This window comes from Geotrypetes seraphini, chromosome 4, assembly GCF_902459505.1.
Source record: "Geotrypetes seraphini chromosome 4, aGeoSer1.1, whole genome shotgun sequence".
Classification (NCBI taxonomy): Eukaryota; Metazoa; Chordata; class Amphibia; order Gymnophiona; family Dermophiidae; genus Geotrypetes; species Geotrypetes seraphini.
The window spans coordinates 291,799,989-292,350,838 of record NC_047087.1 but is presented as its reverse complement, the minus strand read 5'-3'; the positions used below and the strand labels follow the sequence as shown (position 1 = coordinate 292,350,838).

The 550,850-nt window shown below is 44.6% G+C and overlaps 2 protein-coding genes, 1 non-coding gene and 1 pseudogene across 6 annotated transcripts; 2 read left to right on the top strand and 2 right to left on the bottom strand.

Moving 5' to 3' along the window:
* Positions 1-75,625: 75,625 nt before the first annotated feature.
* TRNAR-CCU lies at positions 75,626-75,698 on the bottom strand. The gene has a single exon. It is a non-coding gene; the product is annotated as a tRNA-Arg (tRNA).
* Positions 75,699-86,514: 10,816 nt separating this feature from the next.
* Positions 86,515-387,340, top strand: LZTS2 (leucine zipper tumor suppressor 2). 4 transcript variants are annotated; one of them, XM_033941531.1, is made up of 7 exons: positions 86,515-86,651; positions 213,907-213,979; positions 277,129-277,276; positions 350,482-351,000; positions 373,636-374,229; positions 382,555-382,824; positions 386,210-387,340. In XM_033941531.1, exons 4-7 carry the CDS (start codon positions 350,521-350,523, stop codon positions 386,912-386,914), a joined length of 2,049 nt encoding a protein of 682 aa, XP_033797422.1. In that variant the 5' UTR covers positions 86,515-86,651; positions 213,907-213,979; positions 277,129-277,276; positions 350,482-350,520; the 3' UTR covers positions 386,915-387,340. The 4 variants fall into 4 exon arrangements, with proteins under 4 accessions (XP_033797422.1, XP_033797421.1, XP_033797423.1 ...); XM_033941530.1 differs by lacking the exon at positions 277,129-277,276; XM_033941532.1 differs by lacking the exons at positions 86,515-86,651; positions 277,129-277,276 and adding an exon at positions 138,064-138,082.
* Positions 387,341-414,138: 26,798 nt separating this feature from the next.
* LOC117359761 lies at positions 414,139-414,689 on the top strand (annotated as a pseudogene).
* Positions 414,690-420,377: 5,688 nt separating this feature from the next.
* On the bottom strand, positions 420,378-547,911 carry PDZD7 (PDZ domain containing 7). Its single transcript, XM_033942445.1, has 17 exons — positions 547,854-547,911; positions 543,410-543,879; positions 535,161-535,301; positions 532,618-532,792; positions 528,625-528,801; positions 524,923-525,070; positions 519,639-519,699; positions 512,180-512,680; positions 510,499-510,681; positions 502,578-502,619; positions 498,142-498,323; positions 483,864-483,955; positions 466,012-466,103; positions 457,361-457,432; positions 450,707-451,339; positions 440,692-440,792; positions 420,378-420,687 (listed from the first exon to the last, which is right to left on the bottom strand). The coding sequence occupies exons 2-17, from the start codon at positions 543,600-543,602 to the stop codon at positions 420,538-420,540; spliced, it is 2,943 nt and encodes a 980-aa protein (XP_033798336.1). The 5' UTR covers positions 543,603-543,879; positions 547,854-547,911; the 3' UTR covers positions 420,378-420,537.
* Between the last annotated feature and the right edge of the window lie 2,939 nt (positions 547,912-550,850).

Genomic DNA, 550,850 nt, shown 5'->3' with positions numbered 1-550,850 from the left:
GGGAGCCCCTTCTGGTGATTCAGACAGGTCGTGACCTGTTTGGGCCACCGCGGGAGCGGACTGCCGGGCAGGATGGACCTATGGTCTGACCCGGCGGAGGCACTGCTTATGTTCTTATGTTCAGCTGTTTAAACACCCAGACCACCACTACGTCTTAACTTATACCATATAATCAACCTAAGCCACAAACGTCCAAAACAACAGCTTTTAGGCGAAGGAGAAGCCAGTCCTTCGCCTAAAAGCTGGATTCTGTAACCGGTGTCTGTCAAAAACTACACTGGTTACAGAATCTACCTCACGACCCCCCCCCCACAACATCATGGCAAGAGGGAGCCCAAGCCCTCTTACCCCGCGATCCCCAACCCCCCCTCCTGCCGCTTTAGCGATCCCAAGTGCCGCATTTGGTGGCACTTGGTGGTATTGCTATTGCAGTAGGGGAGATGAGTCATGTCTCCTGTCCCGATTGGGGGGGGGTAGGTTACAGTGCCCCTGAGCTGATCGCGCCAGCCACCATCAGCTCAGCGGCCCCTTTTTCGGCACTTGGTCTAAGTCAAAACGTATAAGTGCCGACCTAGGCAACCTGTCAAAACATTTGATTATACCTGTTGTACGCCTAGGTGTAGGTCGGCCCCCCCCCACCCCCACCCCCGCCTTTCCCCTCTAAAAACGCCTCTTTTCGCTCTATGCGTTTAGAGGCAGGGGAAAGGCCTAAGCTGGTTTTAGATACATCTAAAACCAGCTTTGATTATGGGTACTAGGACGATTAGGCTTTTTGATCGTCCAAGTAGCCATTTAGGCCACTTTTTAGACTTTTTTTTTTTTTTTTTAATTATGAGCCCCATAGTAGTTTTTCAGGTTTTGCAAAAAATCTGAAGAGATAAAAACAATCTAATTTGAGGAGATTGTCCATTCCATATCGCAGTTAGTAAGTATGGAAAAGCAGTGTGACATTTTACTAATGGTCTTCATTCCTCTCAATGATGGAAAAGAGAGTTTAAACATATGAGTTGTTCTCGTGCCCAAAGATCTCATGGTGTTTAGAGATAAAGGCATCAGCGGAACAAATAGTCCATGCAAAATTTTAAAGACTATACAGGCACATTTAAATTGAACTCTCAATTGAAATGGAAGCCAAAGTAGTTTCCTCAGCAGAGGTGACGCATGATCAAATTTTTTTTTTTCTTTCCAAAAATCAGTCTGGCTGCAGCATTTTGAATCAATTTCAGCCGTTTCTTGTTTCCTTTGCTTAATCCCTCATAAATGGAATTATCCCATGACAAGCAGGCAGCCTATTCTCAACATATGGGTGACGTCATCCACAGAGCCCGGATGCGAACAGCTTCACAAGCAAACTTGCTTGAAGAACTTTTAGAAAGTTCACGACTGCCGCACCTCGCATGCGCGAATGCCTTCCCACCCAACGCAGGGTGCACATCTTCTCAGTTTTCCACAGAGTCGAAGTCCTATTTTGACGCTCTGCGCTAGACTTAGTTCTACTTCGTGCCTTTTCTCACCGCGGCTCGTGTTTTATTTCTTTACAGGGTCGCTGTGTTTTTGTTGCACGTTTTATTTATTTATTTTTTAATTGAGTTTTCTTTTCTGTCACAGCAGGGCCTTCCTCTGCCTGCGGGCTTCGATCTCGCTGAGGCTATTTTTCCGTTTATGTCCCGGCCGGTCACAGGCTTCAAGAAGTGTAGCCATTGCCAGCGCACGATCTCCCTCACTGACCCACATAGGTGGGTGCCCACTGTGCTGCCCTTCAACCTCGAGCCCTCAAACGTTGTCTAGTTCAGGTGGAAAAACTCCTTGGCAGTATGGATACACTTTTCCCGGTCTCTATCTCGACGTCGAATCCAATCAAGCTTCTCACCAGGGTTCCGCCTTCTGCCTCGAACTTAATCAAACCCTCCTCATTCGGCGGGTCCTCGTCCTCGAGCAAATCTGCTAAGTCTTCTGACGAGATGCTTGCCTTGCTGCCTCCCTCAGGTCAGGTACCAGCAGTGGTTATCAAGCTGCCCAAGAAACATGTCTCAAAGTCGAAGAGTCATTCTTCCTCCTCTTCCTTGGAGACTATAGCCACACCAAATGTACCAGATCCTCAAGTCTCGGTGTCACATTTGTAGGCTATGATCCAGACCATTTTGGATCGTCAGTTTGCTAATATGCTTGCCAAACATACTCCTGCCTCGACTTTGCTTCCTGCAGTCCAGTCTGAGCACTTAGCACTATCACAAGGAGTCGAGTCCTTGGCAGTGCCTCGAGCTGAATCTACTCACTCTATACAAGGAGTCGAGTCCTTGGCAGTGCCTCGAGTTGAATCTACTCACTCTATACAAGGAGTCGAGTCCTTGGCAGTGCCTCGAGCTGAATCTACTCACTCTATTCACTATACAAGGAGTCGAGTCCTTGAGTAACGTGCTGAGGCTACAGACAAGACACTCGCAAAGACTCGACTCTTTGCATAGAGTGTGTAGAATCCTGTCGAGGCACTGCCAAGGAGTCCAGTCCTTATCAGTGCCTCGAGATACCTCGACACAAGGAGTGGTGAAGACGCAGAAGGATTGAGAAGACCTTCAACGTGACATAAATACACTTGAGAAATGGGACGCGACATGGCAAATGAAGTTTAATGTGGATAAGTGTAAGGTGATGCATGTCAATAACAAAAATCTTATACATGAATACAGGATGTCTGGTGCAGTACTCGGAGAGACCCCCCAGGAAAGAGACCTGGGAGTACTGGTTGACAAGTCGATGAAGCAGTCTGCGCAATGCGCTACAGCTGCGAAAAGGGCGAACAGAATGTTAGGAATGATTAAGAAGGGGATCATGAGCAGATCAGAAAAAGGTTATCATGCTGCTGTACCAGGCCATGGTACGCCCCCATCTGGAATACTGCGTCCAGCATTGGTCGCCGTACATGAAGAAGGACATGGTACTACTTGAAAGGGTCCAGAGAAGAGCGACTAAAATAGTTAAGGGGCTGGAGAAGTTGTCGTACAGTGAAAGATTAGAGAAACTGGGCCTCTTCTCCCTTGAAAAGAGGAGGCTGAGAGGGGACATGGTCAAAACATTCAAGATAATGAAGGGAATAGACTTAGTAGATAGAGACAGGTTGGTCACCCTCTTCAAGGTAGAGAGAACGATAGAGCACTCTCTAAAGTTAAAAGAGGATAGATTCCGTACAAACATAAGGAAGTTCTTCACCCAGAGTGATGGAAAACTGGAACGTTCTTCTGGAGGCTGTTATAGGGGAAAACACCCTCCAGGGATTCAAGATAAAGTTAGGCAAGTTCCTGCTGAACTAGAACGTACGCCAGTAAAGCTAGTCACAGGGCACTGGTCTTTGACCTAAGGGCCACCACATGAGCAGACTGCTGGGCACAATTGGCCACTGGTCTGACATAGCAGCGGCAATTCTTATGTTTTGGTGTCTTGAGCTCCAGGCTTCAGCCCTTCTTCCTCGCATAAGGTGTCGCCCTTTCTGAGGCACAGGGCAAAGACTCCTCGACATACCTCTCAGCAAGACCTGCCTGGTTCGAGGCACAGATCCCCTTCTCAAGACAGGCCTTGTTTCTCCAGGCCTCAAGACTCTTCGAGGCCTCCAACTCCAAAGTCAAGGATACCTCCTCCAGAGCCTTACACCTATACTTCTCCTGCGAGGGATTCTATCCATTCTCTCAGTGAGTCATCTATACCTGCATATTCAGATCTCAGGTATCAGTACTCCAGAGAAGCTTAACCTTCGTTCTCTGCCTTGCGAGGAGCCTCGAGGTCACCTTCTTTCCCCTGAGATCAACCTTCTTTGGAGCAGATATGTCTTTCTTCTTTCCTACGTCAAATAAGTAAGGACCTCAATATTACTTTGGACTCTGATTCCAAATACTCTATGGAGTATTTAAAGGCAATGGATATGTCTCATCCTCCTGCGAAGTCTCTTAAATTGCCCATTAATAAACTTCTTTCTCAAACTTTCAAGTGGAATCTTGAAACACCTTATTCCATTCCTGCTGTACCAGGAAAGCTGGAATCTCGTTATAGGATGGTCCACTGCAAGGGCTTCGAGAAATTTCAGTTATTCCATCAGTCCCTTTTCGTGGACTGAAAAGGACCAATCCTGCCAAAGTTTATGCCACTGTCCCTCCTGGAAGAGAGGGCGGCGGGACCATGAACAAGTTTGGTCGACGTCAGTATCAAAATTCTCTTATGGCAACTAGAGTTTTGAATTACAATTTTGTTTTCATTTCTTGTTTCAAGCATTTGCTTGACACACACTGCCTGAATATTTCAAATATATTCCTCAACACCGTCTTCCAGGTTTTCAACATGCGATTACCACTCTGACTCAACTCCGCATGCATCTCCTGCAATATCCTATGATGCATTTGAACTGTCCTCAAGGGTCACTGCCTTCTCAGTGGCAATGTGCCGGCTTGCCTGGCTCTGCACTGTAGACATGGACCCCAATCTTCAAGATCGTCTGGCCAACATCCCTTGCCAGGGCAATGAATTGTTTGATGACTCCATCGAGGCAGCTACTAAACGATTGAACGTGAGAAATTGTTTGCTTCCATCATTCGTCCTAGCCTAAGCCTTCTACCTCTAAAGGCTTCCAGCCTCTTCCATCTTACCAGAGGCATTTTCCATAGAGAACAGCTCTGTATACATGAGCACCTCCTAAGAAACAACCACAACAACAGCAGCAAAAATCTCAGACTCCTGCTGTGCCTAAGGCCTCTCAACTTTTTTAACCATCTAATACAGAGCAAAACCTCCATCGTTCTGCCTCTGGGAGATGATTACATCAGACCTCTGGGTGCTGTCTATACTCAAGGAAGGATACTTTCTTAGTTTCCTCCAAATTCCACCAGATCTTCCTCCAAGAGAGTATCCTTCAAATCTATCATAGACCGCCCTTCTTCAGGAAGCTCAAGCTCTACTTTGTCTCCATGCCATCGAGGAAGTTCCCTTGGAACAGCAGAGCAGCGGGTTTTATTCCCGTTACTTCTAGTTCCGAAGAAGACAGGCGATCTCAGAGCACTCAACAAATTTTTAGTCAAAAATTTTGCATGCTATCTCTGGCATACTTATATCCCCTTCTAGATCAGAACGATTGGTTATGTTCTCTAGATCTCAAAGAGGCTTACACTCACATTCCCATTCATCCAGCCTCATAGAAACATAGAAATAGACGACAGATAAGAGCCACGGCCCATCTAGTCTGCCCACCCCAATGACCCTCCCCTACCTTTCTCTGTGAATAGATCCCACGTGTCTATCCCATTTGGCCTTAAAATCAGGCACGCTACTAGCCTCAATAACCTGAAGTGGAAGACTATTCCAGCGATCAACCACCCTTTCAGTGAAAAATAATTTCCTGATGTCCCCGTGCAGTTTCCCGTCCCTGATTTTCCACGAATGCCCCCTTGTTGCCGCGGGACCCTTGAAAAAGAAGATATCTTCTTCCACCTTGAATGTCTCGATCATGTTGCCCCTCTCTCTGCGTTCCTCGAGTGAGTACAGCTGCAACTTATCCAGCCGTTCCTCATACGGTAGATCCTTGAGTCCCGAGACCATCCTTGTGGCCATTCTCTGGACCGACTCCAGTCTCAGCACATCCTTACAGTAATGTGGCCTTCAGAATTGCACACAGTATTCCAGGTGGGGCCTCACCATGGATCTATACAATGGCATAATGACTTCAGGCTTACGGCTGACGAAACTCCTGCGTATGCAACCTATGATTTGCCTTGCCTTGGATGAAGCTTGCTCCACTTGATTGGCAGTCTTCATGTTCTCACTGACGATCACCCCTAAGTCTCGTTCTGCTTCAGTTCTTGTTAGGATCTCACCATTAACAAGAACTGAAGCAGAACGGTTCCTTAGATTTTGGGTGGGAAATCTGCATTTCCAATACAGAGTGCTACTCTTCGGCAATCCAATGGACTATTTGATTCCTTCAAAGTTTGGGGTTCGAAATCAACTTTCAAAGTCACAGCTACAGCCCTCTCAAACTCTATAGTTCATCAGAGCTGTCTTGGACACTACAACTCAGAGCATTCCTTCTCAGGATACTCTCATTCACCTTTGTCACAATGTGTCATCCCTCACTACACTGTCAGTGAGACACATGATGGTTCTCCTAGGTCACATGGCCTCTACAGTTCATGTGACTCCTTTTGCCAGACTTCACCTCAGAATTCCTCAGTGGACCCTGGCATCTCAGTGGGCTCAGGCTTTCGACCCACTCTTTCAAAACATCAGAGTGACTCCTTCATTGAGACAGTCTCTCCACTGGTGGATGCTCTCTTCCAATCTCTCCAGAGGTTTACTGTTTCAAATGCCCCCTCATCAGAAGGTCCTAACAACAGATTCTTCGACCTACGCTTGGGGGGCTCATCTCGATGGTCTCCATACTCAAGGCCATTGGTCCAGCACAGATCGTCAGTGTCACATCAATCTGTTGGAGCTTGGAGCGATTTTCAATGCTCTCAAAGCTTTTCACTATCTTCTTCACGACCAGGTAGTCCTCATTCGAACAGACAACCAAGTCAAGGTTTATTAAAAATTTGTTATACTGCTTAATCTGAAATTCAAAGCGGTGTACAATAAAATTCATTGTCAGCATACAATGTCATAAAACAATAAAATTCATGTACTATGTCAATAAGCATAAGCATGGAGGAACAGGATCTCTCCCTCTTTGCCAGGAAGCTCTGAAGGTTTGGAATTGGGCAATCCTTCACAACACCTTCCTGAAAACTGTCTACATTCAAGGAGAGAAAAACTGTCTGGCGGACAAATTGAGTCGTCTTGTACAACCTCATGAATCGACACTCAAATCCTCGCCTCTTTATCACATTTTTTCTCAGGGAACTCCTCAGATAGATCTCTTCGCGTCTCTCCACAACAACAATCAGTTCTGCTCCAGGATATACTCCCCTCACTGACTGGAGGCAGATGCTTCTGGTGATTAAGGCAGGTCATGACCTGTTGGGCCGCCGCGGGGGCGGACTGCTGGGCGGGATGGACCTCTGGTCTGACCCGGCAGAGGCACTACTTATGTTCTTATGTTCTTATGTACTGGAATGGATGAATCAGTTTCTCTATGTGTTCCCTCCATTCCCTCTCATACTCGAGACACTTGTCAAACTTGAACAGGACCATGCCACCATGGCTCCTCAGTGGCCCAGGCAACCTTGGTACTCCCTTCTACTTCAACTCAGCAGCAGGGAACCACTACTTCTACCAGTGTTTCCCTCTCTGCTTACACAGAGTCATGGGTCTCTACTTCATCCCAACCTGCAGTCTCTACACCTGACAGCTTGGTACTTCTCAACTTAACTGCCTCTACAGTTTTCTCAATCTGTACAGGACATTTTGGAGGCTTCTAGGAAGCCTACCACTAGACAATGCTACAATCAGAAATGGACTAGATTTTTCTGCTTGGTGCACCATTCATCACAAGGAGCCTCAATTTACTTCCTTGTCTTCAGTTTTGGATTACCTTGTTCCATTCGTCTCAATCAGGCCTCAAATCCACATCCATTCGAGTCCATCTCAGTGCAATTGCTGCTTTTCATCAGCCTATCGAAGGGAAACCACTTTCTGCTCATCCTGTGGTTTCCAGATTTATGAAAGGCCTTTTAAATGTCAAACCACCTCTCAAACCTCCTCCAGTGGTTTGGGATCTCAGTGTTGTTCTTGCTCAATTGATGAAGCCTCCTTTCAAACCAATGCCTTCACTCATCTTAAATATCTCACTTGGAAAGTGGTTTTTTTTCATTTCTCTCGTCTTCTCGCAGGGTCAGCGAGCTACAAGCTTTAGTCAGAACTACCTATCACAGTATTTCATCATGACAAAGTGATCCTCCGTACTCATCCTAAATTCTTACCTAAAGTGGTTTCAGAATTTCATCTCAATCAATCCATTGTACTTCCAGTGTTTTTTTCCAAAGCCTCATTCTCATCCTGGAGAAACAGCTCTTCATACTCTGGACTGTAAGCATGCTTTGGCTTTCTACTTGCAAAGAACTAAGCCACACAGATCTGCACCTCAAATTTTTGTCTCCTTTGATCCAAACAAGTTGGGACATCCAATTTCCAAGCGCACCATCTCCAACTGGTTAGCTGCTTGCATCTCTTTCTGCTATGCTCAGGCTGGACTGCATCTACAGAGTTGAGTCACAGCCCATAAAGTCAGAGCCATGGCGGCATCAGTAGCTCTCCTTAGATCTACTCCTATTGAGGAAATTTGTAAAGCTGCCACTTGGTCCTCAGTTCATACTTTCACCTGTCATTATTGTCTGGATGTTTTTTTCCAGACGGGATGGCCATTTAGGCCAGGCGGTGTTACAAAATTTATTCTCCTGAATTGCCAACACTCCCACCATCTCATTCTGGTTAGCTTGGAGGTCACCCATATTTTGAGAATAGGCTGCCTGCTTGTCCTGGGATAAAGCACAGTTACTTACCATAACAGATGTTATCCAGAGAGAGCAGGCAGCTATTCCTACAACCCACCCACCTCCCCTGGTTGGCTTCTCTGCTAGCTATCTGAACTGAGGAGACGCGTGCCCTGTGTTGGGCAGGAAGGCACTCGCGCAGTGCGGCAGTCGCAAACTTTCTAAAAGTTCTTCAAGCAAGTCTGCTTGCGAAGCTGTCCGCATCTGGGCTCCATGGATGACGTCACCCGTATGTTGAGAATAGCTGCCTGCTGTCCCTGGATAACACCTGTTACGGTAAGTAACTGTGCTTTACAGTAATCCAGCTATGCCAAGATAATGGTTTGAACCAATACTGCAAAATGATCTTGATGGAACAGAACATATAAATGGGCTCTCTAAAGTAGTGTTTCTCTGCTCGGACCTGCAGTACCCCCTTGCCAGTCAGGTTTTCAGGATATCCACACCGAACATGCAAGAAAGACATTTGCATATAGTGGAGGCAGTGATTCAATGTGGATATCCTGAAAACCTGACTGGCATGGGGGTACTCCAGGACCGAGTTGATGGATGGAAGAAGGGGGTTTTATACCTATGATTAGATTGTGGGTTACCACGACAGTACTGCTGAAATCATGTGGTCTGCCTTAGCCTAAGAGGTCTTTCTTTTTTTTTTTTTTCCTCCTTGCCTAGAAAATAAAACCCCCCAAAATATATCAAAAATATGTCTGTTAACCTTGTTGGTTTGGTCCGTACCCCTTTTATAAAGCCATGGTAGCGATGCTGACAAGGTAAATGCACTGAAGCCCATTCAGTTCCTGTGAGCTTCGTTGCAATTAACCATGACAGCATCACTACCACAGCTTTATAAAAGGGGCCTTAAGTGACTCCTAAAGAATTACCCCCTCTAAATGCCCAGCAATCCTCTGGGAATGCTTGTGGTGTTTTGAGTATTTTTATTATGAGCCTTCGGGACAGTAAGGGAATTTTTCAAGTACCTTTCTTATTTCTAATCTTAATGTATATTTTCTGTAAACCGCTTAGAACCTAACGGATGTAGCGGTATATAAGAAATAAATTACATTACATTACATTACATGTTTGGATAGGGGAAGGGGTGCAGGGTTTTAAACTAATTTCTGTACCTCCACACATTTTCCCTTTCTTTAATTTTGCTTCCTAGATTATTCATTTCAAATAAGTAGTGGCTTTTCAGATAAAGTCCTTTGCTGTCCTGAAGTTGCTGATTAATCAAACTGACGTGTAATAATAGGAAAATGAATTAGTTGAACATTGCCAGTTTGTCCTAAGGCAAGAAGTACAGAAATGGAACATGTCAAAAGAATAATTGATGTGGTTTCCAGGACTGGATCATTTTGGTAACTTGTCAGAATACGGTGAGAAACTTAGTTGTTCCTCTGAGAGAAAGTAAGAATGTTTTATGTAGGGATCATGTGTAGCCATCTGTCTGACCTAGTGTGAGGAGGAAAAAAAAGGATGAAATGAGCTGATTACAGCATTTATACTGAGTGCTTAGAAGATTCCAACATTATGATTACAAAGTTTGTTGGAAATATTGGTTTCTATTTTGGTTTTTAAAATAAAAAAAATTTTAGTGTTTGGGTGTAATAGCGTACATTTAACAGGTATTTTCACTTGCAGTGATGTTTTTGTGGATGTGCAAACTTGTCAGCGCCCTGGGAAAGTGAACAGATTGGTTCAAAGCTTCCCAAATGGAAGTCACAAAACCTGCTTTTGAGGTCCACCACCTAGGTGGGCTTTCCATTGGCATGTCGTCATTTTGCACCTCAGGGGGTCGCACGTTTTTTTTATTTGGGTGCAGGGTCAAAAAGATTGGGAAATCACTGGCTTAATACATGGTCTGTACTTGAGGTTGATGTTAAAGAGGCTGTGCACCAAACATCTACTTAGCAGGAGTATGTTTTCTGCTCTTATTTTCTTGCAATGAATGTAACTTTTATTGATTTTGATTGGAGTTGCCATCCAACATATTACTAATAACTGGAAAGATCATAGGCTCAATTTTAAGTTTTGGTGGAATTCAGGATGTCACATATATAGAATGGAAAGATCAATAGCGGTACAGAATGGAAATTATAAAAATTTTATTAAAATTTGGGAGCCATTAACGTCCTTTTGTCATGATTGATGCCATTTTTCTAATATTTTTCTATTAATTATGTAAGATTTAGGGTTGGGTGGGGGTGGGTTTCCATTATATGAAAATAAAATAAGTAGAGGGATTCGTGGGTGGGAGGGGGAGGGTTATATTTACAATTATAAGATATAATGATAAGATGCACAAGTGCTTAGATTTATGTTTATTTATTATAAATTTTTGTACACTTTTTTTTTTTTGTTATTATTTTTTTATTTTCAAGTTTTACATAAAGTGTACAAAATATTAAAATACAATTGATGAATACATAATATCACTTTTATATCTAATACATCATATTCTAAATATATTTTTATCCCCTCTCCCACCCCCCACCCTTCTATTACTTTTCTATCATATTACATATTGTATATTATATTAAATCATATTATGTAAAAATTATTTTCACTACCCCCCTCTATGTGTGTCACATAAAAGATATTGAAAAGAAGAAGAAAAATCCAATTATTTATTCATTACAATATTTTGTCAATGGCCCCCATATTTTTATAAATTTAGTATATGTCCCTCTTTGTATTGCTATTGCACTTTCCATTTTGAATATATGACATATTGTATTCCACCAAAATGTATAATTTAGGTTATTATAATTCTTCCAATTGTTGGTTATATGCTGAATGGCAACCCCTGTCATGATTAATAAAAGCTTGATGAAAGTTTTAAAATGAATAAAGAATTTAAATTAAAAAAAAAAGAATGTAACTTCATGTTGGAGTGTGTGGTGCAGTGGTTAAAGCTACAGCCTGGGCACCCTGAGGTTGTGGGTTCGAATCTCGCCTGGCTCTTTGTGACCCTGGGCAAGTCACTTAGGGCTCCTTTTTACTAAGCTGTGATAGTGTTTTTAGCGTGCGCTAAACCCGCGCTACGCAGCTTGAACTAACGCCAGCTCAATGCTGGCGTTAGCGTCTAGCGCGCACGGCAGTTTAGTGCACACTAAGCGTGCGCTAAAACCGCTGTCGCAGCTTAGTGAAAGGAGTCCTTAATTCCCATTGCCCCAGGTACATTAGATAGAGTGGGAGCCCTCCGGGACAGTTAGGGCAAAATGCTTGAATACCTGAATAATTTGTAATCCGCATAGAATTGTAGGATATGCGACATACCTGATCAAAGGGGTGGTTTATGAATAAAAGCACAAATGAGAGGCAAGGATCTGCCACAAATCAATTGCAAACCAAAAAGTAGCTCAGTCCAAATAAACAGAAGTCCAATTTATTAATATCAGTAACCCTACGCAGCCACGTTTCACCCACAGGCTGCATCAGGTGTTGTAACCGCAGGGGAAAGCAACAATAAACCCTTCTAATTAGCTCTTCAGTATCACACAGCAAATCAAAACTTCTTGTTCAAAATGGCAGCAGTTCTTGCTCAAAGGTGAAGACAAATGAAACTAAGCTGGTAATTATACTGACTCCAGCAACAAACAAGACAGTTTCACTTGATTTCTTCTTTGAGCAAGAACTGCTGCCATTTTAAACAAGGTTTAATTTGCTGTGTGATACAGAAGTGCTAATTAGCAGGGGTTTGTTTATTGTTGCTTTTCCCTGACGCAACCTGTAGGTGAAACGTGGCCTCATTGGGTCATTGATATTATTAAATTGGACTTCTAGTTATTTGGACCAATTTGATCTGCTTTTTGGATTATGTCAGATTCATGAATGCCTACAGGCCTGACACTGTGTACTTGTGCTGTTACAGATGTGTGGTCCCAGAGCTGCTGAATGTCCAGTGGTTTCAGTATGTAGTTTAGAAGAACCACATTTGCTTTATTTATTGATGCCAGTGATGGGGGGGGGGAATGGCTTACCCCCATCCGCTTTTACTAAGCCATGGTAGAGAATCCCTATGAGCATCGGAGCAGTAGCACCCCCCTGCTGTGGTAGAAACCTTTACCACGGCTTAGTAAAGGTGGGCCTTAGTCTTCTGGGTTAGATTTTGGTACAGCCTGCATCTCTTAAGAAAGCACAGATCATCAGTAACACACTTCATTGTGGTTTTTGTTAAATGGTGCATTTTTGAAAAGAAACAGACAAGGAAGGTATAGTATATGAAATCCATATGTTTGAACTTCTTTAAATTCTTTTTTTTTTTTTGGCAAAAACTCGAGTTTTAGCATTTTTGACACATTAATAGTTCAGCTGCTATGTGTTGCCTTCTTTTAATGGTGAGAAGTACTTTCACACTCAATAACTCGTGTCTCATTTCAGGTCATATATTTCTACTTGCTGATTTGTAAATTTTATACTGTGATGATGGCAGTTGTTTGCTCTGCTGAGTTATAGGTATTCCACTTTTGTAGTGAGAAAATAGTGTAGCAATAAGCTAAGTATTAATGATGAAGAACTGTGACTGAACTGCTCACTGGAACACACAGTGAATCTGACTGACCATAATCACTTACTCAGAATAAAACCAGTCTTGTAATATATCCTTTTTGTATTCTTACTTTGACTATAAAGAGCAGTTTGTATGCTTAATGTTTCTTTGATATATTAGCCTTTTACTTTCTGTCGTTAATAGCAGGGAAAGATACCCAATGCTACAATGATTGTTGAATTTTTTTAATGTAACTCTCCCCCGGTGATGGTTGTCTTGTGTGGCATGAACTCTAGAAACAAAACTCCTTCATCCCAGAAGGCAGTTGCCATGATTCTGCTTGCAGATTTTTCTGTCTTGAACTTTTTTGGGGTGGGGGATGACTTGTGGTTCCACTGCATTGACTCCATTTTGGACTCAGGATCTCTGTGATAAACCCAAGTCTCATCTCCAGTCACCAAATGCTGAAAAGATTTCACTTGGTCTTCATGGACCATCTCCAAGTTCTCCTGACAGCACTGGAGCCTCGTGGCCTTCTGACGTGGCGTTGGCGTTCTTGGAACCCATCTTGCACTAACTAACCTTGGACATGCCCAACTTTCATGAATTATTTTCCAATCTGTACATGCCAAGGGGACCACTTCAGCTATTCACGAAACCTTAATTCATCTGTCTGACAAAATGAAATCCTTGATTTTCTTGCACATTTCTGTGAAAGTTACATGTACAAGCCGTCCAGTGTGAGGGTCATCTTCAATGGACTCTCTACCCCACTTAAACTGCTTGCTCACCATGTTCATGGATCTCCTTTGGCTTTTTTTTCCCTTTTGTGAGAAATTTTATCACTGAACGGTGCTCTAAATCTAGCAATTTCTTACTTGACTCTCCTAACATCCTGTCTCTTGAAACGTTAGACTTGCCCTGAGCTGCAGCTATGCATGAGTAACCTTGAGACATGTCACAACATGTACAGACTTGTTTCAACAGGCTTGCTACGTTCTTCCATACTCAGGTAGATACATTATTAAATGCCCCTGATATACTTATTGAGATCTTTAAGTCTGTCCCCGTACACCTTATGATTAAGACTACTTACCCTTTTTTATCATACTTTTATTTTTATTCATTTGTACAGAACCCTGATGCCTAAGTGCAAACTTGAAGTGAGTACAACCAGTGTAGCAAAGAAACGGTGTTTGAGGTTTAAGCCAGAATGGTTGACAGAATGTTGAGTTACAACAGATTATTGTGTGATTATTACAAGGCAATGTAATGTCAAGTCTGTTGCTCCTGTTAAGTAGGACCTTTGGTCACGTAGAAAAATTTTGCTTATCTTGTCGGTCCTTAGAGGGAACATAGCAGTGGCCCCTACTTGGAATATTGTCCTTCCTACTGAAACATAGTGCCTTGAATCTGTACGCTGTTTTCATTTGATCCACCAGATGTCAGTATAAGAGAAACTTCTTTTCTGATTTGTTTTTATTTTACTTTTACATATCTTTTCTTCATGCTCTCTTACACATTGTTTGTCACGCTCTTCCTGTTTAAAAACATTTCATTATAATTTCCAAAGATAATACAAAATCATACTAAATAAAATAACCAAACAATAAAACCAGATAAAAATTCCCTCACAACACATAATGATCCACTAACTCTCACTTGTTTACCCCTGTCTTTCAAGTATTTTCTCATATTTCCTAAACAGGCAGACCCAATACCCATAAATTACTCTTCAGTTCAATAACCTGTAGAGCTTCTGGGACTAAATAATCAAGACATTTTGTAACTTTTGGAGTAGCAACTAGAAGAATCACAGACTTTCAAATAATTGTTCTAAGAGACAATGGAACATCACATACTCTTCATGCCCTTAAATTCAAACAGCGGTAAATGGTCCAACGCCCTTAAATTCAAACAGCGGTAAATGGTCCAACACCCGTAGGAACTGAATGGACGTTGGAGCATTGCCGCGCGGCATTCGGCTGTGTGACTTTGTAAAAGAGGGCCAAAGTGAGTTTTTAAAATGTATCCTTAAAGTGCTTTTAGAATTAATATTAATGTTTAATACCCAGCCTGAACAAGCAGGTCAAGGTAATTTACAAAATTAGGATGTGTAAGCTTGAAATCTTTTGGTGGCCTTCAGTTTTCCCATATTCACACTGTGGCCCTGTACATGAAAAAGAGTGGAGACCACTGCTGTATTCCTTTGAGATCTACCTCGATCAAAAAAGGTCACTGCTGGGCAAGGTCATGAGTCTCCGCTTACAACTGCTCCAGGGTATTTCCTATGGTTTTCTAATCATGTTGTGTTTAGCCAGTGTCCTGCAAACTTTTTGGCTGGCAGCACACTAAACCCGGTGTCCTGGCTGGAAGACACCCAGAAGTGCGTGGAGGCCCTCCAGCTGCGACCCTGAACCGGTCACTTTTCCGGTGGGGGACTCCTGGAGGAGGGGAGGTGTGAGAAGAGGAGGAGAGACACTGACGAGGGGCAAGTCCTATTACCAGTTAGCTAGCACCAGTGCCTCTCCTTACCAGTGTCTCGTCAGAGCACACCTGGAATCTGCTGTGACACACTAGTGTACCATGGCATACCGTTTGCAATACACTGTGTTCAGTTTTGCATTAACTGTTTGTAGCTAAATACTGCATAACCTGATTCCCCTTGGAACCTGGTATGAGTACATCCCCGTTCTAACCAATAGATGTCACCAATGAGTGCTGGTGTGGGCGGCTTGTTGGCTCCTCTTGTAGCAGCTCTTTAGTCAAAGCTGTGGTTTCTGCATGACAGTATCCAAGAACTGCTGATCAGCTACAGGACACTTTCTCATTTTCAAGCACAATAGACTCGGAGCCAGATGCCCAGAGCTCTGGCAACCTGGTAAAAAACACTGGGTTAGGGGCGAGTTACATTTTCCTGGTGATATTCAGCACAATAGACATATCGTGCAACTTATATGCATGCTATTTGTGCTGCATACGGTGCTGAAAGGGGGAGGAACTGGGCCTGGTGCCTGTACACAAGAGCTGAGTGGTATGTACTCGGTGTATAAGAACATTAACAACATTTTGTACAGGGTAGTTGAGAATGTGTGCAAAGGAGAACAAAGATAGGTCATGGAAACCCGCAGTTGACCTTGGTACATTCCCATCCGGTAGCAGGACATACTGTTGGGTTCTTTTGGCCAGGTATATATCAAGATTTTAGGGACTACTGCCACTCATGAATGTAGATTGTACACTGCTTTAATCCTTCGGAATTGCAGTATAGCAAGTAGCAAATAGGAATTATGTCCAGAGTGTCAACAAGTGCCCCAGAGGGTGCCTGAAAGGTATCCTCTCATTCCTCTGCCTGCTATAGAACAGCCATTAGATAGGGTAGCAATAGATATTGTAGGACCCATAATGAGGGTGGGTGGTTGTCCTCTTCTCCACCCCTCGCTCCTTCCCGCCCCCCTCCCCCTCTTTTCCCTCATACCTGTCAGCAGGTGAGCCTGGGAAGTTGGAGCCTGATAGTATCCTGTTTGAAGGAGAGGTGCGTTTGTTGCTGGAGAGGGTTGTCGGATCGGTATGCTGACTTGGAGGAGGTGTGGCTAATGCCGGAAGTGGCATTATGCGATGTAAAACACCTACGGAGGCGTGATTCACCTCAAAGGCAGGAACCAGAAAACCCTGGGCTACATTTCTGGCACCTATCCTTGCCGGGGGCCCAATTCTGTAACCGGCGCCATCGTGTGATTGACACACGATCAGCGGCTGCCAACAATGACACCAGTTAGAGAATCCGGGCCTTACTGCCTCCTATTTAGGGGGTGTTCCAGTGCTTTCTGCATTATCTTGTTAGTACTTGCTAATAACGTACTAGCTGAATAATGCTTCCATGTCCACTCTCTGCCCATGACACATCTCCTCTAAAAATATATATATATAAAAAAAGGATTCATATGTGCTTAGTGCACACTAACATGGGAACTACCACAAACACTTTAATGTGTATTACGGTAAGCCTTTTTTTTTTCACGAACTAAACCACATTAGAGTTCAGCACACTTTAGTAAAAAGGCCACTTTATTTTTGGTAGGTGAGCACGGTAGTCTAGTGCTGCCCAATTCACGATTCACTTCGGGTGAATCGATTCGAATCGATTTAAAATAAAAATAACTGCTTCCCGATTCGGACCCTCACCCCCTAAAGCAGGAGCGGCAGCGCTGCTCTTGCTGGCCGGCTGCTGCTGCACCTGCTGTAGAGAGCGAGGAGAGAGGGTCAGTCGGGAAGTGCTGCTGTGCTACTGTCCGGTGTTCCCCCCCCCCCCCCCCCCGGCATCCAGTTTCTCCCTCGGCCTCCCCGCACTGTTTACCTTCTATTTGCAACCTGCACAGAAGATCACGGTTATAGCATCTTTGCAAACTGCTTTTAGCTGTTTCCTCTGCTGCGGTCCCACCCCTCCTCTGACGTCAGAGGCAGGATCGCAGCAGAAGAAACAGCTAAAAGCAGTTTGCAAAGACGCTATAACTGTGATCTTCTGTGCAGGCTGCAACTAGAATGTAAATGGTGCGGGGAGGCCAGGGGGAACACGGAGGCGTTCCCGGGGGGAGGGTGTGCAGTCCTTCAGAGTGGGGTGGGGGGAGGGGACAGGCCTTGATGGGGAACAGGCCTTCAAGGGGGGGACAGACCTTCAAGGGGGGGCAGGCCAGGGATGGTAGTATAGGCCTTCAAGGGGGACAGGCTTTTAAGGGGGGAAGCCTTTAACGGGAGACAGACCTTCAATGGGACTGGCCAGGGATGGTGGCATAGGCCTTCAAGTGGGGGGGACACAGGCCTTCAGGAAGGGGGGCCCTGTTGTAGAAGTACACGGAGGGAGGGAGGGAAGGAAGGGGGTTTAAAGAGACGTGATTATGCCAGACTTTGGGGGGGAGAAGAAATAATGGGTCTAAAATAAGAAGAGAGGGAGAGAGATGATGGACAATGGGATTTAGGAAGGGAATGAACAGAAAGGGAGAGAAGTTGGACATAAGGGATGGTGTGAAGGGGGGAAAGAGATACTGGATAGGAGGGTAGTTGGGAAAAGAAAGGGAGAGATGGTGGACCCTGGGGAGGTGGGGTAGGAGGGAGAGATGCTGGATGAAAGGGTAGTTAAGAAAAGGTGGATCTGTGGATGGAGACGAAAAAAAAAAAAAAGAAAGATGCCAGACCTCCGGGGGAGGGAAGGGAAACGGAAGGGGAGGACAGAGATGGCAGATGGATGGTTAGCATGAAGAAAGAAGGAGACCCTGGCAAGCAAGTTATCAGAAGACAACCAAAGCCTGGGACCAACAAGATTTGAAAAATAACCAGACAACAAAAGGTAGAAAAACTAATTTTATTTTCCATTTTGTGATTACAATATGTCAGATTTGAAATGTGTATCCTGTCAGAGCTGGTGTTAGACCGCAAATGTGAGCTAGGATTTAACAGAGAGGAAAGGTTTTTTTTGTTTGTTTATTTTGTTTACACCACAACGCCAGTGTGGTTAGGAGAAGGCAAAGGGGGTGAAGAGGCTATAAAATAAACCCTCCAGGATGTTTGAAAAAAACACCCAATTGGGCAGGAAAATCGAATCGAATCAAAAAACCAAATCAATATGCTGAATCGAATCGAATCAAATTTTTTTTTCCAAAATTGGGCAGCACTATGGTAGTCCCTTTCCACCATCCTTTATTTTCCACAATCTCTTCTTTTTATGAGAAGAGACTTTGTAGAGTCAGTATTATTCCCCCCCCCCCCCTGTGTTATTAACTTTAGTTTAGAATTGGGGAATCTGGATGGCAGCTGAGCTATGGCAGCAAGGTTTAAGTCTCTGCCTATTCTTTCTTGATTACAAACTGATTTTTCTTTGATGAAATGTTTTCAGTCCTCTGAGAATCTTTGTTGCAGCCGGCTTTCATTCTTTTTATTTTTTTCTTGTGAAGACTTGGCATGAGGAAGACAACCACTGCCAAACTGTGAGATAGGAAGTCAGAAGGTGTTGGATGTTAGACAATTTCATGCCCATAATAATAAAAAAAAAAGACATAGAACTCTCCTCACTCCGTCCACCCCACCCCGCTTTTCCGATGTAATTCAATCACCATGAAAACCTATAATGAAGTTTTTAGTGGAAAAGGAAAATACTACCTTTCTGCCTGAGCCTGAGTAGGACCTGCAAGAGCAAGAATGTAACAGGATACAGGAAAAACATTGCCAAATCACATCTTTCTTTTGAGCAGTGGAAGGACCCTGCTAACAAGAAATAAGTATCACCAGCTGTTTTCTTTCATTGACTCCACCTAATATGCTCCAATACTCAGGAACATAAGAATAGCCTTACTGGGTCAGACCCATGGCCCATCTCGCCCAGTATCCCGTCTTCACAGAGGCCAATCCAAGCCCTTTTGAGGACATGTCTGAGGGTCCGGACAGCTTTTCAAAACCCGGCACTTTATCCGGGATTTGAAAAGAAATCACGTCAGGAGGGGGCATCTGCGCAGGCATGGATGCAGCTCGGTGATGTCACATGCACATGCGCGTGACATTAAATTGTATCTGTGCATGTGTATCTGCCCGATGAAGGCAGCAGGGGCGGAGCTGGGATGTAATGGAGCGGGAATGGGTGGAACTGGGCAGGCCTGGGGGCGGGTCTAGGGGTCCGGATTTTACCAATGCAAAATCTGGTAACCCTAACTATTAAGATAGACATGGGATAAGTCACTATTTCTCGCTGTGATTAGTAGTAGAGAATGACACGGTGACAAAATTCATCACCGTTCCCGTCCCCATGGATAACCGCGGGAAACCATCTTCATGTCATTCTTTAAGGAGAGAGGGAAGAATCAGAGTATGAATGGCCACAACCACTGACCCGCAAGCTTTGCTTTGAAGAATGCTGGTGTAGAAGGACTGAGGTTGAAACAGACACTACAGAATGACAGTCTCTGGTATCCAGAGCAGATATTGTGATGTCATAATGCCTCATTCCACCAGTGCCTAAGAGCCAATCACATCAGTGATGTCACAATGGCTTCATTATCCTTGGTTCACATAAGAATCAGAGTATGAATGGCCACAGCCACTGACCCACAAGCTTTGCTTTGAAGAATGCTGGTGTAGAAGGCCTGAGGTTGAGATAGACACTAGAAAATGACATGAGATTATTTCCCGCGGTTATCCGCAGGGACGGGAATGGTGATGAATTTTGTCACCATGTCATTCTCTAATTAGTAGCATTGCTATTATTTGGGATTCTGCTCGGCATTTATGACCTGGATTGGACATTGTTGGAAATAGGATATTGGGCTGAATAGAGCATTGGTCTCATCTGGTATGGTTATTTGTATGTCTATATTTGCAAACTCATGCATACCTATGTGGGGGACTGCATGGGGGTAAAATGTGTCTCAGAAGTGTGGCAGGAGCTCTGTGGCTTGGGCTATAGTAAGTGTGTGGATGAGTGATATCTAGTATATATTTGTGTCTGTTTTGAGAGTGTAGATATGTATCTATGGAATGTTTAGAGTTATGTGGGTGATATGGGACCTTATATGCGGGGTGAAGGTAAGAGAAACTCCCACATCCCCCTACTTTCTCATATACCCCTCAGATGCATATTTTACCCCCTCATATATCATACATCCAAACCTGCATATACAGTACACCCATCCATACACAGAACCAAACATATCACAAAACACCCTGCCCTTGCAGCACACCCCAAAGTAACCCTGTACACACCAACCCTACATATAACACATACCTTACACACGTCACCCCAAATATACACTCCCACATTCCCACCTCTGCACATATCCCTATATCCCCCATAACCCCAAACATTCCATAGATACATATCTACACTCTCAAGAGATATATATAGATATATATATATACACTAGTCTTATAGCCCGTTACATTAACGGGTGCTAGAATATATGTGTGTGTGTCTGTCTTTATTTCTTTTTCTCTCTCCTTAGCCGCTTTCTGTATTTCTGTCTTTTCTTTTCTTTTTTTTTTTTTTTCCTTGGCTGTCCACTACCACCCCTTGCCTGCTCTCCGTCTATTCTCCCTTCCTTTTACCTCCCCTGTGTCTTCCACCACCCCATCACTGCTTACCTTATCCAGCAGCAGCCCTTCTCCCTTTGTTTTACCTCCCCCCCTGTCCATCATCACCTCCTTCTTGCTCCCCCTGTCCAGCAGTAGGCCTCTCTTCATTCCCCCCCTCCTATCCTGTCCATTACATGGGCTCAGTTCCATAGAGAGCAATGGAGAAACCATAGCATTCAAAAGCTGCTCCTAACAGTCTGGAACACAGTCCCACTACTTTTCAGACTCTGGAGCAGCAGAGGTCATCTGCTCCTGCCCCTCCTTTCCAGACAGGAAAAGGGGCAGAGAGGCTACGAACTGGAACAAAAAAGAAAACAGTTTCTAATCCAGCCACTCTTCTTCTGCTGCTTCTACCCCTGGCCAAATTGCTGGCTGGCTGGCCTACTCCCCTGGATCGGCGTTCTGTGCAGGAGTTGCAGCCATTTCGAAGATCGGTCTGCCCTGCTCCTTGCCTTAGTATATTTTTAAGTTGAAAGACGCGGCGGCGGCGGCTCCTCTCAAGATCCCCGACTGCATCGGACTTCCGACGCAGGTGGGGATCCTGAGAGGTGCCGCTGCCTCGTCTTTCAACTTAAAAATATACTAAGGCAAGGAGCAGGGCAGACCGAAGAACAGCACAGCCGACAGCCGCCGCGTCCAACATCCGCCTCGGGGGAGGAGAGAGAGTGTTTTGCGCGCATGCACACTCCTATCTGTGGTGCCCTACAGCGCATGGAAAACGGAACACGCGTTGGGAGTGCGCATGCACGGCTTAGGCTTTTATTATATTATAGATAGATATATATACACCAGGTATCACTCATACACACACACATTATATATATATATATATATATATATATATATATATATATATATATATATATATACATATACACACACCAGGTTTTATCCTGGAGTTTTGGGTTACAAATGATATGAAATGACATGGCAAGTATTTAAAAAAAAAAAAAATGCACATCCCTATTGACCAAGGTGATGAAACATGTGGACTTTGAGGAGTAAACAAGCATATGTTCCTTGGCTTGATCATAGAAAAGGACTGATTCTGATAAGTCCCCCCATCCCCAATCCCAGGGAGCAGGGATGGGAAGTCCTTCTAGTAATTAGAACTACTGAGGGCCATTTTTGATATGACATCTAAGTCCGACTTGAAAATGTCCATTTACTAAACTGCGAGATGTCTTGTCTTTTTTTAGTGAAAATGACCTATCTAGACAGTTTGGTCCTTAGTGCATCTAACTTTTTTGGGCCATTTCTGAATATGAAAACATCTAAAACCAAGCCATTTAGACGTAGGCGGGGCCACCATCTATACTGGACTAGCCATACAGACATGCCAGCAAAGCAGTGGAGCACCTTAGGGGGCACTGCTGTGAACGTCACATAAAGGTGCCAGGAACACATCTCACCAGAACCCCCTTACATTGTATGCTGTGCCCTCCAAAACACCCCCAAAACATATTATACCCACCACCCTAATAGCCCTTTTTTTTTCTACCAGGGGAGCTCAGAATGGTTTATATGAATTTTTTATTCAGGTACTCGAACATTTTTCCTTGACTGATCTGGCAGGCTCACAATCTATCGACTGTACTTAGGGCAATGGGGGGATTAAGTGACATGCCCAGGGTCACAAGGAGCAGCATGGGTGTGAACCTGCAACCCCAGGGTGCTGAGGCTGTAGCTTCAACCACTGTGCCACTCTCTCCCAGGTGTCACCTCTATGTAGGTACAGTATATTTTTGGTCAGTTTTGATGGGCTCACACTTTCCCTCACAACTGTACTAGTTAGGGTGGGATATAGGCCTGGGTCCCTTTCTCTGGAGTCCAATGCACTGCTCACCAGGCTACTTCAGACACCTGCTTGCTGTTCTAATAGGAGTGGCCGTGCTATTGGCAGCTCTCATAGAGACAGATATGCACGGTTTCATTCAGATCTTTGGGGGAGGGGTCAGTGACCACTGGGAGAGTGTGGTGGGAGGGGGCATGCCGTCATATCTCCAGTGATCAGTTTGGGCACCTTTTTAGCCCTTATCCATTTTTAAAACAGGTCTAATCCAAATTGTGCTGCAAAACATCCAAGTGCTAAGCCTGCCTAAATCCTGCCCATAACATGCCCCCTTGAGATTCAGATTAGAGAATGACACGGTGATAAAATTCATCACCGTTCCTGTCCCCGCGGATAACCGCGGGAAATAATCCCATGTCATTTTCTAGTGTCTATTTCAACCTCGGTCCTTCTACACCAGCATTCTTCAAAGCAAAGCTTGTGGGTCAGTGGTTGTGGCCATTCATACTCTGATTCTTATGTGAGCCAAGGATAATGAAGCCATTGTGACATCACTGATGTGATTGGTTCTTAGGCACTGGTGGAATGAGGCATTATGACATCACAATATCTGCTCTGGATACCAGAGACTGTCATTCTGTAGTGTCTGTTTCAACCTCAGTCCTTCTACACCAGAATTCTTCAAAGCAAAGCTTGCAGGTCAGTGGTTGTGGCCATTCATACTCTGATTCTTCCCTCTCTCCTGAAAGAATGACATGAAGATAGTTTCCTGCGGTTATCCGTGGGGACGGGAACGGTGATGAATTTTGTCACCGTGTCATTCTCTAATTCAGATGCACTGCAGACAAAAAGCCTAGCAAAACATCTAGAAAGTCAGTTTCAGAAACATCGGCTTGGACTTTTTTCTTGTCTAACCTTCCAAGTGCCAATTTTTGCCCTTGTTATGGACTTCTTTCTGGGCCAAAAACGAGCCTCACCGCATTCTGGAAAGCTCAGGGGATGGAATGAACAGCCCTAATTGGAAGCTGTTATAGATTAGCATCTGCGGGACAAAAGATGACACGAAGCTGGTCAGATGTGAATGATGTGTTCTTTACTTCAAATAGAGTCGATGGGCAGGAAGGCACACACTGAGTTCACCCAGATGAGAACTGGATCAGGGCCAACAGAAACAGGGCAAGGCTATTTTTAGCACTGCAAAACTTCAACTAGTAAAAGGTTTGGGTTTTTTTTTTTTTCTAAAGAAAATAAAACAGGAGCTCTTGGAGGAAGGACGTGGAGTGTTGTGAGATGAGATCACAACTTCGAGATGTCAGTTTATAGCTAGCTTGTGCTTCCTGCTGACTACCAGGATATATATACTATAATATACAAGAGAACTACTGGTATTTCAGTAAATCAGGGGTAAAATACAGTAAAACCTTGGATTGCAAGTAACTTGGTTTGCAAGTGTTTTGCAAGACAAGCAAAACATTTGATTAAATTTTAACTTGATATATAAGCAATGTCTTGCAATACAAGCATATACAGTATACACACGTCACAACTGAGCCAATGGTTCTTTTCTGACATTGCAAGAGTGTAGTGACTGTTCTAAACGAGCAAAGTCTTGCAATATGAGTGTATACAGTATACACACGTTGCATCATCACAACCGAGCCAATGGTTCTTCTCTCTCTGACGCTGCGGGAGTGTAGTGACTGTTCTAAATGTGCGAGGTCTTGCAATACAAGTACATATAGTAATTTGTATTAAAGTTTTTGGGTTGTGGAACAAATCATCTGAGTTTCCATTATTGCTTTGGATTACAAGCGTGCTTCTGGAACGAATTATGCTCGCAAACCAAGGTTTGACTGTAACTGAAAGCTAGCCTCTGACTCCTCACATAGGGATTGTGAAGATCTTGCTATATATTCTATGTATCCAGTGTATCTATAATATGATTTATTTTTATTTGATTTATATCCCGTCCTCCCCAAAGAGCCCAGGACGGGTTACAAAACAGCAAACAAGACACATAACAATTAACAACAGAGAACAGAAGACTAAGGCAATAGGGTACCATGAGGTGCTTACAGTTTAGGAGGTGAAGAACTTATGTACATGACGGAAGAACGGGACTTGGGTATGATGGTATGTGATGATCTTAAGGTGGCCAAACAGGTTGAAAAGGTGACGGCGAAAGCTAGAAGGATGCTAGGTTGCATAGGGAGAAGTATGGCCAGTAGGAAAAAGGAGGTATTGATGCCCCTGTATAAGACTCTGGTGAGACCTCATTTAGAATATTGTGTACAATTTTGAAGGCCGCATCTTCAAAAAGATATAAAAAGGATGGAGTCGGTCCGGAGGAAGGCTACTACAATGGTATATGGTCTTCATCATAAGGCGTATGAGGACAGACTTGCAGATCTCAATCTGCATACTTTGGAGGAAAGGCAGGAGAGGGGAGATATGATAGAGACGTTTAAATCCATCTACAAAAATATTACTCGCAAGAGATGGGCTACACACCCCTGATAAACATTTCACAACAAAGTGGAGAAAAAGCCTCAAAATTTCCAACGCAGCAGTGAACAACTCTCAATACTGTTCTAAGATTCCAAGCTGCTTAATTTACTATCACTGGCAAAAAATTCCACCACCACTGAAATGTAATTATGAAAAGGGTAATATACCCATCACTGTGCCCGCGCGTACCTTTTTTATTTTAAACTTCTGTTCGCAGTAAGGCTGGCTTCTGCCTGGTTCCCGCCACTTCCTCCCAGAACTGCCAGCTGACGCGGCTGCCTCCTGTTTTCTCACAGCATAGCGGCGCACCAGGTTGCCTGCCTGGTCCCGCTCCGCTTCCCGTGAGAACTCAGTCCAATCTTGTAGAGGGGGGGGGGGGTGTCGCCGGGCAGGAGGGGTTGAGTTCCCTCCTGCCCGATCTTGTAAGGGGGGTGTTGCCGGGCAGGAGGGCTTGGGCTCCCTCCTGCCTGGATCGAGTCGCAGGGAAGGGTTGATCGTTGCAGGAGAGATGGCTCATCTCTCCTGCCGTGATGGTGATTACCCCCCCCCCGAACCGCAGCACTTCGGGGTGAGGATCACCAGCAGGGGAAATGCCCTGCCGCGACGCTCACCCTGAAGTGCTGCGGTTAGGAAGGGGTGGGCGATCACCATCGCGGCAGGAGAGATGAGCCATCTCTCCTACAGCGATAATTGCAATAGGCAATAGATAATTGCAGCCCCTTTTTTGGCACTTATACCTGTTTTGACTTGGTCTAAGTCAAAACGTATAAGTGCCAACTAGGCAACCTGCCTAAACTTTTGGTTATACTTGCTGTAAGCCTATGTCTAGGTCGGTCCACCTCCCACCTTTCCCCTCCACTAAAAACACCTCTTTTTGCTCTATGCGCTTAGAGGCAGGGGAAAGGCCTAAGCCGGTTTTAGATACGTCTAAAACCAGCTTTGGTTATGGGTACTTGGACGATCAGGCTTTTTGATCGTCCAAATACCCATTTAGGCCACTTTTTAGACTTTTTTTTATTTTTGATTATGAGCCCCCTAGTCTGATTTGGCCCATTTTCAAACTCAATGTGCCTTTTTTCACTGGTTGCTTCCATGCCAAATTTGGTCTCATTCCATTAAATTTCCAAAGAGTTATTTGTCCCCCGACAGACATTTGTGACTCAGTTTATATAATTCTTTCCAACAGCTGTTGAATAAGATGAAAGAAAAAAAAAGATATTGCCTTATATATTTTGTACACTGCTTTGATTTTAAGCGGTTTATACATTTTTTTTGTTTCAATAAATAAAAATACAACTTTTTTTTTTTGTTTGTTGACCTTTATTTCTGTTATTCTCAAATCATGTTCTTAATTAGCTAATCAGTTTCTTAATGTTGCTTGCTGACATAATCTCATGCGTGGCCACACCTTTACCTTGAGCTTTGCCAGTGTTCCCTGCCTGTTTCTTATTCACCGTCCAACAGCATTCGATAGGTTACATAATGCGAGAGTTTTCCAAACAAAGAAGCTCTCTCTAGTGTGTATTTTTATGCTATCTCTGTGTTTAGTAAACCATTCTGACCACATCTTTCTTCATGCTCTGCTGCGCATTGGAGATTGCAGGGGATTTAAATGATCTAACTTGCAGGTCACAAACTGTATTGTTAGCTGAACGGGTCAATTCTTCATTTTCACATTCCCAATACAACAGATACCGGTAATCAAATATTTTCTTACTCTACTTGGAAAGGGGATGGATTTGAAATACTGTCTTACTGAGGTTACAATCAATGCAGTTTATATATTATGTATACTTCCCCCTCTGTATTCGCGAATTCTGTATCTACGGATTCGCTGTTTTAAACCTAAAAATACTTTTCCTTTTTTCAGGCTATTTTAAGCCCTGAACCCCTCCTCTCCCCCCCCCCCCCCAAGTCTTACCTGGTGGTCTAGCGGGTTTTTGGGGCAGGAGCGATCTTCCCATGCTCCTGCCCCATGCAGATCGCTCGCAGGAAATGGCTCGAGAGACTACAGGAGCTCAAGGCAGCCATTTCCTGCGAGCGATACATTGAAACCCTCAGCTCAATGTGCGGTGGTGGCTAAGAAAGCAAATAGAATGTTAGGAATTATCAGGAATCGCCGCCCTGCTCATCCCCAAATCTCGCCTGCCTGCCGCCCTAATTCTCTTCACAGGATCTGTCCTGCCTGCCGCCCCGATGCTCTTCCCCGGATCTCTCCTGCCTGCTGCCCAGAATCTCTCCTGCTCTTCCCCGCACTGCGAGCCTGTGGTTTTAACCCGTGGGTTTAAAGCGGGTTAAAACCACGGGCTCACAGGGCTACAAAAGTAAAATAAAAGTCAGCTCTGCTGGTGCTGTGTTTGAGAAGGGAGGCAGGGTTTCAAGGGCCGGTTTGAGAGCAGGAGAGTCGGAGCCTGAGAAATGAAACCCCCCCCCCAAAAAAAAAAACACAAATGGACACACAGGGAAAGCACATGGTCTGCACATGCGTCAGGATTGCGTTCCTCCGATCGCCCTCATTACAATATTGGGCTGTTGTGAATTGGTCAGGCCTGCTGGAATTGGCCCCAGATCAGACCCGGAAGTCAAGGTTAGTGAATCTAGCCCATAGTAAATGACGGCAAATAAAGACCTGAATGGTCCATCCAGTCTGCCCATTAGTTATTCTCATGAAAAATACACGATTAAATTAACTTGCCTCTTCTTTGATATTTCTGGGCCATAGTCTAGAGTCCACCTGGTATTGTCCTAGGTTCCAACTGCTGAAGCTGCCATCTAAGCTCACTCCAGCCTATCCCACCTACCTGTTTGCAGGATATCTACCGTAAAGTCTGACCAGTAATGTCCTCATGTTCCAAGTTAGTGGAGTTCCCACTGATGCCCTGCATTCCGTGTTCCCACTCATGGATGGGATAATACGCCTCAAAAAACCAGACGGAAATTATGTAGAATCAGATTCAGATAAAGCCGAACTACTAAATGAATACTTCTGCTCAGTCTTCACCTGCGAGGCTCCGGGGTCCGGTCTACAGTTGCAGGCAAAGCAAAGCTCGGAAGACCCGTTTTGGAATTTCGAGTTTACACCAGGGGTTGTCTACGGCGAACTATCAAGACTTAAGGTGAACAAAGCCATGGGACCGGACAATCTACACCAGTGGTCTCAAACACGCGGCCCGGGGGCCACATGCGGCCCACCAGGTACTATTTTGAGGCCCTCGGCATTTTATCATAATCACAAAAGTAAAATAGAAAACAGTTTCTTGATCATATGTCTCTTTAGCTATAAATGACAATATTATTATTAAGACTTAGCCATAAGGAAAGATTTATAAACTATAAAGAGTTTTACCTCATGCAAATCGTTATTTCTTAATAAGACATGAACTATTTTTTCTGAGGCCCTCCAAATACCTACAAATCCAAAATGTGGCCCTGCAAAGGGTTTGAGTTTGAGACCACTGATCTACACCCAAGAGTGCTCAGGGAGCTGTGTAATGTCCTAGCGGAACCATTATCCGTACTCTTCAATCTCTCCCTGAGTACGGGAAGAGTCCCCTTGGACTGGAAAACAGCTAACGTCGTTCATCTGCACAAAAAGGGGTGCAGGGCAGAGGCTGCGAATTACAGACCGGTGATTCTCACATCAATAATGAGTAAACTCATGGAAACACTAATCAAATGCAAATTAGACACGATCCTGGACGAGGAGAATCTACACGATCCCCACCAACATGGTTTCACCAAGGGTAGGTTCTGCCAATCCAATCTCATCAGCTTCTTTGACTGGGTAACAAGAAAGCTGGATTTAGGAGAGTCCCTAGACGTCGTGTACCTGGACTTCAGTAAAGCCTTTGATAACGTCCCCCACCGCAGGTTATTGAGCAAGATGAAATCGATGAGATTAGGTGAAACACTAACCGCATGGGTCAATGATTGGCTAAGTGGTAGACTTCAGAGGGTGGTGATTAACGGTACCCTCTCTAAAACGTCAGAGGTGACCAGTGGAGTGCCGCAGGGCTCGGTCTTGGGCCCGATCCTTTTCAACATATTCATAGGAGACCTAACCTAGGGGCTTCAAGATAAAATAACATTGTTCGCCGATGACGCCAAACTATGTAACATTGTAAGTGACAGCAATTTGTCAGACAGTATGATGCAGGACCTGCTTTTATTGGAACACTGGTCCTTGACCTGGCAGCTGAGCTTCAACGTTAAAAAATGCAAGGTCATGCACCTTGGCAATAATAATCCGTGCAGAACGTACACATTGAACGTACACATTGAAAGGTGAGACCTTGGCTAGAACTGCAGCAGAACGAGATTTAGGGGTGATCATTAGTGAAGACATGAAAACTGCCAGTCAAGTGGAGAAGGCTTCATCCAAGGCTAGACAAATGCTGGGTTGTATCCGTAAAAGTTTTGTTAGTCGGAAGCCCGAGGTCCTAATGCCATTGTACAGAACCATGGTGAGACCTCATCTGGAGTACTGTGTACAATTCTGGAGGCCACATTACCGTAAAGATGTGCTGAGAGTTGAGTCGGTTCAGCGAATGGCCACCAGGATGGTCTCGGGGCTCAAGGATCTCTCATACAAGGAAAGGCTGAACAAATTGCGGCTGTACTCTTTCGAAGAACGCAGGGAGAGGGGAGACATGATTGAGACATTTAAGTATATCACTAGTCGTCTCGAGGTGGAAGACGATATTTTCTTTCTTAAAGGGCCCTCGTCCACAAGAGGGCATCCGCTGAAAATCAGGGGCAGAAAATTTCAAGGTGACACCAGGAAGTATTTCTTTACCAAAAGAGTGGTTAATCATTGGAATGAGCTCCCAGTGCAGGTGATCGAGGCCAGCAGCGTGCCAGATTTTAAGAATAAATGGGATGCCCATGTCGGATCTCTAAGAGGGTAGAGCTAAGGGGATGGGTCATCAGAGTGTGATCTTTCAGAGGGTTAAGGGGAAAGGTCAATAGAGTGGGCAGACTTGATGGGCTATGGCCCTTTTCTGCCATCATTTTTCTATGTTTCTATGTACAGTATATATAGGAGAGGATATGATGGAAAAGAGGCAATATTTGGTCACGTGATAGCTCCATTAAAACAGATCAGAAATTAGGAGAATTTTGCAGAGTTCAAGGTATAAGGTTCACTGGACGACCTGTTACGAATGCCCATGCTCCTCTCCTAGCCAGGCCCCCTTTTGAGATTCGTGCACTAGAACCAATGCGCACCATCTTATAGAATGTGCCTACCAAGCTGTGCGCATAACTTCTAATTGGTGCCACTGAATATCAATTATGATGTGTTAACTGCCAGTTATCAGCACTGATTGGTCTTGTTAAACAATGACTTTGTGCATACCAATTTGCACACACAACGTATGGTGCTATATATAAAATTGAGGGGTAAATATCTAGTATTAAGCAACTTAAATGTACTTTATTTGCGATGGACAGGAGTAAGTGGGCATCGATCACAAGAAAACAAAGGCCAGGACTCACTAAAGTCCCGAAATCTGTCCGATTCGTGTACTATCCATTTCCGAGTCATTGTAGCCGGTCAATTCAGTAAAGCTTGTCCATGCAAATGATCCAATCGTAAACACGCCCCCATTTACGCACACGTCTCGCTGTAACATCAATCGATGTGCGTGTGCACTGTATTCTTGCTGGGTTTGAAGCACATAACGCATGCACTAGCTCTTTAGGACTTCACTACGTAGAAATGGGGCATGGTTTAATCGTGGACATCATTAGCGGGCTCCGAATGCGCCTACCGCAAAGCATTGTTGTCATAAAAAAGGCAATATAAGGAAGTCTTCTTACCAACCGTTATTGTTCTGAAGTACTGTTGCAAGCTGTATAAGCTGTGACTGTATAAGCTGGGATCACGCGTTGTTATATACAGCCTACGAATCCCAGGAGGCTGTGTGGCTCTATCTGCCTTGAAGCACGAAGCAACCAAAGGCAACATCATCACGTTACATGCACGCGACAATCTAGCTGGAAGGTAGGGGGGAGGGATAGCTTGCCCTTAAAAGTTATTTTTGATTTTTGTGGGTTTTTTTTTTTTAAATTTGGCTTTAGTATATGAAATGTACAATGCGCAAGGACAGCACGGGGTAAATTTGCGATTTTGTCACCATGCTCATTACAAATCAGAGATTCACCCTGCGCCCGCTATGCGCATTCCAAAAAAATAAAACAAATATTTCTAACGCATATGTGCATGAAAGTTAACATATATTTAAAGTTTAGATATATTTTTGATTTTTTGCGGGGTAGATATATATTTTTAATGGGGTTCTTAACATGCACGTAGCAGTTGCTAGGCAGGAATAATCGGCGAGGATGTAAACGACTGGTCCTCAGCAGTCGTCACTTTTTGGAATGGAAAAGCCAGTCGGTTTGGACGAAATGGTTTCATGAATCGATGCCTTATGAAATTTACATGGCTTTTTACTCATTTGCGTGCACAGATCGGATAGTGTGCGGATGGGGTCCGGAGGAAGGTTAGTGATTCAAGTCGTCGTCGTAAAGTGAGCGCAAAACGAATCTAGCCCTAAGAGCACAACCACAAAAAAACTTAGGGGTCCTTTTATCAAGCTGCGATGAGGGTTTAACATGCGGAATATCGCGCGTTAAACCACGTGCCACGCTAGACGCTAACACCTGCATTGAGCAGGCATTAGTTTTTTAGCCGGCCGCAGAGGTTAGCGCGTGATGAAATGTCCAACACGCCAACCCTGCTAGCACGGCTTGATAAAAGGAGCCCTTAAATTCAGTGTTATCTAAAGACTAGAATGCTTGGACTGGACATCGGCAGTGCCTTTTTTTTTTTTTTTTTACTTACCTGGGTTGTTTGCTCCTCTCACGATGTCACATCACATGCTTGGGTTTGTTTAACACAGTGTCTCTCAAACTGTGTGCCCCAAAGAAATTCTGGGTGTACCACGAGAGATTCTAGAACATAAGAAATGCCGTCACCGGATCAGACCTTAGGTCCATCTAGTTCGGCGACCCGCACACACGGAGGCCAATCCAGGTGTTCCCTGATGGAGACCCTGTTTCCCCGTATCCCTCAATGTGATTCGCAAGAAGGTGTGCATCCAACTTGCCCTTGAATCCCAGAATGGTGGTCTCCGTCACAACCTCCTCCGGGAGAGCATTCCAAGCGTCCACCACTCGTTGTGTGAAACAGAACTTCCTGACATTCGTCCCGGGCCTGTCGCCCCTCAGTTTCAGTCCATGACCTCTTGTCCGAGTCACATTTGACAACGTGAATGACGGTGTTTCTTGCTCTATTTTGTCGAATCCTTTTATTATTTTAAAAGTCTCTATCATATCCCCTCGCAGTCTTCTCTTCCCCAGGGTGAACAAGCCCAGTTTTCCGAGGCGTTCTTTGTAGCTCAGAATTTTACTTTATTTTTTTTTTTTTTTTTTAATTCCCTTCATAAGTATACACTAGAATAGATGACATGAACGTCGTGTACGCAAGAGTCTGTCAATGTTAAGAGCGTCCGTGTGCATAGGGATACCACCGCCCAGACTAGCATCATTCTCTGACGTGATTGGTCCTTGAAAACTAATGGCAAGTAATTTTAGTTTTATTTTTTTAATGCAGTAGTTATCCTAAGTTAATTGAGTTAATTTGTACTCAAAAACAAGCACATCCATCACACTGATTAGCAATTTTATCTACTTTAGTTTCATCATTGTTACAATTGCCCATATATAGCTTAAAGAACTTTAAGATAAATAACTCTCAAATTTAATTTTTGTTGGTTTTGGTTTTGCAATTTTATCATTTCAATTGTAATGTGCCATGAAAAACATTTGCTTCATTTACCCCCGATTCCACCCCCCCCCCCCCGCCTTTTACAAAACCATAGCACAGTTTTTAGTGCAGGCCACGGCAGTAACAGCTCCGATGCTCGTAGGAATTCTATGAGCATCGGAGCTGTTACTGCCGCAAAAACATTTGCTCTGTTTAGTGTGCCAGAGCTAAAGAAAAAGTTCGAGAGACACTGGTTTAGCATGAAATTAGCAGGGATTCATTGGCGCTTTCTTCTGGAGCTGATTAAATATGGATTCTAGAATTTCAGGTTCCAGACCGCCTGAGAGACAAAACCTTCACCTGCCGTCCTCTGCGCGGAAAATCGGGCGCAGATCGCTGTTGCGCATGTCTGCCTGGGCTGAAATTTCATGAAAGCTCTCAGGATCAAACGGTGTTATATAGATAAATCTGAAATTTTGTTTGGTTGCTTTTCAAAATGCCCTGATGGGAGCTCAATATTAATTAGTGTTTTCATCTGCAGTAAGGGATGATAAATGTTGTTTGTAATTGGTAGATCAAACGAGCAGAGGAGATATTGGGTGCTGCTCCTAAAGGTTTCCATCTCATTAAGATTATGAAGGATGAAGATAATCAGAAAGAAGGGGGGAGGGGGAGCTGAGGGGATGGTGGAACACATTTATGCATCCCCTGATTCCAAAGCCATTAAGATGATGAATCGCTCCAAATCCTTCCCCCCCCCCCCCCCGTCCTGCATGGCGTAACAAGGTGTGCTGGATTGATGCTATGAGAAGAGAGATGAGTGCAAAATACAATGAATAAACATAAAATGCAAATAAGGCTTGCAGGTGATTCAAATGGTTAGTGCATGCTACCATGTAACAGATCATCAGTTTTAATTCAGATGTCGAGACATCTAGTCCCTTGATTAGATGGGGCAGAGGATGCCGTAAAAGCAACGCTCACAGATTCAGGGTTCATGATTGCAAATTTCCAACGGGATCCAAGTTCCAAGGTTGCCAAACAACGATGGTCACTCCAATGAGTGTATTCAGGATGGACAGAACTATATAATAATAATAATTGTCTGAGAATGTGGCACAGAGATTTGAACTATAGCCTTGGCACCCTGGGGTTCTGGGTTTTGACATGATCCTGGGCATATCACTCGGTCCCCCCAGGTACTTTATATAGATTGTGAGCCCACTGGGACAGACAGGGAAAAATGCTTGAATACCTGAATAAATTCATGTAAACCAGGGGTGTCAAAGTACCCCCTCGAGGGCCACAGTCCAGTCAGGTTTTCAGGATTTCCCCAATGAATATGCATGAGATCTATTAGATACAATGAAAGCAGTGCATGCAAATAGATGTCATGCATATTCATTGGGGAAATCCTGAAAACCCGACTGGATTGCGGTCCTCGAGGAGGGACTTTGACACCCCTGATGTAAACTGTTCTGAACTCCCCTTGGAGAACAGTATAGAAAATTGAATATATAACCAGTGTGGAAAGTTTCAGCCTCTGATAACCAGAGCTGGTATTGTGACATAATCCCTCATTCCACCAATGCCTATGAGCCAACCTCATCAGTGATGTCACAATGGCTTGACTGTCCTATACTTGGCTCTTTTGCTGCATTTTAATTTCTAGAGTGATGCAGTGGTTAAAACTACAGCCTCAGCAATATGAGGTTGTGGGTTCAAACCCACACTGCTCCTTGTGACCCTGGGCGTATCACTTAGTCCCTCATTGCCCAAGGTGCATTATATAGATTGTGAGCCCACTGGAACAGACAGGGAAAAATGCTTGAATACCTGAATAATTTCATGTAAACCGTTCTGAGCTCCCCTTAGGAGTAATGTTAGGAAATTCATTTTCATGGAGGGGTAGTGGATGCCTAGAATGCCCTCCCGAGGGAAGTGGTGGAGAGAAAAATGGTGATGGAATTCAAAAAAGTGTGGGATGAACACAGAGGATCTCTACATAGAATATGAATGGTATACATTGAAGAACTAAGGCTGGTACCGGGGAGACTTGCAAGAACTGTGTCCTGTATATGGCAATTTGGTTTAGGATGGGCTTGGGAGGGCTTCGATGGGAGCCTCAGTAATTTGGAACTTGAGGACAGTGCTGGGCATACTTGCACGGTCTGAATCCCGCAAACGATGAGATGGTTTGGATAGGCTGGAGTGAATTTCGACAGCAACTCCAGTAGTTGGAACCTAAGGGCAGTACTGGGCGGACTTCTCTGGTCTATGGCCCAGGAATAATAAAGATGGCCCAGGAATAATAAAGAAAAAAGACACTTTAATTTAATCATGAAATTATCTGCCGTCATTTACTCTGTTGGCACCTATCACAAGGTATCTAGCAGTGCAAAACTCCAAAGTAGGCGTATTTACTGGCAGAGAAGGACTTAGTAACCATTAGGCAAGATTCCCTATAGGACTTAGGCATATGGTGGTTTACCTTAGCCATCCACTCAGCAAGTCAATCAGCAACCGTCTCACCTTGACAGTCTTTCTCTTCCTTTCTTCCTTCCCAGGGCTCTGATTCAGCCCACTGCTAGGGAAGTCTTCTTTCTCTGAGACTTCTCTGAATTTTGGCATTATTCAAAATGCCTCTTATCTCAATTATTAAGTCCCCTGTGGGATGCTGTTCCAATTGTTGATAATAAGTAACATCCAGAAGCTGTCTCAAAGCTTCCCTCTTGTATTCCGTCATATGCTGTATAACTATCACCCCTCCTTTATCTGCTCTCATGGTACAAATAGATTTATCCTGATGGAGTGACTTTAAAGCGTTCCTCTCCTCACTATTCAAATTGTTATGTTGATATATTCTGCTGTTTTCTGTGATGGCCAGTTCTTTCCATAAGAACTTCTGAAAAGTATTTATCGCAGCGGTCTACCTAGACTTCACCCTATATTTTTGCAAAAATGGAACAATCTGCCCTACTGAATCAGTGAGAATTGTTTGGACACTATTTTGCTGAATTATAGTGCAATACAAAATACAAACACACCCACTCTTTCTGTATATATAGATAAATAATTAAACTGAGTTAAAAGTGCTCAGAACCAATCAAATGGTAGTAAAAAGATCATGCCGGGGTTTTACCCCTGGAGAAAATCTTCACTTGTTCAATCATCGCACTTTAAGTGTTATACTATATTGATTGTAATTCCAACTCCTCAAAGTGTCGTAAACAATTCAAAAAATTATTGTGTGTTCCAGGAACAATTAGACACCCAAGTTGAGTACACTTTTTTTTTTTTTTAATTGTTTACGACACTTTGAGGAGTTGGAATTACAATCAATATAGTATAACACTTAAAGTGCGATGATTGAACAAGTGAAGATTTTCTCCAGGAGTAAAACCTCGGCGTGATCTTTTTACTACCATTTGATTGGTTCTGAGCACTTTGAACTCAGTTTAATGATTTATCTATATATACAGAAAGAGTGGGTGTTTTTGTATTTTGTATTTTTTCCCATTTTGTATTTGAGAATTATAGTGCAAGCCAAGCTGCAGCATTTTGAATGATGTGGACTGCCACCGTATGGTGGAAAGAGACATTCAATCATATAACAAAATTCCACATGTTGATTTGTGACTACAGAATTCGGAATTTACACTGTTTTAAATTTTAGCATTTGCAATATTGTATTTTATGTCAATGGGGCTAGTAATTTTGGCTCCAGCATATGTCTTGAAGGTAATTTTGTAATAGAGCTGTAATAAAGATTAACCCGTCCCAAAGTTTTGTATTTTATAGGCATGTTGAAGGAACAGGTGTAGTGGCTATATTTGTAATGTGTTAATACGTTGAATAGGCAATTGAGCTTCATTTTGTTAGTGACACTGAATATGTAAGAGAGAAATTTGCATGAAAATCAATCTTATGAATATTCATTGCAGATATCTTGAAAACCTGACTGACTGAGGCTCCCCCGGGACAGGTTTGGGAACCACTAGGACAGACATTCAGACTTCTTAGGTTAGCTTTTGATGCACAGTTTCTTTGTAAGGATCCATCTAGAAAAATCCTCAGTTATACATTATACAGGGACAGGGGAAGGGGGCAATCATGCCAAACAACCAATTACACAGAAACACATATCCCAATGTACTAGGGCAGGGCTTCTCAACCCCATGGGCAGCGGAACGCTGTCATGTGTAGGGGGAGGGGTGGGCTCGTAAGCTGAGGGATAGTGTTCCGGTAGGACAATTTCTTCGGTTGAAGAGGTTATGTACTAACTAGTGTTTAAGCCCGTTACATTAACGGGTGCTAGTAAAGCCTCCTTCCCTCACATGTCCCCTATTCTCAGCCCCAGCTCCAAACCCACTTTTACCCCCTCCCAGCCCCCTTCTCCCATCTTTTCCCTTTCAGCTTCCAGCCCCAGCCCCCTTTTCTCACCAGCAGCATTTCCCTTCCCCCGCCACTTCCCTGTGCAACAGCAGCAGCACTCCCTCCCCCTCCATTTCCCTGTGCAGCAGCAACAATTCCCTCCCTCCACCTCACTTCCCTGTGCAGCAGCATTTCTGTTTGTTTACGGCCGGCTCCCTTGCAGTCCCTTGCCGAAGTTATTTTTGAGTTTAAAGCTGCCGCCGCGGCTCCTCTCACGATCCGCGCCTGCGTCGGAAGCCTTCTCTCTGATGCAGGAGTGTGCATGCGCTCTTAGGATTTTATTATTAGTGATAAGGATGAGTTTTGTCAGCGAGCTAATGAAATGAGTGTAAGGGTGGTTGATCGCTGGAATAATCTTCCGCTACAGGTAATTGAGGCCAGCAGCGTGCCTGATTTTAAGACAAAATGGGATCGTCATATGGGATCTCTTCACAGGGAAAGGTAGGAGAGGGTTATTGCGGTGGGCAGACTTGATGGGCCATGGCCCTTATCTGCCGTCTGTTTCTATGTTTCTAACGTGGGTATCCAGATCAGGTAATTCGTAGGGCACAGAAAAGAGCATTTCACGCTGACTGACGGTGGCTGCTAACACGGTCTAACCACATCAGCAGTGAGAATCAGGTCACGTGCGTATTGCCTCATTCTCCACAAGCACAGAATATTAGGAAGCTAATCCGATGGTTTTGGCCCTTGATTCACTTGCACCCACAGCTGGCAGAAATGCCCCGGTTTGCCTGTACCCGGGGGAGAAACTTAATGGAACTATTATCGAATTCAAGTCTAGTGGAATCTGGCAGTAGCTCCCATTTTGGTCATTTCTGGTGCATCGGTTGTGTGTATTGCCCGTATGCCCTGGTGACAAATAGAATAAAGATTCCAGATAGCAATAAAGACTTTTATTTGAGAGCTCATACAGATTGTGAGACCAATCAGGCTGTGTATGGCATACAATTCCCATGTGGCAAATGGTATCTGGGGCAAACTGAACGTAAAATTAAATTTCGGGTAGCACAACATCTCAGTAATTTGAGATGAGGCAAGGAAGACACTCCTTTAGTGACACAGTAGATGAGATTCGGTTTGTGGTTCTTATCCATGTAGAAGAGCTAGCCCGAGGGGGGTAATGTATCAGAAATTCTACTTAGAAAACATCAGCGTCTAATCTATCAGTGGAACATTGCATGGGCGGATCGGATCAGATGGGAGATTGATTGGCCAGAAGGTTAGTGAATCGGGTCAGGGAACACTCGCAAACTGGTCAAGGCACGATCGGTGAGCTTAGTGAATCTAGCCCTTAGTGAACCTGGGGGTCACACATAGTCACCTATCCAATCACTAACTTGGATGCAACTTTAGGCACGGGCCTGAACAAAGAAGCGGAATGGAATCTGTTGTAATGGAGGGAATGGATAGGTCTGCTGTGAGCTGCTGGTGACTGCGATAATTTGGTTGAGGTATTCAAGAAAGGAAGTAAGGGAGGGACGTCATTCAGCCATTCTTGCGGTATGCAGTGTGGATTCTGTCTGTTATCTGAAGCCTGGTTTGTGATGATCCCCGGGTTCCTGTCTCAATTCATGGGAGTTTTAAAGTGTGTTTTGGGAAAATAAGTGGGTATAATGCTTTTTAATGTAATTGGGGTTATGATGGTTGTGCATTTTAGGATATTGTAATGAGCTGGTGAGCCTCGTTAATAACAGCTCCTGAAGACGCCAGGTGGCGAAACACAGTTCCGTGTCAGGCTGTTCGTTTACCGACATAAGCAACGCCACAGACAAGTGAGGTGGAAGAGGGGAATAGTGGACTGAATTGATGAAAGCTGACAGGAGGCAATTTGAGCCTATCTGGTGCGTCAAAGCAGCTCCTGATTGGTGTAGTCTGACTTTAGTTCCCAGATGAGGCGGTCAGAAAATACCGCAAATGACCGAGTCCGCAATTCGTGGAGTGCAAATTCGCAGGGCTATACGGTATTGTAATTGCTGCTATGTTATAATTGTGATTAGTGTGTGGGACGGTTGATTGTGATGAATGTATGGTAGTTGTGAGATGCACGAGAGGAAAACAATTTATAGTAAGTTGATTATATGAATATTATAAGTATACAAAAAAGAATCATGAATTCTGTATAATGTGTTTGATTAAAGATATTGATTCAAACTGATATATTTTTTAAATAAATAGCTAATATTGTGTGTAGTAAGTAAGTCTGGTAGCTATTTAATTAGGCTGTAAGTCCCGTAGTTTAGGGCTTAGGTCAATGAATATGCATGAGAGAGATTTGCATGCAATGGAGCCACTGCATGCAAATCTCTCTCATGCGTGTTCGTTGTGGATATCCTAAAAACCTGACTGGTTTGGTGTGTCCCGAAGACTGCGTTAAGAACCCCTGTACTAGAGCACTAAACCCACCGTTGTTGGGCAATCCGTGGCCGAGTCTTGCCGGGCGACCGATTCACAACAGCTTCAGCATGCAAGGCCCTACAGCTGTAGAGCGATCGAGACACATGCGCAGATCGTCCTTGTTGGTTGTAGATGCGATTTGCGCATGCGCTAGCTCTTAGCACAAGTGAGGTCAAAGGGGGGAGTGGTGGCTGCAGTTTAGCTGGCCCTACGAGTGGACATTAATAAGGAATCAAACCATTTCCCCACTACATAATCAGAAACCTACACAAGAAATCACCGTCTGTAACCAGAAAACTGCTTCCCTCAACATTGTGTAACTCACTACTGTATCCCAAATGTATTATTATTCATCATTATAACCTATTATATACTTACTCTTTGTTTTGTAATTCTCTTGGAAATGTCCAGACTACTAATTTGTAATTTGTGCTTAGAACCGCAAGGCACAGGCGGAATAGAAATCACTAATGTAATGTAATGTAATGAATCATTTCAATTTGGCCTAGGTGCAGCCAGATTATATGGAACAGAACACGCTTCTGCAGCCAGATTGTGGAACAGAACATGCTTTTAACCCGCAGGTTAAAACCACGGGCTCACACTGCACTGTGCTTTTTGCAGAATATATGGGGGATTTACTGGGATTTCAGGGCGGCAGAGGGCAGGAGAGTTGGCAGGGACAGTAAGAGACTGGACCTGAGCAGTCGCTTCATTTTGGATCGGCAAGCCCAATCGGTGTTCCTTCTTCTGTTTAGTGAATCGCTGCCTTCCTACTTATGCATGTCATTTCCCCTCATTTGCAAGGGCGGATCGGATCGGGTGGGAGATTGATTGGCTAGAAGGGTAGTGAATCGGGTCGGGGTCAGGGAACACTCGCAAACTGGTCGGGACACGATCGGTGAGCTTAGTGAATCTAGCCCTTAGTGAACCTGGGGGTCACATATAGTCATCTATCCAATCACAAACTTGGATAAAACTTTAGGCACGGGCCTAGTAGAAACATAGGGAAAAAAAACAAAACCATAGAAAATGATGGCAGAAAAGGGCCACGGCCCATCCAGTCTGCCCACACTAATGGCCCACCCCCTAATTACCTCCATGAAGAGATCCCACATGCCAATCCCATCTTTTCTTAAAATCTGGCACGCTGCTGGCCTCAATTACCTGTTGTGGAAGATTATTCCAGCGGTCAACCACCCTTTCGGTGAAGAAATATTTTCTAGTGTCGCCATGAAATTTCCCACCTCTGATTTTCAGCGGATGCCCTCTTGTTGCCGTGGGTCCTTTGAGAAAAAAGAGATCCTCTTCCACCTCAATACGGCCCGTGACATATTTGAACATCTCAATCATGTCTCCCTTCTCTCTGCGTTCCTCGAGTGAGTACAGCTGCAACTTACCCAGCCGTTCCTCATACGGGAGATCCTTAGTAGATGTGTAGGAAAATCCAGATTCATCTTTCTTGCTGAATTCCTTGCTTAAATGAGCTTAAACCAACTAGACAATGCGACTGTGCGAGCCCATGTCGTGCCTTGTGTTTCATGTCTTCATCCCAGCCCTGGCCTACTTTAAACTATCCAGTTTGCACAATGAAGCCCAAAGTGAAATTGGGCAAACAAGGTCATTTTGTTGTCCTTCGGTGAATGTTTTCTTTGTTAGACCATAATAGTTCAGCTTTTGCATCAGCTACTCTTTTCCAAATAGGGACACAATAGCTCTCCTCAGGGAACTACATAACAAGACTTTCTCCCACTAACCGATGATCAAACATCAACATAACCTTGAACGACTTATGCCCTGGAACTGTTACTTTTTTTTCAGAGCCCCTGTCATGAAGAATACACAGCACAGGGGATAATATTTCATACAGGAGGCATGCTCGCTTCTGCATATTTCGAGTAAAAATCAAGTCATGCTCTATTATTGCTGGGAAAACTTTGTACGCAGGGTATGTGTCTATCTTTTAACATAAGAACATAAGCAACGCCTCTGCTGGGTCAGACCTGAGGTCCATCGTGCCCAGCAGCCCACTCACGCGGCGGCCCAACAGGTCCAGGACCTGTGCAGTGATCCTCTATTTATACCCTTCTATCCCCCTTTCCAGCAGGAAATTGTCCAATCCTTTCTTAAACCCCCAATACCGTACTCTGCCCTATTACGTCCTCTGGAAGCGCATTCCAGGTGTCCACCACACGCTGAGTAAAGAAGAACTTCCTAGCATTGGTTTTGAATCTGTCCCCTTTCAGTTTTTCCGAATGCCCTCTTGTTCTTATATTTTTTGAAAGTTTGAAGAATCTGTCCCTCTCTACTCTCTCTATGCCCCTCATGATCTTATAAGTCTCTATCATATCCCCATACTCCAGACTTAGATTGGTGTGTAGCCCCAGCCCTGGTCAAAAGTTTTGCCCAGGTCTCATCTCAAGGGTCTATAGCAGCAGGTGAGAGGCTGAGATCCAAGTACAGAACAGGACATAGCTGGGACTGGAGCTACCTCTGAGAGGCTGGAGAGGCATCACCGTGCTCACAAGAAGGCATTAACTCTGTGCATTTATAGAGCAGATGACTTTCTTTTATTTATCTGTACATTCTATTTTACAATTACAGTGATACCTAGGAATCCAAACTTAATCTGTTCCAGAACCCCGTTCGAGTTCCAAAGCGATCGAGTTCCAAGACTATTTTCCCCATTGCAAATAATAGAAACTGGATTAATCCATTCCTGGGTCCCACAAACTCAAATTTTAACAGGAAATACACTGGATTTTAAGGTAAAATATTAACAAATACTCCAAAGCAGCATTCAGATTCTGGGGCAGAAACACACACATAAAATGTGCAGGGCGTTTGGATTCCAAAGCAGAGTTGATTCCAAGACAAAATTTACTACAAAAAAAGGTTTGGATTCCAAGTCGTTCGGATTCCGAGGTACCACTGTATTTGTATTTTTTTTACTGTATTATTGTATTTCGCTGATTGTCCAGCTCTTTTTAGTGTAAACTGCCTAGAACTTTTGGTTATGGCGGTATAAAAGAATAAAGTTATTGTTATTATTCTATTATTTCTCACATGCTGTTCCTCCCTTACACTGTCCTTTCCCGGACCTCAAGGTTCTCGTGCTCTCCATTCAAAAGACCTTCAAGGCATCATCTCTCCCTTTATCCTCTACATTTCCACTATCCTCTCCAGTTTTTTACCAGGAACAAGGCTCTCTTGTTTCTTGCCCCCTTGATCTTCCCGTGTCATTTTCCTCCAGGATTCTGGCTCCTCTGCTCTTTCCCTTGTTAGGTGAGAGAGATATATCTACAGTTTCTGCTTTAGAACAAAAAATTCAGTCTGTATTTCAACATTCTAGTCCCACTGCCCTTGAGGTCTGGGATAGAGAATGGCATGGGGACAAACTCATTTTCCCATCCTGGCAAGTTCTTTTCCTGTCCCTGCCCCATTCCTGCAAGCTCTGTCCTCATCTGCACAAGCCTCAAATACTTTAAAATCATAGGTAGCAATATTCTAGAGCTCAGATTGTGATGTCATAATGCCTCATTCCACCAATGCCTAAGCTCTGTCCTCATCTGCACAAGCCTCAAACACTTTAAAATCATAGGTAGCAATATTCTAGAGCTCAGATTGTGATGTCATAATGCCTCATTCCACCAATGCCTAAGCTCTGTCCTCATCTGCACAAGCCTCAAACACTTTAAAATCATAGGTAGCAATATTCTAGAGCTCAGATTGTGATGTCATAATGCCTCATTCCACCAATGCCTAAGCTCTGTCCTCATCTGCACAAGCCTCAAACACTTTAAAATCATAGGTAGCAATATTCTAGAGCTCAGATTGTGATGTCATAATGCCTCATTCCACCAATGCCTAAGCTTCGTCCTCATCTGCACAAGCCTTAAACACTTTAAAATCGTAAGCAGCAACATTCTAGAGCTCAGATTGTGATGTCATAATGCCTTATTCCACCAATGCCTAAGCTCTGTCCTCATCTGCACAAGCCTCAAACACTTTAAAATCATAGGTAGCAATATTCTAGAGCTCAGATTGTGATGTCATAATGCCTCATTCCACCAATGCCTAAGCTCTGTCCTCATCTGCACAAGCCTTAAACACTTTAAAATCGTAAGCAGCAACATTCTAGAGCTCAGATAGTGATGTCATAATGCCTCATTCCACCAATGCCTAAGCTCTGTCCTCATCTGCACAAGCCTCAAACACTTTAAAATCATAGGTAGCAATATTCTAGAGCTCAGATTGTGATGTCATAATGCCTCATTCCACCAATGCCTAAGCTCCGTCCTCATCTGCACAAGCCTTAAACACTTTAAAATCGTAAGCAGCAACATTCTAGAGCTCAGATAGTGATGTCATAATGCCTCATTTCACCAATGCCTAAGCTCTGTCCTCATCTGCACAAGCCTCAAACACTTTAAAATCATAGGTAGCAATATTCTAGAGCTCAGATTGTGATGTCATAATGCCTCATTCCACCAATGCCTAAGCTCCGTCCTCATCTGCACAAGCCTTAAACACTTTAAAATCGTAAGCAGCAACATTCTAGAGCTCAGATAGTGATGTCATAATGCCTCATTCCACCAATGCCTAAGCTCTGTCCTCATCTGCACAAGCCTCAAACACTTTAAAATCATAGGTAGCAATATTCTAGAGCTCAGATTGTGATGTCATAATGCCTCATTCCACCAATGCCTAAGCTCTGTCCTCATCTGCACAAGCCTCAAACACTTTAAAATCATAGGTAGCAATATTCTAGAGCTCAGATTGTGATGTCATAATGCCTCATTCCACCAATGCCTAAGCTCTGTCCTCATCTGCACAAGCCTCAAACACTTTAAAATCATAGGTAGCAATATTCTAGAGCTCAGATTGTGATGTCATAATGCCTCATTCCACCAATGCCTAAGCTTCGTCCTCATCTGCACAAGCCTTAAACACTTTAAAATCGTAAGCAGCAACATTCTAGAGCTCAGATTGTGATGTCATAATGCCTTATTCCACCAATGCCTAAGCTCTGTCCTCATCTGCACAAGCCTCAAACACTTTAAAATCATAGGTAGCAATATTCTAGAGCTCAGATTGTGATGTCATAATGCCTCATTCCACCAATGCCTAAGCTCCGTCCTCATCTGCACAAGCCTTAAACACTTTAAAATCGTAAGCAGCAACATTCTAGAGCTCAGATAGTGATGTCATAATGCCTCATTTCACCAATGCCTAAGCTCTGTCCTCATCTGCACAAGCCTCAAACACTTTAAAATCATAGGTAGCAATATTCTAGAGCTCAGATTGTGATGTCATAATGCCTCATTCCACCAATGCCTAAGCTCCGTCCTCATCTGCACAAGCCTTAAACACTTTAAAATCGTAAGCAGCAACATTCTAGAGCTCAGATAGTGATGTCATAATGCCTCATTCCACCAATGCCTAAGCTCTGTCCTCATCTGCACAAGCCTCAAACACTTTAAAATCATAGGTAGCAATATTCTAGAGCTCAGATTGTGATGTCATAATGCCTCATTCCACCAATGCCTAAGCTCCGTCCTCATCTGCACAAGCCTCAAACACTTTAAAATCGTAAGTAGCAACATTCTAGAGCTCAGATTGTGATGTCATAATGCCTCATTCCACCAATGCCTAAGCTCCGTCCTCATCTGCACAAGCCTTAAACACTTTAAAATCGTAAGCAGCAACATTCTAGAGCTCAGATTGTGATGTCATAATGCCTCATTCCACCAATGCCTAAGCTCTGTCCTCATCTGCACAAGCCTCAAACACTTTAAAATCATAGGTAGCAATATTCTAGAGCTCAGATTGTGATGTCATAATGCCTCATTCCACCAATGCCTAAGCTTCGTCCTCATCTGCACAAGCCTTAAACACTTTAAAATCGTAAGCAGCAACATTCTAGAGCTCAGATAGTGATGTCATAATGCCTCATTTCACCAATGCCTAAGCTCTGTCCTCATCTGCACAAGCCTCAAACACTTTAAAATCATAGGTAGCAATATTCTAGAGCTCAGATTGTGATGTCATAATGCCTCATTCCACCAATGCCTAAGCTCCGTCCTCATCTGCACAAGCCTTAAACACTTTAAAATCGTAAGCAGCAACATTCTAGAGCTCAGATAGTGATGTCATAATGCCTCATTCCACCAATGCCTAAGCTCTGTCCTCATCTGCACAAGCCTCAAACACTTTAAAATCATAGGTAGCAATATTCTAGAGCTCAGATTGTGATGTCATAATGCCTCATTCCACCAATGCCTAAGCTCCGTCCTCATCTGCACAAGCCTTAAACACTTTAAAATCGTAAGCAGCAACATTCTAGAGCTCAGATTGTGATGTCATAATGCCTCATTCCACCAATGCCTAAGCTCCGTCCTCATCTGCACAAGCCTTAAACACTTTAAAATCGTAAGCAGCAACATTCTAGAGCTCAGATTGTGATGTCATAATGCCTCATTCCACCAATGCCTAAGCTCCGTCCTCATCTGCACAAGCCTCAAACACTTTAAAATCATAAGTAGCAACATTCTAGAGCTCAGATTGTGATGTCATAATGCCTCATTCCACCAATGCCTAACTGCTTGAGGCTTGGGTGGTTCAGGCAGAGCTTACAGGATTGGGTCAGGAACAGGGACAGCAAGAAAACTTGCGGGGATAAGGTGGGGAAATTCCTGCAGGGATGGGGACAAATCCACGTCATTCTCTAGTCTGGGATCCTCGCTTTTCTTGAGGTCTTGGCAGGGGGATGGCACCAAAAGACCCCTTCCTACTCTCCTCCTCATTCCCGCCCTGGAGACCCCTTTCTCCAAGGACAGGATCAGTTCCAAGCAATTCGCCACCCTTCTTCCCCTAGCGACTCGTAATATCACTGGGGACCCATTCCCTTTATTTTGGCTGGTGACATGAGGGGAATTTCCACCCCAAATTCCAGCAGAGGGGAAGTTGCTCTTGAGTTACATATTTGTTTACATAGAAACATAGAACTAGACGGCAGACAAGGGCCCACGGCCCACCCAGTCTGCCCACCTTAATGTCCCTCCCCTACCTTTGCCCTGTGAATAGATCCCATGTGCCGATCCCATTTGGCCTTAAAATCAGGCACGCTGCTGGCCTCAATCACCTGTAGTGGAAGACTATTCCAGCGATCAACCACTCTTTCGGTGAAAAAGAATTTCCTGGTGTCACCTCGTAGTTTCCCGCCCCTGATTTTCGACGGATGCCCTCTTGTTGTCGTGGGACCCTTGAAAAAGAAGATATCTTCCTCCGCCTCGATGCGGCCCGTAAGATACTTGAACGTCTCGATCATGTCCCCCCTCTCTCTGCGCTCCTCGAGCGAGTATAGCTGCAATTTGTCAAGCCGTTTTTCGTATGGTAGATCCTTGAGTCCCGAGACCATCCGGGTGGCCGTTCTTTGCGCCGACTCCAGTCTCAGCCGTTTAAATGTATTAGAATTGAGATAGACATGGGGGAAGCCACTGCTTGCCCTAGGAGCCCCTATTTGGGTTTCTGCCAAGTACTTGTGACCTGGACTGGCCATTGTTGGAAGCAGGATACTGGTCTGAACCAGTATGGCTATACTTATGTTTCTTGCTATATTGCCCTTCAAAATACATTAACCCCTTCAGGACCAAGGGACATATTTGTCCCATAACTTTAAAATCCTATACATTTTGATTGGGATAGTCTACAGTTCTAAATTTGATATGTACGGATTCCATAGGATACTGCCTTTATGTAAACAAACTGGTTCCGACATTCATTCATTAGCGTCGTTGCCAGATTGACGAGAAGATTCACTTGCCACACTGTCCATAAGCCAGAAGTGTGATTTTTTAAATAAAAATAATGATATTTCACAAAAAAAATCAATTTTTTGGCATCTGCAAGCCCTTTTTACCATAAAAATGTCGTCAAAACCACAAAAATTGGCCTACGATCCTTATGGTCCTGAAAGGGTTAACAGAGAGGTACATCTGCCAACAAGTAGCACAGAACACCAAGGTGAACTTCTTACATCTGTGATTAGGTATACATCTAAACTTGGTTATCAGTCTTTTTTTTTAATGTGAAAATAACCAACATGCTATATACTTTAGAAACTACTTCTAGTCATTTTCTAACTCTTCCGTATCCTGCTCCCTTTCGAGTAATACGTATGACAGAATTTTCATGTATTTTTCCATATCGGTGGCAAAATGGTGGGCTATGATGCCTAAGTGGATAAGTCATCAAACCAATTCTAAAATCTTTTGTACATTGCTAAAAACTTTCCCCCTCTTTGATGAACGCCTAGCGCGGGTTTTAGCACCGGCAGCTGCGGTAACTGCCCCGACGCTCCTATAATTCCTAAGGGCATCGGAGCAGTTACCGCCGCTACCGGCGCTAAAACCCACGTTTGTAAAAGGGGGGAGGGGCTGATGATTTTAGAAATTTTTTTTCATGTTGAATATTATGGGGTTTTTCCTTATCCTTATTTTTGTGATGGTGTAAATCTTGGGTATGCCAAACTTCTTCCATCATGAGCCAAACTGAACTTGTGAGGTATGTGTCAGCTACGATTGCATTGTATTATTAACATTAGTGGGGGTCAATTTAATGCATATTTGACCCACCCTACCCTGCTATCATTTTTAAAAAACCAGCTCACTTGTCAATTCCTGACCTCAGTAGTGACTCATATCACAAGGACTACTCAATCATTAATGTGAAACTGCATTCCTGATTGATTCTTCGTTATCATGTAATGCTATTTAAACTAAAAACATAAGAACATAAGAATTGCCGCTGCTGGGTCAGACCAGTGGTCCAGCAGTCCGCTCCTGCGGCGGCCCCTCAGGTCAAAGACCAGTGCCCTGAAACCAGCCCTATCTGCTTACGTTTTGGTTCAACAGGAACCCGTCCAACTTTGTCTTGAATCCCTGGAGGGTGTTTTCCCCTATAACAGCCTCTGGAAGAGCGTTCCAGTTTTCCACCACTCTCTGGGTGAAGAAGAACTTTTACGTTTGTACGGAATCTATCCCCTTTCAATTTTAGAGAGTGCCCTCTCGCTCTCTCCACCTTGGAGAGGCTGAGCAACCTGTCTTTATCTACTAAGTCTATTCCCTTCAGTATTTTGAATGTTTCCATCATGTCCCCTCTCAATCTCCTCTTTTCAAGGGAGAAGAGGCCCAGTTTCTCTAATCTCTCACTGTACGGCAACTCCTCCAGCCCCTTTACCATTTTAATCGCTCTTCTCTGGACCCTTTCGAGTAGTATCATGCCCTTCTTCATGTACGGCAACCAGTGCTGGACGCAGTACTCCAGGTGAGGGTGCACCACGGCCCGATATAGCGGCATGACAACCTTCTCCGATCTGTTCGTGATCCCCTTCTTAATCATTCCCAGCATTCTGTTTGCCCTATTCGCTGCCACTGCGCATTGCACGGACAGCTTCATCGTCTTTTCGACCAGTACTCCCAAGTCTCTTTCCTGGGGGGTTTCTCCAAGTACCGCTCCGGACATCCTGTATTCGTGCATAAGATTTTTGTTACCAACATGCATCACCTTACACTTATCCACGTTGAACTTCATCTGCCATGTCGCGGCCCATTTCTCGAGGGTGTTTTTGTCACGTTGCAGATGTTCGCAATCCTCCTGCGTCTTCACTACTCTGAATAACTTCATATCATCCGCAAATTTAATCACCTCACTCGTCATATCAATGTCCAGATTGTTTATAAATATGTTGAAGAGCACATGTCCAAGCACTAAACCCTGTGGCACTCCACTGGTGACACTTTTCCAGTCCGAGTATTGTCCATTTACTCCCACTCTTGATTTCCTATCTGCCAGCCAATTTTTAATCCATGTGAGTATTTCACCCTTGATTCCATGACTCGCAATTTTTCAAAATAGTCGTTCATGCAGAACCTTGTCGAAAACCTTCTGAAAATCCAGATATACAATGTTGACTGGGTAACCCTTGTCTATCCGTCTGTTTACTCCCTCGAAGAAGTGCAGCAAGTTCGTCAAGCAGGATCTTCCTCTGCTGAAGCCATGTTGTTTTGGTTTTGGGCGCCATTGTGAAGAAGTAGTTGTAGGCAATACCAAACACAACAGAATAGGTGAGCTTTGTTAGAACAGCATTATAAGTGGTTTAATAAAAGTTAATTTGTGTTTCTTAGGACCACACTCTGATACAGCTAATGGTGAAACATGACTCATGTGCAGGTTAGAAGTTGCTAGGGCTGTGCAAGTCCTGTCCCTTCTCTGGCAAGGGCTGGGAAGATAGACCAAAAGCACCCTTGAGTGCCAGCTAGCAGGCCCTGCCGCCAAAACTCCTCCCTCTGCTGGGTCTCCGAGAGCATGTCAGGCCCAGGCCTAGACTAATATGCAAATGTATTTGATTTTTTTTTTTAGCCCATCCTCCCAAAGGAGCTCAGAATGGGTTACAAATCAGATACTCAAGCATATTCCCTATCTGTCCTGGCAGGCTAGGGTTGCCAGATTTTACTATTGTAAAATCCGGACACCCTAGACCTGCCCTCCAGGTCTGCCCATCTCCGCCCCCGCTGCCTGCTTTGGTCGGGCAGGAGGCAATCCGCGTATGTGCGGATGCCACACGATGACATCATGTGCGTGACATCCACGCATGCGCAGATTGCCTCCTGCCCAACGCGATTGGGAAGGGGCTTTTCAAAACCCAAGACAAAGTGCCAGGTTTTGAAAAGCTGTCCGGACCCCTAGACATGTCCTCGAAGAGGCAGTGAGGGATTAACTCACTTGTCCTCGAGGAGGCAGTGGAGGATTAACTCACTTGCCCAGGGTCACAAGGAGCAGTACAAGGTTTGAACCCACAACCTCACGGTGCTGCAGCTGGAGCTCTAACCACTACACCACACTCTTCTCTAGCTTCTTGTCTTTTGCTGAAAAGAAAGGGGAAAGAAATAACGAGAAAGCACACACCTGTCCTGGGGCTTCTTTGTTCCGCCGGAAACAGAAGACACTGATGATCTCTCAAGCCGCAGGGAGATTTGGGAAGTTGACGCACAGGCGCTGGGGCTCAAGACCCCAAATTGCCACTTTCAGCCAATCAGGACCTTTGGGAGGGAATCCCCATCAGCTGAGCTGACAGGAATCCACCAAAACCGGTTCAAAGTACTATTTTTCCCCACATCTCTGGATGGTGGGAGGGGGTCATGACCACTGGGGGAGTAAGAGAGAGGGGGGGTCATGCCTTAATCCTTCCAATGGTCATCTTGTCAGTTTGGTCAGTTCTGGGGCACTTAGACTGTTTTACTTTGGTCTAAGTCCCGGCGTGTAAGTTTCACCTAGGATGTCCTGGAAATGCTTTGATTATTGCTTCAGGAGGTCCAGGTGGAAGCCCACTCGACCTGATTTCTGCCCATAACACACCTCTCAACATGCCCCTTTGAAGTCTGAATGTCCCTGCTATTAGGATGTCCAAATACAGACTTAGGCAGGTTTTTGGATATTTTAAAGGTTTGATTATGAGCCCCTTAGGGTTACCAGCTTTTCTGTTTAGAAAATCTGGACCCTAGACCCGCCCCCAGTTCCACCCATCCCTGCCCTATTATGCCCCAGTCCCGCCTCCAATCCCACCCACACTCCTGCCCGATAGTGATTTGTTCCAAGCTTTTCAAAATCTGGACAAAGTGCCGTGTTTTGAAAAGCCGTCTGGACCCCCCAGTCATGTCCTCCACAGGAGAACTTGTCCGGGGAAATCCAGATGTCTGGTAATCCTACCCTTAGTGTTCCAACAGTGCAAAGGCATATAAGAGTGAACAGACCTCTACCATCTGAACTGTGTTTTAGGGTTTTTGCTGTTTACTTGATAGTGCTGGAGTGGACCAGAGTGGGGGATGGAGATTCAGAAGCAGAAAACAAACTAAGAACCTGTTAATGTTACATTGCTTGATCCATCTATTCTGTTCATTCTGATTAGAGAATGACACGGTGACAAAATTCATCACCATTCCCATCCCCGTGGATAACCACGGGAAACCATCTTCATGTCATTCTTTAAGGAGAGAGGGAAGAATCAGAGTATGAATGGCCACAACCACCAACCTGCAAGCTTTGCTCTGAAGAATGCTGGTGTAGAAGGACTGAGGTTGAAACAGACACTACAGAATGACAGTCTCTGGCATCCAGAGCAGATATTGTGATGTCATAATGCCTCATTCCACCAATGCCTAAGAGCCAAACTCATCAGTAATGTCACAATGGCTTGATTGTTCTATACTTGGCTCTATAAGAATCAGAGTATGAATGGCCACAACCCCTGACCCGCAAGCTTTGCTTTGAAGAATGCTGATGTAGAAGGACTGAGGTTGAAACATACAATACAGAATGACAGTCTCTGGTATCCAGAGCAGATATTGTGATGTCATAATGCCTCATTCCACCAGTGCCTAAGAGCCAGTCACATCAGTGATGTCACAATGGCTTCATTATCCTTGGCTCACATAAGAATCAGAGTATGAATGGCCACAACCACTGACCCACAAGCTTTGCTTTGAAGAATGCTGGTGTAGAAGGACCAAGATTGAAATAGACACTAGAAAATGACATGGGATTATTTCCCGTGGTTATCCGCGGGGACGGGAATGGTGATGAATTTTGTCACCGTGTCATTCTCTAATTCTGATGAATCCAGACATACATAGTGCACAGATCAGATTAGCAAACTGCTCTGCTAGTTAACATCAAGGGAAATCAATGGCAGCTCTGTTGTTCCATGATAACAGGAACAACAACCTTGCAAATTGAATTGCTTATAAGCTGAATGCAACTGGGGTGCATGAAAATATAGAATGGTTCAGACAATAGATCTGGTATTCAGAGGAAAAACCACTGCGTAACTCTAACTCCTCTTGTGCTACTGCTTTCTCTCCTTATCCAGTGAAAGAGGCATAGATCTCTAAACAAATTGTCCAAAATGAGCCGCACATGGCATCCTGTGGTTATCAGGTCTCAAATAGACTGAATTCAACAAAATAGAGAAGTACCAAACAGTAACCAGCGTGGTTAACAAGTGAGATGAAAGAAGATATTAGAGCTAAAACAGAATCCCTCAGACAGTGGAAGAAGAATCCGACTGGAAATAATTGTAAACAACACAAGGAATGGCAAGTCAAATGCAAGACGCTAATAAAGGAAGACAAAGAAAAACCTTGAAAAGAAGATTGAGTTGGAAGCAAAAACACACAGTAAAACCTTTTTTTTTTTTTAGGTATATTAAAAGCAAGAATCTGGGAATAGAATCAGTTGGACTGCTAATCAACTGAAGGATAAAAGAGGCTCTCAGAGAAGACAAGGCAATAGTGGAGAGATTAAATGAATTCTTTGCCTCGGTCTTCACCGAGGAAGATATGAGGGAGGTACCGGTGCCAGAAAAGGTATTCAATTCTGATGAATCAGATAAACTCAAACAAATCTCTGTAACACTGGATGATGTAGTGGGTCAGTTTGACAAACTGAACTGTAACAAATCGCCTGCACCAGATGGTATACAGCCCAGAGTGCTGATAGAATTGAAAAATGAACTTTCAGACCTATTGTTAGTAATTTGCAATTTTTCTTTAAAATCCAGCGTAGTACCTGAAGACTGGAGTATGGCCAACGTGATGCCGATTTTTAAAAAAGTTCCAAAGGTGATCCAGGAAATTTTAGACAGGCGAGTCTGACGTTGGTGCTGGGCAAAATGGTAGTGACTATTATAAAGAACAAGTATATAAGCATGGATTAATGAGAGAAAGTCAACATGGATTTAGTCAAGGGAAATCTTGCCTTACCAATCTACTGCATTTCTTTGAAGGGGAGGATGAACATGTGGATAAATTTAAGCCGGTTGATATTGTGTATTTGGATTTTGAAAAGGCATTTGACAAAGTACCTCATGAAAGACTTCTGAGGAAATTAGAAAGTCATGGGATAGGAGGTAATGCCCTATTATGGATTAAGAACTGGTTGAAAGACAGAAAACAGAGAGTAGGTTTAAATGGTCAATATTCTCAATGGAAAAGGGTAAATAATGGGGTTCTCTAGGAGGTCTTTGCTGGGACCTCGGTTTTTTTAACATATTTATCAATGATCTAGAGATGGGAGTAACTAGTGAGATAATTAAATTTGCTGATAACACAAAGTTGTTCAAATTTGTTACATTGCGAGACTGAGAGACTGGGCATCAAAATGGCAGATGACGTTTAATGTGAGCAAGTGCAAAGTGGTTCGTGTGGGAAAAAGACAATTCAAAACTTGACAGAGTTGATTCAATCCTGGGGTTTTCCCATTGCATTACAAGGACTTCTAATTCTGATTTCCCAATTCCATTCCCTAAGAAAAGCAAGACCACAAATACCAGCATGCAGTGGAGCAAGCTCATGTCTAGACCAGCGGTCTCAAACTCAAACCCTTTGCAGGGCCACATTTTGGATTTGTGGTACTTGGAGGGCCGCAGAAAAAAATAGTTAGTGTCTTATTAAAGAAATTACAATTTTGCATGAGGTAAAACTCTTTATAGTTTATAAATCTTCCCCCCCCAAAGGCCTGCATGTTCCCCCCTCCTTCTTTGCAGCATCCTCCAGCTTCCCCCCTGGCCTCCTGGTCTTAGTTTCAGCTAATTACCACAGCCTGCAGAAGGAATCACTGGTGCTGTAGTGTTCCTTGCAAGCTGCCATCGGCCTCCGCAGCACGTTCCCTCTGCCGCAAACCCTCCCCTCTTCTGACTTCAGGGGCAGGATCGAGGCAGAGGGAACATGCTGCTGAGAACGATGGCAGCCTGCAAGGATCGCTACAGCTCTGGCAATCCTCTTTGCAGGCTGTGGTAATTATCTGAAGGTAAGAGCGGGAGGCTGGGAAGAAGCCGTAGGACGCTGCAAAGAGCAGGCAGCACTAGTACAGACAGCACTAATACAGACTGCGGGCCGCAAAATAATACCTGGCGGGCTGCATGTGGGCCCCAAGTTTAAGACCACTGGTCTAGACCACCCTGCCAAGCAAATTTGGAACCAGTTGGCCACCCCTAATATGAGGTGATTCTTAAGAACATAAGTGCCTCTGCTGGGTCAGACCAGAGGTCCATCGTGCCCAGCAGTCCGCTTGCGTGGCGGCCCAACAGGTCCAGGACCTGTGTAGTAGTCCTCTATCTATACCCCTCTATCCCCTTTTCCTTCATAAAATTATCCAATTCCTTCTTAAACCCTAATACCGTACTCTGTCCTATCACGCCCTCTGGAAGCTCATTCCAGGTGTCCACCACCTGCTGGGTGAAGAAAAACTTCCCAGCATTGGTTTTGAATCTGTCCCCTTTCAGCTTTACTGAATGCCCTCTTGTTCTTATAGTTTTTGAAAGTTTGAAGAATCTGTCCCTCTCCACTTTCTCTATGCCCTTCATGATCTTGTAAGTCTCTATCATATCCCCTCTAATTCTCCTCTTCTCCAGGGAAAAGAGCCCCAGTTTCTCCAGTCTCTCAGTGTATGAAAGGTTTTTCATACCCTTTATCAAATGTGTCGCTCTCCTCTGAACCCTCTCGAGTATCGCCATATCCTTCTTAAGGTACGGCGACCAGTATTGGACGCAGTACTCCAGATGCGGACGCACCATCGCCCGATACAACAGCAGGATAACTTCTTTTGTTCTGGTTGTAATACCCTTCTTGATTATACCCAGCATTCTATTCGCTCTCTTAGCAGCCGCCGCGCACTGTGCCGATGGCTTCATTGTCTTGTCCACTATTACCCCCAAGTCCCGTTCTTGGGTACTCTCAGTCAATAACATCCCTCTCATCATATAGCTGTACCTCGGGTTTCTGCTTCCCACATACAATACTTTACATTTCTCTACATTGAACTTCATCTGCCATCTCGTCGCCCATTCCCCTAGTTTGTTCAAGTCCCTTTGCAATTCTTCGCAGTCCTCCTTAGTCCGAGCAGCATTAAATAGTTTGGTGTCGTCTGCAAATTTTATTATTTCGCACTTCGTCCCTGTTTCTATATCATTTATAAATACATTGAATAGCCGCGGTCTGAGCACCGACCCCTGCGGAACACCACTCATGACCCTCCTCCATTCCGAGTAGTGGCCTTTCACTCCTACCCTCTGCTTCCTTCCCGCCAACCAATTTCTGATCCATCTGTATACGCCTCCTTCCACCACATGGTTCTTCAGTTTCCAAAGTAGGTATTCATGGGGTACCTTGTCAAAAGTTTTCTGGAAATCTAAATATACGATGTCTATGGGGTCCCCTTTGTCCATCCGTCTGTTAATTCCTTCGAAGAAGTGCAGTAAGTTCGTTAGGCACGATCTCCCCTTGCAGAAGCCATGTTGGCTTGTGGTTAGAAGTTTATTTCTTTCAAAATGCTCATCATTGATTTTCAGAGATGAAATGCATAGAGTCTGTAGTGTGTGAGAGAAATTAAATATGGATAAAATAATTTAAATACTCAAGGTGATTAACCTTTTGTTGGCCCTAATCATGTTAGTCTTGAGAAGAAAATTAAGTACACAAAAGCCACAAAGCACTCTAATGCCTAGTCCACTCATTACTTAATTTAATTTTGTTGTTACGTGATGTATTACTTAATATTTTTCAGAAACCAGAGAGAGAGAAAGGCCCAAGACAGAATTCTCCCCCCAACCCCCACCCAATCAACCCAACAAAACCCTTGTCTAGCAGCAGGGAATCGGCTGTCTGAAGTTCTCAATTAATTAAGGCAGCACTGCCATTATTTCAATCTGGGCCACAGGACAATTACTGACAATGGACTGAGATCTGGCATGCAAAACCATTTCTGCATCCCTGAAGGAACAGCCTTCCTAGCCAATTTGTGGCTGCCTTGTCAGTGTGGGCCACGCACGCCATTAGCACTCTGCCAGTGGAAAGCAGCAGGCAGGCGGCAAGCTCAGGAGCTCCCTGGTGTGCACTGTGTGTATCTTGCAGGTGGGAACTGGAGGGATTCCTGCGGAGAACTGATCTGAATGTCTATTAAGGGCTTGAAAAATAAACTGGACCTGTATAATTTCACCTCATTAACTATACAACAATAAAAACAAGGTGGAAGTAAAATGGAAGTGCTACTGCTAGGGGAAAAATTGACACAAAGATGTCCCAGGGTGCACATAATTTTTCTTTGTAGTTATACTTCCTCCTCGCTACTGCTCCCACCCTCCCCACCGATGAGATGATTTTTTTTTTTTTTTGTCAGCAGTTGATAAAAAGTATATGATGGGTTAAAGAACTCACGTGAAAGTGGGAGAAACCCCCAGAGTAAGTTTCCTGGCTTTCAGTTTAGAGAGTTGCACGGGGACAGAAATCCCACCCATCCCCGCCCGTCCCCGCCAGGATCCTCTCCGTCCCCATCAGGATCCTCTCCGTCCCCACCCGTCCCCGTCAGGATCCTTTCCGTCCCCACCCATCCCCGCAAGGAATTACCTCCATCCCCGCCCGTCCCCATAAAAAGCAACAATTACTTCTGACAGGATCATCAGTTCCACAGTTTCTTTTGTGTTTACGCTGCTATTTTCCTTGTGGAATCTCTTTGGTGGAACCCTTTTTTTGTTTTCTGTTCAGATACTGTAATTAACTTATAAAGCCCATCTTTTACTAAGGCTGACGTGTCCATTATATTCTATGAACAAACCCTGCTTCCAAAGCCTTCCATCCCCGTGGGAGTCCCGTTGGCTAGAGGGGGGTCCCCGTGGGAGTCCCGTGGGCCAGAGGGGGGTCCCCGTGGGAGTCCCGTGAGTTAGGGGGGGATTCCCGCGGGAACCCCGCAGGACCCGCGGGATTCCCACGATTCTCGTTCCCGTGCAGACCTCTATTTCAGTTCTGACTCCCTTCTTTTGCAACTGCGGGCTAAGCCATAGGATTACTGTGGGTTGAGCAGGCTGAGCAATGCAGAGAGGAACTGTGCATGAGTGTTAGCTGGTGTGGGAAGATACAGCCACAGGTTAAAATGCATGCTAATGAGCTCGTGAAGGGCTGCTTTTATCAAGCAGCGGTAGAGCGTTTTTACCGCGGATTGGTAAGGTAAATGCTCTGATGCTCAAAGGAATTGAATGAGCATCAGAGCCCTAAGGTATTCTGCACACTGCCTACTTTTGACGTTTGCAAAATATGAGTATTTTATTTATATTCTGCATATCCTACAAGTCTATGTGGGTTACAAATTATTCAGGTCCTCAAGCATTTTCCCCTAACTGTCCTGGTGGGCTCACACTTTAACTAATGCACTTAGGGCACTGGGGGATTAAGTGACTTGCCCAGGGTCACAAGCAGCAGTGTGGGATTTGAACTCACAACTCCATGGTGCTGGGGCTGTAGCTCTAACCACTGCACCACACACTCCCCACTTATGGCCGCTTGCTCTGAGCCACAGCCGCTCGGGCCAAAAAGAGTTTTTTTGGGAAAACAGCAGAGGAAGCGGACAAGCGCTGAAGTTTTTTGCAGATCGTCAGCGTTCAGCATGTGCCGGTGAAAAAGGCTCCCATTTCCCTGTTTTGCTTGATATGGAATGGCATTTTAGATAGGATGTCCAACTCGGAATAAGTAGTACAACCCAGGTGATACTGTTAGTTCACCCTTAATGCCTTGTGCAAAAAAGAGCTTTTCAATACATTTTTATTGCCCTCAGAGATGCCACCAGAAGATCACAATATCATATCTTCTGGCTTTATGCACCCGATCGTCATTGGGTCAATGTATAGTGTGTATATAACTTTCTTATTATTTTTCAATAATTATAGTTTTAAGACAATAAATATTTTAAAGGAGTTTTTCATAAACTGAATACTTAGCTGACTGGTGGTTGGGGTTTCCTCAGGGCTACTATCTCTTTTTCCTACCAATTATTCACGACATGACCACCCAGTAAAGTTTTTAGCGCAGAGAGAGTACAGGGAGCTGCGCTGAATGGTCCACGCTGCTCCCGACGCTCATTGAGTTCCTATGGTCGTTGGGAACAGCGCGGGCCATTCAGCGCGGCTCCCTGCACCATAAACTAAGCGCAGTTTCGTAGAAGAGGCCCATAGAGTATAACCAGAAAACAGGTGAAGCACATTAGCAATTATATCAATAGAGACTACACAAGTTTTAAAGGACCTCAGATGCATTGCTCCAACAAGTCCCAACTTCATGAGACTGAATATATTTTCTATAAAACTGTAAGAGCTTCTACAGTCATTGGTCAAGAATATCACGCTATTGCAGTCTTCAAAAAAATTGCAAAAATGAAGGTAATTACACATAATGTAGATATAAGATTGCGAAGGGGAATGTATAGATTTATTGTTGATTCTGCAATATCTTTGAATATAATATATGTATAATATGATTGATTGATTGATTTTGAAGAATCAACTGTTTTATTATTGTTCACTTGTTGTAAAGATGTAAACATGAATAAAGATTTTGAAAAAAAAAAAAAAATTGCAAAAATGTATCGTTAAGCACAGTTTTTATAGACACAATCCCATATCATAGAAACATAGAAATAGACGGCAGATAAGGGCCATGGCCCATCTAGTCTGCCCACCCCAATGACCCTCCCCTACCTTTCTCTGTGAATAGATCCCACGTGTCTATCCCATTTGGCCTTAAAATCAGGCACGCTGCTGGCCTCAATAACCTGAAGTGGAAGACTATTCCAGCGATCAACCACCCTTTCAGTGAAAAAGAATTTCCTGGTGTCCCCGTGCAGTTTCCCGCCCCTGATTTTCCACGGATGCCCCCTTGTTGCCGCGGGACCCTTGCAAAAGAAGATATCTTCTTCCACCTCGATCATATCATTCACAACTCACAACCATAACAGTTGAAAAAAAAAGCAAAGTCCAGCTGTATTCTTTAGCTGGCATTCGCAAAAAAAGCCCAACAGCTTTATCAAGGGCTGCGACATTAATTCTCCATCAGCAGTCTTTGCTAGACACAAAATTCTTCGCCCTCACTAAGGGATTGCACCAAATGGCTCAACGCACAGACACTTTCTCTGTCCCTAGTGAGCTCACGTCTAGTTTCTCTACAGCTGTAACACCAGGCCATATATAGTGAATTGTGTACTCACTAATTTGCGGTATTCTCCAACCACCTGTTCATGTACTAAATTCAGGCTACACCTTGGTTTACTTTGGTTTGTTGCCTTTTGTTTCATTTTACCTGGGAGGGGGGTTGGGGGTGGAGGAGGGTTGATGGGGGAGGGGAGGGGAATGGATGGCGAGTTTTGTATTATGGTGATTGTTGTTCTTTTGCTATTTTCTATGATGTCATCAATAAAAAATTGTTTCCATCTAAATTCAGGCTACACCAATCAGGAGCTGCATGTCAAAGCACCTCCTGATTGGTGTAGCCTAACATTAGCAACAGGAAGAGGCAGTCGGAGCATACCGCAAGTGATTTTGCACCCGCCGGCGTCCCAGCTGCCCTCTCCTGCCTATAAAAACCATATTCACGGTTTTTCAAAATTTGCGGAGATTCCTGGAACAGAACACCTGTGAATTTTGGGGGAGTACTGTACTGCAACTGTCCTCAGTGGCTGGGGGATGGTGATTGGATGTGAATAGACTGCAGCTGCTTCATTTTGGGCACTGAACCTACCTAAGATCAGTCCTGCCAGGCCGGCTAAGTTTGACAATTGAAAGACCAAAGCCACATGCCATCATTTACAGGAGTCTCTATACTAAACCATAATTTTGCCAAGCCATAATAGGCATAGTATGAGGTAGGGTTACCAGATTTTACTCCTGTAAAATCCAGACCCAGGCCTGCCCAGTTCCACGCGATGATGTCACACACAAGCATGCATGCGTGTGATGGCACCATGTTGCATCCGTGCATGCGCAGATGCGGTCCCGAGGTAGAAGCTTTTCAAAATCCGGACAAAGTACAGTGGCAGGAGGGAGTGGGCATCCCTCCTGCCGTTTTTTTCGGGGGAGCAGGCAGGTGGGGGAACAGTAGCTCGGGGGGGGGGGGTGCGGCGGGCGATTGTCGGCTTTTTAAATGGAATAAATGGTGTGTGTTTAAGTCATGCAGAACATCTGTCCCATTAAAAAACAAAGCAGAAGCCCTGACAGCAGTGACAGGAGGCTGCTTCTCCTGTCACTTTTGTCAGGGCTCTGTGCATGTCTCAATCACTCACCGAGCGATTGAGTAGGTGGGTTTGCAAATCATTTGCATGTAAACTTGATAGTGAATCAATCGCTGTTTGAAAATTGGCCAGAGAGTCGGCCAATAGCGATTGAGTCGCTATCTTTAGTGAATCTAGCCCATGGTGAACAGGAATTAACAGAAAAAAATAGGAGGATTATCTACAATTTAGTGAACTCCTGCATATAAAAAGGAGATAATGTACTACTACCTTTATGCTAAAAGTCAGGATGATATACCAAGAGAATCTGACAAAATCTAGAGTAAAGAGAAACACTGACCCAGAAAAGCTGCAAAAAAGCAACTGATATAAAATTTAAGCTCTCTGATTTTAAAGATGGAAGAAAAGTATGTGAGTGATACCATCTTAATTACAACTGAGGGATTGTGTAGAAAAATTAATTGAGAGAGAATGAGGAGACCTGGGCGGAAACACCAGAAGAAAGGTGTATGCAGAAAACAAAAGAGTCTGAGGAGAATAACAGAAGAATATCTGAATACAGAGGGGCAAATGCAGCAAGCCTCCCAGGAGAGCTGAGGAAAGGCTGCAGAATGCAGTATTCGGTGACCCTGCCGATGACTGCCACTTTAAAATCATGGCACTAATCCACAGCTCATTGCTGAATGTCACCCTTCCTGTCATTGTGTGAGTGGTGATGGGCTCACACACTGACAAGAAAGGTGACATTAAAAAAAACAAACATAAACATATCAGCATTTTCCTCCCTCCTGAACCAACAATCTTGTGTAGAGGCTCCCCTCCCTTCTTGACCTGACCACCCATAACCACAATTAAAAGATTTCCCTAGTAGTCTAGTGACTCACCCCTCCCTCCCCCAGACCTACTCCTGAGGACGGATTGAGACATCTGGGTTTTACTTCCATTGCTCTCAATGGAAGTAAAACACAGATGTCTCAGTTCATCCTCTATTTTCTGAAGCCATATGGTAAACCTAGTCAAGTTTCCTCAAATCCAAAAAATTAAATCCCTGGTGCCTAGTAGCACCCTTCCACCCTTGACTCTTCCCACCTGAGCCCGCCCATTGTTCCTCACCAGGAGAAGCAGGCAGGGAGTCCACTCGCTCCTGACTCAGCTGCTGCCATATTGACAAATGACGGTGCCCTGTCCTGCATGGTGCATGCTGTGGATGCAGTGGGCTAGGGTTGAGGACATGTCCGGTGGTCTGGAAAAGTTTTTCAAAACCCAGCACTTTGTCCGGGTTTTGAAAAGCTTCCATCAAATCGCTGTTGGGCAGGAAGGCGCAGATGCCCTCCTGCCTGACGAGAGCAGGCAGCGAGGGGCGGGGCTAGGGTGGGGCAGGGATGGGGCATAATTGGGCAGGCCTGGATGTAGGTCTAGGGGCTCCAAATTTTCCATTTGGAAAATCTGGTAACCCTAAATTGGGCGAAGGCTGCCTGTACATTACTCAAGCTGGAATAAGTATTTTATTGTCAACTGAAACCTGGCTAAAGAGAAATGGTAAAGTACTGAAAACCTGCTAAGACTCTTGGGATATGCCATCCATTCTATTACGAGGAAGAATAAAAAGGGAGGGATATTGCAGTTATGTACAACGACAATCTCCATGTGGAGGTAATAGACGTACCGTGGTAATGAAAGCAGAAATAGAAGCTTTATTACTTAAGAACATAAGAATAGCCTTACTGGGTCAGACCAATGGTCCATCAAGCCCAGTAGTCTGTTCTCACAGTGGCCAATCCAGGTCTTTAGTACCTGGCCAAAACCCAAGGAGTAGCAACATTCCATTATCTCAGAGCATGCAAGATTCCGGAACACTAAATAGTAGCAACATTCCATGCTGAATCCCCAAAGACTAGCAAGATTCTAGAATCCCAAAGAGTAGCAACATTCCATGTCGTTCTCAATAACAGACTATGGACTTTTCCTCCAGGAACTTGTCCAGACTTTTCTTAAAACACGTTCCAGAGCTTAACTGTTCTCTGAGTGAAAAAAAAAAATATCCTCCTATTGGTTTTAAAAGTATTTCCCTGTAACTTCATCGAATGTCCCCTAGTCTTTGTAATTTTTGATGGAGTGAAAAATCGATCCACTTGTACTTGTTCTACTCCACTCAGGATTTTGTAGACTTCAATCATATCATATGAAAGCTTCTCCAACTAATTAATCGATTAGCCTGCTTGTAGTTCATAGACCTCTTGAGAACTGGAATAACAAATGATTTCTATTCTTTACTTCTTTCTCCTCATCTACTTTCCAAACAATTTTGAAAACTGGAGATTTTTAATTTACATCTGGAAGATTCTTTGGACCTAAATGTAATCTCTTTTTCTAGAATTTGAAGATAAATTGTATTTTAAGATCATCAACACAGGGAACACTCAAGATGCTGGGCCTAAATTAGACTATAATTGCACCAGTGGACAGGATGTTTTGATAGACAATCTGACTTAATTTAAATCCCTTTGCTATGATTTACACTGCATCTGGGGTTAAATAAACCCATTAGTAGGGAAAGGATCATGACTCTATCTAGGGGAAGGATCGATACTCCTCAGTTATGGCTTATTTTGTAGCCTTCCGGTCTATCTCTTTGTTTCTCTTGTAGACCAATGGAATATAGCCTTCCTATCACTTCCAGGCAATTCCTTTGACAATCAGTAAATATACTAAGCAGAGTAATGCTACTTGTTGGAAAGGATGTGGGAAAGAGGTACATTCTATCATATGTGGTGGGAATGTCAAAGGGTCCAGAAGTTTCGGGAGCAAGTTTTTGAGTATGTAAGCAGATTAATTCAGATTCCACTTAAGCGGAACCCTGAAAGGGCATTGTTGGAAGTAAGAATAGAAGGTTTAACACTTTCTCAATCTAAACTTTTGGACTTGGCATTTATAGCTGCTAGATTGAGATTAGCTCAGCAATGGCGTATGTTAAATGTACCTACTTGAAAGATGTGAGGGAACACTTAGGAATAGTGTGCGGAAAATATAGACTTTCGGCCCTTTTAACTAATCAATGGGCAAAATTTAATGCTATATGGGAGACTTCTATTGAATTGGAAAAAGAAGAACTATCTTACTCATATGGTTTTGAAACCAGGTCTCCTGGGGGTGGGGGTGGGGGTGGGGAGGCGAGATAGGGAATGGGACTGTTTAATTGCAGTATTGATAAGATGTGCTATTCTTATTAGCTTATTAAGTTTATGAATTATATTCAATGCTAATTGTGCCTTGCATTGAGTTTATTGTATTAAAACTATTAAATAAATAATATTTTTTTAAAAGGGAATATAGCCTTCCAGACAGCACTTGGAAAAATATCTCCACTTACAAAAACAAGAATGCAGGAAATTAGAGACGACAAAGGATTATTCTACCAAGGAATTGCAAAAAGCAAGGAGACAGCAGATCTAAATAAATAATTACATTAATTTGAGATCAGAAAAGAAAATATTTATCTGTTAAAATAATTGAAAATAGAAACTCATCCAAAGAACCTCCCCTCTTCAGAACTTGAGCTCTCTCCAAGTTTTCCGCAAACATCTGAAAACCTGGCTTTTCTCAAAAAATGTAAGTCTCCCTCCAACTTAGGAATCAAGGAAACTCTTATATCTTGGCTTCCCAAGTCCTCTAAATTTTCTTCACACTTCTACCTCTAACCCTCTGTTGTAGTTCCTTCCTATTTCTCCCACTGTAAACTGCGTCGAGCTCTACGAACGTGGAGATGATGTGGTATACAAACCTAAGGATTAGATTAGATTAGATTAGATTTAAAATTGTGCATAATCTTACCACACCTGTAACCTTAAATTCTAATACAGTGCTTATGCAAGAAGATTTTGCAATTTATTTTGAAGATAAATAAGGAGATGAAAATCTCTATTGAATTAGCTGAGACAACAAGGGCACCCAGCAGATTGCTTTTGGAACAGCTTTCCTACTGTCAAAGGAAACAATATCACAGTTAGTTAAGAAATTTGCCAAAGGTTCATGTTGATTAGATCCTTATCTCACCAGACTAATGAAGGAATATCCTACCAGTTTTTGCATTACAAGCCTGATAAATTACTTGGGGGAATTCATCAAGCGGCATTAGGGCTTTGAGTCACATTAATCGGCCCTTAATGCAACTTAAACAATCCTAATGCTGCTTTTTTTAAACCTAAACTCCTGATGTACTGCTCCCCCCAGGCCTGCCCACCTCCCTAGTGGCTAGCTGAATGTTAACATTGGTGGTCTGGATGGGGATCCGAAAAGTCCAGGGGGGTCTGGGGTGTTTAGGGGGTTCTCTTGGGTCTGGTGGAGATGTTTGGGGTCTGGGGGTTCTTCAGCCAGAAGTGATGCCCGATCATTTTTGGCCACTCTGAGTGCCATCCTCAAAATGATGCCCCTAGTGGCAGTCTCTTGTGACTGCATTTCCATATGGAAATATGACATCCTCAGTAGTAGCTAGAATGGCCAACAGTGATGAGCATCACTCTTGGCTGAAGAGCCCCCAGACCTCCCTCACTGGACTCCAGAGGACTCCCCATCTCTAGACTCCCCCAGGACTTCATTCTGGACCACCAATATTGACATTCAGCTGGCTATTTAGGTAGTTGAGTGGGCCTAGGAGGTAGTAAATTGGGGTTTTAGGTCCAGGGGGACCCTGCGCCGCAGGCAAAAGCATCGGACTGTGGCTTTGCATGGCCTAGTGCTCCTGGGCCATGGAAATAATGTTGTTTGTGAGGTGGCTTGCAAGCAGCATTATTCCTGTATTGTCAGAAGACAACAGTCCAACTCAAATGGGTCCAATTTTGTTAACCCAGTTACTGAAAGACTTAGAACCCTCTTCCTGTTCCAGTTATCATCCAGTGGTTAACCTATTCTTTCTTATCAAGATTATAGAGGCAGCTGTAGGGATGCAATTTTAAAAGTATATTCTACAACACCAATTACTTGACTCAAAGAAGACTGGGTTCTAGTCTATTTATAGCACATAAATGGTATTGCCCTCATAACAAACTTAAGAAACTTAAAGGTAGACAAACCTTGGTCTTGCAGCTGGATTTGTCAGCAACATTTGATGTGGTCAACCATGATGTTTTGCTTGATAGAATAAACAAAATTGGTATGACTAAGTATTGAATTGGTTTACTGCTTCCTAAAGCATAGAACATTACAGGTTCAGTTCTGCCCCCACATTCATGAGAGCAGATTGCTGTCAATAGGCTATGTAAACAGAGTGTATTTCTTTCACTCAAGCTCCTGATGTGCACTGCTGTATCCTTGGTGGACTGGAGCCCCCCTCTCCTTCCTGCTTCTCTTGTGTATACAGCTCGGACTCCATTTTATAGCTGCACATGGCCATAGGAAAGCAGTGTTCCCTATTTGGTTTACACATTTGAATCTGCTAGTCTAAATACAGCTTAGTTGGCTAAGTTTAAAGTACAGTATTGTCCTTCACAAAGAGTATGTGAAATGCACAATACACTCACGGCTTCCCCTTTCTCTGGGATGCGCTGGTAGAGCGTGGATTTTGTAGAAGAAGAAATTCCTTGAGATCAACTGAACTGTGTTTATTTCATTGTTTTAAGTTTGTACTAAAGAAGTTTACTTGAGGAGTACAGAATCCAGTTTGGTAATATTATAGGCTACAAGTTCAATGAGTTTAAGCCGCTGACAATCCCCAGAGACAGAGTGAGAAGTCATTATAGTGAAAACCAATGAGAACTGTATTGCTTAAAAACCATGGCTTTGATATTTGAATGAAACCCTGGGTTTGCTGCTTGAGAGCTCTGAACTAGAGGTCTGCACGGGAACGGGGATCGCGGGGATCCCGCGGGTCCCGCGGGGATCCCGCGGGTTCCCCCCCTGGCCCACGGGACTCCCACGGGGACGCCCCCTGGCCCACGGGACTCCCACGGGGATGCCCCCCTGACCCACGGGACTCCCACGGGGACGCCCCCTTGCCCACGGGACTCCCACGGGGATGAAAACAACCTACCTAAATTCTGGCGATGCAAGCATGCAGCTTTGGCGTCGCGTCGGGAAATAGCCATGTTGAGCAGTGAGCTCAGCACGTACACAGATGAAAGCCTTGCTTGCTGATTGGTCCGGTGGCCCCGCCCCACCGTGCCGCCGGACCAATCAGCAAGCAAGGCTTTCATCTGTGTACGTGCTGAGCTCACTGCTCAGCATGGCTATTTCCCGACGCGGGCATTAGGCTGTTTTTTGTCATTTCGGGTGGGGGATGGCAGCGGCAGCAGCAGCCTGAAAAAGAAATCATCCTGGCCGGGTTCGGTGTCATGCTCCGGAGCTTCTACAGCCTTCCTATCTCCCTCTCCCTTCTACCTGCGGCTCTCTTCGGCAACTCAGCAGCAGCTTCTGACGTCGGGGCCTACCCTCTGCGAGTCCCGCTTGTTTCAACTTCCTTTTTCCACAAAGGTGGGACTCGTAGAGGGAAGGCCTCGATGTCGGCAGCTTGTCTTGATCACCGCTGCTGACGAGTTGCTGAAGAGAGCCGCGGAGCAGGGGGGTGTTGCCAGGTGCAGGTAGAAGGGAGAGGGCCAGATGCAGGACTCGTGGGTGAGGGAGGAGAAGAGAGAGGGGAGAGAAACAAAAGGAAATATTTCATACTGGGCTGGGCCGGAGTGGAGAGAGGGTGGAAAGATTCTGGCTACAGGGTGCATTAACAAAGGAAAAGGGGGGAAAGCTGAAAATGGAGATAGTGACACAAAGAAGAGAAAGGGTAAGCAGGACCTTCTGAATAAGGATAGAGATACAGAGGGGACATGAAGAGGAGGTGAAATAGAGACATAGAAGTAATGCTGAAAAAGTGTGTGTGTGGGGGGGGGGAGATAAAGACATTGAAAGGGCAAATGGTGAATATGGGGTAAAGACTAGAGAGTTGCGCGGGGACAGAAATCCCACCCGTCCCCACCCGTCCCCGCCAAAATCCCACCCATCCCCACCCGTCCCCGTGAGGAATCCCTCCGTCCCCACCCGTCCCCGTGAGGAATCCCTCCGTCCCCACCCGTCCCCGCGAGGAATCCCCTCCGTCCCCACCCGTCCCCGCGAGGAATCCCCTCCGTCCCCACCCGTCCCCGCGAGGAATCCCCTCCGTCACCATCCTTCCCTATAAACTTCAGAAATAGTTATTTTATTTAATTATGCTACTGAATTAAAGGCTCTGGTAGAGACCCATTTACAAATAAGCAAAGAGACTATTAATTTGGAAATATTAATTGGGAAGAATACATACTTTGTAAATGGGTTTCTACCAGAACCTCTAATGTAAATATAAAATATAAATACTCAGCTGATGAGAACCCACAAACTGTCAGCTGAGGACTTCCTTTGCAGTTGGCCTGGGGTCCCTTTTGCCAAGCTTGGCAGGCAGCAGTAGCGTCCCTGAGTCACAGATGCTGGCACCTCAGTGGCTCATGGATGCTGCCAGCGACTGCTGCGCTTGGTGGAGGGGAGTTCTGACCATCTCTAGAGGAGGTCCTCTGCTGGCGGTGCTTGGGGATCCCCACCAGTCACAGCAAGGGCCAACAAGTACTTCAACACTGTAGAAATAAAACCAGAAATGCATTTCCTTTTCTTTTGAACACAAAATAAAGATATCTGCCATATACATTTCCCAAGGCAGATGACTCTATGCAATGTCACCTCGGTAACAAAATACAAAAATAGACAAATACACCCCCTCCCTTTTTACTAAACCACAATAGTAGGTTTTAGCACAGGGAGTTACGCTGAATGCCTCGCGCTGCTCTCAATGCTCATAGGCTCCCTGCGCTAAAAAACAATATTGCGGTTTAGTAAAAGGGAGCCATAGTGCAAAATATAGACAGCAGATATAAATTCTCAAAACAGACACATTTTGATCACTAAATTGAAAATAAAATCATTTTTCCTACCTTTGCTGTTTGGTGATTTCATGAGTCTCTGGTTGCACTTTCTTCTTCTGACTGTGCATCCAATCTTTCTTCCTTTCTTTCAGCCTCCTGTATGTTTCCTCTCCTCCAGACCTCATTCTCTCCCCCAACTTTTTCTTTCTGTCTCCCTGTTCCCCCTTCTTTCTGTCTCTCTGTCTGCCCCCTTTCTTTCTTTCTCCGTGCCCTCCCCCAAGCCACTCGGTTTGCTGCCACAGCCATCGGAGAATAGCCCCTAAGCCACCGCCGTCCCAAGCTTTCCCTGCAGAAGCGTCGCGCTGACCAGCATTCCGCTCCCTGACGTCAATTCTGACGTAGGAGAGGAAGTTCCGGGCCAACAAGGCATTTCTCCTCATTCCATCCAGCCTGAGCCCCATCTCTCCTTGATCCAGCATTTCCCTTCTGTGTCTGTCAGAATTACCATTCCACCTATTTTCCAGCATCACCCTTCTTTGTGTCCATCTCACCTATATCCGTATCTCACCACTTTTTCAGAATCTTCATTTGTCTCTGTCCTTGTCTTTACCCCATATTCACCATTTGCCCTTTCAATGTCTTTATCTCCCCCCCCACACACACACACTTTTTCAGCATTACTTCTATGTCTCTATTTCACCTCCTCTTCATGTCCCCTCTGTATCTCTATCCTTATTCAGAAGGTCCTGCTTATCCTTTCTCTTCTTTGTGTCACTATCTCCATTTTCAGCTTTCCCCCCTTTTCCTTTGTTAATGCACCCTGTAGCCAGAATCTTTCCACCCTCTCTCCACTCCGGCCCAGCCCAGTATGAAATATTTCCTTTTGTTTCTCTCCCCTCTCTCTTCTCCTCCCTCACCCACGAGTCCTGCATCTGGCCCTCTCCCTTCTACCTGCACCTGGCAACACCCCCCTGCTCCGCGGCTCTCTTCAGCAACTCGTCAGCAGCGGTGATCAAGACAAGCTGCCGACATCGAGGCCTTCCCTCTACGAGTCCCACCTTTGTGGAAAAAGGAAGTTGAAACAAGCGGGACTCGCAGAGGGTAGGCCCCGACGTCAGAAGCTGCTGCTGAGTTGCCGAAGAGAGCCGCAGGTAGAAGGGAGAGGGAGATAGGAAGGCTGTAGAAGCTCCGGAGCATGACACCGAACCCGGCCAGGATGATTTCTTTTTCAGGCTGCTGCTGCCGCTGCCATCCCCCACCCGAAATGACAAAAAACAGCCTAATGCCCGCGTCGGGAAATAGCCATGCTGAGCAGTGAGCTCAGCACGTACACAGATGAAAGCCTTGCTTGCTGATTGGTCCGGCGGCACGGTGGGGCGGGGCCACCGGACCAATCAGCAAGCAAGGCTTTCATCTGTGTACGTGCTGAGCTCACTGCTCAACATGGCTATTTCCCGACGCGACGCCAAAGCTGCATGCTTGCATCGCCAGAATTTAGGTAGGTTGTTTTCATCCCCGTGGGAGTCCCGTGGGCAAGGGGGCGTCCCCGTGGGAGTCCCGTGGGTCAGGGGGGCATCCCCGTGGGAGTCCCGTGGGCCAGGGGGCGTCCCCGTGGGAGTCCCGTGGGCCAGGGGGGGAACCCGCGGGATCCCCGCGATCCCCGTTCCCGTGCAGACCTCTAGTAAAGACAAGGACAGAGACAAATGAAGATTCTGAAAAAGTGGTGAGATACGGATATAGGTGAGATGGACACAAAGAAGGGTGATGCTGGAAAATAGGTGGAATGGTAATTCTGACAGACACAGAAGGGAAATGCTGGATCAAGGAGAGATGGGGCTCAGGCTGGATGGAATGAGGAGAAATGCCTTGTTGGCCCGGAACTTCCTCTCCTACGTCAGAATTGACGTCAGGGAGCGGAATGCTGGTCAGCGCGACGCTTCTGCAGGGAAAGCTTGGGACGGCGGTGGCTTAGGGGCTATTCTCCGATGGCTGTGGCAGCAAACCGAGTGGCTTGGGGGAGGGCACGGAGAAAGAAAGAAAGGGGGCAGACAGAGAGACAGAAAGAAGGGGGAACAGGGAGACAGAAAGAAAAAGTTGGGGGAGAGAATGAGGTCTGGAGGAGAGGAAACATACAGGAGGCTGAAAGAAAGGAAGAAAGATTGGATGCACAGTCAGAAGAAGAAAGTGCAACCAGAGACTCATGAAATCACCAAACAGCAAAGGTAGGAAAAATGATTTTATTTTCAATTTAGTGATCAAAATGTGTCTGTTTTGAGAATTTATATCTGCTGTCTATATTTTGCACTATGGCTCCCTTTTACTAAACCGCAATATTGTTTTTTAGCGCAGGGAGCCTATGAGCATTGAGAGCAGCGCGAGGCATTCAGCGTAACTCCCTGTGCTAAAACCTACTATTGTGGTTTAGTAAAAAGGGAGGGGGTGTATTTGTCTATTTTTGTATTTTGTTACCGAGGTGACATTGCATAGAGTCATCTGCCTTGGGAAATGTATATGGCAGATATCTTTATTTTGTGTTCAAAAGAAAAGGAAATGCATTTCTGGTTTTATTTCTACAGTGTTGAAGTACTTGTTGGCCCTTGCTGTGACTGGTGGGGATCCCCAAGCACCGCCAGCAGAGGACCTCCTCTAGAGATGGTCAGAACTCCCCTCCACCAAGCGCAGCAGTCGCTGGCAGCATCCATGAGCCACTGAGGTGCCAGCATCTGTGACTCAGGGACGCTACTGCTGCCTGCCAAGCTTGGCAAAAGGGACCCCAGGCCAACTGCAAAGGAAGTCCTCAGCTGACAGTTTGTGGGTTCTCATCAGCTGAGTATTTATATTTTATATTTACATTAGAGGTTCTGGTAGAAACCCATTTACAAAGTATGTATTCTTCCCAATTAATATTTCCAAATTAATAGTCTCTTTGCTTATTTGTAAATGGGTCTCTACCAGAGCCTTTAATTCAGTAGCATAATTAAATAAAATAACTATTTCTGAAGTTTATAGGGAAGGATGGTGACGGAGGGGATTCCTCGCGGGGACGGGTGGGGACGGAGGGGATTCCTCGCGGGGACGGGTGGGGACGGAGGGGATTCCTCGCGGGGACGGGTGGGGACGGAGGGATTCCTCACGGGGACGGGTGGGGACGGAGGGATTCCTCACGGGGACGGGTGGGGATGGGTGGGATTTTGGCGGGGACGGGTGGGGACGGGTGGGATTTCTGTCCCCGCGCAACTCTCTACTCTGAACTGTTAAACTCTCTCCGATCTGTTTCTCACACAGACAAAGCTGGGGCTGCATGAATAATTCATAAGGCACACTAGTGCAGAGAACATGGCTCTGACCAATCCCCTTTGTCCTTTCATCGAACCAAGTATGTATCATATCAGCACTAGGCCAGGGGCACCTATAAGAACGGTTTGAAAAGGGAAAAAAAAGGGGTTTATTTAATTAGTGGATCTTCATGGCAGATAAGGATACTGAACCCAGCTTATCACAAATAGAGAATGACACAGTGACAAAAGTCATCACCGTTCCCGTCCCCGCGGATAACCGCGGGAAACCATCTTCATGTCATTCTTTAAGGAGAGAGGGAAGAATCAGAGTATAATTGGGCACAACCACTGATCCACAAGCTTTGCTTTGAAGAATGCTGGTGTAGAAGGACTGAGGTTGAAATAGACACTAGAAAATGACATGGGATTATTTCCCACGGTTATCTGCGGGGACGGGAACGGTAATGAATTTTGTCACCGTGTCATTCTCTAACACAAACCCATCCTGATGGTGAAAGGGACGAGAGAACACACTCTGAAAAAGCCCAGGAAAACTATGGGTTCCTTTTAAGAAGCCGTGGTTGCGGCTTTAACGTGTGCGACTTTTAATCACGTGCTACCCGTGCGCTAGCCGTAAAACTACCGCCTGCTCAAGAGGAGACAGTAGTGGCTAGTGCATCCGGCGGTTTAGCACGCGCTATTACGCGTGTTAAACCGCTACCACGGCTTCGTAAAAGGAGTCCTATGAGTTAGAGCAGGTGTGTCAAACTCAATCACATAAGGGGCCAAAATATAAAACACAGGCTAAATCGTGGGACAAACTTTTATTAAGATACTTAGGGCCTGTTTTACAAAGCCGCGCTAGCAGCTGCAGCGCAGTAACAGCCCCGAAGCCCATAGAGATTTAAAGGGCTTCGGGGCTATTGCCACGCGGCTTTGTTAAATAGGCCCTTAGGGCTCCTTGTACAAAGGCGCGCTAGCAGGGTTAACGTGTGCGACTTTTCATCACACGCTAACCCCTGCGCTGGCCAAAAACTACCGCCTGCTTAAAAGGAGGCGGTAGCGGCTAGCGTGTCCAGCGGTTTAGCGCACAGTATTATGCGCGTTAAATCCGCTAGCGCGCCTTTGTAAAAGGAGCCCTTAGTCTTAGTCAAAATATAGGGTTACAACCTCTCCAACCCCACGCTGGCTCTGTGGTGTAAACAAAATAAATAAAAAAGAGACTTTTCCTCTCTCTTTTAGGTCCTAGTTCACGCTTGCTATCTAACACCAGCTCTGACAGGATACACATTTCAAATCTGACATATTGTAATCACAAAATAAAAAATAAAATTATTTTTTCTACCTTTTGTTGTCTGGTCATTTTATTTTTCCATCATCTTGGTCCCAGTTTCTCTTTCTGCTTTTTGTCTATCTTCTACCAATTCTCTTTCCAGTGTCTGCTGTCCATTTTTTCTCCTCTTCGCTCTTGTTCCATTCCCTCCTTATGCCTGTCTCCAACAAACTGATTTTCCCATTCAGCTTTCTTAACTTTTTCTTTTCATTTTTACCTCTGTCCACTCAAATCTTGCCCTCTTTCTCAACCTTCTTTTTAAATTTTCAGCTACCTTATCAGTTTTCCATCTCTTATTTTCTAAATCTCCCAATTCCCATCTCATTCCTTTCCCAGCCTCCTATTTCCTTCTATCTACCCATTACCACATCTCTCCTCCTCTCTCCCCATGATTCAACATTTTGCTCCCTCTCTTTTCTGTTATTCTTCTTCCCTCCCCATTGATGCTAAACAGTGAGATAGAAGGAAAAAGATGCTGCATCTCTCTCCCTTCCACCCCAGACCTAACATTTCTCCCTTCCTTCCATCCCCAGATCCAACTTCTCTCCCCAACTGCCCCATCCCATCTCTCCCCCATGCTTCTGGTTCCATGCCCAATCTGGCACTACTTTTAAAGGATACATTTGATACTCGAGGCCTGGAAGAAATGTGGGAGAGTCTCAAGCAGCAATATGGCAATCTAGAAGCCATCCAGCAGACTTTGATGAGGAGAATAGACAATTTTCCAAAAATCACCAGCAAAGATAATGACAAGCTACTGGATCTAGGTGACCTTCTCCAAGAACTGGAAGCACTCAAAGCTGATCCGAGTCTTTCAGGCCTAAGCTACCAAGATACATCCTGTGGCATAAAAAAAGTTTACAGTAAAACTGCCGTATCAAAGAAAAATAGTCATCTATAGGCATACAGTATAAAGAGGACAATCAAGGGAAGTTCCCTCCTTTTACAGTCTTCACGGAGTTCATCAGAAAACTGGCGAAAATAAGAAACAATCCTAGTTTCTGGGATGATGAGCCTGAAGTAGGTCCCTTCCAGAATTGGTGGCTTTCCTTCAGCTCATTTGAATCCAAAGTGGTCCCAAATTAAAAATTTGTGAAGATCACTGCTATAGGGCATTCTTTTTCTTTCAGTTTGTAAAATAAAAAAAAATAAAAAAACAAAACAAAACACAAACACACAGAAGAGAGAAACTCCTGGGGTAGCCAGTAATAAGGAGGGCTCATGGTTCTGTAGTCCCATCAGATGCCGGCTCTGTTTGAGATGGAAATCTAAGGGCTCCTTTTACTAAGCTGCGGTAGCGTTTTTAGCGCACGCTAACCCCCGCCGCTACACGGAAAAACTAACGCCAGCTCAATGGAGGCGTTAGCGTCTAGCGCGCACGCTAAAATCGCTAGCGCAGCTTAGTAAAAGGAGCCCTAAATGAACATGAAGAAACTACTTGAGGTGGGAAGGAAACAGGAGGAAAATATGCTGTAATGTAAATTCTAATTTGTTCCCAATTAAATAAGTAGCTTTTAGTTCTAATTCATACATGGTTGATAAACCATTATAGGTTAAAATAATATGGTACAACTTGGATTTAAATAGATTTAATCTATGAGAAGTAATGTGATTTATGGAATTGAGAAGCGCATTTTAGTTATACCTAATTAGATTGTTAATGGTGATTAAGGTGAATATTTGATTTGGGATTTGCTTTTATGTTTCTTCACGCTTTCTTGTTGTTAATAAATTAGACTGATTTAATTATAATCTACGTAGACCATGATTTTATTACCAATTTGGTTGCAATCAGCGCTATCTTAGACGAGCTGTTCTTTGGGAAGGGAGTTGGGGGTTGCAGTAGGTTTTTGCCAGCTTCTTACAAAGCGCAAAAAGAGGTTTCAGCTGGTCAGCTTCATGTTTTGTTATGGGATCTTTAGTTTGCAATATTGGTCATATTCTCTGGGTTCACTTCCTTGATCTACAAAAGTGTAAAGGGTACCTTGGTTTGGAGTAATTCATAATAACATAGTAAATGACCACCTGAATGGTCCATCCACTCTGCCCCCCAAAATGAGACACCCCAGATGGGACTTGAACCCACAATCCCTGGCTTAGGAGGCCAGTACCTTATCCATTAGGCCACTGGGGCAGTATATATTATAGACCAGTGGTCTCAAACTCAAACCCTTTGCAGAGCAGCATTTTGGATTTGTAGGTACTTGGAAGGCCTCAGAAAAAAAATAGTTAATGTCTTATTAAAGAAACAACAATTTTGCATGAGGTAAAACTCTTTATAGTTTATAAATCTTTTCTTTTGGCTAAGTCTTAATAATAATATTGTCATTTATAGCTAAAAAGACATATGATCAAGAAACTGTTTTATTTTACTTTTGTGATTATGATAAACGTACTGAGGGCTTCAAAATAGTACCTGGCGGGCCGCATGTGGCCCCTGGGCCGCGAGTTTAAGACCACTGCTATAGACTGATTTATCTTGGCCTTTTACCTCTCTTCATTTAGCTCCCAAGGAAGCAAGTTCTGTCTAAGAGGAAAAGGGAAGGGGTGGGTTTCCCTTTGAAGTCCAGGCATACAGGATGCAACCCTTTCTTGCCCAGTGAGCCTCAGTGTGGATCACTTTGTTTTTTTGAGGGGTTTTGATGGACGATCACGACCCATGGCCATGCCCACAGGCCCACCCAGTTCTGCCCTGTTCCGCCTTTGTGATGCCCCATTCTGTCCCCTCCGCACATGATTTTGACAGATTGCTTTTCAAAAACCAGACAAAGTGCCAGGTTGTGAAAAGCCATCTGGAACCCCGGACGTGTCTGGGGAAATCCAGACGTCTGGTAACCCTAAGCAGAATACCCCCAACTCAGCCACATATACCCAGAACATGGATATTACACGGCCTTAAAACACCAATACACGCTAGAAGTAAAATCACAAGAAGTGCCGCTCGCTGCTATGACCTGGCAAGGAGTGCAGCTGAGATCGAATTAATGGTATAAAAAGCAAATCTACCTGACAGATCTGGGTCATTCGGGGACAGGCTGAGTTTATTAAGGTTAAGAACATAAGAAGTTGCCTCCACTGGGTCAGACCAGAGGTCCATCCTGCCCATCGGTCCGCTCCCGCGGCGGCCCATCAGGTCCGCGACCTGTGAAGTGGTAACTCACCATTTCTATAACCTACCTCAAGTTCTATCTGTACCCCTCTATCCCCTTATCCTCCAGGAACCTATCCAAACCTTTCTTGAACCCCTGTACAGAGTTCTGGCTTATATACTGTATATGTAAACAAATATATAGGGCAATAGTATATATCTTTATAAGGCCAAAAATCTAAGAAGCATCAAAACATAAGCCTCAATTAGAGTTAATATATTCGTTTATGACCTCAGCAGTACAAACTGTGAGAAAGTTTTCATTCACAGTATAGCTTGCACTAAAGTCTTCATCGGTCAGATTTTTTTATCAAATCTTATTAGTTTATTCATTTTTACTTATTTTTCAAAATAAATTAAGAGACAATACTCATCTCATTATCAGAGCATAGCATAGTGAAGAACCCCTGCTATGCTCTGATAATGAGATGAGTATTGTCTCTTAATTTATTTTGAAAAATAAGTAAAAATGAATAAACTAATAAGATTTGATAAAAAAATCTGACCGATGAAGACTTTAGTGCAAGCTATACTGTGAATGAAAACTTTCTCACAGTTTGTACTGCTGAGGTCATAAACGAATATATTAACTCTAATTGAGGCTTATGTTTTGATACTGTATATGTAAACATCTTAGAATGTATAACCACAAAAAGGCGGTACAAAAGTCCCATTCTCCTTCCCTTTCTGGTTTTACCCTCTTTACAGTGAGAATAAAATCAAAACTAGTTCAGATGACCTGGAGCCATCTGGGAGTAAAACTATAAGAAGATAAAAATTGCCATACTGGGACAGGCTCAAGGTTCATCAATCCCGGTGTCATATTTCCAATAGTGGTCAACCCAGGTCACAGGTACCTGGCAAGATTCCCATTACTCCAGCGCTCTATGCAGCTCACTGGTTACCAGTCAAAAAGCGATGTGTCTTCAAAGCTCTGGTCATGACACACAAGAGATTCTACCAAAAAACCCCAGCCTACACAGCATCCAAGCTACGCCTACATACCCGTAACCGCCCCCTCTGCTCCAAAGCAGAACAAAGGCTCAGCGTTCCCGCAGGGAGATCCCTCCAAATGAGTACGGTGTACAAACGATCCTACAGCCATTTCCTACCTCAGCTATGGAACCGACTATTCATATAGATCAGGTCGCTAGACTCACTAATGATCTTCCGCAGAGCAGTAAAGACCTTCCTCTTCTGCCAATCGGGCCATTAAAAACTGCCTCCTCAATATAATTCTCTTCACTATGACCAGTCTAGTCTCTAGAATTAGCTCCGTTATTGTCTACTGTAACTTATTTGTTGTCATGACTAGTCTGTTTTCAAACAATTGTGAATGTCTACTTGTAACCCGTTCTGAGCTTCTGGGAGAACGGGATAGAAATCGAAATAAATATTGAAATAAATAAATAAAGGAGTAAAACTGATTTTTTGCTGCTTATCCTCGGAATAAGCAGTGGATTTCCCCAAGCCATCTCAATAATGGCCTATGGGCTTCTCTTTTAGGAAATTAGACAAACCTTTTTTAAATTCTGCTAAGCTAACTGATTTCATCACAGTCTCCGGCCACGAATTCCAATTTAATTACACGTTGAGTAAATAAATATTTTCTTTGGTTTGTTTTAAATCTAGAAACATAAAAACATAGAAAAAGACGGCAGAAAAGGGCTATAGCCCACCAAGTCTGCCCATTCCAAATACCCGCCCCCCTTAATTTACTCCCTTAGGGATCCCATGTGAATATCCCATTTTCTCTTAAAGTCTGACACGCTGTTGGCCTCAATCACCTGCAGTGGGAGTTTGTTCCAATGATCCACTACTCTTTCAGTGAAGAAGTATTTTCTGTAGTCGCTATGGAACTTCCCTCCCCTGATTTTCAGCGGATGCCCCCTGGTGGTCGAGAGTCCCCTGAGGTAAAAGATATCTTCTTCCGACTCGATACGGCCCGTGATATACTTAAACGTTTCAATCATGTCTCCCCTCTCTCTTCGTTCCTCAAGTGAGTACAGCCGCAGTTTATTCAGTCTTTCTTCATACGTGAGATCCTTGAGTCCCAAGACCATCCTAGTGGCCATACGCTGAACCGACTCGATTCTCAGCACATCTTTCTGGTAGTGTGGTCTCCAGAATTGAACACAGTATTCCAAATGAGGCCTCACCATGGACCTGTATAGCGGCATCATGACTTCAGGTCTCCTGCTGACAAAACCTCTACGGATACAACCCATCACTTGCCTTGCCCTGGAGGAAGCCTTCTCCACTTGATTTGCAACCTTCATGTCATCACTAATGATCACCCCTAGATCTCGTTCCGTCGTGGTCCTGGCCAAGGTCTCACCATTTAGTATGTAAGTTCTGTGTGGGTTTCTCTTTCCCAGGTGCATTACCTTACACTTTTTAGCATTGAAGCCTAGCTGCCATGTTGCTGACCACCGTTCCAGCAGCAGTAGATCCTGTGTCATATTATCAGGCATGGTGTTTTTACCTACTATGTTGCAAAGTTTGGCGTCGTCGGCGAACAGTGATACCCTTCCTCTAAGTCCTTGGGTCATATCTCTTATGAATAAGTTGAATAGAATCGGGCCCAAGACCGACCCCTGCGGCACTCCACTCTACTACATAGTAGCTTCATCGCATGCCCCTTAGTCCTAGAATTTTTGAAAAGAGTAAACAAGTGACTCACATCTACCCTTCTATAGACCTCTGTCATATCTTCCCTAAGCTGTTCCTCACCAAATTTAAGAGCCTAGCCACTTTAGCCTTTCCTCATAAGGAAGTCGTCCTATCCCTTTTAGCATTTTTGTCACCCTTCTCTGTACCTTTTCTAATTCTGCTATATTTATTTCGAGATAAGGCAACCAGAATTGCACACGGGATTTGAGGTGAGACCGTACTACCATAAGACAACAGAAAGACATTATAACATTTTCATCTCTGTTTTCCATTCCTTTCCTGATAATTCCTAACATCCTATTTGCTTTCTTAGCCGCTGCTGCACACTGAGCTGAGGGTTTCAACATATCCTCGATGATGACATCTAGATCCTTTTCCTGGGCAGTGATTCCTAACGTGGAACCCTGCATCACATAGCTATAGTTTGGGTTCCTCTTTTCCACATGTATCACTTTGCATTTGCTCACATTAAATGTCATCTGCCATTTTGATGCCCAGTTTCCCAGCCTCACAAGGTCCTCTTGCAATTTTTCACAAGCATCTTGTGATTTAACAACTTTGAGTCATCAGCAAATTCAATTATCTCACAAGTTATTCCTTTTTCTAGATCACTGATAAATACGTTAAAAAGCTGCAGACTCCTGGGGAACCCCACTATTTAACTCACAATAAGCTGGATCAGTGCATTAGAATCAACAGAAGCAACACAGAAACAATTGTTCAAGGAGGAAGAGGCTCAGACCCCTGTGGGGAAAACCTCTTTTAACTTAAGAGGATTGGTTAGCGTCACTGGCAAAAAACCTCCTATCATAGAAACATAGAAACATAGAAGATGACGGCAGAAAAGGGCTATAGCCCATCAAGTCTGCCCACTCTGCTTACCCATCCCCTGTCTATGCCCTAATGACCCCATTTCCTTACCTTGACCCTCGTAGGGATCCCACATGGGTATCCCATTTATTCTTAAAGCCTGGCACGCTGTCTGCCTCGATCACCTGCACTGGAAGCTTGTTCCAATGATCAACCACTCTCTCTGTGAAGAAATACTTTCTGGTGTCGCCATGAAATTTTCCGCCCCTGAGTTTGAGCGGGTGCCCTCTTGTGGCCGAGGGTCCCTTGAGAAAGAAAATATCATCTTCCACTTCGACACGTCCCGTGAGGTACTTAAATGTTTCGATCATGTCTCCCCTCTCCCTACTTTCCTCGAGAGTGTAGAGCTGCAATTTGTTCAGTCTCTCTTCGTACGAGAGACCCTTGAGCCCCGAGATCATCCTGGTGGCCGTCCGCTGAACCGATTCAATTCTGCGCACATCTTTACTGTACTGTGGCCTCCAGAACTGCACACAGTACAGCTGCTGAATTTAAAGAGCTGCATTCATTATGACAGTCAAAATTACATTCAAAAGTGCATTGCTGAATGCTTCTTAAAGTGCTGACATTTTAAAGTGCTTCTCAAAGTGCTGGTCAGATGTTCACATAACCAAATGTAAACGCTGCTTTCAAACAGTTCTTAAATGCTGATTATGGATCATTGCATCAACAAAACTACAAAAACCTATCTGTGGCTCTATGCAAGCTTCTTTTCCTGTCCCACAAGTGTTGGGTTTTGAAAAGCACATGCCCTCTAAAAAGAGAACATGCCCAGGTATATCTGGACGTATGATAACCCTAGGTACAATGAAAGACAGGAGGGCCCCGTGGACTATAGTGCAGGGTCTTCACTCCTGGATGCAGGGGTGTAGCTGCAGGGGGAGCCTTGGAGGCCTGGGTCCTCTCCCCACCCCCACCCTTTGGATAGGCTCCCTCCAAAATTGTGGTGCTGGATGCATGGTTGACAAGGATGCTCAAGCCCAGCCAGCCAAAAAGATTTGTCACCCATGCAGGAAAGCAGCAGGGTGCTCCAGCTGCTGATGCTGGCACTTCTGCATTGCTCAGTTCTTGCACTGAACTGACCATATGCATAGGGTTACCATATTTTACAAAGGAAAACCCTGGACACATAACCCTGCCCTGTTCTGCCTCCAGCCCCGCCCCATTCTGCCCCAGCCCCGCCCAGTTCTGTCCCCAGCCCCACCCCCAGCAAGCCTCCTCTCTTCTGCGAGGAGCTCCCGTCACATCTGGAGGGCCTGGAGCGTGCGCGACGTCATCCATACATGCTCAGAGGCCTTCCATATGCGGCCAGAGTTCGTCTGGGCTTTCCAAAACCTGGACAAATGCCAGGTTTTGAAAAGTCCGTCTGAGAGCCCAGCCAGTCTTAAGAACGTAAGAATTGCTGCTGCTGGGTCAGACCGGTGGTCCATCGTGCCCAGCAGTCCGCTCACGTGGCGGCCCCCAGGTCAAAGACCAGTGCTCTAAATGAGTCCAGCCTCACCTGTGTACGTTCCAGTTTAGCAGGAACTTGTCCAACTTTGTCTTGAATCCCTGGAGGGTGTTTTCCCCTATAACAGCCTCCGGAAGAGCGTTCCAGTTTTCCACCACTCTCTGGGTGAAGAAGAACTTCCTTACGTTTGTACGGAATCTATCCCCTTTCAATTTTAGAGAGTGCCCTCTCGTTCTCCCTACCTTGGAGAGGGTGAACAACCTGTCCTTATCTACTGTACTATGTCTATTCCCTTCAGTACCTTACATCTTTCTATCATGTCCCCTCTTAGTCTCCTCTTTTCAAGGGAGAAGAGGCCCAGTTTCTCCAATCTCTCACTGTACGGCAACTCCTCCAGCTCCTTAACCATTTTAGTCGCTCTTCTCTGGACCCTTTTGAGTAGTACCGTGTCCTTCTTCATGTATGGCGACCAGTGCTGGAAGCAGTACTCCAGGTGAGGGCGCCTGGTAACCCTACATATGCAGAAATGCTGGCGTCAGAGGCTAAGAGCACCCTACTAACAAAGATGATTCAGTGAGGGGCAGCAGTTGCCGTGGAGTAGGGAGGGAAGAACTGAGATGAAATGTTTGGTCCCACTAAGAATCTAAATCTGGCTACACCTATGCCTGGAGAACCCTCAGGATTGAGCGGTGCTTCAGCAGTGCACCCACATATATATTAGCCGGCATTCAGGTGTAATGGAGCTCAATTGCAGGCTTTGCTGTGAGGCATTTGAGACGACGTCATTGACACCAAAGAGAGACATTGAATATTGGGAATGGCACAGGTTGGCCAAGCCCAGTATCCTTTTGAATCTGGGAGAGACTCTGGAAGTACCCACATGGATTTGTGTGCAAGGATCTAAGGGTGTGCACTGACCTGCAGAACACCAGAGGAATACCATTAAAAGTAATTGCTTGGTATTCAATTTCAAAGTGCATTGTGGTGACAGGATTTGATTTATTAGCAAAGGAGGGATCGCCTTACATTATCAGCAGGAGGTCCTGTCTTAATATAGAAAGATATGCAGCATTGTAAAAATGTTAGATGGAACAGCACTGTTAATGCAGAGAATCTTGTTTGTACTCTCTCGCACTACCAGCTTTTTGCTTCGTTTAATCTGACTTCCCCTTTCTCCCACCCCAGAACCACTCAGTACAGTTTGTCATGATCACTATGTGATTCTGATTATTGCTTACCTCGCCCCATCCCCAAAGAATTTTATTATTGTACTATTTCTCTTTTTTTTTTCCAGCGCCAGCCCCTCTTCGCTTACCGTAACTTACAGCGGAGTACCATGGGATGCCCTCAGGCATTCTACGTTAACTGCCAAATCAGCGCACGCTAACTACACATTAAAAAATATTTTTTCATGGAGGGGGGTCATATTTTGGGGGGCGGAGAGCGGGCATTCCTCTGTCAATCAGTTAGCGCAGCTGCTATCTGGTTACTATCACAATAGGTGGCGGAACGCTGTTTGGTTTGAGGTGGGGGGCCCCGGGAGCTCCGCCCTTGCCCCGGCGGAATCTTGCAGCACCAGCTCCCGACTCCACCCCTTACTTCCTCCCGGCGTTGTACTTTAAATTGTTGGGGCAGCCGCTGCGCAGCGTCAACGGGCAGGCCTGCCCCCGGCCGTAGAATGAAGGGTTCCGGGACGGGCCTGCTCTTTGAGGCTGTGCGGCGGTTGCCCCGAAGATTTAAAGTACAATGTCGGGAAACGGGTGGAAGGGCGGGCACCAATCGGTGACCGCCAATTTATGGGGAGGCCATGGCTCCTGTGGCCTCCCCCATTCCAACGCCTTTGATTATTACAGGATTAGGGCCTAAACTCTTAGGCCCTGATTCTATAAATGGCACCTAACTTGGTAGGCGCCCTATGTACAATTGCACCTATCGACGCCTAAATTGACTTAGATGCCAGTAGTTATCAAGTTAGGTGCCAGAATATTAACTTAATCCATGCCCAAAATCCACTTACTTTCCAGGTAGGCACCTCGGTGTAGATGCCTATCTGGTGCCTACTGGCAGTGGTGTAGCGAGGGTGCGAGGCATCCCTCCCCCACCCCATCCGCTCCTTCCCCACTCCCTCCTGCACCCCTTCCCTTCACCCGTACCTCTTTCATGTTCCCGACGCAAGCAGCAACTCAAACATGCTGCTCGCACCGGCGTCGGCTCTTCCTCTGATGTCACTTCCTAGGTGCGGCTCCAGGAAGTGACGTCAGAGGAAGAGCCGAAGCTGGTGCGAGCAGCAGGTTGGGGGTTCCTGCTCACACCGCGAATGTTAAAGAGATACGAGGGCAGGGAAGGGGCGCATGCGCACGGTAGTTGGGGGTGGGGGCAGGGAAGGAGTCGGGGCGGAGAGGAGGATGGGTGACAGCGCCTGGGGTGGACCCCTCCTTCGTATGCCACTGCTTACCAGCAGATTAATTTTTTTTTTTTAATGGCACTGTTCAATTAACAGAGCCGGTTGAACCAATGAACGTTAGGCACTTTTTACAGAATCAGAGCCATACTGCCTCCAAAACGGATAGCGGGAAGTGCACCTGTGCTAATTTTTTTAAGATGGCTGCATTATGTCAGAATGGGGCATCTACATGCGTGTACACAACACAGTGATGTCACGTGCACTGTCTTCATTGCATCATGTCTGCACATGCGCGGATGCCATCTGGGGATGGGGCTTGGGGGGTAGAACAGGACAGGAAAGAGGCGGAACTGGGCAGTCCTGGGGCGTGGTCATGGGTCCGGATTTTCCAGAAGGAAAATCTGGTAACGCTACTACTGGTCCCACAGTGGCGTAGTAAGGGGGGGGGTGGACTGCACTGGGTGTCATCTTGGTGGGGGCACTGTCACCTCTGTGCCTCCCCCCATATCACGCTTACAACTCCTTTCCCCACATATTTAAAATTTCACCAGCGTGAGGAACTCTTCCGGCCTGGCTCCCCTCTGAAATCACTTCTAGGTCACGGGGCCAGGAAGTGACATCAGAAGGAAAGCCAACATCAGCAAGAGCAGCAGGCTGGGGAAGCTGCTTGTGCTGGTGAAGATTTAAAGAGGTATAGGGGAAAGGAGGTCATGAGTGTGGTGTGGGGGCGTGGCAGGAGCAGAGGGCACAGGGATCTCTACCGTTCCGGATGCCTACTCCCCTCAATAGGCCATTGACCTGCATAGGTGGGACTACAGCAGAGAAAAAGTTTCTGGGCTACTGATTGTGTGTTTAAAACAGTGGTCTCTCAAACCTTTTGCAAGGCCACATTTTGGATTTGGAGGTACTTGGAAGGCCTCAGAAAAACAGTTAATGTCTTATTAAAGAAATGACAATTTTGCGTGAGGTAAAACTCTTTATAGTTTATAAATCTTTCCTTTTGGCTAAGTCTTAATAATAATATTGTAATTTATAGCTAAAGACATATGGTCAAGTGATCCCTGGGCTGCGAGTTTGAGACCATTGGTTTAAACTGATACTGCTGGCGCCCAATGATTGAAAGATGCAGCATGAGGAAGGGGCGGAGAGGTGGGACATCAGGCTGCTACCCTCTTCCCAAATAATGGCTTTTTAGGTGCCGGTTTTAAGGGCCTGCTGTCAAAGCATGTGCATAGTCACCTTTTCTTAAAATTTAATTTTGGGGAGCAACAGCTCCCCTTGTGCCCCACCTGCAGGCAATCAGTGACTACACATCCTATCTACACCAATTTGGGTGTAAGTTCAAAAGTAAAACTGCCCAATAAGTCTCCTTCCTGGAATAGGTAGTTTGGCAAGTACACAGAGCTACCAAAATGATCTCTAGCAAAAACAAATATACATACCACACAACAAAAACAACTATAAAGAGGATGATGCCACCCCCTCCATTAATCAATGTAATGAGATGTAAATTTAAAGTTATCTTGTGTGGGGTTTTTTTTTAACCTGATCAGTTAACCCTGTCCTACCTTCACCCCCACTCCGGCCAGTCGGGTTTTCAAGATATCCCTAATGAATATGCATGAGAGAGATTTGCATATAATGGAAGTGGTAGGTATGCAAATTTCTGTCATGCATATTCATTAGGGATATCTTGAAAACCCGACTGGCTGCGGGGTCCCCAGGACAGGGTTGAGAACCGAATTAGAGGGATTCCTGTTAGATAAGGAGGCAGGTGCTGAAAGTAAGAACGGAACTTTTTGTATTGCAGGCAATATTTCTTTTATGGATTTGATAGATTTAAATACTTGTTTCTTTCTCTTCCTTGATATGGACTTTAAATTTGCCTTAGAATATTGTTTGAATTATGTACTAAGCATAATGAAATTTAAAAAAAAGACGTGGATTTTGGAGGCTAGGAGTCCGCTTGGTAACGCGCTTGCCTTAACGCCCTCTTTAGGTTTTGTACACAGCACACGAATCGCTTCTTAAATCACAAGGCTGATGAGGGCGATTCAGAAGCACGTGATAGAACTCCACGCTCGGGGGCGGGGTTCAGGGCGGCTTTTAGAGACGCCGATCCCCGCAGCCCCGCCCCTCGAGTCCTCCTCTCGGAGCGATTGGAGGTAGGTGGGCGGGGACAGGGGCGGGGTTCAGGGCGGCTTTTAGAGACGCCAATCCCCGCAGCCCCGCCCCTCTTGTCCTCTCGGGGCGATCGGAGTTATGTGGGCGGCAACCGAAGGGCGGGGCCCGAGGCGGGGTTTAGGGCGGTTTTTAGAGACGCCGATCCCCCGCAGCCCCGCCCCTCGAGTCCACCTCTCGGGGCGATCGAAGTCAGGTGGGCGGGGCCGCGGGAGCCGAAGGGCGGGGCCCGGGCGGGTCGTTTGGTGGCGGCTCTTCGGGAAGAAGCTGGAAGCCGCGATCGCGCGCTCCCGCGGAAAGGGTTTCTGCGCTTCTGACCCACTCTGGCGATCGGTTTCGGCTCCTGCGTCCTCTGACTGGGGTAAGTGAGCGAGCGAGGAAGTCGGGCGTTATAGACTGCCGGAGTTCTGCTGCGAGGGTAGGGGGAGAGAATATTTGTTTTGCAAGGGGGGGGGGGTGCTTTGAATTGCAATTTCGTAGCCGAGTTTGGAAGCGGGATCCCGGTGAAGGACGTTAAAGCTGGGGGGGAAGCGAATGTTCGGCGTGAAAGTTCTTCTGTTGGAGCGAAAGTGTGCGGTTTCTGCGCCAGGTTTTCGCGTCCAATCGCTGTTGCAGAACTTTGGGTTCCCTTTTGCTCCTGTCTGTTCGGTCTTGTGACGGCCGAAAACAAACAAACAAAAAAAAAAGCTCCGAATCAGCACTTTTGCATTTGTGTGGCTTTTTAATATGAATGCATGGGGGGGGGGGGGGGGGATGTTCTTGTTATCGTCTGATTTATCCACCTTTTTTGGGTGGGGGTAACCGACTCTTAAGGACGGTAGCTTTATGAAGAGTTCAAAATGCTTCCCAGTGGCTGTGCAGCCATTTCTAGGATGGAACAAGACTATTCCCGACTACAGAGCTGTAAAGTGTGTACTGTAATGTATTATTCAGGCTATGGAGCTTCTCTGCTGGCGTCTTATGTGACCCAACAAAGAAAAATGGGGAGACCCAATGTTCCACAGTGAAAACAAAAAACTCTGGATACAGATGGTCTGGAGATAATTTATTATACACTGACACATAAAAACATGAAAATTCAATGAACAAAGTACAATGATAAAAATCCAACCACGGTCCGTGTTTAGGCGAACACGCCTTCTTCAGGGGTCCAATGGTTTGCAAACTCACATATAAAGAATTGGACTGAAAACAGTCTATTGCAGTGGTCTCAAACTCGCGGCCCGCCAGGTACTATTTTGAGGCCCTCGGTATGTTTATCATTATCACAAAAGTAAAATAAAACAGTTTCTTGATCATATGTCTATTTAGCTATAAAATTACAATATTATTATTAAAACTTAGCCAAAAGGAAAGATTTATAAAGAGTTTTACCTCATGCAAAATTGTCATGTCTTTAATAAGACATTAACTAGTTACTAGTTTTTTCTGAGGCCCTCCAAGTATCTACAAATCCAAAATGTGGCCCTGCAAAGGGTTTGAGTTTGAGACCACTAGCCTATTGTCTTTAAACATGTGAGCAAAGAACACCGCAGACAGGCTGAACTAGCAAAAGAACGCTATGTGGCATCTTATGTGAAACAGTGGCCTAATGTCCAAGGACAACGTGTTGGGCTTTTTTGCATTTTGTTTGCACTTTCAAGAATTAGGAGGATCTGCGGTAGAAAAGCGGTTGGCTCTTAAACAGAAATCATTAACACCCCCCCCCCCTTTCATTTTTGTTCTAGGGCAGGGGTGTCAAAGTCCCTCCTCGAGGGCCGCAGTCCAGTCGGGTTTTCAGGATTTCCCTAATGAATATGCATCAGATATATTAGCATATCATGAAAGCAGTGCATGCAAATAGATCTCATGCATATTCATTGGGGAAATCCTGAAAACCCGACTGGATTGTGGCCCTCGAGGAGACACTTTGACACCCCTGTTCTAGGATGTACTGGAAATAATTTCTGAGGCCCTCTCGGATTTAATTTTACAGTTTTGAAAGTTATTTTCTGCTTAGCTAAATTCACAGTTGATTTTGGTGAAAGGAGGTGCTGCTCTGTATAGTACCAGCTCTTGCTGAGGCACTGAAAAAAGGGGGGGGGGGGGTTAACAAAAAAAGGGTGTAGCCAGAAGAAAAGGTGCTCAAAAAAAATTGTTTTAATAAGCAGAAGTAAGAAAATATAGGGAAAAGCTACTGGATTCTTCTACTACTGCAATATACATATATATTCACTGGTAAAAATACACCATATGTTATTTTTAGGATTTTAGTAGGGGGGTAGTAATGGAAATATTTTCTGGAGCAGGGAAGTTGTCTGGCTTTCTTCCCTGAATGCCAGTCTGACACCTGGGATACATTTTCCTAGCATAACTAAAAACTCCCAGAGTTAAGCACAAAGGGGCCAGTGCAGAAAGGGCTAGATTCACTAAACCTTCCGATCCAGTTTTACTGGTTTTGCGATCGTTCCTCCCACCCGATTCACTAAACAGCTTCCCGATCAATCTCCGATCCAATCCACCCATGCAAATGAAGGGAAATTGCATGCAAAAGTAGGAAGCGATCGATTCACTAAGCAGAAGAAGAAACACCGATTGGGTTTGCCGATCCGAAAAGAAGAAACGGCAGAGGACCAGTCGCTTACTTTCCTTGCCGACTCTCCTGCCCAGAAATATCAGTATCGAGGTAACAACCCCATATAAAATGACCATTAAAAATAAAACTGTAAAATAACTTTACATATGCGTAAGAATTCATTCCTGTTATATATATTATGTAAAAAGCACATTGCAAACCCATGGTTTTAACCTGTGGGTTTAAAGCGTGTTCTGTTCGATAAATGTCCATAGTTTGGCTACACAAAAATCTAATTCACTGCGTCGGTCGCAAATCATTCCTTTCTAAAAATGTCCAACTAGTAGGGTCAGCAAAAGAAAACTGCAGTTCCCCCTCCCCCTTTCTTTTGAGCTCGCTTGTGCTTTGCGGGTGGCGCATTCGATGTTCACCAATGACATGCTGGAATAAACCCCGCCCACTAACTACGTAGTTCAAAGCGCATGTGAAAATTGCACGAATAACCAACAAGGATACTCTGCGCATGCATTTCGATCACTCTTACAGCGATCCATAGGATTGCTATAGGGCGTGCGTCCGATCATATCATTTGCATGTAGATTCGGTTGTGAATCGGTCGCTCGGCAAAAATCGGCCAAAAATCGCCCAACAACGATCCAGTTGGCAAGTTTAGCGAATCGGACCCAAAGTTAGCGCTGGCTTCAGCATGCGGTTAACGAGCAATCTGCACCCTCATTATGGGCCACAAGATCCAGAAAGGAGTTTAACATCAAAATCAACTTAAGCTGTAAATATTTGCATACAGCTTATTAAAGTACAGTAAAACCTTGGTTTGCGAGCGTAATTCCTTCCGGAAGCATGCTTGTAATCCAAAGCACTCGTATATCAAAGCGAATTTCCCCATAAGAAATAATGGAAACTCACACGATTCGTTCCACAACCCCAAAATTTTAATACAAAATACTATGCGTACCTGATTGCAAGACCTTGCCCATTTAGAAGTCACTAGACTCCTGGAGTGTCAGAGAGAGAAGAACCATCGGCTCAGTTGTGATGGTGTGACGCGTGTATACTGTATGTACTCGTATTGCAAGACATTGCTTGTATATAAAGTTAAAATTTAATAAAATGTTTTGCTTGTCTTGCAAAACACTTGCAAACCAAGGTTTTACTGTACATAGTAAACAGGCTATTAGCTAATCCTCAGCAATGCAGAGAAACGAATAGCCTATGCAGTGATGTCTGCAGGGTGGGAAACTTGATTGCTAGATCAGAGGTGGCATAGAACAGTGTTCTTTAACTTTTTGACACCTATGGACCGGTGGAAATAAAATAATTATTTTGTGGACCGGCACCTGTCCGCGGACCAGCAGTTGAGGTTTACTGGGCTAAGTTGTGCCCATCTCCACTCAATCTCCGCCCCAGACCCCGCCCCCATCATTGTACTAATTGTAACCATTTTTTCCATTCATTTTTCATATATACACACGCAATATAATTGTATAACAACACATAATGGTTAACCACAAAATTAAACTACACAAAGCACACTGTATGTTTTCAACATTCATTCCTAACAGAAAACAGATAACCCCATGCAAATGCAGAACCAAAAACTAAAAGTACTAATATTCACAAACAAACCCTAAGATGCAAGACTCTGCAAGCAGCACAACCCCAGAGGAAAAGAAACAAATGCATTTCTTCCTGAACAGACAAATCAATCACTAAACAAAAAAAATAAAAGCATTTCCCCTACAGTTGCTGTCTCTCTCCCTCCAGGTGCCTTGCCTTTGGGCCGGTCCACGGTGCAATCAACGCGGTGTCTTCGGGCTGGCTCCCTGAGTGCTGCATTGCACAAAGCTGTGGGCAGCAGCTCCTTGCGCGCATCCCGTGCCTCATCTGGAAGCCTTCCCTTTGATGTTGCGACGTCAGAGAGAAGGCTTCCGGTTCAGGTGCAGGACACGCATAGGAGCCTTTTCCCACGGCTTTGTGCACTGTAGCACTCAGGGAGCCAGCCCGAAGACGCCGCATTGATCGCATCATGGACCGGCGGCTGAAGAATGATGTCTTGGGCCCGATGGATGTGCCGGCCCCGTGGACCGGTGGTTGAAGAACACTGGTGTAGAAGAGTTAGGGGGAGTTCCTGACCAAATTTCCTGCTCCCAGGAGCTTTCTGCATAGCTATCTGTTAGTCTAGTGCCTCCTCCTTCCACTCTTAAATTGATATGACCCCTTCCTGCCGGCCTCTACATAACCAAAACCTTGGTAGTCTAGTGGCTCTCCTCGCCTCTGTGTTACACATTCCTAGTGTCTAGTGGTGCCCTGCCCTCCCCGAATTAAACGAAGTCCCTGGTGTCTAGCGGTGACCTCTCATATCCCTGACACCTCCCCCCCCCCAACTGAGGTCCCCCAGACCCCATACCTCAAAGAAAACAAGAGTAAAGGGACATTGTTCCTGCCTGTTTTAAGGTATGGAAGTGTGGGAGGCCTCGGTGAGGGATTGGGGTCCCCATTAGACACCAGGGACTTTGTTTAATTCAGGGAGGGCTGAAGAGGTGACACTAGGGAAGCTTTATAATTTATTGAGGAATGAAGGGGAATGGGTTGCTTTGCCAGAAGTCTGCTTTTTAAAATGTTGTCCTACCTGTCATTGTGTTAGCCAATCGCTGTTCGGGCACTGACAGGTAGGATGACATCTTTCAGTGTGTTGTGGGATTAGTGGCACAATTTCAACATGGCGGTAATTTTCACGTTCATTGAATACTGCATCCCGTAGCCAATTTTTTTGCTGAAAGCTCATGGTTGAAGCCATTCAGTCAGTGGTTCTACCGTGTGGCTTCCTGGATGAGTTCCAAAATAAGTAGGCATGCTTGCTGTAGATATGGTTACCTACCACGGGGGGGGGGGGGGGGGGGGGGAGAAGGGGGGGGAAGATTCTTTCCTGACTTTAAATATAATGGTACATCTTCATAGCTCCCTGACAACTTAAAACAAACAGGCAAAAAAACAAAACACAAAACTTGTGTCATTTTGAGAATATAAAGAACAGAACTGCATAACCGGATATCATTTCTAAACCACTTGTTCAAAGCATTCCGTAAAAAAATAAAAATTACAATAGCAAAGTAAACATAGCATCACATACGTGTTTTATCAGTGTCTAAAACTGGATATAGTGCAGTGGAAAATCATGTGTTGCGAAGAGCAACTCCGTAACAAGGCGCTCAAGGGTGCGTAAATGCACAAATAATGAGCACTTATTCGAATACGCATTGTTGCGTAAGGATGTGCATCAGTAGCATAGCATGAAAATACAGGGCCCAACCTCGTTCTGCCTACGTGTATGCTCTTACATTTACACACGCGTTTATAGAATACGATACTAAATATGGATGTATATATTTTATATGTGTGTATAAGAAGGTATGATATATTTTATATAGGTTTGTACAAGTAGATATGTATTATAGGTAGATTGATTATATATTATAGGCAGAAATATGAAAGAGGGTTGATTATGATTTGAGGGCTTTATTAAGAACCAGCTCAGAAAATGCTAACTCTGTATTGTAACACCTTTACAGAAGCTCATGTATTGTAACACCTTTACAGAAGCTCATATAAACCGCTTGAATTGACTCAATTACGTTGGGTCTAAGGCTCTGTAACTACAGGTGTGCGGATACTAAGGCCCTCTTTTACTAAGGTGCGCTTTCCGATGAGCGTGCGCTAAACGCTAATGCGTGCATGTCAGTCTATGGATGCGTTAGCGTTTAGCACGCGCTAATCGGTTAGCGCACCTTAGTAAAAGAGGGGGTTAGTTACATTGGTGTTCTGTAATGGAATCTGGGTGCCCAGGTGATGTTACAGAGTAGGTTCTCGCCATGTGGCGCTGGGGTGCCTTTTTATTGAATCGCCCTATGAGATGATGATGATATTAAAAACCAAGATGGTGAGACTTGACTGTAGTGTAAACTTGCTGCGAAGGCAAAGAGTTCAGAATACTGACGATTGAATAGGCATTTTTTCTGATATCAGCTTTTCCTTTTGTCCAGTCCATTCAGCTCATCTTCTTTGCTTATATCGTAGTTCTCCTTTCATAAAAAGTTGTACGTTTTTTTGTAGGCGTAAACTCGTCAGTGAGCTCCAAGCTCTAGTGATGAATCTACTCCATGCAAATGCTTTGGAGGATGCCCCTTCTGTGTGCTTTGCATTTTATCGATCTATTTATTATGATATATCATGAGTACAGGCAGTCTCCGGGTTAAAAACGAGTTATGTTTTTAAAGCTGTTCTTAAGTCGGATTTGTATGTAACTCGGAACGTGTAGATTTTAAGATTCTTGCTGCTTCCCTCTGCTCCCAGCTCACAAAAGGGCTAACTGTCCCTACCAGGGTCCCCTCTAAGGTACAGAATGTACAACCACACACTGTTCTTAATGTGGCCATGCGTCGTTCCTGAATCTGCTACAGGAGAAGTGTAGGAGTCTCTGCCACTGGAAATAACTGCTCAGTGAAATCAAATGAAGCCGCAACCTCGTACTTAAGTCGGGTGCCTGTAACTCGGGGACTGCCTGTAATGTATTTTATTGTAAACCATGTTGGGCTGAACTCATTTAAGGAAGATCTGCCTATAAATACAGCATGTGATATCCTGAAACACTGACTGAAAATTCCCTTTCTCTATACATGGCACAATCTGGTTTCCCTTAAGCTCAGAAGATGCCTCTTAGCTTTCGTTCTGCTTCCTGGAGTAGAAGGGAGCTTGTAGTAGATTACTGATATATTTCTAATGTGCTGTTAAATCCCCCCCCCCCCCCGGAATGACTTTTTCCTCTCTCAGAAAAGCAGTCCCAGTTTAGTCACACTTTTCACATATGTAAAAACTATAGTCATAAATATTAGTTCAAGGGCCCTCTGTTAGACTTTCCCCCCCCCCCCCCTAATGTTTTGATGAATGCTTCATTTTCTGGCCTGACTTAAAAGTGATCTTTCTCACGTCTGCGCTCCTTTGCAGCCTTACCCCCACCCCCTCAGCCTTTAATGTCCGCCAGTACATCACTGACTTAGCTTTCTGCTGTTTAACTTGGCACGGAGTGAATTAGCTCACATGCTTCTCAAGGAGCATCCTGGGATCTGTGATACTCACAGTGCACCTACAGTGTTCCAGCTTCTCGGGAGAGCTGATAACATTGGCCAACCTTTCCTTGCGGCAGAATTTACACACACATTGTAAGATTCTGGAGATAGTGGGCAGTCCATCTGTGTAAACATTTGGCATGCACAGCAAAATAAAATCTATTTTAGATTTTGCAAACTCGATCGTTTTCGTTCTAGATCAGTGTGTCTCACACTGTGTGCCACGGTACAGTGGTGTCCCCTGAAGAGATTCTGGGCGTGCCATGACAGATTCCAGGATTTTACTTTATTTTTTAAAATTTCCTTCATAAGTAGACACTTGACTAGATGCCATGTATGTCGCATACCCGAGAGTCATAAGAACATAAGCAATGCCTCTGCTGGGTCAGACCTGAGGTCCATCTTGCCCAGCAGTCTGCTCACGCGGCGGCCCAACAGGTCCAGGACCTGAGCAGTAATCCTCTATTTATACCCTTCTATTCCCTTTTCCAGCAGGAAAATGTCCAATCCTCTCTTAAATCCCAGTACTGTATTCTGCCCTATAACGTCCTCTGGAAGCACATTCCAAGTGTCCACCACACGTTGGGTAAAGAAGAACTTCCTGGCATTTGTATTGAATCTGTCCCCTTTCAACTTTTCCGAATGCCCTCTTCTTCTTTTATTTTCTGAAAGTTTGAAGAATCTGTCCCTCTCTACTCTCTCTTTGCCCCTCATGATCTTATAAGTCTCTATCATATCCCCTCTAAGTCTCCTCTTCTCTAGGGAAAAGAGACCCAGTTTCTCCAATCTCTCAGCGTATGAAAGGTTTTCCAAACCTTTTATCAGACGTGTCGCTCTCCTCTGAACTCTCTTGAGTAACGCCATATCCTTCTTAAGGTACGGTGACCAATATTGGACGCAGTACTCCAGATGCGGACGCACCATCGCCCAATACAACGGCAGGATAACTTCTTTCATTCTGGTTGTATAATACCCTTCTTGATTATACCTAGCATTCTATTCGCTCTCTTAGCGGCAGCTGTGCACTGTGCCGTCGGCTTCATTGTCATGTCCACCATTACCTCCAAGTCCCTCTCTTGGGTACTCTCATTCAATAACATCCCTCCCATCGTATAGTTGGGTGTCAGGTCAAAAGCGTGCCGGGACAAAGGCGCGCCCAGACAATTGAGCGCAGCGCGCGCTGCCGCGCCGCTCTAAATTACTGTTTTTAGCACTCCAACGGGGGGGCATGGGGGGGAACCCCCCCCACTTTACTTAATAGACATCATGCCGCGTTGTGTGGGGGCGTTGTGGGGGGTGTGGGGGGTTGTAACCCCCCACATTTTACTGAAAACTTCACTTTTTCCCTGTTTTTAGGGAAAAAGTTCAGTTTACAGTAAAATGTGGAGGGTTACAACCCCCCAAACCCCCCATAACGCCGGCGCGATGTCTATTAAGTAAACTGGGGGGGTTCCCCAACAAAACCCCCCGTCGGAGCCCCTAAAAACTGTAATTTAGAGTGGCGCGGCGGCACGCGCTGCGCTCAATTGTTGGCGCGCGCTTTTGTCTTTTGCGCCGTTGTCTATGAACCATATAGTTGTACCTCGGGTTTCTGCTTCCCACATGCAATAGTTTACATTTCTCAACGTTGAACTTCATTTGCCATTTTGTCGACCATTCCCCTAGTTTGTTCAAGTCTCTTTGCAATTCCTCACAGTCCTCTTTAGTTCGAGCTCCCCTAAATAGTTTGGTGTCATCTGTCAATGTTATGAGCGTCTGCGTCTGCAAGGATACAACCACCCAGTCAAGCATTCTTTCATGCGATTGGTCCTCGAAAACTGATGACGAGTAATTTTATTTTTATTTTGCGTGCAGTGGTTATCCTAACTTGAGAAACAAAGCAGTCGAGGCTTTGTTACAGTTTGGATTTTCTTATCTTTGCGAACTTGGATTTTCAACTCTGAGATATTAAATTTATAAAAAAAAAAATAAAAAGAGCGACTGCAGATGGTGGATGGCGAAATCTGTGTTTGCTTGCCGACTATCGAGCCACATTTTGAGTTAATTTGCACTCAAAAACAAGCGCATCCATCGCATTGACTAGCAGTTCTGTCTACTTTAGGGGTGCTTTTACTAAGACGCGCTAACTGATTTAACGTGCGCTAAAGATTCATGCGCACTAAATGCTAGGGCCATGATATTCTATGGGTGCCTTAGCACTTAGCGTGCGCTAAATCGATTAACGCGCCTTAGTAAAAGGACCCCTTAGGGCTCCTTTTACTAAGGTTCGCTAGCGTTTTTAGCGCACGCAGGAAATTACCGTGCACTACACTGCGTGCTGTGCGGCTAGAACTAACACCAGCTCAATGCTGGTGTTAAGGTCTCGCGCGCGGGGCAATGTAGCACGCGCGTTAAAGCCCTAAAGCAGCTTAGTAAAAGGAGCCCTTAGTTTCACCGTTGTTACAGTTACCTATACGTAGCTTAAAGAACTTTAAATAAATAACTCTCAAGTTAAATTTTTTTGTTGTTGGATTTGCTCAAATTTAGTGCGTTGGAGCTAAAAAAAAGTTTGAGAGCCACTGTTCTAGACGAATGTGGCATGAAACACGTTAATTATGCATTCAGCCTCCTGTGCCTACAGACCTGTCAGGACTAAGGATAGAGTATACTGAACTTTAGGTTTCTATAAATAGGTAAGGAGTGGTAAAGTTATTGTTTAGGATATTCATGTGTTGAGATGCAACTGTCTCCGATGTGTTTATCTGTATAACAGAGCTAGAAAAGATTTTGCTGACCCAGAAGCCAGGGCAAAAGTATTTCTGTATAGCATTTGATTTATAGATTATTTTTGTGTGTGTGTGTGTGTGTGCCTTTTTTGCTTTTTTTTTCTTTCCAAAATAAAGTTGCTAATTTGTTTCCTGTTTGTGTGCACGTTGTCTTCTAGACTATTCAACCTAGAATAGCCACATTTTTTTTTTTTTTTTGTATAAACTTTTTATTCACCAAAATGAAAAATACACACAGAACAATTTTTAAGGCACACGAAAGGCAGTTCATTTTGTGATGCTAGGACTTTGCTTTTCTCTTGGTATCTGCTCTGCATACATACTGCAGCTGACGCTAGAGAAAAGGAGCATATTTAGCAGTGCTGCCTGCTTAAGTATAGCTTAATGTCCACAGATAGCCTGCAGAGTAAGATTTAAGTGGGCTGGAGTCCTCCTACCTGTTTAAATCATTTGAATGTCAACCTCTAAGTATCATGGGCCAACCTTATTGTGGTTTACGATGTTATGCGGGCAGACTTGGCATCGGTGGTCTTGGATGTCTCAGCTGCTGCGATTGGGCACACAAAGACCTTGGCAGACTTTAAAAGGAGGAGCCAGGACTGGCTGGATGGAAAGAATGGGGGACCAAAATATTTTTTTTTCTTTTGTGAGTTGAATGGGGGAAGGAAGGATTGCTGATACAATGGCAAGGATTGGGTTTAATGTTTTCTTTTGGGGAGCAGTATCTCCAAATAGGTTAATTTTGTGCATACTGTATCCTGAAGGGCATAGAGAAGGTAGACAGGGACAGATTCTTCAGATTGTGGGGAACCACAAAGTACTAGGGGTCACTCGGCGAAATTGAAAGGGGACAGGTTTAGAACAAATGCTAGGAAGTTCTTTTTTACCCAGAGGGTGGTGGACACATGGAACACGCTTCCGGAGGTTGTGATAAGCCAGAGCACAGTACAGGGGTTCAAGGAAGGTTTAGATAGATTCCTAAAGGATAAGGGGATTGAAGGGTACAGATAAAAGCAGAGGTAGGTTATAGAGATGGTAAAGAAACCACTTCAGAGGTCATAGACCTGATGGGCCGCCGCGAGAGCGGACCGCTGGGCGCGATGGACCTCTGGTCTGACCCAGCGGCGGCAACTCTTATGTTCTTATGTTAATAATAAACATCAGTCCTAAACCAGGGCATGTGGAACATGATTCCGGGTCTCTCTGATTTTCCCGCCGACCTTCACTGAAGTACTTGCATCACGTCAAAGAAAGCTTCCTTCAGGAGTTCATAGGATGTAATGTGAAGAGATAGCCTGTCCAGCCTGTGCTTGAAAATTCTTTCTAATCGAGTCTGTAAACATCGTAAACCACAATAAGGTTGGCCCATGATACTTAGAGGTTGACGTTCAAATGATTTAAACAGGTAGGAGGACTCCAGCCCACTTAAATCTTACTCTGCAGGATATCTGTGGACATTAAGCTATACTTAAGCAGGCAGCACTGCTGAATATTCCCTGAGACCACCGATGTCAAGTCTGGGCAGAGCTGGGAAAGAGCTGTCAGTTATGTGGGTATGGGCTATATTCGGTGCTGGCACTCGCATAGTTAAGCATCAGAATAGGACTGCAGAAAAAGTGGTTCTAACTTTTGCTGCTTAGCTATGTGGGCACTGGCACTTAATATTGATTGATACCTACATAACTTCTGGGTTGCTGATCAGATGTTGTAACTTCCACCCCCCACCCCCCGACTCCTGGCCTACCTTTCAAACCAGTGGTGATCCAGGAGTTATCAGGGCAAGAGTGATCCTCGCTGGTTCCTGCCCATCATGGGTCCTCTATCAAAATCATACTAAGACCCCTGGTGGCAGTGTTGTGGTACTACTGCTAGAAGTCATGGCTGCCATTTTGATGGAGAACCCATGATGGGCAGGACCAAGTGGGGTTCGCTACTGCCTTGAACATCCCTGGTTCACCATGAGTTTGAAAAGTATGGCAGGGAGATGGGGGTATCCAGGATGTGAGCTGCATGAGAGAGGGGAATCTGATTGGGAAGGCCAACCAATATTTTTTTTTTGTTGGGGGGGTGTGGATTCAGGAGGAGGCAGTGCTTCCTGTGGGGATGGTTAGGAGGTAATACAATATTCAGCTCACTATCTGGTTAGCTAACCAAGCAGCAGGCTGAATATCTGACCTGGCCGCCTGCATTCTGGGCATGGTCGGAGACCACACAAAGATGTTCAGTACCCAGATGTAATGTAATGTCCTTTTGTATTCCAACAACTCCCAAAAATGTTCAGAGCAGATCATAATTTAATGTAAGAATACAAAAGCGAATGTATATTTAAGTCTTTCTTTCTCTCTTTCTCCTTGGCCGCTTTCTGTCTGTTTGTCTGTCTTTCTTTCTTTCTGTCTCTGCTCCCCCTGTCCAGCAGTAGGCCTTCTCCCTTCCTTTTACCTCCCCCGTGTCCAGCAGCACCCTTTCCCTGCTCCCCCTGTCCAGCAGCAGCCCTTCTCCCTTCAAAAAAAAAGAAAAAAAAAGAAAGAAAGACAGACAGACATATATTCTAGCACCCGTTAATGTAATGGGCTTAAAGACTAGTAATATAAATAAAGCTACTCCTGCTCTGAGTCATCAAATTCTTTCAAATGAAAAAATCAGTTTAACTGCAGTATTTTGAAGTATCTGAAGCTTATCCCCCTCTTCTACGAAACTGCGCTAGCGTTTTTTAGTGCAGAGAGCCGCGCTGAATGGCCTGCGCTGCTCCCAACGCTCATTGAGTTCCTGTGAGCGTTGGAAGCAGCGCAGCTCCCTGCGCTAGAAACTGCTAGCGCAGTTTTGTAAAAGAGGGGGTTAGAGTGACATTTTTAGCTGTAAGTGTAGATCTTAAACTGTTGTGATGATCCAGCTGAGGCCAACTGAGAGCCTGAATCGGTAAATAGAAATGTTCTGTATACAAGGGACAGATGCTATGAATTTGAAGCAATTTTAGATAAACAAAACTTAGGGCTCGTTTTACAAAGCCATGCTAGAGCCTTAACGTGCGGAATTGCGCGTGCTAAATTGCCGCGTGCGCTAGCCGCAACCGCCACCTTTTGAGCAGGCTGTAGATTTTTGGCTAGCGCAAGCTAATCCGGTGCGTGCGTTAAAAACGCTAGCGCACCTTTGTAAAAGGAGCCCACAGTGTGATTAATCTATGGTTCTAATGATAGTCATATCCAGAAGAACACCCCAAACCCTAGAAGTTAATTCGACTCTTAAGTGACACTCCATTTGGTAATGTTAACTTATCAGGAACGAGTTTATCAGAATGACACAGCCAAAGAGGTTTTATCTTATCCTTATTTAATTTAAAGCCATGAATCTTATTATAATCCTTGAACCCTGATAATGTTAGTCACGCTAGACAAGAGTGATAATTTTGGTTGTCATCCATAACAGCTGGAAGAAAAATATTGTTGGCAAACTAATAAAACTTCACTGTACCCTACAATCCCTTTCGCTTCCAGGAAGTTATCCAGTCTCTTTTTGAACCCCAGTATTGTACTTTGTCCTATCACCTCACTTGGAAGCGCGTTCCAGGTGTCCACCACCCTCTGAGTGGAGAAGAACTTCCTTGCATTCGTTTTGAATCTGTCTCCTCTCAGTTTTTCTGAATGACCTCTTGTTTTTGTTGTCCCTGCTAATCCACCTTCTCTATGCCTTTCATGATTATGTAAGTCTCTGTCGGGTCCCCTCTCAGTCTCCGCTTTTCTAAGGTAAAGAGCCCCAGCTTGTCCAACCTTTTGGCATATGAAAGGTTCTCCATTCCCTAAGCACTTGTAATATCCTAAAAATTCAGTCAACAATTTTGCCGTAATACCTTCTGACAAATTAAAGAGAAGTAAATCACCTGGACTGGATGGTATGTACTCCAGGGTGCCAAAAGAACTCAAGACATGCAGTTGTTGATCTGCTGTTTAGTGATGATCTGTATGCTCTCCTTAAAATCATCCATAGTACCTGAAGATGGGAATGCGGCCAATGTAACACTGATCTTTTAAAAAAGGGTTCCAAAGGTGATCTTGGAAATTACAGACCAGTAAACCTAACATCATTGTTGGGCAAAATAATGGAAATTATTGTAAAGAATAAAATTACTCAGCACATAGACAAACACAGTTTAATGGGACAGAGTCAGAATTTATTCAACCAAGGTAAGTCTTGCTTCACTGCTTCATTTCTTTGAAGGCATAAATAAAGATAAAAAAGTGAGCTAGTTGATGTAGTGTATCTAGGTTTTCAGAAAGCCTTTGATAAAGTCACTTATGAGAGATTCCTGAGAAAAATTTAAAGAGACACGATATAGGAAACAATGTGCTGTTGTGGATTAGGAACTGATTAATGGCTAGAAAATAGAGGGTAGGGTTAAATGGCCACTTTTCTCGGTGGATGAGGGGGAATAGTGGCGTGCTGGGACCAGTGCTTTTTAACATATTTATAAATGAGCTGGAAATTGGAATTAGAGAATGACACGGTGACAAAATTCATCACCGTTCCTGTCCCCGCAGATAACCGCGGGAAATAAACCCATGTCATTTTCTAGTGTCTATTTCATCCTCTATCCTTTTACACCAGCATTCTTCAAAGCAAAGCTTGCGGGTCAGTGGTTGTGGCCATTCATACTCTGATTCTTATGTGAGCCAAGGATAATGAAGCCATTGTGATTGGCTCTTAGGCACTGGTGGAATGAGGCATTATGACATCACAATATCTGCTCTGGATACCAGAGACTGTCATTCTGTAGTGTCTGTTTCAACCTCAGTCCTTCTACACCAGCATTCTTCAAAGCAAAGCTTGCGGGTCAGTGGTTGTGGCCATTCATACTCTGATTCTTCCCTCTTTCCTTAAAGAATGACATGAAGATGGTTTCCCACAGTTATCCGTGGGGACGGGAACGGTGATGAATTTTGTCACCGTGTCATTCTCTAATTGGAATGACAAGTGAGGTGATTTAAGCTTGCAGGTGATAACGAAACTGTTCAAAATTGTTAAGACATTTGGACTATGAAAAATTGCAGGAGGACCTTAGGAAATTGGAAGAGTGGGCCTCCAAATGGCAGATGAAATTTAATATGGGTAAATGCAAAGTGAAGCACGTTGAGAAAGAACAATACAAATCGTGGTTACTTGATGCTGGAGTCCACTTTAGGAGTTGGCAGTGGCACCCAAATAAAAGATTTAGTATCATCGTAGACGATATGCTGAAATCTTCTGCCCAGTGTACAGCAACCAAATAAAGCAAACAGAATGCTAGGAATTACTAGGAAAGAGATGGAAAATGAGACATAAATATATTAATGCTTTTTCTATTTCTCCATGATGTGACATCATGTTAAGTGCTGCATTCAATTCTGCTCACCGTATTTCAAAAAAGATATAGTGGAATTAGAAAAGTCTCAAAAAAGAATGACCAAAATGATAAACATAAAGGGCTCTTTTTACTAAGCTGCGCTAGTGGTTTTAGCACGCGCTAGACGCAAACGCCTCCATTGAGCTCCGCGTAGCGCGAAGGTTAGCGTGCCCTAATCTGCAGCGCGTGCTAAAAACGCTACTGCAGCTTAGTAAAAGGAGCCCAAAGAGTTGCCATATTGGAACAGGCGAAAGACCATCAAGACCAGTTTCTAACAGTGGCCAACCCAAGTCCCAAGTACCAGGCAGAAACTCAAAGAATAGCAACATTCCAGAGCTGAGATTGTGATGTCATAATGCCTCATTCCACCAGTGCCTAAAAGCTAGCATCATGATGATGTCACAATGGCTTGATTATCCTATACTTGGCTCACATAAGAGCTGCCTTTCTGGGACAGACTGAAGGTCCATCAAGCCCAGCCTGTTTCCAACAGTGGCCAACCCAGGTCCCAAGTACCTGTCAGAAACCCAAAGAGTAGCAGCATTCCAGAGCTGAGATTGTGATGTCATAATGCCTCATTCCACCAGTGCCTAAGAGCCAGCCTCATCATGATGTCACAAGGCTTGATTATCCTATACTTGGCTCAGATAAGAACATAAGAGCTGCCTTACTGGGACAGACTGAAGGTCCATCAAGCCCAGTATCCTGTTTCCAACAGTGGCTAACCTAAGTCACAAGTACCTGACAAGTCACCTCTACTGGGAGACTCGCATCTACCTATTCCACTCCACTCAGTATTTTATAGACCTCTATCATGAGCCTTTTCTTCTCCAAGCTGAAGAGCCCTAGCCACTGTAGCCTTTCTTCATAGGGAAGCTGTCCCACCCCATTTATCATTTTTGTTGCCCTTCTCTGTACCTTTTCTAATTCTGTTATATCTTTGAGATGTGGCGACCAGAGTTGCACACAGTATTCAATGGAATGATAGAAAGCATTTCCTTTCATATGAGGGAAGGCTAAAAAGATGAGGGCTTTTCAGTTTGGAAAAGAGACATCTGAAGGGGGATAAGATAGAGGTCTGCAAAATCTTGAGTAGTGTAGAAAGGGTAAAAGTGATTTTTTTTTTTTTTTACTCAAAAGATATAAACTAGGGGACACTTGTGAAGTTATACTGTAATATTTTTAAAATGAATAGGAGGAAAACATTTTTTCACTCAATGAATAGTTAAGCTCTGGTTAGTGTATGGGGTTAAAAAGGTTTGGAAAAGTTTATAGTCTGCTATTGAGATTGGCATGAGGGAAGTCACTACTCGCCCTAGGATTGGTAGCATGGAGTGTTGCTACTATTTGGGATTCTGCCAGTTACTTGTGACCTCAATTGGTCATTGTTGGAAGCAGGACAGTGGGCTAGATAGACCATCAGTCTGAAGCAGTATGGCTATTCTTATTTTGGGCAATAGAGGAATGCTAGCAATACATCTAAAGCTAGATGGCTGAGTCCAGGTTTGCCTCTTTAACTCTTTAATTGGCAGATGGTGAAACGGCTGCTTTACGCAACAGGCATTTGGAGAGGCAGATCTCCCATAAGAGCCATAGAAGACGCACGTTGCTTCTGAGCAACAATGCCAAATAAAGGGTTAAGACTGGGAGGGTTCGAAATAATACCATTTAAAGATGTTGGAAACTGGCTAATCTTCTGAAAAGAAGTAAAGAAATATAAGGTATTGTACTGATAAAGAAAAACAAAAAAAATTGGAGAAAAGCAGACCTCACTTATCTAGCTCCTTAATTTACTGGAAATTTCATGGAGCGTATGTCATCATAGGTCTGTTAAAAAAAACCCAACAAAACCCTCCACAACATTGAAATGCTTACATTCACAAACAACTATTTTCATTCAGTCTTCAATTCCCCCCCAAAATTTTTGTTTCAATATATACGGTATCTTCAATACATGTTTTCAAGCTGGTGCAGTGGTTAGAGCTGCAGCCTTGGCACTAGAGAATGACACGGGGAAAAAATCTGTCCACCATCCTCTGCACCGCCCTGTCACCGCCGTTCCCTTCACAGCCCCGTCATCACCATCCCTTTCACCGCACCGTCACCGCCATCCCATTCACCGCCCTGTCACCGTCCCCGCATCATCCATATAAGCCTTAGTACTGCAATATTTAGCTTATTCCTTTCTTATAAATCAAAGTTCCTGCTGCTGAACTAGAGAAAGAGATGTTCAGCTGGCAGGGCTTTGTTTATAAATTTTTATCAACACAACTAATATACTACTTTATCCTAAAGCAAAAAATAAATAAATAAATAGAATTTTTTTTTTTTCTACCTTTGTTGTCTGGTTTCTGCTTTCCACATCTTCTCATTCAATTCCTTCCATCCACTGTGTGTCTTCTCTCTGTGTCTTCCATTTGCTGTTACTGTGCCTCTCCCTTCACCCCATCCCACAATTGGTCTAGCACCCATCTTCTTCCCTCCGTTCCCCCATAGTCTGGCATCTGTCTTCTTCCCTTCCAGCGTCTTCTCCCCACTCTGCCTTCCACATTTCCCTTCAGGGTCTGTTCCTCTCTACCCTCTTTCAATGTCTGTTCTATTCCTTTCCACCACCACCCTTCCCTCCCTCCTTTACCATCTGTTCCTTTCTACCACCCTTCTTTCATATCTTCTATCAGTCCCCCCACCATCACTAGCAGTCTCTCTTCTCCCTTACCATGATCAAATAGAACTTCTGAAAATTGTATTGCTGAGGCCGTATTGTAATGCCTCAGCATTAGACATCAATTTTATAATTCTTACTCTCTGCTCTGATTTCATTCACAATTTGGTTTGTGTTGTGGCTGAGGATTCCATGAGGCATTTAACCTTTTCCTGTCTCTTGAACTGTGATTTCAAGTTGATTCCTTCAATAATGGAGTCTCACGGCAGTAGCAGTTTTCTCTTTTGGGCTCTTTTGACATTGTTTAAGGGATTTATTGTACATTTGGTGCTGGTCTTCTTTGATGAGGTCACTTCAGAATCTATTTCCAAGGAAGAGAAACTTTTTCCCTTTCACTCCTCCTTTCTTGTGTGAGCCGGGAACACGCGGTCCTCGCAGCCCCCACCCGCATGCCGGCTCGATCGTTTAACCAGCTTCCTCTCTCCACCTCACCTTAGTTTGCTGGCTTTCTTTTTCGGCGACCGGCACGCTTTCAAAGAGCCGCGCATGCGCGGCTGCTCAAAGTTCAATCTTATGCTCTGCTGAAACTTCCTGTTTCCGGTTGGGTCAGAGCAGAAGATTGAATACTGAGCAGCCGCGCATGCGCGGCTCTTTGAAAGCGTGCTGGTCGCCGAAAAGGAAAGCCGGCAAACTAAGGTGAGGTGGAGAGAGGAAGCTGGTTAAACGATCGAGCCGGCGTGCGGGTGGGGGCTGCGGGGACCGCGCGATCCTTGATGCCTCACTGCGGTGACAAGACCATTCACCGCTCCACGGCGAGCACGCCTTCCTCAGGGGTCCAATGGTTTGCAAACTCACATATAAAGAATTGGACTGAAAACTGTCTATTGTCTTTAAACCTGTGAGCAAAGAACACCGCAGTCACTGAAGTAACAAACCATTGGACCCCTGAGGAAGGCTTCGTGGCCTTCTGCTGCCCTGATTTCCTCTGCCGTGTCTATGATGATGTCATCATGGACGTGGCAGAGGAAATCGGGGTGGTGGAGGGCTGCAAGGCAGCATATTTGTAGTTCTGCGGACGCTGCTGGAGGCTGGAGGTTTGTGGTCATCTCGCGGTGGGAGGGTCGGGTGGGAGGGTCAATGGATGTTCGGGTGCGGCGGGGGTGGATGGGAGGGGCGACGACGAACTGGCTTACTATAAAACCAAACCTTAGGTGCACATGCGCACTCCTACCTGCCAGGGACCTACTGATCACGGAACATGCAAGTGGGAGTGCGCATGCGCGCTTAGGGTTTTATTATTATAGATTTATGGAGGCTGTGCAAAATATTTACTGAAAAGATTGCAGGCGGCGCCAGCGGCATAGCGAAGGTGATTGGTGCCCCGGCGCAGTGGCACCCTTCCCCCATACCTCTTTCATTTTTCCAGCGTGAGCAGCGTTATGAACTTGCTGTCCTCGTCGTGTCGGCTCTCCCTCCGACTTCACTTCCTAGGAGCGAGATCCAGACGTGACGGAGAGAGCTGACACCAACGCGGGCAGCAAGTTCATGATACTGCTCGTGCCGGGAAAATTAAAGAGGTACGAGGGGAGGGAAGAGGTGCACGCGAGGGGGTCTTGGGGTAGACCCCCCCCCTTTACTACGCCACTGGACAGTGCAGAAAATCTCTGTAAGATCTTTTCTCTTGGTAAATTCGATAGGGTAACTTATTCATATCTTCGATTGTACCGGCTACCTATAAAGGCCAGAGTTGTTTTAATTGTGCAGTATAAACAAAGTCTTCCAGGGAACAGCTGTATCTTATGTGCGCGATTTACTCCGTGTCTCAAGTTTCTCACAAATATTCAACACAACATCAATCAATCCCGGTTGATTTTTCGAGATCCGTGAGGGGTAAAATCTGTGGCTTAGTGGTTAGAGCTACAGCCTTAGCACCCTGAGGTTGTGGGCTGAAACCCCCGTATTGCTTCCTGTGACCCTTGGCCAAGTCACTTAAGGCCAGATTCCCGAAAGTCAGTGACGATAGCTTCTAACCGACTCGATTCACTAAACAGCCCGCCGCCTGTTTTTCCCCCTCGATCGCCCATTTTTCAATCCAGCCATGCAAATTAGTAAAACCCCAATTCAAAATAGCCAAGCGACTGATTCACTTACATTGCTTGGCTATTTAGCATCAGGTTTTACCGATCCTAAAACCCAATTGCTGTAGACCTGTCGGTAACTGTTACCAAGAAGAAGAGGACTTACATAAGAACATAAGCAGTGCCTCCGCCGGGTCAGACCATAGGTCCATCCCGCCCAGCAGTCCGCTCCCGCGGCAGCCCGAACAGGTCACGGCCTGTCTGAGTCACCAGAAGGGGCTCCCTTGCCACCTTGGTTTCCCATTGAGTCCTATCTTCCCATCGAAGTCCTAACCCTCCGGTCTTGCACATGCACGACCTGGTTGGGTTTCTATACTTATTACCTGGTTAGCTTTCTATACCTGTGTTACATCCCAGAACCTCTCTCAGTATCCCACGATCCCCCTATCCCTCAGGAATCCGTCCAATCCCTGTTTGAATCCCTGTACCGTACTCTGCCTGATCACTTCCTCCGGTAGCGCATTCCAAGTGTCCAAGACCTTTTGGGTGAAAAAAAACTTCCTTGCATTTGTTCTGAACCTATCTCCCTTCAGTTTCTCCAAATGCCCCCTCGTGCCTGTTGACCCCTTCAGCCTGAAGAATCTGTCCCTATCCACCTTCTCTATGCCCCTCATGATCTTGAAGGTCTCTATCATATCTCCCCTGATCCTCCTTTTTTCCAGAGAGAAGAGCCCCAGCCTATCCAACCTCTCGGCGTATGGGCAGTGTTCCAGCCCTCTTACCAGTTTTGTATATTCATCCTACCCAGAATTACATATAGCATAGAGCAAATTTGGTCTAATATGGATGTTTCCAAGAGACTTGAAGAATATATAAAAAGGCCTACCATAGGCTAGCTTAAGTACAGTCAAACCTCGGTTTGCGAGTGTTTTGCAAGACGAGCAAAACATTCTCGCAAAACTTGTCCCACAAACCGAGTGTTGACTCGATTTGCGAGCACCACCCCCCCCCCCCGATAACCGAGAATCTCAGTGACAGGGAGAATTAGAAGGCCTTGAGCATGTGCACATGCATGCTCAAGGCCCGGCAGAGGCAGGAAGATCTTCTAGCGGCACTGGCACGTCCTGTGGGCTGTATGCCGGTGCCAGACGGGGGGCTAAGTTCAAGTTGTTCGGGCAGGGGGTGCCGGTTTGCGCGGAGGGGGGGCCTTTGAGAATGTGTGTGTGTGTGGGGGGGGGGCGAGCAGCGCCGCTGGCTTCGGGGGGGGGGGGGATGTATCAAAGCGAGTTTCCATTATTTCCTATGGGAAACTCGCTTTGATATACGAGTATTTTGGTTTACGAGCATGCTTCTGGAACGAATTATGCTCGTAAACCAAGGTTCCATTGTATGTCTATGTTCAATGTTAGCTATTCCCATATGAAACAAAATAAGCTACTATCTTTTTCTAAACCATAAATTTACTTGTGGTAGGAGACAGGTTTATCATAATCGTGGGTGATCAGATCATAGGACCCCTTATAATTTCCATATTATTTCAGGTCCATATCCTGACTCCAAATTTTAATCACCTACGCCTGTCCCATCCTACCTGCCTCACCTATTTTGTGTGTGTGCTTCATGAGCTGTATCATCAAAATATATAATAATGAAAAACCAGAAGATCAAAAAACCACTAGTCACAAAAATGTTAAATATCAACCCTTAAATTATATGTGAAGAGGGAAAGCAACACTTATCTCAAATGGTATAATCCATGAACTAGGGCTGGTTATAGTTTAGAAAAAGATAGTAGCTTATTTTGTTTCATATGGGAATAGCTAACATTGACGATAGACATTCTTAAGCTAGCCTATGGTAGGCCTTTTTATATACAGTGGTACCTTGGATTACGAGCATAATCCGTTCCAGGAGCATGCTCGTAATCCAAAATGCTCGTTTATCAAAGCGAGTTTCCCCATAGGAAATAATGGAAACTCGCTTTGATAGGTTCCCCCCCCCCCCACGAGAACCGGCATTGCTCCCCCCAAAGGCCCTCCCTGTGATCCGGCACCCCCCCCCCGCGATCCGCCACCCCCTTCGCGATTCGGCACCCCCTGCCGCAATCCGGCACCCCCCCCCGCTGCGTTTGGTACCCCCTGCCGCGATTGGGCACCCCCCAGACGCTTCTTACCGTCACCTGAACGTGAACTCGCAGGCCTTGAGCATTCGCAGATGCTCAAGGCCCAGCAGAAGAGGAGGCCGATCTTCGGGCACCGGCACCAAGCACAGGACGTGCCGGTGCCCAGGTGCCGGTAAGAAGGGGAGGGGGGGTGCCTGGATCGCTGTGGGGGAAGGGTGCCAGATCGCAGGGGGGAGTGTGCCGGATCGCGGGGGGCGCTCGTAAATCGAGCCATGCTCGATTTCCGAGGCGCCGATTTTGCAAATGTTTTGCTCGTCTTGCAAAACACTCGCAAACTGGTACACTCATAAACCGAGGTACCACTGTATTCTTCAAGTCTCTTGGAAACATCCATATTGGACCCAATTTGCTCTATGCTATATGGTAACTGTTTGTTTTTTTTTTCTTTTTTTTTCCAGTGGCACAGATATTTTGCATGTATCACACAAGCAAAATATCTGTCCATAAAAAAAAAAAAGAAAAAAAAAATCCTCCACCACTGTCAACGGCCCTCCCCCCAATGACCCCCAACAATCCCGTCCCCCTCCCCTGACAAACACAGTGACCCTAAAACAAACGGCAGGAGCGATGCTCATTCCTTCCTGTCACGAAGGCACCCCCCCCCCCCATTTTGATGACGGCTCTGCAGGTCCGGGATGCAGCGTTTTTCCCCCCCCCCCAAAAAAAAAAATCACAAATAACCGAATTTGCAGGTACTGAAACCGCGGATTTGGAGGGAGAAGTGTATATGTTGTTTTGGAGATCTATAAAAACTGCTTTTGTGAGTACATAACCTCCCAAAAATAGAATCTCGGTGAATTGTATTTTATTCTTGGGCACTGGTCAACCACTTAATTGCATTTCGCTGTTGACTTTTGTCTATTTCTATGTGCTCGACCTAACTTCTTGTTTGCACTCCGCTTCAAACTTATTTGGGAATAAATGGAAAAGAACAAAGTCAGTTGTGCATTACATTACATGTCTTCTCTTATTTCACTTGGGCGCATACCTTTTGCGTCCTAAGCATCAAAGCTGGTCATACAGATTTATAGAATGAAGGGGGTTAATGCATATTGGCACAATTTTAATAAATGAATCCCTTTGCAGGGTCTTGATTAGCAAAGGCAAAACGTCTCTTACTGACCTACAAATGCATTCACGCAGCAGGCCCTCCTTTTCTCTCTTCACTTACATAGAAACATAGAAATTGACGGCAGATAAGGGCCACGGCCCATCCAGTCTGCCCACCCTAATGACCCTCCCCTGCCTTTACTTTGTGAATAGATCCCTCGTGTCGATCCTATTTGGCCTTAAAATCAAGCCAAATGGGATCGACACGTGGGATCTATTCGCAAAGTAAAGGCAGGGGAGGGTCATTAGGGTGGGCAGACTGGATGGGCCGTGGCCCTTATCTGCCGTCAATTTCACTTAGCCCCCCTCTATCTCCCTGTGAGCTCCGCTTAGCCAGCAGATCCATCCTATTCGTGCTGTTCTCATCCACTGCCAACTACAGACTCTGTCCCTTCTGTCTTTGCTGCGCCGTATGCCTGGAACAAACTGCCCGAATTCCTACGGCAGGCTCTGTCTCTGGCAGTGTTCAAGGCCAAGTTAAAAGTCCATCTCTTTGAGACTGTTTTCAACTCCTAACTCCTCTCACCTTGGGTTCTGCATCCCCAACCCCTATGTGTCATATCTGTCTGTCAAAATTAGACTGTACATAAGAACATAGGAATAGCCTTACTGGGTCAGACCAATGGTCCATTAAGCACAGTAGCACGTTCTCATGGTGGCCTATCTAGGTCACTAGTAAGCTCTTCCAAGCAGGGACCATCTATGAAATGTCAAAATATACAGCGCTGCGTACGCCTTTCACGCAATAGAAGTGGGGAATGTGTGGCACTGTGGCTAGAGCTACCACCTCAGCACCCTGAGGTTGTGGGTTCAAATCTCATGCTGCTCCTCGTGACCCTGGGCAAGTCACTTAGTCCCCCATTGCCCCAGTTACATTAGATAAAGCGTGAGCCCACCTGGACAGATAGGGAAAATGCTTAAGTACCTGAATGTAAACCACTTGGGCTATGCGTGGTACTTACATTAGTAAAGTACTTACATTAGTAGTAATAAGGAATATGATTGTAGTTCAGTGGCATGGGCTCTGCATTATTTTTGTTAACTGTTGGGCATTCTGGCATCTGAATGTTTTGGTTTGGTTTTGTTAACGGACCCTTATTGTACAGCTGCCTTTCATCTGTTTACTGCCAGAATGAACTCCATCCTGAACGGCTTCACTTGATCACGGCTGCTCAGTGGAACTCCCACCGAGAGTGAATAGAGAGGCTGATTTCAGCTGCTTCTCAGGTTTACAGGGCTCCTGGCTGTAACAGAATGGCCCAGGGACAGACCCTCGAGCTAGACCCAGCTGTGTGCATGAACTGCTTGGGTTCAAACAAATCCAGTAGCCTTTTGCTTTGATTATGACGTGGCTGGAAGCAGTGAAACATTTTGAATCCTTTGTAGAAAGGTGATTGATTTGCAGCATCTTGGCATTCGGGTGAAAGCACGTCCGCCTTCATGAAGCACACAGGTCCTCTGAAGGGCACTGTGGCCTATGAATGCTGAAGGTCTTCTCCAGAGGGGATCGTTGTGGAAAATGGAGAAAACACAATTTGATTTTTAAAAGTTTTTTATTACTAAGAGGTACATTGGATTATACATTGAGGTGTGTTTTTTAGCTACTTTGAAATCAGTTTGGGGGATATGATTAGGTATGATGGAAATCAGATTGTTGTGAAAACTCTAGAACGTTCTGGAAAAAACTTCTACATTTTATAAAAATTGTTCTTGTTTTTTTCTTTAAATAAACTGCAGTCTACCAGTGTCTGGAGTGGAGGGCGAATAGGAAGACAGTTTGAACAGTACTGGCTCTGGAAGGGAACTAGTGACAGCTTTTCTCTTTCCTCATCTGCAGTGGAAAATTAAAACTCGGGAAGATTTTATTTGCCAAAGCAAGAGAGCAAGAACTGGAAGGCCTTGAGCATGCGCAGATGCTCAAGGCCCAGCCCAAGCAAGAGGGAGGATCTTCGGGCACCAGCATGTCCTGTGCGTTGGTGCTGGTGCCGGTGCAAGATAGGGATAAGAGATTGTGTGTGGGTGGGTGAGTGAGTGAGGGATGCTGGATTGTGGCGGGGGGAGGGGGGGGCTTGCAAATTGAGTCAACGCTCGGTTTGAAAGGCACGATTTGCGGGAATACTCTCAAATCGCGTTGCTCACCGAAGCCCATCAAGCCCAGTATCCTGTTTCCAATGTTTGGAGCGATTCTTCAGCTCTGCTTGGGTGGAGAACACACAGACTTTGGTCTGCAGCTGGTGGTATCTGTCAGCCAGCCTGTACCTGCTTCTAAGGAGCTTGGGGTCATTTCTACTTTCTCTCCTTCTGCTGAACAAAGGTTTGAGTTTTTTTGACCTCTGACCATTTCTGAGGTGCCCGTTGGTCCACGGTGGTAGAGGTGCAGTCAGGTGCAGGTTGGCAGCCTGAAGATCAGTGTCAAGGAGGCATTCCTAACATGAGGCAGTGATTCTCTGATTCCAGCTACAGTAAGAGAGCTGAGGCAGGCTGCAGCAGTTTCCTATCACAGTTCATAGTGAGTAAAGGCTGTCAGCCTATGAGGTGGATCGGAAAGGGGGCGAGTTGTTCTGATTTTCAAAGTTTTGAAGGTTTCTGCATGTTCCTTGTGTTCCATCAAGCTCTGTATCCTGTTTCCAACAGTGGCCAACCCAAGTCCCAAGTAGTAAAACAGATGTTATGCTGTTTATCCTAGGAATAGATTTCACCAAGCCCCAGGCCTATGGACTTCTCTTTTAGAAATTATCTAAGCCTTTTAAAAACCCTGTTAAGCTAAGTGATTTCACCACATTCTCTGGCAACAAATTCTAGAGTTTAATTACACATTGTGTGAAGAAATATTTTCTTCAGTTTATTTTAAATCTACTAGTCATAGTATTTTTGGAAAGAGTGATCAAGCGATTCACATCTACCCTTTCCACTCCACTCGGTATAAACCTCTATCATATCACCCCTGAGCTGTTTCTTCTCCAACCTGAAGAGTCCTAGCACTTTAGCCTTTCCTCATAGGGAAGTCGTTCCAAACCTTTTATCATTTTCATCACCCTTCCCTATACGTTTTCTAATTCCGCTATATCTTTTTTGAGATACAGCTACCAGAAATGCACACAGTATTTAAGTTGTAGCCGTACCATAGAGTGATACAAGGGCATTATAACATTTTCATCTTTGTTTTCCATTCCTTTCCTGATAATTTCTAACATTCTATTTGCTTTATTAGCCGCCACCGTCACACATCGAGCTGAGGGTTCCAACGTATCATCAACAATGATACCTAGATCCTTTTCCAGGGCAGTGACTCCTAACATGGAACCAAGTATGTATGTGTATGTATATATATAGACATCTTTCTTATACAAATCCCACTGAGTGTGACTGAGGATTGAATTGAGAATCTTAGTCATGGACTGATGAGCTGGAGAAACTGTTGAAGACTTGCTGCAGAGGAGCTTGATCAGTCAAGCAATCGACAAAAACATTTGATGACTCAGTTAAAAATGCAGTTGAAGATCAATATCCTTATTTTCCTGTCTCTCCGAACATAGGAGTTAGTTCTGGGGGTGCTAAATCCAATGGAAATTGCCTCTCCCTTGACACGGTTAAAAGTTTGCTCAATGTTGGGGACATTTAAGCACCCTCGATCATTTTAAAAAGTTGGCTTCTATGTCTCCAGGACTGTAAGTCATGGTTTGAGTCGCAATAAAATACTGTATATCTATTTTGGCAACATAGACTTGACGGTTGCCAATCAGGTAATATGTGTATCTTGTTTGTCAACCTTTCAATTTTTTTTATGGACTAGCGTGGCAAGCTCACTGTTTTATAACTTTCTTAGAAACTGTAATTATTTACATTTGCTTATTTAAGAAAAGGGCGGACCGGGTCAAAGCAAATTACAACTCCATGCTATGGGCAAATAGTGTCTCGGTTCTAGAACCTCAGTAAATTCTGTTTACTGAAAGTCTGCAAGTAAATCTTTCCGTGTGTGCTTGTTGTTTGCATAAAGAATTCAAAAGAGAAGGGGAGAAGAACAAAATGTTTTGCAGAAAATAAAATAGCGCAGAAAATAGGGGATAAGGATGTCACTTGAGTCTCACTCGTATTAATAATTTATTAATGGCCTGACGCGACCGTGTTTCAGCAAGTGCCTGTTATCAGGGATCTTTAATTCTCTTTTAAAAAAAAAAAAATTTTTTTTATTGATTTTCCATAACTAACAAAAAGTGCAATACAATATTCATATCAATAACTAATTTTGTCACATTATAATTAAAGTGATTCCTTTTTCTTTATGTTAGATTCCTTTGCACATCCAGGGTGGGTGGGGGGGTGGGGGGGTGTATTATTTATTTAGAGGTATAAATTTCATAATATTCTATAATATTGATGAGTATAATATAATATCATTACTGTTATAGGTTAAGGGATTTAAAATTTTTATTGTAATATTTCAGATGTTAATAGTGTATTTTCATATAGTTGTTTGTTTTTTTTTTCAATTTTTCAAATGTATACATTGTGAAGTTCAAAATATCAATAAAGAAATTAAAAAAACCCCAAAAAAAACCAAATAAGCACTTAAATTCAGTCAGTAGCAATGAAACAATAACCCCCCCCCAACCAACCAACTATTACATCAAGGAATCACACTAAAGATATATCCCTCCCCCCCTGGATGTGTCTGAATTATACTAACAAAAAGAAGGCTAGAAAGAACTATAACAATTGTACAAAAGACGTCAATGGACCCCAAACTAAGTTAAATATCTTAGAATGCCCTGGAGCCTCACTCATATTAATAATTTATTAATGGCCTGACACGGCCGTGTTTCAGCAAGTGCCTGTTATCAGGGATCTTTAATTCTCTATGGGGTCCTGTAACTAAGGTGAACTAACTGATTTAGTGTGCGCTGAATGCTAAAGATGCACATTATATTCCTAGGGGCATCTTGGCATTTAGCTCACACTAAATCAGTTAGCGCACCTATGAGAAGAAGCTCAGTGAGGTTACATAATAGCTAAGTTCTTCATACAATAAGTTGATCTAACAAAGGCACCTTTCAGAACAGTATTGAACAGAAAGATTTCACAAGCTCATCTGTTCATAGCCACTGTGAAAGTTTTTTTTAAATTATTATTATTAAATCTTTATTAAATTTTCAAATCTTACAAAAAGTGCATCATAACATACGTGTCATATCCATAACAATTAAGCACTTATAAACATTCAGAATCAGTTAATCAATACCCAGAAATAGCCCCCTCCCTCTCAAGAGACTACGGGAGCTCAAGGCAGCCATTTCCTGTGAGCGATCTGCACGGGGGAGGAGCGTGGGAAGATTGCTCCTGCCCCGAAAACCCGCTAGACCACCAGGTAAGTCTTAAGGGGGGGCTTACAGGGCTTAAAATAGCCGAGAGGAAGAGGGGGTTAGGGGCAGAACCGGCCCAAATATTATTCACGTTTTTTTAATAATCGCGGGCCTGCACTGCCCCCTAACCCCCATGGATACGGAGGGAGAAGTGTATATGATATGATATATACAGTATGATATTTATACGGTACTATATGATATGATGTTGCCACTGTATTTGCTTTACTATTGGTTACCCTTAGAATATAGACCACAGTATAAATTACTAGTCTTGACCTGTAAGGCTTTTTATGAACATCAACATCCTTATTTGGCTTCTTTGTTGCAAGAGTATTCGTTATGAGGACGTTGCGGTCTGCAGGGTCGTTATTGCTAACCCTGCCACTGGCTAGAGAGGCCTGTTCTTACTACAAAAGGGAACATTTTTTGGAAGGCCCCTGCCGTGTGGAATAGTTTTCCTGAGGGTTTGCATGGTGAATGTTTGTTGTAATGTTTTAAGGTAAAATTGAAAGATTATTATTATTACTTGTCTTTAAGCCCATTACATTAACGGGTGCTAGAATAGATGTGTCTGTCTGTCTGTGTTTCTTTATCTTTCTCTCCTTGGTCGCTGTCTGTGTCCTTCTGTCTGCCCCCAGCACACACTTCCTCCCCAAGCAGCCCCCTTTCCCTCTCCCTAACTGTCTCTCAATGGCCCTCATCTGTCTTCCCCCCCAGAGCCAAAGCTGTTTGCCCCAAGCACACCCCTCCCCCCAAAGCAGCAGCCCCCTTTTCCTCTCCCTGTCTCTCCATGGCCCCTTCTGTCTTCCCCCCCAGAGCAAAGCTGTCTGTCCCCAGCACACCTCCCTCCAAAGCAGCCCCCTTTCCCTCTCCTTGTCTCTCCATGGCCCCTTCTGTCTTTCCCCAGAGCAAAACTGTCTCCCCCAGCACACCTCCCCCCAAAGCAACCCCCTTTCCCTCTCCCTATCTCTCCATGGCCCCTTCTGTTTCCCCCCAAAGCAGTCCCCTTTCCCTCTCCCCCTGGCCCCTGGTATTGATCTGCTTCTTACCTTCCCTCCATCCCGGCATCTTCTGGCCTGCTCCTCTTCAAAGCAGCCTGCGATTATGGTGGCCGGCTTTAGCGAACCTCGCAGGCCACTCTCCAACTCGGTAGCACGTTCCCTCTGACGCGATCCCGTGCGTCAGAGGGAACGTGCTACCGAGGTTGGAGAGTGGACTGCGAGGTTCGCTAAAGCTGGCCACCATCGCAGGCTGCTCTTTAGAGGAGGATCAGCATCAGCGGCAGCGGCGAGTGAGGGCGGGATGTGTGTTTCCTGCCAAGGACGCGGGCAGGGAGAGAGCTTGCCTGGCTTCCATGGTGAGTGAGGGCAGGAGGAGGGGAGTGGCCAGAATGTTCCCTGCCACCGGGTTGGAACACGGCCACGAATCACACACCACGGCGGCAGGGAACACGAAACCCTAAGTGTGCATGCGCGCTTAGGGTTTTATTATATAGGATTATTTTTTTTTTTTTTAAAGTGTTTAATGGAGTGCGCTAATGTAGCTCTCACCCGGCTCTCTTCTTGCTTTTTGTTAGCTCTCTGTCTGATCTCTGCTTTTCGAGTGAGATTTTTGTTATTACGGTAGTGTCTTATTTATAATATGTTTTATAAATTTAGGCTCATGTTCTATAAATGGCACCTTAACTTAGGCACCGGCCCTAGAGGCGCCTAAGTTAAGAGGAAACCGAATCAAGCCCCCAATTTTAGGAGACGATTCGATATATAAGCCTAAGGGGTCCTTTTACTAAGGCACGCTAGTGCGTCGTAGCATGCGCGCTAAATGCTAATGTGTGGCAACGCGTCTATAGGATATAATGGATGCGTTACCACACGTTAGCATTTAGTGTGCGCTAAGGCGCACTAGCGCGCCTTAATAAAAGGACCCCTTAGAATTAGATATGATTAATGTACAGTACCGTATGTGTCAAGCAGCGTTATAGAAATAAGTACTTTGCATGCGTGCTCGTGTACACCTGCCTATTTATCATCTTGGTGGAGTGTTTTGTGTAGAAGAGATTGCTTTTCTTTGACAGTTTTGGCCCACAAAATGTATATAAGTACAGAAGTTCTCGTGCACATTCTCTCCTAGGGCCTGATTCTATATATATATAGGGTTGCCAGATTTTGCTTTTGGTAAAGGAGGACACATGGCCTTGCCCCCAGCTAGACTTGGGAGAATCCGTGGACCTCGTATACCTAGACTTCAGCAAAGCTTTCAATAGTGTCCCGCGTCGCAGGCTGTTGAGCAAGATGAAATCAATGGGGCTGGGAGAAACACTAACTACATGGGTCAATGACTGGCTGAGTGGCAGACTTCAGAGGGTGGTAGTTAACGGTACCCTCTCTAAAACATCGGAGGTGACCAGTGGAGTATCGCAGGGCTCAGTCTTGGGCCCGCTCCTTTTCAACATATTCATAGGGGACCTAACTCAGGGGCTTCAAGGTAAGGTAACGTTATTCGCTGACGACGCCAAACTATGCAATATAGTGAGAGACAGCAATTCACCCGATAGTATGACACAGGACCTACATTTGTTGGAGCTTTGGTCCTCGAACTGGCAACTGGGCTTCAACGCTAAGAAATGCAAGATCATGCACCTCGGCAGCAGAAATCCGTGCAGAACTTACACCTTGAATGGTGAGACCTTAGCTAGAACTTCAACAGAACGAGACTTGGGAGTGATCATCAGCGCAGACATGAAAACTGCTGATCATGTGGAGAAGGCTTCATCTAAGGCAAGACAGTTGTTAGGTTGCATCCGCAGGAGTTTCGTCAGCCGGAAGCCTGAAGTCATAATGCCATTATACAGAACCATGGTGAGACCTCATTTGGAATACTGTGTGCAATTCTGGAGGCCACCCTACTGAAAAGATGTGCTGAGAGTAGAGTCGGTGCAATGGATGGCCACCAGGATGGTCTCGGGGCTCAAGGATCTATCGTACGAGGAAAGGCTGAAAAATTTGCGGCTTTACTCACTCGAGGAACATAGGGAGAGAGGAGACATGATCGAGATGTTTAAGTATATTACCGGCCGTATCGAGATGGAAGAAGAGATTCTCTTTCTCAAAGGACCCTCAGCCACAAGAGGGCATCCGCTCAAACTCAGGGGCGGGAAATTTCATGGAGACACCAGGAAATATTTATTCACCGAGAGAGTGGTTGATCCTTGCAACGAGCTCCCGGTGCAGGTGATCGAGGCAAACAGCGTGCAAGAATTTAAGAGCAAATGGGATGCCCATGTGGGATCCCTTAGAGAGTTAAGCCAAGGGAACCTGTCACCAGGAGTGGGATCCCTAGGATAGTAGGCTTGGGGGTGGGTCAGTAGAGTGGGCAGACCTGATGGGCTATGGCCCTTATCTGCCGTCATCTTCTATGTTTCTATGTTCCGCCTCCCAGCCCCAAACAAACCTTGTCTCTTTGGGCCGGGTCTGGATGGCATCTGCTTGTGAGCTGATTACGCCGCGCACGCGCAGATGCACGCCAGACTCGGCTCCAATCTTACCAGCTTTCCAAAACCCAGACAATGTGCCGGGTTTTGGAAAAGCCGTCCGGTCGCCCGGACAGTCCTCCGAAAAGAGGACGTATCCGGGTAAATCCGGATAGCTGGTAACCTGAGAAATTGGCACCATGCTTAGTGCAATTCTAGAAAAGGCTCCCGCTGTATATAGATGAGCGTTTAGTGGCTGTGTGCATCATTAACATTTAAGCCCACCTAGTTAGGCCAGTGAAAACCAGGCCCAGATACTTGCACCTAAGTTGTGCCTTACTTTTCGGAAGGTCCACAATCTGCCCGTGCTGCTTCCTGACCATGCCCCTTTTTGGGCACACTAGAAGAGACGCGCACCTCTTTTATAGAATGCGCCTACCAAGTCGTGATCAGGGATAGACTCTTCTGTCCTAAAGTGGTTCTCAAACTTCCTTCGCGATCGTTCCTACATTGTCAACACAAACGGCTCCAAATCCGCTTCATGGACACCATCCTGTGGTGTTCCACAGGGCTCTCCCTTATTCCCTATTCTCTTCAACATATATATGACCTCCCTGAAGCTCCTTAAACTATCCCCCCTTGAAACAATTTACACATATGCAGACGATATCCTCATCCTCCTCGAAACAGATCCAAACCTTACAAACCTCCAAGAGGTTCGTCCATATAATATAATGGACACGTCAGCCTTAATAAAAGAGGGGGTTTATAAGTTAATTACTTGAACAGAAAACAAAAAAAGGGTTCCACCAAAGAGATTCCACAAGGAAAACAGCAAAAGAAACTGTGGAATTGATGATCCTGTCGGAAGTAATTGCTGCTTTTTATGGGGACGGGCGGGGATGGAGGTAATTCCTTGCGGGGATGGATGGGGACGGTGAGGTTCCTGGCGGGGACGGAGAGGATCCTGAGGGGGCGGGTGGGGACGGAGAGGATCCTGACGGGGACGGAGAGGATCCTGATGGGGATGGGTGGGGATGGAGAGGATCCTGACGGGGACGGGTAGGGATGGAGAGGATCCTGATGGGGACGGGTGGGGACGGAGAGGATCCTGATGGGGACGGATGGGAATGGAGAAGTTCCTGGCGAGGACGGGTGGGGACGGGGAGGATCCTGGCGGGGACGGGTGGGGACGGGGAGGATCCTGGCGGGGACGGGTGAGGACGGGGAGGAACCTGGCGGGGACGGGTGGGGACGGAGAAGATCCTGATGGGGATGGGCGGGGATGGGTGGGATTTCTGTCCCCGCGCAACTCTCTACCACAAGTGTGTGTGCGTGTGGAGGGGGGGTGATAGGAGATGTGTGGAGAGGAGGAAAGGCACCGGCTGACGTGCTCTCGTGGCAAGAGGCGCTTCCTGTAGGCCAGTGGTTCCCAACCCTGTCCTGGAGGACCATAGGCCAGTCGGGTTTTCAGGATAGCCCTAATGAATATGCATGGAGCAGATTTGCATGCCTGGCACTTCCATTCTATGCAGATCTCTCTCATGCATATTCATTAGGGCTATCCTGAAAACCCGACTGGCCTATGGTCCTCCAGGACAGGGTTGGGAACCACTGGCCTACAGGAAGCGCCTCTTGCCACGAGAGCATGTCCTGAAGGCAGTCAGCCGGTGCCTCTCCTCCTCACAGCACAGTTTGTGATACACTGGATTACACCAAGATTCTTCTGGTTAGCATTTTATTGTGTACACTATGATTTATTTTATTTTTTATTTTTTGCTTTTGAGTCATTTTCATTTACTTTTTTATTCTTTATGAGCACTATTAGAATGCATGGCAAGATTTTATGACCATAAATATAATTTGCACGCGAGGTTAAACTTTCTTTTATATATGCATTAGGCATGTTTTATTATAGACTCATGATGAAGGCACATCCTTATGTCGAAACGCTGACAGTGTCAAATTTACGCATGTCAATATTTTTAACAAATAAATTGACGTTTATCTAAGTTTTGGTTCCCGTGTGAAGGTCATCGTTCCAATTTAGAGAATGACACGAGGACAAATCTTTTTCCCCGTCCCCGCCGGAAATCATTTCCCCATCCCCGCGAGTTCTTTTCCTGTCCCTGTCCCCATTCCTGCAAGCTCTGTCCTCATCTGCCCAAGCTGCAAACACTTTAAAATCATGTGTTCGAGGCTTATGCGGTTAAGGCGGGGACGGGGAAAAATTTGTCCCTGTGTCATTCTCACTTTCTGTGGATTTGCTGTTTACCCAGTTACCACATAGTTAACCAAACGGATTTCTTTGGAAATTGTCCTCATGCTGCCTCCACTCTGTCGCCCTCGTTTCCGAAACCCTAAAGGAAGATAAACATTGTATATTGTATCGCTTCTTTTGTACAACTTTTGCAGATTTATAACCCTAGACACACTGCCTAAATAATCTCACTTTTTGGCCTTTTCGCCTCTCGCTTTGGGGATGGTTGATCTCCACCCTCAGCGTCACTGATTTAAGTTTTCCTGTTAAGAGAACCTGACTTGATTTAGAACAGACAAGCTCAGAGCTAAGGCCCCATCCATAATTCTTTGTATTTGTTGTAACTAGATATACTGATTTTCAACAGTGAGCCAGATGTGCTGAGCATTTTCCCATAGAAACAAGATGCAAGAAACCCCTGAGCACGTCTGACGTTGAGAATTCATTTCCTTCCGTTCCCATCCCTGTAACTATCCGTGCCTCTGGCTCGCAGGAGGATCCAATTAGAACAAAGTTTAGGTACTGAACCCTTGTGAGGGTCAGCAGAAGGAAGAAGAAGAATGCACGTGATCAGATTTATTTTTGGAGAGTGTTGGGGGGGTTTTGTTCTTTAAGCACAAAAACCTTTGAAAATGCTACAGATGTGCAGAGCCAGACACTGCCTGCAGTTAATGATTCAGGCTACCGTAAATTGTATTTCTGCCCTATTTAAAAAAAAAAAAAAAAAAAAGCAAACCAGACTGCCCCCTATATGCAATCTGTAACTGGGTACCTCTATTTTGGCACCCTGAGGACATGCGGTTCTATAAAGAAACCATAGCTAGGTGCTGTTGACCTGGATTGGCCCATATGAGGACAGGCTACTGGGCTTGATAGACCATTGCTCTGTCCCAGTAAGCTGGGATTTGATATTCCATCTTTTTTGTTGTGACAATCAAATCAGTTTATATATTATACAGGTATTTGGTTTGATTTCCTACTGTAGCGCAGTGGTTGGATCTACAGCCTCAGCACCCTGGGGTTGTGGGTTCAAACCCCGCGCTGCTCCTTGTGACCCTGGGCAAGTCACTCAGTCCTCCATAGCCCCAGGTACGTTAGCTAGATTGTGAGCCCACCGGGACAGAGAGGGAAAATGCTTGAGTACCTGATTGTAAAAAAACCGCTTAGATAACCTTGATAGGCGGTATATAAAATCCTAATAAACTTAAACTTAAAAAAACTTAAACAATCCATTCAACCTCAATGATTCTTCGCCTTTCCCTCAGTTAAAGAATGCGCCCGTAAGAGATTCATCGACATCCTACCCTCACAGATTTCACATGGTCGCTCACAAAAATACTTGCAAATCTGGAAAATTGTTGGTTTTTAATTCTTGTTGCTCACGTGAAAATTTTTTATTTAGAACTTGTCGCTCACATGAGAGAAAAATTAGCATGCACCCGGCCAATCCGTAGCAGTAGCTGGTGACACCACCTTGAGCAGCAATAATTTCAACTACAGTGCTACTTGTGAGAGACTGAAGAAACATAGAATATGATGGCAGAAAAGGGCCATAGCCCAACAAGTCTGCCCACTCCAATGACCCACCCCCCTGACTTTACTCCCCTAGAGATCCCACGTGAATATCCCATTTTCTCTTAAAATCTGACACGCTATTGGCCTCAATCACCTGCAGAGGTAGACTGTTCCAATGATCGACCACCCTTTCTGTGAAGAAGTACTTCCTGGAATCACCATGAAACTTCCCTCCCCTGATTTTCAGCGGATGCCCTCTGGTGGTCGAGGGTCCTATAGGACAGAAGATATCATCTTCCACCTCGATACGGCCCGTAACATTCTTAAACGTCTCAATCCTGTCTCCCCTCTCTTTTCATTCCTCAAGTGAATTACATCTTCCTTGGGGAATTTTGGCCTGCTCTTCCATAAAGAGCAATTTCTAATTTGAAACATTTCTAAATATTTATAGAATTGCTATACAGCCTATATCTTTTCAAGACAGTCTGCCTTTGCTGATGTTCTCATGTTTTACAACTCCTTGCTCCTATTAAATAATGTTAATACAATATACTGTGTATTTCAGCTTCAAAATTTAATGCAGTTTCTTGGACAACCCCCCCTCAAAGAGCTTACAGTCTAGTCGAGAAAGACAAACTGGTCAAGAAGGTGCATCAGTATACTGTGCTCAGGTGGGGGAATTAGAGAGGGCATGATAAGACAAATATTGGTGCTTAGAAAGTAGGGAAATTGCACAGGGAATGATAACGGCACAAAAAAGAAACCCAAATACTGTATTGCACAGTAGTAATGGAGTCCCAAAAGAACAAGAGAAAGCTGTGGAGTTGATATTCTTGATGCAAATGCAAGTAAAAGTCTTGTAAATACACACTTGTCCACAAAAGGAACATGGTCACAAGCGTTTATTGAATATTTGTTGAATACAAACTGATCTACATGCGGCCTGCCAGGTAGGTGGTAGTTTTTTGGCCAGTGCGGGGGTTAGCGCGTGATTAAAAGTCACGTGCGCTAACCCCGCTAGCGTGGCTTGATAAAAGGAGCCCCTAGCCAAAAGGAAAGATTTATAAATTATGAGGAGTTTTACCTCATGCAAAGTTGTCATCTACTATAATAAAACCCTAAGTGTGCATGCGCACTCTTACTGGCGTGTTCCGAGATCTGTAGGTCTGTGGCCGGCAAGAGTACGCATGCGCGCTTACTATGGCACCACACAACAGCCCGAAACAACTTACTATGGCCCCACATGCTTACAACCTGTGCCACTTGCCGGCCGGGAAATTTTAAAACGCGGCCCTCCCTGATCTCCAGCAATTTCGGCTAAGCAGTTTGCCACTGTTGTCGACCCCCCCCCTCCACGGTGCATCCCTCCCTGGCGCACAAGAAACCCCCATTGACCCTCCCACTGCGAGACGCACAAACCTCCTGGTTCCAGGAGCGGTCGCATCACACTAAAGACGCTGCTTCGTGGCCTTCTCATGTTCTGATTTCCTCTGCCGCATCTCTGATGACATCATCAGAGACGCGGCAGAGGAAATCAGAGCATGGGAAGGCCGTGAAGCAACGTCTTTAGTGTGATGCAGCCGCTGCTGGAGCCGGGAGGTTTGACGGTCGTCTCGCGGTGGGAGGGTCAGTGGAGTCGGCTGCACGGTGGCGATAGTGGCGGGGGGAGAGGGTTCTACTGCACACGGGGATGGCAGGCAAGCTGGCTTTGGAGGGTGGGGGTGGGACAAAGTATGGAAGGCAGTGAGGGGGAGCAGGGAAGAGGTGCTGCTGGTCCAGGGGAGCAGGGAAGAGGTGCTGCTGGATCGGGGGAGCAAGGAAGAGGGACAGGGGGAGCAGGGAAGAGGTGCTGCTGGACCGGGGGAGCAAGGAAGAGGGACAGGGGGAGAAGGGAAGAGGTGCTGCTGGACAGGGGGAGCAGGGAAGAGGTGCTGCTGGATAGGGGGAGCAGGGAAGAGGTGTGCTGGACCGGGGGAGCAGGGAAGAGGGACAGGGGGAGCAGGGAAAAGGCGCTGCTGGACAAGGGGAGCAGGGAAGAGGTGCTGCTGCACAGGGAAGTGCGGTGGGGGAGGGAAATGCTGCTGCACAGGGAAATGAAGCGGGAAGGTATGCTTCTGCTGCCACTGCACAGGGAAGTGGGGTGGAGAGGGAAATGCTGCTGGTGAGAAAAGGGGGATGGGGCTGAAAGGGAAAAGATGGGAGAAGGGGCGGGGGATAAAAATGGGTTTGGGGATGGAGCTGGGGCTGGAGCTGAAAATAGGGGACATGTGAGGGAAGAAGGCTTTACTAGCACCTGTTAATGTAACGAGCTTAAACACTAGTTTCTTTAATAAGACATTATCTATTTTTTCTGAGGCCCTCCAAATACCTCCAAATCCAAAATGTGGCCCTGCAAAGGGTTTGACTTTGAGATCATTGACATAAAATGACTGAATGTGAAAATAGGGAGCTAAAGAAGTGACCTGAGGAGAGTATTGAGAGCTTAGCGACATTTAACGGAATATGAAGCGGGCAGCAGAGTTCTGGTTCTGAATTAAGTCATCTTGTTTATGAATATTTGCTATGCTGCTATTTGGTAGAAAAAAAAAACCTTGCTTTGTACATTGCCTTAAGAAATAATAGGATTGTTTAATTTATACCTTTATTCTGCACAGTTAAACAAGGGTATTACAACCAGACCTTGTAGGTTCATAGACAACCCCGCGAAAGACAAAGGCGCGCGCCGACAACTGAGCACAAGACGGAGGCGCATGCCAAAGAAAATTACAGTTTTTAGGGGCTCTGACGGGGGGTTTGTTGGGGAGCCCCCCCAGTTTACTTAATAGAGATCGCGCCGGCGTTGTGGGGGGTTTGGGGGGTTGTAACCCTCCACATTTTACTGTAAACTTAACTTTTTCCCTTTTCCAGAGAAATATATATATATAAATCTTTTCCAGAGAAATATATATATATAAATCTTTTCCAGAGAAAGGAAAATGGTAAAACCAGAGGACATAATTTGAGGTTGAGGGGTGGTAGATTCAGGGGCAATGTTAGGAAATTCTACTTTACAGAGAGGGTAGTGGATGCCTGGAATGCGCTCCCGAGAGAGGTGGTGGAGAGTAAAACTGTGACTTGAGTTCAAAGAAGCGTGGGATGAACACAGAGGATTTAGAATCAGAAAATAATATTAAAAATTGAACTAAGGCCAGGACTGGGCAGACCTGCGCGGTCTGTGTCTGTATATGGCCATTTGGTGGAGGATGGGCTGGGAAGGGCTTCAATGGCTGGAAGGGTGTAGATGGGCTGGAGTAAGTCTTAACAGAGATTTCGGCAGTTGGAACCCAAGCACAGTACCGGGTAGAGCTTTGGATTCTTGCACAGAAATAGCTAAGAAGAAAAAATTGAAAAATTTAAATTGAATCAGGTTGTGCAGACTGGATGGACCATTCGGGTCTTTATCTGCCGTCATCTACTATGTTACTATATATATATTTATACTTTAGCCAAGTCTTTCTTTGTAACAACTTAGAATCCTGCAGATGAGGAAGGAGTCCAAATCTGGATCCAGCCACCACATCCTCCCTTCAACAGCTTTTATGCATATAGGCCATGTGATGGGTGGAAAATCCCAAACTTTCCTGTAGACGACATCTGGGCTCTTGTCCCATGTTATTGAGTACACAATCCTAACCAATCATCATTAGCCAGCATTGGTCACCCTTTTCCACCTCAACCTGTGATTGGTTGCTTTAGGTCAACTCCCATGACCTTGTCCCAGAGTAACTGCACTGTCCTGCACAGGTCTGGATCGAGGTCCTCCACACTTCCATTCAGTGTCTGTCTCCCTCTCTCTACCCCTTCCATCTACTATTCACCCTCTGTCTTGCCCCTTCCATTCTGGGGGGATGGTGTGGATGGGATGTGACTCGGCTTATCTTGTTGTTCCTTTCTTCTGCCCACGAGTTCTCTGCGTGGGTATCATCTTCTGTCCAACCCAAACTCATGATCAATTGGCAATCATTATCAGCGAGGTAGCGAGAGCCTTGCTGGACTGACATATTTATTATGTTACAGACAGAGAACAAAAATCTTCCCATCCTCCATTTTGATGATCTCTTAATTTCCTATCTTGCTATTCTCAAACATACGAATAAAATGATATTCACAGTTCCTTAGAAGTTCACCCAACTCAAGTTAGGTGGTGATTTCTTTTCATCCCTAGCGGAACATCAGACTATCCTATGACAAAAAGCCATCCTCGGTGCTACACAGTTGGAACAAATTGACTCGCCAACACCTAACAATTAGAGTGTTACAAAATCTGTGAATCCCAGAAGATGCCATCAGTGTCTAGGAGTTTGTCCAACTTGGTTACGAAAGAAGTGATGTAATAGCTGGCTGATGTTGTTCATTGCACCAGTTTGCCAAGAAGTAAGTGCCAAACATAAACTGCGTGAGATTTCAATGATATTTTTTACTTCCCCATGTAGTCAATGGCACGAATTCTATGTAAACAGTACTTCCAACACAGGGCAGGGGAGTTGACCACATTTTTGATTAGAGGGGCCAAACAAACTAATTTCCAGCAAACACCCCCCCCCCCCCAAACTCTCTAATTGCTGATGCAGTGCTATGTCCCATTCCACTGCATATGACGCAGAAGGTTCAAGAAAGAAGGGGAGATGCAGCTGCTCTTGGATCTTTGAAGATGAATTTCTCTAGGGGTTCTTTCCAAAATTGTCACCTGGGCGCCCTTAATTTTGAATTTACATCATTGCATGAAGTAACATTAAGAGATTAAGAGAGTGGCATCCAGTTTCATTATCATACATTTTTTTTAATTTGTTCAATTTTCTATAATGTTCTCCCAGGGGAGCTCAGAATGGTTTACATGAATTTATTCAGGTACTCAAGCATTTTTCCCTGTCTGTCCTAGTGGGTTCACAATCTATCTAATAGTGACTTGCCCAGGGTCACAAGGAGCGGCATAGGTTTGAACCCACAACCTCAGGGTGTTGAGACTGTAGTTTTAACCACTGCGCCACTCTAGAAATCAAAATGTAGTAAAAGTGAGCCAAGTAAAGGACATTTCAAGCCATTGTGACATCATTGATGAGGTTGGCTCTTAGGCATTGGTGGAATGAGGCATTATGATGTCACAATACCTGCTCTGGCTCTCAGAGGCTGAAACTTTTCACACTATTTATTTATTCTGTTTTCTATACTGTTGTCCCAGTGGAGCTAAGAATGGTTTACATGAATTTATTCAGGTTCTCAAGCGTTTTCCGTGTCAGTCCTGTTGGGCTCACAATCTGTCTAATGTACCTGGGGCAATGGGGGGATTAAGTGACCTGCCCAGGTTCACAAGGAACAGTGTGGATTTGAAGCCACCACCTCAGGGTGCTGAGGCTGTAGCTTTAACCACTGCGCCACACTCTCCCTAGAAGGCTTCTATCTTGTTTTCATGACACTCAAAACATGCCCCATGTGAAGCATTTTCTTAAAAAGAAGTTGGTGCTAAGCAGTGGATTAATTTATTGTGCTTCCAAGATGGGCAGTGACCGATTAGATGAGCCGTTTCAGTCTTATCTGTTGTCATCTATTAGGTTACTATTTTCTATTAACTAAATATAAAATTAACACATGAACGATACACTAATATGCAATGTAAGCTTTGTTTGCACCTATATGTCTCTGTATTAAATCTGACTCGCTTCATTGCTAGCCAGGTTTTCTGTTCCCTGAGCAACTATAACTGTAGTGTGTTCTCTGTAGTAATATCTGAAAGACCAGAGTAGATATCAAGTGGTTATAAATTAAAGGGACTGGGCTCATTGACATTTTAATGTGTCCGTAAAGCACCATTCAGTATAGCCGAGCTGGTGCTGTGATGTCTCGATTTCCCTTTTGTAGCACTTCCTGTCCCTAAGATGTAATAAAGAACCCAAGAGTTTACCCCTGTTAAGGATGTGTGAGAACCAATAAATCGTGGGAGGTTTTTTTTTTCCACATTTATTTTTGCATATTTATTGTCACAGTTGATTCCCTGTGCCACTAAAATCATATCGAATGCAACATATCTCTGCTTCCTGGCGCCCTTTGGGTTCTATGTCGCTCTTGCCACTAGGGCACATGCTTAACATTTGTACCTATTGATAAACGGTCCTTTTATATTTGAAGGCAAATTACTCTGTCTTTAATTTGCACCTCCTTAATCTGTGGAACTCCAACAGATAATTACATTTAACAAGAGTAAAAAATCAAGAAGGAATGCTGTAGCTGCTGAAAAGCACTTCATCTCGAGTCAGATCTTATAATTGTTCATACAGGCCATTTTGAAAATAGTGTGCTACACAGAACAGCTTAAACTTCAGCAGTACTGTAAGACAGTGTTCTTCAACCATCGGTCCATGGACCAGTGCCGGTCCACAGAAATTTCCTGCCGGTCCACAGGGCCAGCATGTGCATCAGGCCCAAATCAGTGTTCTTCAACCGCCGATCCACGGTGCGATCGATGCGGCGTTATCTTTGAGCCAGCTTCCTCTTCCTCACTGATTCAGTGCACAAAGCCACGGGCAGTGGCTCCAAAAGGCATCCTGTGCCTGAACCGGAAGCCGTTGCAACGTCAGAGGGAAGGCTTCCAGATGAGGCACGGGACGTGCAAGGTGCAATTAGTACTATTATGGGGGCAGGGTCTGGGGTGGACATTGGGTAGAGATGGGCGGGGTCTGGCCCATGACTTAGCCCAGTGTTCTTCAACCGCCGATCCATGGACCAATGCCGGTCCACAGAATAATTATTTCATTTCTGCCGGTCCATAGGTGTAAAAAGGTTGAAAAAACACTGCTGTAAGACATACGTGATGCCTTCATCCAATGTTATCTCAAATCGCTTTTCTTGGTCCAAGAGAACAATATAAACCTTGGGGTCCATTTTAGTGAGCCTTATTAAAAGGACCCCATAGCTTGATACAACAACAAAATAATCAGAAGACCAAAAGTTTTCCAGGTACATAATCCCACGCCCTTACACCCCCCCAACCCCCCCATAAAATAAAAAAATTTAACTATAGGAGGCGTTTCCCAGAATGAATAGATATATAGTGATGTGATTGTGAGCACATCAAATAAGAAATAATACTCAGTTAAATATTCAAGACATTGCTGCAAGCATATACAGTTAATGAGGCCCTAAATGGCTCCCAAATAGCTTGCAATTGATGCACTTGTACAGAGTATCCAAGGTTGGTTTATAGACAAAACCGCTGAAGACAAAGGTGCGCGCCGACAACTGAGTGCAAGACGGAAGCGCACGCCGAAGAAAAAGAGTGTTTTTAGGGGCTCCGACGGGGGTTTTTGTTGGGGAATACAAATCGCGGCGGCGTTGTGGGGGGTTTGGGGGGTTGTAACCGCCCTCATTATACTGGAAACTTAACTGTTTCCTTGTTTTTTAGGGAAAAAGTAAAGTTTCAGTAAAATGTGGGGGGTTACAACCCCCCAAACCCCCCCCAATGCCCCCACAATGCGGTGCGATCTGTATAAAGTAAAGTGGGGGGGTTCCCCCCATTCCTCGTCGGAGCCCTTTAAAACAGTCATTTTTTTTCGGTGCGCGCCTCCACGTTGCGCTCAGTTGTCAGCGCGCTTTTCACCTGACACCTCCAAGGTTAATTGTAATCATATCCCGAGCCATGACTCCAAGAACTTTTGCAGACGTTCAAACATTACATCGTACCTGCAGTACCACGAAGAGGCCAACTGCATGAAGATATACACCGTTTTAAAATTTTAGGAACAAATCGGTCACTTAACTATACTGTGGAATGCGCTCCTGAGGAAGGTGATGGAGGAGATAACGGTGACGGAGTTTAAACAAGAGGATCTTTAATCAGAAAATAACGGGTATATATTGAAGGAACTAAGGCCAGTACTGGGCAGACTTGCACGGTCTGTGTCCCGTATATGGACATTCAGTTGAGGACGGGCTGGGGAGGGCTTCAATGGTTAAGATGGGCTGGAGTGAGCTTTGACGGAGACTCCAGTAGATAGACCTTAAACACACTACTGGGCAGGGCTCTGGGCTTTTGGCCCAGAAATATCTAAGAAAAAGGACCATTTAAATTAAATGATTAATTTATGGAGCATGTATGGTTGGACAGACTGGATAGACCATTCAGGTCTTTATCTGTCGTTATTTATTATATTCACCGTGTTAATACCAAAGAAGATGACAGTGAATATAGACCATATAGTCCAGTGGTCTCAAACTCAAACCCTTTGCAGGGCCACCTTTTGGATTTGTAGGTACTTGGAGGGCCTCAGAAAAAACTAGTTAATGTCTTATTAAAGAAATGACAATTTTGCATGAGGTAAAACTCTTTATAAATCTTTCCTTTTGGCTAAGTTTTAATAATAATATTGTAATTTTATAGCTAAATAGACATATCATCAAGAAACTGTTTTATTTTACTTTTGTGATTATGATAAACATACCGAGGGCCTCAAAATAGTACCTGGCGGGCCACATGTGGCTCCCAGGCTGCAAGTTTGAGACCATTGATATAGTCTGTCCAGTCCCATCCATACCATCTGTTAATCTCTACCATCCCTTCTTTTCTCTTCAAGATCATCTGTGCTTGTCTCATAAGTTCTTGAATTCAGATGTAGGCTACATCGCCACCACCATTACTGGGAGGCACATCGGTTATACTCTTGTATCTCTTTTCACTCTCATCCAATGACTGACCCCTTTTTCCAGAAGATTGGAGGGTGGCCAATGTAATGCTGAGTTTTAAAAAGGGATCTGGGAAATTACACACCGGTAAGCCTGACTCAAATAAACATAAAGTCTTCAAAAAACCCAAAAGTGTTACCAATAAAGTAAATAACTAAACAACTCCCTATAAGTTTCCAACAGAAATGACCACAGCAATTTAAATTCAACAGAATTCAAAATATACAATGAAATAAACAAATAAATAATGGAATTTCAGTATGGGCCAATCAACCCTCCGAATAACAAGAAAGCCCCGGGCAGGTGTTCATGGGTGACTAGCACCAGACCAAATTCTAAATGAACCCTGCCCCGTACAACATCTGTTCCCTTATTAGTAAATGAAATTTCTAGTATAAATGATAAGTGCAGTTGTACATTCAATGAAGGAAAAAAGGGGGGGGGATATAAAGGACTTGGAATTAGAGAATGACACAGTGACAAAATTCATCACCGTTCCCGTCCCCGCGGATAACCACGGGAAATAACCCCATGTCATTTTCTAGTGTTTTATTTCAACCTCAGTCCTTCTACACAAGCATTCTTCAAAGCAAAGCTTGCAGGTCAGTGGTTGTGGCCATTCATACTCTGATTCTTATGTGAGCCAAGGATAATGAAGCCATTGTGACATCACTGATGTGATTGGCTCTTAGGCACTGGTGGAATGAGGCATTATGACATCACAATATCTGCTCTGGATACCAGAGACTGTCATTCTGTAGTGTCTGTTTCAACCTCAGTCCTTCTACACCAGCATTCTTCAAAGCAAAGCTTGCGGGTCAGTGGTTGTGGCCATTCATACTCTGATTCTTCCCTCTCTCCTTAAAGAATGACATGAAGATGGTTTCCCGCGATTATCCGCGGGGACGGGAACGGTGATGAATTTTGTCACCATGCCATTCTCTACTTGGAATCCCCCCCAAAATCAAAAGAAGTGATCAATCAATCAAAATCATGCTAAACAACATGTAGGAAAAAAAGTCACAATTGATTAACAAGCTGCCAAAGTGAGAGATATAGCGGTGATATGAACTGCGCTTTGGCTGCTTGTTAATCAATTGTGACTTTTTTTCTACATGTTGTTTAGGATGATTTTTGATTGATTGATTGATCACTTCTTTTGATTTTTGGAGGGATTCCAAGTGCTTTATAGCCCCCCTTTTTTCCTTCATTGAATGTACACCTGCACTTTACATTTGTACTAGAAACAGGGGTGGCAACTCTGGTCCTCGAGGGCCGGAATCCAGTCGGGTTTTCAGGATTTCCCCAATGACTATGCATTGAAAGCAGTGCATGCAAATAGATCTCATGCAGTCATTGGGGAAATCCTGAAAACCTGACTGGATTCCGGCCCTTGAGGACCGGAGTTGCCCACCCTGGGCTAGAAGCTAGTTTGAGTTGAAGGCAACTAGACCGGAGTTTCCCACCCCTGTTCTAGCCCAATTAGTCACTTAGGATTCATATTGCATGCACTTGGTGTTTTGTGTTTTTTTTTTACAAGTTGTCTATACAGAACTGTGCCAAAGGCTTTGCTGAATTCTGAGTATTAGATTTCAGGAAAGTATTGCAAATATAGTGTTCTTCCAGTCCAACTTTCTGGTCACATAGTCAAAGAAATGAATCAGATTTGTTTTGACAAGATCTAATTCTAGTAAGATCATGCTGCCTCTCTGTTCCTAAAGTCCATTGGAGTCCACAAATTGCATTATCCTCTACTTTGGCGGCGTTTCCATTAATTGTACTCACCACAGAGACTAGAATTACCAGCCTGTAATTACCCTCCTTCTCCTTACTCCTGCTTTTGTGGAGAGGAATCGCAAATTGACGGAATTTTGGCTGGTAATCCAGTTATGTAGGAATATAATGATCCTTTCAGCTTCTGCAAGTATGAAAACTCAATATTTCACTTCGTAAATAACTTTAAAATGGTTCCTGTCCTCTTGAAGTTACTTGGCCAAATGACTCTGGTCTTGGAGGATCCAATCGGGTCTAGTATTGAAGCTGCTCAAAAGGTAGCGTCGTTGGACACTTCTGCCTACATCTCGTTTAAGAACGAGGTTGGTTAGTAAGCTGATGGCCCTCGAGTTTCTGTGTTGTTACCTCCCTGCTTCTGTGGAGTGGAGGAGTAGCCTGATGGTAAGTGCTAGCAGCCCGATAACCTGGGCAACTGAGTTCGAGTTCCGCTGCAGCTCCTTGTGACTCTGGGCAAGTCACTTAAGAACATAAGCTCATAAAATGTACCCAAATTGGGTGTCAGGTCAAAAGCGTGTCGGGACAAAGGTGCGTGCAGACAACTGAGCGCAGCGTGGAGGCGCGCACCGAAGAAAATGACTGTTTTAAAGGGCTCCGACGGGGTGTGTGGGGGGAACCCCCCCACTTTACTTTATACAGATCGCGCTGCATTGTGGGGGCGTTGTGGGGGGTTTGGGGGGTTGTAACCCCCCACATTTTACTGAAAACTTCACTTTTTCCCTAAAAAACAGGGAAACAGTTAAGTTTCCAATATAATGAGGGAGGTTACAACCCCCCAAACCCCCCACAACGCCGCCACAATCTGTATTAAGTAAACTGGGGGGGGTTCCCCAACAAAACCCCCCGTCGGAGCCCCTAAAAACACTCTTTTTCTTCGGTGCGTGCTTCCGTCTTGCGCTCAGTTGTCGGCGCGCGCCTTCGTCTTCAGCGGTTTTGTCTATGAACCCCCAAATTGCTCCCCATTGTGTCTATTCTTTCAAAGGTTCCAAAGAAAAGCCAATATCATTTAATGCTGCCTTGATTAATTTGCAAAGCAATACTACACTTAAAAAAAATTCTAGATTTATATTCTGGATGTACCATCTGAAAAAAATCTCTTTGGCCTTCAATTTCATTCCTTGGTGTGGTGAATCTGATTTTTTTCAGAGGGTTCACCCTTGGCATCTCTGATTTCACCTGCTTTCCTGACCCATTCTAAACAAAGGATGCTTTGTTGTTAGGTCATTCAGGCAGTTTAAATCCTGTGAACACTGGATTCAAGCCTGTAGGCCTTATAGTTAATTTACACTATGGGATTTCAGGCAGATCAATGGCGTTTGTTTTTCTTCACCTTGCCATAGAGTTATAACTCCACTGAGCAGCATTTGGACAAAGCTTGTACACATTCTAATTAAACTTTGGTGTATCCCTGTGATGTTTGCGTAGGGTGGGAATAGATGGGGTTGTGTTTAGTTAGGGCTTCTATTTGTGAACGTGGAACTCTGAATTGTATGTATTGTAAAAGATCCAATAGACAGAGCTGAGTATTTGTTCTTTGTGTAAGGGAGGAACATGGTTAACCCTGTTTGACATATGGGCGTTGGAGAGGAGTGACTCTTCTGGATTTGTGAACAGCTGTCCAGCGGTTACCATTGCAAAACTGGAAGTTGGTTACTTGGAACAGTTTTAAGGTGTCTAATTTGATTCTAGATTTGAGGCCTACCTTAATTTTGGTGGTTCAGTAGCTAAATGGGGCAGGGGCTAACCCCACTTGCTCCTCCCCTAGTGGCTACTGCTTAAAAATGAAAGCTGCAACCTCTACCCCGTAGGCTTGCATTAGTACACTTTAGATTCCGTATCTCAGAGCCTTATATTTAAAGTCCTGTTCATTTATGGAGAAATCCATCGGAGATATAAGTACAGTACCTTGAATTCTGCTGGAGCTATACCATTAGAAAATCAATAAGAAGACCTGCTGGGCTGCTGAATGGATAATCGGTGTGTTTGTGGCTAAAGAGGAGTGATGTGGGCAACAGCTGTAGTTCTCTTGCTGTATTTTTGTCTTGGGTTAATGGGGTCTGACCTTTTTTCCAGGGAAGATGGGTGTGACAGTTTCTAAAGTGGAGGCAAGAGCAGAGGCTTCAGCTAGAATCTTAAGTGAGGACAAATCCTGCCCTTTCTGTCTCCCTGATATGATTAATAGCCGAATCCCTTTTAGCAGCTGGTAAAATGAGTCTTAGGTTCATTGTACTTAAGATGAGACAAATGATAGGATGACATTTCTGACAGAGTTAAAAACAAAACAATTTCACCAAGATGTAACATTTGGGGGAAAAAAAAACAAGAAGAGACCTGGAGTTTGATCAGAACTGGAGACTGTGATTAATACAGTGGTGCCTCGCATAACGAACGCCTCGCACAGCGAACGCTGCACACAACGAACTTCATGTCTTGATTCATACAACGAACTTCGTTTCACACAACGAAGTCGCCCGAGCTGCGTTACTCACTGCGCTTAACTGCCCTCTCTCACAGCCCTTCGCCTGGCTCCCTGTGCAGTGGCGGACCGTCGGCTCGCCTCCTTTTATGGAGGGGCCCGGCGCCTACTGCTGATGCGTTGGGAGGGCGGAGCTACTCTCGCCGCTTCCCCGATGCTAGAAAAAAAAAAAAAAAAAGAAAAGTTAAGTCCCAGTTTTTGCCGCTGAGACTCTGCCCTCTCTCACTGTATACAGTCGTCCTTTTAAGATAAACTCAATATTTTTTATATATCATGGCTTCTAAAAAAAGCAGGAAGGTGATTTCTGTTGAAATGAAACGGGAAATAATTAGAAGGAGTGAATGTGGGGTAAAACAGTGTGACCTCGTCAAAGAGTTTGGCCTCAGCAAGACCACCATTTTGACAAATTTATCTTTTTTTATGTCATCTTAGCATATTTTATGCTGCAGAACGAATAATTTTTTTTAACATGTATTGTTATGGGAAAACGCGTTTCACATAACGAACTTTTCGCATAACAAACTTGCTCCTGGAACGAATTAAGTTCGTTGTGTGAGGCACCACTGTATTTTATTTTATTTAGTTAGTTTTCTATACCGTTCTCCCAAGGGAGCTCAGAACGGTTTACATTAATTTATTCAGGTACTCGAGCATCTTTCCCTGTCTGTCCCAGCAGGCTCACAATCTACCTAATGCACCTGGGGCAATGGGGGGGATTAAGTGACTTGCCCAGGGTCACAAGGAGCAGCGTGGGGTTTGAACCCACAACCCCAGGGTGCTGAGGCTGTAACTTTAACCACTGCGCCACACACTCCTTCCTTGTGTGTATAAGAACCTCCTGTTTAAAATGTGGGATAAGTTGCAGCTAGGACTTGAGTCAGTGTGCAAAGCATTTGAATCCGGAAAGCCGAGATATGACAGCGAGAAGTATTGGGACAAAAGGAAAAGAGAAGCAGAGAAGTGCAAGAACATAAGAGAGAGAGCTTAAGGTGGGGGAGGAAAAGAGAGGCAGATGAGAGAGCTGAAGAGGAAGGTGTGCGGTGTGTATTTGTACAGTTCTGTACAGCAGTGTTTCTCAACCTTTTCAAGCCAAGTACCCCCTAATCCTAATAAATACCAACCGAGTACCCCCACCAAAGCTCCACACCAGACCCACTCAAACTCCACCCTAGGCTGGCCCAAACTCCGCCCTTGACTCCACCCCCATAATAATAGTACTAATTGTAATGCAATTTCTTCCATCCATTTTTCATATAAATATAATATTATTAATACATAATGGTAACCACAAAATTAAAAAAAAACAACACAAAGCAATGCAGAGAAAATGTTATTTGAAACAGAGCATACAGAATCAGCAGATATGGGGGCCCTTCAGCCAGGAGGAGGAGTGGTCTAGAGGTTAGAACTGCTACCAGCACCCTGAGGTTGAGTTCAATTCCAGCCTGCACCCTGTGACTCTGGGCAAGTCACTTAACCCTCCGTTGTCCCAGGTACCACAGTTAAGATTGTGAGCCTGCCGGGACAGATAGGGAAAATACTTACAAGTACCTGATTGTTGTTCAATGTATTGTAAACAGCTTTGGGTGAATCTCTTCATGAAAAGGTGGTTAATAAATCCCAATAAATACATATACAGGACACGGCAGCTCTTGACGCATCAAAAACACATTTCGGCCATTTACGGGTTTTTGAATTGGAGATTTTTGTGATCAGCCCACGCCTTTTTGACTTAGGCTTGCCAGAGCAAGTTCACAATGTCTGTGACCCAGAATTTATTGTATATTAGAGTGATTATTTAGGCTGTGCCACTGTTGGAAACTAGATTACCTAAAACCATCCCTAAAGTTTGTCAGTTCTTATATTCTTTATACCCAGCATTGTTTGCTTTTTCTGGGGGCAGCAGTTGTGGCATACTGGGCTGAAAATTTCATCATGTTATCCACTGACTCCCAAGTTCATTGTCTTGGGTGGTGACTTCATGCTCATGTTGTAGAGCGCCTCCTTCTGGTGTAATGTGGTACTGTAGAAGTAAACCATATTTACTTTAATAAATTTTTTTAAAAAATATACAAAACGGGGACTCCAAACCAAGATAATATAGCGGTAGTCGATACCCTGGTACAAAATGTAGATTGTGAGCCCACTAGGGACAGTGAAAGGATGTGCATATAATATATGTAAACCGCTTTGATTGTATTCACAGAAAAGTGGTGTATCATATCCACGAACACCTTTGCTATCTTGAAGATTTCCTTGGATTCTGAGTGGTATTCCCAGTTGCTATCCTGATTGTATTAGTTCACTGGAGAAAGGGATACTCGCAACAAGATTAGCAAAGTAAGTGCTATGTATATTGCCAGGCCTTGCATAACCATTAGGTAAGACTAGGCAAAGGAAAATAATAGATTCAGACAGCAGCCAGTTGAGGGAAACATGATTAATGGGACAAAACAAACATGGATTTAGCCTGTAGGAGAGGTGGACAATTATCAAGTAGTCAGATAAATGACTTTGGGAATTGCCCTCATTACGTATGTACATATATGATATTCCTGATGGAATTCTGTGCCAAATGTTTGAAAACTCTGCACACAGTATTTTAAAATTCTGCAACATTTATTTGTAGCCTTTTGCGTAGGAATTATCCCATCATAAGGCCTGAAATCTCTTCCTGCTTTTTTCCTTTCTCATCCTCCAGCTTCCTCCATTCCCCCCTCTCACTCCAACTGCAGTTCTGTCTCCCTCTAAATCCCATACACTAAGGAGAAAAACGTTCCACGGAAAATCCAATAATAATCAAAAAGTGGAAACGATATATGGAGTGGGATTCAACTTAACAACAATATTCAATAAAAGCCAACAAGATATACAAATCAACATTAGAGTCCTTTTTTGCATGTAACAGGCTCGACATGGCCGTGTTTTGGCTCGTATTTTCTCAACATTCGAAAATATTGATGTTATATTTTCCATTTCTCATGTATTGCAAGGTTGTTTTCTTCTCCTGAGGAAGGCACATGAGCCGAAACACAGCCGTGTCTAGAAGAATAGGAAGCCTCTCGCTTGCAAAAAAGGACTCTTGTTGATTTGTACGAGTGTTTGTATATCTTGTTGGCTTTTATTGAATAATCGTTTCCACTTTTTGATGATGATTGGTTTTTCCATGGAACATTTTTATCCTAAATCCCACCATTACACATAATTCTGTTTGCCCTTAAAGTCTTCTCCCACATGCAAGTACCTCATTCGCTCATTATTTCTCCTCACCTCCCTAGCTATCACTATATCTTTCCTCCCTTCCCCATACCCAGGACCTCAGTTCATATAAACAGTTGAGTCTAAGCCGGCACAAGAGACGGAAGTGACCCATTGTACTACTTCTAACTACTTATTTCTTTAGCACTACTAGACGTACACAGCCCTGTACATTAAAGCATTCAAGAGACAGTCCCTGCCCAGTAGAGCTTACAATCTAATCAAACAGGACAAGTAGGGGGAGTTAGGGAGTTTCTCAGGCATGGGCACTTTACAAGCAAGTGGGGGTTAGGAGTTAACAGCAACCTCGAAAAACTGGGCTTTTAGCTTGGAGTTGAGTATGGCAGTCTGTTCCCGGCATATGGTGCAGCAAGAGAGAAGGAACATAGTCTGGAGTTGGCAGGAGAGGAGAAAGGTACACTTACCATTATTTCTTCACAAATTACTCATTCCTCTTTACTCCTCTCGAACTCTGAGATCTACTAATCAAAACTTCTTGCTAATTCCCTCTATAAAAATTTTTACTACACACGAAAAATAAATTTTGCCGTATCTGCCCCGACACTGTGGAATTCCCTTCCACAACCGCTCCGAGAAGAACAACATCTTGAAAAATTCAAGAAGAGTCTAAAACTTTCCTATTTCTAGACGCTTTTTCTTCCGTTTAAATTTCTCCTCACCATCATACTTCTATATACTATTCCACATCACTTACAATTCCCCCACCCTATCTGTTATAACCTAACCCTTCTATTTCCATTTTCTCTCTACAATGTAACTTTACCCACCCTTCCCCTTCTTGCCCTCACGATCCAGTTTGTCATGTTAAAGTCATTAATGTTCACTACGTGTTTTAATTTTATTTTTTTATTTTTTAATTTGTTTTTTTTATTTTTTAATTTTTTTTTAATTACTCGTACCATTTATTCTAGAAAAACTTTTAAACTTTATGTAAACCGGCTAGATATTTGCTTGATAGTCGGTATATTAAAATTCTAATAAACTTGAAACTTGAAACTTGCTTGATGAACGGAGTTTCCAGGGAGCTGTGCAGGAGTTCACTACTTCTTGCCATGAGAGCTTAGCGCTGGAGGGGGAAAGAGTGAGCAGAGCCGCTGCTGCCTGTGGCTAAGCTGAATTCGGCACACAAGGTGCAAATTCTGTGCATCCTGCGGGGGGAAGGAATTTTGCACATGCAAAATTCTGCCAAGAGTATTATATGATCGTGACTAGAGATTGACACGGTGATAGAATTAATCACTGTTTCCATTCTCACAGATAACCGCGGGAAACCATCCCGTGCCATTCTTTAGTGTCTATCTCAACCTCAGTCCTTCTACACCAGCATTCTTCAATGCAAGGCTTAAGGGTCAGAGGCTGTGCCCATTCATACTCTGATTCTTATTTGAGCCAAGTATAAGATAATGAAGTCATTGTGACATCAGTGATAAGGTTGGCTCTAGGCATTGGTGGAATGAGGCATTATGACATCACAATTTCAGCTCTGGAATGTTACTACTCTTTGGGTTTCTGCCAGTTACTTGGGACCTTGGTTGACCACTGTTGGAAATGGGATACTGGGCTTGATGGTTCTTCGGTTTGCCCCATTATGGCAATTCTTATGTTTTTGTGAGCTAAGTATAGGGCAATCAAGCCATTGTGACATCAGTGATGAGGCTGGCTCATAGGCATTATGACATCACAATTTTGGTTCTGGAATGTTGCTACTCGTGGGTTTCTGCCAGGTACTTATGACCTGGGTTAGCCACTGCTGGAAATGGGATACTGGGCTTGATGGATCTTTGGTCTGTCCCAGTATGGTAACACTTATGGTCTTATGTTCTAACCATCCGGTGTCATTCTTTAGTGTCTATCTCAACCTCAGTCCTTCTACACCAGCATTCCTCAATGCAAGGCTTGAGGGTTAGTGGTTGTGTCCATTCATACTCTGATTCTTATGTGAGCCAACTAAAGGATGATGAACCCATTGTGACATCACTGATGATGTTGGCTCTTAGGCATTGGTAGAATGAGGCATTATGACTTCACAATATCTGCTGTGGATACCAGAGACTGTCATTCTTTAGTGTCTCTCTCAACCTCAGTCCTTCTACACCAGCATTCTTCAATGCAAGGCTTGAGGGTCAGTGGTTGTGCCCATTCATACTCTGATTCTTATTTGAGCCAGGTATAGGATAATGAAGCCATTGTGACATCACTGATAAGGCTGGCTCTTAGGCATTAGTGGAATGAGGCATTATGACATCACAATCTCAGCTCTGGAATGTTGCTACTCTTTGGGTTTCTGCCTGGTACTTGGGACCTGGGTTGGCCACTGCTGGAAACAGGATACTGGGCTTGGTGACAACGCTTATGGTCTTATGTTCTAATCATCCAGTGTCATTCTTTAGTGTCTCTCTCAACCTCAGTCCTTCTACACCAGCATTTTTCAATGCCCATTCATACTCTGATTCTTTCCCCTCTCCTTAAAGAATGACATGGGGATGGTTTCCCATGGTTATCCGCAGGGATGAGAACGGTGAAGAGTTCTGTCGCTGTGCCATTTTCTCTTTCGTGACTGAGCTCAAAATTAATGTTGTAGGGGGTGAGGGGAGCAGGGAAAAAGGCTGAAAGTTTGCCTAGGGCCCAGTAAGTACATTGCCAGCAATTTTTCCCTTTGAAGCCCTTTTGCAGCCAAACTTTGAAAAGTACAAATCACTGCCCTTAGTTCCAGTCAGGCTTTGTCACAGCTCTTTATCAGCAAGTCTTTATTTTTAGTTTAAACTAAAATCAACCTGTCTCAGGATTCAATCAGTTTCCAGGACAAGCAACAAACCCTTGCTTCGGAGTGCTTGTCAGATTTCTCTTCCAAAGATCTGCACCCTCCCTTTTTCTCTCCTGAAGGCTTTATTCCCTCCTCCATAAGACAACCCTGCAACGCTGGCGCTCAGCGGGGAGTTTTAACGTTAAATATCATCTTGCAAGTTCTCAGCTTAAACAGCATGAAGCTGATGGATAAATTCCGAATCTTTGCTCTTTGGGAGCTGTTTTGTAAAACATTTTCTGCATGCAAAGAATATAAGACCATAAGCAGTGCTTCTGCTGGGTCAGACCTGAGGTCCATTGTGCCCAGCAAGTCCGCTCATGCGGCGGCCCAACGGGTCCAGGACCTGTGCAGTAATCCTCTATCTATACCCCTCTATTCCCTTTTCCTGCAGGAAATTGTCCAATCCTTTCTTAAACCCCAGTACTGTACTCTGTCCTATTACGCTCTCTGGAAACACATTGGCTAAGGCTCTTAACATTTGCATCTCCTCTTCCTATAGGCTAAGGCTCTTTGCACCTGCATTGTGATGTCATAGAGCTTTATGGTTATAGAAACCTAGAAACATGATGGCAGATAAAGGCCAAATGGTCCATCTGCAGCATCCACTATCTCCTCCTCTCCCATAAGAACATAAGCAATGCCTCCACTGGGTCAGACCTGTGGTCCATCGTGCCCAGCAGTCCGCTCACGCGGCGGCCCAACAGGTCCAGGACCTGTGCAGTAATCCTCTATTTATACCCTTCTATCCTCTTTTCCAGCAGGAAACTGTCCAATCCTTTCTTAAACCCCAGTACCGTACTCTGCCCTATTACATTCTCTGGAAGCGCATTCCAGGTGTTCACCACGCGTTGGGTAAAGAAGAACTTCCTAGCATTTGTTTTGAATCTGTCCCCTTTCAACTTTTCCGGATGCCCTCTTGTTCTTTTATTATTTGACAGTTTGAAGAACCTTTCCTTCTATACTCTCTCTATGCCCTTCATGATCTTATAAGTCTCCATCATATCCCCTCTAAGTCTCCTCTTCTCCAGGGAAAAGAGACCCAGTTTCTCCAATCTCTCAGCGTATGGAAGGTTTTCCATCCCTTTTATCAGACGTGTCGCTCTCCTCTGAACCTTCTCGAGTATCGCCATATCGCCATGTTCTTTTAAAATGGAGTGGCTAAATGCGTACCTGACTTCACCCATCTACTCTATGCCTTAGTCCTCTCCCACATGGAGTATTGCAATGCGCTATTCAACGGTCTCACGGCGAAGAACGCACAACAGCTCCGGCGTGTACATATCGCGGCAATTGGACTTCTAAAAAACCGTGCCTGCGACCTCGTCTCTCAGGCTCTATCATTTGCTCACTGGCTGCCCGTGGCCAAACGTCGTGTCTTCAAAGGCCTAATGCTAGCGTTCAAATCGTTTCACGACATGGCGCCAGGCTACATGATAGCCAAGCTTCCTCGGTACATGCTGAATAGGTCCCTCTGCTCCCAGGATAAAATACGTCCCCAAACGCCTCTGGTTGTGCTCTTCAACTGCAAACCGCCAAATGATGTTGCTACTCCCACGTCATACCGAGCCACTGGAATCGACCGCCCCCGCAGATCAGATCCCTTGAAGGACTCCTCAACATTAGGAAAGCCATAAAAACTCCCCTGTCCATGACCGATGGATTACAAAGAAATGTATATTGATACAAGATCCTCGGTATGCGTCACGTTAGGATACAACTTGTATTGGGAAAATCTTGCACTGTAACTATGGCAGATTTAACCTGTAAACTATATATTATGTATACAGTGATACCTTGGTTTATGAGCATAATTTGTTCCAGAAGTATGCTTGAAAGCCAAAGCATTCGTATATCAAAGCAAAGTTCCCCATAGGCCATAATGCAAACTCGGAAGATTTGTTCCACAACCAAAGTTTCCTGGCCCAGGGGTGGGTACGTGCTTGTACGTGGCATGCGCATTGTCAGAGAGGTGGCCAGCTTGGCTTGGGAGCTGAGAGGTCATGCACATGCTTCGACAGGATGGCGGCCGGCTTGAATCGGAAGGCGCTGGCGGTCGGCCGAGACATCGGCCGAAGCAGGTAGGGCAGCTGCACGGGGACCCCGAGGGAAGGAAGCCACCCTGTTTGAAGGGGCCGCGGCACACTCAAGCAGGCACCCACCCCCGGGCCACCGTATTTGAGAGCTCGGTTTGCGAGTCGATGCTCGTTTTGCGAGGCACGATTTGCGGGCGTGTTTTGCTCGTCTTGCTCGCAAACCGAGGTTTGGCTATATTAATATTAGATCCCTAGTATGTGTCAAGTAAGGATAAAAGCCTTTATCGAAAAACTTGTACGTTAACTAGGGCAAATTGTAACCTGTATACTGTATATTATGTATGTTTAACCTGTAACACGTTCTGGGCTCTTTGGGGAGAATGGGATAGGAAAGTAATTAAATAAATAAATAAATGGCATCCGCAACATGGCTTGTAGCCATTCTCAGTTTGGCAATGCTGGAGCAGAGTTAAGATGCCTGCATGTATTTTGTAATTCGCTGATGGCCCCTAGGCATAGGAAAGAAAAAGAGAAGATCAAAATGTTCTTCAGAAATAGCCAAAGGGATAAGGATGTACCCTCTGAAGAACATAAGAATTGCCGCTGCTGGGTCAGATCAGTGGTCCAGCAGTCTGCTCACGTGACGGCCCTCTGGTCAAAAACCAGCGCCCTAACTGAGACTAGCCTTACCTGCGTATGTTCCGGTTCAGCAGGAACTTGTCTAACTTTGTCTTGAATCCCTGGAGGGGATGCACGGACGGGGAGAGGGACCTTGGGGTGATAGTGTCCGAAGATCTAAAGGCGAAAAAACAGTGTGACAAGGCAGTGGCTGCTGCCAGAAGGATTCTGGGCTGTATAAAGAGAGGCGTAGTCAGTAGAAGGAAGAAGGTGTTGATGCCCCTGTACAGGTCATTGGTGAGGCCCCACTTGGAGTATTGTGTTCAGTTTTGGAGACCGTATCTGGCGAAAGACGTAAGAAGACTTGAGGCGGTCTAGAGGAGGGCGACGAAAATGATAGGAGGCTTGCGCCAGAAGACGTATGAGGAGAGACTGGAAGCCCTGAATATGTATACCCTAGAGGAAAGGAGAGACAGGGGAGATATGATTCAGACGTTCAAATACTTAAAGGGTATTAACGTAGAACAAAATCTTTTCCAGAGAAAGGAAAATGGTAAAACCAGAGGACATAATTTGAGGTTGAGGGGTGGTAGATTCAGGGGCAATGTTAGGAAATTCTACTTTACGGAGAGGGTGGTGGATGCCTGGAATGCGCTCCCGAGAGAGGTGGTGGAGAGTAAAACTGTGACTGAGTTCAAAGAAGCATGGGATGAACACAGAAGATTTAGAATCAGAAAATAATATTAAAGATTGAACTAGGCCAGTTACTGGGCAGACTTGTACGGTCTGTGTCTGTGCATGGCCGTTTGGAGGAGGATGGGCAGGGGAGGGCTTCAATGGCTGGGAGGGTGTAGTTGGGCTGGAGTAAGTCTTAACAGAGATTTTGGCAGTTGGAACTCAAGCACAGTACCGGGTAAAGCTTTGGATTCTCGCCCAGAAATAGCTAAGAAGAAAAAAAAAAAAAAATTTAAATTGAATCAGGTTGGGCAGACTGGATGGACCATATCTGCCGTCATCTACTATGTTACTATGTTATTATGTTACTATGAGGGTGTTTTCCCCTATAACAACCTCCGGAAGAGCGTTCCAGATTTCTACCAATCTGGGTGAAGAAGAACTTCCCGACGTTGGTACGGAATTGATCCTCTTTTAACTTTAGAGAGTGTCCTCTCGTTCTCTCTACCTTGGAGAGGGTGAACAACCTGTCTTTATCTACTAAGTCTATTCCCTTTATTATCTTGAACATTTCGATCATTTCCCCTCTGTCTCCTCTTTTCAAGGGAGAAGAGGCCCAGTTTCTCTAATCTCTCGCTGTACGGCAACACCTCCAACCCCTTAATTGCTCTTCTCTGGACCCTTTCGAGTGGTACTGTGTCCTTCATGTTCGGCGACCAGTGCTGGACGCAGTATTCCAGGTGGGGGCGCACCATGGCCCGGTACAGCGGCATGATAACCTTCTCCGATCTGTTTGATCTCCTTCTTAATCAGTAAATTGTTATCTTGCGACATCCTTACCCCCTTGGCTATTTCCACTTTCTGTTTTTCTCTGCAGAACAGATTGTTCTTCTCTTTTTCTCTTCTGTGCATGTATTTTATCAAACACATATATACCTATTTAGGGGATGAGTTTGCATAACAGGATACCCAAGTGAGAAGTCCAGGATGATGCCTGTTTGAAGAGGTAACATCAGCATCGGTTCATAGACAACGGCGCAAAAGACAAAAGCGCACGCCGACAATTGAGCGCAGCGCGCGCCGCCGGGCCGCTCTAAATTACAGTTTTTAGGTGCTCCGACGGGGGGTTTTGTCGGGGAATCCCCCAAGTTTACTTAATAGACATCGCGCCGGCGTTATGGGGGGTTTGGGTGTTGTAACCCTCCACATTTTACTGTAAACTGAACTTTTTCCCTAAAAACAGGGAAAAAGTGAAGTTTTCAGTAAAATGTGGGGGGTTACAACCCCCCACGCCCCCCCACAACGCCCCCCCAACGCGGCGCGATGTCTATTACGCCCCCCCGTCGGAGCACTAAAAACAGTAATTTAGAGCGGCGCGCGCTGCGCTCAATTGTCTGGGCGCGCCTTTGTCCCGGCGCGCTTTTGACCTGACACCATCAGCATCACATGCCAGCCCCAGCCCTGTTTTTTTAATGTCTAAAGTGAAAATAAAATATCTTCTGAATTCATGAACTACGAAGGACGTAATTTTCAATGCATTTCCGTAGGTTGAACGGTGTTCCGGGTGCAGATAGGATCCGATTCTATATAAGGCACCTAACTGTGCTTAACCATTTAGGCACTGGTTGTCAGTCAGGTGCTAGGAGTTGTTTATAACATCACGCCTAGCGGTGCCTAAGCGGATTTAGGCATCCCTGGGCATTCTAGAGGTAGGCACCGGAACATTAGTCCAGGTTTTACCGGTACCTAGCGACACCTAAGTCTACCGTGACTCTTCTCTTTCCTTATCCATGCCTAGTTTTCAGGTAGGTGTCAGGCATCAGAGGGCACCTTGACTTAGCTATCGCTGGGCGTTGTGCTGATATCCCCCTACAAGTAAAATTATTTAAAACAATTTTTAATGTTTTTCTAATGGCTTGGTCAATTACTGTACTACCAAATCGGATCTACCAAAAAATTTAGGAAAAAAGCCTCAGAAGTCCAGAGGTGATGCAAAGCTGCCAAGCTATGTGTACTGACACCCCTCAAGCGGACTAAATCTCTTTAATCAGCATTTAAAAAATCCTCCCTCCTAAACTCTGTAACAGAGGTGTCCAGCCTGCGGCCCGAGGGCCGCATGCGGCCCCGTGAAGTATTTTGTGCGGCCCCAATCGAGGGCGATGCAGTGTTTTCCTCTGCTGCCCCTGGGTGTTTACTGTCTTGCCGGCTTCCTCCTCTGTCTTGCTGCAGCGTTTGCGCGGCCCCCAAAACATTTTTTTTCATCCAATGCAGCCCAGGGAAACCAAAAGGTTGAACACCCCTGCTCTATAATAACACTCCTCAACTTGCAATTCTAAAACCAGCAAGCATTTATGTCCCGACAGGAGCCCGTTTCACGCTTCATCAGGGGATCCAAGGGCTGCATCTGAAAAAAAAGAAATCAAACCTATTAAACATAGAAACATAGAAAATGACAGCAGAAAAGGGCTATAGCCCATCAAGTCTGCCCACTCTATTAACCCTCCCCCCAACTACCCTCCTAGGGGACACACTCTGATGGCATCCCCTTTACACTATCCTCGTAGAGATCTGACGTGGGCATCCCACTTTTTCTCGAAATCTTGCACGCTGCTGGCCGCGATCACCTGCACTGGGAGCTCGTTCCTATGGTCAACCACTCTTTCTGTGAAGAAATACTTCCTGGTGTCGCCATGAAACTTCCCGCCCCTGAGTGTAAGCATATGCCCTCTTTGGCTGAGGGACCCTTGAGAAAGAAAATGTCATCTTCCACCTCGATACGACCAGTGGTATACTTAAATGTCTCAATCATGTCTCCCCTCTCCCTACGTTCTTTGAGAGGGTATAGCCGCAATTTGTTCAGCCTTTCCTTGTACAAGAGATCCTTGAGCCCCGAGACCATCCTGGTGGTCATTTGCTGATAAGAATAACATGCTCATAGACCTAGATGATAAAGACTAAAAAAACCTTCAGCTTGGAAAAGAGATGGCTGAGGGGAGATATGATTGAAATCTACAAAATCCTAAGTGGAGTAGAACAGGTACAAATGGATCGATTTTTCACTCCGTCAAAAATTACAGAGACTAGGAGACACTTAATGAAATGATTTTAAAAAAATAAATCTTTATTGATTTTTAAAACAAATAAAAATTGCAACAATTATACATTCACAAATATCAAATAACAGCACTTACATTCTTGCAAATAACTAAAACAAATTACCCTCCCCTCCCCTCTCCCTCCCTCCCTACTTGGGTGTGTGTGGAAACCGAATTAAATCCAGGAGCTAAAGAATCAATCATTCTATTGCTCAACAAATGACTCCAAAGGACTCCAAATCACTTTGAAAGTCTTACCATTTCCAGATTGTTCTGCTATCATCCTTTCATATCTATAATATAAACAAAACGTTTCTCACCAAAAAGAAAAGTTTAATCTATCCCAAGTTTTCCAATTTCTAGTTATTAATTGCATGGAAATACTTTTAAAACCAATAAGAGGAAATATTTTTTCACTCAGAGAATTGTTAAGCTCTGGAACACATTGCCAGAGGATGTGGTAAGAGCGGATAGCGTAGCTGGTTTAAGAAAGGTTTGGACAATTTCCTGGAGGAAAAGTCCATAGTCTGTTATTGAGACAGACATGGGGGAAGCCACTGCTTGCCCTGGATTGGTAGCATGGAATATTGCTACTCCTTGGGTTTTGGCCAGGTACTAGTGACTTGGATTGTCCACCGTGAGAACGGGCTACTGGGCTTGATGGACCATTGGTCTGACCCAGTAAGGCTATTTTTATATTCTTAATCATGGCACAGCCACTTGTACTCCCAGAGCCTCACAAGTAATGAATGAAAGCCATTGCTCAATTCATAAGACCTCACTGGATTGAAATCACAGGGCACTATGGCCCAGATTCACTAAAGATGGTGACTCAATCGCTGTTGGACGATTCTCGGGCCAATATTCAAACAGCGATTGATTCTCTATCAAGTTTGCATGCAAATCATTTGCAAGCAAACCCACCGCCTCAATCTTTCAGTGAGCGATAGACACAATGCAGAGCCCTAACAGTAGTAAAAGGAGAAGCAGCCTCCTGTCAGGGTTTCTGCCAGGTTTGTTGGTTGGTTGGTTTGTTTTTTTCATTTTTTTTAAATATGGCACAGATATTTTGCGTGTATTACACCTGCAAAATATCTGCCCAATAAAAAAAAAAGAAGAAGGAAAAAGCCTCCCGACAGTGCCTCCTTCCTTGGGAGGGGCCTGAGGCCTGAGCTGAGACTATATCATTTAGGCCAGAATTTTATCTTTTATGATTGATTTGAAAAAAGAAGGATCATTAGTAAATTTCTGCAATAAATATGTCTTCAGTACTTTACGAAAAGTGGGTAGATGAGAGAGAACTCTAATTATAGAAGGAAGGTCATTCCAAACTTTTACAAATAAAAAAGAAAATGATCGACAAAAAATTGGCCATAGTTTGTATTCCTTTAACAGTGGGAAAGCCAAATTTATACTTCGGAGAGCTCCTAGAATTAGAGATTTCTTGTGAATTGAATGAGACAGGAACCAAAGGAGAAAAAAATACCATATAGGATTTTGAAAATTACAATTGCACATTTAAATTAGATCCTCCCAGTAAACAGGAAGCCAGCAAAGGGATCTCAGCAAAGGTGTGACATAATCATACACTTCTCCCTCTGTATCCACGGGGCTTAGGGGCAGAGCTGGCCCGCGAATATAAAAAAAACACAAATAATATTTGGGCTGGTTCTGCCCCCAATCCCCGCTTCCCAACGGCTATTTTAAGCCCTCTAAGCTCCCCTTTAAGCCTTACCTGGTGGTCTAGCGGGTTTTCGAGGCAGGAGTGATCTTCCCACGCTCCTGCCCCGTGCAGATCGCTCACAGGAAATGGCTGCCTTGAACTCCCTTAGTCTCTCGAGCCATTTCCTGTGAGCGATCTGCACGGGGCAGGAGCGTTAGAAGATCGCTCCTGCCCTGAAAACCCGCTAGACCCCACCAGGTAAGGCTTAAGGGGGGGCTTACAGGGCTTAAAATAGCCCAGAAATTTTAAATGGGTTTTTGGGTTTAAAACCGTGAATAACTGAATCTGCGGATTTGGAGGGGGAAGTGTATTTATGTTTACTGTATATCAGTTTATCCGCCGTATTCTGGATAAATTGTAACCTCCTCAAATTACATTTACTTAAAGAAGCTTAAAGCGAGTTGCCATAGTCCAACTGAGGTAAAATAATGGCCTGAACCAAAACTGCAAAATGTTGCTGAAAAAAAAGATGACGTCCTCTTCTAAGCGCCTTTAAACTGAAAAACATTTTTTAGTAACGTGATTAATTTGATTAGAATGATGAGAGTGAAGAATCCAGAATAAAACCCAGAATTCTAGATGAAAAATCAATTTTCAGTGAGTCACCAGAGGCTAACAAAATTGAGCTAGGCAGCTGCTCAATGTTGGGCCCAAACCATAATAATTTTGTCTTGGTAATAGTTAATTTCACGCACACTGAAAATGCCTAATCTTGGATTCTTAAGATGCAGGAATTAATGTCTGATTTCGGTTCATAGACAAAATCGCGCCGACAACTGAGCGCAAGGTTGACGGCGCGCCGAAGAAAAGCACTATTTTAAAGGGTTCCGACGAGGGGTGTTGGTGGGGAACCCCCCTATTTTACTTAACAGACATCGCGCTGGCGTTGTGGGGGGTTTGGGGGGTTGTAACCCCCCCTCATTATACTTGAAACCAAACTTTTTGCCTGTTTTTTAGGGGAAAAGTTCAGTTTTAAGTATAATGTGGGGGGTTACAACCCCCCACAACGCCAGCGCAATGTCTGTTAAGTAAAGTGGGGGGTTCCCCCCCCACACCCCCTGTCGGATCCCTTTAAAATTGTGTTTTTCTTCGGCGCGCCGTCAACCTTGCACTCGGTTTTCTGCGCGCCGTTGTCTCGCACGATTTAGTCCCGTCACCCTGATTTCAGACTATTCAGAGAAGGATCGATTTCCAACAAAAGAAAAATATCATCTGCATAATTATAAATTGTTTCGATTGGAAATACAGTTAAACCTCGGTTTGCGAGTAACCCAGTTTGCGAGTGTTTTGCAAGACGAGCAAAACATTCTCGCAAAACTTGTCTCGCAAACTGAGTGTTGACTCGATTTGCGAGCACCCCCCGCCTGAACAACTTAAACTTACCCCCCGGTCTCTCACCGGCACGCAGCCCACAGGACGTGCTGGTGCCGCTAGAAGATCTTCCTGCTTCTGCCGGCCTTGAGCATGCCGAGAATCTCGGCGAGAGGGAGAATTAGAAGGCCTTGAGCATGCGCAGATGCATGCTCAAGGCTGGCAGAAGCAGAAAGATCTTCTAGCGGCACTGGCACGTCCTGTGGGCTGTGTGCCGGTGCCAGACAGGGGGGGGGGGGGTAAGTTTAAGTTTTTCGGGGGAGGGGGAGGTGCCGGTTCGTGCGTAGGGGTGGTGGTGCAGGTTCGCACAGGGGGGGGGGGTCTTTGCGAGGGGGGGGGGGGGGGGGGAACGTATCAAAGCGAGTTTCCAGTATTTCCTATAGGGAAACTCGCTTTGATATACGAGTATTTTGGTTTACGAGCATGCTTCTGGAACGAACTATGCTCGTAAACCAAGGTTCCACTCTAGTTTCAAATATTGCAAAGTAGTCATTTAAATGTTAAACAAAATAGGGGACAATGGAGAGCCCTGCGGTACCCACAAACAGAGGCCCTCATTATGGACTTGATATGATCTTAACATCAAAAATCCTTTTAACCAGTCTAATACCTTTCCGTTAAGACCAATATTAGCTAACTGTAGCTGTACAGAAAAATATTTACAGCACATTATAAAGGCAATTAGCTTGGTGCCTGCTTTCCTATATAGCAGGGAACGAATCGGGTGCTCAGGATTCCCATAATGAAGATGCGTGAGAGAATTCTTCATATGCCACCTTCATTGTATGTGGATTTCTAATGCATATTTTATTGTGGGTATCCTGAAAACCTAACTGGCTGGGTGTGTTCTGAGTTCTGTATGTGAAATACTAGCCTAACTGGTTAGATATGCCTTTAATATTTAGGCATAGACACTTAATGCCAGCCTTGGAGCTGGTTCATTTATTTATTTATTGAAATTTGATATACTGCCAATTGCAAGTTCTAAGCAGTTTACAGACATCTAAAATGTGAGAGAGAAAAAAGAAAAGAGAATGTGCAGGTGCCTAAGTATGGCAGCTATCTGTGTAACTTATGGTGTTTTGTACAAAAGTATATAGGCATTGTTGTACTGGGAAAGATCAAAGGTCCATCAAACCCAATATTCTGTTTCTAGCAGTAGCCATTCCAGGTCACAAGTATCTAACAGATTCCAGAATATAAAACAGTATTAGGAATAAGCAGTGGAATTTCCCAAGTCTGCTTTATGGACATTTCTTTTAAGAATGTGTTCAAACTTTTTTTTTTTTTTTAACCCTGTTGTGCTAACTACTTTTACCACATTGTCTGTCAGTGAATTCCAGAATTTAATTACATGGTGTGTGAAGAATTATATGCTCCGATTTGTTTTATATGAATTACTTAGTAGCTTCATACTGTACCTCTTAATAAAATCCTACAAACGTTTAACTTTTTGTATTATGTAAGTCGCTTAGTTCATTGGATGGGTGGGACATAAGAATTTTTAAAATAAACTTAATTAAATGATATGCTGATGGAGTGAGAAGACATGTAACAGGCTTGAACTGCATTGAACTACCATCTGACTGTAAGTTGTTTGTTTCATTTATTAAAGAACTGTTTAATTCGGAGTCTGGCTGGTGACATCAAGATTACAGAATTAGGGTTTGGCTGAACAGGAACCTCTTACAGTGTCCGGAGTCCTTGCTTTCAGCACAAAAACCTGAAATCTATACAGAGAGCTGTATCTATATAGTAGGAGTTAGACAGCACAATATTCATTGTGGCTAGCATAAAAACCTGACTAGCTGGGTGTACTGTGAAGACTGGGTTGAGAAGCACTACTGTTCTGCCCCCATTTTATGTGGGCAGTTTCTCAGTTTGTGTATAAAACAAATATATAGATTGTTCTAAAATCTCCTAGAGTTCTTAGCTACTCCCAGAGGGTATGAATGTAGCTTACTGGAGCCCGCCTTCTTCAGTCTGAGAGAGAACAGTGTCCATTTTGTGAGACCATATGGCTGCATGAAAACTTGAATCTAATATTGTCCTCTCATCAGGTTTTCACCCTTTATTTTTGCTAGCCCAATACAGTTTAGGTTCAGTATCTAACTCTGGAGTACAGTGTTATGGCCCACGAGGTGTGTGGACACACTCCCAGCTTCCCCTTGGATAGAATGTGCTGGTTGAGTGAGAAGATTCTGTAAGCAAAGTTGTCTGCCTTGAAATCATCAGATTGTGAGTGTCCATTCTTTACTTCAAGTTATTAAAGAAAGTTTAAAAAAAACTAGAGACTTTGGCTGATAACACTAAGGTTAAAAAAGTAATGGGAGCCTCCGACAAATGCCAGCCTAACTCAGTGAGTTCAGCAGTGCTTGGCCATTTTGAGGAGTCCCTGCTTTACAGTAAAAACTTGAGGAAGTTTCAGTGAAAGTCTTTGGTAAAGAATTTTTAACTGCAAAATCCTAATAGGGCCTAAAATTTATCTTGAACTCTACCACCAATACAGACCCTAGACAAAACTGTTGCTGGCACCATAGTTCAGTGGATGCTTCTGATTTCATATAGCATTATCGTGCCTAGTACTGAGGTCTGCTTCACTCCAGTAGTTTCCTGGTTGGACTCTTAAGTGCAGCTCTGGAACATTCTTACGAAGATCAGGTTACAGTAAGAAGACTCAATGTCTGGGAATGCTTATAAACAAACAGACAGCCCTCCAGTACTGGTCTGTTCTCTAAAATCACTGCTTTTGTTTTTCTGTATTGACATAAATCTTTTGAATTCATTTCCATTTTCCCAATTCTCATCAAATGATAGTGGGACAGAGACCAGAATCGAGTTTGCTTTGGAGTTTTAATGTGTTCATGAGATGCCTTGTTCTTTTAGCAGAAGCAGTCTGAATGCAAGATTATTTAGTAGGCTTGTGCAATGCTTTTAAAACTAGTTTCCTTTCCCAGAGCCCCCTTGATGTAATTAGAAACAAAACTGAGTACAAACTTTTCATGTTGGCTAATTTTGCTGATTCGGCACTTTCTTGGACTAGGTCAGGGGTGCCCACACTTTTTTGCCTCGCGAGCTACTTTTAAAATGACCAAGTCAAAATGATCTACCAACAATAAAATTTTTAAAAAACACAACGCACACTGTATGCATAGAATTGTTAATTATCATTCCTATACCGGGGGTTTTTCAAAGAGGTCAAAGCAGATAACTCTATGCACTGTCACCTCAGTAACAACCATACAAAAATAGACAAATACCCACCTCCCTCCCTTTTTACTAAACCACAATAGCATTTTTTAGCGCAGGGAGCTGCGCTGAATGCCCAGTGCTGCTCTCGACGCTCAAAGGCTCCCTGCGCTAAAAACCACTATTGCGGTTTAGTAAAAGGGGACCATATTGTAAAATAGAGACAGCAGATATAAATTCAGACACATTTTGATCACTAAATTTAAAATAAAATCATTTTTCCTACCTTGTCTGGTGATTTCATGAGTCTCTGGTTGCACTTTCTTCTTCTGACTGTGCATCCAATCTTTCTTTCAGCCTGTATGCTTCCTCTCCTTCACACCTCATTCCCTCCCCCAACTTTTTCTTCCTCTCTCCCTGACCTTTCTTTCTTTCTCTCTTCATGTCCCCTTTCTTTTTTTTTGTTTCTCTTCTTTCCTTCTGTCTCCCTGCCTGCCCCCTTTCTTTCTTTCTCCCTGCCCTTCCCCAAGCCACTGCTGCTGCCATCGGGGAACAGGACCCAAACCGCCACCAATGGATAACAGGCCCCAAAGCCATTGCCGCCACCTCCCCATGCTCTCTGCTTCGGGCCGATCAGCATTCCTCTCCCTGACGTCAATTCTGCCGTCGGAGAGGAAGTTCCGCCCAGCCAGGCAGCGATTGGCTGGCTCGAACTTCCTCACCGATGGCAGAATTGACGTCGGGGAGAGGAAGACTGATCGGCCCGATAGATCGCCAAGGCAAAGTGAGTCCTGGGTGATCGACTCACTTTGCCTTGGCGAGCTACCCATCGATCACGATCGACCTATTGGGCATCCCTGGACTAGGTGATGTCGATTTGCTGCGTCAAAGCTAGAGGGTTGTGGTCGAGCTCTGACTTAGCGTACCTAAGTGGTGAATAACATAAGCCCCTGTTGTCCAGACATTATCATAGAAAGATTCTTCATATTTATTAGTACAAAAGTAGAATTCATTCTTAGGCTTTTCTGTCCTTAACCCGGATGCCATAACTGAACACTTGGGGCTGGTGCAGGAGAAATTTATCAGCTTTGCTTCAATTTAGGAATGGCTTACATTTTTAATTAGTATGTTTTCTTATATTGGGAATATTAAAATATTTTAATGCATTTATCTAAAGCAGTTTAATTAGAAAATAAAAGATGGAGAACTTCAAAATTGCTTCTAGTCTCTTGTTAAATCTAGGGACTAAGAAAAATGACAGACGGTGGATAGTCTCTGTCTGCTGTTGTCTTTTTTGTCATACCAAGGACCCATCAGTTAAAAGTGAGACAAGCCTGCCAGCCATGTTGTGGTTTTAAGTAAATTTAATAGGAATGGTTTTTTCCCCCTCTAAATGTGTTCATTTTAAACAAGTTCACTCCAGTGGTTCTGTACTACAATTTTGTATACACTTCTCCCTCTGTATTCGCGGTTTCAGCAATCGCGGTTTCGATTATTCACGGTTTTTAGCTTGCTGACTCTTCCCCCCCAAATTACCTCAGCTTGCATAGAGAAAATCGCTGATTCCCAGCACTTTCTTCACCGTGTTTTGCCTCTCCTTCAGGAACAGGCCAGGTCTCCCACCGTGTTATTCGCGGTTTCACCATATCCATGATGGTTTTTAATAGAAAACAGCGAATAACATATGAAAAAGTTATTTACGTTTTTTTCTGTATTTGCGGTTCTGTTAATCCCCTATCACAGCGAATGCGGAGGGAGAAATGTATAGTACGTGCTTATCTCCTGGGTGCTTTGATTTTAAAATCAAATTTGCTATAGCAGAATGAGAGAACATGGATTCAATCTAAACGGTATCATCAGCGTGTAAAACAAGAAATGATATATATTGTTTGTGACAACTCATATTTCATCACTGACGATCGGAATGTGCAATGCGATTATCAGACATTTATTATGGCCTCTGTCACTAAACCAACAAAACGATGGAAACAAGCTACTTCGAATGAATGCCAATTAGGTTGAAAGCTGTAGAAAATTATGTAAAATGTGTTTTTCTCTACAGAGTTGCGACCTAAGCAATTAAAATGTTTGTAATTAAAGCAGGGTAAACGGAGAGACAAGAAGATAAATCAAGTCCTTCCAACTCAGTGTGTCAGAGCAGGAATTTTGGTGTGCTAATCACAGACGGATTATATATATCTAATATAATAAAACGGTAAGCCCAGACGGATTATATATATCTAATATAATAAAACGGTAAGCCGCGCATGCGCACTCCCACCTGCGTGCGTCTGTTTTCCATGAGATGTAGGGCACTTCAGGTAGGAGTGCGCATGTGTGCGAATCTCTCTGGCCGGTCGTCGTCGGCGTCTTCGCTCTTCTCCCCGGCACACCTGAACCCCCGTTCAGCCTCCCATCCGACCCTCCCTCCGGCTCCCATAGTCCCTTGCCGCCACTCCTCTTCTCTTCCCTCCCCGTGGTCCCGACAAACGTCCTGACTCCAGCAGGGGCCGCACACTCTAAACACGCTGCTTCGCGGCCTGCTACTGCCCTGATTTCCCCCCACCCCCCCTCCGAGGCGGATGTCGGCGGAGCCCGCTTCCATCCCTCTACTAAAATCAATTTGGCCCTCGGTGTGTGTGCGCGCGCTCTGTATATTCGTTCTGAGCGCTTGCTGTCCCGGATCAGTTACAGAAAGCTCAGGCTTGAATGACAAAAAATTAAAAAAGGAGAGCCGCCAGGAGGGAAAGCGGACAAAGGAAAGAAAAGGTTCTTTTTCCTGCGCTGGAAGAATGAGCTCTCGCTGGTGTGAAGCCGTGGCCACCTGAAGGCGCGCAGGGCTGAGGAAGGGAGGGCCCTCCTCCCCTCTCCGTGCGGGAGGAGTCGCCGCGCGGCTGCAAGGGGCCAGACAATTTAAAAGTAAAAACCACCTTCTTTAAGGATGCTTACAACGCTTGAGATGAGACCTAGCCAGCAGAGAATGACAAACACTTCCTTAGAAGCCATCCTACTGTATTCTCCTTCCCCGCACCCACTTTTTAAAATTTTCATTCTCGATGTATTTTTCACTCCCCTGTCCCCCCTTCTTCCACTGTTCCAGTTAGTACTTTTCAATTTGTCAACCCCCAATCATTTTAATTATAATTTATTTTATTCAATATTAATTTTTTTGTTTCTTTTAAGCATTGGCTTTTTTTTTTTTTTCCATTGTAAAAGTATTGTAAACTGTTTAGGTATTGTGAGAGAGGGAAAGGGCGTGATGCTGGACAGGGGGAGCAGGAAGAGGTGATGATGGACAGGGGGGAGGTAAAACAAAAGGAGAAGGGCTGCTGCTGGATAAGGGGAGCAGTGAAGGGGTGGTAGTGGACAGCCAAAAGAAAGAAAGACAGAAATACAGAAAGTGGCTAAGGAGACAGAGAGAGAAAGAAATAAAGACAGACACACACACATATATTCTAGCACCCATTAATGTAACGGGCTATAAAGCTAGTATATATATAATTATATATATATATATATATATTCAGGTACTCAAGCATTTTCCCCTATCTGTTCTGGTGGGCTCACACTTTACCTAATGTACCTGGGGCAATGGGGAGATTAAGTGACTTGCCCAGGGTCACAAGGAGCAGTGTGGGATTTGAACCTACAACCTCAGGGTGCCACACACTCCCCCACACTCAAAGGGAGCTATGCACTCTCCATCGGGTAGTCAACACTTTAGCCCCTTATTAATATCATGTATATATCTACTCGTATATACATATGCCACTTAAAGCACTTTATCTTTATGTGGTGTCTCATAGCCAGACAATTTAGCACTTATCTGGCTATGGGGCACCACATAAAGATAGGACTGACTTTTATGGAGTCCTATTTACATGGTTACCTTGGTCAGTTAAGTGCTGAATATTGCCACTTAACCAGTCCAAGTGTTCGCTCTGGACCTGTACAAGTTTCTCAGATTTGCAGGCTGCTTCTTGGCTACCAAAATAGTCGGTTTTGCATGGGATACTTAACTGGCCGTTTTGCAGAGCCTCTGAAAATGACCGATTGGCCCCGAACAAGCGATTTAACTGGCCAGGATTTAACTGCTTTGAATATCGGTCCTTTACGGATTAACATTTCTTGCAATAGCGGTTTTTAGTGCATGCCGGTGCAATGAATGCTCTGCACTGCTTCCGATGCTCATAGGAAATCTGTGAGTGTCGGGAGCAGCGCAGAGCATTCAGCACGCTGGCCTGCGCTGAAAACCGCTATCGCAGTTTTGTAAAGGGGGTGAATAAAGTTAATTAACCAGTATTAATAACAAATATCAGTAGAGACTTGGAATGTTTAAATCCAGTATTTCTTGTTTGAGTGGAATGGTGAGTTTGAAAATTAAATATTTTACCATGACCTGTGTTATATTTTCTTGGTGTTAACTTATTTGCTAGACTAGAGTTGCAAATTCAAAATTTTCCATAAAATGATTCTAGGCTGTACTGTATTTCAGAGCAATTGCCAGTCTATGTTCATAGAAACATAGAAATAGACGGCAGATAAGGGCCACGGCCCATCTAGTCTGCCCATCCCAATGACCCTCCCATACCTTTCTCTGTGAATAGATCCCATGTGTCTATCCCATTTGGCCTTAAAATCAGGCACGCTGCTGGCCTCAATAACCTGAAGTGGAAGACTATTCCAGCGATCAACTACCCTTTCAGTGAAAAAGAACTTCCTGGTGTCCCCATGCAGTTTCCCGCCCCTGATTTTCCACGGATGCCCCCTTGTTGCCACGGGACCCTTGAAAAAGAAGATATCTTCTTCCACCTCGATGTGGCCCGTGAGATACTTGAATGTCTCGATCGTGTCACCCTTCTCTCTGCGTTCCTCGAGTGTTCCAACACATTCTGTATGTTTACAGAGTGAGAGACGATCCTGTGTTCCTTCAACATGTTTGTTTTGTTTAGAAAGATCTCACAAGCGAGCCTACGCTGTGTTTATGACCGAGTTGTGGAACCAGCTCCCTTCTGAGGTTAGATCATTAGATGGAATACTTGCATTTTGTAAAGCAGTCAAAACTTATTTGTTTAAAATTTCAATTTTATTGAATTTTATTTTACTGTTTAGTTCTTTTGATTTTATATATTTTTGTAGATGAATTATTGTTAATTTTTGGGCTATGTATGATTTTATTTAAATTTGTATATTTTTTGTTATATTTGTTAAGTTTATGCCTTTATTAAATCCATTGTGAATGTACTTCTGTAACCTATTCTAGGCTTTTTAAGAGGACAGGCTAAGTAACTAAACAAACAAATAAAAAATACTTTGTCAATGATTGCCTCATGAACAAAATAAGTGCTTATATAATATGTAAACCACTTTAATTGTAACAGAAAGGCGGTACATCAAATCTCATTACCTTTCTTTTCCTTTGCCTTCCCTGTGGGCTCTTGGACAATTCAGATCTCAATCTGTATACTTTGGAGGAGAGGCGGGAGAGGGGAGATATGATAGAGACGTTCAAATAAACAATTTATGAAAATGTCACTCGCCAGCAGTGGACTCAATTTCTCAGATCTTACATTCAATCAAAAAGGTGGAGAAAAAGCCTCAATTATTATATCAAGTAGCAATCATTGATGATTTTTAAGCTAGCGTTAATCACATGTGTAATAGGGTTGGGAAGGAGGGATTTATTTTTATTTTTAATTGTGAAATTAATAATGGTAGATACTCAAGTGATATTGTATAAGTTTAACTGTTATTTTCTGACACACTTGTTGTAAGATGAAAAAATGAATAAAGAATTAAAAAAAAAAAAAAAAGCTAGCGTTGTTTTTGTCATTGGCAAAAAATTCACACAACAGAATGTAGGGATCTAGAGAGATTTAAAACCCATTACTGTGTACAGTAGAAAATAATCTTTTTTAATATTTTTAAGTTTTCATTTTATAATTATAATTAGTTCGTCAAAAAAGCCTATAATTTTAAAGGCATTTAAGCAACAACAGATGAAAGGTAGAAAAAGAAAAACTTAGCTCTGGCGCCAGAACTTCGCTGTAACATAACCAGCTTTGCCGATAGCAAAAACCTTCTTTTCAATGGCGTTTAAGGTTGTAGCATAATCAACGGCGACAGGCCGGCAATTTCTCCTACAAGATATTGGCTTTGAATCCCTGAAGAAACCATCGGACGGTTGTTGAAACAAGATCTTGTAGGAGGAATTGCTGGCCTGTCGCCGTTGATTAGGCTACAACCTTAAACGCCATTGAAAAGAAGGTTTTTGCTATCGGCGAAGCTGGTTTTGTTACAGCGAAGTTCTGGCGCCAGAGCTAAGAGCTCCCTTTAGGAAGGCGCGTTAGGGCCTTAACGTGCGGAATAGTGCGCACTAGCTGTTACCGCCTCCTCTTGAGCAGGCGGTAGTTTTTTTTTAAATGCTAGCGCACCTTCGTAAAAGGAGCTCTAAGTTTTTCTTTTTCTACCGTTCATCTGTTGTTGTTTAAATGCCTTTAAAATTATAGGCTTTTTTGATGAAATAATTATAAAATGAAAACTTAAAAATATTAAAAAAAGATTATTTTCTACAGTGCACAGTAGTGGTTTTTAAATCTCTCTAGATCCCTACATTCTTTTGGTGTGAGTTTTTTGCAACGACAAAAACAACGCTAATCTGGCTCTTCTCTAACATGTAATTTCTTTTCCCTTACTTTTCCACTCGATTTATAAACTTATGTAAACCTTTTCCTACCCTTTCTCATTTTTAAGTTCTTGTAAACCGTGCTGAGCTCTACTTCTGTGGAGATGATGCGGTATATAAACTTAAGGTTTAGTTTAGTTTAGTTTAACTTAAAAATCATCAATGATTGCTTTGATTGAATGTAAGATCTGAGACATTGAGTCCACTGCTGGTGAGTGACATTTTCATAAATTGTTTTTTACTGTCACTACAATTTATTTATTGAGAGACGTTCAAATGCTACATAATATAAATGTGCATGAGTCGAGTCTCTTTCATTTGAAAGGAAATTCTGCAATGAGAGGGCATAGGATGAAGTTAAGAAGTGATAGGCTCTGGAGTAATCTGAGGAAATACTTTTTTACAGAAAGGGTGGTAGATGTGTGGAACAGTCTCCTGGAAGAAATGGTGGAAACGGAGACTGTGTCTGAATTCAAGAGGGCCTGGGATAGGCACTTGGGATCTCTCAGAGAGAGAAAGAGATAGTGGTTACTGTGAATGGGCAGACTAGATGGGCCATTTGGCCATGTTTCTATTTAACCGCGACTGTTTCATCGTAGCTGTTGTAATGGCGAGTGCTTACTTTGCTGAAGCTGTGAGGTTTGAAAGAAAGTGGGGGCACATTGGTGCTTCTTTCCTTTCCCTTCATCCACCCATGGTCGTCTTCTCCTGTCTCCACATCATCTGGTGACTTCAAGATTTAAGGAGGGGGGAGGGAGCATCATCACAGATCACTTACTAGAACAATGGTCTGCAACTTGGCAACTGAGTTTTAATGCCAAAAAGTGTAAGGTTATGCACCTCAGTAGCGGAAATCCACGCAGAACTTACACCCTGAATGGTGAGACCTTAGCAAGAACTGTTGCAGAACGGGACCTAGGAGTAATCAAAAGTGAGGATATGAAGACTGCCAGTCAAGTAGAGAAAGCATCATCCAAGGCTAGACAAATGCTGGGTTGCATCCGTAGAAGTTTTGTCAGCCGGAAGCCCGAAGTTATAATGCCATTGTACAGGTCCATGGTGAGACCTCATCTGGAATATTGTGTTCAGTTTTGGAGGCCACATTATCAAAAGGATGTGCTGAAAATGGAGTCGGTTCAGCAAATGGCCACTAGGATGGTCTCAGGCCTCAAGGATCTCCCATATGAAGAACCTCTAGGTAAGTTGCAGCTATATTCTCTCGAGGAACGCAGAGAGAGGGGAGACATAATAGAGATGTTCAAATATGTTACTGGCTGTATTGAGGTAGAAGAAGACATCTTTTTCCTTACAAGATCTGTGGAAACAAGGGGGCATCCATTAAAAATCAAGGGTGGGAGATTTCACGGTGACACTAGGAAGTACTTCTTCACCGAAAGGGTGGTTGGTCGTTGGAATAATCTTCCACTTCAGGTAATTGAGGCCAGCAACGTGCTCGATTTTAAGAAAAAATGGGATCAGCATGTGGGTTCACTTTGAGGAAGTGCTTAGGGGGGAGGGTCCTTAGAGTGGGCAGACTTGTTGGGTCGATGGCCCTTTTCTGCCGTCATATTCTATGTTTCTATTATTGAACTGGCTAGGCGGAATTCACTTTTTATTCCTAGGATAAGCAGCATAAAATCTGATATGAGACTAATGCCTGCCTGATAGGGCTATACAATAATATTTATTTTGACTTGATATTAAAATTTAATGACACCATTAATTAAATGAGTTGCTTTCTTTCTGTATCCAGTGGGATGCTGATACCTGATACATGCAGATTCAATGTAACTGTGGTTAATTACCCTGTTTTCTTTTGTTAAAGCAAAATGTGAAAGATACAGAACATTATAAATCATGCCACACCCCTTCCCCAAAGAAAACCATGGAAGTGGATGATTACTAGAAGAGAAAATAATGCCTTGTGTACGGCAGTGTAGCAGTCTCATTTTAATTTCGAAAGCTCAGGGAACGACTTTAGACATGCCCTTTGTTCTGGTTATGTAAGACAGTTTGCATTATGGATGGATTCAGCCAGCTGTTTTCCTCTGGGGAAAAAAAACCTCTCCTCTGTGAATGAACTTATACGCAGCTTAAAATAGAAGCAGTGCTGTGAGCACAGACAGAGCAGAGCTGACTCTCTGCAACAATAAGAATGATATAATTGCATGCAGCAAGCCTGTGGGCAAGAGGAATTCATCCGCAACTTAGCCCCGATTCCTTCTAAAGAACAACATCTTCAGCGTCTGGAACTTTTAAGAAGAGGGAGGGGGTCGATGTTTAGAGAGGGATGAAATTTGAGTTTCTGTCTTGGGAGAACTTCCAAGGCCAGTTTCTACTGTTGGTAGAGGAATAATCTTCAAGGTCAGCTTATCATTGCCAAGGACAGAACTGTGGTTTGCAAGAATTAGGAAAAGTTTTGCAATTTGGGCTTTAGTGGTGTGGGAGACTAGTATACAGTAACTTTTCTTCATTGGCTTCCGTTTCAATTGAGAGTTCAATTTAAATGTGCCTGTATAGTCTTTAAAATTTTACATGGACTATTTGTTCCGCTGATGCCTTTATTTCTAAACACCATGAGATCTTCGGGCATGAGAACAACTCATATGTTTAAGCTCTCTTTTCCATCATTGAGAGGAATCAAGTCCATTAGTCAAATGTCACACTGCTTTTCCATACTTACTAACTGCGAAATGGAATGGACAACCTTCTCAAATTAGATTGTTTTTATCTCTTCATATCTTTTGCAAAACCTTAAAAGCCACAATGTTTCATCACTTTTTAGGTTATAGCTCCAATGAATGTTAATGGATCTTTCTTTGTGATCTAATTATGTAAACCGAATCGAGCTCCTGTCTTTAAGAGATGATTTGGTATATAAGACTAAGAATTAGATTTTTCCTTTCTCTAGTGAAAGCTACATTAGCGTGAGATGTACTAGAACAGGCTTGTCCAACAGGTAGATCGCGATCAGGAGGGGTCAGAGGTAGATCGCCAGCCCCACTTGGCTCCATCTCTCCAGCAGCTCACCCCATCGCTAGGAGAGAGCTTGTGCCGGCAGATTGTCTGCCGAGGGCTTGCTGCCGCCACTGATCCTTTGCCTGTCTTTTTTCCCTGCCTGCGGATGTATTGGGAGCGCTTGTTATTTTTGTGCCAATAGTCTGTGAGTACCCAAGGGGGCCGCCACAGGCCCGGCGTCATACCTGGATTCCTGCCTCTCAGAATCATCCATTCCTGACCCTACCCCAACACCCCTTAGAAGTGTGTTATATATCAGGTGATATCCATTCTCCTGGGCTTTACCTGAATACACTTACCGTATTAGTTGTGTCGTCTGCTGGTCATTGGACGGTTTATAGTTCGCTTTCATTAAACGTTTTCAGGCACACACAACAAAGTGTCAAGAATTTGGTGATTTTGACGGGCTTTTCCAATTTTGTTCTAACTTGCCTATTCCTTACTTTCAAATTGGTTCAAAGCACTGTGACTTTTGCTTTCCTCTGCTGTTTTATTTTGCTTAGCCTTTGCGTTGATTCTATACTGTGTGCAGAATTTATTAAATCACTTGTGGTGGTATTTGAACTTGTTTGGTGATATTTGATTTTATCTAGTTTGCTGGGCAGGTGTTTGAGTTTTTTTGATGATTGTTTGGTGGTATTTGATTATTGGTGCCAGTATGATGAATTCTTATTTTTACTTTTAGAACTGCATGTGTGGTTTTGGCATCTCCAGTCCTTGTATTGCACATCATCCAGAGGTCTTCAGTTCCTGCTGATCTTTAATACTTTGGGACAGTGACAGTTCTGGACCAGATTCAGCCAGTGTTTATACTAACTTAGCAGATGTGGCCTTCTTATATCCAGCCACCCCAGTATAACGAAGATGAATATTCCAAAGAAGAGCAAAACCTACTTCTTCATCATAGTGAAAGACAAGTGTTGTTGTCTAATTTGTAATGCCCCAGTATCCTTGCCCAAAAAGGATAATCTGGAATGTCATTATAAGGCACTGCATAGCAATAAGTTTGATGCTGATTTTCCACCCAAAAGTGAAATTCGTAAACTGAAGCGCAAAGAACTTAAATTGAAATTGGCTACTCAGCAACAGTTGATGGCGAAGCCAAGGTCGCATTCGGTCAATGTAACCATAGCATCCTTCAAGGTCAGCAACCTGATCTCAAAGAAATGCAAACCTTTCACTGGATGGGAATTTGTAAAAGATTGTTTTCTTGAAGCAGCTGACAGTCTTTTTGAAGGATTTAAAAATAAGAAAGAGATCATAGCTGCTATTCAAGATCTGATGAGGACCAGTCAGCACGGCTTCAGCAAAGGAAGATCTTGCTTGACGAACTTGCTGCACTTCTTCGACAGAGTAAACAGGCAGATAGACAAGGGTGACCCGGTCGACATTGTATATCTGGATTTTCAGAAGGCGTTCGACAACGTTCCACATGAACAACTACTTCAAAAAATTGCAAGTCATGGAATTGAGGGTGAAATACTCACGTGGATTAAAAACTGGCTGGCGGATAGGAAACAGAGAGTGGGGGTAAATGGACAATACTCGGACTGGAAAAGCATCATGAGTGGAGTGCCACAGGGTTTGGTGCTTGGACCCGTGCTCTTCAACATATTTATAAATGACCTGGAAATTGGTACGATGAGTGATGTGATTAAATTTACAGATGATACGAAGTTATTCAGAGTAGTGAAGACGTAGGAGGATTGTGAAGACCTGCAATGTGACATAAACATGCTCGAGAAATGGGCTGCGACATGGCAAATAAGGTTTAACATGGATAAGTGTAAGGTGATGCATGTTGGTAACATTAGAACATAAGAAATGCCTGCACCGGATCAGACCTGGGGTCCATCCAGTCCGGTGGTCCGCCCACGCGGAGGCTCGGCCAGGCGTACCTGGGCAAATACCTTAATCATTTGTATCCCTCAATGTGTCCCGCAAGAAGATGTGCGTCCAATTTTACCTTAAATCCTAAAATGGTGCTTAGCAAGAATCATTTTGGAAGCTAGTGCCTAGAGACAAATTTCCCAACTTGAGAAGATGCAGTAGAAGCTGTACACTCCTGTTTCGGTTCAACTTCTTTGTGTGAATCTGCGTTTTCCCATCTGAAAATGACAGATGAACATCTCCAGGATTCCCTGAGACTGGCCCTCACGCAATATTCACCCAACTTCAAAAAGCTGGTGGATGACATACAGGCTCAGACGTCTCGCTGATGAGCGAAAGCGAAATATTAAGGATTGTGCAAGATCAGCCTGGATGAATACTCGACCTAAATTGAACACAAATTACTCAATAAAAGTTGAAGGAAGTTATTACCCAATAAAACTTCAAGAAAAAATGTACTTTCCATTTCCCCTTGCAGTTCTTACTGGATCTTCGTGTCTCTGTTTTGTTTTTCCTTAATTTGCTTAACAGCTGATCACATTCAAGTAAATGGCAGAAGGTTCATTAAAAATGGGGTGGGGTGGGGGTTCCTTCAACTTTATTGGGTTAAAATTTAATTTGAAACTTAATTTTCATGGTGGTAGATAATCAGCATTTTTGGCCGGGAAAAGTAGATCCACGACCTGTTTGAAGTTGGACATGCCTCTACTAGAAGATGCTACCATTTTACTATGCTCTACTGTGTGTTACCTATCTCAGGACCTGTTTTTCGTAATGAGACATACTTAATCCAAGTGCTCATTAATGGCTTTAGCATAGGGTTACCAGATTTTCCTGAAGGAAAATACAGACCCATGGTCTCGCCCACAAGTCCGCCCCATTCTGCCTCCCAGCCCACCCCCCAGATGTCATCCGCAGATGCCCCCTCTCGATATGATGTTTACAGAAAGCTTTTCAAAACCTGGACAAAGTGCTGGGTTTTGAGAAGCTGTCCGGCTCCCCGGACATGTCCTCCAAAATAATAATAATAATTTAATAATAATAATAATTTATTGTTTATATACTGCCAAAGCCAAAGTAGTTTGAGGCGGTTTACAATAAAGAAGAGCTGGACATTCAGCAAAAAAACAATGAAGTCTTTGAGTACATGAATATTTGTACAGAGTAAGGTTACATTCTAGATGCAGGTTTACAATAAAAAGTAAGTCGAGGCGATTTACAATAGGAAGAGCAGGTCGTACTGTGTGGGAATAAGCAGTGAAGACTTTAGGAATTCTTGGTCAATAGGAAGTAGATCGGCGATTTACAATAAGAAGGGTTGGTCATACAGTGTGGGATAAGGAGTGGAGACTTTAGGAATTCTTGGTCAATAGGAAGTAGATCGGCGATTTACAATAAGAAGGGTTGGTCATACAGTGTGGGATAAGCAGTGAAGACTTTAGGAATTCTTTGTCACAAATCGGTTGAACAGGAGGACTTGTCCAGGGAAATCTGGACATCTGATAACCCTATTTTAGCATTCTTTAGTAAATCTGTTCAGTTCTCTTGTGGAAATATTAAGAGTCCTCAGGGGTCAGAGGTACTAAGTGGATATTTTGTAAAGGCTCTGTGTCTCTCGAAGTTCCCCTGCATTCTTTTTGGTCTGTTCACTGTCTTATCACATCTGTTGCTTTTTGGAGATGATCAGATACAATCGCAACTTTTCTCTCGTTTTGGTGCGCCAAAATATCTTCTCTCCCTCCCTCCCCCAGGTTTTCTGCATCCTAGATACAGGCTTTTTTTTTTTTTTTTTTCTCCTTCCTTCTAATGTTTATCTTTCTTTTTACATTTCTATATTTTATTTAATTCTTAAAATTATATTTTTATTTAATTTCGTTTTTTCCATTATATTATTATTTAGAATGTACATTTTGCTTTAAAAGTGTGGCATTGAGAGTTCAATGTATTCTTGTTAGGATGCTTCATATCTCACTTTTTTCTTCTATCTTTATTTACCTCTCTATTATTTGCTAATTTGTTTGTTCTTAGCTACTTTAGTTAGATTGTGAGCCTTCAGGACAGTAAGGGATTTTCAAAGTACCTATCTTTACTTATCTTATCTTATTGCATCCTTAATGTATATTTTCTGTAAACCACTTCGAACCTAACGGATTAGCGGTATATAAGAAATAAAATTACATTACATTACATGTTCCTGTCGAACTGAAGAACAAAATACTAGATCTGTAGTTTTCAAGGGATCTCGCCATTCCTATAAGATTTTGAGATCAGGGCCCTGGCAGCTTAAATTTGGAATCCATAGAGTATTATTTTTACGCTGTTTCAAATAGTTTGAATTTAGCCCAGACTTGAATGGCAGAAAAGCAGGCAGTTAGATTTACCAAGGCTGGTGGTAGGTCTGGCTTCAAAAGAAGATGATGTACATTTATCATCATAAATATAAAATTTGGAATCAAAAGACTGAATCAGCTGGTCTGCTAGTTTTAAGTACATTTTCAACAGTTCAGGCACTTTCGGACTCCAGAGAGGTCAAAACCCAGAATGAAGAAGAGAGACTCAAACAAATGGTCCTTCCAACAGGGATAACACCCAAAACGAAGTAATGTGGTGTGTATATGTATGAGCTTCTGGAATATTCCCTAACTCATTTGTAAACTAGACATAGCACATATTTCTAATAAGTGTTTAAACCTTATTTTTTAAGATGTTCACAGAACTTTCTCTGGACTGACTCTACGCTTTCTAAATCTTTCTGACGGGATTGGCCTCTAGATCTGGACATCGTTTTGCCAGATGACGTCAAAGTAGTGACTGGAGAGCATTCACACCTCCATTCAATCTCCCTTTGGCTCTGTGTCTCTCGAAGTTCCCCTGCATTCCTTTTGGTCTGGTCACTGTCTTATCACATCTGTTGCTTTTCGGAGATGATCAGATACAATCGCAACTTTTCTCTCGTTTTGGTGCGCCAAAATATCTTCTCCCCCTCCCTCCCCCAGGTTTTCTGCATCCTAGATACAGGCTTATGCGATTTTATGCACGGAAGCCTAGCCATTGAGCACTTGGGCAGTCTTTAAGCATCATTAGAGGACAGAAAAGATAAACTGAGGGGTGATGTATTTGGAACATCCACTCGAGTGATAATCCCAGTATCATCTGGGGGAATAATAAGCTGTACTGCAGGGCCATGGTTAGGACAAATTTATGAAAAAATTGAAGAAACCTTGTGCCATGAGGTAAAACGGGACTGACAAGCCAGACCGTGGTGTTAATGGCTTACAGGTGTAGCTGTTTTAATTGTACAGTTTTGCAGTTCCCACACCTAGCAATGAGTACACACCCTTCAGAGCCTGAGAGCTTCCTGCATCTGTTTTGCCGGAGATTCTTTGATGGCTTTTTAAAAATTATCTGTGTTTCCTTATTGTATACAGCCAAGAATAGTAGACTGTGCGGTGTGTACATTTAAAAAAAGAAAGAAATAATAATTGTGCTGGAGGGAGGGGGATTGTGGCCCCCAGAAGAATGTCCCCATATTCCTGAGAGAATATATACACCTTGCCGTTTATTATTGTGTCTCTGGGATTCCAGTTCAATGAGGAATTTGGCGCAGTGCTGAATTTGGGCAGTGGCCTGGATTAGGAGGAGCAAAAGCTGGTGCCGCAGGGACTCTTCTAATCTTCTTTGATCTTCTATATTCCTCCCCATTTCTAACAGATTCTGAATGGATTACAGATAAGAATTCAACTTCATATGGTTAATACAAACAAAAGCTTAAATGCGGCTAAAGCTTTGAGAATGTTTTCAAGGAGTTAAAAAAAAGAAAACAAGGCGGCATTATTCTGATCTGAAATGGGAAATCATTCCAAATTTTAGCCCCATGGTGTAAAAAAAAAAAGAGTAATCTGAAATATGTTTCAGGCCGGTCTTCTTCACAACCAGGCATCACAAAATCTTTGCAGTGGATAACTATGTCTTCTGCCTTTTCACCAGACCTGAAATGAACTGAGATAAGAAGTACTCCGGAAGAGCTAATGGTTGTAGCGCTGGAGGGCTCCCTGCGCTGTGCATTGCTTTCGTGCATTTATGGGATCAAAAAGGAGACATCCACAGGAAAAACACAATCCCATAGACCAGTGGTCTCAAATTCGCAGCCCGCCAGGTACTCTTTTGAGGCCCTCTGTATGTTTATCATAATCACAAAAGTAAAACAAAACAGTTTCTTTTTTTTCTTTTTTAAATTCTTTATTCATTTTTACTTCCAATACAAAGTGCAAACACATGAACAACCAAGTAATAACACAACCTGCACTCTGTTCCAGTTATTGAATCCCCCTCCCCTCCTGAATGTGTATAACAACCTTTCCTAAATCAAAGGGAAATAATACTAATATTTCATAACTTGAAGTATTTTGTTATTGGGCCCCAAATTTCCATAAATTTACTATGGTGTCCCTTCTGTAAAGAATTCATGTTTTCGAACTTATAAATTTGACATAAGGACTCCCACCAAAAACTTTTATTCAAGTTATCCCAATTTTTCCGATTTTTCATTATCATCTGCATGGCCACTCCTGTCATGATCAGGAGCAACTTATTCTGATTTGCATTTATAGGTTTCTTAGTTAATAATATTGCTCCAAATAATATTATATCATATGATAGTGATAAAGGAACTTCCAATATCGTAATAATTTGACCCCAGATAGATTTCCAGAATTTGAGTATCAAAGGACATAAATAAAGTTAATGATCCAACGTCCCTATATCAAGATGACAGTGCCAGCATCTATTAGATTTAGAAATATCCAACCTTTGGAACCTAACCGGGGTCCAAAAGGATCTATGTAATAAGAAAAACCAAGTCTGTCTCATAGATGCTGACGCTGTACACCTCATCCTCCAATTCCAAATTTGTGGCCATTGAGATGCAGAAAAATGCTCCAAATAAAACAGTTTCTTGATCATATGTCTCTTTAGCTATAAATGACAATATTATTATTAAGACTTAGCCAAAAGGAAAGATTTATAAGGAGTTTTACCTCATGCAAAATTGTAATTTCTTTAATAAGACATTAACTGGTTTTTTTTTTTTTCTGAGGCCCTCTAAGTACCTACAAATCTAAAATATGGCCTTGGAAAGAGCATAAAGTGTTAAGATAGGGTGGTTGAGGACCTCAGAAACCAGCTCGGACATATATACCGTAAAAACATTTCTCAGCCCACGTTTCCATCATTGATCCTCAAAACCTCCCCTTCCTTTTTTGACACTCTGTAATTATCAACTCTGTCTTCTTTATTGCTTCTTTCTTTAAAATGTTTTCAAAGGTGGATCCTTTCTCTCATATTATGAATAAATTATCTTCCACCCAGCAAAGGAATACAATAACTTATCTTTTAAATAGATGCAAATGATCCAAAGCTTGGCTGAGAAATTTATCTGTATATGTCCAAGCTGGTTTCTGAGATCCTCAATCACCCTAACACCTTATGCTTCAGTCTATGGGATTGTGTTTTATCAAGAGCTCGGCCCCAGGGTTGAAGCACTACATGGCTTCGACACACTGAGAGGCTGATATTCAGTACCAAATGCCGGCTCTAGAAGCAACTAGCGTCGGATAAGCACATGTTCGGAGAGCACCAGCACAGGGAACAGCGTGGGTGCTGAAGATCAGTGCAAATACCTCTATGGCTCTTCACTTATCTCCCCCTATGCTCCCCCCCCCCCCCGGCGATCTCCACTCAGCTGGCAAATCCCTCCTATCTGTGCCCTTCTCTTCCTTTGCCATTTCCAGACTCCGTCTGATCTTCAATCTCTTAACACGCAATTCATAAAGCTCCTAAATACCTTCCTCTTCTCCAAACAGGATGACCCAGTTTAAATTGTCTCTTTATTCCAAGTTGTTGCTCTAAGATTATGATCATTCTTATTTATCCCCCGCCTTATAAAGCCCTGTTTAACTTCCCTCTATGTGTTCTATACAATTTTAATATACTCTCAACGGCTGTACACTTCCCTCTCCGTATTCGCAAATTCCATATCCACGGATTTGCTTATTCGCGGTTTAAACAAAAAAAAAATGCATTTTCATTTTTCAGGCTATTTTAAGCCTTACCTGGTGGTCTAGCGGGTTTTCGGGGCAGGAGTGATCTTCCCACGCTCCTGCCCCGTGCAGATCGCTCACAGGAAATGGCTCGAGAGACTACGGGAGCTCAAGGCAGCCATTTCCTGTGAGCGATTTGCACGGAGCAGGAGCCTGAAAACCCGCTAGACCACCAAGTAAGGCTTAAGGGGGGGCTTTCAGGGCTTAAAATAGCCGGGGGAAGCGGGGGTTAGGGGCAGAACTGGCCCGAATATTATTTGCATTTTTTTAATATTCACGGAACAGTCTACCCCTAACCTCTGCAAATAAGGAGGGGGAAGTGTAGTTCGCTGACTCTCTTCACCTTTTTTTCTGTAAACCAGCTAGAACCGAAAGGCTTTCGTGGTATATAAATAAAGATTTGTTATGTTATGTCATGTCCCGTCTACCTTGCTGCGTTGTATGCTTGGAACAAGCTGCCCGAATCTCTACAGCGGGCTCCGTCTCTGGCAGTGTTCAATGCCCAGTTAAAAGCCCACCTCTTCAAGGGTGCTTTCAACTTCTAACTCCCCTCACCTCACCCATCCCCAACCCTATATGCCATGTCTGACTGTCCAAGTTATATTGTAAGCTCTTCCAAGCAGGGACCTTCTATTAAATGTCAAAATGTACAGCACTGTGTATGCCTTTAAGCGCTATATAAGTGATAAATAGTAGTAGTAATGAATAACATGCAGGTGTTTGAATCAAGCAGATCTAAAGAAGGTGTGCAGTATTTCTCTTGATGTTCAGAAACAGCACACCAAAGTCTGCCCTTATTGCTTGAAACCCTAACGCCAGGTCTGAGCTGACGTTAGGATTTCCAGTTGCTTGTGAGGCAAAGTTGCTTTGTTGCTCTCCACAGCGCTATCTTTCCTTTCAGGTCGCAGTTAGGCACCTGAGAGAGAGAGGCTATGTTCCTGAATTAGATCCCTCCAGTTTTGTCCTTTTCAGGCAGCAGAAACGGGGCGGAAGAGCTGCGCCTCCTGTCACTATTGTGAGTGGCTCTGAATGTCGGCCGCTCGATGAAGGGGAGGGAGCGACCATTCTCTGGGCTGGCGGCAGTGTGGGGCTCAGGGTGTGATGCCATCTGTCAGCCGCCTCCTCACGCTCTCTTCGATCATCTTCTTTAAATTTACTAACAGTTCCCTCTTTGAAAATCGTGGGCACAAGAAGAAGTGACATGTTTTCTGTTATGGCTCCCAAATTGTGGAATTCATTGCCACATTATATCAGAAATGAAAAAGATCTTACCTCTTTTAAAAAATTTTTGAAAACTTTTTTGTTTCAAGACGCTTTTAATATTTAATATGTCTTATTTTGGACCCTTCATACTTTGTTACAGATATTAACCCCTTTCCCTTTTCCACCACTCTCTGGGTGAAGAAGAACTTCCTTATGTTCGTACGGAATCTATCCCCTTTCAATTTTAGAGAGTGCCCTCTCGTTCTCCCTACCTTGGAGAGGATGAACAACCTGCCCTTATCTACTAAGTCTGTTCCCTTCAGTACCTTGAATGTTTCGATCATGTCCCCTCTCAATCTCCTCTGTTCGAGGGAGAAAAGGTCCAGTTTCTCTAATCTTTCGCTGTACGACAACTCCTCCAGCCCCTTAACCGTCTTAGTCATTCTTCTCTGAACCCTTTCGAGTAGTACTGTGTCCTTCTTCATGTTTGGCGAATATAGCCCTCTTATAGCTCCTTTCAGCTTTGGCCTACTAGCCCTCCACTTCTCTTATCTCTTACCACCTTACCAGCTCTTCTTTCAGGAATAACTGTCTTGAGCTGCTACAGAAGAGGCCTGAACTACATCTAAAATCCCTGGTCCTTTGTTCGGGGGAGTTGCGTATGTTTCAGATGGAAGTAGAAATGTGACTGACCCCTGAGACAAAGGTTCTTCAGGAATACCCATAAGAGGAGAGAAGAGACCAACATGGACCGAGCTTGGCAACAGGTAGCAGAGAGAGGTCATACCTTTGCAGACCCATCAGAGCAAAGGTTGTAGAGATGACCAGGAAGTACAGCAGTGAGAGAAAGGACTCGAGCTTAGATGAGAGGAAAAGGGAGGAGGTCTTAAGAGAGAGACCACCAGAAACAAAGCTTATACAGGTAAGCAGGAGTGGCTGCAGTATGTATGAGACCACCTTTCACACTATGCTTTGCTCACACACTATGGCAGAAAATGGCTGCAGCATTACAGTTCTATGAAATGAGAATAACATTAAACACATCTTAGAGTTATACTATAAACTAGTAGGAGGCTGCCAGGGGCAGAACAAAAGGATCTTGTACCTGTAGTAGTAGTATTGGCATTAAGGCAGGGGTGTCAAAGTCCCTCCTCAGGGGCCACAAACCAGTCAGGTTTTCAGGATTTCCCCCATGAATATGCACGAGATCTATTTGCATGCACTGCTTTCTTTGTATGCTAATAGATCTCATGCATATTCATGGGTAAAAACCCGAAAACCCGACTGGATTGCAGCCCTCGAAGAGGGACTTTGACGCATTAAAGGAAGACTGCATCAGTGAGAGTAACTAGCAATCTACTGTGGATGGCTGGGGTTACCAGATTTTGGAAGTAGAAACCCGGACATATGGCCACGCCTGTTCTGCTCCGGCCCCGCCCCCCCCCAGCCAGCTCCCACAAAGCATGCTCAGAGGCTGCGTCTGGAGGAGTTTTCCAAAACCCAGACAAATGCCGGGTTTTGGAAAGTCTGTCTAGGAGCCTGGACAGTCCTCTGAAAAGAGGACATGTCCGGGTTTTCCCGGACATCTGGCAACCCTATATATATACTCCTTCTGTCTAGTCCAGACATAGCAACAGCAGTCTCTAGCCTAGGGGCTCAGATTGTGGTTTCCTCTGGAATTTGGTATGGGTGTACCCTGAGTCTAGTGATGTCATCACAAGATGGTTGCCATGTCTCCACGCCCGACTGGATCAAGAAGCAGAGGCAAGGCTGAGGGTTGATTTTAAACCCAGTTCTGCTATGTGCATGTTCTTCTTAAGGCAGGGGTCTCCAAAGTCCCTCCTCGAGGGCCGAATCCAGGCAGGTTTTTGGGGATTTCCCCAATGAATATCCATGAGATCTATGTGCATGTACTGCTTTCAATGCATATTCATTGGGGAAATCCCGAAAACCTGACTGGATTCGGCCCTCGAGGAGGGACTTTGGAGACCCCTGTCTTAAGGCACGGGAGGGAACCTAGGGCTGGCCCAGCCTGTTCATTTTGACATGGAGCTGTGTCTTCACACTAACGCACCCATTGATCCTACCATGCATTGTACGTGCAGAATCAAATCCATAGAATATGCCCAATGATTGGCCATGCGACACCCTCTGTGAAAGCATTGTCAATTTGTATAGTTTACTGCGTTAAACTGAAGGGAAAGCAGTGGTTCCTTAAGGAAGGAACTGTGCTTTGCTTTCGTGATGGCTGCATCTTGCCTGACTCGGGCATAGCATACTGGGCATATTTTTCATAGAGACACAACAAAGAGTGAGGGGAACATTAAATATATTGGAGTTGAAACTCAATGTGCCTGTGTTTTGCACACCAGTGGCGTGCTGCATTTACAGTGGTTGGATAGGTACGTGATTCAGCTGTTTTGTTGGTATTCGTTTATCTCATCATTAAGCTTTTGTACTCTTTCCAAAAGTCTGCATAATTCAGGCTATGAGAACAGTCCTGTGATTGTGATATTAGCCCCTCAGGGGTTAGAGCGAGTTTGCGATCCTGGGAAATGTCTCACTTTCTTGTTTTGGAATTCTTGAGAGTTGAAATGTGTGCAAACATCCTCTAATGGGCATATGTGTGGTTCTTTAGCTATTTATTTGACTGGCAGTTTTTCTCCTGCTTCATCTTGCATCAGGGCTTGGATCTGATGCATTATCGAGAGAGCTCCTTCTTAGTTTAAATCCTGGTAGACCTAGGTTGGATTGTGAATTATCACACGAGCCATATGATGCCGACTCAATCCCTGGAGTACTTGGGAGTCCTGTTCGACACGGCTGCTGGCCATGTCTATCTCCCAGAGGCACGCAGACAGAAGATGTGCTCTCAGATTTCTTGTCTCCTGAACAAGTTGGATCTGTTGGCATGGGATTCATGGCTGGGGTCCATGGCTGCCACAATAGATGTGGTGCCTTGGGCAAGAGCCCACATGTGTCCTCTCCAGCACGCATTACTCTCTTGCTGGTCTCTACAGACAGACACATTACAGAAATGTCTTCCCTGGATGCTGGATGTTCGAGCCAGCATGGGTTAGCAGCTCCATCCTCGGTCCCTCTCCAAGGGCATGCCTCTATGGATTGCTTCCTGGATGATTGTAATGACAGATGCCAGTCTTCAGGGCTGGGGAGCCCATTGCATCTGCCGTCCAATTCAGGGACTTGACGCCCTTGCAGAAGAATTGGTCGATCAACAGGCTAGAACTGCAGACCATTCATTTGGCTCTGGTGCGGTTGCAGAAGACTGGAAGGCCAGGTGGACAGAGTCTTCTCCAACAATGCCACAGTGGTGGCATATGTCAGTCTCCAGGGAGGCACCAAGAGTGCATCTCTAGGTCTGGAAGCTCGCTTGCTCTTCCATTGGGCAGAGCGTAATCTCCAGGTGCTCTCGGCGGCTCATGTAACGGGAGTGGACAGTGTTCAAGCAGACTTCTTCAACAGACAGATCTTGGATCCAGGTGAATGGATGCTGTTTCTGTCAGCAATTGAGGCCATGGTTCAGCGCTGGGGTTGTCCTCATTTCGACCTCATGGCGATGGTGAAGAACAAGAAAGCAGACCGATTCTTCAGTCGAAGATTCGAGTCCGGAAGTGATGGTCTTGACGCTCTAGTTCAGCCGTGGTCTAAGGGAGTTCTGTTGCATGTTTTTCCTCCCTGGTTCATGATAAGCAGAGTCCCTCAAATGAAAGAGGGAAGAGTCATTCTGGTGGCTCCATATTGGCCTTGTGGGCCATGGTACGCAGATCTGATGCGTCTTCGAACAGGCCATGGCCTCAAGTTGCATCCAGACCGGCTTTCACAGGGTCCAATATACACAGAGGATCCAGATCACTTTGCTCTTATGGCATGGCTATTTAGCTAATTTGTCAGACAGAGAAGATGGAAGATGCAGTTTTGAAAACAAAGATCCTCTAACTATCAATCCCATTGTCTTTTAATAACAGGTACTATCAGTTCTGAAATGGCTCTCCGATCAGATTCAGGGATTGAAGGAAAACCTTTCGCCTAGCAATTAGCATCACCTCTTAGGAAAAACGAGGGAGCAGAGGGTGAATTAACACATGGATGTGTCTTTGACTTTGATTTCCCTTAACTTCTCTGTAATGTCAAGGATCCAAGTTGACCTGGCTGCGATGTGTTCATGTCTTACTAGATTCTCACTGTGATGTCTATGTTGTTCTCTTCCCCATTTTGCCTGCAGCTCTTGTAGTGTTGTCCTCTGGTTTAAGAGGCAGATGTGAAACATAAGCTACAGGAATTCCTGCCCTGAGAGAGTTGGGAATTGTGTAAAATAAACTTTTGGTGTTTTAGCAGAAACATCTGCTTCAAAAGCCTGGAGGAAAGGATGGGAGGAAGGGGTGGAGGTTTGGGGCGGTGTGGAGAGTGAGACCGGTCTGCTCTTATTGGCTTCCTTTGGGCACTGTTCTTCCCATCTGGTTTGAATTCAGGACTTAGTAATCATTTGCTAACAGCCTGAATCTGAGAGGTTTTTCTTCATGGCCTTGTTTACAAAGTGTACTGTTTAGTGCTGGAAAACGGTGCTCTCACGCTTCAACAGTCTTATGGGCCAAGCTGGGCTGCTTCAGTATTTCAGCGACGGACACACAAACTTTGCACCGACAAGGTAGTTAGACTCCCCCACCCAACTCCACCCCCATGCTGTGCATGTCAGGGGGGGGGGAGGCAGTGGCTTAAGTGATTCTTCATGGCTACGTCATCAAGTTCAGATCTGATTCAAATGGTGTTAATTACTTTGTTCAGTCTGCTTACTGCTACAGCTGGGCCTTCACAGAGCATCCCATATGTTTATAATGAGGACGTTTCTGGAGTTCAGCTCCTGTTTGTGCTGAGTGATGATGTATTGTGCAATATAGGATGTGCCCTTATGTTTGTTCAAATTCACTTCCCAGCCTGTGTTTTTGGAAGAGCACTATACAGTATAATGCTTTGTAAAAGGTAGGGTGACCAGATTTTCCAAATGGAAAATCTGGACACCCCTAGACCTGCCCACCAGGCCCGCCCAGTTCCATCCATCCCTGCCCTGTCATGCCCTAGTCCTGCCCCCCCCCAGCCTGCTGTTGTCACGCGTGGATGCCCTCCTGCCCGTCAGTGGTTTGATATTAACTTTTCAAAACCCGGACAAAATGCTGGGTTTTGAAAAGCCGTCTGGGGAAATCCGGACGTCTGGTAACCCTAGTAAAAGGAGCATGCCAATCTAGGTGCCAGGCCGGGCATGCCAGTCTAGGTGCCTAATGGCAGTTGTCTTTTACAGAATCAGGGTCTTAGTGGCGTAGTAAGGGTGAGAGGCGCTCGGGGGTGGGGGGGTGGCCTCTTCCCTGTCCCCGTTCCCCTGCCACACGCGCACCCCATCCCTTTCCCTGTACTTTTTTTTTTTTACTTCTCTGGTGTGAGCAGGATGCCCACATTAGTATCGGCTCGCCCTTTGACGTCACTTCTTAGGCACGTGTCCCAGGAGTGACATCAGAAAGAGCGACGATGCCGACGTGGGCAGGTACGGGGAAGGCAAGGGGTGCGAACAGCAAGGAGAGGAGTGGGGGTGGGGGGCAGAGAGAAGGAGGGGTCCGTGCCCGGGACAGACTCCCCCCCCCTTACTACATCACTGGTCTTAGTTACCAGCTGCACAGACTTCTTCCGACACGTGTGCTACGTTCTTTCGTACTCAGGTACATAAATTATTGAACACCACTCGTAATCGCTGTAAGTATAGCTGGGTCTAAAGTTGCATTTTAGTCCACCAGTGATCAGCACTCGACAGATTTATATAAGGTACAGAAAGTAACTGCTTTGTGGAGTATACAATCTACTTTAGAGATGCAGACAAGCAATTTACTGGTAATGACTTAATGGTTATTGGAGGTGGGGGGAGAGAGATCAGGATGCCTTACATTCCCTGTTATTTCTGTGTTGGAAGCATTTGACTAGGTTCGGTAAGGCTCATGTGTCACTTTTTTTTTGCAATTTTGATATCTTTTTCTATTCCAATGCTTCGGTTTAGAGTGGTTTACGGACAGTAAATGATCTTCTTATAGACAGTTATATAATTTTTTATTTTTATTTTTTAAAGGTGCTTTCCTCTGATTGCCCCCATTCTGTCTTTTAAAGAAATGGAGCGATAGTTGCAGAATAAACTCTATTTTAAAGGCCTCAAACCAGATTCTAAATCACAAGGTGGGAAAAGGGGGAAAAAAAAAATCTGTTTATTTTTGAGTGGTTCCTGGGTTTTATATGCCTTTATTTTAAAGAGTGTTGGGAGTCCATCTGGAAGAGAATTTGATTTAGAATTTTAGCTGTCAAATGGTGTGGTAGCCATGTTAGTCCATTGCTTAAAATGATATATAGAAATTAAACAAAAGGAATAAATGTAATACCTTTTTATTGAACTAACTTAGGGCTCCTTTCATCAAACTGTGATAGAGCTTTTTACTGCAGGCCGGCGAGGTAAATGCTGTGACGCTCATTCAGGTTCTATGAGTGTCGGTGCATTTACCTCGCCAGCCTGCGGTAAAAAGCTCTCCCGCAGTTTGATAAAAGCCAGCGTTAGTGCATTGTTGATTTGCCTTCAAAGGTAACCCTTCAGCAAAGTTGACTGTTGGCTGTTGCCCACAAGGTGGCGCTTTCACACTGAAGTATTTTGGTTGACACATTCTGGATTGCCCACTCTTCATAAGAACTAAAAAAGAAAACATTTTCAAATGCCTTTTTAAAATTTCATCTGCAAGTTGGTCAGGATATCTTGAATGTAATTAAGATGATTTAATGTAGCATAATTTGCTAATATATTGTCTCCCCAGTTTTTGAGGGATACGGCTAATACACTTCTTCCTCTGTATTCGCAGTTTCGATTATTCGCAGTTTTTAGCTTGCTGGCTCCTCCCCCAAAATTACATCAGCTTGCATACAGAACTCGCTGATTCCAAGTGTTTACAGAAAGAATACTATTTAAATTCTACTGCATGTTATTTAAAACCCTATATGGAGACAGCCCATCCTACCTAAACAACCGCCTCATCCAAGCAACCTCAACCAGACACAGAAAAACGCATTCCCCATTCATACCCCCCCCCCGATCAAAGAAGTAAAACGGAAAAAAACTACACGATGGCCTCCTAGCCAGTCAAGCCGCAAAACTAGATAACCAGATCTCTAACCTACTGATAACCACCCCAGATTACAAGATATTCAGAAAAGAACTAAAAAACATATTCTTCAAGAAATTCCTGAAACAATCCTGACAAATGATCCACTCTTTACAACTCTTGAAATGACAAATGATCTACTCTTTACAACTCTAGAAAGGACAAATGTTCTTCCGTTGTACAACCTGAAAAACGACAAATGATCTTCCTTAGTTTCCCTTTTTTCCTAAATTTCTACCTACTCCTCTCCACTTTTTACCATTCAAATACTGACAAATGTTCTACTCATTACAACTTTTGAAATGACAAATGATCTACGCTTTACAACTCTAGTAATGACAAATGTTATTCCATTGTAACCCCCTTTCATAAATCTTTTGTAATCCGCCTTGAACCGCAAGGTAATGGCGGAATAGAAATCTCTAATGTAATGTAATGTACAGTGAAAATCGTACTTTCTTCACCATGTTTTGCCTCTCCTTCAGGAACAGGCCAAGTCTCCCACCATGTTGTTCGCGGTTTTACCATATTCACGATGAGTTTTAATAGAAAACTGCGAATAACATATGAAAAAGTTATTTGCGTTTTTTCTGTATTTGCAGGTCTGTTAATCCCATATCACAGTGAATACGGAGGGAGAAGTGTATGTGATTGTGCTGTAACTGAAGATGTTATGTATTTTGTCTGGAACTATTGTGAATGTTATACTGTGAATCGCTTAGGGATAAGCGGTCTACAAATTTTAGAAATAAATAAATAGTGTTCTAAGCAGATTGAAAATATTTTATTCCCTCTTATACTAATCCAAACTTTTAACAATGCACTTCATTGGAGGGGGGCAGGGGCTGAATTTGCTTTCAAGAAATGTAATAAGACTGACAACTTTTCTGGTACTGCAAGATTTCTCACTCTATCCTGTCCTGATGGTCATTTTCTGGACAGCACCACTAACTTTCCTTACCCTACCAGTAGGCCTCAACCTGAGCAAGTGAATGGTTCTCTTTACATGTCAATCGAGGTGGTCTCAAATGTGCTCGACTTGAGTTAAGGTCTGGGGAATTTAGAGGCCAGGGAAGTAGCTGGAAGTCTTGGTCATGCTCCTGTGAACAACTCACAAACAATTCTGAGGTATGACATGTTGCATTATCATGTTGAAAGATCCCATTGGCCATAGGGAAGACCGTCAACATGTACTTGATCGGCAAGGATGGAGAGATACCCATATCAGTTGAGAGTGCCTTCCAGAGGTATTGAGGGACCCAGACCATACCGAGAAAACATTCCCTTAACCCTAATGCTGCTGCCACCAGGTGGTGTATGTCCAACAATGGTTGCCGGGTGTTTGTTCTCTGCAATTTCACGCCTGACATGCCAATGTCCATCTGTTCGATGGAGCTCAAAACGTGACTTATCAGTGCAAGACCAATGTCGGTACTCCTGTGCAAATTGCAGCTGTTTTTTTTTTGGGGGGGGGGGCGATGAACCCTCATGAGCATGGGTGCAGTAACAAGCTGCCTTCTCTAGAGCCCCATTCATTACACAATAGTTTTGGACACACATCTGGAAGCCCCCTGGTTTATTCGGATGGTGAGTTGCTCCATAGTTGTGTGCCGATCAGCCCGCACGAACCTGCACACCGATGTTCACCTCTCACATTGATGGCTCATGCTGCTCCACAGTTACCACATTGGGTCATCAAAAAGATTCCTTTCGTCCACTCACAATACACTTTAACCACGGCAGCCCGTGAACAGTTCACAAACTCCGCCATTTCTGAAATGCTGCTGCCCTTGGCCTGGTAGCCTATGATCATGCCTTTTTCAATGTCTGATAAATTGTGATTTTTTTTTTTTTCCCCATGACAGCCAAAGTTGCTATATTGACAACTTGCTGATATCCCTTATATACCCATAAAGTCTGCATGCGACACATGCATTTGTTCATTGGCTATGCCCCCAATTGTCAGGCTTCTCATGCGGCACCAGCTTTTGGTTTTGGCTGAACTGAGAGGGATTTGAACCAGGTTTCTTGAAGAGGAAGGCTCTAGATACCATTGCCATCAGTCTGGAGCATAAGCCAGTGTTTCTCAAGTTGATCCTGGAGTACCCCCTTGCTAGTCAGGTTTTCAGGATATGCACAATGAATATGCAAATTGATTGTGGATATCCTGAAATCCTGACTGGCAGTGGGAAACGCTTCCATAAGCAAATACAACAAGGAAGGTGACCAATTGGTGTTCAGTCTCTTTATTGGTAAATAGACTCAACACGATCGTGTTTCGGCCCACAAGGGCCTGCCTCAGGAGTCTATAACATACAAATGAGAATATACAATTAAAATTGAAAGTGTAATTGTATATTCTCATTTATAAGTTATATTTAGACTCTTGAGGACAAGCCCTTGCGAGCCAAAACACGATCGTGTCGAGTCTATTTACCAATAAAGAGACTGAACACCAATTGGTCACCTTTCTTGTTGTATTTGCTTTTCATTGTTGTGAGGGCAGTTTCTCCTGTTTGTATCAAAACGATGCCATAAGCCACCGTAAAGGGACCTTCCTGCAGCTTTCTGTAACTCTTGTACCACATCCACTGGTGTATGATGCTAAGCGCCTTCTCCCCCCCCCCCCAGTCTGATGACAGAACAGATGGTCCATCAGAAAGGCAGTCAGCTGTACAAGAAAAGAAAGCCTGAAAAGAGGGAAACTGAATTCTCCGCCGTAACCTTTTCACCCGTCAGAGTGTGCCTGCAGAATGCAAGGACTTCGGGTTGACCAACTCCACTAGCCAAAGCCGAATTAGAAGGAAAGTCTAGAGCAGGGGTGTCCAACCTTTTGCCTTCCCTGGGCCGCATTGGCCGAAAAAAAATGTTTCTGGGGCCGCGCAAACACTGCAGCAAGACAGAGGAGGGAGCCGTCAAGATGGTAAACACCCGGGGGCAGCAGAGGAAAACACTGCATCGCCTTTGACTGGGGCCGCACAAAATACTTAACGGGGCCGCACGTTGGACAACCCTGGTCTAGAGTCTCTGAGCTGCCGCCCGCCCCTTCCCCGTACCTTTTTAACTTCGACATGAGCAGCCACCAAACTCACTGCCTGGGTCGGCTTTGGCGTTCTCTCCGACGCCAATTCCTAGGTGTGCGGGTCCCGGAAGCGACATCGGAGAGAGCGCCGAAGCCAACGCGGGCAGCTTGTGCTGAGGTTAAAAAGGTACGAGGGAAGGGGTGCATGTGGTAGGGTGAGGAGTGGGAAGGGGGACGGAGAGGAGGAGGGGTGCAGGCACCCCAAGGAAGATGGTGCCCCCAGAGTAGACCAACCCCCTCCTACTACACCACTGTTCAGAAGCTCTTATCCGGATAGTGACAGCTGAGAAGGGCCTGGCTGTTACTACTACTATTATCTAATATTTCTATAGCACTGAAAGACATACATTTTAACATACAATAGACAGTCCCTGCTCAGAAGAGCTTACAATCTAATTTAGACAGGACATTTCAGGGTTGGGGAGGTTATAGTGGATCTAGGTATCTGACAGCAGTGAGGGGGAGTTAAGAGTTGAAAGCAGTTTCAAAAAAGTGGGCCTTTAACTTGGATTTGAACACTGCCAGGGACGGAGCACGACGTATTGATTCAGGCAGCCTGTTCCAGGCGTACGGCGCCGCAAGAAAGAAGGGACGGAGTCTGGAGTTGGCGGAGGAAGAGAAGGGTACAGATAAGAGGGGCTTGCCTGACGAGCGGAGATCACGGGGGGAGATGAGCGAGGAGAGATATCGGGGGGGCTTCAGAGCGAACGCACTTGTTAAATCAGCAAGAGGAGTTTAAACTGTATTCGGAAATGGACAGGAAGCCAATGAAGTGACTTGAGGAAGGTGTAATGTGAGAATAGCAGCTCTCACAGAATACGAGTCACCCAGCAGCATTTTGAACGAATTGAAGAGGCGAGAGATGGTTGCATGGAGGCCCGAGAGAAGTACATTGCAGTAGTTAAACGTCCTTGCACAGTGCTGCAAGTGTCTGGCGTGGCGATTCTCGTGGCAAGGTCCAGAATGTGGAGTTGGAATAAGATTGGTTTAGAGGAGCATGATGATCCAGCTCTGTCCTGGTTTCATCGTTTTGCGATCTTTCCTTGCCCCACCCCCATGACATGGTCTCAGCTATATAAATCCAAAATGGGGAAAGGAACCCCTACGAATTTCAAAAAACCACAAATGCGGTTTTTCGCCTGCCAAAAGGCAGGAGAGGGCAGCTGGAGCACCGGCTGGTGAAGAAAATCACTCGCGGTCTGCTCTGACTGCCTCTTCCTGTAGTAAAGTCAGGCTACACCAATCAGGAGCTGCTTTGCCATGCAGCTCCTGATTGGTGTAGCTCGACTTTACTACAGGAAAAGGCGGTTGGAGCAGACCTCAAATGAGCAAGTCCGCAATTCGCAAACCGCAAATTTGCGGAGGAACATTCTATAACACACAGTGGAACCAGACCAACTTATTAATGTTATTGTTAATTATTCTTTTGTTTATAATTTTTTTTATTTTTGCGGAATAGTATAATATAATTCTTCATTCTTTGCAATTTTGGCAAGGTTTTTATGCACGTAATAGCGCGCACTAATTCGTCGGCCGTGTTAGCCGCTACCGCCTCCTCTTGAGCAGGCGGTAGTTTTTCGGCTAGAGCGGGGGTTAGCGTGTGGTAAAAAGTTGCCATGCGATAAAGCCGCTAACGTGGCTTCGTAAAAGGAACCCTAAGTGACTTGCCCAGGGTCACAATGAGCAGCGTAGGTTTGAACCCACAACCTCAGGGTGCTGAGGCCGTGGCTTTAACCACTGCGCCACACTCTTCCCCTATGTTAATGCGTGTGACTTTGTGCCAGCTTTATTACTGCCTGTGGGAGACATGGGACTACAAGCTCTGTGCTTGGCTGAAACTAATATGCTTTAAAACTAATATGCTTTAACACAGGTTTAGTAAATGAGGCCTTTTGCTCCCTCTCCTATCTGACTCTTTTGTGAAACCTTGCCATAGGAGCCCTGTTATGAAATGAACCCCTCAAGACGCTAATTTTATGAAGCCAGAAAATATGATGGTGTCTCTCTTTTGCTGAGCAATGATTAGCTTCCTATTTCTTTTTCAATTACATACAAAATTCTTTCCTACTTTCCATATGTACTTTGTATAGGGGGACCTTTATTTCTTAACAGCTCGCTTATTTTCTGTTCTCCGGAGGTAATCAGTGGAGTGCCACAGGGCTCGGTCCTGGGCCCGATCCTATTCAACATCTTTATAAGAGACTTGGCAGAAGGGCTGCGAGGTAAAATAACATTATTCGCTGATGACGCCAAACTAAGCAATGTAGTGGGCAAAAGCACAACAGACATAAATTCAATGTCCGACAACATGATGCATGACCTACTCCTACTGGAGCGCTGGTCTAGGTTCTGGCAACTCAGCTTCAATGTCAAAAAATGCAGTCATGCACCTGGGCAGCCAAAATCCATGCAAGACTTACACCCTTAATGGCGAGATCCTAACAAGAACTGAAGCAGAAAGAGACTTAGGGGTGATCGTCAGTGAGAACATGAAGACTGCCAATCAAGTGGAGCAAGATTCATCCAAGGCAAGGCAAATCATAGGTTGCATACGCAGGAGTTTCGTCAGCCGTAAGCCTGAAGTCATTATGCCATTGTATAGATCCATGGTGAGGCCCCACCTGGAATACTGTGTGCAATTCTGGAGGCCGCATTACCGTAAGGATGTGCTGAGACTGGAGTCGGTCCAGAGAATGGCCACCCGGATGGTCTCGGGACTCAAGGATCTCCCGTACGAGGAACGGCTGGATAAGTTGCAGCTGTACTCACTCGAGGAACGCAGAGAGAGGGGTGACATGATCGAGACATTCAAGTATCTCACGGGCCACATTGAGGTGGAAGAAGATATCTTCTTTATCCCAGGACAAGCAGGCAGCATATTCTTAACGTATGGGTGACGTCACCGACGGAGCCCCGGTACGGACCTTTTTAACTAGAAAGTTCTAGTTGGCCGCACCGCGCATGCGCTGGTGCCTTCCCGCCCGACGGAGGAGTGCGTGGTCTCCAGTTTCTTCGTTTCCGCGGAGCGAAGAAGACGCATGTGCTTTCAACGGCCGTTGAAAACTCTATTTTGCCTTCCCGCTCGCGATTTTTTGATTCCTTTTTGTTCTATATTTTGTCTTTTGACTTTTCCTTCCTTTTCAAAAAAAAAAAAAAAAAAAACTCGTGTCTTTTTCTTTGCTTTTTTGCAGCCGGCCCCGGCGGGGCCTGTTGTAATCATACAAGCCTCCGGGTTTGATTTCGCGGAGGCCGTGTTTCCCTTCATGCCCCCGCAACCGGGCTTCAAGAAGTGCCAGCGGTGTGCACGCCCGATCTCTCTGACTGACCCACACAACTGGTGCCTTCAGTGTTTGGGTCCAGAGCATCGGGCTGACACCTGCACCCGCTGTGCAACTCTCAAGAAACGCACACTTAAGAACCGGCAAATACAGCAAAATATTCTTTTCGGTGCCGGTTCTACCATGGAGCAGGCCCCGACGTCGACGGCACCGCCTAAATCGGCACCGGCCACATCGACACCGCCTGATCCTCCTTCGGGGTCGATAGCGCCAGGTAAGCCGGCTAAGAAGCCTTCCACTTCCCTTGAGCGACCTCCTGTTACAGCGGTGACACCGGTTCTTCCGACGTCCCGCCGATCCCGTAAACGCTCCGCTCCGATCACGGTGAGTGCCTCGTCATCGGCCTCCTCATCACCGGAGCGTCGAGCAGCACCTATGGTACCGAAGAAATCTAAAGCGGTACCGGTGCCCCCATTGGAGGACCGGATCTCGGCCATCCTCCAGGACAAACTTCAGGAGCAGCTACAGAAGCAACTCCAACAGCTCCTTCCAACCATACTGGCACCGCTCCTTCCGGTACCAGTCTAGACCGAGCCTGGTACTGCCCCACCGGTATCCACCCCTTCGGTACCGCTGAACACATCCATGCCGGTCTTATCTGCTCAGCCTGTACTTCAGACTCACTCGGCAGAGGACCCGACCCAGGCCCCAGATCGACGCCGGTCATCTCGGGACCGGGATGGGCACCATTCCTCCAGGGACCGGGATCGACGCCGGTCTTCATCCCCCGGCACCGTATCCATGCGCTCTGGCAAGTCCCTTTCTAAAACACGCCATACTGAGCCGGCTGTCAGGGACCCAGACCTGTGGGAGCAATCCCCACTCGGTACCGAAGAGGATGCCTCTTCTACCGATGAGGAACCCTCTATGGCTGAAACCACTTCCAAGCCCGAGCAATCCTCCTTCACGAAATTCCTTCGGGAGATGTCTGCGGCTCTCTCCATCCCACTTGAGTCCGACTCCAAGAAGTCCCAGGCATTTTTAGAAGCCTTGGACTTCGACCAACCTCCCAAGGAATTTCTTAAACTCCCCGTACATGATATCCTACGGGAAACATTTTATAAAAATTTGGAAACCCCACTGACTGTCCCAGGTGCCCCTAAAAAACTGGACAGTTTATACCGGGTCATCCCGATCCCGGGATTTGATAAAACCCAATTGCCCCATGAGAGCCTCCTCGTAGAGTCCACTCTAAAGAAATCTCAGGGCTCTAGTGTGTATGCCTCCACCCCTCCTGGCAGAGAGGGAAAAACTATGGACAAATTTGGAAAGCGCCTGTACCAGAATGCCATGCTGGCTAACAGAGCCAACAATTACTCGTTTCATTTTTCATTTTATATGAAACACCTGGTCCAACAACTTTCTGCTTTGGAAAAGTATGTACCCGAGCGTAAAATCCCACTTTTCCAACAGCAGATTTCCAGCCTCCTTCAGCTCAGAAAATTTATGGTGCGCTCGATTTACGACTCCTTCGAGCTTACTTCACGAGCCTCTGCACTAGCTGTAGCCATGCGACGCCTAGCCTGGTTGAGGGTATCTGACCTTGATGTGAACCACCAGGACCGTCTCGCCAACGCGCCTTGCCTTGGTGATGAACTTTTTGGAGAATCTCTTGATACCACAACACAAAAACTTTCGGCTCATGAGACCAGATGGGACACCCTCATCAAGCCGAAAAAGAAGACTCCACCGGCACGACCATACAGGCCTCAGTCCTCTTATCAACGTCGATTCTCTGCCAGGCCGCTGAATCCCCCTCAACAACAATCCCGCCGGCCTCGCCACCAACAACAACAACACACTCAGGCTCGTTCTCAGTCCCACCAGGCGACCAAGCCTCTCCCTTCGACTAAAAACCCTCAGCCCTTTTGACTCCTTTCTCCAGGGCATAGCCAGTCTCCAACCTTCCATGCCTCTCCCTCAGCCTATCGGAGGCCGCCTCACCATCTTCCTCCACCGCTGGGAGGCCATCACGTCAGACCTGTGGGTTCTCAACATCATCCGTCACGGATACTCACTAAGGTTCCAAACTCTACCCATAGATCATCCTCCCGTAGAGTCTGCTTCTCACTCCTCCCAAATTCCTCTCCTCCTTCGGGAGGTCCAATCCCTTCTCCTCCTCAATGCCATCGAAGAAGTTCCGCAAGACCAGAGGGGTCAAGGTTTTTACTCCCGCTACTTCCTGGTACCCAAGAAAACGGGAGATCTTCGTCCTATCCTCGACCTCAGGAACCTCAACAAGTGTTTGGTCAAGGAGAAGTTCAGAATGCTCTCCCTTGCCACACTTTATCCTCTTCTCTCTCAACACGACTGGCTATGTTCCCTGGACCTCAAGGAGGCCTACACCCACATTCCAATCCATCAGGCTTCACGTCGCTACCTCCGATTCCAGGTTCAGAATCACCACTATCAATACAAGGTGCTGCCCTTTGGTCTCGCATCATCGCCCAGGGTGTTCACCAAGTGCCTGATTGTGGTAGCGGCTTTTCTCAGGTCCCACAACCTACAAGTGTTCCCCTACTTGGACGATTGGTTGGTGAAAGCAACAACCGCTCCACTTGTGCTGCAATCCACTCACCACACCATCTCTTTCCTCCATCTTCTGGGGTTCGAGATCAATTATCCCAAGTCGCATCTGCTTCCCACGCAGCGCCTTCAGTTCATCGGAGCTCTTCTCGATACCAACTCCATGAGAGCGTTCCTTCCTGCCGACCGGCACCGGACACTGCTTCACCTTTGTCGACAGGTACTCCTCCAACCATCCATCCCTGCTCGCAAGATGATGATTCTTCTGGGTCACATGGCCTCGACAGTCCATGTGGTTCCTCTGGCGCGACTCCATCTGAGAATACCACAATGGACCCTCGCCAACCAATGGTCACAGACCAGGGATCCTCTTTCTCATCCCATCTCTGTAACATCGTCTCTTCAGCAATCTCTTCAATGGTGGTTGAACTCCTCAAATCTTTCCAGGGGCCTCCTTCTTCATCCGCCCCCTCATTCCATGATCATCACCACGGATGCCTCCCCCTATGCATGGGGAGCTCACATGGGGGATCTACGCACCCAGGGACTCTGGACCCCTCAGGAGCGTCAACATCACATCAATTTCCTGGAACTCAGAGCCATGTTTTATGCTCTCAAGGCCTTCCAGCACCTTCTCTATCCTCAGGTTCTTCTCCTGTGCACGGACAACCAAGTCGCCATGTACTACATCAACAAGCAAGGCGGCACCGGATCTCGTCTCCTTTGTCAGGAGGCCCTCCGAATTTGGACCTGGGCCACAGCCCACAATCTTTTTCTCAAAGCGGTCTATATCCAGGGCGAACAGAACTCCCTGGCCGACCAGCTCAGCCGCATCCTTCAACCTCACGAGTGGACCCTGGATCCTCCCACTCTCCACTCCATCTTTGCTCGATGGGGCACTCCACAGGTGGACCTCTTTGCAGCTCCTCACAACCATCAGCTGCCCCAGTTCTGCTCCAGACTCTTCTCTCCACATCGTCTGGCCCCGGATGCATTCCTACTCGACTGGACGGATCGGTTCCTCTATGCCTTCCCTCCACTTCCTCTGATGTTGCGGACCCTGTTCAAGCTCCGCAAGGACAGGGCCACCATGATTCTCATCGCCCCTCGGTGGCCCAGACAACACTGGTTCTCCCTCCTGCTTCAACTCAGCGCCAGGGAGCCCATTCCTCTTCCTGTATTTCCTTCTCTGCTTACGCAGCAACATCAGTCTCTGCTACATCCCAATCTGTCTTCCCTCCACCTGACAGCTTGGTTTCTCTCGGGCTGACCTCTCCAGCAAACCTGTCTCAGCCGGTCCGTCGCATCTTGGATGCCTCCAGGAAACCCTCCACACTCCAATGTTACCATCAGAAGTGGACCCGGTTCTCCGCTTGGTGTCTCCTTCATCATCACAATCCCACCTCCTTGGCGGTGGAAACTGTACTGGACTATTTGCTCTCTCTCTCCGACGCTGGCCTCAAGTCGACCTCAATCAGAGTGCACCTCTGTGCCATCACTGCGTTTCATGAGCCTATTCTTGGAAAACCCCTCACGGCTCATCCTCTGGTTTCCCGGTTCATGAGAGGCCTCTTCAATATCAAACCACCTCTTCAGCCTCCTCCCGTCGTCTGGGACCTCAACGTGGTTTTGTCAGCCCTCATGAAACCTCCTTTTGAGCCTCTTGCTACTACCTCGCTCAAACTTCTCACATGGAAGGTGCTTTTCCTCATTGCCATCACCTCTGCCAGGAGGGTTAGTGAGCTACATGCACTGGTCGCCGACCCACCGTTCACTGTTTTTCACCATGACAAGGTGGTTCTGCGTACCCATCCTAAATTCCTTCCTAAGGTGGTTTCAGCCTTTCACCTCAACCAGTCCATCGTACTGCCTGTCTTCTTCCCTAAACCCCATTCTCATCCTGGGGAACAGGCCCTTCACACGCTGGATTGTAAGCGTGCCCTGGCGTACTACCTTGACCGTACCAGGGCTCACCGCTCCTCGCCTCAACTCTTTCTGACCTTCGATCCTAACCGTCTGGGTCACCCTGTATCTAAACGGACGCTGTCCAATTGGCTTGCTGCCTGTATTGCGTTCTGTTATGCTCGGGCTGGCCTGTCGCTGGAAGGAGCTGTCACGGCCCACAGGGTCCGAGCTATGGCTGCTTCTGTGGCTTTCCTCCGCTCTACGCCTATTGAGGAAATCTGCAAGGCGGCCACTTGGTCTTCAGTTCACACATTCACTACTCACTACTGCCTGGATGCCTTCTCCAGGCGGGATGGACACTTCGGCCAATCTGTGTTACAAAATTTATTTTCCTAATGGCCAACCATCCCCCCTCCCTCTCTGTTAGCTTGGAGGTCACCCATACGTTAAGAATATGCTGCCTGCTTGTCCTGGGATAAAGCACAGTTACTTACCGTAACAGGTGTTATCCAGGGACAGCAGGCAGATATTCTTACGACCCACCCACCTCCCCGGGTTGGCTTCTTAGCTGGCTTATCTTAACTGGAGACCACGCACTCCTCCGTCGGGCGGGAAGGCACCAGCGCATGCGCGGTGCGGCCAACTAGAACTTTCTAGTTAAAAAGGTCCGTACCGGGGCTCCGTCGGTGACGTCACCCATACGTTAAGAATATCTGCCTGCTGTCCCTGGATAACACCTGTTACGGTAAGTAACTGTGCTTTTTCAAGGGTCCTGCGGCAACAATGGGGCATCCGTGGAAAATCAGGGGCGGGAAACTGCATGGAGACACCAGGAAATTCTTTTTCACTGAAAGGGTGGTTGATCGCTGGAATAGTCTTCCACTTCAGGTTATTGAGCCCAACAGCGTGCCTGATTTTAAGGCCAAATGGGATAGACACGTGAGATCTATTCACAGCGAAAGGTAGGGGAGGGTCATTGGGGTGGGCAGACTAGATGGGCCGTGGCCCTTATCTGCCGTCTATTTCTATGTTTCTATACTCCATGAATCATCTCGGCAAAATTTACTCACTGTTCCCACTTATCTACAAATTAAATCACATATAATTTGAATGTATGGCTTGGAAAAATTATGTTAGCGGTCCCTTCCTATCTTGATTTTAGAAAATTGTTAAAGACTCAACTCTTTGATAGGCTGGTATCTTAATGCGTTCTGCTTCATTTTTTCAATCAAGTTCCTTATATTCAACTTGATCTATTTTGTCTGTTGTGTGCATTACTTCTTTCCCTGCCATGCCGGTATTTTCTGCATTACATTGTAAATGCTTTCTGTCTTTATCTGTTTTTAAGTCCATTATTCTAATTTGTATTTTATCTGTATCCCATGTGTTAGCTCACCTTGTTGTGAATCGCGTAGAACAGTGTTCTTCAACCACCGGTCCATGGACCAGTGCCGGTCCACAGAAATTTCCTGCTGGTCCACAGGGCCGGCATGTGCATCAGACCCAAAACAGTGTTCTTCAACCGCTGGTTCGTGGTGTGACTGATGTGGCGTTATCTTCAAGCCGGTTCCCTCTTCCTCACTGACTCAGTGCACAAAGCCACGGGCAGCGGCTCCTATGCGCGTCCTGCGCCTGAACTGGAAGCCTTCTCTCTGATGTCACAACATCAGAGGGAAGGCTTCCAGATGGCCCACAACTTAGCTCAGTGTTCTTCAACCGCCGGTCCGCAGACCAATGCCTGCAGGTCCATAGGTGTAAAAAGGTTGAAGAACACTGGCCTAGAACTTTTTCGGTATGGCGGTATATAAGAATAAAATTATTATTATTATAAGAATAGCCCTACTTGGTCAGACTGATGGTCCATCTAGCCCATGTATCCCATGTGTTAGCTCACCTTGTTGTGAATCGCGTAGAACAGTGTTCTTCAACCACCGGTCCATGAACCAGTGCCGGTCCACAGAAATTTCCATATCGGTATCCTGATTCCAAAAGTGGGCAATCCAGGTCACAAGAACCTGGCAGAATCCTTAAGAGTAACATCATTCTGGAACCCCTAAAAGTACCAAGATTCCAGAATCCCTAAGAATAACAATATTTTTTTGCTACCGATCCCAGGGCAAGCAGTGGCTTCCCCCATGTCTGTCTCAGGAACTTGTCCAAACCTTTCTTAAACCCAGCTATGCTAACTGCTGTTACCACATCCTCTGTTAGCGAGTTCCAAAGCTTTGGAATGCACTTATCTCAGATTTTAGACAGGACTCCTATTTATTAAAGTTCAAGGCAATGTGAAAAATGTCTTTTGTTTAAGCAGGTATTTCCTCATTAAATCTTTAATTCCCATGATTGACTGCCAATTTGCAAATCCCTTAGCAGTAACTTCATGTTAATCTCATAGCATCGTCTGTGTCTTCTGTCTGTCCCTCTTCCTTTCCTATTGTATCTTAATCTAATAAAGTGCTTAAAACAACATATAGAATTTCTTTAATTTTATTTTCTTTAATTATTTCTTTACTAGTTGCTTTTTAAGTGGCAGAGCTGTAACCTGGGCTCCCCTTTCTGCTTCATATCCCCTTTAATTTCTAATGCTGCTATATTTATTTTTAATTGTAAACTGCTTAAGTGGTTATGATTTACGGCAGTGTTCTTCAACCGCCGGTCCGTGGACCGGTGCCGGTCTGCAGAAATTTTCTGCTGGTCCACAGGGCTGGCACATCCATCAGACCCAAGACAGTGTTCTTCAGCCGCCGGTCCACAATGCCATCAATGTGGCATCTTCGGGCCGGCTCCCTGAGTGCTGCAGTACACAAAGCCATGGGAAAAGGCTCCTACGCATGGCCTGAACCGGAAGCCTTCTCTCTGATGTCGCAACGTCAGAGGGAAGGCTTCCAGATGAGGCACAGGATGTGTGCGAGGAGCTGCTACCCACAGTTTTGTGCAATGCAGCACTCAGGGAGCCAGCCTAAAGACGCCACGTTGATCGCACCGTGGACCGGCCCAAAGATAACACCGGGAGGCAGGCCAGAAGGCAAGGCACAGACAGCATGGAGGGGAGAGAACAATGGTAGGGGGAATGCTTTTATTTTTCTTATTTAGTGATTGATTTATATCTGCTGTTCTAGAAGAAATGCATTTGTTTCTTTTCCTCTGGGGTTGTACTGCTTGTAGAGTCTCGCATTTTAGGGTTTGTTTGTAAATATTAGTATTTTTAGTTTTTGGTCCTGCATTTGCATGGGGTTATCTGTTTTCTGGTAGGAATGAATGTTGAAAAGCATACAGTGTGCTTTGTGTATTTTAATTTTGTGGTTAACCATTATGTGTTAATACGATTATATTGGATGTGTGTATATTTGAAAAATGGATGGAAAAAATGGTGTTACAATTAGTACTATTATGGGGGCGGGGTCTGGGGCGGAGATTGGGTGGAGATAGGCATGACCTAGCCCAGTGTTCTTCAACTGCCGGTCCGCGGACTGGTATCGTCCACAAAATAATTATTTTATTTCCGCTGGTCCATAGGTGTCAAAAGGTTGAAGAACACTGATTTACAGTATATTAAACTGGCAAAAGAAGAGGCAAGAGAGATGTCTATACCAACCACAAGTTACATTTATTGAAAACACTAAGGCACAGATTCTGTATAGGACGCTCGGTCTCAGAAGTCGATGGACATCCTATACAGAATCGCGCCTAAGCCCGTCTAAAAAGAACCCGATTCTCTAACCAATGTCCATGTTACAGGCACCAGTTAGAGAATTGGGTCGAAGTATACGCGAATGCTGAGCTTATCGCAACAAGGGATCTCTCTGCCCTTGTCCCCCGAATGATCGCCAGCAGGAGGGATGCCCACTCCCTTCAACCGGAAATCTCCCCTCCCGAACGATCGCTGGCAGGAGGGATGCCCAATCCTTCTTGCCGAAACCCCCCCTAACGATCGCCGTAAGTTGGGATGCCCAATCCCTCCTGCCAGAACTCCCCCGTATATCATGCTGCCCCCTTTCCGGACCCTCCTAACCCTACCTGGACCCCCCCTCTAACCTTTTTCGAAGGCCAGCCAGCCGGGTCCTCCCTCCGTCCATCTGGCAGGCTCGCCTCTGTCTGAATGAGGCAGACCTGCCCCTTCCCGGTGCATTGTAGGATGCACCGGGGAGGGGCTTAAGGCCTGATTGGCCCAGGTACCTAAGGCCCCACCCATAGGAGGGGCCTTAGGCACCTGGACTAACTGGAAACTTAGGTTGGCCCATGTGCCTTTGGGCGGGGCCTTAGGGAGACGCGTATGGCCACCTAAGTCCGTTTAAGGCCACTTCCGGGCCAAACCATGCCCACGCCTAGCTTTAGGCGAGTTTAGGTGGGCTTGAGCATCTCCCTTGGCTCTCGGAGGCTCCTCCAATGTAGGTGGCCTTCCTCGGGAGCTTTTTTTTTTTTTTTTTTAAAAGGTGCGTCCTGATTGGTTGGTTAGACAATGGTAGGATGCCTACTACTGCCTACAATTGAGATACTGTTTCTAGAATCCGGGTCTAATTGTCCAACAACAAGTCCCTTGATCAACCGACCAAATGAAGTCCCGACTAGGATTCAAGTTTTGGTAACTGCGTCACTTTCTTCAGGGGACAATAAGTAAATTAAATAAATTTGAACTAATTTTACACAAGCACACTTATGGTCAACGCTAAGATGTGCCTCTTCTTTTATAGTGTTATCCCTCCAAAAGGAGGCACTCTAAGGAAGGTGTAAATCTGCACCTGTGTTCTGTACTATATGTACTTCATTGTGCCCATTTTCCACCTCAGGGGATACCTGTATATATATATATATATATATATATATATATATATAGGGTTAATTTTATAACAGAGGGTGCCTGTGTGAAAAGACCAAAAGGCATCTATTTTATACAATAATGAAAAATAAGTATATATTGGAAGCATCAAGCCATGTGACAAACCCACAACATCAAATAAGTTGTAAATCTTCTGTCACATTAGGTTTAAATGATTTAGACGATCGTTTCACAATCTTCAAAAACAAAAACTTCATACTTAAGTCAGCCACAGGATTCAGCTTCAAAAACTAGCAGTTTGACAATCACTTCCCTCGCTCGCTCTTGGGACCCGTGATGAATGTTTGGTGACAGATTTGCAATATATTTGATGTAGGTCTGTCATGTGTTTTGAGGGTCTTCAACATTTACTGTTTTATCCTCTGTTGCAGTATCTCTCAAACTGTGTGCTCCGAAGAGAGTCAAGAATTTTACTTTAATTTAAAAAATTCCTTTCATAAGTATACACGATAATTGATGACATGTACATTGCGTATGCAAGAGTCTGTAAATGTTATGAACGTCTGTGTGTCTAAGGATACAATTGCCCAGACAAGCATCATTCTTTGACGTGATAGTTTTCAAGGACTAAATGGCAAATACCGTATTTTTCGCTCCATAAGACGCACTTTTTTTTCCACCCAAAAGTGGGTGGAAATGTTGGTGCGTCTTATACGTGAAGATATAAATTTTACCCCGTACCTTTTAAAAACACCCCCCCGGTCGTACCTTTTTAAATCCCCCTTATAGCCTGGTGGTTCAGCATGTATCGGTATGGGCAGGAGCGAGCTTTCCGCGTTCCTGTCTGGGCCCGCGCTGCTTCTTGAATGGCTACCGTCAGTTCTCACAGGACCCCAACTATAGCAAAATGGGTAGTGTCCAGTTCTATAATTCTTTAGCAGCAAGCCTCTGCCCTCTTCAAATACATCATCATATGGAAAATATATATTTAAACCCAATGTGTATTGAAGAATCTCTTATGGAGCTTTTCTTTTTTTTTTTTTTTTTGTTAATCCTACGGAATAAATTTTAAGCAGGATTAACAAAAAAGGAAAAGCTTTTCCTAAGAAATTCTCCAGTACACATTGGGTTAAAACATATGTTTTCTACACAATGTTGTATTTGAAGAGGACAGAGGCTCGCTGCCATCGATTCGACCATAACATATATAGGCTAAAAGGCCCGGATTCCCTAAACCAGGGGTAGGAAACTTCGGTCCTCGAGAGCCGTATTCCAGCCGGGTTTTCAGGATTTCCCCAATGAATATGCATTGAAAGCAGTGCATGCAAATAGATCTCATGCGTATTCATTGGGGGAAATCCCGACTGGAATACGGCTCTCGAGAACCGGATTCCCTACCCCTGCCCTAAACGGTGCTGGATTTTTACTCTGTGAAAAACGCCGTTTAAATGACGTTTTTCATTGATTTTCAAGGTGCCAGAATTGTTCTTCAGTAGGTGCTTTACGGACCTAACACTGCTGTGGGCATGGCAATTTAACGTTATGCGCTGTGAAGAACCTACGGAGGTGTGACTCATATTAAAGGAAGGTGCCAGAAATAGAGGCCTGGAAAACCCTGGCCTACATTTCCGGCGCCTACCTTTGTCGGAGGTTTGATTCTCTAACTAGTGCTGACACAGGATCGGCTGCCGCCAACAACGGCCTTATCCAGATTTTGCAGTGGGGCAGAGTTTCCAAACACTTTACCGTTCTGCCCCCTGTTGCAAGTTGCTTTTCTAACTTGTAAACAAGGGTATTTTGCAGTCTGGCTAGTAAAGTTGTTGGAAAGTACCAGCACAGGAGACCTGAAGCTCTTTACTGGTTGTTTTACTGGTACTATTGTGGATACCCATGGAGTGGTATGACTTATCTAGCTTGTCACCCAGTTCCCATTCTCCGTTTTCCTCCCATGTGGTATGGTGACGGCACTTGTGAATTTAAAGGGGGCTTAAAATTTGCTAGGTTTTCATTTTCAGTATGCAAATATCCAGAGGGTCATGGCATCTGGGACCTCAGCAGGCACTGAGCAGATGCTCTCAGGGCTGCTGTTCAGACAGAGGGCAAGCCTGGAGGAGAGGTCTGCTTTTGTAATGAGCCTGGGACATTTTTATGCTAGTTTTTATCATTTTATACCACAACTAGTCTTATAGCCCGTTAAATTAACGGGTGCTAGAATATGTGTGTGTGTGTCTGTCTTTATTTATTTTTCTCTCTCCTTAGCTGCTTTCTGTATTTGTATCTTTCTTTCTTTCTTTTTTTTCCTTGGCTGTCCACCACCACCCCTTGCCTGCTCCCCCTGTTCATTCTCCCTTTTACCTCCCCTGTGTCCTCCACCACCCCATCACTGCTCACCTTATCCAGCAGCAGCCCTTCTCCCTTTATTTTACCTCCCCCCCTGTTCATGAAATTAAAAATAAAATTCTTTTTTTTCTACTTTTATTGTCTGGCCATTTTATTCATGTTTATCCCAGTTTCTGCTCTCTTCTCTCAATTTTCTTACCAGGGTTTGCAGTCTATCTGGCTCTTCTCTCATTCCTGTCTTCACTTCCTCTCCTACATTCATCTCTGACTTTAACCTTATCTTTCAGTTTTCCTCCATTTATTTTTCTGCATCTCTATCTGCTTCTATTTCTCCAGTTGTTTGTTTTTTTGGGAGGTTTTTTTTTTGGTTTTTTTTTTTTTGCTAACTTCTCCCTTCCAGCATCTTCTCTTTCTTTCTCTTCCCTCTTTATTTTCAGTCTTCTAACCAGTATCTGTCTTGCTCCTTCCATCCAGCATATCCTCTCCCCTCTTTCCTCCAACACCTCATCTCTCTCTCCGCCCATCACCTTTTACTCCTTGCTTCTTCCAATGGAGTCGCGAGTCAGGCCTGACATATAAGGCAGGAAGCCGATTCCTCCCGGAAGCAGTCCTCCATGTTGTTTGCCGGCCGCTGGAAGGAGGGGGGAGTGATGAGCCAGCGGTGTATCTGGATTGTGAGCAGCCCTGTCTTCGGTCCTGTCTCGGTCCCACTCGGTCGGCTGGCAATAACGAAGCCAGACATCACGGGGTCTTTCCCTCTTGCTAAATTGCTATAGGCTCTGCCGGTCTCGATCCCGCCCCTCAAAATCAGGAAATAACTTCAGAGATGGGCAGGATCGAGACCGGCAGAGCCTTTAGCAATTTGGCAGCCGGTTTAACAGGGACAGGACCGAAGGCAGGACTGCTCACAATCCGGATGTGCCACAGGACTCGGCGTTCACTCCCTCTGTGACGGTTCGTCTTCTGCCAGTGACCTAGTAAGCGCGCATGCGCACTCGTGCGGCCACATCCCGACAGAAAAGGGATCAGGGAACACGCGTCGCGAGTGCGCATGCGCGGGCTAGCATTTTATTATTTAAGATACCACAGCATCTTATCTTGTGTGGGTATCTTTTTTCAGTTGTGGTAAAAGTAGTGGACAGTAAAATAGTTGCCTCCTGCTGGTTTGGGCTCCTATTTCATTTGCAACTACAGTACTAAGGGTTGTGTTTACCACTGTCTCCCTCCCTCCTCCTAGTTTTCACTATGGTAATCTTTTGACCACGGGCCATAGACTGCAACTTCCTCTTGAGCCCAGCATTATAAGCCTGACCATTATAGGTGTAATGTTTTGAATGACTCAAGCATGTGGAATCATCAGATCCTTTGTCGTCGTAGGGTGGGGGTGGTCCACCCCAGGTGCCATCTTGGCATGAGCGCTGGCACCCATCTCCTCTCTACCCCCCTCCCAGTACTGCACACATGCATGCCCCTTCTCTTCCCTTGTACCTATTTTAACGTTCGCGGTGCGAGCAGCAACCCCAACCTGCTGCTCACGCCAGTGTCGTCTCTTCCTCTGACGTCACTTCCTGGACCCTGGTGTGAGCAGCAGGTTGGGATTGCTGCTCACGCCAGGAACGTTAAAGAAGTACAGGGGAAGGAGAGGGACATCCATATGACCTTGGACTAAGTGACCTCCACCTTCTACCTCTCAGATTCACTCTTTTACAATTCTAGTTTATTTCTTCTTGTATTGTATCATCGCTCAATCTACAAGGGTCATTTCATAAATAATGCACACTATTTTTTTTTAAATTTACATGTTTTATTTTTTTCAAGTATTTCTTTATAATCCTTCAATATAGTCTCCCTGCTTTGCAATGACCGAGTCCCAACATCTGGGAAACTTCATTATTCCATCCAAGACACCGTTTTTGTTCAATTGCCGAATGGCTCGGGTACCGGCGGAAAAAAGCTCTTCCAGAGATGCAAAATTATGTCCATGCATAGGTTGTTTCAACTTTGGAAAAGGGTCGAGGTCTGGTGGACTCATGTCTGGACTGTAGGGAGCATGAGGTAACACCTCTCAGCCATATTCGCGTAGTTTTTCAATGATGATATTCCCTATGTGCGGGCGGGCGTTGTGAAGAATGAGTGGCCCAGCAACTGAGGTTGGGTTTAGTGCATTTTTCTGCGCATTTTTTGAAAAAAATCACGATAATACACTGCTTTGACACTTCTTCCACATGGAACTTTGTAATGATGATGCCTTCATGATCATAAGCAAAAATCATCATTTGTTTGACTTTTGATTAAGCTCGTTGAAATTTTTTTGGCCATGGGGAAGATGAAGCTCTCCACTCATCATTGAAAAACTACGCGAATAAGGCTGGAAGGTGTTACCTCATGCTCCCTACAGTCCAGACATGAGTCCACCAGACTTCGACCCTTTTCTAAAGTTGAAACAACCTATGCGTGGACATCATTTTGCATCTCTGGAAGAGTTTTTTTCCGTCGGTACCCAAGCCATTCGGCAACTGAACAAAAATGGTGTCTTGAATGGAATAATGAAGATTCCTGGACGTTGGGACTCGGTCACTGCAAAGCAGGGAGACTATATTGAAGGATTGTAAAGAAATACTTGAAAAAACAACATGTAAATTAAAAAAAATAGTATGCATGAAATGACCCTCGTATATTGTAATGTATCTCCAGTAGTAGGGGTATTGAGGGATACAGATAGAGGTAGAGATGGGATATAGAGAGAGTTTAGATAGAGACCAAGGGGATTTAAGGGTTCAGATGATCACCGTACAGGTCATGGGCCTGATGGGCCGCCACGGGTGCGGACTGCTGGGCGCGATGGACCTCTGGTCTGACTCAGCAGAGGCAACTTCTTATGTTCTTATGTTCTTAGCATCCTTGTCCTGTACTAAGCTGTATCTCCTTAAATTGTACTGTAAGTCGCCTTGAATCTTTTTAGGCAGAGAGCGACTCATAAATTCCAGATTAGATTAAAACAGTGCTTTATACACTCGAGATGTCTACAAAATTGCCGCAGCAGATAGTTGAATAAAGAGAGATGCTATAAAGACAAAAGGCATTATCCCAGGACAAGCAGGCAGCATATTCTTAACGTATGGGTGACGTCACCGACGGAGCCCCGGTACGGACCTTTTTAACTAGAAAGTTCTAGTTGGCCGCACCGCGCATGCGCTGGTGCCTTCCCGCCCGACGGAGGAGTGCGTGGTCTCCAGTTTCTTCGTTTCCGCGGAGCGAAGAAGACGCATGTGCTTTCAACGGCCGTTGAAAACTCTATTTTGCCTTCCCGCTCGCGATTTTTTGATCCCTTTTTTGTCTATATTTTGTCTTTTGACTTTACCTTCCTTTTCAAAAAAAAAAAAAAAAAAAAAACTCGTGTCTTTTCTTTGCTTTTTTGCAGCCGGCCCCGGCGGGGCCTGTTGTAATCATACAAGCCTCCGGGTTTGATTTCGCGGAGGCCGTGTTTCCCTTCATGCCCCCGCAACCGGGCTTCAAGAAGTGCCAGCGGTGTGCACGCCCGATCTCTCTGACTGACCCACACAACTGGTGCCTTCAGTGTTTGGGTCCAGAGCATCGGGCTGACACCTGCACCCGCTGTGCAACTCTCAAGAAACGCACACTTAAGAACCGGCAAATACAGCAAAATATTCTTTTCGGTGCCGGTTCTACCATGGAGCAGGCCCCGACGTCGACGGCACCGCCTAAATCGGCACCGGCCACATCGACACCGCCTGACCCTCCTTCGGGGTCGATAGCGCCAGGTAAGCCGGCTAAGAAGCCTTCCACTTCCCTTGAGCGACCTCCTGTTACAGCGGTGACACCGGTTCTTCCGACGTCCCGCCGATCCCGTAAACGCTCCGCTCCGATCACGGTGAGTGCCTCGTCATCGGCCTCCTCATCGCCGGAGCGTCGAGCAGCACCTATGGTACCGAAGAAATCTAAAGCGGTACCGGTGCCCCCATTGGAGGACCGGATCTCGGCCATCCTCCAGGACAAACTTCAGGAGCAGCTACAGAAGCAACTCCAACAGCTCCTTCCAACCATACTGGCACCGCTCCTTCCGGTACCAGTCCAGACCGAGCCTGGTACCGCCCCACCGGTATCCACCCCTTCGGTACCGCTGAACACATCCATGCCGGTCTTATCTGCTCAGCCTGTACTTCAGACTCGCTCGGCAGAGGACCCGACCCAGGCCCCAGATCGACGCCGGTCATCTCGGGACCGGGATGGGCACCATTCCTCCAGGGACAGGGATCGACGCCGGTCTTCCTCCCCCGGCACCGTATCCATGCGCTCTGGCAAGTCCCTTTCTAAAACACGCCATACTGAGCCGGCTGTCAGGGACCCAGACCTGTGGGAGCAATCCCCACTCGGTACCGAAGAGGATGCCTCTTCTACCGATGAGGAACCCTCTATGGCTGAAACCACTTCCAAGCCCGAGCAATCCTCCTTCACGAAATTCCTTCGGGAGATGTCTGCGGCTCTCTCCATCCCACTTGAGTCCGACTCCAAGAAGTCCCAGGCATTTTTAGAAGCCTTGGACTTCGACCAACCTCCCAAGGAATTTCTTAAACTCCCCGTACATGATATCCTACGGGAAACATTTTATAAAAATTTGGAAACCCCACTGACTGTCCCAGGTGCCCCTAAAAAACTGGACAGTTTATACCGGGTCATCCCGATCCCGGGATTTGATAAAACCCAATTGCCCCATGAGAGCCTCCTCGTAGAGTCCACTCTAAAGAAATCTCAGGGCTCTAGTGTGTATGCCTCCACCCCTCCTGGCAGAGAGGGAAAAACTATGGACAAATTTGGAAAGCGCCTGTACCAGAATGCCATGCTGGCTAACAGAGCCAACAATTACTCGTTTCATTTTTCATTTTATATGAAACACCTGGTCCAACAACTTTCTGCTTTGGAAAAGTATGTACCCGAGCGTAAAATCCCACTTTTCCAACAGCAGATTTCCAGCCTCCTTCAGCTCAGAAAATTTATGGTGCGCTCGATTTACGACTCCTTCGAGCTTACTTCACGAGCCTCTGCACTAGCTGTAGCCATGCGACGCCTAGCCTGGTTGAGGGTATCTGACCTTGATGTGAACCACCAGGACCGTCTCGCCAACGCGCCCTGCCTTGGTGATGAACTTTTTGGAGAATCTCTTGATACCACAACACAAAAACTTTCGGCTCATGAGACCAGATGGGACACCCTCATCAAGCCGAAAAAGAAGACTCCACCGGCACGACCATACAGGCCTCAGTCCTCTTATCAACGTCGATTCTCTGCCAGGCCGCTGAATCCCCCTCAGCAACAATCCCGCCGGCCTCGCCACCAACAACAACAACACACTCAGGCTCGTTCTCAGTCCCACCAGGCGACCAAGCCTCTCCCTTCGACTAAAAACCCTCAGCCCTTTTGACTCCTTTCTCCAGGGCATAGCCAGTCTCCAACCTTCCATGCCTCTTCCTCAGCCCATCGGAGGCCGCCTCACCATCTTCCTCCACCGCTGGGAGGCCATCACGTCAGACCTGTGGGTTCTCAACATCATCCGTCACGGATACTCACTAAGGTTCCAAACTCTACCCATAGATCATCCTCCCGTAGAGTCTGCTTCTCACTCCTCCCAAATTCCTCTCCTCCTTCGGGAGGTCCAATCCCTTCTCCTCCTCAATGCCATCGAAGAAGTTCCGCAAGACCAGAGGGGTCAAGGTTTTTACTCCCGCTACTTCCTGGTACCCAAGAAAACGGGAGATCTTCGTCCTATCCTCGACCTCAGGAACCTCAACAAGTGTTTGGTCAAGGAGAAGTTCAGAATGCTCTCCCTTGCCACACTTTATCCTCTTCTCTCTCAACACGACTGGCTATGTTCCCTGGACCTCAAGGAGGCCTACACCCACATTCCAATCCATCAGGCTTCACGTCGCTACCTCCGATTCCAGGTTCAGAATCACCACTATCAATACAAGGTGCTGCCCTTTGGTCTCGCATCATCGCCCAGGGTGTTCACCAAGTGCCTGATTGTGGTAGCGGCCTTTCTCAGGTCCCACAACCTACAAGTGTTCCCCTACTTGGACGATTGGTTGGTGAAAGCAACAACCGCTCCACTTGTGCTGCAATCCACTCACCACACCATCTCTTTCCTCCATCTTCTGGGGTTCGAGATCAATTATCCCAAGTCGCATCTGCTTCCCACGCAGCGCCTTCAGTTCATCGGAGCTCTTCTCGATACCAACTCCATGAGAGCGTTCCTTCCTGCCGACCGGCACCGGACACTGCTTCACCTTTGTCGACAGGTACTCCTCCAACCATCCATCCCTGCTCGCAAGATGATGATTCTTCTGGGTCACATGGCCTCGACAGTCCATGTGGTTCCTCTGGCGCGACTCCATCTGAGAATACCACAATGGACCCTCGCCAACCAATGGTCACAGACCAGGGATCCTCTTTCTCATCCCATCTCTGTAACATCATCTCTTCAGCAATCTCTTCAATGGTGGTTGAACTCCTCAAATCTTTCCAGGGGCCTCCTTCTTCATCCGCCCCCTCATTCCATGATCATCACCACGGATGCCTCCCCCTATGCATGGGGAGCTCACATGGGGGATCTACGCACCCAGGGACTCTGGACCCCTCAGGAGCGTCAACATCACATCAATTTCCTGGAACTCAGAGCCATGTTTTATGCTCTCAAGGCTTTTCAGCACCTTCTCTATCCTCAAGTTCTTCTCCTATGCACGGACAACCAAGTCGCCATGTACTACATCAACAAGCAAGGGGGCACCGGATCTCGTCTCCTTTGTCAGGAGGCCCTCCGAATTTGGACCTGGGCCACAGCCCACAATCTGTACCTCAAAGCCGTCTATATCCAGGGCGAACAGAACTCCCTGGCCGACCGGCTCAGCCGCATCCTTCAACCTCACGAGTGGACCCTGGATCCTCCCACTCTCCACTCCATCTTTGCTCGATGGGGCACTCCACAGGTGGACCTCTTTGCAGCTCCTCACAACCATCAGCTGCCCCAGTTCTGCTCCAGACTCTTCTCTCCACATCGTCTGACCCCGGATGCTTTCCTACTCGACTGGACGGATCGGTTCCTCTATGCCTTCCCTCCACTTCCTCTGATGTTGCGGACCCTGTTCAAGCTCCGCAAGGACAGAGCCACCATGATTCTCATCGCTCCTCGGTGGCCCAGACAACACTGGTTCTCCCTCCTGCTTCAACTCAGCGCCAGGGAGCCCATTCCTCTTCCTGTATTTCCTTCTCTGCTTACGCAGCAACATCAGTCTCTGCTACATCCCAATCTGTCTTCCCTCCACCTGACAGCTTGGTTTCTCTCGGGCTGACCTCTCCAGCAAACCTGTCTCAGCCGGTCCGTCGCATCTTGGATGCCTCCAGGAAACCCTCCACACTCCAATGTTACCATCAGAAGTGGACCCGGTTCTCCGCTTGGTGTCTCCTTCATCATCACAATCCCACCTCCTTGGCGGTGGAAACTGTACTGGACTATTTGCTCTCTCTCTCCGACGCTGGCCTCAAGTCGACCTCAATCAGAGTGCACCTCTGTGCCATCACTGCGTTTCATGAGCCTATTCTTGGAAAACCCCTCACGGCTCATCCTCTGGTTTCCCGGTTCATGAGAGGCCTCTTCAATATCAAACCACCTCTTCAGCCTCCTCCCGTCGTCTGGGACCTCAACGTGGTTTTGTCAGCCCTCATGAAACCTCCTTTTGAGCCTCTTGCTACTACCTCGCTCAAACTTCTCACATGGAAGGTGCTTTTCCTCATTGCCATCACCTCTGCCAGGAGGGTTAGTGAGCTACATGCACTGGTCGCCGATCCACCGTTCACTGTTTTTCACCATGACAAGGTGGTTCTGCGTACCCATCCTAAATTCCTTCCTAAGGTGGTTTCAGCCTTTCACCTCAACCAGTCCATCGTACTGCCTGTCTTCTTCCCTAAACCCCATTCTCATCCTGGGGAACAGGCTCTTCACACGCTGGATTGTAAGCGTGCCCTGGCGTACTACCTTGACCGTACCAGGGCTCACCGCTCCTCTCCTCAACTCTTTCTGACCTTCGATCCTAACCGTCTGGGTCACCCTGTATCTAAACGGACGCTGTCCAATTGGCTTGCTGCCTGTATTGCGTTCTGTTATGCTCGGGCTGGCCTGTCGCTGGAAGGAGCTGTCACGGCCCACAGGGTCCGAGCTATGGCTGCTTCTGTGGCTTTCCTCCGCTCTACGCCTATTGAGGAAATCTGCAAGGCGGCCACTTGGTCTTCAGTTCACACATTCACTACTCACTACTGCCTGGATGCCTTCTCCAGGCGGGATGGACACTTCGGCCAATCTGTGTTACAAAATTTATTTTCCTAATGGCCAACCATCCCCCCTCCCTCTCTGTTAGCTTGGAGGTCACCCATACGTTAAGAATATGCTGCCTGCTTGTCCTGGGATAAAGCACAGTTACTTACCGTAACAGGTGTTATCCAGGGACAGCAGGCAGATATTCTTACGACCCACCCACCTCCCCGGGTTGGCTTCTTAGCTGGCTTATCTTAACTGGAGACCACGCACTCCTCCGTCGGGCGGGAAGGCACCAGCGCATGCGCGGTGCGGCCAACTAGAACTTTCTAGTTAAAAAGGTCCGTACCGGGGCTCCGTCGGTGACGTCACCCATACGTTAAGAATATCTGCCTGCTGTCCCTGGATAATACCTGTTACGGTAAGTAACTGTGCTTATTGGTATGTGACATTGGTATGGGGAGAGTGTGGCGCAGTGGTTAAAGCTACAGCCTCAGCATCCTGAGGTTGAGAGTTCAAACCCACGCTGTTCCTTGTGACCCTGGGCAAGTCACTTAATCCTCCCATTGCCCCAGGTATGTTAGATAGATTGTAAGCCCGCCGGGACAGAGAGGGAAAACTGCTTGAGTACCCGAATAAATAAATGCATGTAAACCGTTCTGAGCTCCCCTGGGAGAACGGTATAGAAAATGGAATAAATAAAATAAAAAAATAAAATAAAATACATGTAGATGTTCCTAGAATCAGAGGTTGAATGAAGCTAAGGCGGGTATCTTGTAAAATAAATTCATAAATGACAATTCTTACTGTAAATTCCAAAAACGAGCCGAGCGTGCCTGGTCTTCAAACCCCTCCTTATTAGTAATGAATAAATTATATATGCAAATAGACTAAAACAGTCAAATAGATATATGGCAAATAGTAAATTCAAGTCATGGACTCAACACGGTCTGTGTTTCGGCTATGGTGTCTGCGTCAGGAGTCCCAAAAGATAAAACCAAACTATAAATGACATCCAAAATCGGGACGACGGCAGCTGTCTCACATGTGATCCCGATTTTGGAAGTCATTTGTGGTTTGTTTTTATCTTTTGGCATTTGGATTTCATGGTTTGGTTTTAACATTTGGGACTCCTGATGCAGGCACCATAGCCGAAACACAGGCCGTGCCAAGTCTATGACTTGAATTTACTATTTCCTTAACTTTAGAAACAGTAGTAATCTTTTCTACTATTTTGTGCAACCCTTTATCTCCAAATTTTTTACATAGGATCCTCAGCGGCACCACTTAGAGCTCAATTAAATCTCATTGCTCTAAGGTTTACGTGTCAGCTCGTCATCGGGTCCCTTTTCTTTTCTTTTATATAATAATTTAATTATTTATTTTCTATTTTCTGTTATAAGCATATACTTAGCTTAGTCTCGTGGTCTCTGGCTAGGGGTGGTTTATACCAACATGTTTCGCTATCAAAGCTTTATCAAGGTTTTAACCCCTGCGAACAACAAAAGCTATAATTAATATTCATCTTTTGTAACAAGCATAACAAAGTATCAACCTCAACTAAGTTTATACTATGTACTTATTCGTTCTCACCTAACTGATATACTGCTAGAAGCTGTGACCACTCTGTCCTCAGATATGGCGTCGTCGTCTTTTTTTGAAAATAAATAGAGGGGAGTCATAATCTGTCGGGCAGACGTCATTACGTAGCATCAACGTCATAGGACCGCCCTCTAAATCTGCTCTTTTCTAAGTTTTATATATTTATAAGATGATAATTGATAATTTTCTAATCTACCTCCCTCAAATATCATGTTAGATCAAGGACCCCCACTCAAGTTCAGCATTTAAACCATATGGAGTTACTGTATTTAAAGTACAAATCCAGCGTTGTTCCTTATAATTTAAAAAGTCTTCACTATTGCCTCCCTCCCGTCCCCCTTCCACAATCTTTATTATACGCCATTTTATAAAGCACAGGGGTGCATATGTCCTCTTATGAAACAGGCATACCATATGTGGCTGTGTGTTTACTCAGTCCCGTTCTGAGCTCTCCTGGGAAGATGGGATATAGAACCAAATTAAATACATTTATTTATTAGGATTTATTTACTGCCTTTTTGAAGGAATTTACTCAATGCAGAGTACAGCAAGAATAAGTCAGACCTAGACAATAGACAATTACAGTAGTAAAAATATTCAAAAATAATATAAAGTATAGCATGCTACATTACAAGAATGGGTACAAGTGGATCGATTTTTCACTCCGTCAAAAATTACGAAGACTAGGGGACACTCGATAAAGTTACAGGGAAGTGCTCTTAAAACCAAAAGGAGGAATTTTTTTTCACTCAGAGAAGAGTTAAGCTCTGGAATACGTTTCCAGAGGATGTGGTAAGAGCGGATAGCGTAGCTGTTTTTAGGAAAGGTTTGGACAAGTTCCTGGAGGAAAAGGTCATAGTCTGTTATTGAGAAAGACATGGGGGAAGCCACTGCTTGGCCTGGATTGGTAGCATAGAATATTGCTACTCCTTGGGTTTTGGCCAGGTACTAATGACCTGGATTGGCCACAGTGAGAACGGGCTACTGGGCTTGATGGACCATTGGTCTGACCCAGTAAGGCTATTCTTATGTTCTTATGTATACAATAAAACATTTTAATAGCATAGGATGTAAGCAAGTGTTATGACTGGCTTAAGCACAGCGGTCTCCAACCTTTTTGATGTAAAGGGCCGCAGTGTGCCTACAAGAGAGCTCCGAGGGTCACCAAAAGACTTCAGACTTATCCATACTACTAATTGTCTAAACCAAACCACCTTGACCTGCTTGTTCAGCCTAGGTATGAAATATTAAATTAACACCAATATTGATTCTACAACATTTCAAGGATATGTTTTAAATAACTCTTATTTTGGATTGTGAGCTGTAGCAAATCCCATCAGTGGTGTAACAAGGGCAGGAGTGGTCTGTCCTGGGTGCAGGGAGCCCGGGGGTGCCTGGGTGGTCGTGGGTCTACAGGTCTGCCTGCACGCAACTGTAGGCTTCGCTGGTCCCCGCCCCTTCTAACATCAACTTCCTGTTCCAGGAAGGGGTTCCGGCAGAGTCGACGGCCGTGCACAGGGGTTACTCCGGCCAGATGAGGAGGTGCTCCGCTCCAGGTTCCTTCCCCACTGAATCCCATAAATGAGACACCTGAGTCTTAAAAGATTATTTGCAGTTACTATAGCAAGTGGGCAAGATTAAATCCTTTAAATGCATTAATTTCAAAGAGCATTTCAGCCAACTTCATGAGGTCCTCGGTGGAGGACTTCAGGTGCCACACATTGGAGACCATTGGCCTACATGTTAGGTGCAATGACACCAGGTTACATTACTATGCTGTAATGGAACCTAGGTTGGAGCCATTAAAGAAGAGGGTCCTTCATTGCAGCTCAGGGTAGAGAGATGCCCAGTTCTGTAAATACCCCCCTTTGTAGCTGCTGCTATACAGGTTTTTAGGCTATTATTTTTCAGTTATTTCTGCAGCTGCCTTGTAACCTTTCAGAGCTGCTGAGGGATCATGGGACTTCTCAGTAGCTTTTACTGGGTTCTGACGCTTCACTGGGGAGATGACACAAGGTGACTTGGAGTCTGCTGAGCCTTGAATCAGAGAGAAATTTGCTTTCAATGTTTCAAGTCATTTTCTCCTTTGATGATTTGTCAAGTGAATGCAAAATGCATCTCCTGTTGAGTTTCCACATTTAGGTACAGAATGAGACAGGAAATGACAGCACGTAAAGAGTAAAGACCCCTAAGGTCATTTAGCCTACACAGTTTAATTTCTGGTACATAGCCAGAGACTTCACTTGACATCTGGTGTTCCTTCATATCTTTCTATCTAGAGTGGAGGTAATGGCATAGCTAGGCCTCAGTAGGCCCTGGCTTGGAGGACTGAGATGGGTGGGCTCCCGATACAGCACCTACCGCCACAGCTAGAGCATCAGAGACGGTGCTAAAGGCTGCCACTCTGGCCAGCAGGACCTTTCCTTTGTTGTTTCTCGCCCATAGGAAGTTGCATCAGCCTGGTAGGAATGGGTAGAGGAAAAGTCAGTGCTGTCTCTAATGTTGTAAGCGGTGGAGGAACCGGTGGGTGGATAAATAGCTAAGCACAGGGCTGGAGGCTGGAAGGTGCTGGACCTTGGCATGAATGGGGAGGGTTTAGCTGCAGGTGGACTCTTACCACTGGGCAGCCCTGGGCTTGCTCAATGGTAGCTATGCCCCTGAGTGGAGGAGTAGCCTGATGGTTGGTGTGGCGGACTGGGATTCTGGGAAATTGGATTCGGTTCCCACCGCAGCTCCTTGTGCCTCTGGACAAATCATTTTTTCAGGTTAAGACGTTTTCACAGGTGGCTTAAACCTCCCATGATACCAGGTTTTTATGCATACTTGTTGCTTGCTCAACAGTTTGTGTTCACGCCAGGAATATGTGTATATGTTTTGGATCACGATTTCCTTCACTTTGACATTTTGCACTGATGCATTGGAGTGCAACATGTTTTCACTAACACCATTTTTCTACTATACAAACTGCTAGTCTCCTTTGGATAATATTTGCACCAGTCACTCTTCACATATATATACATTAAAAAATATATATATACTAGCTTTATAGCCCGTTACATTAACGGGTGCTAGAATATATGTATGTTTGTCTTTATTTCTTTCTGTCTCTGTCTCCTTAGCCGCTTTTTCCTGTCCATTCTGCCTTATTTTTACCTCCCCTGTGTCCACCACCACCCCTTCACTGCTCCCCTTATCCAGCAGCAGCCCTTCTCCCTTTGTTTTACCTCCCCCCTGTCCATCAGCACCTCTTCCTGCTCCCCATGTCCAATAATAGGCCTCCATTCCTTCCCCCCCGTCCATCATCACCTCTTCCTGCTCCCTCTGTCCAGCAGTAGGCCTCCCTTCATTTCCCCCCCTGTCCATCAGCACCTCTTCCTGCTCCCCATGTCCAGCAGTAGGCCTCCATTCCCCCCCCCGTCCATCAGCACCTCTTCCTGCTCCCCCTGTCCAACAATAGGCCTCCATTCCTTCCCCCCCGTCCATCAGCACCTGTTCCTGCTCCCCCTGTCCAGCAGTAGGTCTCCCTTCATTTCCCCCCTGTCCATCAGCATCTCTTCCTGCTCCCCCTGTCCAGCAGTAGGCCTCCCTTCATTTTTCCTCCCTGTCCATCAGCACCTCTTCCTGTTCCCCCTGTCAAGCAATAAGCCTCCCTTCCTTTTTCCCCCCTGTCCATCATCACCTCTTCCTGCTCCCTCTGTCCAGCAATAGGCCTCCCTTCATTCCCCCCCCTGTCCAACATCACCTCTTCCTGCTCCCTCTGTCCAGCAATAGGCCTCTCTTCATTTCCCCCACCCCTGTCCATCAGCACCCCTTCCTGCTCCCCCTGTCCACGGGAGTTAGTACAGGGCCGGTGTCTGCCATTCTCCCCAGAGTCCTTGCGCCCCCCCCTTCCCTTCCCACGGACCTGACTACCTACCCGGTACCTACCTCTGATGACATCATCAGAGACGTGGCAGAGCAAATCAGGGAAGTAGAAGGGCCCGAAGCAGCGTGTGAAGAGTGGTGCACACGCTGCTTGAATCACCAAGGTAGTCGGGTCCGCGGGAAGGGGGGTGAGCGGAAAAATACACGGACTCCTGTGGTCTGTCGCGGAAGGTGGCCAGGCTCCATTTCAGCCGCAGGGAAGGCTCACTGCCCCAGCTCCTTACCCGTCCGCAGCCCGGGCCAGGCCTCCCGCGCTTTCTCAACGGCCCGGCTCGCTCGGTTGGTTTTTTTTTTTTACTCCGCTTCCTGCATTCACTGCTCTCAGTGACGTAATAAGCGCGCATGCGCACTTGTCTTGCCACATCCCGACAGAAAAGGGATCAGGGAACACGCGAGGCAAGTGCACATGCGCGGCTAGCATTTTATTATTTAAGATATATATTTTTACATCTTCTGCACTTTTTTCCACACTCTGTCACTTGGATTAAACTCTATTTCACCCTTATATAGTACATATCACATTATATATCATTTCATACTTACTCATTACATATTTTTATTCATAGGACCCCTGAAGAAGACAGTAGTGTCGAAACACGGACCGTGTTGGGTCCAAATGTTTCCAGTGCATTAGGTCCTAGACATTTTTATGTGGATTATTATTTTGATTCAATAAAGCCTTCATCTTGGAAATCAACTCTCCGCAAGTATTTTGTTCTGCTTGATTTCCTTTTGTGGAGGAATTGGGGTCAGTTCTTTTGTTTGGTAAATCATTTAACCTCCCATGCCCCAGGTACAAAAACACTTTAAATTGTGAGCCCACTAAGGAAAGAAAAAGTACCTTCATTTAATGTATATAATGCTGCATATATCTAGTAGCACTATAGAAATGATTAGTAGTAGCAGGGATCCTTTGTAAAGTTTCTTTGAAACGCCGCAGGAAATGCATTTCCAATGCTTATAATGGAGAAGTAAATGAGCACTATATTGTGACACTATATTTTAGTATTTGAGCATGGATTCATTGATTTGTGAACAGATGTTTAAGTACCTTCAAGAAAGGGCTTCCATGGTTTAGGATCCTAATATACCAAAGGGATGCACGATCATTTTAATTTCACTTCTGGAATTAGCTATGCTGCTCTCTCTCCCTTTCCCCCACCCGTTTTCAGGAATGGTTGTAACTGCAGAATACCAACGACATACTTCAATTAATGTCATGTCTCAGAAGGTTGTCTTCCTTGGAGGTGATGTAAAATAGCAGAAGGGGATTGTTGCACCCTATAGTGGTTGCTCTAACAAAAGCGTATTGGCCAACAATTTGAGACTATTGCTTAACTTGGTACTGTTTAAAGCATAGAATGTTGCTTCAAAAGTATATTACAGAGACGGCACATCAAAGATGTGTGAGCAAAACTACTTTTGACTGCCGATGCTTGACTGATTTCTTTTTGTTGCTTTCCAGCCCTCTCCACTTCAGATCAGCGATGAACTGCTCCACTGCCAATTTCAAGATGGCTGTCTAGTCAGTGACTTCTGTAAGTACAAGCTGTTGCTATAGTTACCACTGATGACATCAGGCACCGTAGCATCTAGCATCACACTGTTTAAATCTGTTCCATCTGCCGCGAGAGGCATATCCTGTAGGCATCCAGCCGGCGCCTCTCTTCCTACCCGGCATCTCGCGGCACACAGTTTGCGATACACTGGTTTAGGGCTAGCACAACACACTGAAAACTCTGTGCCTAGCCTAGCTTTAGTTGGGTAGTGGGAGGCAGGCAGCAGACAAGCTGATACATCTGTCGGAAGGGAAAATGAATTGCAAAGGCACACTATAAACAGTGATGTATTAGAGAAGGTTTTAGTCTCCATATTCAGTTGTGTCCATGACAAGGATAACAGCCCTTGTTTTAATTTCCTGTGGTCTGTTGCCCGCTGATGCCTCTTGTGTGACAGGGTTCCTTCCATTGGGGCACTGGCTGGGGAAGCCAAGCGATCGTTGCACTTCTTGCTGTAGGTAAAGCTGGCCTAAGCCTTACTGGAAAATTTTTGGAACCAGTGTAAGGGCTGATAAACACAGGATGCACCTGCTGTCCGCAGAGCACAGGAAAAGAATACACAGCCATCCGAGTTTCAAATATGGCTCTTCCAAAAACCCTGGCTAGGAGCCTAGCTCGACCCTAATTTTGAACTGTATGATTATGAAGCGACTACACGAAGCACAAACTCGCTGTACCAGAAATTTATGTTGGGAGTACAGCTGGACTTTTTCCTGCGCGTGTTGGAATCATTGCTGTTGTAATGTTTGTGATGCGTTAATTGATGTTATAACCTGCCTCGAACTCCACTTCGGAGGGTTTTGCAGGATATAAGGCCATAAATAACATAACAAAGTGCAGCGCTTACCATGTTTGCAGGAGTTACAGCTACCAGGTTCCTTCTGTTCATGGAATCATTAAAGTTAAGATTTCTAATTGAAATCAGCACATACGAAGAACTTTGCATGTCTAAATTAGATTGTAAGCTCTTCTGAGCAGGGACTGTCTATTGCAGTGGTCTCAAACTCAAAGCCTTTGCAGGGCCACATTTTGGATTTGTCGGTACTTGGAGGGCCTAAAAAAAATAGTTAATGTCTTATTAAAGAAATGACAATTTTGCATGAGGTAAAACTCTTGATAAACCTTTCCTTTTGGCTAAGTTTTAGTAATAATACTGTAATTTATAGCTAAAGTTTCAAGTTTATTATGTTTCTATATACCGCCTATCAAGGTTATCTAAGCGGTTTTACAATCAGGTACTTGAGTATTTTTCTCTCTGTCCTGTTGGACTCACAATCTATCTAACGTACCTGGGGCTATGGAGGACTGAGTGACTTGCCCAGGGTCACAAGGAGTAGCACGGGGTTTGAACCCACAACCCCAGGGTGCTGAGGCTGTAGCTCCAACAGATGATCAAGAAACTATTTTATTTTACTTTTGTGATTAAGAGAAACATACCGAGGGCCTCAAAATAGACCTGGCGGGCCGCATGTGGTCCCCGGGCCGCATGTTTGAGACCACTGGTCTATTGTATGTTAAAATGTACAACGCTGCAGCACTATAGAAATATAGAAAGCTGGATGTGTTGAAGAGTTTGAGGATGTGAAGTGTTGCACTATAGTGCCATATATACTCATCTTGGTGAGGGCACAGGCTCTCATCCTCCTCTCCTTTCCCCTCCCCCCACCTGCCGTGCATGTGTGCCACTTCCCTTCTCCTGTACTTCTGTGATGTTTCTGGCATGAGCAGTAATCCCCAACTTGCTGTCGCGCCACCTCTTCCTCTGATGTCACTTCCTGGACCCGTACCTAGGAGATGACATCAGAGGAAGAGCTGACACTGGTGCAACAGCAGGTTGGGGAGGAGCGCACGTGCGGCAGGAGGGGGTCAGGGAAGGAGTGTGTGAAGGTGGGAGGGGCACCACTGCCCTGGGCGCCTCTCACCCTTGCCATGCCACTGTATATACTCAGAAGTATAAAGTAATTTCAGACATTTAATGACATGATCTAAGGCAGCTCTCCATGCATTGCCCTCCTACCAGCTGCTAATCGGGACACAAGTGCCCCCAATATACAATTCTCTGAGAGCCGACAAAGGAAGCAAGAGCAGTTCTCATGCTGAGAACGAAATTGTATACCAAAGTATTATATTTTCTAAATTTGAAGAGGATCGGCTCAATTTTTTTCGCCTCTCCACTGGGTGGGCCGTTGTGCGGTGCAGGAGAGAGATGCTTGTTTGTACTCCCGAAGAAGTTAGGAGTTTTCTGAGTTTTTTGCTATACCATTTCTTTTTTGAGACGAGCTGCATTGAGGAATTGTTTTCTGGATATATTTTGGGGGTGTTTTCTACGTGTGTCTTTATAAGTAAAAGTAACAAAACTTTTATTTTGTTATGTGCTTCACGGTAAAATAACACATCTCAATAGTAGTTCATGTTGATAACATCCCCCTTTAATTGAAAGAAAAAGAAATAGCTTTAGAAACTGAAATCACTATTGTATGTAATACAGCTGAGCCAAAATCTAGGGTGATCAAGCCATTGTGACATCACTGATGAGGTTGGCTCTTAGGCATTGGTGGAATGAGGCATTATGACGTCACAATATCAGCTCTTGTTACCAGAGATTGAAACGTCACACTGAGGGGGGGGAAATTTATTAATGTGAGCTACTGTTAAGATGGATTATTTTACCACCGACTCGTGCTATTTTAGCATGAGACCTAAGGGATCTTTTACTAAGGCGCGAGTGTGCGCTAAATACTAATGTGCCCATAAAATATAATGGGCGTGTTAGCATTTAGTGCACGCTAAATCGGCTAGTGCACCTTAGTGAAAGACCCCTCTAGTTGCTAATAACCCAGGTTAACAGAAAAATAGCCCATCTTAACAGTAGCTCATGTTAATAACTTGCCCCCCTAAATACACATGGTGTTCTTGAATGATCTTCTGTGATGCTGTAGGAGTCCAGACCACTTAGTATTTCTAAACGAGTGTTTTCTAAAGTTGAATATACAATTCTAGCATCAAATCGCTTCTCCAGGGGCTTTATCCATCTCGGAACATGACAGCTCTTGATGGCCGATTCTCTGTTACTTTGACTTCAGCATCGGCGGGCCTTCATCTTTTTTCTCCCCCAGTGCTGCCCTTTCTAAAGAATACGTGTGTCCTGAGCATTGTGCTTGAAAATAATATTAATAGAATGCTAATAAAGGAGCCCAGTTGAGTTCTTGAGCTGCATCTGTCTCATTTCGTACTGCCATGGTTTCCAGCTCTCTATAGGATTTATTCCACTCAGTGGGCAAGTACAGAACCAAACCACTGAAGGATAAAACTTTTTTTCCCAGCAGCAGGCTTTCCGCGACTGGTGATTTTTGCGGTGCAGGCTAGTTGCTTAGATGGAAAACAACAACAAAACACAAAATATCCCCCCCCCCCCCCCCCCCCGTTCAATCAGATCTACCTTGGAGAAATAAGTGGTTGGTTTTTCTTGGATATAGTTCTATGTATTAGACCCTGAGGCAGCTTGCAACCAGCCTGCTGATTGACAAAGTAGCAAGCAGCAGTGTGCTGAAAATGCAGTCATGGTGTTTTGTAGGTTTTTTTTCTTATGCAATACACCCCACATGTTAGGGAAGTCATTTCATAACAGGATGCCCAGTGTGAGTAGAAAAATGCATCAGTTTTGACAAGTTGGATTGCTAATTATCTATTTTATTGCATTTTCTATTTTGTTGAGTTTTATTATGCTTATCTTGTTAGATGAAATGATATTTTGTTTCTGGTTGTCGCTGGGATTAACCTTTTTCTTGGAGGGTCGATCCTTAGTATTTATTTTGGGGTGGCCTCCTCTGCTTCGCATTTAAGAATTTGATTGTACACTGCTCTGTTCTAGTATTGTGGTAAAAGCAGTTTAGCAAACGCACAAAGGCTTCAAACTTTCTAAGTGTGTAATTTAAGGTTTATATCTTGAAAAGTAGATTATCTATTATACCTTACATATTCCACTCACAGACCTCAGCGGTGTTACTGTGTACACACTGATTAAAAACACCAACCCTTTCATCGGTCTGTTTTTAAAATATTTAAAATATTCTTTTAAAGTGCTTATTAGTGCTTTCTATTCAATCAATATCTTTTAAATAGATACTCATCTTTATGAACGCGGCTAGGGGTACATATTTCGACATAGGACTATGTTTCGCCACAGGCTGTTTCAAAGAATTCCCCTTTAATTGCCGGTAAAGAATTACAACGCGGGTAAACCGGGTGCCGAGGCTGTGGCTCTAACCACTGCACCACACACTTTCCTTAGAAAATAGGCTCCCAGAGCCCGTCCCAATAGCGCATGCTGATACTCAAATTTGACACCTGTTCTGAAGATGCAAGCGTGTACAGGTGCTTTGCTTGAGTACACGTGTTTTATTTAAAAAAATGAATGTGCTTTGCAGTCCCACCTTCTTTCTGCCCAAGTTTTGTCCTTGGAAATGTGTATGTGCCAATCTTGTAAAAGCAGGCACACGCTTTCCTTGCACAATTTTAGGAAAACTCTTTTCTGCAATTAAAATGGACCTTGCGCATGGAAGAAGCTTTACATAATGACCCCCTTGCTTTTTATTTTGGAAAAGGGGAAAATGAGAATTCTGTTCTTTCTAACAGGGCTGTGGAGTCGGAGGAAATTTCGGGTACCTGGAGTCGGAGTCAGAGTCAGAAGTACAAAAAACTGAGGAGTCGAGTCGGAACATTTATCTACCGACTCCATTTTTGAACTTGGCATACCAATCACGAGCGATTCTTTCAGCTATAGCACCCACTATATACACAGCACAAATGTTGCGAGCAGCTTCTGCGGCCTTAGAACCTTGATTAAAAGCAAAAAGAAGGTGGTGTCGAAAATGCTCATTTCTCTCAACTTGACATTCCATTTTAACGATCTGAAAATTAACCAGTGCTGTGGAGTCAGAGTCGAGGAGTCGGAGGAAATTTCGGGTACCTGGAGTCGGAGTCTGAAGTACAAAAAACTGAGGAGTCGGAACATTTATCTACCGACTCCACAGCCCTGCTTTCTAATATAAAAACAAAAACCCTCCCATGTCCTGATGGTGTAGGTTCTGTTTCATATGATCTGTTCTAATAAGAAATATAAGTTCTGCCGTTTGTCCTTCAGAATTAAGGAACAAAGGAGTTTTCCACGATGCAGGCCACCAACATCATTTGAAAGGGTTCCTGCATGTACCCTTCCCTTTTTGTGCATATTAATGTTGGAGAAGTGATTCGTTATTCAGGCGAACAGTCTTCCTACTTTGAGATATCAGTCTTGCTTGCATGATGAGGCATTTTGAGTAATGGTGATTTATTAATTTTATTTACTTACTCATCTTTTACTTTTCTGTAAATAGACCTAATATAAAATCAACCATACAATAAACTAGACAAAAACATAAAAAATGAAACAATTAAAAAATAGATGCATATTTCATAAGATAAAACTAGACTGCAAATTACAAGCAGCCAACTTGTGCCCTACCTTGTGTAAGATCAAAATACTAACTCCTAAAGGCACGGGTGAAAAGATTTGTTTTAACTGCTGTTTGAATGTTAGTGACTGAAATCAACCGTATAAGGACAGGTTATTTGTTCCACTCCAGTAGCCCTGCAATGGAAAATGAGGAGTTCCTTGTTTTCAGCAAAGTGGATTTTTGCCATTGATGAAATGGGCAATTGCTGTGATCCCTCTGCCATCAGTAGACGAGTTGGACAATAAATCTTTAATACCATGTTAGTATATAGAGGCAAATCATGTTGTAATGCTCTCTGAATGTCAAAATCTTCAATGCTACATATACAGTAACTCTGTACAGGTAACCAATGTACAATATAAAAATATGGAGTAATATGATATCTGGGGATTCCTGGGACCAGTCTTTTGCATCAACTGGAATCATAGGCTTTAATTTAGCTTACATAGTCTGCTGTGCATGCAAAACGATGCCTAAGCTGATTGATTTGGCTAATTGATTCAAGCAGTAACAACTTCAAAACAAGAATATAATTTGGCGGTGGCAATTTCAAATGACCTCTCAAGACGAAAAAAACAAATTTGAATATTGTCTGCATAAAGCCTATATTGCATCAAGGTCATGAAAAACTAGGCAAATGTACATCTGATTCCACTGTATTCCACTTGTTTCTCTGGTTGACCTCAATACTAATAAAAACGATAAAAAAAAAAAGAAAATCAGTTAATTGTGTCAAATGATGCAGACAAGTCGAGTGCAACAAAAAAGTAATATACCGGTAAACAGTGAACAAGGCCTTGGTACAGAGTATCCATTGTGGACAGTAAATGCACGATCTACAGATTTGCTGGTCTAGAGGTCCACCATCTCAATAATCTTAGCAATGGATGGTATAGTGGAAATCGACCTATAGTTAGAAATTGCTGTTGGATCTAAGCATTAAAAAGTGACCTAACCGTAGCACGTTTAGGACAAATGAGTATCTTCCAAGTTCAGAGAGGAAGTCACCAGGGTACTACAGTATATCATGAGCCAGTTGTCTCAGACGGGGAGCAGTGATCGTATAGAAAAATTGTGGGAGTTAAAGACTTCAAAACAGTGATGATTCTCAGGGTTGTCTGTCCTGAATCTGTTGCTCTTTTATTGTTCATGTTGTTTTTCTAAAAACATTTAGTAAACGGGTTGGTCTGGATCTTCACTGAGTGATGTTTTCATTTTGGTAGACAATAAACAGTGAGGAAGATGGTCTCAGGGAAAGAATTGCAAACTGTGTGCCGTGGCAAGATTCCGGGTGTGCCACCAGGGATTGAAGGACACATGACGTATACCGAGTGTCACTTCTGGTTGGTGCCTCCTCCTCCGCCACCCCTACATGAACCTCGTCTCATTTCCCCTGAGCTCGGGACCGTGTCTGGCGGGCCTCCGAGCGTGTGCGGATGTTGATGTGATGATATTGTGCCCACGCGTGTATGCATCATCTTGTCGATGTCAACATATCTGCATACTCGGAGGACTTCCAGACATGGTTCTGAGCACAGGGAAAACAAGATGAGGTTCTTGCGGGGTGGGGCTGGTGGCGGAGCAGGGTATACTCCTGAGAAAATTGTCATGGGATAGGAAGTAAAGTTCGGTTGTGGATTAGGAATTGGTTATCAGATAGAAAACAGAGGATAAGGTTAAATGGCCATTTTTTTTTTTTCAATGGAGGAGAGTAAACTGTGGAGTGCCACAGGGGTCTGTACTGGGACCGGTGCTATTTAACCTATTTTTAAATGATCTGGAAAGTGGAATGACGAGTATGGTGATTAAATTTGCAGATGACCCTAAACTGTTCAAAGTTGTTAAAACGCATGCAGATTGTTGAAAATTGCAGGCAATTGGAAATTGGAAGACTTGGCGTCCTAGTGGCAGATAAAATTTAATGTGGACAAATGAAAAGTGATGCACATTGGGAGGATTAACCCAAATCATCGTTACCAGATACTGAGTCCACCTTTTGGATTAGTGCCCAAGAAAATATGCTGAACTTGACCTTGTGGAAGGAGATACACAAGATGAGGCAGCCTGACCTAGGAGCAGGGGGGTCTGGATGTAGACCTGGTCTTGAGAAGGGCAGCTTTGCTTTACCATTGGGCTCCCAGGGCTCATCCAATAGCTTGTAGCAGGAATGATGTCCAGCAGCAGCATGTACCATATGTAAGAGCTTTGAGAAATCATTTGAAGATGTCAAGTCTCCTTTTTCTTCAGGTTCACATTACCCCACAGCACAGAGAAAAGAGATGGAGTGAGTGGTTAAAGTCTTTTCGGTCCATCTCCCTGTAATACAATGGCATCAGGGGAGGGAGATGGAGAATAGCCTCTTAACTGCTCTATTATTTTGTGGAGGAGGGGGAAAAAGGAGGTGGCAGAGATGGAGCTTTGCTTGTTGATTATGCTGAACATAATCTTAGGTTCTGGAAGATAGCAGGCAATACCAAGAAAAAAAAAGGGCCGAGGTTGACTGTTATCAGAGATGAAACTGAAAGCATAAGCTCGTCTCTGTTCTGGAAACTTCCATTTTTCTTCTCTAGAGACTGACAATTGGATATACATGGAGTCTGGCAATAAATTAACATAGATGGTTTTCGCATAGTGATTAAAAGACACAATCTTAAAAATCTACATGACCATCAGGTAGGTAACAGGAGGGGAGAACTTGGCCAAACCTTCTTGCGTCTGTGTTCATCAACTGTGCAGCACGTCTCGCTTATAATCACTGCTGAAAATGTTTCTGCTTTACTGAAATTAGTCATTAGTGCTACTCATCATTTGCCCTTGTCCCTGGTTTTCTCTCTTTGGTTCACTTTGCTTTATTATAGAGTTTAAGGTTGGATTATTAGATATATTTTGGAAAACCGAGAATGCCTGTTATGGATCTCTGTATCCTTCTGCCTATCCATTCATTGATATGCATTTCTTGAGAGGACATGAATTGTGAGTAGGGTTCTCTGGCCTAGCTGAATGAAGAAAGACATTCAAATGCATAGTGGCCCCAAAAACATGACAGAGGAAGAAAAAGGTGTAGAAGACACAGTTAGTGCAGATACTCTTAACTCCAGACCCTCCTTAGTTCATCTGTGGATTCTTTTCTCTGTTCCATTGTGCATACCTTCCATAGCACAGAATGATGCCCCTGTATAAGACTCTGGTGAGACCTCATTTAGAATATTGCATACAGTTTTGGAGGCCACACCTTCAAAAAGATATAAAAAGGATGGAGTCGGTCCAGAGGAAGGCTACTAAAATGAAATGTGGTCTTCATCATAAGGCGTATGGGGACAGACTTAAAGATCTCAATTTGTATACTTTGGAGGAAAGGCAGGAGAGAGGATATATGATAGACGTTTAAATACCTATGTGGTGTAAATGCGCATGAGTCGAGTCTCTTTCATTTGAAAGGAAGCTCTGGAATGAGAGGGCATACGATGAAATTAAGAGGTGATAGGCTCAGGAGTTATCTAAGGAAATACTTCTTTTTATGGAAAGGGTGGTAGATGCTTGGAACAGTCTCCCGGTAGAGGTGGTGGAGACAGAGACTGTATCTGATTTCAAGAAAGCCCGGGATAGTCACATGGGATCTCGGAGAGAGAGGAAGAGATAATGGTTATTGCGGATGGGCATATTGGATGGGTCATTTGGCCTTTATCTGCCATCATGTTTCTATGTTTAAGATCTGCCACCAGGTGTGGGTGGGAAGAGGAGAAATCCTCAGCAGAGGGGGATACAGAGGTAGAGAAGCAACAGCAGCATCCTTCCTAAGTACAGGAGCAGCGGGGACGGCAGTCCAGACCTTGGTTGCTTTCTCTCCTCAAGGGTCTTCAACAGCTCAACATGCCCAGGAGGAGCAGGTCGCATAAGTTAACAGCTCTGGAGGGGAAGGAGTGCCGAGATGAAAAGGAGCAGCTATGGTCACAGGAAGGTCTTTGCAATAGTGCTGTACATGGCTGGGGGTCTAGGAATTTGTGAAATGACTCCCCCTTTCCTTTGCTGCTCAGTGTGGTGTTATGGGTATGGAAGGGTGGACTTCATGAGAGATAGCCAACATTTTTTGCAAGGTTTTGTACTGAGGCAGTCAGTTATAGTGGGTCAGTAAAGCAAGCACAGTCGCGCGCACATGCAAAGCCCACACCCAGTATTGCACACACGCTCTGTGCCATTTTTTTTTCTGCTCCTTGCCACTCCTGGGGCCTGCACCACTCTTTGTGACCTTCATCAGCCAGCAATATCTAGAACACTCTCTTTTTAACTCATTCCCATATACCATCATCCCTTGTTAATTATAGTGAAAACAGCTTGCCATGTCCTCCATTTGGTACATTTCCACAGCACCTCACCAGTCTGACTTTACCCATCTCCTCCACTCCTGTAATGCCTCTTTAATGAGCACAGTTTTGCCTTTAATTGGAAAGCAGTGAACCAGTCTGCAAAGCAAACAGAGCAGGCCAGCTTTTCCATGAAGCCAGCACCCCTTCCCCCCTTACTCCTTTTGATTTGCCTTTGTAATGAAAGATTTATGATGAGAGTTATGGCCGTCTCTCTGACCCCCAGTGCTACCACGGGGAGAGGCGTTTCAGCCTCCTATTACATCTTTCTGTCTTTCCATCTCTCTTAAGTTAATGAAACACCAGTCTGCGTGATTTGTAAGGCTCTCATTCATCCTGCCTGTCCTTCACTTCGTTCCTATGTGCTGCAGCCGAGTTCCCTTTTCGGCCCAGTCAGGTGAGCTGGCATCAGCTTGTGTACCGGAAAAGAGGCCAGTCAGTTCCAGAACAGAACATGTTCATTTTAATAACCGCAATCCGTCCCCACCAAGACAACCACAACCCAGACCACCGCTGTAAATCCGCCCTAATCTGCCGAATTATGGGGGTGTAATTCAAAGTATATAGCTGGGAAATATCTCGAGAAATATAAATCCCCAAATACTTAAGCGCCCCAGAAGCCCAACGAAACATAAATCTCCCCGATAATCCCCGTACATCAGCAGCAGACAAGGTGATTCCCAACAATTCCGACTTATCTGAATTAACAGTAAAACCAGACACCAAACCAAATTCAGCAAAAAGGTCTAATAAGATAGGAAGGGAAACCCCTGGGTCACGCACATATAACAAAACATCATCAGCAAATAATGCGAGCCGGTGTTTCTGAGTCCCAATCCATACTCCTCTCAAATCTGGATGCTCACGTATACGGATGGCCAAAGGCTCAATAGACAATGCGAACAAGAGCGGAGAGAGAGGGCAGCCCTGACGTGTTCCCCGTTCAATTGAAAAAAACTCCGTGTAGCCCCCATTTACTCTAATGGTCGCCCTCGGAGAGCGGTAGAACGCCCGCACCCATGCCAGGAAGAAATCCCCACACCCCGTCTGCTCCATGACCTGCCATAAAAAATCCCAGCCCACCTGATCAAAAACTTTCTCCGCATCAACTGCTAAGAGAGCTACTTTATCCAAAGTTTGCTGCGCCTCCCAAATAAGATGCAACGTTCTTCGAATATTGTCACTAACTTGACGGCGCTGAATAAACCCCGACTGATCCATATGAATCAGTTTAGGCAAACACTTCCCCAGCCGAAGTGCCAAAACTTTTGCTAAAATTTTTGCATCGGTGTTCAATAGTGAAATGGGCCGATACGCTCCACAACTAGCAGGATCCCTCCCCGGTTTAAGCAATATAGAAATACCCGCGTCTCCCATCGATGGTGGCAGCATGTTACCTCCCCTCACCCCATTAATAACCCGTACCAATGGGGGGCGCTGCTGAGCCCGTGGAGAATGGCAGCCTGAGAACGGAGCTCCTGCACCCACTGCTGAAAATCGATAAATTACTATCTTTGCATTACTTATTGGCAAATAGCGCCTGCAGAAAACGGTATTTAAAGTTCTACATTATCATAAGGTGCGAGTAAAAACGGCTGCGATGGCGGATAAAAAGTTGAACAAGAGACATAAACCAGAGCCGACATCACCGTCCAAGACGCCATTACCAGACGCGATTGCTGACAGTAACCGCGAAATCCTGGCAGAACTAAAAGAACTCAAAGAACTAATGACAGAAACCAAAACGGAAACGATTGAAATAAATGAGAAGCTGACAAACCTCACCACGGAGTTCACTGCACTGCAGACGCGTGTGATCACGCTAGAATCCAAAATGGACGTCACTACGAACAACGTGGCAGAGCTAAGTAAACAAACACATAGAATCACATTGCTTGAAAGAGAGCTTGAAGACAGCAACAATAGGTCTCGCCGAAGCAATTTTAGGATTCTTGGGCTATCGGAGAATATTCCTGATAGAGATCTCATCACTCATCTTGAGACCTGGATACCGAAAATGCTGGACTTAACGTTTAAGAAAGATTTTGAGATTGAAAGAGCGCATCGTGTGCCTTCTCACCGGAATTCCAATGATAAATACCCGAGGCCGGTTGTGGTAAAGCTGCTGCGCTATCAACAGGTATTGGAAATCATGCAACGTGCTAAAATAAGAGCTCCATTGAAATATGAGGGTGACAACATACTCTTTGTGCCTGATCTTAGCAAAACAACAGCAGCTAAGCGTAAACAACTGCTTTCATACAGGCCTAAACTGAAGATGCTGAATGCTAAATATGGCTTGCTTTACCCTGCCAGGATGAGGGTAACCCTCAACAACCAAACAAAGGATTTCCTCAACCCTGAAGATCTGGCATCCTACATAGAGCAGCATGCACCGACTCCAATTCACCAGGTTTGAGTAGTGTGTGATTCACTTTGCATGCTGCTCACAAATCACAAATCCTGCATGACTGCTTGAATGTTATTTTCTGGAGTTGTTGCTAATCATTGTGCACCACTATAAGTTCTTGCATGTGCTGTTTTATAAGTTAAAAGTAGTTTATCACTAGTAGAATTAAACTTTTAGGGTGCTCTTTCCCTGTCATTCTTTGCATGTTACACAGCTGCACTTCCGAAAGTCTCTTAGAGATGTTTTCATCACCTTTCCACTGTGTTTTTTCTTTGCATGCTGAAATGTATCACATCTGTTGTGTTATTCATCTTTCAATGCATCAATCCAATGTTAGGTACACATGGGTGACTTGTGTTATAATACGTATGCTTGTATTATGTACAGATTCATATTTAAGTTTTGCTGATGTCTCTTAAAATTGTATCCTTAAATGCAAAAGGGCTGAATAATAATATCAAAGCAAAAAAAGTAATGTCTTATCTAGAAGGGTTATCCCCGGACATTATACTGATCCAAGAGACGCATTTAGACGAACCTGCATCACGGAAAATCAAGCTTCCCTGGACGCTTATACCAGCCTTCTCTCCAGCGATTGAAAAAAAAAAGGTGGAGTAATAACACTCATTAGAAAGAGTCCTGACATCAAACTTCTATCCTCTTCATCTGACATGAATGGCAGATGGGTAAGTGTGTCACTCTCTTGCGGAGCTTCAAATTATACTGTCTACAATATATACGCACCCAATGCTGATAAACCTGAATTTTTCCATGAACTTTCTGCTTCAATCCTCACAGTCTCTAATTCACATATTGTTATTGGTGGTGACCTCAATATAGTTATGGACCCTGATAAAGATCGTAAATCTCAAGTCAAATACAAAAAACCGAGAGCATGGTTTGCACTACACCAAATGTCTGAATCTCTGAAATTAACGGATACATGGAGACTTCTGCACCCTTCTCAGAATGAATATACCTTTTTCTCACACCCACACCTGTCTTACTCTAGGATTGATTACCTCCTAGTAAACAATTCTATAAGTCCTGATATATTAGACACAAGCATTCAACCGATCATTATTTCAGATCATGCTGCCATCACCCTAACACTTAGAGTACACACCCCTCCTGCTCCACCTAAACATTGGAGGTTTAACTCGGCACTCCTTAAAGACTCTAACTTTATAGAACATACCAGAACAGCCATAACAGATTATTTTCTTTTCAATTTGCCGGAACACACTTCCTGGTCCACATGGTGGGATGCTTTCAAAGCATACATACGAGGGGTTATTATTTCCTACGTTGCACATCAACATAAAATTAGAAGAGTTGCACTAAATAAGATGGAATCGGAAATACAACGTCTGGAATCCTTACACCAACAGTCTCCTTTGGATATTACGTTATTGTCTGAACTTGGAAAATTAAAACTTAAATATAACCTCCAGCTAAGTACCTCAGCAGCTAATACCATCTTTCAACAATCAGCTTCATATTTTGCTGATAATAACAAATGTGGCCATCTCCTCGCAGCTTCCCTCAAACACAAAGAACAAAAAGTTGCTATCTCTAGTATAATAAAAGATGACGCTTCCATACTGACCAATCCTGTGAATATTTCTCAAGCCTTCAAAGACTATTATAACACCTTGTACACTTCTGAATTGGTTTCAGATATACCATCAACATCTGATTTTTTTATTAGACTTACCTCATTCTACCCTAGACGAGACAGATGTGGCACTGCTAGACTTGCCTATCACACTAGAAGAACTGTCTACAGCTCTTAACTCCATGGCGATCGGCAAAACACCTGGACCGGATGGTTTAACGGTGGAATTTTACAAAACATTTCAAGATACTTTGCTTCCTTTTTATAAAAATTATATTGACCACCTTATTGAATCTGGCGAGGTCACTGGATCCTTCACAGAAGCAACAATAATTGTATTACCCAAACCTGACAAGGACACCAAATACATTCCGAATTATAGACCACTATCTTTAATAAATGTGGACGCCAAGATATTTGCTAAATTGCTTTCTCTTAGAATGCAATCAATTATCACTAAAATCATAGATCCTGACCAATGCGGATTCATCAATGGCAGATATTCGTCAGATCATACATACACATTTTCCACTGTTATTTCACAACTACACAATACCTCTCAATCTCAGAAACAACAGATTTTGGCTATTGGTCTAGATGCCGAAAAGGCGTTCGATCATGTTGAATGGCCTTTTATGTTTCAGGTCTTGCATTGGTTTGGCTTTCCTGAGAACTTCATTCAAAAAATTAAAGTATTATATACATCTCCCACTACAAAAACTTGTATCAATGGTATCTTATCTTCCAAATTTACACCTAGTAGAGGAACAAGACAAGGTTGTCCACTCTCCCCACTCCTGTTTGATATAGCATTAGAACCTCTACTGATTGCTATTCGTACAAATGTCATGATTCAGGGGTTTCATCTAAATGACAAAATAATTAAAGTCGCTGCTTATGCAGATGATATCCTGTTATACATTACACCGTCTTCATTGCCTTCCTTACTATCCACAATAGAACAATACTCCCGGGAGTCAGGATATAAGTTGAATATGAATAAGTCTGTAATAATGCCTCTCAATTGCCCTGAAGCCAAACATGACATTACTCAATATGGGTTCCAATGGACAGATACCAAAATGAGATATCTGGGAATCTTTCTAGGTCCAACCATTGAGGAAATGATACAACATAACAGTGACTATGTATTAGAAATTGTGTCATCATGTACCACCAAATGGTCCCCTCTCCTCCTTTCTTGGTGGGGAAGATTAGAGTCCATTCGCATGGTCATATCACCGAAAATAACGTATATACTTAGTATGCTCCCTTTTATTCTCCAGGGTTCAGTATATAAGAAAATGGATTCAATACTTACCCAGTTCATATGGAACAAAAAAACAACCTCGTATTGCATTATCTAAGTTGAAGGTTTGTAGAACAAGAGGAGGTGTGAATTTTCCACATTTCATACAGTATCATTATGCATTTCTGTTGAGGCGTTGGTCATATTTTTTGTCAACTTCCACTGAAGGTGCCTCTCCTACCTGGGTTCAATTAGAGAATACAATATATGGTAACGCCAAACTACAAGGCATTGCTAGCGTTCACTTTCTAAAATAGATAAATCAGATCACATCCTATCGTCTACAAAGACAGCGGTAGTAGCCATAGATTCAATCCTTCCAATACCATGGTCTGAATCTCGCATGATACCTCTATGGAATAATTCACTATTCACTATACAGGGGAAGTCGATATGCTGGCCTGCTTGGCAACGAAAAGGTATTTGGTTACTTCAAGACCTTATGGACTCTGATCACTGGCTATCCTTTCAGGAACTCACCAACAGATTTAACCTCAATCCTACTCAATACTTCCAATGGATGCAATTAAGACACTGTTTGTCGAACACTCTTCCAAATGCTCTCAAAATTGACTTACAACCTTCTTTACTTACACATGTCACTCAAATTTCCAACATGGGTGGTTCAGCTTCTTTATGGTATCGATTGTTTCAAACGATGAATACGGAATCACCCTCCGAAACTGAAAGCAAATGGGCTCATGAATTGTCACTGCCTTCGGATGCCATAGATTGGAACTCTTTTTGGTTTCTTATATTCAAATCCATAAGAGCAGCATCATTACTACAATCAATATATTTCTTGCTTCATAGAGCTACATGGACGCCCATCCTTTCTCACAAGATCGATTCTTTAGTCTCACCTAATTGTTGGTCATGCCAAAAGTATATAGGTATGTTACCACACCTAATATTTCACTGTGACCAACTTACAGATTATTGGACCACTGTCTGGAAAACCATAAGTGCTGTTATGGGTTTGACAGAGAATTTATCACTCTCTATTATAATTTTGATGTCAAAAGGTCTTACCACACCGTTAGACATTTATGAATCCAAATTATTTACAATTCTTATGGCTTTAGCATTACAGAATATTTTGTATAACTGGAAAGATCTTTCTAAAACTGAGTACCATGCTTGGTGGAATTCTGTCTGTTTGACTGGAAAATATGAGAAAGTGCTAGCTGAGAGAACTGATTCTTATTCTACTTATAATCTTATTTGGGCTCCTCTCCTGAGATATTGTGATAAATGATTTAGCCCGATTTTGCTAAATGGTTAATGTATTGATTGAAATATCTTGAAACCAAAGAGTCACAGAGTCCACAGACTAATAAACCCAAAAAATGAGTATATTAAGAGGTCCGAAAGGGGTATCAGACAGCCCTACAAACCAATGAAGTTTGAGGGGGATACACTCTTCATATACCCCACGGTACCTCCTCCTCCGTGTTAATTCTTTTTCTGTTTTATTTAATTTTATCTTATTATCTTTTTCTTTTTTGTATTGATTTACATAGTCTATTCCATGCTTGCATTTGATACTACTCTCATGTGTACATTCAAATTTCAATTTGATTTATGCATTGATACGATTCCTTGTACCTTTCTATCTTAGATAACACAGTGTTATTGTTTGTAACCTATCCCCATGAACATGTACTTTATATATTTTGAAATACAATAAAACTTATTGAACTTAAAAAAAATAACCCGTACCAATAAAGGAGCTAGAACTACTCGATACTGTTTGTAAAAACTATTGGTATACCCATCTAAACCCGGGGACTTTCCCAATTTCAATCTGGTAATAACCCCTAGTACCTCCCCCAAGGACTATTAAGATATGCGACATCAGAGTCTTCCAGGCAGGGCAATGTCACTTTATCTAAATACGCCGTGATAGATTCCACTTGTACCCCCTCCACTTTCCCATATAGTTTAGTGTAAAAGGAAAGAAAAACCTTCTTAATAGCCCCATCAGTACACTGCAGCTTCCCTTCCTTATCTCTAATCCGTGTAATAGCGGATCGGGCTTGTTTCAATTTAATGTACCGAGCGAGTCGCGAGCCAGCTTTATTACTATATTCATATATCGTCTGGCGCAATCGGAGTCTATAATAGTCAATATCCTCCATCTGTAGAAGAGAAAGCTCATGTCGCACTCTCAAAAGCTGTGCAAATACCTCTGGGTCAGGAGAACACTGGTGTTGCCTCCCCAGGGAAATCAAACTCCCGAAGGAATAGTGCTCTATGCTCTCGCTGTCGTTTAAGGCGTGCCCCCCATTTAATAAAGACCCCTCGGATCACAGCCTTGAGAGCGTCCCACTACATGGAGTCCCCAACCGTGTCATTATCATTGTCGTGCAGATAGTTAGTAATAGCCTCCCCCACCTCTCTGTCCACCTCCGTACACTTTAACAGTGATTCATTAAGCCTCCAAAAGGCCCGATGATGTCCCACATCCCAATAGCCTTCACAAGCTATCCAGACAGGTGCATGATCAGAGATATGTATAGCGTCAATTTCAGCTGCCCGTATTCCCCCCCACTGATTACGATGGGTCCAAAGACTATCAATCCTAGCATAGGAACTGTGAACAGATGAATAATGTGTATATGACCTCTGAGTAGGGTGGTGTAAACGCCAGCTATCAATCAAGCCCAGGGAGGACATCAAGGCAAGAAAAGCTTTGCGAGAGGCTCGGGAAAATGGCCGAGGTCCTCCCTGAGAGTGATCAAGCTCCACATCAGGTGTTACATTGAAATCCCCACCCAAATATACTAACCCCCCAACAAAGTTGACCAAATCTTCTTTAAGAGAACCATAAAAGGCCGCTTGACCCCCGTTTGGACCATAAACATTAATCACAGTGATGTGACGACCCTGCAAGGTACCCTGCAAAGCTAGACAGCGTCCCTCTGAATCTCTATATACCTTCAGAACTGTAAAACCCAATCCCTTGCGAACAAGAATTGCCAGTCCTCCCACTTTTTTAGCAGACTGTGCACTTTGATGAGTCCATACCTGTGCAAAGTGAGAGGACCTCAATACCCCCACATGTCTTGGCCTCAAATGGGTTTCCTGAAGCATACAGATGTCCCATTTCAATCTATTCAATTCACGATACACTATACTCCGTTTACCTGGATTGTTCAAACCATTCACATTCCATGATCCTATAGTTAGAAGTTTACAAGTATTCCCCCCACCCCCTCCCCCCCAGAAACTGACCCCCTCAATGAAGGACCAGCCAATCCGTAGAAAGTGAAAGTTACCCCAGGTGACTAACCCAAGCTGCTTCCCTGAAATCCAAAACAAAACCTAGAATTATAACAGGTCAAACAACAAAGAATGGCAGTAGAAAACAGCAACAACTGCAGAGTCCAATACCCATATAAGACCGGAGTCAGCACACTACTCAGTGAAGCTCCCGGCCAGACAGTTCAATCAATCCATTGATGGAGTAGTATGGACGAATCATCAGGTACCCGATTTAGCTGCACGCTTTCCAGAGCGCAAGACCGTGGACCAAGCTCCTTGGAGACCCGAGGTACTGTCCGCTTCCGTCCCCGGCGCTGGTTCAGGAATATTCACACACCCCAGCTCTTTCATAGCAGACCAGGCCTCCACCACAGTAGACACTCTCCGTGACCTTCCATTTACTGTAATCCAGACCCCAAAGGGGAAAAGCCAACTATACTTGTGACCCCCTTCCCGCAGGGCCTGGGTGACCTCCTTAAAGGCTCTACGCTTCTGTAGTGTAGACCAGGCCAAATCTTGGTATACTCCCACCTCCAGCTCCTGCCAATGGAAACGGGGATGGCGCCTAGCCATCTGCAAGACCCGTTCTTTGAGCGTGAAGTCAGCAAAGCAGGCTATGATATCTTTGGAGCCAGGACCTCTCACTGGACCCAAACTCCGATGTGCCCTCTGAAGATGAATCTCGCTGGGTACCTCAGCGCCATCCAGTGCAAGCAGGCTGCGACAATATTCTCTCACCACATGTTTGCAATCACGGTATGCCTCCCCCTCCGGTATTCCTTTGAATCTCAAATTACAGTGGCGCGATCTATTCTCATGATCCTCCACTTGTGCCTGTAAATCTTGTAACTCAGAGGAGAGGCGAGCTGATGATTCTTTAACCCCTGACACCGATGCAGACAGCGTTGCCACGTGGTCCTCTGAGGCTGATACTCGGGCCCCCAGCTCCCCCACATCCACGCGAAGTTCTGCCAATGAGGCTTTTACATCTACCCGGACTCCAACCATTTCGTCCTTCAGCTCTTTAAACCAAGCATGGAAAGATTTGTGCGCTGTCCCCCCAGGCTCCGCTGGCAGCTCCTCGTCTCCAGCCTCTACCGGCTCCGCCGGCATCGTGGGCCCCGCCGCCATCTTGGTTATGTCTCCCGCACCTCCCTGCACGTCTCCCGCCGCTTTATCACCCGCCTCGTTAAAATATTTGAACTTATCGAGTTTCTTTCGCGTCGCCATCTCCACGGTAACCGAGTAGCAAGCTCAGCGCCGAAAACGGAATCGCGGTGGAAGCCGAAATACTCTTTTCCTCTTCTGCCCCTACGGAGCTCTTAAATCAGGCAGCCATTCGCTAGGATGACGTCACTTCCTCCCGACCCCATATTAATTTAAATAGCTTATTATGACACGATATTTCTGAGTTCATTTTTTCATATTTGTAATATAAACATAAAGATCCCCACCAAAAGGAAAAATTAAGTCTGTCCCAATTTTTCCAGTTTTTAATAATCATCTGCATGGCTATTCCCATCATAATGAGAAAGAGTCTGTTTTTATATCTTTCTAATGAAGGTTTAGTCATTAATAATGTCCCATAGATTACCATCTTATAGGATAACGGAATTGAAGATTCCGGTATCAAATTAATTTGTCTCCATATTGATTTCCAAAAGTTGAGTATCAACAAATGATCCAATGTCCCTATTTCAAGATCAGTAATATAGAAAAGCCACTGTTGTAATATCAATCAAATCATATACTGTTTTGTCTTTGTTAGTGTCACACCAAAGGCTGACAATAAATATTGTCACTTATGGTTATTACAAAATGAGTCTTATATGAACAATTAATAAAGGCTGGACCAACGAAGAGCAAAAGCAACCGGTTGCGTTTTGCCCGGCTGCTATCTGAAGGTCCATACAATTGAGAATAATAACCATAAGTGACAATATCTATTGTCTGCCTATTTCAAGATGACAGTGCCAGCATCTATTAGACTTTGTGTGCCCGATTCTAAAAAGTGTGCCTAAAATTTAGGTGCAGACTAGTCTGGCTCTAAGTGCAATTCTATAAAAATTAGGTGCACTTTATAGATTCTTACTTAGCACTTCCTAAGGGTGCTTAGGTGTCCTAACTTTATGCCAGGGTTTACTTTGCGTAAATACCTGAGCCTAAGTTAGATGTCTAACTCAAAAACACATCCACTATTAGGGAGTCAGTTAATAGTATTCTGTGATGATTAAATAATAATAATCTTTATTGTATCACAGCTCTATATCAACTTACAAAATTATATGTTAAAAAACAGATAACTTAATAACTCCAAAAATACACTGATTCAGTATCCAATAACGCTGGAAAAATTCTTAAGGCTAGATGTTAAGCCAAATCTTCTTAATACTCCTGCCATCAAATGATAAGTGGCAGAGATGATATAAAGTCAAATATCAGCGTTAATTGGAATATTGTGCAACTAGTGCAATTTGTGTAAACAATTTTTAATGTGCAAAAAGTGCAATTAAATTGCCTTGTACATATTGATTCAATGCCTGGCCCCCCGACCCGGGTTTCGTGTTCTTCGTCAGGAGGGGTCTGCACAGGCGAACTGAACCGGTGCCGTGTTTTTAACATATAATTTTGTAAGTTGATATAGAGCTGTGATACAATAAAGATTATAACTCAAAAACACAACCATGATCTGCCCCTAAGCATACCCACTTTTAGGTAGGTGCTTTGGACTAGCGCCTACTTTTATAGAATTTTGATTTTCAAGTTAGGTGCCTAATTGTCAGCACCGATTAAGCTTATCAATTAAGAGTTTGAAACGGGGCCACGTTGAGACCCCTCAAAGCATTTTTTCAAAGTTAAGTGAATAGCATTTTTCATTTCACCATCTCAGTGACTTATGCATTTCATATGTTGTTACAAGGAGAGAAGTTTTATCTCAGTTTGAAGAATTATTATAGATCATGTGACCCCCTATAACTTAAACACCCAGTCTCAGAGAGCGATCGACATTTCAAGTAGTTGCAATGACTGGAGGGTAAACTCCTTTTGCAGGGTGGCTTTTTAAGTTGACCCTTTGGAGTTTCATATCTCTGAGCGCTCTATATAAATTTATTGATCACTCTCTGTAGACAATATTTTCAATAAGAAGTCAGCTTTTTCCTTTAATACGTATGTTCTTCCTGACTTCCTTTTGATATTCATTATCCCTGATTTTGCTAAAGGTATCAATTAAGTTAGGCACCTACATTAACTTTAGGCGGACGATATAGAATTTGCCAGAGGATGCCTCGTTCCCATAGTTGTATTCCAAAAGGTTCAAAGAAGAGCGACCAAATAAAAGGGATGGAATTCCTTTTGTATGAGGAAAGACTAAAAAGGTTAGGGCTCTTCAACTTGGAAACGAGACGGCTGAGGGGGAGATATGAGAACTGGAAGGTGATTTTATCTTTTTCTGTGATTTTAAATCACTTTTCAATATCAATTATAATCTTCTGTAATAATCCTTGCTGTCTTTCTTCGTAATTTATGCTAGATTGTTCCTTCTTCCTGTACAGCCATAAATTTACACACACCTTCCTGCTCAAATTCCTTTAAGTCGGAGTCATCATTTAGAGAGATGTTTTCAGTTTTGGTCAAAATTCCTGTAGGGAAAATGGCCTGGGCATGTTTTTCCAGACCAAAAGTCATCCTGATGTTATCAGGAAAGCTTTTCACTATTTGGTGGTGTTCCGCTGTGTGGATTGCTGGAAGAGAGTTTCAAGTTAACATAAAATGTTTTGTTTGTACTTTGTAGGTCTCTTTCTGCTTTTCTGGGGACCCGGAACTACTTAGGGGAATATATGTGGTAGGAAATGGGGGTTAATCTTTTTTGTTCAATATTAGCTTGCTGAACTAGAGTAATGGAAGTTTGTTGTTCATGATAAGCAAAACGTTTTCAAAAATGTAGGCATCTATATTGCTACAGTTTTGTATGATTTAGACCAGGGGTCTCAAAGTCCCTCCTCGAGGGCCGCAATCCAGTCGGGTTTTCAGGATTTCCCCAATGAATATGCATGAGATCGATGTGCATGCACTGCTTTCAATGCATATTCATTGGGGAAATCCTGAAAACCCGACTGGATTGCGGCCCTCAAGGAGGGACTTTGAGATCCCTGGTTTAGACCAGTGCATTTATTTTGTTTTATATTTGTTCTTCTTTTGCCCAGTCAGGGGGATAGGGGGGGGAATGTTTCTAAACAAAAAATTAAAGGCGCCGTTCTAAGACGTGAGTCTCGCGTGGTTTTTGCCAGAAGTGGCCTTAGGCATCCATAGAGGTCCCTATGCTCCTCTGTAAGCACGACACTAGTGCCTTAAATATAGGTCTTTAAAATGCTGGCCTACATTTAAGGCACCTTTGTTAAAAAAAAAAAAAAAAAAAACAGCCATAGTGCATGATTGACACGTGATTGGCGGCCGTTTCATAAGTGGCCACTGATACCGGCACTGTGTATAGAATCTGGGCCTTAGCGCATTGTTGTTTATTGCGTTGTTGATATTGCCTTGAATAAAAAATCTTTTAAATTTGAAAAGAGGATTTGGAGGATTAAGTGCTGTGCAAAGAGTGGCAACAGGGAGTCTCCCTGAAACATTCCTTGCTGGATCTTGATTTTGGGAATCACACAAAGGGCAATTTTATAACCTAGGTTCACAATAGAGAATGACATGGGGAAAAAATTTGTCCCCGTCACTGCCCTGTCCCTGTCACCGCCACGTCACCATGACCACTGTGCCCCCGCGACTTCTATCAAACTCCCTCCTTCCTAGTGTGAGGGAACATACATAGGTCTCCTTTTACAAAACTGCAATAGCAGTTTCTAGCGCAGGGAGCCGAGCTGAATGGCCCGTGCTGCTCCCGACGCTCGTTGAGTTCCTATGAGCGTCGGGAGCAGTGCGGGCCATTCAGCGCGGCTCCCCACGCTAGAAACTGCTATCACAGTTTCATAAAGAGGGGATTAGTGTTCTCTACATATACAGTATATGACCTTGGGATTTATATTTGAATTCCGTACTATACAAAAGTTAGTTTGCATTATCAAGTCTAACCATGCCATCTACTATCCCTTCCTCTCTCTTGGAGATCCAATGTACTTGTCCCAAGCTTTCTTGAACTCAGATACATTTTTCATCTCCACCACCCTCACGAGGAGGCCGTTCCAGGCATTCACCACCCTTTCCATGAAAAAGTATTTCTGAAAGAGATTTTGCCTCGTGCTCATTTATGCCACATAGGTATTTAAATGTCTCTATCATATCTCCCCCTCTCCCGCCTTTCTGCCAAAGTATTCATATTGAGATCTTTAAATCTGTCCTCATACGTTTTTTGATGAAGCCTTCCTCTGGTGGGGGCTCCAGGATTATACACAATATTCTAAATGAGGTCTCACCAGAGTCTTATATAGAGGCATCATTTCCGCCTTTTCCCTACTGGCCATTGCTCTCTCTATTCACCCAAGCATGCTTCTAGCTTTTGCCGTTGCCTTTTTATCTGTTTGGCCACCTTAGTATCATCACATACAGTCACACTCCAGTTCCCGCAGTCCCCATTCCTGTGCAGCTCTCCAGTTCCTACCCATGATGCCATTCAAGGTCTATTTATTTATTTAATTCATTTTTTAATCCCATTTTTCCCAAAGAGCTCAGAGTAGGTTACAATTTGTCATAGTTACAGTATGAGTTTCTTCAGTACAAGTTTTTATCCTAACTTGACACATACCAATACCAATATGCAGGCTGATAAAAGAAATTGGGCTTGCAGACTCCTACTTTAGATCAGGTTATTCACGATACCCAACTTCAGCTCTATGATTTGGAGTTGGGCAATATTCAGGAAAGCCTCATGCAACAACATTACTTTGAGTTTGGTAACCGTTCCAGTAGGCTATTAGCCCACCAATTATGGAAAAGGCAATTACGAAATTATATACCCAAAATAGAGAACTGTGTCAGTTTTATGTTTTTATGATGTTACTGAAATACGCTTAGAAGTTGTGGAGTTTTATAAAGCTTTAAATAGGCCTGAGGAGTTGCCCTCTGAGGCGGACATATCACTTTTTTTTTTTTTTTGCAAAGTTTTACTTTGTTTCATATAACTGAACCTACCCCACAGAGATTTAGGGCTCCTTTTACGAAGGTGCACTAGCGTTTTTAGCGCACCACCGGATTAGTGCACGCTATAGCGTTCGCTATCCGAAAAACTACCGCCTGCTCAAGAGGAGGCGGTAGCGGCTGACGCACGCGGCATTTTAGCGCGCACTATTCCGCACGTTAAGGCCCTAACGCGCCTTCGTAAAACGAGCCCTTAATGCTGCCCCCAACCCATACAAACCATACCAGCTGCAGAATGAGAACCTTAATGCATGGACTAGACAGATACTTTTGCATAATATTTTATGTTTTCAAAGTAATTAATGTGATTGCTATAAATCCCCCATTTATAGCAATCACATTAATTACTTTGAAAACATAAAATATTATGCAAAAGTATTTATCTAGCCCATGCATTATGGTTCTCATTCTGCAGCTGGTGTGGTTTGTTTGGGTTGGGGTTTTTTGTTGTTTTTTTTTTTTTTTTTTTTTACATTTCAGAAAGGTTTGTATTTTGCAGCGCCTGGAGAAGCTGGGATCCTGCCGTGAGAAATACGGCGAAAGCTGCCTGTTGATTTCAGCAGGTCAAAACACCAGATGATAATGCACCATTCAGACAAAAGCATTTTCGGGTTTTTTTTTCACACTGTTGTCGTCAACTTGTAACAGCTGTAAAAGCCTGAACGCTTTTTCAAAAAATTAGCTTTGCTTCACAGTTCCTGGGTGAAAATACAGTGCGAATAGATGGCCCTTTTTTATTTGGGATAAAAACAGCATGTGAACATTTCAGAAGTGCCCAGTAATTTCCTTACAGAGCTCTCTGCGTGAGGAGCACTGTAAGGGGGGGGGAGGGATCTGGAAATTAGCTGTATGTGATGTGATGCCACAGTCAGTAGAAGGGAATGGAATGAAGGTGGCAAAGGCCTGATGGATGCTTTAAATGAGTGAAATGGGGTTAAGCAGGTTAAGTCTCGCTGGTAGAAAGAAGGTTTGTGTATGAGAGAGCATGAATCTGGCCACATGTCAACCACCTGGTGGTGTTGCAGTCCTTGAAAACTAGAACTTGTTTACTTTGACTTTATCCTAGTGACTCAGAAGGCAATGACATCGAAACGCTCTCTCTGAATGTAAAGTGCTAACCATAAGGCAAAACTTCCCCCCTTCCCTTTTTATTTTTCCAGTAAGAATTTAGAACATTCTAGAGCTGAGATTGTGATGTCATAATGTCTCATTCCATCAATGCCTAAGAGCCAGCCTCATCAGTGATGTCACAATGGCTTGATTATCCTATACTTGGCTTTCATAAGAATATAAGAGCCGCCATAGTAGGACAGACCAAAGGTCCATCAAGCCCAGTATCCTGTTTCCAACAGTGGCCAACCCAGGTCCCAAGTACCAGGCAGAACCCCAAAGAACAGCAACCTTCCAGAGCTGAGATTGTAATGTCATAATGCCTCATTCCATCAGTGCCTAAGAGCCATAAGAGCTGCCATACTGGGACAGACTGAAGCCCAGTATCCAGTGGCCAACAATGGCCAAACTAGGTGCCAAGTACCTAGCTAGATCCCAAGTAGTAAAACAGATTTTATGCTGCTCAATTTAGAGAATGACAAAATTCATCACCATTCCCGTCCCCGCGGATAACCGTGGGAAATAATCCCATGTCATTTTCTAGTGTCTATTTCAATCTCAATCCTTCTACACCAGCATTCTTCAAAGCAAAGCTTGTGGGTCAGTGGTTGTGGCCATTCATACTCTGATTCTTCCCTCTCTCCTTAAAGAATGACATGAAGATGGTTTCCCGCGGTTATCCGCGGGGACAGGGACGGTGATGAATTTTGTCACTGTGTCATTCTCTACTGCTCATCCTAGGAATAAGCAGTGGATTTCCCCAAGCCATCTCAATAATGTCCTATGGACTTCTCTTTTAGGAAATTATCCAAACCTTTTAAAAAAACCGCTAAGCTAACTGATTTCAGCACATTCTCCGGCACTGAAATTTACTTATTTATTAAAAAAAATTTATATACTGTCTATAGCCTAAACGGTTTACAAAATCTTACATTCCAGAGTTTAATTTATGCATTGCATGATGAAAAATTTTCTTCAGTCTGTTTTAAATCTACTACTTAGTAACTTCATCGCAAGTTCCCTAGTTCTAGTATTTTTGGAAAGCAATCACATCTACCGTATTTTCACGTAGATAACGCGCACCTGTGTAAAACGCACACACGGGTATAGCGCGTGGGAAACCGAAATATATGTAAAAAAAATTTTGTATACCGCGCATGCTGCCCCGACTCTCCTGTCGCCGCCCGACTCTCCTTCCGCCCGCCCCGACTCTCCTCTGGCCACCCTGACTCTCCTTTTGCCCGCCCCGACTCTCCTCTCCCCCTTGAAGTCCTGTCCCCACCCTGAAAGCCTGATGCCCCCCGCAGGACCACTCGCACCCCCACCCCGAAGGACCGCTCGCACGCACTCCCACCCGCACCCCCACCCTGAAGGACCGCTCGCACCCCCCAGCCTCCCGACCCCCCCTCCCATCATGTAGACGCTCCTACCGGTGTCCTGCTGCTTCCTCTTGGCGGTCCCGGCCCTTCTGTGAGCCCTGCGCCTGCGCTGCTTCCTCTTCCGGCGGTCCCGCCCTTTCTCTGACGTCAGACCTCTATCATATCACCCCTGAGCCGTCTCTTCTCCAAGCTGAAGAGCCCTAGCCACTTTAGCCTTTCCTCATAGGGAAGTCGTCCCATTTCTTTTATCATTTTGTCCCCCTTCTCTGTACTTTTTCTAATTCCGCTATACCTTTTTCGAGATATGGCGACCAGAACTGCACCTAGTATTTGAGGTGCAGCAGTACCATAGAGCAATTCGAGGGCATTATAACATTTTCATCTTTGTTTTCCATTCCTTTCCTGATAATTCCTAACATTCTATTTGCTTTCTTAGCCGCCACAGTTGTACACTGAGGGTTTCAACGTATCCTCAACAATGGCACCTATATCCTTTTCCTGGGCAGTGACTCTCTTTTTTTTTAAATCTTTATTGATTTTCAAACATTAACAGCGCAATACAATTAATTTAAACATAACACTACACAGAACGCACTTTAAATTTATAAATAATTCAGAAAACAATCATTTTCTTCCCCTCCCCCATAACTAATACAAGAAGAAGTACATATTTAATTTCAATAATATAGATAATTTAGTTTAGCAAACCCGAATACATTCCCCTCCCTCCACCCACGATGTGTAAGGAAGTCAAATAAAAGGAAAGGTACATTTATTGTGATTCAGTAAACGCAGTCAATGGACTCCACGCCATTTTAAATGCGTTAACTATATCCCAAACATTCCGCGTTCATTCTTTCATACTTATAACTGGAGCACAAATTTGCCCACCAGAAAGTGTAATTCAGTCGATCATAACTTTTCCAGTTACTTGGAACCATTTGGATGGCTATTCCTGTCATCATCAAGAGAAGCCGGCTTTTATGTCGATCCAAAGGCAGTGACTCAACCTAGAACCCAGCATCACGTAGCTATAGTTCGGGTTCCTCTTTCTCACATGCATCACTTTGCACTCGCTCACCTTAAACGTCATCTGCCATTTGATGCCCAGTCTCATGAAGTCCTCTTGCAATTTTTCACAATCCTCATGAGATTTAAAAACTTTGAACAACTTTGTGTCATCAGCAAATTTAATTATCTCACTACTTATTCCCATCTCTAGATCATTGATAAATATGTGAAAAAGCAAATCCCTGGGGAACCCCACTATTTACCCTTCTCCATTGAGAATATTGACCATTTAAAGCTACTCTCTGTTTTCTGACTTTCAACCAGTTCTTAATCCATAATAGGACATTACCTTCTCTCCCATGGCTTTCTATTTTCCTCAGAAGTCTTTCATGAGGTACTTTGTCAAATAACAATGATTGCTGTATAGTAACTGTAATTCTATTACAAAATTCTTCTGAAAGTTACTATGCCAAAAATGGAAGAACACTAAGGAGTATGTGATATTATCCCAGGACAAGCAGGCAGCATATTCTTTACGCATGGGTGACGTCACCGACGGAGCCCTCGGTACGGACCTTTTTACTAGAAAGTTCTAGTTGGCCGCACCGCGCGTGCGCGAGTGCCTTCCCGCCCGACGGAGGAGTGCGTGGTCCCCAGTTTCTTCGTTTCCGCGGAGCGAAGAAGACGTGTGTTTTTCAACGTCGTTGAAATCCTCCTTTTGCCTTCCCGCTCGCGTTATTTTTTCGGTTTATTCACCTTCGGGTGCTTTTTTCTTTCAAATTACAAAAAATCTTTTCTTTTTGCTTTATTTTTCGTTCATGCCCCGGCGGGGCCTGTTGTCACGATCCAGGCCTCGGGGTTTGATTTTGCGGAGGCCGTGTTCCCATTCATGCCCCTGCAGCCCGGTTTTAAGAAGTGCCAGCGGTGTGCACGCCCGATCTCCCTCACTGACCCACACAACTGGTGCTTGCAGTGCTTGGGACCGGAGCATCGGGCGGACTCCTGCACCCGCTGTGCCACTCTTAAAAAACGCACTTTGAAGAATCGTCAAATCCAACAAAATCTACTTTTCGGCACCGGCCCGACTATGGATTCGACCTCTTCATCTGCGGCACCGTCGAAATCGGCACCGACCACTTCGACGCCGCCTGAGACGACATCGGCGCCTCCGGCGCCAGGTAAGCCGGCTAAGAAGCCTTCCACCCTTGAGCGCCCTCCCACCTCGGGGGCGACACCAGTCCTTTCGGCTCCACGCCGAACCAAAAAACGCTCCACTCCGATATCGGTGAGTGCCTCGTCATCGGCCTCCTCATCGCCGGAGTGTAGAGCGGCACCCATGGAACCAAAGAAGAAAAAAGTGGTTCCGGTGCCTCCCCTGGATGACCGCATCGCGGCCATCCTCCAGGACAAGTTGCAGGAACAACTCCACCAGCAACTTCAGCAGCTCTTACCCTCTATCTTGGCACCGCTGCTCTCGGTACCAGACCGGCCCGAGCCCCACACCGTCCAACCGGTATCCACTCCATCGGTACCTATGGACTCCTCCATGCCCATTCTCTCGGCACCACATCTCCATTCCCATGCCGAGACTATCGCCTTGACGACGACCGATCCTCCTCGGGACCGAGCAGGGCACCGGTCTTCCCACGACCCTGACCGGCACCGTACTTCCCGGGACCGAGACAGACACAGGTCTTCATCACCCGGTAACGTCTCGGTACGCTCAGGCAAGTCTTTGTCTAAAACTCACCATACCGAGCCTTCCACTCCGGTCTCTCGACACGCACACACCGATGTCAGAGACCCGGACCTATGGGAAGAATCCCCTCCCGGTACCGAGGAGGATGCATCGTCGTCGGACGAAGAGCCTTCGGCACCCGATACCACATCTAAACCTGAACAATCTTCCTTCTCTAAATTCCTCAGGGAGTTGTCGGGGGCCTTATCTTTGCCACTGGAATCTGACTCTAAGAAGTCACAAGCTTTCCTGGAGGCATTGGATTTCGATCAACCTCCCAAAGAGTTCCTAAAGTTGCCCGTGCATGATATCCTACGGGAAACTTTTTATAAAAATTGGGAGAACCCGCTGACTGTCCCTGGGGCCCCCCGTAAATTGGACAGCCTCTATAGGGTTATACCAATCCCAGGATTTGATAAACCCCAACTGCCTCATGAGTCTCTCCTGGTAGAGTCCACTTTAAAAAAGACTCAGGGCTCCAGTGTTTATGCCTCCACCCCTCCTGGCAGAGAGGGCAAAACTATGGACAAGTTTGGCAAGCGGCTCTACCAGAATGCCATGCTTGCCAACAGGGCAAACAACTACTCGTTCCATTTTTCATTCTACCTGAAACATCTGGTAATGCAACTCTCCGCCATGCAAAAGTACATGCCGGAGCACAAGGTTCCACTTTTCCAGCAGCACATCTCCAGCCTGCTTCAACTGAGAAAATTTATGGTGCGCTCTATCTATGACTCCTTTGAGCTCACCTCCCGTGCATCTGCCATCGCTGTGGCTATGCGCCGCCTGGCCTGGCTCAGGGTCTCTGATCTGGACGTCAACCATCAAGACCGACTAGCCAACGCCCCATGTCTGGGAGACGAATTATTCGGAGAGTCCCTGGATACCACCACACAGAAACTCTCCGCCCATGAGACCAGATGGGATACTCTCATTAAACCAAAGAAAAAGGCTCCTCCTGCTCGTCCTTACAGACCACAGACCTCATATCAACGCAGGTTCTCTGCCAGGCCGCTCAACCCACCTTCACAGCAACCTAGGCGGGCCCGCCAACACCAACACACCCAGGCTCGTGCCCAGTCTAATCAACCTGCCAAGCCTCTTCCTCCTGCCAAACCTTCTCAGCCCTTTTGACTCCTCTCTCCAGGGCTTAGCCAGTCTTCCACCCTCATTGCCTCTTCCTCAGCCAATCGGAGGCAGGCTCCACATCTTCATCAGCCGTTGGGAGGTCATCACATCGGACCAGTGGGTCCTCGACATCATCCGCCACGGCTACTCTCTCAACTTCCAGACTCTTCCACCAGACAATCCTCCCGTAGAGTCTGCTTCTCTTTCAACTCAAACCCCCCTCCTCCTGCGGGAGGTCCAATCCCTCCTTCTCCTCAATGCCATCGAAGAAGTACCTCTGGAACAAAGAGGCCGGGGATTCTACTCCCGTTACTTTCTAGTTCCAAAGAAGACAGGAGACCTACGTCCCATTCTCGATCTCAGGGACCTCAACAAGTGTCTAGTCAAGGAGAAGTTCAGAATGCTATCCCTTGCCACGCTTTACCCTCATCTCTCTCAGAACGACTGGCTATGTTCCCTGGACCTCAAGGAGGCCTACACTCACATCCCAATCAATCCAACCTCACGTCGCTACCTGCGATTCCAGGTGCACCATCGCCATTATCAGTACAAAGTGCTACCTTTTGGCCTCGCTTCATCACCCAGGGTGTTCACCAAATGCCTCATTGTGGCGGCGGCCTTCCTCAGGTCTCACAACCTCCAGGTGTTTCCCTACTTGGACGATTGGTTGGTGAAAGCACCTACGTCTCCGCTTGTGCTACAAGCCACTCATCATACCATCTCTCTCCTACATCTTCTGGGGTTCGAGATCAACTACCCCAAGTCGCATCTGCTTCCCACACAGCGCCTTCAGTTCATTGGAGCAGTTCTCGACACCACGCTAATGAGGGCGTTTCTCCCCTCCGACCGACAGCGGAATCTGCTCCGCCTGTGTCGTCAGGTGCTCCTTCATCACTCCATTTCTGCCAGACAGATGATGGTCCTCCTGGGACACATGGCCTCGACGGTGCATGTGCTTCCCCTGGCACGACTCCACCTCAGGACACCTCAATGGACTCTGGCCAACCAGTGGTCACAGACCTCGAATCTTCTTTCTCATCCCATCTCTGTGACATCGTCTCTTCAGCGATCTCTACAATGGTGGTTGAACTCCTCAAATCTTTCCAGGGGCCTTCTTTTTCATCTGCCCCCACATTCCATGATCATCACCACGGATGCCTCCCCTTATGCATGGGGAGCTCACCTGGGAGATCTACGCACCCAAGGTCTTTGGACCCCACAGGAGCGTCTACATCACATCAATTTCCTAGAACTACGAGCCATGTTCTACGCTCTCAAGGCCTTCCAGCACCTTCTTTGTCCTCAGGTTCTGCTCCTGTGCACGGACAACCAAGTCGCCATGTACTACATAAACAAACAGGGCGGCACCGGATCTCGCCTCCTTTGTCAGGAGGCTCTTCGCATTTGGACCTGGGCCACGGCCCGCAGTCTCTTCCTCAAGGCTGTCTATATCCAGGGCGAACAGAACTCCCTGGCCGACAATCTCAGTCGCATCCTGCAACCTCACGAGTGGACTTTGGATCCTCCCACGCTCCTCTCCATTTTTGCTCGCTGGGGCACTCCGCAAGTGGACCTGTTTGCAGCCCCTCACAACCATCAGCTGCCCCAGTTCTGCTCCAGACTCTTCTCTCCTCACCGTCTGGCACTGGATGCATTCCTTCTCGATTGGACGGATCGGTTCCTCTATGCCTTTCCTCCTCTACCTCTGATGTTGCGGACTTTATCCAAACTCCGCAGGGACGGAGCCACCATGATCCTCATAGCTCCCCGGTGGCCTCGTCAACACTGGTTCTCCCTCCTGCTTCAGCTCAGCTCCAGGGAGCCCATTCCTCTACCTGTGTTTCCTACTCTACTTACACAGCAGCATCAGTCTCTACTACATCCCAATCTGTCTTCGCTCCACCTGACAGCTTGGTTTCTCTCGGGCTGACCTCTCCAGGAAATCTATCTCAGCCTGTCCGTCTCATTTTGGACGCCTCCAGGAAACCTGCCACCCTCCAATGTTACCATCAGAAGTGGACCAGGTTCTCCTCTTGGTGCCTCCGTCATCATCACAATCCCACCTCTTTAGCGGTGGAACCTGTTCTGGACTACTTGCTCTCCCTGTCCAACGCAGGCCTCAAGTCTACCTCAATCAGAGTCCATCTCAGTGCCACGGCCTTTCATGAGCCTGTCCTAGGAAAACCCCTCACGGCTCACCCTCTGGTTTCCCGATTCATGAGGGGCCTCTTCAACATCAAACCACCTCTGAAGCCTCCTCCGGTCGTCTGGGACCTGAATGTGGTTTTGTCTGCCCTCATGAAACCTCCTTTTGAGCCACTTGCCACAACTTCGCTCAAATTTTTGACTTGGAAGGTGCTTTTCCTCATTGCCATCACCTCTGCCAGGAGGGTTAGTGAGCTTCATGCACTGGTTGCCGATCCACCGTTCACTATTTTTCACCATGACAAGGTGGTTCTGCGCACCCATCCAAAGTTCCTCCCCAAGGTGGTCTCAGCTTTTCACCTCAACCAGTCCATTGTGTTGCCTGTTTTCTTCCCGAAACCTCATTCACATCCCGGGGAACAGGCATTGCACAGTCTTGATTGCAAGCGTGCCCTGGCTTACTATCTTGATCGTACAAGGGCTCACCGCTTGTCCCCTCAGCTCTTCCTGACCTTCGACCCGAATCGTTTGGGTCGACCGGTCTCTAAATGGACGCTATCCAAATGGCTTGCAGCTTGCATCGCGTTCTGTTATGCTCGGGCCGGTCTGTCACTGGACGGTGCTGTCACGGCCCACAGGGTGAGAGCTATGGCCGCTTCTGTTGCTTTCCTCCGTTCCACACCCATTGAGGAAATCTGCAAGGCGGCCACTTGGTCCTCAGTTCACACTTTCACTACTCACTACTGTCTGGATGCTTTCTCCAGACGGGATGGGCACTTCGGCCAATCTGTACTTCAGAATTTATTTTCCTAAATGGCCAACCATCCCTCCTCCCTCTTTGTTAGCTTGGAGGTCACCCATGCGTAAAGAATATGCTGCCTGCTTGTCCTGGGATAAAGCACAGTTACTTACCGTAACAGGTGTTATCCAGGGACAGCAGGCAGATATTCTTACGTCCCACCCTCCTCCCCGGGTTGGCTTCTTAGCTGGCTTATACTAACTGGGGACCACGCACTCCTCCGTCGGGCGGGAAGGCACTCGTGCACGCGCGGTGCGGCCAACTAGAACTTTCTAGTAAAAAGGTCCGTACCGAGGGCTCCGTCGGTGACGTCACCCATGCGTAAAGAATATCTGCCTGCTGTCCCTGGATAACACCTGTTACGGTAAGTAACTGTGCTTTTTCAACGACAGTGGGGGGGGGGGGGGGGAAGCCTCAAAAACACCATGCAGCACTTTTTACTAACAGTATGACAAGCTGCCTTAATACTATCAGGCATTGGATTTAACTAATGAGCTGATTTGAGTACACTTCCTCCTCCATATTCGCAAATTCTATATCTGCGGATTCGCTTATTCGCGGTTTTAAACCCAAAAATGCATTTTCATTTTTCAGGCTATTTTAAGCCCCATAAGCCCCCCCCTTAAGCCTTACCTGGTGGTCTAGCGGGTTTTCAGGCAGGAGCGATCTTCCCACGCTCCTGCCCCGTGCAGATCGCTCACAGGAAATGGCTCGAGAGACTACGGGAGCTCAAGGCAGCCATTTCCTGTGAGCGATTTGCACGGGGCAGGAGCCTGGGAAGATCGCTCCTGCCTGAAAACCCTCTAGACCACCAGGTAAGGCTTAAGGGGGAGCTTTCGGGGCTTAAAATAGCCGGGGGAAGCGGGGGTTAGGGGCAGAACCAGCCCGAATATTATTTGCATTTTTTTTTTAATATTTGCGGGCCGGCTCTGCCCCTAACTCCTGCGAATACAGAGGGGGAAGTGTAATCTCAGATAAGTGTACTTTTTAAAATTATATAAAGATTACAAAGCAGCCTAGAGAGAGATTTAATATGTTTAAATGTAAGAATGGAGTTATGCTATTGAAGCCAATAAGGACTCATGCAGCAAAATGAGATTTATCGGGTCAAATATTTCCCGTAAGTGAGCCGCTTCCGAGGGCTTCAAAGGCTATAGAGAGAGATATATATAAGTTAAATTATTTATAAGGAAAGATTAACTGAAGACGCTAACAGTTAATAAAAAAGTGTGATTGGCGTTATATGTGATGTATTACTGAAGGCTCCTTTTACTAAGGTGCGCTAGTGTTTTTAGCGCACGCAGGATTTTAGCGCACGTTAAACCCGCACTATGCTTCTAGAGCTAACGCCAGCTCAATGCTGGCATTAAGGTCTAGCGCGCGCTATTCCACGTGTTAATGCCGTAACACACCTTTGTAAAAGGAGCCCTGAGTTTCCAGTCAAAAGAATTATTCACCCGAAGAAAAAAAAGATTAATACTGTCCAAGGCATAAAACACTTCACTCATAAAATACCTTTCATAATCTCACAAGCGAACATCCTGTTAGTGTGCACACTACAAAAAGAGAAAGCAAAACTTAGCTGTCGGTTGAATTCTTCAAACATTCCCTGAAGACCAATGCGGCCAGCACCACGCTTCTCAGCGCTTTTTGGGGTTGTAGGTTTTGTTTTTTGTTTTTTTTCAAACCAACTTCACGCTTGCCGCTCAGATTATCAGCATAAGTGGTTTATAATAAGTACCCTGAAGTGAAATCAGAGGGAGAGCAGCAAGTTGGAGAACCCGCACTATGACAGTGCCTGGAGTGGACCGCCTCCCCCCCAACCCCCACTGAAGGAGAAATAACATTATTATTGGGAATCATTACAGAGGATGGATTCTCATTACCTGCCAGATCCTGGGATATCTTGAAAACTGAAATAAGGTAGTCCTGGAAAGGGTTAACCATGGTGTACCAAATTTCTGTTAAGGGCTCTGAGCAGTTTTACAACCATGTCAGGGTGCTGTTTAGAGGACAAACCAGAATACAGAACATGCTTTATTCTGCTGCCCCAACATCGCCATTCCCCTAGGCGCTTTTCCCTGTCACCCTGATATTTCCACACACCCCCCCCTTGTACTTCTTCACATTTTTGCTAGCAGCGAGCAGGTTAGAATACCTGCTGCTCACGCCAGCAGAGCCTTCCTTCTGACATCACTTCCTGGTCCCACAAACAGGAAGTGACAGAGTGAGGGACAAGACCGGAGCAAGCAGCATGTAGCACAGTCTGCTCACTGCCAGCAAAGATTTGAAGAGGTAGTGGTGGGGAGGGGTTGCCCTTCAGAGACCAATCATTTTGCCAGGAGGGGGGGTTGTAGGGAAGAAGTACCAATGCCTCCAATAAGTCAGCACCTGGGGAAGCCTGCCCCACCCCCATCGCTATGCTACTGGCCAGGATTTTTAATATCAGGTCTGATGAGTAAAAGGTTAGCTTTTTCTTCTACATTCGGCATCATTGCAGCTTTTTATGCCTTTGTCTTCTCTGTACTATGAGCATAAGAGGACCCTTGAGTTTTTTCCTGCTTTTGTTGAAGGTCAGGGAAGGTGAATTGGAACAAATAGTACTGACAGTAATAATTATGCGCAGAATAATGTTAGTGTTTATTCATGAAATAGCTTTCCAGCATGTGTGCATAATGTCTGTGCATGCAACTTCTTACACCTCTATAATTTTATGTATGAAATATAGCTACTTTCATTTGCTCGCCCCTGGCGGAAGTCTGTGCAAACAAAAATCCAAATTCTGTACACAAAATCTGCAAATTCTGCAAGTTTATTTGACAACATTTAAACAAATCTTTGCTAATTATCATCCAGAATTTCAGTACAATTCAGTATTTTCATTAAATTATACTAGATAAAACAAAGAGCCAGAATCTCTCTCACCCCTGCCCCCCTCCAGCATCTCTCACTCTCTCCCCAATCCAGCTTTCCTATCCATTACCTCTGCGACACTGATTCCAGTTAATGACAATCAGCTGCTGGCTCTGCAAGCTTCCTTCTAACCACGGTCCCACTGAAAAAGAGGAAATGACATCATCAAATGTGGGACAGTGGTAGAGGGAAGTCTGCAGATCCCATGCAGGCTGCCAGAAGATATTGCTGGCAGCATTTCGGGCCTCAGCGAGGGATCGCTGACCTGACACCAAAATCTGCGCAGACCTCAGGTATTTTCCCCAGCTAGCATCTTTCATAAGAACTTAAGAATAGCCTTATTAGGTCAGACCAATAGTCCATCTAGCCCAGTATCCTGTCTTCATGGAGGCCAATGCAAGTCACAAGTACCTTTCAAAAAAATCAAATAGTAAGTAGCAGCATTCCATGCCACCGATCCAGGGCAAGCAGTAGTTTCCCCCATATCTGTCTCAACAGCAGACTATGGACTTTATCTCCAGGAACTTGTCCAAACCTTTTTTAAAACCAGCTACATTAACCGCTCTTACCACATCCTCTGGCAACGCATTCCAGAGCTTAACTATTCTCTTGAGTGAAAAAAATATTTCCTCCTATTGTCCCCAATCCAGCATTCCTGTCCACTTCCTTTGCGACAGCTATTCCCAGTTAATGGCAACCTGCTGCTGGCTCTGCAAGCTTCCCTGTACCACGGTCCCACCAAAGAAAAAGGAAGTGACATCATCAAGGGTGGGGATTGCGGTAGCGGAAAGCCTGCAGAACCCACACAGGCTACCCGAAAATGTTGCCGGCAGTGATTCGGGCTACAGCGATGGAGTGCCCACCCAACAACGACATCTGCGCAGACCTCAAGTAAATCTGTGTCCCTGGTGAATTCTGTGCAAATTCTGCATTGCGCAGTAGTGAAGAATTCTGTCAGGAGTAATGTTAGCACGTACGTTTTGCAAGCAACTTATTTGCATGCTATCTGGTTACTGCATTGGATGCGGTATTTTTACTTTATATATATACCGCTAATAACCGTGAGGTTTCTAAGCAGTTTACAAAAATGATGCATTAAAAGATAAATGTGTGCATTAGGAAACCGTGCAGTGAGTTTAGCGCTTGACTCTTTACATATGGTTTTCAATTTGGCAGAGCTAGTAGTACATACAAGGAGGAATGCAGGGAAGGATCTTAAGAAATTTTTATTTATTTATTCAATTTTCTATACCGTTCTCCCAGAGAGCTCAGAACGGTTTACATGAGTTTATTCAGGCACTCAAGCATTTTTCCATGTCTGTCCTGGTGGGCTCACAATCTCTCTAATGTACCTGGGGCAATGGGGGGATTAAGTGACTTGCCCAAGGTCACAAGGAGCAGCGTGGGTTTGAACCCACAACCTCAAGGTGCTGAGGCTGTAGCTTTAACCGCTGTTCCACTCTAGAAATCAAAATGTAGCAAAAGTAGCCAAGTATAGGACAATCAAGCCATTGTGACATCACTGATGAGGTTGGCTCTTAGGCATTGGTGGAATGAGGCTTTATGATGTCACAATACCTGCTCTGGTTATCAGAGGCTGAAACTATTCATACTATTTATTTATTCCATTTTCTATACCGTTCTTCCAGGGGAGCTCAGAACGGTTTACATGAGTTTATTCAGGTACTTGAGCATTTTTCCCTGTTTGTCCCAGTGGGCTCACAATCTATCTAATGTACCTGGGGCAATGGGGGGATTAAGTGATTTGCCCAGGGTCACAAGGATCAGCGTGGGTTTGAACTCACAACTTCGGGGTGCTGAGGCTGTAGCTTTTAACCACTGCGCTACACTCTTCCCCAGAGGAGGAAGTTTTAATGGGCAACCACCATAAAGTTTTGGAAGCAAATTCTGAGCTGTCTGATACAGTTGTGCTTACGAAAACTGAAGATAAATTTCCTCTTCTCAGTCCTGTACTCTGGCTTTTATCCCCCTGCCAAATAGAGAAAACAGAAAGCAGAGAAAGAACTTGAGCTCCCTTAGCCTGAAACTCATGCAGAAGTCGTATATCAGAGGCACAGTGGTGCATGAGACTCCTGGAAATTGACGCACTTAAAAAAAATGATTCTCATGGATTTTCCATCCCAGGACACCATATCCTAATTTCACGGGAACTCACTAGATATCAGTGCTGAGGTTCACCTTCATTTACTGCTCCATGTAGTTAAAGTACTGCAGTGGGGAGCCCTAATTATTTGCTATATGTTTTTGAATATTAGTAAGTGAAGGCTGCCTTGAGATGCAGTTAGAGAGTGGTGCAGGGAAAAAGATTTATCCCTGTCCCTCACCGTCCCCGCATTTTCATCCCCATCACTTCAGTGAAGCGCATTATAATAATAATAATAATCAATTTATATTCTGCAAGGCCGTAAAGTTCTATGCAGCTTACAATAGTTAAAAAATACAATAAAAGACGTTAAATACAACTAAAAAAGATAGAAGCCAATAATTAAAAACACTAAAATGATCTAAATATTGCATGATAAAGTTTTTACGAATCAGCTGCCTAAATACTTCAAAATTAGATATGTTTTTAGATGTCTCCTAAATTCCCTATAATTATCAGTAAGCAAAAGCAATTGTTCTAAATCCTTGCCCCATAACGCTGCCTGATATGCAAAAAAGATGTTGATATTTTTAAAGTTTATATCCTTTAACAGGCGGAAAAACAAAATTCAGATGTGAGTTTCTTTTATGTCTATTGGTTGCAAAAGAGAAAAGCTCAGTTATATATTTGGGAGCTAAACCAAACCTTAAAACAAAAAACAACCAAACTTAAACTTCACCCGCACCGCCATTGGCAGCCAATGCAGTACTCGATAGGAGGGTTTAGCGACGATCGTTAAGACGATTGCTGACTTTAGTGCATCTGGCCCCAAGAATTTTATTTTTGTGAGTAGAGGGGGGAGGGGTCACTTTTGGGAGAAGTCTGATATGTGGGCAATGCATCTAGATACCAGGGTTCACTTTTTCTTTTACCAGATCACTGGGTTGGTGGGTGGGGGAAGCCTGGGGCCAGTGAGAAAAGGTATCTGGAGCAGGGTTGGGAGGAGTGAGGTGGATGCCAATAGACATTCCTCTCAACCAACCCTTCTATGCTAACCTGGCAAAATTTTTCCCATGGTAGTTGTGTGACCAAACAGTTTTTCTTTGGTTTTTTTAAATTATGCATACCATGGAATGGCTAAATACTACATTTACATTCATTTAAATGCAGTGTGCAGTCAGGGTTTCCACATGAGTTAACACATGTGTCGAAACCTTTTCTGCATTGCCATCCTGTGGAGTTTAATGAAACTGGCGGGAACCTTTCTGCATTGGCCCCTGCTTTATTTTTGGAATGAAGTATGACGCGGGCTACCTTTCATTTTCTTCACACAGCCATTTCACACTGTTCTCAAGCTGTAACATGAACTGTCTTCACATCTCAATGCATTTGAATTTAGGCTGAAATGTGTTGTGGAAAAATTTAAATAATAATAATAACTTTATTTTTGTATACCGCCATACCCAAGGAGTTCTAGGCGGTTCACATTTGTTTATCAAAAAATTACAAGTGGTTCAAAACAATTGAACAATATTAGAAGCAAGGAAGTAATTGAGGTTAGAGAGAGAGGGGAGTGTGTAGGTCAGGGGGGGAAGGATAGAGGTGGGTAGGCTGGGAAGAGAGGTGGAAGGGGACAGGAGGAGATTGTGGTTCATTGGCGAAGGGTGTTAGGTGTCTTGTCCATGGAATAGGTGAGTTTTGAGAGATTTTCTAAACTCGAGGTAGGTGGGGGGCCTAACTACACTAACCCCCTCTTTTACTAAGGTGCGTTATGCTTTTTAACGCTAATGCGTGCATGTTATCCTATGGATGCATTAGCGGTTAGCGCATGCGTTGATTTAGCACACACTAAACGCACACTAAAATGCTTAATGCACCTTAGTAAAAGAGGGCCTAAGAGATGCCTGGACATTATTTTGTACTTCCAGTTGGTGTTTGCGTTCCTTTTAAGCTGCATAACATGTGGACATTCAGCCAACACTCCAGAGTCAGGCCATAGTATCTTTTGCTAGCTGAAATTGTGTGGCGCTGGGCCATTAAGTTGGAATGGAGGTGGGGGCAGAACAAGGGTAAGGGAGAAAAAGGAGAAGAAAGAGAATGGTAAAACGGAAGAGATGATTAGGGAAGGTGAGGACGTCGGAAAGAGATGGTGGCAAGAATATGCTCTCCCCAGACTCTTAGATCGGCCGATCAGAATCTTCTGACCCTACCCTCCATTAAATTTTATTTCACTATGAAATCAAACTTTGCCGTAGTGGCTCCTACTCTATGGAACGCTATGCCACTTCAACTTCGTCTTGAAAATTCTCCTCATAAATTCAAGGTCATTTTAAAAACGTTTCTATTCAAGGACGCCTACTTCGCACTTAAATACTTCCTTCTCATTAGCTAGAAAATTAAATACCAACCACTTTTAAGAAGCGATCCCATTCCTCAATGTCATTCCCCCCCCCAAATTTCCCTCCCTTTTAAACTGGTTTTTTTTTAAAAGATGTATTTATTAACTTCCCCTCTCCCTATTACCCTCAAGCGCATGTTTGTACCTGTAACTTGTCCAATAAATGTTCACACTTCCCCTCTTTTTTTTTACTTTTTAATTACTATTTTAACATTGTAAACCGGCCAGATGTCTCGATGGTCGGTATATTAAAACTTAATAAACTTGAACTTGAAGTTGGAGAGGAGAGAAGAATGCAAATGAATAGGAGGGTAGAGGACAGATGTGATCAAGAAGAAGGAATGAACAAGGAAAAAAGTGCTGCAAGATAAGAGAAACCTGGGAGAAAAGGGAACAGAGAAACAGGCCGTGCTCCTGGTTATCTGGTGCAGTTTGTGACCTCATATAGTTCTCTACCACAGTTACGCTCTTCAACACACTGTGACCTGACGATACTAGCAAGAGCAAGGAGAGAGGTTAGATTGCAGACAGTCAGGACTAGGGGGAGGAGGGCCTGAAGAATGGAATAAACTTCCATCTTACATTAAGAAACAGGCATGGGTGGGGAATATTAAAAAACTATTACAACGACATTTGTTTTGTCTCGTAAAGTATGGGGAATGAGTCTGTATTTGTCTCCCAGACTCGTGTTGTGGTTGGTTTCGTTGGTGTTTAGCGTGGAAAAGAATATGTAATAACTCAGTTCTGGCATGATTTGATGGTTTGGTTATGTTCTGTGAATTTTTACAGCCGTTTGTATGTAATTCTATTGTGTATGCTGCTTTGTGCTCCACCTTGATAAAAGCGGAATATAAACAAACAAAAAAACAGAAGAAGAAATCCCATCAGATGCATGCAGCAAAGTTATGGTCACTATTGTACTTTTGAAAGAAAGAGCTTAAATGTTCAAAATATAATGGCAGCTTAATGTTGTGGCTTGAATACATGTTTCTTGATAGAATTTCCAGATGAGGTGTATGGGAACATGCATGCATGCGGCCGCTCTGCATGCAGAGGTCAAAAGTAAAAACCCCCCCCCAAAAAAAGTAATTTTCTATACCGTTCTCCCAGGGGAGCACAGAACGGTTAACATGCATTTATTCAGGTACTCAAGCAGTTTTTGCTGGCACACAGGTATGAGTATGACAGGGCACCTGTGCAGACTGGGTGGGCCAAGGGGTCCTTTCCTCATCTGTGGACAACTGGTATGGTGCTGTGTACACTTCTCCCTCCGTATCCACGGGGGTTAGGGGCAGAGCCGGCCCATGAATATTAAAAAAAACGTGAATAATATTCGGACCGGTACTGCCCCTAACCTCTGCTTCCCCTCGGCTATTTTGAGCCCTGTAAGCCCCCCCCCCTTAAGCCTTAACTGGTGGTCTAGCGGGTTTTCGGGGCAGAAGCGATCTTCCCACTCCTGCCCCGTGCAGATCGCTCACAGGAAATGGCTGCCTTGAGCTCCCGTAGTCTCTCGAGCCATTTCCTGTGAGCGTGGGAAGATCGCTCCTGCCCCGAAAACCCGCTAGACCACAAGGGGGGGCTTACAGGGCTTAAAATAGCCTGAAAAATGAAAATGGGTTTTTGGGTTTAAAACCGCGAATAACCAAATCCGCAGATGCTGAAACCGCGGATTCAGAGAGGGAAGTGTAATAGAACTCAATGTGCTCTCCAGTATTTGGGAACTAAGGCCAATGCCGGACAGACTTTTATGGTCTCTGTCTTGCAGATGGCAAAGGCAGATGAAGATCAAATCTATGTATTGTATATCACTTTAATATTATATGCTTTGAGTGAGGGTTCTGTGCATTTCAAGGGGGAGGGGAAGACATTTTAATTTTGAAATTAGCAAGTGGTCTCAAACTCAGTGCCCGCCAGGTACTATTTTGAGGCCCTCAGCATGTTTATCATAATCACAAAAGCAAAATACAGTGGAACCTTGGTTTACAAGCATAATTTGTTCCAGAAGCATGCTCGTAAACCAATTTACTTGTATATCAAAGCGAGTTTCCCCATAGGAAGTAAGGGAAACTCGCTTAATTCGTTCCCCCCCCCCCCCGAGGCCACTGGTGCTGCTCCATCTTACCCCCACCCCTGAGGCCATCGGCGCTTCTCCACCTTACCCCCCTTCCCCGAGGCCACTGGTGCTGCTCCACCCCCCCCCCCCCCGTGATCCGGCATACCCTCCGCTCGCGTCACCCCCCCAACCACCGCCTCCGTGATCTGGTATCTCTCATCCACCCGAACACAGTCTGTTACCCTGATATGGCACCAGCACCAATGCACAGGACATTCCGGTGCCCGAAAATCCTCCCTCTTACTTGGGCTGGGTCTTGAGCATCTGCACATGCTTAAGGCCTTCTAGTTCTCGCTCTCTCCGAGATCATGGAAGCACTCAGTTAAGAGTGCGCTTGCGCGGCTAGGGTTTTATTATATAGGATGTATGTCTTTCTTTCTCTCTCCCTGGCCCTTTTCTTTCTGTCTCTCTCCCTTGACCACTGTCTGTCTTTTTTTTTTTGTTTCTCTCTCTCTTTTCTTGGCTTCTGGCTGTCTGTCCTTATTTCTGTCTGTCTCTCTCCCTTTCTGTCTGTCTTTCTGTCCCCCTGTCTGTATATCATTCTTTCTCTCTTTCTCTTGGCTGCTGGCCATCTGTATGTCTTTTTTTCTTTCTTTCTCTCTCTCTCCTTGGCCGCTGTCTCTCTGTATTTTTTTTCTTTCTCTCTCTCTCTCTCTCCTTGGCTGCTGGCTGTCTGTTTTTCTGTCTGTCTGTCTTTCTGGCACCCTGTCTGTCTGTCATTGTTTCATTCTCTCTCTTTCCTTGGCCGCTGTCTGGATGGCTGTCTGTCTTTCTTTCTATCTGTCTCTCTGGCCCCTTGTCTGTTTGTCTTTCCTTCTGTCTGTCTTTCTCCTTTTCTGTCTGTCTCTCTGGCTCCTTGTTTGTTTGACTTTCTGTCTGTCTTTCTTCCTGTCTGTCTCTCTGGCCCTCTGTCTGTCATTCTTTCTTTCTCTCTCTCTTTCCTTGGCCACTGTGTGGATGGCTGTCTTTCTTTCTGCCTGCCTTTCAGTCTGTCTTTCTGCCTGGCCCCCCTGTTTATCTTTCTGTCTGTCTCTCTGCCTGGCCCCCTATCTCTCTCCCTGGCCCCCAGTTTTTGTTTATCTGTCTCTCTGTCTTTCTGCCTGGCTCCCTGTTTTTCTTTCTGTCTGTCTCTCTTCCTGGCCCCCTGTTTTTATGTCTCTCTTGTCTTTCTGCCTGACCCCTGTCTTTCTTTCTGTCTCTCTCTCTGCCTGGCCCCCTGTCTTTCTTTCTGTCTGTCTCTCTGCCTGGCCCCCTGCCTGTATTTCTCTGTCTCTTCTGGCTCCCTTCTGTCTGTCGGCCTCCCAGCATACCCCTCCCTCCAAAGCAGCCCCCTTTCCCTCTCCCCCTCCACTTCCCTGAGCCGTATTTTTATTTTTTTTTACCTTGCACACCCTCCTGCAAAGCAGCACCGGAACAGACACTCTCCACTAACAGGAGAGAAAATGCCGGCGCTGCTGCTGTGAAACTGCAACCGCCACTCTCCTGCCCCGACAAACCGCCAGACGCGCCTGAAGCCGACTGTGCTGATACACAGTCGTGCGCCCTCAGCCACCGTACGTGCCTCCAACTCCTGCAAGCGCCGTGAGGTGTAATAGAATACTGCCACAGAAGCACACCTCACGGCGCCAGGAATCACGAAATTTCAAGAGCACATGCGCGCTCTAGGGTTTTATTATTATAGATTGTAACATGATGGCAGATAAAGATCAAATGGCCCATCTAGTCTGTCCATCCTCAGTAACCATTATCTCTTTCTCTCTCCAAAAGATCCCACGTGCCTATCCCAGGCCCTTTTTAATTTAGACACAGTCTCTGTCTCCACCACTTCTCCGGGAGACTGTTCCACGCATCTACCACCCTTTCTGTAAAAAAGTATTTCCTTAGATTTCTCCTGAGCCTCAACTTCATCCTATGCCCTCTCATTTCAGAGCTTCCTTTCAAATGAGCTTTCCTAGCTGCTATAATATTCTTTGAATAGAGGGGTCTCCTCCCCCCAAACCGTCAGAGGTGAGCCCCTCTCCACTTGCTCATGGATCCTTACATACCAATTCTTCATTGCCAGCATGGTCTTTGAAATTTTCTCATGGATGCCCAGAACTTTAAGTAAGTCCCCTGGAGAGAAATGGTTTCATGGGTGCATGGGTCAAGAACAGCCACCTGGCAGCCAAAAAACATTTTGGGAAATGAAAGGGAGAAAGCTTAGTGAGGAAAAAAAATACACAAAATGTATTCTGATGGCATGCAAAAAAGAGGCATTTTGACAATTTAGTTTCGAAACGCTCCCCATACATCAGCCCATGAAATAAAATATCTTTCTTGCTAATGAAAAAGTTCCTTGTGTTTCGGAGAGGGAGAGGTTATTTTAAGGTCTCTGCACAATAGGAGAATAAACATGAAAGCCAGCAAAAAAAAAAAAAAAACCCCAACAAAACCCCCTCAGAAAAGAACCAGTCTTGCTGAGGGCTCAGCCCTCTTCTGGCACGACTGAGCACCTCTGAACTGAACCACAGGGTTTCTCTGGGCAGCAAATTTAATTGCTAATTTTTTCAGGGATTATAGCAGGGTCTTATCTTCCTGGTTTTTATTGTATTATTTGATTCTTCTTTCCATTTCTTTCTCACTTTTCTAAGACGGACAGAACACGCATGGAGCCTTTTTAGTCCCCATCAACTTGTCACATGCTGATTTTTTTTTTAAAAAATTTTTTTTACATCACTTTGGGTTCAATTTCTTGCTGAAAAAAGGAAAGGTGGGGGCCGAGGGAGAAGTCTTCATTCTTCAACCATTATGGCCTTGCCTTTTTTCCTAATTATAGTACCATCCTTAGGTACCAAAGTTCTAGGTAGTGGCTGATGCTTGTGGGAGATATTGATAATATAGATATATTGTATGCTTGGGGTTGATGCTTACATTAGGTCAGTGGCGGAGTCTCAAACTTTTTTAGCAAATGTTTTTCGCGGGACATTATAATTGAAATGATAAAATTGCAAAACCAACAACAAATTAAATTTGAGTTATTTATTTGTGAGTAATTGTAACAATGGTGAAACTAAAGTAGATGGAATAGAATTGCTAATCCATGCGATGGATGAACTCAAAACACGACTCGATAAGTCGACAGGCACACATTTCATCATCCACCATCTGCAGTCGTTCTCTTTATTTTTTTCAATTTAATATCTATCAGAGCTGAAAATCTAAGTTTGCAAAGATAAAAAGATCCAAATGGTAACAAAGCCTTGATTGCTTTGTTGCTCAAGTTAGGATGAATAGGCATAAAAAATAAAACTAAAATTACTTGCCGTTACTTTTCCAGGACAAATCACGTCAAGGAATGTTGCTTGTTTGGGCGGTTGTATCCTTGCGCACACAGACACTCATGACAAGACTCTTGTGTACGCAATGCACATGTCATCTATTCTAGTGTCTACTTAAGAGGGAATTTTTAAAATTAAAGTACAATTCTGGAATCTCTTCAGGGCACACCACTGTGCCATGGCACACAGTTTGAGAGACACTGGTCTAGGGCTAACGCCTAGCACATGGCTTCCTAACACAAGCCTAATGCAAAAGTCTAGCTGTGCAATACAACAATCAAAAATTCACTAACGGGCCAGAGCACGTCGGTCTGAACAATTGTCAACTAGAGATCTTGGCCATGCCGCAGACTCCCCTGATCCTCCATTCCCTGGCCACACCCATGTCCCTTGGTGGCTCTTTGGCGCCTCCCAGAAGCCACCGCCCTAGGTGAGATTGCCTAGTCTCGATTGTTGGTTGAACCAGCCCTGGGGCAGAAGGGGATTGAGGAGAGATGCCAATATGGATAAACATGGATTGTGGGTGTAATCATAGCATTAGTCCAGCATTTCATCTTTATTCTTCCCTCGCTGAATGGAGTGTGATCTTTAGGAGAATCTGAAATAGGACTAAAAGAAAAATAAATTAGCTATGGAAGCCAGTGACCCCCCCCCCTCCCCTGTGCATCTTCTTTTCTATTTACCCACTTTACTTCATGCATCTGATTAAGTGGACTCTGGTGGTCTTTGAAAGCTAAAAGATGCAACTCAGTGGCATAGTAAGAAGGGTGCGGGGAGGGCAGTCTGCCCTGGGCGCAGTCTTACGCACACAGACTCTGGTGGTCTTTGAAACTGCTAAAAGATGCCACTCAGTGGCATAGTAAGAGGGTGGAGTGTGGTCCGCCCTGGTTGCGGTCTGGCACCCCTCCTCATCTATGCCCCCCTTCCTCCTCCTCCCCCTGCTGTGCGCACGTCCCTTCCCTTCCCCATACCTTTTTAACTTCGGAGTGAGCAGCCACCAACTTGCTGCCAAAGTTAAAAAGGTGCGGGGAAGGGGCGCGCTTGTGGCGGGGAAGAGAGCGGGAGAGATGCGCCACTGATGCCACTTACCTATGTCATTTTTATTACCCAGACTAACACAGCTGCCCCGTTTAAAATAACTAGAGCTACTCGGAGGAGCAGTGAAGCATTTTCTGACTGCGCCACAGGCGATGCCCTCCTTTCTCTGAATTTGAAATGCTTTTTACCCACTGAGAAAAAGCCCCAGTCCATTTTTCTCACATGTATCCAGGTCCTTTTCCTTTCTAGAATCTGATGAGCTAATCGTTGTTCAATATCTGCTCTTGCAGAGTAGCCCCGAGCAGGTATCAAAATGCATAATGCAACTAAGAAACCGTATAATACATAAAAAAAATGATAAAAGCATTAAAAAATTGATACACAGGAAAGGTCTGCAGGCTTTTTCCTTTGTGGCCACTGTAGTATAATGTTCATAAATGGAGTTTCTTGTGTTTTCAGATGAGGCATTCCTACTTGTGAGTCAGAAGTTGATTCTGAAATTAGACCTTTGACCTCAGCCTGAAAAAAAGGTGGAGCAGTTGTAGCATCACAGACCTTTTTCGTAGTTGCTATGTAACTTCATATAGTGCACTGTGTGAATGTATATATAATAATAATTTTATTCTTATATACCACCATACCGAAAAAGTTCTAGGCTGCTCACAACAAGGTGAGCTTAATACATCGGATACAGATAAAATACAAATTAGAATAATGGACTTAAAGACAGAAAGCATTTACAATGTAATGCAGAAAATACCAGCATGGCAGGGAAAGAAGTAATTCATAGAACAGATAAAATACATCAAATTGAATATAAGGAACTTGATTGAAAAAATGAAGCAGAATGCATTAAGATCAGTGGCGTACCAAGGGGGGGGGGGGCGGTCCGCCCCAGGTTCAGCCTTAGGGGGGGTGCACAGCCAGCCAGGTCCGGAAAATTTAGCGGTGAATGGTGTTGAAACAGCTCCCTTTCTCCTTCCCTGCCCCTTACCTTCGTGGCGCTTTCCCCCCGACCAACCGACAACAGGCCCGGTCCGACAAACCTCCATGCCCTGTGGCCGTAAGTCTAAATTACCTTCTTACAGCAGCTGGAGTATTGAAGCTGCGTGTGGCTGCCTTAAAGGTCATCTCTGACGCAACTGATGACCTTTACGTCAGCCATATGCAACTACAACGCTCAGCTGCTGTAAGAAGGTAATTTAGACTCGCAGCCACAGGACAGGGAGGTTTGTCGGACCAGGTCTGTTGTCGGTCGGGCGGGCGGGTGGAGGGGAAAGCACCACGAAGGTAAGGGGCAGGGAGGGAGAAAGGGAGGAAAGGTGGAGTGGAGAGAAAAAGACACTTAAGGGAAATGGGTAAAACAGAGTGGGGGAAGGACGCTGAAAGCACATGGGGAAGGGGGGGAGAAGAACGCTGAAAGGGCATGGGGAAGACGGTGGGGAGAGAAGGACGCTGACAGGACATGGGGAAGATGGGGGGGGAGAAGGACACTGAAAGGACATGGGGAAGATGGGGGGGAGAAGGACGCTGAAAGGAAATGGGGAAGAGAGAGTGGGGAGAAGACGCTGAAGGGAAATGGGGAAGAGAGAGTGGGGAGAAGACGCTGGCAGGGAAGAAGACAGAGATGCCAGACTATGGCGGGAGCGGAGGGAAGAAGATAGGTGCCAGACCAATTTGGAAGGAGGGAGAAAGGGAGAGGCACAGTAACAGAGCAAATGGAAGACGCAGAGAGAAGAGAGACAGTGGATGGAAGGAATTGAATGAGAATATGAGGAAAGCAGAAACCAGGCAACAAAGGTAGAAAAAAAATTCTATTTCTTTTTTTTTTTTTTTTTTTGCTTCAGGATAAAGTAGTATATTAGTTGTGTTGCTAAAAATGTATAAACAAAGCCCTGCCAGCTGAACATCTCTTTCTCCAGTTCAGCAGCCAGAACTTTGATTTATAAGGAAGGAATAAGCTAAATATTGCAGTACTGAGGCTTGAATGGATGCTGCGGTGAATGGGATGGCAGGGACAGGGCGGTGAAGGGGACAGTGCAGTGACGGGGAGAGATTTGTTTCCCCGTGTCATTCTCTAGTGCTCATGTCAAAAGCTTCCCTCTGACTCAGCTTTCTGTTTCCACTTTTCACTGAGCACCGCGTTGCCGATCTGAAGTTCTGTTGATGCCAGGGGTAGAAGGAGGCCCGTTGCCGATCTTAAGTGTCATCGTGGGGGGGGGGGGGGGGGGTTTGCACATCTTGTTGCCAAAATCGAAAGGTGAGGAAGGGAGAAAGATGGGCCTGTGGTGGATGGAGAGATTGAGAGAAGGAGGCAGATGATGGAAATGGGGAGAAAGGGGAGAGAGAAGAGGGCAGATGATGGGGGATAAGGATTGAGTTAGGGAAATACTGGAGCGGATGAGGGAAAGAGGTGGCGAGCTGTAGGTAGACAGTAAAAAAGGAAATTGATGAGAGGGTAGTAAGAACGTAATCTAGATGGATGCAGAAAATAAATTGAAAAGGAAAATGAGGGAAGAAAGGGATTGCAGAAGAGAGGTGTGGGAGAGGGAAGGAGAGGAGAGAGATGCCAGACCAATGGGGGTGAAAGGAGAGACGGAAGGGGGAGGCATACAGTTTCTGGAAGGGGCATAGAAGGAGAGAAGATGCCATATAGGGAGGGGCAGAGAGATGGCAGACAATGGATGGAAGGAAGACAGTAAGAAGAAGATGAGGAAAGCAGAAACCAGAGAAGACAAAGGTAGAACAAAAATGTTCTATTTATTTATTGCTTTAGGAGACATGTGTCACTTTTTCTGTGGTGTTACATTTTATGCAGAGTCCAGCTTCTTGCTGGTTCAATTTAACCTTTGTCTATGTATTTCTATTTTGTCCCCCCTTTTACAAAACTGTGGAACGTTTTTTAGCGCCAGAATTCTATGAGCATCAGAGCTGTTACCACCGTGGCTAAAATCCACACTACAGTTTTGTAAAAGGGGGAGGGGTTAGTTTGTGATGAAGGTGTTTTCTGTGTTCTGTGTGTTCAAAAGACATGGTTTTCTGTTAGGATTGATCTGTACTAGTCTGGCTTGTTTAGTTTTACAATGGGTGTATTGATGTACTGCTCACTGCAATATGTAAGATGCTGCCTTTTCCTAGGTACTCATGTGTGAAGTGTGGCTTGTTACTAAAAATCATGTTTTTCCTACAGATGGGGGTGTGCCAAAAAATGATGGGCCCCGGGTATCACATATGCTAGGTACGCCACTAATTAAGATACCAGCCTATCAAAGAGTTGAGTCTTTAACAATTTTCTAAAATCAAGATAGGAAGAGACCTCTAACTAGAGGTCTGCACGGGGATTGCGGGGACCAATCAGCAAGCAAGGCTTTCATCTGTGTACGTGCTGAGCTCACTGCTCAGCATGGCTATTTCCCGCCGTGACGCCGGACTTGTAAGCTGCACGCCTGAAAAAGAAATCATCCTGGCCGGGGTCGGTGTCATGCTCCGGAGCTTCTACAGCCTTCCTATCTCCCTCTCCCTTCTACCTGCTTCCGGCCACACTCCCTGCTCCATGGCTCTCTTCGGCAACTCAGCAGCAGCGATCGACACAAGCTTCTGACGTCGGGGCCTACCCTCTGCGAGTCCCGCTTGTTTCAACTTCCTTTTTCCACAAAGGCGGGACTCGTAGAGGGAAGGCCTCGATGTCGGCAGCTTGTCTTGATCACCGCTGCTGACGAGTTGCTAAAGAGAGCCGCGGAGCAGGGGGGTGTTGCCAGGTGCAGGTAGAAGGGAGAGGGCCAGATGCAAGACTCGTGGGTGAGGGAGGAGAAGAGAGAGAGAAAGAGAGAGGGGAGGGAAACAAAAGGAAATATTTCATACTGGGCTGGGCCGGAGTGGAGGGAGGGTGGAAAGATTCTGGCTACCGGGTGCAGTAACAAAGGAAAAGGGGGGGAAAGCTGAAAATGGAGATAGTGACACAAAGAAGAGAAAGGGTAAGCAGGACCTACTGAATAAGGATAGAGATACAGAGGGGACATGAAGAGGAGGTGAAAAAGAGACATAGAAGTAATGCTGAAAAAGTGGGGGGGGGGGAGATAAAGACATTGAAAGGGCAAATGGTGAACATGGGGTAAAGACAAGGACAGAGACAAATGAAGATTCTGAAAAAGTGGTGAGATAGGGATATAGGTGAGATGGACACAAAGAAGGGTGATGCTGGAAATAGGTGGAATGGTAATTCTGACAAACACAGAAGGGAAATGCTGGATCAAGGAGAGATGGGGCTCAGGCTGGATGGAATGAGGAGAAATGCCTTGTTGGCCCGGAACTTCCTCTCCTACGTCAGAATTGACGTCAGGGAGCGGAATGCTGGTCAGCGCAACGCTTCTGCAAGGAAAGCTTGGGACGGCGGTGGCTTGGGGGCTATTCCCCGATGGCGGTGGCAGCAAACCGAGTGGCTTGGGGGAGGGCACGGAGAAAGAAAGAAAGGGGGCAGACAGGGAGAAAGAAAGAAAGGGGACAGACAGGGAGACAGAAAGAAAAAGTTGGGGGAGAGAATGAGGTCTGGAGGAGAGGAAACATACAGGAGGCTGAAAGAAAGGAAGAAAGATTGGATGCACAGTCAGAAGAAGAAAGTGCAACCAGAGACTCATGAAATCACCAAACAGCAAAGGTAGGAAAAATGATTTTATTTTCAATTTAGTGATCAAAATGTGTCTGTTTTGAGAATTTATATCTGCTGTCTATATTTTGCATTATGGCTCCCTTTTACTAAACCGCAATATCGTTTTTTAGCGCAGGGAGCCTATGAGCATTGAGAGCAGCGCGAGGCATTCAGCGTAACTCCCTGTGCTAAAACCTACTATTGTGATTCAGTAAAAAAGGAGGGGGTGTATTTGTCTATTTTTGTATTTTGTTACCGAGGTGACATTGCATAGAGTCATCTGCCATGACCTCTTTGAAAAAACCCGGAATATGAATAATTAACATTTTCTCTGCCATCCTCGACCCCTGCCCGTCCAGCCTCCTGCTGGCTGCTGGAGACACCATGGCAGAATCCATCCTCCCCATCATTAACACCTCTCTAACTACTGGAACTGTCCCCCTCAGCTGGAAATCAGCTATTATCAAGCCCACTCTCAAAAAACCCTCCCTTGATCCTAATGAACCTGGCAACTATCGCCCAGTCTCCAACCTCCCAATTGTCTCCAAACTCCTTGAACGAATTGTACTCCACCGCCTATACCCTTTCATTGAAGAACAAGCTGCCCTATCCCCAGCCCAATCCGGCTTCCGTAAGGGCCACAGCACAGAATCAGTTCTCATTGATATCATAGACGACAGCTGGTCAATACTGGACAAAGGCAACGACGCCCTACTAGTCCTACTTGACCTTAGCGCTGCCTTCGACACAGTTGACCATCACCTACTCACATCTAGGCTCCACGACCTCGGAATCAAAGACACAGCCCTCCAATGGATCACCTCCTTCCTTCACCAAAGGACCCAAACAGTCCTACTAGGGACTCATAAATCTAACCCTAAGCCTATCAAATATGGCGTTCCTCAAGGTGCCCTTCTATCCCCCCTCCTATTCAATCTCTACATCAAACCCGTCATCGATATAGCGCAAAAATATAAAATCAAAATACACTCTTACGCAGATGACATCCAGCTGCTCCTCCCCTTAGGCGAAAACCGGCCATCCCAAATTGCTAACCTCGAACTCTGCCTCACTGACATGAAAACTTGGATGTCAAACAACAAGCTTCAACTTAACGCCTCCAAAACTGAACTCCTATGGATCAGAAACAAAAACACCAAATACCTACGACCAACACTAACATGGGATTCCACTCGACTAACGGCAGCAGATCAAGTTCGCAGCCTAGGAGTAACCCTAGACGGACACCTATCCTTATCCAACCACATATCCCAAGTAGTCTCCACCTCCTTCTACTACCTTCGCCAACTAAAAAGGATCAAACCCTACATCTCCAAACCAGACCTCGCCCAACTCCTATACGCATATGTCCTCTCCAGAATGGATTATTGTAACTCGCTATTTAACGGACTAACCAAAAATAATATCAAACGCCTCCAACGGGTCCAAAATGCAGCCATCCGCCTCCTACACAACCTCAACTACCGCGATTCCATTTCCCCGGCACTCCATGCTGAACACTGGCTCCCAATTAGCCAACGCTGTACTTTCAAAGCCCTAACAATTGCCCACAAGAGAATCTACTCTACCACCCCCTCCTACATAAAATCCAAACTTCCCATCTACAACCCCACTCGCACCCTCCGCTCAAAGTCAGAGACACGCCTATGCGTCCCCCCCGGAAGATCCCTGCTCACAGAAACTGCCCACAAACGATCCTACAGCCACTTCATTCCACACCTCTGGAACCAACTTCCCCCCCAACTTAGACAACAGAACTCATTATTAGCATTCCGTAAATCGGTAAAGACCCTCCTCTTCAATTAAAGATCCCCTCTGTCTCTCCCCCCCCTTAAGCCCCACCCTCCACTCTCCTATCTCCTTCCCGAAATTCCAGTATTACCCTCTCTTACTCTTTCCACTAAAAAATTGCACCTATACGCTTATAACTTTCCTTACATGAAACTACTGTATTTCCCCCCTCTCTCTCTCTGCTCAATCCCCCTGTATTTAATTCTCTCCAAAAACTATAAATCCAACCACCAAACCTGTTGTACTACTTATATGTCTAGTTACTCCGCATTGTGTATGTTCAATTGTAAACCGTCCTGAGCTACTGGGAGGACGGGATAAAAATCTAAATAAATAAATAAATAAATAAATAAATTGTGCTTTGTGTTTTTTTTTAATTTTATTGTTGGTAGATCATTTTGACTTAGTCATTATAAAGTAGCTCGCAAACCCATAAAGTGTGGGCACCCCTGCTCTTACTCTGGCCTCCCTCACGGCACACACACGGCAAATGGAAGAAAGAGGAGAATTTTTGGTCGTAGGGAGGAAGGTACAGAATGTGATAGGGAAGAAAAAGATGAGAGTGAGAAATGTGGCAAGGGAACAATGGGACAGATTGAAAGGGATGCAAGAGGGAGGAATATTGGACAGTGGTGAAGGGAATGGAGGGAGAGATGTGGCATAGTGTTGGAGAGGGGTGATAGAAGGAGAAATGTTGGGCATGGGGCTGGTGGGCAGGCACGAAAGATGAGAAAGAGATAAATGCTGGACCATGGTAGGGGGAACCAATGGACAGCAACAGAAGAATTTACAGAAGATGGGAAAGCGGAAAAAAGAAACTGGGACCAACTTTATGGAAAAATAAGTCTCCAGACAACGAAGGTAAAAAATGGAATTTATTGACTAAAATATGTTAGCTTTGGGAAATGTATATGGCAGATGTCTTTGTTTTGTGTTCAAAAGAAAAGGAAATGCATTTCTGGTTTTATTTCTACAGTGTTGAAGTACTTGTTGACCCTTGCTGTGACTGGTGGGGATCCCCAAGCACCGCCAGCAGAGGACCTCCTCTAGAGATGGCCAGAACTCCCCTCCACCAAACGCAGCAGTCGCTGGCAGCATCCATGAGCCACTGAGGTGCCAGCATCTGTGACTCAGGGACGCTACTGCTGCCTGCCAAGCTTGGCAAAAGGGACCCCCGGCCAACTGCAAAGGAAGTCCTCAGCTGACAGTTTGTGGGTTACATTAGAGGTTCTGGTAGAAACCCATTTACAAAGTATGTATTCTTCCCAATTAATATTTCCAAATTAATAAAGTCTCTTTGCTTATTTGTAAATGGGTCTCTACCAGAGCCTTTAATTCAGTAGCATAATTAAATAAAATAACTATTTCTGAAGTTTATAGGGAAGGATGGTGACGGAGGGGATTCCTCGCGGGGACGGGTGGGGACGGAGGGGATTCCTCGCGGGGACGGGTGGGGACGGAGGGATTCCTCACGGGGACGGGTGGGATTTTGGTGGGGACGGGTGGGATTTCTGTCCCCGCGCAACTCTCTACCTCTAACATCATTTTTCCAAGCCATACATTCAATTTAGCAGCTTGAAATGAGAGGGTTCTTTCAAGGAACTTCTTAGATATATATATATACCTGCTGGATTCAAACATCGAACTCTCTGCTTTGTATAAATATATCCTTACAATTTAATTTGAATGCCAGAGTTTTAGAAAGTAGATGAAATTGCTCTGTAGGCACAGTGATGAAATATAACTTTATAAATGTATTTTAACACATCAGTGAGGTTTTTAATGTTTCTCCAGAGTCTGCTTTTGAGATCGGGTAAGCAGTGCCCCTAGGGAATTAGAACTAACTATTTGCTACCAGTATATATATATATATATATATATTTTTTTTTTTTCTGTTTGAAAATCTTACACTGCTGCCCTGTTCACGCTTGCCGGGGTAAAGCATGGGAGGAGAGGCCCCTTATTCATCAAACAAGAAGCACCAGCTGCTTCTTCCTCTGTAGTCGGAACCACAGTGGGAATGTGGGGAGCATTATATAGGAGTTTTAGGAGAAGAGGGATAGCCTAATGCGTTAGAGTGGCAGACTGAGTGCCAGGGGAGCCCAGTTCAAATCCCACTGCAGCTCTTCCTGATCTTTTTGGATTATTGCCCTCTTGTTTGGTTTCGTATCTGAAACTGTCTTATTCAAAATGTACCAGAAACTCAGGTATGTTCATCTTCCCTACCCCAAGAGCTTGCCGTTACAAGACTTTTTTGGACAGGACACTGGAATATCAGGCTGGGAAGATGAACTCCTGGTTAAATCCATTGATGGCTCAAACCTATTCTTACTTTATATTCAGGAAATCATTAAAAACTTACTTATTTGACTATCAAGAATGTTGATTTTATATTCATGATGAGGTTTTTATCTTTAAAAAAATTTTTATCTCAAATTTTTAATTGATAATAATAGTTAGGAACTATATTTTAACCAATGTTATATTTGATGTATGTATTTAGTAGTGTTATTATGAAATTGTACTTTTCACTGAAATTATTCAGTTTTTTTCTTTTGTGAACCGCCCAGAACTGTTGGTTGAGCGGTATATAAGAAAATAAATTATTATTATTATCTCGGGCAAGTCATTTAACCCTCCACTGTATCAGGTACAAACACAGACTGTCAGCCCTCCAGGGACAGAAAAATACCTACTGCAGCGATGCCAAGGCTGAACCATACCAAAGAGTGAGATTTTTTTTTTAGATGCTACATTCCAGGGTATAAAGCCAGAATTGCATAAGTTTAGTACTGCTTTACAAATGAATCAAGGCAGCATCAAGCAATACTGATTTTTCTTTGGAGCCTCTGAAAGAATACAGATAAAAATGCAGAGTAATGGGGGGGGGGGGGGGGTAGAATTAGTGAGCTGAAAATTGTCTTCCAGTTCCACCTAGTAGTTAAAAGTATGTACATTGGGTTTCAGAGCACATGTGTTTGCAGTAAAGCAAAAAGAGACGGGGCAAAGGGAAGCAGTAGGCAGGAAGGTGTGCTCCGATTTCTCCTTACTGGTTGGACCATTTGGTTTACTTAAGGCTTCCCACTCGTGAAAGCAATAATCGAGATGAGTATACTGGTTCTGAAGCTCTGATGAATGACAAATAGGACTCAAAGAGTGTGAGAGTGAGAAAGCTTTCAAACGAATGCAACATACTCCTCCTGAGTGAGACTTGGCATCTCTTCTACTGTATCTGAACGTACACCACGATGATAGCTTTCAGGCTTGCAAGTAGTATATTAGAAATTAAGTACACTTTCCCCCTCAATATTCACGGGGGTTAGGGGCAGAGCCAGCCTGCGAGTATTGAAAAAATGTGAATAACTTTCAGGGCCGACTCTGACCCACCCCCTGCTTTCCTCCTGCCTCCCGGACCTCTCCACACCGTACGTGCTGGTCTAGCGGTGAAGCGGGACAGGAGCGCTCTTCTTACGCTCCTGCCCTGTGCAGATCCGTCCACAAAAACAGCTGCTGTGAGTTCTCGCTGTAGTCTCGTGAGACCATGGGAACTCAGAGCAGTCATTTTTGTGGATGGCTTTGCATGGGGCAGGAGCGTAGGAAGAGCGCTCCTGCCCCGCTTTATTGCTAGGCCACCAGATAAGGTGTGGAGAGGTCCAGGGGGTGCAGAAGGGAGGCGGGGGTGGGTCCGGGTTTAGAAATTTGCGAATAACTTTAGTTGCAAATCCTAGACCCGTGAATCAGGAGGGAGAAGTGTAAAGGGGGGGGTGCGGGCAGTCGGCCCTGGGCGCTGTCTTGGTGAGGATGCAGACACCCATCGTCCTCATTGCTTCCCTTCCCCTGTACCTCTGTAACGTCAGAACGTGGCGTAGCGTGGGTGAGATGAGCTCCTACCCCCCCCAATCTTCTCTGCTTCCCCCCCACCTCTACACGCTCCTTCCCCCATACCTCTGTTCTTGGCGTGCGCAGCAACCCCCAACCTGCTGTTGTGCCAGTGTCAGCTCTTCCTCTGATGTCACTTCCTGGACCTTCGCCTAGGAAGTGACGTTGGAGGAAAAGCCGATGCTGGTGCAACAGCAGCTTGGGAATTGCTGCTCGCACCAAGAACATTACAGAGGTATGGGGGAAGGAGCATGTTGAGGTGGGGGAGGCGGAGAAGATTGGGGGGTAGGAGCTCATCTCACCCACGCTATGCCACTGGGCAGGGGGAGGACTCTTAACATGCCGCTTTGCCTTGGACCCACGAACAGATTAAACCTGCCATTGATAAGGGTGTCTTGACAGATTTTTAGTTAGCGGGGCTATTTCTTTCAGTTCTGCCTGGCACAGCGGCGTTCTCAGGATTCTGCGGACCTGGTGTCACTTTCAATTTCATCTAATAACACTTTCTCTATTGGCAGAACCGATATATGCAGCTCCTGTGTATGTGATGGCGTGGAACTAGCAGCAGTGCACTTCGCATGGTGAAGTTTCTCTTGTCATTCTGATAGCGGCAGGTGAACGGGTCACAGTTGTAGATCTTGTTGGGAGCTGTAGAAGGTGCCTTACAGCACTTTATCCACCACTGGGGGTCAAACAAACATGGCACTGGCTCCACCTAAGTGCATGTCGGTTACGCGCACGCTTCGGTTATCTGCAGCCTACCACCACGGTCCCGATTTTTGGGGGGGTTGTTTATTTTTTTACATTAAAGTCAATGGATGTAAACTCCGGATATTTGCAATTCAGATAAGCACACAATCCGCTTATGCGCACTGCTGTCATAGGTCCCACCTCTATTCTTTTACGTGACGTTCACTCCGGTTAAATGCAATCACGTTCTGACTGGGAATGGCTAGGCTTCACACAGCGGCTTAAGCGCTGGGACAGCTGGGAAAGTGAGTGCTCCGCTTCCACTCAAGCTGTAGGGCGTAGCTTTCCTGTACTTTAGGCTCCAGCAGCCCACGCCCCATATTTAAACTGAGCCGGCTTAACTCCAGCATCCCCCTATCCCTCCCCCACTCCTATTAAGGTTAACCCTTTCAGGACCAAGGGACATATTTGTCCCATAACTTTAAAATCCTATAAATGTTGATTGGGATAGTCTACAGTTCTAAATTTGATATGTACGGATTCCATATGATACTGCCTTTATGTAAACAAACTGGTTCCGACATTCATTCATTAGCGTCGTTGCTAGATTGACGAGAAGATTCACTTGCCACACTGTCCATAAGCCAGAAGTGTGATTTTTTTAAATAAAAATAATGATATTTCACAAAAAAAATCAATTTTTTGGCATCTGCAAGCCCTTTTTACCATAAAAATGTCGTCAAAACCACAAAAATTGGCCTACGATCCTTATGGTCCTGAAAGGGTTAAGCGCACGTGGCGACCCGGTCCGAGGGGGCGTGCACTTAAGCGGAGTCGACTGTAGATCTTATAACTGCTAGAGATGCGTTCCCCGTGGCATCTTTGCGTTTTATGCCTTCCAACATGTGGTATCTTAGAAACATGTATGTAAACAGGAACTTGTCCGTCAATTTAGGAGCACAAAAGTATTCAAGAAGGTTTATAAACTTGCCACATTTGGAATTCAGGAAGAAAATTAGGAATATCTAGGATTGGAGTTTGTCTTAGAAATGAACTATTTTTGGCACTACTGATGCAGTTGTTGTGCTGGATACTTATAAAGACCAGTTACTGAAGAATCTAGCTACGATAACTATTAAATCTACCCTTTTCCACTGGAAAAAGACTCTTCTAAATTGGAATTCAACAATTGGGGGAATGTGGCGTGTTTATATGCTAAGGGCTCCTTTTACGAAGGTGCGCCACAGGTTTAACTGCACGCACCGGATTAGTGCGCGCTAGCCAAAAATCTACCGCCTGCTCAAAAGGAGGCGGTAGCGGCTAGCGCATGCGGCATTTTAGCGCGCGCTATTCCACGCATTAAGGCCCTAGCGTGCCTTTGGAAAAGGAGCCCTAAATGTGAAGACAAGTGTGGCAATTTGAGGAGATTTGACCGAATATATACTTATGGCAGTTATTATGATATACGCTTTCAACTTCTCATGACTAATTGCATTAGTATTGTCCACTTGTTTTGTATATACATAAATAGGGCAGGATTAACCAGTAGGCCAAGTAGACATGTGACTAGGGCCCGAAATGGTCAGGGGGGCCCGATGAAGGAAGGCATCAAAATTGTTTTTTCTAAACGGTGATGGGCCCCTCCAACGTCGATTGGCAACGCACCCCCCCCCCCACATATCGACGGAAAATAAGACAAGCAAGCAACGCGGGTAAGAAAGGCAATGGGAACTGTAATTGTGCAAGCGGTGCTGCTTGCCCAAAGCTTCCCTCTGACGCAGCTTCCTGTTTCCGCCTGGGCGCATGGTGGGGTGGGGCGGGGCAGGGGGCCCAGTGTACTTGTGTGCCTAGGGGACCCTCGACAAATTAATCCTGCCCAGATTATGTATTTATTTAAAATCTAATAAAATATTCATTGGAAAAAAAAAAAGAAACATTGGTACAATGTTTTTGGAGAATGAAGATTCCTAAACTATCCCTGTTGCTTTCTCTGGGAGGCAATTAAGAGGCTATGGAATTGTTAGTAACAGTTCCTTTCTAAGAAGCCTCTTTCCACCAGCAACAGAAAAATGAAGGCCACTGCAATAAATACTCATACAAACCACCATCACTGCATTCATTACCTACTCCTCTACACACTCTCCCATACACAGATATATCGGAGAGTTATCACTCTTTGTGCACGTGTCAGTATCAGTAGCGTAGTAGGGGGGGGGGGGTGGACCACCCCAGGCGCCATATTAGCGGGGCGCCGGCGCCTCTCCTCCTCTCTACCCCACCGTGTACCTCTTGAAATATTCGCCGGCACGAGCAGCATCTTCCACCTCCTGCTCACGCCAGTCTCGGCTCTCTTCCGACATCATTTCCTGGTCATGGGACCAGGATATGATGTCAGAAGGGAGCCGAGGCTGGCAGGAGGTGGAGGATGCTGCTCTTGGCCTGCAAATGTCTCAAGAGGTATGTGGAGGGGGCACATGGTGCAGCAATGTCGGACGCCACAGCCCCCAGTACCTCCCTCCCTCGCTACGCCACTCGTCAGTATGTACAATAACCCACTGTTCCTTGTATACTGAATTTTGAATTCGCCCTAGAATGCTCTAGGAAAATTGAGCCAACTGGGGAATCTGCATCAGGGTTACTCCGAGCCAAGCTGTTTGTGGGTGGGAGCTTTTGGAATGGAAGATTTCCAACATTCCACAGCTCCTCAACTGCCTCCCATAAACCCAGTTCAAATAAAAGCGATCAAAATGACATGAGGAAAGAGGTTGGGGGCTCTTCAGCTTGGGAAGGAGACAGCTGAGGGATGGTTGAGGTCTACGTAATCCTGAGTGGTGTGGAATGGGTAAGAGTGAATTTTTTTTTTTTTTCACCTTTTCAAAAAGTACAAAAACCAGGGGAAACTCCATGAAATTACATGGAAATCTTTAAAACAAAAACAATTAGGAGGAAATATTTTTTCACTTAAACAATAGTTAGGCTCTGGAACTTGTTGCCGGAGGATGTGGTAACAGCGGTGAACATAGATGGGTTTAAATGTCTCTTGAATGTTTTAATGTACAGTGCTGCTGTGTATGTCTAATAGCGCACTATAGAAATAAGTAGTAGGAGTAAATAAGGTTTGCACAAGTTCCTGGAGGAAAAGTCTGTAGTTTGCTATTGAGACAAACATGAAGGCAGCAACTGCTTGCCCCGGGATCAGCAGCATGGAGTGTTGCTACGGTTTGCGTTTCTGCCAGGTACTTATGACCTGGATTGGCCATTGTGGAAACTTGATACTGGGCTAGATGGACCATTGGTCTGACCAGTAAGGCTTTTCTTATGTTCTTATGAAAATACAGTGGTACCTCGGTTTACGAGTGCACCAGTTTGCGAGTGTTTTGCAAGACGAGCAAAACATTTGCAAAATCGGTGCCTTGGAAACCGAGCATGGCTCGATTTACGAGCACCCCCCCGTAATCCGGCACCCCCCCCCTGCGATCCGGCACCCCTCCTGCCTCGAACTGGCACCCCCCGCCATGATCCGACCCCCCCCCCCCCCCGACATGATTGGGCACCCGCCCCCAACACAATTGGGCACCCCCCTGCCGCTTCTTACCCTCATCTGGGCTCTTGAAGATCGGCCTACTCGTTTGCTGGGCCTTGAGCATCTGAGCATGCTCAAGGCCTGCGAGTTCATGTTCTGAACGTGAACGTGAACTCGCAGGCCTTGAGCATGCTCAGATGCTCAAGGCCCAGCAGACGAGGAGGCTGATCTTCAAGAGTGCCCAGATGAGGGTAAGAAGCGGCGGGGGGATGTCGGATCGTGTCGGGGTGCCGGATCACAGGGGGGGTGTCTGATCGCAGGGGGGGGGCCTTCAAGGGGAGCAATGCCGGTTCTAGGGGGGGGAATGCATCAAAGCGAGTTTCCATTATTTCCTATGGGGAAACTTGCTTTGATAAACGAGCATTTTGGATTACGAGCATCCTGGAACGGATTATGCTCGTAACCCAAGGTACCACTGTACTTTGTTAGTAGCATGTAGCAGTATTTCAATATAGCAAGTCCATTATTTTACTAAAAGTGATTGGGAAAATTTTCAAATGAAAAGATTGAAAAGGAAAACGCAGAGCGTTGTAAACATTTCAGGACGCCTGGTTTCCTTCTGCAGTATAGAAGTTTGCATGCGATTGTGATGCCAAGCAGTGGCAGGGAAGCCTTGAAAATTCTTGATCTCAGCCAATAACAAGGCGACTTTCAAAATGTACAATGACATCACAATGTGTTCTGACCTCTCTCAACCACCAGCTTCTCTTGTTCCTCTTTAGAGAGCGGTGACTTGTTTGCCATGTATCTCTTTGGGATCGGGGACCGGTAGACCCTACCTAAGGCAGCTGGGTGACCTCACAATGTGCCGTGACCTACCCAAGATTATTGCTGAGCTGAAACTGATCTTCCAGTTTCTAGGAAACTAAGGTAAAAGGACAAACAAGCATTCCAAGTGTGTGTGTGTGTGTGTGTGAGAGAGCTGTGTGGGGAGCACCGGATGCTCTGGCTGAGGCAGAATTTTGAATTAGCTTGAAACTTTAAAAATAATTAGGTAGGGGATGACATGTATTAGAGGGGAGGCTGGCAGAAAGATTTAGTTGTGTATTTATGACTGAGCTTCTAAGATTCAAAACAAGAAACAATAATCTGTCATAGAAGTGAGTAATTTACTTGTGAAAGCTTAAGTTAATAATGTAGAAATATTGATAATGATTTTTTGTTGTTGTTTTTAACTATCCTCCCAGTTCCTCAACGTATTTGTACAGCCTCTGTTTTTTTCCGTTTATTACGGGTCAAAAAGCCAGCACTGGTTTGGAGCAAATTCGACCATGCTTCTGTCAAAAAAATTCACTGGCTTCTGGTGATTTCTAGGATTCACTTTAAATGTACCTGCCTAATTTTTAAGATCCTCCCCTAATTCCACTATCCTGGAATTCTTCGAGACCTGACACTACCAGATCTGCCCACAGACTCAAACTATCTTTCCCCTCGTTAAAAGGCGTCATGTATTCAGGTAAATTAGGAAAATCCCTTTTCTTTAAATTCACTGAGCTTTGGAATAACCTCCCTGCCCCGCTGCTGAACCTAGGCTCATTCCAATTATTCCGAAAGTATCTGAAAACCTGGCTTTTCTCCAAAACGTAAAGCTAGCTATCCTCTTCATAACCTCGAATTTCTTATTATGTCCTTCCCTCATTGAATTTACCTGTAAACCGTGCCGAGCTCTATCTTTATGGAGATGATGCGGTATACAAACTTAAGGTTTAGTTTAGTATTCTTCCAGAATCTGGGTCTCTTGACAGCTTTGCATAGTACTGTGTGCCTGCACCCCATATCACAAGGGCTAGGTGCCTGATACAGGCAATCCCCGGATTAAGAATGTCCGACTTCTGTCAAACTCGTACTTATGAACTGGGGGTCTTGCCTCTCCCTTCCTGTACCAACACGCCCCCTCTTCCTCCCTTCCGGGCCAAATGCAACCCTCCTCCCTTCCGTGTCCCAACATGCCTCTTGTTGTCCTTCCTTCCGTTCTGCACCCCAAATTTGTGCTTTCCCCTCCCAAGGGTGTTTACCTCCGCTGGCCAGCTGCCTCCTCCCACCCTCACTCCTCTTCACAAAGCTTCAAGCAGCGGCTCCTGCATGTGGCCTGTGGCTAACCTGGAAGCCTTCTCTTAGACATCAGAGGGAAGGTTTCCAGGTCAGCCACGGGCGGCGTGTAGGAGAAAGAGGGGGCCCGTTGGCACAGGAAGGGTGAAGCAGGGTCACATTGGGACACAGGACGGGAGGGAGCACAAACTTCTGACAAAGGATGGAAGGAAAGAAGAAAGGAGGGAGGGAGCATGAACTTGGGATAGAATGGAGGGAGGGGAGCATGAATTTGGGACATTGGATGGAAGAATGGAGGGAGTGAGGGAAAGAGATTCTGAGGTGGGTAGGGAATAGAAAGGGAGAACTGTTGGGTATGGGAGTCTGAGTGAGAGGGAAAGAGAGATGGTGCACAAGGGGAAATGAAGAAAGGTGAATTGTTGGGCATAGGGAGGAGAAAGAAATATTGGACCTGGTGGGAAAGGCTTGAGGTACAGATGAATGGGGAAGAGAGATAAGAGGGAAAAATGTTGGATGTGGTGGTGGAGAGGGAACAGTGGGATAGATGAAGAACGAAAGTGTGTAAACCTAGCTTTTCTTTCTATTTAAACTAAAGTAGTTTATTTTGAGGACTGTTTCTCTAATTTTTAATGTTTTTATAGACTGTGTACTGTACAGGATCTGAGTTACATACAAATTCAACTTAAGAACGGTTTTAAAAATGGAACCCATTTTTAACCCAGGGTCTGCTTGTATCTGGTTTCTGTCCTAAAGACTGGGTAGCAAAGTCATAATTTTTTTTCAGTTCAAATATATTGAATTTTAACAAACAAACAAAATACAACTACATAAGGAGAGAACTATATAAAACATGAAATGTAAATAAAATATATTTTGGTGTTCATAAGCCAAACCACATGGCCAGGGCAGGATTAATTCTTCGAGGGCCCCTAGGCATACAAACACTGGGCCCCCCTGGCCCTGCTCCGCCCCCATTTATCTGTTTTCTTATTTACTTTATTTCCACTTGTATTTTTTTTTTTTAATTCAAAACAAAGATTAGCATACCAGTGCACAGTTTTTCTTCTGTGCAACCCCCAAACATCGCTGAACAAATCCCACTTCCTTCCCTTCCCACCTACTTACTCATGACTTTAACTCTGAACCCTTTCCATACATATATAAAAGTGTTCAAATAAAGCAGTAATACTATCCGAAATATAAGTCTATATTAATAACCATGTTTACAATACCTCTCAATTGCCTCACTGTCGACCAACTGTAATCCATATGTATGTATAAACAACCAAATCTGCCACTCCTCTAGTACGTTCCACTCTATGTATGTTAACTTCTAACGAAACAACAAGGCAAGCAGTCCACCAAAGAATCCGACATGAAACAAAAGAAGATCGGCAGAAAATAAGGAGATTCAAATCAGGTTTATTCAAAGTGCTCCCAAGAACTATACCCGATGCATTTCGCCAAACAAGGCTAGTCAACACTAACAGAAAACCATGTCTTTCATACACACAGAACACAGAAAACACCTTCGCCTAGTATGGAATATGTAATCACAAACTAACCCCTCCCCCTTTTACAAAACTGTATTGTGGGTTTTTGCCACAGTGGTAATAGCTCAGATGCTTGTAGAATTCTGAGCATCAGAGCTGTTACCACCATGGCCGGCGCTAAAAAATGCTCTACAGTTTTGTAAAAGGGGGGATAAAATAGAAATACGTAGACAAAGGTTAAATTGAACCACCAAGAAGCTGGACTCTGCATACAATGCAACACCATAGAAACAGCAATGCATGTCCCCTAAAGTAAAAAAATAAATAAATAGAAATTTTTTTCCTACCTTTGTCTTCTCTGATTTCTGCTTTCCTCATCTTCTTGTCGCTCTCTTCCTTTCATCCACTGTCTACCCTCTCCTTGCCCCTTCTATATGGCATCTTCTCTCCTTCTATGCCCCTTCCAGAAACTGTATGCCTCCCCCCTTCCATCTTTCCCTTCACCTCTAGTGGTCTGGCATCCATCTTCTTTTCTTCCCTCCTTCAATGGTCTGGCATCTCTCTCCTCTCCTTCTCTCTCCCACACCCCCATGATCTGGCATTTCACTTTCTCCTCTCCCTTTCCCCCACTTCTATCAGTATCTGCCCCTTCTTTCCCTCCAACCCAAATTTATCCAGTATCCTTCCCCCTTATGTCTCTCTCTCCCCTTTCCCTGCACACCAATTCCATCAACATCTGCCCCTTTTCTCTCCCTCCACCACCCTTCCCCCTTTCTCTCCCTCTATCACCCTTCCATGCTCCTTTCTCTCTCCCTCCAAACCAATGCAGGAAGTCCCACAACGCCTACAATTGCCAGCTCTGCTCAGGAAAAAGTAAATGATGTCAGAGGGGATGGGCCGGAAGACTCAGGGAGTTGCGGCAAGGTCCCGCGATGACTGCGTCTCCTGGTCCTCCCCCTCTGATGTCACTTACGTCTTCCTGAGCAGAACCGGCAGTTGCAGTTATCACGGGACCTTCCTGCATTTCAGTGTGGCTGCCTATTCTACTCCGGAATAAGTACGGCAGCCGCGCTGAGGTGCAGGTCCCATTGTAGAGTAGGGCGGGAGGTTCCAGGCCTGGCTGGCTGTGCACCTGGGGTGGTCCACCCCACCCTTGGTACGCCACTGTCTCTAGCAGCATCGGCAGCAGCACTGTTGGAGGGAGGTTTGTCTGTCGGCCGTCCGGTCGGTTGGGGGGGTCCCAGGGTGACGATGATGATGTTGCTGCTGCTGGTCGGTCGGGGGCCTGGGGCAATGATGCTGCTGCTGCCAGCGAATCCAGTGAGGGTGAGCCCAGTGGCCCTAATGCACTGCATGGATGGGCCCCCCTGACCATTTTGGGTCCTAGGCCCGTGCCTACTGGGCCTACCCTTTAATCCGGGTCTGCATATGGCACAGCTCAGAAATTGGAGGGTTGGAAGTAGAGAGTTGCGCAGGGACAGAAATCCCACCTATCCCCACCCGTACCTGCTAGAATTCTGCCCACTCCCGCCCATTCCCACCAGAATCTCCTCCGGCCCCACCCATCCCTGCGAGAAATTACCTGTCCCCATAAAAAGCAACAATTACCGTATTCATCGCTCCATGAGATGCACTTTTCCCCCCCCCCAAAAGTGGGTGGAAATGTCGGTGTGTCTTATGGAGCGAATGTAAACCCTCCCTAACTTCCAAAACGAGTCTACCAAAACATGAGATGTTTTTGGCGGGGCTGCGTGCAGTAGCAGCATGCTGACCTCCCTCGTAGACCAAGGTTCTGTTGTGGTTCCAGGGCATGGGAAGACAGGCAGGCTCCGTTGTGGAGGTCAGCGATGGGGAGATTGACGTTTGGCTTGCTGGATTGAGAGCGACGCATCATGAGGAGCTCGGAGGGTGTGCATTGTTGGAGGAGGTGACATGCGGGGATGTCCTGCATATATCTTTGTACTTCGCTGATTGGCCAGTTTCTCTTCTGTGTAAACCGCCTAGAAGTCAATTGATTGTTGGCGGTATAGAAGAATAAAGTTATTACAGTGGTACCTCGGTTTGCGAGTGCACCGGTTTGCGAGTGTTTTGCAAGACGAGCAAAATTGGCGCCTCGGAAACTGAGTATGCCTCGATTTACGAGCCTCCCCCCCCGCGATCTGGCACCCTCCCCCCCCGCGATCCGGCACCCTCCCCCCCCCGCGATCCGGCATCCTCCCCCCCCCCCCCCCGCGATCCGGCACCCTCTGCTCGCATCGCATCCCCTCCCTACCACGATCCGGCATCCCCCAGGCATCCACCCACCCACCCGATCACATTTCTTACCCCCGTTTGACACCAGCACCAACGCACAGGACATGCCGGTGCCCGAAGATCTGCCTCCTTCGCGCTGGGCCTTGAGCATCTACGCATGCTCAAGGCCTTCGGGTTCCCGTTCTCTCCGAGATTCCATTATTTCCTATGGGGAAACTTGCTTTGATATATGAGTATTTTGGTTTACGAGCATGCTTCTGGAACGAATTATGCTTGTAAACCAAGGTACCACTGTATTATTATTATTATTATGTTGAGGGCGCAATCTTTCAGTGTTGCTGTGAAGACCAGAGATGGGGAGTGGCTGGCGGCTGAGATGAGGATGTTGGATGCAACAGCTGACAGTTGGGCCCTGAGACAGCCCGCCTTCTCTCCTTGACCTTCTACCATCGACCCCTTCCTGCCTCCTTGCCTTTGGCTGCTTCAGGATCTTGCAGAGATCTGCCGAGCTGCTTAATTATGGTAACTGATTTCAATTTGCTCCCCATTTATTTTTATTTATTTATTTTTCTTCTTCTTACATTTGTTTTTGTTTATTATTTTATTTTTATTCCATACAATGTTTCTGATTCTCTTCCTACTCTCTTCTTCTTCTTTTTTCGATCTTAATATTCTCTATTCTTTTCCCCTTATTTACACGTAGTTTCTTCCATCATTACTTTCCAGGCACCTTAGCATAGATTGTGATCCCTAGCTGGGACAGATAGGGAGATTTTTGTGTGCCGTATTACCACATTGTTTAACCAATTTCTGTGTGAATAATTTCTCCTTGTATTCTTTTGTACACCGCCATAAACCGAAAGGCATATGTGCGGTATATAAAGAATTATGTTATCAGTGCGCCACGAGCCTGGGTCCTGCTGCGGCCCAAGAACGGTGGCTGCCGCCTTCCTACAGCAACCAGTTGAGGACGCTCTGGGCTGTGAGGAGCGTTGGGAGCAGTCCTGCTGGTCTCCATCCTGGAAGGTGATCGCTTTGCCTTGGAATCCTTCGCTTTCCGCTTGTGTTCTTCTCTGTTGGGCCCTGCATCTTCCTGGGCGCTGGGAGCCGGGAATCTCCGGGCAGCGGCAATGGGGCTCTATCGAATTCATCCTGGGACTGAAAGAGCGGAGTCTGCCCGAGCGCCTGAGGAGGAGCGAGAAGCCCGTGAACCGCCGCATCTCAGAGCTGATATGAAGTAGCTGCGGTAACCAATGCTCCAGGAGCTCCTGACTTTGCTTAGTGTAGTGAATTATATCGTTTATAGCCGGGCTTTAATTGGTAGCCAGAAGTATTGTCAGAAAGCAGGGCTGCTTTAAGGTTCTTCTGCAGACATGGGATTGTGTCCCTCCACTAAAGATTAGTTTGGCCAAACTTGGGAAGAGGTATCGGAACTGCTTTATATTACAAAAAAGTGTGGGCACCCCTGCATTAGGGTTTAATTAGCTGCATCTCCTATTAGTCCAGCATAGCCTGGAAGGGCAAGGAGTGAGGGCTGGGTGCAGAGCCTGGTATATATTAGTACACAATTTGGTTCAGAATGGGTTTTATTTTCTTCCTCTCGAAAAATACAGTATGTCTGACAGTTTTGATTTTAGTTTTTTAAATGAGTTTTACAGAAAATTCAAAATAAAGTCAGACGTCTTCCAGAACAGGCATAAAACCAATACCCCTTCTCCCTCCCTCTCCCCAGTCGAATGGGGTTGGCATATCAACAGAATGCTCTCCCAAAGAAGTAGATTTAAAGCAGAATTTGATGAACAGAATGAAGATGCCCGGTGCAGCAATTCTCTCCCCCTCCACTCTTTTTTTTTTTTTTTTTTAGTTACATATTTAACATTTGTACCTGCTGGGCTGAAGCAGTTTAATGCAGGGTAGTCTGGCTCCGGAGCTGCACAGTCTCTCTCATGCTCCTCTGCACAGCTGCAGTGAGTGGTGGCAGGCTTGAGCCAACAAGATTCTTGAGGGTGAGGTCTCATGCGAGGCTCACTACTGGGAGTGCTCTGCACATCCACCAATCTGGGAGCACTTCTACAAGGAAGTGCTCATGATTGGCCATCAAGCTCCAGCTCTGTCTCCCTGATTGGTGGATGTACAGAGCTCTCCCATGTGAGTGGCAATCAGCAACTGGTGCGCTGAGGGATCGAACAAGCTTAGAGGGAACATTGGAACAAAGGTAGGCTGGCGTTTCCGTGAGAACCCCAGAGAACCAATGTCAATCCTTGTGGGAGTCCCGTGGACCTAGGGGGATTCCCACTTCCCATACATACCTCTAGTTGGAAGGGAGATTCAAAGATCCTAATAAGTTGAGCACTAGGTGAAGAGCAAAGGAAGGCCAGTATGTTATAATGGGTGCCCCCCCCCCCATATGCATATGGCTTCCTAACTTAATTTTGTGTAGTGCCAATGCTTAAAGCTCTGTCTGGTATTAGTAAGGTTCTCGTAGATAGGGATGACTTTGATTCTCTGAAAATTCAGTGGTTCCTTTACAAGCTGCCTAAGGGGTGAACATCCCAGATTTTCAAGCGTGCTTGGGTGAGGGGGCAATGTGGCGTGGTATGGCAAGGCCTGGGAGCTAAGGGCGGCCACCAGAACCTTGTTGGTGGTCTGGGGGGGGGGGGGGGGGAGTCTGCTACTTTGCCTCTCTAACCAGGCTCAGGACAGAAAGGGGAAAGTATATAGGGGGAAGAGCTGCATGCCTTTGGAACTACAACCTTGAGGATATGCCCCAATGAAGTTTGAAGGTGGGCTGGTGAGGATGAATGATATTGACACATACTGGTCTGTGCTGTCTTGACCCTGCAAGGGAAGATATTTGGTGGCTCTGTTTCAGCTCATTAGAATCCAAAGTGGCCCCAGCTTAAAAATTGTGTTAGAAAGTGTGTCTTGTCTGGTCAAATAGTGTGGTTGTGTTACTAAACTAAAGATTAATACATAAAAACAAAAAAAAGGATTGAAGGCAATAGACCTTGGATTAACTCTAAAATGCATCCTAAAACTCCTAGTTTCCTAGACGAGTTTTTCGCTTTATATTCTTGCCTAGTGAAGCATAGCCCCAGGGAGTCCAGACGAGAGCTTGAGGGGGGTCTTTCAGCCCCTGTTCGCTGCTGTGCAGCTTTAAGAAGGCGGGAGGGCTGGACCGAGGGCGGGCAGAGCTGGGCTTAGGGGAGGGGGCTGTTTGCAGCAACTTCGCTACTCCCCTCGCCGGAGACCCGTGTTATTTCCCCAAAGCTGGAGGAGCAGAGAAAGGCGTCAATTAGTGGAGGACGAGCTGCTTTAGGGCTTCTTGGGGTGTTGTTTTGGTCATTTTCTGTCGGGTCGCCATGGAGGAAGGCAGCAGAGGTAAAGGGGGGGGGGGGGGATGCATGGAAGTGATCGTGGCGAATGAATGAGACTAGTGTAAAGCGAAGTCTGCTCGCACGCCCGAGCCTCTCCCCTTCACTAGGCTGGGCTTTGGACTCCTGGGACGAGTCTAAAGCCGTTTGCACGATCCTAGTGGTACCGAACCGGACTTCTCGGGGTTTCCGAGACGGGTCCTCAGCTGTACGATTTAGCCTGGTTTCGGAGAAAGGGAATCCTCATGGGCTTCGCTTTCTTGGAGCGGATCTGTAGCTATCCCGCCTGGAGAAAAGAAATCCACTCCCCCCCCCCCCCCCCAAAAAAAAAAATATCAAGGGACCTAAACTTGAGTGAAAGCCAGGACTGTGATCGGACCCAAAGCCTCGCCTCGCGTGATATCGCAGTCTAAACGTGCATCAGTTTGGCCCATCTTAATCGAATTCGCGGTCGGGCCTGGGGCGGGCAGAAGAAATCGCTTTTATGTGCGCATAGAAAGCGGATAAAAAGTTATGCGAGGCGCGGGCGGGCTGGATTAGGGTTGGTCGTTGTAGGGGCCAGATTAGACCGGGCTACTTTAAAAAAAAAAAAACAAATAACTTCCCCCCCCCCGCCTCCTTTCATCTCTTTCTCAGGCCATTTTTTTTTTTTTTTGGGAGGGGGGTACGAGACCGCGGGAGAAGAATTCTTATGGGGGAACGGTGTGGAGACGGGGAAGGAAAGGCCCTGCACGCTTCTGCTTGGGGGGGGGGGGGGGGGGGTTAGAGGTTCTGTGAGTGCGATCGCTTTTTCCCTTCTCGTTTGGGGGGTGGGGGGTCGCAGTTCGGAATCTGTGCTTTGTCCTGGATCTTTGTCCTGTGCCGGTTTAAGATCGGGGAAGTGCTCGGCCCGAGGTTCTGTTCAGATACCCTCGGACTTGCGGGAAGTGCACAAGTCCGGACAAGTTGCCTCCTGATGGGAAAAGGGTAAAAAGCGGACCTCACGGATCTTAACTGCACGGCCTTAAAAATCTGAGGTCCTTGTCACTTTTAGTCTCAGCATAGATTATGGCTCTGACGGACCTCTCTGACAATTTAGATCTGACGGGTGGTGATGCTTTTCCCTCCCTATGCCGAGACTAAAAATGGCAAAACTTTTGCCCTGAGGTCTGTGCCACTTTTAGTCTTAGCATAGGGAGGGAAAAGCATCACCATCCGTCAGACCTAAATTGTCAGAGAGCTCTGTCAGAGCCATAACCTATGCTGAGACTAAAAGTGGCACAGACCTTAGGGCAAAGTTTTGCCACTTTTAGTCTCACATAGGGAGGGAAAAGCGTTAGGATCCGTCAGACCTAAATTGTCATAGAGGTCTGTCAGAGCCATAATCTATGCTGAGACTAAAAGTGGCACAGACCTCAGATTTCTAAGGCCTTGCAGTTAAGATCCGTGAGGTCCGCATTTTACCCCTCCCCCCCCTCCTGATTTTCTGCGTTCTGACTGGGTTCTGTGGAAGTGGGCTACATGTCCATGCATCCATTCTCCCAGTGCTGGCTCGGGGACCTGCTAGTGATCAGGAGAAACACTCATAGAGTAGTGAAGGTTATGGGAGGTGATTGAAAATTTTTTTTGTGTGTTCTGAGAGCCAATATTGGTTGTAACAAAGCTGTCCGTCTCAATTGTTGTGTAACCTCTTTCTGTGGTCCACCGGACCATGGTACTTTCGACAAGTTGTGGCACTCTATAAGCCTAATAGATTTTTATGATCCGAAAATCAAAAGCTATTAACGGTGGCATAGGAAGGGTGAGCGTCACCCCTCCCTCACCCTCTTTCCCGCCGCATGTGCCCCCTTCCGTTTCCCCGTACCTTTTAAATACTCTGACGTGAGCAGCATGTTTCAAGTTTTTTCAAGTTTTATTTATTTTTAATATACCGACCATCAGCAGTATCTGGCCGGTTTACAATAAAATGTTAAAATTGAGATAAAAGGTTAAGCTTATAAAAGTAAAATTTTGTGAGGCAGAAAGGGGGTGTACATTAAGGACATAGACAGGACAAACTAGAGAATGAGGATAAGGAGGAAGGGGGAGGGGTAAAGTTACATCCACTTTCTAGGCGTGGGTTCCAGAAGTGACAGAGGGAGCGCCAATGCTGACGCAGGCTGCAACTTTGCGCTAGGGAAGTTAAAAAAAAGGTATTGGGGAAGGGGCGGGCTACAAGGAGAGGAGTGGGGGAGGGGTGCTGCGCCTGGGGTGGACCGCACCCCCATTACCCCTGCTTAGACAATTATTTTAAGCGGTAAATCAAATTTTGAATAAAACTTGGTTAAAAAAAACACCCCAAACTAGACTGATAACTTTGCATTGTTGGTGTTAAAATGTGGAATGTTCTGGTGGGCCAATTGCAACTGTGTAAACCAGCTTCAGTTTAAGAAACCATTTAAAACTCAACTGTTTGTTACTGCAGTTTTTGTGATCTATTAGTAGGTATTTGAAGAAAAGAATCTGTTTATTCATGTTTGCTATTGCAATCTTGCGATTTATCAGGCGACATTTGAAGAGAAGAAATTATGTAGGTTTTATGACATGTTTTGCTTTTATTTTTTGTAGGTTTTAATTGATGTAACCATTTAGGTTTGGTTTTTTTGTGAACAGTATAAAAAAAGTTTTAAATAAATAAATACAGCCTATTGTAGCCCACCCCAAGGAGAGAATAGCTTATGAGAGGCTTAAAATGGTCCCTAACGTTTGCTAAATGTCTTTATCCCCTCCCACTGCAAACCCCACAGTTTCTAAATGTAAACTTTAAATGTGACTGCTAAAACAACAGAAGAACGGCTAATACATGTAACATGATTGAATAATTATCTCCTTGTGCTTTGCAGAGTGCCTGGGGGGAGGGGTGGTGCAGCTGGGACTGGGTTTTTAGATGACTGACTGACTGCCAGTCAGGTTCATTTAAATATACCTGCTGTATATGAGAGTCTGTCTTCCTTCTCCCTCGACTTTCAACAGGCCTGCAACAATAATAACTTACTATACATGCTTGGTCTCAAACTCGCGGCCTGGGGGCCACATGCGGCTTGCCAGATACTATTTTGAGGCCCTTGGTCTGTTTATCATAATCACAAAAGTAAAATAAAACAGTTTCTTGATCATGTGTCTCTTTAGCTATAAATGACAATATTATGATTAAGACTTAGCCAAAAGGAAAGATTTATAAACTATAAAGAGTTTTACCTCACGCAAAATTGTTGTTTCTTTAATAAGACATTAGCTATTTTTTTCTGAGGCCCTCCAAGTCCCTACAAATCCAAAATGTGTCCCTGCAAAGGGTTTGAGTTTCAGACCACTGTGCTAGTATGTAATGTTCAGGTTCATGTCATTAAATGCTGATGGGATGCTGGCTGAAATCCCTGATCCAGCAGAAAAAAATAGTGAAAAAAGAAAATAAGTTACATTGGAAGGAAGGACCCAACGGGAGGAAGGTCCCGTAGCAGGCCTGCAATGTTGCCTCTATGTCGATGAAGTTTCTAAGAAGAGGCTGGTAGGTCTGGGGGTGGGAGGCTTATAGGGGCTGACCGGGTAGGGGAGTCGCAGGTCTTTGCTTTTTGGCTATTTGACCTGTGATCAGGAGGGAGGGAGGGGGGCTGCTAGACTTGCGACCGCAAGGGGGGCTACTGGCTGGGAAGGGAGGCATCTCGTGGCAGTCATCCTTTATTGCGGGAACAAGGCTTTTTACCATTCTGAGTTTGTTGGGGAGAATGGGACGAATTAAATAAATAAATACCACTAACGAATAATTTAACCAGTCAGGAGCTGTTTCTGGCTAGTTAAATGGCTTTGAATACCAACCCCAGATTTATTTTGCAATGAGGTATACCAAGTTGGAACTTCTCTCCGAGATGGGCTAGTAACTTTCTAGTAGCCCTCAGGCTAGGACAGTGTCCTATTTAAAGCCCAAGCACAGCTGCAGTGTCCTTCCTCCAACTGTCAAAAGAGATTCCTGTGGAGCTCCTGCTTGGAAGAAAGTGTTTGAGCAGTTTCCATGACCTCTTGGCTTGCATATGTATTTGCTAATTATTAAAAAGCTGGCTTGAGGGACCTATGGGCTAGTAACTTTCTAGCAGTCCTGGGGCTAGGACAGTGGCCTATTTAAAGCCCAAGCAGAGCTGCAGTATCCTTCCTCCAACTGTCAACTCCAACTGTGGCGTTCCTGCTTGGAAGAAAGTGTTTGAGCAGTTTCCATGACCTCTTGGCTTGGATATGGATTTGCTAATTATTAAAGAGCTGGCTTGAGGGACCTCTGATCTTCTTTCAGCCTAACTGGCTTGCAGAACAGATGCTCTTTATTTATTGAGTTTAAAAAAAAATGTTTTTAAGACTTGCGCCATGTAGAGGGTATGAGAGAGTTTATATAGCATTCCTCCCCCCCAAGTCCTTCTAATGGGCTTGTCTGGACCTGGCTTAACTTGAGAATTGTAGTGGATGTTTTCTTAATTGGACCACCCTGTGTGAAGATGGTGAACCTGTTAAAATACGTACTTTAAAAGTACTTTGATATTTGATCTTATCCTTTTCTTGTATCTCCATGAAACAAGGGAATGGGGCTTGTATACCATCTTTTTGTGGCTTCATATACAGGTGCTTATTCTGAACCTGGGGCAATGGAGGATTGTGATTTGCCCAGGGTCACACGGAGCAGCACTGGGACTTGATCCCACAACCTCTGGGTGCAGAGGTGGCAGCTCTACCACTAGGCCACCCCTCGCCTTTCAAATATTTTAGGCATAATGACCGATTTGTGTACTTCTTCTCTTGGTGAGGTGGAAACGTTTCTCAGCAAGTTCAGCGGGAGGGTCGGCAGATCTGGGTCTGGGGTTCCTGAGCTTTTCCTCTGTCACTGTATTTGTCAAAGTCTCTCCGATTTGAGAATGCAGATGGCAATGTGTGAATCTCCTGTCTGCTCAACCTCATCCCGGAAGGCCCTTTTGTCCATCTGCCACAGCTATAAAGAATTTCCAAATAGGGTGGTTTCACAAACAGGAGAAAAGTAGGGGTGTGGTTTTTTTTAAACTTCAAGCTTACCCCCATCACCCCTCTCCTATCTAAAAGCTATACAGCAGTGAAGGAGTCCAAAGAATGAGAGGTTTACATAATAAAGTGTGGGTAAGAAGACTTTTTTGACAGACCTGCCTGTCCTTAGCACTGTACAACTGCTTTTTGCAAATGGCTCTTATTTTCAGTTCCTACTAACTTAGGCAAATGAAGCTCTACAATAGGCCTCTGTGTGGGACCTAGCCAGACCACCAGGTTCTTTTTTTGGGTGGGGGGAGGAGTCTGAGCCCAGAATGGAGGGGCAAAGAAAGAACTTTGCCGTGCCTTACTCTCCCCACCCCCCTCTATTCTCCACTTGCCACATGACCCTCACAATCACATACCTGAGCTGGCGGGTGCTCCAAGCTCCACCAGCAGAAGCCCTCCTAAAGCCAAAGCCATATGTTTTTCTTGGGCCACTGCTGCGTAAGACCCTCCCCCCCCCCCCCCAACACACACACATACACACTCCTGTGTATGTTTGGCTTTCACAAAATTGAGCATACATGACAGAGGCCTACCTCCTGTGTATGCTTGTTTTTCACACACATGCAGGGGAGCAAGCATTCTTTTTATATACTCAGTTTCTTAAAAAAAAAAAAAAGTGTGTGTGTGTGGGGGGGTGCCAGCACTGTGGCAGCATAAAAAGCACAGCAGGCTTCATTTGGAAGAGGGTTTCTGCTGGTGGTGTGTCTTTTTTTGGTGGGGAGGGGGGACAACAGCACAAGGCACCCCTACCCCATTTTCCTTCTCAGCCGCTGTACCTGTGTATTTGTTTAATCAGCTGATCTCTTGAATGGACAGCATACCACCTTCCTTGTATGCATCCATCGCCCGGTTTTGCTTTAAATTAATTGGCTGATGGGATGAGCTGCCTTTGGAAGTTGGAAAGACCTGTTTTACAGCTGGAGCTCTCCAGTTTCTGCAAATCAAAGTTCTGCTCGACATAAGAATAACCATACTGGGTCAGATAAATGGTCTGTTTATCCTGCTTCTATTAATGGCCAATCCAGATCACAAGTACCTGGCAGAAACCTAAATAGTAGCAACATTCCATGCTATGAATCCCAGGCCAAGCAATGGCTTCCCCTATATCTGAATTTATAGCAAACTATGGGCTTTTCCTCCAGGAACTTGTCCAAACCTTTTTAAAACCCAGTCATGCTAACCGCTGTTCTAGTGCAATAGGTGTATCATTCTGGATGGATGGGTAATATCCCCATGCTCGTGAGCTGTGAGAAGGAATCCACTCCAGATTTTGAATCCCTCATTCTTCACTGGAGAACTCTACTGCCCCCTTCAGTTTTTCCTGCTGCACTTGAGCTGGAAGGAGTGTTTCTGATCTGTTCTGTAATTTATTTTTTATTTTTTCTCAGATTTTTTCAGTCTTTTTTTGCAAGTTTTTAATGACTTTCAGTGCTCGGAACTCCCATTGTCGAGGATTCAGCTTTACCTTCGTAGAGAAGAAGCAGACAGAGGTGTGCAGCTGACAGGCCAATCCCTCTGTGATACCTGTTGGCCAGCCTGCTGAAACTTTTCTGGAGCTTGGGGTCCGTTGAGCACAGGCTGTCGGGCATCCACAGGGGGATTAGTGGGATTCCGAAGGGTGCTGGCTGCATTTCGCCTCCCCCCTTTCAGGTCTGCGGGGAATTGAGGCTCAGTCGTACACTAGTTCAATTGGCAGTCCAAAGATTCAGAGTTGGAGGAGCGTTCCATTTGAGACAGTGATTTCTTCTTCCATGTCCAGCTATCTTTGGAGCTGAGGCAGGCTACATCACATTTCCAGCACAGGTCACAGTGAGTAAGGCTGTTGCAGCCTATGAGGAAAATTGGGGTGGGGAGGAGGGTTCTTTTTTTTCAGATTTTTACCCCTTTCCTTAGGTGTCCCTACTTCCAAAATCGCTGCTTGGTGCCAAAACGCTGATTAGGTGGCCATCTTGGATTTCCCAGGTTTTTTTTAAAGTTCTCCAGAACCTTCAGTTTTCCTCATTTTGCCTCAAAATTGGCTGGGATGGAGTCCTCGGGCTCCTTTACCCTCAATTCATGCAAGGTTTACACTTGATGGGTGCCTAAAAAGTGCCCTTGCACCATGTGCTCTGTAGCACGTGAAGGGGGGTAACAGGAACAGTTGTCTTAGTCTTCTCTTTGCTCTCTAGGACTGTCGGGGTGGGGGGGGGGGTCTGTTGGTTGGGAGTAAATCTCTTCCAGAGCCCCAGAATGGTGGTCATTGTAAGAGGAGGCCATTGAGCCCAAGAAATGAAAGCTGGAGTCATCAAAAAGAGAATCCACACTGCCTAAGATGCCATTTTCTCCAGAATTTGTCAATCTGAGGTGAAGAGCTTATCTGGATGGATGAGATCCCCAGGAGAAATCTAGCAGCGCACCAGGAAATGTGCGAGGGGACTTGGGCTTCCAGGGTGCATCTGCTTCAGTGTCAGAGCCTGGCCAGGATCTGGTGGGCCTTTCCAAGGGAGACTGTTTGAGAACTCTGTTTGTATGCCTTTACTGTCCTGTAGGGAGATGCAGGATCATAAGGCTGGTGCAAGTGCGCAGGATACAGTGGTGGCCCTCGATCAAGGGGATGTCCCTATGATCCCACCCTTCTGTTCAGTTTCTTTGCTGTGTTAGAACTTATTGCAGGCTTTTTGTGGCAGTTAAACTTGGTCTCCCAGTAAGTCCCCTCTGCCCCCTGCTCTATAATGAGTGGAATGAGAGCCAAGACTTCCTAATTTCCTGGCGTCCTGATATCAGTCATGAAGTATTGGTATGCTCCTGAAGGGAAACACCCGTTTTCCCTCAAGGAAGCTTAACGTGATTTTGCAAGGTCTCATTCATGCATTCTCCAAGTTTTACAGAGTAGATGTAGCGGCAAGGGAGGGATTCTGCCTTTGGGTCCTCAGTGATACGAGCCAGCGCAGTAGTCCCATCCTAGGTTTCTGGGACTGCTTTTGTACGTCCCATCCATCCAGAAAGACACACCTATTGCACTAGAAAAAGAGATTAGGTTCTTACCTTGCTAATATCTTTTCTAGTAGATAGGTACGTCATTCTGGAGCCCTGATTACTGTCTCAGTTAGAAAGTTCAAGTCCAAGCTGAAATTTGGATGTCAGTCAGACCTTATGGGTATGATGAATAATCTAGTGCTAGTGCTGTGTGTCGCGCTACTGATGATGCCATCAGTACACAGAAGGCCCCAGCGAGAAGGCCGCGAAGTAGCCTGTGAGTGCTGCTGACCTGATGATCCTCTGCCGCAAGGTATTTATGGTCACGGTCGGCAGGGATCGGTTGGGAGGGAAGGATGGAGGGTCAGCGGGGGTTCGGCCGTGCGTTGGGGGCGGCGGTGGTGGTTGCTCAATGGTTCTGCTGCACGAGGGATGGGAGGGAGGGAAGGATGGAAGCTGGACAAAGGGTTCTGCTGTACAGGGGGATGGGAGGGATGGAGGGATAGAAAGATGCTGCAGAGGGAAGGCACAAGGGAATGGGTGAGAGGGGAGGAAAGATGTTGCACATGTGGGGGAAAGCAAAGAGGAAGAATTGGGGTGAAGAAGAGAGAGATTATCATGTACATGAAAAAAAATAAGCCCTACCCAAAAATAAGACCTAGTGCCTTTTTGGGCCCCAAATGAATATAAGACACTGTCTTATTTTTGGGGAAACACGATAGTGGAGTAGACAGAATGATAGAAGCATATAGAATAGCTCCTTATGAAAGGCTAAATGGTTTAGGGTTCTTTTTGCTTGATAAGTCTATAAAATCTTAGGGGTAGAGAATGACACAGGAATGGGAATCCGTGGTTAACCAGGGGAACAGGGACAGAGCTTGTGGCCAATGGAAAAAACTGTACCCCCGGGTCATTTTTTACTTCCAACCAGACGGAACAGCATCTCTAAAACTTAGACAACTGGCAACTAAATTCAAGGATTAAAAAAACTGCAGAAACTGATTTTGGATTTAAATGCTAAATGACCTCATTTGTGTCTTGTCTGCCGATCAGATTCCTACCACCTGCAACATCCTTCCATCATATGCCCGGTTGCTCATGCATCTTACTGTAAAAGCAACAGATTCATCCATCGTTTGCCGGCATCAAGGAACATTGCCAACATTTAATACACACTTATTTTCCTATTAATCCAGTACGTTGTGTTGGTTCTCTTCTACACCCATGTCTGAAAGACAATCCAATTAATTATCTTTCCAGATGATGTAAAAACATCTAGGCAACCAAATCTTTGGAAAACGTAGAACCATGATGGCATATAAAGGCCAAATGGCCCATCCACAGCATCCATTATCTCCTCCTCTCCCTATTGGCTAAGGCTCTTGACATTTGCATCTCCTCTTCCTATAGGCTAAGGCTCTTTACACCTGTACTGTGAGGTCATAGATTTTATGGTTATAGAAACATTGTAACATGATGGCAGATAAAGACCAAATGACCCATCTAGTCTACCCATCCGCTGTATTTGTGATTTACAAATAACGGTTGAACAGAATGCTGTTCCTTTTTATACTTGGCTTGTACAGATGAGCTTGCAACCCTGTAAATATGAAATACCTGTTCACTCTTTTAAATATTGCTAGTATAAAAGGATGCTCCATGAAACTGATAAGTAGAACACTTAAATCAGAAAAAGCTCAGTTCAAAGTGCAGTTATGTTGTGTATGTTAACTGCCTTGACTAGAGGTAGTCACCAATATCTTCAGTCTTCAACATTTTCAAATTTCTGCCGTCTCTTAATAATCAATAAACTTTTTTTAAATTATTAAAGATTTTTTTTTTTTTACAAAAACACTTAACTTGCAAAAAAGACTCCACCAGACCCACTGCTGACATGGCAGATCTTTTGAAGGATGTGGAAAATTCTAGGATGCTTATATGCACTTGCTATCGGACTGCTACTCTGATGCAAGAACTGAAACACTGGCCATGTTGGCAGTGGGTCCGGTGGAGTGTTTTTTTGCAAGTTAAGTGTTTTTGTGAAAATATCTTTAGGAGATTTTTCCATTCCTGATTAAAAAAATTAAAACTTGGGTTTCTTCTACTCGGTTGCAAGGAGAGTTGCTTACCTGAGAGTATTTCTTAGTGTTTGTGCTGTGGGTGCTTTAGCCCGTGAGAGATGGAAACTAGTGCTGCCCGATTCACAATTCGAATCGGGTGAATTGATTTGTATCGGTTCGTTTTTGTATCGGACTCACCGATTCAGCCCCGATTAAAAAGTTCATTCTTTTTTCACTGTCGGCCGCCGGTCTCGTTCCCATCTAATGTAACTTCCGGTTTTGCGAAACTGGAAGTTACATCAGAAGAAACAAAGGACGTGGAGCGTCGGGGAGCGAGCAGACCTTGTGCAGCGGACCTCAGAAGCAAAGGGTATTTTTTTGGCTGGCTGTCTCCGCATTTCTCCTCTCTTCCCCGCGATACCACATCCAGTCAAGTAAGTAACTGAATTGGCAGGGGGGGGGCTTGGGCTGGAAGCTGAGAATCAGCAGGGGGGCTGGTGAGTCTTGGGAGCTGGGGATGGAAGCTGAAATCAGTAGGGGGGCTGGTGAGTCTTGGGGGCTGGGGATGGAAACTGGGAATCGGAAGGGGGGCTGGTGAGTCTGGGGGGCTGGGGATGGAAGCTGTGAATCGGCAGGGGGGCTGGTGAGTCTGGGGGCTGGGGATGGAAGCTGGGAAGTTTTGATATGATATTTCCTTGGTTAAATAAAATGTTTAAACTTAAAAAGCTGTGTCATCAACAGTGAATCGAATCGAAAAATCGATTCAACAGGGTGAATCGAAATATTTTTCTCTGAATTGGGCAGCACTACTTCCTACACTTGCCTCTACACAAAAAGCACCTTTCTGTTGTATGCAAAGCCAGTTTCTTCCCATACCCACAGTAAAGTCCCAGAGAAAAAGAGGATCAAGCTGGGATTGGCAATGCCATTTTGTTGCCAGGAACTGGCCTTCTGTTCTGAAGTATACGCAGGTTGCAACAACAACTTCTAAAAAGACGTTAAGAGGGATCCTTTAGCATGAAACCATGGCTTATCCATACCAAACCAAGTATACCCGCCAGAGGAAGGCACATAGTTGGGGCACAGAATGGGGGGGGAGAGAGGGGCGAGTTGGTACTCAGGAGGGAGGGTGAGGGGCGTACTGGGACACCAAAGGTCGGCCCACGGGGAAGAGAAGCAGGGCGAACTCGGCGCCGGCTTGTTTCCGATGGCCAGTGGCAGCCTTTCCCCGGCGGCAGAGGCAGCAGCAGCATGTTTCCAAATGGCGGTGGCATGGGGGAGGGCAGGGAGAAAGAAAGAAAGGGGGGGGGACAGGGAGAAAGAAAGAAAGAAAGGGGGAAAGGTGAAAGAAAGAAAAAAATGGTGCATGGGGAGAGAGAAAGAGAAAGACAGACATAGAGAAAGAAAGGGGGCATGGAGAGAGAAAGAAAGAAGGGGGCAGGGTGAAAGAAAAAGAAATGGGGCATGGAGAGAGAGAGAGAAAGACAAATAGAGAAAGAAAGGGGGCATGGGGAGAGAGAAAGAAAGAAGGAGGCAGGGTGAAAGAAATGGGGCACGGAGAGAGAGAGAAAGACAGATAGAAAGAAAGGGGGCAGGGTGAAAGAAAGAAAGAAATGGGGCACGGAGAGAGAGAGAAAGACAGACATACAGAAAGAAAGGGGGCATGGAGAGAGAAAGAAAGAATGGGACAGAATGAAACAAAGAAAAAGTTGGGGGAGGGAATGAGATCTGGAGGAGAGGAAGCGTACAGGAAGCTGAATGAAGGGAAGAAATATTGGATGCACAGTCAGAAGAATAAAGTGCAACCAGAGACTGATGAAATTACCAAAGGTAGAAAAAATGATTTTATTTTCAATTTAGTGATCAAAATGTGTCCGTTTTGAGAATTTATATATGCTGTCTAAATTTTGCACTATTGGCCCCCTTTTACTAAACTGCAATAGCAGATTTTAGCACAGGGAGCCTATGAGCATCGAGAGCAGCGTGGGGCATTCAGTGCAGCTCCCTGCGCTAAAAAACGCTATCGTGGTTTAGTAAAAAGGGAGGGGGTATATTTGTCTATTTTTGTATAGTTGTTACTGAGGTGATATTGCATAAAGTAGCTGCCTTGACCTCTTTGAAAACCCGCGGAATATAAATGATAATTAACATTTTCTCTGTGTACAGTGTGCTTTGTGTTTTTAAAATTTTATTATTGGTAGATCATTTTGATTTGGCCATGAAAGTAAGGGGGATGGAGGGAGGGAGGGGAGCTGCTGAAAGACATCTAGTAATCCTTGCAGGCTTGACTGTGCAGGGAATTATTTTTGTAAAATCATGTTTTGTTATGTGAAATTATTTAGACTTTAATTTCTATGAATGAATAGAATGAAAATGATATAAAATTATTCCTTGTTTTTATGTGTGTGCGCTGAAGGAAAGTGGAGAGAGAGTGGGCTGAGGACGCTGAAGGGAAATGGGGAAGACAGGGTGGGGAGAAGATGCTGATTTATAAATTGACAGTTGTACAGAATATTGTTTCTTTTTATACTTTAATAAAAATAAGTTCAATATAAAACAATTCAAGGCTTGTGTGGATGGAATCGGGTGGTTTGTGGGGATGAGAACCAAGCTTACGGGGATTAGTCCAATAAAATGGTATTTTCTTATTTCTCATTATTTGTTTTATTTTTATTTGTTAATTTGTAAAGTGGTGATTGTTATGTATCAGTTTTTTCAAATTTACATCTACTGTCTTTATATTTTGCACTGTATTAGAGGACATGTATTACTGTTTTTGTGGTGTTGTGGTGTTGCATTGTATGCGGAGTCTGGTTTCTTGGCAGTTCAGTTTAACTTTTGTCTACATATTTCTATTTTTAGTTTGATTATTCCATATTGGGCGAGGGTGTATCTGTCTGTGTGTATGAAAGGGACATGGCTTTCTGATAGCATCGACTGTACAGGATCAATTGACTGTGCAGGATCTGGTTTGTTTAGTTTTACAATTTATGTGTTGGTGTTCTAGTGCTCACTGCAGTGTTTAAGATGCTGCCTTTTCCTAGGTACACTCTTGTTGTGCGATATGTAGATTGTTACTAAAAATCATATTTTTCATATAGATGGGGGGTGTGTCAAAAAATGATGGGCCCCAGGTGTCACATTTGGTAGGTACGCCACTGTTTTATATCATGTTTCATGTTAGAAACATGAAGGCAGATAAAGACCAAATGGCCCATCCAGTCTGCCCATCCATAGCATCCATTATCTCTTCCTCTCCTTAAGAGATTCCATGTGCCTTTTCCATATTTTCTTTAACTCAGACACAGTCTTTGTCTCCACTGCCTCTACCAGGAGACTATTCCACGAATCTACTATCCTTTCTATATAAAAAAATGTATTTCCTTAGATTACTCCTGACTAAGCCTATCACCTCAACTTCATCCTGTGCCCTCTCATTCCGGAACTTTTTTGTCAAATGAAAACGATTTGTCTCATACGCATTTATGCCACATAGGTGTTTAAATGTCTCTCTCTTATCTCCCCTCTCCCATCTGTCCTCCAAAGTATACAGATTGGGATCTTTAAGTCTGTCCCCATAGGTCTTATGATGAAGACCACTGACCATTTTAGTAGCCTTCCTCTGAACTGACTCCATCCTGTTTATATCTTTGTGAAGGTGCGACCTCCAGAATTGTACACAGTATGCTAAATGAGGCCTCACCAGAGTCTTATACGAGGCATCAATCCCTTTCCTTTTTCCTACTGGCCAAACCTCTCCTTATGAACCCTAGCATCCTTCTAGCTTTCACTGATGCATTTTCAATCTGTTTGGCCACCTTTAGATCTTCACATACTATCACACTCAAGTCCCGCTCCCTCTTTTGTGCATAAAAGTTCTTCACCCCCGACACTGTACCATTCCCTCTGGTTTTTACAGCCCAAATGCGTAAACTTGCATTTGTTAGTATTAAATCTTAGCTGCCAAATTTCCTCATCAGGAATCAGGGGCGTCTACTCTGAAGATTTTGTTGTCAACCGCAAAGCGGCAAATCTTACCTGACAGCCCTTCAATAATATCGCTTACAAAAATATTAGAGAACAGGCCCAAGAACCGAACCTTGAGGCACACTACTGGTAACATCCCTTTCCTCAGAGAGATCTCCATTGACCACTACCCTCTTGTCGCCTTCCACTCATCAAGTTCCTGACCCAGTCTCTCACTTTGGGGCCCATTCCGAGGGCACTTGGTTTATTTATTAGACACCTGTGTGGAATACTCTCAAAGGCTTTGCTAAAATCTAAATATACCACTTCTAGCCCTCTGTCCAATTCTCTGGTCACATGTGTTGCTATGACTTTAAATTAATTTGGGACACAGTGTTTCATGAGGAAAACAGTTGCATTTTACTTGGGATGTTTGGGTTTTATTTCCTACTTTTGAGACTTATTTTGTTAATTTTTTAATAATTTCATGTGTGTGTCTTATGTGACTGGCTAATAGGCAGGCTATAAATAAAAAATATATAGTATATATAATTTTCTTTTCTGGTGAGAATAAGTTTAAAAAATGTTCTAGTTCGTTAACACTGAAAGGAGAATGTTTCTCTTAAAACATATTCCTTTGGACTGACTGGAAGGAATTTTAAATTTTATTTAAAAACTTTGCTTTCAAAACAACATTTCATTTTTCCTTCAGACTGTGTTCTCATTCAGGCCTAACCATCAGTCCCTGATTGTTTTATTAGACTGTTAGCTGTGACATTTTTAATATGTTTTTCAGTTCAGTTTTTCATCAGTTTCTAAGACCTCTTGAAGGAAGCTGGTTTTCTTTATCTTTGGGAGAGAGCAGTGTACAGGAAATGAAAGGGTGAAAAACTTATGGGGAGGGAGGAGAGGAGAAAAGTTGATTAAAAGAGAGGCTTTGAATTTCTTTTTCAGTTTTCTGAAAGACTCCAGTAAGACCACTTTATCTAAAGCCTATTTATCTGCATGTGGCAGATTAATGAAGCCTGGCTTTAATTTTTCTTTATCTGGAGATGCTTAAGGATGCTGTGTTGGAAAGAGACCAGCATGCACATTGCCCCCAGTATGCTGGGTTTGGGGAAGGGGGGGCAGAGCAGACCTGAACAAGTGCCAGAGTGGACAATAGAGAGATTGATGTCAAAGAACTAAGAAAGGCAAGGAAGACTGTAGCTATAAAGCAAGACTTTCCAGGAAATTTAGGGGCAATTAAGATGATAGAATTACACCATATACAGCATTTATTGATATATTTTTGTAAACCACATACGAGCGTCCTGACACTTTTTTATTCTTCTCCTTGTCACAAACTAGACAGAGCTTTGAATAAAGTTAGTGCAGGCTGCACAGGAGGGTGTTGTGGCTAGCAGTGTACAGAATGGGGACTTAGCTAAAATGTGGCAACTTTTATTTTGTTTGTTGGAGCAATTTGGGCTACAGAGAGGAGGAGCTCTAGAAAGGAGCCACCCAAGCTGAGCATAGTGTCTAGGGCTGTGGAGTCGGAACATAAAACCTTTGACTCCAACTCCTTTTATTTATATAGCTATATAGCTATATAGGAATTATAGAACATGCAAGGTGTGGCTTCTTGGGATTTCGGTTTAATTTATGTTTATCATCTTAGGTCAGCTATTATGGATTTGGCATTTGTGTTCTGTGTGTTTGACCAAAGTATTCTGTTGCACTTCTCCCTCCGTATTTGCGAGGCTAGGTGCAGAGCTGGCCCGCGAATAGGGAAAATCGCAAATAATTTTTAGGGCCAGCTCTAACCCACCCCACCTCCCCGATCTTACCTGGTGATCTAGCGGTGACACTTGGCAGGAGCGAACTTCCTATGCTCCTGCTCCTTGCAGGGCCGCCATCAAAATGGCTGCCATGAGTTCCTGTTGTAGTCTCGAGACTACAACGGGAACTCACGGCAGCCATTTTGATGATGGCTCTGCACGGGGCAGGAGCATAGGAAGATCGCTCCTGCCTTGCGTCACCGCTAGACCACCAGATAAGGTCTGGGGAGGTTTGGGCAGCCTGCAAAAAATAGAAGTAAAAAAATCACGACTAACCAAATTCGCGAGTAGTGAAACCGTAAATCCGGAGGGAGAGCTGTAGCATGTTTTGTCTATGCAGCATTTTGTAGCAATTTGGCTTGTTAAGTTTCGAAAGGGGAAGGGATTTTTGGGAGGGGAAGACGGGGGTTTTGTTGATCCTTGTTTTGAATTTGTGGTTTATAAAATGACAGTTGTATAGAATAATTTTTTCTTTTTATACTTCAATAAAATGGTTTCAATATAAAATCATAAATATTTGAGGCTTGTGCGGATGGGATCAGTTTGTTCCCATGTCATTTTTTAGGCTCCACTTTCCCCACTATAAATATCACAAAATATATTACATTTTGTAATCATCAAAGAATTTGATATAAAGGGCCTGTTGCACAAAGCTGCACTAGTGGCTGCAGCGTGGTAATGGCCCCAAAGCCCATAGAGTTTTAAAGGGCTTCGGGGCTGTTGCCGCGCGGCAGCCGTTTGCTCGGTTTTGTAAAACAGGCTCAAAATATATTCTAAAAGTAAAATATATTCTGAAAAAAATGGGTTAATCAAATTATTATCTGTGAAATAAGAAATTTAAGCATAATATTTACATGGCATACAATTTAAATCTAGAAGTTGGAGTTAGCAAATTTTCACCGACTCCAGTAACCCAAAAATTGTTTCCGATTCCAACTCTACAGCTCTGGTAAGCACACCTTGCTTAAAGTGGAGAAGCAGAGACTCAGTCTGAAGTTAAGTAAGATGCTTTTTCTAGGTTTGTGGGAGAGAAGATGCTGGTGGGAAGTGGGAGGAACCCTTCAAAGAGGAATAGTGACTAAGTGGAGTGTGGTTAAGTCTGGTTCTGTTTCTATATAGTAAAACCCCGAGTTTGATCTGGAATAATACTGTATGTACTCATATATATCAGCAGGCAGCAGGACCTGTGCCTATGACATTTTTTGAGCTGCAGAGGAAATGTGTGGTTAATGGCTGCATGACCTGAGCCAGGGTCTACTGTAGAGACTGGCCATGGGTTGGGTTGGGTTGGGCTGAGGTAGATTGATTGGGGTGTACTGAAGTTATCGAGATACTTGGAGATCAGAGCAGCAAAAAACAAAAAAAGTTGAGCCAGAGATGGATCGGTTGAGAAGAGGGGGTTTGAGAGAGATCACAAAAGCTTTAAACCTAGCGGTGCCCTTCTGTAAGTGTTTAAGCCATTCCAATGGCCTAGAACAGTGGCCGGCAAACCGCGGCTCTTTAGCCACTTGAGTGCTGCTCGTGGCTCAGCTAGCTAGAGCAGGGGTGCCCAACCTGCTTCCCTTCCCCGTAAAGAGGACGCTGAAGTGGCGGTCTGACCAACCTTCGCCACCCGACGTCAATTCTGAAGTTGGAGAGGAAGTTCTGGGCCAGCCAATCGCTGCCTGGCTGGCCTGGAACTTCCTCTCCAACGTTAGAATTGACATCGGGTGGAGAAGGTTGGTCGGCCCGGCGCTTCAGCAGCCTCTTTATGGGGAAGGGAAGCAGGTAGAGCTCATAACTCAGCAGCAGCCTGTTCCCCGATGGCGGTGACAGCCTATTCCCCGGCAGCGATGGTGGCCTGTTCACCAATGGCGGTGGCTTGAGAGAGGGCAGGGCGAAAGAAAGAAAGGGGGGCAGAGAGACAGAAAGACAGGGAGACAGACAGAAAGGGGGCATGGAAAGAGAAAGAAAGGGGTCATGCAGAGAGAGAAAGAAAGAAGGGGTCAGGGTAAAAGAAAGAAAAAGTTGGAGGGTTTAGTAAAAAGCGAGGGGTTATTTGTCTATTTTTGTATAGTTGTTACCAAGGTAACATTACATAAAGTCATCTGCCTTGACCTCTTTGAAAACCCGCGGAATATAAATGATGATTACCATTTTCTCTGCGTACAGTGTGCTTTGTGTTTTAAAATTTTATTGTTGGTAGATCATTTTGACTTGGCCACGAAGGTAAGGGGGAGGGAGGGGAGCTGCTGAAGACATCTAGTAATCCTTGCAGGCTTGATTGTGCAGGGAATTTTTTTTGTAAAATCATGTTTTGTTATGCGATTTACATTATTTAGACTTTAATTTCTATGAATGAATAGAATGAAAATGATATAAAACTGCTTGTTTTTATGTACATGTGCTGAAGGGAAGTGGAGGGAGAGTGGGCTGAGGGCGCTGAAGGAAAATGGAGAAGAGAGAGTGGGGAGAAGACATTGATTTATAAATTGACAGTTGTACAGAATATTGTTTCTTTTTATACTTTAATAAGTTCAGTATAAAACTATTTGAGGCTTTTGTGGATGGGATCATATGGTTTGCGGGGACAGAGACAAATTTTTCCCCGTGTCATTCTCTAGGCTCTGCCACAAATCGATTTCGACTATGTGCGGGCAAACAGGGTGTCAGTCGGGTTGACATAGCCATCATAGCACAAGCGGGCGCGGGGTATGGCTCTCAAAGGAAATCTTAATCGTTGTACTGCTGATCTTTGGCTCTTTTGACTAATGAGTTTGCCTACCACTGGCCTAGAACATTGACTGATGCTGATTAAACTTTAGATGGGACCAGCAGCAAAAAGTCTGATGGGGGATGGGGGTGGGAGAGAAGGACTGATGGGGGACGGGGGTGGGAGAGGAGGACTGATGGGGGACGGGGGTGGGAGAGGAGGACTGATGGGGGACGGGGGTGGGAGAGGAGGACTGATGGGGGACGGGGGTGAGAGAGGAGGACTGATGGGGGAAGGGGGTGAGAGAGGAGGACTGATGGGGGAAGGGGGCGAGAATGGAGGACTGATAGGATGGGAACTAAAGTAGAGAGAGACTGGGGAGAGGAGAACAAAAGAACCCTCAATGGTCAATTAAAAAATATACCTCCTTGCAAGTTTGTTGTGGTTTTAAGTGAGTCTTTATTAATTTACATCCTCAGTGCTGCAAATAAAATTCCTGTCTGTATGGGTGGGGATGGAATGGGTACAGGTAGGGATGAGATAAGTTTCCATTGGGGACAATCAGGGTGGGCAAAATTTCCTCTCAAATGGTAAGTGAATGCTGATAGGATCTCCTTGCCCCAAGCGTTTCACCTCTCTGTTGCCTTTCTACACATTTTTATCCTCTAGGCCAGGGGTAGGCAATTCCAGTCCTCGAGAGCTGGAGCCAGGTCAGGTTTTCAAGATATCCACAATAAATATGCATGAGATAGATTTGCATCTCAAGGAGGCAGTGCATGCAAATCCTGACCTTGAGATCCTGAAAACCTGACCTTGCTCCGGCTCTCGAGGACCGGAATTGCCTATCTCTGCTCTGCAGAAAGCTTGAAATAGAACTTGGACCAAAATACCACTGGCAAAAGAACATTTGAAACTCTTTCCTTTCCCATCTCTCTGTCATTCTTTCACATGTTTAAACTTTTTTTTTTTCCTTAAAGCTTTGAGTCGATATGATGCAGTAATTTTTTCCTTCTAACTTTATTGCATGTGGATCTGTGCCCAGCTTTCTTCTTCACTGCCTGCCACGTGAAATAAGAGCTGACCTTTACTGCTGAAAACAGGAGGTTCGCTTCGAAAAGCTCTGGTGTGATGCACTTTCTTCAACTGTTATGACAAAGCCACTATCCATATGTATGGACCAGAAGATTTCAAATAGGTTAAATAATTTTAAAATAGAATTGGTTCCCTCTCGTTCTTCAGCATAAACTTGGAAACTGCTTTCTCCCGGGGAATGGAAGGTCATTTGTTCATGGTGCTGTACAGATCATGATTTTTAAAGCATTCAATTCTACATGACACATTTTGCTTGAGATGGAGCTACATTATATTAGTTTCTTTTATTTCGCCATTACCTTGCGGTTCTAGGCAGATTACAAAAAGATGAGATTCTTTTTTTTTGATTTCTTGAAATAATTTATATTCTACATATCCTACAATTCTATGCGATTACAAATTATTCAGGTACTCAAGCATTGTTCTCTAACTGTCCTGGCGGGCTCCCACTCTATCTAATGTTCCTGGGGCAAGGGGGGATTAAGTGACTTGTCCAGGGTCACAAGGAGCAGTGCGAGATTTGAACCCACAATCTCAGGGTGCCAAGGCTGTAGATCTAACCACCGCACCACACACTCCCGCCGCCAGAAGATTTCAGGAAAGCTATTGGTTCGAACATTTAGAGTCTGGTGATGGGAGTGAGGTTATTCAAAGCTATTAACGGAGAAAGCCCAACCTACTGGAATAACCGACTAACCCAATCCACCTCAACCAGGCGCAGAAGAACCCACTTACTATTCACACACACATCAACCAAAAACGTTAAACGAGGAAAATTATATGAGAACCTAATAGCCATCAAAGCAGCGAAACTAGACAGACAAATCACCATTCTGTTGTCATCGACCACAGACTACAAAACCTTCAATAAAGATACTAAGACCCTACTCTTCAAAAAATACATAAAACCTGTCTAACACTACCAGTTCCTACCCAATTCCCACCTACCCACTCTATACCCTTTATATACTCTAATACACCCCCAACTACCCAACTAATACTAAATGCCTCTATTTACCCAATCACTTATCACCTTAAGATCTCGACAACTCTTTGGTAATTTCATATGTAACTCTTACGACATCTCTTATGCTATTCCTGTAAACTTTTATGTAATTTCTGATAACTTTTATGTAATCCGCCTTGAACCGCAAGGTATTGGCGGAATAGAAATCACTAATGTAATGTAATGTTATTGGTTGTATCATGAGTTTGTCTTGATTTATTTCTTGAATAACCTGGTTTTTATTTCCTCTTGACGGTTTTATAGTTTGGTGCTGAGATCAGTAAATTGGAGAGATGTGACTGTCTAGTTTCACTGCTTGTGTGGCAAGTAGTCTGTTGTGTATTTTTTTCATTGGGGGGTGAGTGCAGGGTGTCTGAGATTTCTTTGGTCTGGATGAGTTGTTCCGAGTTAGGTGAGTGTTCAGGTAGGATGGTCCATTGCCATGTAGGGTTTTGAAGAATATGCAGGGGGGAGGGGGCTCCGATTTGCTGTATGTATTCAGAATATCTTTTGGGTGTATGTGTAATATGCAAACTCCTCTGCTTTTTGTGGCTGTGACATCATAATATTGGCCAAGTAAAGCTCTGTGACGCCCCCCCGCTCCCCCCCCCAGAAGGTGCAGAATATTAATGCACCTATAGAGAGCCCACCTTAAGTTGTGACACCATTGGGAACTACATTGCCTTATTCAGAAGATTGTGGCTGGTTCTGTTAATAACCGTGTATTACCTTGTTAAAAATTGTTGCTTTCTCAAAGATATCAATGTTTTTAAATAAGCAAAGAGGTTATATATTTTTAAAAGGAAAAATGTGAGGTTCAGCCACGGCTGGTGCAAGGGTGAACTTTCAGCCTTATCTTCCCCACCCACTCAGATTTCAGGCACCTAATATGCCACTCCCCCCCCCCCCCCCCCACAAGGTATCGTACAAAAAAATAAAATATTAAATTTTGTTGTTTGTGTAAATGAGCTATTTGAAAATTGCCCACCTTTCCTGATGGTTCTTTGAGTTTTTGTGGCGCTTGGGACCTATTTTGCTTTGACTGCAGCTGCTCTTTGCTGCCCCTCAGAAGCCGTTGCCCCGGGAGGCCACCTAGTCTTTCCTAACATGGTTGAGTCGGCCCTGGGTTCTGCATGATAACTTTATGTACAAGGAAGGTACAGTCAAACCTCGGTTTGCGAGTAACACGGTTTGCGAGTGTTTTGCAAAACACTCTAGCAAATCATGCCTCGCAAACCAAGCATTGACTCGATTTGCGAGCCCCACCCCTGACAACCGGCATTGCCCGCACGCCCAAACTGTTACTGCGATCTGGCACCGGCACGCAGCACCAACCCACAGGATGTGCCGGAAGATCCTGCCTCTTGCCGCTGATCTCTGCAGGGAGAGTGGGAGCCAGAAGGCCTTGAGCATGCACAGATGCTCAAGGCCCAGCCCAGCAGAAATCAGCGGCAAGTCCTGTGGGTTCGTGCTGCGTGCTGGTGACAGATCGTGGTAAGGGTTTGGGTGGGCAGGCAATGCCGGTTATCGGGGGGGGGGAACTCGTGGGGGGGCGATGCTGGTTCTCGGAGGTGGGGTGAAAGCACACCAGTGGCCTCAGGGGTGGGGGGTTCTTTTTGGGGTTGGGTGGATGTGAGCAGCGCCGGTGGCCTCGTGGGGCATGGGGGGGGTGTTCTATGGAACGAATCAAGCGAGTTTCCCTTACTTTCTATGGGGAAACTCACTTCGCTATACGAGCACTTTGGTTTATGAGCATGCTTGTGGAACAAATTATGCTCGCAAACCAAGGCTCCACTGTATTGTAAGCCAGTCTTACAGTGGGACAAAACCAGTTGCTTTTTGTGTACTAAGCCAAGCTCATTTCTTAGGGTTCCCAGAATTATGAAGGGTAGAGTCCTCTGCGTTTTAGCTTGTTGGGTATGGAGAAGCTGTCAGCTAAGTGGGTGCCCAAATGTTTGAATGCTGTCGTGAAACAATGTTGAGTGGACAGTTTCGAGTTGATTTTGGCTGAGATGCCTGGCGTGAAAACAATTTTGTAAAAAACGTATCGCTGTTTAGGAAGTTACTGAAGACATTCTTCTTTGTCTTGGCCTTTAATTGATTCAAAAAACAAAAGGTATTGACCCCAAAATATCCACAAAGAAGAAAATCCAGAGAAAACAAAAAATACTCTGTGGAGTGACGATGTTCCCAAATGCAAGCAGTGTCTCACTTCTGGTTCACCACACAATTGTTTCCCACGTACACACCTTTATAGGACCCCCAGGGACCCCTGAAGAAGACTTTTTGTCGAAACGTGGACCGTGTTGGGTCCTGTATCCCTAGCGGACTAGGTCCTTTAAGGCTCTTATGTGGATGATTTACTTTTATGTGGATGGAATTATTTTATGTGGATGATTTTAGTGTACCTTTGGAACTTTGATACTTTCAAATAAAGTTCATTTGGGAACATCGTCACTCCACAGAGTTTTTTTGGTTTTCTTTAATTGATTCAAACAGTTTATATGGATATTGGACGGCACAATATGTCCTTGAAAAAGAAAGGAAAATAAGGTTTGATGGATGGTTTTTCTCCTGTTTATATTACTTGTTGCTCTATTAATGCATTGTAAAGTATACTGTAAATCTGTTTATAATTGTGTGTGGTTGGTTACTTGTTAACCACTTAGGATGTAAGCGGATTATAAAATTTTAAAATATAAATAAATCTATTCAGAGATTACCCGCCGTTTTGCCTTTTCATAGTTGGCATCCCATACTGCAACTCTGTGCCCTCTTACTTTCAATCGGAAGCTTCATACTGAAATTTTTAAAATTAGATTTAAACGGCCTCTTTTACAAAGGCGGACTAGCGGCAACAGCCCCAAAGCCCTTTAAATCTGTATGGGCTTCGGGGCTGTTAGCGCGGCTTTGTAAAAGAGGCCGAAAGTCTTTTTCTTTTGTCTCGGGTGTTTCCAGGCTTTGATGTAGGAAGACTATAACTTACAGTTGAGTTACTGGCGACAGTGATGCCCTTTCGTAACCTCTCTTAAGTTTGTTTAGTTAATGTGCTCATCGTGGATAGTCTGATTGGGTCAAATGGAGTCAAAGGTAAAACATCCAGGAAAACAAAAGTAATGCCTTTAACTTCATTTAAACTTTATTAATGTGAAATGAATGGACCCTGGAAGTTTATAGCCATTACTTTTTTTGTTTTCTTCATATAACCCAAGTTGGATGTTTTATCTTTGACTCCATTTTTTTTGGTTTTGTCCTTGTGGAGATTTTCTTCCTTCTTTTTTGTCTATTAGTCGGATTGCTTATCATGATTTCTTTTTGTTTTAAACTGCTGTGCTTCATAGAAACATAGAAAAAAGCAGCAGAAAAGGGCTATAGCCCAACAAGTCTGCCCATTCCAAGTATCCCCTCCCCTGAATTTACTCCCTTAAAGATCCCACGTGAGTATCCCATTTTCTCTTAAAATCCGTCACGCTGCTGGCCTTTATCACCTGGAGTGGGAGTCTGTTCCAATGATTCAGTTGACAAAAAGAGGCATATCCAGTTTTAAACTAAAACTAACCAATACCTACTGGGTAGTGGTTCCGTGAGTCCTTCATGTTGAACATCTTGACTTCCCGTCCTCAATCCCCCATTATTTTACTTTATTATTTTTTTAAATTGCCTTCCTCTGATCTATTGCAGTGACAGTCTTAGGCCGGTGGCCCCAGAATGTGATGCAAAGGCCCTGGAATACCTTTTGAGTCGGCGGGGCCAAACAAGCCAATTTTAGCCTCCTTCTCTAAGCTCTTTCACTGCCGATGCTATGTGAGTAAAAAGCTGGTTGTCCTCACTGTTCCTTTACCTGTTGCATGACAGTTGAGAGACTCTTTCCTTCCTCCTCTCAACAAGGTATTGCGAACATAAGAATACCTTATTGAGTCAGACCAATGGTCCATCAAACCCAGTAGCCCGTTCTCACGGTGGTACTTTATGCCCAAGAAAAGGATCTGGGTGTCATCGTAAGCAATATGATGAAATCTTCCGCCCAGTGTGCGGCAGCGGCCAAAAAAACAAATAGGATGCTAGGAATTATTTAAAAAGGGATGGTTAACAAGACTAAAAATGTTATAATGCCCCTGTATCGCTCCATGGTGTGACCTCATTTGGAGTATTGCGTTCAATTCTGGTCTCCTTATCTCAGGAAAGATATAGTGGTGCTAGAAAAGGTTCAAAGAAGAGCGACCAAGATGGTAAAGGGGATGGAACTCCTCTCGTATGAGGAAAGACTAAAACGGTTAGGGCTTTTCAGCTTGGAAAAGAGACAGCTGAGGGGAGATATGATTGAAGTCTACAAAATCCTGAGTGGAGTAGAACGGGTACAAGCGGATAGATTTTTCACTCCGTCAAAAATTACAAAGACTAGGGGACATGCGATGAAGATACAGGGAAATACTTTTAATACCAAGTGGAGGAAAAATTTTTTCACTCAGAGAATAGTTAAGCGTTGCTAGAGGATGTAAGAGCGGATAGCGTAGCTGGTTTTAAGAAAGGTTTGGACAAGTTCCTGGAGGAAAAGTCCATAGCCTGTTATTGAGAAAGACATGGAGGAAGCCACTGCTTGGCCTGGATTGATAGCATGGAATATTGATACACCTTGGGTTTTGGCCAGGTACTAGTGACCTGGATTGGCCACCGTGAGAACGGGCTACTGGGCTTGATGGACCATTGGTCTGACCCAGTAAGGCAGTCAAGAGAGGATGGTAGTTCTGATTGATCTTCAAGACCAGCTACTTGAGATGCCTCTTGTTTTTACAGCTGCTGTAACAAAGCTTCTACTTTTGTCTCTGTTCTAGGACAGGTTTCTGTTTTAAGAAGGATTTGTGGTGCTAATTGATACCAGACTACAATCAGACTTTGTTGTTAATGTGCTTGATGGAGGTAGGACCAGGTGAAAAAACATGCACTCCATCTGCTCAGAGTCATGAAAGTATGTTTGTGAAGTCTGTGCATTACAGAGCACCCTGCCTCTTAGTGATGTCACACTTGGTGACCATATGGCCTGTTGGTAGCAGAGTGCAGACTTGGCTATTTCAGGACTTCAGTAATTTCACAGAAATATTCTGATGCTGCAAAAAATATGATCATTTGACTTCTTTACTCTTCACTGAATGGGCTTCTGATTTGTATATCAGGCTGATTACATTTTGTTGCTTGCTCATAAACTTCTTTTATACTGGCACTCCAACCTATTTGGAGAATCGTATGATATTGACAACAAATCGACCAGCTAAGACCCGAGCATCTCATCTTTGTATCCTTCCACTGATGATGTATGCACAACTGGAATGCAGTTATCACATCGCCTTTTTCTTTCTAGGTACCTTCATATACCATCTGTCTTATGTACTGCACCTTATATTAAATTTAAGCTAGGACTAAAACATTTTTGACCTGGGGATTTAAGCTTTCTCTGACTGATTTTTCTTTAGAGTTGTTTATTTTCTTTTAATTAGTTTATTGAAACTGAAAAGCCTAATGTAAATGTAAGTATTATGTAACTGACCGATTAAGCTGGAGGCTTGGATAAGGTTTATTAGAGAAGGCTTTAAGATACGAGGATAAGAAATTTGAGGTTTAAGTTTATTTTATTTATTTTTTTTTTTACTATTTTGTTTTGAATTTAGCTTTGTGTTAGCATAATTCCATTTTTGATATGTTTTATATTTTATATCCTATTTTGAATTGTTATGCGGTTTTTTATGTAATGAACTTGTATGAGATTGATAGCTCCACCTGTAGCTCATTTTGAACTGTTACAATTGAGATAAAAGTACTCAAAGTAAAAATGATAATTTCCAGCTCAGGGAAGCAAGCAAGCTTGCTTAAAGATTTTGATATATAGATTTTACAGCATCTTATTCACTTCCACGTATGACTGTTATGATTTGGCCATAATATTGAATAAAACCTATTGCTTTTGTGGAGAACAGATTGTCAGTGTCTGATCAGGAAGGTGAGTTGTGTACTAGGACTAAGGTTAGTTGTTGAGATTTCTTACGTGAAATACAGTATAATTAACACAAAAGTGCCAACTGTCAAGGCAAAGGCAAGAAGAGCTCATTTTCAAATTGAAACCCAGTCTGGCTCCGTTAACCATGCCATATTTATTAAAGTAACATCAATTCCTCAGAGAAACTGCCTTGGTAAAGAGTCCATCAGTAACTTGCTGGGCCAGACATTCAACCACATTGAAATATATCTCCCTTAGCCACTATTCAGTCAAGGTAAACTCACTCACTTTCTTTCTTCCTTGCTTTCTTTCCTATAATGTCTGTTAGGCAGCTGCAGACTAGAGCTTCTGTCTAGTAATGTATGTCTGCTAAAATATATTAGAAAATGTTTAAATATAATCGTAGAGACATTTTTCTTTGGGGAGGAGGGGGTTAAACCATCTCAGTTGATGATTATACAGAGCCAGGAGACCCACCATGCTGCTTGAGGCTGTTTCTCTCCTTCAACTGGGGTATCATCAGAGGTGGTATTATATGTCAGGGCAATGGATTGTTTCTTTTTTTAAAATTTTATTTTGTTTTGGCACACCTTCCATAGTTATGGACTGATCACGATGTACATTATATTTTTAAAATTTCCTTAATGTATGTACAGTTGTTTGATATTTTGACAAATACTGTATATACTAATATAAGCTGAGATTTTAGGGCCCAAAAATGGGGGTCTTGGCTTATATTCGGGCCATTGCCTACCTGCTCCACTCCTGGACCTATTGAAGGCCTCCACAGGGCCTGCCGCAAGACCCAGTAAGCTGGGATATGAGGGATCCTCCCCTTATCTCAGCCGAATCCAAAACCGCCTGCCTCCCCGCGCACCCTTTGATTCCTCGGCCTCACGGTGGATGGGAAAGGAGGAATCCCTTCTGCCTCCTGTGCCTGCCCAAATTGACAACCACATCTCCCTCCCATCTCCCCCATGTACCTTTCAGATCCCTGGTAGCCAGCCAGTGCACGGAACAGGAGCGATCTTCCTGCCTCCTGTTCCGTTCGAGGCTGCTGGCTGATTGGCTGCTGCAAGTTCTCTGGCAGGGTACTTGAATATTAAGTCCCCGTCTTATATTCGAGTCAACAATTTTTCCTCATTTTGGGGGGGAGAAATGGGGGCCTCGACTTTTATATTCGAGTATACTGCATACGGAAAGCTAATAAATGGGAATAATGGGGAGGAAATATCCCACAGTGACTTTTTAAACATGAAAAAGCGGATAAATCCATTTCACTTTTTACTGGTTTTGACCACACCCTCTCAATGTTTTAAGAGATATCAAATGATTGTCTTCATGTATCTCATATATTGGTTGAGACTTAATATCAGTTCGTCATTCAATCTTACCTGATACCATTGTTGGAACCATGGAAGATAATATTGCTACCAGGGTAGATAAAAATCAATGATTTTTTTTTTTTTTAATGGATTTGTTAAAATTTAAATCCAGATTTTGTTGATTTACTCTTTTTTTTTTTTAATTTCTTTTTTGAGGAAAAATCTATCTAGTTTTCTATTTAAAATATATTATAGTCCAAACGTTATTCATCATCAAATAAGGATTAGTTTTTAATTATGTAGTAAGAGGCTGTATATTCATAATGTTAAGGGACAGTTTTTCTTTATAGAATAGTTACATCTGCAGAGATACCATGCTGCTTCTTCATAGTGAAAATATTATAAAATATACAGAGTTGAGAAAAAGCTCATTGTTCTTTTGCAAATTGATGTACACAAAATCAACCCCTTACCTCAAGTACTAAATTTATATATCTGCACAAAGAGTTAGAATGAGGAGGGAGGGACAAGCAGTAAAACGAAAGTGAAACCTTTTGAGCAGAATGCTCCACAGGTCTTGGGATCTTTGTGTATATAGCCAGAGAAGAAAGCCTATAGACAGCAGGCTATAAAAGAGATCAAGTCTTGGAATATTTTAATTATTTTATTTTATTTATTTATTCAATTTTTCTATACCGTTCTCCCAGGGGAGTTCAGAACGGTTTACATGAATTTATTCAGGTATTCAAATTATACCTACAAGAAAGAGTCTTTCTGTACCATGATGTAAATCAGACCTTTCTGACTAGTGATTTAAATCCAATCTACCCTGATTGATACAGGAAAATTATCGAAAAGAAAAACAGATGTGAAAAGTCCCAAAAAACTAGATTAATATCCCATTATTATCTACCAGTAGGAAAAGAGAATGAGAGAGGAGAGGAAATCTTTCTATGAGCTGGTGTTCTCAGAAAAAAAGAAAAATTCAGGAGTATTATAAACGTGAAAGTTGGAAATTCCAGTAGACAAGCAGATTCAGGTAGTTGGGGCAACGAAACCACAAATCCTTCAGGGATTCACCCTGCCATCAATAAAACTCTTCAATTGTCCAGGGTCAGAGAACACATATGTATTGCCTTCCAACTTAACACAAAATTTACAAGGAAATTGAAAGAAAAAGTAGCCTCAAGGCCAAAACTTGTGGGTACAAGGCCAGAAAGGTCTTGAGCCTCACCTGAATAGGCCTGGAGAAATCAGGGAATATAAATATACATTGTCCGAAAAACAAAGACTCAAGAAAACAGAAATAAAGTCTCAAAACCAATTGCAATCATGTTCAAGGGCAAATGTAGCTTTCATAGTTACACGGGTAAGAACCCCTTTCTGGGAGTTCTCCAAAAGATTAGTCAATTCCAAGCTCTCCATTGATGTGTCTCCAGGCATGTTCTCTAATCTTATATAATATGCTTTTGAAAGAATGGCATAGTCTCTTGAGGAATCTGCAAAATTTATTGCATATACTTCTTGACCATGTCAATGGGAGAGATCAAAGGAGATTTAGGAAACCCCACAAATCTCAGATTTAAATGTCTCAATTGATTTTTCCATTGCTTCCAGTTTATTATGAACAATACCTTTTATCTTTAATAATAATAATAATAACTTTATTTTAAGGACAATTGAGCGCAGCGCGGAGGCGCATGCCGCTCTAAATTACTGTTTTTAGGGCTCCGACGGGGGTGTGTGGGGGGGAACCCCCCACTTCATTTAATAGACATTGCGCTGCATTGTGGGGGGTTATAACCCCCCACATTTTACTGAAAACTTCACTTTTTCCCTGTTTTTAGGGAAAAAGTTAAGTTTACAGTAAAATGTGGAGGGTTACAACCCCCCAAACCCCCCATAACGCCGGCGCGATATCTATTAAGTAAAGTGGGGGGGTTCCCCCCACACACACCCCCGTCGGAGCCCTAAAAACAGTAATTTAGAGCGGTGCGCGCCTCCACGCTGCGCTCAATTGTCCGGGCGCGCCTTTGTCTTTCGCGCTGTTGTCTATGAACCCACTTAAACACACTCTGTTTACAGATTCACTGCATAGTCATGAAAGTGGGGGCAGAACAGAACCATATATGTTTCCTTTTCCTCTTGCTTTTCTTAACTTTATTTACATAGAATTCCGTTGCCATTTTTATTTCTCCTTTCAGCTTGGACCATTGTCTTTCCATTTCTCTTATATCCTCCCTCCCTTAAGCTCTTTTTTCAAGTGTGGCGCAGTGGTGAAAGCTACAGCCTCAGCACCCTAGGGTTGTAGATTCAAACCTACTCTGCTCCTTGTGACCTTGGGCAAATCACTTAATTCCCCCCCCCATTGCCCCAGGTACATTAGATTGTGAGCCCACCAGGACAGATAGGGAAAAAAGTTTGAGTTCCTGAATAAACTCATGTAAACCGTTCTGAGCTCTCCTGGGAGAATGGTATAGAAAACGGAATAAATAAATCAATCTTACTAAAATCAGCATGGATACTAAGAAGATCTAACAATTTTCTTCAGTAAAGTCAATGGAAAAAGACAGAAAGTTGTGCATAAAGAGCTCTTCTTCCCCCCCCTCCCCCCCCCCCCGCTTGTCTCTCTTGCCTCACACTGCCTTCAAGAAGCAATACCATCTAAGCCAGTGGTCTCAAACTCAAACCCTTTGCGGGGCCACATTTTGGATTTGTAGGTACTTTAAGGGCCTCAGAAAAAAATAGTGAATGTCTCATTAAAGAAATGACAATTTTGCATGAGGTAAAACTCTTTATAGTTTATAAATTTTTCCTTTTGGCTAAGTCTTAATAATAATATTGTCATTTATAGCTAAAGAGACATATGATCAAGAAACTTTTTTATTTTAATTTTCTGATTATGATAAACATACCGAGGGCCTCAAAATAGTACCTGGCGGGCCGCGAGTTTGAGACGCTGATCTAAACAAATGTTTTTATGCTAAAGGTGTTCAAATAGCTCAAACAGGAATATCCCCACTGAGACATAACAAAAATATAACATGGAGGGCTATGTACGTCAACGCACACAGTTTAGGAAACAAGATCCTGGAATTGGAAACAGAAATAAGGAATGCCGACCTGGATGTGGTGGCGATATCCGAAACCTGGCTCACAGACTCCCACGGGTGGGACATGGTCATACCGGGTTACAACTTGCTTCGCCGGGACAGAGAGGGTAGGAAGGGAGGGGGTGTAGCATTATATACTAAAGATGACATTAAGGTCACGAGAATCTCAGATGTCCAGTATACTGGGGAATCCCTTTGGGTTAATTTGGCCAGAGGGAAGGACAAATGCTTGTATCTTGGCGTAATTTACAGACCCCCAAGACAACAGGATGACCTGGATATGGAAATAATCGAAGATATAGAAAATATCACCTTGCGTGGGGACACAGTATTGCTAGGTGACTTCAACATGCCTGATGTGGATTGGGTTACACTTACCTCTGCTTCCGGCAGCAGCAGGAGGCTATTAAACTCTATGAAAGGAGCAAGCCTCAGGCAACTGGTGTTGGAACCGACAAGGGATCAGGCAATACTGGACCTGATACTTACCAATGGAGAAAGTGTCACAGAGGTCTCGGTGGGCGACACATTGGCCTCCAGTGACCACAACATGGTATGGTTCAATATCAGGAAAGGTTTCACTAAATCTACTACACTAACCAAAGTCCTCAAATTCAAGGACACAAATTTCAAAGAAATGGGAGACTTCATTCACCAGGCGCTACAAAGCCAAGAAGAAACCGATAACGTGGAAGACATGTGGTCGACTTTGAAAGCAACCATACAAGAAGCAACAAACCGCTATGTAAAATCAGTAAGTAAACGGCGAAGGAACAATAAGCCACAGTGGTTTACTGCGGAGATCTCAGACCTGATCAAGGAGAAGAAAAAAGCATTCATCTCTTACAAACAATCAGGGAAGCAGGACTCTAGAGCAGACTACCTGGCCAAATCAAAAGCCGTCAAAACAGCAGTCAGGGAGGCTAAATTCCTCATGGAGGAGTCTCTAGCAAAGAACATCCAGAAGGGAGATAAATCCTTCTTCAGGTATATCAGTGATAGAAGAAAAAACTCAGGCGGGATTGTACGTCTTAGGAAACCAGACGGAGACTATGTGGAAAAGGATTCGGAAAAAGCCCAACTATTAAATGAATACTTCTGCTCAGTCTTCACCCGAGAAGCGCCAGGGCTCGGCCCTCAGCTACAGACAAGGGTTGGCTCAGTTGACCCGTTTAGTAACTTTGAGTTTACGCCCAGCAGTGTCTACGGTGAGCTGTCAAAGCTCAAGGTTAACAAAGCAATGGGGCCGGACAACCTGCACCCCAGGGTGCTTAGGGAGCTGAGTGATGTCTTGGCGGAGCCACTGTCCACGCTCTTCAACCTCTCCCTTAGTACAGGCAGTGTCCCGTTGGACTGGAGGACGGCTAACGTCATTCCACTCCACAAGAAAGGCTCAAAGATGGAGACAGCAAACTACAGACCAGTGAGTCTAACATCGATAGTGAGCAAACTAATGGAAACTCTAATCAAACACCAATTAGATAAGATCCTGGATGAGGAGAATCTACGGGATCCCCGACAACATGGATTTACTAAGGGGAGATCCTGCCAATCCAACCTGATCAGCTTCTTTGACTGGGTAACGGGGAAGTTGGATATAGGGGAGTCCCTGGACATCGTGTACCTGGACTTTAGCAAAGCATTCGATAGCGTACCACACCGCAGGTTACTGAGCAAGATGAGTTCTATAGGATTAGGTAACACATTGACGAAATGGGTTGGGAGCTGGCTTGGAGGTAGGCTCCAAAGGGTGGTGGTGAACGGCACCCCCTCCGAAATGACGGAGGTGATTAGTGGAGTACCACAGGGCTCAGTCTTGGGCCCAATCCTATTCAACATCTTTATAAGAGACTTGGCAGAAGGGCTTCGAGGTAAAATAACATTATTCGCCGATGACGCCAAACTGAGTAATGTAGTGGGCAAATGCACAACAGACGAAGATTCAGTGCCCGACAACATGATGCACGACCTACTCCTACTGGAGCGATGGTCTAGGACATGGCAACTCAACTTCAATGCCAAAAAATGCAAAGTTATGCACCTGGGCAGCCAGAATCCATGCAAGTCTTATACCCTTAATGGCGAGATCCTAGCAAAAACGGTAGCAGAACGAGACTTGGGGGTAATCGTCAGTGAGGACATGAAGTCTGCCAATCAAGTGGAGCAGGCTTCGTCCAAGGCAAGACAAATCATGGGCTGCATACGAAGGGGTTTCGTCAGTCGTAAGGCGGAAGTCATTATGCCATTGTATAGATCCATGGTGAGGCCCCACCTGGAATACTGTGTGCAATTCTGGAGGCCGCATTATCGCAAGGATGTGCTGAGACTGGAGTCGGTGCAAAGAATGGACACCCGGATGGTCTCGGGACTCAAGGATCTACCATACGAAAAACGGCTTGACAAATTACAGCTATACTCGCTCGAGGAGCGCAGAGAGAGGGGGGACATGATCGAGACGTTCAAGTATCTTACGGGCCGCATCGAGGCGGAGGAAGATATCTTCTTTTTCAAGGGTCCCACGACAACAAGAGGGCATCCGTTGAAAATCAGGGGTGGGAAACTACGAGGTGACACCAGGAAATTCTTTTTCACTGAAAGAGTGGTTGATCGCTGGAATAGTCTTCCACTACAGGTGATTGAGGCCAGCAGCATGCCTGATTTTAAGGCCAAATGGGATCGGCACATGGGATCTATTCACAGGGCAAAGGTAGGGGAGGGACATTAAGGTGGGCAGACTAGATGGGCCGTGGGCCCTTATCTGCCGTCTATTTCTATGTTTCTATGTTTAGTGTGGAGAAACAAAGGCTGTACCGATGCCTGCAATTTTAAGTTCATGAGGTGTGGTAACAGAAGAATCTCACATAATGCAGGCCTTGCAGACATGATGAGAAATGAAATTAGCCCTGCTCGTTTAGCACCCAGTTTGGTTCATCGTGCTATTAGCATACCCTAATATTTTTTTTTAATGATCCCAGTATTCAAAATATGTTACTGTGAGAGTGGAGTCTTGGTTGTTTTTCATTGATTGCTGACATTAGGAAGTGGGTAGTCAGTTTCACGATAGAATTAGGCAGGGGAAGAATGGTGTGTAGGACAAATATTCGCCACAGGGTATAATAGAAGAGAGACATGCAATAACTATGTTAGAGTAGCACTCTGGTATTTATCTATTTATTCACATCTCTTCTAAGCAATTCTGAGTTTAGCTCCTTTATCTATGTTTCTACTAAACTGAACACACCAAAACTGATAGAATAAAGATTTTATATGAATAAGACTAGAATGCCGCAGAATAGCAAAGTATGGGCTCTTTTAAAAATGCTGGAAAGATCTTCAAATATAGAATGGATCTAACATGCCCTTCCCCAGACACAGACAAAAAACAAATAGGTGTTGCTTGTTGTTCCCCTGTGAGTATATGTACAGGGCCCAACTGGCAGACAGCATCAAGGTCTGTAGCCTTCACAAAATGCAGGCAGGGGGTGACTGGCAATGATCCATGATGTTCCAAGGTTGATCAGTGTTGAACACTGATGGGGTTGGTAGAGGTAGGGAAAATGTAGAACAAGAAACTTTTCCAGCTGGAGATGTCGATCTTTTATACGATTCTATTATCAGCGATGATCCAAATAGCTCGATAAGATAATGACAGGTAATTGGCTAGACCACTCTGTTATCACTTCAGTGACCACAGGAATGCCTTGTGGCATTACCTTTTGGAATTCTTGCTCCCAGGAGACTGGGGGACAGCCTGACCCTTCAGTCTTGTCACGATTGCCATTTTTGTCTTTTTATTTCGTATGCAATGCCACCTTGGCAATTGTGGCTGTTTCACAGGTTTCTTTCTATGGCAGGAGCATTAGTAAGAGAGGATGGCAAAATCGGTTCATAGTCTTAAGCACGCGAGACAAATGCGTGCCGACAAATTCAGCGCAAGACTTCAGCGCGCCGCAGGGAAACCTTCTTTTAAAGGGCTCCGACGGGGGTGTTGGTGGGGAACCCCCCCACTTTACTTAATAAGGATCTCGCTGGTGTTGGGGGTGGTTGGGGGTTGTAACCCCACATTATACTGGAAACATAACTTTCCCTATCTTTTAGGGGAAAAGTTAAGTTTTCAGTATAATGTGGGGGGTTACACCCCCCCACAACCCCCCCAACGAGGCAGCGCAATCCCTATTAAGTAGAGTTGGGGGGTTCCCCCCCCCACACCCCCATCGGAGCCCTTTAAAAGAAGGTTTTCCTGCAGCACGCTGAAGTCTTGCGCTGAATTGTAAGCTCGCGTTTGTCCCGTCACCTGCAAAATTTGTACACAGTTCATGATGCAATCTTAAACAGAAGTCTCTTCCTTGTAGCCTTGGCATTGCATTTGGATTTTAGAGTTAGAGGTGCTACTCAGGTCCTGAGGGGCTTATACCTAAAGATGAGGGGGAAGGTATGAAAGATGTAAACTAAACTAAACTAAACCTTAAGTTTATATACCGCATCATCTCCACGGAAGTAGAGCTCGGCACGGTTTACAAGAACTTAAAAATGAGAAAGGGTAGGAAAAGGTTTACATAAGTTTATAAATCGAGTGGAAAAGTAAGGGAAAAGAAATTACATGTTAGAGAAGAGCCAGGTTTTTAGTTGCTTGCGGAATAAATGGAGGGAGCTCAGGTTCCGCAGCGGGATAGTAAGGTCATTCCAGAGACCTGTGATTTTGAAAAGAAGTGATTTTCCCAGTTTACCTGCGTGGAGAATACCATGTAGGAAGGGGAAGGATAGTTTTAATTTATGGGCGGTCCTGGTGGAGTCGGGGCATGAGGAGTTGAAAGAAAGTGGGATTAGGGAAGGAAGAATGCCGTGAATAATCTTAAAAGCCAGGCAAGATGTGTTCATAATGCTAGAAATGCATTTGTTTATCTTTAGTGTCATGGGCCCTAGCTTAGTTAGTTAGTGCCATCGACTCATGTTCGATGAATTACAAATCTAAAAAGAAATCAGTTCCAGGTTTATTAGTTTCTTGATATACCGTCTATCAAATATACCTAAACGGTTTATAATGAAATGCTTTATACAAATAAAAACAGTATTAAAAGATTTTCATAAACGGTACTTAAATTTGTGCTAGTGCGGTAAGGTCGGCATCATCCTCATGTTTTGTTTTCAACGTGTTCAGCCATCTGATTGCAGGTCACCCTCTTCGCCTGGTTCCTTTGATCTTCCCAAACATGATGTCCTTCTCCAATGGTCTTTCTCTTCTGATAGTGTGACCAAAATAAGGCAGTTGTAACGCCATCGTTTGGGCTTTGAGTGACGTAGCCGTTTTGATCTCTTCCGGAATCAAATTTTTGTAGTTCTTCTGGCAGTCCATGGCACACATAAAATCCTTCTCCAGCACCAAAGCTCAAATGAGTCAATTTTCTTTGTCTTGTTTTTGTAGTGTCCAACTTTCGCATCCATAATTGACCACTGAGAAAATGAGTGTGTGGACAAGTCTGATCTTCGTATGGAGAGCCTTTATTGAAGAGCGACCAAGTGCTATATTCTGCGGAGTATTTCTTCCCCGTTAGTTGCTTCTTTGTTTACGAAATTCTTTACAACTTCTATTCTGTCACCTTCAAACTCAAAATCTTCATCATTTTCCATGTTCATGAACCTCTTCTTGCTTATGTTCACTTCTAATCCCATTTATGACTTTTGGCTTTGACTTTTCTCAGTAGATGCAGCATGTCGTCTTTTCCGCTGCCCCTTGCTTGGCGAGTTTCTGATATGGCAGTGATACAGTTAATCTTTCTGGTAATTCAGGAACTGGACTTTTTTTGCTGACCAGTTTGTGAATAATACGAGCAACACAATATAGTTAGGAGACATAAGAGCATTTAGAAACTATCTCATCAGCTAATGACACCGGACTCTTGCAAATGTAAGCCACGTCTGTCTGAATCAGTGACCTGGATGTACAAGGGTCAGTTGCAAGTTGACACCTTTCTGCTACTAGCAGTTAATCATGGTCTCTAAGCAGGCTGTATGTAAATGGACATTTTGACTTCTTGAGCCAGAAGAGTGACCTAGCGTTCTCCAAGAATTGACCTCCCAAACTCAGAAGTACAAATGAGTTGCCAGATGGATCTTGGTCATAGTGAACAGGAGAGTTGAGAGTTTTTAAATTTAATATTATACATCAGTCCAGTGCACTGTAGTAAGTAAATCTCTTTTTTGACAGGCAACAGGACGGGAGGGGCTGCAGAGTGTGTGACTGGGTAGGATAAGTGTTGTGACTTTATGGTATTTAATATAGTTAAAGCTGTAAGCAAGAAAAATTGATGACTGACTACTAAGAAGTATTTATTTGGTATTTGATAATTCCCTGCCATCTATCCTGTATATATAATCCTATAAGAGGGCTAAGAGTCATCTTAACTTTTCCTTCCCCTGGGTCTCTTTGTGGCGAACAGCAATCTTAATTATTTTTTCAAGTGAGATACACTGGCGGGAAAACAAAACAGAATCTCAGTGTAAGAGCCAGGACCACCTTTAGACAAAAGGACCCTTTTACTAGAGCGGTAAGTCTTAATGTGCAGTTAGTGGGAGTGTGTGGCACAGTGGTTAGAGCTACAACCTTAGCACCCTGAGGTTGTGGGTTCAAATCCCATGCTGCTCCTTGTGACCCTGGGCAAGTCACTTAATCTCCCAGGTATGAGTTTGAGCCCACCGGGACGGATAGGGAAAATTCTTGAGTACCTGAATGTAAACCACTTAGGTTATAAATGGTTTATTAATACTTAGTATTTTTTGCTCCATAAGACGCACTTTTTTTCCATCCAAAAGTGGGTGGAAATGTCCGTGTGTCTTATGCAGCAAAGGTACTTTATTTTTTTTAAACACCCCATACCCACCCCGACGTACTGTTTTAAATTTCTGCACCCCATACAGCTCTTCTTACCATCGGTGAACGTCTGAAGCCTCCTCTTACTCGCGGTGTCTAGATCCAGCGTTCCGCCCTCGCGACGGGCAGGGCCTTACCTCCAAGCTGCTTCCTGACCCAGCGAGAGAGGTGGTCTTCCACGCTGTGACCGCCGCTGACCTAATTACGGCAACCTGCACAGCGAACCTAGCAGGCTGCCATTGGCCTCTGAAGCACGTTGCCTCTGCCATGGTCCCGCCCCTGACGTCAGAGGAGGGGCGGGACTGTGGCAGAGCAACGTGCTTCGGAGACCAGTGGCAGCCTGCTAGGTTCGCTCTGCAGGCTGCCATAATTAGCTTAGCGGCGGTCACAGCATGTAAAATGACCTCCAGCATCCTATCACCTCCACCTCTCCATAGCATTGTGTCTATAACACACCTGCGTATCTTTATTCCCAGTAACAACATTAAAACAAGAATGAGTGAAACATCCTTTGTGCAAATGCCTTCTGATTTCATGGGTTTCTTGCTAAGTTCTGCCTGTGTTCTCGCTGTTCAGGATGAAAGTATCTACCCTGTATTATCTTCTGATGCCATTCAAAGGGGTACACTGTGCCAAGGCTTAAGTACATAGGAACATAAGAATTGCCATTCTGGGACAGACCGAAGGTCCAGCAAGCCCAGTAATTAGCAAAGACGACAAAATCCAAGCTTATTGTACTTAATATAGATGTTTATTGAGGGAAGTTTTAAAATATGTGTTGGAATCTCTCCTGTCCTTTTCGGAGGCCAGATTTCCTATTTTAAGATGTCCATTTATCAGTGTGTGAGGAAGTTCAGAAGCAGTGGCTGTTGCTTCTCCGGCTGGGGTGGCCTGCAGTTTACTTCCTTCATAACAATGAGCACTGTGGTCTTTTTATTTCCCAGCCTGCATTCTTGGCAGAAGCCGTGATAAATTAGACCCTAGTGATTTCATCTGACTAACAAAAATACAGATTGATTCTGGATCGTTTATATTCGGTCACTCTTGAATTTAAAAGTGAGCAAAACAGAGATCTGGGGTTGCCACCTAGTGGGTTAGGGCAGTGGGCAGTGAACAAGTGAAGGCAAATCCCACTTCTCCCGTTGACATTCCTTGAGATATTTGTTTATTTGTCTGTCTGTCTCAATCTATCTGTCTATCGCCTTTTCATGAAGCGATTCACCCAAAGCAGTTTACAATACATTGAATTGTAATCGGGTATTTTTCCCTATCTGTTCCTGCAGGCTCACAATCTAAATAAGAAATATGGCCCAGGGTCACAGGGAACAAGCTGGGATTGAACTTGCAACCTCAGGTTGCAGCTCTATTGAAGGAGTAGCCTTGTGGTTAGAGCAGCTGCCTCAGTAACCCGAGGTTGTGAGTTCAATTCCCACCGCAGCAGCTTCATAGAGAAAATTTCCACACAACTCATCACTAGATAAAAAGTCACTACAAGCCTATCTTTTTATTCCAATGTGTTTTACTATACTTTTATGAGTAAATCTTAAATGGTTGACCTTTTTTTGGTGACAGGTCAAAAGCGCTCGAGGACAAAGGCGCACCGACAACCCAGCGCAGACAACTGAGCGCAGGGCTTGATCGCGCCGAAGAAAACCCATATTTTAAAGGGTTCTGACGGGGTGTGTGGGGGGAACCCCCCACTCTACTTAATAGGGATTGCGCTGCCTCACGCTGCCATGTTGGGGGGACGTGGGGGATGTAACCCCCACATTATACTGAAAACTTAGCTTTTTCCCTAAAAAAACAGGGAAAAAGTTAAGTTTCCAATATAATGAAGGGGGTTACAACCCCCCAAACCCCCCACAACGCCAGCGCGATCTCTATTAAGTAAAGTGGGGGGGTTCCCCACCAACACCCCCATCGGACCCCTTTAAAATACGGTTTTTCTTCGGCGCGATTAAATCCTGCGCTTAGTTGTCTGCGCTCGGTTGTCGGTGTGCGCTTTTGACTATGAGCCCCTTTTATAAAGCTCTGGTTCCTTGGCCATTCCCATTGATAGTGAATCGAGTGGTCAGTCTGCAGCCAGAAGTTGAGAGTACGATAAGCAGATGAAATTGTAGGCCGATTTGTTTTTTACTTTCCAACCCAACAGAAGTTGAAAAATTTGTGGCAAAGGAGTTAAGAATGTCTGGGAACAAAATCATTCTCTGAAAACTTAATGGAATGGGTTAAAATGACCTCGGGATGCACTTGAGTTAAAATGGGCCAAATTAGACCGGTGGTTCCAGAGAAATGAGCCCCCCCCAAAAAAAAATATGGCCCAGTGTGTGCTTTTAAGGTAAAAGTAGAACTCGCGTGTGCTCATAGCTGAGAGAGCACAGCTGTTTAAAACAAGGAACCATTGAAAAGGTGAAAAAAAGGAAGAAATTTAGTAGAAAACAGCACAGAGAGATTGCATCTTAACTTTTGCAAAAAGATATAGCTGTCTAGAGATGTTCAAAGGGGGAGAGTGTGACTCAGTGGTTAAAGCTACAGCCTCAGCACCGTGAGGTTTTGGGTTCAAATCCACGCTGCTCCTTGTGACCCTGGTCAAGTCACTTAATCCCCCCATTGCCCCAGGTAAATTAGATAGATTGCGAGCCCACCAGGACAGACAGGGAAAAATACTTAAGTACCTGAATAAATTCATGTAAACCATTGTGAGCTCTCCTGGGAGAACAGTATAAAAATGGAATCCTATATAATAAAACGCTAGCCGCGCATGCGCACTCAGACCTGCGTGATCTGTGATCCCTGATCTGTGATCCGTAGGTCCGTGGTCACAGTGCGTATGCAGCGGCCAGATCGGGAAAGCACAGCACAGCCGGCGACTCCCCCCTCCCGCCCTCACTCACCGCCAAAACCACTACCTCCTCCTTCTCGCCGGCTCACCCGCCTTTAAATGGAGAGAAAAGCGCTGCATCGCGCTAACGCTGGCTTTGCCGTCTTCTGTCCACTGCGGCCCGCCCTCTATGACTACTTCCTGTTTCCGCTAGGGTTGGCCGCAGTGGATAGAAGACGCCGAAGCTAGCGGCTGTAGCCACTGATCTCCGTTCCTCCAGTGGGGGGGGGGGGTCTGGAAGGAGAGGGTTCACAGCCACTTAACGCCCCCAACGAGGAGCCCAGCAACTTTCCGCTGCCCGGGACCAGAGTCATTTGCCGCCCCCCCCTTCCCTTCCCGCGGGCCCGACTGGCGATTTAAGCAGCGTGTGCAGCAGTCTTCACACGCTGCTTCGGGCCCTTCTACTGCCCTGATTTGCTCCGGACGTGCTAGAGTAAATCAGGGCAGTAGAAGGACCCGAAGCAGCGTGTGAAGACTGCTGCACACGCTGCTTGAATCGCCATGTGTAGTCGGGCCTGCGGGAAGGGAAGGGGGGGGCGGCAAAGGACTCGGGACCGTGTTTGTAGTTGCGACTGCGGGAAGGGAAAGGGGGGTAGAGGAATCGCTAATGCTGCTGCACAGGGAACTGGTGTGGGGGGAGGGAAATGGAAGGGGGAGGGAATGCTGCTTTGGACAGACAGACAGAGGGAGGGAGGAAAGGAGACAGAAAGAAAAGAAGAAAGACACAAGGGCAGGTGCACAGGGAACTGGTGTGGGGGGAGGGAATGCTGCTTTGGACAGACAGACAGACAGAGGGAGGAAGGGAGATGGAAAGAAAAGAAGAAAGACACAGGGGCAGGTGCACAGGGAACTGGTGTGGGAGGAGGGAAATGGAGGGAGAGGGAATGCTGCTACAGACAGACAGAGAGAGGAAGGGAGACAGAAAGAAAAGAAGAAAGACACAGGGGCAGGGAGGTATACAGAAAGACAAACAGACAAAGGGGGACAGAGACAGACAGCGGGAGTCGCGTCAGGAGGGGTGCGTGATGCCGCAGAGGGAACTTTTCCAATGGGTGCAACTGGGCGGCTGTCGGGAACCTCTGATCAGGGACAGAGCAAGATAAGTGTATCATAGGGATAAGAAGGAGGGGTGAAGAAAAAGGAATGGAGGCCTAATGTTGGACAGAGGGAGAAGGAAAGAGGTGCTGCTGGACAGGGGGGAGGTAAAACAAAGGGAGAAGGGCTGCTGCTGCATAAGGAGAGCTGTGAAGGGGTGGTGGTGGACACAGGGGAGGTAAAAGGAAGGGAGAATGGACAGGGGGAGCAGGCAAGGGGTGGTGATGGACAGCCAAGGAAAAAGAAAGACAGAAAGAAAGAAAGCGGCTAAGGAGAGAGAAAGAAAGAAATAAAGAGAGACACACACACATATATTCTAGCACCCGTTAATGTAACGGGCTATAAGACTAGTAAATAAATAAAAGCATTTAGCTCTAAGGCTGAGCCCAGTTCCTCTTTGTAGAAGCAGGATCATTCCTACGCACTTCTTGTTGCCATGAAAAGGAGTAGAATGTTGGCAAAGAATTTTTCAAAACAGGACACTTGCACCTGATTTTGTTAATGGTGTTAAAAATTTTCTTTCCAGCAACTCTGCTGTCCATTTTGTGGAGCAGCATATATAAGGTCTGTGCAAAAAGTTCCAGGACTGATTTTATAAAAATGCATTCAAAAATCTTACAACTTATTCCATTGGGTCCCCTTCAGAGTACTCCCCTTCCCTACATTTACACTTTTCCCAGCGTTGCTTCCACTTCTGGAGACAGTCCTTAAACGCAAGTTCAGAAATTCTTCGATAGAACACAATTCCACCTCTTGGTACAATCCCTAGTCCTAGGTCTCTTAGACTATTGCAACATTCTCTACCTCCCCTGCCCGGCAACAATGATAAAACAACTACAAACAATCCAAAACACAGCACTGAGACTTATATATTCATTGAGGAAACACGACCACATCACAGAGGCATACCTCGACTCACAGTGGCTTCCAATTCCGGGAAGAATACTATTCAGATTCTACTGTCTACTATTTAAAACCATAAACGGCGACAGCCCAACCTACCCGAACAACCGCCTCATCCAAACTACATCAACTAGACACAGGAAAACCCACAATCCATTCATGCACCCTCCAATCAAAGAAGTCAAATGGAAAAAACTATATGGTGGCCTCCTAGCCACACAAGCAGCAAAACTCGACAACCAAATCTCCAATCTACTAATTATGACCCTTGACTACAAAACATTCGGAAAAGAAATCGACTCTACTCTTCAAGAAATTCCTGCAAAAGACTTAATACCGCTAGCTCCTTCCCACTTCCCAATACCTTCCCGATTCCCCAAAGCAACCTCATCTACTCTTTATCTCCTCTAGAAATTACCAGATATCTTCTTCTTGTAATACGTTTTTTGTAATTCTTTTGTAATCCGCCTTGAACTGCAAGGCCATGTCGGAATAGAAATCTCTAATGTAATGTAATGTAATCTTCAGGAATTGGCAAAAGTTGCTGTGTCGAATTTTGCTTTATGTTGCATCACTTTTCTTTCAAGTGGTTTTAAGTTTAGGAAACGGAAGTCGGCAGAGGCCAAATCAGGAGAGTAAAGTGGCTGGGGAAGAACTGTCATTGTGTGTTTGGGCAAAATTTGTGAATTTGATGCATTCAAAACACTTTCCATGACTCATGACATGTTCCCCATAAGCCACTTTCAACATTTCATAAGTTTCTGTAGAGGTCTTACCCAATTTAAAACAGAACTTCACGCTGTAGCGCTGCTCATTGAGGTTGCACATGAAAAAAAAAATAGCCGATCACGAAAACACACTTTCACAAAAACGGTTGTAGCTCGGAGATGGAAACAGATATCAACAAATGGGAAGAAAAAAAGGTTACCGTATTTTCACGCATATAACGCGCACGTTATACACGATTTTACAAACCGTGCATAACCATGCACGTTATACGCGTGAGCGCGTTTTACAACTTTTTTTTTTACATAGTTCCCCCCCCCCCCCCGACGTCCGATTCACCCCGCAGGACCGCTCGCACCCCAACCCCGAAGGACCGCTCGCACCCTCACAGGCTCCCCCCCCCCATCATGGAGAAGCTCCTACCGTTGTCCTGCTGCTTCCTCCTTCCGGCGGTCCCGGCCCATCTGTGAGCCCTGCATCCGCGCTGCTTCCTCTTCCGGCGGTCCCGCCCTTTCTCTGACGTCAGAGATAGGGCGGGACCGCCGGAAGAGGGAAGCAGCGCAGACGCAGGGCTCACAGAAGGGCCGGGACCGCCGGAAGGAGGAAGCAGCAGGACAACAGTAGGAGCTTCTCCATGATGGGGGGGGTGTGGAGGCTGTGGGGGTTCGAGCGGTCCTTCGGGGTGGGGGTGCAAGTGCGAGCGGTCCTCCGGGGGGGTGAATCGGACGTCGGGGGGGGCATCAGGCTTTCAGGGTGGGGACAGGACTTCAAGGGGGAGAGGAGAGTCGGGGCGGGCGAAAGGAGAGTTGGGGCGGCCAGAGGAGAGTCGGGGCGGGCGAAAGGAGAGTCGGGCGGCGATGGGAGAGTCGGGGCGGCATGCGCAGTATAAGGGTGTGCGCGGTATATAACAATTTTTTTACATAAATTACAGTTTCCCGTGCGCTATACCCATGTGCGCGTTTTACACGGGTGCGCGGTATATGAGTGAAAATACGGTACTCGTGAGGTTACAAGCTATTCAATTCTGCCTAGTGGGTCTCAAAAGAACTTCCTGTTGGTGTGCAGTTCAAACTGACCTGGAACTTTTTGAACAGACCTCGTATGTTAATCATGCATGATTGTACACGCTTGCGAGACTGAATCCTTTCTATAAGGACATAAGAATAGCCTTACTGGGTCAGACCAGTGGTCCATCAAGCCCAGTAGCCCGTTCTCACGGTGGCCAATCCAGGTCCCTAGTACCTGGCCAAAACCCAAAGAGTAGCAACATTCCATTATTCAGAGTAAGCAAGATTCCGGAACCCCAAAGAGTCGCAACATTCCATGCTACCGATCCAGGGCAAGCAATGGCTTCCTCCTTGTCTTTCTCAATAACAGACTATGGACTTTTCCACCAGGAACTTGTCCAAACCTTTCTTAAAACCAGCTACGCTATCCTCTCTTACCACATCCTCTGGCAACGCGTTCCAGAGCTTAACTATTCTCTGAGTGAAAAAAAATTTCCTCCTGTTGGTTTTAAAAGTATTTATCTTTCACATTTATAACCCGCGTACAATATGAGCATACACAGTCAAAGAAAAATGAGAACGGCACAAATTCATTTTCCAGTTTTAACACATCTTTTGCATAGATTCTTTCAGTTTTGAGACGATTAATCTGCCAATAGGAAGGCTTTTATGTAGAAAAGTGTTTTCAATGGCTTTTTAAAATGCAAAAAGGAAGTGCAGCAGTGCAGGGGTTTTCCACAGCTTAGGCCCCATTACAAAAAACAAGTGCAAGTAGTCACATCATGTTTGCACTAAACAGTAACCCCTCTTTTAATAATAATAACAACAGTTTATATACCGCAGGACTGTGAAGTTCTATGCGGTTTACAATGATTAGAAAATTTACAGATTGAGTGAATAAACAAAGTTACAGATGGAATGAGTAAACAAAGTACAGACTTAGCGATGGTTCATAGACAACCCCGTGAAAGACAAAGGCGCGCGCTGACAACTGAGCGCAAGACGGAGGAGCGCGCCGAAGAAAATTACAGTTTTTAGGGGATCCGACGGGGGGTTTTGTTGGGGAGCCCCCCCCAGTTTACTTAATAGAGATCGCGCCGGCGTTATGTAACCGTCCACATTTTACTGTAAACTTAACTTGTTCCCTAAAAACAGGGAAAAAGTGAAGTTTTCAGTAAAATGTGGGGGGTTCCAACCCCCCAAACCCCACACAACGCGGCGCGATCTCTATTAAGTAAAGTGGGGGGTTCCCCCCCTCACCCTCCCGTCGGAGCCCTAAATACAATAATTTTCGGCTGTGTGCACCCCCGCACTGCACTCAATTGTCTGGGCGCGCCTTTGTCCCGGCGCACTTTTGACCTGACACCCTTAGCGATTGGTGGTTCTTGCGGTCGTTTGTTAAAGACTAAGATTGTATAGGTTGGTTTCCTAAGTATTTCAGGAACAGATGTGTTTTTAGGCGTTTCCTGAATTCCCCATAGGTAGTATGCACGTGCAATTGTTCAAGGTCTTTACCCCGTAATGCTGCTTGATGTGCGAAAAGATGTTGGTGATGACTTTTAAATTTACAACCTCTAACCAGTGGAGAAACAAAGTTCAGGTGTGAGCTTCGCTTATGTCAGTTGGTTGAGAAAGAGAAAAGGTCTGTTATGTGTTTAGGGGCTAAGCCATAGAGTACCTTGATGTAAAAACAACCAAACTTGAATTTCATACGTGCCTCCATCGGCAGACAGTGTAAAAGTCGATAGGAAGGTGTCACGTAATCAAACTTCTTCAGTCCACAAAGTGGTCTAACCGCTGTATTTTAAACCAGTTTGCAATCGCCGCATGTACTTCTGGGGGAGTGCCAAGTGCGCTAAAGTGCGCTAATCGAATTAGTGCGCGCTAAACGCTAACACATACATAGACTAACATGCGCACGTTAGCCTTTAGCGTGCGCTAATCGGTTGGTGCACCTTAATAAAAAGAGGGCCTAAGGGCTGGATTCACGAACCTGCCCGATCTGGGCAGGTCCGACGAATTCTTCAAACTAAAATATGCAGACGGATGCGATCGGAGGAACGCCCCATCCGCCTGCTTGGATCACTGGTGTGCGATCCCCACACATGCGCAGACCATCTGCTTTCCTTGCAGATGGTCTGCGCATGCGTTTTGTGTCCGTGTTTTGTTTTGTTTTTTAACTGTTGTTTTTGGGCCCCAACTCTCCTGCTCCAGTTATCCCCTGTGGCGGCACTCAGCTGGTTAAGCCCTGCTCTCTGCGCCTTCCCTGCAGTGCCAGCCCACGGGTTTAAAGCGGGCCTGCACTGCCGCGTGCATTGCAGGAAGGCAGCAGAGATCAGTTTGGGCGGCGAGAGAATGAAAGTTGCTTAAAAGTTGCTTCATTTGTCAGGGAGCCAACAGGCACTGCTCTCCCCTCCCCCCCCCCAGCTGGACAGTGGGAAAAGAAGGTTTGCGACTGGTCCCCAGCAGTCGCTTCTTCAGTTGATCAGCCAGCCCAGTCGGATCGAGAATTTTGTATTGTGAATCACGTCCCTGCCTACTTTGCATGCGTTTCTCCTCATTTGCATGCACGAATCGAAGGAGACGTTAGTGAATGGGGCCCGAGGGAAATTACATTACGGTACATTACATTAGTGATTTCTATTCCGCCAATACCTTCAAGGCGGATTACAAAAGAAGATATCTGGCCATTTCCAGAGGAATTGAAGAGTAGAGCGAGTTGCTTCAGAGAATTGGGTCGAGTCCTTGCGGTGTTAGTTTGTCTTCAAGGATGTCTTGAATAGGATGGTTTTTATTTCTTTTCTAAACGATTTGTAGTCTGGAGTCGTTATCAGTAAATTGTAGAGTTGGTAGTCTAGTTTTGCTGCTTGTGTAGCTAGAAGGCCATCATCAAACAGTTTTTTTTCATTTGGCGTCTCAGATTGGGGGATGCGTGAACGGTTTGTGCGTTCTCCTGTGTGGTTGAGGTAGTTTGGATTAGGCGATTGTTTAGGTAGGTTGGGCTATCTCTGTTTATGGTTTTAAATAGTAGGCAGTAGAATTTGAATCGTACTCTTGCTTGTATTGGGAGCCAGTATGAATCGAGGGTATGCCGCTGTGATGTGGTCATGTTTCCTCAGTGAATAGATAAGTCTTAGCGCTGTGTTTTGAACAGTTTGTAGTTGTTTTATCAGGGTTGGGCAGGGGAGAATAGAATATGTTGCAGTAGTCTAGAAGACCCAGTACTAGGGACTGGACCAAGAGCTGAAATCTGGTCGCAAACCAATCGGTTTGCTTTGTGAATCTAGCCCTAAAATGGTATCACAGACTTAAAGGGAGCGGTACAGTATAAGCTTTGAAAAACTAAAACTTAGCACCTTACGCTGTCTATATTTTCTGTCTCTGCCACGGAGCGTGGTTGTCTTGGAATGCTGAGAAAACCAGGCGTCTGCCCACAGTCTGTCCCAAAGCCCTGTATTCATCTGCAGATTGATGCACAGAATCTCTGGATTTCGTCAGCCTAGCTGTTCATTTTTGTCTATGAAAATGGAATTAAGCTCATCTACTCAAAACTGAAGAAGTAGAAAATAACAATTATGCCAATTAATAATAATTTCACTGTAGTATTTCAGTTCCTCCAAACGTGCTTTTTCTCCCCCAATCTCCCTGCCCCCTCCGAGAATTCAGTCTTTATACTTTTTTTTGTGCCGCCTGAGAATTGATTTCTCTGTGTTCACAGGAATTTCATACAGCAGAGTGTTTTGTGTTTTTTTTTAATTGAGCCTGTTATATCCTGTCATTTTTGCCAAAGACTTTCTGAGAGAGCGTGGCTTAAAGGGAGAATAAAAATTTGCAAATGTAGTTTTGCACACTGAAACTGTATAGTGTGCGTTTTGTGACTGAATTCACTGTTTTAGCGCCTGAAGGACATTTAGCTAAAATGTTTGTTTTTGTGGAGAGTAAAATGTTCATGTACCTTGTTTTGCATGCAAAACTATCGTGTTTCCCTGCAAACAAGGCAGTATAAGGCAGTGTCTTATATTAATTTTGGGCCTAAAACACATACTAGGATCATCTCTCCCTTCCTGTCCTTCACCCCAATTCTTCCTCTTTCCTTTCTCTCCCCCACATGTGCAGTATCTTTCCTCCCCTCTCACCCATCCCCTTGTGCCTTCCCTCTGCAGCATCTTTCTATCCCTCCCTCCCTTGCACAGCTTCTATCCCTCCCTTCTGTACAGCATCTTTCTATCCCTCCCATCCCTCATGCAACAGAACCATTTAGGTAATGTTATCTTTGACTAGTTAAATGAACAACTTATATGGTCACATCTGCTTACTGTTCCAGTTGTGTGAAAAGAGACATTGCTTAAAGACTAAAGAAAAACACTGGCACCATAAATTAAAGAGCATTTTTTGCTACATGCTAAAAATTAAAAATATAATTATTATAGCTTTCTACCCATAAAATACAGGTATAAGAAGTAAATTTTAATGCTAAATTCAAATCCTATTCAAACTAATAAATTTCATATACCGTGCAGCAGAACCCTTGATCAGCCCCCTGCCGACCCTTCGACTGCGAGACCTACAAAGAGCAGCGTTGGTACTCTAAGCAGGCTGCTTCGCAGCCGCCTTCTGCCGGGGTCTTCCGTGTGCCGCGTTGCTGATGACATCACCAGTGATGGCGGCAGAGGGAATGCCCCGGCGGGAGAAGGCCATGAAGCAGCCTGTTTAGAATGCTGCCGACGCTGCTCTTTGTAGGTCTCGCGGTCAGAGGGTCGGCGGGGTTTGGATGGGAGGGAGAGATGGAAGGGTAAGTGGGGGGGGGGGAGGAGCGCTGCTGCTGGCGAATCCAGGAATGTGTGGACAAGAGCTTATTTTCGTGGTAGGTCTTTTCAGGGAAGCACAGTATATACAAATGTATAGCTGTTGAACTGTAGTGATGCAAAATCACTTGAAGCAACGTAAGTTATGCTTTTTACTAACAGGTTGTATATATAACTTGATCCAAAGAATACTACATCTCCTAAAGGGGATAGTGTAGCATCCACAAAACTTTCTAGAGCGTAACTTTGCATGTTAGGATAGTAGACGTAGAAGCAGACATGGTGGAAGATATTAAAAACCTTTATTGTAGAATCGTAAATAAGAGTGCCCAGCAAGGCCATGTTTCGCCCGGCAAGGAATGCTTCAAGGGCACTACACATAACATTACATTACATTAGGGATTTCTATTCCGCCATTACCTTGCAGTTCAAGTCGGATTACAAATGGTTTGTCCGGATATTAGAAGTGTTTAGGGAGTAGTTTGTACAATTCTTTGAGTTGTTAAGGATTACATCCGAGTTGTCATGATATTAGAAGTTCGTATGTTGTAGTTGCAGGTGATGCCGGTGTTAGTTCGGTTTTATGTGTTTTATGAAAAGAAGAGTTTTTATTTCTTTTTTGAAGGTTTTGTAGTCTGTGGTCGTGGTCAATAGGTTGTAGAGTTGTTGGTCAAGTGTTGCAGCTCAAGTGGCTAGGAGGTTGTCGTACAGTTTTTTCTTTTGCCGTTTTTGGTTGGAGGGTGTGTGAATGGTGCGTGGGTTCTCCTATGTCTGGTTGAGATGGATTGAATTAGTCGATTGTTCCAGTAGGTTGGACTGTCTCCGTTTATTGCTTTAAATAGTAGGCAGTGAAATTTGAAGTGTATTCTCGCTTGTGGTGGTAGCCATTCTGAAACAGAGACTCCCCCCCCCCCCCCCCCCCCCGGGTCCTGTACTACCTTGGGTGACATGAAAATCGAATACCACAAGGTACGTGTATAGCCTTTGCTGAATGAAGCTTGGCCATATCGGGCACTCGCTTTATTTTGTTTTTAATTTATGATTCTACAATAAGGTTTTTAATATCTTCCACCTTGTCTACTTCTATCTCTACTATCCTGCGTCCCTATGTTTTCTGGGACTTTTATATACTAGATGTATATTTTCCCATGATTTTTTGTTTTGTATGTTTGTTTGGGGGTGTTTCAGGGGTTTTTTTTGTGTATGTGTGTATGTGTGTGTTTTTTTTGGGGGGTTGTGGTTTTTTTTGTCTGTTTCTAGGCAGTGTTGTCAGCAGCACACACTGTTTTACAATGGTATGCCCTATACTACTATGGGGTGCAAGACAGGCCAGTGTCCCGCAAACCTTTTGGCACCGGTGCACAATGAACCCAGTGCCGCAGCTGGAAGAGCGCCGACGTCGATGCAATCCTGTCCCTTTGCCGGTGGGGAAGAGGAGGCGAGTTGTCAGCGCTGGCTAACAGCCTATAGGACGTGCCTCTTGCTGCGAGAGGCACATTCTGTAAACAGTCAGCAGGCGCCTCTCCTCCTTGCCAGCGTCTCGTGGCACACTTGGAATCTGCCGCAGCACGCAGTTTGCGATACACTGATTCTACCTCCTCCGCTTCCCACTCAAAGGATGGCCCTGCATCCAAGTACCAGCACACTTTTTGTTGTTGTTGTTTTGTTTTCTTAGATGTGTGCGATAGAAGAGAGAGAGATTCAATTTGTGGAAATTACTTTACACATACCACAAGGTAAAGTTTAGTCCATGATAGTCATGAGTTTCTGAAGTCACATAAGTTTTCCCATCAAACCATGGCCAGAATTTAATTTCATGTTATGTAGAAGTACTTTTCGCTTCGCTGGAATGGGATTGGGGGTAGGAGGGGAAGGAGTTTAAAACCACTTGCAGGATGGCAGGACAACCAGTGCTGTAGAGAAAATCTGCTATGTTTTTCTTAAGCATGGAGTGGTAGAGTGTTTTGGAGTTTTTTAAAGCAAGCTTGTTCTCGACAAACTTTTGGTAACATTAGCAGGGGGTCGTCGCCTTGCTGTGCGCTTTTAAGAGCCCAGCACGCCACTGAGAAGAGTTTATAATATCCGTGCCTGTTAAGTTTTATATGGCAGAACTGGGTCATTTGCAGCCCCAGCAAGACAAGAGGTTGGGAAAGAGTGATGAGAATAATCTTGTTAAAATTTATCTACTGAAATATGGGAAAATAGCCAGGGTCAGAGACCTTAAAATGGTGGTGGCTGTGAGTCTAAATAGGAAACTTTAATGGCAATAGATGCAGGCTTGGTCATTTTAAGTTCAATAAGTTTTTTATTATTATAATTTGAATAATACATTATCCATTAATAACAGGAAAAAAAGAGAAATCTACAATCAAAGTACATAATTTCCTTATACATAAATCCTTTTTAAGCCCACAAAACGGGGAGGCAGGATACTAATACAACAAGAAAAAGTGATTTTGTGGTGGCCCTTCAGGGCTTGGCTCTCCGTTTAGGTCAGTGTCTCGCAAACCTTTTTAGCTCTGGCACACTAAACGGAGCAAATGTTTTTCGTGGCACATTATAATTGGAATTGTAAAATTGCAAAACCAACAAAAAAGTTAAATTTGAGAGTTTACACTTTAAATAAAGTTCTTTATGCTACGTATGGGTAATTGTAACAACGGTGAAACTAAAGTAGATAGAATAAAATTGCTAATCAATGCGATAGATTTGCTTGTTTTTGAGTGCAAATTAACTCAAAATGCAACTCGATAGTCAACAAACACACATCTGCAGTCACACTTTTTTTTATAAATTTAATTTGTTAGAACTGAAAATCCAAGTTACTTTTAACGATCAACGCTAAACCAGTTTTAACTGGTATAGCGTTGAAGTACTTTAGCTCCCGATGCTCTGCGCGGTTTTTTCTGTGCTTCATATCATCCTCCGATAATACAGTACAGTGAGAAAACGAGCAATCCATTTGATGCCCAGACATTGCCTGGTGATGTATGAAATGAATCGCTGACCTTTAACTTCCAAAATTACTGGCAGGTCTGGAGGTGTTAGAAGAACGTCTCAGGCACGTGTGTTAAAGATGTGTCATGCGTGTGTGTCAAAAGTGTACACCGACAGGTCTGGGCTGCCAATTGCATCAGAGATGAAGATACATTTATCATACTTGATGGGGGGGGGGGGGTTGCCATATATGCGTGTGTTAAAGATGCATCCCATGCGCTGTCTTAAAGGTGCATCTCATGCTTGTTCATTAAAAGCATATGCTAGCAGGTCTGGGGCTGCCAATTTCATGAGAGGCGAAAGTTTATACTGGGCACCATATGTGTCTCACAGAAGCAGTATAGAAAAAAAGCATTCGCATGGTTTGCTGATAATTCTCCGGCCCTCCCTTCCCATGGCATCGATGGACACTTATGACGTACGCCCATGATGCGCTACAGTAAGGCACGCCTACGATGCTCATGCGTGCCCACAACTCAGCATTTCCTGGCACATGCGCCCATTTATGCCTCTTTCCGTGGACTATTCTGCGCATGTGTTAGTCACTTCCAGCGACCGATCTGATGGCATTTCCGTGGACCTCCGCAAAGCTCATTTGAATGCAAAGGTTGTGTTTTTTTAATCGGGAAAATTGACCAGCACTACAACGACCAACAGGATTTTAATGGTAAGTTTAGAGCATTGGGGCCTAACGGGCAAGTACTGTGGTTGGGATTTTTGTGCTGTCTGCCAAATCTCAAAAGATATTTTCATAAACTTGCCAAGGGTTTAAGATGGAATGTTTCAGCTGCACCAGAGAAAACACATGGCTAAATATATTATATTGTAATAGGTTTCCTTTTGTAATTCATTTCTGTTTCTCTGGAGCCCCTCATAACTGTTTTTTTTCCTCGCACTAAATTTTCAGAGTTATGTCTCCAGACAGTCTTAGCCCATTTCTAACCTCTGTTGGGTCAGAAAGAATAGAAAAAGCATTTTAAGCTGGCTAACTCAAAATGCAACAGACTTGAAAAGTCATTTCCCTACCATTCTTCCAAAACAGTCTTATATATCCTCGAAATGGAGAAATGATCTCCTTGTTTTGATAGTTTGTGTTGGCCTGGGCTTAATGTGTAGGCAGAAAGGGAAGTGGATCTCTGACGGAATGGGTTGAATCTGCGCAGCTGTTTCATCACAGCAGCGCTGAATCGTCCTATGGAGCACTGTGGGAGAAAGATCCATCATGGCCTCCCTATTCCCGGCCTTTGTCGTCATCACCCCCCCCCCCCCCCTCTCCAACCGAGGCAATTGAGGCCTCATTCGCAAAACAGAAGGACAAAGTGATTGAGGACAAGTTGCTCCGTGTAAGGGCTGTAGTTTGGGAGGGGGTAGCATTACCCTCCCACCCCCCAAAATGAGGCGATTGAGGCCCCATCCACAAAACAAGAGCTCCTTGTTGGGGGGTGAGTTTCGTTCTTTGAAATTGAGTTTCATAGCGCTGCGAAAATTTTTCTGTCCATGTCAAAACCTTTGACGGGTTTTAAGAAGGGCAGTACTTTCCAACGGTCTATTTCTGTAACCGACCCTCATAACGGGTGGCTTCAGAGTTTAAATCCTGGACTCCATATCGAGACTTGTACTCTGTGTTCCTCTTTAAAATTGTGTTCTCTTAAGGCTCATTGAACTTAGCAGGAACAGTTCATCGGTGCAACCATGGACATCGCCAGATCTTCTTAGCCATCGACAGCTTTTGCATTGGCATCGGCATCAACTTCAAACTTCCTGCATCGGGGAAGTCAGCTCAGAAGCATCCACTCCCCAGCAAGCATCATAAGTCTCTACAGCATCAAGTCTCTTGATGCAGACCAATCGACGATGCCAGGTTGTCTCTCCCTCATCGTGTGCATCCTCATCAAGGTCATCCATTTCGAGACAACCTGTTACACTGATGGTCCTGGCTGTTGAGCCATCAGTACCGGTGCATACTTCCTAGCTTTGCAGGTTTCAATGGCATTGAGTCTCTTGATGCAGACCGAACATGAAAAGCCGATGCTTCCCAGCATAACAGGTTATCTCTCTCTCATGGTATGCAACCTTATCGAGGTCATCCATTTTGAGACAACCTGCTGCACAGACAGTACTGGCTGTTGAGCCATAAGTACCAATTCATTTTTTAAGATGTCGCGGGTTTAAACGGCATTGAGTCTTTTGATGTAGACTGAACAGCAATGTCATCATTCTTCTACAGGTTGTTTCTCCTTCACGCTGTGCACTCATTGAAGGTTTAGATAGGTTCCTAAAGGATAAGGGGATTGAGGGGTACAGATAGAAGTAGAGGTAGGTTAGAGAAATGGTCAGGAACCACTTCACAGGTCATAGACCTGATGGGCCGCCGCAGGAGCGGACCGCTGGGCGCGATGGACCTCTGGTCTGACCCAGTGGAGGCAACTTCTTAAGTTCTTATGATCCTGTCTGAGTCAACCTGCTGCATCGGGGGTAATGCCTGTTGAACCATCGGTACTGGTGCATGTTTTCTGGGAGACACTCCATAAGTTCTTCTGGAGGGAGCTCGGTAATATGCTTAATTTGCACAAAATACTGCTGCTAGCATCGACTTCCTCAGTACTGCCTCATTTAAGTACAATACTACGAGACTTCAGAGTACCGATGTTGGCTGTCCATCATGCTACTTCTCATTGGATCTTCTTTGAGATTGACGTTTCTCCATCGAAATTCGATCCACTGCTTTGAAGCATTACTGCTCTTCAACGAGATGGTCCAAGTCGAGGTATCATCCTTTCTCATCACGTGCCTCTTCCTTGCCTTGTAGATCCTGCAATTGTGTGGCTTTAATATGATCTCTAACATATAACGCTACTCACCCTCCTTTTCTTCCTACCCTGTCTTTCATGAACACATTATAGCCCGGTATAACTACATCCCAGTCATGGTTGTCTGTGAACCACGTCTCTGTGATCGCCACTATATCCAACTCTTCTTCTTCCATCACAGCTTCTAGATCCAGAATCTTGTTTCCCATACTTTGAGATCGCCACTATATCCAACTCTTCTTCTTCCATCACAGCTTCTAGATCCAGAATCTTGTTTCCCATACTTTGAGCATTAGTATATTGCCCCCTTTTCCCAGTAATTTACTTCCCTGAGGGCTTTTACTCACCCGGGAGCTTTGATCACCCTGCCCCATCACTTCTAGTTTAAAGCCCTCTTCAGTAGATTATCCAGCCTGCCGCCAAAGACACGTCTTCCCTTCTTTGATAGATGGATACCATCCCTGCTCAGCAGCTCTTGGAAAATCATGTCATGGTCCAGGAAGTCAAAACGCTCTAGACGACACCATCCACGTAGCCACACATTCATCTCCAGGATGTGAGCTTTCCGGCCCTGGCTCCTCCTTCCTCTGTTTAGGGCGTTGGCACTTTGATTTGCAGGCACTTGTACCAAGCAAACACTTGGCACTATTTTCATTCTTATCACACGGTTGATACAATTAAGACTGCTTTTCTGTGGTTCTCTGAATTCTATTTCACACATGAAAATCAATATTCTGCAGAGAAATACGGTAGTATTGTCCTGTTTTAATGTCAGCACCTTACTGTTTGTGCCCTTTAACTTCTCATCCCCTGCTGGGTTTTGTTTTGCTTTGTTTTTTTGACTCATCCCCTCCAACAAAGCCAGAAAAAGGTTGTAGAAATTTTGTGCTTGCACTAAAGAGAAAAAACAGGCAGTGAAATCCTCACTAATACTGACCGCAGAAGAACTTTTTTTTTTTTTCTCCTCCTCCTCAGACCAGGCGTTAAAGCTCCCATGTTTAAAAGAAAATAAAAACAAATCCTTGCACTCAGCCTTCAGGTCTTTTGTGCACTTCTCTGCATCTGGATTTGCAGGAGAATTATAAACAGCACTTAAATTGCAGGTTCACATCTGGGCACACAAACAATTTAATGGTGTAACAAGCCTATTAGTACCACTAATTTGCACTTATTAATAGTCAGTTATTGGCATTAATTATGACAGCCATTTGGATTTATGCACGCATCTTGCTAAGCACTGTTCTATCAAGATGAGCCCACAAACCCTTTAGCGTACAACTAAAAAAAGGGACTTGGCCACGGGAGGGACGTTCATTAAAGATGCACACGCTATTACTATTACAGAACTTGGGGGATCCGCTCATAATTTAGGTGTATGGATTTATATCGGAGTTCAGTTGGTGGAGGAGTGGTCTAGAGCAGTGTTTTTCAACCGCTGTTCCGCGGCACACTAGTGTGCCGCGAGATGTTGCCTGGTGTGCCGTACGGTCAGGGCCGCCATTAGGGCAGTACCACCAGTCTAGGGAGAGGGGCGGTCCGCCCCACGTGGACAGGAGAGAGCTGGACGGGGGACCCGCGGAGTTCAATACATCTCGAGCCGCGAGCCTCGTCTTCTGTTCCTGCCTGCCCCGCAGCTAACATATAGCCGATCGCAAGCGTTCCCCGATGTCAGCGCTGACGTCGGAGGGAGGGCTTAAGCAAAGCCTACCCTCCGACGTCAGCGCTGACGTCGGAGAATACTTCCGTTCGGCTATTTGTGCGCGGCAGGGCAGGCAGGAAGCAGAAGACAAGCCTCGCTGCTTGAGCTTCGTTTTGCTGAGAAAGTTGCAAAGATGGGCTGGGAGGCAAACACGGAACACAAAAGGGGGGAGGGAGTGCGTTTTGGACACAAGGCATGAACTTGGGATAGAGGAAGGGAGGGAAAGAGATGCTGAGGTGGGGGAGGGAATGCGTTTTTGGACACAGAAGAAATGGACTTGGGAGAGAGGAAGGGAGGGAAAGAGATGCTGAGGTGGGGGAGGGAATGCGTTTTTGGACACAGAAGAAATGGACTTGGGAGAGAGGAAGGGAGGGAATGAGTGTTTGGACACAGAAGGCATGGACTTTGGAGAGAGGAAGGGAGGGAAAGAGATGGTTGTGTACACGGGGAATAGAAGAAAGGAGAATTTTTGGTCATAGGGAGGGAGTGAGGTATAGATAGTGGCATACCAGGGGGGGGGGGCGGTCTGCCCCACCCCGGGTTTACGTCCCAAGGGGGTGCACAGCTGGCCACCCTCCAGTGTTGTCCCTAGGCCGGCAAACTGCGGCTCTTTAGCCACTTGAGTGCCACCGCCGCCAACGGTGTTGTTGGCGGTGGCAGCATTATAAAATACTTTCTTTGTGTTTATTTGATTCCTATTCAAGAGAATTACTTTATATATAGTCAATATAGGCACAGAGTTAAATTTTTTAACATTTTCTAATGGTGGTGTGCCTCGTGATTTTTTTCATGAAACAAGTGTGCCTTTGCCCAAAAAAGGTTGAAAAACACTGGTCTAGAGGTTAAAGCTGCTGTCTCAGCACCCTGAGGTTGCAGGTTCTATTCAATTCTGCTCCCTGTGACCCTGGACAAGTCACCTAACCCTCCATTGTCCCAAGTACCATAGTTAGATTGTGAGTCTCCTCCCCCCCTCGGGATAGATAGTGAAAATGCTTGAGAGTATCTGATAAAGAAAAATGGGGAGACCCAATGATCCACAGTGAAAACAATCCACCGATGAAAACAAAAACTGTGGATACAGATGTTCTGGAGATAATTTATTAAACACTGACATATAAACATATAATTTATTAAACACTGACCATGAAAATTCAATTAAAAACATCTTCGCCAAAGGGCGTGCCGGCTGAGCTGAATCGGAGAGAGATTTCGGCTCTCGGGAGCGAAGTCTCGCTCAGCCCCGCGGGACCTCCATCTCCTCTGCAGCCGCGAGACTGGGGAATAGAGGCGGTTCCACAGGGACGGATGGCGTCGCCGATAGAGCTGGAGGGCTTGCCTAACCCTCAAGTGCTCTCGGCAGGAATAACCACATCGGAGGAGGTGGCTGAGATTTCAGCGAGTGAAGGACAAGCTTCAACAGTCCTTCCTCTGGTAAGACCCGCTGAAATAACTTTAGAGTCTATTTGGACGGCGTTAGACTCTTTGTACAAACTATGTGCAGGAACCCTACCTCAGATGACTCGTCAAGAAAGGAGATTGGACAAATTACAGGAGGAATTGAAGGATCAGGAAGGAAAGGTTCATAATCTTGATCAGAAATTTCAAAGTTTACAAGCTTCTCAGACTGTTATACTGCAGGATAGACTACTCTATACTAGGAAAATGGAAAACTTTGAAAATTATATGAAAATGTTGAATTTAAGAATTCTTAATTTTCCTAAGGTGTTAACAACACCTCCTAAGGAAATGTTTTATAAATTCTTAAAATAAATATTTAAATATCCTGATGCCGGACTACCTCCCTTACATAGAATATATTACTTGCCAGTATCAAAACAGAAAACTTTAGGTCCAGAAGTTTCTCCTGAATTTCCTAATCCTTTGAATTTAACAGAAGTCCTTGAAACTTCAGTGGATGAAGTAATCTATCGTACTACTCTTGTGGTGGCGTTTGTCTTTCAACAAGACAAAGAGGCACTTCTTAGATTGTTTTTCAGGCAGAAAGAAGTGACCTTTCTGGACAGTAAGATCAGTATGTTTCCAGACGTCTCAAAAGCAACTCAGACCAGACGGAAGAGGTTCCTTGAACTGAAACAGTTTGTAATACAGCTGGGGGCCAAATATCAAATGAGATATCCTTGCAAATGTAAGATTCTTCTGGACCAACATTCATATATATTTTTTGAGCCCTCACAATTACAATTCTTTCTTGAAGGAAAGGGAATAACAACTTCAAATATCTCTGAAGGGAATGTAGGATCAATCCCATAGTAATGTAAGAAGAAGATGTACTCTACAAATATGGTTTTTGATATTAATCCATTATAAATATCTCATAAATGTGAATTGTTTCTCCTCCAGAATGTGGACTAATTAAGAGCGAAATTTGGTTTAATTATTAAATGGATAGTATCCAGATATATTTTTTTTTCCTTTTAAAAAACTTTTGTGATGTTCTCTCTTTATTTTCTTATACAAGTAATGTATATGTATCAATATATAAAATGATAAATAAAAAAAAATTCAATTAAAAAAGTGATAAAAATCCAACCGGACCATACACGGTCCCTGTTTCGGCGAACACGCCTTCCTCAGGGGTCCAATGGTTTGCAAACTCACATATAAAGAATTGGACTGAAAACAGTCTATTGTCTTTAAACCTGTGAGCAAAAAACACCGCAGACAAGCTGAAGTAGCAAAAAAAATGCCATAAAACCATAAAAGTTGAGTGGATCCTAGTGCTAAGTGCAGTTCTATAAATAGCGACACACTCAGGACACCATTTATAGAACAGGACTCGGTGTGCTTTTTTTTTTTTTGCATTCAAATTTGGGCCTCATTTAATGAATTTAGTCCTTAGTGTTTAATGCTTTTGTTGCCTTGAGATTTAAATGAGCACAGTTCACAAAGCTTGTTTTTCACATAGGGCATCTATAAGCCTACCCTCTTAATACATTGTCATCTTAGATGGTAAGCTCTCTTATCACCCTAAACAACCCTGTATACAGTATTCCCCTGCGAATCGCAGACTTGCTCACTCGCGGTCTGCTCCGACCGCCTCTTCCTGTAGTAAAGTCGAGCTACACCATTCAGGAGCTGGGTGTCAGAGCAGCTCCTGATTGGTGTAGCCCGACTTTACTACAGGAAGAGGCGGTCGGAGCAGATCGCGAGTGATTTTCTTCACCCGCCGGCGCTCTAGCTGCCCTCTCCTGCATCCCCTGCCTTTTGACAGGCGAAAAACCACATTCGCGGTTTCTCAGAATTCATGGGGGTTTCTGGAACAGAACTTCCCCCCCCCCCTCCTCTGAATTGCAGGGGAGTACTGTATTTCTAGTAGAAGCATAAAAATACATAATAAAGATTTATAGGGTTGTATTTCTGAAGTAGACTGTGAAAACTATAAAGCTGTTAGCTATTCTGCATTCTGTTTTAGATTCTTTATTTGTAATTTTTCAGTTTTTTACTCTTTTCATTACTTTTGTTTAATTGTTTTAGGACTGCATTTTGGTAAAATACCTTTCATCATGCTTAAATTTTTAATTTATTTTTTTGTTCCCACTGTGGCTCCTTGTGATTCTGGCAGGTCACTCAACCCTCCATGGCCCAGTGTGACAAGGAGCTGCAGTGAGAACAAACATAAATACCGTTAATCGTGATAGAATTTAAATCGAAATATAGCCCTAAAAATTAATAATAATATTGGGACGTTTTGTAGAAATTATTTAGCATGGTGATAGATAAACCTTAAAAGCCCATCTAGCCTGCCTATCCCCTACTTCCTGAATGGACTCCTCGACCCTTGTCTTCCCCTTCACTTTGGCGATCTGTCTATCTTCCTCCAGGCTCCCTTTTCCTTCCCCCCTCTGCTTTCAGCTGGTTGATTACTGCTTGCCGCTTTTGTGTTCATGGGGAAACAGCAAACAAGGACCTTCACTTAATGCCTTTGGCAGATTTTGTCTGTGACCTTGAGCAGACAATGGGAATGCTAGAATTAGACCTTCTTATATTTCCCTCTCCCAAGTAAAGTTAGAAACCTCTGTTACTCCTTGGCAACCAAGGAAGGGAGAGAAGATAAATGCTGTCAAATGACTCCAGGAATTCCTGGTAGTGTGTGGCTTTTTTTTTCTCATTCCCCTTACTGAGCTGTGTGAGGTCCCCACGTGACAAGAGTGGCTGTGTATTTAATCATGGCTTATTCTAGAAACTCTGGTGCCGACTGCCGTTAAAGTAGCTCAAGACAAAGAGAAAAAGCAGGGAGCTGAGGAAGAAAGAAGGCTTATGGCGCAGGCTATCTTATTGAAACTGTGTTGGAATTTTAACTTTATTTAGATCCTTATTTATTAAGATTTATTTACCACCTTTTTGAAGGAATTCACTCAAGGCGATGTAAAACATAAGAAATACACAATTACAGCAATAAAAATATTCAAATAATACAAGAGTGTGGCATAGTAGTCTACGTTACAATGTCATCACAATATGCGATAAAACATTTTAATAGACAGCAAAGTATATAGGCAAAAAGGAGCCTATAGATGGAAAACAAAGAATAACAGAAGTTAGAAAATAAGGAGTTTAGAATAGTGCTTGAAAGTTATCTCAGCTAGGGTAGACGTCCTACTCTAGTATGTTCAACCGGTGTCACTCCTTGCATGGCGTGGCTTTAGAAGCTACTTTTTACTTGAAGTTCCCTTGTAAGTGTATTATAAAACTTCAAGAGAAAGAGTTTATTTTTTGGGACCCTATACAATTAGAGCAATTTTTGGATTTACAGGAGAAACAAATGCTGTACTATAGAGACCTAATGATGTACAGGGCAGGGCTTATTGAGTTTTTTTAAACCTGGTGCTGGTCACCTATTAGTCTTTTGCCCGGAGCCATAAAAAGTTATATAGTGGTATTAATGTATTTAACTTTGGCCCATACTGAGATGTCTCATCTTTACTAATGCTTAATATATAGCCAGTGGATGTTCTTCGAGAGCTCAATACAGGGTGTTGCCAATTTCTTTTTGGTTTGGTTTGGCCAGGTACTGGTGACCTGGATTGGCCACCGTGAGAACGGGCTACTGGGCTTGATGGAACATTGGTCTGACCCAGTAGGGCTGTTCTTATGTGCTTATGTCTAGCAAATTAATTAGTTCTTCCATTAAAGGTGAAGAGCCAATCTATTATTTGGTCTCATGACTGTTGTGGTTTAATGGTTTACTAGATAGTGTAGAAGAGGTTCAAAGCACATCAACCAGCGTGTAGAAGAAGAAACACATAATGGAGCATCCAGATGGGAGCAGTTTATTAATGTAGGACCTGTCACGGTCCATGTTTCGGCACAAAACGCCTGCCTCAGGGTACGTTGTGGATTTCAAGAACATGAAGACAAAAAGGCTTAAACACCCAACACACACACCCACACCCAACACACCCACCCACACCCAACACCCCCACCCCCACACCCAACACACCCACCCACACCCAACACACCCACACCCAACACCCCCACTCACACCCAACACACACCCCCACACCCAACACACACCCCCACACCCAACACACACCCCCACACCCAACACACACACCCACACCCAACACACCCACCCACACCCAACACACACACCCCCACACCCAACACACCCACCCACACCCACACCCAACACCCCACTCACACCCAACACACACCCCCACACCCAACACACACCCCCACACCCAACACACACCCCCACACCCAACACACCCCCCCACACCCAACACACACCCCCACACCCAACACCCCCCCCCACACCCAACACCCCCCCCCCCACACCCAACACACACCCCCACACCCAACATACACCCCCACACCCAACATACACCCCCACACCCAACACGCACCCCACACCCAACACACCCACCCACACCCATCATATCCACCCACACCCAATACACACACCCAACACACACACATACACCCAACACACACACACACACCCAACAAACACACACACACACACCCAACACACTTCGTACCAGTCTATGGTTTGGATTTCTGAGATCCTTTTTCCTTCAAGAAAAATACTGTCAAGTACATGTGATGTCATGCATTTTCATTGAGCATAGTACTTTTGAGGTATCTGTTGTGGGCTCAAAACCATGCTGCTCCTTGTGACAATGTGAGCCCACTGGGACAGATAAGGAAACATGCTTTGAGGTACCTGAATAAATTCATGTACACTCCTCCCTCCGTATTCGCAGTAGTTAGAGGTAGAGCCGGCCTGCAAATAACTTTTGGGCTGATTCTGACCCACCCCTGCCTCCCTCCTGCGTTTCTGGACCTTTCATGGTGGTCTAGCGGTGACGCGGGGCGGGAGCGATCTTCCTACACTCCTGCCTCCTGCAGAGCCGTCAACAAAAATGGCTGCCTGAGTTCCTGTTGTAGTCTCGTGAGAACTCACCATTTTTGATGATGGCTCTGCACGGGGCAGGAGTGTAGGAAGATCGCTCCCGCCCCCCGTCACCGCTAGACCACCAGGAAAGGTCCGGAGACGCAGGAGGGAGGCAGGGGTGGGTCAGAGTCAGCCCACAAGTTATTTGCGGGCCGGCTCTGCCCCTAACCACCCGCGAATACGGAGGGAGGAGTGTAGACCATTCTGGGCTCCCTTGGGAGGGTATAGAAAATTGAATGAATAAATTATTATTTGATTATTCTAGTCTATACATCACACCAACAAAATTCATTTCTTTTCTTGAAATGGCTTTCTAAGCTTTTTCACTTGTTCATACTTGTGTATGTGCTTTGTAATGGAGCCAGTTAAATTAGTGTGCTGCAGTGCTAATCATCGTCAGGACCTCTGCTGATATCAGATTGCAACCAGGGCAGGTCTGTAAAGTAAACAGTTCAAAAGTAACGAGCATTTAGAGAATGGCACGGGGGAAACAATTTTTCCCCGTCCCTGTGGAACTCATTTTCTCGTCCCGGCGAGTTCTTTTCTTGCCTCTGCCCCCGTTCCTGCAAACTCTGTCCTCATCTATACAAGCCTCAAACACTTTAAAATCATATGTTCGAGGCTTGTGCGGTTAAGGTAGAGCTTACAGGAATGGGACAGGACGGGGAAATTGAGTTCCGACAGGAAAAATTTGTCCCCGTGTCATACATGAGATGTTAAGAGACACATGCAATTATAGTAAATAGTACTTGCCCCTATTAAAAATTATATAAAACTGATGTACATCCATTAAAAAAAAATCATGCAAACGGTGGAGATGTTTAAAGACACAAGTATACTTGTTTATTTCATAACTCTGCTTTGTTTGTGCGATTCAGTTCAATGACTTAAGTCCTTCCCCATCACAAAATTGTAAAGTAGACAATTTGGGAGTACAAACCAAAAGAGGAATCAATTAGCATGTGTTCTACAATAATCATCTAAAAGAGCTGAAAACGTCGATATAAATATCGCCTAACAGCAGCTGCTGCTTTATATTTACACGTGAGACAAATTCCCACCCACCTTACTAGAAATTACATCAGGAATGGGGTAGGGACAGAAAAAAGGCGGGAAAATGAGTTTCCGCAGGGACGGGGAAAAATTTATCTTCGTGTCATTCTCTACCCTGTAGTCAAACAGCTCCTGTCGGTACAGGGGTGGCGGAAGTGAAAAGGGTAAAGCAAACAGCTATAAACTACTCTAGGAATAGTTAGCTGTATTTATGAAATAGTATGCCAGAGCCTCAGTTCTTCAGGTCAAAGTTGAGGCCTGTGAAATTGCTAGCTGAATGCTTGCCTGGGATTTTCTCAACAGTTAATTTACACATGGAGTATGCGTAAGAAGAAATGATTTTAACGATTTACAGTGGAGTACTGGTATTCTGGGACTGCTTGTGCTTCCAGCCTTATACCCTGAGCTGACAAATGTTTAAAAAAAAAAAAGTCTGCGTGGAAAATGAAATTTGAAATGTGACTTGTTTGCAATCTTCAGTCTATTGAGACTCTAAATTACAGTTTATCTCAACAGTATTCTTTTGTGAGAGCATACTCACTCCTGTTCTGTTCTGATTTTTCAGGTTGCCTGTGTGGATATACTGAAATAACCCACCGGTATCATGGCTATAGTACAGGCGCTTCCCTTGTCAATTGATCAGAATTCGGAGTTGGTCAGTACCCAGCTCCATCCAAATGTGAGGTCACCCGCCAACCAGACCACCATGGGAAGCGTCAGCAGCCTTATCTCAGGAAGACCGTACCATGACAAGCAGTGTAAAGCCACCGAATTTGGCATCAAGTGTCGTAAGGCTGCCCAAGTGCAGAGCTTTTTCAGGCAGCAGGATGGACTTCTAAAAAATGGCTACACTCCTCAAGACCCCGTCTCTCATGGATTGCCCAGCAAAAAGCCATGCTCTGTTTTAGCCAGCACTGGGAGCTATGTCTATGTGAGTGAAGACCCTAAAAGGGAGTGGATTGAGAATGTCTCTCCTAGCAGTCCTTGCAGCGATACAGAAGATATCCGGGAAGAAAGGTCCGTAAATGGAAATATCAAGGGCCCTCCACCGAAGCTGATTCCAGTTTCTGGAAAACTAGAAAAGGTAAATGGTTTTGGTATTTTTTTTTTAAAACATTTTTATTGTTTTAGTTACAATAGAGTAATACATTTAGATTGAAAATAACAAAATATAACAAAGAATACACTATCTCAAACAATAATATTATAGAATCATAGCTATACCCAACCCCTTGCCATCAATTATTAATATTGACAATATTAAACATCTTTAATATGAAGAATTAATATCTATATTTTCAGTACCTTTCCATACCCTACCCTCTCCCCCCCATCCCATCCCAGATGTGTAATGAAAAAACTCAGAAAGGAACATATTATCTTTTAATGTGAAACAGCAAATAAAGCCAATGGACTCCATATTTTGTTAAATAAAACACTAAACCCTAAACATTCTGCGTTCATTCTCTCATATTTATATGTATTACATACATTTGTCCACCAAAATGTATAATTTAACCTGTCATGATTTTTCCAGTTTGTTGTGATCATTTGAACCGCAATTCCAGTAAAAATCAAGAAAAGACGGCTTTTAAATTTATCAAGGGGAGGTTTAACATGTAAAATAGTACCACAGATTATTGCTTCATATGTTAATGGAATATCTGATTCTAAGACTATATTAAATGGAAATGTTTGTTTTAGTACCCAGCAGAAAATAGGTGACAATTATGTAGTCTTGGGGGCCCAGTTTGCAACCCATGCCAGTCAGAAGTTTTTAAGCCACTGGCAGCCAGAGGCTGAATTAAACCTGGATATTCAGGCCTTGATTCTCTAAAAGTGTGTCCCGATTTTAGGCAGCTGTAGGCGTCCTACAGCTGTCTAATCAGCCAATCGGGATGCACGTTTTTAAAAAAAAAATGCTCCCCAGGCAGGCCGCCTATATTAAAGGCGAGGCCCGCAAGACACCTAGGCCCTGATTCTGTATAGGACGCCCGGGAGAGGCGTCCTATTCAGAATCTGCCTAAACTAAACCCCGATTCTGTAATCGGCATCCATGTTACAGACGCGGGTTAGAGAATCGGGTTAGATTAGACACGGCTGCTACACTTATCGCGGCAAGGGATCTCTCTGCCGCTATAAGTATAGCGGGCCGTGGCCCCCTGACCGATCACTGGCAGGAGGGTGCCCAAACCCTCCTGCCCGAAGATGCACCCCCCTCCCCGACACTACCGACCGCCCCCCCCCCGACACTCCCGACCGCCCCCCCCCCGACAATATCGGTCGCTGGCAGGAGGGTGCCCAATCCCTCCTGCCCGAAGACGCACCCCCCCCCCCGGCACTAACAACCCCCACTCCACCAAACCTGTTCTTACAGATGGGTCTTGCACGTCGAGCAAGCAGGCACGCCTCGTCGAAATGAGGCGGGCCCGCCCCTTCCCGGCCCATCCCGCCGAAGCCTAAGGCCTGATTGGCCCAGGCTCTAGAAGCCTGGACCAATCAGGCCTTAGGAATAGCGGGTCCGCCCATCCCTACTAAGTCTAAGGTCTGATTGGCCAATCAGGCCTTAGATTAAGTGGGGATGGGCGGACCCGCTATGCCTAAGGCCTGATTGGTCCAGGCTTCTAGAGCCTGGGCCAATCAGGCCTTAGGCTTCGGCGGGATGGGCCGGGAAGGGGCGGGCCCGCCTCATTTCGACGAGGCGTGCCTGCTTGCTCGACGTGCAAGACCCATCTGTAAGAACAGGTTTGGTGGAGTGGGGGTTGTTAGCGCCGGGGGGGGGTGCGTCTTCGGGCAGGAGGGATTGGGCACCCTCCTGCCAGCGACCGATATTGTCGGGGGGGGGCTCGGTAATGTCGGGGGGGGGGGGCGGTCGGTAATGTCGGGGGGGGGGGGCGATCGGTAGTGTCGGGGAGGGGGGTGCATCTTCGGGCAGGAGGGTTTGGGCACCCTCCTGCCAGTGATCGGTCAAGGGCCACGGCCCGCTATACTTATAGCGGCAGAGAGATCCCTTGCCGCGATAAGTATAGCGGCCGCGTCTACTTACAATGTAGACCAGCATTTTGCTGGCCTACATTTTTAAGCTTCTCATCTACTAGGGAGACGCGTAGGGCCGCCTAGGTTCAGCCTAAGGCCCGCCTAAGGCCCTTAGATGAGCTTAGGCATCTTGCGGGTCTCCCTAGGCTCCCGGAGGCGCCTTCAGGCCTGCCTGGGGAGCATTTTTTTTTAAAAAAACGTGCATCCCGATTGGCTGATTAGACAGCTGTAGGACGTCTACAGCTGCCTAAAATCGGGATGCACTTTTAGAGAATCAGGGCCTCAGTGCTGAACTATGTATGGGCACTAGCATTGAATATCCAGATCTGCACAAGTACCTGAAAGTTACCCAAGCACCCAGCTGGTATTCAGACCGGTGCCCGATTTAAAGTTAAGACAGCCTTGTTGGCATCCTAACTTTATATGCTTACTTACCTGGTTAACATATGTCGTGGCTAACTAGGTTCAATTCAAGTTCTGCCCCCTGGCATTGAATGGACGGTGCTGTGCACACTTAAGTATCTCTGAATATCCCCTCCTTGCCTGCTCGGCATATACCCTCCTGCCCGGCTTGACCCTGTTGAATATCTGGCCTTTTTATATATATTAGTCTTTATAATCCAATCTACTGCATCTGTGAATTAAAGTACATACTAGAATGTTCAGTATTGGTTCAGTATTGGTCGCCGCACCTCAAGAAGGACATGGCGGTACTTGAGAGAGTCCAAAGGAGAGCAACGAAAATGGTAAAAGGGCTAGAACACTGCCCATACGCCGAGAGGTTGGATAGGCTGGGGCTCTTCTCTCTGGAAAAAAGGAGGCTCAGGGGAGATATGATAGAGACCTTCAAGATCATGAGGGGCATAGAGAGGGTGGATAGGGACAGATTCTTCAGACTGAAGGGGACAGCAAATACGAGGGGGCATTCGGAGAAACTGAGGGGAGATAGGTTCAAAACAAACGCAAGGAAGTTTTTTTTCACCCAAAGGGTCGTGGACACTTGGAATGCGCTACCGGAGGAAGTAATCAGGCAGAGTACGGTACAGGGATTCAAACAGGGATTGGACGGATTCCTGAAGGATAAAGGGATCATGGGATACTGAGGGAGGAGCTGGGATGTAACACAAGTATAGAAAGCTAACCAGGTAATGAGTAGAAACCAAACCAGGTCGTGCAGGTGCAAGACCGGAGGGTTAGGACTTCGATAGGAAGACAGGACTTAAATGAGAAACCAAGGTGGCAAGGGAGCCCCTTCTGATGATACAGACAGGTCGTGACCTGTTTGGGCCGCCGCGGGAGCGGACTGCTGGGCAGGATGGACCTGTGGTCTGACCCGGCGGAGGCACTGCTTATGTTCTTATGTTCTTAATGGAGGATTTCAGAAAGTACTTGAGAATCTGTGCTCACTGCCCCCCACCCAACCTCATCCCCATTTCCCTTAATTTGTGGGAAGAGGAAAAGTACTAGGCAGCCAGGTACAGAACAAAGGGAAAAAATGTAAGGAAGCTTCTCTTTTTAGTTTCTACAGGGAATATGATTAGTTTATGAGGCACAGGGTCAAGAGTGTAAACCAGATACTTACCAGACAGAGATCGAGCCACAACGTCAGCAGGTAATACTCATCAGGAAGGAGAGACAGGCTGCAGAGCAAAGCAGATCAAGGAATTAGATTAGAGAATTTAGAAAACATTAGAGCCAGCAGACTGGATTAAAAGCATAAAAAGGGCTCAAGCTTACTAAAGTAGGAAAGAACATGATTATGTGCCTACTCTAGCTGTCTGTCCATGCATTGGTTTCTTTGGGGGGAGGGGGCAGGGCAGGATTAATCCTTTGATGGGTCCTAGGCAGATAAGGTGCTAATTCTCTATAGATCGCCTAAATGTAGGTGCTGGGATGATGCGTGTTAAGAGTGGATTCTATAAAAGGAATTACAAGCTCAATTGCTGTTATAAATAAGTCTACATTTACATGTCTAACTTTTAAGCGTGAGCACTTGCGCTAGTTCTGTGGCTAGCGTAAATGCTTTCACCTAAATGCTTTTGCCTAAGGCAATTAGGCAAGGAAATGCTAATGTTCTATAGCCCACACACGAAAATGCCCCTCTTTCGGCCACACCCCTCTTGCAGTTATGCACTTTGGATTTTCCACACGCAATATATAAAATACATTTTTATGCATAATTAAATTAGTGCTAATTAGAGCTGAATAAGATCAGTTATAGCCAACGGTCATCAAAGCCAATGAACAGCTAATTAATCTCTTAAATTATGTACAGATTATTATATAATTTCAGTGTGCTACACATAAGATTGTGTACACAAGTTTTATCAAGTACAGTAGGTGGTAAGTACCCTGAATTCCTCACAGTAATACAAATACATTTTAAAGTTCCTATAGAGTCCTACATAAGAAGTACTGCTCGCTGACTCCTCCTGTCTACTGCACAGAAGGCAGGAAGAATAGATGAGTAGCAGTGGTTTTGTTCCCCTTCTCTTCTTTCTGCCAGGAGCTGATTTACCATGGCAAAAATCTGTCTTGGAGAGCACTGAATTAGCACATCTGTGAGGGCATCTCCTAAAATTTGGGCCCTAGGCGTGCTCCTTGTTCGTCTGGTGCTTTAATCCTGCCCTGAGAGGAGGTGGTGTTTACCTTTGAACTTTAACCAGGTAGGGTAAGAAATGACAGTACTCTGGACATTCCTAGTGAGTTGTTGACCTTTTCAGCAATTAGGAAAAAGGAATGGCAAAAAGTTGGCCCATTTTGGTGCACAATTTGGAGAGCCCTAAACAGATTCTTCAGCTGTAGGATCCAAAGAGATGTGACTAGTTCAGATAAGGAATTATGTAAAATCTTCTGAGACTATTTTATAGCCTAGCGACTTGGCTCTAGATTTCAAGGCTTACCTTGACAGCCTTGATCTGCTTCAGTTGTCCTCAGATGATCAGACCTTATTAAATAATCCAATTTCGGCCAATGAGTTGGATTAGTCTGTCAAATAAAGTGCTGTATTTAAAGCTCCGGGGCTGGATGGTTTCTGCGCATAGAGTTTACAATCTAATTATGACAGATACAGGACAAAAGAGTGAATCTATATATGCTAATCAGGTGGGGAATTAGAAGGAGAGTGATTAGGCGGATAGGGTGGGGGACTATGGAGGGAATGACCAGCAGAAATGTGTGCTTTACAAGTTGGTTGGGTTAGGAGCTAAACACTGCTTCAAAAAAATGGGCTTTCAGCCTAGATTTGAATACCGCCAGAGACAGAACCTGACGTACTGAGTCAGACAGGCTGTTCATCATATGACACAGCAAGGTTGAAGGAATGGAGTCGGGAGTTGGCCATAGAGGAGGAGGTTACCACCAAGAGAGACTTGCCTGACGGAGATATTGGGGTGAAGTGTAAGGAGAGATGCTGAGAAGCTGCAGAGTGAATACATTTGTAAGTCAGTAAGAGGAGTTTGAACTATATGCGGAAATGAATGGGGAGCCAGTGAAGCAACTTGAGGAGGGGGTAACGTGAGCATAACACTGATGGAATATATGACATACAGCATAATTCTGAGCAGATTGAAGGAGAGAGAGATCGCTTAGTGGAAGACATGTGAGAAGCAAGTTGCAGTAGTCCAGGTTGAGAAGTGACGAGACCGTGGATGAGGGTCTTGGCAGCATGTTCAGAGAGGAAAGGCTGGATTTTAGCAATGATGTAGAGAAAGAAACAACAGGATTTGGCTGTTTGTTGGATATGCATAGAGAGAGAAAAAAATGAGTCAAATATGACCCCAATGTGAACCGACAGGGAGGATGTTATAGGGGAAAACACCCTCTAGGGTTTCAAGACAAAGTTGAACAAGTTTATGCTAAACTGGCGAGACTGGACTCATTTGGCACACTGGTCTTGACCTTTGGGCCGCCGCATGAATGGACTGCTGGGCAGGATGGACCATTGGTCTGACCCAGCAGCGGCAATTATTATGTCCTTATGATCCACCAGAACAGAGGAAGGGGGAAGGAGGGTTTAAGAGGAAAGATGAGGAGTTCAGTCTTGGCCATGTTTAATTTTAGATGGTGGCAAGACATCCATTTAGCAGTGTCAGACAGGCAGGCCGAGACTTGGGCCTGGATTCCCATAGAAATTTCAGTCATAGAGAGGAATATTTGCAAGTCGTCAGCATAGAGGTGATACTGGAAGCCATGGGAGGAGATTAGCGCACCAAGGGAAGAAGGGTAGATGGAGAAAAGAGGAGGTCCCTGGACAGAACACTGAGATACACGGATCATGGTGGGCTGCCACCATACTCCAATCAAATTCAAATAATTGTTTTACTCAAACTAGGGGATAATCCCTTATATCTGGAATATTACAGACCCATCTCCCTCTTAAACTTATATAAAACTACTGGCATAAATTAAGAACATAAGAAGCGCCATCTCCGGAACAGACCCTAGGTCCATCAAGTCCGGTGATCCGCACACGGGGAGGCCTCACCAGTTGTACCCTGGCATAGTTTTGGTCCCCATATCGCTCCAAGCTTCTCGTAAAGAGAAGTGCATTTAGCCTACCCCTACCCATGTCACTTCATGCCACTCATAAGGAGATGTACATCTAACTTACCCTTAAATCATAGACTAGCTTGGGGGCTTCCGGTCCTCATTCATGACTCCAAGATGAGTTTTGTATGGAATCAATTTGCAGTCAAAAACATTAAAAAAAATATTAGTGTTCTTAGAGGAAATGTGATGTCTTTATAAACTACTTATCAGCTCTGTTTGACCAAGTCTGCTGGGAGTTCATATATAGGGTCTTGGAAAGGTATGAGTTGGGAGGCAGTTTTTTGAGTTACTTACATGCTTTCTATCACCTTCCACAAGCTAAAATCTGGGTGGATATCATTTCGGACAACTTTATCATAGCTCGTGGTATTAATCAAGGCTGCCCCTATTCCTCCTTCCCTTCATATTAACACTGGATCTTCTCACACATGACATTTGGACTAATCCAGGCATAAGGGTTGCCTCAATGGGAAAGAGTTGGAAAGCTGCCAACAGACCATAAAAAAAGAGGGAACTTGAAGTCTAGATAGTAAGAATGAGTTAAATCTGGACATAGAGGTAGAAAAATAAATTGAAGAAAGCTGCAAGGAAAAAGAGGGAAATTCTGGCAAGAGACTTAAGACAGATGGAAAGCAGAAACCAGAGAAGTAAATGGCCAGAAAACAAAGGAAGAAAAAATAATTTTTAGTTCAGGATAAAATTAATATGGTAGCCATATTTATAAAGGTTAATGAATATAAATAGAATTAAGACAGTATCTTTTTATCGGACTCATTTTAATACATTTTGACTAGCTGTTAAGAGACCAAAACCTTCTTTCACAGGTCAGGACAGATTATTGTCTTGACCTGGGGAAGGAGTTGTTGGCCTCTCGGAGATAAAATGTTTTCTTTCAATAAAACAGCTTATTTTCCATATTTTAAATTTGTATTTGTAATTCTTGATATGTAATGTAGAATGTGTAATACCATCAGGGTAATGTAATGGAGAATTTTTACTCACATCAACTCAGTCTTTTGCTTGAAGAAAAAAAAAATGCTATGTCATAGAAAGTGAATCGTATCGTATTGCATTGAAAAATTGATTCAGTTAGAAAAATCGAATCAAAAAACATTTTTCTTGAATCGGACAGCAGTAGTCTTAACTTAAAGCTTGTGTGCAGTTTCTTAATGTTTAATTTATTGTGGCAACTCTGGCTTTTGCTTCGTGCTCCCGGAAAGGTAACGGGTCAATATACAAATTGATGTTTTACGTAAGTCACACAAATTGATAGTTAAAGGTGTTTAAAGTGGAAATCCAATAACCTCTGCTGCTACATTCGGCACAGCTCTTTGACAGGTATTGGGTGGGGTGGGGGAGAATAAGGATTTATTGAGTTAATATAAAACTTGTGTTTCCTTTATTGAAAATTCGTCTATTATGTTGCTTTATATATTTGGTTCACCAATAATTATTTGAAACTAAGAGCACATGGGTGAGCAAAAGCTAATAGAAAGGTTAAGGGAGGCCTGAATGTTGAATTTATGGAAACCTATACTCTTAGTTGCTCCCTTTTTAGGCAGTTAAAACAATTGGTGCAGTGTGGCCATATGTCTGCATCGATCTTCCAAGAAGAGACAAGGCTTTGGTAGTTTCTCAGAGAGAATTATTTTGAATGGAGAGGGATGGGAGTGGCAAATTTGCTTAATATGGGAAGCAATTAACAGCTACATCTGTCAGATAAGGAGAAGGTTCAATTAGTATCCTGTAGGCACTCAAAATTGTATAAACCAGGATTTTTGGGCCAGAAAATTGCCCAATCCCAGTTTATATTTGGGCCAGCGCCCCCCCTCCCAGACTTATTGCAGGCCGCCACCGCCAGGCTCTGCACCTTGCCTCCCTCCCTGCCCTGTCTGTCTCGTACCTCTTCTGCCGATTCCTGGTGGTCCAAAGGTGCAGTGGGCAGAGTGAGCTTTCCGCACTCCTGCCCCGCTGCTAACCCGGTCGGTCTGTGGCTGCTGTGAGATCGAGTTCTGGTTTCTTCAGCCGCTGAGCGGCACCGAGCATAAGCGAGCTTTGGTGCTGCTGCTCAGCGCCGAGCAGCTTCAAGTTTCAAGTTTATTAAAAATTTGTTTGACTGCTTAATCCAACTTCTAAGCTTCCTGACTGGCTCCCGCAAATTCTCGCCTGACAGGGGATGGAGAGAAGGGGGCTGGGTGCAGAGCCTGACAGGTTAGGGCACTTGAATATTAAGCCGCCTGACTTATAGTTGAGTCGACCATTTTTCCTACTTTTGGGGGGGAATGGGGGTCTCGACTTATATTCGAGTATATACGGTACTTCAAGCATTTTCCCATTCTGTCCCGGTGGGCTCACAATCTAATGTACCTAGGGCAGTGAAGGATTAAGTGACTTGTCCAGGGTCACAAGCAGCAGCGCGGGGTTTGAGCCCACAACCTCTGAGGCTGTAGCTCTAACCACCACGCCACACTCCCCTCATTGGCAACTGGGCTGGCTCAGGGAGGGGAGGCAAGGCACAAACAGATCTTGTGTACTGACATATGTCTTGTGGGGGGTTTTTGTTACTATTCTCGTTACTGTGAGGAAAGTTTTACCCTGGTGCTACCAAAACATTTGTTTCTGAGCAAAGTTTTCTCTTCAAAATGGACAACTGGTGCATAAACCTTAATTGTTAGACCTGTGTGTCAAAATGGAACTTCTCATTTCAGAATAGTATCAACAGGCCTCTATAGAGCTTAATTTATACAGACTTGCAGTTTCCAGCCAGAAGTCTGAGCCTGTAGAACGTGGACCTGTTGCTGTTTTTTTTTTGTTTTTTTTTTAATGAAGCTGTACATCTCCCCTCCATCCTTTTTCTCACAGCTGCTGTTAGGAATATTAAATTGCTCAAACTTTCTTCTTGGGTTATTTCAACATAACCTTGAGTTCCTTAAGCCATGTCTGTGTACATCTGGCTACCCAGGGCACAGTCTGAAGTCTCGAAGCAGTGAATCCCATATTTCTCTAAAACAGGGGTTCTTAATTGGTGGTGCCCATACCCCTGCGGGAAGAGGTCAAACAGAGTGTGGCGAAGGGTCTTGAAATTTGAGCCAATTTGTTGGAACTGTAATGTTAGCGGCTAACAGCAGCATACATAGAAAAATGAAGGCAGATAAAGTCCATATGGTCATCAAAGCCATTTACTCTAGCTATCACTCCCTTAGAGATCCTATGTAAATGGTCTGTTAATGCTTGGGACCCCCCCCTAATGTCCTCCATTTTGGCCCTCAAGCAGTTGACGGAAATGTTCCTTAAGTCCTGTAAATTTGTTAAGTTCAATCTTGCCTGCTCAGATAGTGCATTAAATGTCTGGAAAAAAGGATTTTCATAGGCCGAGCATGGATGAAGGTCAGCCTAGGGCAGGTGTAGGATCTACTATGTCTACGCCATATGTACATAAAACCATAGGACAGGTCAAAGGTCAGGGTTCATATGTAGAATTGCAGTGGTATGACAATGCTAGGGAAACCGTGAAACACTTGTGTTCAGGGAATTATGGGAACCTCGCCAAAGTTTTGCTCAAACTCAAAAGAGTGCATGATGAAAACAGAATTTTCAATAATTTATTTAACTAATATAGGCGGGAGGCGCTCGATATCAAGTCTCCTGAGGCTCCTCTGGCATCCACGGTGAACCCCAAGATGGCAAGCACTTGGAGGCCCTCCAGAGCCTTTCTGGTTCACAAGCCATGCAGGAACTCGCCTCGGTGCAATGGGACTTGCCTTCAAATCTGCATCTGGGATCTCAAGCCATGGAGACTGGAGTTGGATAGGCTACGATGCCCTAAGGTGGATACCCTTGTCACGGCGGTGACCAAAAAGACCCAGTGGAAGGGAGGGATAGCTCTGAAGGATATGTAGGACAGGAAGATGGCGACCTTCCTTAAGCTCTCCTATGACGGGTCGGCGTTGTCCCTTCAGGCTGCTATCTGTAGTTCATACATGGCCAGGGCATGTCTGACTTGGGTTCAGCAGCTAGCTGACTCCCTGGAGGACTTGCTACAGCCTGCTCCTCCTCTTCCGGCCATGAAGTCTGCTCTTGCCTATCTGGCTAACTGTGTGATTTGATCAGGGCCTCTGCTAAGCAAATGACATGGTGAGTCGCCACCCGGCATTGGACTGCTGATTCTGCATCCAGACAAAGGCTCATTAAGCTTCCCTTCCAAGGTAAGCTTCTCTTTTGGAGAGGAGCTTGAAAAGATCAGGAAGGACCTGAGGGAGGTCAAGGCTCAAAGGCTGCCGGAGGACAGGCACCAGTTTCAGTTATGCCAGAGTCGGGCATGACCTAGGCTCCAGGATTCGAAATGATATCGTCCTGGTAAACCTCATTCCTTCCAAAGGCTTAAATTCCAGCCCAAGCATTCCTTTCATTCTGACCAAAAAACCTCTGGTCAGCCTCCCCTTTCCCCCCGATTCTTCGGGAGCCAACCCGCCCAATAATGGAAGGAAGGCCGCCTACTCGAAAATTCATCACATTAGGGGACGGCTGTCTCTCTTTTATGGGGAGTGGGCCAAGGTCACATCAGATCAGGGGGTCCTCGATGGTTACAGGCTGGAATTCTCCTCCCCAATCGCAGATTCCTTTGTGGCATCCCCTTGCCGCTCCCTTAGGAGGGAGGGGGGCGCATTGGGACACCAAAAGTTTAACAAGGACCCCCCCATTCATATGTGCGAGTCCAACGTAAGTCAGATGTTGGTAAAATGGGGACTTGCCTGTATGTGTCTGCCAAGGAGAGGAGACAGGTTTGATAATTGAATGGAACAGAATCCAAATACTGACTGTGTTGATGTGCAGTGAATAATGAAGCATTGTCATAATATCAAATTATTAGACGTTACTGTCCACACATTTCAAAGCATGAAGTTTACAGTTTAACCACAGTAGTGTTGCCCGATTCAGGAAAAAAAAATTTCAATTCAGCTTATTGAATCGATTTTTTGATTCGATTTGATTTTCCTGCCCAAGTGGGTGTTTTTTTTCAGACATCTTGGTGGGTTTATTTTATAGCCTCTTCACCCCCTTTGCCTTCTCCTAACCACACTGGCGCTGTGGTATAAACAAAAAAGACTTTTCCTCTCTCCGTTAAATCCTAACTCGCGTTTGGGGTCTAACACCAGCTCTGGCAGGATACACATTTCAAATCTGACATATTGTAATCACAAAACAGAAAATAAAATTAGTTTTTCTACGTTTTGTTGTCTGGTCATTATTCAAGTCTTGCTGGTCCCAGGCTCTGGTTGTCTTCTGATCACTTGCTTGCCAGGGTCTCCTTGTTTCTTCTTTCTCCGTGCTAACCATCCATCTGCCATCTCTGTCCTCCCTTCCTTCCCCTGGAGGTCTGCCATCTTTTCTTTTTTTCATCTCCATCCACAGATCCACCTTTTTTAACTACCCTTTCATCCAGCATCTCTCCCTCCTTCCCCACCACCCCAGGGTCCACCATCTCTCCCTTTCTTTTCCCAACTCCCCTCCTGAATCCAGTATCTCTTTCCCCCCTCCACACCATCCCTTGTGTCCAACTTCTCTCCCTTTCTGTTCCTTCCCTCCCTAAATCCCATTGTCCACCATCTCTCTCCCTCTCCTCTGTTTTTATACCTGTTATTTCTTCCCCCTCAAAGTCTGGCATTTGCATGTCTCTTTGAACTCCCCCTTCCCTCCCTCCCTGTACTTCTACACCAGGGCCCCTCTCTCCTGAAGGTCCACCCCCCCTTGAAGGCCAGCACCACCACCCCTAAAGGCCTGCACCTCACCCCTGAAGGCCTGCCTGTCCCCCCCAAAGGAATGCACCCCCCCTGGAAGGCCTGTGTGTTCCCCCTGACCTCCTATGCATCCATTTACCTAATATCAGCAGCCTGCAGAGAAGATCGCCAGTGCTAGCGATCTCTGCAATCTGCCATAGGTCTTCGGAGCTGTTTCCTATGCCACGATCCTGCCTCTGACGTCGGAGGAGGAGCGGGACCACGGCAGAGGGAAGATAGCTCCAAAGACCTATGGCAGCTTGCAAAGATTGCTAGCACCGGCGATCTTCTCTGCTGATATTAGCTAAATGGATGTGCGGGAGGCTAAGGGGGAAGCCGGATACCAGCACTTCCCAACTGACCCTACCCCCTTGCCCTCTAAAGCAGGAGCGGCAGCGGCCAGCCAGCCAGCAAGAGGCAGCACTGCAACTCCTGCTTTAGGGGGCAAAGGGGGAGGGCCAATCACCCAATCGGAAAGCCAAATTTTTTTGGTTTTAAATCGATTTGAATCAATTCACCCAAAGTGAATCGATGAATCGATTCGAATCATGAATCGGGCAGCACTAAACCACAGGGTATTGCCATGCTTTTCCACCACTAGGTGTCAGTACACATGACGAACTACATGGTTCCATCATTAGCGGGGCAAGTCTATAAACAGGAGCTAACGTTTACACCAGGGGTGCCCGCACTTTTTGGGCTTGCGAGCTACTTTTAAAATGACCAAGTCAAAATGATCTACCAACAATAAAATTTTTAAAAACACAAAACACACTGTACGCAGAGAAAATATTAATTATCATTTATATTCTGGGGTTTTTTTCAAAGAGGTCACGGCAGATGACTTTATGCAATGTCACCTCAGTAACAACTATACAAAAATAGACAAATATACCCCCTCCCTTTTTACTAAACCGCGATAGCGTTTTTTAGCACAGGGAGCTACGCTGAATGCCCTGCACTGCTCTCAATGCTCATAGGCTTCCTGCGCTAAAAACCGCTATTGTGGTTTAGTAAAAGGGGGCCATAATGCAAAATATAGACAGTAGATATAAATTCTCAAACAGACACATTTTGATCACTAAATTGAAAATAAAATCATTTTTCCTACCTTTTTTGTCTGGTGATTTTATGAGTCTCTGGTTGCACTTTCTTCTGACTCTGCATCCAATATTTCTTCCCTTCTTTTCAGCCTCCTTTATGCTCCTTTACATCGCTTAGAATTTGGAATAGGCGATTAATCAAATTGTAAAATTGTAAAAAAAAACAAAAAACTTCCTCTCCTCCAGACCTCATTCCCTTACCCAACTTTTTCTTCCTTTCTCCCTGCCTCCTCCCCTTTCTTTCTTTCTCCCTGCTCCCTACTTTGTTTCTGTCTGTCTTTCTCCATGCCCCCTTTCTGTCTGTCCCCCCCTTCTTTCTGTTTTCCTTCTTTCTTTCTCCCTGCCCCCTTTCTTTGTGTCTCCCTGTCTGCCCCCTTTCTTTCTTTGTCTTTCTTTCTCCCTGCCTTCTCCCAAGCCGCCACCATCGGGGAATAGGCCCCCAAGCCACCGCCGCCGAGTTCTGAGCTCTCCCTGCTTCCCGACGCTGTAAAGAGGACACAGAAGCGCCGGGCCGAGCAGCCTTCCCCACCCGACGTCAATTCTAACATTTGAGAGGAAGTTCCGAGCCAGCCAGGCAGCGATTGGCTGGCCCAGAACTTCCTCTCCGACGTCAGAATTTGACGTCGGGTAGGGAAGGCTGCTCGGCCCGGCGCTTCTGCAGCCTCTTTACAGTGTCGGGAAGCAGGTAGAATGCAAAGCAACGCGAGCCTGTGATGGGCTCCATGATTGACCTTTTGGGCATCCCTGGTTTACACAGTAGTTATGGCTGTAAAACAGTACGTGCATATGTACAATAGCCCATATTTTGCAGGTGGACGTGCACATGAGCAGCCTGGGTGTCATGTGCCACACACTTATGTGTGTATCTTTGCAGAATACGATAAGTTAGGCATACATCTGGCACTTAGGCGTTCATGCTTATGCTAGCTCTGTGGCTGGTTTAAGTGCTCGACCAGTTACCCTTACGTACTGTAAAGAAAAGAAGGTATCTGCTTTCCTTTCAGCGAGATGAATATATCGTGAATAATCAAATTCACGCGTGCCAAGCCTGCGAATATGGAGAGAGACCTGTAATATGTAGCGTGGGTTGACTTATTTTACACTGCTAGGGCACTGTACCCAACATTAGAACCCTTTAAGTAAGATACATTAAGAGGCAGAAGTGCAGGTTAATGCTCTATGGCAGCTTGATAACTTTCCCCTGAATTGGGAGTGTAGGATGACTAATGGCATTCAGCACTGCTCATAAACAAGTCTCATTTTTCAGGCTGTCCTTGGTGAAAATTTGTCAGATATTGTTGATGCTAATTTTCATATTTTCTTGGAAAACCCTCTGGCAGCCCTTGAGGATTGGAGTTCAGAACCCTTGGTCTTCTGGGTGTTTCTATTGTTAGGTGGGCTTCCCATGATGCCTTGGTTATGGCTCAAGTCTTTAATTTGGAATATTCTGGCACTAAACTGTGGTGACTCAGTGGGACTGGATTTAGCAGGTGCTCGCATTGTGTGCGGCTGGCGAGGGTGAAAAGAATGGATGGTAAAAACCAGGGAGTGAATAAGTAGCTGTGTGGGTGTTTGGGGAGGATTGAGACTAGTGAAGGGAGGGGCCCCAAAATAATGGGTAGTGATTTTAATAAATTTCAGGAAGCATTCGTTAGCAATGTGTGGTTAGAATGTGGAAAATATCTGTGTTATATTATCTTTGATAGGTAAGTCACTCATCCACGCTTTGAAGTTTTCTAAAATACTTTTGCTGATCATAGCATTGTCAGGCATCATTTATCTGGTGCATTTAGTTCTCGAGAGAGACTGTTTATTATCCCAGGACAAGCAGGCAGCATATTCTTGACTGATGGGTGACGGCACCGACGGAGCCCCGGTACGGACAATTTTAGAGTGATTGCACTCTAAGAACTTGGAAAGTTCTAGCAGGCTGCACCGCGCACGCGCGAGTGCCTTCCCGCCTGACGGAGGCGCGCGGTCCCCAGTTTCTTAGTTTCCGCGGAGCTAAGAAGACGCGTTTCTTTCAACGGCTGTTGAAAGTTCTTTTTTCTAGTAAATATCGCCTTCCCGCTCGCGTAAACTCTTTTGGAAATTTTATTTCCGTTGTTTCTTTTCTTTTCTTTAAAAAAAAACAAAAAAAACTTAATTTTTTTCTTCAGTTTTCGGTTAGCCCCGGCGGGGCCTATTGCCATCATCGAGGCCTCGGCCTTCGATTTGGCAGAAGCCGTATTCACTTTCATGCCCCCTCAACCCGGGTTTAAAAAGTGCCAGCGGTGCGCTCGACCAATTTCACTGACAGACCCACACAACTGGTGTCTGCAGTGTCTTGGTCCTGACCATCGAGCGTCTACCTGCTCCCGCTGTGCGACTTTAAAGAAGAGAACACTTAAAAACCGCCAGATACAGCAGCAGTTATTGTTCGGCGCCGAGATGTCTGATTCCGCACCACCGGCACCGACATCGGCCCCATCTCAGTCGGCACCTACTTCGTCGACACCGCGCCGGCGTCGCACCCCGCAGGTAAGCCGGCTAAGAAGCCTTCCCCGTTGGAGCGTCCTCCGGTCTCAGTAGCAGCGAGCCCAATCCTGCCGACCACGAGGCGCCCGAGGAAGCGCTCCGCTCCGATTGAGGTTAGCCCCTCGACATCGGGCTCCTCTTCGGAGTGTAGAGCGGCACCCAAGGTACCGCAGAAGATAAAAGCGGTACCGGTGCCTTCATTGGACGAGCGCATTGCCGCAGTCCTGCAGGTCCAGCTAAAGGAACAACTCCAACAGCTACTCCCTGCTCTTTTGACTCCGAGCCTTCCAGTCCCGGTCCGGTCTGAGCCGTCGGTACCGGCGGTGCAGCAGCCCCCTTTATCGGCATCCACTTTGTCGGTACCGGGGCACATCACTTCTTCGGTATTAATGCCAGTCTTGGCACCGGAACCGAGACACCAGGCTGTTCAAACATCGGCACCGGCACAACCTTTAATATCTCCCAGTACCGGTTCACAGAGGTCTGGTAAGTCGACTCATAAAACTCGACATCTAGAACCCTCCACACCGGAGTCACGAGACCGCAGTTTTCAGGTGAGGGACCCTGATCTGTGGGGTGATTCAGAAGAGCCTTTCCTCTCTGAAGGAGAGTGTTCATCAGGGGACGAGGATCCTTCTGGTTTAGTTCCGTCTTCCAAACCTGATGCAACTTCTTTCACCTCTTTTCTTAAAGAGATGTGTGACTCTTTATCTATTCCCTTGGAGGCTGAATCCAAAAAATCCAAGGCATTTTTAGATGCTCTTGACTTTGACCAGCCTCCAAGGGAATTTCTCAAGCTACCTCTCCATGACATTTTAAGAGAGACATTTTACAAAAATCTAGAGACACCCTTGACCATTCCTGGAGCTCCCCGTAAACTGGACTCCTTATATAAGGTTATACCAATTCCAGGCTTTGACAAGCCTCAACTCCCCCATGAGTCTTTATTAGTAGAGTCTACTTTAAAGAAATCCGCGGGGGCTAGTGTATATGCTTCTGTCCCTCCTGGCAGGGAAGGTAAGGCCATGGATAAGTTTGGCAAAAGGCTGTATCAAAATGCAATGCTAGCGAACAGGTCAGGAAACTATGCTTTCCATTTTTCCTTTTATCTTAAGCATCTTATTCAAAGTTTGTCATCTTTTAAGAAATATCTCCCTGACCGTAAAAAAACAGCCTTTCGCCAAACTTCTTCATCGCTTTTGCAACTGCGCAAGTTCATGGTCAGATCAATCTATGACACTTTTGAGCTGACCTCTAGAGCCACGGCTATGTCGGTGGCTATGCGAAGACTGGCCTGGCTCAGAGTGTCCGAACTCGATGTCAATCACCAATATTGACTGGCCAATGCACCTTGCTTAGGGGATGAGCTGTTCGGAGAATCCATGGACTCTACTACTCAGAAACTTTCAGCTCATGAGACTCGATGGGATACTCTCCTTAAGACAAAGAAGAAGACCCCACCTTCTAGGCCTTTTCGTCAACAATCGGCCTATCAACGAAGGTTTGTGGCTCGTCCCTTACCTCAGACACAGCAACAACCCAGGCGTCAGAGGCAACAACAGAGGCAACCTGCTCGACCTGCCCAGCAGCAACAGCAAGTGAAACCTCCTCCTTCTCAAAAGTCAACTCAGCCCTTTTGACTTGGTTCTCCTGGACATAGCCAGTCTTCCTCCTTCTACTCATCTTCCACAGCCTATAGGAGGACGCCTTATACATTTCATAAGCCGTTGGGAAATCATCACCTCGGACCTGTGGGTCCTCAACATCATCCGCCACGGCTACTCTCTCAACTTTCAAACACCTCCTGCCCAAAGTCTGCCAAGAGAGTCTGCTTTCAACACTCCTCGGTCTTCTCTCCTTCTTCAAGAGGTTCAATCCCTCCTCCTTCTGAACGCTATAGAGGAGGTTCCTCTAGATCAGAGAGGGCAGGGATTCTACTCCCGTTATTTTCTAGTCCCCAAAAAGACAGGAGATCTAAGACCCATCCTAGATCTTCGCAATCTAAACAAATGCTTGGTCAAAGAGAAATTCAAGATGCTTTCTCTGGCCACTCTTTACCCTCTTCTCAATCAAGGCAACTGGCTATGCTCCCTCGATCTCAAAGAAGCATACACTCACATACCGATCCATATGGCATCCAGACAGTACCTCCGCTTCATGATCAATCATTGTCATTACCAATACAAGGTGCTACCCTTCGGTCTTGCCTCCTCTCCAAGAGTGTTCACCAAATGTCTGATTGTGGTGGCTGCCTTTCTACGCTCTCACCACCTTCAGGTTTTTCCATATCTAGACGATTGTTGATCAAAGCCAATTCTTCTCAGACAGTACTTCAGGCCACCAACCAGACCGTCCTCTTTCTTCAACTTCTGGGGTTCGAGATCAATCTACCCAAATCTCATCTCATCCCCACTCAGAGGCTTCAATTCATCGGAGCTGTCTTGGACACAGTCCTCATGAGAGCGTTCCTGCCACTCAACCGTCTTCAAACGCTTCAATCTCTCTGTCAACAAGTGCTTCCACAACACTCCATCTCTGCCAAGCAAATGATGATACTTTTGGGTCACATGGCCTCCACAGTTCATGTCACACCCTTCGCACGTCTTCACCTGCGCACTTCTCAGTGGACCCTAGCAACCCAGTGGTCCCAAGCAATGGATCCTTGCTCACGTCACATATCTGTGACATCATCTCTTCGTCAGTCTCTTCAATGGTGGTTGATATCTTCAAATCTCTCCAGAGGTCTTCTGTTCCATCTACCTCCTCATCAACTTGTCATCACCAACGATGCCTCCCCTTACGCTTGGGGAGCTCATTTGAACGAGTTCCAAACTCAAGGTCTTTGGACAACACAAGAAATGAAGCATCACATCAATTTCTTGGAACTCAGAGCGATGTTTTATGCCCTCAAGGCCTTCCAACATCTTCTCTTTCCTCAAGTCCTCCTGCTGTGCACAGACAATCAAGTTGCAATGTACTACATCAACAAACAGGGTGGGACAGGCTCTCGCCTTTTGTGCCAGGAAGCCCAAAGGATCTGGACTTGGGCCGTAGATCACCATCTATTCCTGAAAGCTATCTACATTCAGGGCGAACAGAATTCCTTAGCGGACAAGCTCAGCAGAATTCTCCAGCCCCACGAATGGACACTCGATCCTCTCACTCTACAGTCCATCTTCGCTCAATGGGGCACTCCTCAGATAGACCTCTTTGCAGCTCCTCACAATCATCAGCTGCCCCACTTCTGCTCCAGACTCTACTCTCCTCACCGTCTGGCAGCAGATGCATTTCTCCTGGATTGGTCCAATCTCTTCCTGTATGCTTTCCCTCCTCTGCCTCTCATGCTCCGGACCTTGTTCAAGCTCAGGAGGGAACAAGCCACGATGATTCTGATTGCGCCTCGATGGCCCAGGCAACATTGGTTCTCCCTTCTACTTCAACTCAGTTCCAGGGATCCTGTTCTACTTCCACAATTTCCTTCTCTGCTTACACAGCATCAGGAGACCCTTCTACATCCCAACCTCCAGTCTCTGCACCTGACAGCCTGGTATCTCTCGGGCTGACTTCAAATGATACTCTTTTGTCTCAGTCCGTTCATTCTATTTTGGATGCCTCCAGGAAACCTGCCACTCTGCAATGTTACCATCAGAAGTGGACACGGTTTTCTTCCTGGTGTCTTCTTCGTCTTCTTCGTCATCATAATCCTACGTCCATTGCTGTGGAGACCTTGTTGGATTACCTTCTTTCTTTGTCTGACTCTGGTCTCAAGTCTACTTCCATCAGAGTCCAACTCAGTGCTATTGCTGCTTTCCATGAGCCAGTCCATGGGAAACTCCTTTCAGCTCATCCCTTGGTCTCCAGGTCTTTTCAATGTGAAACCACCTCTTAAAGCACCTCCTGTGATCTGGGATCTTAATGTGGTTCTCTCAGCCTTAATGAAGCCTCCGTTTGAACCTTTGGCCACGGCTTCTTTCAAATTTCTCACTTGGAAGGTTCTCTTCCTGATTGCTCTCACCTCTGCCAGGAGGGTCAGTGAGCTCCATGCACTAGTAGCAGACCCACCTTTTACCGTCTTTCATCATGACAAGGTGGTTCTGCCTACACATCCAAAGTTTCTCCCTAAGGTTGTCTCTGAATTCCATCTCAACCAATCCATTGTTCTGCCTGTCTTCTTTCCGAAACCTCACTCTCATTCTGGAGAACAGGCTCTGCATACTTTGGACTGTAAGCGGGCTTTAGCTTACTATTTACACCGTACTAAGCCCCACAGATCATTCCCTCAACTCTTTCTGTCCTTTTATCCAAATAAATTAGGACATCCTGTTTCTAAACGTACGCTGTCCAATTGGCTCGCAGCGTGCATTTCTTTCTGTTATGCTCAGACCGGACTGACACTGGAAGGTTCTGTCACAGCCCATAGAGTTCGAGCCATGGCAGCATCTGTGGCTTTCCTCCGTTCCACACCTATTGAGGAAATCTGCAAGGCTGCTACTTGGTCCTCAGTTCATACTTTTACATCTCACTATTGTCTGGACACATTCTCCAGACGGGATGGTCACTTCGGCCAAACTGTTTTGCAAAATTTGTTTTCCTAATGGCCAACCTTCCCTCCATCCCTCTTTTTGTTAGCTTGGAGGTCACCCATCAGTCAAGAATATGCTGCCTGCTTGTCCTGGGATAAAGCACAGTTACTTACCGTAACAGGTGTTATCCAGGGACAGCAGGCAGATATTCTTGCGTCCCACCCACCTCCCCGGGTTGGCTTCTTAGCTGGCTTATCCTAACTGGGGACCGCGCGCCTCTGTCGGGCGGGTAGGCACGTGCGCGGTGCGGCCTGCTAGAACTTTCCAAATTCTTAGAGTACAATCACTCTAAAATTGTCCATACCGGGGCTCCGTCGGTGCCGTCACCCATCAGTCAAGAATATCTGCCTGCTGTCCCTGGATAACACCTGTTACGGTAAGTAACTGTGCTTTCTCGATTACTTATTCTGTGAGGTAGGGTACTAGTAATCCAGTCCCCTCTGTAAGAACCAGGAAGTTTGCTTCCCTATTTTCGAATTTAGACAAAGGATGGCAGAACATTTTTTGATGTGACATGTTTGGTTTTCTTGACTCGGTGTTCGGGAGGTAGGAACTGGACCTTGTATACTGCGTTCTATTCGTGGGATATATCGTTGAACATATGGCACAGTCCTTGGGAAGTTTAGTTTTATTTTTAAAAAGCTGCCATGTAATATTTTACCTGGTCAGTTCTCTGCATCTGTCTGTCTTCCCTAACAGAATAAGCTGCATCCTGCCTTTGTAGTGGTCTGAAATTGCATACCTGTCTGGGTTTTGTACTAAGGTGGTTACCGTGGCTTGGCATTAAGCCCTCGAAGGTCAAAGCTGCAGTATTTTGTCGACGCTGCTGAAATCCAACCAGGAATCCTTTAAGCTGATAAGATGCCTTGCTGCTGACATCACTGAACAGGGCCCACCTGGAGGAGGATCTCAGATTTTCCTGTGCAAGGAAGGACTGGGGAGAGAAATATTATGGGATAGGGGGGGTGGGCTCAAAATAACATTCCAAGGAAGTGCAGAGCTGCCTTTTTTGTGTGTGTTTTGCAGAGCTTTTTATCTGAAAGGAATTTTTTTAAAAAGAGTATTTCACTCCCTTGCAGGAGAGATCAAAGTATTTTCCAGGCTGACAGCATATGTTGCTATGTGATGTTTTTTCAGCAATGACTCTAAGATAGAAACAAACTATTGAAAGTCTTTTTTTTTTTAAGGTTAGCTTTCCTGATTTCTGACCCAGAGGCCCTTGTATGGTTCTCAGAAGTCCAAACACCAGTTAGTGAAGTTTATTTCTTTGGACAAATGATACCTCTAAACTTTGTAGGTTATTAAACAAGTTGATACGAGCAGATTCTTCCAGCTAGTGATTGTGTGTGTGTGTTGGCTGTGTACCAGCATATTTATGGACAATTCCTGTCGATGCAAAACGAGGTAGAGCTGTTTCATCTCCCACAGGTAGGTGGGCTGTTTGAAAGCTATCAAGTGTTCGTAAGTATACCTGGGGGTTTTGGTTGTTCTGTTGTAAAAAACGTGGCAATTTGAACAATTAAATCATGATGCTCAGTCTGATCGCAAATCATAGTGGATGCCATATTATTATTTTGCTAAATATATAGGATCCCCTTGGAGGTTTTATATTTAAATCATGTGTATGTTTTCCTTACTGGTATTTCATGTGTTGGTGGATTACGGATTACTGTATTATTTTGACGCAATTTGAATGCTTTCAGTGAGTAAAGGTGCATTTAAGTTTGACTTAGAATGTTGGTGGACAATGAGTCCCTTCGCTGTTAATGTCTAGATAATCTGGAAATCCTTGATGCGTGTATTTTGTGTAGCGAGATGGCTAGAAGGTGTGCTGTATTTAAAATGCATTCATTTTATTTACAGGTGTATGTAGCACTTTAACAAGCCATGTGTAGAAAGCAGTAATTTGGATATCAAGCCAGTAAATGTGGATGTAAACTGAGGGAGTTAGCAAGAATCTCTTTATCAGACCCCTCTGTGAAAAAAGTGTGCCTTACCATTTAACATTTGCTTTTCCTCTTTCTTCCTGCAGGGGGCACTTGTTTAGGAGTGGTGATGTGTTTCAGTGCGAGGTCTCTGGAAAAGTAAACACTGCTGATGTTAGTTTTATGCTAGCTACAAGTAAGTATGATTTTCCTTGTTTGTATTTCAGAATATCGAGAAGACTTTGATCAGACCGACAGCGTTTAAACCAGTGGTACCCAAGAACAGAAATCCCTCTCTCCAGTACCTGGTGACGCGTCCTGTGGTGGCGAGTGTGTCGGAGAGCCACGGAAGCCTGAACCTTCTCTTCGGCGGGAATGCTGTGGGGAATACAGAGAAGCATAACTCCTTCAGCTGCAGGAACAGCACTCACTCGGGCACAATGTCGGACTCTGGACGAAACTCTCTGTCCAGTCTACCCACCTATAGCACCAGCTGCAGTCACCAGCTGGAGCCGGTCAGTGTCTCCATGGGTCACATTAACTTTGACAACCACAGCAGTGTGAATGGGTTCCCCGAAGGAAGCTCCCGAGTCCTAGCTGGCCCTTCAAACTCTGACAGTGGGCGTTCTTCCTCCAGCAAGAGCACTGGCTCTTTAAATGGCAGGGGGAACCCTTCATCGGACAGCGGCTCGTGCGACCGTTCCCCCGTCAATAGTGATGAAATTCTCATCCGGGAGTTGGAAGAGAAGCTCCGGGAGAGGGAGGCGGAGCTTCAACAGCTAAGGGAAAACCTGGACGAAAATGAAGCAGCAATATGCCAGGTAGGAGCAGCATGGCTGTACAGCGCTTTGCTCAGAATAAACTGTACTTGGGTAAAAGTCTGAATTTCTTTAGACACGCCACACCTGAACTTCCATGCTTGAGGTGGAATAAAGCCAGGTCTCACTTAGCTTATCTCCCTGGATGTGGAGCTGAGTAGGTATCCTGTCATTTGAAAATCACTTTTTTTTTTTTCTCTCATAGTTTTATTTATCATTAAAAACACACACATATACACACGCACATATATAAACATTGTGTGTGAACATACAGTACTCCCCCCGAAATTCATGTGGGTTCCGTTCCAGGAACCCCCGTGAATTTTGGAAAAACCCGCAAATACGGTTTTTCGCCTGTCAAAAGGCAGGAGAGGGCAGCTGGGGCGCCAGCGGGTGCAGGAAAACACTCGCGGTATGCTCCGACCGCCTCTTCCTGTTTACTAAAGTCAGGCAACACCAATCAGGAACTGATTTGACACACCAGATAGCGTGTCAAAGCAGCTCCTGATTGATGTAACCATGATTTTAGTATAAGGAAGTGGCGGTCGGAAAATACTGCAAATTACTGAGTCCAAGAACTGCGGATTCGCAGGGGTTTACTATGTGTGAATGTATATACATGAATGAAATATTGCATGCTCCCTCCCATCTCACTTTGTACCCCATCTCTATTATACTGCAGCCAAGTATCTATGGCAAGGGTGTCAAAGTCCCTCCTCGAGGGCCGCAATCCAGTTGGGTTTTCAGGATTTCCCCAATGAATATGCATGAGATCTATTAGCATACAGTGAAAGCAGTGCATGCAAATAGATCTCATGCATATTCATTGGGGAAATCCTGAAAACCCGACTGGATTATGGCCTTCGAGGAGGGACTTTGACATCCCTGATCTATGGTGTTCCCCTTTTGCTCCTGGTTCACCCCCCCTCCCTCCCACTAGAGCAGGTGTTGAGGGATCACCCTTGCCCAAGGAAGCCCCATAAGTCCTATTGTTCTGGAAATGGAGGGTGGCACTTTAATTTTCATGAGGGTTGGAGGAACTTGCCTTTTTTTTGTGCATCTTTCCCTCATTTTTGTTTTAAAGAGAGACAATTTTTAAAAATGTAGCATGCACCCCTCCCTGGTTTATGGAGAAGCAGTTGCTAGTAGTCTCAAAGCTCAATTCAAATTCAAATTTTTTTTTTTAAGTTTCAAATTTTATTAGGTTTTTATATACCGCCTATCAAGGGTACTAAGCAATTTTACAATCAGGTACTCAAGCATTTTCCCTGTCTGTCCCAGTGGACTCACAATCTGTCTAATGTACCTGGGGCTATGGAGGTCTGCTTTCAATTATTGTATATACTTGAATATAGGACGAGATTTTTTGGCCAAAAAAATGACCCAAAAATGGGGGTCTCATTCTATATTTGGGTTATCAATCCGACCCCCTCCTGGGCGATACGGTAGGCTGGGACAGGAGGGATGCCTCCTGTCTCCCGTCCCGGCCGACTAACTTGTTTTTTAACCCCCTCCCCCCCCCCGTGCTCACTTACCTGCTATTTTTAATCCCTGGTGGTCCAGCGGTATACGGGGCAGGAGTGATCTTTCCACGCCCTACCCCGTGCTGAGCCTTTCCATCCCCGTTCCCTTTTGAGGCCAGTGGTGCACCCAACAAGGCCGAGCTCTTCCTGCTCGGCTCTGCGCTGCTCTCTGAATGGCCGCCGCACATTGGAGCTCTTAGGGAAAGGAGGAGATAGTGGATGCGCCATTTCACCTTTATCTGCCATCATGCATCTATGTGTATATAGTGTGTATGTGTGTATTGCGTTTATCACTTCAATTTATGGTGGGAGTCCATATCTTAGTACCAGCTTTGGAAGAAATTACATTTTTGGTAGGAAATAGTCTTTTCTGCCCAATATAAACAGGACCAACTCGTTCAGATAAGTGAAAAGTTGGATTATCTGAGATTCTGCTGTGCACTCTCCCTCCTTCGCATCTCACAATTTCCCCCCCCCCTCCACCCACCAATAGATGCAGCATCCCTACTCCCTGACCCCACCGCACCCCCCTTTACATTCCTCCCTACTCACCAGCTCAGCTGTAATTTCAGAGTTCTGGGCTCCCTCATAGCACAGCATCTACTGCTGTGAATAATCTCAGTCCTGGTTCAGAGAAGCAGGAAGAAAGTGCCCGAAAGACCCCGATCTTCCACTTCACTTTCCCAATGAAAGCAATAGGAGGTGGTTTCCCACCTGGAAGCCCTAAAGTGTAGGTGGGTATTGTGGAGCTGAGAATGAAAAATACATTGCAGTAATTAATAATAAAAGTTCTGATGCTCAGGCTGGACCGTTCTCAAATGCAACAGACGCCTGACGAGAGAGAGTCAATTAAGAAGAACAAACTTGATTATTCAAAAGGTGAACTAGGTAGGGTGTGACCTTTTATCCCAAAAAGAGTGTAAACAATGGCTGGGAGCGTAGATGAAGCCAGACTTCTACAGCAATGACAAAGTTAATGAAATGTGCCTGAGGTTACAGAATGGCTTTTTTGTTTTTTATAAAGAATAAGGATCACACTTAGTCATAGAAGGTCACATGGGCATCAGTGCCATGCAGCAAATCTCCTTAAGGCTGATATCTTGAAAAGGAGCCATTGTGTGTTTGAACCTGGTGATTATAAGATAATCACAGATCTCGTAATGAGTTCTGGATCAGTAAGCTTTTAATTTATATTGTATATGCCTCTAATTATGTCTATATGGCCAACTGAGCTCAACACACCATATTTCAACTACAGAAAAGTCTTTGTCATTTCATAGACTTTCTGAGAATGTCCAGTTTCACTAGTAACCAGAGGTCACAGTTGTTTTCTATGGTCGCTGAGGTGGTGCCCTATGGGAAATCGGAACTGGTTTAAACATGCCATATAAAGCAAGTTGTTTTTCAAATACAAGGTAACACCTACAATATCAGAAGGGTAATGTGGCTAAGAATACACATGTATGTTGTAAAACAGAACAGCGAAAAAAGCACAAAGGGCCTCAATGAGCAGGGACTTGTCTTTATTGACCCAACACGAGCTGTGTTTCGGCGTACAATGACTGCATCAGGGGTCGGCCAATAAGCAAAATACAATTACCAAACTTCAGGGATCAGAATTGGTCCTTAAAGGCCGAGCACAGAGGAACAGTCCTGTGATGCTTCAGCAGGAAAGTGAAAGTAAAACAGTACCACAAAAATGAGCAATTTCTTGGTTCATCTGTTCGTTTGTTTTCTGATATCACAAGTGTCAGAGAAGAATGAAGGATTTTTTGAGTTTTGGCCTAGAGTCCTGGCTGTGGGTGCCACTTTCATATTAAAATTTCCTGCTAAATGTTACATTTCTATTGGTAGTAAAAAAACTCTTTTCTTTGAACCAAAGCAATTGCCGAATTTCATAGTGGCTAAAGAAGGTGGCGGAGTCGTCATTAGATCAGTGACTTCTACAGATTAACACAAACTGGCTGCTGGTACTTATGTCCGATGCTGCCATTCTTAGGTACTTTGATGTTTCCTCTTTTCTCTTTTTCTGGCCCCATATTTGATTGTGGATCAAATAATTGTTAGTTACATGATAGTGTTTCCACCTTTGGAAATTTATTTGTTTTTCTTAATTCAGTCTGTATTCAAGCATTATGTCTTTGCTAGTCTTTAAAATAAAAATCCATAAATTAAAAAAATACACACACACAGGCCCTCCTCTCCAATGCTTGTACAGCAGTACCTCAATATTCGCAGAGGTTAGGGGCAGAGCTGGCGCGCAAATATTGAAAAATCGCAGATAATTTTTAGGCCCGGCTCTGACCCACCCCCGCCTCCCTCCTGCATCCCGGACCTTCCCCGGACCTTCCCCGTACCTTACCTGGTGATCTAGCGGCGTCGCAGGGCAGGATCGATTGTCAAAACTCACGGCAGCCATTTTGATGACGTCTCTGCACGGAGCAGGAGCGTAGGATGATCGATCCTGCCCCTCATCGCCGCTAGACCACCAGGTAAGATCTGGGGAAGGTCCGATGCAGAGTCTTTGTTTTTTTTAAAAAAAAAAATCACGGGTACTGAAAGTGCATCCAAAAGTACATACTTGGGTATAGACTTGAAGGAGCGGGTCAGTAGAGTGGCTGTATGATTAAGGGGGTCAGTAGACTTAAAGGGGTGGGTCAATAGAGTGGGCAGACTTGATGGGCTATAGCCCTTATCTGCCGTCATCTTTCTAAGTGTGTATTTAATTTAATTTGGGCATTTATATTCTGCTTCCCCCTCCCCCAAAGGAAAGCTAAAGACAGAGTATAAAAGGAAATACCATTACAATATATTTTCAAATTAAAAAAAAGCAGTTCACAAATTACACATTTAAAACAATTATCATAAAATCTGATCAGTAATGAAACATGCAATTGGAGTAGATCAAACATTAGTCAACATTTTTTTTAAAATAGGCCTCGTAAACTTTGTTATAAAGTCTCTGTGGGAACTCAAAAACCTTATAGAATAAGGTAAGGTATTCCACAAAATTGGCCACTACTGGTTACCATCTTATTCCATGTTTCCTGATTAAATTTCTTTGCAGGAACCAAAAGTTGGATTTATTTTCCTTAGTGCCGATATCTGGTAAATAAGGCCCCCCCCCTCCGTGTACACGCACGCACACACACCCTTTTTCAAAACTGTGGAAGCGTTTTTTAGCATAGGCTGAATGCTCTGCCCTGCTCCCGATGCTCATAGGAACTCTGAGTGTCAGGAGCAGCGCAGAGCATTCAGCACGCCAGCCTGTGCTAAAAAAACGCCTCCGCAGTTTTGTAAAAGGGGGCGGGGTTAAGTAAAGTGAAACAAGATGGCACAGATTCAGCTGCTAATCCATTTAAAATTTTAAATCTAATCTACAATTTGCGAGTCGCTCTATGTCTAAATAGGTTCAAGGTGATGTACAATTTGAATAAAGACAGAAGTAGAGAGGAAGAGGAGAAGAGACAGGAAGAGGAGTGAGAGGGAGGAAGGTCTTCTATAGAGAGGTGGAGAGTTGAATTAGCGATACATTTTACGTTGAAGATATTGAAATCTCAGTCAAGTAGGCTACTGATTATCAGTGAAGTGTGTTGCCCCGAAGAGGAGAGTCTTCGTTTTTTTCCGAAATTTAAGATAGCTGGGTTCGGTTTTGTTCCATGATTTTGCACCCAGATAGTAGATAAGTGTGCTGAATATGCGTTTGTATTTTATTCCTTTAGGGGATGGAAGGATAAGGAGGCGTTTCTTGATGTTTTTGAATGAATTGGATAGAGAGTTGGAGAAGAGGTTTGAGAGGGGTAGCTGAGTTTGCATTTAAGATGTGGTACACTATGCATGATATTTTGAATCTAATGCGAGCATTGATTGGTAACCAGTGGTGTTCGTTGAAGTATGGTGAAATAGTCATATTTTTTTAGCTTGAAGATTAGCCGTACTGCCATGTTTTGAATCAGTTGAAGTTTCCAGGTGAAGGTGGTGTTTATGCCTGCGTAAAGTGAGTTGCAATAGTCTAGTTGGGACAGTACCAGCATCTGTGTCAGTATCATGAAGTGGTGACTTTGGAAGAAGGGTCTGACCAGTCGGAGTTCCCATTCTATGGAAGGTATTAATTCGTATGTTGGAGATCTGGGGTTCTTTTTAACATTTTTGTAAGCAATATTGCTGAAGGTCGGTCAGGTAAGATTAGACTCTTTGTAGACAATACCAAAATCTACAAGAGTAGACTCCCTCGATGGAGAGAATAACATGAGGAAGGACCTAGCAAAGCTTGAAGAAATGGTCTGAAACTTGACAGCTAAGATTTAATGCTAAGAAATTCAAGATCATGCATTTGGGTTGCAGAGACCCGAGGGAACAGTACAGTTTAGGGGGCGAAGAAGTTTGTGCACAAAAGAGGAGCAGGACTTGGGTATGATAGTATGTGATGATCTTAAGGTAGCTAAACAGTTTGAAAAGATGACGGTAAACGCTAGAAGGATGCTAGGTTGCATAGGGAGTGGTATGGTCAGTAGGAAAAAGGAGGTATTGAAGGCCCTATATAAGACTGATGTGACCTCATTTAGAATATTGTGTACAATTCCAGAGATTACACCTTCGAAGTATTTTGAGAATCTTGACATGGAATTTACGTTTCGCCTCATGCTGTATCAAGGGGCATCCCCTTTTGAAAACATCACTGCCATGAGCATTATTTTATTTGAGAAAACCCAATGAAAATTATGTTTTTGAAGGTGAAGTTTGTGGTTATCTTATAGAATGGTTGCATTTATTTGGTTGCCTAAAGCAAAACCATCAAAGCGGTTTACATTTAGGCCCAAGCATTTTTGCCAGCCATTAAGTTAGCATGCTTTTTTACATTGTGGAAATTAAGAACCATAAAAAAATATTTTGATTCTTTATCATTCAGACTATTGATGCAGGCATTAGTTTTATCTATTTTAGACTAGTGTAACATCATCTATTTAGGAGCACCCAAAAAATTCTAAGGATATTAAGGATAATTCAGAATACAGCTATTCGATTGATTTTTGGTTTAAAAAAGAACAACCATATTAGTCCATATTATTGTTTACTTCATTGACTGCCTTTGTAGGCAAGAGTATTATTTAAATTTTCCTGTATCTGCTTTAAGCTGATATCGGGATTGTCTCCAGCTTACCTTTTTCCTCATTTTGTATTGCATAGACCATGAAGAGACACTAGAAACTTTTACTTATTTACTTATCCAAAAATTAATGGGTGTAGATATAAGACCTTCGTAGATAGGCCCTGACATTTCAAGCTGGTAGGCAACAATCTTGGTTAGGTAAATGTATTCAGCAAGCTAGGTTATCCTATTGCAGTTTTCGGAAATTAATTAAGATCACTTTGTTCAATTAGTTTATTACTTAGTGAGTTTTATTATTGAAATTCTATTTTATAAATATTTGTATTTTTTACTGTATTATTGTATTTCGCTGATTGACCAGCTCTTTTTAGTGTAAACTGCCTAGACCTTTTGGTTATGGCGGTATAAAAGAATAAAGTTATTATTATTTGACGCTGGCATTAATTGCATATGTATTTGTTGAAATAGAATTCATGCTTAACATAGTAAATGACAGCAGATAAAGACCCGATGAAAGGTCCATAAAGTCTGTCCAATAGTTAAATGCATTATAAATTCATGATTAAATTGTCTTATATTCCTGGGCCATAGACTGTAGAAGTCTACCCAGTACGGTTCTTAGTTTCCAATTACTGGAGTTGCCAAATTACTGGAATTCACAAAGCCCTCCCCAGCCCACCCCAAACTGACTAGCCATATACAGAATACAGAAAGTGTAAATTTGCCCAGTTCCAGGTCTAGTTCTTCAATTTATACCCTTCATGTCATGATTAGAAATCCTGTGTTTGTCCACACTTTTTTTGAATTCTGTCACCTTTTTGCTCTCCACCTCCTTTCTAGGGAAGGCTTGGGGTGCATTTCTCAGCCCCTAACTTTATATGGTTCGTAGAGCAGTGATCTTCATTAATTTTTAAGCTGGGGTCACTTTGGATTCTAATGAGCTGAAGGAGAGCCACAAAGTATTTTCCCATGGGGGGGGGGGTGAGGGGAGACTGTTGACATCTACAGCTCACCTTCAGACGTCATGGTGAGGAAGGGAGTCACAACAATGATGACATCTGTCTCTACAGCCCACCTTCAGACGTCATGGTCGGGGGAAGGGGAACACAACACTACTGACATCGGTCTCTACAGCCCACCTTCAGATGTCATGGGGGGAGGAAGGGGGACACAACACTGCTGACATCCGTCTCTACAGCCCACCTTCAAACATCATTGGAGAGTATTCTCAATGTTCTGACCTCTGCATAAAAGGAATGTATCACATGAAATGACGGTCTTCTGTATAGGGCAGTGTCTCTCATTGTTTCTCGAGCCGGGACACACTAAACCTAGTGTCCCCAGCTCAAGACACCCAGAAGTGCGTGCATGTGTGACATCACGTCCACGCATGCGCAAAGGCCCTTCAAATAAGCCCTGCGCCGGCAGTGGGAGGGGGGTACCTTCAAGGATAAGGGCCGGCTGGAGACAAGGAGAGGCGCTGGTGCAGGCTGATTGCCTACATGACGTGCCTCTCTTCGCGAGAGGTACGTCTTGTAGGCAGTCAGCCGGCACCGGTGCTTCTCCTCCTCAGTGTGCTGCGATACACTGGTAAAGGAGGTAGGGGAGGGGGCAGGCGTGCCATGAAAATTTGGAGCTGGCTGGTAAAGATGAACGCGCTTATTCAATCCCTGTCCTCTCTTTGGCTCGTGCCAGGTTTACGAGGAGAAGCAGAAGCGATATGAGCAGGAGATGGAGGAACTGCAGCAGACCTATGCCTTCAAGATGAAACAGGCCTCGCAAAAGGCTCAGCGGCTGCAGCAGGTGCTGCAGCTGCAGATCTTCCAGCTTCAGCAGGAGAAGAAGAAACTGCAGGAGGACTTTTCCCAGCTGCTACAGGAGCGAGAGCTGCTGGAGAAAAGATGTGCTTCGTTTGAGAGAGAACAGACCGAGCTGGGACCTCGGCTCGAGGAGACCAAATGGGAGGTTTGTAGCAATCGTGACGTTGATTATGAATGAGCGAGTAGGGCTGGGAATTTGTTCTTTGCTTTTATAATAATAAAAAATGGGAGGGGGCAGCATACATAGGGTTACCAGATTTTCTATCTGGTAAAAGAGGATGCGTGGCCCTGCCCATTTCGCTCCCTCCCCCCCAAACCCAGCCCCACACAAATCTTGTCTTTGGGCCGGGACTGGAATGCATCCGCGCATGCGCAGATGCACTCTAGCCCCGGCCCTGGTCTCACCAGCTTTTCAAAACACGGACAAAGTGCTGGGTTTTGAAAAGCCGTCCGTATGCCCGGACATGTCCTCTAAAAGGGTACCATAACAGAATCGCGCTGGACAAAAACGTGCCGACAATCCCGCACAGGACATATACGTGCCGAATTAAAACAGTAAATTTTGGCGCTGTGAGGGGGGTTTGGGGGGAAGTGTTTGCGCTCCCGTTGGTGGGGGGTCTGGGGAGGAAACCCCCCCCCCCACTACACTGAAAACTACTGTTTTGCTAAGTTTTTGGGGTATTCGGCAGTTTTTAGTGTGGGGGGGGTTCCCCCCCATGGGAGTGCGAACACTTATATGTTTAGTGGGGATTCCCCCCCTCAGAGCATTAACAGTTACTGTTTTAATCCGGCGCGCATACATCCTGCGTGCGATTGTCAGTGTGTTTTTGTCTGGCGCGGGAATGACGGGTCACCTCTAAAAGAGGACATGTCCAGGGAAGTCCAGACGTCTGGTAACCCTAAGCATGCAGAGAGTAACTTGTGGAATCCTTTCGGTTCATAGACAAAATTGCACAAGACAACGGCGTGCCGACAACTGAGCGCAAGGTTGACGGCGCGCCGAAGAAAAGCATTATTTTAAAGGGTTCCGACGGGGGGTGTTGGTGGGGAACCCCCCTATTTTACTTAACAGACCGCGCTGGCGTTGTGGGGGGTTTGGGGGGTTGTAACCCCCCTCATTATACTTGAAACCAAACTTTTTGCCTGTTTTTTAGGGAAAAAGTTCAGTTTTAAGTATAATGTGGGGGGTTACAACCCCCCAAACCCCCCACAACGCCAGCGCAATGTCTGTTAAGTAAAGTGGGGGGTCCCCCCCCCCACCCCCTGTCGGAGCCCTTTAAAATAGTGCTTTTCTTCAGCGCGCCGTCAACCTTGTGCTCAGTTGTCGGTGCGCCGTTGTCTCGCGCGATTTAGTCCCGTCGCCAATCCTTTCTGATCTCCTCCATGCATACGTGTGGGTAGCTCTGTTGTTTGCGTGTGTCTTTTGAGTTGGAGAAGAGAGAGGGGGGGCCAATTGGGGATGGGACGGAGTAAATGTGGGTAATAAAGTGGTTGTAGATGGTAGTTAAAGAAGTTTAAAAGGAGCAATTGCCTAATTGCATTGTTTTACTGTATCTTAATTTCTGTTCTATAAAAGCTGACCTTCTTTTCTCATTGAAATGTTTTGGGCCTTTTTTTTTATGGGCTTGTTTCTCTGGAACTCCCAGTCCGATCTGGTCTATTTTTGAAATCAGTGTATGTGGGTGGTTTTTATGGGGGGGGGGAGGTTGAACTGGTTTTTCCCATTTGCCAAATTTACTATTACTACACTTCTCCCTCATTATTCGCGGGGGATACGGGCAGAGCTGGACCGCGAATGGTGAAAAAACGCGATTATCCGGCTCTGACCCACCCCCACCTCCCTGCCGCCTTCCCGGCCTTACCTGATGGTCTAGAGGGCTTTCGGGGCAGGAGCAATCTTCCTACGCTCCTGCCCCGTGCAGATCGCCATCAGGAAATGGCTGCTGTGAGTTCCCGTAGTCTCTCGAGACTACGACGGGAACTCCCTACAGCCATTTCCTCATGGCGATCTGCACGGTTCAGGAGCGTAGGAAGATCGCTCCTGCCCCGAAAGCCCTCTAGACCACCAGGTAAGACCAGGAAGGTGGCAGGGAGGTCAAAAATATGGGTTTTTAAATTTTCCCCCTCCCCAGAAAAAAATCGCAATTATGTGAAATCACGAGTGCAGAAACCGTGAATGGGGAGGGGGAAGTGTACTTACTTCTATAGCGCTGCTAGACGTATGCACTATAGAGAATGACACGAGGACAAATATATCCCCATCCCCACAGGAGCTATCTCCATCCCCATCCCGCCCCCACGATTTCTGTCCCTGCTAGCTCTGTCCTCATCTGCACAAGTTTTGAACGCTTATGATTTTTTTTTCTTTATTTCCATTTGTTACATACATAAACAAATGTAAGCAAATTCAGTTTTCACATAATAGAAAAAGATATAAAGAAAAACACATTCCTATTATTTTAGTCCACATCACTGGGGCTATCAGGCGCCTTAATAGGCTAGAAATTTTTTTAAAAAATTATTCATATACCATCGAAACAGGCAAATAAAAATTATTTCCATACGTCACTTATGATCAACCACTGTTTTAGTTTCTAAAAGTCTCTCAAGTAAAGGTTTATCTTTAAGAAACATCTCTTACTGGGATGGATCCACAAATATATATTTATCATTTCCATAAGATACCAAGCATTTACATGGAGATCTAAGGAAAAAAAGCAGCTTTGACAGTCAAGACCTTAGGCTTAAGTGGAACATTTATGATTTGAGGCTTGTGCAGATGAGGACAGAGCTGGCAGGGAGAGGATGAACCTGTGTGAACGGGATGGGAATGGAGATAGATCCCGCAGGTATGGGGACAAATTAGTCCTCATGTCATTCTCTAGAGCAGTGTTTCTCAACTCGGTCCTGGAGCACCCCCTTGCCTGTCAGGTTTTCAAGATATCCACAATGAATATGCATGAAAGGCATTTGCATATAATGGGAGGCAGTGTATGGAAATCGAGTTTATGCAAATTCAATGTGGATATTCTGAAAACCTGACAGGCAAGGGGGTGCTCCAGGACCGAGTTGAGAAACACCGCTGTAGAGTGCTTGCTGTACATTAAACGTGTAAGAGACAATCCTTGCTCAGTAGAGATTACAGTCTAATTAAAACAGACAAACAGGACAAATTTGAGCTTGTTCTGTTAAATTTTCAGTCATTTTGCCCCAAACATTCTCAACCCCTTAATATATAGCTCTTTTTAACTTCCACTGGATTGGAAAGAATAAAACATAAGAGGTGGTTTCCCAGGTAAGCTGGCAAAGATTGGATATTTTTGGTTGAGGTTTTTGATTTGGGTCTTTTTTTCTGTACAAAAAAAAGGTCAGTTCAAGTCATTGTGCAAAATTATTTACATTCATTACTTTCATTGTTTGACCATTAATTTTTCATGCTTGTAATTCCCTTCTATGTTAGGTTCCGGGGCTTCAATTAACTTTAATTTTGTTTTGTTTTTAATTTGTTTTTGCCACTTTTTTGTTCTCAGGTCTGCCAGAAATCTGGGGAGATCTCTCTCTTAAAGCAGCAGCTGAAGGACACTCAGGCTGAGCTGGCGCAGAAGGGAAATGAGATGCTGCTGCTTCGGGCCCAGCTCCGGGAGGCTCGCTCAGCGCTCCAGGCCAGCGAGGAGCATCTACAGGAGCTGCAGGACACCGCCCACACAAAAACCCTAGAGCTGGAGGTGTGCGAGAATGAGCTTCAGCGCAAGAAGAACGAGGCCGAGCTCCTGAGGGAGAAAGCCAGCAAACTCAACCAGGAAGTGACCAGCCTCAGAGAGGTGGCAGCGTCCAGCTCCCGGCACGGACTGGGCCATTATCACGAGCAGGATGATCCCTTTTTGCTTTACGAGAGCGACGAGGCCAAGGTGCAGCGCCAGAGTGCGGACACGCTGCAGGGCTTGAGGCAGCAGGGGGAGCGGCTGCGGGGCGAGCTGCTGTTCGAGCGGCGACGGAGCGAGGAGCAGCTGGAGAACTTCGAAGATGAGCGCCGTACGTGGCACGAGGAAAAGGAGAAAGTCATCCGTTACCAGAAGCAGCTACAGCACAATTACATTCAGATGTACCGGCGGAACCGGGAATTAGAAAGGGACGTAAGGCAACTGACGCTGGAGCTGGAGGCCAGGGAACTGGACGAGCTAGACTTACACGGAGCAGAAATACAGTTTGAGGAGATCGCGGCGACGGAGATCTGAAGGCCACCGCAGCAGCGCCGGCACTACCTCCGCTTTTATTTTTGGACATATAATTCTAATAATGGAGCTTGCCGTAAAAATGAAAGCGCGCACACAAACACATGTACAATTATAATTATAGTACATAGAGGGAGATACTGTACATACAATGTTGTGTGTGCTTCTGGTTTTAGTCACCTAGCTCTTTGGGAGTCATACCAGAGAGCCTGTTGAAGGACTAATGTTTGTCTTGGGGAGGCTGTTCTAGCGGGAGAGAAAGGGAAGCCAGACTTTCCTCCTCCGACGGAAGGCTGGAAATCGTTGTATTGGTAGGTGATTTCAGCCTTGTGTTCCCATCAGTTCTTTGAATAGTGTGGTAACTGTTTGGAACATGTTCAGATATGATGTTTTGACATAAGCTGATCTGTAAAAATGTCCGGATGTTGAGCATTTTTGTGTGTGTTGCTTTACAGGGCACATTCCACTGCCCCAACCTTGGGGAGCGTTGTTTGTTTTTTTTTTCTTCTACGTATTTGTAGCAATGGGAACTTGAGCCAGAAAACATATTGAGTAGCCTGCATTTAATGAAGCACTGATTTTATTCCTCTTCTGCCCACCCTCTATGGATTTTTTTTCCCCCCCATCACCTTTTCCTGCTAGGGTCTCCCACGGTTTGGGCCTGTAGGTCCTGAGGACAGTTATGTAGGAGATCTGGTGTGGCAGGAGTGCAGTGAGAGAGTGTTCAAGCTAGTGGTAGCCAAACTACGTGTTTCAGAACTCAAAATTGGGTCACAACAACCAAAAACTATAAGTAAATAAAAACCCGGGAGAGTGGTGTCATCAGACTGTGCAAACGGATGGGCCTACTATAATTTAGTCTACATGGGCTCAGTGGGAAGTGGGTCCTATGATGGCATTGTTGGCCAATGCTAGAAGTTGGCATCGTCTGTGGTAAAATAGATGTTCCTAGGAACATTAAATTGAGGTCATGAGTGAAAAAAGCTTGGGCAGCACTGTTTTAAACAGATGCTCCAGCAGGGTCAGACAAAAGGGTATCCTGTGCCCTAGGTAAACCTTCAGCCATACCCCTCCCTATAGTCAAACATTTCCCTACATCCTCTCCACCATATGTAGCAACTCCCTTTCCCTTCCTCCTCCTACCACCACTCCCATCTCCACTCCACTCCCACCGAGCAAGAAATAACGGCATGGAGTCTTAACTAGGGTTACCATAGAGCTCCAGAGAAAGGAGGATGGATTGAGGCATCCGTGTTTTACTTCCATTGCTTTCTGCAGAAGTAAAACCCGGATGTCTCAATCCGTCCTCCTTTTTCTGGAGCCATATGGTAACCCTAGGCTTGACAATAGGCCCATGTGCAAGGCTTGGCTCTCCTGCCCCTTCTGACACACACTTCCTGTTCGAGGGGGAGTGGGTGCAATAGGGCTTGAGAAGGCTGTGACAACAGCTTTTAAGTGCTGTTATGCTTGTAGGGGAAGGGAGAGGGATTAATAACCCTGATTCCAGATCTAGATTAAGCTTAGTTAGGATAGAGCAGACAAATACCAGGTTTTTTGTTGGGTTTTGTTTTTTTTTTGGGGGGGAGGGGTGTGTTGGATGCTGTTTTTAATACCATTTTTCTCACCCGGGGACCTTTGTCAGGGGGAGGGGGGGGTTTAACTCTGCTAGGGACTCCTGCTAAGAGAAGGGATACAGCCATTCACATCTTTTACCTTGGTTTTTGAAGTTAACTGTCTCCCCTTCCCCCCCACACCCACCAACACACACATGGGTATTTTCTTTTGATTCCAGTTTTGTTTGTCTGCCTCAGACTTGTTGAGGGCTATCCACAGGGCAAACTTGTCTGCAAAGTTGCTTAGAAAGAAACATTCACCATTATGAGGAAGGAGGCTTTTGCCTGGGGGAGAGAAATAAAGCCTTGCTGAGCAGGCACTAATGCCAGCCTTTAATTCGTCTGCTACCCTTCAGTTGCACCCATTGTATGCGGTAAAGGATTGGAAATGCCACAAGGAAACTGTGCTGTTGAAAAGAGGCTCCCAAAGTATTCTGATAACATTAGTGTATGTCTAATTACATTATTACGAAAAGAGGCAATGGAGATGTCAAAATCAACTGATGGTCACGTGTCCTTTAATGAAAACATCTAAAAAGTATCAGATAAAGTCCTCACTAGGATCCAAGTTTCGACGACAAAAGTTGCCTTCCTCAGGGGACAATAATGAACTAAAGGAAAACATAAAAAGATATATAATTACACATATATAAGAATAATGTGTGTTCAATTGTATTTCGAGGCTTAGTTTTTTCTCCCCCCCCCCCCAGTATAACTACATTATTAGAAATCCTTCTGTTGGTATTGCATATGAGGTGGTAATGCTGATTTGAGAGGGCTTCTGCACAGTGGTGTAACAGATGAAGGCATTAAATATTAGTTACCCACATTAAAATAATCCATATTTTAAGCAACATATTATAATACATAAAAGGGATTATTTCCACAAGGGGATGGATGTTGGTTTAACTAAATACTTGTTATATCAGCCCTTCAGCAATATCAAAGCAGTGAACATCCATCATAAAACAGAATTAAAACAATAGAAGCAAAATGTTAAAAACAAACAACACTTGGATCAGTGAAGTATGGTGAAGGAAAAAATTCCAGTAGCCCCATGGGAACGAAGCGCCACCGTGAACGGACCTACCTTAAACTTGGAAAGCAAGCTAAGACAGCAGCTTCCTGTTGGTCAAGTATGGTGTGTTGGGCCTGAAATTCTCTCTGTCCTAGCTCACCCCACACAACTCGGCAAGAGATATAAAATCCTGAAGATGTCCAGTTTTGAATAAATTTGGCTTATTTGTAATTCGAACCTGCTTTTGTCTGGCTCTTTGCCTTTCATTCTTAATCCATAGCTATTTTTTTTACCTAAGTTCCAAAGGAAGCCAGGCTGGCTTACAAGCTCACCCTGGGGGCAATTGTGTCTCTCTGTAACACTATTTGTGTTTAGTCTCTTATCCACATAGGTTTCAGTACATCAGGGGATCTAAATGTGTGTGTGTGGGGGGGAGGGAGTTTGACCCATCAAATGCATGCAGGACATTGGCGCGCTGACAATTCCACCCCGACATTTGCGTACAGGACAAATTTGCATCGCTCCCGATACCTTCCCATTTGCGCTTTGAGGGGGGTTTTGGGGGGAACCCTAACAAACTCGCGATCTCGTTGAGGGGATAGGGGGGAACCCTCCCCACTACACTTACTCCCACTCCCCACTATACTTATAACTCTCCTCCCGAAGCCTTCCCGTTTCTGCTCCAAGGGAGAGTGTGGCGGGGAACCCCCCCCCCACACACACACACTACATTCGTGCTCTCCTTCAGGGGGATGTCGACGTGCTCTCACTTTGAAGATTGCCACAACAGACCCCCCACTACACTTACAATTGTGCCCTGAAAATCCCGCTCCCTTCATGCGCGCACTTGTCGGTGCGTGCATTTGATGGAGCGGAATTGTCGGGACACAATTTTCCTGTGTGTTATTGACGGGGTGTGTGTGTTTGGGGGGGGGGGTTCATAAAATGTGCTTCATTGAGTCCTGTTTAGACCTTTTTATCCTTAGCTAAATTTTCTCCCTATAATACTAGAAAGCTTTAATGTGGCTTTTCAAATGCAACTTTGCCGCATAATTATTTGGTGATTTCATTTACAATCACCTTAGTGGGCAGCCAAAGAACAGTACTCGTGGCCCTTGGCAGGAGAGGACCTTAGGGAATGGCAATTCCCACCATTGGTTCTGATGGTTCCTGAGGACTAGAGAATGACATGGGGACAAATTTTCCCCAGTCCTCACGGGAACTCATTTTCCCGTCCCATCCCAGCGAGTTCTTTTCTTGCCCCTGCCCCATTCCTGCAATCTCTGTCCCCATCCGTACAAGCCTCAAACACTTTAAAATCATAAATGTTCGATGCTTGTGTGGTTAAGGCAGATCTTACAGGAATGGGGCAGGGACAGCGACAAATCCCATGGGGATGGGACGGGGAAATTGAGTTCCTGCAGGGATGGGGAAAAATTTGCCCCCATGTCATTCTCCATGGGCTAAATGGACCATTGGTCTGACCCAGTATGGGAATTCTTATGTTCTTAAGTATAGGACAGTCAAGCCATTGTGACATCACTAATGAGGTTGGCTCTTAGGCACTGGTGGAATGAGGCATTATGACATCACAGTCTAAGCTCTGGAATGTTGGTAGTATTTGGGTTTCTGCCAGGTACTTTTGACTTGGATTTTCTATTGCTGCAAACAGGAGAATGACACGGGGACAAATTTTTCCCTGTCCCCGCAGGAACTCAATTTCCTGTCCTGTTCTTTTTCTGTCCCTGACACCCCCCTCCCCCCGATTCCTGCAAGCTCTGTCCTCATCTGCACAAGCCTCAAACACTTTAAAATCATAAGTGTTCAAGGCTTGTGCAATTAAGGTAGAACTTGCAAGAATGGGGCAGGGATAACGACAAAACTCGTGGGGACGGGGAAATTGAGTTCCTGCGGGGACGGGGAAAAATTTGTCCCCCTGTCATCCTCTACTGAGGACTATGCAATGCAATACTGTTCCCCATATCTATGACGTAAGCGACCTTTGTGCACTAAAGTTGCAGAATTTAAGCACTTAGGTGCCATGTGCTCTTGCTTTTCGATCATTATAGGGGCTGATTTTGTAAGTGGTGCCCGCTGCGTGTCAATCGTGGACAGGCGCTGGACCATTTTTTTTTCTAACGTTGACAAAACAGTGTTGACCTTTTGTGTGTTGCATTGGCCAAGCTGTAACAAGATCTTCTTTTTTTTTTTTTAGAGGTAATTTTTAAAGCTTGTCTGCAACTAAAACTGGGTTTTACACACACATAAAATTGCTCAGACTGTACACGTGAAAACGTTTGTGTATATAAGGCCGTTTGTGCGTACAAACTAGCTGGTGTAAAATACAGGTCCTCTGGGATAATTTTCAAAGGGGAAACATGCGTACTCTCCCCCTTGGAAAATCAATATAACTTACATGCATACCTTTCACACAAGTGTTATATAAAATCACCCTCATAATGTCTGTCAGCCAAATATTCACAATTGTACATATGAATTTCTAACTGGTCTTCTGCCCAAGCCGCATTACATGCAGCATCCGGAAAACAAGATTCTAATGCCGACGGATCCATCAAAGAGGACAGAACTGGGGCACAGAAAAAAAAAATGTTGACTGTGTAAAATGTATCTGTTGTTTGAAACTAGCTTTAACAGTTATACATACTGTTGAAATACTGTATGTTTAGTTCCAATAACTACACTTCTTTGTACATGCTTATCACAAATTAATGTATACAACCACCCCAGGTAAAATAGTTCCAGTTAATATATTTTTTTGCCTGAAGACTGTGCCTCCTGGTTTACGTCCTGTTGAGGGGTTTTGGCACACAGGCTTTATAGCTTGCTAAGAATCCAGGACAAGCCACTTAAAATCCAATTTGTGCTTCCCATAGAGAATGGCACGGGGACAAATTTTTCCCCGTCCCTCGTGGGAACTCATTTTCCCATCCCGACGAGTTCTTTTCTTATCCCTGCTCCATTCCTGCAAGCTCTCCTCATCTGCACAAGCATCGAACACTTTAAAAATTGTAAGTGTTCAAGACTTGTGCGGTTCAGGCAGAGCTTATAGCAGGAGGGTCAAAGTCCCTCCTTGAGGGCCGCAATCCAGTCGGGTTTTTTAGGGTTTCCCCAATGAATATGCACAAGATCTATTTGCATGCACTGCTTTCATTTTATGCTAATAGATCTCGTGCATATTCATTGGGGAAATCCTGAAAACCCGACTGGATTGCGGCCCTCGAGGAGGGATTTTGACACCCCTGGTTTACAGGAATGGGACAGGGACAAGGACAAAACTCGTGGGCACAGGACGGGCATATTGGGAACAAATGTGTCGCCGTGTCATTCTCTAGCTTCCCAGAGTCGAAAAAAAGCTTGTGAAACATCAGCGCCCCAATGAAACTGGAATGGTGGAAGAGGATTAATGACCACCTGGGAGGTTTTGTGTGTTTAATCAGCACTCTCTGGTCCAGCAGGAGTAGAGGAGTGGCCTAGTGGTTAGAACTGCTGCTTCAGCACCGTGAGCTTGAGATGTTGGATCCCTTGTGATGCTGGGCAAGTCACTCAATCCTTGCATTGCCCCAGGTACCACAGTTAGACTGTGGGCCTGCCAGGGCAGATGGGAAAATACTTAAAGAGTACAGTACTCCCCCGCTATTCGCAGGGGTTCCATTCCAGGAACCCCTGTAAATGTTGAAAAATTGCGAATACGTTTTTTAGCGGGGGAGACAGGAGAGGGCAGCTGGAGTGCTGGCGAGTGAAGAAAATCGCTCACGGTATGATCCGACCGCCTCTTCCGGCACTAAAGTAGGGCCTCACCAATCAGGAGCTGCTTTGACACTCAGCTCCTGATTGATGAGACCCGACTTTAGTACAGGAAGAGGCGGTCGGAGCATACCGCGAGTGATTTCCTTCACTCACCGGCTGCCCTCTCCTGCATCTTCAGCTGCCCGGTCATTTGCGGTCAGAAAATACCGTGAATGACTGGGACCGTGAATCGCCGACCGCAAATGACCAGGGGAGCACTGTACTTCATTACTATTCAGTATATTGTAAACCACTTTGGGTGAATCTCTTCATGAAAAAGGTGGTTAATAAATCCCACTAAATAAATGACTATGCTCTGGTCATTTTTACATTCAGATACAAGTTTGAATCCAAATCTAGTTTGTAGATTCTTCCGAGGTTCTCCAGTAGGCAAAGCCTTCTGGAAGCCTTCTAGTTGATTGATTGATTTCATTCTTGAGCGTCTAGGAATGAGGAACATAATCAACAAATGTGTCAACAGAGACCAAAGCAGAACAAATCTAATGCAACTAGAATGACTTGGATTAACTGGAGAAAGTAAACTCTCTGGAAATAGTACTGCATGCAGTCGACAATGTAGAGATTTTGATTTGTGATCTGTAAGAGATATATTTTTATGATGCCAAACGACTTTTAGCCAAATTATTTTGTACTGTTCACACAGTCTTGTAAACAGTGTATTCTCATGCATTAAATTCTGATTTTTATCAGCACTGCACTGGCTCTCGTATTGTTGCGTCGTATTTCCCTTCCTCTTTTTCACGTGGTTTGTAACAAAACAATTTTAAAGTTGTTTCAGCTTTTCCAAGTGCTCATGGGTAAAATTCATAGACGATAACAAATTCTTGTTAACAGTCTTAGATTGAATATCAGAAAAGAAGCAGCAAAGAAAACCAACCAATGGCTGTCAAGCTTATTAAGAGTTCATCCTTTGATGATGACAGGTGCTTGTTTTGTCTGCATATTAGTGGATTTATTATTAGGATAATTCTCTACCAATAAAATATATCGCTCTCAAAGAGAGGAATATGTTTTATAAAGATATATTAATTTGAAGAAAGAAGCTCTGCCTGTTAAAACTTAGCTCTGTATATGTATATATTTATTCAAGAACAGAAACTCAGAACATTTACCATCCAATTAAAAATATATTTGTTACTGAGCAGAATGAATTACATTTTTCCCTCCGTATCCGTGGTTTCCGTATCTGCGGATTTGTTTATTGTGATTTTTCGGCTGCTGACTCTGCCCCCTAATTTTCATCACTGAACCCAACGTTTCATATTGGAAATCGCTGATCCCAGTGGTTCCTGAAGGAAAATGCTGCTCCTGGCATTGTACGGAGCAAATAGCAGGTTGGATTATTCACAGTTTACTATCTTTTTCAGGTCTATTTTAATGAAAACTGCGAATAATATGCAAAAAGTTATTTGCGGTGTTTCGGTATTCACGGCTATGTTCTGCCCGCATGCCCCGCAAAAACCAGAGGACATAATTTGAGGTTGAGGGGTGGTAGATTCAGGGGCAATGTTAGGAAATTCTACTTTACGGAGAGGGTGGTGGATGCCTGGAATGCGCTCCCGAGAGAGTGGTGGAGAGGAAAACGGTGACTGAGTTCAAAGAATCGTGGGATGAACACAGAAGATTTAGAATCAGAAAATAATATTAAAGATTGAACTAGGCCAGTTACTGGGCAGACTTGTACGGTCTGTGTCTGTGCATGGCCGTTTGGTGGGGGATGGGCTGGGGAGGGTTTCAATGGCTGGGAGGGTGTAGATGGGCTGGAGTAGGTTTTAACGGAGATTTCGGCAGTAGGAACCCAAGCACAGTACCGGGTAAAGCTTTGGATTCTCATCCAGAAATAGCTAAGAAGAAAAAAAAAAATTTAAATTGAATCAGGTTGGGCAGACTGGATGGACCATTCGGGTCTTTATCTGCCGTCATCTACTATGTTACTATGGGAGAAGTGTATAAAATCAGGCAGGTAGAGCAGTTACAGATAGGATCTTTGACAAGGGAAAATGTGCCACAAGACAAGATATTGCTAAAGCAGAATGATTAATTTAACTGGGCTCAAAAGTTACGATGTAGGCCTTTGCTGGTTGAGTCCTTCAGTTGCAGAGACCACATGGTACAGCTGGGCATATTTCAGTGATGGGCTAAAGAGAGACATAGTTCCAGCTATAGAATGACACGAGGACAAATTTGTCCCCATCCTTGCAGGAACACAATATCCCTGTCCCATCCCCGCGAGTTTTGTTGCTGTCCCTGTCCCATTCCTGTAAGCTCAGCCTTAACTGCACAAACCTCGAATACTTATGATTTTAAAGTGTTTGAGGCTTGTGCAGTTGAGGACAGAGCTTGCACGAATGGGGCAGGGACAGGAAAATGAGTTTCCGCGGGAATGGGGAAAAATTGGTCCCCGTGTCATTCTCTCGTTCCAGCGCTGTTCTGAGGGAAAAAGCTTTTCAGGAACACATGGTATTAGCTTAAGGCCCATGGCCTGTAGAAAAGATGTTGCAGCAAGATGATGCCCAGGAGAAAGAGCATAGGTGAATAGATGTTGGTGGATTGAAATCGTCCCATGAGGCACCGGAATCCAGGAGCAATTGTCCAATCCCAAGTCAGGAACTCAGGGGCTATGTCTTCTCCTTGAGGTTGGCATCGGATCCAATCACAGAGCAGTCCAGTCTTTCCCTCTGTTCATCTGATTAAATGTTTTTATCTCTGTCTGAGTGGCTTAAGATGGTGTCCCGCAAGACTGTGGGTGCTAACATTTCAAAATGACAAGATTACCAAACGCACTTCAAAATACCTGTGCTCATAAGAACATAAAGATCGCCCTGAGGTCCATCAAGCTCAGAATCTTGTTTCCAATATTGATGCTGCTTAGCCTCCGTTGGCATCAACAGAGCTGGGCAGAATTCGACTGACAACTTTAAAGCTAAGTTGGCATTTCAATGAAGATTTATATGATTTTTGGTTTGCTTTAAGCTTTGCACTGAATGTTGGGCCGGCACCGCAGATCACCAGTGAAATGTATACTTGAGACAATATTTTTTTGTTGCAAAAGACAATGAATATGTATTTATTATATCACAAAAAAATTTAAAAAAATCACTGAGAGATCATATATATGGCAGCGGGCTCACGTTTGAGACACCGCCTAAGGGAGCTTATGGTTACGCAGGCTAACTCCCATTGCTGATTTCTCTGACATTTTAAAGAATTTGTGGACATTAACCCCCTCTTTTACTAAGATGCGCTAATCGATTTAGCGCGTGCTACAGGCTAACGCCCATTATAGTCTATGGACGCGGTAGCATTTAGCGCGCGCTGAATCAGCACGTCTTAGTAAAAGGACCCCTAAAGTAATTTGTTATGCGGATTATTCTTCTCGGACAATCATTGGTTTACCAGTTCTTTTTGTTGTTATCTTGTACTACTGGTAAAACAAAAACATCTGGGGGGTTTTCTTTATTACGGTCCTATGGATGCGACCATAATATGAAAAAAAAAATTATTTTTTTTTCCCCTGGTCTAGTATTAGTTCTTCTGCATTGTTTTGTGTTCATAAAATGCCCAAGTCTCTTGGCTGTCATGGGAGTGAATGGATGACTGCTCTTTATGCCCAGCTGTTAATGCAAACTGATTGAAGGAAGCCTCAGTGAAGAAGGGTGGACTGAAGGGAACCATAGGCCATATGCATAAATCTTTCAAGTTGATAGGCCCAACCTGACAGACTAGCTTTGATTACAGATGAATAGAGAGCTGTGTCTTCCGAATAATATCCATTAAATCGTGTTCAGTGAGGCTTATTTTTAATAAGCGTTTGTATGTGCCACTTCAAGAGAGCTGAGTGAATTTGTCAGTTGTCTTCAGAAGTCAACAAGAACCGCTTTGCTCCACAGAGGCATCGGGCAGCAGAACAAGTGCTTGCCTAGTTGGAGTTGCTTATATTTTTTTATGCACCTCTTGGAGACAGAAAACGTTTAAATTTAAAAAAAAAAAACAATGTGCAGGCTGTTGAGAATATTTTCTTCGTTCTCATTGGCTCTGTCTTTCGTGAGAAAGCAGGTGTTCCGTGAACTGCTTCCTGATAGAGGCCACCAGGATTAAAGAACACCAGAAAATAAAGCAGAGAGCCCCCCCCCCCCCCAGACATGGATATGTGGCATGTAAACATTCTGAATAAGAGATTTCTTATTTAAAAGTTCAAAACTATATTTTCTTTTTTAAACTTAAAAATGTATTCTCTGTGATGCTGTTCCGCCATGACTAAGCATCTCAAGATAGCCTTAGTCAGCATGCAAGCATTTAAAACACCTCCCCCCACCCCCTCCGCTGGAATGGGGCTGGGTCTTCTGAGTAAGGCCTATAATTTTAAATTTAAAAAAAGTTTTGAACATTTAAATAAATTTCCTATTTTGGATGTATGTTCTGAAATAGTATACCCTGTCATGGCTGAGCATCATCATACACAAGAAAGACCTATACAATGATGCCTTGGAATCCGAACTTAATCCGTTCCAGAACCCCGTTCAAGTTCCAAAGCGTTCGAGTTCCAAGACAATTTTTCCCATTGAAAAAATAGAAAGTGGATTAATCCGTTCCTGGGTCCCACAAACTCAAATTTTAACAGGAAATACACTGGATTGTAAGGTAAAATATTAACAAATATTCCAAATCAGCATTCAGATTCTGGGGCACAAACACACATAAGAACATAAGAATTGCCACTGCTGGGTCAGACCAGTGGTCCATCCTGCCCAGTAGTCCGCTCACGTGGTTGCCCTCAAGTCAAAGACCAGTGCTCTTAATGAGTCCAGCCTCACCTGCGTATATTCCAGTTTTGCAAGAACTTGTCCAACTTTGTTTTGAAACCCTGAAGTGTGTTTTCCCCTATAACAGATTCCGGAAGGGCATTCCAGTTTTCCACTACTCTCTGGGTGAAGAAGAATTTCCTTATGTTTGTACAGAATCTATCCCCTTTCAACTTTAGAGAGTGCCCTCTCATTCTCCATACCTTGGAAAGGGTGAACAGTCTGTCTTTATCTACTAAGTCTATTCCCTTCAGTATTTTGAACGTTTCGATCAAGTCCCCTCTCAGTCTCCTCTTTTCAAGGGAGAAGAGGCCCAGTTTCTTCAATCTCTCACTGTACGGCAACTCCTCCAGCCCCTTAACCATTTTGGTCGCTCTTCTCTGGACCCTTTCGAGTAGTACCGTGTCCTTCTTCATGTACGGTGACCAGTGCTGGACGCAGTATTCCAGGTGAGGGCGCACCATGGCTCGGTACAGTGGCTTGATAACCCTCTCTGATCTGTTCGTGATCCCCTTTTTAATCATTCCTAGCATTCTGTTCGCCCTTTTCGCCGCCACCACCACACATTGCATAGGCTGCTTCATTGACATGTCGATCAGAACTCCCAAGTCTTTCCTGGGAGGTCTCTCCAAGTACAGCCCCATACATCCTGTATTCATGCATGAGATTTTTGTTACTGACATACATCACCTTACACTTATCCACGTTGAACTTCATTTGCCATGTTGCAGCCCATTTCTCAAGCATGTTTATGTCACGTTGCAGATCATCGCAATCCTCCTGCGTCTTCACTACTCTGAATGGCTTAGTATCGTCCGCAAATTTAATCACCTCGCTCGTCGTACCAATTTTCAGATAATTTATAAAGATGTTGAAGAGCACAGGTCCAAGCACCGAGCCCTGCGGCACACCACTGGTGACGTTCTTCCAGTCCGAGTATTGTCCATTTATCCCACTTTCTGTTTTCTATGCTCCAGCCAGTTTTTGATCCACATGAGTATTTCACCCTCGATTCCATGACTCGCAATCTTCTGAAGTAGTAGTTCATGTGGAACCTTGTCGAACGCCTTCTGAAAATCCAGATAAACAATGTCAACTGGATCACCCTTGTCTATCCCCCTGTTTACCCCCTTGAATAAGTGTAGCAAGTTTGTCAGGCAAGATCTGCCTTTGCTGAAGCCATGCTGGCTGGTCCTCATCAGACCGTGTCCATCAAGGTGATCAATGATGCGGTCCTTTATCAGCGCCTCTACCATCTTTCCCTGTACTGAGGTCAGACTCACCGGGGCGTTCGGATTCTAAGACAAAATTTACTACAAAAATAGTTTCAGATTCCAAGTTGTTCGAGTTCTGGGGTGTTCGGATTCCAAGGTATCACTGTATTTGTTGATTGCTTATATCAGTGGTTCTTGCCCCAGTCCTTAGGAAACAAGCAGTCTGGTTTTCAGGACATAACAAAAACTGGGGAAGGGAGGCAATTCTTCATTTTCTTTTTCCTGTTTTTCCAATTCAGTGTTGGAAAGAGGCACTGTAGCTTTTAGTGACGTGAGACCTCCGAGTTCTTCCTTCTAGATTCCAGGGCCTCATTGTATGGATCATCATTATTCTTTTACTCGCTTGTGTTACTGGGGAGGGGGTAGACACTTTCAGCCATTTTGTTCCTTTGTGACTTCAGCTGCTGCTGAAATACATTAAAGTCTTCCTCCCTCTCCCCAAGTGAATGAATCCTTTAAATGATTCCCTTTTCTTCCCTTTCTCCTGTAGATCTGCCTGTGGAGTCTTTTTTAGTCCCAAGTTGGAGCCTGTATTTTCACAGTAAATGGGAGTTTATCCCTATGAAAACCTTAATTGTTGAAAAGCCAAAAAAAAACCCAACAAAAAAACCAACCCATTCCATTTTTATTAGTTTTTAATGCTTGAATATTTTTGTATGCTTTTCTTATATTGCTAATCGAGTACATCAGGGACCAATATCCTAAGTAAGGGGAATACATATGTAACTGTTAAATCATTTCCTAAATACTTGTGTGCTTAAAAAAATTTGAAAAAGGCCATCATACACAGAACTGCCTGCTGATAATTGGAATGTCATTGGATAAAGTGTTTCTGAATTTTTATTCATTGTTCCATGGTAACATTCGCTGTTTTTAGGTTTTTTTAAAAAAAATTATATCCTGCAGTTAAAAAGTTTCACCTAGGCCCTGTTGTACAGTCCACTCCTGTATGACCATGAAGGATCTTAAACCACAGGGCCTTTACTTAGATATTATAATCCATGGTGTTGTGTTTGGGTACTTTTCACGTGATTTGCTCTTGTTAAGCTCATCCCATTTCATGTAGAGCAGGAGAAAAGTTAAGAAACCTTCACTCCCTACTGTTGAGACAGGTGTCGGGGACTCCTGTCTTTACCTGACCAAAGACAATGGGCTCCTTTTGCTAAGGTGCGCTTACGTTTTTAGCGCACACAGCAGATTAGCGCACGTTAACCCCACGCTACGCGGCTAGAACTAACGCCAGCTCAATGCTGGCATTAGTGTCTAGCGCACGGCATTGTAGCGTGTGCTGTTCCGTGCGTTAATGCCCTAACTCAGCTTAGTAAAAGGAGCCCTATATGGGGAAATTAGTGGGACTCGGATCCATCTAATTTATGCTTCAGTAAAGCACGGAGGCAGTATCATACCGCAGAAAGCAGTTCTTTAAATAAAGTAGCTTTTACGATCACATACATCCTGAATTATTACCCTTCAAATAGTACGGTACTCCCATTAATTAGACTTCTAGCTGCGATAGGATAAGTATTATATTATCAGTCCATTTATACCAACGATTAAGGGAGATGGAGTTTAGTAGTCGGTGTGGCCGGGTTGACTGGATAGGCCATATGGTTTTTATCTGCTGTCACATTTCTGAGTTTATACACGTCTTTGTTTTAAAAGCCAATAGTTTTCAAAAGGCAGCATGAACTGAAAATAGATAATGCTGTGTTGGGAAATGAGTGAGCAACTATAGCACACGGCATTTCTCAGGGATGATGCTTGATAATCTTTGCAGTTGCAGTGGTTGATGGGGCATGGATGTGCATTATAAGTGACCTGCTGCTGCTTTAGCAGTTGCATACTAGAGTTTCCCTCTGAGCACCAGCCCTTATAGAGATGAATTCACTGGAAGAGATCAGTTGTTCTCTACCTCCATCTGCTGGTCATCCACTTATCCTGCATGGTATATGATGACTTGGCTAATGGAAAGGAAATGATCAGGTATGACATAATTTCACCGTTTGCATTTATTTACCTGCCACTCCTAGATCTTAGACCTCAGTCATATCCCCTCAGCTTTTTCCAAGTTGAAACTCCCTAATCTCTTTAATCTTTCCTCATATCTTTTTTATCATTCTGGTTGCCCTTCTCTGTACTTTTTCCAGTTGACCTAGATCTTTATATATATATATATATATATATATATATATTTGTTTAGCATGTCACTTTTTCCTCATCACTCTCCATATAGTAATTCTTAACCTCTTTCGGTCTTTTAGCTGTCCTACTTCCCCCAACAGACCTGAAAAAAAAATCTTGTCACCTATTTTGACATCTGTAGTCATTTTTATTTGTGCCTGTGCTTTTGCTGGCCATATTTCTTCACTTTATTCACTTTAATCAGTTTATTCCTCTTCTCACATTATTCTGAATTTCATGAATGCCAAGGCCTTTTTTCCCTTTCTTTTTTTTCCAGCCACTTATTTGGAGAACAATATCCATTTCCTTTCTCTCTTGCTTTTATTTACTTCCCTTTTTTAATGTCCTCCCATCCTGTCAGCTCCTTCGGGTACGCATTCTCCCATTTTTCTAGTCAGCATGTTTGAAATCCAGGTCTTTGAGTTGGATGTGACTGTGCTCTCCTTTAGTTCATGCTTGTGGGTTTGGTGGTGCATCAGTAAATCATTGTAAAGCTGGTCTCAACTGTGAAATGAAGACACCCCTCAATCGTCGCGTCATCCTATCCGCTTGTACTCTGCCCACACATATTGCCTTGCAGTTGTTGCCTCCTCACTTTGGAACGCCATGCCTATTGAACTGCATTTGGAACCTTCTTTTCAAAAATTTACACCCCCCCCCCCTTTTTTCAAAAGCACGGAAGAAGATTTTAGCACCGGCCGGTGCGCTGAATGCTCTGTGCTGTTTCAATGCTCATAAGAATTCTACGACAGTCGGAGCAACGCAGAGCATTCAGCGCACCGGCCGGCGCTATAATCCTCTTCTGTGCTTTTGTTAAAGGGGGGAGGGGTTAAGGTGATGCTGGAAACATATTTATTCTCAAAGGCATTCCCTGCTTGATTGGTATCTTAATGCATTCTGCTTCATTTTTTCAATCAAGTTCCTTATATTCAACTTGATGTATTTTATCTGTTCTATGTATTACTTCTTTCCCTGCCTTGCTGGTATTTTCTGCATTATATTGTAAATGCTGTCTGTTTTTAAGTCCATTATTCTAATTTGTATTTTATCTGTATCCCATGTATTAGCTCACCTTGTTATGAACCGTCTAGAACTTTTTCGGTATGGCGGTATATAAGAATAAAATTATTATTATTATAAAGTTTCATTGATGGAAAGCCTCATTAAGTCCACAAATACTCTATTCATGCAATCTACCCTCCTTGTGTATCTATGGATAGTTGTAAATATTTAATTAATTTTTGAAGGTAATTAATCAAAAATGTAGTTAATCCAATAAAAAGGGTATCATCTTTTGTTTTTTTTAAATTTCTACAGTATTTATTAATCCTCCCCCCCCCCCCCACCTTTTTACTAAGCCACGGTTGAGGTTTCTACCACGGTCCGGAGCACTCATAGAATTTCTATGAGCGTTGTAGCATATAGCGCTCCAGACTGTGGTAGAAACCTCTAATGTGGCTTAGTAAAAGAGGGTCTAAATAATATTTATTTATTTAAGCATTTATATACCACTTATTTCCGAAGTGGTTTACATTCAGGTACTCAAGCATTTATCCCTATCTGTTCTGGTGGGCTCACACTCTATCTAATGTGCCTGGGGCAATGGGGAGGGAGGGGGACAAGTGACTTGCCCAGGGTCACAAGGAGCAGCTGTGGGATTTGAACCCCCAACTGCAGGGCGCTGAGACTGTAGCTCTATTGGCTGTGCCACACCCTCCTCTTTCATTAGTTATTACTTAAGCTTGTAACTTTTTTTTTTTTTTGCCCTATTTGATTCTACTTAATAATAATTTTATTCTTATATACCGCCATACCGAAAAAGTTCTAGGCGGTTCACAACAAGGTGAGCTAAGTAATGCAGAAAATACTGGCATGGCAGGGAAAGAAGTAATACATAGAACAGATAAAATACTTCAAGTTGAATATAAGGAACTTGATTGAAAAAATGAAGCAGAATGCATTAAGATACCAGCCTATCAAAGAGTTGAGTCTTTAACAATTTTCTAAAATCAAGATAGGAAGAGACCTCTAACATAATTTTTCTAAGCCATACATTCAATTTAGCGGCTTGAAATGAGAGGGTTCTCTCAAGGAACTTCTTATAACGACAGGATTTTATGGAAGGATATGAAAACAAATGCACTCTATGTGTCTTTTTGGCGTGACTCAAAGAAAAATGAGACTCAAGATAACCTGGTAACAAACCCGAAACTGATTTATAACAAATACAAGAAAATCTGAACAGAATTCTCGACTCTATCGGCAACCAATGGAGTTTCAAATAAAAAGGAGTGATAGGCTCCCATTTTTTTAAACCAAAAATGAGGCAAACGGCAGTATTCTGAATCACTCTCAATTTTTTGAAAATTTTCTTGTAAGCACCTAGATATATAATGTTACAATAATCAAGAATACTTAAGATGGAAGACTGTACCAGTAAACGAAAGGAAGTTTTGTCGAAATACTTCTTAATGGTACGAAGCTTCCAAAGGAATTTCTTAAACAATAAATCCGTATGTTGTTCCAATGTGAGATGTTTATCCAGAGTCACACCCAATATTTTTATGGATTGTTCTATTTTATAGTCCAACCCATACACATGTAATGTTGTATCTTTAATCTTATCGATTATTTTATTTGCAGTATATCACATGAAAGTGAAATGTGTGCAGCATCATTTATCAGAGTAATGAAGCTAAAGGAAACAGAAAAGGGTGGTCTCATTTGAAGAAGCCAGGACACAGCAGAGACGAGTCTGAATGTCTATTTGTATGTCTGGAATTTGGGGAAATTGAAGAAAGAGCTGGGAGCACATTTAAAAAAAAAAATGTGAGAGAGCTAGAGAAGCAAGAGGAACGATTTGTGTTTATAAGGGTGAAAGTCTCAGGTCTGTATAATAGCACTTAGTTACGATGGATGGACAACTCTCCGCCTCACTTCCTAAAGTGCTTTCCCTTTCAGTCATCACTCCATCTGGCATTTGTTGATGTCTGTTCATATGACAGTGTGCATGCTTTCCCTTTGTCCTGTTTTCCCGGTTGTGCTCTTGGGTACATCTTACTCTCTCTCTTCACAGTTTCTGAGTAAGGAAAGATTTTGTTTTTTCACCAGTAATTTCTCTTTGGGCTTAGTTATTCATTTTGGTGTGTGGACTGATGTTGCTCGGAGCTCTTAAGCAGCATCTAACAAAGGAAATCGGTGAAAAGTCCATAAATAAGTCTGTGCTGGCCCAACACTTGTCAGGCTCTATTTTCTGAGGTCTAATATAATTTGTCCCAGTCCCCGCAGGAACTCAATTTCCCTGTCCCATTCCCTTGAGTTTTGTCCCTGTCCCATTCCTGTAAGCTCTGCCTTAATCACAGAAGCCTCAAACACTTATGATTTTAAAGTGTTTGAGGCTTGTGCAGATGAGGACGGAGCTTATGCATTGGTGGAATGAGGCATTATGACATCACAATCTGAGCTCTAGAATGTTGCTACTTATGATTTTAAAGTATTTGAGGCTAGAGAGCTGCACGGGAATGACGGGAATCCCGCGGGACCCGCAGGGATCCCGCAGGTTCCCCCTTCGGGTCACGGGGATCCTATGGGGATGCCCCTAGGGTCGCGGGGATCCTGTGGGGACGCCCACTAGGATCGTGGGGTTCCAGCGAGGTTGGATGCACTCCAGCCGCAAGGCTCGTCTTCTTTTCCCTACCTGCCCTGCCGCAGCACACAGCCGACCCCGAAGTCTTCCATGATGTTAGTGCTGACGTCGGAGGGAGGGCTTAAGCAAAGCCCTCCCTCCGACGTCAGCGCTGACATCGAGAAGACTTCTGGTCAGCTGTGTGCTGCGGCAGGGCAGGTAAGATAAATTCAAGGCAGTGGCGTACCAAGGGAGGGACGGTCCGCCCCGGGGCAGCCTGAGGGGGGTGCAGAGCTGGCCAGATCCCCTTACCTTTGTGGCGCTTTCCCCCGATCGACCCAAAACAGGCTGGGTCCAACAAAACTCCCTGCCCTGTAGCTGCGAATCTAAATTACCTTCTTACAGCAGCTGGATTCAGGGCAGGGAGGTTTGTCGGACCATGCCTGTTCTGTTGTCGGGCGGGCGGGGAAGCGCCACGAAGGTAAGGGGCAGGGAAGGAGAAAGGGAGGGAAAGGGAAATGGGTAAAACTGAGGGGGGAGAAGGACACTGAAAGCACTGGGGAAGACAGAGGGGGGAGAAGGACACTGAAAGCACTGGGGAAGACAGAGGGGGGGAGAAGGATGCTGAAAGCACATGGGGAAGACAAAGGGGTGGAGAAGGACACTGAAAGGACATGGGGAAGACAGAGGGAGGGAAGGATGCTGAAAGGACATGGGGAAGACAGAGGGAGGAGAAGGATGCTGACAGGACATGGGGAAGATGAGGGAGAAGGACGCTGCAGAGAAATGGGGAAGAGAGAATGGGGAGAAGACGCTGAGGGGAAATGGGGAAGAGAGAGTGGGGCGAAGATGCTGGCACGGAAGAAGACAGAGATGCCAGACTATGGGGGAGCGGAGGGAAGAAGATGGGTGTCAGACCAATTTGGAAGGGGGAGAAAGGGAGAGAGACAGTAACAGAGCAAATGGAAGACGCAGAGAGAAGAGAGATAGTGGATGGAAGGAATTGAATGAGAACATGAGGAAAGCAGAAACTAGGCAACAAAGGTAGGAAAAAAATTCTATTTTTTTTTTTTTGCTTCAGGATAAAGTAGTATATTAGTTGTGTTGATAAAAATTTATAAACATTAGAGGCTCTGGTTGAAACCCGTTTACAAAGTATGTATTCTTCCCAATTAATATTTCCTATGCTCTTTCCCCCCACCTCACTGCTGAGCATGTGTGCCACTTCCCTTCCCCTTCCTTCCTGGCGCAAGTAGCAACCCCAACCTGCTGTTGTGCTTGCGTCGGCTTTTCTTCTGATGTCACTTCCTGGACCCGCGCCTAGAAAGTGACATCAGAGGGAGAGCCCATGCTCCACTTTCCAAGCACTCCCCTCAGCCGGTCACACTGCACCCCTCACCTTCCAAGCATCCCCCTCAACCGGTCACACTGCACCCCCCACCTTCCAAGCATCCCCCTCGGCTGGTCACACTATACCCCTCACCTTCCAAGCATCCCTCTCAACAGGTCACACTGCACCTCTCACCTCTCAGCCAGTCACTTTGCACCCCCCTCTTCTCAGGCCCTTTGTCAGCCAGTTAGGCTAGGCTAGCCATCCTGCATCTTCTAAGAACTCTACACCTCTCTCCCGGGTACTTAGTCAGAACCTGCTAAAGAATGAAAGATTATTTGTACTTTGCATCTGCCATGTGAGACATGCACTGGATGTTTCTCCATTACTTGGCTTAAAGCTAACGAGAGCCTCGATAGATGCAAAGCATATGCAGCCTTTCTTTCAGCAGCAGCATAAAATCCTGAGTGCCAAGACTGCATTTTTTAGGCAACATGGCACCTGGGATTTGTCAAGCCCTGGCTTAAAACAAAGCTGTAACTTGTCCTTGCTGCTTGATGGGGCATCACTACTTTCTATGTAAATATACCCTATTTCACCAAAAAATGTGACTGCTAAGCCATTACTTTGGGAATTCCGCCAGCCATGTGGAACACTTGATGACAGTCTTGTTCAAAGCAGTGACAAGTTTCCTCATATGAACTGGGATGTGTGTGTGCGTGTCTTGTGACATCACAGTCACCATGCATCAGTCAGATGCATTGACAATGCAGAAATGGTGATTGATTTCTTTTGTTAACAAGACAATTAAAAGGATTTTTAAAGGAGCCATTTATATTAGTGGTGGTGGGGGTCTTGAATATGATGAATTTGACCATTTAACATTTAGGTAAGGGTAGAATTTCTTGCTGTATTTAGTTAAGGCTTATGTTCTTAGCATTCTACAAGGGTAAGTAAGCAGGTATAGGTTTTTTCTCCAAGATTATCACAACCTTGGTTGATTATTATTCCATAATATACACAGCATATGAATTTATTTTTATCTGCTCCTTTCCTTTCCTTAAGTCTTACTAGAACAGTCCAGAACCATAAGAACATAATAATAGTCTTACTGGGTCAGACCAATAGTCCATCAAGCCAAAACCCAAAGAGTAGCAACATTCCATGCTACCGATCTAGGGCAAGCAGTGGCTTCCCCCATCTATTTTTCTCCAGTAGTTTATTTATTTATTAAATTTTCTATACTGTTCTCCCAAGAGAGCTCAGAACGGTTTACATTAAGTTATTCAGGCACTTAAGCATTTTTCCCTGTCTGTCCCCCGGGCTCACAATCTATCTAATGTACCTGGGGTAATGGGGGGATTAAGTGACTTGCCCATGGTCACAAGGAGTAGCATGGGTTTGAACCCACAACCCCAGGATGCTGAGGCTGTAGCTTTAACCACTGTGTCACACACTGTTTCCTTGGAAAATGCCTGGGAACAGTGTTGGCTAATCATATGGGTATGAAGTTTGGTTAATGAAGTATTACTAATATATTCACATGTCTTTCAGATCTGCTTTGTCAATAGTATGCTGAAGAGTTCCAGGGCTGTACCATTCATTATACATCACTGGATGTATAATGAATTCTCTACCTCCATCTGCTGGATGGAGGACATAACTCCAATTGTCTGGACTGGTCTAGCCGGATTCAAGAGGGAAAAGAAAATTAGTAAGTTAAAAAAAAATTTTCACCGTACGAAATAAAAAACAAATTATAGGTGGAATCTCATTTTCTGAGTTGTGCAACTTTAAACTTCTATCTGTATCTGTTTTCAGCTTAAAGGCACAGTCCCAGCCATTCAGATATGTCTTTGATACAACACACCCTGCTATTTAATGTCCTGAGAGGGGTTATGTTCCTTTTAAATAAACATCTTTATACAATAAAGTGCCTGAATCTGGGCAGTAAATCTATAAAAACTAATCATCTCTGTGAGGCTCATTCAATCACTCGCTGCCTCTGAGCTTTTAATAGAGCTGGCTCTTCACATTCTTAAACAAATTGGACAACTGTGAATAGACCAGAGAGTCACACAGTCTGAACTGGGAAGGCCTGTTTGTTTTTACTAATCTTTTGGAAGAATGTTCCATTAGACAATTTTATTTCTTTTTATTTTCTGCTCCATCTTTTCCCTTAGGATCAAAAGATCACGTTGCTAAACTAAGCCAAAAAAAAAAAAAAAAAAAATTATCTGACCACCTATGTAGAGAGATGCCAAAAATAACATTTACACTACTTTGAGTTTGTGTGATCTTCTAAGGGTAAGAGGCACAATGAAGGCCAGTCCTCTCCCTAAAATCTTCAAAAAGGGACCCTGAGCAAGAACTTTTATTTTGAACTTTTCTTCCCCATAGGTTAATGTAGTGTTGGTGCCCTGTGGAGTGTCCTTGAAAGTGTGGAAAGAACTGGGGCCTTCTACAAACCACAATAAAAAGTGGCTTTAGGGTGCCTTTATTTAGATTTTCCTGTGCGCTAAAGGCTATTTTTACTACCTTTTCTTTTTTTTCTAGTGCAATAGGTGTGTCATTCAGGACAAGCAGGTAATTTCCCTGTAACCACGAGCCTTGCAGAAGGAATCCACTCTGGATTTTTTTTCTGAATCCCTCCTACTTCACAGAGGGCTCTGCTGCCTCCTACAGTTTTTTTCCTTCTACACGCAAGCATGGAGTGTTTCTGTTCTGCTCTGCTTATTTCTTTATTTTAGTTGGGTTTTTTTCAGTGTTTTCTTCAGTTTTGAGTGCTAAGAGCTCCCCTTTTCGAGGGTTCAACTCTGCCTGCATGGAGAAGAAGCAGACTGTAGTCTGCAGCAGACAGGCCAATCTCTTGTGGTACCGGTTAGCAAGCCTGCAGAAGCTTTTTTGTTGCTCGGGGCCAACCCTTTGTAGCTTGCTCATGTGCTTGCAGGGGTTCGAGCACAGGCTGTTAGGCATGTTTGGAGGCTCAGTAGTGTCTCGTAGGGTGCCGGCTGCATTTCATCTTCCCCCTTGATTTTTGCATGTCTGCGGGTGTGGAGGCTCAGTCAGATACCGGTCAGACTGGAAGCCCAAAGATTCAGCGCTGGAAGGATGTTTTCTTTGAGGCAGTGATTTCTTCTCCCTGATCCAGCTACCTTTGGAACCGAGGCAAGCTGCAGCACATTGCCAGCACAAGTCACAGTGAGTAAGGCTGTTACAGCCTATGAGAAGAATCAGCAGGGGATTTGTAAATGTGAATTTTCACAAAGCTTCTGCATATTCCCATGCGTTCCCCTTCCTCAAATTCTTGCCTTTGGTTTCCCGCCTCCCCTGCCAATGAACTGCATATGAGGGGAGCTCTTCCTATCTAGCCCAAGGAAACATAGGAAATATAGATTGTCCTAGCTAGGACAGCTATGTATCTATAAGGGAAATCTAGGAGCCTTTAGCTGTTTAAGCTCCGTACTGGACCAGTGGTAATGGAGAATCAATTGTATGAACTACAGTAATGGGGTAAAAAAACCAAGAATGAAGCTGACTATAGTTGTTTATTTCCTGCAGGGTGTTCAGAACCACCTATCATCTCTACTAGATACTGGAAGAGCTTCAGAAGCTAAAGAAACAAGATTCAGCATTCAGGATTCAGCAATCCTGGGGCCTGGCATCCAACCAGGACCAAGCTCCCTGCAGCACTGCATTGTAGTCTCAATATCCTTTAGTCTCTCAGCACCCATAAGAAAGACTGCAACTGACCATCTTCTTTGTAGTTTATTAAAAAAAAAAAAAAACCCAACCCAAACATATCAAAAGATAAAAACACCCAAAACAGTATAAAACAAAACAATATACAGATAACATTTCCATTAATCACTTAATTCCTTCCAGCAGTTTTTCTTAACCACTAAAAAAACTTCTACAAAAAATAGATGTTTGCAAACATTTCTAAAGCTCTGAAAGTTATTATTCATTCTCATTTGTCCAACCAGATTATGTCTGCAGATATGGGTGGGAATGGACTACGTCATAGCAGGTATGGGTTAGATTTAGGGTTGCCAGATTTTCCAACTGGAAAATCCAGATCCCTAGACCTGCCCAGGTCCGCCCTAATCCCGCCCCCAGTCCCACCCTAGCCCTGCCTGCTCTTGTCGGGCAGGGAGGAAGTTTGCGCATGTGCAGTCACCACGTGATGATGTCACGTGTACGCGCGTGGCCTTCCTGCCCGATGCAATTTGAGGAGGCTTTTCAAAACCCAGACAAAGTGCTGGGTTTTGAAAAGCTGTCCTCCGGACCCCCGGACATGTCATCAAAAGAAGGACATGTCCAGGGAAATCCGGATGTCTGGTAACCCTAATCTAATCTAGTCTTCAGTTTATATACCGGGTCATCTCGAGTCAGAGCTCGACTCGGTTTACAGGAAGTCAAGAGACTAGAATATACATAAAATAAGAAGAAATAAAAGATAATAAAAATTAGTTTAGTCTGTCAGAGATGAAAATCTTGCAATGTTAACAATTAGTAGGTTCTGCAGGTAAGCTAATTAGATATTGTGAGAATAGCAGGGTTTTTAAGGTTTTCCGAAATAATTGCAATTGGTCTATCATTCTGATACCACCAGGAAGCCCATTCCAAATCTCTACCAACTTGGAAACCCTAGGTTAGATTCCACTGAGGATGGGTGAAGTTTCTGTCCCCATGCTACCCCAGGTGTATCTTGCCTCTTCCAAAGTTACTGCCGCTCAGTGGCGTACCAAGGGGGGGGGCAAGGTGGGCGGTCCGCCCCAGGTGCACGCACCAAGGGGGGGAATAGGCTGCCACTATCGGGGACAAGCTGGCGCAGAGTTCTCCCTGCTTTTCTTCCCCGCGGGGCCGACCAACTCTCGCCACCCGACGTCAATTCTGACGTCAGAAAGGACGTTCTGGGCCAGCCAATCACTGCCTGGCTGGCCTGGAATGTCCTCTCTGACGTTAGAATTGACGTTGGGCAGTGAGAATTGGTTGGCCCCGCAGGGAAGAAAACCAGGGAGAACTCGGCACCGGCCTGTTCCCGATGGCAGCAGTGGCAGCCTTTCCCCGGTGGCGGTGTCAGCAGCATGTTTCCCAATGGCAGTGGCATGGGGGAGGGCAGGGAGAAAGAAAGAAAGGGGGCAGGTTGAAACAAAAAAAGAAAGAAAAAAATGGAGCACGGAGAGAGAGAAAGACAGAAATAGAGAAAGACGGGGGCATGGAGAGAGAAAGAAAGAAGGGGCAGGGTGAAAGAAAGAAAGAAATGGGGCACGGAGAGAGAGAGAAAGACAGACATAGAGAAAGAAAGGGGGCATGGAAAGAGAAAGAAAGAAGGGGGCAGGGTGAAAGAAAAAAAGAAATGGGGCATGGAGAGAGAGAGAAAGAGGAAGACAGACATAGAGAAAGAAAGGGGGCATGGAAAGAGAAAGAAAGAAGGGGGCAGGATGAAACAAAGAAAAAGTTGGGGGAGGGAATGAGGTCTGGAGGAGAGGAAGCATACAGGAGGCTGAAAGAAGGGAAGAAATATTGGATGCACAGTCAGAAGAATAAAGTGCAACCAGAGACTGATGAAATTACCAAACAACTAGGGCTAGAGGGCATGAAACCAGTGACATAGTCATTGGTGGGGGGGCGCCCTGGGTACTGTCTTCACAGGGGGGGGGCGCCCTGGGCACTGTCTTCACAGGGGGGCACCGGCACCTCTCTTCCTCTCCGCCACATGTACCTCTTTAAATGTTCACAGGACGAACAGCATCTTCCACTTGCTGCTTGCACTGACCTCGGCTTTGTTCTGACGTCACTTTCGGGTCACAGGACCAGGACATGACATCAGAAGGGTGTCGAGGCTAACATGAAAAGTAGGTGGAAGATGCTCACGACAGCGAACATTTCAAGAGGTACGCGGGGGGGGGGTTCAAGTGATGGGAAGGAGTGGGGACTGCATGGCTCGGCACAGCCGGGCTCTACCGCCCTGGGAGCTAACCTCCCTCGCTACACCACTGGATGAGACTACTGTGTAGTAGATTTAAAACAAGCTGGAGAAAATATTTCTTCACACAACGTGTAATTTCTGTAAACTCTGAAATTCATTGCCCGAGAAGGTGGTAGTTTAGCAGGGTTTAAAAAAGGTTTGGATAATTTCCTAAAAGAGAAGTCCATAGGCCATTTTTGAGATGGCTTGGGGGAATCCACTGCTTATTCCTAGGATAAGAATTCTAGAATCTGTTTTGCTACTTGGGATCTAGCTAGGGTTGGCCCCCATTGGAAACAGGTTACTGGGCTTGATGGACTTTGGTCTGTCCCTGTGGGTGAAAAGTAGGAACTGATGATGGTTCTTTGAATTAGTGTGGTTCTGCTTAAAATTTAGTTGCTCCTTTTCTTCCCCCAGAAGGTGGCGTCCTCAGCAACTACCTACAATGTCTAGTGGTTAAGCCATTCCTGGCTACAGTTAATTGGCAGCAGAAAGCTCCCTACAGCAGATCCCTATTGAAATCTGAATATATTATCAGCCTGCAAAAAAAAAATCTTGCTTTGGGCATTAGCAACAAGAAAAATCTTGCTCTTAAAATAGCAATAATTATCTCTATTCAGGACACTGACTAAGAGAAGGGACATCTCAAGGTTAATAAGTGATTACTTCTTTATAATTAACTCACTGCTTGAAGACAACTGAAGGGGGACCTATGTGATCGCAAAAACTCAACGATTTTCTGTTGGCAAATTCTTTTGTGAAATAAGACATTGTAATTTGTAAAGAATTCTGTTTTCTGTAGAACCCCAACACAAATTTGAAGAATCAAAATGGTGTCTCCATATTAGGGTCCATAAGACTGGTAAAAACTAATCCTTATCAGAACATGATTGTCTGAATACGTTCTACTTAATGTAGATATGATATGGTTAAAATTTGAAGTAGTATGGGACAAATTCAGATGTTGTTTGTGGTACTACTTTATCCTCATAATGTGACTGGCTATTTATAACAAGAATCGCTGCTGCTGGGTCAGGCCAGCGGTCCATCATGCCTAGCAGTCCACTCACGTGGCGGACCTCTGGTCAAAGACCAGCGCCCTAACTGAGACTAGCCCTACCTGCGTACGTTCTGGTTCAGCAGGAACTTGTCTAACTTTGTCTTGAATCTCTGGAGGGTGTTTTCCCCTACGACAGACTCCGGAAGAGCGTTCCAGTTTTCTACCAGTCTATGCTTGCCCTGGATCGATAGCATGGAATGTTGCTACTCTTTGAGTTTTGGCCAGGTACAAATGACCTGTATTGGCCACCGTGAGAACGAGCTACTGGGCTTGATGAACCATTGGTCTGACCCAGTAGGCTATACTTATGTTCTTCTGTAAAATGGACTGCTAGCTATGTCCCTCTTTCTAGGAATGGAGGTGGTACAAGACTAGGGTTATTGAATGAGGGGTTATAAGTGCTCCCAAAGAGGGATTAGAGCTAGCTTAGCTTGTCCCCATCTTTAGCCTCAGCACTTCTTGCCTTTTTTGTGCTGTGTTTGGGCGCTGAATATTTGGTCCTGGTCCCCCAAGTGATCCACTATGAGCTCCCAGATCCACCAGAACTACCACCAGGACAGTGAAGCTAGGGTGAACTGGATGGTGAACCTGCAGCTGCAGACCTCCTACATCTATCTGTCCCTGGGACATTACTTTGACCGGGATGATGTGGCCCTGGCCAAGTTCTCATGGGAGCAGTCAGAAGAGAAGCGGGAGCAGTTACAGCATCTGCTGAACTTCCAGAACAAGTGTATGTGTGTATGTGGGGGGGGGGGGGGAGGGGGCATGTGGCCTTTCTGGATGTGAATAAACCAAAATCAGACAAGTGGGGGAACAGGTCCAGGCCATGGAGTATGCCTTGAAACTGGAGAAGACTCTGAACTAGGCTCTGTTGGCCTGTACAAGATAGCTATGGACCACGCCAATCTGCACATGTGTGACTTCCTGGAGCATCACTTCCTGGAGGAAGAGGTGAAACTGATCAAGGAACTAGGAGACCATGTGACCAACCTGCAGCAGCTGAAGGCATATACCTCTTGGACAAGCTGACCCTGGGTGAGGAGAGGGATAGGCCAATTAGGGCAACTAGCTAGGTCTGGGCCTTTCCTCTGTTTAGTTTCTCTGAGCTCTAGTCTATAGCAACACAAACAAGAACAAGTCAATGGGAAATGACAGTAAGACAACAGATGATAATGGATACAAACCAGTTGGCTTAATCAATTTGGTACAAGCAGAATGACCTGAATTATATATGTATAAGGCAGTATATCAAATACATTGCCCTTTCCATTCCTTACTTTCAAACACGTTTCCTGTAATAAGGACTGTTCTATTTCTGGTAAATGCGCTTTTTACCTTAGGAGGGAGGTTTGAAAATACAAAGAATTTGGGAGTATTTGTCTCTTGTGGTCATGGCATTCTGTATTTCGCTGTGAAAAAGAGATCAGGCATTTAAAAGAAATACTAGATACAGTTTGTAACTGTTAATTACACTAATATTCTTATTATTTTTACTTCCTCTGGGTGAAGGAAGACTAACTGAGAAAGGTCATGGCTTCATTTTTCCCACTTGCTCTAAAATAAGACTTTCATACCTCTCTTCCTGTCAGATCACGCAATTTGACTTTAATAAGCGAAGTATATTTGTGTGTTATGGGTTTTATTTTTAGCTTTGTAGAAATTCAAGTTTAGAGTTTTAATGAAAACCGGGCAGATTAATCGGAGACATTCCTGGCTCCAAGGTCATTTGGGAGATTCAAATTCCCAGGGCTTCTCTGGGACACATAGCAGCTGTGATGACTGTATTTATTTTTGATGCATTGCAGAAATCTTTCTCCGTACATTTGCAGATACAGGATGAATTAGGAGAATGCAAACTGAAGGTCAGCTTCCTTTTTACATGCTGCTCAATGAACGTTTAGGCCCTGATTCTATAAATGGCCAGGAACATGGCACATAGCGCCTGTCAATCTTCAGTTAGGCGTAAGGGTACCATATTTAGGGGTCCTTTTACTAAGGTGTGCTTGCCGTTTTAGCACGCACTAAACGCCAACGCGTCCATTATAGTCTATGGACTGGTTAGCGTTTAGTGCGCGCTAAAACGGCTAGCGCGCCTTAGTAAAAGGACCCCGTAGTGAAGTAAAAATCCAGACCCATGGCCACGCCCCCAGTACCGCCCGGTTACGCCCCCTTGTGCCCCCCAGCCCCGACCCATACGGCATCTGCACGGACGCAACACAATGACATCGCGTGCACGCGCCCGTGACATCACCGTGTTGCATCCGCCCATGCACGGATGCGCCTTCCCGACGCGATTTTGTCAGGAAGCTTTCCAAAACCCGGACGGACTCCTGGACATGTCCTCAAAAGGAGGACATGTCCGCGGAAATCCAGACCTCTGGTAACCCTAGTTACCCTAGTAAACCCTAGTTTATAAGTGCAAAATAAAGAGCTAGTATGTTTTAAGGTTTTAAGGTTAGTATTTAATTTAGTTTAGGTTGTTTTCACAGTAATAAACTCCTCCTGAAGAAGCCAGAGGGGCGAAACTCAGGAATGAGTTGAGGAGCACATGAATAGCACTTTTGCACTACGGCACAATTTACACATATTTATTGGTATTAAACTGGCAAAGAAGAAAAAAATCATCACCAAGCCATAGCATTAATGCCTAATCATCTAATCATCCAAGCCGATTGAGATAAGTGGGATTTTTTCAATTTTGAGGCTTATATTTATTGTTTTAATTCATAATTTTGTACACAGAAGAGAAAAGTAAATTTCAATTAAGGTTAGTAGATATAGAAAAGTTAAGGGTGATTATCATGATTAAGTTAAAGGACCTATAAGTGCGATGATGGTCCCGGAATATTCTTGCTATGGTCTCCGTGCAGACTGAGCACTTATAAAGATTGAATATATTTTTTAGAAAAGATATATGTATATATATATATAAATAAAAAAGAAATAAAGCTGGTAACTTAAAGATTAGTATTAACCCTAATTAGGCGTCATTTATAGAATCAGGCCTAGTGGCACCTAAAATGAACTTAAGTGCCCCTTATTTATGCCAGGGTTTTCTTGGCCTAAATACTGTCATCCAAAAACGTCCCCCCCCCCCCCAAATGGCATAAAAGGGCACTAGGCCATTTTTCTTGCCAAAACATCCAAGTCGCCACTTTCAAAACCAACTTTCCAGATGTTTTGCTAGGCTTTTTGTCTGCAGTGCGTCTAGACCTCAAGGAGTTATGCTGGAAGCATGTCATGGCTGGGATTTGGGCGGGCTTAGCTCTTAGACGTTTTGCAGCGATAATCGAACTGGTTACGAAACATCCAGGGCACAATTTGAACGTTTGGGGCTAGACCTGTTTTAAAAAATGAATAAGGGACATAAAGGTACCCAAACTGACCAATGACCACTGGAGAGATGAAGGCATGACCCTCCACACTCCCTCAGTGGTCATTGACTCCCCCCACCCCCCAAAGATTTGAATGACACAGTAAAACTTAAATGACATATATACAGCGCAGCAAACACTATTTATTTATTTAAAAAAAAAATTTTTTTAAAAAAAATTTAATAATAATAACATTTTTTACCTTTCCTCATGTTCCTTCCATTCATGGTTCTTTCTTTTCTTTTTTTTAAAAAACATTAACTTTGTAACTTTCTCCCTTTTTTCCTTATGTATTCAAGTTTGTCCATATGTTTGTCCGCCTATCCCATTTTAAGCAGTACGTTGAATTGTATGTTTATTTTATATTTTATTGTAACTCGCTTAGTAAATTATAGATAAGCGATTTATCAAATCTAAATAAACTTGAAACTTGAAGCTATATATTTGTCTCTATGACAGCTACAGATAGCCTGGCCAGTTCCAGTACAACAGCAAGCAGGTGTCCGGAGTAACCTAGTGGGCAGTGCAGTGGACTCCAGAGAAGGGGACCCGGGCCCGTGTCCCACCCTAACTAGTACACTTGTGCAGAAAAGTGCGAGACCACCAAAAGCTGCCAAAATCGCACTGTACCTACTGTACACATATAGGTGACATCTGCAGCCATAAGTTTAGGCTATTGGGGGGTGGTAGACAGGTGGGTCCAGTAGGTTTTGGGGGTGTTTTGAAGGGCGCAGGGGGGGTTCTGGTGAGATGCGTACCTGGCATCCTTGGTGAAGTTCACAGCAATGCCCCCGAGGTGCTCCACTGCTCTGCTGGCATGTCTGTGTGAAAAGTTTAGCATAGATGGTGGCTTGGCATGGTTCTGGATTTGAAAATGGCCCAAAAAGATAGACACATTAAGGGCCAAGATGTCTAGGTAGATCATTTTCGGACAAAAGAAAAGATAGATGTCTTGCGGTTTCAAAAATGGACATTTTCTTCATGTCCAAATTCAGACATAGACTTCCTATCAAATATTCCACTGTAAGTCCATTTTAGGTGCCTACATGTAAAACACGCCCATGACCCACCTTTAACCACACCCTTTTTTTGGTAGGCACCTTGGGCTAGGCACCTACCAGAAACTGGTAGGCACCTACCACCAAATTAATTATAATTTAAGCTAATTGTCAAGCCAATTAAGCTTGTTATAGGCACAGATTAAGCCTATTAAATAATTAAGTTAGACACCTAGATTGGCAAGGTGCGTCAATCGAGTTGCCTAACTTTAGGTGTCTTTTATAGAGTCTTGGCCTTAGAGGTGAATTCAAGAAAGTTAAGTGCCACACATTTGGGTGCTAGGCCTCAGTTCTATAACCGTGGTTCCTCATGGAATCTCTGCTATAGAATACTAGCTAAGTCCACATTAACGTGCCTAAGTTTCGGTCTGAGCTCTTACACCAGCTCAAAGACTAGTGTACATACTGCATATATTCTATAACGTGTATGCAAGTCCTCTGACCTGGCGCATGTGTGTTAGAATACTGACTAAATTCAGTTGGTGCAAATTAGCAAGAATTAACTTTAAGTAGTGTTAGTTAACATCAAATATCAGCTCAATATTATATAAAGCTCCACACACAATTGATCTAATTCTTAGAATTACCAGACGTCAAGAGAAATCCCGGATATGTCCTCTTTTTAGAGGACTGTCTGAGTGCCTGGATGGACTTTCCAAAACTTGGAGGTTTATCCAGGTTTTGGAAAGCCCGGACCTCCCAGCTGCATCTGGAGGGCCTCTGGGCCTACGCGGATGACATCACTAGCATCTGCGCATGCTCATACAGAAGCGGCCGGAGTTCGGAAAACAAAGATGAGGCTTTGCGGGGGGTAGGGCTCGAAGCAGAATGGGGCGGGGCTAGAGACAGAACAGGGTGGGGTTAGAGGCAGATCAGGGCAGGGCCATATGTCCAGGTTTCTCTGGCCAAAAATCTGGCAACCCTACTAATTCTATAATTGTAGCTTTGTAAAAAGACCCCTTAGTGATTTGAAAGAGGAGAGAAATTAGGGGGAAGCTTTCAGGATTTCCAAATGGTACTATAGATCAGTAGAGGCTGATTCCGGGTTGAGTTTAAAGCCTTAAAGAGCAGGAGGAAATGGAGAAAAAAAAAATTAGAATCACCTATCACTTAGGGCTCCTTTTCCGAAGCCGCATAAGCAGTTTAAAGGAAGGGGTAAAACGCGGACCTCACGGACCTCGCGGATTTAAACCCGCACATCCTTAAAAATCTGAGATCCGTACCGTTTGTAGTTAGTATCTGGCTCTGACAGACCTCGGTGACAATTTAATGCTGACGGATCCGTCTCAGCATAGGGAGGGAAAAGTATTAGGATCCGTCAGCGCTAAAATGTCACCGAGGTCTGTCGAAGCCAGAGACTAGTGCTGGAGCGGCTCTAAAACGAATCCTTTAAACTGGTTTCCTGCAGCCCCAGTAAATCGGCTCTGACAGACCTCGATGACATTGTAGCGCTGACGGATCCTAATACTTTTCCCTCCCTATGCTGAGACGGATCCGTCAGCGCTAAATTGTCACCGAGGTCTGTCAGAGCCAGAAACTTAACTGCAAGCGGCAGGGACCTCAGATTTTTAAGAACGTGCGGGTTTAGATCTGCGAGGTCCGCGTTTTACCCCTTCCCGCGGTTTAACGCACGTAATAGCATGCGCTAAACTGCCGACCACGCTAGCCGCTACCGCCTCCTCTTGAGCAGGCGGCAGTTTTTCGGCTAGCGTGGGGGGGGGGGGTTAGCGCGTGATAAAGAGTTGCGTGCGATAAAGCCGCTAACCCGGCTTCGTAAAAGGAGCCCTTAGTTTTCAAATCTTAATATGCACGAAGCATAATCACTATCCTAGCCCCTGTGAACGGTCTTTCAGACACAGGATGAAATTGGTTAATAACTTCAAGGAGGAGAGCAAGCCAGCCTTTTAATGATATATTTATTTAAGGTGAAACTCCAGCTGCCAACATTTTTGCTCATTTGAAGTCCGTGCCTCATAAATTTTCTTCACCTCTGCAGGAACACAGCTCTGCTTGGAATGCTGGAAGCCTGTTAGCACACTGTCACATTGCACTCCTTGCAGCTTCAAGGAGAGAAAGTTTGGTGAACAGAGCATTGGAGTAAGAATCCTTTGTAAATTGTAATTGTGGATAGCAGGCATGAGATTGAATGAGGCAGACTTCTTTTTTTTTCTTCTCTCTTCTCAGTTCTTTTCTGTCTGAAGTTAGCAGTGAAAACTGCTTCTCTAGATATCATTTTAGTAAAAAAAAAAAAAAAAAACCAAAACAAAACCCAAAAACAATCTACAAAACTTCTCTAGAACATTCCCAAAGTTTTTTGTTCGTCATGGAGTATAAAAATTTATTTTGTTCACTTTTACATTTATTGTGAATCCAATACGTCGTGCTTGGTGGTAGCATTCCTCGGTTACAATTCTGAAAATGAATCGCTTGTGGCTCCCGTGGCTGAGAAATGAGAACCGTAAAGATTCTGTGGCCTCCTGTTGCTCCGTTCACTCCTTTTCGGCCTTTGGTACCTTCACTACAAACTCCATGGGTTCCTTGCATTTATTGCTGTAGGCTCGGCGAATGATGTCCACTGCCCTCTGGTGTGTGATGTTTTGCAAGCTTTCTCCATCAACCGAAACCAGTTCATATCCGGCCTAGCAAAGACAAGAAGAAAATTATTCTCAGCTGCTTCAACTCTCTAAATCAGTGCATTGCAAACTGTTTGCCGCATGAGATTCCAGGTGTGCTGCGAGATGCCGGGGAGGGGGAGAGGTGCCGGCACCGGCTGACTGCCTACAGGACGTGGCTCTTGTGGCGAGAGGCACATCCTGCAGACAGTCAGCCGGCGCCGGCACCTCGTCCTCTTCCCGATGCCTCTTCCAGCACCCCCCCCCACTGGCGGCTCAGGGACCTGTCTGGAGGGCCTTCACTCATGCGCGGACGTCGACGTGATGACATCCGGCTGGCCTTGAGCTGCAGCCACCACGTTTGTGAGACACTGCTCTAAATGGCTAAAAGAGAAGTAACCTAGGGTTACTAGACATCTGGGAAACCCCGGATATGTCCTCTTTTTAGAGGGCTGTCCAGATGCCTGGATGGACTTTCAAAGTCTGGTCATGTGTCCGGGTTTCCCGAGCTCGGAGCTGCGTCTGGAGGGTCTCCAAGCATGCGCGGATGTGGCACGATGATCTGTAGCGTCATCAGGTTGCATTTGCACATGCTCGGAAGCCCTCCAGACATGGCCGCGAGCTTGGGACAGGAGATGAAAGGGGCGGGGATGGGGATGGGGCTGGAGGTGGAATGAGGTGGGGGCTGGAGGGGAAACAGGGCGGGCCAAGGTTAGGGTTGCCAGAATTTATATTTGTAAAATCCGGATCCCCTAGATCAGTGGTCTCAAACTCCAACCCTTTGCAGGGCCACATTTTGGATTTGTAGGTACTTGGAGGGCCTAAAAAAAATAGTTAATGTCTTATTAAAGAAATGACAATTTTGCATGAGGTAAAACTCTTAATAGTTTATAAATCTTTCCTTTTGGCTAAGTCTTAATAATAATATTGTCATTTATAACTAAAGAGACATATAATCAAGAAACTGTTTTATTTTGCTTTTGTGATTATGATAAACATACCGAGGGCCTCAAAATAGGACCTGGCGGGCCACATGTGGACCCCGGGCTGTGAGTTTGAGACCACTGCCCTAGACCCAACCCCAGTCCTGCCTCTAAACCCACCCTAACCACACCCCCACTGCTTGCTCTGGTCGGGCAAGAGGGCGTCCACGCATGTATGGATGCCCTCTTGCTCAACACGATTTCGGGAGAAGCTTTTCAAAACCCGGACAAAGTGCCCAAAAGGAGGACATGTCCAGGGCAATCTGGATATCTGCTAATCCTAGAGGGGCATAATAAAAAAACCCAAAAAACGTCTAAGTCCCCTTTTGGCCTAAGGCCTTAAACGTTGAAAGTAGAAGCAGGGAAAATGTCCATTATCAAAAAAATACGTCCAAAAGGAGTTTTTTTTTTTTTATAATGGCCTGCCTCTACTGGGTGAGGATCGCCGGCAGGGGAGATGCCCTGCCGTAATGCTCACCCCGAAGTGCCGCGGTTCGGAGGGGGGGAGTTGGGCGATTACCATCGTGGCAGGAGAAATGAGCCATCTCTCCTGCCGCGATAGTTGCAGTAGGCAGGTTGCTGGGGCCGCTGAGCTACAGCGATCAGCTCAGCGGGCCCTTTTTCGGCACTTAGACCTGTTTTGACTTGGTCTAAGTCAAAACGTATAAGTGCCGACTAGGCAACCTGCCTAAACTTTTGGTTATACCTGCTGTACGCCTAGGTCTAGGTTGGCCCACCTCCCGCCCACCGCCCGCCCTTTCCCCTCCTCTAAACACGCCTCTTTTATCTCTGTGCGTTTAGAGGCAGGGGAAAGGCCTAAGCTGGTTTTAGATACGTCTAAAACCATCTTTGATTATGGGTACTTGGACGATCAGGCTTTTTGATCATCCAAGTAGCCATTTAGGCCACTTTTTAGACGTGTTTTTTTTAAAAATTATTATTATGAGCCCCCTAGTGTTTTGCTGACTGCTACCAGTGTTATTCCTGGATATTAAATGCCAGCCCATGCCTTAGCTTCAGCACTGAATATCCGTTTCTGGAGGAGCCAGATAGCACATAGCCAATTGTTGAGATTCAGTATTTAATCAGCCACAGGTTAGCACATAAGGATAGGACTGACTTTTATGCAGTCCCATTTATGAGGTCACCCTGTCTGGTTAAGTGCTAACACTGCCCCTGGAATTTCCCTGAAATAGCCGGTTTTCACGTAAGCGACAACAGCTCATTTTCAGCGGCTATTTCCCGTTAAGTTTATGTTTTATTGAACTTGATATACCCCCCCTAACAACACTGCATAGTAGACAGCAGTTTACAATAAAAACAAAATGTTATAAAAGAACTCTATAAATTTCTGGTAGAAAAGGCGAAAGTATATGATCCAGAAAGAATCATTCAAAAATTGCTAACAACAGCCATATCAAATTATATTCTGCAGAGTCACTAATGTATCTTATCCTGCTTCCGATTATAAAACCTGCCTAAAAATAAATTTTCCGCAAAGATTTAAATTTTCTTTGTGTGTATTTCTTTAGGTAAGGCATTCCATGTTGTGGGTGTTGGGGAATAAAAAGCCCTTGAACAGATGAAGTTAAGAGGTGATAGGCTGAGGAGTAATCTAAGGAAATACGTTTTTATAGAAAGGGCGGTAGATGCGTAGAACAGTCTCCTGGTAGAGGTGGTCGAGACAGAAACTGTGTATGATTTCAAGAAAGCTTGGGATAGGCACGTGGGATCTCTTGGAGAGAGGAAGAGATAGTGGTTGCCATGGATGGGCAGACTGGAGGCGCCATTTGACCTTTATCAGATGGTCTGCGTATGCTCAAGGATCGCTGTACAGTGATCCAATTCAGTCGGTTGGGGGTGTGATTCTGATTGCCCTCATTTGCATGAGGGCGATTGGTGAATCAGCCCCCCGGACATGGATCGGATCAGATCAGATCCCTCACGGATTGGATTGGATCCGTGCCCTTAGTGAATCTAGTCCTTAGTGTCCAAAACTTCTTATTTAACAAAATTTGAACATTACTCTCTACCTGCATGGGATTATTTTGAATACACTAAGACCCTCTTTTACAAAGGTGCGTGAGCCGTTTTAGTGCGCGCTAAATATTAGCATGCGCTAAACACTAATGCGTCCATAGACTTATAATGGGCGTGTTAGCGTTCAGCGTACGCTAGAGAATGACACGGAGAAAAAATTTGTCCCTGTCTCTGCGCCCACCATCCCTGTCACTGCCCCGTCCCCGTGACCACTTCCCCCCCATCCACGCAACCACTGTCCCCATCCCCGTGACTACTGTCCACGTAGCATCCATACAAGTCTCAGTACTGCAATATTTAGCTTATTCCTTCCTTACAAATCCTAAAGCAAAAAAAAAAAAAAGAAAAGAAATAGAAAATGTTTTTTTCTACCTTTGTTGTCTGGTTTCTGCTTTCCTCATCTTTTCATTGAATTCCTTTCATCCACTGTCTGTCTTCTCTCTGTGTCTTCCATTTGCTCTGTTACTGTACCTCTCCCTGGCATTTGCTCTGTTACTGTACCTCTCCCTGGCATTTGCTCTGTTACTGTACCTCTCCCTGGCATCTGTCTTCTTCCCTTCCAGCGTCTTATCCCCATTCTCTGTTCCCCATTTCCCTTCAGCATCTTCTCCCCACTCTGTCTTCCACATTTCCCTTAAGCGTCTGTTCCTCTACACCCCCTTTCAGCGTCTGTTCCTTACTACTGTCCTTCAGCACCTCTCGCGCGGTCCGACCATCTCCCTCCCTCTTACCTTCGAGGCGCGTTACAATGTAATTTGTGCAAGCAGCCGGAGCCTGTGAGCACGGTCCCTGTCCCGTCCCCACAAACCATCTCGCTTCTGTGTTCTTATTTTCCCCATTTCTAATATCTCCCCTTTGTATCTGGCATTGCCCCCCCAATGTCCATATACCATCCCCATGTATGTTCCCTTTAAGTCTCGGTCCCTATGCCCCCATGCACATAACTTTCCTTCTGTTCAGTGGCGTACCTAGCATATGTGACACCCGGGGCCCATCATTTTTTGACCCCCCCCATCTATATGAAAAATATGATTTATAATCCACATATCGCACAACAAGAGTGTACCTAGGAAAAGGCAGCATCTTAAACACTACAGTGAGCACTAGAACACCAACACATACATTGTAAAACTAAAGCCAGATCCTGCAGTCAATTGATCCTGTACAGTCGATGCTATCAGAAAGCCATTTCCCTTTCATACACACAGACAGATACACCCTCGCCCAATATGGAATAATCACAGACCAAAAATATAAATATGTAGACAAAAGTTAAACTGAACTGCCAAGAAACCAGACTCTGCATACAATGCAACATCACAGAAACAGTAATACATGTCCTCTAATACTGTGCAAAATATAAAGACAGTAGATGTAAATTTGAAAAAAACTGATACATAACAATCACCACTTTACAAATTAACAAATAAAAATAAAACAAATAATGAGAAATAAGAAAATACCATTTTATTGGACTAATCCCCGTAAGCTCGGTTCTCATCCCCACAAACCACCCGATTCCATCCACACAAGCCTTGAATTGTTTTATATTGAACTTATTATATTAAAGTATAAAAAGAAACAATATTCTGTACAATTGTCAATTTATAAATCAGCGTCTTCTCCCCACTCTGTTTTCCCCATTTCCCTTCAGCGTCCTCAGCCCACTCTCCCTCCACTTCCCTTCAGCACACGCACATAAAAACAAACAAGTAATTTTATATCATTTTCATTGTATTCATTCATAGAAATTAAAATCTAAATAATGGCAGTCACATAACAAAACATGATTTTACAAAAATAATTCCCTGCACAGTCAAGCCTGCAAGGATTACTAGATGTCTTTCAGCAGCTCCCCTCCCTCCATCCCCCTTACCTTCGTGGCCAAGTCATAATGATCTACCAACAATATAATTTTAATAACACAAAGCACATTGTACGCAGAGAAAATGTTAATTATCATTTATATTCCGTGGGTTTTCAAAGAGGTCAAGGCAGATGACTTTATGCAATGTCACCTCAGTAACAACTATATAAAAATAGACAAATATACCCACTCCCTTTTTACTAAACCGCGATAGCGGTTTTTAGCACAGGGAGCTGCGCTGAATGCCCCATGCTGCTCTCAACGTTCATAGGCTCCCTGCGCTAAAAACCACGGTTTAGTAAAAGGGGGCCATAGTGCAAAATATAGACAGCATATATAAATTCTCAAAACGGACACATTATGATCACTAAATTGAAAATAAAATCATTTTTCCTACCTTTGTTTGGTAATTTCATCAGTCTCTGGTTGCACTTTATTCTTCTGACTGTGCATCCAATATTTCTTCCCTTCTTTCAGCCTCCTGTATGCTTCCTCTCCTCCAGACCTCATTCCCTCCCCCAACTTTTTCTTTGTTTTCATCCTGCCCCCTTCTTTCTTTCTCTCTCCATGCCCCCTTTCTTTCTCTATGTCTGTCTTTCTCTCTCTCTCCCCATGCCCCATTTTTTTCTTTCTTTCTTTGTTTCACCCTGCCCCTTTCTTTCTTTCTGGCTCCCTGTCCCCCTCCCTTTCTTTCTTTATGTCTCCCTGTCTGCCCCCTTTCTTTCTTTCTTCCTGCCCTCCCCCATGCCACCGCTGAAATGACCAGGTCCCAATTTGTATTAGCCTCGTTCTGCTGTCCTCACTACAGATGCATCTGGGGACACCTCTTTAGAAAGAAATCACACACACACAAACGCACATGCAAATATCCAAAGAGATGTCTTGTTTATTCAGAGTACCGCATACATATTTATAGTATTTCACATGGGTCAGTTTTTTCAGCATATGACTGTAGAAAGACCATATATGGTAACAGGATACATAAAAGCAACTAGAAAGAGGTAGCAAACATAAGGGGGGGGGGGTTAGTGGGAAGTTTCCATAACTATGGCATATAATACTATCTTGTCTAAGGTCTAGCAATGTTTCTTATCTAAGTCCTGACTCACAGCTACAGCACATGATGTGCACAAGATGTGGGGGTCATAACATAAGGAGGATATAACCTTGGCAAAACTAATCAGCTATAGAATAGAATGTAAGACACAGAGATTAGAACAGAAAAAGAAAAGACCTTGTGGCCTCTTGACAAGCAAGAACTGTTTCAGCAGTTTTTTATGTTACACAAGCAGGAATAGAATAGACTTACAAGAAGTATATGCCCCTTCAACTGCCATTGGAAAACATGCTGCTGCCACCGCTGCCAGGGAAAGGCTGCCACTGGCCATCAGGAACAGGCTGGCGTGGAGTTCGTCCTGCTTCTCTTTCTCCACGGGACCGACCAACTCTCGCCGCCCGATGTCAATTCTAACGTTGGAGAGGACATTCCGGGCCAGCCAGGAAGCGATTGGCTGGCCCAGAATGTCCTCTCCGACATCAGAACAGACGTCGGGTGGCTAGAGTTGGTCGGCTCGCGGGGAAGAGAAGCAGGGAAGAAGAAATCGGTGCCGGCTTGTTCCTAATGACAACAGTAGCAGCTTTTTCCCGGTGGCAGCCTATTCCCCGGTCGGTGGCCAGCTGTGCACCCCCTTGGGGCGTGCACCCGGGGTGGACCACCCCCCACCCCCCCTTGGTATGCCACTGCCTCTGTTACCTTCCTGTTTCCAGATTTCCCCTCTCTTCCACACTAATGTGTCTCTTCTCTCCAATCCCATCTAGCTTCTTTCCCTCTTTCTTTCCCCCCCCACTGCTTCCAGCATCTGGCTCTCCCTCTTCATCCCCTTGGCCCAGCATCTTTATTTCCCTTTCACTCCCTCCTTCCTAGTGTGAGGGAGCATGCACGATCACGGATCGCGCGGTCCAGAAGCCCCCTCCCGCCCGATCGCCGCCTCCTGCCATCTCCCTTCATCCACCTCACTTTAGGTGCCATCTGACTTTAATTCTTCTTCTCCCAGCCGCACGCTTTTAATAAGCCATGCGTGCGGCTGCTTGAGCGGTTGAATCTTCTCCTCTGACCCAACTTCCTGTTTTCAGTTGCGTCGGAGGAGAAGATTCAACAATTCAAGCAGCCGCGCACGTGCGTGAAAGCATGCGGCTGGGAGAAAAAGAATTAAAGTAGGATTCGGCACCTAAGGTGAAGTGGAGGGAAGGAGATGGCAGGACGTAGGATGTGGTGATCGGATGGGAATGCTGGACCGCGTGATCCGTGCTGACTTCACTGTGGAGACAAGACCATTCACCACTCCACGGGGCGGTGAATGGCCTTGTCCCCGTCCCCGCAGCGACCACTAATTTTTCTCTCCCTGTTTCGGCCGGTTACCCGCAGCTGGCCGTGGGTAACAAACCACCGTGTCATTCTCTAGCATGCGCTACAACGCATAGTGCACCTTAGTAAAAGGAGCCTTAAGTCATGCTGTATGTAAATTGATCTCATACATATTAATTGAATGTCTGTAGGCCAGGTTTTTGAAGGCTTGTACTAAAATTAACACAAAAAGTTTACTTTGGCCTCTTGAAGGATACTCTTTTCTTTGACCTTCAGAATACATTTTATTGCCATGGGAAGGTCTTACGTGCATGATGATTTTACACAAGCCCTGCCAAATACCTTTTCTAAAAATTAGCTTTTTCCTTTTCCCCCTTCAACGTAGCTACTTTCCATCGATTAGGATCGATAAAACAGAAAGCTTTTGATGCTCATTCATGTTGGCTTTCAGCCGTCCTCCATCTGAGAGCGCCCCAGAAGGGAGGCAGATAGCATTGTGCATGCAATGCGTTAGCATAATTAAATGATTACTCCTCCAGCTTCCACTAAAAGTGATAAAATTATACTGCAGAAAATTGTCTGGGTGAATAATTGCTGACAGCTTAATAAGTTTTCTATTTAAAAGATGTGTAAATTAGTCACAGCTTTCCTGCTCATGAAATAGCTTACGCAATTAAGTGTACATACACTTGGTAATAGGGAAATGTAATGTTTTGTATTTTCATAGTTATTAGCTGTCTTTAGCACTAAGCTAACAGAATAAAATTACTGCTCACATATCCCCCCCCCACGAACGTTCAGACTTTAATGTATCTGCTTACAATACATGTATACGACTTAATAGCTCTGAAGTGTTAATATCACATTTAACTCAAATGTAACAAATCATTCTAATGGACATGGTATAACAGTATCTGTGCTAAAAATGTGAACTGCAGTACACTTCCCCCTCCGTATTCGCGGGGGTTAGGGGCAAAGCCGGCCTGCAAATATGGAAAAACCGCGAATAATATTCGGGCCGGTTCTGCCCTTATCCCCCGCTTCCCCTGGCTGTTTTTAGCCCTGTAAGCCCCCCTTTAAGCCTTACCTGGTGGTCTAGCGGGTTTACCCACGCTCCTGCCCCGTGCAGATCGCTCACAGGAAATGGTTGCCTTGAGCTTCCGTAGTCTCTCGAGCCATTTCCTGTGAGCGATCTGCACAGGGCAGGAGCGTGGGAAGATCGCTCCTGCCTGTAAACCCGTTAGACCACAAGGTAAAACTTAAGGGGGGGGGGCTTACAGGGCTAAAAATAGCCCAAAAAATGAAAATTTTTCTGGTCAAAAATCGCCAATAAGTGAATCCGTAGATACGGAATTCGCGAATAAGGAGGGGGAAGTGTACCTGCAAATAGGAATTATGTTTATGTAAGATTTGATATACCGCTCCTGCATTTTACTGACCTAAGCAGTTTACAATGTATCAAACTAAGGGCTCCTTTTCCAAAGGTGCGCTAGCATTTTTAGCGCACGCACCGGATTAGCACACGCTACAGCAGGCGCTACCCGAAAAACTACTGCTTGCTCAAGAGGAGGTGGTAGAGGCTAGCATGCGGCATTTTAGCGCACGCTATTCCGCGCGTTAAGGCCCTAACGCACCTTTGTAAAAGGAGTCCTAAAATGAAATTAGGTACTTGAGAAAAACGACCCTATCTGTCCCGAAGGCTCAAAATCTAGCTAAAGTACCTGATTAAAATAAAAATATGTTATACATTTCCAAGATCAAAAATCAAAGAAACAGAAAATAGAAATAATGAAAGAAGATAAAAAAATTAAAAAGAAAATAAAACAAATTTAAGAGATAGAAAATTCTCTGAAGCGGCCTGATAGCAAACAGTCATATTTTGTGTGTGTCTGTCTGTCTTTCTTCTTCTCTCCTTGGCCACTTTCTATCTCTCTCTTTCCTTGGCTGTCCACCACCACTCCTTGCCTGCTCCCCCTGTCCAGCAGTAGCCCTTCTCCTTTCCTTTTACCTCCCCCCTGACTAGCAGCACCCCTTCCCTGTTCCCCCTGTGCAGGAGGAGCCCTTCTTCCTTCTTTTTAAGTCTCCCCCTGTCCAGCAGCACCCATTCATTCTCCCCCTGTCCAGCAGTAAGTCTTCTCCCTTCCTTTTACCTCCCTCCCCCCCTCGTTTAGCAGCAACTCTTCCCTGCTTCCCCTATCCAACAGTAGGCCTCCCTTCCTGTTATCTCCTCCCCTGTCTAACAGCACTTCTTCCATGCTCCCCCTGTCCAGCAGTAGGCCCCCCTTCCTGTTACCTCCCCCCCTGTCCAGCAACACCTCTTCCCTGCTCCTCCTGTACTGCAGCACCCCCTTACCTGCTCCCCCTGTCCAGTCCAGCAATCTCCAGCCATCAGGCTGGCTCCTGCAGGGAATCTAGTTCCTGCCCTGTCCCTGCCGGGCGTGCGAGCCTGCTCCGCCCCCTCCCAACCTGCTGGGAGTATTTGAATTCGACCCGACGGTTCCTGTTGAGGGAAGCACTCCTCACCAGACTCAGCGGCGAACTCCAGCCATCAGGCCGGCTCCTGCAGGGAGTCTCGTTCCTGCCCTGTCCCAGCCGGGTGTGCGAGCCTGCTCCGCCCCCTTCCAACCTGCCGGGAGCAGTTGAATTGAACCCGACGCTTTCTGTTGAGGGAATCTCTCCTTAGGACTCAGCGATGGGAGGGTTGGATGGGAGGGTCAACAGGGGTTTGGGTGTGCCGGGGGGGGGGGGGAAGCGACGGCCCTCAAAGAAAATAGCAGCTGGATTTTTTTTTTTTGCGCTTCTCTTCCCGCCCCTTGAGGTGTTGCCGCGGCTCCTCTTGATCCCCGCCAGCGTCGGAAGCCTTCTCCGATGCTGGTGCGACTCGTGAGAGGAGCCGACAAGAGAGCAAGATGTCCAGCGCTGGGGTCCAGTCCTTCCGGCGAGTGAAGGTAAGTGATGGGGATTCACGCATGCGCACTCCTGCGGCCACAGACCTACTGATCACGGAAGCACGCCGATAGGCGTGCGCATGCGCGGCTAGCTTTTTATTATATAGGATTGCCAAGATCAAAAATCAAAGAAACAGAAAATAGAAATAATGAAAGAAGATAAAAAAATTAAAAAGAAAATAAAACAAATTTAAGAGAGAAAATTCTCTGAAGCGGCCTGATGGCAAACAGTCATATTTTAGTGTTGGTCTTAATACCATAATTAATTACCGTATATTTATTTAAACCACTTTTTACCCACATATTCCTAGGCGGTTTACAAAATACAGTCTTAAAATACAGGCACATACAATAGTTATGCACAAGACAAACAACAAATACTCCAATATCTTCAAATAGATAATTATCTAACATGGCCAACCACATATATCAATAAGAATATTCTCATAGATACACTGGTGTTTCCTATCAGGGGGTAAAACTATGCCCAAAATGCTTTTATATATGTAATTTACTGACATATAAGTTAGGCATTCCTGTGGGTTGGCTTGAGGTGGGAATGACACGTACGGTATAAGACCATGCTTGTTATTTCTAGAAGCATTTGCTTAAAATTACACTGGAAAAAGCACCATCACAAATAAAGCAGGTTTCAGTTTGTGCTCGTACTTTTCCCTAGTAAATTTTCCTAGAGAAATGTGTTCCTTTGAGAAACTGGTGCAAAGTCTGTGAGTAGACAGGGTAGGTTCAACCACTAGACAAAACTAGGTGATCACCTAGGACTGCAGCTTCTAGAGGGCTTCAAAGAGCTGCGGCAGTCAAAGCAAGACAAGAGTTCTGGCCACCCCACAAACTGAAAGAAATACTTGAATCAGCAGGGAAGATGGGAAGTTTTCAGGAAGGGAAAGGAATTGGGACGTGTAGACTGCCTTTTTCAAAGTGGTTTACAACAGTGTTCTTCAACCACCGGTCCATGGACCAGTGCCGGTCCACAGAAATTTCCTGCCGGTCCACAGGGCCAGCACGTGCATCAGGCCCAAAACAGTGTTCTTCAACCACCAGTCCACGGTGCGATCGATGTGGCATTATCTTCGAGCCTGCTCCCTCTTCCTAACTGATTCAGTGCACAAAGCCACGGGCAGTGGCTCCTACAGGCATCCTGCGCCTGAACCGGAAGCCTTCTCTCTGATGTTGCAACGTCAGAGAGAAGGCTTCCAGATGAGGCAAGGGACGTGCAAGGTGCAATTAGTACTATTATGGGGGCGGGGTCTGGGGTGGAGATTAGGTAGAGATGGGCGGGGTCTGGCCCACGACTTAGCCCCATGTTCTTCAACCGCCAGTCCATAGACCGATGCCGGTCCACAGAATAATTCTTTTATTTCTGCCGGTCCATAGGTGTAAAAAGGTTGAAAAACACTGGTTTACAATACACGTACTTCAAGCATTTCCCCTGTCTGTCCCAGTGGGCTCGCAATCTGTCTAACGTACCTGGGACAGTGGAAGATTAAGTGACTTGCCCAGGGTCACAAGGAGCAGCGTGGGATTTGAACCTACCACCTCAGGGTGCTGAGGCTTTAGCTCTAACCACTACCACCCTCTCCTCCCTGAATGTGTGGGAATTCTGGACCACAAACTTTGGATGTTTAAATGAATCTGCTAAAGAACTCTGTAGCTAAGTGCAAATTTAAAGCTATATTTATGGCCATGGCTGATATAGCATGACCTTCCACCAGTGATTTTCTATATGAAAAGGATGTTTGAACATGTTGCTGTCTGGAAAGAATTTTGCCTGTTGGCCTTGACATAAATTGAGTCAGGTCTTTTCTCTAGAGTTTTCTATGTGTATCTAATGGAGGTGCATTGACGCTACCGGTAGAAATGGATCTTTATCATTCTAACTCTTGTATAAACAAATGTGGGTTAGAGGAATCTGTGGTTCTCTCTTTTACATTTGTGAATTTTTTTTTTCAGTAAATTTGGAATGACATTGCAAAAATTTGTCTTACTCAGCACAATTTTGACGACAGAAGTTTTTCGATTTTGACATTTTGCTATATTTTCTGTCATTCTCCCTTAATTTTTGTGCAGTCGTCAAGTATCCCATTTATCCAGATTGTTCTGGGAGAAGTGGTGTTGGGATAGTCATGATGTTGGGGTGGGGGTGGGGCCTAAACGAAAATTGGAGGTAGTGCAAGGCTAAAGATTTGCCCAGGGCGCCTATTACTCTTGCCTCAGCTCTCCTGTAGACTTTACCCTCTTGCCCCCAGTTGAAAAATTGCATCGTTCTGCTGTGCGGTAATCCGCTTTTCTGTTCTCAAGTTTCAAGTTTTATTTCAAATTTGATTGATCGCCTATCCTGGATTCTAGGCGATATACAATAATAAAAAGGGGGGAGCACAAAAGTTAAAACAAAGACAGATACAAACAAATACGTAGACATAACAAACAATTAAACAACGGGGAAGAGAGAACTACAATGAAATCTAGGAAAGAGAACATTAATGGGGGAAACAATAGGAACAAAAATCTCATGCACGAATACAGGATGTCCGGGGGCGGTACTTGGAGAGACCTCCCAAGGAAAGGGACTTAGGAGTTCTGATTGACAAGTCGATGAAGCCGTCCGCACAATGTGCGGCGGCAGCGAAAAGGGAGAACAGAATGCTAGGAATGATAAAGAAGGGGATCAGGAACAGATTGGAGAAAGTCATCATGCCGCTGTACCGGGCCATGGTGCGCCCTCACCTGGAGTACTGCGTCCAGCACTGGTCGCCGTACATGAAGAAGGACACGGTACTACTCGAAAGGGTCTAGAGAAGAGCGACTAAGATGGTTAAGGGGCTGGAGGAGTTGCCGTACAGCGAAAGATTAGAGAACTGGGCCTATTCTCCCTCGAACAGAGGAGATTGAGAGGGGACATGATCGAAACAGTCAAGGTACTGAAGGGAATAGACTTAGTAGATAAAGACAGACTGTTCACCCTCTCCAAGGTAGGGAGAACGAGAGGGCACTGTCTAAAGTTAAAAGGGGATAGATTCCGTACGAACGTAAGGAAGTTCTTCTTCACACAGAGTAGAGAATGACACGGTGACAAAATTCATCACCGTTCCCGTCCCCGCGGATAACCGCGGGAAACCATCTTCATGTCATTCTTTAAAGAGAGAGGGAAGAATCAGAGTATGAATGGCCACAACCACTGACCCGCAAGCTTTGCTTTAAAGAATGCTGGTGTAGAAGGACTGAGGTTGAAACAGACACTACAGAATGACAGTCTCTGGTATCCAGAGCAGATATTGTGATGTCATAATACCTCGTTCAACCAGTGCCTAAGAGCCAATCACATCAGTGATGTCACAATGGCTTCATTCTCCTTGGCTCACATAAGAATCAGAGTATGAATGGCCACAACCACTGACCCGTAAGCTTTGCTTTGAAGGATGTTGGTGTAGAAGGACTGAAGTTGAAATAGAGACTATAAAATGACATGAGATTATTTCCCGCGGTTATCCGCGGGGACGGGAACGGTGATTAATTTTGTCACCATGTCATTCTCTAACACAGAGAGTGGTGGAAAACTGGAACGCTCTTCTGGAGGCTATTATAGGGAAAACACCCTCCAGGGATTCAAGACAAGGTTGGACAAGTTCCTGCTGAACAAGAACGTGCGCTGGTAGGGCTAGTCTCAGGGCGCTGGTCTTTGACCAGAGGGCCACCGCGTGAGTGGACTGCTGGGCAAGATGGACCACTGGTCTGACCCAGCAGTGGCAATTCTTATATTCTTATGGAACAGTTTAATTAATGCTTAATTAAGCACTTTTTGGGCAGAAAAAGAAAAGGGGAAAATCAGTGTTCAAAGGCGTCTTTAAAGAGAAAACATTTCAATGCCCCTTTAAATTTATCTAGACTTTTTTTCCTCTCTAATGTGTAATGACAAAGAATTTCAGATCATGGGGCGGTTACTGTGAATGTCATTGTACAGCAAGTATTAATAATCTTTAATGAAAGTACGAAGAAAAGATGTTGAGTTGTAGATCTTAGAGCTCTGGGTGGATCATGTGGAATGAGTAGTTTGTCGATAAAGGCTGGTTCCTTAGTGTTTTGAAAATTTTTTTTCTTTTTTTTTATACATCTTTATTAATTTTCAATTCGAGAACAGTGCAATAAATATATACATACAATTAACATCATAGACAGAACTTACAATCGATCAATGAATACAACAAAATATATTACCCCCCTCCCTCCCACCCTTCCTGGATGTGCAAATCAAATAGGAAATAAAGGCATAATCCAACTAATCAGAGCTAACAAAATTTGTCAATGGGCCCCATGTTAATTTAAATAGTTTATTATGACACAATATTTCTGAATTCATTTTTTCATATTTATAACATAAACACAGTGTTTTGAAAATGAACACGGCAATTTCTTTATCAGCGGCGTGACGTGATCATATTTCTTAGAACGAATAATGACTTTGACAGTTCTAGTTAATTACAAGGTAAAAATGCTGGTTGTAAGGTAGAGAATGACACGGTGACAAAATTCATCACCGTTCACGTCCCCGCGGATAACCGCAGGAAATAATCCCATGTCATTTTCTAGTGTCTGTTTCAACCTCGGTCCTTCTACACCAGCATTCTTCAAAGCAAAGCTTGCGGGTCAGTGGTTGTGGCCATTCATTCTCTGATTCTTATGTGAGCCAAGGATAATGAAGCCATTGTGACATCACTGATGTGATTGGTTCTTAGGCACTGGTGGAATGAGGCATTATGACATCACAATATCTGCACTGGATACCAGAGACTGTCATTCTTTAGTGTCTATTTCAACCTCAGTCCTTCTACACCAGCATTCTTCAAAGCAAAGCTTGCGGGTCAGTGGTTGTGGCCATTCATACTCTGATTCTTATGTGAGCCAAGGATAATGAAGCCATTGTGACATCACTGATGTGATTGGCTCTTAGGCACTGGTGGAATGAGGCATTATGACATCACAATATCTGCTATGGATACCAGAGACTGTCATTCTGTAGTGTCTGTCTTAACCTCAGTCCTTCTACACCAGCATTCTTCAAAGCAAAGCTTGCGGGTCAGTGGTTGTGCCCAATTATACTGATTCTGATTCTTCCCTCTCTCCTTAAAGAATGACATGAAGATGGTTTCCCGCGGGGACGGGAACGGTGATGAATTTTGTCACCGTGTCATTCTCTATTGTAAGGTAAGAAGTGGGACAAGAACCTTGGTGTGATGCGGAGGCATCAGTGAACGGAGCATAATGAAAACCAAGCTCCATGTTCTTGTCCTGGTGGTTTGGTTGGGAATGCAGGGCAATGGATGGGTGCACAGCAGTTGTATGTGGCCAAGGATATCACAATTGTGCTTTTAGAGAAACACCCTTTTAGGATTGGATTTATTTCTTTTTCGAAGACATTGTTGTGGAAGAGAAGTCACCCTCGTCAAGTGGGGGGAAGACATTACCTGTCATTTGGTGATGAAGCAGATTACCTTTCTTTTTAATTAGCCTCACCACCCTTTCCAGTCACATGCCCTGCTTGTGATGGGTGGCTAGTCACACAAACAAAAGGGCTTTTGTACGAGGGCTAGCAGACAATTGCTGTTGAAATTATCCTTTGGGGGACTCTCCATGGAAAGGAATTACAGGCTAACTCATGAACAGTTGAAAGTTATTGCTTACAGTGGCAGAAGCTGCTTAAACAATGACCCCTTTCTTGGGTGAACGTCATCGTTAAGAAACCAGAAAATGATCATGCAGATTAATATGCATTATGTGGTATTGATTCTTAACCAGAAGAATGATTTTCTTGTTTAGAGAATCTTAATCGTCTCCTCCTTCACGATGACCCTTTTGCACTTGCGCTAATGTCCACGTATGTGAGTGGTGATTAAATTCCCTCTCTAAACAGTAGTGAAGCACTTTTTATAATCCCAGTCTGTTCAGAAAGAATTATGTGTGCGTCAGGAGGAGGAAGGAAGGATGGAATGGATTGGGAGGGAGACAACACGGGAAGGAAATAATGTGATAATACTACAAACATGGACCAACCGATTTTTGGATTAGCAGACTGTGAAACTGCTCGGATAATTAACAATAAAAGTATTCTATGTTCAGTTGTTTTTCATATATGCAAGATCTACAGGTATTATTGCAAGCAAACTGCAGCATATTGGAGGGACAAGTGGACACTATAGAAAAAGCTGTGTAACAGCCATAACATGTACTATTTGTTCATTAATATACATAAAATGACAATAATGTGTGTTATATTAAGGTCACATTCATTAATATTTACTATGGGACATATGATAATGAGATACAAAGCATGCAAAATGCACACATAACATTTCATCACTATGGAGCCCAAGGCCTTCTTAGCATTTAGCGTGCTAATTCTGTTAGCGAATACTAGTAAAAGAGGCACTATGTAAATTAAATAACCTCAGCTTGCAGTTATTTTTCCAGAACATAAGCATTGGGCTGCAATAACAGGGGGGGGAGGGGGGGCGTCTTTTTTAATTTAAAGACGCCTATAATTTGTAACTTCTCTCCACTGACTGATATGAAGGAAGGAAGAGCATTCTCCCCATCTCCTTATATACTAGTCATGCTGTACTTCTATCCTATTACACATTGTATTTCTCCTCCCCTGTCTGTTTCTGTCAAATAAAACTTGAGATGATGATAATGGTGACTTCAGGAGGGATGGTTTACCTTAGATTGCCTTTTCTTTTTGACATGCTCCCAGGCCATGTGCTAGTGCGACGCGGGTATCGATATGTCTGGTGTTAACTGTTAGCTGTAGACATGCAGGAGGGAGTCTTTGCCCTGGAATCAGCATGAGATTGCATCTGATTTATCATTGAGCATCTATAAAGTCCAACCCAAGGGTGAGACTGGTTGGTGATATGATAAAACTAAATATATTCATGGTTTTAGAGGGAAAGTAAAGGCTCTGAAACTCTTGCCATCCACCTTTTCTACTTTACTCAGGTAGCAGGGCCTGGACTAGGAAAACATTCCATTCCAATAAGAGAAGGAAGAGTAAGATGGGTATTTACTTCTGTGAGTTGACCTAGATGCTCTGACTTGGCTCTCATACCTGGCTCAGCATTACCCCATGTGCAATCTGGAAACAGTTACATGAAAGGCTTCCTCTTTTTTGCTACCAAGTTGGCCTGAACAATGAACTAGCGTAGCCCAAGATGGTTCGGTCTCTGAGCTCATAGGAAACACCTCATCACCACTATGGCCTCTGATCTGTCAGATATCACATGGATCAATACTGTCACCTATTTTTTTCAATATCTATCTTAAGCCAAGCTGATTGAGTTGATGGGACACTCAGTTCTACATGCACACTGATGACGTGCAGACTTACCCACAGCCCTCAATAAACTGACTACCTATCTAAAGTTGATTCATGAATGGGCAAAAAAAATAACAAACTTTGCCTGAATCCAAGTAAAACTGATCTTCTATGCGTCCCTAACACAAGTGGGTACATACCTGACATCAAAATTAGAGAATGACACGGTGACAAAATTAATCACTGTTTCCGTTCCCGTGGATAACCGTGGGAAACAATCCTGTGTCATACTTTAGTGTCTATCTCAACCTCAGTCCTTCTACACCACCATTCTTCAATGCAAGGCTTAAGGGTCAGTGGTTGTGGCCATTTATACTCTGATTCTGCCCTCTCTCCTTAAAGAATGACATGGGGATGGTTTCCCGCAGGGGACAGGAACAGTGATGAATTTTGTCACCATGTCATTCTCTAATCAAAATCTCATTTGGGAAATATGAACTCCCCCCTCAAATCTCAAGTCAGGAACCTTGGAATACAGCTTTTTTCAACACTTACTCTGATCCCGCCAATCCAAGCAACCTTCAAGAGCTGCGTGTTTCATTTGTGACAACTACGCTGCCTCTCTCCTTGCATTGGGAAGGCAAGTTTTGTCTCAGCGGTGGATGCTATGATAACATCAAGACGATTATTGTAACACATTCTACACTGGTCTGTCTACAAAGGATCTGCACCAGCTCCAACTGCTGCAGTAAGACTAATCGAATGTTGTAAGCAAAATGACCACACACATGCACACAACACATATACACACAGCACACGCATACCACACCCATACCCACACCACACCCACATCACACCCACACCACACACACACACTGGTATTGGCATGCTTATCAACTTCTACCCTAGATACGAGTAAGATAATATTGAAGCACTTTTCTGACTTCATTTGAAACTTTCTTTTAAATTAGTCCCCCTTACTTCCTAACGCCTATATGCTGTGGCTCTGTGACTGCTTGCTGCACCCCCTTATTACTTGGGCTGGGGGTGATGTGCCTGAAGGAGGAAGGGCTCTCTGCCCTGGGTAGCAACCAACCTAGGTACGCCACTGCATTATATCATGTCAACCTGTGTTAGAACAGACTGACCTGGACTGTGTCCAGAATGATTCCAAGATCCACTTCTGGGGGAGCAGGGTGACACTTAACATAGAATCTATTGTAGGGACCACCAGGCAGGCACCTGTTTAAGGGTGTCTAAAGGTATCTACGATACCCTGTTATTTGAATATTTTTACTGCTGTAATAGTCTATTGCTTATGTATGACTTATTTTTGTTGTACACCACCTTGAGCAATTTCATCCTATCTTAAATAAAATAGCAACACCCCTACAAGGAGGAAACCCAGAGGTATAACCAGGACCCAGGAAGAACTGGAGAATGAACGCCTTGGAAATAATTCTCAGGCCGCTCATCATCTAATTGTTTGTGTAGCCCCAGAGATCACCCTTAAACAGGTGCCTGCCTGGTGACCCCTACAATAAATTCTATGTTAAGTGTCACCCTGCTCCCCCGGAAGAGGATCTTGGAGTCATTCTGGACACAGTCCAGGCCAGTCTGTTCTAAAACAAGTTGACATGATATAATGCAGTGGTGTAAATAGGCTGGTTGCTACCCAGGGCAGAGAGCTCTTCCTCCTTCAGGCACATCATCCCTAGCCCATGCAATAAGGGGTGCAGCAAGCAGTCACGGAGCCGCAGCATATAGGCAGATGGCTGTTGGCTCTCTACATCCCACCCCTTCTAACGTCAACCTCTTCTTCTAGGTCAGGGGACTGGCAGAGCTGACCGCTGTACGCCTGTATGCCGGGACTTTGGACCGGCTTGCTGCACCCCTTTGCTGCTTGCCCCGGCGGTGAACCACACCCACTGCCCTGCCTTTGGTATGTCACTGTTACACGGTATGCTATTTTATGCTGGTGCGTGCTAGTTCATGTTAGAGTGAGGTAAACAAAATCGCACATTGCTAGAGTTTACAATTATTGGAAAAAAAAAAAAAAAAATCACACAGTGTTAAGAACATAAAACCATGCCACACTGGAACAGACCGAAGGTCCATCAAGCCCAGTATTCTGTTTCTAACAGTGGCCAGGTCCCAAGTACCTAGCTAGAACCCAAGTAGTAAAACAGATTTTATGCTGATTATCCAGGAATAAGCAGTGGATTTCTCCAAACCATCTCATTAAGGGCCTATGGACTTCTCTTTTAGGAAAGTATCCAAACCTTTTTTAAACCCTGCTATGCCAACTGATTTCACCACATTTACCGGCAACAAATTCTGGAGAATTAGTTGTGATGTGCACTTGTTAGGTTCTGTGAGGGCCATGGTACTTGTTTCAGAACTTTTTTTTTATCAGTTCCAAATAGAAGACAGCTGGACTGACAGAAAGGATAAATTGAACTACTGGTGCTCTGAGTTGTAGCCCTAACCAGATTCTTTACCTTGAGAAGACCACTCATGAATGCTGCTCCTCCAGGAAAGACATTCTCGATTTTCACTACCGGCTGCACTTTTGATTCGATTCCTCCGGAGACACTAATCCCTGCAGAAAACAGCACAGTCTGGGCTAAATGAAAACAAAATACTTTCACTTTCACATTCTCATTTTTCATCCTTTCTGCCTCATCATTTTGTCATTATATTACCAGATATCCATCATCCATAATGGGTATAACTTATGGACAGATTGGATGGACTGTTTAGGTCTTTATCTGCCGTCATGTACTATGTTACTATATTGGAAAATATGAGGGATATTTTTAACAGCAGCAAGACAGAGTACGGTACTTCAACAGATTACACAGTGAGTAGTTGTATACCGGGGATGGTGTTGAGGGAATCCCAGCTATTACACACCTATCCAATAGGTGTCACCATTGTGATGGGGCTGGGGTTCTCTATCTAGAGCATCCTCAGGCCCAGTCAATCAGAAGACTGGAAAATAGGTTCTCCAATATAGTATTATGTAGTTCTTATACTGGGCCATCTCACTTTAAAATATTTTTAAGTAGAAAACTGATACGTCTGTCACAATCCAAATCACAGTTTTACTGTGCTTCAGGATATCTTCTAGGTTGACCAACTATGTCAGGGGTGGGCAACCTGCAGCCCATGGGTCATGTGACCCTCCACTGAATTTTATGCAGCCCACAAGACCATTGGAAGTATACACAGAAAACAGCCCACACAAATGTCACATTAACCACTGTTTTGTCATCAGTGGAACTGTTAAAAAAAATACAACAGGATAAGACTTGTTTGACACTATTATTGACTGTTTGGAAAACAGAAGTATATGGTAACAGACCATTCTGGTAATAGTTTTTAATTGTTCAGTCATCACATTTTGTTGGCAGTGAATTATATGGTGCGTTTGTTAATTTTCTGTGTGTAGCCTGTTAGGGATAGAACTGACTAGTGCTGCCCGATTCAGGGGGAAAAATTTCGATTCGATTCAATTCAGCCAATTGAATTGATTTTTCGATTCGATTTGATTCAATTTTCCTGCCCAATTGGGTGGGTTGTTTTTGGGGTTTTTTTTTACAAACATCCTGGTGGGTTTATTTTATAGCCTCTTCACCCCTTTTATAGCATCTCCTACCCACATTAGCGCTGTGGTGTAAACAAAATAAACGAACAAAAAAGACTTTTCCTCTCTTTGTCTGTTAAATCCTAGCTCACATTTGCGGTTTAACACCAGCTCTGGCAGGATACACATTTCAAATCTGACATATTGTAATCACAAAACAGAAAATAAAATTATTTTTTCTACCTTTTGTTATCTGGTCATTATTCAAATCATGTTGATCCCAGACTCTGGTTGTCTTCTGATCAGGGTCTCCTTCTTTCTTCTTTCTCTGTGCTAACCATCCATCTAATTATGTTTTTAGTATAGAACTGTCCTAGAGAGATAAAGATTGTGGAGCTCAATTTTCCAAATCTTGGAGGAAGGAGCAGATGAGCTAGGCTAGGGATATGACAACTAATTGAGAATCAGTGTGGGAAACCAGCATAAAGTTGAGGGTTCGCCTAGCCCTAGAACACACAGTAGTAGGCCCTGTCTTTGCACCGAGCTTCTTCCTGCCGCACACATAAATGAACTTTCTACTAAACTGTGACAAAATTAACATACCCCATCTTCTGCAACCATTTACAGGAGAGCAGCTGTTAGAAAATGATAGACATACATCTTTTGGAGAAGTCAGATAACGGCCAAGCCTAAGTCATCCCGAAAGAGGGAAGTGGTGGACACGAGACAGATCTCTCTACTTTTTTGTTTTAACATCTCCCCCTCTTCACCCCCATGTAGAAACCGGGGGGCTACACGGGCCTCAAGCCTCTGAGAAGTCTGATAGGTTGGAGCGCAGATGGGCGGGGTGGCCGATTGACTTTTGTTGACAGCAGGACTGGAGTTTCTCCATTCGGGGGAGGGGGGGGAGACGGGCCACCAGGAGATGCATTCTCTTAAAGGATGAAGGGGCGGGACAGCGTGAGTAAAGTTTGTGTCTCGCGTTCCTGGAAATCCTAGTTTTACCTTTTTTACTTCTACTGGAATGGTAGCGAGAGAAAGAGAAACTGAAGTCGGCAGTAGCTTATTAACTAACAATCGCGGAGTCTGTCTGGGTCTCGGGAACTCTTCCTGTTTCTAAGCTCATCCCCACTTTCTCACCTTGACGGTGCCCCTTCACTACCACCATGGAATACCTGACGACGTTCACTGGCAAAGGCGGCCGTGTGCTACGCGGTATGGCCAACAAACTATGGGGCGGGTTCCGCGATGTCCACTTCCAGGATCTGCTACAGGAGAGCTAGATTCCATGCTGTCTGCACTGTAGAGTGGGAGGCCAGAGGGGAATACTCTGCAGCACTTCCCAACTGACCCTCCCCCACTAAAGCAGGAGTGGCAGGCCTGCAAGAGGCAGGGCTACCATTCCTGCTTTAGGGGGTGATGGCGGAGGGTCAGTCACCAAATCAGGAAGCTGATTTTTTTAAATAAAATGAATCGATTCACCCGAAGTGAATCGATTCGAATTGGAAATCAGGCAGCACTAGTACTGACATTCAGGCAACCCTCTGTGTATAAAGGCTGGAGAATGACACGGTTGCATAATTCATCACCATTCCCGTCCCTGAGGATAACTGCGGGAAACCATCATGTGTCTCTCTCAACCTCAGTCCTTCTACACCAGCATTCTTCAATGCAAGACTTGAGGGTTAGTGGCTGTGCCCATTCATACTCTGATTCTTATGTGAGCCAACTAAAGGATGATGAACCCATTGTGACATCACTGATGATGTTGGCTCTTAGGCATTTGTGGAATGAGGCATTATGACTTCACAATATCTGCGGTGGATACCAAAGACTGTCATTCTTTAGTGTCTATCTCAACTTCAGTCCTTCTACACCAGCATTCTTCAATGCCCATTCATACTCTGATTCTTCCCACTCTCCTTAAAGAATGACATGGGGATGGTTTTCCGTGGTTATCCGCGGGGACGGGAATTGTGATGAATTTTGTCACCACGTCTTTCTCTACTGAACTGTGTAAACTCCTACAGGGTTACAGTTGCATACTGAGCACTGTCCCCTTTACGCTAAGAGGTAGTCCTCCATCTACAGTCCTGCCAGTAGAGGGTGCTGTTTCACTGTTACATCTTCAATAGTGAGAGACAGACAAATTTTGCAGAACTCCAGAGAACCTGCCTGTCCCTAGCAATTGAAAACATAATAATAAAGCACTACCGCCTACTGGTAGCAATGTAGTTGGAGGACACCTGCTCAGTATAGAGCAGGGATCTCAAAGTCCCTCCTAGAGGGCCGCAAACCAGTTGGGTTTTCAGGATTTCCCCAATGAATATGCATTGAAAGCAGTGCATGCACATAGATCTCATGCATATTCATTGGGGAAATCCAGAAAACCCGACTGGATTGCAGCCCTCAAGGAGGGACATTGAGATCCCTGGTACAGAGGGAACAGTGATACTAATGACCTTTTTATGCAACCTTGTTGTTTCCTCCACGATCATCACCATCCCAAAGTAACCACTCATCTAGGGTTACCAGATTTTCCCCCAGGAAAATCCGGACCCATGTCCACGCCCTCAGGCCCATCCAGTTCCGCCTGTGTCACACCCCATTCCCCACATCCCGCACCCAGATGGCATCCACGCATGTATGGATGTGACGCTCGTGTGACATCACTGTGTAGCGCCCGTGCATGCACGGATACCCCTTCCCAACGTGATTTTGATGGAAAGCTTTTCAGAACCCGGATGGACTCTCAGACATGTCCTTGACAAGGAGGACATTTCTGGGGAAATCTGGATGGCTGGTAACCCCACACTCAGCTCAATAAAAATATAATTCTTATAGGAAACACATTTAAAGAATACTACGATAGGGTGTCAGGTCGAAAGCGCGCCGGGACAAAGGCGCGCCCAGACAATTGAGCGCAGCGCGGAGGCGCGCGCCGCTCAAATTAATGTTTTTAGGCCCCCCCACTTTACTTAATAGACATCGTGCTGCGTTGTGGGGGTTGTGGGGGGTTATAACCCCCCACATTTTACTGAAAACTTCACTTTTTCCCTGTTTTTAGGGAAAAAGTTAAGTTTACAGTAAAATGTGGAGGGTTACAACCCCCCAAACCCCCCACAACGCCGGCGCGATGTCTATTAAGTAAAGTGGGGGGGTTCCCCAACAAAAACTCCCATTGGAGCCCCTAAAAACAGTAATTTTGAGCGGCGCGCACCTCCACGCTGCGCTCAATTGTCTGGGCGTGCCTTTGTCTTTCGCGCCGTTGTCTATGAACCCTACGATAGGGTGCTGAAAAGTTCTTAGCCCAACCAACTTCCTAAATTCTGAGTGTTATTTTGCCATTGTAGCCGAAAAGAGGGTTATCTTATTTTGTTAAGTGCCAATGTGCAGAAACAAATTTCTGCTTTGACATTGTGTCAGATCGGTTCATAGACAACAGCGCGAAAGACAAAGGCACGTGCCGACAACTGAGCGCAAGACGGAGGCGCGCGCCAAAGAAAATTACAGTTTTTAGGGGCTCCGACGGGGGTTTTTTGTTGGGGAACCCCCCCCACTTTACTTAATAGACATCGCGCCGGCGTTATGGGAGGTTTGGGGGGTTGTAACCCTCCACATTTTACTGTAAGCTTAACTTTTTCCCTAAAAATAGGGAAAAAGTTAAGTTTTCAGTAAAATGTGGGGGGTTACAACCCCCCACACCCCACACAACGTGGCGCGATATCTATTAAGTAAAGTAGGGGGTTCCCCCCCACGCCTCCCCCATCGGAGCCCTAAAAACAGTAATTTTGAGCGGTGCGCGCCTCTGCGCTGCGCTCAATTGTCTGGGCGCGCCTTTGTCCCGGCGCGCTTTTGACCTGACACCTGTCAGATCATTGATTGAATCATATCCTCGTCATTTTCTTCTTGGTTGGACTGAGAACTTTTCAGCACCTCCTCGAATGTGCTCTGGAGTGTGCATGCTTAACATCTTTAAATAATTTGCATATTAGTCCAATAAATATGTGCACCTAGGCTGTTAGTTTCTCAACAGATGCAAGCCACAGGTAGGCTAAAAGGTAAAAAATAAAGAATAGGGTTAAATGATCGCTTTATTTTTTAATTTTAGAAGCGTGCTTTACCGGGTCATGGTGCGCTCTCACCTGGAGTACTGCGTACAGCACTGGTCGCCGTACATGAAGAAGGACACGGTACTACTCGAAAGGATCTAGAGAAGAACGCCTAAGATGGTTAAGGGGCTGGAGGAGTTGCCGTACAGTGAAAGATTAGAGAAACTGGGCCTTTTCTCCCTCGAACAGAGGAGATTAAGAGGGGACATGATCGAAACATTCAAAGTACTGAAGGGAATAGACTTAGTAGATAAGGACAGGTTGTTCACCCTCTTCAAGGTAGGGAGAACGAGAGGGCACTCTTTAAAATTGAATGGGGATAGATTCTGTACGAACGTAAGGAAGTTCTTCTTCACCCAGAGAGTGGTAGAAAACTGGAAAGCTCTTCCGGAGTCTGTCATAGGGGAAAACACCCTCCAGGGATTCAAGACAAAGTTAGACAAGTTCCTGTTGAATCGGAACGTATGCAGGTAGGGCTAGTCTCAGTTAGGGTGCTGGTCTTAGACCAGAAGGCCGCCGCGTGAGCGGACTGCTGGGCATGATGGACCACTGGTCTGACCCAGCAGCTGCAATTCTTATGTTCTTATCAATGAATTGCTTGTGATTCTTGGACTCCCTTCACCCAAATTTAAGACTTACAAACATTTGCCACTGAAGTAGGGTTATCATATTTGAAGCTTCAGAAACCTGGACACATGGCCCTGCCTCTGTTCTGCCCAATCCCTGCCTTGTTTCGCCCCCTCATCCACGTCCAGTTCTGCCTCAAGCCCCGCCCCATACGGCCACAGCCCCGTCCCCCTCAAAGCCTCAACTCCTTCCCCAACAAAGTCTGGCTGTGCTTGGAGGGCCTCGAGCATGCATGGATGTGTGTGACGTCGTCTGCGCAAGCACAGAGGCCCTCCAGATGCGGCCAGAACTTGCCAGGGCTTTTCAAAACCCGGACAAACTGCGGGGTTTTGGAATGTTCATCTGGGAACCCAGACAGTCCTCTAAAAAGAGGGCATGTCCGGATAACCCTACACAGAAGGCTATTTGCTGATGTTTTTTGTGAATACACTTCTCCCTCCGTATTCGCTATGCTAAGGGAATAACAGACCCGCAAATACAGAAAAAACTGTGAATAACTTTTCGTATGTTATTCGCTGTTTTTTAATTAAAAACCATCGTGAATATGGTGAAACCGCAAATAACATGGTGGGAGACCTGGCCTGTTCCTGAAGGAGAGGCAAAACACAATGAAGAAAGTGCTGGGAATCAGCGATTTCGCTATGCAAGCTGATGTAATTTGGGGAGGGGAGGGGGGGGTGAGGAGCCATCAAGCTAAAAACTGTGAATAATTGAAACCGCGATGGCTGAAACCGCGAATACAGAGGGAGAAGTGTAGTCATATCCTATGTTAAAAAGAATTTACCGAGGGTCCCAGTCTGTCTTAGGCAAGCAAAAAAAAAAAACTGGTTCAGTAAAGGATTTTAACCCTTTAATTGGCAGATGGTGAAATGGCTGCTTTACCTAACGTTTGATGTTGAACAAGAGCAACAGTAACAGGCATTTGGAGATACAGATCTCCCATAGTAGGGGCCATGGGCGGGGCTACCACCATTCATTCCTATGGGAGGGGCGGAGAGTGGGGCAGGGCAATGGGCGGGGCTTAACCCAGAAGTGAACGCTGATTGGTCGATCCTTATCTCTGACAGCTGTCAATCATTTTGACATGAGGCGTACCCATTATACTACTTCCCATAAAAGCCACAGAAACACATGTTGCTTCTGAGCAACAATGCCAAATAAAGGGTTAAATCGGTTTCTGCTCTGAGCTTCTTGCTACCTTAATGTCTTTAGAATTTAGAACCACTGTTGTTATTCCATTCTTAATATGCAGATTAGGTACTGTTCACTGTGTGGAATGTGGTGGAGCGTATAAGACAAATACGCTTCCATCAGAACTTCATTATACAGAAAAAGAAATCAGAAACTCTTGCCCATGCTTCAGTCCTCAGTTACTTAACTATGCCGAAAGGCAGCTATGTGGCTGTATTCCAAGTTGTACATGGAAGGATAGCGGACAACTTTTTGAAATTATTGGGGATGCTAAACCCTATGGAAATGACCTCTCCCTGGACATAGTCAAAGGAATTTGTTCAAAACTGGGGGTGCTCAAGCATCTGCAGCGTTGGCTGCCATGCATGGGAGAAAAAGAACAAATGGTATAAGGAAAGTCTAAAACGGTTAGGGCTCTTCAGCTTGGAAAAGAGACGGCTGATTGAAGTCCACAAAATCCTGAGTGGAGCAGAACGGGTACAAGTGGATCGAATTTTCACTCCGTCAAAAATTACAAAGACTAGGGGGAAACTCGATGAAGTTACAGGGAAATACTTTTACAACCAATAGGAGGAGAAAATTTTTCACACAGAGAATAGTTAAGCTTTGGAACGCGTTGCCAGAGGATGTGGTAAGAGCAGATAGCGTAGCTGGTTTTAAGAAAGGTTTGGCAGGCGAGAATAACAAATTATTACTTATAATGACTTGGGTTGCCATTCAACAAATTACGGATAATTGGAAAAACTGGAGTAGATTAAATTATAATTTCTGGTGGAATTCCTTGTGTCATATTTATAAAATGGAAAGATTTATTGCAATACAGCGAGGATGTTTTAGGAAATTTCAAGATGTGTGGGAGCCATTAACAAAATATTGTACTGATTAGATGACATTATTTTTTCTCTTAAATTTACAGGTTCAATTATGAGGGGGGAGGGGGTAATTTTAATATTACATATTATACAAGGTATTTGATTATATAATAGGGAAGGGTGGGAGATAAGAGCATATCATTTGTACTATTGATGATTATTAAGTGATATATTTATTGTTAATCTGTTTTAACATATTAACACTAGAGGTCTGCACGGGAACAGGGATCGTGGGGATCTCGCGGGTCCCGCGGGACTCCCGCAGGTTCCCCCCCTTGCCCACGGGACTCCCACGGGGACGCCCCCTGGCCCACGGGACTCCCACGGGGATGCCCCCCTGACCCACGGGACTCCCACGGGGACGCCCCCTGGCCCACGGGACTCCCACGGGGATGAAAACAGCCTACCTAAATTCTGGCGATACAGGCATGCAGCTTACAAGTCCGGCGTCGCAGCAGGAAATAGCCATGCTGAGCAGTGAGCTCAGCACGTACACAGATGAAAGCCTTGCTTGCTGATTGGTCCGGCGGCATGGCGGGGCGGGCCACCAGACACGAACACGAGCAGAGAGGACGGCTGGAGGGCGGGGTGCCCGGGAGGGAGAGCACACCAGCTAAAACAGATCTGCAGGTGACATCATGCACGAACCAACCAATCATGCTGTGCCAGCACTCAACACAATCATAACCACAAAAAGGAACAGAGAAAGAAAGAGGGAGGGAACAAAGAACCCCCACCAATAGAAACACCACAATCAGAAAAGTTTTTCACCTTTTGGTATGGTTTTTGATTTTGTTGTGATTTTGTGCGTGCTTTTTGAGGGGGTTTGGCTGTCAGGGTTTGTGTGGGGGTCACTCAGGTTGTTTGTGTTGAGTTTTATTTACTCACTTTGATTGTTGATTGGTTTGATTCTTGCACACACAGGGCGCTCGATGATGGTGTGCGGGTGGAGGCTTATCGCCTTGACCCAGAAGTGAAGTGCCGGAGCTGTGCTCCTATCACTGAGGGTTCACACTGAGAGCGCCCTATAACATTATACAGTGTGACATGCTTTTTTGACATGTTACACTGTATTTGGCTTATAAGTTGTGAGACAAGTTTGGCACTGTGAGCTTCCCCCACGCAGACCTTGATGTGACTTGGTTGCCTTCCTTGTTTTTTCTGCTGCTCATGCTGGCATTGGCTTTCCTTCTGACATTACTTCCTGGCCCCGTGATCCGTAAGTGATTTCAGAGGGAGCCAGGCCTGTGCGAGCAGAAGACTAAATTAGTTGCTAGTGCTGGCAAAGATTTGAAAGAGGTACAGGGGGCGGGGAAAGGGAGAATGCGAGAATGGCGTGTGAGGAAGGAGAGGTACAGGCGCCCCCATCTAGACAGCGCCCGGGGCGGTTCATCTCCCTGCCCCCCTCCCCTCTTACTATGTTTCTGCTCTTTGCACAGAAGGCACATTCTTTCAAAACAGTGCTATTTTCAGCAAACTAAAAGCCTATTAAAGTCCTAACCATCTCTGAGTTAGTTTATCCTGCTTGCTAACTGCTTCAGAAGAAACCCCCCCAGCTATACTGTAGTTTTGGATCAAATTGTTCCCTAGAAAGAAACGTAGATTAAATTGAGTGATTAACAACAGAATGATGGAATCTACAATTTAAGTAAATAAAATTTGACATTGTTATGGTCTGTATAACGATGGTTGGTATTTGTGTTAATTTTTTTTCTCTGATTATCCCCTCCACCTTTTCACAAAACCGCGGAAATGTTTTTTAGTGCAGGCCGGCACGCTGAATGCTCTGCGCTGCTCCAGACGCTCATAGGAACTCTGAGTATCGGGAACAGCGCAGAGCATTCAGCGCCCTGGCTTGCACTAAAACCTGCTTCTGCAGTTTTGTAAAAGGGGAGTGGGGTGGTATGGTCTTTTTTTTGGGGGGGGAGGGGGGGTTTAACCATTTTGATACTCTTGAAAAGTTAAGTATCAGGGCACATGAAGTTTTTTTAAATCATTCTCAAATTAACACAGAGAGAAATGTGTGCTCATTTGATCTCAGTTTTGCTAGATAAACCTTTTCATTATCCAGGTATTTATTTTTAAGTAAACATTTCCCAGTTTTGATGATTTTACATAAACCCACCTAAGGACTGTCTCAGTTTGGAGACGGTGATCGTTGTCAGCTCATACATTTCTTCTCCTCTCTCACTGTGACAGGTCTGAGAGAGTTCATCAGATTCTGCCATCTGAGTCACTGGCAGCCGCTGGGCCTCTTGAGTAGACCACTGAACAGGAAAAGAACCCTCAAAGATCTGAGATAACGGTGTCCTCGATTTCTTGGCTTTATTCAGAATGGAATATATATCTTTAGCATGCAGCATTTTCTGAGTTGATTTTGAGGGGCCCGGTTTCCCTCGCCCGTGTGTGTCACCCCCATTTCTAGCAGTTTGCAAGGAGCCCTCTCCGTCCAGAACGGACCGGGTGGTAGCTTGCTGCGGTTTTGTGGCCTTAAAGCTCGCCGAAAGTTTGGAAGTTTTCAGTGATTCTGTTAGCAGCCAGTTAGGCCTGGTGAGTTTGGTGGCTGCAGCTTGGAAAGAAGGGCTTTGCAGAGCGTGGGCATCCACTGGCACGTCCTCAAGAGGAGTATAGTTCCTGGAATGGGTGCGTTTACTGAACTTTGAGTCAGACACTTTTAGTTTTTCCATTTCTGCCTTCAGTAGACAAGTCTCATTCCCAAAGTCATCTACTGGCTTTAGATGGAAGCCTCCTCTGGAATCTGTAATGATACCAGATACACCCTATTAATACAATCATATATCCCGCTATTAACCCTTTTGTTTACCCTTCTACCAGCACATTCATATAGTTCTCTGTTAACACATTCATATACCCACTCCATTGAGCCATTTATATACTGCTCTAACAACATAAGTCAATTTGAATAATATTCGAGCTGCATCTTTAATATATTTCTCTCTCCATTACTTAGTTTAACTCAGTCTTTAGGGTTCACAGCTTTTGCATACGCTGATGACATACAACTTATTCATCCTCTAGACCCCGAAAACTTAGATGACATTACAAATATTAACAATAAACTGGTTTCAATAAAAAATTGGCTTTTCACTAACAAATTGGTTTTAAATCTCAAAAAAACAAAAACAATGCTTTTTTCATGGAAAAGAGATGCAAAATTAACTTCTCCAATTTCTATTAACAATACTGAATTAGACTTGGTAACTTCCATAAAAATTTTAGGAGTACTGGTAGATGATAAACTTATTTATCATGACCATATCAATAACATTGTTAAAATTTGCTTTTATAAATTACGTTTAATCCGCTCACTTACAAAGTTCTTACAACCTGAATCTATTAACATATTAATCCATTCCTTAATCATCTCCAAAATAGATTACTGTAATTCTCTCCTTTAACGTGGAAAAATGCAAGGTCATGCATATAGGGAAAAAGAACCCGTTGTTCAACTACAAATTGGGGGGGGCATTGTTGGGAGACAGCAGACTTGAGAGAGACTTGGGTGTGCTGGTGGATGCATCACTGAAGCCATCTGCACAGTGCGCAGCAGCCTCAAAAAAAGCCAACAGGATGCTGGGCATCATAAAGAGGGGCATAACAACCAGGACACGGGAAGTCATCATGCCATTGTATCGAGCGATGGTGCGTCCACATCTGGAATACTGCGTTCAGTATTGGTCGCCGTACCTCAAGAAGGACATGGCGATACTTGAGAGAGTCCAAAGGAGAGCAACGAAACTGGTAAAAGGGCTGGAACACTGCCCATACGCCGAGAGGTTGGATAGGCTGGGGCTCTTCTCTCTGGAAAAGAGGAGGCTCAGGGGTGATATGATAGAGACCTTCAAAATCATGAGGGGCATAGAGAGGGTGGATAGGGACAGATTCTTCAGGCTGAAGGGGACAACAGGTACGAGGGGGCATTCGGAGAAACTGAAGGGAGATAGGTTCAAAACGAATGCAAGAAAGTTTTTCTTCACCCAAAGGGTCGTGGACACTTGGAATGCGCTACCGGAGGAAGTGATCAGGCAGAGTACGGTACAAGGATTCAAACAGAGACTGGACGGATTCCTGAAGGATAAAGGGATCATGGGATATTGAGAAAGCTAACCAGAAAATAAGTATAGAAACCCAGGTCGTGCATGTGCAAGACCGGAGGGCTAGGAAGGGAAACCAAGGCGGCATGGGGGCCCCTTCTGGTGATTTAGACAGGTCGTGACCTGTTTGGGCCGCCGCGGGAGCGGACTGCTGGGCAGGATGGACCTGTGGTCTGACCCGGCGGAGGCACTGCTTATGTTCTTATGTTCTTATGTTAAGGCTGCAATTAATACAGAATACCGCGGTGAAATTAATTTACAATGCAAAAAAATATGATCATGTCACCCCACTGTTAATTAAATCGCATTGGCTCCCGGTAAGCCACCGTATCACTTTTAAATTATTACTCTTAGTTTTTAAAATTCTTATTCTTTATTGAATCACAGCTCTTTGTTTTATTTTTAGCTATCAAGTTAATATATTAAAATCAAACGTTTATCATTCTCAACAACATGATGATTCAGTTTCCAATAACGCTGCAACTAATCATAAGATTAGATAATATATCGCAATGTCTAAAAAGTCCAACTTTTTACCGCGCCCATGGCGGAATAATTGTAAAAATCAATAGCAGCGTCAATGGACTGTGCAAAAATACAAATTGTGCAAAAAATCTTTTATATATAATGTGCTGAGTCGAGCAATATCCGCAGAGGCAGAGAGTCCGCCCCCTTGGTTGATCACTGGTTAAGGCAGGATCATTCATTACAAGATCTTAAATATACAGTGCTTATCCACATTGATCAATATGAAGGAGATATATGTAAACTTTTATTGCAGAAGGAACAGCGTTTTATTTACAATTGGAATAACTTATCTCCTGATGGTTTAAACTCAGAAATCGAGTGGTTAAATATGTAGGTGTATGTGTGGTGCCCTCGGATTTAACGCCACTTCCGCTGCTTTAATTGCAGCCGAGTGTATTAGTGCGTGCGTATGTATTTAAATCCGGAAGTTAGAGCGACTTTAGCCAGTCCCTCTTCCGGTGCCGTTCCCCGATGTAGCTTGCCTGAAAAGGTATGTTTAACAAACTTTACATAGATAACAGAGAAGTTTCGATATTTGATAGATGATTGGTGAGATTCAGTCATAATATTGAATGTGTATTTGATTGATTGCTGGAATGTTTTTAACGTTAGCTTGTTTTTACCTAGACCCCTCCTGACGAAGAAAACGAAACCTGGGTCGGGGGGCCAGGCATTGAAGTACAAAGCACTTGGCACTTTTTCTAGCACTTTAAGAGCACTTCAGCACATTATATATAAAAGATTTTTTGCACAATTTGTATTTTTGCACAGTCCATTGACGCTGCTATTGATTTTTACAATTATTCCGCCATGGGCGCGGTAAAAAGTTGGACTCTTTCTCTTTCCTGTTTAAATATTGTAATTTCCCCCAATTTATCCTCACTATTCTTGTATGTTTTTACCCATATTTAACTTTTGTATGTTTTTACTTATAAATAACATTTTTTTTTAATTTTTATATGTATGTATCATTGCATAGTCTTATTGTATAACAAAAGTTGTGTGTATGTAGTCACCAATGTTTTATTTATATATTTTAAGGTATTGTACATCGCCTAGTAATTTAAAATAGGCGATTCATTAAGAACAAATAAACTTGAACTTGAATTGAGGCGCGAATATTATTCAAATTCTCTTGCTTTTGCTATAAACTGGTGTGGGGAATGGCCCCCAACTATCTACTACCTCATTTCGAACTTTTCTCCCCCACAAGGATAACCAGAAACCACAACCTCTTTGCCTTCCCTGGAGATACCGAACCTTTCTAGACAGAACATTCAAGTTTCAAGCTGGTAGGCAGCAAACTTGGTTAGGCTACTTCATTGATGGCGTCAGGTTGACATATGGCGCTTTTCGGAAAGAATTAAAGACCACCCTGTTCAACAAATTTATTTCATAGCCAGTCTTCCTCCCCCCCTTTTTTAAAGTTACCGCTCATCATACTGAATCCACTTTTTCCCCTCTCGCGGTACTTTGTACTTCGTATTCTCTGACTGCTCAATGGCTTCTTCTCCATTTGTATTCTGCTATTCGCTGGTTTTACAACATTTCTATTGTAACATGTTAAAACTATATTGTAACCTATGTATATCTTTCTTCTTACTAATCTGCACCATGTAATCACAGGCCGCTCTGTGACCTCTTCTCCATCTGTATGTTGTAATCGCTGATTGTACAGCTATTCTTCACTGTGAACCGCCTAGAAGTCGCAAGATTATGGCAGTATAGAAAAATAAAGTTATTATTATTATTATATATTCCTATTAAAACATTTGTATTCTGGGATGCACTGGGAGTGGCCTAACATTCCAATTGGTCAGGTCCCATAGGCCACCCCTCATGGGGGTTTCCGTGTGGGTTTGGGGCGGTGGCTTCCGGCAGGAGAGACTGTGCATCCTTTACAGTTTAGGCAGCTTCTGAGACCGTACAGAATCTGGCCCAAAAGGGACGGTCTCTTGCACTCCAACTGAAGAGTTGAAATCTGCTATGACGGTACTAATTAAAATAATAGAAAAGAAATATTTAAAAATAAGCATCAGCAAGCAAAAATGTTTTAAGGTCTTTCTTTTTTTTTTTTAGATTAAGCGAGGTCTGAAGTCTCAGTTAATTAGGGAGAAGATTCCATAATTCGGTCCTTGTACAAAAAAAATAGCATTACGAGCAGTGTCTAGTACAATTTCTCTGAATGTAGGTATAATCAATTTGTTTTAATTAATAGATCTTAAAGTTCTTGAAGGAACATAGGGTGTCAAATGTCTGTTAAGATAACAAAAACCATTTACAGGATGCATTTTAAAGAGTATTTTATAAGTGATGCGATGTGATATGGGTAACCAATGAGCTGATTTTAAGAGTGGTTTAACATCAAATTTTCTATGTCCAGTTATAAGTTTAAAGGCAGTGTTTTGCACAAATTGAAGTCTTTTGAGATCCTTAATCCAAATACCTATGTATAAAGAATTACAATAGTTTAAATCAGTGTTTTTCAATCTTTTTACACCTATGGACCGGCAGAAATAAAATAATTATTCTGTGGACCGGCATCGGTCCGTGGACCGGCGGTTGAAGAACACTGGGCTAAGTCATGGGCCAGACCCCACCCATCTCTACCCAATGTCCACCCCAGACCCCGCCCCCATAATAGTACTAATTGCACCTTGCACATACCTTGCCTCATCTGGAAGCCTTCTCTCTGACGTTGCAACGTCAGAGAGAAGGCTTCCGGTTCAGGCGCAGGATGCCCGTAGGAGCCACTGCTCTTGGCTTTGTGCACTGAATCAGTTAGGAAGAGGGAGCTGGCTCGAAGATAACGCCGCATCGATTGCACCGTGGACCGGCGGTTGAAGAACACTGTTTTGGGCCTGATGCACGTGCTGGTCCTGTGGACCAGCAGGAAATTTCTGTGGACCGGCACTGGTCCATGGACCGGTGGTTGATGAACACTGGTCTAAATGACTAATTACAAGGGAACAAATTAGAACATTCACCGCTGACGGTAGTCACTGTGAAGAGTTTGGCAGGTAGAGGTGGATTAGTCAGTGTACTAGTCTTTTAATCAATGTAAAATGAAGCCCAAATGATGAAGTTATGACTGTCTTATTTCGGTTACACCGTCAGAAGAGAAAGATCATTGGAGAAGGACATCATGTTTGGGAAGATCAAAGGAACCAGATGAAGAGGACAACCTGCAACCAGATGGGTGGACAACGCTGGAGGACCTTACCGGCCTAGCACAAAACTCATCTCTTTTTAGATCTGTAATTCATCAAGTCGCTAGGATTCGAGCATGAGTCGATGGCACTTAACTAACTTAAATGAAGGGTGTGCTTTTGGTTTCACATAGAGCAGGGGTGTCCAATGTCGGTCCTCGAGGGCCGCAGTCCAGTCGGGTTTTCAGGATTTCCCCAATGAATATGCATGAGATCTATTAGCATACAATGAAAGCAGTGCATGCAAATAGATCTCATGCATATTCATTGGGGAAATCCTGAAAACCCGACTGGACTGCGGCCCTCGAGGACCGACATTGGACACCCCTGACATAGAGCATAAGTTATTAAGGACTTTTCTCACAGCTACAAAACTGTTGGCAAATCAGGCTCACAGAATTAACTGCAATTGACAATGGCATAGTATAATGTCCTTAATGAGAAATGGAGACAATGATATGCCAATGTAGTTAAAAACCAGGAAGGAGACCAGAGCAATGGGGATTAGCTATACGTAAGGCAGGCCTGCACAGCTCCGGTCCTCGAGGGCCAAATCCAGTTTGGTTTTCAGGATTTCCCCAATGAATATGCATTGAAAGCAGTGCATGCAAATAGATCTCATGCATATTCATTGGGGAAATTCTGAAAACCTGGCCTGGCGAGGGCCGAAGTTGTGCAGGCCTGATGTAAGGGCTTGGTTGGAGCGGCTGTTTGCATGAAAATCTGACACTAAATTAGATAGTGCAGAAACTGAACTAAGCTTATGGTTTCTGAACTTCTTGCCTGAAACTCGGCTAGCTGCAGTGACCTCTGCACCTCAATACTCCCCTGAGCAGTTCAGTCTTTCATATAAATTGAATAACAGTAACAGTAACAGGAAAAATGTACATGAAAGCAAAGCAAACATGAGCACTAAAATGTACTGACCGGGAACAGGGGTAACGAGGTGTCTTTTTGGAGGCGTGTCATGCCCTGTTGGTCTGAGGGCTGCAGAAGTCACTGGAGCCAAACAGAAAAGTAAGATTTCATCCCAAAAGAACTTTCAAAATATTTATCGTCAAATAAGTACAGTAAAACCTTGGATTGCAAGTAACTTGGTATGCAAGTGTTTTGCAAGCAAAACATTTAATGAAATTTTAACTTGATATATAAGTAATGTCTTGCAAAACAAGTGCATACAATATACACACATCACAACTGAGCCGATGGTTCTTCTCTCTCTGACGCTGCAAGAGTGTAGTGACTGTTCTAAACGAGCAAGGTCTTGCAATATGAGTACATATAGTACTTTGTATTAAAGTTTTTGGGTTGTGGAACGAATCGTCTTGAGTTTCCATTATTTCTTATAGGGAAATTCGCTTTGATATACGAGTGTTTTGGATTACAAGCATGTTTTCGGAACGAATTATGCTCGTAAACCAAGGTTTTCCTGTATTTTGTGTTAAAACACCCTTCTGCTCTTTTCCCCATCTCCTCTCCCTATTTTCCCCACCTCTCTTTCTCTGTCTGCCTTCTTCCTTCCGGTGGCGTAGCCAGACGGCCAATTTAGGGGGCGAGCCCAAGCCCAAAGAGGATGAGCTCAAAAATTCATCTCTTCCCCCCCCCTCCTCGCCCCCCCCTCATGCTCCCCAAACAGAAAGAAATACCTGAACTTGTTTCGCTTCTCTGTTTTTGGTCTGTGTTATAGTTTTAGCTCCTTCCCTCGTGTCGTCTTTTAAATTGTAAACCGCAAAAGATTATACTCCTTTGTATATATTTGCAGTCTATCAAATAAACTAAACTAAAACTAAACTGTCTTCGGTTTGGGATAACAAAGACCAGAATTAGAGAATGACACGGTGACAAAATTCATCACCGTCCCCGCCCCCGCGGATAACCGCGGGAAACCATCTTCATGTCATTCTTTAAGGAGAGAGGGAAGAATCAGAGTATGAATGGCCACAACCATTGACCCGCAAGCTTTGCTTTGAAGAAGGTACGGGGAGGGGGGGTGGAGGGTTCTCGAGCTGGGGGAGGGCATCTGGTCCAAGCCACCCCAGCCCACTAGACCACCAGGATTTTGTGGGAGAGGTCGGGGAGATTGCATGGCGGGGGGGGGCGCTTGATGTCTGGGATGTCGGAGGGGAGGGAAAAGAAAGGCGCGCGGCAAGGGGTCGGAGAGGAGAAAAGGTGCTGGAATCCCTACCAATATGGCGTCCAGGGCGGACGCTCCCCTGCCCCCCCTTACTATGCTATTGACCTTAGGTCTGTCCCAGTATGACAACTCTTATATTCTAATGAATGTGCACGAATGATCGCCCATGTCTATTGAAGCTAAGGTTGCTATAAAGACCCATCATCAAAAGGGTGAGCACCGAGTCTAGCAGATAGCAAATATCTATAGCAATCTGAAGCTAATGAAAGAAGACAGGCTGGGAATGCACTGACCCACAAACATATTTTGATGATTTTTGTAGAATAAAACTAGCTCCCAGCTACCTGCATATAATTTGTTCTGAATGAGATTGATATATGTTGCCTCTTTTGATCTCTCCTTTGCTTTTTTTTTTTTTTTTTTTCCAATTAATCTCTGCAAAGTTAACCATTCCTGACCAGTCAAAGGCCAGCGCCTTTGCATTTTTGCTATGCATTGCAAATAGGCCCACAAAAAGATGATACCCTTCAGGGATTCCAATAAGCCTTCGGCTGACAGTCAGTTATCTACAAGAGGAATTTTCAATTATCTTGCATTCACAGATAATTTGGCACACCCATCCTTGCCTTTCCTCCCTTGTTCTCTCAGGCTTGCCTGAGCCCTCTGGATATCTTCACTGCTATTTGCTCACACGTAGTCCAAGAACTCTAAAGGCAGATAAGATTTTTACTGAACTGATCAAGGCACAAACAGTGTAACCTTTATTATACCAAGCTTGTAGTGTTGGTGACTATTTTCCCGTGTGCACATTTGTCTTTTGTGGAGTAAATTCCCTATTTACTATTTATCGCATTTCACCATATCTACAGCAATTGCATTGGCTACCAGTCACCTTCAGAATCTGCTATAATAAAACCCTTAATGCGCATGCGCACTTCAATCTCCGTGCGTCCATGCTTCATGATCCATGATCCGTGCTTCCGTGCCGTCGCATGCGCTGTAGGAGCCTGCAGTGGTTTGTGACACGTGCGGCTGTTTCCCCAGCAATGTTCCTGCCCTGATCTCCGACGCTGGCTGACTTTCTGCCTTCTGACTACGCTGCCGGGATGCCTCTTCATATCACCCTTGGACCAGCAGCGGCAGCAGTCGTGGTTTCATCAAGTAGCAGCGGGGTATTTACTAGGCTGGCCCACTTCGATAATGCGAGGTGGACCAGCCTAGCAAAAGCCTAGAGGATGCTGGACAGGGAGCACGGAAGGGAGAAGGGGTACTACTGGACAGGGGAGAGGTAAAAGTAACAGAGAAGGACTACTGCTGGACAGGGGGAGCAGGGAAAGGGTGCTGCTGGACAGGGGGGAGGTAAAAGGAAGGGAGAAGGGCTACTGCTGGACAGGGGGGGAGAGACAGAAAGAAAGACAGACAGGCAGGGGGCAGGGAGAGAGACAGACATATAGAAAGAAAGAAAGAATGCCTAAGTCTACACATCTATTCTAGCAGCCGTTAATGTAACGGGCTAAAAAACTAGTACAATATAAAACAGTAATGATCTGCCATCAATTCTTGTATGGAAACATTCCAGAATTGTTTAAAACTAACATGTTCAGTTATACACCAAACAGATCATTACATTCTGAAAATCTAGCTTTACTGAAGACGAAGGTGAACCCAGGGCTTGTTGAGACTGGTAAAATGACTTTCTGCTGCGCAGGAGTTAAAATATGGAACTCCCTTGTGGGTCTTATACGAAATTGTCATGAAAAGGGCACGTTTAGGAAACTACTCAAGACGCAACTATTTGTAGATGCCTTTTTCTAGCCAAGAACTGCCCTCTCTGGCAAAGCTGATGAACTGTTCACGACCTTTTTAAACATGGTTTAGTTTGTAGATATGATTTTTAAGGATTATTTGAATGTCTATGTTATGATGATTTTGTTTTAGATTATGTATGTGATTCTGTAAACCGTTTAGTTTTAAACGGTATAGAAATTTTTTATTTTTTTTCAATTCTTTATTCATTTTTCATCTTCCATCAAGTACACAATATTACATCAATTGAATCATACACATCACTTGAAATTCTTTCTATTGTCATCTTAAATACATAAATTATCTCCCTCCCCCACCCACCCTTTTCACAAATATTGCAGTCAAAAAAATAACATACATGTGCTATATTCAACCTATATTATAACTACATACCACCCCCTCAAATAATTATAGTTATACTTTCAATGTAAAAAGGCATCTAATCATTACAATAAGTTGTCAATGGCCCCCAAATCTTTTTAAAATTATTATAATTCCCTTTTTGTATGGCAATTATTCTTTCCATTTTGTATATATGGCACAACAAATTCCACCAGAAGGTGTAATTAAGCCTTGTGTAATTTGTCCAATTTCTGGTGACATGTTGAATGGCGACTCCTGTCATTATTAATAAAAGTTTATTATTATTTGATGAAATTTGACTTTTTATTCTCATTGACGTCCCAAAAAGGATTGTATCAAATGATAGGGCTACATGGTTTTCTAATAAACAGTTAATTTGAGACCAAATTGATTTCCAAAAGGCCATGATACAGGGACAAAAGTATAATAAATGATCTAGAGTCCCTTTGACTCGCAGCTCCTGATTGGTAAGGCCTGACTTTAGTGCAGGAAGAAGCGGTCGGAGCATACAGCGAGTGATTTCCTTCACTCGCCGGCGCTCTGGCTGCTCTCTCCTGCCTCCCCCATGAAAAACCGTATTCGTGGTTTTTCAAGATTTGCGGGGGTTCCTGGAACAGAACCCCCGTGAATATCGGGGGAGTACTGTACATGAATTTATTCAGTTACTCAAACATTTTTCCCTGTCTGTCCCAGCGGGCTCACAAATCTATCTAATGTACCTGGGGCAATGGGATTAAGTGACTTGCCCAAGGTCACAAGGAGCAGCGTGGGTTTGAACCCACAACCCCAGGGTGCTGAGGCTGTAGCTTTAACCACTACACCACACACTCCCCTTTTACTCATAGGGAAGTCATTCCATCCTCCTTTATTTTTGTCACCCTCCTCTGCAGGGCTGTGGAGTCAGAGTTGGCGTAGGAAGCAATTTTGGGGTAACTGGAGTCAGTAAAATGTGCCAACTCCGACTCCTAACAGAGTTAAACTGTATGTCTTGCAGATATTATAATGCTTAAATTTCTTATTTCACAGATAATAATTTGATTAACATATTTTTTTCAGAATATGTTTTACTTAACATACCCCCTCTTTACTAACGCGGATTTTGGTAACTGCTCTGACACTCATAGAATTCCTAGGAGCGTCGGAGCAGTTACTGCCACTGCGGGCGCTAAAACCTGGCTACACGTTAGTAAACAAGGAGGATGGTAACATAGTGAATGATGGCCTTTAAAGACTTCAATGATCCATCCAGTCTGCCCTGTAACTACATGCATTACAATTCCATGATTGAATTGTCTTTTTTTGTTTCTTCTGGACCACAGACCTGAGAAGTCCATCCAGTACTGTCCTTAGGTTCTAACTACTGGAGTTGCCGTTGAAGCTTACTCCAGCCTATCCAAACCATCTCCTTGGCAGGATTCAGATCGTGAAAGTTTGCTCATTCATATTCCAGTTAAAGATCCTCTGTATTCATCCCACATTTTTTTAAATTCCATAAGTTTTTCTCTCTGCCACCTCCTTCGGGAGGGCATTTCAGGCATCCATCACCCTCTCTTCAGTCCACCACCCCTCAACCTCAAATTATATCCTCTAGTTTTATCAATTTCCTTTCTCTGGCAAAGATTTGGTCCTATATTAATACCTTTCAAATATTTAAATGTCCTTATCATATCACTCCTGCCCCTCCTCTCCTCCAGAGTATGCATGTTGAGGTGCTCCAGTCTCTTCTCATACTTCTTTTGGCACAGAACCCCTACCATTTTCGTTGCTTTTCTCTGGACTGCTTCAAGTCTTCCTATATTTTTGGCCAGATGTGGTCTCCATAACTGATCACAATACTTCAAGTGGGGTCTCCTTTCTTCCTCTGGTTACACCTCTCTCTATACAGCCTAGCAACCTCCTGGCTACACCCACCACCTTGTCCCACTGCTTTGTTGCCTTCAGATCCTCAGACACTATCACCCCAAGGCCTTCGCCCTGTCTTTGATCACAAAATTTAATATATTTTATGATATTTATATTAATGAAAGTAGCACCTAGAGAATGACATGGGGGCAAAGTCTGTCCCCATCCCTGCCCCATTCCCATGAACTCTGTCCCCGTTCCTACCCCATCCTCGTGAACTCTGTCTGATCCCATCTGCTCAAGCCTCAAATAGTTATGCTTTTATATTGAAATCATTTTATGAAAGTATAAAAAGAAACAATATTATGTACAATTGTCAATTTATAAATCACAAAGATCAACAAAACCCCTGTCTCCCTTCCCACCTCATAAATATCCCCTCCACTATCAAGACAACTGAACAAGCCAAATTGCTACAAAATGCTGCATATAAAAATCATGCTAACAGAACAAAAATGGCAAATTCATAATAGCTGACCAAAACTGATAAATTAAACCAAAATACCAAGAAGCCACACCTTGCTTATAGTACAACACCTATATAGATATATAAATAAAGGAGTTGGAGTCAGTGTGACAAGGTTTATATCCCGTCAGTGGCCAGCAGAGGGAATACTCATATGCATATGGATGCTGCAAAGTTACCTGGGATCGCTCTACTCATCCTGAGTGAAAAAGGGATTTGAAAATAAGACTTTCAGAACTAGAGACCCTTGACTGATGGTGACTGGCAAATGATTAGCGGAGAGATCGATGGTGACCAGTGGAGAGACTGGTAATGGTACCGGAAGTAGCCAGAAGACCCAGGAGTCCAGTGAGGGTTGAAGAGGAGCCGGTGGTGACCTGAGGGACTTGTGGAGACTGGCATGATCTTTGGTGGCCAAATTGACCAGGGATGTGTGTTTAGAAGAGCCTTGTTGTGTTTTTAGACGAGCATGCTAGTAAAGTGTGTCCAGGAGAACCTGATAATAGATGGGAAAAATGTGACCAGAGGAGCCTGGTGGTGGTGAAGCGATGGGAGGTAACTGCTCGGTTCGTCGAAGTCAGAGTGAAGATACCATGAGTAAAGGAGTCAGAGTTGAAGGTTTTATGTACCAGCTTCACATCCCTGCTTCTCTGTACCTTTTCTAATTCCGCTATATCATTTTGAGACCCCTGGGGAACCCCATTCTCTATCCTTCTCCATGGAGAATATTGACCATTTAATCCTACTCTCTGTTTTCTCTCTTTTAACCATTTCTTAATCTACAATAGGACTCTGCCTCCTATCCCCTGACTTTCTAATTTTCTCAGGAGCTGCTTGTGAGATTAGGGCTCTTTAGCTTGGAGAAGAGGCAGGAAAAGGGAAATGTAGTAGTTCAGTTTATTTAGGGGCCTTTTAACTAAGGGATGCTAAACCCTTAATGTGCAGTTGGAATATGAGAACAGGCTTCTGCACAAATGCATTAAAGCATTATGCAGTAATTAACCTGCTCTTGGGCACTAAACTGTGAGGGATTTACTATTTACATATATTTTGGGGAGGGGTGGGTCATGGGCAGGGAAAGGGCATTTTAGCATTAACCAGCTATCGGTTTTCACTGATTTTTAAGCTGGAGGCACTTTGGATACAAATGAGCTGAAGGAGAGCCATCAAATATCTACCCATTCGAGGCCGGGACATGTGCTAACTGGTTAATGCAGGAGCAGTTAGTATCTCCTAAATAGGGGGCACCAAGTGCTCCTGCATTAACATTAACATACGAACATAAGTCTAGCCATACTGGGTCAGACCAAAGGTCCACCTAGCCCAGTTTCTTTTTTCCAACAGTGGCCAATCCAGGTCATAGTGCCTGGCAGAAACCCAAATAGAAGCAGTCAATGGAATACCTCAGTAAGGCCAGCAGAATTGAATCAGGTTGGGCAGGCTGGATGGACCATTCGGGTCTTTATCTGCTGTCATCTACTATATTACTATGACAACCAGGATAAAGCTTATTCCCACATCAACCCAACAAGGCTGAGTTTCAGCATTGACCTGCACTGCCGTAGATCACCATGCCCTTTATCCATTAAGATATACGAGAGTGATTTGAAAAGTTTGGTAAAAAAAACCAAGTTAAACAAAGTAGTCTCCATCGAGGGTTATGTACTTAGTTCAGCGAGTTTCTAATTTTTTTTGTATCATAGGAAAAATAGCTTATGAAAAAACACTGGACACTCATATATAACCCTCGATGGAGACTACGTTGTTTAACTTGCTTTTTTACCAAACTTTTCAAATCTTCCTCGTATTACTCCTGATGCAGGCGGATGCCAAAACGTGGCTGCGTTGGGTTGATGTGCTAATAAAATATATCCTAATTATCCTACTGGTAATTGTTGGGAGTCATTTCTGCTGGCCCTCCTGGAGTTGCCACTCCAGGGGGCATTTATTTTGACTATTTCTTTCAACTGTCTTCAACATCATTTATTAACCTTTTATAAGTCACAGGTGCATAGGACATGACCTGCTCCCCCCCCTCCCCCACCAAAAAAAAAGAGAAAATGCCCTAAAATATGGATGGAAAGTAAAACAGAAGTAGACCTTTAAGACAATAGTGTTGGTGTTCAAGGTCATTCACCAAGGGATCCCATGTTATTTGTCACAGGCTATGGCATTTTATAGGCCACTCAGAGTATTGCGATCTGAGGAGGCAGAACGATTGATGTTGACAGGTTTCTCAGCAGCGCACTATGAGAGCACTAGGTCCTCCGCTATCTCTTTCATGGGCGTAACGCTGTGGAATAAGTTGGCTGGACCACTAAGAGCTCTTGTAGATTTTTAGAAGTTTAAGAAATTTCTGAAGACTACATTATTTGTAGAAGTATTTCAAGAAATGTATTTTCTGGGTTATGAATGTTTATGTATTGATGCGCTGTTGAGGGCCGTAAAAATGGCTGCTGTTATTGTTTGCATCACATGTGCTGTATATTTCTTATTTTTTATGATTTTTTTTTTTTTTTTTTTGTAAAACCACCTAGTTATAGGTGGTTAAGAAATCTTTTAAATAAAATAAATAACTGTAGCCTTTATTATTACATAGAAAGTCTCAGGGATTAAAAACTGATTCCACGCCGTGGCCTGGCCACGTTTTTACCGCACACTGGCTGCGTCAGGGGCAACGGGGCCCGCCGATGCAAAAACACAAGCTTCACCAAACTGATAATAAATGATGCTCTACAGACCAACCCGGGAGGATTATTTGTTGCCGGTTTGGTGAAACTTGCGAGTAGAAGATTTACATGCGGCTGGATTTCGAATTGATGGCAGCAGAGAACGGCAATCATATTTGTAACTCACGCTTTCACTTTCCTAATTTACATTGCCTCTCGCACATATTTTCATAGTTACCTGATCTGCTTTTGAGGGCTTCGTAAGCTTCAGCCTCCAAAGGCGTCACTATGCCATCAAACCTGCCCAGGTCAGGCGCAGCAATGACACGTCTAAAATGAGAAATCAGAAATGGGAGTTTCGTTTCATGTCATAGAACTCGTACATCTCGTAGCAAGGACCAGGTTCAGTACTGGATTCACTCAAAATTTAGCACCGAAAAACCCAGTAATCAGCACTTTTTGCGTAAAGAACAATCAGAGGTGAGGAGTGGCCTAGTGGTAGAGTCAGTAGCATAGTAAGGGGGGAGTTGTCTGCCTCGGGCACAATCTTGCTGAGGGCGCTGATACACCACTTCTCTTCTCTGCCCCCCCCCCGACTCCCCCTGCTGTGCGCATGCATTCGCTTCCCACTCACCGTAACTCTATCTTTTTGCTGGCGCGAGCAGCAACTCCGACCGGCTGCTGGCGCCAGCGTCGGCTTTCCCTCTGATGTCACTTCCGTTTTAATTTCATTGTTCGATTTTCTATATCGTTCTCAAGCAGAGCTTAGACCGGTTTACATGAATTTACTCAGGTACTCTAGCATTTTTTCTCAGTCTGTCCTGGTGGGCTTACAATCTATCTAATGCACCTGGGGCGATGGCGGATTAAGTGACTTGCCGAGGGTCACAAGGAGCAGCGTGGGTTTGAACCCACAACCTCAGGGTGCTGAGGCTGTAGCTTTAACCACTGCTCCACTCTAGAAATTAGCCAAGTATAGGACAATCAAGCCATTGTGACATTACTGATGAGGTTGCGATTTGAGACAGTGGAGAGTTGGGGGCCCTTTGTCAGAGGGTCCGGAGAATTTGGATTGGCACACAGAGGGTCAGCGGAAGAGGTGAGTTTTTACTGCCTTCCTGAAGTTCAGTAGACCTTCTAACGAAAATCTTTCACTTGAAGCAGAGCTCACATAAAACTGAAATTAGTTTTATTTAGATGTAAAAATGTACAGTATAGTTCACATTAAGAAAAACTTCCATGTTTTTCTTGAATGAATTATGTCTGGAATCTTTCACCTTTCCCGCCCATCGCCCTGCGTCTCTTAAATGTCAAATATTTAATAAAACAGGCAGAGATCTAATCTGTTTCCTGCTCTGATTTCCAGATGACTTTGCTGAATTGGTTCCTGCCTCTTTTCTTTGATGGATGACTTCAGCTGAACATCCTTTTCCCAATTGTGGTGTCATATGCTCAGAATCAATCAGCTATTATCCCCCCCATATGAAGGACTTACCTTGAACAGAAAATCTCCAAAAATGCTCAGTGCAAATCTCTTCCTAAAATAGAGGGGTGTTTTCTTTCTAGTTCAGGGTAAGAATTCATGAACTTTTATTTACGAGGGGTCGCTGAAAAGTTCACCATAGCAACCACTATCCTCACTCTTTGGATTCAATGACAGGATAGCAATGTAGGTTTCCAAAATCATCAAAGTCCATACACCCGACAAGAAAAGTCAGGATAAGGTTCTTCTCATTGCCTCCTAGTATGATGTAACTTATCGAAATACTTCTGTATCATTTCATCTAGAAATAAAGTCTAGTAGACAGAAAATAAATTTTTACTTATCGTTTTAATGCAGTCTCACTAGCATGCCCCGACGGGACCCGTTTCGCCCAAAAGGCTTTTTCAAGGGTTCATGGAGGCGTATTGGGCTAAAAATTTATTTTCTGTCTACTAGTCTTTATTTCTGGATGAAATAATACAGAAGTATTTTGACAAGTTACATCATACTAGGAGGCAAAGAGAAGAACCTTATCCTGACTTTTCTTGTTGAGTGTATGGACTTTGATGATTTTGGAAACCTACATTGCTATCCTGTCATTGAATCCAAAGAGTGAGGATACTGGTTGCTGTGGTTGTCTCAATTGAGGCCTCACCTTTACATCTTCCATACTGGTTTAGTGTCACTGAAAAGTTCTCAGCCCAACCAAGAAAGGAATGATGTGGCGCCATGAAACTTAAAAGTTATTCCATACTTCTCTTGACACTTTTTGTTTTAGTGAGGCAAATTTATCTAGTAAATGGGCACAGATACAGGAAAACCAAGCCATTGTGACATCACCGATGAGGCTGGCTCTTAGGCATTGGTGGAATGAGGTATTATGACATCACAGTAGGAGGGGATGCTGAAAAATGAGATCTATTAGCATACAATGAAAGCAGTGCATGCAAATAGACCTCATGTATATTCATTGGGGAAATCCTGAAAATCCGACTGGACTGCGGCCCTCGAGGACCGACATTGGACACCCCTGCTCTAATACGTTTCGCACAGCGTGAAGTTGCTTGTTTAATATTTTACGCTCCTCTTCGGATGCAAATTGATTTCTGAGTGCACCGTTTTCTGATCCCCCTCGCCTCTAGGCTAAAGAACGATGCAAATTAAAGACCAGACAAAGACGTGACCGCCATCCGTCTGAAGAGACAAACAGGAACCGGCAAACAGAACGTTTAAGCGGCGCATGGATGCTTCTGCTCGCTTTAACCGCAATTTCTAGAATTTCAAGTATCATTGTTCTTTTAGAGGGTAAAGACGAAAGGGATTTTGATATTAGTTCACTTATTTCTCAGTAGTCCAAGGCAGGTTACAGTCTTTTTGCTACAGCGCAGTAGATTAATGCGCTTCCTGTACTTTAACTGCAAGAATTAATGTGTGTTAAGTGTAACGGCTATATGGTAACCGTTGGGGGCATTGACACTGCTCAGCTCTAACTCCTTTGTTAATCTCAAATTCCAACCTTTATAAATCTTATTACTAACCACTTTTGTCAAGTTATGTGGTTCCTTTAGGCTTCCCTGGGCCGCATTGGCCGAAAAAAATGTTTCTGGGGCTGCGCAAATGCGACAGCAAGACAGCAACACAGTAAACACCCGGGGGCAACAGAGGAAAACACTGCATCGCCCTCGACAGGGGCCACACAAAATACTTCACGGGGCCACGTGCGGCAGGTTGGACACCCCTAATCTAATGTAACTGGGGCAATGGGAGGATTAAGTGACTTGCCCAGGGTCACAAGGAGCAGCCTGGGTTTGAACCCACAACCCCAGGGTGCTGAGGCTGTAGCTTTAACCACTGCACCACTCTACAAATCAATATGTGGCAAAAGAGCCAAGTATAGGACAATCAAGCCATTGTGACATCACTGATGAGGTTGGCTCTTAGGCATTGGTGGAATGAGGCATTATGATGTCACAATACCAGCTCTGGTCTGATCAGAGCCTGAAGCTTTTCACACTAGTTATTTATTCAGTTTTTTACACTGTTCTCCTAGTAATCACAGTATCCACTCCTGACATTTTAAGCAGAATTTTAGAATATGGACGTTCAAGTCTGTACATCACATATACTGTAGATGCCATTTCTCATGTATCTGAGACCAGGATCTGCGGACATAGAGCCTGTTCTAAAACACATGAGAAATGGATGTCCATGTGCTGGTGATGTCCAGCATTTTACAAACTGAAACATCCAAATTGTGAATGGGGCAAAACAAGGGACATGGGATGTCTATGGAGCAGCATAAGAACATCCATGTTACAAAACGGTCACACAAACATCCACACAGAGAAAAGGGGTAGTATAATGGTTAGAACAGTAAGCTGAGAACCAGGGGATGCAGGTTCAAATCCCACTTTAGCTGGTTGTGATTTTAAAAAAAATAATTGTAAGCCCTCCAGTGACAGAAAAATACTTAGTGGAAGGTTCACAATTTAAAAGACAAAAAAGCCCAAAGGCTGAAGTGATATTTGGACCTGGGTCTCTTGGTTTTCAGTCCACTATACTAATTAGGCTACTCCTCAACTCTATATGGAGATTTATTAAGAAGTCAATTTTAAAAAGATTGTAGTAACATGAACATCCATTGTTCCTATAGCTGCCATACAACCCCATGTCTTTTGATAGTCTCATATTGGTTGGAGGGAGGGGGACAGCAACCACAGGGGATTTAGGAGGTGTCTTGCCTTAATACTTCCAGTGGATAGCCGCTCAAGCAGAGCACCTTTCTGCAACCTGGACATGCCAAGTATACTTCCCCCTCCGCATTTGTGGTGATAGGGAAACAGCATGGCAGCGAATACCGAAAAATCGCAAATAACTTTTCGTATGTTATTTGGGGGTTTTCTGTAAAAAAAAACCTAAAAAAGATTAAAAACTGCGAATAACCAACAAGATGGTGGCAGCCCCAGGACGGCGTCTCTAACTGCTATCTATAGAGTAGTCCATTCTGATTCCTAAAAACTCTAATGCTGCATTCAAAGTGTAAGGGGACGATCTGGACTGATTCCCCTGCACTCCGGACTTAAACCCCCACTCAACGCTCCATTCTGGACATTGCTACCGTACCTGGGAGTTCCAGACCAAATGTCGGAGGGATGTCTGGCGTTTCCTCAGGGGGAAGAGGAGCCGAGGTATCGGACTGGGATATTTCTCTCTCCCTTCCGGCTGCTGTGCCTCCACCATGCCCAGACTATCCTGCAGCTGAGTTGAGGGAGCCCAGTGAACTTTCTCTCGTGAGGGAGACCCCAATTGCAGGGGCAGAAGCAGTGGAAGTCTCGGTTGAACAACGAGATCTGGAAGGGAAGGTGGCAACCTCCAATCCAGCAAGATCATCTCCAGTGGTTACATTAGAGAGCATTTGGAATGCTCTCTTGAAGCTCAACTCTTCCGTTGACAAACCTTCCCAGGAGCTAAAATTCTTTATCTGAAAAATTTGAAGGAACTAAGCAGCAATGAACTTCAGAGGTTAAGCAGGTGAAAGAAAAAGTAGAAGATCTCCAATCTTTATCTTCAGGATTGGTTAAAGACAAAATTCTTCTTAACAGAAAAATAGAACAATTGGAAAGCTATAATCGAAGGCTTAATGCTCGCTTGTTAAATTTTCCAAAATCATTAGGAGTGACCCCCATGGAAATGTTCAAAAAATTCCTGATTGAAACTTTCAGTTATTCCGCTGACTGTATTCTACCAGTCAATCGTGTTTACTGTATTCCTCTTATAAAAAAGGACATGGGAGCAACACCGGATGAAGGTGTCCAGAACCCATCAGAAGCTGTTTTGAATCTCACAGATTTTCTTGAGACTTCATAACTGAGACCTCAGAGCGTGCCACGTTAATTGTTTCCTTTGTTTTTGAGCAGGACATGTCTGCTTTACTTAGGCAATATTTCCGAAATTTTCAAGTTCTATTCTTGGGGAAAACGTTTGGATCTACCCAGACGTTACCAGACAGATGCAAGAGCGCAGGAAATTATTTCTTGCTATGAGAGTTGAAGTGGTAAAGCTGGGTGGGAATTTTCTTTTGGCTTACCCCTGTATTTGTATAAAGTATTCGGGGACAAAATATGGTTTTTTTTTCTTCACCTGAACAACTATGTGCCTTTATAGATATGAAGAAATTGTCGACAGGGGGAGTTTAGTGTTTATAACACAATAATATAAAAGGCTGGAATTTTCTGTGAAGCCAATATCTGTGTGTTTTCTTTAGAGTGTTCTCGTCACCATTTTCTGATTCCTTTCCCTGGAAGGTTCTATTGTGGTCTAAGGAAGATCTTTCTTTTTGCTATCTATGTTTAAATATACCTAATTTTGACTTTTCTATCTGTATTTCTTTTGCAAGAGCTATCTTGTATATTATTTCTAAACTCAATAAATAAATTTTAAAAAACTGCGAATAACCTGACCTGCTCTGTATAACGCTGGGAGCATCGATTTTTCTCTGTGAAATGCCGGGAGCAGCAATTTCCACTGTGCAATGCTAGGAGAAGGGATTTCCTGTGACGTAAATTTGGTGGCGGAGTCAGGGAACGAAAACCCACAAATAATCAAAACTGCGGTTAACGAAACCGCGAATACAGAGGGGGAAGTGTACCAGGTCTAAAGAACAAATCTATCTTACCCCCCTCCTTTACTAATGTGTAGCATGGGCTTTAGCGCCGGCAGCGGTGGTAACTGCTCTGACGCTCATAGAATTCCTATGAGCGTTGGAGCAGTTACCGCCGCTGCCAGCGCTAAAACCCATGTTACGCGTTAGTACAGGAGGGGGTTAGAGGTGTAAAAATGCTTGAGTGCATGAATAAATTCATGTAAAACCGTTCTGAGCTCCCCTGGGAGAATGGTATAGAAAATTGAATACATAAATAAATAAATGTATGGATATAAACGTTCCTTCTCCTTCTAAAATTGGCGCTGGCCCCTCCTAGTCCCAACCAAAACATGCCCAGACCAAGTCCTCTTGCCATTAGAATGTACTTCAGTTTAGATGTCCAAATTGGAGAGTTGCGCGGGGACAGAAATCCCACCCATCCCCACCCGTCCCCGCCAGGATCCTCTCCGTCCCCACCCGTCCCCGCCAGGATCCTCTCCGTCCTCGCCCGTCCCCGTCAGGATCCTCTCCGTCCCCACCCGTCCCCGTCAGGATCCTCTCCGTCCCCACCCGTCCCCGTCAGGATCCTCTCCTTCCCACCCGTCCCCGCCAGGATCCTCTCCGTCCCCACCCGTCCCCGTCAGGATCCTCTCCGTCCCCACCCGTCCCCGCCAGGATCCTCTCCGTCCCCACCCGTCCCCGTCAGGATCCTCTCCGTCCCCACCCGTCCCCGTCAGGATCCTCTCCGTCCTCACCCGTCCCCGTCAGGATCCTCTCCGTCCCCACCCGTCCCCGTCAGGATCCTCTCCGTCCCCACCCGTCCCCGCCAGGATCCTCTCCGTCCCCACCCGTCCCCGCCAGGATTCTCTCCGTCCTCACCCGTCCCCGTCAGGATCCTCTCCGTCCCCACCCGTCCCCGTCAGGATCCTCTCCGTCCCCACCCGTCCCCGTCAGGATCCTCTCCGTCCCCACCCGTCCCCGCCAGGATCCTCTCCGTCCCCACCCGTCCCCGTCAGGATCCTCTCCGTCCCCACCCGTCCCCGTCAGGATCCTCTCCGTCCCCACCCGTCCCCGCCAGGATCCTCTCCGTCCCCACCCGTCCCCGTCAGGATCCTCTCCGTCCCCACCCGTCCCCGTCAGGATCCTCTCCGTCCCCACCCGTCCCCGTCAGGATCCTCTCCGTCCCCGTCAGGATCCTCTCCGTCCCCACCCATCCCCGCAAGGAATTACCTCCATCCCCGCCCGTCCCCATAAAAAGCAGCAATTACTTCTGACAGGATCATCAATTCCACAGTTTCTTTTGCTGTTTTCCTTATGGAATCTCTTTGGTGGAACCCTTTTTTTGTTTTCTGTTAAAAACTCCCTCTTTTACTAAGGCTGATGTGTCCATTATATTATATGGACGAACCCTTCTTCCAAAGCCTTCCATCCCCGTGGGAGTCCCGTTGGCTAGAGGGGGGTCCCCGTGGGAGTCCCGTGGGCCAGAGGGGGGTCGCCGTGGGAGTCCCGTGGGTTATGGGGGGATTCCCGCAGGACCCCCGCGATTCCCGCGATCCCCGTTCCCGTGCAGACCTCTAGTCCAAATCCTGGCCTTTTTAAAATTGGGATCTGGACACCCAGATAATACAGATGTCTAAATGCTGGTTATCAGACGTCCAAAATAGAAATAGTGCCTCCAAAATAAGGGCAATTAATCTCAGCTATAACTGCAGTTCACACTCACCCTTAAGCACACACATTAAAAACAAACAAACCCCAAACACAATACAGAAGCTCTAGTCTAGACTATCATTGATTCGCTGGTTCCTCTAGTTTTAAATTCTTCAAGATGCAGAACTATCCTATATTTAAACTTTCTTTTCCCACAGTAAAAGGCACCAGATCTATCGGTAAAATTGTTCATTCCTTCACCTATTTACTAACAGCAATTTGGAATGACCTACCTTCTCAAATAAGATCCTCTCTATCCCTTCAAGTTTTTTGAAAAATTCTGAAAACTACTCTGTTTCAGTGTTTTTTAGCAGGTAAGTTTCCATGAGGTCAATTCTTTCTCTGAATTACATTCATTTTAACCAAGTCGAGCCTTGTTTCTCAGGGATGACTTGGTATATAAGTCCAAGATTTAGATTAGTTTAGATCTGTACTAGAGGTCTGCACGGGAACGGGGATTGCGGGAATCCTGCGGGGCCTGTGGGACTCCCGCAGGGAACCCCCCAAGGTCTACGGGACTCCCGCGGGGATGGAACTGGGGTTCCTGAGGCCTGGAAAAATAATTAGTAGAAGATAGACAAAAGCAGAAACTGGGACCAAGATGATGAAAAAACAAAATGTCCCACCAGCTACAGCAAGAGAGATGTTCATTTTTTTTTTAAAGGTGGGGGTCTAAGCTCAAAGTGGGAGGCCCAGTTGTGCTTAGTACAAAATGAAGTACTTGCTGAGTTTGTTTTGGGGTTTCCAGTTCAGTTTTGGCACATTTTTCTTATGCAACCATTGCCCTGAAAAGTGCCTCTCTCAATTCTGCTTTAAATGACTTTGATGCTGTATTGTTGGTTTAAATAAATCTAATCTAATTATGTATTTGTGCGTTGCTCATACCTATACAGGCTCAAGGTGACTGTAAAGAGAGGTAAGAGGGGAGAGAAAGAGGAGGGAGAGAGAGGAGGTGGATAGGTAAGAGGGAGAGGAAGGGGAAAGAAAAAAAGGGGAGAGAGGAGGAAGGGAAAGGGAGAGAAGAGAGGGGAAAGGAGATTAAGTATCGAACAGTATAAACTAAGGGCCTCTTCTATTAAACTGTGCTAGCAGTTTTCTAGCACGGGATTCGCGCTGCATAGAAACATAGAATAAGATGGCAGAAGAGGGCCTGGTGGCCCAACAAGTTTTCCCACTTGAGAACCCTCCCTCCCTGGTGTACCTATCCTTTACGTATAACTCTGTAGCACCCCACCTGTTTGTCCCATCGACTTTTGAAGTCGAGCACGCTACTAGCCTCGACCACATGGCGTGGAAGTTTATTCCATTGAGCAATCACCCGTTCTGTGAAGAAGTATTTCCTGGTATCAACATGAAATCTTCCCCCCTTATGTTTTAGCGGATGCCCTCTTGTTGCCGTGGGGCCTGTAAGAAAAAATAATTCTTCCTCCACTTCAATGCGACCCGTAATGTATTTGAATGTTTCTATCATGTCCCCTCTTTTTCTGCACTCCTCGAGAGAATATAGGTGCAGTCTGGTTAGACATTCTTCATATGTGATGTCTTTAAGTCCTGAGATCATCCTAGTGGTCTTCTCCCGACGCTCATACAGTAGAGTTCCTATGAGTGTTGGGAGCAGCATGGGCCATTCAGCATAGCTCTCTGTGCTAAAAAAACTGCTAGCACAGTTTAATAGAAGAGGGGGCAAGACTTAAAAAAAAAACCCAACTATCAGAAGTAATTGCTGCTTTTTATGGGGACAGGCAACTTTTATGGGAGGACAGGTGGGAACAGAGGAGATTCCTCACCGGGTCGGGCGGGAACGGAGGGGATTCTGACGGGGACGGGCAGGATTTCTGTCCCCGTGCAACTCCCTAATCGGAACAAAGTACTTTTCGCTCCTGGTGCTTGCTTTGTCCTTGTTTTCCATGTAAATTTTTATCTGTTATTTGATGTTAACAGTCTTGCTGCCTGTGCCAGTGGGGGTCCCGATCTTGTTGACTTTGCCGGTCTTGCTGTCTGAGTTAGTGGGATCAAGGAACGGATTAATCCAGTTTCTATTATTTTCAATGGGAAAATTGTCTTGGAACTCAAACATTTTTGAACTCGACGGGGTTCTGGAACGGATTAAGTTCGGATTCCAAGGTACCACTGTAGTGAATTACCAGGAAAATATTCAGAGAAGCAGGAGAGAAAAATATTAATCAAAACAAAAAGTAAAACAGCAGCCAAAATGTAGTTCACATTTTGGAGAAAGTATACAAAACCAAAGAATGATTAATCAAATAATCACTGATCCCCGAAACTACCATCCTGTCTCATATAACCAATGAAATAGTATTCTTAACTTAATCTCCTTAGATTTAGCGTGAATAAATTTTTCAAGTTGTTCAGGCTCAAAAAGGAATGAATATCTTATCAGTTTCCCTCAAATGTAAGTAAACATTTACTAGGAAATTGCAGGAAAATGTTGCTCCCAGAGTCACCTCTCTATCTTTAAGTTGAAGGAATGTCTTCCTCCAAGCCTGCAAAACCATAGACATGTCTGGAAACATATGCCCTTGGCCACAAAACAATTCCAACTTATAAGAAAGTATGCTTTTCTCACAACCGCCGTCAATATGATTTTCTTGTACTTTTGAAGCAGACCAAACATATCCCCTTCAGTACTTTTTTTCAAATTTTAGCCTCCCCTCATTGACAGAGATCCAAAGAACTCTTCAAACTTTAAACATGCCTGGAAATTCAACTCATATTCTGCCACCTTCATTACTGAAACGGTACTCCATAGTCTGATCTAGAGGTCTGCACGGGAATGGGGATCGCTTTTTATGGGGATGGGCGGGGATGGAGGTAATTCCTTACGGGGATGGGTGGAGACGGAGTGGATCCTGACATGGACGGGTGGGGATGGAGAAGATCCTGGCGTGGACGGGTGGGGATGGAAAGGATCTTGGCGTGGACGGGTGGGGATGGGTGGGATTTCTGTCCCCGCGCAACTCTAGTCTGATCTCAAAAAGCCTCTCCATAGTCACTATGCCATGACTTTGAAAGATGACAATCATTAGACCCATTCTCAAGCAGTCCTCTGCAAGCCCTGAAGAATGCTCCAATTATTGTCCCATAGCCAACATTCTGTTCCTTGCAAAGTTAACAGAAAAAATAGTGTTCAACCAATTGATTCCTTCCATTGTACAGACATAAATGGCTTACACCCCAACCAAACTGATTTTAGACCACATCAGTCAACTGAATTTTCACATTTAGGGCTTTTAACTTCCATTAGGTGTTTTTTAGACCACAGGAAATCTGTCCTACTAGTAACCTTGGACTTATCAGCAGCTTTTGACACAATTGATCATTTGTTACTCTTATGCAGACTTCGATCATTGGAAATCAAAGAGACAGCACTAAAGTGGTTCAAGTTGCATTTTTCAGAAAGGAATATCTGGTCAGACTTCTGAGCTCTTCATTGGAACTATATTCGCAGAACTTTGGTGTTCCCCAAGGTTCCATTTTAGCAGCAATGCTATTCAACCTTTTCTTGGCCCCACTTTTGACATTGGTGCAATCCATCGGTTTTACCATTTTCACTTATGTTGATATCCAGCTACTTCACACAATTCACACTCAAAATAAGAACAATATTCAGGAAATCATCCAAAAGCTCGACTTAATCAGTGATTGGCTTACTGAGAATTTGCTGTCTCTTAATATTAGTAAATCCAAGGCTTTGCTAGTTCCATCAAGAGATAATGAATCCGTAATAGCCCCTTTCTGCATTAAGTCAACCCCTATCTAATTCGTTACATCAATCAAGCTCTTAGGGGTGATTCTCGATGATAAGCGATGCTTTAATAAGCAAGTCAATTCAGTGGTTCAAAAATGTTTTTTCAAACTCAAAATGATTTGTTCCCTTTCGTCTCTTTTGGACTACAAATCTCTTAATATTCTTATCCATTCTATGGTCATTTCCCATTTAGACTATTGTAATTCACTCTATTAGGGAATCACTCAGAAGGAAACCAGAAGGCTCAAAATCACCAGAAGGAAAACAGAACATGGCAGTAAAAATTATCTTCAAGGGAAAAAAATATGACCACGTTACTCCTCTCCTGAAAAATGCACATTGGCTGCCCATCACCCACAGAATTACATCAAACTACTTTATCTTACCACTAGTGTTTAAGCCCGATACATTAAAGGGTGCTAGAGCAGATGTCTGTCTGTCTAGGGTTTTTTTCCTGTGTCTCTCTGTCCTTGGACGCTGTCTGTCTGTCATTCTTTCTGTCTACTGTAACAACAATAAGTTCTGGCTGCAGCGGATGAGCTGGAGCTGGTTGGCCACCCACACCGGCATGCTCGCGAAAGGTCATTAAGGCCCGTCTCCCATTTTCCTTGCCCCCGAATGCCAATTCGGTGCACGCAACGGCCGCTGTCAGCACCTGTCCACTTCCCAACAACCTCCTCGCAGTCCAATGCGGCCAGCCATAGCGACGTTTCTCTGGTGAGGGGGGTGAGTAGCGGCGTGTTTCCTGCCTCCGTCAATCGGCCACTGCCACAGCTAAGCGCGCATGCGCACTCCTGCCTACCACGGACATACGGATCAGGGAACACGCAGGTAGGAGTGCGCATGCGCGCTTAGCGTTTTATTATAGTAGATTAGGCATGCTTAAAAGCCATTGTGGGACTGGCGCAAAGCACATCCCATTGTGATGCCTACTTCTTGATGCCAAATTAAAGACTTGCCCCCATGGGAAAAGAGAGTGCACTTTTTTTTAACAGAAAACATAGAAGAGAGAATGGGAATGTGAGCGGAGAGGAAGGGATTGGAGAGGACACAAAGGTTCTGGGCTGATTCAGAAAAGGGAGTTAATGAAAATCAACTCTGGGAGTGAATAAGGAATGTGATTGCTGGTCAGAAAGAAAGGTTTAGCATGGGAAACTGCAAATTCAGCATGAAGTGATAGAAAGACAGGAGGCCATGGGGAGGTCAAGGAGATGAGATGAGTTTTGTCTACTAAGGAGTGAGCTGAACACTCATAAGAAGAGGTGAAAGACCTGAAGCCAGGACGATAAACACAGGAGGAGGAGGGGGATTAATGAACCCAGCTCTGAGGAACATCAATACTAAACCGTGTGCATTGATCTTTTTTTCTGAAAAATGAAACATACAGACTTATAAATATAGTCTGCATCTGTATAACTGCTTATGTTCTTGGTACTGAACTTTTGTTTCCATTTCGAAGGACATGGAATGCATAGATTCTGGCTATTCAGATCATGAAACAGTCCGAACTTACGCATTTGGAAGGAGGTGGAGTTTGAGATGGCAGGGTTTAAAATTATAGGTGAAGCAGTAACCTTCAGTTATCCTCTGTAAGAACATAAGAATTGCCGCTGCTGGGTCAGACCAGTGGTCCAAATGAGTCCAGTCTCTCCAGTTTAGCATGAACTTGTCCAATTTTGTCTTGAAACCCTGGAGGGTGTTTTCCCCTATAACATACTTTGGAAGAGCGTTCCAGTTTTCCACCACTCTCTGGGTGAAGAAGAACTTCCTTACGTTTGTACGGAATCTATCCCCTTTCAACTTTAGAGAGTGCCCTCTCGTTCTCCCTACCTTGGAGAGGGTGAACAACCTGTCCTTATCTACTAAGTCTATTCCCTTTAGTATTTTGAATGTTTCGATCATGTCCCCTCGCAGTCTCCTCTTTTCAAGGGAGAAGAGGCCCAGCTTCTCCAATCTCTTACTGTACGGCAGCTCCTCCAGCCCCTTAACCATTTTAGTATAACTTGTATGTCCAAGTGGCTGTACTTAAATAGCAGGTGCAACTTTGTGCAGATAATTTATCTGTCTAAAGTTATACATATCCTGTATATTCACTGACAGCACTCGTATGCTAAGAACATTGTATGGATAAATGATCCATACACCATTATATGCTTACTGAAAACAGGGGCGACTCAAGGCAATCTGTTGCCTGAGGCAAGGGATGAGTTGGCACCCCTCCCCCCGAGCATCCAAAATAGGGGTGAGGCAAAGACTGCCCCAATTATTAGGCAAGCAGCAGCTTCTTAGAGGGTATTAGCTTCAGTAAAACAGTAAATGACAGCAGAGCCTCGCACACCACTCCTTTTAGGCCCAGGTCACCCGTGTTTAAAGCAAAACAATAGATCCTGCCAGACAAACTCAAAGTCGCCACACATACTGTAATTAACCAGCTTTTCAGCAAACACACAATGAAGATAGATGATGCTCGAAGAACAAGGAGCATAATGAGAAAGAAAGCAAAAGAAAAGCTCAGTTTAACACACTATATTAAATTAGTTATATGAGAGCTGATATTCTACCTCCCCACAACATGCAGATCAGAACTAGAACATTTCTCCATGGAAGTCACCATAAGAAAAAAAAAAATCCTGATCTTCATGTTATCTGAGCAATAGCAACGCAAAGCTCTCCACTACCAGTCACATTGTGACATACAAAACCTAAAAAGGGGCTCCATATTTTGTACTGAATACAGTACAAAGACGTCTGCAATTAATATTTCCCAAAAACTAACATATTTCAATTAATAAATTCCAAATAAAACACTTTATTCTACCCTAATATTGTGCAAAATATAGATAGCAGATATAAATTTGAAAAAACAGAGAAATAGCAATCATCACTTTACAAATTAACAAACAGAAATAAAACAAATAATGGGAAATAAAAAATTACCATTTTATTGGACTAATTGGACACTAGGAAACAAGATAGAAAGAAGATTGACTCATTTGAGCTTTGGTGCTGGAGAAGGATTTTATCTGTGCCAAGGACCGCCAGAAGAACTAACAAATCGATTCTGAAAGAGATCAAACCAGCTATGTCACTCAAAGCCCAAATGATGAAGATACAACTGTCTTATTTTGGTCATACCGTCAGAAGAGAAAGATCATTGGAGAAGGACATTATGTTTGGAAAGACTGAAGGGACCAGGCGAAGAGGGTGACCTGCAATCAGATGACTGGACACATTGAAAACAACCATAGGGATGACGCTGGAGGACCTTACCGGACTAGCACAAAACTGATCTCTTTTTAGATCTGTAATTCTTCAAGTCGCTAGGACTCGAGCATGAATCGATGGCACCTAACAAAGTGTATGCAAGATTGATTTAACATACTTTAATGTATGAATTACTCCTAGGATAAAAACTTATACCAAACCCCCCCCCAAAAAAAACAAAACTTGTACTGTAAGTATGGAATATTTAACTATATATTCAAGTTTCAAGTTTATTAGTATTTTGATATACCGACCATCACATGTATCTGGTCAGTTTACAATATTAAGAAGATACAAAATTTTTTTAAAATAAAAGTTGAATCTAAATATATATAAAAAGTAAAAATAAAATCTTTATGAAAATAGGGGGGAGGAGGTCAGGACAAAGACTTGATTACGAAGGATATGAAACAAAAGGGAAGAGAGGGAAGGGGAAGATTTATAAGTTACATTGTGTAAATAAAAAATAAAATGTATGCTAACTATATATTGACTATATATTATTTAACCAATTCTGAGCTCTTTGGGAAGGATGGTATAGAAAATTAATTAAATAAATAAATAATGAATCCATTTTTCAATTAGCTTTAAGAGGCCACGTCCTCCTTCTTCAGGTCAGTACAGTATACTGCTGTTAAGGTATCCTGTCCTGACCTGAGGAAGGGGGTTTAGGCCAATAAAAAGATTGCCTTATTTCCATTTCCTATTTATAAACTTTTACTAACACAGTTACATTCTACTGTACTTTATTCTCAAGCAACAAAAAATTCATCTTCTCTTCACTCTCTTCTTTTCATACAGCATCCTCCTCTCTCTGCCCCTTCCATCCACTCTTTGCCCTCTCTCTTCCATATGGCATCTTCCCTCTTTCTATGCCTCTTACATAAACTGTCTATCCTGTGCCCCTTCTTTCCTTTGTACATGATTCATTTCAGCTTCACCCCATCTCCATTTTTCTTTCTCTGTCTCCTCCCCTCCCCTATACTCTGGCATCACTCTCTTCTCCTTTCTTTCCTTCCTTCCCATTCCATCTCATGGTCTGGCATCCCTGTCTCCTTCCCTCCCCCCCCCCAAATAACCTGGCATCTCTCTCCTCTCCTTCTCTTCCATATCTCCCAGATGTAGCATCTTCTCTCCTTCCTTTCCATTGGTCTGGCATCTCTGTCTCTTTCCATTCCCTCCCCCCATGCCCTGGCATCTCTCCCTTCCCCTACATGGTCTGGTATCTCCTTTCTTTCTTTCCTTCCTTCCTTCCCTCCTTCTCTTCCCCATTTTCCGGCATCTTTCTTTCCTGGTCTTCCTTCTCCTTCCCTTCCTCCCTCTCTCTCCCTAATTGGGTGCAGAATTTCTCTTCTCCTCCTTTATCCTTCCCTCTCTCTCTCTCTCTTTGTCACCCCCTTTCTGTCAGGAGTGCAGCCTTTACAACTCATGGCTTTTGGAAAAGTGGAAGTGGATGTAAGGAAGAAGTAGGGAATTACAGGCCTGTAAGTCTGACTTCTGTGGTAAGCAAATTAATGGAAACACTTTTAAAACAAAGAATGGTCAAGTTTCTGGAATCCTGTGGATTACAGGACTGGAGGCAACATGGATTCACTAGAGGTAGGTCTTGTCAGACAAATCAGATCAATTTCTTTGACTGGGTGACCAGAGAATTGGATAAAGGATGTGCACTAGATGTGGTGTATTTAGATTTCAGCAAAACCTTTGACAGTGTTCCAAACAGACGTCTAATAAATAAACTGAGTGCCCTCGGGATGGGTCCCAAAGGGGTTGGGCTGGGTCAAGAACTGGTTGAGTGGAAGGCGACAGAGGGTAGTGATTAATGGAGATCGCTCTGAGGAAAGGGATGTTACCAGTGGTGTGCCTCAAGGTTCTGTCCTTGCGCCTGTTCTTTTTAACATTTAAAAAAACTATATTGCTGAAGGGTTGTCGGGTAAGATTGGCCTCTTTGCAGATGATACGAAAATCTGCAATAGAGTAGACATGCCGGATGGTGTGAATAACATGAAGAAAGACCTGGTGAAGCTTGAAGAATGGTCTGAAATTTGGCAGCTAAAATGTAATGCTAAGAAATGCAAGGTCATGCATTTGGGCTGCAAAAACCTGAGGGAACGGTACAGATTAGGGAGTGAAGAGCTTATGTGCACGACAGAAGAGCGAGACTTGGGTGTGATTGTATGTGATGATTTTAAGGTGGCCAAACAGGTTTAAAAGGTGACGGCGAAAGCTAGAAGGATGCTAGGTTGCATAGGGAGAGGTATGGCCAGTAGGAAAAAGGAGGTATTGATGCCTCTGTATAAGACTCTGGTGAGAACTCATTTAGAATATTATGTACAATTCTGGAGGCCGCACCTTCAAAAAGATATAAAAAGGATGGAGTCGGTCCAGAGGAAGGCTACTACAATGGTATCTGGTCTTCATTATAAGACATATGGGGACAGACTTATAGATCTCAATCTATATACTTTGGAGGAAAGGCGTGAGAGGGGACATATGATAGAGACGTTTAAATACCTATGTAATGTAAATGCGCATGAGTCGAGTCTCTTTAATTTGAAAGGAATCTCTGCAATGAGAGGGCATAGGATAAAGTTAAGAAGTGATAGGCTCAGGAGTAATCTAAGAAAATACTTTTTTACAGAAAGGGTGGTAGATGCATGGAACAATCTCCCAGAAGAGGTGGTGGAGATAGAGACTATGTCTGAATTCAAAAGAGCCTGGGAAAGGCATGTGGGATCTCTTGGAGAGAGAAAGAGATAATGGGTACTGCGAATGGACAGACTAGATGGGCCATTTGGCCTTTATCTACCATCATGTTTCTATGTTTTTATGTTTCTATGCTTCTATGTTTTGCTGGGTTTGCGCTTTCCTCTCTGCCAGGTAGGACCTGATGCTGGTAGAGCAGTGAATTGTGAACAAATTGTGAACACTGCCACTGCTGGAAAAAGATCACGATGCTGGCCCTTGGAGCACCCCCTTAAGGGCTGCTCCTAGGGTGGACCGTTCCCTCCCTTGCCCACCCCTTGGCATGTTGAGGAAGCGGCATCTTGCTGCTGGCCAACCTACCTACTGATCAGCTCTCTCCGCCACTCCCCTTCCCGGCATCTAATCTTTTCATCCTCTCTCCCCCGATCAAGAGTGCCACCTGAGGCCGCCGCCTCAGTTGGCCTCATTATAGGTCTGCCCCTGTGTGAAAATGTACCTTGTGAATCCTTTTCTTACCGTATGTCTCTCAGAAGCAGGAGCTTCTCTGGTCGATCAAGTATTGCAAGCAACGGCCTCACCAAATCCTCTACTCCTCCATCTTGAACATACTGCAAAAATAAGAGAGCATCCAATGAAGAGAGGCAACGAGTAGACATATCTAATATAGTACAACAAGGAGTCCATTCTCCTGTTAACCAGTTCATCTGCTCTTCTAGGCCAGTACACAAATACAACTCCCAGACACAGCCCCGAGTCGGAAACAAGGACAAACTCCTTACAGGTTTAGAAAGATGTCCGGACACCTGTACAGTCCTCTAAAAAGAGGACCTGTCCAGGTAAATCTGGGTGTCTGGTAATCCTATCTCTAACTCTAGTTTGGTTTGTATTTTTAAAATGTTCAGCCCCCCCTACAGCTCTTGCATTCACCAACTCATGTTTCTGCATCGCCACTAAATCCAAGATGGCAGCTGTTTTCTTTTACAAGAGTAATCATTCTTGATGATCACACTCTGACTTCCTGAGTTCCGAAAATAGCTCTGGATTAATCACATTTCATGCTGGCATCAATCTTGCTTGTTTTTCTTCACATTCTGCTGAAAACCTCCCCAAAACAACTTCTAGTGCTGTCCGTGAAGCAAAGGTTGTTCAAGTTCAGCTTAGTGAAAAGCTCCTTCTTTAGCACTCCTTTGGGCCAGCCCTATGGTTTGACAGTAATCCAGAAAACCTGGTTTATATGCCCTCTCCTGGTCCTGGTAAGAATATCTGAATCATGAGAGAAAAGCTTAGCAGTCTTCAACCAACTACCTCCTCTTTCACCCTTGCCCATCATCAAAGATGGTGCAGCAGAAAAGAAGAGACCTCATAGAAGGTGCCACAGAAATTGTGAACTCCTCTCTTTCTAATGGACAACTACCAACAACATTAAAAAGGGAAGTGGTGCAACCTTTGCTAATGAAGAACAACCTTGAATGTTACCGGCCAGTATCTAACATCCCATTTCTAGGAAAACTTATAGAACGAAGAGTTTGTATTCAAATTAACAACTGGCTAGAAGAGAGGAAATTGGCTAGATCCCTGGATTCGGACCTGGTTATGGAACAGAAATAGTTCATATATCTCTACTAGATGATCTTCACAGATACTTGGGCAGGGGATTTACCTCAGTGTTAGTACTGCTGGATTTCTCAGCAGCTTTTGGCATCGCGGATCATGATATCACACTAGCACGACTGGCAGAGACAGGTATCAATGGTACAGTGCTTGGTTCAGACCTTCTATCGCAGGGATGTCCAACCTCAGCTCTCACCAGGTTGGGTTTTCAGGATTTCCCAAATGAATATGCATGAGATCTATTTGCATACAGTGGGTTTAATTTGTGTTTATCATTTTTGGTCAGTTATCACCAGTGGAGTAGCAAGGGTGAGAGGTGGCCCATCTCTCCTGCCCTCTTCTCCACCCCATCCCCTTCTGCTGTGCGCACACACACCCCTTTTTGGCGCTGGCATCTCTTTAAAGTTCCCGGCGCAAGCAGCAACCCAAACCTGTTGCTCGTGCTAGTGTTGTCTCTTTCTCTGGGAAAGTTATACAGGCACGTGGGAAGGGAGCGTGTGTACATGTGGCAGTGTGGGGGGGGAGGGAGGGGTGGCAGGGAAGGAGTAGAGGTGTATGGAAAGGAGGATGGGTGCCCTCACCAAGATGGTGCCCAGGGCGGACTGCCCTCTGCCCCCTCCCTGACTACGCCACTAAAAATAAGCCCTAGCATGATTTTTAAAGATGTTCCTACTTTAAGCCTTTCCCTAAAAATAAGCCCTAGTTAAGATCAACCCCTGAAGCTCCCCACAAATGTCCCTGACACTCCCAGAGTCCATCCCTGACACTAGTGCTGCCCGATGATTTGCCAAAAAAATTGGACTCATCTATTCAGCAACCCCCACCCCTGTTGCTTTAGGAGACCTCGGAGCAGAAGTATGTCAGTCTTACGGTGGGAGGGTCGATGGGGTTCTGCTGCACAGGGGGATGGGTGAGAGGGGAGGAATGATGCTGTACATGGGAGGGGGGAGGGGGAGAAACGAAAGAGGAAGAATTGGGGTAGAGGAGAGGAAGGGAGAGATGATTGTTGTACATGAAAAAAATAAAACATCCCCGAAAATAAGCCCTGAGTTTTTCAGACCCCCAAATTAATATAAGACACTGTCTTATTTTTGGGAAAACACGGTACGTATTTGACATTTCTGTTCTGTGTTTTTGACCAAGGTATTCTGTGGTTTTAACGCCAAATTAGAATGGGCTTCTTTTCTGTGATTTTATGGCAAGGGGATTGTATCAGTGTAACAGAAATTAATCTACACATCAGTGCTGTAACAATAGGCGAAAGCAGTTTTCTGACAGCTTTTCCCCTTTTCGTCTATTTGGCGACTGCAACGTGTCATTTGACGTGCGGTCAGCTGATCAGTACGTTGGGAGATTTAAATTGTTCTGTTAAACCCCGCCGCCATCTTTGTAAGAGTAAAGGTGGTCTGCAAAGCTGGTGGGTGAAATAAGTTGGTATGCATGCTACCATTCAGATGGGGAGTTTTGGGGTTGGTAGTTTAAGTTTAGATGATATTCTCTAAATAGGAACATTCTGTTGTAGAGATCTTGCCTTGAGAAAGCTCTGGCGAAACATGTCGGCGGCCTGAATGATCCCGATGTTTGAGACCACAATTATTAAGCTAAGTATTTTACCGATAAGCTAAATATGCTATAAATGGTTGAAAATAGTTTTGCACGCTTAAAAAGTAAAAATATTTAAACTAATTATTCACAAACAAAAATGTTTATAAAAATCTAAATGGAAGCTGTGAAAAACGTGCACGCTAAGCTTAGGGCTGTGAACTGGGTGAGCTTGGAGTGGTGTTCTGAGGTTCTATGATATAAAATTGATCCGCTTGAAAGTTAGTAGTCACTAATGGTGGTATACTGAAGATAGTCTGCAAGGTATTCTGTTAGCATGAATTTTTTATGTAGCATTCTGTAGTAATTTGACTTTTTCAGTTTTCCCGATAGCGGCCGGGATGTTTGCAAGGATAGATAGGTTTTGTTGATCCTTGTTCTGTATTTGTGATTTATAAAATGACAGTTATACAGAATATTGTTCCTTTTTATACTTTAATAACATGATTTAAATATAAAAATCATAACCGTTTGAGGCTTGTGCGGATGGGATCGGACTGAGCTCGTGCGGACAAAGTTCGCAGGGAAGGGGCCAGAGTTCATGGGGATGGAGACAGACTTTGTCCCCCATGTCATTCTCTAGTGATCATATCATATCATACCATTTTTGCAAAACCTTTACTTCCCACCAGTACAACAAAGGGCTAAATTTAAAACTCTGTGTCTGATCTTCAGGGCCTTTACAGAAAATGGCCCAGAGTACTAGAAGGACAGGATCTCCTTCTACACACTTACAAGGTCACAAAGATCCTCTTGAGGAGTATCCTTAACCACACTCTACAAAGAACATCACATGATGTGATACCCATCAGTAAGCCTTCTCTGGTATAGCCCCCACACTCTGGAATGCGCTCCCTGAAAGGCTTTGCTTAATCCAAGACTATCTCTACTTCAGGAAGGAAGTGAAAGCTTGGCTCTTCACCCAGCCTTTAATGAAAGAACTAACTAACTTGCTAGTCACACATGCAAGGAGTGAAATTTGGCTGCACATACTATAGCAGGACATGTTAATATCCACTCCTACCCTAGCTGAGATTCTAGTCATGTGCCTTTCTGACTTTGCGTATGTCTTTCTTTAAATTAGTCCCCTTATTTTCTAACTCCTGTTACTCTAACTTATCAGTCTATATTAGTGTCCCGCAAACTTTTTTTGCTCCGGCATGCTAACGGAACAAATGTTTTTCTGTGGCGCATCCCCAACCCTGCCCTGCCCTGCCACACCCCGCCCCACATGAACCTTGTCTTGACTTTAGCTGGATATTGCACCATGAAGCAAATACCTTTGTTCCGCAGCTCAGAACAGTATGGTTCCAGAGCTCTCCTTTTCACGGCAACTTCTGCAGAGTAGTCATTAAATATTAGTAACAGGGTGCCGTTGTATTCCAATCATCCCCTTTTCCTGTACAGGGCCATTATGTGCTCTTTATCTGCAAAGCTGAGAATACGGGCCACCACAAGTCCTTTTTGGGGCCTACTCGGTGGATCCTTTCCCTCTGCATGCACATGCTTGGTGGCTGAAGATCCACCATCTCCAGTATCCAGGATTCCATGACGGATTTCAACTCGGAGTCCTTTATGGTTTCTGACAGCCCCAATCAAATATTATTGTGTCTGCTCCTATTCTCTTGGTCCTCCAAGTGGGAGTGCAGCACCTGACATCGGGCTTCCAGTTTTCAGATCTGCACTTCCATTGCATTCGACCTATCTTCTGTATGTGAGAGCCACTGTTCCTCTTGGGTGAGGTGACTTCCCTGATGTTCTAACCCTTGTTTAATGTCTTCCACTGTTGTTTGCAGTTTTGAAAAATGATCATCTATCACCGCTGAGAGGTTCTTGTGAGTTCTTTAACAGCCTCGTCTTGCAAGGTAACTATTGGAGTTGGAGGTGGTGCCGATGCCATCTTAATAGGGTCCTCTCTGCGCTTCTTTCTACTTGGCCTCAGAGTTTTTATTGAAGACCGGAGCCAGAGAACCCTTCACCTCTCCAGAGATAAAGTTGCTGACCATTCTATATCGTAAAGAATGGTCTTGTACTGTTTAGCTAGAAAAAAAAATAATGAATAAGGTGATATTTAGTCAGAGGGAGTCAGGAGCCGAGGTAAAAAGTCACCGCTCAGCCTTGCGTCATCACGTGACCCCCAAAAACCAATTAAACCTCGTCAAAACAAAAAATTGTGCAACACTAGGGATCAGCACCTAGGTCCATGGTACCTAGAATTGCCTAGTGATGTTGAAGCCCAGAAGTGGGCATATTTAGAGGCTGCGCCGGACTTTGAAGACACTAGGTCATACTAGCAGTGCTTCTGCAAGGACAATATCTATATAGGCTCAAGGCAACTTACAGCGAAAAAAGAAAAAACTTTAGAAAACGTAAGGAACAAGGAGCGTAAGAGAGGGATTTAGCGGGAGATTGTAAAAGGACAATATCTAGACATTACAATTTGAAAATTCTTAATAATAGGGAACCATTACTAAGAAGGGGAGTTTTACTTAGGCCAAAGATTTTTGATCCATTTCTGGTGCTTAGGATCCTTGCTGATTCTGAAAGCAGTGCCTGGCCGTAATTGATACACAGCAGGCGCTGCTTACAGAATCAGCCCCTCAATGTCTATTAAATATGTGGCATTGAGGATTCATGCACTGATGGCCTAAATTAATAAGAAAATGGCACTGTCGGCCATCTTAGAACTGTGGTAAAAAGAGGCTTCAGCGTACGGGAAGCCCTCATATTAAAAACAGCGCTAGCCTCTTTTTAGCGCAGCTTTGTAAAAGGACACCTAAATTTGTTAACCTGGTGAGCTAGGTTACGACAAAATTTGGAGGGGGGGGAGGGAAGTATAGGAGGACACTCATTTGCCAATGAAATGTAGCATGGAATGTTGCTACGCTCTGGAATTTTGGGATCTTTTAACTTTTAGGGCTTCTGCCAGGTACTTGTGGCATGGATTGGTCACTGTGGAAACTAAATACAGGGCTAGATGGACCATTGGTCTGTCCCAGTATGGCTATTAGGTTCTTATGTAACATAATTCCTGCATGTACTTCTTTTGAATGATGTTAAATGAGGCCGTCCCTTTGAAGAGGTGATTCTGACAGAGACAAATTTATTTGCTCTAATCATTATAGTGAGGGAACAGTCTATCACAGAACTTTCCAAATTGTGGGTCGAGACCCAATATGCGAACACAAAAGCTGTCTTTAGAAACAAATTGGGTGAGCTGTCCATAGGTGCATCATTATTCTATACCTTCAGGGGTTCACAACCTCAAAAAGATTAGGAAGCTCTAGAGTTACATCTGTGAACCTATGGGCCTCTGTTATATTAGTGACACGGAAGCGCCAAAGAGTTTCTGTCAAAAATTGTTCCAATAAAATTTGATTCCACTCATGTAAAACAAATAACCTTAAAACCATTCTAATGAAAAAAGTGGTATCTAAGTCAGTTTTATGTGAGACTTAATAAGAATCATAATTAGTACAATTATCATTTTTTGATGCTATAGTACCACCTAGTGTTGAATTAGAATTTATACAACTTTTTTTTTTTAACATGTTTATTGAAATTGAAACTTTTAGACCAGCACTTGCCAAACCTGTCTAGGGACCCCAAATGCAGGCAACGCATCAAATCTAGTTCATGAATACGCATGATGGGTGACAGAAGGAGGGTTCCTGAGGACATATTTGGGAACCAGCTCTCTAGACAAAGGGCTCTCATACCTGCCCTAGGGGGATCCCCGGTAAGTCAGGTTTTAAGGATATCCATAACAGAAACATGATGGCATGGTGGACAAATGGCCCATCCATTCTGCCTATCCACAGTAACCATTATCTCTTCCTCCCTCTAAGAGATCCCATGTGCCAATCCCATGCTTTCTTCAGACAAAGTCTCTGTCTCCACCAATTCTTTTGGGAGACTGTTCTATGCATCTACCACCCTTTCTGTAAAAAAGTATTTCCTTAGATTACTCCTGGGCCTATCACCTCTTAACTTTATCTTATGCCCTCTCATTTCAGGGCTTTCTTTCTAATAAAAGAGACTTGACTCATACACATTCACGCCATGTAAGTATTTAAACCTCTCTATCATTTCTCCTCCAAAGTATACATATTGAGATCTTTATGTCTGTCCCCATACGCCTTATAACGAAGACCACGCACCATTTTAATAGCCTTCCTCTGGACCGGCCCCATCCTTTTTATATCTTTTTGAAGATGCAGCCTCCATAATTGTATATAATATTCTAAATGAAGTCTCACCAAAGTCTTATACAAGGGCATCAACACCTCCTTTTTCCTACTGGCCATAGCTCTCCCTATGCAACCTAGCGTCGTTCTAGCTTTCGCTGTCACCTTTTCAACCTGTTTGGCCACCTTAAGATCATCACATACAATCACACCCAAGTCCCGCTCTTCTGTCATACACATAAATTTTTCACCCCGCCTAAACTGTATTGTTCTTTTGGGCTTTTGCAGCCCAAATTCATGACTTTGCATTTCTTAGCATTAAATTTTAGCTGCCAAATTTCAGACCATTCTTCAAGCTTCGCTAGGTCTTTCTTCATGTTATTCACACCATCCTGAGTGTCTACTCTATTGCAGATTTTTGTTTCATCCACAAAGAGGCAAATCTTACCTTACAGCCCTTCAGCAATCTATATATATAAAATCGGAGGTATGTGTGTATGTATGTGTGTGTGTATGTGCTGCGATCACGCAAAAACGGCTTGACCGATTTGAACGAAACTTGGTATGCAGATCCCTCACTACCTGGGGGTCTCGCGGCCCACCTGCACACGTGGGCGGAGCTACAAACAGAAAATCAGATTTCACCCATTCATGTCAATGGAAAAATGTAAAGAGCTGCCATTCTCACTGTAATTCAAAAACGGCTTGACCGATTTGAACGAAACTTGGTATGCAGATCCCTCACTACCTGGGGTGATATGTTCTGGGGGTCTCGTGGCCCACCTGCACACGTGGGCGGAGCTACAAACAGAAAATCAGATTTCACCCATTCATGTCAATGGAAAAAATGTAAAAAGCTGCCATTCTCACAGTAATTCAAAAACGGCTTGACCGATTTGAACGAAACTTGGTATGCAGATCCCTCACTACCTGGGGTGATATGTTCCGGGGGTCTCGCGGCCCACAACTCTATGTTGCTTGCTCATGGGTGGGTTCACCCAAGAATTTATATGTTCTTGCTCCTGGAGGTGAAACGAAAAATGTTGTTTATAATCAAGTTTTGCGTTAGTTGTATTGTATTCATTTTGTCAAATATTTCACATTATAATTTGAATATATGTGTGTGTGTGTATGTATGTATGTTCCAGCATAACTCTTCAATGCATGGACAGATTTCAACCAAACTTGACATACACATTACTTACTATCTGAGGACAAACACTGTGGGGGTGGGAAGGGGGGGTATGTAAAAATGATTGAAAATGACAGATTTTAGTATCTACCCCATAGTGTTTTCGGGCTCACAGATGAATACTCAGCATAACTCTGAAACGCATGGAGAGATTTCAACCAAACTTGGTATACATATGACTTACTATCTGGGGAAAAATATTGTGCAGGTGGGACGGGGTAAAATACTGTGGGGGTGGGAAGGGGGTGATATGTTAAAATTATCAAAAGCGACAGATATTAATGTCCAACCCATAGTTTTCGGGCTCGCAGAGATGAATACCGACACTCCCGATGCTGTTTAAGTCTAAGTTCAGCCCCATAGAGAGGGACATTCCTTTGGGACATGTGGAGGGTAGGGGGTTGGGACATGGGGGTGGGGCATATGGGACATGTGGGGGGGGGGGGTAACGTGGGGGGTGGGACATGTGGGACATAGGGGGGTGGGACATGTAGGGGGTTGGACATTTTGAGATAAATAAATATCCGGGCAACGCCGGGTAATCAGCTAGTATCGCTTATAAAAAGAACAGGTCCTAGAACAGAACCTTGAGGCACACCATTGGTAACATCCCTTTTCTCAGAGCAATCTCCACTGACCACTACCCTTTGTCGTCTTCCACTCAATCAGTTCTTGACCCAGCCCATCACTTGGGGGCCTATCCCGAGGGCACTCATTTTATTTATTACATGTCTGTGTGGAAAATTTTGCTAAAATCTAAATACACAAGATCTAGTGCAGTCCCTCTACCTAATTCTCTGGTCAGCCAAAAAAATTGATCAGATTTGTCTGACAAGACTTATCTCTAGTGAATCCATGTTGCCCCTGATCTTCTGAGGTCCTGCTCTCAGCACTTCAGTCATGAACACAGAACAGAAATATTTGTTAATAAGTTCAGCCTTTTTTTAAATCAGCTTCTACATATTCCTCCCCTTCACTTTTAAGTCTCACAATGCCGCTTTTGCACTTCTTCCTATCACTGATATATTTAAAAATGTCTTGACTTTCCGTTTTACAATGTCTGTTATTTTTTTCTTCCATTTATATTTTGTTTTCCTGACTACTTGACCAGCCTCTCTTAACTTTTCCAGATATTTTTCCTATCTTATTCTTTCTGTGAACTTTTGTAGTTTACGAAAGCTAACCTTTTATTCCTTACCTTCTCAGTTACTACTTTTGAGAACTAAAGCAGCCTTCTTTTCCTCTTTTAGTTACTTGCTTCACATAAAGGTTTGTCACTCTTACAAAAACTCCTTTCAGTTTTGCCCACTATATTTCTACTCCCTCCAGACATTTCCATCCAGACAATAACTCTTTGACGTAATCCCCTATCTCAACAAAGTTAGTTTTTAAAGTCTAGAACATTTACTTTTGAATGATCCCTCTCTATACCAATCTTAATATTAAACCATACCATGCAGAGATCACTAGATGGCAGATGATCACCCACTGTACCATCAGAAACACTTTCCCCGTTTGTAAGTACTAAGTCCAGTATGACCCCATCCTGCGTAGGTTCCATTACCAACTGCTGGAACAGTTAGAAACATAGAAACATAGAAAGATGACGGCAGATAAGGGCCATATAGCCCATCAAGTCTGCCCACACTATTTACCCACCCTCTTAAGTCTTCTGACCCCTTAAGTATAATTGTAATTATACTGTCACTCTACTGACCCGCTCATTCAAGTCCTAGTGACCCTATCTCCTTGTAGAGAATCCAGGATCTCTCTACTTCTAGAAGACCCTGTAATAGGAATACCCCAATCAACATCCCCTTTTTTTAGATATATTCTGAATGTCTACTATTAAATCTCTGTCCACTTCTTCCATCTGTGAAGGAGGCCTGTATATCACACCAATGTAAATATATTCACCATTCCCTCTTTCCAAATTGATCCACAGTGCCTCTTCCTTGCCTTGCAGATCCCGCAATTGTGTGGCTTTAATATGATCTTTAACATATAATGCTACTCCTCCTTTTCTTCCTACCCTGTCTTTCATGAACAGATTATAGCCCAGTATAACTACATCCCAGGAGAAGTATGACCAGTAGGAAAAAGGAGGTATTGATGCCCTTGTATAAGACTCTGGTAAGACCTCATTAAGAATTCTGGAGACTGTACCTTAAAAAAGATATAAACAGGATAGAGTCGGTCCAGAGGAAGGTTAATAAAATGATCAGTGGTCTTTAACAAAACAAAATATGGGGGGACAGAAAGATCTCAGTATGTATACTTTGGAGGAGATATGATAGAAATGTTTAAATGCCTACATGGTATAAATGCACATGAGGCAAATCTCTTTCATTTGAAAGGAAGCTTCAGAATGAGGGGGCTCTGGAAAGAGAGGATTACATTACATTACATTACAGATTTCTATTCCGCCATTACCTTTTGGTTCAAAGCGGATTACAAAAAGAGTTATGGAAGAAGGGTTACAATGTTAGATCAGAGAAGGTTTCCAAGAAAGAGAAAAGTAGGATCTAGGGTTAGGGAGGGGGATGGTAAGAGGGGGTTAAGCTTTATCATGGTATTAAGCTTTATTAAGGGATTTCTTGAAGAGTATAGTTTTTATTTCCTTTCTGAACATCTTGTAGTCTAGGGTTGTTGTCAATAGGTTGGAGACTTGGTTGTCTATCTTCGCTGCCTGAGTGGCCAGTAGTCCGTTGTATAGTTTTTTCCGTTTTACTTCTTTGATTGGGGGGTAAGTGAATGGTGTGTGTGTTTTTTTCTATGCCTGGTAGAGGTGGTTTGGATGAAGCGGTCGTTTAGGTAGGTTGGGATGTCTCCATTTATAGTTTTAAATAGTATACAGCTTCAGAATGAGAGGGCTCCGGAAAGAGAGGATGAAGTTAAGAGGTGATCGGCTTAGAAGTAATCTAAGGACATACTTTTTTACAGACAGGGTGGTAGATGCATTGAATAGTCTCCCAGTAGAGGTGGTGGAGACAAAGGCTGTGTCTGAGTTCAAGAAAGCGTGAGCTAGGTACATGGGATCTCATAGGGAGGAGACAGTGGATGGGCAGACTGGACGGGCTATTTGGCTTTATCTGCCTTCATGTTTCTATGTTTCAATTTTCTAAGTGGCACTGGAAGTTCAGCTTTGTCATGCGAGCCTTGAAACTGTGAGACCAACCTGAAATTCCAGCACTGCTTGGCTCAAGCTTGTGAATCGATAAGTTATGGTTGGTAAGCAGGGATCTCGCAATAAGAATCTGTATCTGAAGATGGGCAAGGGGAAAGAGACTGGGTGAAGACTAGGGGCACATGCACATTTCAACACCATTTCTAGAATTCAGGTGTATGAGTTTAGTCATTGACAGCCATCACCTATTCATGTAGCAATGCTGAATAAATATATTATTTTAGACAAAGCGGCTGGTTGATGAAAAGCATATTTTACATGTGCTATGAAGATACTGGCATAGAGCCAGATCAGTAGAGCCAAATTCTCTCTAAGGATTAAGTTTTCATAGAGTTTTAAATGTAACATAGTAGATGACGGCAGATAGAGAACATAACTTAAAAATTGCCATACTGGGACAGACCGAAGGTCCATCAAGCCCAGTTTCCAACAGTGACCAACCCATGTCACAAGTACCAGGCAGAAACCCAAAGAGTAGCAACATTCCAGAGCTGAGATTGTGATGTCATAATACCTCCTTCCACCAATGCCTAAGAGCCAGCCTCATCATGATGTCACAATGGCTTGATTATCCTATACTTGGCTCACATAAGAGCTGCCTTTCTGGGACAGACTAAAGGTCTATCAAGCCCAGTAGCCTGTTTCCAACAGTGGCCAACCCAGGTCCCAAGTACCTGTCAGAAACCCAAAGAGTAGCAACATTCCAGAGCTGAGATTGTGATGTCACCACCAATTCCTAAGGGTCAACCTCATCAGTGATGTCACAATGGCTTGACTGTCCTATACTTGGCTCACATAAGAACATAAGAGCTGCCATACTGGAACAGATTGATGGTCTATCAAGCCCAGTATCCTGTTTCCAACAGTGGCTAACCCAGGTCCCAAGTAGCTTCATGTAATAAGAATTAAATTATAAAAAGTGATTCAATTATTTTGTTTGTTTAAAGTTACCTAAAATATCTTGTTCGGTGTTGAAGTTTTATCAATGAAAGGTATTCAAGATATTCCTTAGTATCAGAATCCCAATAGAGAAATGATGCTCAGATAATATTTAGGTGAACCCATTATGGACAGAATTCAGGCATATTGATCCTGATTCTATAAGAAGTGACTAAAACACAGGCACTGAGGAATGCAGTGCATATCAATAATGAGTTAGGTGCCATTTAAATAGACTTGCACCAAGCAGTACCTAAATTGGACTTAAGCACCAGAAGGTATCAAAACCTTAGGCACCCCTTATTTATACCAGGGTTTTCTTGGCCTAAATACCTGTGCTAAGTCCAAATTAGACACCTACAAGCAAAACACTCCCAAGATCCACTCATGATCGCCCCCCCTAACCACGCCCACTTTCTGGTAGGCTCCTTGGATCTGGACCATTATCTCCAGTCGGTATTTTCACAATAAAATGTTACACATGGAAGGTCTGTGCTGAACGTGAAATACAAGCGGCAGGCAAATAAAGAGGAGAGCAGCGATTTTCAAGGTGTGTTAGCGCATTAATCGGCATTCTATAACTTGTCCTCCTTCGATGTGGCTAGATCACTCCTACGAAGAAGAAGAGCAAAGAAGGAGAAACTCTGCACAAAGTCAATCGGCCCAAAATGAGCAAATGTGACCAGTGTATTTGGGTTGGCAAAGACTTTAATAAGTAGCTTGCATGGAACACACTTCAATTGAACCCGACACGGGCCGTGTTTCGGCAAATGCCTACTTCAGGGGGTTCATAAAGTTTTTGCCAGCCTAAATACCCTGGTCATCTCTGCTTGTTTTTGATAGATCACTACTACTTATAAGATTCCCAGATTCAAAACGAATGCTAGGAAGTTCTTCTTTACCCAAAGTGTGGTGGACACCTGGAATGCGCTTCCAGAGGACGTAATAGGGCAGAGCACGGTACTGGGGTTTAAGAAAGGATCGGACAATTTCCTGCTGGAAAAAGGGATAGAGGGGTATAGATAGAGGATTACTGCACAGGTCCTGGACCTGTTGGGCCGCCGCGTGAGCGGACTGCTGGGCACGATGGACCTCAGGTCTGACCCAGCAGAGGCATTGCTTATGTTCTTATGTTATCGTTTTAAAGTGTTTGAGGCTTGTGCAGATGAGGACGGAGCTTAGGCGTTGGTGGAATGAGGCATTATGACATCACAATCTGAGCTCTAGAATGTTGCCAAAAGGGGACAGATTCAAAACGAATGCTAGGAAGTTCTTCTTTACCCAACGTGTGGTGGACACCTGGAATGTGCTTCCAGAGGACGTAATAGGGCAAAGTACGGTACTGGGGTTTAAGAAAGGATTGGACAATTTCCTGCTGGAAAAGGGGATAGAGGGGTATAGATAGAGGATTACTGGACCTGTTGGGCCGCCGCGTGAGCAGACTGCTGGGCACGATGGACCTCAGGTCTGACCCAGCGGAGGCATTGCTTATGTTCTTAGGTTATGTTCTTATTTCTATAGTGTTACTAGACGTACACAACACTGTACACATTTTACACAGGTATTTCTCGGTCCCAACAGGCTCACAGTCTAACATGGGTTGTTGTTTTTTTTGTAACTGGAGCAATGGAGGGTTAAGTAACTTGCTCAAGGTCAAGGATCAGTGTTAATATGCATAATTTTAGACATTTTAAGGGGGAGTTTCAGTGGGAGGACATATACACATCTAAGTTATGTGTTGAAATCTTTACATGCATTTTTCCAGCAAACATTCTACCTGAAATTAAAACGGGGGCCCATGACCTCATGTATGCCCTCCACTGTTTCAAGGTAAGTATACACCCATATATGCTTTTGAGAACGGGTGCAGAGCCATGTTTGGCCCCTTATGGGCACTGGGAAGCGGAAGGTGAGAAATATGAAAGGAGAGAAATGTTGGATACTCCAAACGGATTCAATTTTTTTAAAATTGGTCAAAATACATGAAAACAAATCAAAATTCAACTTTGATAATAAAATGCTGCTTGAGAAAGCAGGTTGCGGGGCATGAACGTATTTCTTTAAATGGCTAGTTACCCGTCTGCAATGACGCAGGATGGCAGACGCTTCATCTTCATTTAGAAGCCTGTACGCCATGTCCTCAGTGGCTGCCAGCCTGTCCTCAATGGAGTCCTGCGGGCTGCCGTTGTGCAGAGAAGAATTCCGATTTGAGTCCTTATGTGCACTGAAGATGAAGAAGGAGCGGCTTCTGTCCTTGTCTACGATGAATAATAAAAAAAATATTTAAACCCATAAAAGCTCAAATGGCTATGAGACTGAGGGGTGTATTTTGGCAGAGATGCAAACAGGATAACACACAAAGCAGACCTTTTCCCTGACTCATACACCCGCAACTCACAGAATATATATCCAGCTGCTTCTCGCAAAATGTTTAATTTCTGTGCATAAAAAAATTAAAAAATTCTGCACACAATCCGCCTGATATTCAGCGCTATTTAACCGGCCAGGAACGGTTCCTGGCTGGTTAAATAGTATTCAGATGGCTAATTGCTAAGGTGCAGCAGGGCATAGCTGGAAACCTCCCGCTGAATATGCCAGTTAGTGGCTAGTTGGCTTGTGACATAGTGGGGGTAATCGTGAATGTTTAGATGCTGGTTAGCTATGTTTAGGGCCTAAGATAGGCTGCTTAAATAGCAGGTTTCAAGTTTTAAGTTTTTATTAAAATTTGATAAATCGCCTATCCAATTTCTATTTATTAATTAATTAAATTAGATTTCTATCCTGTCCTCCCGGGAGCTCAGAACGGGTTACAAGTCAACATTCACAGTATGTTACATTGGACAGTATATTTGGCAATACAATACCATACAATACAGTAGCATAATGACAAGGCTGGACAGTATAGTAACTTAAGGACAGCTTGGGCGGGGACATTCATGGGAAATTCCTGGGGAGGTAATACAGCAGATTGGACCAGAGCGATGTGATATAATAAATTTAATAATAAATTTATTCTTCTATACCGCCCAGCCACAAAGTTCCAGGCGGTTAACAACAAAGAAGAACTCTACAATCAGTGAAAGGTACATCAGGTTAATAAAAATGAGTGACGAGAAGAAGATTACGTAGCTATTTAATAAACTTATCAAACAAGTGTGTTTTAAAAATTTTTTTTCTAAAAACGTTATAAGAATCTGTTTGACCAAGCATAAAAGGGTTTTAACAAGCTACATTAAAAAAACTTACAATTATATTACAATGTACATGATCCGAGGGGAAAGGGGGAAGAAATGCATTTTATGATAGGACAGGAAGACACTTAAGGAGAAAACAATATGGATGGGGAATGGAAAAAGGAAATCTGAAAGAAAAAGTTAGCAAACCTGTCTATTAGTTAAGGTATGTGGAAGACATCTTTGGATAAGAAGCATTGTAGCTTGCTTTTGAATCGCTCCGCTATTTTTTCTTCTCGATTTTTGCTGCTAAAAGTTTCCTTCAGTGGGAATTTTAATAGCAGACAGGCTTTAGGGTCCCCTCCCTAATTTCTACCGTAGCGTCCCAACTCCCTCTCCTCATGCCGGGTCAGTATCACTGCAGCACCCCCCTCTCTGCCCCGAGGATCCTCCACACTCTGCAGTAGGTCACGGCAGAAAGAGTGCTGAAAGGTGCCTCTCTCCAGCTGGCGGAGCCTTTTCTCTGCTGCGCCCCACAGGAAGTTGCATCAGAGAGGCATGTGCGGCGGAGAAAAGGCTCTGCCAACCAGAGAGGTAGTTTTCAGCACTCCCTCTGCCGTGACTGTGGAGGGTGGAGGATCCCCGGGGATGAGAGGGGGAGTTGTAGCAATGTTGACATGGGCGTAAGGAGAGGGAACTGCACCCTGGCAGTCCACATCGCGAAGCTCTGCAGTCTCTGCAGGGGATGGGGGTTTAACATACTGTCTTTCTGTGGTTACAGTCAAAGTGGTTTCCATATTATATACAGGTACTTATTTTGTACCTGGGGCAATGGGAGGATTGTGACTTGCCCAGAATCAATGGTCTGCAGTGGGGATTGAACCTGGTTCTCAGGCCACTGACCTAGTCATTAGGCTCTTACTGCAAGTCCTTAGGGTGCTTAAATAGAGGTAGAGAATGACATGGGGACAAATTTGTACCCCGTCCCCGCAGGAACTCAATTTCCCCGCGAGTTTTGTCCCTGTCCCTGTCCCATTTCTGTAAGTTTCAAGTTTATTTAAAATTTAATATCCCGCCTTCTCAAGACTTCTAGGCAGTATACAAACATGTCATAATAATATACCAGTAAAAGTATAATTTAATCTAAAACAGACCAAGGGAGAAGAACAATTCAAGGACAAAGACAAACAGGAACAAGAGGAAAGAAGGGATAGGAACTCCAATTGTTAGAGAGAAAAGAAAACACTTAAAGGTAAAAACATAAGGTTGGGGAAATGATCCTAAAAGCTCTGCCTTAACAGTACAAGTCTCGAATACCTATGATTTTAAAGTGTTTGAGGCTTGTGCAGATGAGGACGGAGCTTAGGCATTGGTGGAATGAGGCATTATGACATCACAATCTGAGCTCTAGAATGTTGCTACCTATGATTTTAAAGTGTTTGAGGCTTGTGCAGATGAGGACGGCGCTTAGGCATTGGTGGAATGAGGCATTATGACATCACAATCTGAGCTCTAGAATGTTGCTACTTATGATTTTAAAGTGTTTGAGGCTTGTGCAGATGAGGACGGAGCTCAGGCATTGGTGGAATGAGGCATTATGACATCACAATCTGAGCTCTAGAATGTTGCTACCTATGATTTTAAAGTGTTTGAGGCTTGTGCAGATGAGGACGGAGCTTAGGCATTGGTGGAATGAGGCATTATGACATCACAATCTGAGCTCTAGAATGTTGCTACTTATGATTTTAAAGTGTTTGAGGCTTGTGCAGATGAGGACGGAGCTCAGGCATTGGTGGAATGAGGCATTATGACATCACAATCTGAGCTCTAGAATGTTGCTACTTATGATTTTAAAGTGTTTGAGGCTTGTGCAGATGAGGACGGAGCTTAGGCATTGGTGGAATGAGGCATTATGACATCACAATCTGAGCTCTAGAATGTTGCTACTTATGATTTTAAAGTGTTTGAGGCTTGGGCAGATGAGGACGGAGCTTAGGCATTGGTGGAATGAGGCATTATGACATCACAATCTGAGCTCTAGAATGTTGCTACCTATGATTTTAAAGTGTTTGAGGCTTGTGCAGATGAGGACGGCGCTTAGGCATTGGTGGAATGAGGCATTATGACATCACAATCTGAGCTCTAGAATGTTGCTACTTATGATTTTAAAGTGTTTGAGGCTTGTGCAGATGAGGACAGAGCTTGCAAGAATGGAGCAGGGACAGGAAAAGAACTTGACGGTATGGGAAAATGAGTTCCTGTGGGGACGGGAAAAAATATGTCCCCGTGTCATTCTCCTGTTTCAGACAAAGCAAAGGGGCAGATGTTCCACAGTCAAAGAACAAAAGTCCAAAGAACAAAAGAAGAAAAGAGTGTGGAATGCAATGATCTTGACAAGGCATTTATTAGGACAAGTCAAATACAAATAAACATCAAAAATAAAATAATCTCCACTTCATGAATAACTGACGTATGATGTGACGCGGACTGCCGGCGAGAGGCATGTCCGGCACGGATGACTCTCCTCCTGGCTGGCGCCTCTCCTCCTCTCCCTGCACCTCCCGGATCCCTCCACCGCAGCGGGTCACGGCCAGATGGGCCTCCATGCATACACGGACGTTGATGCGATGACATCACGTGTATGCGGCGACGTCCGCGCACTTCCAGGTGCCTTCCGGCCACTGAATTTAGTGTGCCGCCGGTTGGAAAGTTTGCGAGACACTGCTCTAGAGGCACCCAGGTATGGAATTACCCCTCCCCCCCCCAGTAGGCTCCTACGTTGGCCTGCAATTAGGATAGAAATTTACGAGCCTATTTCAGAATCCTAAATTTAGACGTGCCTCTCTTTGTGAATATCAGACCCTTCATTTTTATGTCTGGTTACGCTGTGATTGGATGGAGTGTGGTGATGCAGCAACGCAGCCAAGGACGGAATAAAGCTCTCAGTCTTTACACAGTCATTGCTGTGACCCTGGACCAAGGCATTACCTCTGTAACCCTCTGCAGTCCTCTGTAACCCTCTTATCTCAAATGGCAGAAACTCAAAGTGCTTCACTCCAGGGAATGGTCCATTCAGGGTTTCTTTCTATACAGCAGGGGCTGAGGATAGAAAACTTTGGACTTGGATGCCAAGATAAGCTTTCCATTGATGGAACGGAATTTGCAAGGCTAAATTAAGAACTGCGGCATCTTTTGCCTGGTTGGAAATCTCAGATTTAGGTCTTCGTTTATCTGAGGATTGAAGAATGGGAGAAACCTCAACAAACCCCCCCCCCCCCCCACCGAAGTAAAGTCCCATGCGGCATGAAAACAGAACGAGGCAAAACAAGTGTCTTTTACCTCTTTTCAGGTTCCTGATGGTAAATTTCTGGCTGGTGTTATCTGAAACCGAAGAACACAAACAGATATTAGGGCAGAAATGTGAACCAGAGCTTTTCCACACTGACCTTTTCCTGAACTGCGCGCTCGTGAGATACTCGGAGGAAATGGAAGGGACAAGTTATGGCAAAAAGGTTCAAACGTTCTCCTCCAGGTGAAAGTGAAAATAAAACACGATTAAATGCAGCAGGGGGAAAATCCCTCAGTAACATTATGCACCCAGTATTCCAGGCTTATGGCGGCCCGAGCCTTAGACAATCACAAAACATTCTATTGCCTATTTGGTGTAACACACATTGGAAGCATGCAGCGGCGTAATTAGGGCGGGGGTGGTCCACCCCGGGCGCCGTCTTGCTAAGGGCGCAGCAATCCTTCTCCTCCCCGCCCCCCCCCTCATTCCTCTGCTTGCCACGTGCGCCCCTCGCCTTCCCCGGCGTGAGGCTGCTGCCTACATCAGCGTTGGCGCTCTCTCTGACGTCATGTCCAGGACCCTAGGAAGTGACGTCAAAGGGTGGGCTGACACCAACGTGGGTACCCTGCTCACGCTGGAGAAGTAAAACAGTTACGGGGAAAGGGAAGGGGGTGTGCTTGCGGCGGGGAAGAGGGCAGGGGAGGGGCCCCAGCACCCCGGCCGCCGCTCACCCTTCCTACGCCACTGGAGCTTGGTTAACTCTCTTCTCATGCACCGCACATGCCTTCCAGCAGTGCCAAGATTGTTAAGGTTAGCAAATAGAAACAAAAAGGCTTAGAAAATGTACACTTTATCCACGATCATAGGTGCAGAGAAATAAAGTTTAACAAATTTAAGCAAAATATACATAAACGTCATTACAACTCAATCCAGGATTTTAGGCAGTAACACTGCTGCTCACTGAAGCCATAAACTTCATAGAAGGTCCTCCAGAAGCAGCCGGAGCTTGGGGGCTTTCCAAAACCCAGACAAATTGCTGGGTTTTGAAAAGTCCGTGAGGACATGTCTGGGTTTTCCCGAACATCTGGTAACCCAGTAGCAACATTTCGGAATCCTTAAGAGTAGCAACATTCAAATTACTGCGTTTCAATGGCCACGAATTTGGAATTGGAGGATGAGATGTACGGCGTCAGCTTCTACGAGACAAACTTGGTTTTTCTTGTTTCAAAGAGCAATTTGGACCCCAGTTCGTTTACAAAAGTTAGATAGCTCTATGTCTAATAAATGCTGGCACTGTCATCTTGAAGCTGGGACATTAGATCATCTTCTATTCTATTGCCCTTTAATACTCAATTTTCGGAAATCTATATGAAATCAAGTTAATAATCTATTGGAAAATCCAGTGGCATTGTCATATGATACTGTTTTATTTGGTATGTCAATGAGAGTTAAGAGTCAAATATCATCTAATATAATAAAGCCCTAAGTGCGCATGCGCACTCCCACCTGCATGCTCCCATTTTCCGTGCACTTAAATAGACTTCCGTGCACTTAAATAGACCATGCGTGCTCCCATTTTCCGTGCATTTAAATAGACTTGCACCAAGCAGTACCTAAATTGGACTTAAGCACCAGAAGGTATCAAAACCATAGGCACCCCTTATTTATATCAGGGTTTTCTTGGCCTAAATACCTGTGCTAAGTCCAAATTAGACACCTACAAGCAAAACACTTCCAAGATCTACTCATGATCTTGATCTACTCAAGATCTACTCACTGTAGGGCACCGCAGGTAGGAGTGCGCATGCGCGAGAATCCCCTGAGGCAGATGTCGGCCGCAGCAGCTATCGGCGGCTGTTGGCGGCTGCAGGCCGCGGCGGAAGGTGGCTGAAGCCTGGCTGGAGGAGGACGAGGAGGAGCTGTGAGAGCTCCGCAGAGGCAGGAGGTGAGGAGAGAGAGACAGAGACAGATGGATGAGAAGGACAGAGGGGCTACTAGGGGGACCAGGAGAGATGGTAGGGGATAGGGAGAGATAGACTTCAGGGAGCGTGGAGGGGGCAGGAGAGAGAGATGGTCTTGGGGAAGGACAGAGGGGGACAGGAAAGGGAAAGATGGCAAAAGAGGTGAAACAGGGTCAAAGAGATGGTAGAGGGTGTGAAAGGGGGAAAGGGAGAGATGGAAATGGTAGGACTACTGCTGCTTTGGGGCACTGAGGGAGGAAAGGTTGGTACGTCAGGACTGCTGCTGCCGCCTTGGGTAAGTAAAGACCCTGTCAGGAAGGCCAAAAGGGTACAAAGGAAATGGTGAAAGGTGAGGTGGTGGGAGTGGGATCAGTGGGAGGCAGGGTCCGGGCATGATAGAGGCGGGGCATGGGTGGGGTCAGAGTCAGGGTCAAGGTATAGGTGAGGCTATTCTAGCACCCGTTACTGTAACGAATGTAACGGGCTAAAACACTAGTTTAATAATAATAAAGTCTTACTCATCATGATAGGGGTTTCCATACAACATCTTACAAAAAATTTGAAAAACTGGGATCGTCTAAATTCTGTGTGTAACATTTACAAAATGGAACGTGTTTTGGCCATACAGCAGGGGCATTTAAAGAAATTTAGGAAGGTTTGGGAACCATTAGAAAAATACTGTAAAGATTGATAATATTTTTTCTTTTCCTTTGCTGATTGTACACATCCAGGGAAGGGGGGAGGGGGAGGGTGGGATACTTAAGGGTCACATGCGGCCCACCGAAAACATTTATCTGGCCCGCCAGGTGTTTTTGCCGCTGCTGCCTGTCCTGCTTAGCAGCCGACTCATCCTGGGCCCGCAGTGCGCATGTGTGGAATGTGCGCCGCACTCTCCGACTTCCCCCCTTCTATCGACTCCTCCTCTCAGTCTCGGGTGTGATCGGACGAGTCACGAGCTTGCTTGTGCAGAGCCTGCTGCTGCCTGAGGACCGAGGTAAGAACAAGTTAGGATTTTTTTTTTTTTTGAAGTTAGGAGGTCTATTTTTTTTAATTTTGCAGTTAGTAGGGCCTTTTTTTGCGGTTAAGGGGGTCCTTTTTTTTTCTGAAGTTAGGAGGTCTTTTTTTTTTTTTCAGATAGGAAGCGCCTTTTTTTTGACATTAGGAGAGCCTTTTTTTTTTAAGTTGGTTAGTTGGTTGGGGGTGGTTTCTAGGGGGGTTGCATCACAGTGATAACGCAAATTGTCAGTGCTCAGAGCCAAAAGCAGGCCCATAGTTCCCATTGAAATACTGGTAAGTTTGTTGATTTAACTTTACATGTTCTTCATTTTAAATATTGTATTTGTTCCCATTTTGTTTTTTTACTTCAAAATAAGATATGTGCAGTGTGCATAGAATTTATTCATAGTTTTTTTTTTAACTCTAGTCCGGCCCTCCAACGGTCTAAGGGATAGTGAACTGGCCCCCTGTTTAAAAAGTTTGAGGACCCATGGCCTATTGAGTAGAAAACTGATCGGAGGGGAGGGGGAGTATTTGTTTTGAAGGAGTATTGTAAGAGCTTTAAGTGATGTGAAATGTAAATTGATTGTATACTGTATCACACTTATTAAAAGTTTTAAAATGAATAAAGATATAAAAAAAAAAAAAAAAAGAGTAGCAACATTCCATACTACTGATTCCAGGGCAAGCAGTGGCTTCCCCCAATGTCTCTCTCAATAGTAGATTGTTCCTCCAGGAACTTGTCAAAACCTTATTTAAGCCCATCTACATTAATTGGTTGTTAGCATCCAAGTATTGATAGTTAATTATTTGTTTTTTTGTTTTTTTTTAACTTGAAATTTTATTGAGTTTTAGTGAAATACAAAAAGGAAAAAGGTGTACAAGGGTCATAAGAACAATCAAGGACAATCATATAAAGGCAATATCAAATAAATCAGGGATTAATGATAATAGATAATATAATACAGTACAATGGTCAAGTGGTAGGAAGAGAAGACAAGGGGGGAGAGGGAGAGAAAAGAGTAAAAAGGGAGGGGAGGAGAGGCTAAACGAAGGAAAGAAAGGGGAAGGAAAGGGTAGAAAAGAAGAAAGAAAATCCCTCAGAGGTCAAAGAAAGAAAGGAGAAGAAGGAGAGAAAGAACATAAGAATTTGCCTCCGCCGGGTCAGACCAGAGGTCCATCCCGCCCAGCGGTCTGCTCCCGCGGCGGCCCTCCAGGTCTATCACCTGTGCTGTGGTCCCTGACTATTCCTATAACCTACCTCAACTCCTGTCTGTACCCCTCGATCCCCTTATTGTCTAGAAAGCTAGAAAAGAGAATCAAAGAAGGTTAAGATAGTCTATAAAGGCAGACCATTTTAGAAGAGCCTTGGAAGACATGGGTGTATAAGTGGAAATCAACATTTCACGTTTATGTTGAGGAAGCACTGACTGAAACCAAAAATGGATTGAAATAGATTCAAATGACTTCCAATTAGAGAGTATAAGTCTTAATGCTATAATAATAAGTGTATCAAATAAAGTGTGTTGAGTTTGAGGTAAGTTACATAGAAACATAGAAGATGACGGCAGAAAAGGGCCATAGCCCATCAAGTCTGCCCACTCTGCTTACCCACCCCCTGTCTATGCCCTAATGACCCAATTTCCTTATCTTGACCCTCGTAGGGATCCCACATGGGTATCCCATTTATTCTTAAAGTCTGGCACGCTGTCTGCCTCGATCACCTGCACTGGAAGCTTGTTCCAATGATCAACCACTCTCTCTGTGAAGAAATACTTTCTGGTGTCGCCATGAAATTTTCCGCCCCTGAGTTTGAGCGGGTGCCCTCTTGTGGCCGAGGGTCCCTTGAGAAAGAAAATATCATCTTCCACTTCGACACGTCCCGTGAGGTACTTAAATGTTTCGATCATGTCTCCCCTCTCCCTACGTTCCTCAAGAGTGTAGAGCTGCAATTTGTTCAGTCTCTCTTCGTACGAGAGACCCTTGAGCCCCGAGATCATCCTGGCCGTCCGTTGAACCGATTCAATTCTGCGCACATCTTTACTGTAATGTGGCCTCCAGAATTGCACACAGTACTCCAGATGAGGTCTCACCATGGCCCTGTACGACTTCAGGCTTTCGGCTGACGAAACTTCTATTGATACAACCCAATATCTGCCTTGCCTTAGATGAAGCCTTCTCCACTTGATTGGCAGTTTTCATGTCTGCACTGATGATTACTCCTAAATCTCGTTCTGCTGAAGTCCTAGTTAAAGTTTCTCCGTTCAAGAAGTACGTCATGCATGGATTTCCGCTTCCGAGGTGCATGACCTTACATTTCTTAGCATTGAAACCTAGCTGCCAGGTTGAGGACCAACGTTCCAATGTAAGCAGGTCCTGCGCCATATAATTCTGTAAACTGCATTCACTTACTATATTACATAGTTTGGCGTCATCGGCGAATAGTGTTATTTTACCTTGAAGCCCTTGAGTCAGATCCCCTATGAATATGTTGAAAAGGAGTGGACCCAGGACTGAGCCCTGCGGCACTCCACTGGTCACCTCCGATGTTTTAGAGAGGGTACCATTAACCACCACCCTCTGAAGTCTGCCACTCAGCCAATCATTGACCCATGCAGTTAGTGTCTCTCCTAACCCCATCGATTCCATCTTGCTTAGCAGCCTGCGGTGTGGGACACTGTCAAAAGCTTTACTGAAGTCCAGGTACACGACGTCCAAAGACTCTCCCAAGTCCAACTTTCTTGTTACCCAGTCAAAGAAGCTGATGAGATTGGATTGGCAGGACCTACCCTTGGTGAATCCATGCTGACTGGGATCCCGAAGATTCCCTTCATTCAAGATCGTGTCCAATTTGCTTTTAATTAGTGTTTCCATGAGTTTGCACACTATTGATGTGAGACTCACCGGTCTATAATTCGCAGCCTCTGCCCTGCAACCCTTTTTATGCAGAAGAACGACATTAGCTAATTTCCAGTCCAGGGGAACTTTCCCCTTACTTAGGGAGAGATTGAATAGCTCAGCCAACGGTTTCGCCAGGACATCGCTCAATTCTCTGAGCACTCTTGGGTGCAAATTGTCTGGTCCCATGGCTTTGTTCATCTTGAGTCTTGCCAGTTCACTGTAAACTTCACCTGGTGTGAACTCAAAATTCTGAAACGGGTCTTCTGTGCTTTGTGTTGCCTTCAACTGCGGACCGTGTCCCGGTGCCTCACAGGTGAAGACTGAGCAGAAGTATTCATTCAGTAGTTCGGCTTTATCGGAATCTGCTTCCACGTAACTTCCGTCCGGTCTTCTAAGGCGTACTATCCCGCTTGTGTTCCTTTTTCTGTCACTAATATACCTGAAGAAGGATTTGTCCCCCTTTTTAATGTTTTTTGCCAGAATTTCTTCCACTCGAAGTTTTGCCTCCCTAACTGCCATTTTGACCGCTGTAGACCTGGTCCTATATTCTACTTTTGACTCTCTTTTCTCCGTGCGCTTGTAGGAGAGAAACGCTTTTTTCTTCTCCTTAATGAGGTGCGAGATCTCCGCGGTGAACCATTGGGGTTTATTGTTTCTTTGTCGTTTATTTACTGATTTTATGAAGCGGCTAGTTGCTTCATGTATGGTTGATTTCATTGTTAACCACTTAGCTTCTACATCATCGGTCTCCGCTTGGTCCTGCAGCGTCCGATGGACGAAATCTCCCATGCGTGCGAAGTCTGTGCCCCGGAAATTGAGTACCTTTGTTTTCGTGTTTGATCTAGGGAAGCCTTTCCTAAGGTTGAACCATACTATGTTGTGGTCGCTGGAGGCTAGCGTTTCTCCTACTGAGACCTCTGAGACACTTTCCCCGTTGGTGAGTACCAGGTCGAGGATCGCCTGGGCCCTAGTGGGCTCCGTTACCATTTGTTTGAGACGTGCTCCCTTTATGGAGGTTAAGAGCCTCTTGCTACCGCTGGTTGTCGCTGAAAATGAGTTCCAGTCTGCATCAGGCATATTGAAGTCCCCTAGCAGTACAGCTTCTCCTCGTAGAGTGATATTCTCTATGTCTTCAATTAATTCTGCGTCCATGTCTTCCAGTTGTCTTGGGGGTCTGTATACCACACCTAGATATAGGCATTTTTCTCTGCCTCTTGCCAGGTTTACCCAGAGGGACTCCCCGGTGTACTTGACATCTGTGATCCTGGTGGTTTTGATGTCCTCTTTAATGTATAGGGCTACCCCCCCCCTCCTAACCTGCCCTCTCTGTCCTGATGAAGTAGATTGTAGCCCGGTATAGCCATATCCCACCCATGTGAGTCCGTGAACCAAGTTTCAGATATTGCCACCACATCTAGGTCGGCATTCCTTATTTCAGCCTCCAATTCTAGAATTTTGTTACCTAAACTGTGTGCATTGACATACATGGCCCTCCATATCTTGTGTTTGCTAAGTCCCTGTGAGGCGTATCCTACCCGAGTCGGTGTGACTCCCAAAGAACTGTTTGCAATGTGGGTACTTACCTTGGACATAGGAGCCTCGGATTTTAGTAAAATAATTGAAGGAGAAAGAGCAGCTTGGATGTTAATTACTTGTTAATTGATTAGGTTGTGCATGCCTCTTGGGCGTGTGCCCACTTTTCAACATACAACTTTGGCCACGATATATACAGAGCAGGAGTCCTCCACCCACAGTCTCACCAATAGAGGGTGCTGTTTTACTGTCACATTTTTCAATTGTGAGGGACATGCAAGTTCTGCAGGACTCCAGGGAACATACCTGTCCTTAGCGACTGAAAATATTCCACCCCCTAGTGGTAGCAATGCAGCTGGAGGACACCTGCTCAGCTTAGAGGGAACACACTCAGCTCTCTTCAGTACCGCAGTTTCTATGAATAGCAGTACTAAATATACGCACGCTATTTAAACATCACAGCTGGCCTTCTGACCAAACACCGACCATGGGGGTTTAAATATTGACTGGATTCTTTTATTTTTTATTTTTAAACTAATTTCACTTTCTGACCAGCAATCATAAACCGGGCCTCTGTTACCCTTCTCCGTGTCAGAAGGTGAGGGAGATTTGGATCTTCGCTTTCCTTCTGCGGTCTCGGTTTCCTTTTTCCCGCCCGCACTGCTGCCTTTAAAGAACAGATTCATAAATGTTTTGGATCGCTGTAAGGTGATTTCATTGTCAGAGGCCTTATGTTTCTCTTTCTTCCTCTTTCTCTTATGCTCTGTAAAAGAAAACAAGAAAAACAACATGAAGAAAAAAAATGTAATGAACAGCTCAGGCACTGAATTTCTTTGGCTGATGGGAATTCAACATCCCCATCAGCAAAAGTACTTTTAATACACATGCAGATACTTGGGGGTGGTGGTGGGGTGGAGGAGGCAATGCATACCCCCAATCCATCTCTGCCCCCTCTCTCCAAAATATTAGAGGGCTGGCTGCACCCCTGTGGGCCATTCTAAGCCACAGTTGTACCCTAGATATAAAACTTATCCACTGGTACCCTATTCCCCCTCCCAGTTGCTTCACTGCTACAAATAACGGGAAGTGGGCTGGGAGCAATTTTTGTGTTCTTTTATATTGACACCCTGTGCAACCCCACTGCTCGCAGGTATGGTGCTACCTGCATGAAAGGGTGTAAGAAAGAAACCACTATTGAAAAAAAACTTCATGATATGCCACAGACACTGCCCACAAGGAGAGGTGGTTTTATGATTTAATGGAACTTTTTGGTAGTAACACTAAGGGCTAGATTCACTAAGGGCACGGATCGGATCGGATCGGATCCATGTCTGGGGGGCTGATTCACGAATCGCCCTCATGTAAATGAAGGCGATCGGAATCATGCCCCCAACAGCCTGCCATGATTGCTCTAAAGCGATCCCAACTCATGCGCAGACCATCTGTAAACAGGCAAAAAGTTCGGTTTCAAGTATAATGAGGGGGGTTACAACCCCCCACAACGCCAGCGCAATGTCTGTTAAGTAAAATAGGGGGGTTCCCCAACAACACCCCCCGTCGGAACCCTTTAAAATAGTGCTTTTCTTCAGTGCGCTGTCAGCCTTGCGCTCAGTTGTCTGCGCGCCGTTGTCTCGCGCAATTTTGTCTATGAACCCTTATTTTTGGATCAGCCAGCCCAGTCGGTGTTGCTTTTTTTATTTTAACGAATCGCTTCCTGCCTACATTTGAATGCCGTTCCCTCCTCATTTGCACGCGTGGATCGGAGGATGATCGGGACAGAGGTTAGTGAATCGGGTCAGAGGGAAATCGGGTCGTAAAGAGGACGTTAAGTGGTCGGAAGTTGATCGGTGGGCTTAGTGAATCTAGCCCTAAGTGATATGTGTAGTGTGCAACACAAACAGCACCTGTAGTTAGGGTTAACAGACGTCTGGATTTACCCGGGCATGTCCTCTTTTTAGAGGGCATGTCCGGGCGTCCAAATGCCTTCTCGCAACCCGGCACTGTCACATGCAGGCATGCGCAGATGCCCTCCTGATCGATGAGAATAGGCTGAGGGGGGCGGGGCTAGGGGCAAGGCTGGGCGTGGTGCGGGCATAGCGGGGTGGGGTTGGGGTGGGTCTATGGCTGGGCGTGGTGCGGGCATAGCGGGGTGGGTCTATGGGTCCAGATTTTATGTAAGTGAAATCTGGTAACCCTACCTTTAGTCCTTATAGAGACTTACGAAGATCAAGGGATTCCCAATTGGAATGGAAGGTACCTACCCCACACAGTGAGATAGCTCTGAGATCTCCTGATGGGCTTCCTTGGCTTGCTGAGTGCTAGCAGCAATGCAGTTTTCAGAGAGCTGAAATGTGAAACTTCCTCATTGGAGGACTTCCTCTCCTTCATAGTGTGTGGGGAGTCCTTAAAGCTTTCCGACCTAATGGCAGTGTCTTTTAATAGCAGAGCAGGTCGTACAGTTCTCTGGGATTCCGGCGTAAACCTCCCTGATTTCTGAATTGCCTCAAGATCTAAAGGGCCAGCTGGCGGCAGGTGTAGGTCTGTCTGAATGGCCGTCTCTGCTCTGTCCAGCAACCCCTCCCGGAGAGAGTCCTCGGTAGAGATGCAAACATCTACCATGCCTCCTTCACACTCTGCCGTGCTAGAGACGAGGGCCGGATGGAATCCGTTCATGGAGCTGAAGGCGGTCCCGGAAGAATAGGAGGATGTGGAAGAACTGGTTTCAGAAGCTTGCGACAGCTGCTGCAGTTGGCCATTTGTTACTGAAAAGGGGAGAAAGAGAGAGTTGATGGGCTATAAATTCAAGTGCATACAAAACAACTCTAAGCAAGAAGGCCCTGATTCTATAAAAGGCGCCTACTAGTAGTAGATGCCTAACTTCATTTTTTTTTTATTGGTTAATTGGCGCTGCTAATTGAAAGTGCCATAAAAATGATTAATAACCAATTTTAAAAGTTAATTAGCCAGTAGGCACCTAACTCAATAGTCGCCTACCACAATGTCTACATAGGGTTATCAGACGTCTGGATTTTCGGTTTATAGTCATTCGCGCGCGAGACTTCAGCGCGCCGACATTGCATCGCCGACAATTCGGCGCAAGACACCAGCGCGTCGCCTAAAAAGTGGCTTTTAAAGAGCTCCGACGTGGGGTGTGAGTGGGGAACCCCCCCAGTTTACTTCATACTCTTCACACTGCTGTTGGGGGGAGCTTGGAACCCTCCATTATAGAGTAAACTTAACTTTCTCTCGATTTTTTTAGGAAAAAGTTAAGTTTTCTCTATAATGTGGGGGATTGCACCCCCCACACCTCCCTAACGGCAGCGCGAACAGTCTGAAATAAAGTGGGGGGATTCCCCCCCACACCTCCCATCGGAGCTCTTTAAAAGTCACTTTTTAGGTGGCACGCTGGTGTCTTGCGCCGAATTGTCGACACTGCAATGTCGGCGTGCTGAAGTTTCGCGCGCTTTTGTCCCGTCACCGGATTTTCCCCGGCATGTCCTCTTTTTAGAGGATATGTCGGGGTGTCTAGACAGCTTTTCAAAACCCGGCATGTTGACAGGGTTTTGAAACGTTTCCACCTCGAGACCCCGTCGGAAGGGCATCTGCGCGTGAGCAGATGCAACACGGTGACATCAGGCATATGTACACATGCTTGTGACATCATTGCATTGCATCCGTGCATGTGAAGATGCTCTCCCAACGCGGTCCCAAGGGTGAGAACAGGTTGAGGGGGTGGAGCTGGGGGCCTTGTGTGGAACGGGGTGTGACTTGGGTGCAACGAGTGGAGCTGGGTGGGCCTGGGGGCGGGGCTATGGGTCTAGATTTTACAGGAGTGAAATCTGGTAACCCTATGTCTATACAAAAAGTAGGCATGGTTAGGAGTGGAGTTTTGGCATGGATTGAGTTAGGAGCTGGAAGGCCAGGAAAGCTCTACTGGTGCATCTGGCTTGAAATGCATATATCAAGGCAGCCTAGACAAGCCATTTTTTCTGTTTCTAGGTTTTGTACAGTAGTTTGGCGATGCCACAGCCAGTTGGGTTTATGTTATATTCAAAATTAATATGCATGAAATAAATTTGCATATACTTGGTCTCCAGGCATATCAATACAGTACTCCCCCGATATTCGCAGGGGTTCCGTTCCAGGAACCCCCCTCGGGAATCTCGAAAAACCGCGAATACAGTTTTTCATGGGGGAGCCTGAAGAGGGCAGCGGGAGAGCAGCCGGAGCACCGCGAGTGCAGGAAATCACTCGCGGTACACTCCGACCGCCTCTTCATGCACTAAGTCAGGCCTTATCCAATCAGGAGCTGCGTGTCAAAGCAGATCCTGATTGGATAAGGCCCGACTCCGTGGCAGTTCGCAGTCGGAAAATACAACGAATGACCGGGACCGCCGACCGCGAACGACCGGCGGAACACTGTATAGGCATTATTTTTTTAGATTTAGCTCATACCTTTTTCAGTCGTAGCTTATTCAGGTAGAGTAGGCATTTCTCTATCCCCTACTTCTGGTAGAATTCTTCACAACAGCGTAGCATAGAATTTGTGCAGAATTCCCTCACCTGGCTGAATGCACCGAATTCTGCAACTATTGTGCAGAATTTTGCTCAGTGCCTGCGTTGGGTCTCTCTCCCTGCTCTTCCCCCAGAGATCATGCAGAAGGAGGAGGAGGAAGTGACCCAATATGCAACAGTTCACTACCTCCTTCTCCTGCTGCGTGAAGGGGAAGGGGAGAGCTAGCTCCAAGAGTACAATTAGGGTTACCACAAGTCCGGATTTAGAGGACATGTCCGGGGTTCCGGACAGCTTTTCAAAACTCACCACTTTGTCCAGGTTTTCAAAAGCCTCCTCTAAATTGCGTTGGGCAGGAGGAAATCCACATGCATGCACGGGTTCCCTCCTACCCGACAGGAGTGGGGGGGGAGCAGGACCGGGGTGGGTTTGGGGGCGGGACTGGGGCGTAATAGGGCGGGGATGGGTGGAACTGGGTGGGCCTGGGGGACGGGTCTCGAGGACTGGATTTTACTACATTTCCCCCTCTGTATTTGCAGGGCTTAGGGGCAGAGCCGGCCAGCGAATATTAAAAAACCTCAAATAATATTCGGGCCAGTTCTGCCCCTAACCCCCGCTTCCCCCGGCTAATTTAAGCCCTGAAAGCCCCTCCCTTAAGCCTTACCTGGTGGTCTAGCAGGTTTTCAGGCAGGAGTGATCTTCCCACACTCCTGCCCCGTGCAGATCGCTCACAGGAAATGGCTGCCTTGAGCTCCCGTAGTCTCTCGAGCCATTTCCTGTGAGCAATCTGTATGGGGCAGGAGTGTGGAAAGATCGCTCCTGCCCCGAAAACCTGCTAGACAACCAGATAAGGCTTAAGGGGGGGGGGGGCTTACAGGGCTTAAAATAGCCCCCAAAAAGAAAATGGATTCTTGGGTTTAAAACCGCGAATAAGCAAATCCGTAGATACGTAATTCGCGAATATGGAGGGGGAAGTATATAGTAAAATATGGCAACCCTAAGTACAATGAAGGGGGTGATTTACCTTACCATATGGAGATAATGAAGTTATGTATCTGCCTGAATTATTCTTCCTCTCTCGTTTAAGTTATAATGTAGTAGTTCTCAAATATGATTCTGAGAACCCCTCAAAACAGGTCTCGTTCAGATTCTTCAGGCTGAAGGGGACAGCAAATACGAGGGGGCATTCTGAGAAACTGAAGGGAGACAGGTTCAAAACAAATGCAAGGAAGTTTTTTTTTCACCCAAAGGGTCGTGGACACTTGGAATGCGCTACCGGAGGAGGTGATCAGGCAGAGCACGGTACAGGGATTCAAGCAGGGATTGGACGGATTCCTGAGGGATAGAGGGATCGTGGGATACTGAGGGAGGACCTGGGATGTAACACGGGTGTAGGAAGTTAGCCAGGAAATGAGTAAACCAACCTGGTCGTGCATGGGTAGACCGGAGGGCTAGGACTTTGATAGGAAGGCAGGACTTAGATGGGAAACCAAGGTGGCAGGGGAGCCCCTTCTGATGATTCAGACAGGTCTTGACCTGTTTTTGGGCCGCCGCGGGAGCGGACTGCTGGGCAGGATGGACCTGTGGTCTGACCCGACAGAGGCACTGCTTATGTTCTTATGTTCCCAACATGTCCAAGAATAATAATCACAAAACGGGATTCATTTCACATTTCAGCTACCTGGAGTTCATATTTGAGTCTGAGGAGGAATAGGAGGGAAGGGCCAGATTACAGAACCACTGCCTAAGGAAAAATAAGGGTTCCTAGAATTTTCATCGGTGGCATTTTAAAGTCCATTTTAGATGGGCCGTGGAGAGAGGAATTGGGATGTCCAGGTTGGCATGTACTCAGTTCCCCCTATATTTTATGAAAGGCTCTGCACAGTATGTTTCAAGTTTCAAGTTAGTTTTTAATATCCCGATCATAAAACAAATGAGCTTTTTGTCAAATACTTAGAAGGATGCCAGCCAAAATCCCTGTAGAAAACAGAGCATCCCAAACTGTTCAATGAGTGTTGTGCAGGCAGGAATATCACAGGTTCCTGCTCCAACAACACAAACAGTGGGTCCCCAACTCAGGCTCACTGTCTCTAAAGAGGCCTCCCATAGTAGAGAATGACACGGTGACAAAATTCATCACCGTTCCTGTCCCCGCGGATAACCGCGGGAAATAATCCCATGTCATTTTCTAGTGTCTATTTCAACCTCAGTCCTTCTACACCAGTGGTCTCAAACTCGCGGCCCGGGGGCCACACGCGGCCTGCCAGGTACTGTTTTGAGGCCCTCAGTATGTTTATCATAATAACAAAAGTAAAATAAAAGTTTCTTGATCATATGTCTCTTTAGCTATAAATGACAATATTATTATTAAGACTTAGCCAAAAGGAAAGATTTATAAACTAAAGAGTTTTACCTTATGCAAAATTGTCATTTCTTTAATAAGACATTAACTATTTTTTTCTGAGGCCCTCCAAGTACCTACAAATCCAAAATGCAGCCCTGCAGAGGGTTTGAGTTCGAGACCACTGTTCTACACCAGCATTCTTCAAAGCAAAGCTTGTGGGTCAGTGGTTGTGGCCATTCATACTCTGATTCTTATGTGAGCCAAGGATAATGAAGCCATTGTGACATCACTGATGTGATTGGTTCTTAGGCACTGGTAGAATGAGGCATTATGACATCACAATATCTGCTCTGGATACCAGAGACTGTCATTCTGTAGTGTCTGTTTCAACCTCAGTCCTTCTACACCAGCATTCTTCAAAGCAAAGCTTGCGGGTCAGTGGTTGTGGCCATTCATACTCTGATTCTTCCCTCTCTCCTTAAAGAATGACATGAAGATGGTTTCCCGCAGTTATCCGCGGGGATGGGAACGGTGATGAATTTTGTCACCGTATCATTCTCTATCCCACAGCACATAATCATTCTTGACACCCCCATCTAAGAACCATAGCACCAAATCTCCCCTCTCCACATTCCCCCCCCCTCCTAGGGTTACCAGATTTTCCAAACGGAAAATCCGGACCCATGGCCCCGCCCCAGGCCTGCCCCATTCCGGCTGGCCATGCCCCATTCCGCCCCCTCGACCCGCACGAGCAACGAGTGATGTTGGACGGTATTCGCACATGCGTTAGTGCGACACCATAACGTCACATGCGCGCATGTGACGTTACCGTATTGCATCCACGCAAGAGCAAATGCCGTCCCGACGTCGCTCCTCGCCAGAAGCTTTTCAGAAGCCGGACAAAGTGCCGGGTTTTGAAAAGCCGTCCAGATCCCCAGACGTGTCCTCAGAAGGAGAACATATCCAGGGAAATCCGGACTTTTGGTAACCCTACCCCCCCCCCAACAGCAGCATCTGACCCCCTTCCATACCAAGAGCCAGGGCTTTTTGGAAGTTTTACCCTAGTTTGTAGCACTATTTATTTTATTTATTTTCTATCCCATTTTCCCGAAAGAGCTCAGAACGGATTAACATACATAATATACAGTGCAGTTAACAAATTATAATTTGACATAGTTACAGTACAAGTTTTTATCCTAACTCGACACATAATAGGGATCTAATACTAATATACATAATACTAGTTTTGTCGCCCATTACATTAACGGGTGCTAGAATAGATGTGTATACTTAGGCATTTCTTTCTTTCTATATGTCTGTCTTTCTTTCTCTCTCCCTGACCCCTTTCTTTCTTTATGTCTGTCTTTATTTCTGTCTCTCTCCCTGATCCCACCTGTCTGTCTTTCCTGCCTGCTGTCTGTATTTATTTGTTTCTGTCTCTCTCCCCTGTCCAGCAGCACCCTTCCCTGCTCCCCCTGTCCAGCAGTAGCCCTTCTCCCTTCTTTTGACCTCCCCCCCTGTCCAGCAGTAGCCCTTCTCCCTTCCTTTTACCTCTCCCCTGTGCAACAGCAGCATTTCTCTCCCCCCCTTCCCTGGTCTTCCTTCTCCCTCATTCCCTCTGTCTCCCCAAAAGGGTGCTGCTGCAGCATTTCCCCCGCGGTCTCACACAGCTGTTGGCAGCATTACTCCCCCTCTCCCCCGCGGTCTCACATAGCCGTCGGCAGCGTTTCACATTCCCCCCCTCCCCTCCCAGGTTTCACATAGCCGTTGGCAGCGCAGCATTCACAACTCACTGCTGCTGCTTGCTTCGGTCCTTCGTCGCTGCCGGGTCTCACCTACTTTCTGTTTCTGCGAAGGCAGGACCTGGCAGTGAGGAAGGCCCGAAGCAAACGGGAGCAGCGAGTTGAAGCCTCCCTCCCTGCCCTATCTTCATTCAATGCCGCCCTAGCCAGGAAGCGATTTCGGCCATGCTCCGTGAACTCTAACACTGTGCTTGCCGGCTTCGCTTCTCCTCCCTCCCCCCGTCTCCAGTTTCGGAGGAACAGGGTCGGGAAGCCAGCAAGCACAGGGTAGTCAGAAGTCAGCCGGTGTCAGAGATCAGGAAATCAGCTGAGGCAAGCACTGCGCATGCGCGGGCACGGCGCCACGGATCACGGACCCACCAACTTTGAAGTGCGCATGTGCGCTAAGGGAATTATTATAGCGGATACATTTCTTTGTAATCCATCGGTTGTGGCGGGGGAGTTAAGTGAAAAGGTATGTTTTTATTGCTTTCCTAAAGTTCAGGAGTCCTTCGAGGGATCTGATCTGCGGGGGGTAGTCGATTCCAGTGGCTCGGTATGAAGTGGGAGTAGGAACATCATTTGGTGGTTTGCAGTTAAAGAGCACGACCAGGGGGTATTTTGAGGCATATTTCATCCTGGGAGCGTAGGGACCTGTTCGGCACTGAGGAAGCTTGGTCACCACGTAGCCCCTCCATGTCATGCAAGGATGAACGCTAGCATCAGGCTCTTGAAGACACAACGTTTGGCTATGGGCAGCCAGTGAACCGATGATAGAGCCTGGGAGATAGGGTTGCGGGCATGGAGGTTTTATTTAGAAATTTGCCGCATTTTTTACATGCTGGAGTCTAGGGGGCCAGTAGCATAATTTTGAGTCCATGGGCCGAGGAGACTGGAGCATCTCAGAATCATTCCTGCCCCCCAGACACTAGAGAGACCTCTAGTAACAGCTAGGGTTGGATGCTGCCTTCAGGATGAGCCTGGGGGTTACGGCACTTATTGGGAATGACAAGTTGTGGTAGCAGTAGCCTAAGCTCTGGAGATGAGAAAAGAAAAACTGTGAGGGAACCTGCTCCACTTACATTTGTTGAACCAGCAATATTCAGCCACCATTTCCTTGTAAGCAGGATACATCCCCGTCTCCTAAACATAAATACAGGTTAAGAAAAAAAAGTGCACAGAAAAAGCAAGCATACAAAATTACTCTTCCAGCCAGTTACAAGACGGTGACGTTCACTTCAAGACAGAATCCGATCGGAGGCCTTTTTATGTCTTGCTGTTGTTAAATAAATAATTTATTCTCGTTAGCTCTGCTTACACCTGAAACCATATGCGTGATGCCTTAAGTAAGTTGCTCCGCAGTGTCTCGGAATGAAAGGACAGCTCACCCACTGAAGGGATGCAATTAGGACAAGCTCCTTTATTGTGTGAAGATGTTAAATGACATTAATTGAGAATGCAAACACTTTAAGAAACAGGGGAGATGCCTTAGGTGCCTGAGACAATCGGGACCTTAGGCCCCTTCCAGTGCATCCAGGATGCACTGGAAGAGGGAAGGAATGAAGAGGTGGCCCTTCAAGGCAGGAGGGAGTGGGCATCCCTTCTGCCTGATTTTTGATGAAAGGAATGAAGAGGGGAGGTGTCGGGGGGGGGGGATGTGACAGGGGTGAGGGTTTTCGGGATGGGGGAGGTCTGATCTGAACCTCCCCAGCCCACTAGACTACCAGGATTTTGTGGGAGGGGTTGGAGAAATCAGAAGGTAAGGGTGGGGACGCTTGGTGTCTGGGGTGTCGAAGGGAAGAAAAGGCGCATGCACGGCAAGGGGTCAGAGAGGAGGAGAGATGCCAGCGCCCCCACCAAGCCTGCACCCGGGGCGGATTCCCCCCTCCACTTAGTACGCCAGTGGCTTGATGGACCTTCGGTCTGTCCCAGTATGGCTATTCTTAATACAATGGGCATGTGAACGCTAGCATCTAGTTTATAGAATGACCCTTGATGTATGTGCTAATTCATATGTTAAATGCATAGCGTAGGTAGGGGGAAAATGGATAGGGAATGTGCGTGGCCTCAGTAGGTGGTGTTAAGGTCTGGATTATTTAAACGGTGCTCAAAAATGAGCACTGGGAAAGATCATCACTAAGCATGGCTTTGTAAAAGGCTGTGCACCCTTTGTAGACTCACACTTAGCGTTGATTCTCGCACACTAATTTTAGGCGCCAGACTTATGCCTGCTGAAACCTGGCTCAAATGATGGCACCCAAATTGGGCGCACTGACCCATCAGCATTCTCTAACTCAGTGGTTCCCAACCCTGTCCTGGAGGAACACCAGGCCAATTGGGTTTTCAGGCTAGCCCTAATGAATATGCATGAAGCAAATTTGCATGCCTATCACTTCCATCATATGCAAATCTCTCTCATGCATATTCATTAGGGCTAGCCTGAAAACCCGATTGGCCTGGTGTTCCTCCAGGACAGGGTTGGGAATCACTGCTCTAACTATCTATGCAACTTTTTGGAATGCCCCTACCTCACCTATGTCCCTCCCAGGACCGCACTCCCTTTTGAGATATGCACCATGGGAGTTAGGTGCCCTGCCTTATACAATAGCGTATAGCCAGATATGTGCGCCAATTCTAATGAGTGCCAATTAATGTCAACAATTGGTCGTTCACACCCTATTATTGATGGTTTAAGACTCGAGCATCATGGGAGCAGGAGCGTATTTGGGCGCTATATCTGCAATGCAGTAAATATTTGCTCTCTGTGGTAACTTTTTGGGAAGATGTAGGGGATGCCACAATATTTAGCGCAGAGGCCTTACAGCTCTCTTGCATTAAATTTAGTGATTAATGCACGGTAACTGCAAATATTTAGAAAAAGGGCGCCGTGTGTATGTGTGAAATGGGCTTAAAATTGGTGCCTCTTCGGCCTCCCAATCCAGGCGACCTCTTATAAAATTACTATCCACATGTGCACAGTACCCCTTGGGGAATTCTGCTCACATTAGTACATTCATCTCAACCTGCTCCCTGTGACTCTGGGTTAAGTCACTTAAGGGCAAATTCTATAAGAAGCACCCAAAATTTAGGCGCCTAATTAGGCACTGTTCAGCACGATTCAAGTAAATTTGGGTGCTGTTTAATTAATCACGTTGAGCTTAACCTATGTTGGAGGCGCCCGAGAAATAGGCCAGCTCTAGGCACAACTAAAAGTTAGGCCCCTAGCTGAGCGCTTAAGCCTCTTTGCGGATGATACCAAAATCTGCAATAGAGTAGACGCCCAGGATGGTGTGAACAACATGAAGAAAGACCTGGCGAAGCCTGAAGAATGGTCTGAAATTTGGCAGCTAAAATGTAATGCTAAGAAATGCAAGGTGATGCATTTGGGCTGCAAAAACCTGAGGGAACGGTACAGATTAGGGAGTGAAGAGCTTATGTGCACGACAGAAGAGCGGGACTTGGGTGTGATTGTATGTGATGATTTTAAGGTGGCCAAACAGGTTGAAAAGGTGATGGTGAAAACTAGAAGGATGCTAGGTTGCATAGGGAGAGGTATTCTAATAGGAAAAAGGAGGTATTGATGCCCCTGTATAAGACTTTGGTGAGACCTCATTTAGAATATTGTGTACAATTCTGGAGGCCGCACCTTCAAAAAGATATAAAAAGGATGGAGTCGGTCCAGAGGAAGGCTACTATAATGGTTTCTGGTCTTCATTATAAGGCGTATGGGGGACAGACTTAAAGATCTCAATCTGTACACTTTGGAGGAAAGGCGGGAGAGGGGAGGTATGATAGAGACGTTTAAATACCTACGTAATGTAAATGCGCATGAGTTGAGTCTCTTTCATTTGAAAGGAAGCTCTGGAAGGAGAGTGCATAGGATGAAGTTGAGGCTCAGGAGTAATCTAAAGAAATACCTTTTTACATAAAGGGTGGTAGACACATGGAACAGCCTCCCAGAAGAGGTGGTGGAGACAGAGACTGTGTCTGAATCCAAAAGGGCCCGGGATAGGCACGTGGAATCTTTCGGAGAGAGAAAGAGATAACGGTTATTGCAGATGGGCAGACTAGATGGGCCATTTGGCCTTTATCTGCCATCATGTTTCTATGACTCTGGTTTGCACTGGGAGTGATTCCCAAGCAGAGAAGGGCAGTCGGAGAGAAAGACACAGTCTTATCCCTAGATCTTAGCCAGAGAGTAGCCTTGGAGGCAGCCCAACAAAGCTGCATTTCGCTCTTCCTGCTACAGGAGACCATTGAAGTATTTGTACTGGAAGGCATAGAGAAAACCAACAAAAATATTGGGATCAACATTCAGCATGTGGAGGCCAGTGATTTTTAAAAATAATGACTGCTTGGGATGATTTGATCCCCTATATTTATTTATTAAATTTGTATTCTATCCCCAATATTCAGTTCTGGACTTAATTTGGGTTCCAGCATTGAATATCTGGAACTTTTACAGCTGCCGGGGGTTATCTGGGTCTGGCTGATATTTAGTGCTGGTGTCTGAATAACAAACTGGGCATAGTTTTGTACCTGGATAGTTAACACTGAATATCGACAGTGCCCAGATAACTTCTAAGTATACCTTGACTTCACCCCGGACTACCCTGGCCAGAGATGGACTGACCATACAGGCAACTGTGCAGTGCCTGAGGGTCCAGAGCAGTTTGGGGGGGGGGGGAAGCCCAGTAATTCCCACCAGCTGTTTGCTGCTCATGGCCTGTTATCTACTCTTCCCGCCCTCTTCTGCCATAGTTTCCTACTTCGGCAAGGGTGGGATGCTGCAGAGAGCAGGCCGTAAGATCAGTGGCAGACAGCCAGGGCCGGATTTAGATGAAAAGAGGCCCTAGGCTATTCCACCTATGAGGCCCTTTCACCTCCCATTTTTAAGTTTGTAAATTACATGATAGATAATAAAATACATCATTACTGTGATATATATCAATATGTTATATGAAACATGTTGTTATTGGTACTAACCTTTATAAAAAATGTGACACGGATAATACATAAAAAAAAGTCGAGAACACTTATTTGGACATTTGTTCTCAGCACCATATATAGTACTTGTAACAATAACTAATCAAACATAACACACAACATTGCCCCTTCCTATGCCCATAGTGCCCCCAGTGCGTCCTTCCTCACCTCACCCCCCCCTCCGATGCCCGCCTGCCTCCCATCCCCCTTCCACTGAAACCCCCCCCCGCCCCCCACCCCCCCGATGCCAGTCTGGGCAGCCCTGTCCTGAAGGATCCACGTTTTGCCTCTCTCCCCGCTGGGCTGGGCTTTGCCCAGCTGTTTCCGGACTGACGTCTTTCCCTCCCCGATCCTCCTCCCAGGGCGAGAAAAAGAAAGGGAGAAGCCAAGTCGGCGCCCCATTGCGGCTGGAGCCAGTTCCGATCCCGAAGCGTAGAATTTCTCCTTATTTTCGGTTCAGTGTTTCAGTGTTCACTGTTTTTAGAATAGTGTAATTTTAATTTTGCTAACAATTTGAATGTAGGCCCCTCTTGATCTTGAGGCCCTAGGCTGAAGCCTAGTTAGCCTATAGGAAAATCCGGCCCTGCAGACAGCTGCAGCTGCCAGTTTGCTGCAGAAACAGGTGTGTGTGTGTGTGGGGGGGGGGTATTAGGGAAGGAACCTTATAGCTCAGGAGGGGGGTGCGGCCAGGAGGAGCCCCAGAAGCCTTATTGCCTGAGGGACCAGATCCCTGCCAGTCAACCCCTGACCCTTGCATTAACTGGAGATATTCAGCAGCTCCGTCCAGTTACAGCTGAATATCTGCTCCTGACCTGTGCAGCCCTATTCAACTCAAAGCCAGAACAAAACTGCAGGAAATGTACAAGTTGCAATAGTTTTATTCAATAAAACATATATGTCGTAAAATCAACATTAAAAACAATGAATAAAAAATAAAATTAATCCGAGAAATGGTTCTTGCTGTATAGCATATCGGACCCGACACGGTCCATGTTTCGAAAAACACTTCTTCCTCAGGGGTCCAGAAAATCCATTACATGGATATACAAGAACCATATGGATCAAAACACAGGTCTAGGGGCACAGGCAAATTAGTTCTCCTGTAAATAATGTGTTTTGATCCATTTCTCAATCTTTTTATTCCAACTAATTTGATTTTTTTTCTATTGCATTATTAACTGGCAGGATGTTTCTACAAATGCACTGAAACTTATCTACATTTATCTTTTCTTTCCAACTGTTCTGTAGATGTTAGATGTCCAGAAATCAGGTTTTAAAGTTAATACACAATAGTATATAATAATACAGTGCATTGTCTTCAGGGTCAAACATGAGCCAAAATGGACTCGACAGTATGTAACTACATCAAATTTGTCTTACCTTGATGGTTAACATGATATGTGTTTGCCCCTTTAGCACTTCCACTGCCTTGCTATGGCTTATGTCTTCAAAGTTGACTCCATTGGCTGCAAGGACTTGGTCTCCAACCCTAATTCCGTTCTGCTCCGCCAATCCTCCTCGATCCACTCTAACAACAACCAGAATGCTAGATGTTACACATATAACTCCGGCAGTTAGGTACAAGCACATACACCAGCTCCATGGCTGGCATAAATTATATGAGTATGTATTTTAACATGTTATGCTAATATTCTATACATGAAAGTAGACACTAGGGGCAAATTCTATAAATGGCGTCCTGATTTTAGGCGGCGGTAGGCGTTCTACCACTGTCTAGACAGCCACTGAGGAGAGTTCCCTAAATTGTAGGTGTTTTAGCGAGCCTAAGGAGGCGAATAGGGCTACCTAAGCTCGCCTAAGGCTAGGCATGGTTTTGCACAGAAGAAGTCTTAGGTGAGCTTAGGCGGTCCTAGGCGTCTCCCTAGGGCCATGATAGGCACCTGAAAAGTAGGCCAGCAAAATGCTGGTCTACATTTCAGATAGACACGGTCGCTGATCTGATCGCAGCAGGGAATCTACCTGCTGCGATCAGATTAGTGGCCTTGGCAGGGAACTCGTGCCCCGCCCACAAAGACTACCAGCAGGAGGGATGTCCAGTCCCTCCTACTGGAACACCCCCCCCCCAAATGTCCGCAGCAGGAGGAGTGCCCAATTCATCCTGTCGCCACCACCCAAGACATCCTCCGGCAGGAGGGATGGCCAGTAGTGCTGCCCGATTCAGGAAAAAATATTTCGATTCGATTTGATTTGATTCAGCCTATTGAATCGATTTTTTGATTCAATTCGATTTTCCTGCCTAATTGGGTATTTTTTTAAAAACATCCTAGTGGGTTTATTTTATAGCCTCTTCACCTCCCTTTGCCCTCTCCTACCCACACTGGTGCTGTGGTGTAAATAAAAAATACTTTTCCTTAGCTCACATTTGCAGTCTAACACCAGCTCTGGCAGGATACACATTTCAAATCTGACATATTGTAATCTCAAAACAGAAAGTAAAATTATTTTTTCTACCTTTTGTTTTCTGGTCATTATTTAAATCAGGTTGGTCCAATGCTCTGGTTGTTTTCTGATAACGTGCTTGCCAGGGTCTCCTTTCTCCGTGCTAACCATCCATCTTCCATCTCTGTCCTCCCCTTCTGTTTTCCTTCCCTTCCCAGGGGGTTTGGCATCTTTCCTTTTTTGTTTCCATCCCCGCAGCTGCAGTGATGGACCCCACCATCCCCAGATTCACCAGCTCCTTTTCTTAACTACCCTTTCATCCTGCATCTCTCCCTCCTTCCCCACCACTCCAGGGTTCACCATTTCCCATTCTATTCCCAACTACCCTCCTATCCAGTATCTATACCCCCTCTACTCCATCCGTTGTGTCCAACTTCTCTCCTTCTGTTCCTTCCCTCCCTAAATCCCATTGTCCACCATCTCTCTCCCTCTCCTGTTTTTAGATCCATTATTTCTTCCATCCCTCCCCCATCTCCCCTCTCCCTCCCCTCCATGATCATCCCTAAATTCATCTCCCCTTTCCATAATCTCCCCCAAGTCCATCCCCTTGTATTTCAAACCTTTCCAAGTAAAGGACAAGCAGAGAATACCTGATTTGCCTACTTTCCTCTCCGGCCACCCTAAAACGTCTAAATCTTTAAGGCCTTTAAATCAATGGTCAAAAACTCAGGGCCATAGCAAGCTATAATGTGCCTCGTGTGAGTTGACTATTTTGGTACCCTCCCCATCCTTCCATCCAGTGTCTCTCCTCTCTCCATCCCCTATGGCCAACCGAAATCTTAGGCAGATCCAGATGAAGGTTTGCATTTTGCAGGCATGCCTGCCTTACCCATAGGTAGATGAACTTCACTAAAATATTCCCAAACTGGTTCTCTTTTACAGCCTGGTACAATTGTAGGTTTTCCCTTCCAAAGAGAGAATAATATGACAAACCTCAGGCAGTACATTCAAAGATCTGAAGACTTGAGGAGTATTCTGCTCAGAAGGTTTTACTTTTATTTTTACTGCTTGTCCCTCCCTCCTCACACTTAGGTCCTTGTGTAGATATATAAACTTAGCACTTAAGAGGTAAGGGATTGATTCTTTGTACATTGGTTTGCAAAAGAACAATGAGGCTAAGGTCTTTTTCTCAACTCTATATTTTATAACACTTTTGTGTGAAAAAGATGCATGTTGTCTGGAGGCACAAATTCACAGTTTTGAGAAATGCAAAACCAAACATCTGTGATATCTTCTAGATATAAAAATTGCCTGTGACATTATGAATGGATTAATGGAATTCATTTACTAAAAATTGTAAACATTGCATGAATATACAGCCACATGCTACATAATTAAAAACAAATCCTTATTTCATGATGAATAACTTTTTGGACTATCTTTTGATAGATTTTTCCACAAAAAAGCATTCTATTAAAAAAAATGAAATTAATTTTTTTAAAAAAATCTGATTTTAAAATGATTGATTTTCATCTACCCTGCCACAGGCCATTGGTTAGACAAACCTGATCTAGAACTTTGAAGGTAGACCAGACTGGGATTTTGGCGCCTGAGCCAGGGTCTCATCTGGTCCATAGGTTGAGCCAGACCTGATCATGAGTTAGATATTTGAACAAAAAGGACTTAATTGTTTTAAAAATGCTGTTCACAATATGACATGATACTGTATATTGGATGCAGACAAAATTACCAATTAGTGTCAAATTAGGGTTGCCAGATTTTATGATTATAAAATATGGATACCCTAGACCCGCCCCCATGCCTGCCCATCTCTGCCCTAGCCCCGCCCTTGCTACACTCTCCGCTGTCTGCTTTGGTCAGGCAGGAGGCAATCCACACATGCATGGATACCACGCAATGACATCATACGCACGCGTGCACGTGATGTCATCACGTGGCATCTGCGCATGCGAGGATTGCCTCCTGTCCGACACGATTGAGAGGCGGCTTTTCAAAACCCGGACAAAGTGCCGGGTTTTGAAAAAGCCGTTTGGACATGTCTTCAAAAGGAAGACATGTTTGTGGAAATCTGGATATCTGGTAACCCTTTGTTAAATAGTAACATAGTAAATGACGGCAGATAAAGACCTGAACGGTCCATCCAGTCAGCCTATTAGTTCTATCCATTAAAAATACATGATTAATTTAACTTGTCTCTTCTTTGATATTTCTGGGTTGTAGACTGTAAAGTCCACCTGGTATTGTCCTAGGTTCCAACTGCTGAAGTTGCCATCTAATCAAGCCATTGTGACATCACTGCTGAGGTGGGCTCTTAGGCATTGGTGGAATGAGGCATTATGACATCAGAATCTCAACTTTGGAATGTTGCTACTCTTTGGGTTTTTGCCAGGTAACATATTAATATAGTAAATGATGGCAGATAAAGTCATGAACGGTTCATCCAGTCTGCCTATTAGTTCTAGCCATTAAAAATACATGATTAAATTAACTTGTCTCTTCTTTGATATTTCTGGGTCTTAGACTATAAAGTCCACCTGGTATTGTCTTAGGTTCCAAATGCTGAAGTTGCCATCCAAGCTCACTCCAGCCTATCCAACCTTCCTGTTATAGGCTGTTGCTAGATCTTTTCAATAGCAAGTTTCTATTGCAAGTCAGACCTACTTGGAAACAAAAAGCCCGAGTCCAAATTCCTTCCCTCCTCGGATATTAAACCCCAAGCAGTAATCATCCGAGGTTGTGTAGAGATGAACGATTCTTCTTAGACCGTCATCTGAACTGCTCTCAGTTGGGGTTGATCCCCTCTTTTCCACTATGAGTCTTCTGTTTAATATATCAACCCTAAAAAATACAAATAACAATACCTTTTGTTTTGTTATTTTATTTTATATTTTTAAATATATCTTTATTTCGTTACAAAACAACAAGTGGCAATCAGCTAAACATACAAATATAAGAGGAACAATGTGCAGAAGGAGACAAATAGCTGAGAATAGCATGAAATCATGAGGAACCTTTATCAACCAGAAGACCAAACTGATAGTACAAACCACCCCTCCTTCCCCCATCTCCTCCCTCCCCATCCCCCGATAGAGAAGGTATGAAAACCCATAAAAGAAACAACAGAAATGTAGCTGAAGTCCACACCAAGAGGCTTTACACATTCAACAATCTACTGCAGTGGTCTCAAACTCAAACCCTTTGCAGGGACACATTTTGGATTTGTAGGTACTTGGAGGGCCACAGAAAAAATAGTTAATGACTTATTAAAGAAATGACAATTTTGCATGAGGTAAAAACTCTTCATAGTTTATAAATCTTTCCTTTGGCCAAGTCTCCAATAATAACATTGTCATTTATAGCAAAAGAGACATATGATCAAGAAACTGTTTTATTTTACTTTTGTGATTATGATAAACATACCGAGGGCCTCAAAATAGTACCTGGCGGGCCGCATGTGGCCCCCGGGCCGCGAGTTTGAGACCACTGATCTACTGCATGCCATAGGTGCTAAGGTATTCCAGAAATTGTTATTTTTTAATTGTGTGTCAATTACTAAGAAGGAATTATTGAGATTATTATTGGTACAGAACACAGCAGTTAGATTGATTTATGGATTGAAGAAATACGATCATGTTACGTTATTTTATTGCGAATTGCACTGGTTGCCTGTGGAAGCTCGGGTATTATTCAAGTTGGGCTGTTTTTGCTACAAGGTTTTATAGGGTGCAGCCCCTACTTATCTGGCTAATAGTTTTTTCCATAGCTATGCACAAATGCAGTAGAAAAACTCATGCTCTGTTCAATTTCCCTTCTGTAAAAGCAAGAAATTCCTAAATCATTCTTTAGCATCTCAGGCAGCTTCTCATGGAAAAGAATTTCGATCATTGTTGCTCACAGCCGTTTCTTACAGACATTTTAGAAAAGAGCTAAAAACCTGTCTTTTCTCCAAATACCTGACTAGCTGACTCATTCAAATATACGATTATGTTTAATGTTTATAACCTTTTGTAAACCGCGTAGAACTTTTTGGTAACGTGGTCTATAGACATAATGCTATGTTATGGTTGTAATCTGTCTTGTTTAAAGGCAGAATATAAATGATGAACTATAAAGTATAAACCTTTCATTGCATATTCATTTACTTACAGTTGAAGAAGTCATTATTTTGCGAACATTTGTGCTCAATGTATACTTATAGACCCCTTTGATAGACCCTCAGTCCTATGTTTATTGTCTCTTCTTGTGGACCAAGGAAGGAAATCCAAGGTTCATACCGCTCTTTTCTCCTGGGCTCCAGGAGGTGCTCCCCATGTTTGTGCTTACTGCTGTCTCTGCTGAGACCCCAGGCAGTGCATCACCAGGTAAGCACTAACTCCTGTCTTCTTGGACCCAAGGGAAGGAATCTCTGGTGTTTGTGCTATAGTGCCTCCCATAGGGTATGTATATAGCAGGGGTCCCCAAAGTCCCTCCTTGAGGGCCGAATCCAGTCGGGTTTTCAGGATTTCCCCAATGAATATGCAACTGAGTTTTAATGCCAAAAAGTGCAAGGTTATGCACCTTGGTAGCGGTAAACCCAGCAGAACTTACACCCTAAATGGTGAGACCTTAGCAAGAACTGTTGCAGAACGGGACCTGGGAGTAATCATTAGTGAAGATATGAAGACTGCCAATCAAGTGGAGAAAGCTTCATCCAAGGCTAGACAAATGCTGGGTTGCACCCAAAGAAGTTTTGTCAGCCGAAAGCCTGAAATTATAATGCCGTTGTACAGGTCCATGGTGAGATCCCATCTGGAATATTGTGTTCAATTTTGGAGGCCACACTTTCAAAAGGATGTGCTGAGAATGGAATCAGTTCAGCGAATGGCCACTAGGATGGTTCCAGGACTCAAGGATCTCCCATATGAAGAACGCCTAAGTAAGTTGCAGCTATACACTCTCGAGGAACGCAGAGAGAGGGGTGACATGATAGAGACGTTCAAATATGTTACTGGCCGTATTGAGGTAGAAGAAGACATCTTTTTCCTCACAGGACCTACAACTACAAGAGGGCATCCATTAAAAATCAAGGGTATTTCTTCACCGAAAGGGTGGTTGATCGTTGGAATGATCTACCACTTCAGGTAGTTGAGGCCAACAACGTGCTCAATTTTAAGAAAAAATGGGACAAAGATGTGGGATCACTTCAAGGGAGTGTTTAGGGGGGAGGGTTATTCGAGTTGACAGACTTGTTGGGCCGATGACCCTTTTCTGCCGTCATACTCTATGTTTCTATATTCATTGGGGAAATCCTGAAAACCCAACTGGATTCGGCCCTCAAGGAGGGACTCTGGGGACCCCTGGTATATAGGTTAGATCTGTCTAGCATCTCCCTCCAGCTTTTACATAGCACTCTGGGATTACAATCACGTCATACAATTGAGAAAATATTTATTTATCGTTATTGCAAGAAAACACACACACAAAACAAACAAGGTAGCTTTGGCCTTCTCTTATGCACTGAGAAGCTGAACTACTCACTGATTAGTATGGGTTACTTACGGGAAAAATATTTTATAAAAACACCACAAGTACCTCTTTGCCTTTATAAAATAGATTCTCAAAAATATCCTTAGTAGCGCATAAATATTCTTGCATAAATTGAGACCTGCTCTTAGGCAGTGGTAAAGGGGATGAGACTTGATATACCACTTTTTCTATGCTTACAATCAAAGCGGTGTACGTATTTTGGACAGGTACTTATTTTGTACCTGGGTCAATGAAGCGTTAAGTGTCTTGCCCAGAATCACAAGGAGCTGCAGTGAGAATTGAACTCACAACCTCAGTGTACGGAGGCAGCTGCTCTAAACACTAGGCCACTCCTCCATGTATGCATGTGCATATTTTATAAAGCAACCCCACCCACAGTCCTCCCAGACCACACCCCCTGGAATCTCTATGCACACAGTGTGTGAATGTAGGTGCCCTCTTTCAGTGCCCTTTTTTTAATGCCTATGTACTCAATCAACATGTAAAATCGCCATTTTCCTCATGTAAAACACACATTATGTGTGGAAAATCCTTTATAAAATGAACAAGAATTCCCAGTCCAAAGGGAACGTAAGCCCAAAGAAATGGAAGGAGAGTACAGCAGTGAGGATGACATGTCACCCTGACCTAGTTCATCAAACGCTTTTCTTCCTTAAAGTGGAGAATTCTTGCCATGGATTGGACAAAGCCCAAGAGACAGCCTTGGAACTGAATGAGATCCTTCTCTAAGAGGGAACTTTAGTGGGGGGGGGCACATAAGCGGTGGAATTGGGTGCGTCATGGAGTCCAACCAAAATTTTGAGCCAAGCCCAGCTTACCAGTCGCTGCCACTGTCTCCCTCCTTCAGGTAATGGGTTCAGTGGCAGTGCTAGGCCTTGAAGCCTAAGAGGGAATCTGGGTGGGAGTGGGGGGGACTGCAGAAAGTTAGGATTCTGGTATGCAGAATGCAGTCCAACCATCGTCATTTGTTAAAATGTTTTCACTGGGTCAATATTCTCCTTAGTCCTCGTGGACTCTGTTTTACTGCCAAATGAATTTGGCAAGCTCACTTTGGCCCACCGAAGCATGCATTGCGATTTTTGGTTAACCCAGAACCAGTCAGGAGAATGCAAGGGCAGCTTTGCTTACCATGTGGTCTTTTCCCTGGAGAACTTAATGCCTGGAACTTTTCCCATTCGTCTGACCATCATCCGCAGGCGATTGTTACCGGTCAGTACTTTCACGGCGCTTCCCATGGTGATACTTTCCAAACTGATGCTGTTCACCTCTGTGATTTTATCCCCCACACTGAGACCTGCCTGTTCTGTATGCAGGAAGAAACACATGAGTCCAGCTAAGAACATAAGAACATAAGAATAGCCTTATTGGGTCAGACGGATGGTCCATCAAGCCCAGTAGCCCGTTCTCACGGTGGTCAATCCAGGTCACTAGTACTAGGCCAAAACCAAAGGAGCAGAAATATTCTATGCTACTGATCCAGGGTAAGCAGTGGCTTCCTCCGTGTCTTTCTCAATAACAGACTATGGACTTTTCCTCCAGGAACTTGCCCAAACCTTTCTTAAAACCAGCTACGCTATCCGCTCTTACCGCATGCTCTGGCAACGCGTTCCAGAGCTTAACTATTCCCTAAGTGAAAAAAATGAGTTCCTTTGATAGCTCTGGATGTTAAAAGCCAATGATTTAGGTGCTTAATCTGAAGCAGCAGCGTTGTAATGGAGGTGAAGGGGGCGGTTTGCCGCAGGCACCATCTTCCTCGGGGCGCTGGCACCCTTCCTCCACTCCATCCCCTTCCCCACTCCTCCTCCCAACCAAAGGCGCGCCCCTTCCCTTCCCCCATACCTTTGTAATTTTGGCACAAGCAGCCTCAACTTCCTGCCCACGTCAGCTTCGGCGCTCTCTCTGATGTTAACCGCTTAACTTCAGATCAGTGGCGTAGCGAGGGTGAACGGCATCCGGAACGGTGACGCCCCTCCCTCACCCTTTTCCCCACCCCCACCACGCACTCATGCCCCTTCCCCGTACCTTTTTTACTTTGGCACAAGCAGCCACCAACTTACTGCCTGTGTCGGCTTCGGCGCTCTCTCTGACGTCACGTCCTAGGCATGGGTCCCAGAAATGACATCAGAGAGAGCGCCGAAGCTGACGTGGGCAGGAAGTTGGTGGCTGCTTGCGCCGAAATTGCAACGGTATGGGGGAAGGGAAGGGGCGCACCTTTGGTAGGGAGGAGCAGTGGGGAAGGGGATGGAGTTGGGAAGGATAGAAGCTGCAAGGGATGGAAGGGAGGGATAGAAAGATATTGCACAAGGGGATGGGTGAGAGGGGAAGAAAAATGCTGCACATGTGGGGGAGAGAAAGGAAATAGGAAGAATTGGGGTGGAGGAGAGGAAGGGAGAGATGATTATTGTACATAAAAAAAATAAGACATCCCTGAAAATAAGACCTAGTGCCTTTTTTAGGCCCAAAATTAATAAAAGACAGTCTCTTGTTTTGGGGGAAACAAGGTTAGAGCGGCTTATCTGAGTAATGGAGTTCTCTGGGAGGTTTATAAGGAGAAAGAAGAAGCGAGGAGGTATATTGAGGGGCAGCAGAATGAACACACTTGTAGGTCAGCAATAGGAGCTTGAACTGTATGCGAAAGTGGATAGGGAGCCAGTGATGTGATTCAAGGAGAGTGGTGACATGAGCGTAGTGAGGTTGGTAGAAGACGAGTGGTGCAGCAGAGTTTTGGACAGATTGCGAGGGGGGAAGAGGCAGCACTGCGAGAGACCAGTTAGAAGGAGATTGCAGTCATCTAAGCGTGAGGTTACGAGAGTGTGGACAAGGGTCGGGTGGTGTGCTCAGAAAGGAAAGGGCGACGTTTGGAGATGTTGCAGAGTTAAAAGCAGCAGGCCATAGCAGTTTGTTGAATGAGAGGTCGGAGTCAAAGTCGACTCTGAGGTTGCGAGCAGAGAGGACTGGAACGGGACGTGTCGAGGTGGAAGAAGACATCTTCTTTCTCAGGGGACCCTCGGTCACAAGGGGGCATCCATTCAAACTCAGAGGAGGGAAATTCGATAGTGACGTAAGGAAGTATTTCTTCACAGAAAGGGTTGTAGATCACTGGAACAAGCTTCCAGAGCAGGTGATCAAGGCTACCAGCGTTATTGACTTTAAGAATAAATGGGATGCCCTAGTAGGATCCTTACGAGGGTCGAGTTAAGGAACTAGGTCATTAGTACTCAGACTTAATGGGGTGGGTCAGTAGAGTGGGCAGACTTGATGGGCTATAGCCCTTTTCTGCCGTCATCTTTCTATGTTTCTATGTTTCTATGATATCCTATATCCGTCATTCTGTGCTGCAAAGGATTCCCAGAGTCATAGCTCTCCTGCTTTCATAAGAACATAAGAATAGCCTTACTGATGGTCCATCAAGCCCAGTAGCCCGCTCTCGTTAAGAAAAAGATCAAATAGCAAAACTGAGAACCGGTCATGGCAGCAATCAAATGAGACCCAAATATTGTCCTGAACCCCCCTCCGCCATTTTGTGGAGCAATTGTTGCAACAGTTTTTAATCACCAGCTAACAATCAATACTTAATTCTTAGAACTTGCTCAAACGTCTCGCTTAAGCCTGCTTCACCTTAATACATTTACAGGGTTGTGAGGTTCTTAAAAAGCAAGTGTTTTTCTTACCAGCACTGCTGCCTTGTTCGACTTTACTGACAAAGATCCCGAGTCCATGCTCTGAGCCCCCTCGAACGCTGAACCCTAATTTACCGTCAGGACTTTTGTCAACTGTGATGGCAAGGATGGAATCGCTTTCATCACTGCTTGCTGTGCAACGTACACACAAAGCATAAAAACAGAGATTTATTCAGGGAAATCTATTCTAGAGTCATTACAATATTTATTTTGTTTCTTTATGCAATAAAAAAAAAGACTAATTGCTCTAGTTTATGTTCTATATAAACATACACATCACTATTACTGACATCATTGTTTATCAGTGCTGACCAGCTGCTCCTTGTGACCCTGGGCAAGTCACTTAATTCCCCCAGGTACATTAGATAGACTGTGAGCCCACCAGGACAGACAGGGGAAAATGCTTGAGTACCTGAATAAATTAATGTAAACCATTCTGAGTTCCCCTGGGAGAACAGAATAGAAAATTGAATAAATAAATAGTATGAAAAGTTTCAGCCTCTGATAACCACAGCAGGTATTGTGACATCATAATGCCTCATTCCACCAATGCCTAAGAGCCAGCCTCATCAGTGATATCACAATGGCTTGATTGTCCCATACTTGGCTAATTTCTAGAGTGGCGCAGTGGTTAAAGCTACAGCCTCAGCACCCTGAGGTTGTGGGTTCAATTCCCCCATTGCTCCAGGTACATTAGATAGACTGTGAGCCCACCAGGACAGACAGGGGAAAATGCTTGAGTACCTGAATAAATTCATGTAAACTGCTCTGAACTTCCAATATAGAAAATGTGGTACTCTGTTTAGACTCTGGCGTACATTAACATGTCATGACCATAAATCTCTTCACCACCTTCTGCAGATTCTATCGCTTCTTTTTTTTGAACATAAAATCATTACCATTAGGAATTCTTTCTTTACAGTGGACTTTGGTCTTTTCTTCAAGGCTGATGCTAGCAGATCGTTTCTGGCAGTCATTTGTCTTGGTATCTGAGCCCCAAGTCTCAAAACTATGCGCAAAATTGATGAGATGTACTCTTGATCCTTTCCCCTCTTATCTTTTTGCTAATATTCCACCTCAAGCAGTCAATTGGCTGACTACATTAGTAAATTATGCTTTAGAAACAGGATATTTCTCACATGACATGGGTATAATTAGCCTTACCCCTCTCTTGAAAAAAACAGACCTTGACCCAACCGTCACTTCTCACTATAGACCGATTGCAAATATACCTCTTCTAACTAAACTTATGGAATCAATTATTGCCAGCCAACTCTCAAGTTACTTGGATAAGTTTTCTATCCTTTTACCTTTCCAGCATGGGTTTCACCCGAATTTCAGCATAGAAACCCTTTTGGTCTCTCTCCTTTCTAAGATCCAGCAGTTACAATCTTGTAAGAAACATACTATCTTCAGTTCGATTTATCTGCAGCTTTTGACGTAGTCAATCATAATATTCTGCATTACCTACTCTCAGACATTGGCCTTGATCAGACTGTCTTGGACTGGTTCGATAAATTTCTATCCTCCCGTTCTTACTCAGTTAATATGGAAGGATCTAATACAAAATCTTGGAGAGCCCTTTGTGGTGTTCCCCAGGGCTCCCCATTCTCTCCAATCTTATTTAACATCTACATGAGTACTTTGAAATAACATGACTTGAATATTCGGGAAACTCTATTAACATATTCTGATGACATCTACATATTACTTGAGGTTGACCCAGATCTTGTTAATCTAACACCAAATATTATCCATTGCATTGGTAAGCTTCGGTCCTGGGCGATGATGGTCCAGATGAAATTGAATGCTGCTAAGACCAATCTCTTATGGATCGGTCCAAAGTTAGATTCTCTTCCTTCAGCTATGACCTTAGACTCAGGAGAATCTCTGAAAATTGAGTTTTCCTCACTAATATTTGGTATTGTTAATGATTCATCTCTTACATTTAAGGATCAGCTAAATTCTCTTGTTAAAAAATGTTTCTTTAGCCTCCGTATCCTGAGAAGAGTAAGAGCGCTCTTTCATCAGCAACACTTCTTTGTATTGGTTCAATCAATTATCTTGTCAAGGTTGGTTTATTGCAACTCAATGTACCTGGGTCTCTCAAAGGCCAGTCTTCAGAGACTTCAATTGATACAGAGTAGCGCTGCCAAGCTCATTTTTGGTAAGAGTAAATTTGATCACATAATCTCATTGCTCTAGGAATTACAATGGCTTCCAGTGTATCTTAGAATTCAATTTAAGTGCATTTGTATTGCTGTTTGTATTCTCTTTGGCATTTTTATTACTTTGGTTCCTTTAGATTGGAATGTACACAGATCTCATCTCACTAGGAGTTCAAATAAGTTAAAACTTACATTTCCTTCCCTTAGGGGTAAAAACAGAACTTTCATGAGATTCAGCCACTCTTTCATTTTCAAACTAATTGAGCTCTGGAATGAGCTACTGCTGTCACTTAGAAGTCTAGGTCCCTTCATTTTATTTCAGAAAGCTCTGAAAACTTTCTTGTAAACACTTTGGAAACTAAGCCATTCTAGATTACATTCTTCTATATTTATACACTATATTTACATTATTGTAAACTGAGTCGAGCACCTTTTTGGTTGAAGACCTGGTCTATAAAATTAAGTTTTAGTTTAGTTTAGAACTGGATCATCCCTGTGCTACAAAGTCCTGTACCACTTTTCTTCTATTGCTTCTCCATGACTTTCCTTCCCAACATCCCTGCCACTCTGCTTGAAATTGTACTTCTGTGAGGCAACAAATGATCAGGGAAGGCAACCTCCATTCCCTGTGAACATCAACCTACTTTGTTTTATAGGATAGCCTAACAATTCATGCAATTGGTTTTCCCTATGATTGCAACAGTATGCATATAAACCTCTTGTATGCATATTTCATTAGGGATATCTTGAAAACTCAAGTGGGTTGCTGTCCACAGGGACTGGGGGTAGCCTATCCTATAAATAATGTAATTACTGTACTTTCCCTGGATATGCCTGCTGGTTTGACCCACCTGTCCTCTATCGACTTTGAGAGCTCAAATATCAACAGGAACAGGCTGTGACTAATTTCCACTTCTGCACACTAGACCGACATTTAACACTAGCAGAACACACGAACTTAGTGGTACAAAAATGCTTTTTTACATTGTGGAAATTAACCATTAAAAAAATATTTTGATCCTTTATCGTTCAGACTATTGGTGCAGGCATTCGTTTGATCTATTTTAGACTATTGTAACATCATCTATTTAAGAGCACCCAAAATATTCTAAGGAAATTAAGGATAATTCAGAATACAACTGTTCGATTGATTTTTGGTTTAAAAAAGAACGACCGTATTAGTCCATATTATCGTTTACTTCACTGGCTGTCTTTGGAGGCAAGAGTATTATTCAAATTTTCCTGTATCTGCTTTAAGCTGATATCGGGATTGTCTCCAGCTTACCTTTTTCCTCATTTTGTGTTGCGTAGACCATCAAGAGAAACTAGAAATTTCTACTTATTTGTTTATCCAAAAATTAATGGGTGTAGATATAAGACCTTCATAGATAGGACCCTGGCATTTCAAGCTGGTAGGCAACAATCTTGGTTAGGTAAATGTATTCAGCAAGCTATGCTATCCTATTGCTGTTTTCGGAAATTAATTAAGACTACTTTGTTCTATAAGTTTATTACTTAATGAGAGTTTTATTATTGAAATTCTATTTTACAAATATTTGCATTTTTTACTGTATTATTGTATTTCACTGATTGTCCAGCTCTTTTTAGTGTAAACTGCCTAGAACTTTAGGTTATGGCGGTATAAAGAATAAAGTTATTATTATTATTATTTGAGCAATATCTGTTTATGGCGATAACTACTGGAGATGAAGAGTACCTACAAACCTTTAACATGTTTGCTTTTTAGCAACATTTAATAATTCTTCATTCATTGCATCCATGTTTTGAAAACTCTATCTATTCTTTTGCAAAAATTTGGAATGATCTCCCTGTAGAAGTTAGACTTCTTCCTTCTCTATTAACTTTTCGGAAACCTTTAAAAAACCTACCTATTTCAGAAATCCTTAACTGACTCTTTAATCTAAATCAGGGATTATAATCGATAATGCCTGTACCTTAATATCTTGTTCTCTTTGTTTTACAATTAATTTTTATGATCCGAGTCGAGCCCTATTATAGGGATGAATCAGTATATAAGACCAAGCATTGGACTGGATTGAAAATTCTATCTGTAAACCGAAACTAATTGATCTACTGCTTTCATTAGGAATTCAACATGTTTAAAAAAAAACTGGAAGTTTGCTAAGTTCCTGAAATATATGCTGCGGAAAAGTACAGTGGCGTACCTAGCATATGTGACACCCAGGGCCCATCATTTTTTGGCACCCCCCCCCATCTGTACGAAAACCATGATTTTTAGTAACAAGCCACATGTCACACATGAGTACCTAGAAAAAGGCATCTTACATAGTGCAGTGAGCAGTACATCAATACACCCATTGTAAAACTAAACAAGCCAGACAGTACAGATCAATCCTAACAGAAAACCATGTCTTTCGAACACACAGAACATACCTTCGCCTAGTATGGAATATGTCATCACAAACTAACCCCTCCCCCTTTTACAAAACTGTAGTGTGGATTTTAGTCACAGTGGTAACAGCTCTGACGCTCATAGAATTCTGAGCATCAGAGCTGCTACCACCATGGCTGGCGCTAAAAAACGCTCCACAGTTTTGTAAAAGGGGGGATAAAATAGAAATACATAGACAAAGGTTAAATTGAACCAGCAAGAAGCAGGACTCTGCATACAATGCAACACCACAGAAACAGTGACACATGTCTCCTAAAGCAATAAACAGAAAATTTTTGTTCTACCTTTGTCTTCTCTGGTTTCCGCTTTCCTCATCTTCTTGTTACTCTCTTCCTTCTGTCCACTGTCTGCCATCTCTCTGCCCCTCCCTATATGGCATCTTCTCTCCTTCTATGCCCCTTCCAGAAACTGTATGCCTCCCCCTTCCATCTCTCCTTTCACCCCCCATTGGTCTGGCATCTCTCTCCTCTCCTTCCCTCTCCCACACCTCTCTTCTGCAATCCCTTTCTTCCCTCATTTTCCTTTTCAATTTATTTTCTGCATCCATCTAGATTACGTTCTTACTACCCTCTCATCAATTTCTTTTTTTACTGTCTACCTACAGCTCGCCACCTCTTTCCCTCACCCCCTCCAGTATTTCCCTAACTCAATCCTTTTCCCCATCATCTGCCCTCTTCTCTCTCCCCACTTCCATCATTTGCCCCTTCTCCCTACTTCCATCATCTGCCCTCTTCTCTCTCCCCTTTCTCCCCACTTCCATCATCTGCCCCCTTCTCTCAATCTCTCCATCCACCAGAGGCCCATCTTTCTCCCTTCCTCACCTTTCCGATTTTGGCAACAAGATCTGAACCCCCCCCCTGCGATGACACTTAAGATCAGCAACGGGCCTCCTTCTACCCTTGGCATGAACAGAACTTCAGATCGTCAACGCAGTGCTCAGTCAAAAGCGGAAACAGGAAGCTGAGTCAGAGGGAAGCTTTTGACGTGAGCACTAGAGAATGCCACGGGGAAAAAATCTGCCCCAGTCACTGTACCGTCCCCATCACCATCCCCGCAGCATCCATACAAGCCTCAGTACTGCAATATTTAGCTTATTCCTTCCTTATAAATCAAAGTTCTGGCTGCTGAACTGGAGAAAGAGATGTTCAGCTGGCAGTGCTTTGTTTATAAATTTTTATCAACACAACTAATATACTACTTTATCCTGAAGCAAAAAAAAAAAAGAAATAAAATTTTTTTTCTACCTTTGTTGCCTGGTTTCTGCTTTCCTCATGTTCTCATTCAATTTCTTCCATCCACTGTCTCTCTTCTCTCTGCGTCTTCCTTTTACTCTGTTACTGTGCCTCTCCCTTTCTCCTTCCTTCCAAATTGGTCTGGCATCCATCTTCTTCCCTCCTCTCCCCCCCATAGTCTGGCATCTCTGTCTTCTTCCCTTCCAGCATCTTCTCCCCACTCTCTGTTCCCCATTTCTCTTCAGCATCTTCTCCCCACTCTGTCATCCCCATTTCCCTTCAGCGTCCTTCTCCCCCCTCTGTCTTCCCCATTTCCCTTCAGCGTCTTCTCCCCACTCTCTCTTCCCCATTTCCCTTCAGCATCTTTTCCCCATTCTCTCTTCCCCATGTCCTTTCAGCATCCTTCTCCCCCCCGTCTTCCCCATGTGCTTTCAGCGTCCTTCTCCCCCTCTGTCTTCCCCATGTCCTTTCAGCATCCTTCTCCCCCCCCCATCTTCCCCATGTCCTTTCAGCGTCCTTCTCCACCCCTCTGTCTTCCCCATGTGCTTTCAGCGTCCTTCTCCCTCCTCTGTTTTACCCATTTCCCTTAAGCATCTTTTCCTCTCCACTCCACCTTTCCAACTTCCGGTTGCATCAGAGATAACCTTTACGGCAGTCACACGCAGCTTCAATACTCCAGCTGCTGTAAGAAGGTAATTTAGACTCGCGGCCACAGGGCAGGGAGATTTGTCGGACCAGGCCCGTTGTCGGTCGGTCGGGCGGGTGGGGGGGGGAAGCGCCACGAAGGTAAGGGGACCTGGCCGGCTGTGCACCCCCCCTAAGGCTGCACCCAGGGCGGACCTCCCCCCTTGGTACGCCACTGGAAAAACATACTCCTTTCTCCTTATATACAGTAAAACCTTGGTTTGTAAGCATAAATCGTTCCAGAAGCATGCTTGTAATCCAAAGCACTCGTATATCAAATCAAATTTCCCCTTAGGAAATAATGGAAACTCAGATGATTCATTCCACAACCCAAAAACTTTAATAAAAAATATTATATGTACTTGTATTGCAAGACCTCGCTCATTTAGAACAGTCACTAAACTCCCGCAGCGTCAGAGAGAGAAGAACCATCGGCTCAGTTGTAATGTGTGTATACTGTATGTACTCGTATTGCAAGATATTGCTTGTATATCAAGTTAAAATTTAATAAAATGATTTGCTTGTCTTGCAAAACACTTGCAAACCAAGTTACTTGCAATCCAAGGTTTTACTGTACTCAGAAAGCACTCCCATTGACATGTACTTACAAAATAACCAATTACAACCATTATTCACATGACCTGAAGGGAATTTCTATGTTCTACTTTATTGAGATATTGATTGATATTTGTCAATGTTTTTTTGACTTTGTAATGTTTAAAATTTCAGTAAAGAAATTGAACTAAAAAAATCCCAAACAAACTAGACAGCATGTGAAAGTACGTGCTTCTGCCATTTTAGGGCAAAATAGCACATATACGGTACATTTGATAATGGGATGTTACACAGCAGCTTCCTCCCCCCATCCTAATCATGACTGGGAACATGCACAGAACAGTTTACATGAATTCAGTGGCCCTTCCCTGTACCTTTTTTAACTTTGGCATGAGCAGCCACCAACTTACTGCCAGCATCGGCTTCGGTGCTCTCTCTCTGATGTCACTTCCTAGGTGCGGGCCCCGGTCAGAGAGAGCGCCGAAGCTGACGCGGGCAGCAAGTTGGTGGCTGCTCATGCCAAAGTTAAAAAGGTGCAGGGGAAGGGAAGGGGTGCGTGCACGGCAGGGGGAGGAGTGGGAAGATGGGGCGGAGGGGTGCTGGCGCCCCGAGCAAGATGGTGCCTGGGGCAGACAGCCCCCCCTTGCTCCCCCCCTTTACTAAGCCACTGCATGAATTTCCTGGTGGGCTCACAATCTATCTCATGTACGTGAGGCAGTGAGGGTTAAGTGACTCGCCCAGGGTCATAAGTAACAGCCTGGATTTAAACCCACAACATCAGGGTGCTGAGACTGTAGCTTTAACCACTGCACCACATTCCCTCAATTGGCACAATAACTGGCTTAAATTATAATTAATTGCAAGTTAGGTGCTTAAATTGGACCGTGCTTACCGATTTCAGGAAGGTGCCTACCAGAAGCCTGAGGTGCCTACCAGAAAGTGGGCATGGTTAAGGGCGGATCGTGTATGGATTTTGGGTGTGCCTAAATTGGACTTAAGTGCTGGAAGGAGCGCCACTAGGTGTGATTGTATACATGAAGATCGACGGCCGCTATTTCTGTGTTTCTCAGCGGCTATTTTTTTAGGCACTGGGTCTTAAGTGTCCCACGAACATCAAGAAACAGAAAATAAAGCCCATCAGAAACAGCGAAGAGCCAGCAATCTTACCTTCCAAAGGGGAATTTATAAGAATGACTCTTCCCATGGGAGAGGAGGCACGAAGGCCCCTAGGATGACCATCGATCTGCCTGTTCTGTTTTCTGGCTAAGCGCCAGGTCGACGCATTCACATCCCCTGCTACATTTCTGGGATAGGGGGACGTGCTCGTTTCTTTTCGTACAGCGTTGAATGCATGAGCCATAGCAACGTGGAACGGTGTCTGGTCATGAGGATCTCGAGAGCCGGTGCAACTTCGTTGGCCCCTCTCCCATCCCAAATAAGCAAAGCAATGCTGGGAAAAGTTGTTTTTACAAGTTCAGATTTGCGGTCTCATTTTGGCCACTCATGTTGTTTCCCACCAATACATCTGTATGTTTGGCATATTGGAATCAAAGGGATTTCTTCATGTCCTGGTGAAAAATCGGCAGCTTCCATCCATTGCGTCTTGCTTGTATTTTCTTTGACTGGATTGGGCTGCTCTTTAGAGAAGATGCCAGAAAGAAACAAGTGGGGAAAAAGGTAAAAGGGCAGAATCATGCACAATAATAATAAAGTTTTTGTGTTTTTAAAAAAATATCATCGCAATCTTGCAGCTCAGGACAGTTTACAAAACAGTCATGATAATTAACATCAATTAATAGCTACACTAGATCTCAATGAAGACATTTCAAAAATTATTGGTGAATAAGTAGAAATACAACAATCTTCTGAATTTCAAAAAATCATTTTCACACTCAGCTCTCTGATGGCACAGAATTCCACAAACTTCAAACAGCTATATTATAAGGTCTTGTGTAGAAAAAACTAAGCGAATCTCTAAGACTGACAACTCCAAAATAAGAATTGAGCATAAGAATTGCCTTAGTGGGACAGACTGAAGGTCCATCAAGTCCAGTACCCTGTTTCCAACAGTGGCCAATCCAGGACAGAAACCCAAAGAGTAGCAACATTCCAGAGCTGAGATTGTGATGTCATAATGCCTCATTCCATCAATGCCTAAGAGCCAGCCTCATCAGCGATGTCACAATGGCTTGATTATCCTATACTTGGCTCACATAAGAACATAAGAGCTGCCATACAGGGACAGACTGAAGGTCCATCAAGCCCAGCATCCTGATTCCAACATTAGCCAACCCAAATCCCAAGTACCTAGCAAGATCCTAAGTAGTAAAACAGGTTTTATACTGCTTATCCTAGGCATAAGTAGTGGATTTCCCCAAACCATCTCAATATGTAATGGCCTATGGACTTTTCTTTTAGAAAGTTTTCCAAACCTTTTTTAAACCCTGCTAAGCTAACTGATTTCACCACATTCTCCGGCAACAAATTCCAGAGTTTAATTGCCCATCGTGTGAAGAAATATTTTATCTGGTTTAAATCTACTACTTAATAGCTGCATCACTTACCCCCTAGTCCTAGTATTTTTGGAAAGAGTAAACAAGCGATTCACATCTACCCTTTCCACTCCACTCGGTATTTTATAGACCTTTATCATATCACCCCTAATCTGTCTCTTCTCCAAGCTGAATTCATGCTCCACCCATAGAAACGTCTATTTAGTCATTAGGCGCTGCTAAGCACATTGCGATAAGCACCTACCTTTTATAGGATCAGGCACCTATCCTATCGCCCAAGGTGGAACTCCTCTCGTATGAGGAAAGACTAAAAAGGTTAGGGAATAGTCCGAGAATAGTTAAGCTCTGGAATGCATTGCCAGAGGTTGTGGTAAAAGCGGATAGTATAGCTGGCTTTAAAAAAGGTCTGGACAAATTCCTGGAGGAAAAGTCCATAGTCTGTTATTGCGAAAGACATGGGGGGGAGGAGGGGGGAAACCACTGCTTGCCCTGCATTGGTAGCATGGAATATTGCTACACCTTGGGTTTTGGCCAGGTACTAGTGACCTGGATTGGTCACCGTGAGAATGGGCTACTGGGCTTGATGGACCATTGGTCTGACCCAGTAAGGCTATTCTTATGTTCTTATGTTTCATCTATTTCCACCACATAAACTTTAGATGTGTATTCTGCTACGTTATCTAATATAATAAAACGCTAGGCCGCGCATGCGCACTTCCTATGTGTGCGCCGGTTTTCCGTGAGCTGTAGCGACACATAGGAAGTGCGCATGCGCGGCTTACAGTCTGGAGCGGTGAGCGGTGGCTACTCTCACGATCCCCGTCTGCGTTTATTGCTCTTGACGTCGCCGCGATGTAGGGACCCGCAGGTAGGACTGCGCATGCCCCTACAGTACTCTCTCTCTTCCTCCCCCCCCCTCCGAGGCGGATGTCGACCGCGGCGGCCCGAGTCAGATGTTGGCCGCGGCAGCCCGAGTCGGATGTTGGCTGCGGCGGCTGCAGGCCGCGGCAGCCAAACCCGGAAAGCATTTTAACATAAATAGGAAGGAAGGTATGGGGGGAGGAAAATACTGCACAGGGAAGTGGGGTGGGAGGGAAATGCTGCAACACACGGAAATGGAGGGGCAGAAAAGGGGTTGATGGACAGGGGAAGAGGTGCTGATGAACAGGGAGGGGGGGCAGAAAAATGAAGACAGGCCTACTGCTGGACAGATGATGGACTGGGGGAGGTAAAACAAAGGGAGAAGGGCTTCTGCTGGATAAGGTGAGCAGTGATGGGGTGGTGGAGGACACAGGGGAGGTAAAAGGAAGGGAGAATGGACAGGGGGAGCAGTGGACAGCCAAGCAAAAAAAAAAAAAAAAAAAAGACAGCAGAAATACAGAAAGCGGCTAAGGAGAGAGAAAAAAAAATAAAGACAGACACATACACATATTTTAGCACCCGTTAATGTCATGGGCTATAAGACTAGTTAATTATAATATGGAATCAAAGGAAGTTCACGGTGCAGAAGAGATTTCTCCTGGGTTGCCTCTCCTTACATAACCCTCCCTTTTTAAAAAAGTGATATACAGGTGACAAGCTAGGAAACTCTCTTCGTTGAAATGCAGCCTACCCGCTGAGCCAGCTGACCTCAATGAATAAATGATGACACTTCCTGAGATCTCCAAGTACACTGCCTGCCACAAGTTAGATATCACAAAGCACATAGTACACACACAATTTAATTTCGTAATTAACAATCCTTGACATTTAGAGGGCAGATCTAATAAAATCAAATGAGCCTGGAAACATCTTTCCTCGTGAATTGCACTCAGCAGAGGTACAAACATCAAACAGACAGGAACTGTAACAGTTGTTTGTATGTGTTAGAAAAGGACTACAACATATCATTTAGGGCTCTAAACAGAATATTCTACTAGGTACTACCACTTACCATTTCTATAGCGCTACTAGACATACACAGCGCTGTACAAATCAAAATACAGAAGAGAAAGTCCCTGCTCAAAAGAGCTTACAATCTAGTCAAGACAGACAAACTGGACAAGAAGTTGCATCTACACTAGAGAGTTGCGCGGGGATAGAAATCCCACCCATCTCCGCCAGGATCCTCTCCGTCCCTACCCGTCAATGCCAGGATCCTCTCCGTCCCCACCCGTCCCTGCAAGGAATTACCTCCATCCCCGCCCGTCCCCATAAAAAAGCAGCAATTACTTCTGACAGGATCATCAATTCCACAGTTTCTTTTGTGTTTGCGCTGCTGTTTTCCTTGTGGAATCTCTTTGGTGGAACCCTTTTTTTGTTTTCTGTTCAGGTAATTAACTTATAACCCCCCCTTTTTTACTAAGACTGACGTGTCCATTATATTATATGGACGAACCCTACTTCTAAAGCCTTCCATCCCCCGTGGGAGTCCCGTTGGCTAGAGGGGGGGTCCCCGTGGGAGTCCCGTGAGCCAGAGGAGGGTCCCATGGGAGTCCCGTGGGTTAGAGGGGGATTCCTGCAGGACCCCCCGGGACCTGCGGGATTCCCGCGATCCCCGTTCCCGTGTAAACCTCTAAACTATATACCGTGCTCGGGTGGGCGAATTATAGGGAATGATAAGACGGATATTGGTGCTTAGCAGGTGGCTCGGAGTTTGGAACTGAAAGCAGCTTCCAAGAAGTGGACTTTGAGTCTGGCTCATGCATTATTTGTAACCACAAGTGGGCATGTGCTATCATAAATATAGCACAGCACTGGCTATAAGAACATTTTCTGAATTTGAAAGAGTTTTAGTAACTAAGAACAGACAATTTGCCAACTTTTTGACGGTTTATGTCTCATGGATAGCAGCACCTAGCAGTTTGTATGGAATAAAAGCAACTTCCCCTGGCTTTTCACGTATGGATAACTGCCGAGGAAAATTTAGATTATATTACGATGAGCACCAACATCACTGTACAGTGCCATGACCTCAACACTGAATGGCTGGAATCCATCTCATGATGTGTGCCCTAGACAGGTAGTTTGCTAAAGCTGGTACGTAAGAGCACAATTGATTACCGTATGCATTAAAACATATCCAAGAATATATGAAAAAAAAATCATTTGTCACATACCTCCTTCCTCCTGCTTTTTCCCAGAAGACCTCCATTTTTTTCTCACCCTGCCCCATTTGACGTTTGTTTCTCCCTCTTTAACCCCCCACACCCCATTCAACTCTGCTTCCTTTTCACCTACCCATACCTCCGCTTCTCTCCTAGACCCCTTGGCTCTCCACAGATCCCCTTACTTCCTGTTATGCCCCCTCAGAGAGCTCTGCTTTGCTGTAGACCTCTGCTCCTCTCCCCACTCTCACCTAAACAGGGGAAGCTCCTGGCAGTACAGCACAGATGGTAGCCTGTCTTGCCAAGTCTCAGAAGAAAAAAAAAACAACAACCAAGCAGCATTGCCTTTCAAAAGAAGCTCAGCCCCTTTCTGAAAGAGGAAGTAAGGGCTTCTATATAAATTTCCCTTGAAGAAAGAAAGCGTTACAGGGTTATTAAAGCAGAAAAGAGAATCTTAAAAGCAGGGCTTTAGTAGCTCTGCAGGTTTCCTTTGGCAATGACTCTGGCTGCTAGAGAGGAATGAGATTCATGGAATCATGTTTTTGGATTCCTTTTCAAGGGGAACTTGAGCTCGGTCCCTGATCCTCGGAGGAATAGTGCAGAGCTTAAAGGATAGTGTTTAGAGTCCTATGAAAGGCAGAGCAATGCAAGTAAGAACCACTGAGAAATATGTGTAAAGCCCATAATACCAATATTTCTGGATCGGTTTTTGATACCATATTCTCCAGCCAGGACACTTAGATCAACGGAACAGCATTTGCTGACTATCCCTTATCTAAAAATAATACATCAGGCAGCATTATGGGGTAAAGGCCTGGAACAACTGCTTATGCCTACTACTTATGGGGAATTTAGGAAAAACCTAAAAACATATCTGTTCCTGAAGTACTTAGGTAACTGACCTGTACAATCATAGTCCACAATATCTGATCTCTAGAGCTATTTATCACTAGCTCTTAACTTTGTTTTTTTTGGGTTTTTTAAAAATTCTTTATTCATTTTCATATGTTACAAGTGTAGCAAATAAACTCATTTAAAACTTAAAGATACACACTTGATTAACTCTCATATAAGCATCAAATTTAACATTTCATTACAAATTAAAATTCTATAATATTTTAAATATTATGAAAGAAATCTAACATTTATATCATCCTTATTGAATCTAATAGTCCCTCCCCCTCCCTCCCTATTCAATAAATCATAAAATTATCCTTTGTGAAATTATTGAAATACTCATGTATTATATAATAACAACAAGTAAAACCCACCCTTTTCCCCCCTAATCAAATACCTTAACATGGGAAAAGTTAATCATTCATTACAAAAATCTGTTAACGGTCCCCAGATTTTCTGAAATTTACTAATATAATCTTTTTGCGTTGCTATTGTGAGCTCCATTTTGTATATACTTTGTTAATTCTACTCATTCTGTAGCATCTTTTAATCATTGTAAACCACATAGAACTTCATGGTCCTGTAGTATATAAACTTATTATTATTATTATAGGTACCAGAAGATCTACAAATTTTTCAGTCATAGCACCCCAGCTTTGGAACAACTTACCAATCTATCTACTTGGTGAAACCTCATTAGAAAAATTTAAAAGCACATTAAAATGCCATCTGTACAAAGACGCATTTGAGTCATAGTAACATAGTAGATGACGGCAGGTAAAGACCTGAATGGTCCATCCAGTCTGCCCAACCTGATAGGATAATTCATCTATGATTAATCCCAGGCTCCCTGATGTTGTTTTTTTCCCCTAAATGTACTCTTACTTTCTTCAAAGATTGTAGTTCACCCCTGTTCCCTTTTGTTTCGCTAATTACTTGTGTACGTATTATTTCTATAAATTGTTTTATTTTTGTCTCCTAATTTTAAATTGTCATACGCATTGAAAGTATTTGATATTGCATGTACAACAAACTTTTAATAAACTTGAAACTTGAAATATAAACAAAAGCCATGGCACAATGAGAACATGTTATGTTTCACCCAGGATAGCTGTAAAATACTAGTAGATATTTGTGCGTGACTCTCGAGACCTGTGGGAGAGCTTCTGTACCCCTTCCACCCAGAAATATGCTACTTTAGAAACCTAATATAATCAAAAAAAACAAAGCAAACAACCTCACGAAAAATATGCAACAGAGAGAAAGTGGGGAAGGAACCACACACATCAACCTGAGATAAAGGAGAGTTTATTGATTACAGTCAACTATTAATATAATCTTTGATTTTTTATACCGATACATCCCAACAGGAGGGCCCGACTCAGTTAACAAAATATTAATAAAATTATACAAGAGATTAGAACAGAGACTATCGGCCTCTTTTACAAAGCCACGGTAGCGACTGCTCTGCGCTAATGGCCCCGAAGCCCATAGAGATTTAAAGGGCTTCGGGACCGTTGCTGCGCGGCTTTGTAAAAGAGGCAGTATATCTTTTAGGCAAGAATTTTATTTTTTATGATTGATTTGAAAAAAGAAGGATCATTAGTAAATTTCTGCAAGAAATATGTCTTCAGTACTTTACGAAAAGTGGGTAGATGAGAGAGAACTCTAATTATAGAAGGAAGTTCATTCCAAACTTTTACAAATAAAAAAGAAAATGATCGACAAAAAATTGGCCATAGTTTGTATTCCTTTAACAGTGGGAAAGCCAAATTTATACTTCGGAGAGCTCCTAGAATTAGAGATTTCTTGTGAATTAAATGAAACAGGAACTATGTGCAATGACTATCTAGCAAACCCTTGTAGACTTTAGAAACCTGCAAAGCTACAACTTGTTACTGGCAAAATCAAGATTATTATTATTTTTTTTTTTAAAACCCCAAAACCTCAGGGCTCCTTTAACTAAGCTGGGTTAGCAGTTTTAGCGTTCGCTTAGCGTGCACTAAATTGCCACTGTATCATTTCCTCTACCACAATCTCCCCAACCCCAAAATGTCCTGTATAATTAGATTGTAAGCTCTTCTGATTAGGGACTGCCTATTGTATGTTAAA

Excerpts from the sequence above, each read along its gene's own strand:
- LZTS2 (XM_033941530.1), top strand. The coding sequence starts at position 350,521 with ATGGCTATAGTACAGGCGCTTCCCTTGTCAATTGATCAGAATTCGGAG. Across the intron at positions 351,001-373,635 it reads TTTCTGGAAAACTAGAAAAG|AATATCGAGAAGACTTTGAT; the intron begins GTAAATGGTTTT and ends TTTGTATTTCAG. Across the intron at positions 374,230-382,554 it reads ATGAAGCAGCAATATGCCAG|GTTTACGAGGAGAAGCAGAA; the intron begins GTAGGAGCAGCA and ends GGCTCGTGCCAG.
- PDZD7 (XM_033942445.1), bottom strand. The coding sequence starts at position 543,602 with ATGGCTCATGCATTCAACGCTGTACGAAAAGAAACGAGCACGTCCCCC. Across the intron at positions 510,682-512,179 it reads GAGCTATCTCACTGTGTGGG|AGCATAAGAGAAAGAGGAAG; the intron begins GTAGGTACCTTC and ends TTTCTTTTACAG. Across the intron at positions 502,620-510,498 it reads ACCTTCTGACACGGAGAAGG|ATAACACCAGCCAGAAATTT; the intron begins GTAACAGAGGCC and ends CTTCGGTTTCAG.